The sequence below is a fragment of the Girardinichthys multiradiatus genome, chromosome 1 (assembly GCF_021462225.1).
Source record: "Girardinichthys multiradiatus isolate DD_20200921_A chromosome 1, DD_fGirMul_XY1, whole genome shotgun sequence".
NCBI classification, from domain to species: Eukaryota; Metazoa; Chordata; class Actinopteri; order Cyprinodontiformes; family Goodeidae; genus Girardinichthys; species Girardinichthys multiradiatus.
Window position 1 is genome coordinate 27,898,425 of NC_061794.1, and position 524,801 is coordinate 28,423,225.

The 524,801-nt window shown below is 39.5% G+C and overlaps 7 protein-coding genes and 1 non-coding gene across 11 annotated transcripts; 3 read left to right on the top strand and 5 right to left on the bottom strand.

The window, feature by feature from the left end:
* Positions 1-23,486: 23,486 nt before the first annotated feature.
* On the bottom strand, positions 23,487-38,644 carry wnt5a (wingless-type MMTV integration site family, member 5a). 3 transcript variants are annotated; one of them, XM_047363534.1, is made up of 5 exons: positions 38,506-38,644; positions 35,083-35,231; positions 33,265-33,512; positions 26,797-27,089; positions 23,487-25,332 (listed from the first exon to the last, which is right to left on the bottom strand). In XM_047363534.1, the coding sequence occupies exons 1-5, from the start codon at positions 38,581-38,583 to the stop codon at positions 24,874-24,876; spliced, it is 1,227 nt and encodes a 408-aa protein (XP_047219490.1). In that variant the 5' UTR covers positions 38,584-38,644; the 3' UTR covers positions 23,487-24,873. The 3 variants fall into 3 exon arrangements, with proteins under 3 accessions (XP_047219490.1, XP_047219509.1, XP_047219500.1); XM_047363553.1 differs by lacking the exon at positions 38,506-38,644 and adding an exon at positions 38,104-38,464; XM_047363544.1 differs by lacking the exon at positions 38,506-38,644 and adding an exon at positions 37,560-38,462.
* A 4,120-nt stretch (positions 38,645-42,764) lies between these two features.
* LOC124867204 (ERC protein 2-like) lies at positions 42,765-306,440 on the bottom strand. The gene is made up of 21 exons (XM_047363523.1): positions 306,360-306,440; positions 296,519-297,654; positions 290,637-290,660; positions 288,237-288,974; positions 272,617-272,661; positions 271,242-271,397; positions 269,224-269,316; positions 267,101-267,268; positions 244,490-244,657; positions 227,563-227,700; positions 222,460-222,648; positions 202,971-203,012; positions 201,461-201,654; positions 201,133-201,138; positions 186,029-186,122; positions 175,912-176,058; positions 170,655-170,815; positions 128,729-128,876; positions 120,446-120,607; positions 115,786-115,851; positions 42,765-44,682 (listed from the first exon to the last, which is right to left on the bottom strand). Exons 2-20 carry the CDS (start codon positions 297,452-297,454, stop codon positions 115,825-115,827), a joined length of 3,636 nt encoding a protein of 1,211 aa, XP_047219479.1. The 5' UTR covers positions 297,455-297,654; positions 306,360-306,440; the 3' UTR covers positions 42,765-44,682; positions 115,786-115,824.
* Positions 236,722-236,840, top strand: LOC124877231. Its single transcript, XR_007040472.1, has one exon. It is a non-coding gene; the product is annotated as a 5S ribosomal RNA (ribosomal RNA).
* A 3,372-nt stretch (positions 306,441-309,812) lies between the features above and the next one.
* tlr9 (toll-like receptor 9) lies at positions 309,813-318,439 on the bottom strand. Its single transcript, XM_047360462.1, has 4 exons — positions 318,425-318,439; positions 312,863-314,250; positions 311,293-312,604; positions 309,813-311,209 (listed from the first exon to the last, which is right to left on the bottom strand). The coding sequence occupies exons 1-4, from the start codon at positions 318,437-318,439 to the stop codon at positions 311,003-311,005; spliced, it is 2,922 nt and encodes a 973-aa protein (XP_047216418.1). The 3' UTR covers positions 309,813-311,002.
* Positions 318,440-324,639: 6,200 nt separating this feature from the next.
* On the bottom strand, positions 324,640-336,616 carry apeh (acylaminoacyl-peptide hydrolase). 2 transcript variants are annotated; one of them, XM_047377038.1, is made up of 23 exons: positions 336,464-336,616; positions 335,881-336,010; positions 335,668-335,794; positions 335,488-335,575; positions 334,205-334,280; positions 334,034-334,125; positions 333,449-333,523; positions 333,224-333,361; positions 333,029-333,120; positions 332,879-332,919; positions 331,160-331,281; positions 330,969-331,029; positions 330,774-330,871; positions 330,641-330,692; positions 330,424-330,512; positions 330,100-330,238; positions 329,258-329,341; positions 328,825-328,905; positions 327,305-327,393; positions 325,699-325,889; positions 325,454-325,556; positions 325,261-325,367; positions 324,640-325,178 (listed from the first exon to the last, which is right to left on the bottom strand). In XM_047377038.1, exons 1-23 carry the CDS (start codon positions 336,599-336,601, stop codon positions 325,073-325,075), a joined length of 2,319 nt encoding a protein of 772 aa, XP_047232994.1. In that variant the 5' UTR covers positions 336,602-336,616; the 3' UTR covers positions 324,640-325,072. The 2 variants fall into 2 exon arrangements, with proteins under 2 accessions (XP_047232994.1, XP_047233004.1); XM_047377048.1 differs by having other exon boundaries at positions 335,881-335,942; positions 336,464-336,516.
* A 3,391-nt stretch (positions 336,617-340,007) lies between these two features.
* On the top strand, positions 340,008-348,775 carry capza1b (capping actin protein of muscle Z-line subunit alpha 1b). The gene is made up of 10 exons (XM_047363923.1): positions 340,008-340,206; positions 342,120-342,183; positions 342,606-342,657; positions 342,824-342,887; positions 342,970-343,176; positions 343,244-343,323; positions 343,492-343,570; positions 346,982-347,053; positions 347,164-347,226; positions 347,326-348,775. The coding sequence occupies exons 1-10, from the start codon at positions 340,081-340,083 to the stop codon at positions 347,464-347,466; spliced, it is 948 nt and encodes a 315-aa protein (XP_047219879.1). The 5' UTR covers positions 340,008-340,080; the 3' UTR covers positions 347,467-348,775.
* Positions 348,776-350,483: 1,708 nt separating this feature from the next.
* On the bottom strand, positions 350,484-372,929 carry LOC124867458 (CTTNBP2 N-terminal-like protein). Its single transcript, XM_047363916.1, has 5 exons — positions 372,776-372,929; positions 369,401-369,508; positions 358,127-358,378; positions 357,568-357,675; positions 350,484-354,755 (listed from the first exon to the last, which is right to left on the bottom strand). The coding sequence occupies exons 1-5, from the start codon at positions 372,779-372,781 to the stop codon at positions 353,505-353,507; spliced, it is 1,725 nt and encodes a 574-aa protein (XP_047219872.1). The 5' UTR covers positions 372,782-372,929; the 3' UTR covers positions 350,484-353,504.
* A 103,413-nt stretch (positions 372,930-476,342) lies between these two features.
* Positions 476,343-477,464, top strand: LOC124865417 (extensin-like). The gene is made up of 2 exons (XM_047360475.1): positions 476,343-476,448; positions 476,629-477,464. The coding sequence occupies exons 1-2, from the start codon at positions 476,343-476,345 to the stop codon at positions 477,462-477,464; spliced, it is 942 nt and encodes a 313-aa protein (XP_047216431.1).
* Positions 477,465-524,801: the final 47,337 nt, after the last annotated feature.

Here is a 524,801-nt window from a genome sequence, read left to right on the forward strand (position 1 = left end):
GTATTTCCTACGGGTGTCCTCCAGTGTTGAAATATAAATTATATCCCTGGGTGAATTTGCATTTGAGGGTGAAACCGGGCACAGATTACTTGTTTTGTGGTTTTTCTTTTCAGAGCTATATTTTCTGGTGGATCTGCTGGCCAAAACCCTGACTAACCTTATTAGCAATAATGAAAACAATAGCAGGTGGACCAGATATTTTGATTCTACCAGGTATGTGTGAAGATGTACTTCACTGTGTTTGACCACATTCAGATTTAGACTGGCAGATCTACAACATGGCATGAGTAATCATAATTACAGGGAAGTAGAAACTGGAACCTGCATGCAGGAGAGTCTTTTGTTTTACACAAACCGGACCTATTGTCATGTAATCTATGTTGTATATTATATCTTTAAACAGAAACTTGTGTTGCTTATACATTTATGTTTGTTTCTTTAAGGGTACTTTTGCAATCCTGAGCTTTCAATCTTGCATTTTAAGTTTAGTTTTGTAAGCTTGCATCTAATTTATTGTCCTCAAATTATGATTTTAAAGGCTATTTTCTATTCATGCTCTTGTGCATATGTTCACATAACTTATGAAGGAACAAACCTTAATCAATCTTCAGCAACCAATTCTTCATCTTCGGCGTCTTCCATTTAGCCTGGACTACACTGCAGGGGCAGCAGTCTCAGCAGAAACACTGACACTTCTGTCTCCACAGACACCTCCTCCAGCTTCTCTGGGGGAGGTCCCAGGCCAGCCAAGAGACATAGTCCTTCCAACGTGTCCTGGGCTGTCCCTGGGTCCAGGGGGCAACCGAAGGTTAGGAAAACCAGGTAAGGAGAACCAGGTAAGTTGTCCATGCTCTGTCCTCAGATATCCAAACTCTCTTAGCATGAATAAATGTATAAACCCTGACCAGTAAATCTCAAATTGAGTTGTGATAAAATTGGGTAGAGAAAGTCAAGCTTCCTTATTAGGACACTTTGGGCCTAACCATAGATTTAAAACTTTTTTCTAGTACAATCTTAAGAATTGTGCCTTTCACATTTTGAGTACATTTTCTACAATTCAGGTTATCTGTAAACCTTTGAGCACCTAGTTAGGATATGACACATTTTAGACACAGACTAAGAAAAATTACTCGGTTTAAATGTTTTTCCTGCCAATTGCAACGGTTCTGAACGAAAGTTTAAAGAATGCTCAGATATTTAGCAATTTTCACCAAAGATCATGGTAAATGGTGGAAAGCAAATCTGTAAAGTCTTTGTATCCGACAATGCGGTCAGTGAACGGGAGAGTAAAGGCAAATTTCCTAAAACTCCAAGAGACTGTTGATATGATTTATATTTTCATGAACTACAAAGACACAGGAAGAGGGTAACACTCCTTAAACTTTTGGAACGAAGAAAGCACATCAAACAGATTTTAAAAGCTATGGATTCCCCCAGAGGCCCAGCTAAAGTTCAAAGAGCTTTGCTGTAAATTTTAAGTCAACCAAATTGAAGAACAATCACAGAGTTTAATGTTACACCCATATGTTTCTGCAAATCTCCCCACAATGGTAAAGAACAGCCTCTAACTGTTCCAAGCAACAATCAACAGGCTGTTGCAGGTTTCTCTTCACACAAAACCGTACATCTACCACCCCCTGTAGATACCAATACGTTTTCCAAGACTTTAGGCATTAGAATACATGCAACCAAATGGAAAGTCTTTTTAGCATCCCACCAATGTATCAAATTGCCTAAGCATCAGTTATTGTATCGGTATGCTTCATAACTCTGGTACATAGATAAAAGCAAAAATATTTAAATTATTGTCAAAGTCACCTCTTTCTTTGGAAGGCAATTTCAATTCAGAGATGTAGGTAGATGTTTTTGTAGCAAAGAATTGGTCAAAGGACCAGAGATTTATTTGTTTTTTGTTTTTATTTATTTATTGAACAAAGGTTCCCCATTCGCATCCACAGGAAAAATATTCATGACCGACATTCATTAACCTTAATAGAGATACTGTACATGGATTTATGTTATCCCTGTGTATATATACTATTTGAGGCAATCCAGGTTGAGTTTCATAAACAAAATGTAGGATCATATACTTAATTTTTTATAATTTACTTCTTGACAAACTACCCAACAAAAGCAAATTCAGTTTTGCGTGTTTTAAACAGTTTTTTTTAAATCATGTTTTAGTTTGGTATTAGAAGAGTTACCAAATGCAAATTAAGCCTCCCTACATGACCAGACTTACTGAGTGTATGTATGTGTTGGAGGAGTATGCATGCTTACATCTCCTACAGCCCAAAATGCTCAAGGGGATACTCATAAATTATCACAGAGGGGAAGACATCTAGGTCTACCTCGTGTGTTTCTACTATCCCTCTCTTTCTACTTTTTACATCAATAATGGGAAAACAGTAGACTACGTGAATGAAATAAAAGATGTTATGTTATCTGTGTTTTACATTACAGGATGATAGCATTGTGGAGAAAGTATATGTTTGTGACTGTTTGCTTTGAAAGAAAGTTTGGCAATATAAAACTATGACAGTAAATGAATCCAGTGGGCTAGTGTGTGCAGTATCTGTAGCTAGCACACACTTTCCAGAGCTGCAGTGCAGAGGGACAGGGCTAAAAGGAATGCCAGTCTCTTAAAACCCTTCGGGTGAAGACTTAGGAACCACGGTCTGACTGAAAACACCTGTGCCTTACAGAGGGCAGTGTACAGAGAGCTTCAACATCCTGATCCAATATACACATTGATGAATGTTCGCTTTCACGCAACACGCATGTGCACACACACACACACACACACACACACACACACATAAATAAAAGCCATTTGTGGGCACACACAGTGCTATGTAAAACGGACTGCATATATACCCTGTGTCATCTTTTCCATGGCTGAATAACCCTCCTGCACATAAGTAACATTTTTATCTTTTCCTCCAGCAGGTAAAGTGCAATGAAATACTATACATACATTACAGAAATGGACAGGAACCAAAAATGCTCTACACTCCCAAATAAACGTCCCTTTTGTTCGTTTTCAGACATCCATTTGGAAAAAAAAAAACCTCTTCTGCAGACAGTGAGTTATTTGTACAGGTCTGTGGCATGTCTACAGATTTGTGCTGGGCTGTTGCTGGGATGGCTGACTGGTTTTACTGGTCTACCTCTGTTCACCCAAAGCATAAGCAAGGGAAGTGGGACAAAGTGAATGGAACAGTATGATCATGCTTAGTGAAAACAATTTTCCTGAGCACACCTGAATGAAGTGCCTTGAAGGAAACTTTGTTTTCATTAGGTGTTTCAATTCATTGCAAAGTCTGAGTCTGATCAATACTTGTGTGGTCACTCTATAACACTTTGTGTATTAGTTTTTTAAAACCTAAAATCAAGACTTTAGTCCTTTAGTTATATGTGTTTTAGGTTGTTACCATCAAATGTAGTTTCATGTAGTTGGTGTGAACAGTGGAGTACCTTTTTAATTAAATGTTCTAATTAGCCTGGCCTCAGGGCTGATGGCATGCCAACTTTATAAATCAGGGTAACATGCTGCCTTAGTTAGTGTTGGCCAGTTTTACTTGGCAGAAATCATAGTACTGTGCTCCAGGAGTCATTAGGACACAAAGTCTGAGTGATACTCTGATCTGGAATCAGCACGCTCGTACTGGCACTACACTGTTAATACTATGGCATCATGTTCGTGTGCACATTTTTAACATACTCTTTTACTGGACAAAACAAAAAATGGTGGACAGATTAATGCTCTCAGTTTTGTTTCTGGCTGTTCTCTCCATAAACAAGAAAACCAGATTTCTCGCGTTTGACATCCAAAAGAAAGCTTGAAAAAGCCAAGTAACAAAGAGTGAAAAGTGAGGTTTTCAGTTGTATTTCTAGATTTTCTCCTTTGATGTGAGAAAATCTGATTAGCTTTTTCTTGTATTCCAGAGTTGTCACTATTAATATTTTACAGCAAGAACAAGGGATTATGGCAGCATACTTCTAGGTTTGAAATGCTAAGCCAAATGCAGTGTAGCTTTAAATAGGTCAAAAGTGGAACATTGTTGCTATGCTGTTGTTTTTATCTTGATCATATTGTGAAACTAACCCACATTTTGTCATACCAGATATAGAAAAATATAAAATATAACAATACGGGATGTGCAGTGGCTTACAAGACCTTTCTGCATTCTGTCAGATCAGAGCCCCAAACCTAAGTATTTTATTGGGATTTTACTTTGTCAGCACAGACTATAACATACTTGTGAAGAGGAAAGAAATTAATTCTACAATCTCAATTCAAATGAAGTTGGAATGTTGCATAAAACCTAAAAACAGAGTGCAATGATTTGCAAATCCTGTTCAATGTATATGCAATTGAAAATACTACAAAAACAAGATATTTAATGTTGAAACTGTTGTTTTTTTTTTTTTTTGCAAATATTCAATCATTTTGAATTTGATGCTTGCAACATGTATCAAAAAAGCTAGGACAGGGGCAACAAAAACTGGGAAAGTTGAGGAATGCTCAAAATCCACCATTTCACAGGTAAACAGGTTAATTGGAAACAGGTGAGTGTCCAGATGGGGTATAAAAGGTGCATCCCCAAAAGGCTCAGTTGTTCACAAGCACAGACGTTGTGAAGTTCGCCACTTTGTGAACAACTGCGTTAGCAAACTGTCCAACAGTTAGAGCGTTTCTCAACATAGATTTGCAAAGAATTGAGAGATTCTATCATCTAAAGTCTATAATATCATCGTCAGATAAAGTGAATCCAAAGAAATCACTGCACGTAAGCAGTCAGGCCAAAAACCAACACTGAATGCCTGTGACCTTCGACCCCTCTGGAGGCACTGCATTACTTGCATTGAACTTACTGCATTAACTGGCACATCTGTAAAGGCATCCTTAATGCTGAAAGATACACACAGGTTTTGGAGCAAAATATGCTGCCATTCAAGCAACGTCTTTTTCAGGGATGTCCGTGTTTATTTCAGGAAGACAATGCCAAGCCACATTCTGGATGTGTTACAACAGCGTGGCTTCGTAATAAAAGAGTGCAGGTACTAGACTGGCCGGTCTGCAGTCCAAACCTGTCACTCATTGAAAATGTGTGGCGCATTATAAAGCATTTATAAATGAAGTTTATCAGTTTGAACAATAAATATCTTGTCTTTGTATTGTATTCAATTGCATATATATAGTACAGGATTTGCAAATCATTGTATTGTTTTCATTTAGATTTTACACTACATCCTAACTTCATTGAAAGTGGGGTTGTAGTTATCTTTTTTTTTCACAAATGAAAATCAATTTGCCCCTTACAGATTCCTTATGACTTTTGCTTTTTTGCCACAATGAAATGTTTCTGATCATTACGTTTTGATGTCAGACAAAGTTAACTGAGTAAATATAAAATGCATTTTTTTCAAATGAGGAATTTATTTATTAAGATAAAAAAACAATTATCCAAGCCAACCTGAGCCCAATAACTGGTTGTGCCAAACTTGGCTGCAACAGCCAAGTTTGTCCTGCTGCAAAACCCAAGGTCACTTAAGCATTGTACACAAACTGATGGCCTGACATTCTCCTTGGGATTTTCTGGTAGAGCAGAATTCATAATTCCATCAATTACAGCAAGTCACCTAAGTCCTGAAACAGCAAAACAGCCCCAGACCACTAAACTACCACCACTTTGTTCTCTTTTTGTCAGCAGGGGTTTTTGCCTTGGAAATCTTCCAGTTTTTTCGTATTGAATCATGAACACTGACCTTAATTGAGGAAATTGAGGCCTGCAATGCTTTAGATATTGCTCTGAGTTATTTTGTGACTTCTTTTGTGAATGAGTTATTGATGCACTCTTGAAGTAATTTTGGTAGGCAAGCTACTGCTTGTAAGTTTTATCACTGTTTCAAATTTTCTCCATTTGTGAATGATGGTTCTAATTAGAAATGACCTTGCAACCCTTTCCAGGCTTATAGATGTCAATGATCTGTTCTTGATTTAATCAGATTGGGGTATGTTGCTTTTTAAATCTCTTACACTACTTCATGTTGTCTGATAGATTCTGTTTGGTTGATTTCTTGATTCTATAGTTTAGGGTCTGGCCTGGGTGATTAACCACAGTTAATACATGATTTAGCAAGCAAGGAAATTATATTTAAACATTATATAAATTAAATCGTCATTTGAAAACTGCCTTTTGTATTTTCTCCAGTTATTGTCTCATATTATAATTAATTTGACAATCTGAGCATTTTAAATATGACTAAAAAGAAAACCGTTGGAATGGGGTCAAATACTGTTTTTATGCAAGTATGCATAATATTGCAAGATTTTCAGTGAATGCAACAACTGGTTATAGTTGAAAATCTGAATTCAAGATTAAACTATGTGTAAAAAAAAAAATAAGAGCTCTCAGGGTTCAGAAGCATATTGCTGTTCTCCGTATTCTGAATAATGTTTTCCACCTAGGACAACGGCCCAAGAGAACTTCACCCTCTCAAAATATACAGTACAATGCTGCAAAAAAGGTGTTTGCACTCATGTCTGGATTTGTCTGTAAAACCCAGGAACCACATTTCTGGTTATAAGAACAATTAAAGCTGGACATCTCATTCTGTCTGACAGCACAGCCAATCAAAAACTTTCTCTGTAAGTCTGAATATTCAGTGTGTATGTGAACACAAATTTGCACACATCACCAGCTGAGTGCCAGAATACATTCATCAGGCCTTCATAGCTGGGCCCCGTCAACCTCCAGCCCCAGGCCTGTAGGCCTTAAGCCAGGGGCTTGAGTTCCGGGCTTCTCGCCAGTCTGTCATGGTGCTGGGCCTTGGTCCAGCCTTCCATCAGCTTTGATGTGAGCTGGCTCGCCAAATGGCTGAGGAAGGGTGGCCCCTCGGAACAGGAGTTACACAGCAAGCTGAGCAGGTCAGTCAGCTACCAGATGCAGCCAGAATGTGCTCACACATGAATGCGCCCACCAAAAGTAGATGTATCAAGTTGTTGGATATGTTCTATCATGTACTTTCAAATGCATGTGTTTTTATTAGGTAAATTAAAGCCTAAAATAGTTCTGCGTTCTAATATGATTAAGTGGTTGTAAATGTTTGATTTGGAGGCTTCATTGAACTTAGCCTAATTAGCATGGCAATAAATACCCTTTTTTTTATTGCTCCACATGCTGAGCTATAATTTGTTTGATTTTCATCATGTTGAAGACGGGAATACGGTGTTTTATGGTGCTGGAAGCCCAAAAGATGGATTGCAATGGAGGAAAGATAGCAAAGGCAAATAACTTTTAAATTATGTTATGACTCAAAGAGGTGCTTCTTCAAAGTCAACAAGGTCAAGCCCACTCTCTTTTCACTCTCACTCACATCTAACAATTGCATGTAAGTACAAAATAATACATACAATTTTCAACCTGAATCACAATATCACCAGTGCAAACCTCTGTCAGCTTGTTGTGTATTATCCGTTGTATTCATGCACAACAAACACTTATAGGTGAGCCTGCACTAATTTTCAGTCAGTATGATGTGAAGCACCCCATGGGAAAACATGCAGATCTATTGTGAGTGACAGTTAGGCTGTCATCAGTCCCAAAGGAAGAAGCTGTTATACAAAATGCTGGACAGGATTATCAACTTGTGTTTCTGGACACTAATCTGCTTTTTTATTTTTTTTTTGGTACTTCTTCATTCAACTTCTATAATTTTGCATCAGTAGAACCTTGACTGGGGCCTCGCTATTCTTCTTCAGCAGACTACAGTAACAATGATGAGAAATATGAGCAATGTCTAAGGCCAACAAGGGTTCGCTGGGTCATCCATCACAGTTAATTTCCCAGAAAGTCCATTCCATTTTACAAATTCCCAAAAAAATATCATGGCTCTCCCTTTATGTTGAACTTTTTTGCCTACATGCAAAATGGCATGTGTGTCAGCAAAATAACCCTGGACACATCATTCCCCACCTTGTAACTTGGTAGTGGCAGCATCATGCTGTGAGGGTGCTTTTCTTGAGCAGGACATGGAAGCTGGTCAGAGCTGATGGGGAGTCAAACAGATGACCATCCTGGTAAAAAATCTATAAGTGGCTGCAACAGACTTAAAACTGGGGCAGAATTAACCTTTCAGCATGACTGTGACTTTAAACATTCAGCCAGATCTACAATGGAGTAGTTACAATAACATATCATGCGTTAGAATAGCGTAGTGCTATTCTAACACAGCGCTTTGAGTGTCTCGTTGCTGAAAAGCATTATATAAATAAACTTACCTTACCTTACCTTACCTTAGTGAAAGTCCAGGGCTGTATACACAAAGATTCTCAGAGTCCCCTCAGAGAGCCCTATTTCTTAGCCTGAAAATTCTTGGCAAAGACTCATATCTTAAGAGTGATTCTGTTCTCTGCTGAGAGCGACTCTGAGCGAGGAGATGACAGAGATTCTTGTCTTAGTGAGGAGGTGTGGTTGACCCCATTGTTAGGTGTGACCGTGTTTTCTAAGGGCTGTGATTGGTTGTTAGAAGAAACAACCCCCCAAAACACAAAACAAAACAAATGTGCTCCTGTTAACCAATGGAGAGAAAGTAAACAATGATAGAATTTAGACTAGTTTCAGAAATGTGTAAATCATGATGATAAAACTTAGACAATTTAAATGTCTCACGGCATCAACATGTTTGAAGGTAGTTTATTTACATGCTCGTCATTTTTTTGATTTTCCTATTATTATGTTTACTTGCCATGCTTAATCTATTTCATATTAATTTATTTCATATTAATTTTAAAATTCAGAATTTTACTGTGATCTCCTTCTTGTTTACTGAAATTTAGTTTGGTAAAATGACCAAAACAAAACGGAAGAAAAAAGGTAGCAAAAACCTAACCGAACAGAGCAGCAGAGCCTAAGGAGAGGAGTGTTGAAAGGTAGATTCGGTCCTGGGACCACGGTGCCAACAAGCAGGCATTCCCGAGCAGATCAATGCGCCGTTCCCACTGGTTTCAGCACCAGCCTTGAATGTGAGCAGCGCTGGTACCTGCTGCATTCAGGAGCCAGAAAGGAGATAGCAGCACACCAGAGAACATCTTCACAAATGGGGGAGAGTTGTAGATGACCATTTAGGCCTGTATTATCATGTACAGTACGACAAATACTTATTTATATTTTCCTTCTATGTATATAGTGCTTAGATTATTGTACTGTTGTGTAGAGTTTGTATTTATGTACGTATCTAATTTTTCTAAAAATGTTTTTTGAAAGCATTATGCAGTCTGAATATTCTAATAATTATTTACTATATTGTTTGTAGGTTTGTTCACATTTTTATTCATGGTTATTTCTTAGTGTTTCTATCATTTATTTATCCTTCCTAATATTACCTTACTAGAGGTGCACCTTTAATCTTTCCTGGTGCCAAAACTACTTAATTTCGCCCTACTTATATCTATATTAATAATTGTATATTGTTATAGAAGTTTATGTGCTCATCTACTCGACTATTAAGGGAGTTTTTCCATGTGCGATCGAGCCGGTAGTGTTTTATTAATTCACTGTTATTTACTGAATATCTCTCCTTTCTCTCCATCTTTTCATCATCTTCCCTGCTTAAGACACTCTTAAGCTCACTAAAAGTCTTCCTCACTACTCTTAACATTTCCTCACATTAGGAGCTGTCTTAAGGCCAAAGATGCTTCGTGAATAACTTTTATCTTACCGAGAGAAAATTCTAAGAAACATCTTAGAATTCAAGAAATTCTAAGATTTTTCTTAGAATGACATCACTTGGAGCTACTTTTAGCCTTAGGATCCTTCGTGAATATAGTGGCCCAGATCGAAATCTAGTTGAGAGGTTATACCAACACATGAAATTGCTGTACTTACACTGTCTACATCTAATCAGACTGAACCAATTTTTTTCAGTCTGCAGAACAGAGATACCCCAAATGACTTTTAGACATAATTGCCCATTCCTGGTAGTTTTACCAGCAAGTCTGTTCCTCTTGACGTTATCTGAAAAACAATCACAACTGAAAAAGAAAAAATCCTTCTTCCTTCAATTTGCTATTCTTTTAGTAATAACCTAAAAATAAAAAATGACAACTTTCTAGAAGGGCTTTGGGGCATGCCAAACTGGAGTTGAGCAAACAAAAGGACAAAGGTGACCTTTCCCAGATCCTCTATGAGATGACTACATGCCAGTAGGAAATATAAATGTTCCAAATGGAGAAACTACACCTTACACAAGGATTTTCACCTTTAAAAAGGTGATAGGTTTATTAGATGTAGTGGCATTCTGATTTTCCTTCTGAGCTGCATGGATTCATTAACAACAAAAACATCAGTGTAAAGGTGCTTTTATACATCTCATTTCATTAAGTGCTTTTTAATGAGAGTGCTAACTAGCCTGGGTGTCCATCATGAGGACGAGACAGATGGCCAGAACTGCTGGAAAGTATGTCTGTCTCTGGTCTGTGACATTTTTCCCATGATAGTAAACATAATGAAGAGTGTGTGTGCCAATTCCTGTGCATCCTGGATGAACTTAGTGGGGATGAACAGACAGTCACACAGTGCTCTCAGTTTTATGTCCTTCAACACTTGGTGTAATAATACAGTCTATAAATGTAACAATTTTAAAACACAACAAATTAACACATTTGTAAGACTCACAAATACATTTTTGTTAATCTTGGCCCAATTGTGAATCTTCATGCACTACCTAATTCTAGTCACTTTTTAAACATAACAGTCATGCTGTTATTTATTATTTCAGCAGTTTATATTATTATATTTAACATGGATTCCAAGCCTATAGCAGATGAAAAGATTTATCATTATTATCATTATTTTTCTGGCAGTTATAGTATCACCAGTGAGGGAGGAAGAGATAGGTGTGTGTAAAAAACATTAGCTATCAGCTGTTTTGATTGCCCTTAACCATCATGATTCTTTTTCAGCTTGAATTTCAAACCTATTGCTGATATACTTCAATAATTACATCCAGGCAGCTAACTTCATCACAGACTATTTCCTTTTTTCCAGTTTTCTCTCCTGAAGGTCTTTACTTCAGCAATGTATGACCTGGATATGGCTTATTAGGACCGTGCTGTTATGCTGTTTCAAACTAAAAACAAGCTGTGCCATCAGATTTCCAAGGGTAGGAAATTCAAAGTGAGAGTTTCAGAAATGAACAGTTATATTTAATATTGATAATAACATAATGTAATAATGACTCCTTGAGATACCTTAGAGACTACCAAGAAACACCGGGCTTTGATTGAGGAACTGTTTCATTTAGCTCTGGTAAATCAACAGCAAAGGTTCAAAAAGGTGTTCTAGTTTCAGCTGCCATTTATATTTAACTCATCCATGGAAGAATTTATTTCTGTACCTACAGTACAGAACAAAAGTTTGGACACACCTTCTTATTCAAAGAGTTTTCTTTATTTTCATGACTATGAATATTGTAGCTTCACACTGAAGGCATCAAAACTATTAATTAAGACATGTGGAATTATATACTGAACAAAAAAGTGTGAAACAATTGAAAATATGTCTTATATTCTAGGTTCTTCAAAGTAGCCACCTTTTGCTTTCATTACTGCTCCGCACACTCTTGACATTCTGTTGATGAGCTTCAAGAGGTAGTCACCTGAAATGGTTTTCCGACAGTCTTGAAGGAATTCCCAGAGATGCTAAGCACTTGTTGGCCCTTTTGCCTTCACTCTGCGGTCCAGCTCACCCCAAACCATCTCGATTGGGTTCAGGTCCGGTGACTGTGGAGGCCAGGTCATCTGGCGCAGCACCCCATCACTCTCCTTCTTGGTCAAATAGCCCTTACACAGCCTGGAATTGTGTTTGGGGTCATTGCCCTGTTGAAAAATAAATGATGGTCCAACTAAACGCAAACCGGATGGAATAGCATGCTGCTGCAAGATGCTGTGGTAGCCATGCTGGTTCAGTATGCCTTCAATTTTGAATAAATCCCCAACAGTGTCACCAGCAAAGCACCCCCACACCATCACACCTCCTCCTCCATGCTTCACGGTGGGAACCAGGCATGTAGAGTCCATCCGTTCACCTCTTCTGTGCCGCACAAAGACACGGGGTTAGAACCAAAGATCTCAAACTTGGACTCATCAGACCAAAGCACAGATTTCCACTGGTCTAATGTCCATTCCTTGTGTTCTTTAGCCCAAACAAGTCTCTTCTGCTTGTTGCCTGTCCTCAGCAGTGGTTTCCTAGCAGCTATTTTACCATGAAGGCCTGATTCACACAGTCTCCTCTTAACAGTTGTTCTAGAGATGTGTCTGCTGCTAGAACTCTGTGTGGCATTGACCTGTTCTCTAATCTGAGCTGCTGTTAACCTGCAATTTCGACTCGGATGAACTCATCGTGCGCAGCAGAGGTGACTCTTGGTCTTCCTTTCCTGGGGTGGTCCTCATGTGAGCCAGTTTCTTTGTAGCACTTGATGATTTTTGCGACTGCACTTGGGGACACTTTCAAAGTTTTCGCAATTGTTCGGACTGACTGACCTTCATTTCTTAAAGTAATGATGGCCACTCGTTTGTCTTTACTTAGCTGCTTTTTTCTTGCCATAATACAAATTCTAACAAACTATTCAGTAGGACTATCTGCTGTGTACTGTATCCACCTCCTGCACAACACAATTGATGGTCCCAACTCCATTTATAAGGCTTGCAATCCCACTTATTAAACCTGACAGGGCACACCTGTGAAGTGAAAACCATTTCAGGTGACTACCTCTTGAAGCTCATCAACAGAATGCCAAGAGTGTGCGGAGCAGTAATCAAAGCAAAAGGTGTCCAAACTTTGGTCTGTACTGTATGTGGTGTTCATCAATACTATACAGAGTAACTTATAAGTTAAAGTATTCAAATAACTTAAGACTCAATAGTTCTCTAATATAGTATTACTTTATGAGTTCCATCAGCTATGTCCAAGGTTGTGCCCTGAAGAAGGTACTAAGTTTAAAGAATGGATTTCTCAAAAAACAATTAGTCTGAATTTTGTTTTTAGGGTTTTTACACATGTTTAACCGAGGTTCCTGTGATTATAGCAAGGTGCCAGGTCTTTGTTAATGTTTCATGTATGTTGCCTTTTATGTTCTTTTGGCATTTTGTTTTGTAAAACGTATTTTGTAAAATGTTTCTGAAACATTGAACATGAACATTAATTCAATGAACAATACAAGAGACACTTCAGTTACTGTTGGTTGACCATAACAGGGCGGAGCTGGGCTGATTTCAGAGCAACCTCAGGGGCCCACTTTAGTGTAATTTATGAAGGCTTAGCAGACTGACAGGATCACTCAGCTACTGGTTCTGACCTGGCATTCAGCTCCCTGTGGGGGAGTACTTGGAGACACACACAACATGACCAGAGCTAGAGAAAGACAGGGAAGGCCCAACGGCAAACCATAAACAAGTGTGCCTGTCCTGGGCTTCTTGTAAACATGTCTCATCATGCGATGAATCGCATGTACTTCGAGAGGAAGCTGTAATGCAAGCATGCAGTGACACCAGAACTGTATGCAACCCGCACCAACTCGACTACAAGGGAGCTGTCTGAGAACAGAGCAGCAGCACAAAAGAAACACATTAGTCCATATTTATGAGAACAGCAGATCAAATATCAGAGTGAAATACTGAATAACAAATGTTTACCTTTTTTATGAAATTTTTGTAAAAGAAAACTGCCAAAGAAAAACCCCAAACTGGTCACACTGACAAAAAACCATACTGTATTAGTTAACTGTCAAATGAAGGTGAATATTTCCACATCTGTGAGTGAGAAAACCAAGATGCGCTGAGGTGCATTATGCTGCACACATACGTGAGTAGTTAATCTTGCAGATTTACCTTGTCAATTTAGGTTATTTCTTCAGATGTCTCTTATTATTCTTGTTTGCAACTGTTTTTCAATCTACAAACTTTTACAGTGCTGCCAGTGGGGCATAAGATTAAATCCTAATCAAGTAGCCATGACCACAATTTAAACCAAGACATCCTTAAACTCTAACTAAAATGAGAACGCTTATTTAGGAGTTGCTAATGATTTCCTCACTCAGATCATGTCTCTCTGTATACACACAAACCTCAGTCATGCACATTGAGAAATTTGACCTCTATGTATAACCTTTCTATTTTCAGCAGTTGCTCTGAACCCGTTGTAACAACTTGCGGTGGGTGTGGTTTTTGGGGGTACCCCGAGATAGAACTGACGCTAACAGAAATGGGAACTCTGTGGCCCCAGCTCGTTTCTCTGATCCAGTCCAGACTCTTTGTGATGACACAGAGTGGTGCCCTGCCCTAATTCTCCCTCTACAACGTACAACCACAATCTCAAATAGCCCTAAATGCAGCCCTGTGTACCGCTCGTTTTTTGGCCCACCTATTGTTTTAAAACGAATGCCGGGAAGTGGAAAATGCTCTGCTTTGGCTTAGGGAGGAAAGCTTTGCCAGACAGCTGCTATGACAGCACATTTTGAACGCATTAGGACATTTGAATATGTGCTAGGAAGGCTGTGTAATTTATTTATTTTTTGTTCAAAGTAGCAGTACAGTAGGTGTTTTCTGCATTGACAGTTTTATTGTAGTCATAATATCATGTAGACTGCAGTGGGATAAAATCACTCATATATACATTACCTCAGAATTCATCTGGCCATGATGTGGCATGGTGGAAAAAAGGGGGATAGACAGGAGTTCAAACTGAGGTTTTGTTTTATGGTAGGTAAAGTAGGGTATGAATGTATTACATCAATATGTTCATTCCAGTGCATTGTAGTGTAGAGGTTCAGGATTATCCATTTGAGGTAAAGGTGATGAAAATGGGTTATTCTTGAATTGACAAAGCAGTAGTTTACAGATCTTCAGTTTGTCGTTTGGTAACAAGCTGCTCTGTTTTAGACAAGTTCAACTAATAATTAATTACTCCTGAAGAGACATTGAAGAATTTCAATGCCGCTGGATACCGCTAAACCATTGGATAAACTTAGGAACTTATGTCAAATTTAGGTTTCCTTAAATCTATTCTGCATCAGTAGTTTTAAATAAATGGTTTCATTACTACGGGTCTGTCAGAGATGTCAGTTTGCTGACTTTTCTAACTATTCCATCAAATGCAACAATTTAAACCTCATACTCGTACTCGTCGTCTTCCGCTTATCCGGGACCGGGTCGCGGAGGCAGCAGACTGAGCAGAGACGCCCAGACGTCCCTCTCCCCAGACACCTCCTCCAGCTCCTCCGGGTGGAGCCCAAGGCGTTCCCAGGCCAGCCGAGAGACATAGTCCCACCAGCGTGTCCTGGGCCGTCCCCTGGGCCTCCTCTCGGTGGGACGTGCCTGGAACACCTCCCGAGGAAGGCGTCCAGGAGGCATCCGGTATAGATGCCCGAGCCACCTCAACTGGCTCCTCTCGATGTGGAGGAGCAGCGGCTCTACTCCGAGCCCCACCCGGATGGCCGAGCTCCTCACCCTATCTCTAAGGGAGTGCCCGGCCACCCTACGGAGGAAGCTCATTTCAGCCGCTTGTATCCGGGATCTCGTTCTTTCGGTCATGACCCAAAGTTCATGGCCATAGGTGAGGGTAGGAACGTAGACCGACCGGTAAATTGAGAGCTTTGCTTTTCGGCTCAGCTCTTTCTTCACCACAACGGACCGGCACAATGCCCCCATTACTGCGGCAGCCGCACCGATCCGTCTGTCGATCTCCCGCTCCATTTTTCCCCCCACTCGTGAACAAGACCCCAAGATACTTGAACTCCTCCACTTGAGCCGGGAACTCCCCTCCAACCTGAAGAGGACAAGCCACCCTTTTCCGGTCGAGTACATTGGCCTCAGACTTGGAGGAGCTGATATTCATGCCAGCCGCGTCACACTCGGCTGCGAACCGCCCCAGCGCATGCTGTAGGTCTTGGCTAGAGGGGGCCAGCAGGACCACGTCAACTGCAAAAACAAGAGACAAAATCCACTGGTCCCCAAACCAGACCCCCTCCGGCCCTTGGCTGCGTCTAGAAATCCTGTCCATAAAAGTTATGAACATGACCGGTGACAAAGGGCAGCCCTGCCGGAGTCCAACGTGCACCGGGAACAGGTCCGACTTAGTGCCGGCAATGCGGACCAAACTCCTGCTCTGCTCGTACAGGGACCAGATGGCCCCTAATAAAGGGCCCCCGATTCCATACTCCTGGAGCACCCCCCACAAGGCATCACGAGGGACACAGTCGAATGCCTTCTCCAGGTCCACAAAACACATGTGAACCGGTTGGGCAAACTCCCATGAACCCTCCAGTACCCTGTAGGGGGTATAGAGCGGGTCCAGTGTTCCACGGCCGGGATGAAAACCACACTGCTCCTCCTGAAGCCGAGGTTCGACTATCAGCCAGACTCTCCTCTCCAATACCCTGGCGTAGGCCTTACCAGGGAGGCTGAGGAGTGTGATCCCCCTGTAGTTGAAACACACCCTCCGGTCGGACCACCACCCAGTCTGCCAGTCCAGAGGCACTGTCCCCGTCCGCCACGCAGTGTTGAAGAGGCATGTCAACCATGACAGCCCAACAACATCCACCCCCGAAGCCTTGCCACCGCGGAGCTTTTTAACCACCTCGGTGACTTCAGCCTGGGTGATGAAAGAGTCCAGCCCCGAGTCCCCAGCCTCTGTTTCCACAACGGAATGCGTGATGGCAGGATTGAGGAGATCCTCGAAGTACTCCTTCCACCGCCCGATAACGTCCTTAGTCGAGGTCAGCAGCCTCCCACCCCCACTATAAACAGTGTTGGCGAAGCACTGCTTCCCCCTCCTGAGGCGCCGGATGGTTTGCCAGAATCGCTTCGAGGCCAACCGGTAGTCCTTCTCCATGGCCTCACCGAACTCCTCCCAGGCCCGAGTTTTTGCCTCTGCCACAGCCCGGGCCGCAGCACGCTTGGCCTCACGGTACCCGTCAGCCGCCTCGGGAGTCCCACAAGCCAACCTCAGCCAATAGGACTCCCTTACTGTCGGTGTCCACCACCGGGTTCTGGGATTGCCGCCACGACAAGTACCGCAGACCTTTCGGCCACAGCTACGGGCAGCTGCATCAACAATAGATGCGGAGAACATGGTCCACTCGGACTCTATGTCTCCAACATCCCCTGGGATCTGGTCAAAACTCTCCCGGAGGTGGGAGTTGAATACATCCCTGGACGAGGGCGCCGCCAGGCATTCCCAGCAGACCCTCACTATGCGCTTGGGTCTGCCAAGTCTGTCCGGCTTTCTCCTCCTCCAGCGGATCCAACTCACCACCAGGTGGTGATCAGTGGACAGCTCAGCCCCTCTCTTCACCCGAGTGTCCAAAACATGCGACCGAAGGTCTGATGATACGACAACAAAGTCGATCATCGACCTCCTGCCTAGGGTGTCCTGGTGCCAAGTGCACTGATGGACACCCTTATGTTTGAACATGGTGTTCATTATGGACAATCCGTGACTAGCACAGAAGTCCAATAACAAAACACCACTCGGATTCAGATCGGGGAGGCCACTCCTCCCGATCAAGCCTCTCCAGGTGTCACTGTCATTTCCCATATGGGCGTTGAAGTCCCCCAGCAGAATAATGGAGTCCCCAGGAGGGACACTATCCAGCACCCCCGACAGGGACACCAAGAAGGCCGGGTACTCCGCACTACCGCTCGGCCCATAGGCCAAGACGACAGTCAGAGACCTATCCCCAACCCGAAGGCGCAGGGATACGACCCTCTCATCCACTGGGGTAAACCCCAACACGAGACGGCTGAGCTGGGGGGCAACAAGCAAACCCACACCAGCCCGCCGCCTCTCCCCGTGGGCCACTCCAGAGTAGAAGAGAGTCCAACCCCTCTCAAGGAGATGGGTTCCAGAGCCCACGCTGTGCGTGGAGGCGAGCCCGACTATTTCTAGTCGATATCTCTCGACCTCCCGCACAAGCTCAGGCTCCTTCCCCCCCAGCGAGGTGACATTCCACATCCCTAGAGCCAGCCTAAGCATCCGGGGATCGGGCCGCTGAGGTCTCCACCTTCGTCCGCCACCCAATCCTCTTTGCACCGGTCCCTCACAGTTCCCCCGGGAGATGGTGGGCCCATTGGGGGATGGCCTCGCGTCTCTCCTTCGGGCTTGGCCCGGCCGGGTCCCTCGAGGAGCGACCCCAGGCCTGGCTCCAGGGTGGGACCCCGGCTCCGCCGTACCGGGCGACATCACGTGCCTCGTTATTTTTGTCCTCTTGAGGGATTCTTGAACCGCTCTTTGTCTGACCCATCACCTAGAGCCTGTTTGCCATGGGAGACCCTACCAGGGTCAATTTAAACCTTTAGATTAAAAATAAAGTTCCTTCTTCTGAATGGAAAATTGCCAATATTTTAGTAAAATGAAGTTGAATATTTTGGATTTGTCATTGCAAATCTGGAATTGTGACTTTTATGATACAATAAAACATTTGATTTATCAATTTTGGTAAGTCAAATTATTCTGGCCTAAAGGCAGTGAATGAGACCCAAACCAGAATACCGCCACCACCATGTTCTATGCAGGACAATAAGTTAATTTATTTTGCTTGGTTTCTGTAAATCACTTTTGTCACATTTTTCTTGTATGAAAACAGATATAGAAATATTACTTGATCAATTGACTGATATGTCTTTTAATACTTACTTGTTGGCTTTTAACCTATATGTCTGCATCACACATTACTACGAGACACTGTAATGTTCATAAAATGGCAAACTCCAACTGGATCTTTATGGTTGTCTTCTTTTTGCAGCCCTTCCCTGGTCAGCGATTTTGTGAGGCACTCTTAAGATGGGTGACTCATAAACATTCAAGTCCATCTTCAACCCACCACATGACAGAGTGTCCTTGGACAAGAATCTGAATACCACTTTACCCACCCATCTCCAAATTGGTGTGTGACTGTGGGATTTTGACGTGTATTGTAAAAGCTCTTTGAGATGTCAGTAAGGATCGACTAGCACTATATATATTTGGCCCATTTAGCTGCAGCTAATGGGCCACATTTATAACTGAAAGATGTCAAATTCTATGTCATATTCTACCGTATTGTACAGGTCCTTCTCAAAATATTAGCATATTGTGATAAAGTTAATTATTTTCCATAATGTCATGATGAAAATTTAATATTCATATATTTTAGTTTCATTGCACACTAACTGAAATATTTCAGGTCTTTTATTCTCTTAATACGGATGATTGTGGCATACAGCTCATGAAAACCCAAAATTCCTATCACACAAAATTAGCATATCATTAAAAGGGTCTCTAAACGAGCTATGAACCTAATCATCTGAATCAACGAGCTAACTCTAAACACCTGCAAAAGATTCCTGAGGCCTTTAAAACTCCCAGCCTGGTTCATCACTCAAAATCCAATCATGGGTAAGACTGCCAACCTGACTGCTGTCCAGAAGGCCACTATTGACACCCTCAAGCAAGAGGGTAAGACACAGAAAGAAATTTCTGAACGAATAGGCTGTTCCCAGAGTGCTGTATCAAGGCACCTCAGTGGGAAGTCTGTGGGAAGGAAAAAGTGTGGCAGAAAACGCTGCACAACAAGAAGAGGTTACCGGACCCTGAGGAAGATTGTGGAGAAGGGCCGATTCCAGACCTTGGGGGACCTGCGGAAGCAGTGGACTGAGTCTGGAGTAGAAACTTCCAGAGCCACCGTGCACAGGCGTGTGCAGGAAATGGGCTACAGGTGCCGCATTCCTCAGGTCAAGCCACTTTTGAACCAGAAACAGCGGCAGAAGCGCCTGACCTGGGCTACAGAGGAGCAACAGACTGTTGCTCAGTGGTCCAAAGTACTTTTTTCGGATGAAAGCAAATTCTGCATGTAATTCGGAAATCAAGGTGCTTCTGGAGGAAGACTGGGGAGAAGGAAATGCCAAAATGCCAGAAGTCCAGTGTCAAGTACCCACAGTCAGTGATGGTCTGGGGTGCCGTGTCAGCTGCTGGTGTTGGTCCACTGTGTTTTATCAAGGGCAGGGTCAATGCAGCTAGCTATCAGGAGATTTTGGAGCACTTCATGCTTCCATCTGCTGAAAAGCTTTATGGAGATGAAGATTTCATTTTTCAGCACGACCTGGCACCTGCTCACAGTGCCAAAACCACTGGTAAATGGTTTACTGACCATGGTATCACTGTGCTCAATTGGCCTGCCAACTCTCCTGACCTGAACCCCATAGAGAATCTGTGGGATATTGTGAAGAGAACGTTGAGAGACTCAAGACCCAACACTCTGGATGAGCTAAAGGCCGCTATCGAAGCATACTGGGCCTCCATAAGACCTCAGCAGTGCCACAGGCTGATTGCCTCCATGCCACGCCGCATTGAAGCAGTCATTTCTGCAAAAGGATTCCCGACCAAGTATTGAGTGCATAACTGTACATGATTATTTGAAGGTTGACGTTTTTTGTATTAAAAACACTTTTCTTTTATTAGTCGGATGAAATATGCTAATTTTGTGAGATAGGAATTTTGGGTTTTCATGAGCTGTATGCCAAAATCATCCATATTAAGACAATAAAAAACCTGAAATATTTCAGTTAGTGTGCAATGAATCTAAAATATATGAATGTTAAATTTTCATCATGACATTATGGAAAATAATGAACTTTATCACAATATGCTAATATTTTGAGAAGGACCTGTATTCAAATAAATTTGAAGTATGCCATTACCCTTTTTGTTTTTTTGTTGCTGTTGTTTTAATTACCTTAATTTCTTTATAAATCATGACTGTCTGGTGTTTTTCCTGAGATGAAAATAATAGACATGAAATCAGATTTGTGGCATAATAATCATACAATATAAATTATTTTAAATAGGAAACAAATGTATGAAACATATTCTGCATTAAATTGAATTTTGAAGCCATCATTAGTTGCACATCTGTCAAGTATTAATTGAGTTTATGATTTTTATCATTAATATAAAGAGTACGCAGTTTTCCTTACTAAATAAGAGATAGGCATGTGTGACTTGGATTGTGTTTTAAGTCATTGCTGTGCCAGTACAGAAAACGTACATAATGTGCAATGTATATACAAATGTCTTTTACAAATTTTGAGGACTGTATTTGAGGCTAGAAAGTGGTCTTTATAGAAAAAAACTAAACTGAACCATATCCGATTACTATCTCAACAAAGCCATAAAAAACCCCTGGAAGACAGATGTTTAAATATTTATGCAGTCGCCCACATCACCTATCAAACTAGAAAACGGGGCATGTTGAGAAAGGACTGCCAAGATCAGACATCTAAGCATGTTGTTTGAAAGTATCAGTGCCTCTTCCTCTGAATGTGTCACCCGTCATACCTGTGCAGCTGTGGGTTTCAGGCACCCCCTCTTCTCCTGCTGTATCAACCAGCCATGCACCTGGGTTTCTGTTTATGCTACGGCCAGAGTAGTTGGTTGCTGGTATGAAGTCAGCCAGTCACTCTTAAAGTACCTCATCCAACATGACCCAACATACTTGTAGAAAAGCAATCCAAAAATATGCCATGATTTCATAACTATAACTTAACAGCTGAGAGAAGGTTAAAGTATATCAAACCTCTTTTTGTGCTGGTTCAATGCTTCTTTTTAACCAGTTCATGCCCTTTTAATTGAATTTGTTTTTGGTTTTTAGTCTGTGTGGAGCCAATCAGAAACCCAAGCATTTCACAGTTTTCACAAAATGGTGCAAATACTTTTCTGCAGGAGCACACAGAACAAACTGAAAGGGTCACATACTGGATGTGCTCCTGAAATCTGTATCACTTTACAAGCATAAATATTAGTCAATGTTAGAAGCGTTTACACTGAAATTGTAGTCCATAAGCCCTAATTTTCACTCAAAGCACTCTCTACCTTCAGCTCGCTACCCCCTTCTCTTGCTTGGACCCCAGTCTTCTCTCATGCACTCTGTGTCTCTACATCACCAGCAGCTTATGACAAGGCCCAGTCATCCAGACATCCCAATTTCCCTGTACGGAAAATCCCCCTCTTCTTATTCTCCTGACACAATGTGATTAATCATCCCATTAACCCATCCACTGTCACTTGATCATTGAGGAGCACTTATAAAACAACCCCTACCATCCCTCAGGGAGACATCTAATCTTCAGGCCGTCTTCCAAAAGCTCTGAAGTAAAAATCTTGTCTTTGTGCACTCCACACCTAAAACAACTATTATTCAGGGTGAGCTTTATTGTCTGTCACAAAATCTTACTGTGAGTCAAGAGCCTCTTAATAGTTTCAGATTCAAGAGAAATAAATTTGACTTTTTTATTACCATTGGTCAAGCACGTTTGAGGCAAACCAACTTAAACCAATCAGTTAAACTCAGTTAAAATAACAACACATGCTAGGTAAAGTGAGAAACATCTTGGTGTAACACAATGTTCTACTGGAAACCTCATTTTAATTAGTATTATTTTGACACTTAATACAGAAGTAAACAGTTTTGAAAACTCTTCAAGCCCCCTAAAAGGTTCAAAGACTATTTTACAATTTTATGTTAGGAATTGCCTATCTCCAGTTGTCAGTGAGTCAGAGGCAAGGAACGTCCTGGACAGGTTGCCAGACAACCATATTGCCACATTGAGGAAAATGAAACAAAACCATCCATGCATACGCTCACATTTAAAGTAAATTTATATAAACCAATTAAACCAGAATGCAGATCATTTGGAATGTGGAGAACAAAAAAATACATTTTCAACAGCCTGTACAAATAAAATCTAAAATGTGTGGCGTGCATTTGTATTCAACCCCCTTTACTCTGATATCCATAAACCCAGCCCAGTGCAAAAAACTGCCTTTAGAAGTAACTTAAATAGGAAAGTAAAACATGGTGGTGGTTGCTTCATGCCAGGGAAGCTAGACGGGTAATGGGATGATGGGGGCAGCTAAATAGAAGCTTTACAAATCTTTATAGTGGGGTGGAGGCTGTCTTTCAGCAAACCTAAACTTACCGTTGTGGCCACAACGGAGGGTTAGATCAAATCAAATTCACATTAGAATGACCTAGTCAAAACCCAGATCCAAATCCAATAGATAATCTGTTGCCGTTTAAGAACTCTCTTCAATCTGATTTAGCTTAAACTATTTTGCACAAAAGTCTGTCTCTAGATGTTCAAAGCTGTGATTGTGATTCCCTGAACAACTTACAGCTGTATTTCCAGCAAAAAAGTGGTTCTAAAAAGCATTAAATCAGTAGGGTTGAATACAAATGCATGCCATAATTTTTATTTTTATTTGAAAAACAGGTTTCAACACCATATATGGTTTATCCTTTTACTTGACAAGTATGTGCAAATGTATGTTTGTATATCACAAAATAAATCTCACTATATAAACGCTGCTCAACATTTTTCACAATAGGACGGAAAACTAAAAGGCAGAGACAATTTTAAGAAATAATGGGATTAAAAACATCTCTGCTAGTTTTACATTTCACGTTTATTGAAAGAAAGAAGAGCATTGAGTCAATTTGTAAAACGTAACAAAATAACTATAACACATGAAGATCAACAAATCTCAAATTCATTAGAGAAGCTTATAAATACATATTGTTGAGTAGTTGGAATTATGCCTAATGAGAGTTGTCACAGGGATCATAGCAAGGTGAAAATCAAGGATTAAAATCTGAACATATATGAAAGAATTGGTGTAACAGTAAAGCCAAATGTGGGTGAAAGGTTTCATCTCGAACAATAAGGTGCATTTCCCTTTTACAAAAACAGTGAAGCTTTGTGTGTCAGTGAGAAACAACATTTTGGAAAAGTGACCTTAAAACAGACTAAATTATAAATTTTTTAGAAACAATACTTTTCTTTCTTAAAGCTCAAAGGAAGATGGGGTTAAAAAAAATAAATACAGTTTATTGATTGGTTGGATAGACTATGCTGTAGTATTTACAAAGAGCGTTTAATATTTCACCATTGTTCACCACAACATTGCCCATATATATTTGAACCATGATAAGTACTGTGGAATAATGTTAAATGAATAATCTGAATTAATATGGAAAAAAAGGAGGCTACGATATGAATATATGGATAACAGTTGAAGAGACGCATACAGACAGGTTAAAGTCTGTGCATCAAAGTGCATTATGAACAAAAGGCCTGTTGCAGCACCTGGGGAAGGTTAAGGCTTCTGGGACAGCTTGATAAATGGCCCAGTCCCCCCGCCAAAAAATATATAGCCATTTCACTGTAGTCCTTGTAATGCAAGGATTCACAAAAGAATCAAACATCTCAATTATTCCTGCTCATGTGTTGAGAAGTGACAAATAAGGAGTGCAGTCTAGCTTTGAACTGGCCCTGTGAAGATCCACACATGGTACACATGCTTTCTCCTCTTAATCTGGTCATTCCTGATCAACTCATCGGAACCTCTGAGCCAACTACGAGACAACATCAGACATCACTTTTGATAGAAAATGTAAGGAACAGCTCAACTTCGCAGACAGCATTTATCAGTGTGGGCCACTTGCAAAGAAATTATGTTTTCTAGTAAAAAACAAAAAATGGTAAGAAAAGGTTGACTGCTTTAAGAAACTTGAAGATAAAAGAAACATAGCTGATAAGGACTGGGCCAGAATAAAAACATAGCAATCTGAAAATAAATATTTCACAATACTCTTGGTTTCTAAAAAAAAAAGTTTTTTTGTTTTGTTTTTAAGAGGGTCTTTTTGCAAATGACATAATTGTTTAACTCTATAAATATAATTTATATAGTTTCTTTCTTCAATCCTCTCTCTGTGCTCCACCGCTCATGAATTCACAGATGTACACCCATCATCCACAAGGCAACACATCTCTCCTCATTTGCAGACAAATTGGTCTACAATTTTGGTGCAGCGCTTGCACTTCACGTAGCAGCACCAGTGGAACTTGCAGTTACAGCGCTCCACTATCTGGGCCTTGTACTGGTCATAACCTCGGCCGCAGCACATCAGCTCGCACCCATCCATGCCCTCTGATGTCTTGTTGCAAAGGCGCCCTACTGTGCCCAGGGAGCCAGTGCTTTGGTTCTTTAAGCAGTAGTCTGGACTCTGGTCGATGTGCACCAGATCGTTGCCCGTCGGAGGGTTGAAATTGCTGTGCATCGGCACCAGTTTGCCACGAGAGTTGAGCTTCATGGCTGCGGCACTGTCGTACTTCTCCTTCAGAGCGTCGCCCACCTTACGAAAGTCGGCCAGCTGCAGCCAGCATGTCTTTAGGCTGCAGGAGCCCGACACGCCATGGCACTTGCATGACACATCGGCGAGGTTTGACACAGCCTTAAAGTAAGAGAAAAAGTATGAAGCAATGTAAACAAATAGATAAAAATGTTTTTGAAAAACCCTGCTGCTAACCCTGCTAAAACTTTCACTTGCAAAAATATGCATACCTCTTGAAATTTTTACATTTTGTCTTCTTACAACCACAAGCCTCTGTTTGTGAGTTTTAGGGCTATTGTTAATAAAAGAAAAAACAATTGGCCACGGAGGAGTAAATTTCCGCAAAGAAACGTAAAAAGTTCTAGATGAATTTCACATATTTTCAAGAAAAACAAATTATAAGAAAAGCATTCTCTGATGTTGAAAAGTCGTTAGTTTGCAAGAAAAAAAAAAAGATAATTTTCCATCATGTATTTATAAGATATTCTTTGACAATGTAATATCTCAGAGGTTTCTTATGTAACATTAAAGCACAAAGAGCATAATAAAGACCAAGGATTTTATTTTTAGTTTATTTTTTACTTACAGAGGTAAATCCCATAGAGAGACAAAGTCTCATTTTTAAGAGCAACCTGTTTTAAATAGACATCAGTAGGGTTGGTTATAAAACAATATCCTGAGCTATGAACATCTCAGTCCACTTTATAAAACATAGGTAGGAACTACTACAAACCTATCAAGCCATGGCCATCAATCTAAACTGACATGGCAGACAAGAAGAGCTTTAATCAGAAAATAAACAGAGAGGCACATGGTTACTCATTGAGAACCGCAGCTCAGGTGGGAGTGTGGCAATAAAACCATTATTCAAAAGGAAGCTTTAAGAAGCTGGTTTTGCAGTTTGCCACAAACCAAGTAAGGAACACAATAAACATGTGCTAGAAGTTACTCTGCTCAGAGGAGGGCAAATATGGACATGGAAAAAAAAAAAACATGTTTCCTTTCTATTCTGTTTCTTGTATTTATACCTTTTGATATGGCATTTTCTGTGTTGTTTGCAACATAGATCCTAATATAATACACTGACAATTCAATGTTACATTAAGAGAGAACATTAAACAAGTATGAATACTTTTGCAAGGCACTGTACAAGCACTGCTTGTAACTTTTCTCCAGAAAAAAAAAGAAAGATATTGAATTTGCTCTCATAAGGAATTACTTTACTTTTGTGGGCAGCATTATCCTGACTAAGTCTCCAAAGGTCCACAACATAAAACGTCCACTCATTTGTTCAACTTGAAAGGGAACAGTCTGGCCACAGAGATCTAGCATTATGTTTTTTTCTCACGTTGATTCAAGATGTTTGGAAAGGAAAAACCCCAGAGCTGTCTCCAACAACTCTCTCCCCATACACATCAAAGCTGTGGAGGGAGTGAACAGACAGAGCTGTTAAACAGATGATCATCTAGAATCTGTTTTACGGACCTGGATTGTCTCACTTCTAAAACTGTCTGTTTTTCTCTTTCTGCACCTTTAAACTTGTTTCTTATCAGATGACATAAAAGGTCAGCGTGGATGACTTACCCTCCTTCCTGCCTCATTATTGTGAAGGTTCATCTGCAGCCTTGCACTGTCGTATGAGCCTTTCGGATAGCTCTTCTCCCTCTCGCGGGCATCTACAAATTCCTTGGAAAACCTGTAGCCGTAGTTGAGGTTGTCTCCACAGCCGCCCCACAGCCAGTCTCTCTGTAGATCTTTGGGACGAGCGGCCCGACTGCACCCGCAGCTGTTGAGCTCGCCTTCTCTGCAGGCACGGCTCACTGTGTTCACCACCCCTGCTGCGCTGATGGCATAGGTGAACGCCGTTTCCCGACTGCCTGCAGATACACAAACATGAGCATCATATCAGGTTTGACACACAGACTGAAAGAGAAATTGTTGAATATGAGAAAAGTGATACATTTTTCTCTTTTTTTAACAAATAAGAACCTCAAAACGTTAGTGTGCATTTTTATTCATACCCTTTTTACGCTGATACTAAAAATACTACAGAGCAACCAACTGCCTTCACAAGTTTCCTAATTAATAAAAAGAGTCCACTTGTGTGTACAGTAATTAACAAACTGCATCATGAAGACCAAGGACTGCACCACAAAGGTCAATGATGAAGTTGGAGCAGTTTAAACCACTGGTTTAGCCAAATGCTTGGTAATAAAACGTGATTACAAGCATTGCACATCACATGGAGCCCTGTTTGGTTTATCATCCAAAAACGGAAAGAGTATGGCACAACTGCAAACCTGGCTGGCAACTTTAACCGATTGGCCAGGAAAGGAAAATATTATTCAGAGCAGAAGCAAAGAAGCCCATGGTAACATGGGAGAAACTCGGGTCAGATAATCTAAGAATGTGAAAACTGTTAGGCTTGAACTCTATAAACCTAACCTCCATTGAAAAGTGGCGAGAAGAAAGCAACGTTAAAAGAAGAAGTCATAAGAAGTTCAGTTTGCAATTTGCCTCAAACCATGAAGAGGATACAAAAGGTGCTCCGGTCAGATGAGACCAAAACACAGCTTTTTAATCCGACAAACAAAACACTATGTGTGGCGTAAGAAAGGCCTGAACATCACCCTCACCACCATGAAACCTGGGGACAGGAAGACAGGTCAAAGTTGACGATAAGATGGAGGGAGATAAATAAAAGGACCATCCTGTGAGAAAACCTGCTTGAGGCTCTTGAATATTTACATAGGTTTCACTTTCCAGCAGGGCAATGACCTTAAACATATAGCCAAAGCAACAATAGAATAGTTTTGACCAAAACATAATTTATTATAATGGTCCAAACCTCAATCCAACTGAGAATTTATGGCAAGACTTCAACATTTTTGTTCACAGAAACACTCCCGTCTGACTGAGCTTGAGATATTTTGTGAAGAAGAATAGACAAAAGGTTTAGTCTCTAGATGAGCGAAGCTGGTAGTCATACAAAAGACTTGAAGCTGTATACGTAGTGCAAGCTGGTTCCACATGGTACTGGCTCAAGGGCGCTTAAATAATTTCCCTTCCACTTCACAGCTATGTGCTACTTCGGTTTGGTCTATCACATAAAATCCCAAGAAAATATGTTGAAGTGTGTGGTTGTAATGTGACAAAACAATGAAAGGTTCAAGGGGTATGAATACTTTGCAAGGCATTGTCTCCATTTTTGGATGCCAAGCGTTGATGTTTATTTAATATTAGTCTCAGTGTCATTCTAACTTAAGAGTGTGCTGTGTTATGAGATGTGATGTCACATGACAGCATTCACCATACACTTAAGATTACAGAGAACCTCCGCCAAGTTTAGCAGGCTCGTCATTGACAGCATGTTGAACAGTGTAATCTGGGTTGCCATTATTGGGCTGCAGCCAGAGAGAATACAGCGCCCTCAAGTGACAGAGATCCCTCTTCACAAGCCACTAGCGGTTGAGCAAAATTAAAAGTGACAGCGACTCTTTCAGTTTGTCTGTCATGAGTGAATGATCCTGGAGCCACCGTTCCACGTTTTCTACCATAACATTTCCACTAAAAAGAGACAAGAGATGGAGAGAAAACAAAAAGACACAGAAACGCACATGAGCTGCACATGTTGTCATTCCAACAAGGCCACAGACCAGTTCAGAAAACTGAGATGAGATGATAAGCAACTCGAGAAGACCCAGACAACAAAACTATGAAGCTGCTTGGTAGGATGTGAAGAAGAGGACTACTAGAGAATATAAACTCGTAGTTCATATACTTAGTAGGCCAAATCTATAGGGATTTAGCTATAATGAAATCAACAGATGGGAGGAAAAGAGATTGGTCAAGAAAAAGAAAATAACAGAGCAAGAAACACAAATTCATTTGACAAGTCTCAAAGGTCTTGAGGTAGATAAGATCAGTGAACCTGGGGGATTAATTAGTTGTGAACAACTTTTAATCCAACCTGAGGATATTGGCCTAATAGTGGAACTGTGGACAGACAGACTGATCTTCCAGGTTGCCGCCTCCGTGCTAATGCACTATAACCTTGAACAAGCACAGCCACAAAAGAGGGAATCTGAACACAATCTCACTCTGCTGTCCTGTTTTAAAGCTTTCACACGGACAAATATAAAGTGGAGGACATGTTTATCCATCCCAGATTGGACCAAGACCAGATCAATGCTGGGGAGGGACAAAAAAATGAAAGACCAACAGCATATAAGGTTAATTGAGGACTCACTTGTGGAAAATAGAAGTACTTCACAAATCTGATGCAAATGGTTAAGTGTTAAAAAAAAAAAATCAAAACAGCAGATTAACTGTAAACCCCACATTTAACATAAGAACTAGAAAGGCTAATACAACAGTGGATCAGTTAGCTAAGGTGTTAAGTTACGCTACTGTTCTCAGTGTAAAAAACGTATTTGCTGAAAACATTTGTTCATAAATCATTGTTGCTCGAGTGAAACTGAAGGAAACCGACAACTATATTCGGAAAAAGATTCTCTCAATTTGGAATTTCCTAAAACCTGAAGTGATTCCAATAGCAGATCTCTGCGGGATGAAGGTCAAATTTGAAAGCCAGTGTTTCTACAGTAATGAACTCATTTAAATCTAATGGGGGAAAGAGATGGGGCAGGTAATTGAGCTAACATTTCTGAACAAATGAACAATTTTATGCCAGGATTGCTAGTTTGCTGTATGTTGCAATTTGTGATTATAAGGCATTTTTATGTTACAAGTTCCACATATTATACTGTCATATAAATCTGTCTTTTATTCCAGTTCAAATATTGTACAGTTAAAAAATTTTGTTTTTCACAGTTCCAGTTGTTTTTAACTTGTTAACCATGTCTGTTTTTGTCGATACAGGTAGGTTTAGGTGATAAGCTAATGTTCTGACTTGTGAAAATCAAGACAAAGGAAGTCATAGATTACAGATTAAAAGTTCATAAATAATCTGAACAATACGAATTGTTTCAGCTTTAATTGTAGCATCAGTAATTTTGTAAAACGCATTTTTTAAAAGGGGGACTAGGACCCCTAAAGCTACTCAAATTAAATATAGAATTATTTTGTTTTTTATTTATAGTTTGAGATTATGCTAGTGAAAATAAAGATACATTTTGATCAGAAGACTACCCCATTTTTCTTTGCTAATAAATGAGGAGCATGCTACATCTGCTAAAAACCTCCTCCATCTGATATAGGAAGATATGGCCTCTCTCAATTTATGTGCCGGAGAGCAGAAAATAAAGAAAATATTGACTGTTGTTCACAATGACCACTGATAACCATTCTCGCTTAAGCTCCTTAAAGACCCATGAGAGTAAACTGGGCTGTACACCCCCATTGTAAATTTGGATCTGCAAAAAACAGTGCAGTTACATATTTACTTTTAAAACAGCTATTTCTCAGAATAATAAGTGTGTGATTTAGAGAAACTATTTTTTTAAAGTTTTATTACATTTTTGCGATGGAGTAATTATATATATATATATATATATATATATATATATATATATATATATATTTTTTTTTTTTTTTTAATGCATTGGAATTGAAGTTATTGAGGGTTACTCGAATGCACTTAAATTTCAACATTCCACTTGAACATCCTGGTCTCATAACTAGATGTTCTTAAATGTTCCAAAAAACTAACTCAAAAACAGGGAACAGGGCTGGGTAGTTCTGGGATTTGACACCTTATTGTGCTCCAGTTTTGTTTTGTTTTAAATTGGAATTTGCTTTCACTTTTCCTTCTTTCAGATTGCTTTCTTATCTTTTATGAATTTGATCTGTTTTACTCCTTTTGAGTTAACTTTAGTTTACAGTCCAACTTGCATGATTTTGATTGTGCTTTCAGGATACACCAAATTTTACATTATGGCATGAATTACCATCTTGAAGATGGACAAGAGTATATTTTGTGGTTATGTGGAAAAAAAAACAACCCTTATTTTCCTTTATGTACTTTGTGCAAATCATCTGCTAATGCAGTTGAAAAAGACACACACAAGATAAATTTGTTAAATTCTCACACCACGAGCAATGAGTGTAATCAAAACCAATACCAAATGCAATCCAATTGCTTTTTGTGACTTCAGCAGTCAAGACTGCTGGAACTCTGCAGTAATCACAGCACAAACATATTATGTTAATTATACTTAGAGCATTTATATACTGAAGGGAAACCAAACCAAGTTAACCAAAACAGTTAATCCACAAATGGGTTTTAAGTTGAGCAAAACTTAGCTAGTAAACTCTTAAGTTAGTAAAAATCATTTGAGCCCACGCCGCATAAATCTACAAGCACACACTAACAGACGCTGTAACGTCTGACAAATTGATATATTGGAGCGTAGACTTTCTACTCTCCTATTATGTTTAAATACAGGCAGAAAGCACTCATTCAAACTGTGTGTGTGTGTGTGTGTGTATTAGACCATCTCCGATTAATCAGGGGGAAAGCAGATTCTCTGTCTCCCTCCTGCTCCATGTCAGGGGCTGTATTTGTGGGCCAAAGCCACATGTGATTTATCCAGCAACCTCACCCATCAACTATTCCCTTCACTCAGCTGCTGAGAATCATCAGCTCCATGCATTTCACACACAGACATATATTTTTTAAACAACAAAAAAGGAGGTCAGTTTGTGAATTATATATATAAAACAAATCATAATCTCACACTACTTAACCATGGCTAACACATCCAGAGGCTTGCAAACCTGTTTATGCCCTTTAAATATTTTAACATTGCGTCCTGTTACAACCTCAAACCCAGCAAGATAGACCAACACAACGGAATGCATAATTGTAAAGCGGTTTTCTGTTTTTCCCAATGATGAGACATCATAAAAGTTTGGCCTACATCTGTTTTCTGCCCTTTTTACTCCAATGCTCCTATGTAAAGTCCAATGTAATTAAATACCATGAAAAGTAACCTATGTTGGAAAACATAGTCCACCTGTGTATAATTTAATATCTATATAAATACAGTTGTTCTGCCTTGGCTGTTTGTTAGAAAACATTAATGAACAAACAGTATCCTGAAGACCAAGGAACACACCAGAGAGGTTACGGATAAAGTTATGGAAAGGTTCAGGCTGAGATAGGTTATAAAAATACCCCAAGATTAAAACATGTTTTGGAGCACTGTAACTCTGGAGGAGCTCGAAGACACATTGCGCAGGAATGAGAATCTGTTGACGAGACAAATATTAGTTGTGCACTAGAAAAATCTAAACTTTTTTGAAAAGTGGGAAGAAGAAATGCATTGTTGAAACAAACCCATAAAAATACCAATCTGGCATAAGCTATGTCAGATACACAACAAACGTGTGGATGGAGGTGGTCAGATGATAAAATGTTAACTTTTTTGATTACATGTAAAACATTATGTGTGGTGGAAAACTAACTCTCTGAACATAATCTCCATTGTGGAAGATAGTGGTGGCAGGATCATGCTGTGGGGATACCATTAAAGCCAGAGGTTACCTCTCCATTAAGAGATTAGATCAAAGAATTTTCATGTCTAATAATAGTTTGGTCAAAGAACAGACCTAAATCCAATTGAGACCGTGGAAGAACTTCAAAATTGTTATTCACAGCTCTCAACTCAATCTGCTGAGGTTGAGCTACTTATGTAAGCAATTTGGTAGAGATATGCCCCCAAATATTTACAGCTTCAATTGTAGCTGAAGGTGGTTCTACAACTGTTCAGGTGGGCTGAAAACAAATGCACACTTCAGATTTTTATCTTTAATTTTTTTCTAAGATTCTGTATATTTACCCTTACACTTTATAATTATGCACTATTTCTGTTGGTCTATCACACAAAACCACAAAAATACATTGAAGTTTGTGGATGTAATGTGACAAAAAGCAAAAAAAAAAGTATACAAATGCTTTTGTAAGGCATTGTAAACTATACATATCACTCTGGTGAGTAGGTGCAGCTAGAACTAAATATGTCCCCCTTGGTTTCCTGTATGTGTTGTAGTACTTTCATTTTTGTTTTACATATATGGACAATTTCTTACCTATTTGCATGACACGTCCGAAAACAGAGGAGTTGTCCACAGTGCTGCAGTTCCAGCGCCGGTGCCTGAACTGGTACTGGCATTCCCGAATCCCCATTTTGGCACCTTCACCAATAAACTGCATGTGGTCCTGGTAGAGCTGGCACAGTTTCTTTTGGCCCTGAGATAGGCCCACCAGCTGGCTGCACAGAGGCTGGGCCCCGATGATGTAGGCCTCTGGGATCAGTAAAGGGTTCATGGCCAAAGACCTAGGGGGTTGGGGGGACACACAGTGCAGTGTTTTCACTCATGTGCCACTGAAACAGATGTATGGAGGTTTTACAGGCCAAGGCCATGATGAGCAGTTGATTTCACTTGATTGAGTTTGAGAAAGGTATGTAAATCATTGCAATGAGAGGTATTTAGTCAGTGCCATAAGTAAAACCTCTGCATGTAAGCTTGCCTTGGGTTATACACAGTGTCCCTGAGAGCTGGGGGCAGTTCAAGTGCTATTCTCTGCGTTTAGAGGGTGATGAAAGCAAAAACTATCCAGAATTTTATTGAACACAATGTTGCTAAGAATGCTCTGATCAGGTTTTTCTTGGGCAAAAAAAATTTTCATTTTGCTTTGGATTCTGACCTGCCGATTCAGATTTTGTTTTTTGGCCTACATTCTTTTAATTAAAACATTCACGAGCTCTTTTTGTCCAGTGACCTGTTGATCTGCCTAAAATAATGAGCCTCCAGGTTTGCACAACTTTTATGTGCCAAATATAGAACATCCTGATTGTTTAAGTCAAATGCTGCATTCAGGAAAAAGAAACAAATCATGAATGTACTCAAGAAGATAGCAAGAACCAACATTTATAAAGCAACAGAAAGATGAACACCATAGTGAGCATCTGGTTCCAGGCCACAGGACAATTAGAGCAGCCCATCTCTGAGACCCCAGAGAGACACAATTAGCCCCCAGTGTAACCTGATCGACTGAGGAAACTCACCAGCGAGGGAAGGAATACACCGATACATACACATCAAGACACATTGCAGGGGGAAAAAAAATCATTGCAGTGTCTCAGCACTCAAACACACATGCAGATTGATGCTCTGTCAACATCCACCTTTAAATCATTCACACCTGTGAGTTCTCTCTAAAAGGAAACAGAAAGAAAGACTTTTTTTTTTTTGCCTCCATGTCAACTCTCTAAAGGATCCCTGGTAATGTAGGAGTCTTCAGCAGAGTTTGTAATTGGACTCAGTATTTGAACTTTCATGTAGCTGCTCACTGAGGGAAGTCCATTAGTGTAGATTTTTCTATCCAAATTATTTCCTTAATGGGCTTTCATCTTGCAAAACAGTTGCCTTTATCTGATTAGTATTTAAAAACTGTAAAAATGTCATATTTACATTCCAGATCCAACATTCATAAACTGAAATGCTCATGAAGGTTTTTAGCTGAAAATGTTGATCTTATTAATAAATGTGCCTAATATTTCTGAAATATTCATAATTTGGTTTAGGAATACAAAAAAATTAAGAATCAAAGGTAAATTGTATTGTTGGGAAGCTATGTGCAACAGTCAGCATGTTGTACAGCTAGCTGAAAAAAACGTATGGTATAAAAACACAAAACGTAAACTGTCTCTCAAAGTGTGTAAAGAAAACTTAACATAAAAAAGAAAACTTAACATAAATTACACCCTGTGCATTTTTCCAAGATTTTATACAAGTTTGTGTGAGGCCCCCCCAAAAACCAACATATTAAAAAATACATTGAAAGTACACCGCTAACAAATTCAGACAAGCAAAAATCATGTACAGGCAGAAATGCATACATACCACCATGAGTTGGCCTCCACGACCACCTGCATGAGGAGCGTGAGGAGTGTAAGGGCAAAAACACAGTGCCTGGAGTCTAGCAAGCTGCCAAAGGGCCAACAAATTGACCGCTTTGCACAACCCAGCCCCATGTTCATACTGCCAGAGATCTGCAAGAGAAAAAAAAAATGCATTTTACTCCTGATGCTTCTTTTATTTATTTTGCACTATTCAGTGTAAAAATGTGCATGTTATTTAAAGATTTCAGCTAAATTTACTTGTGTGCAGCAAAAATGTGAGAGTGACGAGAGCCCTGAGGCCATCAGCACTTGGACAACAGAGCCAGAAAAGTCATTTAGTCTATGTGTGAATCACAGAAGACTGACAGACATGCAACCCAAGAAGAAACAATGGTCATGAAACTCCAGACACATTCCTGAGACCAGCCGGGGGAGGCCTAACGTTTGATTTTCTGGAGTTGCATTTTACTGTAAAAATTGTTCAGATAAGACATCTAAAATTAAACAATAAAATGTTTTGGGTTTCGATGTAAGTGGTTATCAAATGTATTACCAATTTAATGATCTTATTGACAGGGTTGTTCTTTGTTGTTTTTATGCTAATATTTTGCTTGTATTTGGGAACTGAAAATAGCATATAATTTTTCTTTTAGCTCTTATAATTTTAATTTCATGTAATTTTACCGGAAAAATTATACAATAAAAAAAAGGCACGTTTAAGAAAAATAATTTATAAAAAAAAAAGATTCTGAGGTGAAGGTGCGTGTAATCTAAAGAATATTCAAGATGTCATTCTTTTAATAGTTTAACTCAATTTCCATTCTCATTAATGGGATTTCAGGTAGACACGAGCCACGTTTTGAGTGCTGTTTTGGCAAGATTACCAAGTTTAAGAAACAAAAACGACAGCTATTGTTCAACAAATGCGAGATATCGGTGCAGCTCGGCGCAGGCGGAAAATAAGTCCAAATAATTGCCCGTTATTTTGCAAACCCAGCCGCCATGCCAGCCTTCCAGCTGGGGTTCTGTGTAAATTTTGGGACTGAGGGAGCTGTGATTTGTCGCGTTCGTTTTATTTTTTAGGGTTGAGTCGGGGAGACACCTAAGTCTACCGAAACTCAAAGAAAAAGCCAAGTTTGTGCAAAATTACGCTTGCACGCACTCACGCACAGAACACGCACGCATGAGCATGTGTTTCGAGTTTGCGTGCAGCCTCGTTGATAATTAGCAAGCTTGTTCTTTCCGCTTTTTTCTACAGAAATAAAAGCAGTAATTAAAAAAAAAAAAAAGCAGGCGGCTTTGTTCAGATTTTAAAGTATTTATGGCGACGGGTTTGAAAAGAAAACAAGCAGCTACCTCTTATAATAATAACCTTTTTTAAATTTGACATTTAAATGCAGAAAACGCAAAATGTATAAAAAGATTGTTTTTCCATTAATACCCAAAAATGTATATTTAAAAATATATATTTAATTCGCTAAATGTATTATTATTATTATTATTATTTATGTTATTTTCATTATCATTATTAATTATTATTATTATGCACCGCCATCATATGTTGTGTAAACCCATGCGCTCAGTGACCCTTGATAACGATTTGACCCGAGAAAGGCGTTCGAAGAACTTTGCCAGATGACTGATGACTGCTCTGCGGATTTTTGTCGGTGGAATCAAACCAAAGAAATTTCCACATGAGAACAATAAGAATACTGTCGTGGAGAAGAATTACCATAAACAGCTGCTCTAAGTGCTAAAACGGGGGAAATGATCAGTGCTTCTAATCTATAGGGCCCATTTTAGAATCTGGAATTCTAGGGAAGAAAATTCTGTCAATATTTTGAACATCTTAGAAAATTCATTTAAACTATTTCTTCCATAAACCAGTCAATTGTAAGTTCTTATAATAAGAACTTACATCTTATGGGATTTTAAGGAGATGCGAATGGTAGCCATGAAGGAAAAGACATATTTAGTGACTACCAAAGTTTCACTAATGCACGAATTTTGTGCGCGCGCACACAAACAAAATTGAATGCGAACATTTCAGCACAAAAAAATTAATGAACTCGTTTCTTCTCCTTGTTATTTCCGAAAAACCAGGAGAGGGAGCCAGGTGCAAGGATTTGATTAGGAAGAACAAAGTGACATCACAGACATAGAAAATTTGGAAACTTCCGAAAATATCACTCACTTAAAGTGATCGCAAATACGTTTTGGGTGAAATCTGCTTAGTTTCGTGTTTTGCACGCCAGTATTTTGAAATGAGTCCCAATCAGCTAGAGTGTGGAAGATTTTGGAAGGGTAGCATGCTGTACACATCACATCTGTCAAGAACTTAAACCCACATCTTCATTCAAGATCAAATATTCCCAAAATTCTTTCCACTTCATCATATAGCGCGATTCTTAAAGATAAACACCGGCTGACGTGAAAATTTAGTCAAGCGGGAGACCCCATTGTACTACATATACTCACCAGGGAGCACAGCACGTTAGAAGTTGTAATCCACTCTCTGCCGACGATATCGATGAAATAATTCCAGGTCGTGCCAGGTGGATTTCAGTTTACTGAAGGCAAACCTCGCCGTTTTATTCGGATCTCTTGGAAAGTGCTTGATGGGGCTAAGAGCTTCTTCGTTTTCGAGTTCTTAGTGTGCAGGATCGCCCCAAAAAGTGAATCTATTAAAAGGGTTCCGTGCGCTTATAGCAGCTTAAATGTCTGGTGAAAATAGTGGAATATACGGGAATAAAACAAATAAAAACAGTGAGAGGAAATTATTTCCTTTCAGTTTTCAGTGCGTAAATGATGCGGCAGCAATTACTAAATAAACGCCAAAGTGCCACTGGTAGGATCGTAGGATGTCGCCCTACTTTGTCGACTTACTTCTGAATTAAAGTGGAGTGGAGAAACTCGCTGATTAAAGCTCAACTACATCAGAGCCAAAAAAAAAAAAAAAAAAAATTCTGTCATGCACATGAGATCCAGCCACTTCAGCCGCTCAAGTCATACCGCCCTTTACCTGCAGAAAGATCCACACGGTGATCCTCGCCACACACGACTTGTCAATTTACCTTCCATTCTGCAATGCTCTGATAATTTCCTCAGCCTGAGTAAAACGCTTTCACACATAAAAAAAGCAAAGTCCGTCGCTGCACAAATTCTTGATGTTTAAAAAAAGGGATTGGATCCAAACTGTAAACTCCAAAGAAAGAAAGATAACTTTCCCCTATCTTCCAAACGGCGCGGCTTGGCGAGCGTGCACGGTGCCAGGAGGACAGAGCGTGTGAACAGCGGCGTCTTTCCTTGGTTCCGATTGCTTTGTGCTCCCACGCTCTATGTGTGCGTCTGACTGCGTTCAAGTACAGAAAACTAACCCTCCCTCTCCTCACATCTCTCCCCCTTTTCCTTGCCTCTCTCTCACCTGCTCCAATTGCCTCCTCTCGAACTTGCACGGATGCGCAGCTCCGCAAAAAACAGAAAGAAATTCTTCAAGGCGCATGCGCTTCAAATTAATACCTCGTTTTCATCCAGCGTCTAACTTTTTAAGAAGCAAGGAATTTCAGCAAAGGTAAAGCGGCACAAGAGGAGGGGAGGAAGAGAGAGAGAGAGAGAGAGAGAGAGAGAGAGAGAGAGAGAAAGAAAGAAACAGAAAGGAGGGCGGAACAGGCTGTAACAAAACAAGCGTCTCTATTACCTAAAATAAACTTATAAAGCACCCGCGGCTATTAGCCCAACCATGCCAGGGCAGAGTCAGAGATTTTCACCGGCTGGAGATCAGGTTACCGCTTCAGCACAATCAAGACAAGCAGGTCCACACCGTGCGTTGCTTATACAAGCCGATCTCATCACCTGAAGGCCTGCGTGCATTACGGTCCTTGCGGTAGGCCTAATTATTATTTTATGGCACTCTATCTGAAAACAGGCTGCAGAAATCTGGCCGCTTCCAGGTCGATATTTTTCAATGAGTCCGACGGCCGAGGAGGAGGGGGCGCAAAGTGGCTAATAGTTTCACACAGGAAGGCTCTGAATCGGCCTGTGCTCAGTGAAGGCACCTCTGATGTATATTCCGCCGAACAGGATTCCGAATGGATAGAGGAAATTAAGATTAAATAATCAGTAAAATAATTAAAATATTGCTAATATTAAGGTGAGGGAGCATAGGCGTCATTATCTGCCTGTTTGCCAGCACTTAATCTTATACATACTGCATTTAAATAAAGAAGAAAATAATTGAAAAGTTTATTTCAGGAAATAATACAAAAAAAAAAACAACTAATTTTTGGCCTTTTTTTAATGACCATGGCTTACTGGTGATGGAAACCGAAAATTCAGAAACTCAGAAAATAAGAATCTTACAGTAGACCATGTACAAATATTAACTGAAAAATGTCAAGGGAGGTGTTAAGGAAGCCCGGGTTGCTTTAACAGTACCCTTCTGCTTGTCTGCAATGCTAGGTCTCTGTCTTTACTTCTTCTTGACAATACTTCATAGATTCTCAATGAGGTTCAGGTGAGGGGACTTGGTGGTGCTGACCTTGGACTTAAAAAAACCCACCTACATCAGGAGATCACACAACTCCCCAAATCAACACTGCCTGTGGAAACTTCATACAGGACGTCAAGTGGATTCTATGCCACTCCACTAGTCCCCCAGACTCTGGGACAATGAATTCCAAATGAAATGCAACATTTACTTTCATTTGAAAAGAGGACTTTGTCTGACTGCCTGTGTGTGGTGGCTCTTGAAGCACTGACTCCAGCCACCGGCCACCCTTTGTAAATCACCCCCATACTCTTGAATTGGCTTTGTTTCAGAAGCTTCTTAAAGCGGAAGTTATGATTGTGTGCCTTTTTCTTCCACACTTTTTCATTCTTCTCAACTTTCTTTTAACATGCTTGTTTATTGCTCTCTGTGAACAGCCAGCTTCCTTAGTATTTATCTTTTGTGGCCCACCTTTCTCGTCAAGGGTGCAAATGCTTGCCTTAGGGACAAGACTCAGGTCAGCAGTCTTTCCCATCATTGTTTAAGCCATAACCTGGCCATGCATTTCTTTATTAAAAATCTTTTTTTTTTTTTGTTTGCACTATGTCATATTCTTATTTTCTTAGAATCTGAAATTTGTTTTTTAATATTTACTATTAAAAAGTTAATTTATAGTTTATCAATGCTCTTTGGATCTCATTTGATAACATAAGGTACTTAACACAACAAAATGATTGGAAGAGGTATTGGTTATTTTACCAGTTTTATTCCATTTACTCATTGTGCTAAAATTACAACACAACATGAGGTCCACAGTCAATACAGCCATCTAGCAGAAACGTTTAGAGCACTCCATTCTTCCTTCTGCTGAAAAGCTTTATGGAGATGCCAATTTTATTTTCCAGCTGGACTTGGCATCACAGTTTTACTGTGCCCTACTGGCCTGACCTGAACAGAGAATCTATGGGGTATTGTCAAGAGGAAGATAAGAGATGCCAGATCCAACAATGGATATGACCTGAAGGCCAATATCAAAGCAATTATACTTCAGCAGAACCACAGGCTGATAACTGCCATGCCACACCACACTGGTACCAGTAATTCATACCAAAGGAGGCCCAACTAAGTACTGAGTGCATAGAAATCAAACTTTTCAGAATCCTCACATTTCATTTTAAAAATATTTGTTTATGTACTATTCAAATTTTCTGAGACACAGAATAATGGGTTTTCATTATTTGTAATCCATAATCGTCAAAATTACAAGAAATAAACGCTTGAAATATTTCACTCTTTGTGTAAAGGATCTATGAAATAGGTTTCAATTTCTAAAATCAGTGACAAAAATGTAACTTTTTCACCATATTCTAATCATTTGTAAAGTACCTGTAGATTTTGAATGCAGTGAAAAATGGAAAGATTCCTAATGTAATATACATCTCAAATGTTTAAACCCTTTTTAAAATTCCAAGACTGAAAAAAATTAACACCATGATAAATCGTTCAAAATTTTATTATGATGTATATTTTGTACAAATCCATAAAAGAACAAACCAGTTTTTTTTGTGGAACAATATAAAAAAGTTAAACAGCTGCGGAAACCTGATTGCATAAATGTGCACGCGATGAAACTTCACACCTTTAAGCACCTGTCAAACCCTTTCCTTTTTTGCCAGGTTTGCTGGCATTTTGAAAAAACATGTATTACATGGGTCTGAATGTGAAATGAAGATGATTTTGTGGAACATTAAGTCCTGTCATGTATTTGGTGTGTTTGATGCACTCCCATTGTTAAACATATGTGTTTAAGGAGAACAATGGAGTGTTTGACAGTGATCTGCTGTGTCATGAGTACTGGGCATGTTATTTTTCTGTGATGTCACTGGTTTATTTATTTTTATATTAAAGTATCAACTGACCATTATGCTCTATGAGTGCCACCAAGTGTTCAGATAATTATTTGCCAAATTAATCAGAAAGCAAGTGATGGCCTACATTTAAATTGGATTTTCAACAATCCCATGACTCTAGGTGAGTCAAACATTTGTCAGTCCAGCCCTATCCAACTTTTTTTTTTAAGGGGCTTCATAAATAAACGGCTAAACCAAAGTGTTGTGGAGTGCTTAATTTTTTCACTGCACTACACAGTAACGCTAAAGCTATCACTAAATGAATCCCTGTTGCAATATTGGAGTCTTAATTACTTTATTTCTGTTGCCGTGCACATGTGCATTACATGACTTATGTGAACTTCAGCGCTCGTGTGGAGACACTTTGACATGTCCAAACAATCTGTGGCGGAGTGGTTTATGTGGTGATCTGACTGAGAATGCTATAGTATTCAATGCGAAAGAAGTAGATTTGCAAGCGTCTGAAAAACCCAGAATTTAATCGAGGTGTGTGAGCTTTTGAGATCCACTTTTTAGATTACTTAAATTATGCCTTAATGATGTATTTCTGTATAGTTATCCAGCTTCTTTAAATGTAGCCTCTTTAAATTGATGCAGAAATGATAACACATTGATTTTGTTTGTACCCAAATGTACAGTTTCTTTGACATTTTATTTATGCTCCATATATATATTGTGCCAAATGTAGAGTTGCATTTCAAATGGTAATGTTAAAAACCTGCCACAATAAGTTTACCCAAAAAGAGAAAGTATCACACTTTGCTTCTGTGCATGACATCATTTTGTCAACTGTGCCAGCTGGAAAAAAAACAGATTTTCCACAAAGGACATAAACATAATTTAATTTGGAACTTACTAAAAGTGCTTACAAACCTCCATGAGTCCACAGGTTTGGTTCTAGCAATGTTACCTTGGTGGATGCTGGGGAGGCTGTGACTGCATCAGAGAAAACTTAAAACATGCTCAGCCACATTTCAGGATCCCCCCTGCCCCTCCTCTCTCTTCCTCCTCCTCTACCACCCTGTCTCACTACGTCCCCTTCCATCCCCCCATGTTGCCTCAGGAAGAAAACTGGGCAACATCTGGCTGAGTTTATGAGTGAGAGGGAGAGAGAATTGGTAGACCATGAAAACTGGGAAGAATTTTTTTTTCAGCTTGTGCAGAAGGCCATTGCTGAAACTGCCATTAGAGGCGGTGATATTTTAATCTTCTGAAAATGCTCAACTATGCAATGAAATTGACCAACAAGGCTTCTGATGTCATTCTGATAAAAACACATGTTGCCACTTAAGTGAAAAGTTTTATTCAAACAACATGAACAAACCGAAAGCTGCCAAACATTGTGGAATGAGCCAAGGGTGAATACTGTTATCCCCAGACTTTCACAGTCACTACAACTCAGTGAGCAGGACCAAACCACACACACACACACACAAACACACACACACACACACACACACACACACACACACACACACACACACACCCCTACATATACATTTTACAGTGACTGTACATATTAAGTAATTTACACACTGTCAAGCTGCTGAGTCACAACAATGCAGCAATTATTGTCACCACAAATCAACATTTAGTACAGTGAAACAATTAATAGTTTTTTTGAAATGCAAGTCACTTCAGTGTTAGATTAATCACAGAGATTCACAAGATTAATAAATAGACAATAAAATACATCACTCTTCAGTATAAGACACACAGCTGATGTAAAAAGAAGAAAAGAATAAGAGTGGCACTCAGATAATTCAGCTGTAGAAAATCAAACGGAGCACAACATTAAACAAAAGGAGAAAAGTAAAAACACTCAATTTTTCTTCACTGTAAACTGATTGAATATAAGCTGAATCTCTTCTTCTTTGCGTGAATATCAAGGTTAAATTTTTAAGTATGTGGATGAAATGTATTATGCAATGCCTTGCAAAATTACTTATATCCTTTGAACATTTTAATATTGCATCATGTTACAAACACACACTTTGGTGTGTTTTCATTGGGATTTTATGTTAAGGACCTACACACATTGGTAAATTTGCTAATATGGTGCCATCTGCTTTAGTCAAATGATACCAAAACTGAAATTTAGCCTACATGCATTGTGCTATGTGTGCCAGAAAAATAACTCTGCATACCATGCTGAACACATATCCTGGATGGTGAATCATTAAGATGGCAGAATTTGAATCAGCATCTAAAACCTGCTGGATACTGACTCTTGAGGACTGATGTTGGACACCCCTCATTTAGATCAAATCATATCCGTGTGTTAGAATGGCCTAGTGAAAGTTCAGGCTTAAATCGAGTTGTTTAACTGTAGCAAGACTTGAAATTCAATGTCACAGATACTCTCCATCCAATCTGACCAACAAAAAACTATTCTATAAAAAAACGAATGGGAGGAAAATAAAGTTTTTAGAGAAATAACCCAAAAGCTGTGCAGCTGCAATTGCAGCAAAAGGTGGTTCTACAAAGTAACTTCAGAAATATGCACTACTTTGTGTTGGTCAATAAAATCCCAATAAAATACACTTAAGTTTTGGTTCTAATGTGACTATAGTGTTAAAAGTACCAAGGGGTTTTGCAAGTACTAAAGATGGTTAAGTAAACTGGACATAATTACAGTCTTGGATAAAAGTTGAATCAGTTGCAGTTCCATCTTATTTATTTATCCTATTGGACTGGGGGAATTCCTTTGGCACGGTACATTGAGAAGGTCTTGGTCGGTGCTGATTTTGAGGTCCATGTTGTCATATTTACAAAGGTCCGATATTTAGCTGTAGAAGTAAACACATTCCTGCCAATGTAAACCTGAACAGGTATGGGTTTGGGGCTTGGTAGTCTGGATCAGCTTCATTTCACTTGCAGTCATCAGCACTGTTGTGTCTCTTTGTTAATGTGAAGTCAGGCCTCTATAGCACCACGGCACTGCAAAACGAATACAGCTTTCATACAGCCCAGGAATTCAAGGCAGGCGCTAGCTTCCCAATAATTATCCACAAGGAGCACGGATCCCCAGCAGGCCACTGCGTTAGTCTGTGAATAGGACTTTTTATCAGTGACATGGATATTCTTTAGCTTTTAAAAGCCAAATCTGATGCACTTTTGTATTTTTATAATGGGGTCTGAAAACAAGGATAGATTCTGTGGTCCTTGGAGCTGAAGCTAATCATTTCTGTGGGTCCAAATGCTGCTGTTGATAGAAACATTGAGAAAAAATTGAATTAGTAAGAGGTGGAATGCAAAATAAATCCTAAAACAAATTAGTTTCATCACAGAGTCACTTTGCTTGGTTTGGATAAACACTTTGGTTAACATCCCAAATATCAAATGCTCATTAATAAAGAGGTAAAAGAAACTATTGGAATGTGTCTTATTCAGACACACAACAGTCAGCAACAAGTCACTTCTTTCCTGAGGGCTGTGAAACAATGATGTACGTCTAGTTCACTGGGGGCGCCTCATTGGCTGAGCAAACATTCCCCAAAATAACTACCAATCACCGAAGATGCTATCATCGGTCACTCACAGTAGATATTGTGAAATAACTAAAGTAAACTTTGTTTGCCAAGAGCCAGAACTATGTACAGATAACACTATAGAACAGGCATAAAGACAGTGAAATTTGTAGAGCAATCTTGCTGACATGTCCATTGTGTAGTTCGTACAAAAAGGACTTTCAAATTATAAGGAATGTCTCTCTCTTCCTGCCTTACTCTGATTGGCTGCTAGGCAAAGAGGGATCATCCATTATATGCAGAGGTAAATAAACAGTTGTAGCAATTAAAGTCCCATCATTTGTTATGCATCGTATAGTGTTCATGTTGAGGGTATGTGCACATATGCAACTCTCCATGCATGTGTGTCTGTGTGAATTTGAGTATGCATAGTGGTGACCATTCTCAGGTTTCGTTGCCATTGACTGCACTTAAATTAATGATTCGGGGGCCCAAGAATCAACAAATGTGACCCCTGGCAGGCCATAATAGAGAGCACAACCTGCCTGTGGATGGGTATGAAGGCCGCTCCTCTTTCTTCTCTGTCAGCACCTCACTACCTCAGCACAACAGATGCATTCACTAGACAAACACACATGTGACGCCTGCACTCAAGTCGTGTATGAGGAAGTGTGTTGCCATGTGGTCATTGGCATGTGTACGCTTAGCATCCTATGAGTGTTTTACATGTCAGCAAGTTGTGACAGAGTGTTAAAATCGTATGAAATTTTGGGTATTCAGAGGTTCGGTGCGACATTTCTGGGCTTGATTATGCGGGCATGGAGAGACATGTGACAAAGCAAAGTATTTTATATCAGTTGGGAAAGCGGAAAGCACAACGTGAAAAATTTTGCCTGCTCAGATGACTGAGAGAGTGCTTAAGGACTTTGTAGTCAAAAGGTCACAATCCACAATTTTCTGCATCATTGGCGGTTAATGGCAGCAGTTAGGAAGGACGATCTGAAGAGCACAATGAGAACATTTTACGGATTTGTTTTTTTTTTTTTAGGTACAAGTGTGAACAATTTAGCTGTATAGAAATATTTCCAGTCACAAGAAAACATGGACCATCAATGAATGTTATAGATAAAATTATTTTACAAAGAAGAACCAAAGTTATTTTAGCAGCAGTAAGCTTTATTGTTGCTTGTCCGTTAGAAATCAAAACTATAAGGTCATGTTATACAGTTTTGACTCAGTGATGTATTTTTACTGGTTTTAATATTGTGAGGAACGTTGCTGATGGAAAACAAGCATGTCAAAACACAATCGTCCCCAACCCACCCCCCACCCCCCAGCTCCAATCCGCCATTCCTCATGTGTAACCCTCGTCTTCCTCCCTCCTCCTCCACTGTCAGCATGCTAGATGGTGGGATCAGACAAGGTGAACACTTTCTCATATTAATAATTGTTGAGCTTGTGTTTTGGGACAAAGAAATTATGAACATTTCTAGAATGTACTCAGCAGGATCTACTGAATATTACTAGTGAAAACCTATATACTACTGCTTGTTCCGTTGCTGATTAAAAGACAGGAAATTGTTCCTTCAAAGTAGTGGCTAGTGCCACATCCAGTTCATAACTGACAGCATAAATTGACCAGTTTAGTTTATCACAAGTGGACAGCCGGGGTAGAGCTAGGTCATAACATTGCTAAAAACATATATTTTGGTAAATGTTGTCATATACTCTATGTTGTATTCAGAACTTAAGTTTCACCACACAATTCATGTTGTTTCTGAGATACAGAATGTGACTCACTGTAAAATGATGGCCTAATGTAACCATTTTGAAATGTATTAATGCTGTTTTCATCAACATTCAGTATTTAACCCTTTTCACAGCAGCTGAACTTTAGTTGCAACCAGAAGCACTTTGTTTCAAGCAGGATTCATTAACACCACCTGCCACCTTTAAACCAACAATAATGTTTAGGAAGTGGGTTGGAAATTGTGTTTATGCTTTTAGTGAGAATTTGCACAGATGTATATAACACACACTGACTTGCTTAAAAAACACAACAGGTGATATGAAACTAAACAGCAGGATGATAAGACGGTGATCTCAAATTATTTCAGCATAAATCCAAATTTTTATTTGTGTCACAATTGTTGATCAATGTTTTTACTATTTTCGTCTTAAATTAGGCTGATCAAAAGTGAAACTACCTGAAGTTTTAAACATGGCACTCACAATACATTGACTGGTTGATGGTGTCCTCCGAATGTCTTGATGTGAGTCATTGCAACCCTTGTCTTCAAGTGCTACTAACAGAAACTGTATGTTAAATTGATCAATGTTGCCTTTGGAGACCACCAATGTGGTCTTTGCTTGAAATTGTGTGTTTTAGTGTTCATTCAACTCCCACACATACAAAAAGAGAAACACACCAAATTCAATTACAAGTACAAAGATTCAGGCCTCTCCTTAGCTCTCTGATACATGGAGAACTCTTAAACAAATTAGTTGAAGGAATGAGAAGGTGAAAAAATTGTGAGTGAGCTATTGTGAAACAAAAGCACAGCCCAAAAAAGTGAGCTGACTTTCTCACTGATCTGTGCAAATATTCAGTACCTTTTGAAAAGACCAGATGACATCAAGGTTAAGAGAGGATGCTCAATTTAAGCTCAGAAAAGGTCAAAAGAAACAGTAAGGACAAAATAATTAGAGCAAAAACAGTTGCACAGTAAGCTACTGTTCTGTTTGTGCATTTTATTTTGATAGGGGACAACTCTGAAATGTGTATGCAGCAACAAATGTAGTGTAAACCAAAAGGTTTGTTGCATTTCAAATCACCGGTCACAATTGTAAGTAAAAATAAATCTGTGCACTTGTGTTTATTTAGAAATTCTGAAAGTCTAACCTGCACATCAAGCTGTCCCAGAAACACAAAATATATTCTCTGCAACAATTACTTCAAGAGCTCATTCCTTCATCCTGCAATTTTTAACTTTTTCTTCTCCTTCTCTCTTTCTTTTCTCCGCCTGACTTTTACAACTTCCTCCTGGTTGAGGCTACAGCCCTAACCCAAACAAAACTCCATTTTTTAGTTATTGGCCCTCATGGCATGTAATGGAGAATCAAGCTAATTATCCCTACAGCTGTTTTCACTTGCTTTTTATGTAAGCAATACCTGGCTGATCCAGAGAGCAACAGTGAGGCCCTTCTTAGCGCTCCAGGCCTCCAGGCCGGCTGGAATTAGAGAGCATAATGCCAGGTCCAAACCCCCCATTCCTTCCCTACCGATACTGCCTTTGTGTACCCCTGAACCCATCTCCCAGCACACAAGCCCACCTAACTCAGCTTGACGCATCCCCCTTCTACCCAACACACACATATATACACTCACCCAGAGCCTCCATGTCCACCCGTAAATCTACCTCTCAAATCCCCCCTTTGAACTTTAACAAAGCTGCTCTTCAACAACTAAAATGGATCTGCACGACAAGTGCGCGCTTTCTTCCACTGATGGCAATTAATGACAGAGGTGAGCAAGGGTGTGGTTTAGGTTAAATGGGAACCATCTCCTTGTTGTATCGGACTTGGACAGAGATGGAGCCAGTGCAAAAAGACAGACAGGCGTAAGAGCAAAGCACAGGGTAAAGAGTGAAAGAAAACAATTCCTCACTGGCTAATTACGTAATTTCCTTCATCTGAATAAACACTTGCTTTGTAAAAGAAAGTGTGAGGAAGCTTCACCAATGCCAACTTTAAGGGGTTTGCTAAGGAGACCTACTAACACCATCCATAATTGCTCTCTCTAGCAATGCCACAAAGGTAGATCTCAGACAAAACATAGTCACCACAGTTTGTAGCTGTTGGGGAGTCATACCCCAAATTATACTTGAATGTTGATCTTTTCTTCTCCAGCAATCATTCAGAAGAGTGAGTCAGAGCAGATAAACAGTGGCTGGTGTATTGTTTCTCTCACAACAGTTCATACCTGACTACAACCAAAAATGTGTTAAGCACAAACACCACTAGGTGGAGTTGACTGTTGTTGGAAAAAAATATATACACTGCTTAACAAAATAAAGGGAACACTTAAACAACACAATATAACTCCAAGTAAATCAAACGTCTGTGAAATCAAACTGTCCACTTAGGAAGCAACACTGATTGACAATCAATTTCACAGCTGTTGTGCAAATGGAATAGACAACAGGGGGAAATCTTTGGCGATTAGCAAGACACACTCAATAAAGGAGTGGTTCTGCAGGTGGGGACCACAGACCTCTTCTCAGTACCTATGCTTTCTGGCTGATGTTTTGGTCACTTTTGAATGTTGCTGGTGCTTTCACACTCGTGGTAGCATGAGACGGACTCTACAACCCACACAAGTGGCTCAGGTAGTGCAGCTGTGGCAAGAAAGTTTGCTGTGACTGTCAGCGTAGTGTCCAGAGCCTGGAGGCGCTACCAGGAGACAGGCCAGTACACCAGGAAACGTGGAGGAGGCCGTAGGAGGGCATCAACCCAGCAGCAGGACCGCTACCTCCGCCTTTGTGCAAGAAGGAACAGGAGGAGCACTGCCAGAACAGAGCCCTGCAAAATGACCTCCAGCAGGACCTCTAGCTACCTCTAGCCAGAGGTAGCCTGACTGCCATTAGGTACCGAGATGAGATCCTCAGACCCATTGTGAGACCATATGCTCGTGCGGTTGGCCCTGGGTTCCTCCTAATGCAGGACAATTCTAGACCTCATCTGGTTGGAGTGTGCCAGCAGTTCCTGCAAGATGAAGACATTGAAGCTATGGACTGGCCCGCCCGTTCCCCAGACCTGAATCCGATTGAGCACATCTGGGACATCATGTCTCGCTACATCCACCAACGTCACGTTGCACCACAGACTGTCCAGGAGTTGGTGGATGCTTTAGTCCAGGTCTGGGAGGAGATCCCTCAGGAGACCATCTGCCGTCTCATCAGGAGCATGCCCAGGCGTTGTAGGGAGGTCATACAGACACGTGGAGGTCACACACAATACTGAGCCTCAGTTTGACTTGTTTTAAGGACATTACATCAAAGTTGATGTAAGTAGTGTGCCTGTAGTGTGTTTTTCCACTTTAATTTTGTGTGTGACTCCAGGCCTCCATTGGTTAATAAATTTGATTTCCATTGATGATTTTTGTGTGATTTTGTTGTCAGCACATTCAACTTTGTACAGAACAAAGTATTCAATGAGAATATTTCATTCATTCAGGTCTAGGATGTGTTATTTGAGTGTTCCCTTTATTTTTTTGAGCTGTGTATTTTTGTATCAATCTTATTAAATTCCAATCGAGAGGCAGAATGCATCTTTTAGTGAGTTAGACAATGTGCATGCTTTACTTATGTTGTTTCTTAGTTTTCATTTGTTTAAACAGTGCTTCATTACCTTCCTGTGCTACTTCAAACTGGCATTGGGTTGGAAATGAAGAAAAGAAACAAAACTCCCTTTTATTTTAGTCTAATAATACTAAAGCTTGTGTTAGGTGGAGGAAATAGCAGAAAAACTCCCTGCTCCATCTTTTCCCTCTGCCTGTTTTCCATTTTTTTGTCCTTAATCCTTTGAGGAATGATGGAGGACTGTGGAATGGTGGTTAGCTCCCTGATTTCACTCAAGGTGTGTCAGAATACAAGTGATACGGGTGGAATATGTTGTACCTGCTGCTAATGTGGATTATGACACACTCAAGCAGCTCTTCCCACACAAACAGCTGAATGGTTGTGCATGTATTCTTGCATGAAAATGAGAAGTTTTATGAATCATAAATTCACAGATATGGAAATGCAAAGGCAATCAATGTACATTTTCAAACTTGAGATGGAGTGGCAAATGAACTGGTTACTGGACTCCATTTTCAGTTTGGTTGGCCCTCACTGTTGACCAGCTGAATAATACGATCACCAATACGAAGCACTACCAGGCCCCACTCGTTACAACACGAGGAACTATGGGAGGAAGACTCAAAATGAGCTATTTTCAGTACAAGATGTTTAAAATAAAGTCAGAGCACACAGATTTGAGAAACTGCTACAAAACATTGAGACGAGTATAGGAAAGTTGGTCGGTTTAATCCTTTTGAGCTTTCAACCTCTGTCTGTCATGGATCATGCTGGATTTGAAAATGTTGGTAGCCTAATTGGAAATATCAGACTAAATGTAAAGACCTACATGATCCAGGAAATACACACACAGAGTGCTGTTTTTGTCATGTTCGCTTTTCTAACCATGCCCACTTGTCAATATAAGATGCTAACACATTTTATAATGGGAACTCCTGAATCATTTAGCCTTTGTTTTAAAAACCGTAATATCCAGTTTTACAGCAATTGCTTTTTCACACACATGGTGTGGTGTCACCACCACCCCTATAATAAGTTGTGGCTGCTAATGAAAGGAAGGCTAGAAAGAAATGATGCTATTATTATATTATTACTACACAAGAGCAATCTGCTGAAACTGGCACTGACAGGTTGAAGCTTTACAAAATCTGGAGATCAGAAATCAGTAATTCAGTAGTTTAAACATAAACACATAAAGGCCCAAAACCCATTTTTTTTGTCATAAAACTACATGCCCCTCTTGCAGGTAGAAAGCTGAGTATTCAATTCAATTCAGTTTTATTTATATAGCGCCAATTCACAACACATGTTGTCTCAAGGCACTTCACAACAGTCAGGTACATACATTCCAATTAATCCTAACAATTGAACAGTGCAGTCGGAGTTAGCTTTTTATTCAAATTGGATAAAAAAAATTTCTATCTAAGGAAACCCAGCAGATTGCATCCAGTCAGTGACTTGCAGCATTCACTCCTCCTGGATGAGCATGTAGAGACAGTGGACAGTCACTGGCGTTGACTTTGCAGCAATCCCTCATACTGAGCATGCATGTAGCGACAGTGGAGAGGAAAAACTCCCTTTTAACAGGAAGAAACCTCCAGCAGAACCAGGCTTAGTGTGAGCGGCCATCTGCCACGACCGACTGGGGGTTTGAGAGAACAGAGCAGAGACACAAAAAGAACACAGAAGCACTGATCCAGAAGTACTTTCTATGGGAAGGAAAAGTAAATGTTAATGTATGTGAAACAACAGATGCTTGGAAATCTCTCATCCTTCAAGATTTTGATCTGTCATACTCAGCTCTCAGAATTTCATCCCTAACTAATCTCACTCCAAGCGTTCCAAGCTTTCATGTAATTTTTTTATAAGAGAGAGAAAGAGAATGTGATTGACAGTTTTGTTTTTTTTCCATAGGAAAATGACCAGAGATCTGATGTGTGCCATCTGATTTCATGTCAATATTTTAAACACAACTTTAGCACTGTTCCTGCTTTTAATAGTGAGTACAGCAAGTTTGTGTTCCATAACAACACCTTGACCTGGAGCCTTAACCTTGACATAGAGCAGTGGCAGCCAATCAGAACCAGGGCCTTACATTAAGAGGCCCAAACACGCCTGCATCTTGAATGCAGTGCAGGCCCAGCCGGACGGGGGAGGAGTAGGGAGTGGGGGGACAAGTGAAACCTGAGCCCACATTAAAGCATCACCATCAGGTAGGAGATCAGGAGAGGCCTCCATGCTCTCAGAGTTTGCGGGGCCTCTGAAGCCCTATCTCACCTCCATCTGGAAAGAGAATCTGAGGGTAGCCTGATGGTTCGATAAAAGACCAATGCCGACTGACACGGTAACAGCCATTTGCCCTCCTTTGCAGGAAAAAAATGGATGCAAGTTGAGTTGTGGCACACTCTTATGTGGGTACTGTTGGGGGGGGAGATACTTTGAGTGTGTGTGTGTGTGTGTGTGTGGGGGGGGGGTTATAGGTGCATGGTGGCATTCAGATTGTTTTGATGGTTTGACCCACTACCTTGAAGCACAGTCACTGCCATTAGGTTTACAGAAACAAATTCAAAATGAAATGCATGTGCTCTGAACAAAAAAAGCAAAAACACAAAAAAACATGGGACTAACAGAGAAAGAAAATGTATTTGAAAATGTGTGTTTTCTACCTTTTTAGTGCTTGCTTTGCATAAAAATTCAACACATCCCACCATGACTGACTTGGTCACTTTTCTTGCATGGAGTTAATTCACCACCCTCCACTTGATGTCTTCTCAAGATGACATCGACTCCACTGACCCATTAGTTTTACTCCTGACCTAACTAGTTTCTTCCTCTCTTTAACTGCCCACAGACTCCCTGTTTCTCCATCTGTTCTTTATTGCCCACTGTTCAGCTCAGTTTCTCTTCTCATTGCCTCTCCATGACACCAAGTAGGATTCAAATCTGGAAAAAAGACATGTAACGAGATTTCTGAAAATTGTTCAAATGAAATTTTAAATATGCATTTGAGCAAATGTATATGTACATGCTTCAAAAAGTAAGGAGTACAATAGAAACTGTTCATTTTTGGTTAGGCTAAGTTTAACATGTATTAGGATTACTTCAAACAATCAAAAGAATGTGTTATTTTACTCTCAGTCTGTGTCTTGCTTATTTTATTAATGTGTGGATCAGATTTGTTGGTGTGTGAAACAGCTGTGCCAAGAAAATTATAATGTCTATTCAGGAGCTCCAGGTATTTCAGGTGAACAAGTTCAGACAGAGTTACACACAGTCAGTTACAGTTTGTTTGGTCATCAAACAGTGGAGGATATGCCTATTCTTGGTGAACATTTAAGCAAGAGCAGCGAAAGTGCTCCGAAGACCTATTGTAATCACATGATTTCTTATTATTCTTTTACCCCTTTAGGTGGCCTTTTGGGGGCCTAAACATATGTGAAAATGCACCAAACATTGCCCGAAATTGTCCCCCAACTAAACTATTCGGATTTAAATGGAATTAAAAAGGGGTGTGGCCAAACGGCCCTACAGTGCCCTCTAAAGGGAGAAAGATCAACTGGTAAGTTATAGCGATTTAATACTTGGTACACAGGTAGATCTCTTCAAGAATCAAGAAAAATAAAGTAGCTTGGAGGAGGATGTCAGCTATTTTGGATCAAAGAGTCATTTTGAGCGATTTTAATGTTGGAGACATGTGGAACTTTAGCAAAGTCCTCCTAGGGATTTTGAGCTATTTGGCTTCAAATTTGGTCAGTTTGCCCTTAAGGCCACAGGGGATTAAAAGTAATCAAAATTGTGTGTTTGTGAGCATGTTTAGGTGGCGTGGCCAGATCTCAAACTTTACCTACTAGCCAAAAAATTCAAACAGCTGCAACTTGCACACAGTAAGGCTGAATGAGACCAAACTTGGTATGATTGATCACCTTTGGATGCCTGATGACCCTTTTTGTTCAAATGCTGACATCATCAAAGTCCCGCCGCCTGAGAACAGGAAGTCACTTTTTTCGCTTGAAAAGGTCCCTCTCTGACCCTCTAGACCAATACACTTCAATTTTTGTCAGAAGACAGATAACAAGTTGGTCTCACTTGGTTTGGAACACAGACACTTTTCACAAGGGTGTGGGTGCAGCAACGCACCATAGGGTGATGTGATGCCGTTGTCTCGTTTACTACATACGTTCTATTTGAGCAAACTCCTCCAACAGCTTTTGACTTACATACTTTATATTGATTCAGTATGGTTTCAAGGCATTGGGGAACAAAAGTTATCAAAAGTTTTTTGTTGCATTACAGCATGTGGGCTTGGCAGTGTGGCAAGTTTGAATATCTTGCCGTTTGCATACGGTTTGCTGTAAATCACACATGCATGATCCCATTTGCTCCAAACTGGGTATGAACCATACATGTCAGTGTACAAACAGCTCAGTATGATTAGGCTTTTGGAGCATCAAAGCAAATAGGGGCATGGCCAAGCCTCAACATCTGAGATCTCCCCATAAAAGACGAAGGTGGCATATTTCGGTGGATTCGAGCAGTAGACTCACCAGTGGCATAGAGGTGGTGATGTGACACTAGCCGGGCTGAGGTATGAGGACGGGATCGCTGCTTGGAGCTTTAATTTATTTTACTCATTTCTTTTTAGTATGAGCGTGCTTGTTTTTTGGTTATTTAATTTTTTCCCATGTTAGACCAAATGTAAATGTTGTGTCAGCAAACAGGAATAAGATGGAGTGAAGAAGTTGTTGAATGGAGTAAGTGCTTTTGTTCAGGCAGAGCTCCACCAAGGCACTTAATGCTGAGTAAGTCCAGTCTCAGGAAGAACCAATCATGTGGTGGCTGTCTGTTTGGTGCTCTTGAGGTCAGTATAGCCCTAGGACATGAGACATATAGGATATACTCTGGGGATAAAGAGGGAGGCTTTCACAATGCCTGGTGGTCCACTAGAAATCTCTACCTCGGTATAACCTCTGAGTCACTTTGAGAGAGCAAAGGGTGAATGAATGTCTAAAAAGGATGCCGGACAGCTACTTTTAAACTTGGTCATTCTTAACATTGCCCCTTTCACAAATAGGCAGTTGAAATTTGTATCTAGTAAATGAACAACATTTGGCTCACAAAATTAAAATAACTTAAAAATATTGGATTTTAATGACTCTGAGGTAAAATTTAAGAGGAACCTTTGTTGGCTTCAAGTTTTTTTTTTTAAATCATTTTTATCATGACATTATTTTGTGTAAAATATTAAATATCTCTCCAAAAAGATGTAAGTAATAAAGATACCTCCTACACCATTTTCTGCTCCTCTCTTTCCTTCTATTATTTCAATGCACACACCACACTTCATGTACGTTGGCATCTTTAACACTATGATCTCAACTCATGGTTTCTTCAGCTTTTCTAAGATAAAGACTTCTAAGTTAATATTTAAGTTTAAGACCTACATGAATTACGAAAAATAATTAATCTGACCAAATAATTAAAATCACATTTGACTTACTCAAAAACTAAGGAGAATAAAACAGAACGTTGTCTGTTTAAGTTGATGATTTTTGACTCTGGCAAGAGACTTCTGTATATCCGTTATTTACATAGGGTTACAGCAAATTATTGAAATCCTTGTTTTCAGCTCAATGCTCTTTAAATATAAGCTTTCCCATGACAATGGAGCTAGTATTGGATAAAATAACAAGAATTTTCAGATTTTTAATTGTGATTATTGTAGAAAAACTAAATTGATGAAAAACTGTAAACGAATGAATGTACAAAATTATGATGAAACTAAATGTAATTTAAGACATTGTTTTAGGGTCTTATACAGAAATAATTTAACTTAAGGCTTTTTAAACAATTGCTGAAACCATTTAAATTAAGACATCTCTCAGGGTGAATGTTTTTCTGACTGGTTACGTAATGCATTAATGCATCACGCTTGGAAATAATTACTTATGAATATAAATACCATATGAGAAGTCCTTTGCACTGCTGTTGCATGCTTTTAAACTGCAATGTTAATAACTTTTATCACTGATATATCCTGGAGCACTTCTTTTTATGCTCCCTCAAGGCGGTTAGAGCTTTTACAAAAACCTCATAAAAATAAGGGGAAATGTAAACTTCTTTGCTGTATAAGTTCCAGTGTAGTAAAACTGTAATTTGCATAACTGATCACATGCAAAAAAAACTTTGTTCATAACTAGCATGAAGGATAACCTCATGGGCAAATTGTAAATAAATACTCAACATTTTTCTATTTTTTGTAATTACCGATTTTGCACACCAACAAAAAATCTAAAATTTCCACAAAATAGCAAAGCATCTGCAAAGGTGGTGTGAACATGACTTTTCCCATCCTTTTGAAAGTAACTGTTTTAATTTCAGCTTCCAGTTAGCTCCCAAACTTTTGAATTGTACTGCTACCTTTTGATGCACAGCATTTGATGACTGCTTAATTAACTAAATTAATTTCATAATACTATGGGAACCCTCATAAGTTAGTTTTAAAAACCTTTTTAGGTCATACTATCTGTTATGTTTATCTGTAACAGATTTTAAATCACAGAGTTCTGCTTTTGGCCATATAAGGTAGGGAACAAATCCTAGAGTTAAAGTTATATTTTAGCACTTTAAACTTTTATCATTTTAAGTCACTACATGCAGTAGTTTCAAGAAGGTCCATGACCCACTCTGTCAGTATCTGCAAAGTCAGACAGAAAGAGTAGTGGTATAAAAAAGTAAGGAGGGGGGGCTAGAAGGTGGTAGTGGCATTACCATTTAAACGTAAAGGAGAGACAGTATTAGAGAAATGGGAAGACACATTTAACGGTGGCACGTCACGGAAAACGGTAAAATATCAATTCTACCACAAGTTAAATTATCAGAGCCACTCCTAATTCCACATAAGTCTCTGAATTATAAAAAAGCCTAAGAAGTGCTGTAAACTTATGAAAAAATTTTTTTAACTCTAACTAAAATCCTCAATTCTCTGTCCAAAGTCATCTTGAACCTTTAATAACCCTTTGGAGTACTCAGCAAAGATATTGAAGGCTTTGCCTGTGAAATCTAAAGGGAGATGCTCAAGATCATAAATAAGCATCATTCAATGTGACAGCTTTGGCTCTGCCTGCGGAGAGAAAGCAAATATTCCTCATTGGTTCTGACAAAACGACTCATAGTCCTGTAATATTTACTGCTCCAAACACCCTTTACACATTAAATAAGTGCTGATGGAGACATCCACACTGACAGTGCAAGGCATGCTTAACATTTACTCTCTAGCTGTGGGATTACAGCATTAGATTATGATGCATGGGCTCAGCGCATACATCTTTGTTATGATACTCAAAAAATGATTGGAGTGGAGCACAGACTGTAATGTATGTAAACTTGTCTTTGCTGTGTTTATTAAAGTTTTTGATGTGGAAATATTGATTGCCTCTGAAGTTAGGGATCTCCTTTCAGTCCTGGCTCCTTTAATGCAGATAACTTAAACAAAAGCATGACATGCTGTTCCAAACATCATATTGATATCCAGAGAAAAAATACTTCACATTAGAAAGGAAATAACAAAAAGAGTGAGAGAGAGATGCTGACAGGTCACACTTGATGACCTGCAGAAAAGTGTGTCAGTGAAGTATGTGCAGACTTCCAGTAACTCATAAAATTTGCTGTATGAAATGTTGCCATGTGTGTGTTTGCACAGGATTTTGTGTGAACTCCATTTCGTCTGGGCGGAGCTGGGAACAGTATCAGCTTTAGGCCTCCCAAGCAAGGTCATGTGCTGATGTTTAGTAGGAGCTTTCTCAGGTCACAGACTTTGACTTTCAACCATCACTCACATTACTCCACATCTTTGAGTGGTTCTGTTTAGCTGGCATACCTGACATCTCTCTTCCACTTTACCATAATAATGGGTGACAGCTGCCTAACTCTGCTTACCAAGTTAAAAGAAATGTTAACCCAAATAGTTTCTGGAGATGTAATTCACATCATAAAGTTGATTTGGTCTCCTATCAAATAATGTAAGGTAACCAGCTTTGGAAAATAATCGTAGCATAGATTTGGAGACCAGGAAACTGAAATTTTAGCAAAGCACACCTAAAAATAACATTTCTGTTAAAGACAAAAAAAGAAAAGTGGCAAACAATAAAATCAACAGTTGCTAGTTTTGGATCAAACTTTGCTTTTCATTATTCTCAGACTCAAACACTTGGGACTAAAAGATACAACGGCTGTAGATGACATTAAAACAGTTGGACATTGAGACCCTTCTGCATTTTTCTAAAATCCACTTTAAAACAGCCCCAGCATGCCCATATTAACAATGAAACTAATTCATTAAATCTAATGCATTAAACCCATGTTTACCTGAAGATATCAGTCCATGAAGACTCAGTATTCAGAATTACACTGTAGTTGGCATGTTCCCATTGTTCTTAGTGTGGAATGTATTTATTGTTTTGCAGACAGCTTGTTTCCAACATAAAGTTATTTTTGTACAATTATAACAATTGAACCTAGCTTGAAATGCTGAGTCTTCACAATATTTAAGGATGAAAGTTTAAATAAACAGCACCCCCTTCCACCACCCCCAACCCCCTATGCTCTTTTTGTTTTATGAGGCAGAGGAATGATTAAACTATAAGCAAACCTTTAAACTGTCTATGCTGGTACCAATTGATTAGAGGGGGAGTTTACATTTTTGAACGAAGGTTACGAATGTAACTACGGTTCAATGAATCCCAGATGACCGTCAGAGGCGGTGCTTCAAGCACTGAATGATCATTCTTGCGCATGCGCAGGTCGAGAAATTAATAACAACATGGTCACATGTGACCTACCGGTGGCTCACGTGAGTCTATATAGTCACATGACACCGGGAGCCCAGTCCCGACAATCTTCTCGCGAGCACGCAGAGACCAAGGGAACGCTCTGGCGGTCATCCGGGATTCATAGAACCGTAGTTACATTTGTAACTTTTGTTCAGTTTCATCCCTACTGACCGCCAGAGGCAGTGCTTCAAGGACTGGATGACGCATACCAACAGGGTCCCGAGGGATCCCACGGAGACCCCAAGGAACACAGCAACACCACTAACCTCAGCGGGACGCAGAAGGCGGGTGCTCCAGTATGCCCTGCAGGGGATGCGGCTTGGCGACGTTCACCCTGTAAAACCTAGCAAAGGTGCTTGGCGCCGTCCAGTAAGCAGCTTCACAAATGGCCTCCAGAGGCACCCCGGTCATGGCAGCCCACGAGGTGGAGAGGCTCCTAGTGGCGTGACATCGCACGCCGCACAGCAGGGGCTGATCTTGCAAGGAGTAAGCCACAGAGATCATCTCCACAAACCAACGTGCCAACCGCTGTCTAGAAAGGGCCTGACCCTTCCAAGAGCCAGCATAACAAATGAAGAGACAGTCCAACGAATGGGTGCCGTGGAGCGACATATGCCTCAAGCGCTCGGACAGGGCAAAGAGGCTCAGAGGGGGCACCAGGATTAAATCGGGAAAGCCAGAGCGGCAGCACACTGCCAGACACTGCAGGCACCTTTGGCACAAAGGAAGCATTAGTCCACAGTGTAACACTGGAGCCATCCGGGTTCCACCGACAACTTGGTACAGACACAGACAGAGCATGCAATTCCCCCACCCGTTTGGCAGAAACTATGGCCAACAGGAAGGCGGTTTTCAGGGAGAGCCACTTGAGGTCCGCCCTCGTAACGGGCTTAAAAAGGGGAGACTGAAGAGCCGCAAGCACTAGCGACAAATCCCACGTAGGGAACACAGGGCGCCAGGGTGGATACAAGCGCCTGGCACCTTCAGGAACAGTGTGACATCCCCGTGCAGGCTGCTCCTCTCCAGGTTCACCCTCAAACCCAGCTGACGTATGTGGGCGAGCACCGTCCGGGTGTCTCAGATCGCCTGATCGTGGGTTGCAGCACAATGAGCCAGTTGTCCAAATAAGGCAAGGATCCGCAGTCCCCGTGCCTGCAGGGGGGAAAGGGCTGCTGCCACACACCAGGTGAACACCCGAGGAGAAAGGGAAAGACCAAAGGGAAGAACCCGGAACTGGAAGTGCCTCCCGTGAAAGGCAAAGAGGAGGAACCGCCAATGATCTGGAGCAATGGAGACATGAAAATAGGCGTCCTTCAGGTCGATAGCCATGAACCAGTCTCTTGGGGGGATCGCCTGTAGGACCTCCTGGGTGGTCAACATATGGAAAGGCAGAACCTTGAGAAAAGTATTCAGACCCTGGAGGTCCAGAATTGGACGAAGACCACCGGTCTTCTGGGGAACCAGAAAATAAACTGAATAAAAACCCCCGGATCCCGCAGGTGGTCCACCGGAACAATTGCACCCTTGGCCAGCAAGGTGCAGATCTCCCGGCCCGGGGCCCAAGCCTTCATCGGGTCGCAGATGACGTCATCTTGGCTCGGCTGGGGATAGGAGGCCGGCGGCGGAACTGAAGACGGTATCCCCGGGACAGAGTGGGCAACACCCACGAGTCCAGGGCGTGAACAGCCCAATAACTGAGCTGGCCAGGGGAGAAAAACCTGACCGCTGGCTCCAGAACATCATCGGCGGGATCCCTGGCCCCAGGAGGGCCTGGGGAAACGCTGACCGGAATGAGCAGACCAAACTGGGTGCAAACCCTGGGCCCCACCATGGTCCCCTTGGGCCCTAGTCGGTCTCGGCCTAGGAGCCGTGCTTGTGGACCCCAAGAAAGGGACAAGAGGGGGGAGCGAGAGTCCCCGGAACGAGTCCCCAGCTGCCCCAGCAGCAACTGACCAGCGGGGGAGGTCTATGGAGACCCGCCTGCTGCTGCCGTGTTCTTGAGGTCTGGGCTGTACGTTCAAAGGCTTCCAGCACTGCGGAACCGAAGAGTTCCCCCGGAACCACAGGGAGAGCCCTCAACATTCTGCAAGGCTCGGTCAGGGGCAATTGTGCCAGCCACACCTGGCGCCGAGCATGGACCAATGTAGAGAGCGTGCGTCCAAGCTCACGCGTCATCAGGGCGAAGGCCTGCAGAGAGGCGTACAACAAGCCCTGAGTTGAGGGAGGCAATGGCAGACTCGACAGGGGGCATGCCGCCCAACCCGAACTTGGGTGCCTCGTGCATGGCAGCCATCTGCTGTTGGGCGGGGAAAGGCCTTTTTTCCGTCCAGCAAGCATGCAGCTCCTGGATGTACTCTGCTGAGGGAGGAACAACAAAGGCTGCCTCGGCATCACGGCGGCTATAGAAGGTGCTAGATGGAGCAGGCTGGGCCAGGGGAATGTCCAGCTGCAAATGGCCCAGAGCCGTTTTAATAGCTGCAGACACCGGTTATCCCGCACCTCCCAGGGAGGCACCGGAGCCCGAACCTGAGGTACGGGAGCCCAATTCCGGAAAGGCCTCTCGAAAGAGGGTGCCTGAGTCTGCAACCGAAATAACATCATCCTCGCAATGCGAGGACCTGCCCTGTTCAGGAGGGGAAGACTCACTGCGGCCACCACCCGCCCAGAGAGACGGAAGGGGGGCCTTCATCTGGGCCAGCTCCGTAGAAAGTTGGTCCACTCTACAGGACAGTCCCGGGGGCCCGCGCCACTGCACCCTGTCCAAGCGGCAACGGATCCTGCTGGACAGAGACCGTCCAGTCAACAGGGTGCTCCACCGAGGACAGCCGGGCCAACCGCACCGCACCGCTCGGGGCAGAACGCTGCAATTAGAGCAGGCATGATCTGAAAGCGCCTCCCTGAGATGGTCAACACCAAGGCAGGGAGGGCACGTCATGACCGTTTTTAATGCTGTTGCACAACTTGCTTCATTCCTGGTAAACTCACAGCAGACTGACAAGTCAGACTGATACAGCTATGTAACATGAACATTATATGGCTATGAAAACAGTGACAAACCTTACCACACAAACATTTGCTAAAACTTGGGATCTGACAAGATGTTGGCCTTCCACCACCCTGAGGATCTTTTTGCTTTTCTATAAGCTCACTGTGCAATAGAGGCGGACAGGCAATCTGTCCTTTCTGGAGAAGTCTACAGCATTTAAGGCTGTCATCCTAGCTAAAGACTTAGATTGAATGCATCTAACAGCAAACAACAGCAGGCCCCTTTAAGACCATGCATTAAAATGTGAGCCTGTCTGTGTGTGTAAGTGAGGGCAAAACTGGAAGCAGAGCGACATGAGTGAGGGTGAGTGAGCGTTATTTCTGCTGCTTGACAGAAGGCCAAGGTTTTAAATAAGACTAGAAAACATAACATATCTACTGCTACCATTTCATGGCATGGTGGTAAGGGTGGTTGGGGTGCCCTTTAAACTCCATCTTTCACCAAAACCTTGGAGAGAAACGTTCTGTCAGCAACTGTTTTCTGTCAGGGTGCGGTTTGTTTCTGACTCCTTCTTCTCTTTCCATATTTCTAAAGTAGGTTATAGTGGAGGTGATGCTTAACACAAATGCTTAAGTGTTGTGAAAAGGTATTATAGTAAGAAATTAAATTTAGCAATTAATCATAGCACAATACTACCATTAATGTGTAAATCAACACAAAGTGTAATATTACATTACACAATATTTAATAATATTAAACCAGTGTTATTCTATCACTCACAGGAACAACTAAATGTTATTTTGAAGAAATAATCATTAAAAAAGTCAATTTCTACTGTAACAAACAGCCTATTTGTTACTTATAAGTAGACACAAGCACCTTCACCTTTTCACGTGAGCACTTTAACTAGCACATTTGAACATATTAGGAAATAATAATTGCACACAATTTATTTTTGAAGTGTTTATTGTTTGTTGTCTTTCCTTTTTCCTGTTTTGGAGCCAGTGGCACTAAGGCCCTTTGATTGAGAGTGGTTAGGCCCTGGAGGAGAAGGGAGACATAAATTAGACTTCAAACACAGTTTGTGCAATATTTCAATTTAGCTTTGTTTGGTGGAGTGATGTTTGGTAGCTTAAAGTGACTGGTGGTTTAGTGTGTTTGTATTTACCTTGTCCTTGTGTCCAGGTCCGTCAGCTAAAAGAGTCCTGCGCAGAACGAGGGCCCTTAAGAGGGTTCTGGGCTGGACCAAGGCAGGGAAATGTATAAGGGAGCCAAGTCTAGTTGTTTATTTGTTTATGGGGTTATTATTTATCTTTGGTGTTGGTTTTAAGGTTTATGTATATAGCCTGGTTTTTTATGTGGTTTATGGTTGTGGTTATAGTTTATGGAGGGTTCTAGTAGTTTTATGTACTTATATTAACATGAACATCCCTGGGAGAGTTTTAGTGGTTTTAGCCAGTTAGTAAAACAGTATTTAAGGCGCCTGTTGCCATCACTTGTTTTGCTGCTCCTGGAGAAGACACTGCCCCTCTACCCTCCATTTGCACTTGCACTTTGGCATGTGCAATATTTTTTTTGTAACTAGAGATTATTACTGGAAATTAAATTAAAAAATCAAGTACTTTTAACATTGTAAATGTTCACGAGAGAAATATTTCCTAGACTGATGAGTAAATTATTACTGGAAATTGTGGACCATGCCACTTCCTGCCTCTGTTTATCTACTTCCACACCTCACTTATTCCACCCGCTGAAGGCCAGCCAACGTTACACTACCTACAATTTTTGCACAGTTCTTGTGTGTTACAACCACAAACTTCAATGTTTTTCATTAGGATTTTATTTGACAAATTAGTGAATGGTAAATGGCCTGCACTTGTATAGCACTTTATTAAGTCCCCAGAGACCTCAAAGTGCGACCTAACCCCTTAAAAATCTAACTTCAGCAACTTTTCTGCATAAACAGACAGTTATAACTATTAACATTACCCACAAATCCTTGAGGCCACGTTGACTCTGACTTTCGTTCAATTTATTCAGACTTTCATTCAATATATTCTAATTTTTATTCAATATATTCATACTATTATTCAATAAATTTAAGGTTAATTCAATATATACAAATTGTATTTTATAGACCATGCACAAAGCTTTGTTTTTTTACTATCTACAGTGACTTTGAAAGTGATATAGAGACTGAATTGGCTGCTCTGTGCACTTCGCTTGGACAGCCAGTGTTGTTATGGTGACTGTGTTATGTTATTTACTAAGTAATCAGATGCTTCATTTCTGAAAAAAGCAACTAGAATTTCTTATCTTTTTTTTTGCCCTTGGTTATTTGAAACTTGAAAAATATGACATTTAAGCATCAATAATTATTACTCTTCTTAACAAGGTTCCTCCCCTATTTCAAAGAAGTCACAGATGGCCAGGTCCTCAAGCAGAACAGGAGATGTTTAGGCCTCTGCGTCTAGACACGTCAATGAATTTTACTATGTTCAAAACAAAATAAGTGACAAACACTAAGTTTATGAAGAAAGAAGGCAATTTTTCATTTACCACACTGAGATATCTTACGAGCTGAATTATCAACAAGTCATATAAAAACATGCTAGCATTAGTTGGCACTTCAACTAATGAGAACATGGTGAGCAAGAGAAAGACTTGAGTTTATTGTTGTATGTCTTAAGTCAGGTGTATCTTTAGAAACTGATAAAGCTATCCATGTTTGACACGACATTATAGTGAACTTGATGCAAATAATCACCAATGTTGCCACATGCTTCCTTATGAGGTAGGATAGCCAGAAAGTTAGTGATTTCACTTTTAAATTGCATATATGTGTCTTGTAAAGCACATTAAAGCAAGGCAAGTTCATTTGTATAACACATTTCAGCAACAAGACAATGCAAAGTGCTTTATTTGGCATCAGAAAAGAAAACACAAAAAAGTACATTGCAGTGGCATGATACAGGAAACTAAAGTTGGACTACAAACTGAAACTAGAAAAATTTGCATTTCCTGCGAAAATGCAGTGTGAATGCTGTAAGCTGAATTTTTTAGCTGAAAGCTGGCAGAAAGAAGCTCAAATTGACTGCAGAAAATCTGCTGAAATCTGATAAATTAGTAGAAATAGCAGAAACAGCAAAGAAAAACTGTCATCTGATCTGTTTGAGCAGGAAGACTATTAGCTATAAAACAGCTTAACAATGTAAAGTTACCTCAAAACTACTTGTTGAAAGAGTTGTTGAAATGGAAGAACTGACAAAAACTTTAAAAAAGCAGGAAAGAGCTGCCATAGATGAGCTGAAAAAGCGGACTGAAGCAAAAATATAGCCTAAGAAGTTGACGTCCGTGCTAAAATACACAAAAAAATTGCAGAAATTTCAGAAAAAAATGAACTAACAACAAATACGCTGAAGAAACACAAAAACAAACAAGAAATTGCCAAAAAAATGCAAAAGTGTTCTTCAGCTAAGAGAGAAGAGAGGAGAAAGAGAAGCTAAAATGATAGCATTAGCATATTGGCTATCACTAGCATGAAGGCTGATATTAATTTAACCCATCTACCATGCAAAAAGCAATATATAAGCTAAAATGAGCTAAAATTCTAATGCTTACTACAGCGTATATTCAAAAGTCTATGAAATTGCCATTTAAAACTATTCACTCTTCAGCATTCACACAATAATAATAGTAAACTAGAACATTTCTGAAGACGGTGCCTGCCTCTTGGCGCATGCTTCTTGGACCAGAGCCAAATGTTGTGGGGCTGAGGTACAGAACCAAAGCAACAGAACGGTGTGCATCATGATTGAGGGTAGAAGGTTAAGATGTCTATCTAGACCTGTTCTTGTTTCACCAGTAATCATGCGTCCTTGCATTGCTTTGGCAGTCGCCAATAAATAAAGAGTCCAGTTTAGAGATGTGTAGTAATAGGTGCCACCAGGTAATGGCATGGGAGTCAAGCCACTCACTGTTCTCCCTTCATTACTGTGGCAGGCCCCTACTAAGGAATGTTGAGACTTTTATTTTGTAAATATCAGTGAGTTTATTTTGATAGGATAAAGTAGATCCATTTCCATCACAGAGTCCCAGCAATAGTGTTAAGACCAATGCTGCAATTATTGCTGTGTGAAATATGAAGGCGTTTATTTTGTAGGATATGTCTAGGTGTTGTTTTGAAAGTCCAGCATGGTTGTCCTTTCAGGTCTGGCGTACTTCCACTAGATATAAAGAACCTGTTTGCTATTCTAAAATCATTGTGTATGCTATTATCAGCTTAAAAAAATCAATACAAACTATGGAAGCTGAGGCTTTTATTTTGAAAGTTTCAGTAAGCCTTATTTCAAAGGACTAGCATAGTCCCATTTCCAACACTGTGTGAACTCCAACAGTAGTGTAATGCCCAGTCCTGCAATGATTTATAGTTTAAAACGTAAAGGCTATTATTTTGTAGAGCATGTTTTGTCTTATTTTGAAAGTCCAGCGTGGTTGTCCTTTCTGGTCTGGGTTAGTTCTGTTAGTTGTTCTAAAATCATTGTCTATGCTATTATCAGCTTAAAAAATCATTAGTAACTATGGAAGGTTGAGGCTTTTATTTTGAAAGTTTCAGTAAGCCTTATTTTAAAGGGCTGATCTGGTCCTATTTCAAACACTGGATGAGCTCCAACATTAGTGTGAAGCCCAGTGCTGCAATTTTCTATAGTTTAAAATGTAAAGGCTTATATTTTGTAGAGCATGTTTTGTCTTTTTTTGAAAATCTAGCAGGTTTGTCCTTTCAAGTCTGGGTTATTTCCATTAGTCATATAGAACCTGCTTGCTTGTCTGAAATCATTGTGTATGCTAGGTCTTATTTTGTAAATCTAATGTGGTTGTCAACTATGACTGACTTATTGTGAGCACTCATGGAAGCTTATGGCCTGATTCATTGTGTGAATGTTTCAGTTAAGACTTTAAATAGAACAATCAGAAGAAACTCTAAACAAATTGAGTTTTAATCTTGACTTCCAAGAACTCAGGGATTTAGCATTTATGCAGTTTTCTGGAGGTTTGTTCCAGATAAGTGGAGTATAAGAACTAAATGCTGTTTCTTCATGCTTGGTTCTGATTCTGGGGATGCAGAGGAGACTTGAACCTGAAGTGGTCTGGAAGGTTGATACAATGACAACAAATCTGTAATGTATTTTCATACCAAGCCATTCAGTGATTTATGAAGGGAAGAATTCGCAAGTCTATTCTCTGAGATACAGGGAACCAGTGTAAGATGATATTTTGTTATAAATTGACACTATATGTACTATATCACTTACTATCACAATACTTATACAATAAACTGAACTAAACTGTATTTTAGTAGCGTTTGTAACCTTAGTAACCCTGTGTCAGACCATACAACAGAAAGTGACAAAATATATGTTCTTGTGACAAAAAAAAAAAAAAATAGATGGAAAAGACTGCAGTATTAGACTGTGAATCTGTATTAACAAATACATAAACTTCAATTACTCAGCTCAGTTTTTGGAGACAAAGAAATGCTGATACGGACTTCTCTAACTGTGGTAAATAGCTATAAAAATATTTTCCAAAGAACAATGGACAGACATTCACAAGTAAATACTGTAGACTTAATAAGCTAAAGATGCAAAGTAAGACACAGAGAGACTTTGACAAAGAGTGATGTTTAAAAAAGAGGTAATAACAGGGGTTAAGGTCTGCTCTTTCATTAAGGAAAACTGGCCGGGGCTACTTCACACCATAGGAATCTCTGGTCGACTGGATCAAAGGCTCTTCCAGAGACAAGGCTTGTATAAAGTGCAAGGAACAGGTGACAGCAGAAAGACGCAGACACTCATACATGTAGACGAAAAGCCACTACAACCAATAACACACTCGTATGTATTCATGTCTGAATGAACACACACTGAGATCAGAACAAAAAGAGTTTTGAGTCCAGATGACACACACACACACACACACACACACAGATCTGGTGTATGTATAACAAAATTCATTGAGACTTTACAAAAATGTCCATATGAACAGACCAGTGATGAGCCTACCACATGTACAGTGGACATCTTGCTATAGGAATTATGTGGGACTCAAATGTCATCTTATGATGGATGGATCTAATATTGAGTACATCGTATCCAGAGGAGGTTAACATAAGGCTATGTCATCACTGGCCCATCTCTATTCATAGCTTCCATCACTGTGCACTCCCTCACACAACTACAGGGAGGAAGGATACACTAACTCCCACAGAGTGGGACACACAGAACAGACGTATGTGCACTTGCTTTTATTTGCAGTGGAATAAAGCAGACAAACACATGCATGCGCAATAACATTTTCACTTCATATTAGCCCTGGGTAGTCTTTAAGGTAGTGATGTTTCCCTCTGAGAAAGTTCTGGTTTTAAAATCAGTCTTTGCAGTTAGCAGTGGACTTTAAACTGCACATATCCACATAATAAAAAATGCTATACAGAAATAAATATCTGCAACACTACTAGTACTGCAGATTGTTCTTATATTTTTAGGTTTTTTTTTAAATTATTTTTGTTTTGGTTTTCTTGCAATGACCTTCTGATGTGTATCCAACATTTCACACTTTTTATCTCCTAATTAGTCCCAACCCAGATCAACCTGCGATGTTGAGTGTTTAACATGGGAAAGTCCCACCTTAAACAGGCCATTATGGCCAATAGCTGTTTGCTGTTTTCATAGAATATGAGAAGATTACGCAGCATATGACTCACCAATTATGCACTTCACTAAAGCATACCTCTGCACCAACAACTCTCTAATGATGATGACTTAAACGTTTTCACCAATAGACCTCTTTCAGCTGGCCAGGGAGTCACATGCAAACATACTCTGCTGGCACGGCTAAATACACACACAGCCACATATGCTGGCTAGAAGGAATTTAATCCTTGTGTTATGTGTACAGAGCATTCAACTACACACACTCACACAGACACATAATATGGGGATCATTTTTGTACCAAAAAATACTGTAGTCAGAAAAATATTTTGTGCTGTCCACCTTGTCATTACAATGAACTTTATTTAAAAAGTTGAAATGAGACGTTTACAGGCATTGTAGAAAAAACGACCTGTGTTTTACAATCGGACTAAACAGTGTGAATTACAAAAAAAATATTTATATATGCCAGAATGATGCTAGAACAAAGAGGTAATTTTTTGTACTTTTGTAAGTCAAAAGTGCACATATATTTCGTTCATATTTGGTTGCGTTGCCGTTGAAATATATGACTATGTGCAAACATTTTGCTTATCCTTCCATTTTGTGCACACGGTTTCAACTCTGCAGATTTTCTTTGGGCCTGATGCCAGAACTTTGTGTAAGCCATTCCAAAGCATCTATTTTGTTGGCCACATAGTAAATAATTTGGCATTGTGCTTTAAGTCACTGTCAATTTAGAAGACCACAGCTTTTACTTTATGTTGCCTCAGTATTCCCACAAGATGTACTTTCCTCATGATGTGATGTGTTTTGTGACATGCACCGAAACCTTGCACAGCAGATCAACCCCACATTATGAAACTGCCAGCCCCAAACTTCACAGTTGTGTTGGTTTTGCTCAGGGGTGCTAACTTCTTCCTTTTTCATCCAAAAGTAAAGTAAGCAATTATGGCTAAACAGATCCATTTTTGGTCCTTTAGACCACAGGACATGTGTCTAAAAATGAGGATGTTGTCTCTGAGTGCATTTGTAAATTGTTGCTTTCGTAGTAATGGCCTCTTGCTCCATGACAACTTTACAGGACTTGTTTTACAGTGGATAATGACACTCTCTCATCAGTTTCAGCTGACATCTTTAGAGTGTCTCTTGCTTTTATTCTGCGCTTCAGTCCTACATTTTGCACCGAAACCTTTTCATGTGTGTGACACAGAAGCCATTTTGATCCTGATCGCTATGTGGCAAAGCATTCCCATGCTGTTACTACTTGTGTATAATTGTTTGAACAGATGAACGTGGCACATTTGAGCATCTGGAAATTATACCCAAGGATGAACCACACTTCTGGACTTCCATACTTCTCTTCCTGATATCCACCTCCTTGAACTGCCACCTTAACGTGGTGGAGGGGTTTGAGTGCTCAAATGATCCTAGGTGATGGGTCAGACAAAGAGTGGTTCAAGAATCCTTCATGAGGACTAAAATATTGAGGTACGTGACGTCGCCCGGTACGGCGGAGTGGGGGTCCCACCCTGGAGCCAGGCCTGGGGTCGGGACTCACCGGAGAGCGCCTGGTGGCCGGGTTGCTCCTCACGGGACCCAGCTGGGCCAAGCCCGAACGAGAGACGCGAGGCCATCCCCCAGTGGGCCCACCACCTGCAGGGGGAACCGTGAGGGACCGGTGCAAAGAGGATTGGGTGGCGGACGAAGGTGGCGGATGAAGGTGGCGGACGAAGGTGGCGGATGAAGGTGGAGACCTCAGCGGCCCAATCCCCGGATGCTTAGGCTGGCTCTAGGGATGTGGAATGTCACCTCGCTGGGGGGGGAAGGAGCCTGAGCTTGTGCGGGAGGTCGAGAGATATCGACTAGAAATAGTGGAGCTCACCTCCATGCACAGCGTGGGCTCTGGAACCCATCTCCTTGAGAGGGGTTGGACTCTCTTCTACTCTAGAGTGGCCCACGGGGAGAGGCGGCGGGCTGGTGTGGGTTTGCTTGTTGCCCCCCAGCTCAGCCGTCTCGTGTTGGGGTTTACCCCAGTAGATGAGAGGGTCGCATCCATGCACCTTCGGGTTGGGGATAGGTCTCTGACTGTCGTCTCGGCGGTCGGGCTGAGCGGTAGTGCGGAGTACCCGGCCTTCTTGGTGTCCCTGTCGGGGGTGCTGGATAGTGCCCCTCCCGGGGACTCCATTATTCTGCTGGTGGACTTCAACGCCCACATGGGAAATGACAGTGACACCTGGAGAGGCGTGATCGGGAGGAATGGCCTCCCCGAATCCTCCTCTGAATCCGAGTGGTGTTTTGTTATTGGACTTCTGTGCTAGTCACGGATTGTCCATAATGAACACCATGTTCAAACACAAGGGTGCATTTGGCACCAGGACAACCTAGACAGGAGGTCAATGACCAAATTTGTTGTCGTATCATCAGACCTTCGGCCGCATGTTTTGGACACTCAGGTGAAGAAAGGGGCTGAGCTGTCCACTGATCACCACCTGGTGGTGAGTTGGATCCGCTGGAGGAGGAGAAAGCCAGACAGACTTGGCAGGCCCAAGCGCATAGTGAGGGTCTGCTGGGAACGCCTGGCGGAGCCCTCGGCCAGGGATGTATTCAACTCCCACCTCCGGGAGAGCTTTGACCAGATCCCAGGGGATGTTGGAGACACAGAAGTCCGAGTGGACCATGTTCTCCGCATCTATTGTCAATGCTGCTGCCCGTAGCTGCGGCCGTAAGGTCTGCGGTGCCTGTCGCGGCGGCAATCCCAGAACCCGATGGTGGACACCGACAGTAAGGGATGCTGTCAAGCTGAAGAAGGAGTCCTATCGGCTGTGGTTGGCTTGTGGGACTCCTGAGGCGGCTGACGGGTACCGTGAGGCCAAGCGTGCTGCGGCCCGGGCTGTGGCAGAGGCAAAAACGCGGGCCTGGGAGGAGTTCAGTGAGGCCATGGAGAAGGACTACCGGTTGGCCTCGAAGCGATTCTGGCAAACCGGCCGGCGCCTCAGGAGGGGGAATCAGTGCTTTGCCAACACTGTTTATAGTGGGGGTGGGAGGCTGCTGACCTCGACTGAGGACATTATCGGGCGGTGGAAGGAGTACTTTGAAGATTTCCTCAATCCTGCCATCACGCATGCCCTGGTGGAAACAGAGGCTGGGGACTCTGGGTTGGACTCCTTCATCACCCAGGTTGAAGTCACAGAGGTGGTTAAAAAGCTCCGCGGTGGCAAGGCTTCGGGGGTGGATGAGATCCGCCCTGAGTACCGCAAATCTCTGGATGTTGTGGGGCTGTCATGGTTGACACGCCTCTTCAACATTGCGTGGCGGTCGGGGACAGTGCCTCTGGACTGGCAGACTGGGGTGGTGGTCCCCCTTCATAAGAAGTGGGATTAGAGGGTGTGTTCCAACTACAGGGGGATCACACTCCTCAGCCTACCTGGTAAGGCCTACGCCAGGGTATTGGAGAGGACAGTGTGGTCGATAGTCGAACCTCGGCTTCAGGATGAGCAGTGTGGTTTTCGTCCCAGCCGTGGAACCCTGGACCAGCTCTATACCCTCTACAGGGTGCTCGAGGGTTCATGGGAGTTTGCCCAACCGGTTCACATGTGTTTTTGGACCTGGAGAAGGCATTCGACTGTGTCCCTCATGATGCCCTGTGGGGGGTGCTCCAGGAGTATGGAATCGGGGGCCCTTTATTAGGGGCCATCTGGTCCCGATACGAGCGGAGCAGAAATTTGGTCCGCATTGCCGGCACTAAGTTGGACCTGTTCCCGGTGCATGTTGGACCCTGGCAGGGATGCCTTTTGTCACTGGTCCTGTTCATAACTTTTATGGACAGGATTTCTAGACGCAGCCAAGGGCCGGAGGGGGTCTGGTTTGGGGACCAGTGGATTTTGTCTCTTCTTGTTGCAGATGACGTGGTCCTGCTGGACCCCTCTAGCCAAAACCTACAGCATGCGCTGTGGCGGTTCGCAGCCGAGTGTGAAGCGGCTGGGATGATGATCAGCACCTCCAAATCAGAGGCCATGGTACTCGACCGGAAAAGGGTGGCTTGTCCTCTTCAGGTTGGAGGGGAGTTCCTGCTTCAAGTGGAGGAGTTTAAGTATCTCAGGGTCTTGTTCATGAGTGAGGGGAGAATGAATCGACAGAGGGATTGGTGCAACTGCCGCAGTAATGGGGGCACTGTGCCGGTCCGTTGTGGTGAAGAGAGAGCTGAGCCGAAAAGCGAAGCTCTTGATTTACCGGTCGGTCTACGTTCCAACCCTCACCGATGGCCATGAACTTTGGGTCATGACCGAAAGTTCGAGATCCCGGATACAAGCGGCTGAAATGAGCTTCCTCCATAGGGTGGCCGGGCACTCCCTTAGAGATAGGGTGAGGAGCTCGGCCATCCAGGAGGGGCTCGGAGTAGACCCGCTGCTCCTTCACATCGAGAGGAGCCAGTTGAGGTGGCTCAGGCATCTATACCGGATGCCTCTTGGACGCCTTCCTCGGGAGGTGTTCCAGGCACGTCCCACCGGGAGGAGGCCCAGGGGACGGCCCAGGACACGCTGGAGGGACTATGTCTCTCAGCTGGCCTGGGATGGCCTTGGGCTCCACACGGAGGAGCTGGAAGAGGTGTCTGGGGAGAGGGACATCTCGGTGTCTCTGCTGAATCTGCTGCCCCTGCGACCCGGTCCCGGATAAGTTGAAGACGACAACTACGAGTACGAGTCTTCCTGATATCTCCGTTGATTTATTTTGATTTTCCTATGATGCCACACAAGGAAGCATCATGTTTATGGTATTAATGTGGACATGCTTTTAAATCTTTCCTATTCACAATTAAATCATTCAGTTGTGGTCTATATAAAGTGGAACTGCAATGCTTTGGTCTGAATTCATGTACCTCCACAGGCCCTTTTTTACCCCAGTTCTGAGGTGCGTCTGAGTGCAGCTTGTTTTGGTGTGGCCTCTTTAAATGCTATTGAGGCACTTCACACCCCGCCCCCTTCCAGGTCAAAGAACGCTCCACTTTGACCCGTTTGGCCATTTTTGTAGTTTGATAACAATCATCTAGCACCACAGAAACAAGAAGAAAATGGCAAAACTGTTTATATAATAATACTATTCAAAACACGAAGTACAGTTATGTCGTCAGCACACAGCGCTAACAGAGGCAGAAGGCACGATGCTACTGATATCAAAACAATGGCCACAATAAATTAATAAATTCATATCTAAAATAATGTTTTTTGTCATTTTAGCAATATTTGCAGCTTATAGCTTTGCAGTGTCTGTCATTGCCATAGACAGGTGGAACTGACCCCTTAATCAGATGAAGTCTTTTAGCAAAACTTTCTAAATCCTGGCGGAGGCACTCGACCTTCAATTGGGGGAAATAGGAATTTTCCTACTTATGTGGGTAGATTTCAATGAAAAATAAAACTTAACCAGGCACTTGAAGAGGTTTTGATGCTGGGGGAACGGTGTAAGATATCACCCCAACACCTGGAGAGACCAAATTCAGCTTTTCTGCAATCCTACAGACTCCAAGTACACAACAAAATAAATAAAGTCTAAAAAGGTGGATTTTGCATGATATGTACCCTTTAAGGTCTTAACATACATTGAGGTGTGCCTTGAATTACCTCAAATGTTGAGATTTAACCTCAACATTTGAGGTTATGTTTTAAAAGCCATGACACCATCATCTGCTTGTTTTTAAAAGGTTTGAAGGCATAGTAATATTGCTGTATGTAAACGTTTGACATTTGACAAGAGAATATATTTTAAAAAAACACTCTAAAAATGTTTCTGGCATTTAAGAAATAAAATCATTCTGGCAATCCAAACAGACCTGAAATAAAAAAGCTTAGTCCTATTTAATGTCAGAAAGTGAAAAAAAAATAAAACGTTGAGTTTTAATACAGTGCCTGTTGACATTTAATTTAAACTGTAAATACATACTTGGTAACCTTTGAGTTTAAGGTTTTAACGGTTGTTAAAATGTTATGAGAAGTTAGTTTTTTATCTACAGTTAATAGCGGTCAACATGCTCTGATTTGGTGGAACAATAAATTAACAACTGTAAGGAATGCTACATATAGGGGACCACAAGAAAAAACTTTACCATGTCTAAAATAGTTCAACGAAATGTCACAACATCTTCAGTGAATGCTATATAGTGGATTTTTACAATAGGTTGATTTTTCATCAGAGCTAATTGAATAGACCAAGGGGGCTTTATTAAACAATATTGGCGTAGATTTCGGCACAGAAAGTATCATATGATGACGGTTAAAGATGATTTATGAGACTGAGTTTATAGCGGCCAATCCCTAACAGCCAACAATTGAGATTTGAGAACTGTGGTGGCAGGAAAAAGTTCTTTGCCTGTTTATTCATAGTGTTGGTGGTCTTGCTCACAAAAATTGCAACATCAGTAAACTTAAATAAGTAATATGTACTTTTATAAGTAATATGTAATTTTACTTTTTAATGTCTGGCAGCTCTTAGTCAAATACATCAAATCAAACTCAAAAGGTACAGAGCCAATACTGTGCAGAACTGATAGACCTAAATGATATCTCACACTTGCTCTCTCAGCACCACTGTAGTAGCACTCTATCATGGCCTGTGTTAACTGCTTGCAACCCAGATCTTCCGGGTCTTACAAGCCATAAATCTTTTTTGATGTCCATTAACCTCAGCATGGAGGGTAGCTGCACAGAGGTTTGCCTTCTTATGTGTAGTTCGGTGGCATGACATCAAAATCGCATGCTGTAGACAACATATTCACTTTAATGCCCACTCATTTCCCTTCATAAAAATGATCAGTTTGATCAAACCCTTTCCTTCTGTACACAGTTATGCACAAGACTTCAACAGACTGTTGAAGCATCCTTGCCATGATTTTGTGGTAGATTATTTCATGTTCTGTGCGAGTGATCTGAAAATGAGTCCTGCGCAATCCAAATTCATACACTAATATTTTAGTACAACATCCATCTCAATTCTGAGTACTGTCACAGCTGTCTAAAATTTCCTTTGTCATAAACTACAAGTTTTGCCTTTTTTCCTTCTATCCTTCTTTTCTTTGTCCTGTCAATGATTGTATGCCATTCTGCTTAAATCTCTCAAAAATGTTAAGGAATTGCAATCATGAAACTTTTTGCAGCCACGGGGTGGAAAAATCAGCGATCAAATATATCACAAAAAGAAAACATCACCTGAAACTTTGCACTTCTGAAAGTAATTTAGCAGTTGTATGAAATAATAATTCTAAAATATGATTTTTTTTTTTGCTGCACCACAAATCCACGCTGACATAAATCTGCACATATGATCTAAGACCTGATGAGTCATTTGAGCATATGATACACTCACGTCCAAACTGATAACTCTACTCAAAAAGTGCATACAGACGACTGTGCATCTATTTCTACTTGTGATGTAATATATACTTCTGTTTTACTCTTTCTTAGTATATTTAAGATTACTTTGCCTTTTAGGGAAGTTTTTCTGCATTTGAACTTCTGCTTATGCCATTGGTTCCTAAAGCGTGGAGTGCGTGAAAACAAGCCTGTCGACGGAGAGGGACAGTTGCGTCTGTTGTCCTGGGCCCAGGGATGGTGAGGGGCCCAGTCCACAATGTGAAAACCAGAGTGGAGTAGACGTGGCTCGCCTTGAAGGGGAAAGACACAGTCATTTAACTGCGTTGTCAACTCTGTTGCCATGGCCCCCAGTCAGACAGCGTGAGACTGCCAACTCCGTTCTCGCAGTGTATCCCCCCATTGGATAACAGTTTAAGGCTGCCTATTCCGTCATTGCCGTGCAGCCCCCAACCTCCCGTATGACACACTGCTGTTCCGGTTCCCAACAAACCTGTCAGCATGCCTGAGGGCAAATAATTATTTTCATAAAACACAGAAGTAACTCATGTTTAGACATCCAACATTGCAATCACTTTACTAATAGTGTTGTGAATAAACTGCGAGCTGAGGAAAAGCACACTAAAAGCAAGCTGGATAAATTCAACAGTGAAATTAACAACTATTGGACTGAACCTTAGGAATTGTCTGAGAAGCTGGATTTCATGGACAATCAAGCAAGGAGAAACAACATCATCGTGGACAGGATACCCAATGAACAGGATGAAAACTCATAGGCATTTCAGGGTAAAATTCGGAATCTCATTAAAGCAAAGTCAGGGCTGGACGACGATGGAATGATTGTGTCGGACAGTACTGGGACCAAGGAAGACTCAGGCAGATCATAATGAGGCTGCAGGGTCTTAAGGACCGACAGTGTATACTGTCATCATCATGCAAGCTGAAAGGATTAGATGTTTTTATCAATGAAGACTTCACGGACGCTATCAGGAAGAGGAGAAAGGGGCTGCTACTACTACAACTAAAGGCAGTGAGAGCGCGAGGTGACATAGCTGTTCTAAGATATGACAAACTGGTCAGACCAAGACCACAGTCTCACCCACTGTACTCACATTTATTTCAAAATGGCATTAGGACAATATTAAATTGACTGTGTGCCTTAGGTTATCGAAAACGTCATGTCAACATCTACAATACCTACCTGGATAGGTACTTACATACCTGGATATAACAGCAAAGTGTTCTCAATAGCACATATTAATGTCTGCAGTCTCTGAAACAAAATTCATGAGTATTGGAAGAAAATTAAGATATTTTCTTGTTCGGTTACATGGATAATAATTGGATGGAAAAAAGATGCAGAATCAGAAAGAAAATAACCACCGTGTGTGCTCTGCTTGTAATTTAACTCAGGTTTTTACAGTCCCCACAGGAGTTAAATAAAATGCTGCTGGTGTCAGAACTGCCACATGAATAGATCATATTTACACTAATGTTCCCAAGTCATGTAATAATATAACTTCTGTTCCTGTTCGATTTAGTGACCAACATCTTGTGGCTGTGAACAGAAAAATTAGGCCTCAGAAAGCAGCGCAGAAGATTATATTTTTATAGAAGGTTATATATTGAGGACTTTCATGAGGAGAAATTGACTGGGCAGATGTTTATGCTGAATCTGACCCAGGGGCTGCTTTAAATGATTTTAATAATATTTTTTGTCATCTTACAGACATGCATGCTCCACTGAAGAAAAGAGATGCTAGACCAAGCCATGTACCCCGGTTGGATAAAGAAATAAGAGTCTTAATGTCAGAGAGGGATGCGGCTGCTATATCAGATTGTCTTGACTTGACTTGACTGGGTTAGATATCACAAGCTACAGAACACCACCTCTAAATTAAACACACATAAAAAGAAACTATATTATCAACAAAAATTCAAAGAGACTGGCAACAATAGCAAAGTAATGTGGAAAACCTTTTAACAGTCTAATGGGGCGTGATAACAAATCCTTACCAACACACATCAAAGCGGATGATGGATTCATCACTAAACGGGACATTGCTAATTATTTTCATTCATTTTATAATGAAAAAATGCAAAAGCTAAATTCTGGAATTACTTGTGGTGATTGCACATCTTTTACATCTCATAAGAAATTAGATCATGGGAGAGAAGTGTTGTACCTTTGATCTAACTACTGTCGACGTGGAAAAAGTGGAGAGTCTTTCTATCAGAAGACATGTCCTCTGGTGTAAACAATATGTATAGTAGACTCCTGAAGTTAGCAGCTAAGTTTGTATAACATCCACTCTGCCATATTTTCCACAGATGTCTATTGTGTGGAGCTTTTACTTCACAGTGAAACGTGTCTAAATAATTCTTATACCAAAGAATAAACACACTTTGTTCAACAGACCTAATAGTAGGCCTATCAGTATATTACCCGTTTTAGGCAAAATGAGGGAAACAATAGTGTGTAAGCAGATGCAAAAGTATTTTGTTGAAAATAGCCTTCTCGCTCTATTTTAACATGCTTATAAACCTAATTATTCCACTGCAGCTCTCATCAACATGATAGACAATTGGTATCAAGAATTGGACCATGGTAAACATAAACCATGATCTTCTTATTGCAAAATTAAAATGTTACTATCGACAAAGTCAACAAGTCTTTTACAACGGCTTCTTGTCTAACAGTTGTGAGATCCACTGTGGTCTGCCTCAGGCCAGCTCGCTTGGCCCTCTCCTTTACTCATTTTAAATTAATGACTTGCTTCATGTATTAAACCAGTCTTCAATGGTTATGTATGCTGGTGACATAACTATGTGAACTATGATTCAAGTGTTAGTAATATATCAGCTGTACTGGAAAACGAGATGGATTCACTTATGAAATTGGTGAATGATAATAATATGGTTCAAGTGGTTAATAAAACTAGATCTATGCTAAATGGAGTTTCAAGCTAAATTCAACATGGAAGACTCACCATCACCTCCAGCTTCGTCTAATAACTCCTCTACGCGGCTCTGCTCCAACAATCAGCGTCAAGTCCGCATTTCTCCCCGGCCAATCATCCTTCAAGGCTCCGCTTTGAAAGATCTTCATCCATGGCAACCTCCATTCTTCAGCTGAATTTTCACCCTCCTCCACCCCTGGGGTCCGAGCGCCAATGAAATAAACATTCACTAATAAACTTTTCTAATTGCATCCCTGTCTTTTCTTTGTGAGTCTTTCCAGGTTGAATTGGAAGTTGTCAGACGATGTTCTTCTTTTGTTACTCCTACAGCAATGAAAGAGGTTGTACGAACTTTGGTCCTGTCTCATTTAAAATACGGCTCAGTTATATGGTCTGCTGTTATCAGATTTATCAAAGCTGCAGGTAGTCCAAAACAAGGCTTTGTGCTCATTATTAAGATGTCCATACTAGTGTTATTGAAATGCACCACACTATATTGGGGCCCCTACTTAAGGTCAAGCTGCAGTATTATTTACTCATTTTTATAAAGAAAGTAATTTTAATAATTTTGTGAAAAGCTTATTTATTCTGATCAGAGACAATCATTTCACCTGATATGCTTGTGAAACTAAATTATTTTTAATTTGTGCTAAAAACTAACTTTTTACACAAATCTGTCATTTACAGATCATCTCAAGAATGGAATAAATTACCTAAATATTATTCAGAAATAAAAAGTATACCTTATTTTAAAAGAGCACTAAAATGTTTTTAACTGAAGTCTATGTATATAATTTGCTATCTATGATGTCTGTCTGACTAATACTGTGTTTATGGTAAGGTCAATATTGTTTTGTATTAAGATTATTGGATTTTATTAACTGGATCCCAGGAAGATTAGTAACCACTCTGGTGGAAACTAAAGGGGATCCTAATAAATAAACAAAACAATCATAAATAAAACCTTCTTTACATTAAGGTTACATCTAATACATCTTTTGGATGTACCTACTCCATCTCCTGAGGACTGAAAAGCATTAAAGAGTATGGGAGTGAAGAAGACTACTAAACACCTACACTTGCTATCTGGACAACTCTGCATTTGTGTTGTCCAGGTAGTACAGAGAACAAAGAAAAAATGATTCCAATGTCTAAATTCAAATATGCTTGTTAGTTAAGATGTTATTTTGATGAATTTCTATTTACAGCTAATACAAACATGGCCTTTAATATGCAAGTATTATATCAGACCAACAAAAAATTAGGGATATATATATATATATATATATATATATATATGAACTTGAACTTTTCAACCTATTGCCACGTTTCAGGCTTCAAACATAAAGATATAAAGTTCTAATTTTTTGTGAAGAATCAACAAGTGGGACACAATCGTGAAGTGGAATGAAATTTATTGGATGTGTCAAACTTTTTTAACAAATAAAAAACTGAAAAGTGGGGCGTGCAATATTATTCGGCCCCCTTGCATTAATACTTTGTAGCTGCAATTACAGCTGCAAGTCGCTTGGGGTATGTCTCTATCAGTTTTGCACATCGAGAGACTGAAATTCTTGCCCATTCTTCCTTGCAAAACAGCTGGAGCTCAGTGAGGTTGGATGGAGAGCGTTCGTGAACAGCAGTCTTCAGCTCTTTCCACATATTCTCGATTGGATTCAGCTCTGGACTTTGACTTGGCCATTCCAACACCTGGATGCGTTTATTTGTGAACCATTCCATTGTAGATTTGGCTTTATATTGTGGATCATTGTCTCGTTGGAAGATAAATCTCCGTCCCAGTCTCAGGTCTCTTGCTGACTCCAACAGGTTTTCTTCCAGAATGGTCCTGTATTTGGCCCCATCCATCTTCCCATCAATTTTGACAATCTTCCCTGTCCCTCCTGACAAAAAGCAGGCCCAAACCATGATGCTGCCACCACCATGTTTGACAGTGGGGATGGTGTGTTCAGGGTGATGAGCTGTGTTGCTTTTATGCCAAACGTATCGTTTTGCATTGTGGCCAAACAGTTCGATTTTGGTTTGACCAGAGCAGCTTCTTCCACATGTTTGGTGTGTCTTCCAGGTGGCTTGTGGCAAACTTTAAACAAGACTTTTTTTATGAATATCTTTGAGAAATGGCTTTCTTCTTGCCACTCTTCCATAAAGGCCAGATTTGTGCAGTGTACGACTGATTGTTGTCCTATGGACAGACTCTGCCACCTCAGCTGTAGATCTCTGCAGTTCATCTAGAGTGATCATGGGCCTCTTGGCTGCATCTCTGATCAGTCTTCTCCTTGTTCGAGATGAAAGTTTAGAGGGACGGCCGGGTCTTGGTAGATTCGCAGTGTTTTGATACTCCTTCCATTTCAATATGATTGCTTACACAGTGCTCCTTGGGATGTTTAAAGCTTGGGAAAACTTTTTGTATCCAAATCCAGCTTTAAACGTCTCCACAACAGTATCTTGGACCTGCCTGGTGTGTTCCTTGGTCTTCATGATGCTCTCTGCGCTTTGAACAGAACCTTGACACTATCACAGAGCAGGTGCATTTATACGGAGACTTGATTACACACAGATGGATTCTATTTATCATCATCAGTCATTTGGGACAACATTGGATCATTCGGAGATCCTAACTGAACTTCTGGAGTGAGTTTGCTGCATTGAAAGTAAACGGGCCGAATAATATTGCACGCCCCACTTTTCAGTTTTTTATTTATTAAAAAAGTTTGACACATCCAATACATTTCATTCCACTTCACGATTGTGTCCAACTTGTTGTTGATTCTTCACAAAAAATTTGAATTTTATATCTTTATGTTTGAAGCCTGAAATGTGGCAAGAGGTTGACCAGTTCAAGGGGGCCGAGTACTTTCGCAAGGCACTGTATACATACACCTAATATATATAGTCTGATTTTCTTTTTACTCAGTCCGCCGAGTTTCCTCTGACATCTTTCTAACATCCTTTCTCCATCCCCCTCTCCACTCAAACTCGTGTCACCTCTGACCCTGGTCCAATTCACTACTGTCATTATGCAATTAACACCAATTAAGTCATTTGGTTGTAAGAATGTGCGTGTACATCTGCATGCATGTATATGCATGGTTGTGTATGTGAATAAGTGTATGTGTGCATGATAGGGCAATTACAGCAGCACAAGGGAGCCTTTTGGAAGCTTAGAGCACTGCAATCAACCAATCAGCCTTCAGATGGCTTTGACATGAAAAGAGAGCATGGCCTCTGCTAACCTTGGGGGTCAACCTCAATTTACTCTATTTACCCACTCAGGAATGACCCTCTGTGTGTGAAGAGGGAATACCAGATAGGGAGGGAGAGAGAATGATGAATAGGTATGGAAATGGCCAAGTGAGTGGGAGTGCAATAGAAAAGGCGAGAATGGAAGGGAGGGAGATGAGAGGGAACTGTTGTGCAGGTGAATTTTTGTGGATAGGAGGGTGGGTGAGGTGTGGGCGAGTGGAGAAGAAGGGATTTTCAGGGTAGAGGCCTTCGGGTTGTGTTTGCAAAGTTAAAAGGCCAGCAGTTGGAGCCCATTTGCTAACAATTTCCCCTTGGAGAGTGGTTCTACACACAGAGACTATACACACATTTTTTTTCAGATCACAGACAAGGAATGACAACTTTAGCCTTGGCTGAAGTGAGATTCTTCATGAAGATAGAACAGTTGTTTTTGCAATAGATACTGTATATCATAAAATAAAAAATTCAACGGCAGCCAATCAAAGACCACAGTGGGGCTCTAGCGAGATTTCACCAAGCATCTGGATCTGTCTGAGTGTGAATATACAGTGCCTGGAAATGAATATTTACATATAATTGTCAATGGTTTCAGGTCAACCATTTTTCATACTGGGGATGTTGTGATCAGGGTGATGTGTGATGTTTGTTTTCTGCCACACAAAACAACATCGTGCTTCTTTGTCAAGCCTGTCAGAATCTCACCTGTATTAATGTCTAAAATAACAAACATCACACTCTTGTTTCTCACACCTACCACTCTACTGTTTAAAAGCCCAGCTGTGAAGTCTACTGCCAAGACTGTGTTGCAGAGCAGTAAGAAGACTACAACAGCAACGGTCAGCCCTTCATCAAGGCAAACAACCTCCTGGCTACAGAACAAGGGATGTCAAAGAACAACAGAAAAAGACAGCGAAACTTAAAGAGAAGAAAAAAGAGAAGTAAACACAGATGCTCAGTATTTACATTGCTCCTGGTCAATGATATCACATATCTGACAAGGGGGACGCAGGTTATTCTATATTCATTGTGTGTATGAGTGTGTGTGTATCAGCGCAGTTCTGCTTCAGGGGTCCTAGATGTGGACTGTAATCAGGACCACATTACTTTGTCACAGGAAGTCCTCCAGCAAAGGACAGGAAGCAGGAACACAAGGACCACATCATTAGTCTCGGCAGTCACAAGCCCCACAGTCAATAGGAGCTGTGGATATAGTGGGAAAAAACAAACTTAGTGGGGCATCCATGATTGTTTATAACAATCATAAGTTAGCATTTGTGTGTATGGTGCTCGCCAGCTGGTATCAATGGCTTTTTTATTTACTGAGTGTAATGAGTCCAGGTTGTGGCTGTTTAGTGGAGGCATAGCAATGTTGGGCTCACTGCAGGAATACCAAGATATAAATGCGCGCACACACACACACACACACACACACACACACACACACACACACACATGCCTGCTCAGATCCGAGGCACTGCAGATAAATGAGAAACAAATGATACCATTGTATGCGGAATGCATTGTGTTTCCTCTAACGGCAGTCAGAATGTAGTTTCAAAATGGTCCGTTATAATATCGGCCATGCATACTCCACCCCACCCCACCCACCACATGCACGCACACATGTATATACTTTCAGAACTCCCCAACCTCTCCCGAACTCCTCTAACAGCCCTCCTAAAACATCCCCACCACCCCCCTCATTCTCTGCTCTGTATCCCATCAGGCCTAAAGAGGCTAATTTTTCTCGATGGCTTACAGGTGGCCAGTGCAAGGTGAACCACATCCCCTCTCACACACAGACACATATGTACAGCATGCAAAATTCATGCCTCCAAACCAAGCCTTTTATAAACTCTTTGCCAAACATCAAAGAGACTAACACACCTTCACACACCTCAAAGGCACCAGACACACAGTTATGCATGTGAGCAAAAACACGTACATGCGCACACACACTTTAAAACACCCAAACTCAAACATATGCTCACTTGTAAAGCATGAAGCATTTCGACAAAGGTCAGTCCTTGATCATCTCGAATTTTTAAACAGAGAAAAATAATTCCTGTCCTTTGATTAAAAATATTCTAGCTGTTAACCTTTATTATCTCATCTGAAAAATAAAAAAATAAAAAAACTCAAAAAAGTTATTACTATCTGTAACTCCTTTTTCATGATGAATGCCTTTGGATTGTCTTCGTTTAGAAGCAGACTGTTACAAATCATTGTAATGTGTGAAACGGGGTTTCTTTCAGCTGTAATCTTAATGTTTTTCAGCTCCCACTATTTGATCATTAGCTGTATAATGTTATTTTTACAACTTAGCACTTGCCACCTTTAATACTTGTGTGCTACATCAGCCAAAGTCAGGAAATAAGAACAAATTAATGTTTTTTCAATGAATGTAAAGCATGTTTAATAGTCACTTGCACAAGATGTGCACTGCCAAATTAGATACGGGTGAGACACTGAGCTTGAAATCTCATTTGTTCTCTGCAGCCAGTAGAACTGCAAATTAGTTTTAGTTGCTGTGCGCGCTGCTGCACGCATAGATTGGATCGCAGCTCTTTGAAGCTATGAGCCTGCCTTCATTAAACACAGTCCTAGCGCCTGGAACAGTGTTCTTGGAATGTGTCAATAGCTTGCACAGACACACGAAAAAAAAAATGTACATGTTGCAGTGCCAGCAAAAATGACATGTTTTCTTTGAACTCTGTGTCATTGTGCAAAATGAAGACGAAAAGATGAAAGCAGATCATCCCTTTTACAGTAAAAAAAGCTTGAAAAGCTTCAAATTCGCACTGTGCCAAAAAGGCTGCTCCTAAGCTAGGAGAGGCTGACGGTGCCAAATGAACCTCTAGAAACCGTAATTATCAGATGCGTTCTGATTGGACGGTGATGATAAGGTCTCACTTGGAAAATTACAGATAAAAAATGAACAAGATCTTCTGACAAATAAGATCGTTTGATGTTTTTGTGGAACATGTGGATTTGAGACAGATCTGTATGTAAAGAAGGGTAAAATTTGTGTAGGTAAATATACAGGTCCTTCTCAAAATATTAGTATATTGTGATAAAGTTCATTATTTTCCATAATGTCATGATGAAAATTTAACATTCATATATTTTAGATTCATTGCACACTAACTGAAATATTTCAGGTCTTTTATTGTCTTAATACGGATGATTTTGGCATACAGCTCATGAAAACCCAAAATTCCTATCTCACAAAATTAGCATATTTCATCCGACCAATAAAAGAAAAGTGTTTTTAATACAAAAAACGTCAACCTTCAAATAATCATGTACGGTTATGCACTCAATACTTGGTCGGGAATCCTTTGGCAGAAATGACTGCTTCAATGCGGCGTGGCATGGAGGCAATCAGCCTGTGGCACTGCTGAGGTCTTATGGAGGCCCAGGATGCTTCGATAGCGGCCTTTAGCTCATCCAGAGTGTTGGGTCTTGAGTCTCTCAACGTTCTCTTCACAATATCCCACAGATTCTCTATGGGGTTCAGGTCAGGAGAGTTGGCAGGCCAATTGAGCACAGTGATACCATGGTCAGTAAACCATTTACCAGTGGTTTTGGCACTGTGAGCAGGTGCCAGGTCGTGCTGAAAAATGAAATCTTCATCTCCATAAAGCTTTTCAGCAGATGGAAGCATGAAGTGCTCCAAAATCTCCTGATAGCTAGCTGCATTGATCCTGCCCTTGATAAAACACAGTGGACCAACACCAGCAGCTGACACGGCACCCCAGACCATCACTGACTGTGGGTACTTGACACTGGACTTCTGGCATTTTGGCATTTCCTTCTCCCCAGTCTTCCTCCAGACTCTGGCACCTTGATTTCCGAATGACATGCAGAATTTGCTTTAATCCGAAAAAAGTACTTTGGACCACTGAGCAACAGTCCAGTGCTGCTTCTCTGTAGCCCAGGTCAGGCGCTTCTGCTGCTGTTTCTGGTTCTAAAGTGGCTTGACCTGGGGAATGCGGCACCTGTAGCCCATTTCCTGCACACGCCTGTGCATGGTGGCTCTGGATGTTTCTACTCCAGACTCAGTCCACTGCTTCCGCAGGTCCCCCAAGGTCTGGAATCGGCCCTTCTCCACAATCTTCCTCAGGGTCCGGTCACCTCTTCTCGTTGTGCAGCGTTTTCTGCCACACTTTTTCCTTCCCACAGACTTCCCACTGAGGTGCCTTGATACAACACTCTGGGAACAGCCTATTCGTTCAGAAATTTCTTTCTGTGTCTTACCCTCTTGCTTGAGGGTGTCAACAGTGGCCTTCTGGACAGCAGTCAAGTCGGCAGTCTTACCCATGATTGGGGTTTTGAGTGATGAACCAGGCTGGGAGTTTTAAAGGCCTCAGGAATCTTTTGCAGGTGTTTAGAGTTAACTCGTTGATTCAGATGATTAGGTTCATAGCTCGTTTAGAGACCCTTTTTATGATATGCTAATTTTGTGAGATAGGAATTTTGGGTTTTCTTGAGCTGTATGCCAAAATCATCCGTAATAAGACAATAAAAGACCTGAAATATTTCAGTTAGTGTGCAATGAATCTAAAATATATGAATGTTAAATTTTCATCATGACATTATGGAAAATAATGAACTTTATCACAATATGCTAATATTTTGAGAAGGACTTGTATTTACCTTCTGTGAGTATATATCTAAAAATAAAAACATTTGTTTCCACATATACAATTATTTTGACTTGAGTCAATCAAATAACTCAATCTTTCCAAACAAGAAGAGACATAGTAACTGTCCCTGTATTCAGTCCTAAATGTCCACCCAACCAGTATAGTGTGCATTTACGCTCAAATCTGAGTATTCCTTTAAACCAGTTAGCTATGAGTTATTAAACTGCAAATATAAAAGGTACGATACTTAAGGCATATCATGAGTATGCCTTAGAAAGATGTGTATAATGTATCAAATTGCAATGTCATGTGCAAGACAAAAATGATAACTGCATGATTAAAGGCATACATTTACAATATTCATACTAAGATTTTTTCTAACATTGCAAAGTCAGAAATTTTACTGAAAAAACTCAGCTATCTTCTGACTTTATAAAGTCATACATTTGCAACAAAAAATGCCAGAAGTTCTCTAAGAATGAAGTGGTAAATTTATGAAATGGGCATCTGGACATTTTCTGAAGTGCCTGAAAAAAAAGATCCGGGCTCTGTAGCAGAACGACATCTCCCAGGTGAAGACTCACCATGAACGCCTCAAACAGAACCTGGAATAGACCCCAGCAGAAGTGAGGAAGAAATACAACACAGCTGAATCTAGTCTACACATTTTAATAGACTACAATTTTAGACTATAAATTCCTGACTTCACAGTAGCTACGTTTACATGCACAAAATTTCACGATCGGATTAAAATGTATTCAGATTAAAAAACAAAAAATAATCGGATTGTACCATTTATATGGACATAAGTAATTGGAATAAAATTCCGATTACTTAATCGGACTAAAAATGTGTTGTGTAAACTTGCTGATCAGAATATTCTGTTAGCATCTAGCCAGAGCGGCTAGCTGCTCAAGGCGGAAATATGTCATGTTTATGCGGGGTGCACATGCACACTCGGGTCAGTTTTCCTAATTGAGAATAACTTGATCGTGTCGACCGTTTAAATGCATGTCGATCGGATTGTCAATCGGCATGAACCACCCCTCTCAATCGGATTACAATTTCATTCCAATCCTGCCGAATCCAATCAGAATATTCTGACTGACATGTTTACATGACACATTTTTAGTCCGATCGGTCATTTATTCCGATTACTTACGTCCGACATGTAAACGTAGCTAACGTCAGAGAATATCCTAGTCTTAATATCATAATTTTATGCCTTTATTCATGGAAAATTCTTTTTTTTTTTCTGCAAATTCAAGACTTTTTGACATCTGAAAAGTTTCTTCTTGTAAATATTTAAAATTAATCTAGAAAACTAGAAAGTCTTTTTTTTGTGTGGAAAATTACATTCTCTAAGGCTACATTACTTTTTTACATTAATCCACAATGGCCCTTATACTCTTTTGTAAAAGTGCATTTGGGGACGTCGAGATGTCAAAATAGAAAAAAAAGTAAAGAAAGTGTGGTTAAATCAACTGATATCATCATAGCAAGATTCAACAATAATATTACAATTGCATGTTGTTCTAATATCATTCAGCCCAAACATAAAGATCTACATATACCTATCCATGTCCTCATATGCATGCTTGCCAACAAGAGCATGCTCGCTTTCACCCTTTTTTTGGCTCAGTTGAACCAGCTTTCCAATCACAGGTTTACACCTTCAGGCTCATAGTGGTGATAATGCACTGGTTGTTGAAGGTCTATTTGGAAGAGAAGTAGAGAACTGAATAAAATGAAACAAAGTTATTTCTCATCAGGATATTGATGTAGTTTTTGTGAACTAGTCTCTTAGAAATTATTTATCCAAATGAAAAAGAAAACTGCAGATCTTCACTACAATGTGATACTTTTAAACAAGGATTACTGCTCTTTTTATTTTTATTTTCCTGCAACTGATGCTCCTCTTTCTTCATTGTGTCTGGTGCCACACTTTACATGGGAGTTTTATTGCTGCTGTTGTCACTCACAGTCAGCACAAGTGCAAAAGTCTGGGTTCGGTCCTAAGTCCTGGAGAACCCTAGTGAGCAGTTACAGAAGATGAAATTAATGGTGCACAGACTTCATGCTGGAACAGATGATGGAGAGGGCTTGTAGGTATCAGCTCACCTCAAAGCATTCAGTTAATGTTATGTTGGCCACACTGACAAAAGTTGAGTAGATTTTGAAGTTCTTTATTTCAAATACCTAATGCAGTGTTGATAACAAAACCATTTGTCTTTTTGTTAAACATTTTTTCAAAATGCACAAAGCCTTTTCAACAACCACACAAATTTAGATTTCTCAGGGGGAATATTTCTACAGCATGACAGTTAAATACCAGATTTACAAACTGTGGAATAATTTGGGAACATTGCAATTACAATTGTTGTGGGAAAATTCGTTACAGCTCTCCGCATGCTCATGGGATCAATTTTGTGTATCTCTCTTGCAAGCATGCTTTTCCACTTACTATTCAGTGCACATGAGCGGTAAAATGCTCCCCTGCAAGGATTTTGTTAAACTTGTAGATGCTATTCACTGTCCTTGCATCACACAAACATTCCTAAATCCTCACATGTGCTACTCTTGAGTCAAATTAATGGCCATTTATACCAACTTCAGGGAAAGCAAAGCAAGAAAGAAGAGTCTGACACCAGATGACAGAGTTCCCAAAGGCAAATTTGGCAGAGCTTCTCTGTTTATACCAACTCGTACACACACACAGATGAGAAAAAGGTAAGAGAGAGGACAAAAAAGAACAGTGAAAGTTGGTTCTCTGTAAAGGTGTGGAGGTGAAAATGGAATTGCTTGCTCTCACACATTCAAACGGGCTTATCCCAACACTTTGATACGCCTCAGTATAATTGCCAGCCTACATTTTTGGCCGAATGTTTTAAGTGCATTCATGTATGTGTCATTGTAAGTGTGCAATGTTGTCTTGTCTGTCAATCTTGGCCATTACACTTAATCTCACAGATGACGCTCTCAATCCTCTCTGTCAACCGGGGTCTTTGCAGTAGCACTCAAGCAAGGATTTTGGTTTAGCACTTGTTCACCCTCCCCAACCCCTCCTCAGAACCCCCACACGTACTGACACACACACATTTACCTGACAGGTAACACCAAAGCAGAGGGAAAGGAGAATAAAGCATTTTTGCTTGGCAGGGAAAGCAAACAAATATCCCACATCTGTATCAGTGTAAGAATTCAAGGAAAAAAAAAAAGGGATGAGAGGGAGCTGAAGCCAGGAAAACAAAACACACCGATGCAGTTTAGAGATAATGAAAATGGAGATAAGAAATACTTCCTGAGTTTGGAAAACCCAGAGCTGTTACAACGTGATGATAGAAAATGACTCCAAGAAGGACTAACATGATCAATAAACAGCTACTCCATTTACATTCACAAGTAAACTTTAGCTATTTATTACCCTGTTACTCTATCGTTTTCTTTTCCCCATTTTCCCATTGTTCTTCCATCAAAAGGGAATCTGAGAAATGTGCGAAAAACATCTTTCACCAGTTGTTAATACAGTTTCTGCTGCACCATGATAAAGACACGGTATGTTGCCCCGTTCTACCAAACCAGCTGAAAAAGGCACGCACATATTTAACAAATGTGGACCTCAAGCATGCAGGAGGAGAAATATTCATTCACTTGCAAATATTTTGTGGCACACAGATTAAGTCGAAAAAACTTTCAAAAACCGTGGCCCACTGTAATTTTAGAACTTTGTTAAATCATCAATGCTTTGACTCTTAGGCCTTTTTCAAAAGCAGTGTTCTTGAGTCAGTGTTTTCTTAGATCAGTGTGAACATATTCAGTCACACAAATGTGATTTAACACATCCAATGTTCCAGCTGCTTCTAACCTAATTCTCAAAATTAAATTGGTCCCAATCATCTCTGACATCAGGGTGTGTTTGGTGGAAGGGCAAGGGAGAGGTAAGGCTTTCTGAGCTGATATAACAACTGACATCACTAATAAAACTTCTGGTCTGTGATCTCAGTGTGTTTGTAGAGTGGACTCAAGAAAAGGCAGCTCCGATCTGGCAACCCTATAGCTGATCTGGCTGTTACTAATCCTTTTTGACCCCTGACAATGAAAGGAAATATGTTCTCACTTGGCAGTAGTAGGCATATGTGGGTTTCTTCCCTTATGTGTTAAAAATCCAATGTCTACTCCATTTGGGCCTTAGTGGTGCAAATGTCAAACCTCTTAAAAAAGTGCACAAACTAGACAAAAAAAACACATCAGAAGCCACCTTGTACAGTGCTTTGCAAAAGTACGTATGCACTCCCATGAACCTGTTAAGGCCTAGGGGGTTTTAGAGCAACGTCCGCCTGAAATTACATATTTTAAATAAATCGAGTATAGCTCCACAGTTATAAGGCCTACATGCAAACTTTTGGTACCTGTGTAAAGGTAAGACAAACAAATATTTTTCCAGTGGAACCACTATTGTAACTGTTACTATGTCTTGATTTATTTGTGATTAAACAAAGAAAAAAATAAACATTTTTGAGTCTCAGGAATTGTCTTTTTATAATGAACATTGCAAAATGATATTGAGATCATTTGGAATTCCTAGGAGAACCCCCAGGTTGCATTCATCCACATTTTCACTATAACTGCAGCAAATTTGGACTGAATAAGTTGAAGCATATATGTTCCACAAAGGCTTTAGAGGGCTATGTGCCACGCGGAAATGGCAGTTAGGCAAAAGGTGCCAAAACTTTCCCGAATGTGTTTTTCACCTCATAAAAAGGAAATAAAGTGAAATCTGATCAAATAAAGTACTGGTTTCCATTGTAGGAGTCCTTCTGTATATGGCATAGCCTTTGGTTATGACATTTACCTTGTGTATTATCAAAATGTACAGTTGCAAACATAACTCGTAGCTGACAGAGTAGCGCACAAGCTAGCAGCCAGCGGACGGTAACCAGCAGACTGTGATTTGCAAGCAATTCACATAACCAGAGAAGGTGCTAGAAAGACAATTTATGCCTCATTAGAAAGGTGAGTGTCTATGGTTTGTTATGATATGAGACATGCGGGGGTGCTGCAAAGAGAAAGGTGCTTTTTGTACTGTTTTATTCACAGAGTCAGCAATGTCTGAGGGACCTTAAAATGTCATTCCTGTGTTTAAGTTGCTGTAAAACTAAAAGGTATTTGTGCAAAACCCATTTGGAGAATTGTTTTGTGAAGATTAAGCCTCGTCTTGCGATATATTTAAGAAAAAATTGGTGGAGTTTTACCTAGTTTTGTAGACTGTCAAAAAGGGCCGTGGCCTAAATTTTCTCATCTCTTAACCACAAACGTCAACATTTTTATGTATTAGGATTTTATGTAGCACACCATCACAAAGTAGTTCCCTAATTTTGAGGTGGAAGGAAAATAATACATGGTTTCAACATTTTTCTACAAATAAAACTCTGAAAAGATCAAGCGTTCAGAAGTCAACTAATTCGTAAATAGAATCCATCACTGTGTGAATAGATAAAGGTGCTTTGTCAGATCAGAGAGAAATTAAACTTTTTGGCCTATATGCAAAATGTTATGTGTGACAGAAAACTAGCTTGACACATCATTGAAAACACCATCAACATTGTGAAACATGGTGGTGGCAGCATTATGCTGTGTGGATGCTATTCCATAGCAGGGACAGAAAAGATGCTCAGAGTTGGTGAGAGATAAACACAGGGCAATTCTAGAAAAAATACTTTGTTAGAGTCCTCCCATTAGAAGACTTGAAGCTGTAATTGAGGTAAAACATGGTTTTGCATGACTCACGGAGTAGTTGATTAATTTATTTTTTCATTTTTATTTGTAACAAAATAAATGATGTATTATTTTCCACTAAACAAAACAATAATTATTTACTTTTGTGTTAATCTATAACATAAAATCCAGATAAAGTGCATTGAAGTTGGTGATTATAATGTGTCAAAAGTGTGATAAAAATCCCTAGGTGTGAATACTTATACAAGACTCTGTAGACTTGTTTTTTTTTTTTTTTTTTTTACTTCAAAGCAGCATGGTTGACTTCTTTAGTAAATATGGAAAATGCTGCAAAACACACAGAGATCAACACAGATGCACACGGGCATCCTGCAACAACATACACACAAACACATGATGTGTTTTCCCAGTTATTACTTAAGCAAACAGGGTAGTCAGAATGGAATGTCTGCTGTGAAACACAACACTTGCAGACACAGAGGCATGCAAGGAGCACACTCCTTTGAAATATATGCACTATACACACATTGTGTGGAAGAAATAACTATGTATATATGTAATTAGAAGGTAAAAAACATTACAAACATATGTTTGTGTGTCATTCACTGGCCCGCACTTCAGGCCATTTGATCTCCCATGCATAAGGTTCTGCTAAGCTGTTGTTTGTAGAGCTGGTAAACACATGTTGCCTTTTTTAAGTAGAGAAACGTTAAAGCTGGACAAGAATGAATACAATGATTTGTGTTATGTGCTTTGTTCAGGCCTTAATATATCTGGTTAAGAAAGATTATTAGCATGGACAATACGAAAGAAAATATTGATTTTTTATCAAACAGTAACTGTTTGAACTTTAATTTCTAAAAGATGTTTTATTCTTTGATACAGCCTCAGAGATATTCTATGGAGTGTACACACATGGTATTTGCTGAGTAGAAACAGCTTCTTTGGTTAAGAAGCTTTAATATGCAGTTTCCAGTGTTACTTTTTGGCGCATGTTAACAAGCAAGTCTTACTAATTATTTCCGAAGGAACCACAATAATAAAAACAAACAAGTGAACTTCTCTTTCTTGTAAAAACATCAACGATTTCATAAAATGACTTCAGTCTGCTCTGATTCACCTGTTGCAGGATATTTGTTCAATAGCTACTCCACACAGCCAAAATTCATGGTGCAAAAAAGGGAGGAGACAAACTGAATGAATATGACAGAGAAAGAGGAGGGGTGAGAAATTTAATTGGGACCCAGAATGGAAGACACATTGCATCCATTCTGGTATGCCATCTTTACGATCTATATGAGAACAAGCCAGTGAAATTGATCTCAGGTGTGGTGGGATGCCAAAAAAGCCCTTATCCCCATTTTGACCTACAGAATTTCACTTAAACAAATTTCACAAATAATTTCATATAAACATTTGAAGGGTTTGATTCAGTAACTTTGTAGTGAAATTTAAGTGAGGCTTTGTTTTTGTGTGTCATAAAGTTTATATTTTCTCAGTTCACAGACCTTCACGTGGAAACAACAGCAAATTACAGGCAGCTCAACTCGTGTCATTCAACCTGTCTGCAGGTGTCGTTCTTGTTGTGTACTATTTTCTCATATAAAAAAAAAAAAAAATTATTTATTAGTATGGTGTAGGGCCTCCTTCACATTGTCCACAGCCCAAGATTTGCACTCCTTGCACCATTGAAACCGACATTTGGCATTGGCATAAGTGACCAAAGGTTTGGCTATAGCAGCCCGGCCGTGTATATTGACCCTGTGGAGCTCCCGACGGACAGTTCTGGTGGAAACAGGAGAGTTGAGGTGCACATTTAATTCTGCCATGATTTGGGCAGCCGTGGTTTTATGTTTTTTGGATACAATCCGGGTTAGCACCCGAACATCCCTTTCAGACAGCTTCCTCTTGCATCCACAGTTATACTTCTTGGTGGTATGCTGACATTACCCTGGATACCGTGGCTCTTGATACATCACAAAGACTTGCTGTTTTGGTCACAGATGCGCCAGCAAGACGTGCACCAACAATTTGTCCTCTTTTGAACTCCGGTATGTCACCCATAATGTTGTGTGCATTTCAATATTTTGAGCAAAACTGTGCTCTTACCCTGCTAATTGAACCTTCACACTCTGCTCTTACTGGTGCAATATGCAATCAATGAAGACTGGCTACCAGGCTGGTCCAATTTAGCCATAAAACCTCCCACACTAAAATGACAGGTGTTTCAGTTTCATTGTCCAACCCCTGTATACACACAAACATCCTGGCTGGGAATTTGATGCCATCCCTGCAGGGCACCACCAGCTAATTAAGGCAAACCACCAAGACTAAGTTAAATTGAGCAGACCTTGAATAAACGATATCTACACACGTTATCAACTAAATACCTACAAAATAAATGTTTCTGCTGTGGTGCAATACTATGTACATAAATCACATAAACTGAAATTATGTTCACAATCCTATGTATAAACCCTTTTAAACTCACTAATATGACAATAAATATGCTTTTCGTTAACCATATTTTAAAATTTACAGCACCTTAAAATCTTTTATTAAGTCAGTTTTGACCCCCTTGGTTCCTCTAAGTGGAATGAACCGGCACGCAGCCTGTTGCATGTCTTTGTACTGCTGTGTCAGGCAATCTGAGAAAAAAAAGGAGGGGGTGAGTCTGTCTTTACCTATCGCTACTGCAGTCTGTGGGAGTTAGTCTGCCCCTGTGTGTATGTATGTATATATATATATATATATATATTTATATATATATATATATATTTGCATATATATATATATGTATATATATATATATATATATATATATATATATATATATATATATATATATATATATATATATATACATATATATATATTTATATATATATATATATATTTATATATATATATATCTTTTGCATATATATATATATATATATAATTTGCATTTAGTATTTTTGAATATGATCCTGCAGCCATGTCTCAGTAAAACACATAATACTGCATGCCCGCTACTCTGGCTGGGTCCTTTGTAGGGCTTGGAATTCAGCCAACTTGTTTCCCAACGATGTCACATTGCCCATCATAATCAACGGAAGAGATGGTTTGAACTTCCTCCGCCCAAGGCGTTCCCAGGCCAGCTGAGAGACATCGTCCCTCCAGCGTGTCCTGGGTCGAGGCCCTGGGGCTCCTGCCAGTGGGACGTGCCTGGAACACCTCCAAAGGAAGGCGTCCAGGAGGCATCCAGTATAGATGCCAGAGCCACCTCAACTGGCTCCTCTCGATGTGGAGGAGCTGTGGCTCTACCCCAAGCCCCTCCCGAATGGCTGAGCTCCTCACCCTATCTCTAAGGGAGTGCCCAGCCACCCACAAAGGAAGCTCATTTCAGCTGCTAGTATCTGGGATCTCGTTCTTTCGGTCATGACCCAAAGTTCATGGTCATTGGTGAGGGTAGGAACGTAGACCGACCGGTCAAGAGCTTCACGTTTCGGCTCAGTTCTTTCTTCACCACATCAGACTGGCACAGCATCCCCATTACTGCGGCAGCTGCACCAATCCCTCTGTCGATTCATTCTCCCCTCACTCATGAACAAGACCCCAAGATACTTGAACTCCTCCACTTGAGCCGGGAACTCCCCTCCAACCTGAAGAGGACGAGCCACCCTTTTCCGGTCGAGAACCATGGCCTCAGACTTGGGTGAGCTAATCTTCATCCCAGCCGCTTCACACTCGGCTGCGAATCACCCCAGTGCATGCTGTAAGTCTTGGCTAGAGGGGGCCAGCAGAATCAAGTCATCTGCAGAAAGAGGAGACGAAATCCATTGGTCCCAAAACCAGACCCCCTCTGGCCCTTGGCTGCATCTAGAAATCCTGTCCATAAAAGTTATGAACAGGACCGGTGACAAAGGGCAGCCCTACTGGAGTCCAACGTGCACCGGAAACAGGTCCAACTTAGTGCCGGCACTGCTGCGTTCTCCTGGATCAACCCCCACAGGGCACCCAGAGCGCCACAGTCAAATGCCTTCTCCAGGTCCACCAAACACATATGGACTGATTGGGCAAACTCCCATGAACCCTCGAGTATTGACTATCAGCTGGACTCTCTTCTGCAATACCCTAGCATTGGCCTTACCAGGGAGGCTGAGGAGTGTGATCCCCTCATAGTTGGAACACACCCTCCGGTCACCCTTCTTATGAAGTGGGGCCACCACCCCGGTCTGCCAGTCCAGAGACACTGTCCCCGACCGCCACGCAATGTTGATGAGGCGTATCAACCATCAATCAGACTTGAGGTACTCAGCGCGGATCTTATACAACCCCGAAGCCCTGGCACCATGGAGCTTTTTAACCACCTCGGTGACTTCCTCCTGGGTGATGAAAGAGTCCAACCCCAAGTCCCCAGCCTCTGCTTCCACCTGGGAATGCGTGACAACAGGATTGAGGAGATCCTCAAAGTACTCCTTCCACCACCCGGTAATGTCCCCAGTCGAGGTCAGCAGCTCCCCGCCCCCACTGTAAACAGTCTTGGCGAAACACTGCTACCTCCTCCTGAGGTGCCAGACGGTTTGCCAGAATCGCTTTGAGGCTAACCGGTACTCCTCCCAGGCCTAAGATTTTACCTCTGCCACAGCCCGGGCTGCGGCACGCTTGGCCTCACGATACCCGTCAGCCGCCTCAGGAGTCCCACAAGCCAACCACAGTTGATAAGACTCCTTCTTCAGCTGAAAGCATCCCTTACTGCCGTTGTCGACCAGCGGGTTTGGGGATTACTATAGCAATAGGCACCACAGAACTTAAGGCCACAGCTAAGGGCAGCAGCATTGACAATGGATGCGGAGAACATGGTCCACTCGGACTCTATATCTCCAACCTCTCCCAGGATCTGGTCAAAGCTCTCCCAGAGAGCTGACCGCTAGAGCTGACCGCATCTGCGCAACAGGATTTAGCACACTTGCACAGCAAATCAAAACAGCTCAGCATAAAACACTTCAATAAGTTTTGCATGCAACAAGTTAATACCTTGGATTAACTACCAACTGGTGATTCTAAATCACCTTAACTATGCCTCATCCTGCCCAGACCTCTAATTGCACCTATGCAATTTAATATAAAAAAAAGAACAAAATTACTTTGGCGTTGATTTCTTCTCTCCACCGGTTTAGGATGGGTCAGGTCTGAAGAAAACCGAGGGGGGATCACGCATCCATGATCAACTCAAAAACAAAAAACAAAAAAGAACAAACTGTAAACTTCTCATCCGTCCAAAATGGGGAAAATATGAAGATCCTTTTAGTCAACTGAATCACAAGGGGTATCCTAGGAAATAAAACCTCAGTGGGTTTTCACCTGTGCCATAATGTCAGCAAGGTCATCGATTGGTATATGAATCTTTTGACCTTCTTCTATCAGACAGATTTCCAGCTTTCAAGCTCTTCCGGGAATGGCCGTGTGGAGTATATGTTTGCCTGTGAGCTTTTTTCTCTCCAGATATCCGCCTCCATTGCATCGTCCCATGAGACACGCTGTAAAATGGCAACGAAAGTTTATTTTCCGCAGGTTTTAAAATCCCGGGTGACGTCAAAGCTGCGACATCTGTTGACCTGCACATGACGAATTGCGCAGCCCAGCCGGTCTATTCCCCCAAAATGGATGACCCCATTTGGAACACACCCCTCAATACAACTCCAGTGTCTGTTTGCATGTCTTCTTTTGTATACACTGACACTGCATTTGGGGCTGGTTGAATGATATGGGTAGCTGGATTAGCACAATTTCTTTCTCATTACCATTGATCAAGGGTTAAAGAGGGATGAGTGGGAGCTGTAGATTTTGCTTTAAGTGAGTAATTAAAATTTCTGAAAAGCAAGCATTGAAAAAGGCTGACATACAGCATTGTTCTGGTGTTCCCTACTTTTTCCATCATCACTATGGCTGAACAAGAAACTGTAATGTTCTTGAATAGAGGTTTTCCTCCATTCATCTACATTGTTGTCAACCATTAACAGAAAAAATGCTCCATGCTATACTATAAATTCCAACATAGTACTGACAAAATGAGCAAAACATAGTATAATGATAAATTTGAGATTTCTGAATGAACAGAAAAGAAAATTATTTAATTTTAACAAGGGAAGTATCTTCATAATGATACAGCTATCTTAACAGGGAGGGAAGTAGATGTCGGGCTAGGTTAAATTTGTTATGTTCTGAAACAACCTGTAATCATTTAATACAGTTCAGTTCAGTTTGAGCGACATTAGTGTTGTCAATATTATGAATCCTCAGTTAACATGGACACATTGACATGTGCCAATAATTGTCCACAGTCCAAAAATATTGCTGGTCAATAAATGAAGAGCACATTTTCACTGGAGGATACAGTCCTGCAATGCATCATTAGTCACAGCTGGGGTCTGTAACTTACATTGTGGCTTGTTTTCAGTCCTAAATACATGAGCAAAATAATCTTATTTGGACTCGAGTCCAATAACATTAGTCTAAGTCCCTATTTACCCGACAATGCTCCATTGAAAATGGGAATTTTTTTTTCATTTCTGTTAACACGTCTACATGACAACAATTAATAGAGACGTCAAAATGGTTTAATTCCCCTGCCCCGCAACTAGTTGGAAGTATGTTCTTAGAAATTCAAGATAAGTGATAAGAAAGATGGTGATAAGAAAGATAAAATGTTTACCATCTACACGACAGCAGAGACAGGGATGTTTTCAAACTGTTACACTCTGGAACCCGTTCTCAAATGGTGCCATTTTCAGAGAAAATGTACACTATTGTGTAAATGGAAAGTAATAACACAACAAAACTTTTCTGTTTTCACCAGAAGACCTTGTCATGTGAACAGGGCCTAAGTCAAGTCTACAGTCTTTGAATAGCATGTCAGGTCCGAATTTTTTGTTTTTGAGACTTTAATGTGAAATTGTGTTTAAGTCTGAAACTTGACTCACAACCAGGAGGTTGACTCCTCCACTAGGTTTGATATCCTTGTTTCAAGTAAGTCAGATGAGTTCAAGGTGAGAAAGAAACACATTAATAGTGAGAGAAAATAGGCTACAAAAGTATCCAATTTCCACACAAAACATGTCTTTTTCCTAAGTGATTGCATCTAAGTCTTACCAAACATATTTTGAGGCACATGACCTGGAAGCTAATTAAAATCTCAGATCAAACATATGCAATAAATATTTCAATAGTTTCTTCTGGCAGCTGATTGAGCAGCTGCACAAAGAATTGTGATTGACATCTCGTGTAAAGACAGCCTGTTTGTGCCTTTGTGTGTTTCCAGTATGTGTCATGAGCGTAAAACAAACATTTGCCTGTCTGGCAGTGAGCAAAAGCAAAGAGCAAATAAAACATCAGTGTGAGCACGTGCAATGCTAGTTGCTGAGCTACTACTCAAACCTCTGCCAATGTCATTTTAAGCCTAACTACATATGCAAAGCATTTTGGTCAACATTGGATGTCTGTTGATTTTCTATGTAAATAGATTGGACTTTCTCTTGACTAGCCATAATTTCTCAATATGTAAATAGCAAGTACCACATATACAGAAAAAAAAAACCAAAAAAAAAAACTGTTGTACGTTGATATACTGAAACACGTATCTTATGATAGTTGTTGAAGATACACCTCAGTGAACCAACCAGATTTTTAATCCTGACACCTAAAATGACGGTGCAGCAACCTGTGACGGTGCAGCAATCTGTGTGTGAGATAAGCATTAGGAAGACCACCCAGTAGTGGAGATAATCCCATGGCTGCAGGGTTGCTAGACTCTGACAGCCTAGTCTAATCTTGGATTCGATATTAGAGTAGAGCAATGGCACCTATTGGTAACTGGTGTTGTTTTATCCAGCAATGCTCCACACTGCTGTTAAGAATTGTTACAAAAGTCTTTTTTGTTCATGTAGCTCTCTTTCGCTCTGTCAGCCAGCTGTTGTAGGCTTCATGAATAACATGGTTCTTGTCAAAGAACTGGTTTGACTTTTACTATGTTTCCATTTATTAATAGAAAGTAACATTCAAATCATGTAGTCATCTTACCTCCAGTCACTGTAGTCAACTGTAGCCTTTTGAAAAGGCTACAGTTGACTAATGAATTTGAATTTGTAGAATGAAACCCTGAGACAGAAAAACTTATTTGTTACACAAATGAATGCAAATAGTAATTGTCCACATTTTTCAAATACATTTAGTGTTTAATATTGTGTTTAGTGTCACATTTAGCACTTCTGCACTGCCATTTTATTGATTTGTTCTAAGATAAGTGAATAAATATATTTTAGGACCACCTTTCATTAAATTTACAGGTGGAAATCTTTTGGGAATGTTTCTATCAACTTTGCAAATCTAAAATGTGAAATTTTGTCCCAAACTAGATAAACTCAACTCAAATGGGTCCTGTCTGTGAGCATCAGTTTTCAAGTCATCCTGAATTGGATTTAGGTAGACTTTGACTAGGCAATTCAATCTGAAAAGACTTACAAAGAGAGGGTTGGCAATTAGAAACGTTTTAATGATGTGAAATTACATTATTATATCTTTGGCGCTCTGACCTGGGAGGAAGACATCAATGCTATGAATGATATGAGCTAAGATTAACATTTGTAAGGCTTAGATTTAGAGATGTCTTCCCCCTGATCCGACACTGGTGGTGGATTGGCGGCCAGGGAGCGAGGAACCCAGAATAGATGTGGAGGAAGATGGTGGAGGTGTGGTGGAGGAGGGATGAGCTCAGCTGACAAGCGAGGAGGAACACAGCCGAAAGTCCTATAAAAACAAGGCGTCGGAAGATGATTGGATGATGAATCAGGCGGACAGGATGCTGATTGGAAGGCCGGAAGACGCACAGGGAAGTCATTGGACGGTGGAGATGGCGAGGGTGAGTCTTTCATTCTGAATTTTCGTTTGAACTCCATTTGTCCCTCATGCATATACTTCACCTGTACTATTCTATTGTAGTTCTGGCTGTATGCTTAAGACAACTTCTTATTGCTTTTTTTCCCAACATGGTTTTCTTTCTGCCACAGCGTAAAAGTTATATTTGGGGTGTGTGCATACCATAGTTGTCCTTTCCACAGACACTTGAAATTGAGCAGTAGATCTTTGCAGCTGCTCCAAAGTTACCATGGAGCTCTTGGTGGCTTCTCTGATTAGCATTCTTCTTACTTGTCCTGCAAGTTTAGGTGGATGTGTTTAGGTGTGTGTTTAGCTTTGTAATTTTGCCTTAGTATTTTTTGATGAAAGATGAAAGATTAAGGTGTTCAAAGTTGAAAATTTGTTTTATAATCTAACTATATATAACTTGGACTTCTTCACAGCTTAATCCCTGACCTTTCGTTTTTTAATGACGCAGTTTGTTCATTGAACTCTGAGGCCTTCAACAAAAAGCTGTATTGACACTGTGATTAAAATACACACATCAATAAGAAAATGACTTCTAAAGGCAACTGGTTGCACTAGACTTTATTTTGGGGTATTATAATATAGTGTGCTGAATACAAATTCATGCCACACGTTTCAACATATTGCAGATAACATATTCCAAATCTTCCAAGGACACTGTGGGCATCCATCTCTGCACTGAGCATTGCCCATTTGGCAGAAACACAGAGCAATGCACTGCTGGTTCTGTTTTAGTCAGTCAAACACATTCACATCAAAAACACCGCCAGAGGCACTCCTGGAGATTTGATGATGAAGCAAGAGAAGAAAAGACAAAAGAAAGCTGGAAAAGCAATGACAGAGAAAGGCTGATTTAAAGCAACATCTCAAAGTGAAAGCCTAATCAGCAAAGGATCCCTATCATGACCAAGCAGAAAGTGATCCAGTAACAATCCTCTAAAGCGCCAACAAATAAAAATGTGCATAAAGCACACACACACACCTATACATGCAAATATATGAAGCGTTAAGGCAAATAAGGAATGTGTAAAGAGTGTGAAGAACTTTTGAATGTGTATGAGTGTACAAAAAACATTTATTGTTTCCTACATATGTGCTGGATGAGGCAGACAAGGTTGCATGTGGTTGCATATATTCCCTTTTGGCAGTGGTGGTGTAAGCTGAGGAGAGTCTTACACAGGCTTTAATCCTGTTCTGAATGTCATCTTACAAGCACGGCTTTTCCACAGGCCCAGATAGGAGAAACCAAGAAGAAAATGAAAAAATTGTATTGTTGTTCCTTTTTTGTCACTTTCCTCTTTTACAGAGTGAAAAAGTGTGAAACAGCCACACATTTAAAGCATCCTGACCCAATGGTTTGATGAATACATAAGTCACTTACAGTTAGATGTGCTGGACAAACTAAGAAACTACACGCTAATCTGCTTGTCTGAGCCGATCTGGTGACAGACAGCATGGCTGCTCTGGCATCCAATTCTAAGGTTTCACTGGAAAACACAACCTGGCTGAAAACTCCCTACTTACCCAAACAAGCCAAGATTAGTTGGACAGAGTTTCACTCAGGCCTTTAGAGGTTATAAATTTTGGGGAGCTTAAAGGAGAATTTTATTTTAAATCTGAGACTCTTTTTACTAGCCATGTCATATGGGTACTCTATAGCACTATAACCAAGACACATTTTCATTTTTTTACCTAATACTATTGTTCAAAACAGAAAATGTCATTGCTTTAAGTGCATAATATCAACAAAAAGTTATTTTCAGGAATCCAAATAAAAAAGTAAAACATAAATTCAATACACACAGAAAAGTGTTTATGCTATTTTTATTTCTAATTTAATCATTATTAATTACAGTTAATGAAAACCCAAAATGCAGTTTCTTAGAAAATTTGAATATTCCATAAAACCAGTAAATAAATTTTAATCATCGGGAATATTGCTGACTAGAAACTTGTCAAACAGACCCTACATAAAGAGTGTTAGCCACAAAATGTCATTGCTAAAGACGCTGGCTGTTTCAAAGTTTGCTGAATGCAAAATCACATAAAGTATTGTAGAAAGATGTGCACAATCAAGAGGCATAACTGCAGATTTAAGAAATTTGTGAAGCAGATCCTATTCAAGAGTTTAAGGTCCAATCATGACACTAGGACTGACTCTGAAGTGAAAGCTTCAAGAGTCATCATATCCAGACTTTTCAGGACATGTGGTATAACTGTCATATTCCTTGTGTTAAGCCACATCGGAACCAGATTCCATGCAGAATAATTTTACCAGAGGAGAAAAAGAAGGCTGGACTGACCTTTTAGATAAAAGTAAAACTTCGCATCTCATTTGGAAATCAAAGTCCCAGAGTCTGAAGCAAGAAATGTACCTCCTTTCACTCCAATTACATATTATCAGGACAAAGAAGAGAGACACCAGACCTGACAATGTACAAAAACATCAAGCTGAAAGCAATTTAGCAGTGCCACAAGCTGATTGCCTCCATGCCACAAGGTATTGACTCAGTAGTTTATACAAAAGGAGCTCGAACTGTATATTGAGTGCATATTCTGTACAGTACGCCAACATTTATGTTTTAAAAAATCTTTTTATATGTAGTACTCAAAACTTTCTGAGAAACTGAATTTTGGGTTTTCATTAGCTATGAGCCTTAATCATAGAAATTACATAATAAAATGCCTGGAATAGATCAATGTGTGCAATGAATCTTATATAAACAATAAGTTTCATTATCGAATTAAATACATAAGATAATTTAACTTTTTTATGCATGTGTTGTTGATTCAGGATACACCTGTGCAGCAAGTTACTGAATTATCAGGATGCTATTCTTTCTGACATACATGTCAACAAATAACATTTTCCTTTTTAAAGCTTCCAAACCACCTTTGAGAGCTTTTTTGGATAGTGTTGCAAATTAACTACAGCCCACTGTAATACAAGCCCTAAAAGGTGGTCAGTTTATTAATGTCAGAGGCAGTCCAAAGGTTACTATGGTAACAAGATGGCACTCGTCTCTGCTGAATCTGCCCTCTGATGTTTTATAGTACGAGGAAACAAATACAATTCATGTAAGGTTTTCTGTTCAGTTCTACAAGGGATTCTGATAGCAGCTCAGGCTTTTCTATAATAGGTAGGGAAAATCATAAGACTCCCTCTGCTATTACCTATTCAAATACATTTGGTGTCATTTCACCACCACAGTGTTTCCTAAGGTGTCAATCTTGATCATAAATGCTTGTTTTACATTAGCTGGTCTAAGAACATGTGTGACAGCGTTTGCAGTGGTGCCCGACTTTAGGTATCAAATGGGCTGTGCGAAATGTGGTAGGGTATAATATATTTCTTTGTGAATGTTCACATAATAAAGCTTCAGTTCTCTAGTCAAAGGAAAACCCCATCACTCCAACATTCCAACCTCATTTTTTTTCTACCTGTGAATATCTACCTCGAACCAGCAGGCACGTCTCGGACTGTCAGCCTAGGGGTGGGTCTGCATGTTAAAAACACAGGTTAGGTAGCAAAAGAGGCCTTAACCGAGCCTTCGGGATGTGTGGTTGTTTTAGTGTACTTTGAAGTGAGTGCTACACAGAAAAAGGGCAAGCAGAGCACAGGAAGTCTGAAGAAAATTACGGCTTTAAAATGAAAAGACGGTGATTCGCTTTTCTCTGTCTCCAAATCCTAATGCCTCACTCTATCAGCGTGGCTTTGTGGAGATTCAGACTTTTCCTTTAGAAGGTAATCCAGTTTGAACAAGGAATCTGACCTCCAGATTGTCCCACTGAGAGTTCCCGAAGAGCAATTATTTTGATCTCCATTTCATACGCAGGCACACACATGCAGAAGTGCATGGAGACACTTAAAGTGCCTCCCCAGGTGCAGGTTTCTCCTGAGGGAAAGGCTTTTGTGTGTTGCCATCCACATAAGCTTAGAAAACACCCTTTTAATCCTGCCAGAATCTATCTATTTCTTTCTCTCTTTCTTGATCTCTCAATTACCCACACACAGAACATTCAGCTACACATCAAGCTGCATGCAGAAAATGTATTGATAAATCTGTTTCCCAATTTGACTTGAGCATTACAACATATCTTGTAGCAATGAGAATTGAAGAAATGATATAGAAAAGTGATGCAACATAAAGCAAAGAAGAAAAGAAAGGACCAGAGAGGGGAAAAATAACGACAGTCTGAGGTGTACTGATTTATGACTGTGGTCTGGCTTACACCGAGAACACCAAGAGGAAAGAGAAGTTTACACACACAGACTGAAATGCACCTGGCATGTTCAGACAGAAAGAAAAAGATGAGACAGTTCAGTAAAAGGATTCCAACTCAAAGACATACCACAACCTTTAGGGTTTTAATAATATTGTAAAACCATATTATACAATAAATTATCATGCCAGTTCAGTCAAGATAAGTCATTTTTATAATAAACAACATGAAGCTGAGACACTAATCTAGGGACCATACTTGATATTACTCTGGTAGATATGCACAAGTGACACAAAATATTCTAAAATGTTCTTACCACCCTGTAAAAAGTACAATACATACATACATTATTTAGCTAATGCATAACTTACAATCTTTTAATGTTCAGAATACTTCAATATTGGATTTACATTTAACAAATTTTGCTGAACCAAAATACATGATCATATCTTTTCTTGATTAGTTAAAAGACTGTTTTGACAGTGATAGTTAATGAAATATAAACCAAATGAACTCATGACTGAGAACCAATAGTTAATCATTCAAAGAGAAGGTTGTTTTGAACGGTTTATAATGTGACTGTGTTTGCTGTATGTATTTTTATTTTGCAGGTCTGAAATCAAATGTATTTTAACTGAAATACATCAATCAGATTTTTTGATTTTTCCATGTAAATAAAAAGTACTAATGGTATCAAATTAATATGTTCATGAGTGGAGCTATCATTTTCTCAAAATGTTAAACCTCTGAAGACTCCTAAGGTATTGTAGTAAACTTAAAAGTTTCATTAGGTATAGAATGGCTATAGAGAGACTTTTAGGAGAAGCACTTGAATTATGCAAAAATTACTAGAGAAAAGGATTTGGCTGTCTTATGTCTGCAGTGATATTTAGTAAATTAGTATATGCATTCGGTGAGGCTTGTAAGATTGTATAATGATTGAATAATATCGAATGATACATTACTCAAAATCCAAGTGACAAAAACAAAACCAAAGTTCTTCAGATCATGACAGACAAAGGTGGTCAACTTGCTCAGCACTGATGAGAAAAACAAATTACCTTGTATCCAAAAACCGCTGATTACAAAAAAGTTGAGGTAAAGTTATAGTTAATTTGTTAACATTAAAATCATAAATAATGAAAAGATTGTTTTTCCACAATCTCACCAGCAGGACACGCACATGTGTTTATCCTAAATTTGTTTAGGTTTTCAGTTGATCACTTTATCAAAAGTCATGCATCAGTTTTTGAATGAAGATAATATTACCTCAATAATTCCTCAGCAACTCACCAGTATGAGAAAAAATGCCCAAATATATATATAAATAAATCTTGGCGCACTTGACATCATAACTGGTGACTCAAGCCACCATCAGCTGTTGTGGGGCAAATTAAATTTTGCTGGTGATTTGATTAAGGGACACTATAATGCAATAATATAAATTATTTGGACACACTTCCAATTTCTACCGATATAATGCATAATTTAGGCAGTGACATTACTATAACGTGGGTGACGGAAGAGGTGGGACAAATACAATATACTGCAAATCTCTCCTGATCCTCCTTTATTTAGGTTGTGTTACTTGGGTCCTCCCACACAGGAATTTGCGGATTCCGTTTGATTAGTTGAGCAGCACGCACATGCAAACTCTCAATGGATGGATAGGCAACTGATGAGCAAGGATTTACTTGCAATCACAGAATCACAAAACCAATAAAGTACAGCTACATTTTTGTATGTTTGCCCAGCTTGTTCTATGTGTGGCCACGATGTCGCGTGTGTAATGAGGGTGTTGTGGGAGGGGAAAATGATGCTTACTCAGACAAAATGCTTTATGTTCCGTGCATGATGTGTTTCACTCTGCTTTCCCTGTCACAACTTCAAGAAAACCGGCAAAAAGAGAAAACACGCATACACTTGCATGCCTCATAAAAGGTGTCAGTTGTACCTTCCCTTTCTCATCATCTTGTCGACTTCTATACCTTTCTGTCTCACAGCGTCTCTGGATCCTGTGTATACAGCATTCTATGATAATAATGACAAACTAACTGTCATTGACCTTGAATACCTGTTAAAAACATTGTGCATGGCTTTTAAAAAGCAATATGTTTTGACCAAATTAATCATGATGCCACTATTTCTAACAGAGGCCATGACTTGGACTAAGCTTCAATATTGGATGTTTTGCAGAGCACCTAATTCCCTACACCAGAGCAAACTTGCCTTTTTGGTTGCCTCTGGTCTCCTCAGCATTTTAACATAGATGATTTACTTTGGCTGTCAATTTATAAAACCGATAAAAGCTTTTGTCAGTATGCACCGAAATAGATCTGACACGTAGTACGCTCTAGGGTCACTACTCAGGTGTTGCGGAGTTAATGACTTTTCTTCACTCATGTTCAACTGGTGGAACAACCTTTGACTTCACGGACTGATGACGCTGACAGCTGGCTGAAGGATGGCCTCGATCAGACGCCTCTTCTGACCTTTAAGTCATGGTTTACTGATTACCAAAGACACATGGCACGGGATGCCTTTACCCAACACCAGACGTACAAACAAAAACGACAAAGGAAGGGCACATATTTTGGGGTTTGGCGAAGCTCCAGCTAGTGGACTACAGCCAGAACAAGTTAAAGTTGATCAAATAATTATGGAATTATATCAAATATTTTTATTTAGAAAACTAACTACCTTTAAAAACTTACATTAAAAAAAATCTTGCCTCCAAACATTATTGTTCCTATTTGGGTTTAGCTGTTACATGTTCAGTTCCTGCCTAAAAGTCTGATGATTAATAGTACTCCTTTAAAGACAAAGATCAAAGGTCTACGTTGTCTTGCATGAAGTCTTCAATGTTTACTAAAGGTAAAATCAACAATTAAAAGTCACTGGCTTAGTTTTAAAGTAGGTAATATTTTTTAAAGCAAATAAAAAAACTTGTTCGGTAAGCTTGCAGTAATTAATGTGTGGTGTAATTGCTGTTTACGACATTCAACCTGGCAGATGAAAAAAAAAAAAGTAGCACTGCAACCTTAGATAACTTTACTTAAAATATTTTACAACCGTACTATTGATTAAGGGGCTGCACGGTGGCGCAGTTGGTAGCACTGTTGCCTTGCAGCAAGAAGGTCCTTGGTTTGATTTCCAATCGGGGGTCTTTCTGCATGGAGTTTGCATGTTCTCCCCATACATGCGTGGGTTCTCACCGGGTACTCCAGCTTCCTCCCACAGTCCAAAGACATGCCTGTTAGGTTAATTGGTCACTCTAAATTGCCCTTAGGTGTATGAATGAGTGTGTGCATGGTTGTTTGTGTGTTGCCCTGCGATGGACTGGCGACCTGTCCAGGGTGTACCCCGCCTCTCGCCCATAGATTGCTGGAGATAGGCACCAGCTCCCCTGCGACCCACTATGGATTAAGCGGTAGAAAATGACTGACTGACTGACTATTGATTAAAACTCAGATGTTGTTACTATTTGAAATTATATTGAAAAAAGGGACAGAGCTTCCAAGCTAATTTCTCTTTATCCGTTTACTGACATTTCACTGAATTATCAATATAATGCACTGAAAAACATTTAGTCAAAAATGTTTTTTTTGACAGGACAGGAGCAAAAGTAGTACTACTAATCAGTTAATATTTGTTTTAAAAAGGCTGAATTCACATTGAAGTCAAGTCAAATACTTAATAATATCACATCACCTGGAACTGATTTTGGTGTGGATTTTATTCTAGTCTAATTCTCATCTTAACTGGTATTAAATCTTACATTAAAATCTAGACTGAAAAAAAAAAAGTCTGTTTAACAGCTGTGCAAAGCCTGATTGTACTGCCACATTATAAGAATCTGACTTTCATTTAAAGGCAGAATTCCTAATAATGTAATTTTATGATGTATCTGTTGGCCAAATACAAACTGTAATCTTTTACAGTTAGATTTGCATTAGGGGTAGGATAAGAATTTGGAAAGTTGGTATTTGGTACGTGAAATTGATTTAAGGCAATGCAATGAAGGGATGGTGTCAGTTAAACTCCTGGAATATTGATCTGCTCAGTTAAGTAGTAGAAAGGGGTTGTTAATCAGTGTCCACTGTGTTGGTGTTAATGAAAATAACAGGTGCACAAAAAGGGGAAACAATGAGACATCCACAAAAAATAGTAATGGTTTTGCAGGTGGAGGCCATAGACATTTTTCCCTCCTCAATTGTTTTGACAGCTTTTCAGTATTTGACCAGGGTCAGTATCATTACTGGTATCATGAGGCAATACCTGGAGCCTACAGAGGTTCCACACAACACTGGAATTGGCAGGTTGAGCACGGGTGCCCTGTTCTTTTCAAAGATGAGAGCAGGTTCACTCTGAACTCATGTGACAAACATGAAAGGGTGTGAAGAAGTTGTAGTGAACGTTATGCTGCCTGCAACATTGTTCAGCATTGGTTTGGTGGTGGGACAGTGTTGGTCTGGGGAGGCATATCTATGGAGGGACACAGACCTATACAGTATAAATGATGGAACCCGACTGCCATTATCCATCGGGATGAAATCCTTAGACCCTCCGATGGTGTAGTGGATCCTGAATTCCTCCTGTTGCATGATAATGCCCGACCTTTACGCATGTCACCAGCATGATTTATTTTTTTTTCAAATTAAGTTGTGTGTTTTTCAGTGATACTCTATTTATTGAGCAGTGTATGACATAGATAGATAGATAGATAGATAGATAGATAGATAGATAGATAGATAGATAGATAGATAGATAGATAGATAGATAGATAGATAGATAGATAGATAGATAGATAGATAGATAGATAGATAGATAGATAGATAGATAGATAGATAGATAGATAGATAGATAGATAGATAGATAGATAGATAGATAGATAGATAGATAGATAGATAGATAGATAGATAGATAGATAGATAGATAGATAGATAGATAGATAGATAGATAGATAGATAGATAGATAGATAGATAGATAGATAGATAGATAGATCTCCATACAGCTTGTCAGCAGAATGAAGCACGACCAGAGTTTTTGAAAAAGAAACTGCTTAGTCAATTGCTTAACCTGGATGGCATTAAACGTGACCAGGACATGTCATTTAAATCCCATATTAAACAGGTTTCTAGGATTTTCTTCTTTCACTCCTGAACATTGCCAAATTTAGAAATATCCTGTCCAGGAGAGATGCAGAAAAACTAGTCCATGCATTTGTTACTTCAAGGCTGGACTATTGTAATTCGTTACTATCAGGATGTCCACAAAATGCAGTAAAAAGCCTTCAGCTGATCCAAAATGCTGCAGCAGGAGTTCTGTTGAAAACTAAAAGGAGAGATCATATTTCTCCTATTTTAGCTTCCCGTCATTGGCTCCCTGTTAAATCCAGAATAGAATTTAAAATTCTCCTCCTCACATATAAAGCCCTTAATGATAAAGCTCCATCATACATCAGAACACAGCAATGACCTTCCGTGACTTACCCTCCTTGTAGAGGGTGTCAATGATTGTCTCTCAGTCAGATTGAGAGAGGCTCAATTAAGAGGCTCAAGAAACCTTTGCTGGTGTTTGGAATTCATTCATCTTCTATACCGCTTATTCCATAGTGGGTCTCGGGGAGCTGGTGCCTATCTCCAGCAGTCTACGGGCGAAGGTACACCCTAGACAGGACACTAATCCATCGCAGGGTAACACAGAGACATACAGGACAAACAACCATGCGCACACTAATTCACACCTAACGGCAACTTAGAGAGAACGCATGCACAGGGAGAACATGGAAACTCCATACAGAAAGAACCCTGGCCGGGAGGGTTTTCATTATCTGTAAGCCATAATCATGAAAAATACAAGAAATAAAGACTTGTAATATTTCATGTATTATTATTATTTTATTCTCTATGTTTAATGAATCTATATCATGAGTTTCACTTTCTAAAATAAGTGACAAAATTATTCACCTTTTTAAATATTCATATTTAGTATTCAAATTTTTTGAGATGTAGATATATGTGTATTCTGGTTGGGTATTTTTGTTTGGTTGTTTTTCTTTTACTCTTTCTTTAACATGTGACTTCTGCATTCTGCATTTTTGTATCTGCTCTTTCTTTTCTATCACCAGCCGGTCACAGCAGATGGCTGCTCATACTCAGTCATGTTCTGCTGGAGATCTCTCCCTTTCCACTGCCGCCACATGCTTACTCTGGAGGAGGGATTGCTGCAAAGTCAGTGACCTAAGCTGGGTTTTGTTAGTTGTACAACGTTTAGTCTAATGGCCTTGTATCAGCCAACCTAATCATGTTCTTTTAGGGGAATTTTTCCTATGGTATTCAGAACATTGTGCTCAGGTCAAGAACTAAATGCCACTCTAAGTATTTTATTCCTTCTGCCATTAGGCTGTTGAAATTTGACAAGGCCTAAATGTTTTTATTATGGTAGTTATATTTTGTTGTATTTGTACTGTGTTTTTGTTTAATTAATTAATGATTTTGGTTAATGGAAGCTTGTTGAGGTGAATGCATGGACTGGTTGGCTACAAATGAACTGGGGCAGATAAAGTCTGACTAAATGGGAGTGAATTGGAAAGTGTGTATAGCCATGTAGTGTTTGTAAATGAGAACTGGTTCTAAAACATCTAAAACATCTTAACTGCTGAAGTAAAAGTAAAATAAAAATAAGTGTGCAATATAATCATAATCTATCTTATTAGACTTATTTGAATATATTTCTGTATATAAAATGGATCTTTCCTTGTAAAGTGCCTTGAGATGACATTTGTTGTGAATTGTTGCTAATAAATAAAATGAATTACAGAATTTACAGCATGGATATTCTTTACCATTCATGTTTTCTGTTTAATTTCTGAAGAGGATCTTAACATCCTGCACTTGTTGACATGTGTCTCCAGTTGGGGTTCCGACGTCAACTTTAGGAGCTACTATTGTCCATTAGTGAAGGAAACAAATCTAAAATGATAAGATATTGAAATTTTGGTGCTGTATATGGTATTTTATAGTGGACTGTTTATTGACAAGAGCAGGTTACTCATTCAAATACAAAGAAAAAACCCTCATTCAGTTTTTTGGCAAACATCGCTTGGCTAAATTAAAACAATTTTTTTTCTTGTTTTAATCTGAGTAAGAACTTACCCTCTCCTGCTTGTACATGCATGTCCACATGTAAACTCTTGTATTCACCAAAATATTGCTGTCCCAGCTTCTTGTGCATAGTACAAATAAATGTATGCTGGAATAAAAGCACAAAGCTTCCACAAATGCTATTCAGACAACTTTACTTTTTTGGTCTCACACCCTCATTACTATTTTCCTCAACCCCCCACTCTTCTACTGTACTGTGTCTCTAAAAGGACATTCTTATTTCTTTAGAGAGGGGGAGGCTAGCAGGTAAACAACACGAGTGTATTAGAACAGGACATAAATAACCAAAATAAGCCAATAAGAGTTACGTATCCAATACAACCAATACAAACTGAAACTTACTCCTTAAAGGTTTATAAGAAAATCACATTACTGCCTTGCAGTGGGACTCATGGTTGTCATTTAGAAACAGAAGTCAAATCTATCAGAGACGTAGATTCTCAGCTATTTGTCTATCTGTGCTGTCATCTCTGTTTGCTCATATTAGGGAGGGCTCACTCAGGGACAGGATATAGGAATTAGGTACGGCCTTATTGCACTGTAGCTACATAATTCTGAATGGCTCCCATCTGTTCTGCCATAAAGGATAGCTCTACACTCTAGCGGCACTCGTGTTGCATGCTGCCAGAATAACAGAATCGGATAGATGAGCAGCACTGATATTGCTAGCCACAATACCGCTCTCTACTAAAAAGCTAATGTGCTGGGCTTATTCTATTAGAAAGGGATAAGAGGTTCTAATATAAACACACATACCCAACTGACTAACTGCATACCCCAAGTTGATATATCTGATAGAAGGTACTGAACTGGTAGGCTAGTTAGAGGTCCAGGCATACCTTAAGGGATATAAGTTAGAGCTAAGAAAGGTGGAAAGAAAAGGAGTGATGGAAAAATGTGAAGAGATGGAAAGTGAGGGAGAGAGGGAGCAGTGTGGTCTGTTTCATTACAGTGAATCTTGACACTGCTGCATTCTCAACACACATGGACTGGATTATATGCAATGTAGCCTGCTCCAACCCAGTATAGCTCACCAACACTTTTTTAAACACAGGCCCACTTACAATGCATGGGCAAACATCACAGCTGACTAGAAAACTGTAATGGAGGAAGATAAACTATTTGCCTGCACACACATTATATAACTCTTAATCCTAAGAGTGAAATTATTGGGAGAAGTGCAACATGCTTCTGATGGTCCACCTGTGGATTACTGGATGAGTATAAAGAGATCAACTGGAAACTATGACCGTACCACACTGCCTGGTTTTCTCTCTGGTTCCCACAAGTGCCCCTTCCCTTTTTGGCCCCTTTCCATCCTGCGTCTCTTGCCCACACATATACATTTATATAGCCATATTTAAATGTCTCCAAGTAGTTTTTTTTATGTCTCATTGACTTAAACATATATACATTAGCTTTAAGGAAACCCTTAGCCCCCAGCACATTTTTTGCATGCCCCCATTTAAAGTCATCCTGAGCCAATAGGGGGCTTCGATATAAAACCCGAAAACCGGAATTATAATTTATGACTCAGCATTCTTCATTTTATGCATTCTTAGCTTGCAGCCTTAAGTAGAAAAAAAATCCTCATAACATTTCTGTGTTGTACCGCAATTAACTACCCCACACACTGGCACACAAAGGGGTGGCGTAGTGCGTTAAAATTTTATTAAGACTGAAAAGGCTAAGTGCAGAAAGACAGACTGGCCCATCTCTGGTTTTTCTCATCGTGTCATTTTTATCACCTATGGGCTTTGGTGTGCTCGCTTTAGGCAGTAGGGGTGTGTATAGGTCTAACCACACAGTTACCTATATGGCCACAGAGTGCATGCACCACATGGCTGTGCAACCAGCATATGAGCACTTCACAAAAAGAACCTATAAACCTCAAAATAAACCAATGCTTTTTAGTCGACTGAAATTCACAAGCAGTGGAAACGGAGTTGGGTTCTGTTACACTTTGCTCTGTCAGGCTCAGGTATACGTCAAATAGGGTGGTTCTATCAGTGTTTCCTGTTAATGGCAACTCAAGCCATTTGGAAAAGGTTGTTGTGCAAACCCCCCTAATGGTTTGCACCATTAGGGGTTAAACTGCCAGGATGAGATGACACACTGTATTACTGAGTTCACAAGAACAAGATGTAATAAAAGTTTAGCATCATCTTAGGGAAAACTAAGATTCCCCATTGCTTTTTTTAGCAATAGAATAACATTTACATAAATTGCACCTTATATAATCTGTAATTACTGTAGAATAATTTCAGTCCAGGTTTGACTAATTCACATGTTGAAGTTTCTATCATACCCAATGTTGCTGGCCAGTCTTACAGCCATTTGTTTGTAGTCCACCCTGCCAATGCAACAGGGCAGCAATTTAAGAACTACTATTTTTACCACTTCAATATAGAATAACATTCTCAAAGATAAGTTACAGGGTCTTAAGCCTAAAACACTCACCTTCATATCCAGGATTCATGATAACAGCTTAAACCTAAGTCGCATGCTGACAGCAACAGGACAGTCAGACTCCTCTTTGACGAGAAATATTATGGCATTTGAATTTCTTGTTACACCCTTATAAAGCTTTGGTGAACTGTCTGGAAATTATATAATGCTCCAGGGCAGTAACAATTAAATCTACAATTAGTAGAAGATGTAAAAACTTACAGCCGCCAAAGAGATGCAGGTTCCCAAGGATAGCCCTCATCAAGCCCATATTCCCTCTTCATCATCCTGTTAGCAAACAGAAAACACAATATTCTATATAGTAGTTATGGCATGTTATTGCTTTATACATACTGTTCATATTTATATTTAATTATCGTATGTTTTCAGTTTAAAATAACAGTTGAACTCTGAGATTAAGCCAATGATCTTTAATTATAAGACTAATGATCGTGCTCTCTTCCCAAGAAGTTTTTATATCACAGAATTATTTCTTTGGAACAATTGTTTAAAACCAATTATACGTAAGAGTTTTTTTTTCCTTTAACTGTCCAGACAAAAGCTCTACAAACAAGAAGGCTAAATCACTTAGACAGTAACTTTATCATGATTAGCATGAACTGGCAGCTCGCCACAATCAAACCCTTACATGCTTAATGCTAAAGTGATTCTAGGCAAAGCAGAGTCTGTGCTAATATGACACCGGAGCAAAAAACAAGCTGGGTCTTGGCTGCAGTTTTTGGTGGCTTTGCTGAACTGAACAGTTCTGACAAGGTTAGTAAACTTAATGAGCTACAATGAAGCAGCTAGGCTACAGATGTAATGGCTTTCCGCTGCAACATGCTAGAAGCTAAATGCCAAAATGAAATGAATGGCTTTGACAAGCCTGGTAAACAGAGCTGAACCCTTAACTACTGATTCTGCAAAGTTATACTCATACAGTATAAGAAAACACACAACGCACAACGAAAGGTCCCAATGCCATCCTACTTTTCTTAAACCTAAAACAGATACAATGCTAAGAGTCAGAAAGAAATGACAGCCCAAAAGAAAAGTTTGTTTAATTCAGTCTCTGACAAACTCTTTATAGCTGTTTTTTATTTTCTTTCTATACTGTTGCCAAGTATCTGGCGGTAGTGTTGGCATGGCTAAATGAGAACAGCATGAGCACAACATGCCCATCAAACTGCACACACCACACTGAGAATCAGACCCAGAACGCATTCCATGAGAGTAAAAAACACTTCCTGTGCCTGTCTCTTCAAATTAGACCACCTGTCCTCTGACTAGGTCCATTACAGATTAGGTAAATAACAGAACAGTTAGAAGATTGGTATATACTCAAAAAAATGTGGCCATGTGCTGTGTGCAACATGTGGTTCAGTTCCTTTAGGTGTTTTAAATGTGCTGGGGTAGTGTCTTTGCTGGCTACCATGCAAATGGAGAAGAAACCAGCTAGTGTGGTTACTGTTATGTTATTCATAGCACTAGCTGCATCCTGGAAATCGATTGTGGTCTGTAGGGTGAGTATAGAGACCATCTTTGTCATTATAATCATTATCATCATCAATCATTCTTCGAGTGATGTTTCTGGACCAGCAAGGCAGTATTACTGGCATGGTCTCAATTGTACACTAGGTTTGAAAGGTGAAAGAAAGATCAAAAGAAGTGTCAACAGGATAAAAATAAGGTGGGTGGGGAAGAATTTATACCATGCACCAGGAAGTTACTATATATATATTTAAAATTACATTTACATGCAGTGTATTAAAAGACACACAATTACTTTTTCTAAGTAACTAACCATAACCATAACTAACCTTAACTAACCATTTTGAAGCCAGTTAGGATTACCAAAATGATGTCTATTTGCTAAATGCCAGAATAATAAGAGCAAGAATTGTTTGGGTCAATTTTTTAATATACTTCCACAAGCCTCTTATGATAGCTAGCTGGGATTTAGGCCCATTTATTCTTACAGAACTGTGGTAACCAATTTAGGTTTGTAGGCCCTCTTGTTTGCCCACACATTTTCAGCTCTGCCTCCATTTTTTTTAGGTTTATGATCCAGGCTCTTTTGTTGCGAGGGCAATCCTGAGTACTATGCTCGTAGTACTTGGTGTAAAGATTTTTCCTTGCTGCTTTCCTGGCCATCCTGTCACAGTACTACTATAATACGATTGTAATAGTGATGTGATGTTCTACACTAGGATGTTTACTTACATTCTTCAAATCTAAAATTTATGTAAATAGACACATAGACACAACTCTATGAGCATCTGCTTGCACTTTTTACCCCTTATCCAACTCCCTCCTCACCTCCAAACACAATGCCAGGACTTCACCATGACAATGTGACAAATATAAATTACATTTAAACTGCAACCTGAAAACCCCTCAAACTTCATTGGTCTCAGCAACCAATCTATTTGCAATCTGGAGATATGCGCACTTCTTTCTAGCTGTAAGGCTTAAGGCTCAGTTATAGTCCTGCTTTGGGGTGTCGTGCAGGACTCCACTAATGGAGCGCGAGCCTGAACAAGCACTGTAGGTGTTTAACGTTGATGAGGACGGTGCTGCAGTATTCTTTGAAAACACGGTGGGCAGTATGCTAGGTAATCAGTGGAAATGCAGTAAAAGAAAGAGGAAGCGCTTCATGAAATGGCTGTGTGCACTATCAAAATAGGCTGTCTTTTGAAAATGGACGTATAAGTACTGACAACATTACTGCATTGCTGATTGGGTGGGGGGTCAGCCTGTCAGGTTCTCAGACCATATGCTGCACACTGCATGTAATTGGTCTGCATGGCTGTTATCCCAGAAGGAAGCCTCTTCTAAAGATAATGCGCAAGGCTAAAGACATGCATTGCTAAAACCCTATCCTGTGGCCTGATGAGACCAAGATAAACTTATTTGGTTCAGATGCAGTCATAGGTGTGTGCTGCAATCCAGGTGAGGAGTACAAAGACAAGTGTGTCGTGCCTACAGTCAAGCATAATGGTGGAGTTTCATAGTTTGAGGCTGCATGAGTGCTGCTGGCTATAGGGAGCTACCTTTCATGGAGGGAACCATGAATGTCGATATGTACTGTGGCATGCTGAAGCAGAGCATGATCCCCTCCCTTTGTAAACTGGGATGCAGCCCAGTATTCCAACATGATATTTACTCCATACACATCTCCAAGTCGACCACCGGCTTTCTTGCTTTGCAGATGCATACAGGTAGGCATGTGGTTGTGTATATGCAAACCTTTTGAAGATCAGGCCCTTAGTGCACAATTTGGAAATTTTTACTTAGGTCTGTACTCACTTTTGTTGCCAGTAGTTTATACATTAATGGTTGTGTGTTGAGTTATTTTGAGTTGACAGAAAAGTTACACTATTTTGCAAGCTGTACACTGACTATGTGACATTGTATCAAAAGTGTCATATCTTTAGTGTTCCTCCATGAAAATACATAATAAAATATTGACATAACTTTAAGGGGTGGACTCACTTTTATGAGATGTGTTAGTTTGTTGAACTTACACTATAAAACATTACATTACAACAGTGCTGGATAATTCCAGGAAAAAAAAAAGAATATATATATATATATATATATATATATATATATAGCAAATGCTGCAGCCTTAGTAAGCATTCTTTAACAACAAGACAAGGGGAAATTTAGATTATAAATCCTTGTAGTTGCAGTAAGGTAGCTTCTTGAAAACAGGTGCTTCACGTAAGCTTTCCCCACTTTGAATCACCTGATGCAGCTGATTCAGAATTAGATGTTGCCTCATTCTGTGAGGGAAAAGAATGCAGATGCTTGCATGCTTTCGTGTGATTGAAAGTTATTAATAAAAAAAGAAAGGTATGAGTGTCAATCAATCACAGACTCCTACATTCTTTAAGGAATTAAAATTTGTTCTTCTAAAGGCATGAAAGGAAGAAATTATTCAAACCAGTTACACTATCCCTCTGTATATTGCTGATATATGTGCATGCATTTTACCACTATTAAGCACAGGGGATCTCCAGTTCATGTTTGACTCTAATTTAGACAGCAGATTCAGGATTATTTATAAAGAGTAGAGACACGCTACATTTCATTTCAAACAGAACAAATGTAGCAATATAAACCCAGGTGGAAATTCCCAACCATCATCTTAAAGCCACACACTCAATAAAACACGTGCACAATTTTATAGTTTGGAATCCCCCCATGCATAACAATAGAGCTGTGATGAGTTTGAATTCAATTCAAATAACAAAAAGGAGCTTTAATGAGTTAATGGGAAGATAGTTAAAGGTTATTTGTGTTTTGTAGAGATTGCTTTCACCCACAGGCAGTTTCACTGGGGTACACAGTACAAACAAACACTCCAGTATGCATCTTCATGTGCATCCACGTTAATGATTGTGTGCACCTTTATGCACACACTACATAGTCACTCTGCTTTAAGACAACAACAGTTTTTTCTCATTTTTCAGCTGTCTTCAGACACATTAAATGTGTCCTTGGGGCAATGTGGGTATTCTACCCAGACAGAGAGGAGGGAGCTTGTATAAAAGTTGGATGATATATAAACTAATCTCACATACAAACCCCATCAATCAAAAACAATCTTCTGGCAGGTTTTTCCTTCTGGCTTCTTATCTGAGTGATATGAATAACGCTAACTTGGCAGGAAGTATTGGCATTTTAGGGTTACAAAAAGAGAAGAAATGTTATGCTGTCAAAGCAGACCACAACTGAGTGGCGGTGGAGTTGATAAATATGAAATCGCATCAACCTTAAAGTCACAAAGATGAAGGCTCAGAACACATCAACTTGGGTAAACAAGCCTTAAGTTCATCTGCCACTTCAGGGTGTCTGGGTGTCATATGTGTTTGACCTGATCCATTGGAGGTCGGTGGTTGGTATGAGGGTCCCCTCTTGGCAGACTTCGGTGGTGTAATTTTGCTGGATGCATGTGGTGCAAATGATGAGGGTGATGCTGGGGGTGGATGTAGTCTTCCTCATAATTGTCTGCTATTAACTTCATTCTGCTCTGAGTCTGCAAAACAGATCATAAAGAAGAAATAAGCAATACAATTGTTTAAAATGCACAACTGTAGCACTCACACACAGGACCATTAATTTCCCTAACACTGCTTATTTGTTCGGTGAAACTTTTCCATGAGTCTTAGAATGATTAGACTGAGAACTTTCTGGATGAGGGAGAAAATATGTCGAAAGCCATCAAAGATGTTAAAAACTGAGCTGCTAACAACATTTGACAGGTCATAAATTGTGCAAGTCGGAACACCTGATGGAACTATCGTAAGCCTGTCATACATATTCTAAATTATGTTTTAAATTGAATAAGATAAATCATGCTTTAGAGGAAAAAGAAAACAGTGTAGTGTGACTAACATTAGCAATCAGCCTCGACTGTTAAGAGAGATACAGAAGAAGAGTAGGTGCAAATATATTCTGCTCAGTTTTATTTATTTGACTTTATATAGTTTCCTTCAGGGCAAACAGGATTGTCGAGCTGGTGGTGGGATTGTGTATGGGATATAGATGACTCCAAGAAAAGACGTGTAATTTCTCTGCCAACATCTTGCGGCTTCCCCAAGTTTAATGAGAGCCAGGCTCAAGGAGGAATAAGCAAATAAATCGGGTCAGCTGTAAAGGCAAGTTTGAGATGGTGTTATAGTAGTTAGCTGGCTAGGGATAAGAGAGCCATGATAAGAGGCTGAAGCCTAATGACTACGGAAACAAGCCAGCCAGGATCACAGGAGAGGATGCGGCTGGTATTAAAGACCTTAGCAGTTAGTTTTAACTCGAGAAGAGCATCTTGGATAAGGTGAGAACACTGTCAAGGCAGTAGGAGGAGAAGAGAAACAAGTTAGGGATGGATAGAGGAGGGGTTCAGACAAACATGAGACCAGTGGTTAGAGCTGTTAAAAATCAGGTTGAGGTGTCCAGGTCATTATGACCTTAGGTACTGCCATTAGCAGGTGTGACTGGGTGAAGTAGGGCTATGTTTACCAGTCCAAGAGCTGTCATCTGTGATTGAGGATACAACAATTACTACCATATGGCACATACAGGTGGTGCTTCCATGTGGAATCTCCTACTTTTAAATCTTTTACGCTTTTAGAGTCTGTTACGAAGAAATCTGGGCTGGGAAATGTTGGCACCATGTCGTATCTCAAAGTTAAGTTAAAGATTTATGTTCTCTAGGGAATAGAAATTGAGACTGTATTTTAAGTAGTAGTACACTGACTTTGCTCATGGTTAATATACGATGGTAAAGACAGTTAAAATGCCAACTCCTTAATGAAATCTTTACATATTGTGATGATGCGTCTGCTCCTTATAATATCTAATGTTAATATCTACTTGCTTACAGCAAGAAGGCTGGAAAAATTATTTTGAACGCTGTTCATTTTAAAGAGAAATATCTGTATTGGCAAGTCAAAGCAGAACAAAAACTGGAAATCAGCAGCAAATTTTCTGATGGGCACATCTCAAAGGCAAACATCACACTACAGGTCTTGATGCTCAATTCCAATTTTTTTGATGAAATCAAATTTTTTTTGCGTGGTTGTTCAAACTACTAATTAAATGCAATCGCTATCAGACTGCACTCTGAACGGTTTATGAAACCAAAGGGATCCGCAAAAGGAAAATGTAGACGTCACAGAGCCGCATCCTGTTTAAGGAAGTAATGGAGTTTAAACAAAAATTCAACATGGAAGACTCACCACCCCCACCACGTCCAATCATTCATCACTGGCTGCTCCAATCAACGGCAGGCCCACACTTCTCCTCGGCCAATCATCTCCCAGGGCATCACTTTCAAAGACCTTCTGCATGGAAGACACCGCTCTTCTGCTGAGGTTCGACCCTTCTCCACCCCTTCTCCACCATAGGCTCCTAACTCCTTCCAAAGGCCTACACCACCACCACGATCAGATCCCGGGGGAGGGAGACATACCTCATCATAATCCTAAGATGTTTATTCAAACCCACTTCAGCCTCAGCGTTTACGTCTTCCTCCGGGGTCCAAGCGCCAAATAAATAATATTTTATTAATAAACTCTCTAACCGTAATCTTGTTGTTTCTCCATTATGTGAGTCTTTCCAGGTTGAAATAATGGATGTCGGTATCTCTGTGTTATTATTATTATGTTGAGCAATGGCAGATGACAATATTATGACCACATCATAACAAGACGAAGAAATGAAAGAAAGAGAAGAGCACAACTAATTACAACGGCTGTTTGCAGGGCAGTGACTGCTACTTCTGCAGAGAAGTCTGTGTGGATGCATAGAGGGAGCCAGGACAATGACGCTAAAGTCAGATTAAATGCAATAGGACCATTCAGACTGCAAATGCTTTGAAAACGATCGGATATGTACATGATTTAGTACCCTATATGAAAGTGGCACAAATGAGATTTTTTGGAGGTAAAAAGATCTGAACTGGGGTGTTCCGCCATGAAAAAGTCAGATACGGGTCGCACATGCAGAAAAAAGTCTGATTTGGGCTGCATTTGCCTGCAGTGTGAAGGTAGCCTAATTTATTCATTTGGAACCATGTTATCTTTGTAGTTCGATATAAAAATATGTGGATTTGAGGGTCCTTTTTATTATTATTAATGAACTGAGAGAAAAACTAATCAATTAGGTGCTGAACTTAGTCTGAAAAATATAAACAGCTCAGATTTGGTCATCCGTTTTATTCACGCACTTGTAGACACAAAGAAAAACACATACATTAACTCCTTTCCTTAGGACATGTTCCCAAACGCTTGTGTAAAAACAAAGGTGTTCACACTAAAAACGCCTGTCAGGTGGAATGTGTGAGTTTTAATTAGTGTTAATTAGTAGTCTTGTAGAGTAAACAGCTTGCCAGTGGCCTCCAGGCCTGCTTGTAGATCACAGACAGAACAGCACACACAGGTGGCACTACTGCATGCAGGGAAGAGAAAAGCAGGATCTTCACTCACATCTTGAAGCAAAACTGGCTGTATAATTTGGGCTTTGTGTGTTTTTTTGTATGTGTATCAATGTGCAGCTGCTGATGTAAACATGGTAGCAATCACTGCTGAGCTCACAGCTGCATTGCAAACCCTAAGACAGGGCCTGTATAAATCACAAGCCTGCTCTGATTAAAGAGTGGTTGTATTAACACATCAGGACACAGGAAGCTGACAAGAAAACCCTTAAACAAAAAAGCAGCTGGGTTGGGGAAATGCTGCACAAGTTTCAAAGCATTTAAGCAAGCTGCTTTAATAAGGTCTTTCCATGTGTGTTCAGTGTTACTCAGCTATCCTAGTATAAAACAGAAAAGAGCTATCAGGCTATAAGAAAGGATGAATGCTCAAGTGTGTCCAAAACAACAGGGCAAAATGAAAGACAAATATCACAGGAAAAAACACACCTCAGAGATTTCCCAATTCATCTTTCGCTCAACTTCAAACCACCACCAATGTGAAATCATCCATTACTTAGATGAACTGCTAAAAGAATTCCCACACTGGGACGCATTCGCTGAAACTCTCTTCTCTACAAGTCTAAACACTGCACTCTACGTGAGTGTGTGTCTATGTTTGTATATGTATGGTTGTCCGCTCAATGGAAGGGTTTCACCTACACTGGAAAGAAAGTGAATGATAGGAAAGTTTGTTTAATACACACATACCCATGCATGCATCCAAAAAAAAAGAGGGATGTGGGGATGTCAGACAGGTCAGGGCTATCTGTAAATTCATCTGCTGTCTCAAGATCAGCTTTCTCCAGAGAGACTTTGAGTTCCATAATTCTTTGGCATTTCCTAGTTAGTTTCCTTCCGCAAAAGATGTTTACGGACCTAAGGAGGGCTTTTATCGTAAAATGTATGTCACTGAGTCAGGGGACAAAGTGCCTGAGTGTACAATGACGAGCAATGTGAATTCAAAAGATTTCAGCGTATACAGGTCCTTCTAAAAAAATTAGCATATTGTGATAAAGTTCATTATTTTCCATAATGTAATGATGAAAATTTAATAATCATATATTTTAGATTCATTGCACACTAACTGAAATATTTCAGGTCTTTTATTGTCTTAATACGGATGATTTTGGCATACAGCTCATGAAAACCCAAAATTCCTATCTCACAAAATTAGCATATTTCATCCGACCAATAAAAGAAAAGTGTTTTTAATACAAAAAACGTCAACCTTCAAATAATCATGTACAGTTATGCACTCAATACTTGGTCGGGAATCCTTTTGCAGAAATGACTGCTTCAATGCGGCGTGGCATGGAGGCAATCAGCCTGTGGCACTGCTGAGGTCTTATGGAGGCCCAGGTTGCTTCAATAGCGGCCTTTAGCTCATCCAGAGTGTTGGGTCTTGAGTCTCTCAACGTTCTCTTCACAATATCCCACAGATTCTCTATGGGGTTCAGGTCAGGAGAGTTGGCAGGCCAATTGAGCACAGTGATACCATGGTCAGTAAACCATTTACCAGTGGTTTTGGCACTGTGAGCAGGTGGCAGGTCGTGCTGAAAAATGAAATCTTCATCTCCATAAAGCTTTTCAGCAGATGGAAGCATGAAGTGCTCCAAAATCTCCTGATAGCTAGCTGCATTGACCCTGCCCTTGATAAAACACAGTGGACCAACACCAGCAGCTGACACGGCACCCCAGACCATCACTGACTGTGGGTACTTGACACTGGACTTCTGGCATTTCCTTCTCCCCAGTCTTCCTCCAGACTCTGGCACCTTGATTTCCGAATGACATGCAGAATTTGCTTTCATCCGAAAAAAGTACTTTGGACCACTGAGCAACAGTCCAGTGCTGCTTCTCTGTAGCCCAGGTCTGGGGAATGCGGCACCTGTAGCCCATTTCCTGCACACGCCTGGGCACGGTGGCTCTGGATGTTTCTACTCCAGACTCAGTCCACTGCTTCCGCAGGTCCCTCAAGGTCTGGAATCGGCCCTTCTCCACAATCTTCCTCAGGGTCCGGTCACCTCTTCTCGTTGTGCAGCGTTTTCTGCCACACTTTTTCCTTCCCACAGACTTCCCACTGAGGTGCCTTGATACAGCACTCTGGGAACAGCCTATTCATTCAGAAATGTCTTTCTGTGTCTGACCCTCTTGCTTGAGGGTGTCAATAGTGGCCTTCTGGACAGCAGTCAGGTCGGCAGTCTTACCCATGATTGGGGTTTTGAGTGATGAACCAGGCTGGGAGTTTTAAAGGCCTCAGGAATCTTTTGCAGGTGTTTAGATTTAACTTGTTGATTCAGATGATTAGGTTCATAGCTCGTTTAGAGACCCTTTTAATGATATGCTAATTTTGTGAGATAGGAATTTTGGGTTTTCATGAGCTGTATGCCAAAATCATCCGTATTAAGACAATAAAAGACCTGAAATATTTCAGTTAGTGTGCAATGAATCTAAAATATATGAATGTTAAATTTTCATCATGACATTATGGAAAATTATGAACTTTATCACAATATGCTAATATTTTGAGAAGGACCTGTAGAACAAGAATAGAGTTCCAATATACAATCAAATTTAATAAATTAAAATAAATGTTCCAATGAGCAGTGTTATCCAGATTAAAAGTACCTTTTGAAAATAACATTTAAGCAGGTAATAAACATACTTTTCATTAAGTCCATATTTATGCATTTGAAATGTTTAATTTATTTGTCTAATGTAAATTCTAATTCTAAATGTCTTGTTTTCATTAGCTGTAAGCACAAAAACATCATAATTAAAAGAAATAAAGGCTTGAAAACATCAGTGTGTGCTTTAATAATCAATATAATGTGTTTCATTTAGTGAATTAAGTTACATAAATGAATAAACTTTTCAATAATAATCCAATTTATTGAATTTGACTGTAGATCCTGGTTATGTGCCAACTGTCAATTGGAAAAACATCTCAGTCCATCAACAATAGTAAAAGGCAAGCGCTCACACAATTAGTCATTTTGCTAGGTGTCTGTTTTACTGCCTGCCCATGGGCTCACTCATCCCACTGAGCCACAGACAAGGTCAGACTGATTTTAGAACAATTCAGTATATCTAGAAAAGTCAATTTAAAGACTGCAAGGCTCAGATCCTGTGGCATCATAAGCCAGTATCATCACACTTCCACAACTATGTTGAGCAGTTTTGTTAAGAGAAAAAGTTTTGTTTTTTTAATTTTTCTTCTTTTCATCCAAGCATTTATTCATAATAGTCTCCTTTGGTACAAACTGCAAAGATGTCCATTTTACATACTAGCTGAAGTGTACATATGAGGATGTGAAAGAAGGCAAGCATTGGTGTTCGCAGCAAGATGCTGCATACCTTCTATAAGTCTGTTGTGGAGAGTGTGATCTCTTCTGCCATCATCTGCAGCATCAAAGCCAGGGACATAAAAAAGCTCAACAAGCTGATAAAGAAGGCTGGCTCTGTTCTGGAGACTCTGGAACCTCTGGAGATCAATGTGCAAAGAAGGCTTTTTCATAAAATGAAGAACATTATGGAGAACCTTGAGCATCCTCTTCATGAGGCTGTTGTACAACAACAGAGTGTCTTCAGTCAGAGGCTTCTACAGATCTGCTGTAAGACCGACCACTACAGGAGATCCTTTCTGCCCACAGCCATCAATATCTACAACATTTAATTTGGCTTTGGATACCCACTCCTACAGACAATGGCAATAAGGAACATTGGCAGTGGTGGACCCCAACGAGTTTGAAATTTGGATCATAAGACCTCTCCGATCGCAAAGCAGGAACTACTGCTTCTGTAAGATCAGCACTTATGTCTCACTTTCTTGGTAATGTGATAACAGGCACATCCAGATTTGTCCAGACCACAAAATGTCAAAACCGCTTTTATTGGGGTAATCACTTCTGGTCATGATTAGTTAAACAAATGCATTCCATTAACAACACCTGGTTACCATTTATCTTCATAATCCCAAACCTAGCATTACACACACTGCTTCTACATTTTGGTTTGTTCATAATTATTAAAACACAATATGTTGTACTCTAGTAACAGTGTTTATCTCATGAGGTGTAAAAAGAAAGCTTTGATACAAGATTAATATGTTCGAGTGCCTCAGGATGTTTTCAGAAATGTGCTTTCCATGCACAAGAAAGAAGCAAATAGAGTTAATGTCTTCTCCCTTTCTTCTTTTGTGCAAGTTTTTGCCTTTTTTCTGCTGTTCAAAACCCAGAAGCCACATCACTGAAATTAGAGCTCTTCATCACATCATCTGGTGGACTGTAACTGGTAGTTACTCAACAGGAAAAAATGACACATCAAATGGTGATTAACAGATAACTGGCCTTCCTTGAAATACCTCGAATGGAATTGCACGCCCAAGGAACTGTTTACTGCTTACAAGAGCCAAACATAGGTTTGAATTTACATGCACATCCAATCACTGCATCTGTTGACTTTTAAATACCCTACTTTTCCCAGAAACCTGCAGTGACTCAGGATAACGTACATGTAGACTCCCTGCTGTTAGCTCATTATCGTTAGCATTTATGTTTGATCAGTCACTGATGCTGTCTGACCAGACCTCAATGATCCACATACCTTCCTCAGCCTGAGGTAATACTGAGAAGCACAGTAGCATTGTAAATAGCTAGGTGTGTGTATGTGCATCTGCATAAGTGTATGCGTATACCCTGATTTATGTCTGTTTGACCAGCAAGCCTCAGACGAAAACAGTTCGGCGGTGACTCAACAATGACACTCGTCTGTGACTAAAGTGTATCCAGTAACTCTGATTGCAACATTGCTGTTTAGAGAATAGGTTCCATCTTGTGATTATGTGCCTGGATATGGATTCCAAGCTCTGGCTTTATTCCTTTGGCACATCATGATTGAATGCACCAGGTGTGGTTTGAGGCGTCTAAGTATATTCCATTAACTACCACAAATTATTAACCTCTATCTGTTCCCAGTTTTAAAGTTCAAAGGTCTTGCCATGGGGCTTCTGTAATGCAAACAATAACCCACCATGTGCAGAATGTTTTAATTTGTAGCTCTGCTTTGATTCTTAAAGCCAAAATTGTCCCTTCATGTACATCTGTATGGAAAGTTAACATTCTGGACCAAGATTAATTCTTTAAAAGGATGGAAGAAAAACTTGATGGCTATGCGTGATTAATGTACCTGTTGTTTGAGCTGGTGCATAAGCCTGTCCTTCTCCCTCTTCAGAGCCATCACCTCCTCTTGGGCTTTCTTGCGTTTGGAGGAAGATAACTCCAAAAGGGCAATGTTAGCATCCTTCTCACTGATGGCTGCCAGCAAAGCCTGCTGTCTGACATGGTGAGAAAAACGCAAGACAGACTGCATTAAAAGTATCAAAATTAAGTCTTGGTTATGAACACAAATGAAACTACAGCCATATTTTCCTATATAGGTAGGTGTAAAAAAAAAAAAACACATACCACAGCTGTAATTTTTTGTGCATATAAAGATGTCAAAGAAGGCAAACTCCCTCATTCTGAAGTTCTTTAAACTTAGACAAAGATTCCACAAAAAAGATACAGACATCTTTGAAGTGGTCTGCTAAGCTGAATTAGTGGTACCACACTGTGACTCACCAGCATGTAATGGTGTAATAGACTCTGTAGACTAAAGATGATGTGACAGCTTTCATCTGTCCTCATTGGTTAAAAAAACATGAGTGTTCAGGGTGATATATAGTGTTCTATAGTGTTTCTGCCACATACAGTTATTTGCCTGTAGATCATAAAGTTCATTTTTGGTGTCATCTGTCCAAAGCATCTTCTCACACATGGTTACTTTGTGCCCTACATGGCTTGTAGCCAACCTTGAATTAGACTTCTATCTTCTTGCTAGTCTTCTATTAAGGTCAGATTTTTTAAGTGCACAGCTAACAAATGCGTTGAAAGTTTCTTCCATCTGAGCTGTGGATCTCCACAGCTCCTCCAGTGTTACCAAGGGCATCTTGGTTGCCTCTCTGTTTCATGCTTTTCTTGCCTGGGCTGTCAGTTTAGGTGTACGGCCAAGCCTTGTTAGATTTACAGTTGTCCTCTATTTTTTCCATTTTTGAATGATGAATTGAACAGTGCTTCATGGCATGTTCGAAGCTTGGGATAATGTTTTATAACCTAATCCTAATTTAACCTTCACCATAACTTTATTCCAGAAATGTTTGTTGTGTGGCTTCACTAATTTTTCTCACCAATCTCTGAGGACAGATGCTATTATTTAGTGCCTATACTGAGATTTTCTTGCACACCTGGGACGTCTGAATGCAATTTGTTGCTCTGATTTTATTTAGGGGTATCAGAGATATGAATTTTAGCATTCAACAAGCTCACTGAAGTGTACTTATCCAGAGCTCCCTGAACTTAGACAGAGATTCCACAGAAAACACAGAGACATCTTTGAAGTGGTCTGCTAAGTGGTGTATTAGCGGTACCTCACTGTGACTCACCGGCATGTAACAGTGTAATAGGCTCTGTAGGCAAAAGAGGATATGACATCTTTAATCTGTCCTCACTGGTTAAAAGAGTGCCTGAGTGCGTGTGTGTCTGTGATTGTAAATCCTGTTCCAGGGGGGAAGCAGTGAGTAACGCTCTACAGGTGTAGATGAAACACACCAACAAGGTTCAATATACACAAACAACCACATGCACAAATATACCACAAGAGGACTGAAGAGCATGTGAAGCAAAGTCTGTGTCTTTAAAGCAGATCTTTGATTACATTCTCTGTTATCAAACAGGATGTTGTATATCCAGTGTTACGACACACACACACACACTGTCTACCTCCTCTTGTAAACATACTTAGGAGCAGAAATATTCTCACAGACAGTCAGCCACACACACCTCTACTTCTTTAATTAGGGAGTGTAAAAATATGAGCAAGAAATATATTGGCCAAGAACTAAAAAGAAGACAGAAAAAAACATTAAGAAGTATCTTTGTGCAACGTTAACTAATTAGGGGTATTTCTTGCCTTTACAGTCTGACTATTCTGTAAACTTCACTGCAATAGCCTCTGAAGGTATTTTTAGTTGGATAAACAAAACAGCTTAACAGCAGACTCTTAAATTGCATTTAACAAGCATTTAACCAGCATAGTAATGTGTGGGTTTCTGTAAGGTAAGTAGTAGAAGAGCGAGTCTGGGCACATTTAAAATACACTTTGGACTCTATTAAAAATTGACTTGCAATGGGGTGTTTTTATTCCATGATTTAAGTCCCTGCAGAAACAACCCACTTGCAAAAATAAACATGCTGAAGTCCGAATAAAGTCATGCTGGCCCAGGAGTCCACATTTTGTGTTTTTAGTACAATTATCTCTACATTGCATCTGGATTCTCCAATTCGAGGCCATTAATAGACCTCTGTGTGTGCTTGCATGTAGAGTGTATATTTGTGAGTGCATGCACGTGGGTTCTGACTTGGACCGGAGCAGTTAATCACATCATTATTCACAAAGTAAGACCAATGTGACCATTTTTGTCTCTCCACACCTCTACTGTTGGTTTTTATTAATGCTAACTCTAAAGGGATCACACATATTGACCTACATTGGATTTGCATTAGATCAAATGCTTCAGACTCCAGGAATATTCTGCTCGGCCTGGCCTTTAATGCTGTAATAATTATTCAGGTTTAAGTAATCCTATCAAGAAATCAGCAGTGAAAATTATTCAACAAATCCAATAACAGAGTAATTCATGCAGAATTATTTTTCATGAACTTTACCAAATAAACTAATGAGAGATCTAATATGCAAATAATTGCAGAAATTCTACTGCCCTGTCTTTAGCTCTTTTAAATAGAATGAAGAGTGGATGCACAGTCATATATGGGCAAGGAATGTGGCAGATGGTGTCATCGCTCATAAACGGGCCAATTTACAACCCTAACGTATTTGCAGGATGGCCATCTTTACACCAGACTGCTGAATCATGTCCAAACCATATCACAGCTTTACCTCTTGTCTCTAAGATTAAGTTCATACAGACCCAGTTTGAGAATTTTGTCTTCAAAGGGTCAACATGGTCCTGTAAATTCATGAAGAGTGGGAGCACGATTCTTGCACTCTAACTTCATCACAAGGCCCCAGTGAGGACTAAAGACAGTGTCTTGATAGACAATCTCATGAAAAAATTTATTACAGTGCAACATCCACTATAATGAAAAGATGCTCATCGATTCTATGAAAATAACAAATTACTCACTTTTAAATACTTATTTTCCCACAAGTGCCTCCACAAATATTAGAACTCCATTTTCTGTGTCTGTTTATTTTAAAAGGTAATCACACCTTTTTCAGTAAATCTAATAAATTACCTCATAAAAGTGATGTGAATTGGAAGGAAAATTATACATAGGTCTCAAAATAATTTCCTAATACAGAACATATACAGTGTGGTTTGAATGTGAATTCATCCTCCTGGAACCCCTGCAGTTTGCCTACAGAGCCAACAGGTCTGTAGATGATGCAGTCAACTTAGCCCTTCACTTCATCCTCCGGCACCTGGACTTCCACAGGAACCTACGCCAGGATCCTGTTTGTGGATTTCAGCTCTGCCTTCAACACCATCGTCCCAGCTCTGCTACAGGAGAAGCTCTCCCAACTGAGTGTGCCCGACTCCACCTGTAGGTGGATCACTGACTTCCTGTCTGACAGGAAGCAGTGCGTGAGGCTGGGGAAGCAGGTCTCTGACTCCATGACCATCAGCACCGGTTCCCCCCAAGGCTGTGTTCTCTCTCCTCTGCTCTTCTCCCTGTACACCAACAGCTGCACCTCCAGTCACCAGTCTGTCAAGCTTCTGAAGTTTGCGGACGACACCACCCTGATCGGACTCATCTCTGATGGTGACGAGTCTGCGTACAGATGGGAGGTGGACCATCTGTTGGACTGGTGCAGCCAGAACAACCTTGAGCTCAACACTCTAAAGACAGAGGAGATGGTTGTGGACGTCAGGCAGAACCCAGCCCCACCTGCCCCCATCACCCTCTGTGACTCCACAATTGACACTGTGGGATCTTTGCGCTTCCTGGGAACCATCATCTCCCAGGATCTCAACTGGGAGCCAAACATCAGCTCCCTCATTAAGAAAGCCCAGCAGAGGATGTTCTTCCTGCGGCAGCTGAAGAAATTCAACCTGCCAAAGACAATGATGGTGCACTTCTACACAGCCATCATTGAGTCCATCCTCACCTCCTCCATCACCATCTGGTACGCCGCTGCTACAGCCAAGGATAAGGGCATGCTGCAGCGTGTCATTTGGTCTGCTGAGAAGGTGATTGGCTGCAGTCTACTGTCGCTCCAGGAACTGTACACCTCCAAGACCCTGAAGTGGGCAGGGAAGATTCTGGTAGATCCCTCCCACCCCGGTCACAGACTGTTTGAGACTCTCCCCTCTGGCAGGAGGCTGCGGTCCATCCGGACCAAAACCTCACGCCACAAGAACAGTTTTTTCCCATCTGCCACCAGCCTGGTTAACAAAGCCCGGAAACCACCCTGACACTCTCCTTTTCCCCCATACCCCCCTTTTCTGCTGACAGGACACCTGTAACCTGCAACTCTATGCGTTACATTAACGCTCAGCTTGGACTCCTGCTTTACTTGCACTGCCATACTTGCACAATGATCACCTGCACTGTTGTTCCGCTCTCGCACCCAATACTGCTCTATATTTACTCTCACTCACTTAAAACTGTGCACATATATTTATATTATATTGTAGATATGTTTATACTGTTTAATTTGTATTGTATTGCACTGACTACGCCAAAACAAATTCCTTGTATGTCCAAAAACGCACTTGGCAATAAAGCTTTTCTGATTCTGATTCTGATAGAACCACCTTTCATTGCAGTTACAGATGCAAATCTTTTGGGGAATGTCTCTAGTAGCTTTGCACATCTAGAGACTGAAATTATTCAGTTTACTGCAAAATAGTTTCAGCTTAGTCAGAATAGAGAGCATCTGTGAGAATCAAATTTCAAGTCTTGCCACACACTTGCAATTAGATTTAGGTCTAGTCTTTGACAGTAACATCTTAACAAACAGATTTGCTTTGATCTAAACCATTTTGATTGTATACTTATTGTTGTTGTCCTGTGAGAAGATGAACCTCCTCCCCAGTCTGAAGTCCTCTGGTACCTCTAACAGGTCTTCTTCCAGGACTGCCATGTGTTTAGCTCTATCTCTCTTCCCTTCAGCTCTGAACAGCTACCTTGTTCCTGCTGTCTACAGCATGATGTGGCCCCCACTATGTTTCACAGTGTGTTTCTTTTATGTATGATGCGTAGTGTTAATTTTCCCCCACACATAGTTTAGGATGTGGGCAAAGAAGTCAGTTTTGATCTAATCTGACTGGAGCACCTTATTCCACATGTTTGGTTTGCTGTGTCCCTACAGTTTGTGGCAAATTCCAATTGAGAGTTCTTATGGCTTTATTTCAGCTTGGATTTTTTCTTGGCGCTCTTCTAAAAAGACAGATTTGTGGAGTGCATGATTAATAGCTGTCGGTTCAACAGATTCTCCCACCTAAGCTGTGGACCTCTGTAACTCCCCCAGATTTTTAAAAGCTTATCTGCTTAATGTTCTTGTTGCCTGGCCTGTTGGGTTAGGTGGAGGGAAAAGTCTTTGTAGGTTGGCAGTCTCTTCCCATATCCAAATGATGGATACAAAATGCTTCATTAGATGTCCAAAATGTTTCTTAACCTTAAACTTTTTACAACTTCATCTCTGAGTTTTCAGGCTTGTTCCCTATTCTAGAGGAACAATTATATTTTATCATTGCAGTTACTCACCAGGATTCTTAAAGTGTGGTATCTCCTCCCAGTTGGCAGCAGGACAAACAGTGAATGCCCCAGATGATTTTTATCACACTGATAGTTCTAGCCTTCCGCTGGAGCCAGTCAGCATATACAGTGTGCAGAGGTGACAGTGTAAACCCTGTGACCCTTTGTGTCATTTTCATTAGCAGGATTAGGTTCCTCCTGTTTTCCTCTGTGAAGCTCCAATACCAAACAGTGCAGCAGTTCCTGAGCAGCAAAGGTGGCAGACTGGCCTTTCTTTTCTGAGCCTTCTCAAGAAGAAGGCTTTGCTGAACTTTCTTCTTTAGGCCTGAGGTGTTCATTGACCATTGCAGACCCTTACTGATGTAAACACCAAGGAACCTAATGGAGTCAACCCTTTTTACCTCCTTTCCTTTGCTAGTCAAGAGACATTTTGTGTTCCTCCTAATCCTTCAAAAGTCTACAAGAACCTCTTTGGTTTTAGTGGTGTCTAAAACCAGGTTAATGTCTGTAAATCATTTGACCTGATGTTAGACCTTCTGCCTATAATAGGACTCATTATTATCTGAGATGAGTCCAACTACGATGATGTCATCTGCAAATTTCATTGGGGTGCTGGAAGAGTGTGGGGGATACAGTCGTGGACGAAGACAGTGAAAAGGGCTGGACACAGCCATGTGGCACGCCTGTATTCATAATTATGGTTGATGATGTCTAGTTTCCCATCCTGACATTTTGTGGTTCAAAGTAGGGATAGGTACCGAATTCGTTACTTTTAGAGGTAGTGACAGAATTCCGTCGGTACTACGGAATACCGATTCACTTAAATTTAGACGGTACCATGTTTCGATATCTAAAGGCATCATTGTGACAGTGAGGGAGTGAAAGAATGGGCGATTTTCAATGCCTGACATGAACATTGAGCATTACACAAGAGTGTAATGATGTCAGTAGCTGCTGCTATAGTCAACAAAGCATGTAAAGCATGTCTGATAAAAAGTGCTCAAAAATATGGCTCCACTTTTCAAAATGCACTGCAGATTGCACTGGCTGCAATATTTGTGATGCGAAATGCAAGGTCAGCAGCGGGAATACTTCTAATCTAAGGAAGCACCTGGTTAAGCACAAGATTTTTCTCAAGACTGAAGAGTACACAATTTTCATAAGCCTCAGATCCAAGTCCTGCATTCGGCTCCGTTAGCTTGCTTGCATCTGTTAGCGACTTGTCTGCAGCCAGCTACACGGGAGAAGAAATGTTTGAAATAACTGAGATGTTACAGTACAATGTTTTTGACATATATTCATTAAAGTTTATATATTGAGAAATAAATATGTTAAATTGAAAAATTTAGCAATTTTATTATTAAAGTAATTAACATTAATTACACAGTTGAAATCTGTTTATTAATTAGGTGACTTCTGAATGCAATTGGTTGAACTTGGTTTTATATAGGAATATAGAAGTGAAAAAGGTTGTGCACAAATGCATTTTCCAAACTTTTGATTGAAAAAATAAATATAACAATATTTTTTTTTCTTTTACTTCATTACAAAGTTCTATTTGGTGTTCGTCCTTCACATTAAACCTCAATTAAATACATGGAAATCTGTCATAGCAACATGTCAAAATGTAAAAAAGTTTAACAGGTATGTAGTGTCTACTAGATGCTTTTTAAAAATAATGTTTCCATCTATGATTTGTATTGAAGTAACAAAAGAACATATGCTTCACCATTGACTGATGCTATGTAAAACACGGTTTCTGTCCAAAAATCTTTGGGTTCTGTGCACATCGCAATGAAATAAACTATTACACTACCATCTCACCTGCACCTCAAAAGATATACGGATAAAATCAACAGAAGATTATTGATCAACGCAGAGACGTTCTGGGTCTGACAGAATGAAATCCCTGAACCAAATTGGCTGTCATGCTTCATTGCGATTTAAATTGTTTCCAGTCTCTGCATTAACACTAAACACAGCAAGGTTGTCTCCCTGTGGGTGCTCGCTGAGTGCTGCTGTGGGGTATTGCTGAGCGATCTCTTCCTAAAACAATAAAAAAGGAGGCATTATTATGATTAGCCCCTAGAAAACCTTGGCTTCCACATCCTCACCAAGTAATTATGTGCTTGGTATTTGTGCCTATGTGTGTGTGTGGATGTGCTGATTAGTATTACAAACAGTCTTTGAACTTGAATCACACTGGTATATTTAATCACGTCTAATTTGTGTCGCCATTTGGCCTTAGATGTAGAACACAGTTGTGGTGTACATTAATCTGACAGGCTGGAATCATCTGCTAGACACACATGAACACACAAAGAAAAATACAGGTCCTGTATCTTCTGGCAGATAATCAGAGGTTGAACTTTCTTTGTCTCACTCTAGAATAACTTTTACTTGGCACGTCTTGCACAAACAAAAGATTATCTTAATTTCCAGTCCAACTGAAAAGGTGACAATGAATTGTATTTTCATGAAAAATCACCTATTAGTTTGTGTATACTCAAACATAGGAAGTCATGAGATATTCCTATAAAAACACAAATAAATTCCGCTTTTAGATCCCCGTTGTCACAGAGCCCCAGCACAAGATAAAGATGTTGGAGTTAACATAATAATCACAACATTCACATAAACAGATGTGCACCTATATAAATCCCACGTGTCATGGCTCAAATGTATTTTTAGTATTGCGAGAGTCCATGGAAAAGCTCTCTATAACTTCACTGGCTAAGCTGACATCCTATTTATAAGGGGGAAATTCTCAGCTCAGCTACAACATGTGATACCAATTGAACCTTCATGGTCCTGGGGACGAATTGAGACATTTAGATCTAAAGAGTTGGGAGATTCATGGCTAAAAGACATGCCCGAGTGATGAGAAGGTTGGGTGCGTGAGAGTGACATAAAAAGAAAAGAAAATATTGAATGGAACAAGTGGACAAAGGGACAAGGCTACTGAGCATGATAGAAGCAAAGACAAATGGTAAAGATATCATTTAGCCAGGGCAGATGTTAATTTAATGTTAAAGATTTGTATCTGACAATGGGTGAAAATTGAGTTAGAGAGCATTCATTTAAATATACCTTTAAATAAAAGGGAAAATCCTATGAAAAATGAATGGTGACAGTGTGTAGATGAAGGTAAGATGATAAAAAAATTTTTAAATGTAAACAGATGGCTTTATCTAAAGAAACAAGAGAGAAAAAACTATGTTTGATGAGGCAGATCTACCTATGCTGCCTGAGAAAGAAAAAAGGGAAGTTGACGGCAGGAGGAAGTAAAGAACACAGCAAAGGTAAAGATTTAAGAGTCCCTGTCTACCCTAAATCAGCTCAGCGCACTCCATGTTGTTATTCCTGGGCGTCACGGTTGAGGGATATGTGTTTATAATTTGTGTTATGACTTACTTGAAATTATGAGTGTGGAGAGTCAGTGGGACAGAACCAGATGCGTCTACTTGATCCCCAAGGGAACCATCAATAATGACTGCCCCTACGTGCAGTGTGTGCATGTGTCGTGCATGCGTATGTGCATGCATATGCAAACGCCTCGGCTTTGGTGTCCTTAAGTCTATGTGAGTTCATTTTGTTGGCAAAAAAACAAGAAGATGCCACTGATGCTGTATCTGTTCCCACAACATCCATTATGAAGTTCTTTACTTTCTGATCTAGCCTTTCCAGCACTCAGCTCTCCAGCTCTGTAGAAGCATTCCTCTGGCATTTTATGGCTGTTCCTTGATTGTAAGTATGTGAAGGTACAGCATGAGTCTGGGGCCCCATATATTGGAGGCCTGTAGTGAGAGCAAGCAGAGGACATGAGAGTGGAGCATGGTTGAGTGACACTATTATTTATGTTCTTGGAACAGATTGTTATTTACAACTAAGGAGGTAGGGAAAATGTCTATTTTCAACATGAAACACATGCTAAGCTTCATCTTGTAAGCTTACTCCAAAGCCAGTTTACAAGGTAAATCTGTATTTTAAATCTAAAGGCCAGTTTAATGTATTTTTAAGATATGAAACAAGTTTATGAATAGTTCATATACTGAACTAGTAACTAACCTGCAGCCATTTGCAGAATCCAACAACTTCCTGTTCTAAGTTTGTATTAGCTAATCTTAACTGAGAAAATAGACCTTATGCAAACCCATCACAACAAAAAGGTATGAGCCAATCTTGTTTGTTCCCATAGAACTTATGTATCACTACACTAATTCTGACTACATGCTACAAGGCCTTTGCTCTGCCTACTGAGAAAAACCCATGACAGCAGATGGTTGTCCTAGAACTCGACCAAACTATGTGTGTTTTCACTTCACTAATAAAATATACAGCCCACTTACTTTGCTCACCCTCACTCCCACCTAGGGCTCTGGCTGGTAGGTTCTGGTGGTTGATGGTAGGCGTCTAATTGGAAAAGTATGTATCAGTTTTACAGCAACAAGAGGGAAAATACGAGGGGACAAAAATCAACAAATCTGCCAAAACTAGCCAAATGTTTAGAGTGGAAGCAGGGACGAGGAGAGATGGCTGACTGCTCCCAGAGATGAGCCAGACCAGACGGCCACCGCTGCATTCCATCCAGGAGGGAGAGATAAACGGGCTCAGCCGTAAGAAAAAGAGTGAGGGGGGCGGGGTGGCTGTGTGTGTGTAAGTGAGTTCAAGTTAAGAAAAACAAGAAAAGTGAATTCTAGCTCAAATTTTAATATTATCTAAGGCAAATAGAGTGTCAATGTTTAAGTTTAAACCAATTTTAAGAGGGTTTAAATTAAATGTTTCACATTTTTTTAAATATTAATGGTGCAACTTTAGATCCATGTCATGCAATTAAACAGGACACCATTTGTTTTTTGAGAATCAGATGACAATATTTTAGCAAATCTTTTAGAAAACGGAGAAATAAAATATATATATTTTTTTGCACAAATCAAATAAACTTTAATCAGTACAAATTAAATCACTCCAAGCTTTACTGATCTATTCTGGTATTTATGTTTGTCTAATAATAAGATAGTTGTAATGCCAAAAACCACTAAAAGTTTCCAAATTTGTGTTTTTAGAAATAGAATAAAGGCTTCTTAAATCTCAAACTATGCTTTAAAGAATCTAAAGGGCTCTGTGGTATAGCAATATAGGTTAAGGACATTAAAAAGCTACAAAACCGATGCTGTACTGTCGCTGTGATGACCAAATTTATTTAGGGAGTCTGCCACACAAACATTTTCAAAGTAGCAGAGGCTCATGACTCCAAGCACCAAAACATATTGAAATACAATAAATTATCACAGTAGGCATGGGCCAGTGTTGGGTGTGTCAGCATTTTTAAAAGTCACGTTTTCAAAACTGTTAAAATTATTCATATATACAAAGTCCTTTTAGTGAAATGACTTCACCATGATGGTTTGACACAAAGAGTGGTTTAGTGAGCCCAAAGCAGGCTTCAACATTTTCCTCTGCTAAGAAATTTGAAAGACAAGTTTTGATTTATGGGAATATTTAGGGGTGCAAAACATGGATAGTCACAGTGTGAAAACTAAAAGATTACTATCCATAACTCAAATTAAGATAAAAGGTTTTTAAAAACTGTTGTTATGCAAGCTATGACTGACATACTTTTCTGTGCAAGAGGTACTTGAAAATATCAACCAAATTTAGAGCAATATCTATTATCTATGTGTCATAATCTAACAACAATAAATGAGAAGTGACACTTCTAAAAACTAGCATTTTGTATTAATTTTGCTGCAGTAGGAATAATGGAATAATTTATTTTCTCTTTTAAACAAGGTTTTCTCTTTTAAGGTTTTGTGTTACAAATACAGAGACACCATAGTGTTCATGTGTATTTCTCATTTTTAATGCAACAGTTAATTTCATGCAGATATTAATTGTACTGATTGTTTGTTTTCACACCTTTATGTTAATCTCAACTCCCTAGTCAATTACCCATGTAGACGTGGGACCAGGTTTGACCATCTTATTTTCAGCATGACAGCTCAGCACTGTATTCTTGAATAAGACATTACAACTTTTTACTCAAGCATGGAATGCTGACAAAGTTGGACAAAACAGCAAGTATTATCCTGTCTTTTTTAGCTTTGTTTATCATATTCTGAAGATCAACTCCAAATTAAAGGGTTTAAAACCGGTGATATTAAATAAAAGGGCCAAGGAGGATGTAAGTGATAACGCCCCAAACATCACTGTGCTTCTGATTGTCTCCATTTCTCATCTGGTTGCAAATGTTTGTGTGTGGGCATTTATTTTCCTGTATTACCTAAGGCTTTAATATCAGTATGAGGCAAATATAATCCATATCAGATTAGTTAAAGCCTCTGCCAATCTCAGGAGCCATCTGGACTCAGGTTCTCTCCACCCAGCTCTGACTAGTAAGGTAAGCTCTGAAGCCAAAGACAGAGCACTCCAACAGCAGAGAAGGCCTGTCCAATCTTTTTACAGGGGAGGTTTGTCTTCTGACTTTATTTCATGCAGCTGACTTGTGGTGTCACCTCGAGGCACAAGAAACAAGACAGAGGGCTGTACTGTACCACACACGTATGGCTCCCCTGCCTCACAGTCATACACAAGTACAAACACAACCAGACACAACAGCTGGCTTTTTTAAAGCTCTCTGTGAGAGGGGTGAGGCTCACGGCAGAAAACACAGCTCCAAACGCTCACACACACACAACTACACTTAACAGGGTACATTGAAAATTCTATTTCAAAAAAGAGCTCAAAGTTCACAGAAAAAACAGAAATGTATGAGCTGAGCATTACTTTATACAAGAAGATAAAACTAATTAATAATGTAGCCTATTTTGTTTGTTAAAGTTCCTGGCCAAATAACTTTTTTGCACTTTTTTGAGTTAGAAACACATATTTAATTTCAGGTTTCTTTTATTGGGACTTCATGTAAAAGACTAACACCATGTAGCACATACCTGCAAAGTGGAATTAATTTTAATCCCTAAATGTTTTACGAAAAAAAAAAATCTGAAAAGCGTGCTTTGCAATTGTAATCAGCCCCCCTTAAGAAAACATCCCCCACAGCATGATAACGTCACAGCCATGTTTCACCAAGACAGTGGTGTGTTCTGGGTGATGCAGGGCCTGTTATTGGCATACGCCACATAGACGATTGCCTAGGGTGCCAGCTGCTGAAGGAGGTGCTGCTGCAACAGCAGACAAACTTAAAACAAATCTGAATAAAAAGAAAGATAGCATCATCTTGCTGATGGACCTCCCACTGCTGTCAATCAAATGTGCTAAAAAGCCAAATTGAGCCTACTTAGTAATGTGTGTCAATCCTCTGATTTAACATAAGTAGGTAAATAAATGTTTAAATTAATTTGTAGAGATTCTAATAGTGACTGCTAACCTTTTTAACATGCTCCTTGAGTTACAGAACTAAATAATGCCATTAGGCAGGTTCTGTTGTTGTCTGCTGAATGGTTGATTGACTTTATTTCCTATGTGAACAGGCCAAGGAGAGGACATACCAAGTCAAAATAAAAATTTACAATGAAAAAGAAAATAAATATCTTTTTACTCCATATCAGACCCATTAATATGTATATTGTTATCCAATCAGCCAAAAGGTTTATTATATTATTAATTCATGTGGACTTGTTATTTTTGAACATAATGCGAGTCTCTGCTTAGTTTTCTTCCTTTATCTGCTCCTTTTACATAAAAATAATTCTGCCAGTGGGAAAAAATTGGAACACTCTTTGCCAAACTCTACATAAAGTGTTTTACCTTTTCCCCCATCTGTTATCCTAATTGACTGTTGACTGTTTGCCAGGTTCTTTGTGTTAAGGTTCTGTTTTGGTCCTACCTGACCAGAGCACCTTTTCCACCTTACTGGTGTGTCACCTAGTGTACATGCTTGTGGCAAACATTATAGCAAACGTCTTAAGGGTTTCTCTCAACAATCTTCCATAAGGGCCAAATTTAGTCAAGTCAACAGATTGCCCAGACTAAGCTGTGGATCACTGCAGCTACTCCAGAGTTATCATTGGTTCTTTGGCTGCTTCTCTGATCATTGCTCGATCTGTCAGCTTAGGTGGATTGCCATGTCTTGGTAGGGTTGCACCTGTGCCATCATCTTTACATTTTCAGATAGAGAGACCAGTGCTCAATGACACGTTCAAATACTGGGAAATTACTTATCTGATGTGTCCCTTAGTCTTCCCAGTACTATTCATTATTGCTCTCTAACAAAACCTCTGAAGCCAGTTGTATTTCTACCAATATCAAATTACACACAGGCTACACACTTTTTTGGTATTTTCTTAACACAGTGGGTTGCACTGGGGTATCAGATTAAAAAGGGCTGAATACATATCCTATTAATGGGTATGGATATCTATGCATGGCACTCCAGATAACATCTGGGGGCAAGTATAATGATTTTGCTACAAAATTATTTATGTGAAATTCTGCTTTTGCCTCATACTATTAGAAAACCTGCTACTAAATATAAAGCTATATCCATATACGTTAAAATACAAGTGAAATTGCAAAATGTGTATCAGCACAATTGACTTTTTTTCTTAATTTTATCTGCATCAAGTTTGACCTCTATCTCAACACAAAATAATATTTTATTTGGATCTTATATAGGAGTACCACATGACAACTGCCAAATAATTATCGTAAATGCAGTACAATCAAAGACGTTTTCTTTTCTTTCCTTTTGTATTCAGGTGAGCTACAGCAAAGCTTTAAATGAACTGCCAGTGTTATAAATTGTAAATACCAAGGTAATTACGTGCTGTGTCATTAACAAAACAGCCTTTATTGTTATAAAAACTCCCTGTCAAACAGTTCATCACAGACTCTTTGAAAGAAAAGCCACAGAAGCTTAATTTTTATCTCTCTACGTCTTCATTTCATCACCATTCTCTCTTTAGGCTACTGCTAATCAAAGACAAGAGAACAATCAGAGCGTGAATAGCATCATCTCCACCTCCCACTTGGACATCTATCATTTCGACATCTCTGTATTTGCCCGATACTCACTCAAAACTGGGGCTAAATATTAAGTTTAAGGAGGTTATGCAAACATGTTGAAACAGCCTTCCTTGGCCTAAGTATTACCCTAAACCCTTCAATTACTAGCCTTTCTTTCCTCTCTCCTCATTCTTCCTGCCCTCCACATGGGTTCACTCTGCTCCCCTTAACTGCAGCCTGGAAATCCAGCACACACAGACGTGGGGCCAAAAGACCTTAAAATATCAGCGGCAGAGACTACAGTGGAGTTGTGTACTACAACATGCATGCACATATGCATGTACACTTACTCCCACACAGAAGCTGTCACCGGAAATACACATGTGTACACAGGGCGATGAAAGACAGGTCGAGAAAACAGTGGTAGGGAGAACCCCGCTGTATTTCCTCTTTGTTCCAAATGCAGGGCCTGGCGGTGGACCACAGCTGAACCACAGTCGACATGCGGTGGAATGGGAGTCCACCACATTCACTTCCCTTAAAGAGCCAATAGACTCAAACACATACTCATACACAGGGATCACAGAATAACACACAAATTTACTAAAACAATCTTATGAATACACATGTTCAGCAGTTTCCTGGATAACAGTGTTATGATGATAGTTCCTTGTTTAAAAAGTGGTTTGAGGTCAAAGGACAGATCTGCATGGGTTGTTTCCTACAATACTTGGACAAAAAATTACACAACCCAGTTAATGTGGTTAGTATAGTGTGTGTAGGATACTACACTAGGTGGAAAACTGACTGTACATGTAAATAAATGTGCCTGTAAAAGCAGCTGTAGGTGTGTACTGCTGTGGCCTGTATCATACTCCCAGAATTATAGCTTTTTTTGGAGTTAGAACTAGTCTATTTCCTGACACTGTGTAGAAGCAACAGAAGGTCACAGCACACTCTTTCAGTCAATCATAGGTTTTCTGGGTTTAGCCTTACCACACAGGTTCCGCTGGATACTACTGTACAGTGCCACATGTCCAATGTATTTCTGGTGAAGAGTTTGATTTTCAAGGAAATTACTATGCCTCCTGTTGTTGTCGCTTTGCCAAGATTGCTTGTCCAACTGGACCAAATAACCCATTACATTCCTATGATAGTGCTAGACAGAAGGGTGTGTACTGTTAATAATGCATACTTTTATTTATATTCAAATAAAAGCTGAACATCCAAGCTCAAACAACAAAATGTTTATCTCAGCAGAGTACAGAGTTGAATGTGAAAACCGCCTTTCTTGTAAACAGAAATCTGAAACAGTCTTTTAACACGATGTACAATGAGCAATTTTTGGTTGACATCCATAGTGTAGCAAGGCTACACATGTTGGTATAAATCTTTTAAAATTCGGGGTAATTTAGTCACTAGGTAATCTTTAGAAGGAAGAGTAACATAAATATTCAGAATTTCCGAGAAAAGCTTAATGTTGGGTTTTTTATTACCTGTAAGCCAGAATCATTACTTAAAATGTGTTCAATAAATCTATTTAATAGACCAGTTTAACTTTTTTAATAGAAAGTTTTTTCATGCTTGTCTTATTTATTAAGACACCTATATAGATTTCAGAAACTGCAAAAAGAGTTGAAACTTAATATTGTTAAAGATAGACTACACTGCCTAAGGTATTGGTCAATCCTCCATATCATTGAATTTAGGTGCTCTGATCACTTCCTAGCCACAGGTATGCAAAAACAATCTTATTAATACACAAGTGGCACCCACTGCATCTCCAACATCCATGTCAGCACCAGCAGCAGTGGCCACATCCTCGTATATGTCTGCCAGAGCTTCCACATTCTCATCTGCCACACCTGCAGCAACAGCATTAGAAGCTCCCACCGTACAGTTTCAATCTCAGTACCGCCATCTTTATCCCTTGTTCCCTCATCAATGACATTGCCATTTGCACCTCTTACAGAAGTGCAGCCCAAAGACATTTTTTTCAAAGACTCACACTGTGCAGCCTTCGCCTTTGCATCATCATCTTCTTCTCCTGCCTCTTCACTCTTCCCCCAGACTCTGGGACCCACAGAAGATGCTTGTAGCTCCTGTTAAGAATTTGTCTGTGTAAATTGGCTCTTGATGAGCTGACTCCAGCCTCAGTCCATTCCTTGAGAAGCTTCTCCAATTTCGTGAATGGATTTTTCTTGAAAATCTTCTCAAGGCTGCGGTATTTCCTCTTGCTGGTGCTCCTTCAGATGGACATCTCTCTAGACACCTCTCAAGCAGTCATCTCCATGATTGTGTGGCCTACTGACCCAGACTGAGACCATTTAGAGACTCAGGAAACCTTTGCAGGTGTTTTTGAGTTAATCAACTGATAAAGGTGTAACACAATGAGTTTCTAATGTTGAACTTTTTCACAATATTCTAATATTTTTAGATGTATCTGTACAAAATAAACATGTTGTAAAAATGTATTTTTAAGGTCTTTCATTGCATATGTAATTGTGTTTTAATTATTGTTTAAGTCTAATTCCTTATTTGGTGCATATTGCTGTCAATGTGACTAACACCAGGTTTAACTGTAGATTAAATAAGAGATTTATTTTTGCTCAGACTCACATTCACAGGCCTGGTGAAAATGAGAAATAAAATACCCAAGAGTTGGTGGAGGAGCATCATTTGTTCTTACTGTGAGAAAAGCTGTTTGCTTTGTTTGAGACACTTAAGAATGCAGCAGCGCTTTAATGAGCTGCATTAAATGTTTGAGTGCAACTAGTGTTTATAGTAAAAAAAAAAAAAACACCTAATGTGGTAAGGATTATGGAAATGTGGTTCAGGATTAAGGAATTGTACTTAAGTAAATGCGTTGCATGTACAAAGCCGCAGGGACGTAGACTGAGCACACACCCAGATAGAAACACATGTGCAAATCATTAGTAATGGTCTGATTCTGACTGAAGTTACTAGTCTTTTTTAATGAAGGATGGTAAATTGTAAGAAAAAGAATAAAAAAGCTGAAAGTGCTCTGTTTTGTGATGAAGCAGCAGGAAACACATGGGTTATTGAAAGTCTGTCCTATACATAATGTCTGACCAGATACAAACTCAGAGAGACATTACAAGCTTTAATGTGCTTTAATAAGATATAGGGGATAGAAATACATTCTTAGTAAGAAAATATGACAGACAGACAAATAAATTTGTCCAAAAAACTCATACATATGTGTAAGGTGAGGGTGTTGATTAGAAGAGCTGCAGCAAGGTCTGGGCATGCATGCTGTATATTTAGACATATCAGTATGGATCATGAGATCAAAGAGGAGCATGATTACTACCTAGCCTTCTGATAAAAAATGGCTCACTATTATTTCCTCGTCTGTACACACACAAATACACGCATTTGAGCACGTTCTCTCACAAATTACACACTTAAATGCACCTACAGTATCCCGGCATTAAAAGATACATAGTGATTTGTACAGTGGACACACAGGTAGATGTACACAGACACACTCTCACACACATATACACTCAGACCGCTCTATAATCCAAGTAATTTGTATGTTGAACTCAGTGTAGACAGATCACGTTGCTGGAACACTATTATGTGATTGAATTGCTTGCTCACCAGTTGGTGTGAATTCCCAACAGAAACATTCCCTTACTTTTAAAGTACAGTTATTATTATCTGTAATAAAGCAAAGAGTACAAACAAAGGCACATCGGACACAATGAAAAGCTTCGCATGAAGGTACTTCTTGCACTGGCAGGATTGTGTGAGAGTCAGTCTATATAGTTGATGGAGGTATGAACATTGAAGCTGCAATTGCAAACACAAGAGCACATAAATGCAGAAGCAATAGGATACAGGAAAAGAAAGTGTTCTGTTGTTACTGTAGCAAACAGAGAACACTTAGGTTCTGCTGGTATTGTTCCAAAAACAATCCCTAAAAGCATAAAGTTATACACTGACTATATTCACACATAAATACAGACCTTGTCATAAGTGTTCAGCTGAGCCTATAACACACCTGTGCAAAAATTCCAGCATGCTTCTCTCTTTTTTTTAATTTTTTAATAAAAGTCCTGTGGTAGTGTGCAGTTACATGCTGCTGACAGACCCGCTGATTTCCAGATAGATAACACACCCATCCAGGCTGGCTCCCTCGGTAGATTACATCACAGTTTTTTTAACAATGGCATCCACTGAGTCCTTTTGCTAGCCACACTTCATGTAGGATGTGCTTGAGTCACTCTATTTCTATTTTTTGCTCTCAAGTGTTCATTTTGTGAAAGCTCAAAGTTGTGATTGCAATTTTTAGTGCAGACGCAAGGTCTGCCTAGGGTACTATATGAGTAATGCTGTTTTCAGGTCTCTGGTACATCATTTGAACAGTATATGCATAAATTAGTAGTGGTGAAGCATATGTGCAATATATATAGGATCTCTAGGTTGTGATGCTTATGCAAAGGCATATTTTCACAAGTCCAAAAAAATCTTTGCAGCGATCATTCCATTTATCCTTCGTTATCAGATTATTATCAGATCAGATCCTTCATCATCAGATCGTAAAGCAGTGTCAGGGAATTATTTACTTAAAAGCAACGTATCTTCAAGCATATATGCAATAATTTGATAGGGCAACAATGCTTTGTAACAATCTGTGGTGATTTGTAGAGGAGGAGTCAAGAACAATCTGATTATATGCATGTCTCAATGCTGTGACCCAGCAACCCATTAACTTTTTTTTAATCATCCCATCAATTGAGTGCTAGATGTAAACCGCATTGTGTTGATGGGCCATTTTCACCAGTCTGTGTATAATATCCAAACATTCTTTTAAGTTGCACACAAGTGGTAATCATCTGTGTGCTGGGTGAGGTAGTACACAATGGAGAGAATTGAAAGTTTACTGTTGTAACATACCTGGCTCTTGATTTTATTGTTAGGCCCACAAATTTACCTCTGGACATTGACATATATGTTAGCACAATTATTGGTAACCCTAAAACCAATTAAATGTACATATAGAGGCCAATTTCTCTTAGCTATTCCTAAAAATGGCAAAGGCAAGAGAAACTTACTGTTTTCACTTTTCAAGTTGGAAAATGGCTGAGTCTTTAAAAAAGAACATCAGAAATAAACTACATTCAAGTTTTTCAAGAGGAATGGAAGAAAAAAGCCTTTTCTGTCTCATCACCAAAAAAGTTAAGATGTGGAGTTTGCAAAACTTTACCAGGTCTTCAAATAAAACGGTGTACTTCAGGTCGAATGGCACCAAGATTAAGCTTTTAGGCAACAAACTCCAGGTCTGTCTGGTGTTTTGCAAAGGATGAATACAGGGGTTGGTCAATGCCAATGCCAAATGTCGGTTTCAATGGTGCAAGGAGTGCAAATCTTGGGGCTGTGGACAATGTGAAACATGTATTGTTCTCTGATGAGTCCACCTTTACTGTTTTCCCCACATCCGGGAGAGTTACGGTGTGGAGAAGCCCCAAAGAAGCGTATCACCCAGACTGTTGCATGCCCAGAGTGAAGCATGGGGGTGGATCAGTGATGGTTTGGGCTGCCATATCATGGCATTCCCTTGGCCCAATACTTGTGCTAGATGGCACTGCCAAGGACTACCGAACCATTCTTGAGGACCATGTGCATCCAATGGTTTAAACATTGTATCCTGAAGGCGGTGCCGTGTATCAGGATAACAATGGCCACTATCCTGCAAGAAGAATGGCTTAAAATCCCTCTGACCACTGTGCAGGACTTGTATATGTCATTCCCAAGACAAATTGGATGCAAAAGGAGGCCCTACACCATACTAATAAATTATTAAGGTCTGTACAAACATGGGCTCTCTCTGGCCCCTGGTGTTTTTTAATCCATGTGCAGATATGTTTAGATGTTTGTGTAAGTGCTTTAAAATTGCTGTGAACTTGCTCTGAGTCTCAGAGTCTGCTTCTCGTTTTAGATACAAGAGAGAAAATGCAAGTATGCTTCTTTTGCTGATTTACTGCAAAGGTAGAATTTTACACATAAAGTTGTTGAAAAGAAGGGAAAAGAGTCAGCCCAAAAAGCCATCAGACCAGGAGAAAAATAGCTCGTTTCACAATCCAGGATTTCATATTTTCAAACAGAGAAAAAAAACTGAAGGCCACCTCAGTGCTAAAAGACATCCAAAATAGATGATGCTGTTCAGACATACTTACAAACATTTTGACATGAAAATCTGTCTGTGTCACAGAGCAGCAACACATAAGGAAGGTGATGATCATGTGAAGAATACAATTTAGTTAGCAAGAAATAAATGTTTATTGTCCTTTTATCTACAGTCATGCATTCAGACGTTCCAGGATCTGTTCAGAAGTTTGAGAAAACACTGGCACAAAGAGTGCTCTCCCTGATGTGTCTTGATAGCTGCATAGTGGCCTGCGTGCAGACTTATCTGCTTGCATTTCTTTGTATATGTGCGTGAATGCTTTTGGTATTTATCCTGTTTGGGTGCTTTCTGTGTCAACGGATCTGTATGCACGCACATGAGTTTATTGTGCACTGGGACCTAAAAGTGACATGTTGGGACAATGAGGTTAGGAAGCAGACAGTGTTAAGTCTGATAAACACATCATGCCAAAAGAATGATCTAAGCAATATGGCACAATTGCTTTATTACTCAGTGTTTGCCCAAGGTGTAGTGTTACTAATATCCTCAGCACTGTAAAGCCCTCTCTGGGTCAATTCTGTGTGGTGTGTGTATGAGAGTGTTTGCTATGGCAGAGGCTCCCCTGTGACTGGTTATATTGGACATGCTCAAACAAAGCCAAACACACAGCAGGAGCCGCAAGCAATTAGCGTTGCCACAGTGCATAACTCCTTTCTGAACACCCCTTTGGTTTCCCCTAAGGGGGTGCTCTCTTTCTCCTCTACCACACATTTAAATCTCCCATAAACCATTAAATATACAGATTCATTCATCTGTCTCAGGAATGTGTGCTAGCATCCTGTGTGGCATCAGTGGCCATAATATTGTTTGTGTGGAGTTTATCCTCAGCATTACAACTTGACCTCTGCAAACAGGATATTACTGACTGGGTCACGTATGTTTTTGAAAGCTAGCAGGCAGTGTTACTGTCTGAATAATTCCACATTAATTTCACAAAAACTGGTGTCCAAACTGGTTGGGCCCTGTTTCTCTTTTTATTCTTTCTTTCACAAAGTGTCCAGTTTCTCTATGGTCTTATTAGAATCCTCGTTAGTGTAATTTTTGTACTCATTTTTCTGAGTTTAAAGGCCATCATATTTTACTCATAACTGTCTTCTATGACAGAGAAAGAGTCCTGAATCATATCCTAAAAACAGAATATGCAATATGATGATGTAGCAATATGATGATCTTGAAATCTCATGTTAATCAGAGAAAGAATACTTGATTTGAGAAAAAAAAAAAAAACTTTAACAGGAATATGTTGAATGAATGCCTGGCTGGTTATTGGCAGCACCGAAAAAAGGCATAGTGAGCACTTCTGCTACAAAATTAATTTACACTGAAAACATGGGTAAAAAAACAGAAGAGCTGGTTTTCACCAACAAAAGCAGTTTTTATTAGAAACACTTATTTCCAAAGAATTATGAAACAATTGAAACCTTAGATTTAAGAGAAGGAAGAACTCAAAACCTGAAGGATTGGCCATGTAGTTTGAGCCACAGCTTCAACAGATTGCTCTAGCAAAGCCGGTAGTCAGACTACTGAGGCAACTGCGGATGTTGTTTGTGAGCATAATGTTTATCAGGTCAGAACATAATTTATTTATTTTTTTTTTACCTGGCTTTTACTTTTAATCTCCCCTGTCAATACAAAACATTTACTGATGTCCACAGGTCACATTATTATATTATGATGTATTATATCACAACTAAATAAACCGATAATTGTTCTCTGCAAACATTCCTTCTGCATGGTTTTAACCAACCATAATTAACTGACTGGCAGAGTTAGTGTGATTGTATATCATTATTTTACCTTCCAATCCCAATGTGTACCATTAGCCTATAGTAACTTCTTAAAGCTAAACAACATGTTGTAGTTGGGAAAAAAACTGTAATTGGACTTTTAGAGTTAGAGTGGCATGACAGACAGTCCCTACAAAAAAACACATTGACAGTTATACTTACTGTAGTGCAGTTTTTACCCTCTAGAGTATTATGTGGAGAAAAAATAGACTTGCACAATCACTGTGCATTTCTTTAATGCAATATACATAATTTCTTGACAGTGGTTGGGAGAAAAAGAAACGCTAACACATCGGAATAACAATGCTGGTTAGAACTAGAGCAAAATTGGCAGAATTAGTCCATCTGACTCCTACTAGAATTTCACTGTTTCAGATTATAGTATTTGTCATAACTGGTCAATCATCAGTTAAGACAGAAACTGTCATAATTACAGGCTGACTATGCTCACCAAAGATGACTTTTTAATCACTTTAAAAACTCTGAAGTTGGAGATTTTGCTATCTTCAATTTTGTGCTGGGTGGCAAGTTCTGCATTTGAAATTACCACTGTGAACTACAAGCTTGGACACAACTAAGGAAGAAAGGTTTTATGACTAGATTTGTCTTTTAAGTTTTTTTATCTTGATTTTTGACCTCTGCACAGTTGATAATTAAGACATTGGCTCACGTCAGAACAAAGCCAGTACAGACCGATGGACATTCAGTTTAAATTAGATTCTATGGAGCCTGAACACAGAGTGAAATCTCACTGCCTGTGGCTTGGACAGTAGACACTGCGAGGATCTGTTTCAAATCAAAGCAAAGAAAAATGGGTAAACTCAATCTGGGTCAACCTCTTTTTCTCTCTGCCCCCCAACCCCTCTGCACCTCTCTCTTTTGTCTTGCTGCCTTTCCCTTGCTGTTTTTGGGTGTCTCTTTGGCCTTTCGTCACTAAACACCTCATAACCGAGACTTCACTTTCTATAAAAACCAAAAATGTAGGAGGACAGGATGGAAAAAAAATGAATGTTGCAAATGTAGGGTGGGTTGGTAAGGTGAACCTATGTATGTTATGTTTGTGCCATTTGTGAGCTTTAAAACAAAGCATTGCAGAATTTCATTTGTTTGTATGTGTTACTAATTTATCAGGCCATTCTTTTAGCGCAGCCCTTGTCCCTAGTTTTGTTTTCACAAGGCGGTTAACTTTACTTTTTACTATCTATCTGGAATGGGTAAAGTGTTTAACACTTGAATTAAGCTGATAAAGCCAAAGATCCAAATCTATGTCAACTATATCAACTGGTGTGTACCTCAATATCTGCCCCATGGTTGTCCAACTTTTGTTTTAGAGTCTCTTTTTGCAAAGACACGTGTTCTTTATGGGCTGGCTAATGGAGCAGAGTTCTTCCTGTTTGTGTTATGTGGTTTACAGTTGTTTGAAGTGTTCAGGAATTCTTCATAGGCCTTTGCAAAGAAGACAATCAACTGTTTCTTAACTTAATAGAAATCTGTGTCCCTGTAAGGCAGGATCTGTGCTTGTGTATGAGTGTGTATATAAGTAACTGAGCCCTTGTTCATGTGTGCACCATTTCCCTAATTCAATCAAGAGTGTAACCCAAGGCCAAACACACACATTTGATTTCACTACATGCTGAAGTCAGAGACCTGTGGCCAGAAGAGATCAGAGACATGTAAGATACGTCAGTGCATGTTATTATAAGAGACCGTTTGTATGCAGTTGTGTGTGTCAGCAGGGGTGGAAACACGAGATATAAAGGAGATTTCACTTTTGTCTTTTTCCTTTTTGATTTTTGATAGAAACTCGATCAAGTGTAACAAATGTATATTTAAGATGCACGCATTTAAACACACCCGTTTAGCTGGTGGCATTAAAATTCTTTGAACGGCTGGTTTTGTTTACCTACAGGCTTAAGGCACAGTAAGCCCATGTCTTAGCTATGCGTGGGATTTATTGTTACATGCCAGAAATGTTGCTCACGTCAGGCTCCTCCAAAATCCTCCCCCCATCTCAATCAGGCATGTGAATGATACAGCAGTTTCTTTGAAAGTCTGATCATGCAGATGTTAAATCTTAACTCTGACATACTTATGATACTGATGCCAAACGTAACAGAGACTCAAATGATGCTAAATAAATAAAATACAAGACTTTACTTCTATGCCTTTTATTTTAACAACCTATGATGCATTGAATTAATGAAACATGGGTGTGACGTTCGATCATTGAACCAGAACTGCATTCTTACATGGAAACAAATTTTATCTGCAAAGGAACTTGGATAAAACATTTAGAAAAATCAACTTTCATGCCAAAAACAGGATAGTGTCACCATCTTAGTTCCTTTATTATTCAAAGACTGGGAAGATGATCTAAAGAAATGGCCTGCGATTATATACAGTAGGTCAGGTCTGTATACCAGCATACTGACCTGCATCCTCAAATCCATTGCTACAGATAAGGAAGCTTTAAACAACCTAAAATGTTCTCAGCAATATCAGTTCTGACATAGTTATAAAGTTGGCTGCATTTTGTTAAAGGAAGTTTGCTGCCATCTCATACACCTAAAAGCAGACACTGAACCCCCACTTGGGTTCTGAATGTATTGTCTGGAGAAGTACAGGCAGCTGGATGCTCCTGTGAATTTAAAGCGATGCAGCTTCAGTAATATTTAGGTAAAAACATAATTTAAATAAATAGTAATATAGTCTTGTCTGTGTTTTCAAGTCAGCTGAGATGTCAAAAAAGTAAAGCAGTACTATCGTATTTGACTATTATGATTGGCAGTTTTCTGTTGTAGGTTAAGAATGAGGTCAAAGCTGCAAGACCAGGATGTCATGTACCGATGAGCAGAAGGATTTGTCCTCTGTGGGCTTTTTTTGATTAAATAAAAGGAACAAACGTACCAGAGGTTTGGTGGTCGCTTCAAATTTAGATTATTACTTTTGTTTTGTCATCTGTTGATATCTGATAAAAACTGAAACACTGATCACAGGAAAAATCCTGTTTCTCTTTGTCTCCATGTTCACACACAGTTATTGAAGCATCAAGTAAAGCTTTGTCCAATTAAAGGTGCGTCCGTGACCAGCACAACAAGTACTGCAAATTTACAGGTTTAGGTCAGTAGTAGAATAGATGCGGCTTTTATTGCAACTCTTCTCCTTCTTTCTTTACTTTTCTTCCTGTCAAGCATCTAACAAATAATGGTCAAGAGCACCACAAAATCAACTAAACTAAAAGTTTTGATTTAAAAGGACGAGATCGGAAATTTAACAAAACCACAAAACCAGTTTCTTTAAAAATACAGCTCACTGCACACAATTACCTACCAAAACAAAACACTTAACTAAAACTTACTCTACCTTGATGGTAATTGGACTGATCACACAGTGAATTAATCATAAAGGAACACTACTAGAAATTTTGTAGATGTCATATTAAGGAATGGTTAGTATTTTGTTTTTTTGATTATGTGTTGAATATGTGTTGCCATCAGTAAGAGTAATCTTAGCTGGGACAATCAGGGAGAACTTCTCACTGCGAATGTCTCCTTACTTTTTTTTCTAGGCTTTTCTTTGTATTTCCTTTTTTCTTGGACACCGACTCTAATATTGTAGACACTAGACAAACGTTTTATTACACAGTTGTTAAAGTTAACAGTTGTTGTGGAAGATGTGAATGGTATATTTTTTACCACAAACAAATAAGACACATAAAGTTTTTGTTTTAATGAAATTTTACATCTTAGTAACAACTTTAACTGCTTTGCTATTTTTTTTTTCTCTTTTGTGGTATCCACATTTTACCTTTGATCTCAGTTTCCCTCTCTCCCCTTCTTAGCTGTCCTACATTCTGGAGACCTACTGGCCTGAAGACGCCAGCCATCTTCTCAATATATCTCCATTTAGCTAAGAACAGGCCCAAGGCAAGGGCGAGAAAATCATCACATAGTTGCTGGCACGATCAACCCATCTTTCATTGTTAATACCTCTTATATCCTTAACAATACTTGCCGTATGCACACGTGTGGGCGTCTTTCTCTTTCACGCACACACAAACAAAAACATAAATCATGCATTCACTTGTTTTCCCTTGCACAAACATTTTTAATGCTCATAAGTAAGAATATGCGAGTATGCTCATCCAAACTTGTTCGGGCTGTTTTCTAGCTCTGCCGAGAAGTACATAATGATAATTACAGTTTGGGTCTACATCCCAAAATTAACCAGATGAGACAAACACACACACAAATTCCCAAAGTGCCAAGGGCTGCTTTGGTGCATGCTGACTGTTGTGCAGTGTTGGAGCAACCCAGTGCTGGGAAATGGCCCGTTCAGCTATTGTTCTCAATTAAAACCTCATGGGGACCATCAGAGTTACACTGAAAGATAGGCTTGGCCAAAAATCTTAGTAAAAAATCTACAAAGACTAAGCACTTATTATAGGTGTTGGATAACATTATGCTAAACTTGCTAGAGAAAGCCAGGTGAGATTGTGTAGAATAAAATGATGCAGTTAAAGAGTCTTTAACCTGATCTCTATCATATGAGAATGAGAGGGTAACAGAGATGCAGATACTGGCAAATAAAGGCAAATACATACTTTTAGCCTGATAAGGACTGGAGAGGAAACAGAGGAGAAGAAAACAGACTCTGGGCTCAGGTGTGTGTGCCAAGCACAGAGGCTTGGAGGTGTTTACAGTGTGTGAATAAATGCCAGTAAGCCCTGCTGAATCACTTGTGTGGGTATACCAGCATTTCATGTGCCTATAATTGGTAAACCATGAAGGCATTTTACTAAGCCACCATTTTAATGGCTGTTTTACACAGCACCTCGAACAACATATTACACACAGCTGCATTTTAAAGGAACCCATCCCATTTTGTGTCTAAAAATCACTCTCTGCGCTTCCTATTTGCATTTTTAATTAACTCCTGATGCTCATGTTCAACACCTATGTATTTGCCCAAACTTAGATTAAGTTTTATTTTCTGACCAAATCTCTAAGCAGTTGTGCCTTAAAAGTTTTACGACTGACAGAAACATTGTTTTTTTCTCAAACTTTACTGGTTCAGGGATGTTAGATATTTTTAACAGATGTTTCTTTGGGCTTGTTACAAATGCTTAATATGTTTCAAACACTTTTATTCAGAAATACTTTAAGTTTGTGCAAAGCTCCAGTAGGTTCTCAATTGAAAATCTTTTGGAGTATAAGAAACATGAGGAGATGGGGAGAACATGCAAACCCCATGCAGAAAGCCCCTTTGTTACTGTCATGTTCTGCCCGTGTTAGGTGTTTTAATTTTTTTATTATCCTGTGTTAGGTTTTGAGTTTGAGTTACTTCTCTGTTTTCTCTGCTCTTCTCTGTTTCCGTTTTTCAGTTGCAATTTATTTTAGTTCATTCATTGTAGTTTACATTCATGATATATTCTTATGCTTAGATGTTTCTGTTACTTCCCTGGACTCTCTGATTATCTCTGTTAATTAGCCACCCTGCTTCTGTTGCTCTGCCTTTTCTCTTTTACCAGCTGCTTTAGATTTCTCCTGGTTAGCTACCTTTGTTGGTCAATTTTCTTCCCTCCCCCCGGAATTTCTACTCTATGGTTTTCATTTCTTCCCACTGGATTGTACTGTTCACTACCTGCTCCATGCCTGTTATGCCCCTTTTCCACTGGCTCAATTTGGCCCGACTCGGCTCCACCCGGCTAGCTTCGCGAGCATTTCCAATTCAGTTTTCAATTCGATTCAGTTTATTTATATAGTGCCAATTCACAACACATGTCTTCTCAAGGGACTTCACAAAAGTCAGGTTCATACATTCCAATTAATCGTAACCATTGAACAGTGCAGTCAGATTCAGTTATTTATTCAAATTTGATAAAAAGTTTTTCTGTCTAAGGAAACCCAGCAGATTGCATCGAGTCAGTGACTTACAGCATTCACCCCTCCTGGATGAGCATGTAGAGACAGTGGAGAGTTCCTGGCATTGACTTTGCAGCAATCCCTCATACTGAGCATGCATGTAGCGACAGTGGAGAGGAAAAACTCCCGTTTAACAGGAAGAAACCTCCATCAGAAACAGGCTCAGTGTGAGCGGCCAACTGCCACGACCGACTGGGGGTTTGAGAGAACAGAGCAGAGACACAAAAAGAATACAGAAGCACTGATCCAGGAGTACTTTCTATGGGAAGGAAAAGTAAATGTTAATGGATGTAGCTCCTTTAGTCATTTCACCTAGAAAGAATGAACAGATAAACTCTGAGCCAGTTTTCAAGGTTAGAGTATGAAAGAGAGCACATATAATTAGTCACAGTAGAAGCTCAGTCAGTAGCCATGTCTAGGAGAGAGAAAGGGTTAAACACTGAAAGACAGGGCCATGCGGGTCATCGGTAGAGGGTGAGCATTAAGTTGTTGCCAGCAGAAGCTTGGACGATGCCCCTCTCCAGAAAGGTGTCACAGGTAGATACAGAGTCAGGCCAGTCGTAGCTTCTAGGAAGAGAAAAGAGGGAGAACATAAAGTTAAAAACTGAAATAACAGCAAATAATGCAGAATTAGAAAGTAGTGTGAGAATGTAGTGAAGAGGGTGAAAGCGGTCATTATGTCCTCCAGCAGCCTAAGCCTATAGCAGTATAACTACGATAACCTAAGCCACTCTATAAACTTTATCAAAAAGGAAAGTTTTAAGCCTAGCCTTAAAAGTAGACAGTTTGTCCATCTAGAGCCCACTGATGGCCATTGTTATACTAAAAACCACAACGATTGGGATACCTCTCTTTGTAAGATTGACCATAACCATTGGAAAAGAGTGGGGTCATACAGGTAGCAGAAATCTCTGTACGTTTTTTTTCTGTTTTCTGATTAAAGAACAGTTTAACTCACCACTTGTTTAGCAAAGTATTTGTTGGTCCTAGAAACACGTTGCTGAACATGACAGTCAGGGTTTCAATCCAGAACCTTCCAGCTGTAAGGCAATACTAACAACTATGTCACTGTGCAAAGAAGTGCAAAGAAGTGCATGTTAAGTTCTATTTTTAGGTTTTCGAACAATGAAAACACGTTCTTGAATGGAAAGCATTATTGAAGGAAAAAGCACATAGATTTTAGTTTAATGACAAAAGAAAAACAACTGTACCAAACAAAACACGAATATTCTGTGTACTATCAGTATTATTGTGTTGGGAAACTTACATGAAGTGATTGTCTGAAAACAGAGAACATTAGCTAAAACTAAGTGTTTTAGTACATCTATTTTAAAACAGTGCTAAACTTAATATAATCTTTGCCCAAGCTTAGGGGCAACTGTGGAGAACATGAAAAGCCTCAGGAGCTACAGGCTGCAGATCCCTGCCTTACTTAAATCCTCCTCAGGGGGAGAGTCCTAGTATTGACTGGACTTTCTTGGGTGCCCTGAATCTTTCTTTATAGCAATTTACCTCTTTTTCTGAAGTGGTTGCTGTTTTGATAAATGTTTGCTTTGCTAATTGGTTATCTTACTAGCAACCATATCCTTGCCTGGGAAACCCTTCGGCTACAACGTGTGATGATAACATTTGCTTTCTTTGAGTATATGACAGTTAACAAAAGAATAATGTTTTAAAGCTCCACTCCCCCTGAGCCATTCAGATATTTTAATGTAATCAGAATGATAGAGGGATATCAGCTACCCTGTTCTTCTTAGCAATTTCCCCTGACAGTTACATAGGGTCATAAAAACTATGCTGCAGGTCTCTTTGTGGCAGAGCTAAAACATACTGCAGATGAGGTTTTAGTTCTATAAACTTTGCAATTAATTGCATTGCATCTGATCACTCGTCATAGCAACCTACACTTAATTGCAGTTGATACTATGAAAACTAGTAAAACATTTCTCTGAGTCTCATCTGGGGCATGACAAAACAATAAAACTCCCCTTCCCTTACTAGCCGTTCTCCTCTTTCCCCTGGTGACCCTGAGGGCAGGACTGCTCTTTAGAAGGCCATCACTAGTTACCTCTGGGTGTCCTGAAATGCCTCTTTATGGCTACACTGCCTACCTAATCAGTTGCTTACTTGTACACAGACAGACATCCCAACTTAGAATGAGGTCATTTTGAGGAAGGCCTGGGGGTGTTAACTTCCCTGAGGCCAATTAGAGTTGTTCTTCTCAAAAGTTTGAAGTATAAATGACCAATTGAGTCTAATGTGGTTTGTGTGTTTATGTGCAAGGACGTGCACGAGTTTTTACGACTGACACTAGTTAGCAAGACTACTGCACCTACTTCCTCAGCACAATTTCCTGTGATAGCAATTATTAGGTATGTGTGATAAATTCCAGGCCTTCTTCCACTTGCCCAGAGATAGAACAACAGAGAAAACACACTAAAAGGGGGCGGGAGTGCATTTAATACCCAGAGGAAGTTAAAGAGGTTGGTGTCAAAGGAGTGATGCGGTAAAAGTCAGAGAAGTCGTTGAAAGAAAAATGTTACCAAAGAGAGAAACATAGCACAAAGTTAAGAGCAGTTTCCACATGCAGCATCTTTCCATTACGTTTTTATGTGGCCTCTCTATCTTTTGTCAGTTGCTGCAATCCTTTTGTTTTTTGTCTGTCACAATCACCCCACTACCACAATGTCACATATGCGTTTAACAAAACACACATGCACACTCACAGAGTGAAGATTTACCAATTTGTTCAGATTCACAACAGACGCATGGATGTTGAATTGCATGTGCATGTGTAAAGCAACTGTGATTAGCTGCAGTTTTTGGATGAAACCTTGATGTACTGGTTTTAAATAGGCGTATGATTAAAATCTGATCTGATATTCAGATGAAAAACAAACGCCACGTTTATGAATGAACTTCTGTTGGGCTCTTGTTCTGCTATTCCTGGTATGGAGCAATGTTTCTCTCTTTTAGATATGCCTGCTACTCTTTGAGAACAGCAATGAATGTGGAAAAATTCTCTGAAGGTTTTTAGTACTTCTGTGAGTTAAATGCAATGCTGTGCACAATTTTATGTGCGATATTCTGATTTCCCACAAGGTCTTCTGTCATTATTTTTGGATACATTTAGTTTGTTTCTTTAGATTGTTTTTTTATGCTTGTCACAGCTAAGCCATTTTAGTATCCTAACTGTAATTATTTTAATAACAAGAGTAGTTGTTTGCATCCTGTGAATGTTATTAAGTTAACATTTTCCTATTTATTAGCAACTATAAGGACCCTTCTTTGAAACTTCCTTTTCTATTCATAACCTAGAAACTACAGTGTTTTGTGAATTTAATTAAAGGTTTGTTGCATGACAGATGATTTTTATGTTGCATTAAAGCTCATTGCTTTGGAATTATACAAGAAGGCTATCTTGTGAAAGGTTTATTTTTTTAAACAAAAGTTATACTCATTCAGTTGAAAATAATTATTCCTTTTGCTCATAGTAACACTAATTGTATCATATAGTAATGTATTGCATTAAATTGGTTTTGTTGGATTAAATTCTTAAATTTAAGTGAAACAAGAGTTTGATAATGAATCAGTGCTTCTTCCTCAAGCCTCTTTAATGTATTGGATCATAGACAATAGTTTGAGATACATATCATATGACCAACAAAGCAGAAATACACAGTTCACTCTGGCTCTGAGGCCCAAACTAACAGAATTGAAAAAAACTACAAATTAAGTCCACATTCCTATACATTTAATTTTAAAAATCTAAAAAACTGTAAATCTAAACAATTCATTAAATAAAACAGCACAACACAAACATTTCAAAATATGAAAACATTTTTGTCTTTCTCTTTTTTTTAAAGATTATTTTAACAAATTGCATTTTTAATTTTGTCTTTTGCCAAAATATATTTTTATTTGTTGAGGAAAACAGTAAATTCAGGCTCATAGGCATGAGCCAGGTTGTGTGCTGTTTAAATAGTGTTTAAGCTATTGAAAACAAAGTGTGAACAGACAGCAACATGTGCCAATGGAACTTACTATATGAGAAGAAGAAGACAAGAATCCAATCAAAATATATAAATTACATGAAAAGGTACTCTATCACTAAAATACTTGATAACTGCAGTCATACTGGTATTGTATCTAACCTATGTAGAAGCCACTCATTACCTAACTTTACAGAACAAGGACGTAGAAGCAGGAATTTCCAACTGATCAAGTTCTCCATTCACAAAAACAAATCTTAAAAGAGGAAGATCAGTGTGGAGCTGGCCTTGGCGCTGACATAATAACATACCTATAGGCCGGACAGCTGACACACACGTCAAAGGTAAACATGTGTGTCATAGGGCAGGGGAGCAGAGACAGACATGATGAATGACCAAAGGTTCCCACGAGGCGACATACACACACAAATCTGCATGAAGAGGGAGGAAGGTGATGTGTGGTCAGCCCCTCCTCATCACAGAAACACAGAGAATCCCATTCACAAGCTGTGGTGTGACCCTCTGTGTTTCATCATTACTTATAAAAGCAATTGCACTGTGGCACCATTACTTGTGCAGCTATGTGAATGCACATAAGTGTCTGGGTGTGTAGGTTTTTTTTAAAGATCATGATGCCAAGGCTGATTTTTTAAAGTATACTCTGCAAAACAAAGTCTTTCTGAACAGCAATGCTTTTCATATGCAAATATGGTTCACTGAGTGTGTACCTAGGTTGTGTGTGTTTGTAAGATCAGAGTGGAGCTGCCAAAAGTGTACCCAATTCACATATCACATGTAATAAAAATCATTTTCCTGTCTGTTTTGATTTCCGACATCCAATATTACCAGGAATGTTAATCAGGTGGCATGTTTTTCAAATAATAAGGAAACAATCTGTGCTCAAGGTGTCTCCCTGAAATCACAGAACTACTCAGCATGTGAAATACATTCATGCTGTTGAATGGCAGTGTGCTTACTCTAGTATTGTGTTACCATCAGAGGATGCCTGAGAGGAAGACATTTAGTGTGATGGTTGGTTGGCATAAACAGCAACAAAGTCTATTGGAATCTTTCCCTTGGCGTTCAAGCCTCTGCCTAGTCTAAACTGGTAGGAGTTAATGAAGGGGGCACAGGGGGCATGCGCGTGTGTGGTCTGTTATGCATTGTATTCTATGTGTATGAAGAGGTTGGGAGCTGGGGGTTTGGGGTCATTGATGATGAGGATTAAAGAACTGTTGAACTGCGAGGGGACAAAGCTTCGTGAGACAGAATAGGCCACAAAGATACCCATGCAAAATGCACACACAACCTCAGTAGAACTCACATATAATCAGTCACGTCTGCAGACATGCACATACTTAAATTATGGCTTTCTGCTTTTAAAAAAAAGGGAGGCATATTCCCCACAGTACAGATCTAGCCCAGGTTAGTGGAGAAAAAGCTAAATAGGAAAGACACGGCACAGAAAGATGGGCAACAAGAGGAATAGAGAGAAATAAATGCTGGAATAAAGTAAGACAAGCACAGAGAAGGGGGTAGCATGAAGGGACTACAAAATGTCAGTAATCAAGTTTAGTTTTTAAAATCTCAGTAATCAAGTGGAAGTTTGATGGGATGCAGTTTTCTCTCCGTCTCTTTTTCTTCCCCGTAATGTGGCATTTGTCTAGAAGGTCAACTGAAGCAAACTGTGTGAGGTATACTCCATGGCGAACCGAGGAGGTTTCTGTATGAGCCTGTGTGTTTTTGTTTTTAATGTGTGTGCATGTGCTTGTAAGCTAGAAGGAGAGGAAAAAAAACTCTTGGCATTTCAACACTGGTAATGAATAAAAGAGACAAGGAGGGAGAAATCATATCCAATATCCTCTCATGGCCTGCTGGGTTTCCTTAGCTCCCAGTGTTTATGTGTGCGAGTGTGTTTGTGTGTGTAAATGTTAGAGTATTGTTATCATTTTCGGATATGGAGCTGAAGGCTTGATGTATAAGGAGCAATGCTGGTCTTTTCTATCACCCCACACCAGATTAAATTTCCACCGTACTGTACAGTGTTCACACACAGACACAGATGGTCTCCTGAGGAGCTACTCATTAAATAATTCTGGGGTCACAGGGTGTAGGTGCGCAATAGAGAAATTATGTGTTTGGACATTTTGAATAGTTTGAATGTTTCCATTCTTTGAGTGGGATAACACGTCATGCCACTACATCACAGACTCTGAAGCTGATCTTTGAGTAGACTTTAAAAGTGTGGGTGAGTATATCTGTTTACATTTTGTGATGGAAATAAAGAAAAGAGCAAAGAAGAAAAAATGTAGCGGCAGCTTTGTGGTGGGCACATAAAAGGAGATAGACAAATGAGAATAAATGGGATAGGGGGAGTGATATATTTTTACTTAGTATAACATGCGGGCATGGTAGAAAATTCTAAACATTTGACACAAGAAAAGTTGTAGAATAGCGCATGGGAGAAAGTAAAAGAATGGAAAAAAGGATGATATAGTGGGGAAAGTAGGGAGGATGGTGATGGAGAGAGTGCTGAATGAAAAATGTGGGGAGAATTGAGTGGAGCTGTCAAGGGTGGGAGGGAACAAAGTATGGTTGACAATAAACGACACAAGAAAAGGTGTTGAGAAGAATGACTGAACACAGCACATCAACAAATACTTACAGTGCAGAAAACCCAGTTAAACCCCCAAATAAGTATTGCCTATTAATAAAACCCTGCCTTGATTTTTATTGTAGAAACCTTTGTAGACCTTGACTAGCTAAAAGCTGAAACTCATGTACAGTTTCCAACCACACATCATTGGCCTAAATGTCATATGATTTCTGTGACTTTTAACAATTTATTTTTACTATTTGTCAGGGTGGACTGATGATAAAACAATTCACATGGAATTGAAATTATATACACAAGCTTAAATTTATGTCTACACCCCCACTAATGTTTAGGTTTTCTCTTAGATAAAGTTGCAGAGAAACCACACACTTTTGTACCCAACAACAAGCTGGTTTAATTCTGGCTGAATATTTGACCATTCCTCTTGACCGAATTGGTAGTAGTAATTGACTTTCTGTGTTCTCTGGCACTGACCTAGATTTAATGTGTCCAACTTTCAGCCCTCTTGCTGTTGATTTGAGGTGAATTTAAGAAATTTTGAAGAAGTCTATTAATTCAATCAACTTCTACCAACTTTCTACCAAATATTGCTGGCAGTGAAACACTCCTAGAGCATGATACAACTACCACAATGCTTGAGAGTTGGTACAAAGTTCTTGGGTTTGAAATTCTCAGCTTGACTCTTCCACCCATATCTCATGTTGTTGTGGAGAAAGGGCTCCATCTTTGGATCAATCATAAAACATTTTTGTTTTATCTTTCGAAAACCTTTGGCTTATTAGCAACTGCATGCTTGAAGATGTACTATAAATTTCATCACACACTTATTTTTAATTTAGTATTTTCTCAGTTGAAACTTACTTCATTGTGGACTGTGACACTGGTGCTCCAGCAAACTTAAATTTATCATAGGCCTGAACGTTGGTTGTTCCAGATATTTTTGAACTTTCCAACTAGATAGAAGATGATCCAAGATGGCGCCGCAGATGGTCGCCTCGGCGTGTTGGTGCGCATTATTTTGTTTTGTTTTTTGCTTTAAAACGGTCTTCTGTGATGGTACCCAGAGCTCTCTCACCAGAGAAGAACTCATGAACATCAGGGCTACTACACCAGAGGAGTTATTTCCCACTTTTCTGCCTACTGCTCTGGAATTTTTGGACATTCTGGTCAAAGGTGCGCTCACCTTTGTTCACGCGGTGAAACGCCGGAAGAGAGGGAAACGGGCTGGGGTGCTGGTACGTCTTCGCCAGCGTGGACTACGAACACCGTTACCTGGAATATTTCTCTCTAACGTGCGCTCACTTCCCAACAAAATTGAGGAACTACAACTGCTGTTGGGGAAAAACAGGGACTTTTATTCATCGGCAGTTTTGTGCTTCATGGAGACGTGGCTGTGTGGACCAATACCGGACTCTGCGCTGCAGCTGGCAGGATTCCAGCTCTACAGAGCGGACAGAGACACGGAACTCTCCGGTAAAGCAGAGGAATCTGTTTTTACCTCAACAGTGGTTGGTGCGACGACGTGACAGTGATTCAGCAGCACTGTTCTCCAGACCTGGAAGCCTTCATCATAAACTGTAAGCCTTTCTATTCCCCCCGTGAGTTCGCTTCGTTCATCCTGGTCGGTGTTTACATCCCGCCGCAAGCTAACGTGCAGGTCGCACAGCGCATGCTCGCCGACCAGATACTGAGTGTGGAGCGGACCAACCCGGACTCCTTAGTAATCGTCGTTGGTGACTTTAACAAAGGTAATCTCACCCACGAACTCCCCAAATATAGACAGTTTATAAAATGTCTGACCAGAGAGGACAACATTCTGGATCACTGTTACACCACCATCAGAGACGCTTATCACGCCGTCCCACGTGCTGCACTGGGCCAATCCGACCACATCATGGTCCACCTGATTCCTGCATACAGGCAGAAACTAAAGCTCTGCAAACCTGTTGTGAGGACGACAAGGAAGTGGAGCAGTGAGGCTGTGGAGAATCTCCAGGCGTGTTTAGGCTGTACAGACTGGGATGTGTTCAGGACTACTACCAACAGTCTGGACGAGTACAAAGAGGCTGTGACTTCCTACATCAGCTTCTGTGAGGACAGCTGTGTACCATCATGCACCAGGGTGAGTTACAACAACGACAAACCCTGGTTCACAGCTAAACTCAGAAGGTTAAGACTGGATAAGGAAGAGGCCTTCTGGAGTGGGGACAAAGACATATACAGAGAGGCAAAGTACAAGTTTGGCAAGGCAGTGAAAGAGGCCAAATGACTGTACTCTGAGAAGCTCCAAAACCAGTTCTCAGCCAACGACTCTGCGTCTGTCTGGAAAGGGCTCAAGCAAATCACCAACTACAACAACTACAACTCCATCAACAACCGACGCCTCGCCAACGACCTGAACGAGTTCTACTGCCGCTTTGAAAGACAAAGGGACAGTCCTGCAACCATCCCCCACGACGCCCCCCAACAGCTGCAGCCACAATCCACCACCCCCACCTCCCCAACCTCAAGAGGGGCCTTGGCACCTCCAACCCCCACCCTGAAGTTCCCCCCCACCAGCCCCCTACCCACGCCGAGGATGGCTCTTTCCATCCAGGAGAGGGACGTCAACAAACTCTTCAGGAGACAGAACCCCCGGAAAGCTGCTGGTCCGGATTCTGTCTCACCAGCCAGCCTGAAGCACTGCGCTGATCAGCTGTCTCCAGTCTTCACAGACATTTTTAACACCTCACTGGAGACATGTCATGTGCCAGCCTGCTTCAAGTCCTCCACCATCGTCCCTGTTCCCAAGAAGCCAAGGACCACAGGGCTTAATTACTTCAGACCCGTCGCCCTGACCTCTGTGGTGATGAAGTCCTTTGAGCGCCTTGTGCTCTCACACCTAAAAGACATCACCGACCCCCTCCTGGACCCCCTGCAGTTTGCCTACAGAGCCAACAGGTCTGTAGACGATGCAGTCAACTTAGCCCTTCACTTCATCCTCCGGCACCTGGACTCCACAGGAACCTACGCCAGGATCCTGTTTGTGGATTTCAGCTCTGCCTTCAACACCATCGTCCCAGCTCTGCTCCAGGAGAAGCTCTCCCAGCTGAGTGTGCCCGACTCCACCTGCAGGTGGATCACTGACTTCCTGTCTGACAGGAAGCAGTGCGTGAGGCTGGGGAAGCACGTCTCTGACTCCCTGACCATCAGCACCGGTTCCCCCCAAGGCTGTGTTCTCTCTCCTCTGCTCTTTTCCCTGTACACCAACAGCTGCACCTCCAGTCACCAGTCTGTCAAGCTTCTGAAGTTTGCGGACGACACCACCCTGATCGGACTCATCTCTGATGGTGACGAGTCCGCGTACAGATGGGAGGTGGACCATCTGTTGGACTGGTGCAGCCAGAACAACCTTGAGCTCAACGCTCTAAAGACAGTGGAGATGGTTGTCGACTTCGGGCAGAACCCAGCCCCACCTGCCCCCATCACCCTCTGTGACTCCACAATTGACACTGTGGAATCTTTCCGCTTCCTGGGAACCATCATCTCCCAGGATCTCAAGTGGGAGCCAAACATCAGCTCCCTCATCAAGAAAGCCCGGCAGAGGATGTTCTTCCTGCGGCAGCTGAAGAAATTCAACCTGCCAAAGACTATGATGGTGCACTTCTACACAGCCATCATTGAGTCCATCCTCACCTCCTCCATCACCATCTGGTACGCCGCTGCTACAGCCAAGGATAAGGGCAGGCTGCAGCGTGTCATTCGGTCTGCTGAGAAGGTGATTGGCTGCAGTCTACTGTCGCTCCAGGAACTGTACACCTCCAGGACCCTGAAGCAGGCAGGGAAGATTCTGGCTGATCCCTCCCACCCCGGTCACAGACTCTTTGAGACTCTCCCCTCTGGCAGGAGGCTGCGGTCCATCCGGACCAAAACCTCACGCCACAAGAACAGTTTTTTCCCATCTGCCACCAGCCTGGTTAACAAAGCCCGGAAACCACCCTGACACTCTCCCTCCCCCCCCCCCCCCCCCTGGCTCTGTCGATTTATGCTTACTGCTGTTTCTGTCTCTTCAAGAATTATCCAGCCACCTTAAATTCTGTTGAAGATTTTTCGTTAATGTTCTTTCTGTTCAAGGTCTTAGTCTTGCAATAAAATGACAGAGTGATCAGGTTTCCCTGGGATAAAAGTACAAAGTGAATAAACATTTTTATTTTTACAGTCCCAATGCTTTCTCAGAGAATGGTATGGTATATTTATTTGCTTTTTAACCTAAAGCTAGAAAAGGCAGCTATTGTGTAGTACAACACTGTGGAATGTATCAAATCCCCACTGCAGAGGCTTTTTTAACATATTAACCAATGCCTAAAAAGGATATATAACAAAAATACTGATAATATTTATGTATATTTCATGAAGAAAAGGTATTTGTTGTTAGAGGCCCTTCATGGAATTCCTGCAGGGCAGTCATTTTTGTAGTTGCAAAGTTAGGCTCAGAGTATGTTCACTAAAAATATCCAAAGAAGTACCAAAGGAAGATTAAGTATTTTAAGTAGTGGAAATGAAATAAGATTTAAACTGTAACCCCAAATTAAGTTATGTCCATTATATACTCATGTAGCCATCTAGTTACAGTATTTTATGGCATAATGAAGCTCAAAGGAGTAGCAACATTATGACTTTAAATCCCCCATGTAGACATTCTGTCTGCAAAGCTCCATCACCATGGTTACTTTGACTAAACAGGCAGAAAGACCAGCTATACTGGTAAGGTCATGTCCTCACTCACAGATCTCTCCAAGGGGCTTTGACACCCCCCCCCCCCCCACACACACACACACACACACTCTTGTTTTGCTATATGTAGTGAGGACCATGTGTTGATTCCCATTGACTTTCATTTATTTTCAGTCATTTTCAACCCTTTCTATGCCCTAACCCTGACACAAACCCTAAACCTGACCATTACCAGTGCATGCCTAACCCTAACCTTAACCTAAAGTCAATTCACACCTTAGTCCTAAACCTAACCGTTAGCAAAATAGGTCGTGAGGACCAGCAAAATGTCCTCACTTTGGTTCAAACGGTCCTCAATTTGATGATGAAATCGGGAACATGTTTCTCACTGTGATGCCAAGACAGGAGCAACCCCCCACACACACACAAACATACACACATACACACATGCGCGTCTTTCCATATTTGCAGGAATGTTGCAGCATTTCTTTTTATGGGACCCAGGCTTTGGGCCCCATAAGGAACAATTGGTCCTCACAATGTATTATATATAGAAAAAATGGGCCTTATACACACACACACACACACACATACACACACACACACATACACATACACAGAGGGCAGAAACAAACAGTATGTGTATACACATTCTTTTAGTGTACTGTGAGATCAAAGCAGTGTAATGGACTTTAAAAGTTCTCTCAGTGTACGCGTGCCAATGTTCTCTTGTGGCTCACATTATAAGCATTTCTCTGAGCACATGACAAGCAGATATGTGGTTCCATAGTCCTTTAGTCAGATAAGTTAAAGCACGTAACACATACCCACTGAAACACACACACTCACACATGGAAATATAAACAACTTCTGCCTCTCACTTCCTGCTAGTGAGACAGATACATAAAATAAAAGTATCTAATACAGTATAACAAGATTTTTCCTGAAGAAAGTCTAAAAATTGTGGTGTATTCCACCCCTTTTACACTGATATCCCTACATAAAATCCACTGCAATAACTGCCTAGCATTCAAAAGTCCTCTAATTACTAAATAGGCCACCTACGTGTAATTTAATTTCAGTATAAATGCAGCTATACTGTGTGTGCCTCAGAGGATTGTTAGAGAACAATTCTCCTTGTACATCATGAACTACACTATACCAAAGAACACAGAGGCCAGGTAAGGCATAATGTTTTGGGGAAGTCTAGAGCTGGGTATTTTATAAATATTATAAATATTACAGAGCACTGTTCAAAGAAAGGGCCTAATTCTGTAGCAGTTCTAGTAACTGTTAATCAGGGGGCTGAATAGGTGTGCATGCCACACATTACAGATCTTTATTTGGAAAACAGATTTTGAAGGAACGTCCACCTTGTACTTCACAATTATGCATTACTATTTGTTGGTGTATCACAAAACATCCATTTAAACATTTTATTTGTGGTTGAAACATAACATTAAAAAGATGAAGGGGTATTGAAACTTTACAATTTATTTTATAGCATATAACTGTACAGGGAAACTGGATGAGCAGTGAGAAATAACTTAGATAATAAGATACTGTCAACTCAGTTTATACTTTAAAATACTTTTTGAAACCTCTGTATGTTCTAATGCCGTTAAACACAGTGGTTCCCAACTCTGGTCCCCCAGGACCAACTGCCCTGCATGTTTGAGATGTTTTTCTGCTTCAACACATCTGATTTAAACTGATGGGTCATTAACGGCCTTCTGTTAAATATGATGACATGCTGAGGAGGAAATTAAATCACTGAACAAGGTATTTTGTAGCAAGAATACATTTAAAAGTGGAAGGACAAAGGGTGTGAAGACTATTCTACAGGGGTCAAGAAAAGTAACTTAACATCAATGACAATGAGTTTTATCTCAGAGCTGATTAGGTAGGCATTTACATTTTTTAATGAAGCAGTCTATTGTGTTGCACAATTCTATTATTTTGAGGAAAAACTGACCTACAGGGTAAAGTAATGTACTTTCAGCTGTTTAGATCTGCAGCTTAAAAGCTAATTCAAATGTCAAAGTGCTATTTTTGAATGTAACATAGTGTGACACTTACTTCATCTCAAGAATCTCCTCCAGCTGTTTGCGTCTCTCTTGCTGCAGTTGATTGAGGTGTCCATCCCGTTCATGTAGGCACTTCTGAGTAGAGGACAGACGTACTTTAGTGGCATCCAGCTCCTGGCGAGTCTTCTCTAAAGCTCCCATCAGCTCCTCCAACTATTTAAAGGGGACAATCGGTTAGATTTATAGGTGTTAGAACTTGCCATAATAACCATCTCGATGTTCTAAAGTGAACCTCTATATATCTATCTATCTATCTATCTATCTATCTATCTATCTATCTATCTATCTATCTATCTATCTATCTATCTATCTATCTATCTATCTATATATATATATATATATATATATATATATATATATATATATATATACATATATATAGATATCTATATATATATAGTCTAAATGAAAGATCTGTTTTGCCCTCTCCCTGCGTGTGGGCTGTGTATGCTAAAGCCTTTGAGTGCTTGAACAGTTTAAGATGACATGAAATGACAGCCTAAACATGAAAATCAATGGGCAGTTGACATCTTGAAGGAGGCAAAATTATTGTGGTTCATAGGTTAGTTGAATGGCATGTTCAATGACCCTTGGGATGGAAAAAGCTTTCCCCTCTACTCTCCTCCCTTTCACCACTTATTTCATCTTCCTCATAAGTGTGGTTTTACTTCAGGGCTACAGAAGATAATGTTCAAGCTCTCAAGTGCATCTCTTTCCTCCGCACACTTAGGCCCTCCAGCTACGTAAGCCTGTGTGTCGAAACTGAGTGCCTGATAGACAGGATGTGACCTCAGGGCATCTTTATCCTAACACAGGAAAGAGTCTAACTGGTCAACAACAAGTACTTTTAATAGAATGCAGTACTAGACAAGATGTGGAGATAAAAATAAAACAATGTCCCATCAGTTTTATTTAATTCTAGTACTTTGAAGATTTATTATATAACAAACTTAAATATAAATTGCTTAACAACTAGGATTAAAGAGAAATGAAGAACAAAGACAGAGGAGAGCATTTGGAGAACCAACTGCAGGGGTCGGACATGAAAAGGCAAGGGGCATCGTTTATGAAGGAGCCAAATTGTTCACACATTTTTAGGACAACCTCTATGTCCTCCAGCTTTCTAGGTGTGTTTCACAGATGTCAGATAATGTGCTTCCTGACTACTCATGAATATTACAAATGGAACTAGATTTAAAAGAAAAGACAGAGAGGGAATACCAAAAATTTGAATCGAAATCGAAAATTTTTAAAACCTTTTTATCTCAGTTACATCTTGTTTTCCTATCTATAGCAATTAACCACAACAATTTATCCACTGTATGATGTACATAGAGGGCAACTGCATTAAATTATAGTGCCCTGCAAAAACATATAAAGACCCCTTGAACTTTTTTACATTTTGTCAAGTTAAAAGCACAATCTTCCATGCAGTTTAGTGGGATTTTAGGTAACAGACAAACTAAAGTGGGACATAATTATAAAGTGGAGGGAAAGTGATAAATGGTTTAATAATTTTCTTAAATTCAAATCTAAAAGGTGTGGCATGCATTTGCATTCAGCCTCCTTTACTTTGATAACCCAAAAATAAAATCCAGTGCATCAAATGTCAAATGTGGCACATGTAATAATAAATAGAGTAAAGCTTAACCCAGTATAAGTACACCTTTGTAGCGCCAACCTGAAGGCAAAAGTCTAAACAGTTTGTGTTCAGGATGTGTGGCGTCAGCAGAGATGTTAGCTGACCATTTTCTGATCCTATACCTATACAAGTCCTGGATGGAGGGAAGGTCTGCCCCAATGATCCTCTCTGCGGACCTAATTGTCCAATGCAATCTGGACCTGTCCTGTTTTGTGGATGAGCCAAACCAAACAATGACTGACGTGCACAAGACAGACTGAATCAAATTCCAGGCCTCAATCAAAACAAATCTATTTTTTCTATCTTGAGAGTCAAGGGTCGTACATCCAACTCCATTTACCTCGCTGACTGCCAGTCCCTCATTACTGCACCACCCGGGGTAGCTGTCATTGCACAATCACATCATTAATAAGGAATACAATGAATTTTAGTGAAATTAGAGACTTAAGCTGCTTAGTGGTGAGCCTGTGTGTGCTAATTTAGCTCAACCTGAAGAAAAGGCTTCCCAACCTATCTAAGGCTGGCTAAGGCTAGCCCACTTTGGTTGATAAGCTGATTGAGAGCTCAAAGGTAGGGACCAAATCCCTCTAGTGCATTCATGCCATGTTCCTGGTTCAAAGGCCTAGTTCAAAAGCCAAAGTGGGAAAGGAACAGAAAATGCAATGGAAAGCAACGCGAACATAATTGCATGAGACAAGTTAAGAAGGCCAATGGGAAAGAACAAGGATGGATGCTGGAGGTGATTTCATGAGAAAGAAAGAAAGCCGAAAGACAGAGTAAGAGACTTAGAGGACAGGGGTGTGAAGAAAAGTGACCCGGGGCATTATCCATGCTACATTTCATCAGGTCGGGCTGACAGAAGGTTTTCAGCTCATTACACATCATGAGACTGATTACTCTGGGACAGAGGGAAGAAGAAAGAAGAAAATCAAACAAAAAGGGAGAGTGTGTGAGAATGTGAGTTTAGTAGGGCACTCCGAAATGGTGCCAGGGTCAGGTGGTCTTTCTGACAGACATTACCCTTTTCTATTCTGTAATTACATACTTCTCTTTTTTTCTGAAACAATAGCAGTTGAGATTATTATCAACACCAGTGAGTGTCAGAGGCTGACCATTTATGGTGAGATGGATGCCTTTTACAACCATAAACTTCATTGTATTTTATTTGTATTTTGTGTGATGAACCAAAATAAACTAGTCCATACTACTTTCCAGTAGAAGGACAATTATACATTATTTGCATTTTATTTTATTTTTTTAACTAACAACGATCTTAAAAGTGTAATGTACATTTGTATTCAACCTCCCTGGGCCAATGCTTTCTGCTGCAACTACAACTGCAACGTTTTGGGGTATGAATTAACAAATTTCACTATCAAAATACCTGAAGCTCAGTCAAATTAGATAATGAGCATCTGTAAATTTAGGTCTGCACATTTACTGAGACATCCTAACACATATATTTGGTTTGATGTAAACTATTCTATTGTAGCTATAAGTGAAATTTGAGTGAAAGACAATAGGGTTATTGTCCTGCTGGAAAGTGAACCTCATGCCAAGCATCATGTCTTTCACAGCCAGAAACTGGTTTTCTTTCAAGATAGCCCTGTTAGTGGCTCCATTCATCTTCCAATCAACTCTGACCTGCTTTAGATTTGCAAAATCTAAAAAAGAATCCTTACAATATGATGCTGGCACAGCCATGTATAATAATGGTAATGGTGTGTTCAGGATGATGTGCAAACGGATTACTGAAGTATGTGTGTTAGCACTAGCACTTTGCATGTTGGTCAGATATTTCAGTAATAGTCCTTTGAGAAAAGCAACTTCTTCTGCATGTCTGCTATGTCCCTGTACATAGCTTGTGCTACAAGAGTTTGTTTTGCTTTCCTTTGACAGTGACTTCATTCTTGCCAAGCATCCAAACAGGCAACATTTGTGGATTGCATAGCTAATTGTTGTCCTGTCAACAGATTCTCCTACATGAGCTTTGGATTTCTACATCTCCTCCAGAGTTACCATGGGCATTTTAGTTGGATGGACATCTAAATGTGTGGTTAGTTTAAATGCTGTGTAATAGTCTTTCCATTTTTGAAAGATGGACTGAACAGTGCTCTGTGAGAAGTTTCAAGGTTGATATATTGAATTTAAACCAAACTCTGTTTTAAACCTTTCCAGAACTTTGTCCCTGGCCTGTCTGATTTGTTTCTTGGTCTTCGTGATACTGTTTGTTCTCTAACATACCTCTGAGGCCTTCACAGAACTGCTGAATTTAAACAAGTGGACTCTATTTACTAATTTGGTAACTTTTGAAGGCAATTGGTCGTACTGGATTTTGCATGACATTCTTTTGATCGATTATGTGTAGTTTTAATTTGATAAAGTGAAAACCTTCAAGGTGTATGAGTAGTTTTGCAAAGCATTGTATACACTGCAGCTAGTGTGACTACATGGTTCCCTTTTTTCTTCATGTGTATGAAAGTTCTACAGTGACTTATAGTATAAAAAGCAAGCTGATTATTGTTTTGGGGTCACTCTGAGTTAATGTGTCACAAGTTATGCTAAGACCGCTCTGATTCTTCTATACATGAGTTAACAAAGGTCAAAGCTGAATCATCTACTTCTTCACATGCAACAAGTCCCTCATAAATAAAACTACTTTTCATTTCTTTCCTACTTCTCCGCAAATCAAAATATTGTTTAATAAACAGTATCAAGGCTGAATGTAAGTTGAGCGTGAAAATACGCACAAGAGGAAAAAATAAGCCACAGTTAACATTGGCTCTGGCTGAATTTTCTAAACTAAGTCTGACCTTTTCTAACTTGGCTCTGCTGTCCATTGGTCCTCTTTTTTCATGTTTCAAGTTCTGGTAGAGAGTGTGCTTAAAGAAATACAGACATATTTCTACCTCATAATGTTAGTTCTAGTCTTAACCACCGTTAGCTCTCATATTACTTGTGGCACTCATAAGTAATGCAAGGTCATTCTCATTCAAATGCACACTCACACGGAGAGGAAACATGCTCCCTTGCCCTGTTTCTTTTTCCCACCGCAGACACACCTACGCTCACACACACACAAAGGTGCACACTTTCATTTTTCTTTCTTTTTTGTGGCCCACATTAAGATGTAGTGCGACTAGTTGACAGTCAGTAAAAACAGAGCGATAGCCAGAAACACAGGGTAAAAAAAAGGCAGACGAGTCTGCAATCGTAAAGTTTACAGGTTTGTTAGAATAATTTTGACTACATACACCAAAGCATGTCAAACATGTGCATACATTTCAAGCAGGCAAATTTAACAGGAAAAGAAGCAGACCGCTTGACTTATTTCCTATTTGCTTTTGAATTTCAACCAAGCGGAAAACAAGGGAAAAGACGCTTATTAAAATAAGTAAATAATTACTAAAGAAATCGGGGGTTAACAACATACAATTTAACACAAGTGGGTTGTGGTTCTCATATTAGACTGCAGATACACATGTAACCGCATGGGGGTGTTGTTCAGTTACTGACATTAACTAAGTGGCTTTTAAAGAATAACTGTATATGAGGCTGTATATGCAGATTTGCAATCCACCAGAAGTGTGTGCTCCATCACATCAACCTGTCTCTGGGCCTGAACACGTGCAGCCTCCTCTTGCGCCCAGAGAGCCTCCCTATGTGCCGAGGTGTTCATCGTGTCTCTCAGAGCCTTTTCCAGCTCCATTATCCGCTCTGCCGTCTCACGCATAGCATCCTGGGAAGTGCAAAGCTTGATGTGGAAGAGGGAGAAGAAGAGTAGATTTCGAAAATAAAGAAGCAAAAGAAAGAGGAGGGATTTTTCTTTGTTTAATTTGCTTAGAATTTTGGTATGAAATTAATATAAGCTTGTTATCGAACAGCATTGGTGATGCATGGATCAATCAGGATCCGAAAGGCAATTGGCTGGTGAAATACTGTAAAAAAATAAAATGTTTTCTCCCTTTTCATTACAGCAAGTCCATAAATGCATTGTTTTTTAGATAAGCAAAAAATAGGTAAGGGTTACACATGAACGCTTTGATACATGCATCCTCTGCCTATCCCGTCATTCTGCTGTGTGTGAATAAGACAATTGGATTTGACTGGCCAGATCTCAAACAAAATCTGAAATTGGTACTTGCCTGTAAAAAACATTATTTTAGTGATGGTGAAAGGCAATTGCAGAAAAGGTGTAATAATTGCTTCATCCACCCTATGCGAAAACATTTCCACCCCATGTAAAGGACAAACAACACAAAAAGGAACAAATATTTCTTCAAGAACAAGAAACTTATAAATCACTGGGACAAAATTTGTAAGTGCTACGACTTTTTCACTTGCTTTCATGAAAGTCATCTCATTTGTGAGTGTGGGTATGCAGAGCGGATTGTGCGCTTCTACTTGCACAGTTTGTGTGTGGCCTTTTTGACACCCACGGTGAGGGCGAGAAAATGATCCTTCTCCACACTGGTTGATGGAACTGTGAAGAAAAACACTGAACAGAAAAAATAAACCACCTGATTTTTTTCCACATTGTTTTTTACATTCTTATTGATTCCAAAAGTGTTGATTCACTTTCATGTTCACACGTTCACACTTTTCTTAGAGTGGCATACAGGCCTTGCAGTTGTGTGGATGAAGAACCCTGAAAGATGTGCAGCGGATTCTGTCCAGGTATTGCTGAGTATTTGGATAGCAACTTAAGTGTCTACAAGTTCTTGGAAACATGCTAAAACAGACATTTATCTAAAAAATGGCTGTTTCATGTTTAGTAAACTGAGGTTGTGCCTCCAAAGACATAAATTGGTAACATCAGCCTATGTATGCAAACGTAATGTATATACTATAATATTTTGGTCCTCATGAGGACGAAAATATTGAGGCACGGGACGTCGCCCGGTACGGCGGAGCCGGGGTCCTACCCTGGAGCCAGGCCTGGGGTCGGGACTCGTCGGAGAGAGACGCGAGGCCATCTCCCAGTGGGCCCACCACCTGCAGGGGGAACCGTGGAACCCATCTCCTTGAGAGGGGTTGGACTCTCTTCTACTCTGGAGTGGCCCACGGGGAGAGGCGGCGGGCTGGTGTGGGTTTGCTTATTGCCCCCCAGCTCTGGTGTTGGGGTTTACCCCAGTGGATGAGAGGGTTGTATCCCTGCGCCTTCGGGTTGGGGAGAGGACTCTGACTATCATTTCAGCCTACGGGCCGAGTGGTAGTGCAGAGTACCCGGCCTTCTTGGCGTCCCTGTCGGGGGTGCTGGATAGTGCCCCTCCCGGGGACTCCATTATTCTGCTGGGGGACTTAAACGCCCACGTGGGGAACAACAGTGACACCTGGAGAGGCGTGATCGGGAGGAATGGCCTCCCCGATCTGAATCCCAGTGGTGTTTTGTTATTGGACTTCTGTGCTACTCACGGATTGTCCATAACAAACACCATGTTCAAACATAAGGGTGTCCATCAGTGCACTTGGCACCAGGACACCCTAGGCAGGAGGTCGATGATCGACTTTGTTGTCGTATCATCAGACCATCGGCCGCATGTTTTGGACACTCGGGTGAAGAGAGGGGCTGAGCTGTCCACTGATCACCACCTGGTGGTGAGTTGGATCCGCTGGAGGAGTAGAAAGCCGGACAGACTTGGCAGGCCCAAGCGCATAGTGAGGGTCTGCTGGGAATGCCTGGCGGAGCCCTCCCCTCGGCCAGGGATGTATTCAACTCCCACCTCCGGGAGAGCTTCGACCAGATCCCGGGGGATGTTGGAGACATAGAGTCCGAGTGGACCATGTTCTCCGCATCTATTGTTGATGCTGCTGCCCGTAGCTGCGGCCGTAAGGTCTGCGGTGCCTGTCGCGGCGGCAATCCCAGAACCCGGTGGTGGACACCAGTAGTAAGGGATGCTGTCAAGCTGAAGAATGAGTCCTATCGGCTGTGGTTGGCTTGTGGGACTCCTGAGGCGGCTGACGGGTACCGTGAGGCCAAGCGTGCTGCGGCCCAGGCGGTGACAGAGGCAAAAACTCGGACCTGGGAGGAGTTCGGTGAGGCCATGGAGAAGGACTACCGGTTGGCCTCGAAGCGATTCTGGCAAACCGTCCGGTGCCTCAGGAGGGGGAAGCAGTGCTTCGCCAACACTGTTTATAGTGGGGGTGGGAGACTGCTGACCTCAACTGAGGACATTATCGGGCGGTGGAAGGAGTACTTTGAAGATTTCCTCAATCCTGCCATCATGCATGCCCTGGTGGAAACACAGGCTGGGGACTCGGGGTTGGACTCTTTCATCACCCAGGCTGAAGTCACCGAGGTGGTTAAAAAGCTCCGCGGTGGCAAGGCTTTGGGGGTGGATGAAATCCGACCTGAGTACCTCAAGTCTCTGGATGTTGTAGGGCTGTCATGGTTGACACGCCTCTTCAACATTGCGTGGCGGTCGGGGACAGTGCCTCTGGACTGGCAGACTGGGGTGGTGGTCCCCCTTCATAAGACGGGATTTCTAGACGCAGCCAAGGGCCCGCGGGGGTCTGGTTTGGGGACCAGTGGATTTCGTCTCTTCTTGTTGCAGATGAAGTTGTCCTGCTGGCCCCCTCTAGCCAAGACCTACACCATGCGCTGTGGCGGTTCGCAGCCGAGTGTGAAGCGGCTGGGATGAAGATCAGCTCCTCCAAGTCCGAGGCCATGGTACTTGACAGGAAAAGGGTGGCTTGTCCTCTTCAGGTTGGAGGGGAGTTCCTGCCTCAAGTGGAGGAGTTTAAGTATCTTGGGGTCTTGTTCACGAGTGAGGGAAGAATGGAGCGGGAGATCGACAGACGGATCGGTGCGGCTGCCACAGTAATGGGGGTGCTGTGCCGGTCCGTTGTGGTGAAGAGAGAGCTGAGCCGAAGAGGGAAGCTCTCGATTTACCAGTCAGTCTACGTTCCTACCATGACTTATGGCCATGAACTTTGGGTCATGACCAAAAGAGCGAGATCCTGGATACAAGCGGATGAAATGAGCTTCCTCTGTTGGGTGGCCGTGCACTCCCTTAGAGATAGGGTGAGGAGCTCGGCCATCCGGGAGGGGCTTGGAGTAGAGCCGCTGCTCCTCCACATCGAGAGGAGCCAGTTGAGGTGGCTCGGGCATCTATACCGAATGCCTCCTGGACGCCTTCCTCGGGAGGTGTTCCAGGCACGTCCCACCGGGAGGAGGCCCAGGGGACGGCCCAGGACACGCTGGAGGGACTATGTCTCTCGGCTGGCCTGGGAATGCCTTGGGCTCCCCCTGGAGGAGCTGGAGGAGGTGTCTGGAGAGAGGGACATCTAGGCGTCTCTGCTGAGTCTGCTGCCCCCACGACCCGGTCCCGGATAAGCGGAAGACGACGAGTACGAGTACAAGTACTATGCGTAGCAGTGCTATGAAAAGACACATATTTGGTGTTGCAGCAAGTAGATTGCTTCTTACAACAGTACCATAAGTCACACACAAGGATTCAATTGTAATGGATTCTCCAGATGTAGAAAGAGTCATGAGATATTGCCAGGAACACACAAGTGGGGTGTGAATGCTTTATCACTTGCCTCAAATACCATACAGACACCATAAAAATACTTTAGATTGGTTTGAAACCTCTTTTAACTGATTAATAAAATCAACACATCCACTGAATAATTAAGGAATGATGAACATATCTTAAAGCTAGTAAAATCACTGTGGCTTGTCTTGTCAGCACTCCACAGCTGGAGGTAAGCAGCAGTAAACCTGCACACACACAGACGCATGTTGTGCATGTCAGCAGCTCAAAACTGTAATTGGTTGTGACAGACAGGCAGTAATTCGATGCACTAGAATCAACAAGTGCCGGTCTGACACCACACAACAGACTGAAGCCTGCACACACTCACGCATACATGACCCACTGAGAAGGGGGCTGCCACGACTGGACCCATCAAGTGAAACCTAACCAGAAAGCTGTGTCTGCATGTGTGTGTACTGGCATGAGTACTGTCCGTGTGTGTCTTTATATGTCAGTGTCCAAGCATACCAACGTGTTTGATGAGAGTTTTGTTGGTTTCAAGAGAATACTGCTTTGAAGATTACAAAAAAGCTGCAAGAACATTTAAAATTATAGTTTGGGTAGAACCAGATATCATCTAATGCTCTGGCGCTTTCTGGTTTAATGGAAAGATTGTAATCACTTTTATAAACTAGTGAAGAGTGAGAAAATGCACATTTCCTGCAGGATTCCTCGCTTCACATTCATTCAAAGTGTGTACAGAATCAATATCCATATGTGCAAGAGCAGATGAATTTAGAAGAAGGAAAATAAAGTCTGAGTAAAAGAAAACCCTAAAAAACATGTGGTGACAATTGTCAGATTTTATTTTGATTATTTACTCCAAGAAACGGACGATCTCTAAACAGATTACCGAGAGATGCTGTTGTCTTATCATAACAGATGAAAGAGAAATAAAAGCCCTGTGCGGATAACTGAAATTAATATTTCCGATGTGTACTTTCTCTGTGTTTGCAAAGTGCAGCATGGGGCACTGGAGACAATGGAGCAAAGAGATGGTATCGGTTCGTCCCACATAAACTGTCCTAGAATGACAGGGAGAGTTTATTTGTGTGTGTTTACCCTTGGAGCGTGCTATGTTCCTGATGGAACGAGAGATAAAGGAAAATAAAAAAGGGTGCATGGTGAAATAGATGGAGGCAGAGGCCATAACACAGCTTCAATGCTGGAGCAAGCACAATATACAGAGTACAGACTGCTTTAAAAGCATCTTTATAGATAGTGGCCTGGAAGATGTTATGTACAGTTATGTACTATTTAGCAATGTTATGTACAGTTTAGCATGCAGTTTCCTGCATGAGCTCCTCCTGCAATGTAGATATTGTTTCCTCTAGACTGTGAAAGAAAATATTCTTAGAGGTTAGCCAGCCCTTGTTATCTTAAATAAATAATTCTTGAGATTCTGGTTCTTTTCCTGGCAGTTTTGAATATACCATGGTTAATCTGTTGCTAAAGAAAACAACTAATTTGACCCGCCTATCTACGGCTAGAGGGAGCTACTCTTTGTCTTGTTCTTAACAAAAATACTATGAAACAGTTGATATCATTGATATATGAATGATGTCAGTGTCTTTAATAGTTGCCTTGTTTTAGACTACTTCATTGTTCAGACACTGCACTACTTAAAGTGACAAACTACTTACTATAAATTAAAGTTCATTTAATCATTCAAGAAGAAGCATCACCTGCGGTATTGTCAATCAGAGCATTGTTATTGCTTTACCAGTCTTTTTAATCTAACATCTTAGTTTTCTGAGCTAAAGCCTGTCAAATAATTTACTGCCACTTTGATTATATAGATCACTTTACTCAAGTATCAGTCAGAGCTGGCTTTTTCATCTATGAGCTGATTATATATGTTGTACTAATGCACAGGACTAAAGGTTATAAAAACATTACCAATGTACCTGTCTACATGAAATGGTTTCCAGCTTAATTTTGCAAGTTCCAAACTCTTGCTTCTCACCATCTAAGGCTTAAGTTCCTTAGATCCAATATACAGTATATCCCAGACCTCTTGCTATTATTTGTGCTTTCCTCACCATTTAGAATAGAGCACTGCTAACAGTTCCCAGATCACAGTTTGTGGCAAACTAATGCCAGCCCTCTAATATTTAGACCCTCCATTTGCAGAACACGCTGCCTATTATACTCAGGCATATTAAATATTCATCTACATTCAAAAATAGCCCTTTTAACTTTCTTTTTTGTGAAATGAATCGCAATGTTTTATGTTAATATTTAATATTTATCTAATGTTTATGTTTGTAGCTAACATCTCACAGATGTCCTTTTTGGAGGGAGGTGGCTTTCTCTTTGCTGTCATTTGCTCAAGTTTCAAGAATGTAATTTTTGTTTAACCGCTGATGTTAAAAATGGCACTGGTCTTAATTTTCCTTAAGTAATACCCAATCCGTCTAAATGTAACTCAGAGTTTCTAAAGTGGGGTGGTTTTTTAACCATTTTAATCTGGATGATTAACGCAAACATTTATTTATAATATCCCTCAAAATCAACTTCAATTTTTGTCATGTGATATCCTGCACACTGTCCTAATAGCTCTGTGGTAGTCTGTGTTGTAGCCTGAAATATGACTATAGGTAAAATCTGATTTAACTGGTGGAAAGCATCTAAGGAACTTTAGCTATATTCCTATTTCATTTGTGAATAAGAGGTTAGTGGGAAAGGGGAGGGTTAAGCAGATTCATTGTGTGATTCTGTGCTCTGATGTATTGGGGTTTCTTGGATTCAGAAACAAAGCCATTCATTAAAGATAAGAGGGAAATAATTAAATGGTCATTTCCTTCTTTAATGAGGATTAAAACAGATAAGGAAGTCTAATCGATCAAATAAACTGTTTCTCTCTCCTTCGGCGGACTGTAATTTAAAAACAGAGTGCCGTTCTTGTCAGGGTGTGACATTTTTGGACTTTGTTTGTGGTTTTGTGTTTTGTTTTGCTAGATGTTCTTGTTTGTGGTTTTGTATTCATGTTTATTGCTTTCTGTTTTCTGACAGTTCTGTTTTCTTTTTGCCTCCCAGTGTGTTCTCCTCTCGCCCTTAGTTCCCTTGGTGTTTCTTTCCTATTTATGTTCATAGAATGGTTTCATTATTATCATCATTATTACAGTCCTCTGGTTCCTTATCTTTGCTCTCATTTTATGTTCATGTTTTGTACTGGTTCCTTTGCACTCCTATTTATTAGTTTCTTTTCTGTTACTCCTCTCATCATTAGTTTTCCTCTTTTAGTTATTAATTACTCAGTTTTAGTCCCCTTTACATTCATTGTCCCTCTTAGCTTTGTTTTCTCTAGTTTATCTTTATTCTCCAGTCCCTCCTTTATAGGTTAGCTATAGTTATTGTTTACTTTTATTCTTGTCCTCATTTCCTCTGCTTCTTTCTCAGTTTGTGCTATCAGTGTTGGTTTAGGTTTGTTTACTTTTGTAGTCAGGGTTTCTTTATGGTTTCTTTTTGCTAAGTCCTTAGATCTTAGGTTGTTGTGTTACCTCCAGTTTCTCAGTTTCCTTTAGTTCATGTTTATTCTTGATTCTATGTTTTATTTTATCTTGGTTTATTGTTTATTTTAGGTCTGCTCACTGTCTTGTCATTTAGTTCTTTTCCTCATGCTTTAGTTTTATTAGGTTCACCTGCTCCCTCTGCCTCCCTGCTTCCTTGTCACACCTGTTCCCTGTTTCTTTGATTACCTGCCCTTTTGTTATCCCTCAGTATATTAGTTGGTTTTGTGTCATTGTATTTGTGTGGTTCCTTCGCTCACACTCACTACCCTCATCCTTGCCATGAGTACCTGCAGTGTTTATGTAAGTTTTTGGATCTTGACTCTGGTTTGTACCTGCAGTGTTTTGTTACGTTTTTGACCTTAGAATAAAGTTGAAGGGTTATTAAGATGCTGCTAACGTGACAATTCTTTGAACATTGGTTTAGATATACTGTATAAAAAGTCATTCAATCTCTCCCTCAATTATGTAAATTATGCTGCAAAACACGTTTTTAGGTTTTCTTTCATACACAAAGAAAAAAATGTTTTTGGTCGGGGACAAAAACTGATAAGTTCCTGCCTCAAAGCAAATAGAAGACAGCAAAAAAATCTCAAACCCTTTGTGGTAATGTGGGATTGCAGAAGTACGACTGGAAATGTCTTGACTATCAGATCTATTTCAACGGAAACTATGAGAATTAAAATTTTCAGTAAGCCATTGTTAAAGCTGAAAAACAAAAGTATTATGTTCCATTCAACTTAAGCATACTCAAAGAAAGAAGAACAAATTATTCTCTAAAGCTTACAGAGAATAATCTGAAAATAAGAAATATCCATTTAGGGGTAGTTTAGTGGAGGAAAATACCTTGTTGATGTCTGAGAAGAAAGGAAAACAATGGATCAAATAACTACTCGTTACAATCAAGATATGCAGAATACCATCTGAATGTACAACATGTCAAAGCAGAAGACTATGCCAAGTTTCACTTCTATCACCTGTAACAGGGAATAGCAGCAATAAGCACAGGCTCACCAAAACTGGAGAATCATAGTTTGGAAAAATTTTTACTTCTCCAATATGTCTAAATTTCAGCTGCAAAGTTTAGATGATAAACTTAGAATTTGGCCAAAACAACTTGAAAGCATGGATCCATTCTGCTTTGTATCAACAGGCAAGGCTGTTGGTGGTGGTATAATGGTTTGGGGAATATTTTATTGACACAATTCGAGCACCTTAGTACCAGTTAAGCACTGATTAAACTCCACAGACTACTTGAGTATTACTGCTGACCATGTCCATCCCTCTATGACCATAGTGTACCCATCTTCTGATGGCCTTTCCAGCAGGATAACACACCATGAGACAAAGCTCAAATCATCTTTTGATGACAGTTACAATGAGTTCAATGCACTCCAATAGCCTCCACAGTCACCAGATCGTAATCCAAAGGAGCTGCTTCAGGATGTGGTGGAACAGTTAATTTGCACCATAGATGTGCAGCTAAAAAACCTGCAGCAACTTTATGATGATATCCTGTCAATATGTGTCAAAACCTCTGAGGAATATTTCAAATATCGTGTTGAATCTATGCCACAAAGGGCAGTTCTAAAGGCAAAGGAGATCCCAGTAATGTACTAGCAAAGTGTAGTTAATAAAGTGACCATTGAGTGAATGTCCCTTTGCTACAATATATCAGAAGAGCAAAAAACACTTCACAAAGTGAATCCCAATCCAACAGCGCTTAAAGACATAGGAGGCTCAGTACAATAACCTTTGATAATTTTCTTCAATAGCAGAAAGACCTGAACTAGAGATTATTAATACATGTGATTTATGGACTTCAGTGTCATCTGGTTTATGTAACAAAGAACTGTTTATGTCATTACACATACCTACAAGAACTGGTACTAAAAATGCAGATTAAAAAATGTCTCTTTTATAATTGTAGTAAATAAAACGAAAAATAACAGACCTGACTACTGCTATTTTTGCTTTTACATAGTAATTTGAGGATGCAGAGCTTTAAAATCATTATCAAATCAAAGAACACAACTAACCAGCACTTCACAAGCTGATTTTCCAATTCCTAAAAGCTTGTCACCAATGAAAAACTCCACCTATGGTGAATTTAATAAACTATTAAATATTTTGCGGACATTTTAGGCTAATACTAGACATATAAACTAGGACAAACAGCCTAAAAACAAAATGGTTTAGTCTTGGTTGTTGTCAGAGCCCAGTTATAAAAAAGAGCTTCCGAAGAGTGGGTGGGTCATAATTGATCAATGACTGGAATCTGAAACCGGATATGCCTTGGATCTACTGGGGCACAGTGGTGGCACAACCCAAGCATGCCTCGAGGAATGAATGCTAAGAGAGTAAAGCGCCTGAGACAGAATTAGATATGCAGCATTTACATCAGAATTGGCAAATCAAGACTATTGACAAACTGTGTGTGTGACTATTACCATCCAAACATTTTGTTGTGTATTTGTTTTGCTAAGGACTGAAACAAGGGGAACATGACTTTTCTGAATGGATGGCTTGGAAAGGGATGAGATGTAGAAAAGAAACAGTTTGTGATTCTAATATAAAGCAGATTGAACTCACTGGTCTGACAATGGATTGAGAATGTTGTCCCGACACCAGAAATGTGGTCATATGCATACATACATAATGGTATTCAAACCTGTGATAAAGAGTGTGGGTGTCCATCTGCAGCCACATCTTTCCTTATCTCACCAGGCGTCATCTGCTTCTGGATACTTGGACACTTGATTTGCCTTCGAGTAGAGAAAATAAACAACAACCAGTGATGAAATGCCGGATAAAGAAATGTAAACAATCAAACAGACACAAACAAACTAGAACCGGTTAAACTTTGGTGATAAATATTATATAATCAAGGAAAACATTTTTTGCATCCTTGAGTTTCTATTGTCCGAGCAAGCAAATTAATTTATTTCAGTGTGCGTTCACAAAGTTTAAGCAAACAAGACATGACCTGTTTAGAAATACTGAAAAAAAAACAAAAAAAACATTAAGCTTATTAAACCAGAATAGTTGGTTATTAAATTGGCAGGATCATTAAGTGATTATCAATATCAATATTCCAGAAAGTTTCTAGAACTGCTGCTGGGTGGTTACCGTAATATTTTCTTCACACTCTTTACATACAGGTCAATTTACGTTCACTCTGATTTATTTATACTGTGGATCTACAGGGGATGGACAATGACACTGAAACACCTGTCATTTTAGTGTGGGAGGTTTCATGGCTAAATTGGACCAGCCTGGTAGCCAGTCTTCATTGATTGCACATTGCACCAGTAAGAGCAGAGGGTGAAGGTTCAATTAGCAGGGTAAGAGCACAGTTTTGCTCAAAATATTGAAATGCACACAACATTATGGGTGACATACCAGAGTTAAAAAGAGGACAAATTGTTGGTGCATGTCTTGCTGGCACATCTGTGACCAAGACAGCAAGTCTTTGTGATGTATCAAGAGCCATGGTATCCAGGGTAATATCAGCATACCACCAAGAAGGACGAACCACATCCAACAGGATTAACTGTGGACGCAAGAGGAAGCTGTCTGAAAGGGATGTTCGGGTACTAACCCAGATTGTATCCAAAAAACATAAAACCATGGCTGCCTAAATCATGGCAGAATTAAATGTGCACCTCAACTCTCCAGTTTCCACCAGAGCTGTCCGTCGGGAGCTCCACAGGGTCAATATACACGGCCGGGCTGCTATAGCCAAACCTTTGGTCACTCATGCCAATGCCAAACGTCAGTTTCAATGGTGCAAGGAGCGCAAATCTTGGGCTGTGGACAATGTGAAACATGTATTGTTCTCTGATGAGTCCACCTTTACTGTTTTCCCCACATCCAGGAGAGTTACGGTGTGGAGAAGCCCCAAAGAAGCGTACCACCCAGACTGTTGCATGCCCAGAGTGAAGCATGGGGGTGGATCAGTGATGGTTTGAGCTGCCATATCATGGCATTCCCTTGGCCCAATACTTGTGCTACATGGGCGCGTCACTGCCAAGGACTACCGAACCATTCTTGAGGACCATGTGCATCCAATGATTCAAACATTGTATCCTGAAGGTGGTGCCGTGTATCAGGATGACAATGCACCAATACACACAGCAACACTGGTGAAAGATTGGTTTGATGAACCTGAAAGTGAAGTTGAACATGTCCTATGGCCTGCACAGTTACCAGATCTAAATATTATTGAGCCACTTTGGGGTGTTTTGGAGGAGCGAGTCAGGAAACATTTTCCTCCACCAGTATCACGTAGTGACCTGGCCACTACCCTGCAAGAAGAATGGCTTAAAATCCTTCTGACCACTGTGCAGGACTTGTATATGTAATTCCCAAGACGAATTGACGCTGCATTGGCCACAAAAGGAGGCCCTACACCATACTAATAAATTATTGTGGTCTAAAACCAGTTGGCCATACTATAGATTATAGAGGAAGAGACTGGTGTCAGGAAGACATCACAATGAACAAAGTTGGGTTGACAGTATGTGTGGCTGGCCTTTTACAGAAACAGCTCAAAATAAAGTATACCCTACTCTATGGGACAGCTGTGTCCAAGAAAAGACATCAAATGGGTTAAGGTGTCAAATTTGTTTGTTTGTACATTTATCTATATACAGTATGTCTGTATAGAAACTGGATCGGTTTGCTTGTAAAGTGCTTTCAGAAAACATTTGCTGTGAATTGCCGCAATATAAATGACCTGAATTGAATTTCTATTAAGGAATATCACAAAATACCTACTTTGAGATTTCTACAGTAAGCCTAACTGCTTTTGAAAGACTGTGTTCTGGAAAAAATAAATGCTAAAACTGTTTACTTAAACTGTATGACTTGGGTCAGACATTTTTCTAGTTTAAAAGGAATTTCTCAATCTTACAGAATTGGTGTACCTGGTGTTATGTCATGTCCCCTAGAAATTTGGAATTTGTTGTTCCTAACCTACTTTTAGCCTTATGCTTAGGGAAATTGCCCATTTGGAAGGGTTTTTTTGCACTCATTCCTCAGCTTACAGGTTGATGTCTTGAGATGCTGTTTCAATATGTCCACACAATGTTATTTCCCCATGATGCCTTCTAGTTTGTGAAGTGCATTAGTCCCTCCTGCAGCACAACATCTGCTCAAAATGAAACTCCCATCTGTGTACTTCACAGGTGGGATGGTTTGAAAGCCTAAGTGTTTTTTCCTCCAAGTGTAACACTGGTCATTATGGCAAAAAACTTTCATTTTACTTTCCTCAGACCACAGAACATGTTTAAACAAATTGGTCTTAGTGGTCTTTCAGCCCATGTTTGTACAGTCCTTGTTTCTTTGAGGAAAATGACACTGTCTTTTAGACCACAATAATTTATTAGTATGGTGTAGGGCCTCCTGGTGGAGGAAAACGTTTCCTGACTCGCTCCTCCAAAACACCCCAAAGTGGCTCAATAATATTTAGATCTGGTGACTGTGCAGGCCATGGGACATGTTCAACTTCACTTTCATGTTCATCAAACCAATCTTTCACCAGTGTTGCTGAGTGTATTTTTGCATTGTCATCCTGATACATGGCACCACCTTCAGGATACAATGTTTGAACCATTGGATGCACATGGTCCTCAAGAATGGTTCGGTAGTCCTTGGCATTGATGCGCCCATCTAGCACAAGTACTGGGCCAAGGGAATGCCATGATATGGCAGCCCAAACCATCACTGATCCACCCCCCTGCTTCACTCTGGACATGCAACAGTCTGGGTGGTACGCTTCTTTGGGGCTTCTCCACACCGTAACTCTCCCGGATGTGGGGAAAACAGTAAAGGTGGACTCAACAGAGAACAATACATGTTTCACATTGTCCACAGCCCACAATTTGCAATCCTTGCACCATTGCAACCGACGTTTGGCATTGGCATGAGTGACCAAAGGTTTGGCTATAGCAGCCCGGCCGTGTATATTGACTCTGTGGAGCTCCCACGGACAGTTCTGGTGGAAACAGGAGACTTGAGGTGCACATTTAATTCTGCCGTGATTTGGGCAGCCATGGTTTTATGTTTTCTGAATACAATCCGGGTTAGCACCCGAACATCCCTTTCAGACAGCTTCCTCTTGCGTCCACAGTTAATCCTGTTGGATGTGGATCGTCCTTCTTGGTGGTATGCTGACATTACCCTGGATACCGTGGCTCTTGATACATCACAAAGACTTGCTGTCTTGGTCACAGATGCGCCAGCAAGACGTGCACCAACAATTTGTCCTCTTTTGAACTCTGGTATGTCACCCATAATGTGTGTATTTCAATATTTTGAGCAAAACTGTGCTCTTACCCTGCTAAACCTTGAACCTTCACCCTCTGCTCTTACTGGTGCAATGTGCAATCAATGAAGACTGGCTACCAGGCTGGTCCAATCAATTTAGCCATGAAACCTCCCACACTAAAATGACAGATGTTTCAGTTTCATTGTCCATCCCCTGTGTGTATGTATATATATATATATATACATACACACAGGGGATGGACATTGCTCCAAAATCTCCTGATAGCTAGCTGCATTGACCCTGCCCTTGATAAAACACAGTGGACCAACACCAGCAGCTGACACGGCACCCCAGACCATCATTGACTGTGGGTACTTGACACTGGACTTCTGGCATTTTAGCATTTCCTTCTCCCCAGTCTTCCTCCAGACTCTGGCACCTTGATTTCCGAATGACATGCAGAATTTGCTTTCATCCGAAAAAAGTACTTTGGACCACTGAGCAACAGTCCAGTGCTGCTTCTCTGTAGCCCAGGTCAGGCGCTTCTGCCGCTGTTTCTGGTTCAATAGTGGCTTGACCTGGGGAATGCGGCACCTGTAGCCCATTTCCTGCACACGCCTGTGCACGGTGGCTCTGGATGTTTCTACTCCAGACTCAGTCCACTGCTTCCGCAGGTCCCCCAAGGTCTGGAATCGGCCCTTCTCCACAATCTTCCTCAGGGTCCGGTCACCTCTTCTCGTTGTGCAGCGTTTTCTGCCACACTTTTTCCTTCCCACAGACTTCCCACTGAGGTGCCTTGATACAGCACTCTGGGAACAGCCTATTCGTTCAGAAATTTCTTTCAGTGTCTTACCCTCTTGCTTGAGGGTGTCAATAGTGGCCTTCTGGACAGCAGTCAGGTCGGCAGTCTTACCCATGATTGGGGTTTTGAGTGACGAACCAGGCTGGGAGTTTTAAAGGCCTCAGGAATCTTTTGCAGGTGTTTAGAGTTAACTTGTTGATTCAGATGATTAGGTTCATAGCTCGTTTAGAGACCCTTTTAATGATATGCTAATTTTGTGAGATAGGAATTTTGGGTTTTCATGAGCTGTATGCCAAAATTATCCGTATTAAGACAATAAAAGACCTGAAATATTTAAGTTAGTGTGCAATGAATCTAAAATATATGAATGTTAAATTTTCATCATGACATTATGGAAAATAATTATCTTTATCACAATATGCTAATATTTTGAGAAGGACCTGTATATTGCCATTAAACCTAACTAGGGATGAAGAAAGTGTGGGAAAAGTAGAAATTTTTAAGATATTATTTCAGCACTAGTGGCTTTTACTTATTTATTTTTTGACAGTAGGCAGACAGGAGAGGGGTAGAGAGAGGGGAAGACATTCGGCAAATGTTGCCGGGTCCGGGACTCGAACCCGGGACAGCCACATTGAGGACTGTAGCCTCTGCATATGGTTGCGCGCTTAATCCCTACACCATCAGCGCCACGCCCAGATAATGTAGGAATTTTTCACCTGAAATGTAGGAAATTGGTACGGTCTTCTATGTAATTTGAAACACAGTGCACCGGAGTGCCCAGTGCTCACAGTACGCCCAACTCTGTGAGAGCCTTTAGAGTCAACAGCATACAGTAAACTATCTAACAGCGCTACCTACTTTGAAATCTGCAATGCGCCAAACGTCTTTACAAACAATACGACAAAAGTTAGCCATTGCTAGCAGCACATTGTTCAAAAACCTGCCAGCCATAATTAGGCCACCTACTCTGTGGAAATTTGACCTTTGCCAACAGGAAAGAAGCTGAGGCAGTGATGCTATTCCAAAGACCACACCCTCTTTTTCTGTCATGCCCCCATTGTTTATACTCTTCCAGATGCATGTTGAGACAGGAAAGGCAATACAGTGAGCAAAAACAAAAAAATAACGACGGGAATAAATGGGCCAGTAAAAATCCGTTAGGGAAAAAGAAATGCAACTGCCATTTTATAGGAAAGAAAATACAATAATGTAAAGAGCAGTGCAAAATAAGTTTTTTAAATAACAACCTCAAGCCTACTTTTCATTAAGCCCATATATCCACATCGAAAATGTTTGTTGTCATTTGTCTGATGTGATAGTCAAATTTGAAACGGGTTTTAATTAGCTGTGGTATAAAATCATCATAATTAAATCTTGAAAAGTCTATAAGTGATTGATCTATATAATGTGTTTTACTTAGTGAAATGAGTAACTAACATTAATGAAATTTTCAATAACCTTAAACATTTTTGAACATCTATATAGCTATATCTATATACAATACAGCGCAAAGGTTTTAGGCAGGAGTGAAAAAATACTGTAAACAAAGAATGCTTTCAGAAATATAAATGATGATTGTTTATTTTTGTCAATTTACAAAATGCTAAGTGAGCAATCCAAAACATACAGCTAAAGTCACTAAGAACTATCTTCAGTGTAAAGAAGAACAAGACTTACTGGAAGTGATGGTATGGCCCCCACAAATCCCTGATTTCAACATCATCGATTGTGTCTGGGATTGCATGAAGAGACCGCGTACATCCACAGAAGATCTGTGGTTAGTTCTCCAAGATGTTTGAAACAACCTATCAGAAGAGTTCCTTCAGCTGTGTGCAAGTGTACCAAGAAGAATTGATGCTGTTTTGAAGGTAAAGGGTGGTCACACCAAATATTGATTGTTATTTCACTGCATTTTGTTGAATGATGAAAATAAATTACTAACACTTCCATTCCTGAAAGCATTCTTTGTTTACAGCAGCTTTTACACCTGCCTAAAACTTTTGCACAGTACTGTTTTACTATGTCTATATAGATATAGATATACATTTATATATACTCGTACTTCTCGTCTTCCGCTTTATCTGGAGCAGACTCAGTTGAGACACCCAGACTTCCCTCTCCCCAGGCACCACCTCCAGTGGGGGGAGCCCAAGGCTTTCCCAGGCCAGCCGAGAGACATAGTCCCTCCAGTGTGTCCTAGGCCGTCCCACTGGGAGGATGCCCTATGGGGAGGCCTGGAACACCTCCCAACGAAGTGTTCAGGAGGCATCCAATATAGATGCCTGAGCCACCTCAACTGGCACCTCTCAATGTGGAGGAGCAGCGGCTCTGCTCCGAACCCCTCTCGGATGGCCGAGCTCCTCACCCTATCTCTAAGAGAGTGCCCGGCTACCCAACAGAGGAAGCTAATTTCATCCGCTTGTATCCAGGATCTCGCTCTTTTGGTCATGACCCAAAGTTCATGGCCATAAGTCATGGTAGGAACGTAGACTGACTGGTAAATCGAGAGCTTCCCTCTTCGGCTAAGCTCTCCCTTCACCACAAGACACCGGCACAGCGTCCCCATTACTGCAGCAGCCGCACCAATCCATCTGTCGAGCTCCCGCTCCATTCTCCCCTCATTCGTGAACAAGACCCCAAGATATTTGAATTCCTCCACTTGAGGCAGGAGGTCCCCTCCAACCTGAAGAGGACAAGCCACCCTCTTCCAGGCGAGAACCACGGCCTCAGACTTGGAGGAGCTGATCTTCCCAGCTGCTTCACACTCAGCTAAGAACTGCCCCAGCGCATGCTGTAGGTCTTGGCTAGAGGGCCGAATTTTTGCCTCTGCCACAGCCCGGGCCCCGCATGCTTGGCTTCACGGTACCCGTCAGACTCTGTCTCCAACCTCCCCCTAAATCTGGTTAAAGCTCCCCCGGAGGTGGGAGTTGAATGCATCCTTCGCCGAGGGCTCCGCCAGACCTTACCAGCAGACTTGGGACTTGGGACTGCCAAAAGTCTGTCCGGCTTATTCCTCTTCCAGCGGATCCAGCTCACCAACAAATGGTTATCAGTGGACAGTTCAACCCCTTTCTTCACCCGAGTGTCCAAAATATGCAGCAAGCTCAGGCTCCTTCCCTTCCAGTGAGGTAACGTTCCACGTCCCTAAAGCCAGCCTAAGCATCTGGAGATCGGGTCGTCAAGGTCTCCACCTTCGTCAACTGCCCGATCCTCTTTGCACCAGTCCCTCATGGTTCCCCCTGCAGGTGGTGGGCCCACTGGGGGATGGCCTCGCATCTTTCATTCAGGCTTGGTCCGGCTAGGTCCCGCGAGGAGCAACCCAGCCACCAGGCACTCTCCAACGAGTCCCGAACCCAGGCATGGCTCCAGGGTGGGACCCCCGTACTGGACGACGTCACATGCCTCCAATTTGTGGTCCTCATGAAGGCGTCTTGAACTGCTTTTTGGACTGTTTGCCATAGGATCATTCAAGCGCTCAAACCCCTCCACCACGTTAAGGTGGCAGTTCTATATATATATATATATATATATATACATATATATATATATATATATATATCAGTAAGCTGACAGTGACAAATTAGTGCTCAAGAGAACTCTCAAGCCCTGTAATTAAGCTGTGACCAAGCAGCTGTTAAAATGCACCACATTATTATTCCACATCCACACTGTGTGTTTGCTCTGGGTAAAAGCTACAAGAAGCCCCCACATGAGGGCAAATATTGCTGTCACAGCACTAGGAATGATGTGAGTGTTTACTGGTGTGTATTCGTCTTCATGACTGATGTTAGTGTGCATTTAGAGTGAAGTATGACAAACAAAACAATATATTAATTTACCACACTCAACTGTGCCACACACACCAGCACCTTCTTAAAACCTTTGAGGGACAATTTGTTGTAAAGAATTACTACATTTATGACATTGTTTAAATCCATCATTAGAAAACCACACATATATTGTACCTGTCCTTTTACTGCCTCTGGTTAGTGTGTTTATTGTAAATAAGAGTTATCTTATTAATAACTGATTTAGATATCCAGAGCTTTTATTGCTTACATTGTGTTTTAAACCAATGCATAAGTAAACACTGTTTAAACTGATAACAACATACACATATAGTCAATTTTCATGTGAACACGTACATATCAAAAGAGAACTGTTTAGATTGATTTAAATCTCTCTGTGTGTTTTTATAAGCTCAGAGGCATGTCCATGAAGAGCAGAGTTTACATCAGGGCATATCAGCTATCACAAACATAAACTCTACTGGCACAGGTGTACAAACTAACGGGCACACTGGTCCCGTTTGATACCTGATATACCCCCATAAAGCTATCAGTAAAACATGAATTTAAGTGTTTTGACCTTGGTGAAGGCAAATGAGGGCACTTAGAATGAAGCCTACTGGTTGGGGAGGGTGAAAGAGGATGAGGGAGGATTCAGACTAGTTTATTACTGAAGGAAGAACATTTTTTAATGTGTCATTGCAAAAAAACAAGGCTTTTACCCCCCTGACCTAAATGTAATAAGCATTATTTATACAATTTCCTTTGCTTTATCCATCTGGAGGATATACTGCATCTGTCCACTTTCCAACATAAGCAGCTTAGCTTAATTTTCTGGCTGACAAAGGAAACCCTTTAAGACAACACCTTAAACACACAGCTTCCTTTTGTGAAATCAAGGAAAATTCTAAAGAAATCAGGTAAGCTATCCGGTCCCCAGAATTCTGGTTATTCCTTGGGTACAATTACCAGAAGCTTGAAGGTGCCTCGTTCACCGTTCATCTGTTTACATGCAAGCAGAAACACCAAGGAAATGTCCAGCCATCATACTGTTCAGGAAGGAGAGATAATGTTTTTTTTTTTTTTTCTAATGCTTTATCAAGGGAAAGAGTTATCCAATCCACCTGTATGTGAAAATACAACTGTTCCTCTTGTTAAATTATTGATTCTTGATGTTTTAACTGTGAAACGGCCATTTAGGCAATCTACTCCAGCCTGAAGACTACAGCTAATTTGTCTTTGGCCAGGAAACAGTGGCATCACTGTTGCTGCTGGAGTTACCAGCAGCAGGAAATTGTGCTCATAATTTAGACTGGGATTATTAGCTAAAGTCTGCCTCAAAGAAGCATGCACTTTTACATACAATTTCCCTTTTATTAAAAGGTTTAAAGGAGGAAGTTTATTTGAAAATATTCCAGTTTATATCTTTCACTATCTTTTTTAATAAAAAAGGAGAGTAAAGTTTTCCAAAAAGTCGAGGGAGTATTTGTGGCTGATATTTTCTTTATGATGCCTACAGAGCTGTGTATTTTACAAGCCTACTACGATTTCATTTTTCCACTACAATACATTAATGGGTGCATGAACAAGAAAATAAGAAAAATTCATTAGGTCTCTTTATGTTGAAATGCAATAAAGTGTAGCATGATGATATAGACTGAGCACATTGCATGCACCCTTTCTGTTGCAGGTGCCACTTGTTTATATTTTGCTCAGAAAAATAAAGGGTAAATCAAGTAAATCAAACTGTCCACTTAGGAAGCAACACTGATTGACAATCAATTTCACATTTCACTGTTGTGCAAATGGAATAGACAACAGGGGGAAATCTTTGGCGATTAGCAAGACACTCAATAAAGGAGTGGTTCTGCAGGTGGGGACCACAGACCACTTCTTAGTACCTATGCTTTCTGGCTGATGTTTTGGTCACTTTTGAATGTTGGTGGTGCTTTCACATTCGTGGTAGCATGAGACGGACTCTACAACCCACACAAGTGGCTCAGGTAGTGCAGCTCATCCAGGATGGCACATCAATGCGAGCTGTGGCAAGAAGGTTTGCTGTGTCTGTCAGCGTAGTGTCCAGAACCTGGAGGCGCTACCAGGAGACAGGCCAGTACACCAGGAGACGTGGAGGAGGCCGTAGGAGGGCAACAACACAGCAACAGGACTGCTACCTTCGCCTTTGTGCAAGGAGGAACAGGAGGAGCACTCATTCAGATCTAGGATGTGTTATTTGAGTGTTCCCTTTATTTTTTTGAGCAGTGTAGTTCTGCAGCAAAGCAGGACATTTACAAATCAATGGTAATGCTAAAATGACTACTTAATCTGCACCAACACCTGCAGTAGAAACACTTTACAAATATTTTCATGAAAAATATTAGAAAAAGAAACTTTAGACGTTATGTGTGTTTTGGAATTCAGTCAAGCATTACTGCATCTGGTGTTTGATTATAATCACAGGAAAGGGGCCAAAGTTGTATTTGTGTGTATGAAAATTGTTGTTTGTCAGAATTTCTAAGCCACCAACTACTAATTTCTTCCTCATGTGGGACCCTGTCTAAATTTCCCCTACAATACATACAACCATTGCCTCACCCCTGGCAGAGTCATGCACACATTTACACTCATATTCCCACAAACACACCTACACACACCTCCTTTTTTCCTGAACCCTCCCTCACATACCAGAATGCTTACCTTGTAGGTTTCTGTGGTAGGGTGAGACTGAAAAGTTGATTTATTTGAAAGCTTAAGCCCCTCAAAGTGGGGGTTTATTTTAATTAAATGTATAGAACTGAAATAGCTTTACATAAAAAACTTTTGAAGAAAAATCCCACAAGTAAAACATATACACCAGAGATCAAAGGAATGATAAATAAATTACAACAAAGCCTTAATATTTACCTTTAAAAAATGAGGTGTTCACATTTCATTTTATGTAACCTATTAACATCCCTTGAGCTACTTTATTGTTTTGTCACATTACAGCCACAAACAAAACTGTGTTGCTGCAGTTACAACTGTAGATCTTTTGGAGTATGTCTCACCTGCTTTCCACCAGCTATATACAGTATATAGGGAGAAACTTCATTCTTCTTTGTTCAAATAGTTCAAACTCAGTCAGATTGGAAGGAGAACATATGTGAACAGCAACATTTACATCTAGCCATATATTCTCAATTATTTGTAGGGCTGGACTTTCTAACACATGGATATGCCTTAATCCAAACTACTTTAGCTGGGACTCTATGCTTAGGGTTGTGAGCCAGCTGGAAGCTGAACCTCTGACCCAGTCTCTAACAGGATTTCTTCCAGGACTGCCTTATATTTAGCTCCATTCAGATGGAACTTCATGATGTTGCCACCAACATGTTACAAGGTGTGTTTAGGGCAGTGTGCAGTATTAGTTTTCAACTAAACATTTTTTTAAGTCAGCTTTTATATTTCAAGACTAAAGTGGGTCATCTGTCCAGGCCACTCTGTATTGAAGGGGGCTGTGTCCCCTCCTTGCTTGTGGCATTCTTATGGCTTTCCTTCAACAATGGTTACTTTCTTGGTACTCTCGTATCTATATGCATACTGAGATTAAACTACACACAGGTAGTCTTTATTTGGCAGTATGTAACCAATGTAACCATTGCCTTCTGCAGGCAATGGTGAAACTGGATTTTATTTTAGATGTATCATGGCAAAGGGGCCTAAATAAGAATGCACACCATACAATCAAATTTCTCTTTGGGAAAAAATATTTGAAAAGCATGTATTCTTTTCGCTTTACTGCACAAGTTTGCACTACATTGTGTTGGTCTATCACATTAATTGGAAGTTTTCAGTTGTAACCTGACAAAACGTGAAAAGTTCAAGGACTATGAATACTTTTGCAAGGCGCTGTTCATCTGAAAACGTAAAAAATTTCAGATGGGTTGATGCAATAATGCCTTTAAAAACCATTGTTTAAGAATAAGTAAAACCTGATATGCTTCAGTTTACTAGAGCTGTGATTAATGGGCCATCTAATATGTCATACTCCAAAATATGGTCATTCTTTTCTAATAACTTAGATTACATATAAATAAAGTGACTTCCATTAACTCACTGATATATGTAAGCTTTGAAACAGCTGAAGAATAGTCTTGGCTTTGTTAGATTTTATTTATTGCAATGACCTGCACGTTACGACCCTTTTTGCCTTTTTTCCAAATGGATGAGAAAGTGTCTTTGTGCTCATCTGTTCTCTTCTCCTTCTATTTAAATGGTGGTTAATAGGTCAGTTGACTTAGATCCAACAAAAACAATATGATTAAAAAGACATTCATCCCTTGCTACATATCGTATGCTCTGACACAGATGTCCATTCAACACACACACACACACACAAACACTCCATCCATGCTGTCACAGAACACATGTGCACAGCTACTCTGCAAATATTTAATATATTTATCTAAACAAAAAAGGAAAAAGCCATACTGCAGCCAAGAGCACTAGTGCCTCTTATTGTAAGTTTGAAAAACAAATTTGAATTTATATGTGGAGCTGTACTGTATGATTATAATGGATCCTCCTTTGATAACCTGTGTCTTTGACCTTTGACCTGTGTGTGCCGAACAGAGGGGAAGGGTTTAGCTGATAGGAGAGCCTAGTTGACACTAATGAGACAGCAGCCCCAAAAGCCGCCCCAAAGATAGATGAGCTGAGGGGAAAAGAAACCCTTCCAACTATCCCAAGGACTCCTGGATGGCTTCACATACAAAGAGAAAAACAATATGTGTGGCTTCCAACAACTGCATGCAAACAAAACCCATGTGTGTGAACGAGGCATAATGAATGCACGCACACGAAAAAACACAGTGGAGGCTCTATGCAGTAGCTGTGCAGGAGCTAATGTAGTCTTATACTATTTGAAGCATATGCTTTTGAACAATGTCCCAGAAAAGGGAGTGTGTAAAACAAGTAATGAATGAGGCAGGAAACCTTGGTGGATCCAGTAAATGCAGCCCATCAAGCCAGACTTCTCACCATTTTTAAATATAGTTACTGAGAGCACACCTAAAGGTAGGGCTAAAAAGCACTAAAAAGAGAGAAGTAACCAACTACAGATATTAAAAGGTTACCTAACAAACGGTAAAGGATACATGTTTTTTTAGGCTTATTTTTACAGATACAGTGTCTTGTCAAAGTATTTATACTGCTTGCAGTTTTTCATTTTTTTCACTTCAAGGTCACAAAGTTGAATGTATTTCATTACAGATTTTATGTCACAGTGCAAGACAAAGTATTGCACAATTGTGCAGTGGAAGGAAAATGATACATGGTTTAAATTTAGTTTTACAAATAAAAATATGTGTGATATGCTCTAGTGTTTAGCCACTTTACACTGATACATATAGATAATTGCCTTTGGAAGTCAGCTAATTAATTAAACAAGTCCAACTGTGTACAATGTAATGTCAGTATGAGTACAGTTGTTTTGTAAAGGCCTAAGAGGTTTGTGACAGAACATTAGTGAACAAAGAGTACTTTTTGCTTTATTGTATATACAAAATGGTATGTGTAGTTGAAGACATTACCTATAAAACACTTTTCCTATGAAACCTGTTGGTGACAGCATCTGTGCTGTGGGTATATGTTACTTCAGTTGGGACAGGGAAGCTGGCCAGAGTTGATGGTAAAATGGATTTAGCTAAATAAAAGGCTATCTTGGAAGAAAACCTGTTAGAGGCTACAAAAAACTTAAAACTGGGGTCAAGGTTCACCTTCCACTAGCACACCTAGTGCCAGAGCAACAATTAAATTACTCAGATAAAGGCATAGTTATGTGTTGGACTGGCCCAGTCAATGTCCAAACTTGGATTTAAATGAAAACATCGGCAAGACTTAAAAATCAATGTTCCTGGAAGCCCTGCACCCAACCTGGCTGTTTTGTAAAGAAGACTGAGTAAACATTTCAGTCTCTAGAGCTGACAAATCTGGCAGAGACATGCTCTAAAAAAACTTTGAGCTGTATTTGCAGCGAAAGGTGGTTCTACAAAATATTGAATCAGGGGGGCTGAATACAAATGCATGCCACAATCTTCAGAATTGTATTTGTAAAAAAAAACACATTTGGTAATCATGCATCCTTGTCCATCACTTCAGTTAAAGTTTGAGCAAATGCGCAATAGTTCAAGGGGTATGAAGATCTTATTAAGTATTCAACCTGTGTTTGTGTATACGCCGCAGGTATTGAATGTGCACACAAAGCACGCACACAGTAGTTTTGCACAGGCACTGAATACCTACTCATTCGGGTAGATATACACACTATGCCAATCCATAAATCAAATGATAATTGAGTAGCACTCCGCCAGTAATAAACAGAACAGTATAAACAGCCAGTGTATGGGTTAGATACACCACCTCCCACAGGCATGCCGCTGGTGAGCTACCGCCTGGTAAACTCAAAGTGCACACACACACACACACACACACACACACACACACACACACACACACCTAGAAACAAATACACACACTGAACGTGTTTACAGAAATGCAACGATGGAAAGAGAAGCTTTTATCGGTTGAATTCACAGAAACTGAGGTAAAAACACAAAAATGTTATGTGATATGAAGAGAAAACACACATGAGAGAAGCCCTGATAGCAGTGAAATGTGAAGAATTTTTGCAAAAGTCAACACAAAGTAAAGTCACATCTCTGCTGTTATAAATCAAAAAACATAAAGGTCCTAATGGTGCTATTGGTGTCACTGGAATGAGGCCTGAGTCAATCGTATGGGACAAAATCTGGGCTTTGTGAGAAACTTACTTTATGAATAAAATCAACAGGCATGAGAGGATTCCAAGAGCACACATGAACATGCAGACTGTATGAAGGTGTGGTTAACAGTCACACTAAGTATCTACTTACCCAGGTCTGCAGATGTATACAGAAACAAAAAATAAGATATGAAATCAATTTATTAAACTTATTAATGTACACAGGTCAAATCATGTATTGCCTTCCAAGGATTACATAAGAGAAGAAGTATGAGTAGGTGGAAGTGGTTTCAAGTGGAAGGAATATACAACCTTAACAGTTTATATCTGATGTAATAGTCCTTTATAAATAGAGCACTTTGTAATGATTTGAGATCTTTTCAAGATCCGGTCTGTAAGAAGAAGACTGCTCTTTGAGGACACCCAGATGGTGCATGTGCTGGGGTAGAGATGAATGCCACTGACTTTTTGACCCTCACCTCTCAAGATCAGTAATTTTCTTCTCCTTGCACGATTTTTCCACTTCAGCATCCTGTAGTGCTCCCTTTAGCCTCTCCACCTCAGCCTCGGACTTTCCAGACTCTTCTCTATACCGGGCCACTTCCTGCTCGAGAAGCCTTAGACGATCTGCGATGTCTGGACAGATTCTGACAGTTTCTTCTGGTTTTTGGGTCTTTAGGTGTGCGCATGTATGCGTGATTGCGGGGTGAATGTTGTGAACAGATAAAAAGACAAAGACATATTGTAAAAAATATTTGGCAAAACACATATTATTATGCTGAAAGTACAGTTCTGGACAAAGGCCCGAGATGTTCCGGTAATGTAGAATATAGATATATATTCTAATGCAGGTAATAATGAATAACTAAATTCCATGTTTACATTTTTATTCACAATAAAATGAAGAGGACAACTGAAAGAAGATATTTCCATTTCATCAGCATTCTTACTGGAAAACTGGAGTTGCAGTTCAAAAGTATTCCCACTCCCTGAACTTTTTCAGATTTTCACACAACAGTCAAAAATGTCCATGTATTTGATTAGAATTGTATGTGTTGGACCAATACAAAGTAGCACATAACTAAGAATTGGAAGGAAATGGTTTGCCATGCATTTATATTTGATGCTGGCTCCATGCTTTGTACAACCACCTGCGCATACAATTTCAGGTGCAAGTCTTTACCTCCTCACAGCATGATATTGCTGCCACCATGCTTTACTGTGAAAATAGTGTGTTAGACGTGATATCCAATATGAATTTTGTACAAAAAATATTTTTTGCCAGAGACGATAAAAAGTAAAATTTTGGTATCATCAGACCAGAGCACCGTCTCACAAATGTTTGCTTTGTACCCCAAATGGCCTGTAGTAAATCTGTTAGTTTAGGTAGATGGCCATGTCCTGTTAGATTTGCCATAGTCTTTCCGTTATCGGATGGCAGATTGAAGAGTACTCTGTGAGACATTTAAAGCTCAGACCTTTGGTTTTGAAACCCAACCCTGCTTTAAGTTGTTATACAACTTTACCCCTGACTTGTCTGCTGTGCTCTCTGATCTGTATGTTCTCTAACAAGCCTCTGAGGCCTTCACAGAACAGCTGTATTTATACTGAAATTAACTTACATACAGGTGGACTGTATTTAACAAATTTTAACATCAGTGTTCGAATTACAAAAATGTTTAGCTGAGGAGCAATTTGTCAATCCAATGGATGGATGGATCGATGGATGGATAGATGGATGGATCTGAAAATAAAGTCTAAAGATACAAGTTCATTAGTCAATTTTCTCTTTCTTTTAATTATCCAGAAAATACTTATTATGCTGGATCATAGTCAAATCAAAGTCCAGACTTATCCAGCCTTTATATGAATACTGTATACTATATTACAATTAGAAATACTATAGGATTGCCCAGTTTAATTATATTTGAGGTGCTGATGTAAGCAGTTGACCCAACACAGACAACAGTCACAACATAAAGAACATACCATAGGGCTGACTGCTGAAAGCCCATCTACTTTGGGTTGAACCTAAAGGTGAACAAATATTTTATATTAAAGTGAAAACCTTTTTTTTACGTTTTGCACAAATAAAACAGAGAACATTTAGTATTGTCAGATGTAGTACTATTATTGCAAAGGCTGTGAGAATGACAAGTCAGGTTTGTCAGAACCCATTGGTACCATCATGTGTGAGCAACCCCTCTAATGCCTTCTTTCTTGTGGTTTCCTTCAATCATTTGCCTCCTCGGGGGAATTTTTTACATAGAGTTGTGAGTTCAGTCATTACCAAATTCCAAAATTACCGACTCCCCATGATGTTTTGATTGTGATTTTACGAGAACACCACACATCACAGAGTTATTATTGATTTTTTTAGTCCCCCCCCCCCCCCTTTTTTTCTGTAATCACACTATATCAGTTCTTCTCTGAGAAAAATATCCCAGAGCTACTTTCGAACCTAGAATTATCCTCCTCTCAACTTCTCCGTTTTCCTTCAAGACTCCTCTCTCTGTCAACTGTGTTTGGGAAGGTTTGTTAACTTGTTGAGACACCCGAGGCCACTAATTTAAACAATATTAAGTTAATGTGCACAAACACTTGTACGCAAAAGTTATGTTTCACTAACTTCAGAGGACATCACATTAATTTGCACTCATTTCCTTAGCTAGCCCTGATAAACATGTAAAAAAAAACTTTTACATATTTGTTTCCATCGTGGTTCACAAATCCAAAAGTATTACTTTTATTATTTTTTTACATTAGCCTTAAATTTCTGAACTACCTTTTAAAAAGTCCTAATCTATTTCCTTTTGCAGCCACAAAATTAAAGCTAGGTGTACACAGTTATATTCTCTCCACACACATGACTATGTTTCCAATAATCATGTGTAAACTGGAGCCTTCATTTAGCAAAAACAAAACATAAACCAAGTGGTAGCTCAGTTCCTGTTGAATAAATTATGCTTAAATTGGCAGAAAACATCTATTACAGCTATGAAATCACGATTCTTACTTTGGACAAAACTATGTGAAGGTGACATGCAACATGTGTTAGAAATAGTGGCAAGCAGCAGCACATCCAATGTGTTAGCATATTACTTCAGCAAAACAGCATTTTCCTAACATGAAGAGATTTGACTAGGAATTGGTTGTCCAACACCATGTATAAAGTCTACATCTGGGTCATTACCATGTAATTTAAGAGTAATGTCATGATTTGTAGCTGTTTGGGTTTTGTTTTGGGTTTTTCCACTGATCATGATTGTTTATGTTTTCCAGGTGGTGCTTCCGTTCATTCCTTTAGGTTTAGTTTCTTACTTGTTCTATTCATGGTGCATTTTACATTCTGTTACATCTGTAATATTTTACTTTGGTTATATTGTTTACTTGCATCTCTGTTCAGCTCATTCATGTTTTAGTTACCAGTCCCTGCCACAGTCAGCCCATAATCAGCTTCATCCAGTCCACCTGCTTCATGCAAATCAGTTTCTTTGTTTTCAACTTTGCCATCCTCTGCTGTTCTGTCTACTCTTTGTGGATACATACTGTTTGTCATGCCAAGCCTGTCCACAACTGTTCTGCCCATGTTTGTGTATGTATCTGCTACCTCCCTACTACTGTGACTTTTTTATTCACTTTTTTCTTTAAAAAGGACATATCATGTATAATCCTTTTTCAGCCTTTAAGTGCATTTTCTTTTGTAGTTGGAACTGAAGTAGGAGTGAATTTAGTCTCTCCAGGTGTTGCAGAGATATCTTTATACTCTGTTTGGGTCATATTTTTCAGTCCGTTCAGTTTTCTCTATCATCTGTTACGTTTTTCCAACTGTTGCATAACAGTATTTGCTGTGGAACAGATAAATACGGTCATGGACCTCCGGCCGATCAATTTCACGTACCCGCCGTATTTATTTCTTGGTGCAATTTTGTAGTCCAAGGTTAAGCAAGCTTAGGCTGAAAGAGGATAAGTTGGGTTCGGTTGTTGGGTGTATTAACCCACACAATTCATTACACCGTCACCCACCCAGCATCAGAACCTCTTTGAAGCGCCTGATTAAATTTTAGTTTTCATTGAAATCTACCCACATCAGTAAGGAAATACCTACTTCCTCACTTCAAGGAAGAGTTCTTCAGCAAACTGGGCCAGTATCAAGAAGGATTTTCTGAAAGACTTCATCTGATTAATGGGTCAGTTCCTTCTGTCTATGGAAACAACGGACACAGCAAAGCGGTAAGCTGCAAATAACGCTAAAATGATGGCAAACTTTATTTTAGACATGAACTTATTGTGTGTTGATATGACGTCCTGGCCATTGTTTTGATAGCAATGTGCCTTTTGCTTATGTCAGCGCTGTGTGCTGCTTTTAGTTCCTTGAGGACATAACCATCCTGCGTCTTTTGAATAGTATTCTTACATAAACAGCTTTGCATTTTTTGTGCAAATTTTGTGTGTTTTCTGTGGCGCTAGATCATTTTCAAACTATAAAAATGGGCGAACCGGTTAAAGTGGAGCGCACCTTGACCTGTAGGGGGCAGGACGTGAAGAGCCTCAACAGCATTTAAAAAGACCGCACCAAAACGAGTTGCTCTCAGACGCACCTAAGAACAGGGGTAAAAAAAATGGCTTGTGGAGCTACAATAAGAAGGAATTCTGACCAAAGAATTGCAGTTCCACTTTATATAGACCACAACTGAATGATTTAAGTGTGAACAGGAAAATTTTAAAAGCATATGTTCTCTTAAAGAATGACTAACATTGGATGGAGTTTCAATTTCTGTTGCATGGTGTTTTCTAGGAGACTGGCCAAATAGGAAAAGCCAAGATACTAACTCTGGTGAACCAAACCAGAATACGGATCTGATTAGTTCACTTGTAAAGTGATTATACAGCAAACTGCTTTTCTTCGAAAAATAACCCATCTTTGAAACAAAAATCACAAACAAAACTTGTATAAGTCTCTCTTATGCAACATGCTATCACCTCAAATTTCAACTCAAATGTCTATCCTTTTAGAATTTCACTTTAATTCAAAAATACTTTATTTATCCCAAAGGAAAATTTTATGTTGTTGTAGCTCATTAACACGTAGCAGTCTGTTTCACAGCAGAGCTGAAGAAGCCTCTGACTGAAGACACTCTTGTTGTACAACAGTCTCACGAAGAGGATGCTCAGGGTTCTCCATAATGCTCTTGAATTATATGAAGAATACTTCTTTGCACAATGATCTCCAGAGTTTTCAGAGGAGTCCCCAGAACTGGGCCACTTTTCTTTATTACCTTGTTGAGCTTTTTTAAATCCCTGGTTCTGATGCTACCCTAGCAGATGATGGTAGAAGAGGTCCCACTCTCAGCAACCGACTTATAGAGGATATGCAGCATTTTGCTGCAAACACCAAAAGACCTAACATTTTGAGAAATGCCACCAAAGTGGGCAGTGCCAAGAGAGGGGTATGGCCAAGTGTGGAGGGGTTAAGCGGCGGTGTGGTCAGAAGAACGAGGCAAATTGGCAGCTTTCATATTGAAACACGAAGAGTGAGCAGAGCAACACTGGTTGTTTTGCCACAGATAGATCTTTTGATTTGGATGATTTTTCACCCCCCTCGTCACAAGAGGTTAAGGGAGGCGTTGTGGATCCTAGCTGGTTTGAGCTTTATCTGAGCCGCTGGCCCAAGGCACTGACTCAGCAATGCCTGAAGCCTGCGTTGCCAAGGCACTGGAGGACAGAATGGGTCCAGTTTCTGAGTAGAAAGTTGATGCTAGCAGCATCAATGCTAACATGTGCTAAAAATAAAAGAAGCAATAAACTTTCAGAAAGTTTACATTTACATGTAGATTTTTATTATCTCAAGTAAAGCATCTGATCGAAGATAAAAAGCATAATGTTCTGTTGTTGGCTGCAAAGACCCACGTGTGTCCATGCACATTCTCCCGCTGTCGTATAACAGAGATTCGTGGCTTCTTTTTATTTTTGAGGGCAATGTCAGTCACATGGCCAAGGACTGTACAAGTTTGCATGGATCACTTCACCACTGACAGCTTTGCGCACTCACATCAGTACACGTCAGGATTTGCAGAAAGACTTAGACTGAAGGAAAATTCAGTCTCTACTGTTGGTGGCAAATCTGCAGATGAAATGTAAGTACTTGTTGTGTCTCAAGGGCAGAACATAGTCACACGAACTGTCCGCGGATGGTTTCATAGTCGAGAGTACCAGTTTCCTATATTTCTGGTGACAAATTCCTACATTTCCCACACTTTCTATCATGGCTTCATTGGATGTGAAGGCAGAACTAATTTGCCATGTAGCTTTGGAAAAACAAAAAAAAAAGAAGGTGGTGTTAAAGGCCATTGACCAGACTAGGGACGAAGAAGAGAAATATACCTCTCAGTGCAAGGCAGAGAGTGGCTGTGTCCGCCTTCAGTCCACGAGGACATCTGCAGAGTCAAGTACGCATGACTATGTTTTGCCCTTAATAAGTTTGGGTTTAATTTTCATGTGTACGAAGTGCTGGGCGCAGCAAGATACAGCTAAGTTTCATAAAAGTGAGCCCTAAAACAGCTCATTCTGAAAAGAGCTAAAAAAGGGGAAACTGAGGAGGTAAAATCTAATTGTATGAGAATGATTTTGTGCAAAAAAATTTAATTAACATATTTTGTATAGCCCATTGACCTATTCCAAAGGTTTGAATTGGAGTATAATATGCCACATTTGAAGACTGTTAGTTCATATTTATTATTATTAAAATAATCAATGTGTTGTACATTTCACTTATCATCTTTAACTATTCCAGGTTATTCCAACTGAACGGTGGCGCAGTGCTACTAGCTGCGCCACCATGCAGCCCGTGTCTTTTTTTGTTAACAAAAAAAAAATACAATTACAATAGTCATTTGCCATGCTTGACTGCATAGTCTGATTATGTGTCTTCTTTTTAATATAAATAAAAAGTAACTGGAAAACGATGAGATAACGAAGACATCTGCAGCTTTCACCTTTCAAACCTCAATTTTTTATAATAATAATCTCTAGGTGGGGAGTTTTAGGCAGATTTTCTCTAACTGTCTCTAAAATGGTAATTTCCTTCTTTGATTTTTTTTTTCTTATTCCAATTAAAAATGCTTGTGTTTAGTTACAGACATTCTTTAGTAAACTCAACAAATACAGCATTTTGGAAAGAAGAAGCGGATGTAGTATAATCAGCAAAGCTCTGAGGTACAGATTAAAAGCACAGTAAACAGGTTGTTTGTATCTATTATAAAAATATCTGCAGGTACTGTGAGTGGACCACAAAGTGTATAAAACCGGAGATGAAATATTTTACTGTATTTTACTGCATATAAATTTAATTTCATTTAATCAAATCAGGCTGTCAAAATAAGGTGAGATCTTTCCATGTAATCCATGCAACATTCATTAACTGCTCACAGTTAAATCCATAAAAATTATAAGAACTATCCTTTTGTGTAATCCATGCAATAATTATTAAAATACACAGTTGAAGCAGTAGAGAGTGAAACAAGCATATTCTCATATTCTAGAATTGAGAGACTGGAGAGGCCTGTGTGTCGTCACATATTAACTGTCTTATCTTTTGCAGAAGTATAACCAAGAAGTGTAACCAAAGGAATAATGTATGATGATTTTCCATTTTCTACAAGTATTAAATGAAACAAGTAATCTTTGATTTTCAAGTTAAAACACATATGATTGAAATATGATTGAGAACTGATAATTATTAAGGTTTGGACATTCTCAATCAGCTACAGGGGTTGGAAAATGAAACTGAAACACCTGGTTTTAGACCACAATAATTTATCAGTATGGTGTAGGACCTCCTTTTGCGGCCAATACAGCGTCAATTCGTCTTGGGAATGACATATACAAGTCCTGCACAGTGGTCAAAGGGATTTAAAGCCATTCTTCTTGCAGGATAGTGGCCAGGTCACTACGTGATACTGGTGGAGGAAAATGTTTCCTGACTCGCTCCTCCAAAACACCCCAAAGTGGCTCAATAATATTTAGATCTGGTGACTGTGCAGGCCATGAGAGATGTTCAACTTCACTTTCATGTTCATCAAACCAATCTTTCACCAGTCTTGTTGTGTGTATTGGTGCATTGTCATCCTGATACACAGCACTGCCTTCAGGATACAATGTTTGAACCATTGGATGCACATGGTCCTCAAGAATGGTTCGGTAGTCCTTGGCAGTGACATGCCCATCTAGCACAAGTATTGGGCCAAGGGAATGCCATGATATGACAGCCCAAACCACCAATGATCCACCCCATGCTTCACTCTGGGCATGCAACAGTCTGGGTGGTACGCTTCTTTGGGGCTTCTCCACACCGTAACTCTCCCGGATGTGGGGAAAACAGTAAAGGTGGACTCATCAGAGAACAATACATGTTTCACATTGTCCACACCCCAAAATATGCGATCCTTGCACCATTGAAACCGACGTTTGGCATTGGCATGAGTGACCAAAGGTTTGGCTATAGCAGCCCGGCCGTGTATTTTGACCCTGTGGAGCTCCCAACGGACAGTTCTGGTGGAAACAGGAGAGTTGAGGTGCGCATTTAATTCTGCCGTGATTTGGGCAGCCGTGGTTTTATGTTTTTTGGATACAATCTGGGTTAGCACCCGAACATCCCTTTCAGACAGCTTCCTCTTGCATTCACAGTTAATCCTGTTGGATGTGGTTCATCCTTCTTGGTGGTATGCTGACATTACCCTGGATACCGTGGCTCTTGATACATCACAAAGACTTGCTGTCTTGGTCACAGATGCGCCAGCAAGACGTGCACCAACAATTTGTCCTCTTTTGAACTCTGGTATGTCACCCATAATGTTGTGTGCATTTCAGTATTTTGAGCAAAACTGTGTTCTTACCCTGCTAATTGAACCTTCACACTCTGCTCTTACTGGTGCAATGGGCAATCAATAAACACTGGCTACCAGGCTGGTCCACTTTAGCCATGAAATCTCCCACACTAAAATGACAGGTGTTTTAGTTTCATTGTCCAACCCCTGTACTGTCATATTTAATCAATATACTTTGACTTTGTCCGCCATGTTGGATTCAGGAAGCGAACAGAACTGAATAGACTTCGAGTTAGAGAGCTGGCATTGAGGTGGAACCACTTACTTCTCCTCATTCCGTTCTAGCCTTAGACGGAAAGAGATTGCAGCAGATAACCCAAGGCACTAAACCTCTAGAACTCTTACTATCAGGTAACCATAGGAAAGAAATATATTTCTTCATGTTTCCAGTTTCTCAGGGTTCCATAGTTCTTGGCTTCCCTTGGTTACAAAAACATAACCCTCATTTAGATTGGAGTGTCGCATTGAGTCCTGGTCCACTAGCTGTCATTCGTCTTGTCTACAGTCAGCTTTCTCTCCGAGTTTTTCAGAGCAGGTTAACAGGGAGGACGAGGTTATAGATTTGTCTCAGGTGCCCACTGAATACCATGACTTAAGAGGAGTCTTTAGTAAGGATAAGGCCCTGTCCTTACCCCCACATAGACCTTATTACTGCGCGATTGATCTTCCCGGTGCCCCCCTGCCTTCTAGCAGGTTGTATAATAACTCATGTCCAGAACAGAAGTCTATGGAGAATTATATTAATGACGCCTTGACTGCAGGTATTATTCGGCCTTTCTCTTTAACTCTTGGGGCAGGATTTTTCTTTGTGGGTAAGAAGGACGGCTCGTTATGTCCATGCATTGACTATAGGGGCTTAAACCAAATCACAGTTAAGAATAAATTCCCACTTCCTCTCATCACCTCTGCATTTGAACCGGTTCATGGTGCCACCATATTTTCCAAATTAGATCTCAGAAATGCCTATCATCTCGTCAGGATCCGCCAGAGGGATGAGTGGAAGACGGCCTTCAAGACACCGCTGGGCCATTTCGAGTACCTGGTCATGCCTTTCGGACTTTGCAACGCACCTGCTGTTTTCCAGGCTCTAGTTAATGACATTCTCAGGGACTTTTTGAACATTTTTGTTTTTGTGTATTTGGATGACATTCTTATTTATTCTAAGGACATTGAGGCACATCGCAGACACGTTTGCCAGGTACTCAAGCGCCTCTTGGAGAACCGCCTGTTTGTGAAAGCCAAAAACTGTGAGTTTCATCAGCCATCCGTTACATTTTTGGGCTACATCCTTGAGGGTGGACAGGTACGTTCTGACCCAGAGAAAATCAAGGCTGTCCTGGAGTGGCCTGTACTGGACTCATGCAAAGCACTACAGCGTTTTCTCTGATTCGCAAATTTCTACAGACGATTCATCAAGGACTACAGTCTTACAGCTGCACCTCTCACTGCATCAGCTTCCTCCAAGGTCTCATTTTCATGGTCGCCTGAAGCTGAATCCGCTTTCCAGGCATTAAAGAAGAAATTCTCTCAAGCCCCCATCTTAATTCACCCTGATTCTTCCAAGTTTATCTTGGAGGTCGATGCTTCAGAAATCATGGTTGGGGCTGTTCTGTCTCAGAACTCTGAGGATGGGAGACTTCATCCTTGTGCTTTTTTCTCCCGCAGGTTAAGCAACACTGAGAGAAAATATGATGTGGGTGACAGAGAATTACTGGCCATAAGACTCGCCCTTGACGAGTGGCATCAATGGCTGGAGGGGGCCGAACATCCCGTTCAAGTTTGGACTGATCATAAAAACTTGGCCTACCTCCAAGCTGCCAAAAGGCTCAATCCACACCAGTCACGGTGGTCTTTATTCTTTTCTCGTTTTAATTTGTGTATTTCTTTCAGACCTGGCCCCAAGAACACTAAGCCTGATTCCCTGTCCAGACAATTTGCCACCAATGATTCGGTGAAAGAACCAGCTCCCATTATGCCGTCCAGTTGGACAGTAGGAGCACTCAGGTGGGAGATTGAAGACATCATTCACAGGGCTCAACAACTGGAGCCTGACCCTGGCACAGGACCACCAAACTGTATTTATGTTCTGTCTCATGTACGCACTAAGCTTATTGTGTGGCAACACACAGCTAAGTTTTCGGCTCATCCTGAGGTGAACAGAAAATAGCATTGGTTCAGAGAAGGTTTTGGTGGCCATCAATACATAAATACGTTAGAGATTTTGTTCAAGCCTGCGCCCCCTATGCCAAACAAATCCAGTAACCAGCCTCCTGCAGGTCTTCTCCAACCACTCAGCATCCCAAATCGACTATGGTCCCATGTAGCTTTGGACTTTGTTACCGGACTGCCTCACTCGTCAGGTATGACTACTGTTCTCATGATCGTTGATCGATTTTCTAAATCATGCCATCTCATTCCCCTCAGAAAACTCCCATCAGCCCTACAAACAGCAAAACTCCTTACTAAGCACGTCTTTCGTCTCAGTGGGATACCTCAAGACATTCTGTCGGACCGAGGTCCACAGTTCATCTCTCAGGTTTGGAAAAGGTTTTGTTTAGCTCTAGGAGCCAAAGTTTCACTGACTTCTGGCTGTCACCCCCAGTCCAACGGTCAAACAGAGAGGTTAAATCAGCAACTAGAATCCACGATACGCTGCCTCACATCCACAAACCCCACAGATTGGTGCTCGTACCTACCTTGGGTCAAGTATGCACTCAACTCACACATCTCTTTAACTACTGGTCACTCACCCTTTGAAGCATCTATTGGTTATCAGCCTCCTCTGTTTTCCGCTGACGAGAAGGATATTACAGTTTCATCAGTCCATCAACATGTCCGCCATTGCAGAACCATCTGGAACTCTACTATTCAGGCCCTTCACCGAACTGCTGACCAGAACAAGCGTTTTGCTGACGAAGAGACGCCGACCTGCACCCGATTATCAGCCCGGACAAAGGGTATGGTTATCGGCACGTGACGTGCCACTCAAGTCCATGTCTCAGAAGCTTTCGCCTCATTTCATCGGACCGTACGAGATTGAGACTGTGATCAGCCCATCTGCGGTTCGCCTTTGCTTACCGGTAAGTCTTCGGATACATCCCACGTTCCATGTGTCACAGATAAAGCCTGTCGTCGATAGTGCTTCTTTAAGTTCCTTCGCAGGCAGAAACCTGAACCTTGTGAACAGTCTTTGTTGTACTTGACTTTGGTTCCAGAAGTTACTGGACGATCAAGATTACCTTTGTTTGGTGGATTTCGTTTCCAAGTACTAAGCTGGCAGCTTCCTGTTATCCTCTGTCTCCTGAACCAAGGCAAAAGCGTACCCTATCGACCCTCCAACGCAAGTACCTTAACACTGAACTTATTCCTGAACTCACCAGAACTCACTCTACAGCTCAAGTAAACCATCTGGATTTTCTCCGCTTCGCACACCTGAATCCCGACTCCCTCTACCCGTGGCGACCTGACTTCCATCACTTAGTAAGCCATTCAACTGTTAAACATAATTACCTTTTGTTAATTCCGCAACATTATAGTTCTTGTTTTCACCAGCTCTCTTCCTCCTCTTTCCATGCAGTTGGCGATTCTACTGTTCACGTTCCAGTATCACCATTTGTAAATAAAACACCTTTCACTGATTCAGTTGTACTTCTGAGTGTTCTTCTGTATGTGAGTCAGATCTTTCTCGAAGAAAATGACAGAAATCATCCTCTTTCTGTTTTTAAACAATTGTGGTGTGATGTGAAAGTATTGCAATCATGGAAAATCTCAGTATCCCACATATTTTGATTTTGAGGGAAAATATAAACATTGTTTAACTTGAAATACAGTATAAACAGATTTTGTTATATTCGATTTATTTTTTTTCTATTTATACACAAATTGCTAATTAAAGTGTCTGAGGTTATGTTGGAGTTTGTTGGATCTCTTGATTTATTCAATAAGGGTCAATTGCATGTACCAGATTTCAGACAGGATGTCAAAGTGTCTCCTCTGTATTTAATCTATTTCTTAACATCCTGTTGATTTTTGACATTGATTAAGCTGAATTAACTTTGCATTTTCACAGCTATCTTCAGAGATTCCCACGGCTGTGTGCAATGTGTGGTATTTATTATGGCTTTAAAGAAGTAATTTAGCAATATCTGACTGTATGTAACCTGTTATTATGGAAGAGATGGCCAACATTTATACTTAGGTGAAGGCTAGATGTTTCTGTCAACTTCAACTGATCAATAAAGTAACAGAGCTTGTCCTAGGCCACTGCACACCAGCAAGATCAAAACACTTGAATAGATCAGTGCAACTACCTGTATATACACACACATAAACAGCTGCTTTTGTGCCGACATGCATGCACAAGCAGAGACAAAAACCTTTGTGCATGCAAACATATAAAAAAATACACAGACATCATCTGCCTTTTGAAGCTCTGCTAGTTTACATAGCAGGTCTGATTGCAGCAGAGCATAAATAATAGTCAAATTATAGCAGAACTTTTGGCAGAGTGTGAATTTGTTCACTAGAGAGTTGCTGAGCGGCAGCCACTTTCATGTGGTGCCTCATCAACATCCAGCAAGGTATCATTTTACAGGAACAAGATGTGTATACCATTTTTATGGGTATAAAAAAGAGAAGAAAAACAGTCTCGTAAATTCTGCCAAGACCAGACTCTGTCCAGGCTTGTAGGCTTAGGAGAAGAAAAAAGATGAGAAAAAAAGTAGCAAGGCCTCTGACATGTCTTTAAAACAGGAAAACAGGGATTTTTATGTCTATAAATCAGTCACACTTAATTCATCCCTTCATTTGAGGAGACAAAGCACTAGCTTTTCTTCTAGGGAACTACCAACAACATTGTGGATGCTCACAGGGAGGGAAGAGGGTGCAATTAGTAATACTGTAGATGTTAGCCATGTAACTACAGGGTGCAAGGCTGTTGGTTTGCAGACCACACAGAATAAAGCATAAAGCAGACATCAACCAGTGCTGCTTACCACACATAAACAGACAGGTCTAAAACTAAAATTTGATTCATCGATATATAATTTGTTTCATCAATGCAAATCAAAAAGGGAATCACCCATATTATTATAAATTCATATCAAACGAAGTGATATATTTCAAGTATTATTTTTTTGGTAATTTTGATGATCATCTTTACAGCTAAAAAAAACATTTGCTTTGTCAGAAATATAGAATATTACCTAAGACCCAAAAAAAAAAATCATAAAAGACATTTTTAGCCTACTGAAAAGTATGTTCATGTGCTGAACAGTATATGTACTCAGTACTTGGTCTGGGCTCTTTTTGTATGAATTAAAGAATCCAGCATGGCATGGAGGGGATCATCATCTTGCTCTAAAGAGGTGCTAAGAATATTGAGGTTTTTTATAGTGACCTTTGGCTTGTATGCATTGCTGGGTTTGGTTTCTTTCATCTTCTTCTTGACAAATGAAAAGCAAGATTTACCTTTATCTGAGAAGAGGACTTCAGACCACTGATCTTCAATTCAGTTATTTTTCTCCTTAGGCCAGGCTCTAACATATCTGATTTGAGAATGGCTTACACAAGGAATAAAACATTTGCATTTTATGTCCTGAATACATCTATGTGTGGTGACTCTTCAAACACTGATTCAGCCACAGTTTACACATTGCGAATATCTCAAATGAGCTTTGTTCTACAGTCCTCTTATGGCTGTGGTTTTTCCTATTTCTTGTGCTCCTTTTTTCTTCCACTCAACTTTCTAGTGTTCCTGGCTGACTGAATACATCAGTCTGAAAACAGCCAGCAGCTTTGGCAAAGATCTTCAGAGGCTTACCTTCCCTGTCAATGACTGCAACATGGACAACTGTAAAGTCAGCAGTCTTCCCAATGAGTTTGTTGGCCATGACATAATATTTCTGCATTAAAATGTATGTTATTGTAGCATGTCAAATCTATATATGAGTGTAATGTCATATTTGAATTACTGGAATGTTGGGACCCACAGCCATGGATTTCAATATTAAACTCCGGTACGGACTTTTCTGGAACTTTCAAAATAAAGTGCATTAACCTTCTTCCGGCACAGCCAGGAAACGGGATAACTGCGGACGTCCTGTGACGCCACTACCCAAATAAAAGCACAGCTGTTGCTACATCCGCCCTCTTCCACACGGCCTTCCAGAGGGACCAGATAGGGGAGAAAAGCACGCTGATGTCTCTTTGCTGGCAAACAGACATAAACTCTTCAACTGGATCCAAGGAAGCCATACGATCATCGATCATATGCAAAGATAAGTACAAATGAAAAACTGTCTGTATATCCAGTATTTTCATTCATGGACGGGGAAATTAAGGTGTAAGATTTGCTCACATTTTCTCTCCGAAGCCTGCCAAAACTGTGTCGCAGAGAAATCCCCAGTAGAGAAGCTGTTTCTACAAGCAGAGTCTGAAGGAGGGACAACGGCCCGCATCCCCAGTAATGAACGGACAGATGTTGACGGACAGAACGAGTCGTCTTTCAAGCAACAGCTCCGGAGGTCAGGTTAGCTGAAAGCTACCCGCTTATTGACTGTGGACGTTTCTTCAAACTTCGCCCCTTGGACAACGTTTCCTCACCACGGTTCATGAGATTAGGTGTTTTGGGCAGAGACAGATTTAGAATGAAATGATCTAAACGTTTTTCATTTTATGAAGTCTTCTTTGTGTTGAACTCAGCTATCTTGGTGCTAGCAGGCTATCTGCAGCACACGTGTTCAGGTTGTGTTCTTTGTGTGTTTTTAAAGTTAGGACAAACTTTACTTGAAGGCTGATTTTAAACAGAAGATTGATCATAAGGTGCCGTCTGCGTTTATGCATTTTAACCCTTTTATTAACGATATTTTAAAGGTATGTGTTGATTCTGGTGCTAAGCTATTAGCTTCTTTTGTTAGCTCAAATGCTAACCGGTAAGAACACGTGCTTGCTACTAAAGAGTATTTAACAGAAAGGTTGTTAGTTTTCAAGCTAGTGAATAATAGTCCCTGAACATCAGTTACTAGATTTGATGACTAAGTAAACACCATTAAGCCCCATTTCTCCAGAAAGATTTGGCTCTTTTCCAAAATACTCCCTTAATAATAGTTCTTTAAATATTATTTCAATAAATAAAGGCAGCTAATTAGACACCTTTGAGAAATGGTCATCCAGAAGGTTGGTTTTATTCAGCAGATCATTATTTAAAACATAATTTTATTCTTTAATTCTGCTTGGTAGTGTAGTTGGATTGTTTTAGCATAGTAAAGAATTTGTTGATTGAAATATGTTTCACTTTGAGTTGACTTATTTTTGTTAATAAATTCTTGTATTTTAAGAAATTGTGTGAATTCATTCCATGTGTGCAGAGTTTATGCCGTTCAATAATGTCAGAGCTCATCTCACACCTTTCTATTTTGTCCTAATACCATCGCCTTACTGGGCTGGTATTCACAGGACAACCCTAAACAGACCAAAATATTATTTGATAAAATATTAAAATATTAATATTAAATATTAAATAATATTCTCAAATTCATAATCACAACATTGGCATCCCTGGATGGGCATTATCATGAACGGCTTGCACTGCACATAAATGCGAAGGAATAAACCACGACTGCACATTATTGATGTACCAAGTGATTAGCTTAAAACCAGCTGTCTCTGGTCACAATAGGACTCAAAACGTCAGAGTTCTAAAATCAGATGTCACTGATTATATTTAAGAGAACATAACTTGTGACACTCCAGGAGTTCACAATTTTAGACTTTCGTCAAAATTGATAACTCCAGTATCTCCGTGCTAGTAACAATCAACTCTGCTACATAGGCAAAATTTTAGATGCTGTGACTCAGTCTGGTTTCTTCTTGGTAAGCAATAACTTGAGACTCGGTTTAACTTCGGTTAACCTCAATGTCCAGACAGTTGCTGCACATCTGTATCCAGAGGCTGTGTTTTGTGTACGACCACAATCTGAAACTGAATTAACTTTTCAGTTAATTTTAGTATCTGACCCAATTTTGATGCATGTATCCATTCAGGAACTTTAGTTTTTTTAATGGTTTGAAAGAACAGGATTTTTGCCAGATTAAATCCCAAATTTAATCTCATCCACCCTGCCTGCGATAAAGGGGGGTGAATCAAAAGTCAAATTGAAATTATTACACTTAGGAGGTGTAGCAATTTTCTTTTTCCTTTGCATTTTAAACAAAATTCCCTTAAACGTTAAGAGTAGTGTCTAATCACTAGTTCCTCCCAAGAAAGGTGAAAAATTAATGCTAAAATCAGAAAATATCCTTAGAGAACCGAGTAGCATTGTAACACTTGGAGCATAGTGTTGTCATAAGTTACAGGTTGAATGATCAACTGGTGCACCCAATTTACAATCAAATGTTTCCAATATATGTATAGTCAGATATACATACATAGCTGGATATACATTTGTTGTTGCTTTTAGCAATTTCTCGTAACTTTGTTGTTGTTTTGTTGTGTCTGCCAGAATAATGGAATCAAACTCCATTATGAATTCAGCAGACGTGGAGATACAGAAAGAGGTGGTTACTGATCTCATCCGTTTGTCCCCAGATGAGCGGGATGCTTTAAATCAGTTTGACCTTGCCACCTGTGATGACAGGATTTAGGAGTTGGTAAACTTCATTAAGTATCCGACTAGAGAGGCTCTGATTTCAGATGTTCTTTGTCAGCTTACCTTGTATCAGCAGAAATCACAACTGGAAGCTAAAAGATATCTTCAGTTACAGACTGACCATCAGATGACTCTTCAAAGAGAGAATGCTGCAAAGCTTGAGCTCTCAAAAGCTGAGGAGAGGATGGAGAAAGCTGAAGAAAAGTTAGTGGACCTGAAGGCAGATGAGCTCAAGAAAGCTTCATCCCAAAAGCAGGAACAGACCCCCACCGTTCAGGTACCGAATTTGCATTTTCACTCACAGCAGCTGCAGCAGCCACAGCAGGGGGCAGACTCAGACAGCAGGCATCCAGCACCTAGGTCAGGGTCTCCCTTTCCTAAATCTAGTCAAAGTGTTCAACTTACTTCCACAGACCTTAACAGAAGTGTTGGAAGTCAGATGGTCTCCACTGGTTTCCTGTCAAATCCCATTGCAGTGAACAACCACCAATATGACCGAGTGCTGGACTCAGCGTGCACAAGTGGTCCAATTCGGTGGGAGGAGCACCCTTCCAGCCTGATCGGTACCCCTCTCCTTTCTGACTCTGTGTTGACCCCTAGGGGCCAGGAGAGACACACATGGCTCTCAGGTGACTCAATCCAACCTGACCCACCACCACTTGCACAAGTCCATTCATTAGAAAGCTCTCATTTAAATCATGAGAAAACTTGTTTCATTCCCCAGAGGTTTTATCAGGATCTTCCACCATTTCATGAACCTAACCAACATGAGTTCTCAGGTGGACGTGGTCCACCTTGGGAGCATGGTGTCCGTTTCAAACAGCTTGAATTTCTCGCTAAGGACATAGACGTTTTTGATCCAGGTAGCCAGGAGTCAAATATTGATGCTTACCTGTTTGAGGTTGAACATTGTCTTCTTAACTTGCGTTTTCCTTCTGATCGTGAGAAGCTGAGGCTTATTTGGAAAAGAACAGCTAAGAGTGTTCATGTGTTCATAAAAACTCTTCCTCCAGAAATTAGTGACAGCTATCCAGCTCTCTGCCAGGCTCTTAGAGAAGAGTACTATGTTAACAGAGATGAAGCTGCTGCCACTATTAATGCTTTGGCAGTTTTGCAAAAACAAGATGAACCTTCCAGAGAATATTTCCACCATTTAAAGACAGCTTATTTTAAGGGATGTTATGCTCCAGGTCTTGAAAAAGACCACACATTTAAGTCTGTGTTTCTTCACAACCTCCACGTTAGCATGCAGTATGAAGTGACCATGCATTGCATAACAGAGAATCTCTCCATGCAGGAGACTCGTAGATATGCTCAGCTTGTATGGGAAACACGTGTCCGTTCAGACAGAGCAGGAAAAGGCAAAGTTAGAGTGTTAAACATTCAAACTGAGAACAGGCCTAAGAAGAAGCGCAAAGTAACTTCCCAAGTGATGCAATAGAACCAGGGGGGTGATAACTGGTGCCAGCCACAACCCAAACCACCAGTTAAAAGACAAACACCTTTTCACTGTGCAACATCGAACTGTAAGGTTGGTGGTAAAGAGTGGAGCCACTCCAAAGATGTCATCACAAAGGAGGAGTTTGAGATGATCTGCAGGTGTGTTATAACTGAGGTAACAGCATTCCTAAAAGAGATGGAAAGCCGTTGCAGTCCAGAATCAACCCTGTAAAATCTATTAAACAAGGTATGAAGATGGTAAATAATTTCCAACACCCTATATTCTGTTTTAATCTTTTTCTTTCTTATGGTTCTGAACTTGAGAAATTATTAAGGTTTTAAAAGCAGTATTATTATGGTGTGAAAATTATTGCATGATTTTTGTTTTGTGTTTTTTTTTTTCTTTAAACATTTTATTAGTGTTAGTCTCTGCCCGAGCCTGCCTCACTCCTGTCCAAACACTAACATCTGAAACAAAATGAACTGTTGAACTCTGCCTTCCTGCCGGACCCCAGTGACTCTATTCACATGGCTGAGGACAGATGTTTAGCCCCAAAGACTGTGGACTTCATCCCATTCTTCGGAACTAAAAGGGGGATGTTGGGACCCACAGCCATGGATTTCAATATTAAACTCCGGTACGGACTTTTCTGGAATTTTCAAAATAAAGTGCATTAACCTTCTTCCGGCACAGCCAGGAAACGGGATAACTGCGGACTTTCTGTGACGCCACTACCCAAATAAAAGCACAGCTGTTGCTACATCCGCCCTCTTCCACACGGCCTTCCAGAGGGACCGGATAGGGGAGAAAAGCGCGCTGAGGTCTCTTTGCTGGCAAACAGACATAAACTTTTCAACTGGATCCAAGGAAGCCATACGATCATCGATCATATGCAAAGATAAGTACGAATGAAATACTGTCTGTATATCCGGTATTTTCATTCATGAACGGGGAAATTAAGGTGTAAGAGTTGCTCACATTTTCTCTCCGAAGCCTGCCAAAACTGTGTCGCAGAGAAATCCCCAGTAGAGAAGCTGTTTCTACAAGCAGAGTCTGAAGGAAGGACAATGGCCCGCATCCCCAGTAATGAACGAGCCGGTTGACGGACAGGATGAGCCGTCTTTCAAGCCACAGCTCCGGAGGTCAGGTTAGCTGAAAGCTACCCGCTTGTTGACTGTGGACGTTTCTTCAAACTTCGCCCCTTGGACAACGTTTCCTCACCACGGTTCATGAGATAAGGTGTTTTGGACAGAGACAGATTTAGAATGAAATGATCTAAACGTTTTTCATTTTATGAAGTCTTCTTTGTGTTGAACTCAGCTATCTTGGTGCTAGCAGGCTATCTGCAGCACACGTATTCAGGTTGTGTTCTTTGTGTGCTTTTAAAGTTAAGACAAACTTTACTTGAAGGGTGATTTTAAACAGAAGATTGATCATAAGGCGCCGTCTGCGTTTATGCATTTTAACCCTTTTATTAACGGTATTTTAAAGGTATGTGTTGATTCTGGTGCTAAGCTATTAGCTTCTTTTGTTAGCTCAAATGCTTACCGGTAAGAACACGAGCTTGCTACTAAAGAGTATTTAACAGAAAGGTTGTTAGTTTTCAAGCTAGTGAATAATAGTCCCTGAACATCAGTTACTAGATTTGATGACTAAGTAAACACCATTAAGCCCCATTTCTCCAGAAAGATTTGGCTCTTTTCCAAAATACTCCCTTAATAATATTTCTTTAAATATTATTTCAATAAATAAAGGCAGCTAATTAGACACCTTTGAGAAATGGTCATCCAGAAGGTTGGTTTTATTCAGCAGATCATTATTTAAAACATTATTTTATTAAAATAATATTTTATCTGAATTGTGAAGGGTTGTCTAAACGCTTGCTGATTATTGCCTAAGTTAGTTCCAAGACTAACTTAACTTCACTTCCAGATTCTTCAAGATAATCCTTGGTTCTCAAACATAAACATTGTATGGTAATGTTGCATCACTCTTTTGGTCATGATTTTCAATCATCTTTTTAATCAACTTGTTTATATTGTACATAGCCCATTAGTCTTCGCTATTCTTTAATTCTGCTTGGTAGTTTAGTTGGATTGTTTTAGCATAGTAAAGAGTTTGTTGATTGAAATATGTTTGACTTTGAGTTGACTTATTTTTGTTAATAAATTCTTGTATTTTAAGAAATTGTGTGAATTCATTCCATATATGTGCAGAGTTTATGCTGTTCAATAATGTCAGAGCTCATCTCACACCTTTCTATTTTGTCCTAATTCCATTGCCTTACTGGGCTGGTATTCACAGGACAACCCTAAACAGACCAAAATATTATTTGATAAAATATTAATATATTAATATTAAATATTAAATAATATTCTCAGATTCATAATCACAACAGGAATAAATGCTGTTTTAAAATAAATTAAATTTGATGCATCTCGATCTTTTTGCTTTCTATGACCACATAGTTTGAAAAAACAGCATTAAAGTCACTCAGCACTGACCTCCCCATCAGGCCTCAGGTTCTGGATTAAGCTGGATTTAGTGACCTGGGTCGTTGGCAATTTTTGGGGTTGCAGAGCAGCCAGTTTGTCCTTCATTTCCTGGTTCTCCTTCCTCATCTGCTCCATCTCTTCAAGCCTCACTCTGTCATCTCGTTCCTTCTGGTCCCGGAGGTTTTCAATCACTCTCTCCTAAGGTAGTAAGAAAAAGTTGTTGTGTGGAAAACTCTTCAAGCCACCATCTGTATCAAAGCATCAATGTAAAGAGAGAACATAGATGCTATTTTCATTCCAGGAATGTGTGAACTATCATCTCACTGATGAGAAACACCAGTAAACCGTACATAGAAGGGCCAAAGACAATCTAATAAATGCCCATCATAAATAATACAACCATAAATAGTAGTAGCCGTATGAGGAGATCAAAGACAGGCAGAAAACGGGGAGAAAAGTGGGAATAGTTTAGAGACACAGAAATATTTATTGTAAAAGCACTGGACAGGGCTGGGGATAACACCAAACAACTTTACACTGTATACTGATGAACAGAGGCTGAATTTTTCTCTGTTCTGTAATCATGATCAACAGTAGAATTGGGAGCAGGTACCTGAGAATGCAAATCAAGAGTGTGTTAAGGTGTATTTGTGTGTATTTATTTGTGGACTGGGGTGATTACTAAGGTGTTCATTTAAGCCCAGATCTTGGATCAGCATATAGGCTAACAATGAGGCACCATTACCTAATTGGCATCTTTGAATCTCTTTATAATCAGACAAACATATTTCCTAACTTAAAACTCCTGGGTGTTTCACCCACATTAATAAATATCTCTGGGATGTTTGGTAAAAGAGTCCAGGGTGTGTTAATAAAACGTGCCCTTAGTGAGGTGCCTTAGTTTGGACCCTATATAAAAACAAAAGAAATAACAAACATAAGATCACAGGCAGACGTGCACAAAACACACACAAACTAAGGAGTAGTGCCAGCTATGAACACAATTCCCGAGCCCGTTAATTAGAACCACAATGCTGTGGCCGGCAATTGGCTCCAAGAGCAGGTTTGTGACAGAGTTTGTGATTAGCAACACACACACTCGCCCTTGTAAACACATTACACACACCCTGAGCTGACCACAAACTCCAGAAAGCTCGCCAATTTTTGTCCTCGTCACAGCTGAATTATGGGTAGGGTGTATCTGAAGTGGTTTCTGGGTAAGCAGATGGGCCGACGCAGAGGAGGGATAAACAGTTTATTGTGCCATTATGCTATTCATTTCAAAGTCCAAAGCAACACAAACAAATTTTAGGTGATAAAAAAAATCTTTGTGCTGTTTTATTTTATCCATTCCAAACAACAAGCTGAGTAACTCTTATCTTTTAATAGACATGTTTCTATTTATAAAGCACAGATTTATTTGATCCAAATAGCATGATTTTATAAAACTCTACATAAAAACAAAATCAACCAGTTATTTACTTACTTAATATACAATTGGATGGAGAGTTTATTATTTTAATTTCACATCCCAGTTAGGCTACTTAAATCTAGCAAAAAGCCACTTAGAACAACACAGACATTATTATTGTATGAACTGTCAAGACAAGGAAAGAAATGAGGGCACATTGAGAAGCAAAGTGCAGTGCTTTGCAAAAGTATTCATTGCACTTGTTAACATTTCAAGTAGAAATATTAACAAGTTTAAGTTAAGCTTTAGTTTTTTTTATTTATTTTGTAACTCTACTGGCCTTAGTTTTGTGTGTAGACTGACAGAAAATGGGGTGGAGAGAGAGAGGCAAAGGTCAACAGGGTTCAACACCTGTGATGGCTGCGCCAAGGATCATAGCTTTCGTACATGGGCACTTTACACCTGCACCATGACTGTGCCACCCTTCAACCACAAAGTTAACCATATTAAAAAGATACATGATTTTCAAAATTTAACAGCAAATTTTTAAGTGTGGACAGCTATTGTATTCAACACATGTGTAAATAGTTTGTAAAATTTCCTGTCCCTTGAACTAAAGCTGCAAATGTTGTGTGTATGTCTTTAAAATCTTTGCACATCTAAAAACCCGTTTTTCTTTACAAAATAGCTAAGGCTCGATCAAACTGAACGGAGATTATCTGTGAACAGCCATTGTCAGATTTTACCACAAATTCTTAATTGGATTTAGATCTGCTGGAAAGTGAGTCTCTGCTCCGGTCTATTGTCTATTGCATTGTGTAACATGTTTTCTTCCAGGATTAGATTGTGTTAAGTTCCTTCCATCTTTTCATTGACTCTTACCAGTGTCTCTGTTTCACCCCAGTAAAGTAACGTATCACCACACCATGCTGCTACCACCACCAGGGGATGGGGTATTCAGAGTGATGTGCAGTGTTAGTTTTCCTTAACATAAAGCATTCTGCATTTAGACAAAAAAATAATTATGGTCTTATCTCACCAACGCACCTGCTTACACATGTTCGCTTTATCCCCTACTTGGTCAGTGAAAAAACAGCAAATAGGTCTTCTTATAGCCTTCCTTAAGCAACATCTTTCTTCTTGCCCTCCTCCATAAAGGCTGGTTCAACAGAGTCCACAAATAACAGTCTTGTTAACAGATTTGTGGATCTGTAGATATCAACAGATTAATTAATGTTACCAGGGGCTTTTTGGTTGCTTCTCAAATTAATGCTTCCTTTGCTTGTGAATTTAGGAGGGCAGCCTTGTCATGGTAGCTTTGCAGTTGTACCCTATTCCTTCTGTATCCAGATGAAGGATTAAACCGCGCTCCTTAAAATGTTAAAAGCTTTCTTGTTTTATTAGTAAACCCCGCTTTACAATGCTTCTTAACAACGTTATCCTTGACTTGTCTAGTGTGTTCCTTAATTTTAATGTTGTGGTTTGTTCACCTATGTCCTCTACCAAAACATCTAAGGCCATCACATAATGAGCTGTATTTAAACTCAGTCTAAATAACAAAAAAGAGACTGTCTGAGTTTGCTAAATAGGTAATGTCTGAATGCAAAAGGTTGCACTGGATTACATATGGCCACATTAGACTAAAAGGGTCAGCATACACTTATATTTTTATTTAGATTTAATTTTTAAAACCGTGTTTCTTTTGTCTTCCACTTTATAGTTACATGCTTTTTTGTGTTGGTCTACCACATAAAGATTTGTGATAAGATGTAGTAAAGGTTGTAGCTGTTAGGATATGTTTTATTCTGTTATGGGAAGCTCTGTTAGAACACGTGGACATTTACTGGTTGGACATTAACATCTGTCTCACTTAGGAGGTCTTCAACAGGACCTCCTGCAAAAAAACATAATCCAGCAACTATCTTTTAGCTTAGAGTACAAATGTGGAAATGGAAACCATTTACAGCCTCAAGTACAAAATCAATCCTTTGTAGATGCTAGTATGAAAAACATGCAACATAGCTAAGAAGGATGGAGTCACTCTGACATCAAGCCAGTCAGATCAAGGCAAAATTTAATTATTTCAAGGCATGGATGTGACATCTGCTAGATCATAGTCTGAACAGAGTAACAACTGAAACTGTAATGGCAATAGCATGCGGTTCGTAGTCATGATTGCAAATTAAAAAATTAATTCATCACGATGTGATGACAAGAAAACAAATATTAATATAGGGGATTATTTGCTTAAGTTGTTTTACAGTGTCTTTTTGCAGGGGAATTGTGTACAATTAATTGGGTTTCATTTGGTAAAAACTGGCTAACGTCTGTTGAGGTAAGGCTTTATGGAGACCAGCTGCTCACCCAAGTTGCCAGCAAACAATTACAGGAATGTTTACAACACCCAACTCCTCTTATTCATCCTTCCATCCATCATGTACTAAAGGTTTGTTTGCTTCACCTTGAATCCTATGGCATCTGTTCAGCACAAATAATTTGAATACAATGTAACCTATTATGCAAACGGACACATGCAACTGTGTGCAACTATTTTTAATTTTGTTCATGTAAGATTGGCTGGCCAGAACAAAGCAATTTGTACAGTAAACCCTGCGATCACAAAATGTAATATATCAACTTTTATGTATTTCTACTTCAACAACAGTGTTGAAGTTTTATTTTTGTTCATAGAATTATTCTTATTGAGTTGTAAATTGAGCCAGGACAAACGTTTGTGTTTTTTACTTGTGGTACGTATTTCTCACATTTCTTCATCTCTTAATCATGTTTATACTAAGAATCAAGCCAAGAACAGGGGGAACTAAGGCCACATTCCATCTCTCTCAAATGTTTAAGAAACTAAAATCAAGTCTCTTGAAATCAAGTCTCTTGACCTTTTGACATGTAAAATATCTGGGAAATAGAATAGAATAAAAAGCAGAAGAACCTTTGTTTCAACTGAGCCAGGAATATTTGGACATGCCAAAAGATTTTTAGAAATGAGTAACTGCAGCTCTCACATGTATGCCACTGCTACAGAATCAATGAAACTGTGATTCAAATATCGTAGTGATGACCTAGTAATAACATCACTTAATCTCCCACTATGCTATGCTGTCTACATTGAAAAAGATTAACTTACATTAACATGACAGATTCCTTAACTGAACGGCTTGACCTACCCTCATAGGCATTTTGTTTATGTGGCTTTCACCCTCAATCCTATATGCAGTACATGTTTTTTTAAGTGAAATTCTGTGAAAATATTGTCAGTAATAATTCCCTTGCCTGTAGTGGAAAGACATCATATTACTGTCAGTTGGTGGAAAAGAGGAAATTCTCACAGTAGTTGAAGGTTTATAGCAAGTCAGAACAGCCATCTCCACAACCCAAATCTAAGCTAATTTTAGCTGTTTTAGCTGAAACTGGAAACGTTAATATCCATAGAATACAATGCTCTTTCATCAGGTATTAAATATTGGTGGAGCCTGTCAACTTCATCAGTCAGTTTGATTGATTGATAGTGAGACTGGAAATGGAAAAAGGAACTGTTATTGATAATAACTTCACAGAACTTCCCTTCAAAAAATTCAAACTATCCCTTTATTAGTCAACTTTCCCAAAAGATAAATGCATCTTATAATACAATGAAAACAACATGCATACAGTATTGCCCTCCATTCATCCTGTTTTTCTTGTACCTTTTCCGATAAAGCCTCTTCCAGTGTGGCCAGAGCTGTGTCTGTGTTGCTGGAGTCGGTTTGAAGGCCCTGAACCCTTTCTCTCAATCCAACCAGCTGTTTGTCCTTATCCTTTAACTGTTCCAGAAGGTTCTCAATCTGGAGATAGAAAAGGACAAAGATAGAGGGACAAAGGAAGAGATATGTTGATAAAGGAATACAAGAAGTAAATGACAGCCATTGAGATTAAATAAATCATAGTGAAGTCTTTTTAAAACATACCCACCTACAAAAACATATGGTACCACAAACAGAATGACAACCATTACAGTGAATAGACGATAACCTCTTGTGATTTTTTCAATTATGGACTGACATCTCAGAAATAAGCTGTAAATGTTTAATCCTCAAAATCTTACCAAAATAAATCCTTCCCAACATCAGACATTCACAGACAACTCAAATGAAAAAGGGCATTGAAACAAATATTTAAATCATAATTAGTAATGTGAATCTAAGCCAGAATTCCCCAGTATTATGTTTGGTATCAGTTTTGTTGGGTTTTAGTTAAAAGTTGAATCTGTCCTGTTCACTTCAAGGACTCTGTCTCTTCATTTCTGTGGCTAACCCCATGTAGCTGAAGCGGTGATGGTGTAATAGCCAGTTGTGCCATTCAACAGCCTTTATCTGATGCACATCTGGTAAACAGAATGCAAACATGCACATGGGCACACACACGGGAGCACACGGAGCGCTCTGAGCTACACCAAACAAAACGCTAACAGATGAGGCCAGGCTAGGAGACAGAGCCATGCAATAAGGCTGCTGAGGTCTACAAATTAGTTTCAAAGGGACAGGACATCTGCTGATAGGTCATGGTGATATGGTGATTTGCTTGTTGCCAATCATTTTTGTCTATGAAGACACATTCCTTTGAATTCTGAATTATCATCTTCATGAAAACAAAAACAAAAAAAAAATGTTAAAAGAGTTGATGGATTTCATGAGATTCACACACCAGCACAAAACTTGTTTTCTCTGTATCCAACTAAGTGGGTTTCATTCAGACACAGTGCCATTAACTCATCACCAAAATTCTCAGATCAGGATTTGTACTAAAAAAAAAAAGCAAATGAACATAAAAAAAATGTATATGATTTAATATTAAACAACTTAAATTGATTCAGGCCATCAAGAGAAGCGAATTTTATTGTAATAGTGAAAAAAATGCCCTAAAGGGAAGATCCATTCCAGTCATGGGTACATAGACAGATAATATCCAAATTTCCACAGCGATTTTGCAAACAAACCAGACCAGAGACTTTGATGTTCTTTGCTCCCTGAAGGATCCAAATTGAGATTTAGAGGAGCCATCTTGATTTTGGCAATCCAGAGAAAGTGGTAGGAGGGGTGAGAAAAAGCAGCCAGCATCCCTTGGCAGATCTTGATATGTTAATGGCAGTCATTAAACAACCAAGCTAAAGGCTCTGGTAGGTTTTTGTGCAACGGATATGGACATAAAAGCCTTTAGGGAATGATGGGAAAGCTTCACACTACCAGAATCCGATAAAATTCCCGGTAATTTGCAATTGCTGGGGGCACTTAAGATGGGACTGTATGGTGGGTGCTGTGAGAAAGAATGAATTTCCTTAGTGATTCTTTCATGTTTTTGTCCTTTTGAAGTAAAGTGGCTGCTCTTCTTACTTTACTGGAATATTCGTGCACCAAATGTAAGCAACCTTCCACTCAACTTCCAGATCAGCAAGCACTGGTCAAGACTTAAAAAATAATTACACTGTAACATGCTGTGCTCCATGTGCATTAAACAAAGGGGAACACTCACGCACCGACACACAAATAATCAAAATGGTTGAAGGTCATACAAACACAGGATACTATTACATCAATGTGGCCTGTCTACTTTGATACTGGATTCAGTCTTGATTTAAAGTCAATCATACAATTAGGCTTTCATCTTGAGATATCCTTTTTGTAGAGCAAATCTGCCCCAGCACATATAAGCAACCACTTTCTCTATATGGTAAGCCAGAAATGCCACGACAGGGCATGTGAAAAAAATAACAAAGGGGAAATTTCAAACAAACAAAATATTTTCTTGTGGCCTCTGGTTGTAGTGGTCCAAAAGTTTGACAAAACATGTTCTTTTACATGTATACAAATGCACTCAAGCACATCCTTTCTCTATCTCCTTGTGGGCACCATCGAAGCCTATTTTAGATCAAATTGAGCATGTTGCCCATGGTCCTTAGATAAATGATTACATTCTTCACCAGCCTTTAGTTTGTTTTGGCCTGGTGAACAAAATAACCCCTCGACAAAACATTTAGCCTTGTCGCTTGGCCTACGGTGAAATTGTGCAGAAAAACATTAAACACGCCTCGAAGCTTATGCCTCTGCATGAAACAAGTCTTGTGAATCACGGATATGGGAAAGAGAGCATGGAATTCTGTTACAATCCAATAAACCTTACATGAGGAAAAAAAAAAACTTTTAGTTGACAGTGCAATAAACAAGGCAGCTTTGTCATTATTTTTTCTTCCTTTTTATCAAAAACAACGATCATTTATTTTATCTTACAATACATGAAGCTTCCTTGGACGGTATTCATGGTTTTTTCCCTTTTTTTCTTTTTTGTGTGTGCATTTAAAGGCGTTTATCACCAAACTATGGTACATGTGTCATCCTACTCTCAAACCAACCCCAACTCCCACTGGAGCAGACCACCTACGATAAGCAGTTTTTAGACCGGGAACTGTGGTGTAGATTGTCTGTCTCATGAATGTGTAACCTCCAGAGGAAACATGACGTGAGTCTCAATCATCCCCACACACAAGCGCACAGCTCCCTAAAGATTCACAGACTCAGTGTTTCTACTCTGATAATCTTACCAAACAGGCTGATAGGACAGAACCAGGTTCTTTTTAAAGTGGGAGTGATACTGTACAGCTGTCTTTAACTGGCCTTGAATTTGCACTTAACATAGACATTATACATGTTAAATACAGCTAAAATGATACATTTCCATAATGCACAGGACTTCACAGAACAGAAGTTGACTGAGTCATTGTTGAAATGCTGTAAGCAGACTTGTAACACAAAGAACAGCTGTCATATTAGCAAGTAATAAGGAACTTCACAATACTGTTTGGATCAATGTGTTGAGATTAGCATTTAAAACTTAGAAATATTGGTATCTAGTGTCACTTTATAGTGTTTTGCCCCTTTGTTGAGTTGGAAAGAAACTGACAAAAGCCTATACATCTGGTCCACTATCAACCGTATCCCCAGCAAGACCCATGTGCTCCTTTTGCATAACCCATTTTTAACAGTCACAGTCTGTTTTGATGTGAGTGGCATATAGATCTGGTTTACAGTTTGTGCACGTCACCCTTCACAATGATGTTCGCAGGAAGGAGCGGTCTATGTCATGTGACCAGCTCGGCCTGCTGCTTTTAGATATCCCCGGAAAGCTCTTTATGTTGGAGAGGGCTGCACAGACTAGCTAAAACATCATTGACGTTTCTCGAAGCAGGAAAACAACAGTTTCTTTAAGTATTGTCCGTACACAATTAACTGAGACCGCACCGAAGTTCACCAAAAGTATTGGGTCAGTATTTACTCACACAAATAAACTTTAATGATGTCCCCTTCTTAGTTGTACCATCTATTGCAACTACATCAGATTAAAATCTTTTTATAAGGGTTTCTACAAAGATTAGGACTGTGTTTATGCAAATACTTGACCATTGTTCTTTCAGATCATTTGTAAAGTCAGGTACTGATGTTAGATGAGATGGATGGGCTTACAGTTTCCATTCTAATTTATTCTAAATGTATTTTAGGTCAGGGATAAGTGCACACCAGTCAGGTTGCTCAAAACCAAACTAGCTATTTTAAGTCCTTGTGGACCTTGCTTTGTGTTCTGGTGTGCAGTTATGTTGTATATAAAGTAGCCCTCTCAAAACTGTTCCCACAGAGGGCAAACAGTGGTTCCAAATTATTCTGTAGCATTACGAGCTCTTTTCCCTGAAACTAAGGGCCTGAGCCCAACTTTGTGAAAGCATGGGTCAGTGATCATCTGTTGACGGAGAGATATGGGAGAGCTCTGATGATTTTGTCTTCTTGCCATCTCATACCTTTGTAGTTCTTGTAGCTTCATACCCAACATTTTCAGTATAAAATGGTTTTGTCTACAGTTGGAGTGGTGTTTTACCCTCCATTTGTATCTACTAGGGGGATAGTCGGCAGCCGATTTGACAACCACCGTAATTTTATTTAGTGAAATTCAAGTCTGCTGTGAGAAAATGTGATTATGACTCCAATATATAGGGAAGTCACTTAGTTATTTTAGTTTTATCTGAGGACATACCCTGTATAAAATCAGAGAATTTAACATGGCAGATGCATAATGTTGGTATACATAATATTCCTCTAATTTTAAAAGATGAAGAAAGTAAAAATGTTGAACTTAAGGTTGTCATCTAAATTAATGTAATGTGTACAACGGGATTTAGGAGTAAATTGGATATAATTAAGATAATTTTATAATATTTATTTTTATATTTCATGAAAATAACCACCTACCATGAAAAATAAAATAAAATATAATGGTTAAATAAATGGATAAGAAAAGGTTTGATTGCTTGTATGAAATGACAAGTAAAAGGGCCAATGTATGGGTATGAATGTTGGTACGAACTGGCAAAGAGCATAATTAACCTGAAGCCGATTTTATATGTTTTTTTCTGTTTTGGCCATTTCCCTATTTTGTGTCAATGAGATCATTTTTGCAATTTCATCTCTAAGTAAAATTGCACAGAGATCCACATTTTTGAAATATCTGAAATGAAGATATTTATTTATGGGCATGTAAGGTTCTCTTTTACATTGCAGGCTAAGTGAAGTAAATGATTAGCGCTTTCTGGTGTAAATAGAACAAATTTCACCATATTTTAAATAATAAAATCTACAAAATATATTTGAAACGTCAACCTGTCCAGGGTGTACTCCACCCATAAACTGCTGGTGATGGGCACCAGCTCCCCCGTGACCCAGTATGGAAGAAGCAGGTATAGAAAATGGATGGATAGACGGATATTTTAAGCGTCCAGAGTGATTTGTTTTTACTAAGAAGCGGTTTTGTAATAAATGGATCGTAGTATTGTCATCATTGTAAAAAAACAGGGAAATTCACTATTCATGTTTCCATTAACATGTTTCATGTTTCAGAAGTTTTAAATAACATCTGAAATAGATGGATATAAATTTAACAGTCGCCACTAAAACATTTAAATGCTTTCTTCAATGGGATTAAAACTCCATTGGGAGCTTTAATTTTACTTTGTGGTCTGCACAAAACTATTATGATTAGCACTAGCTGAGTTTTAATACAGGGTTGGGAGACCAGGCAAAATGTCCACATAATGGTGAATGTCCACACAGTGTTGGTATTCCATCAGGGATTAATCCATACAAGGTTAGATAGACATGTGCACGCACGCACGCAGACACACACAACCAAAACTGTAGGCTCAAAGCAGCCTGTTCCCTGAGCAGAACCACAAACTCATTCGACCTTTCTGTCCGCCATCCAAACGAAAAAGCAGAACTCTGCGGCTGCCAAACGAATCATTTTAGGCAAAACAAAAGTAGACCAGTATGGAGAGTGACCGCTATGAGCATAGAATATTTCATCTTTTTAAATATCTTTTGGACCAATAAAAAGCCCAGACAATAATTGGTCACTGTTGCAGGAAAGCAACTTGCTTGTCAGCACCTTGAAAAACATGTCAGGGACAGCTGCAAAAGCCAAAGATCCTGGTGCTGGCCTTTATGTTAGTGGGCACTTGAATACACAGAGGGACAATAACCACAAACTCAACAATATCCAGTAATACAGCATGTCTTTCCCAGGAGAAATCTAGGTCAAATTCAAACAGTAAAAATTGTTTCAAAGGCCACATATTGGAAATAAAGCTCTACTACTTAAAATACAACATTTATGTATTAAAGTCCAGCATAGAAACCTACACATTGCCTCCATAATTTGTAATCAAAGAGCTTTGATCCATAAAATAGTTAGACATTATTTGGTCCTAAAAAATAGGAAAGAAAATCACTCAGAATGCAAGAAGCTGGGGTTTCAATTCATTCAGTCAGTGTCTTTCAACCAACTTATATCCACCTGAGAAACAAACTTGAACTAAACTGTATCTCTATACTGTGTATGAGGGTGCCTCCATGTGGCTGTTTGCAGCCATTGGCACAATAATTAACTTTATCAATGTCCCATTTAATTTATATTTGATTGTTTTGAATGTATATAGTGATTTATGTTTATGTGAAAGGATATGATTGGTGTTCAGCCATATCAAATAACTACAATTGTATAGCAGGTATATTCTTTCTCTTTAGCTTACAGAACAAGAAGTGTCACAATCCTCAGCATTTACTTGTGTAGGTTTTATATCAACATATACCCTCTCTACACCATAAATCTGACTCAGATCATCAGCTAAACCTGAAAAAACACATTATTGCAAGAATACGGGCAGGAAATAAAAAAGGAAGCACGATGATTTAGTCCTTGTGGTCTCTACAAGCCAGTGAGTTGTCTAAGAAAGTAAAGGGACAAAGTGACCAGCTTTATATAATGAAATTCATGTTTCCCTGTTTTAATGACCTTCCAGCAAGTTTGATTACCGATGAAAAAGCTGCTCAAAGATCTCTTGGCCACTTATTTTGTAAGATCTCATACCTTTATGCTCAAGTGGAGAGATAAAGAGAAGAGCTGATAAAAAATTTATGAAATCTGTATTTTATGCAGCTGACATAATGTCAAAATGAACAAATAACACCTGCAAAGTAGTGAATGAATACGGTTAACTTATTGTTATAACATTTGCTTGAGTCCAGAAAGGCAAATTATTACTTTTTCCAACAGAAAAGTCCATTTGTGAAATTTAAAGGAATTATTTTAAATGAGTCCCACAGCTGCTAAGCTTTTTTCATGTCTTTTTTTGTTCTTCATTGATCCAGCAGTTGTGCTATGCCACAAAATGTAAAGATAGCCCTTGCTCTTTATGAGCACAGATGCTCTCATTTTACATGCAGGCACACAGGCAGATAAAATTGACAAAAGTAGACAGAAGCAAACCTAACACAAAGTTATATATTAATCACTGTAAATGTGCTACTGTTACTGGTAGTGCTGTTATTATTAGCAAAGTGAGACATTTGAATAAAAGTTTCTTGTTCATCACTGACAGTCTTTCCAGAGCAAATACATATCAACATCTGATATACACTTACAAAACATAACTTCCTTTAGAGCAATTTTACTTCACTAAAGTCTTACTGTACACATTTTTTCTTTCTTTCTAAAATCCGACTACATTAATAGAAGACTGTCCCCAGTGACAAAATGGATGATAAACTAGACTTGTGACTTGTCATATTTAGATTAAAACTATGAAAGTCTAAGAACAACCCACATATATATGAAACCTTCATGCTCTGTACCAATACAAACAGGAAAGCATGTTTGCAGTATAATTCTGTAAGTTTATTATAATTTATGGCTTTTCTGAACATACATTGTTGAAAAGCCACATATTTTAATCAGTCTGTGTGATTATTATCGCTAGTGTCAGGCTAGGTTCAGGCAATGGGAGCAGCGCATAGCACTGACACATTTGACAGGTAGACAGCCTCCCCTCTCCCGACACACATTCCTGCCTCCAGAAGACCATTTCAACAGAAACCCTCCACTGCATTCATACATATCAATTGACTATAAATGCACACATGTGCACACATAGGATCAGGGATACATATATCCAGTTTTCACAGTCATTTCACCTGGCAGAGCACAACAAGCAGATTTGGACAAAGAGCTGTTAAAAAAAAAAGACACAATGCACTCGTACAACCTTGGCTGACACGTAAATAAGTGTGTGTCCATGTTCATCTGAGAATTGATCGACGTCCATGCTCTTTAGGCTCAAAACTCTATCTCTGAACCACCCCAGCTGTGGAATGCTGCAATGATTGCTGGGTAATTACAATGGTGCTTTAGTCCTCTCCTTCCAGCACCATTAGCAATAATTCTTTTTTTTTTTTTTCTTTCCTTTGTAGGCAAAGAGAACGATGTCAACAAAGAAACAAATTTTAAAGTGTGGCCACCTGGTGAGGACCACAACAGCTGTTTGTAGCTTCTGACCCAGGTCCAATTTACAGTGATCTGGTCAGACAAGTGTAATAAAGCATTCAGTCATACAGTTTAACTCAGAGTTCAAGAGTCACACTGAAACTCGCTTTCCACAGAGAATATTAGCTTTAAGTGCTTTTCTTAGATCTTTAAGCATAAAATACTACACTGCCAAAAGTTAACAGGCCATCTTGAGTCATGGTGCAATATCATCAGGATTCCCATTAGTTCTCAGTCCTTCATCTTCTGAAAAGTCCCAAAAAGCATTTTGCCTCCTGAGGTGAAATATGCATCGTTTTGATCAGGCCAGAAGACAAATGTGATGGCTAAGGTCTCATATGTGACCCAACATGGGGTTTTGTCTTGATGGATGTGTAGCCTGGCTTCAATCAACCAGCCCTGGGCTCTCACTATTAACCCAAGCTGATTGCTGATAGCAGCAATGAGGGGGAGAGGCTAGAATAGGAGGAGAGAGGGGCCCTCTTGCGGACAGTTTAGCAGAATTTCCCCAGCGTCATTGGCCTTATCTGTGGCCATGTCTCTGCACTGCGATTGGTCAGCAGGTATCCATTAGTACGAAAGGCCCTGGGTTCCTCATCACAGATCTATGAAGACTGAACACCCAAACACCCACCCACCCACATACACACACTAGCACATAAAAACTACAATGGAGAGACATCAAAAATCAATTTTTTTATTGATTTTATTTTTTTTGTCTGAGAAACAGCTGACAGAAAATCTATCCAGAATACCTTTGGGTCACCTGCATGTAAAGATAAAAAAAGATCAATCTTTTTGATGAATCTTTGGCTGTGAGGCGGTGTTTACCTTGGACAACTAAACAGTTCATCACAAGGAAACACAGGGACACACAGGACAAACAACCATGCATGCACACACTCATCCCTAAGTAAAATTTTGAGCGACCAATTCAACTAAAAACAATGGCTTACGGCCATACCACCCTGAACATGCCTGATCTCATCTGATCTTGGAAGCTAAGCAGGGTCGGGCCTGGTTAGTACTCGGATGGGAGACCTCCTGGGAATCCCAGGTGCTGTGAGCTTATAGGGCTGCATGGTGGCACAGTTGGTAGCACTGTTGCCTTGCAGCAAGAAGGTCCTGGGTTCAAATCCCGGCTGGAATCCCTGTGCATGCATGGGTTCTCACACATGCGTGTGTGTGGGTTCCTCCCACAGTCCAAAGACATGCCTGTTAGGTTAATTTGTCACTCTAAATTGCCCTAAGGTGTATGAATGAGTGTGTTTGTGTGTTGCCCTGCAATGGACTGGCAACCTGTCCAGGGTGTACCCTGCCTATTGCCCACAGACTGCTGGAGATAGGCACAAGCTTCCCCATGACCCACTATGGAATAAGCGGTAGAAAATGACTGCCTGACTGATCTATGGCACAGTTCTTGTCTGTTATCATAGCCTTATTGTCTTAAAGAGGATCTTTCAGAAATATATCAGGCTTTCTAAAATAAAATGGAAGGCAAAGTACTTTTAAAACAACGTAAACTAGAAGCTGAAACGGGGGTTTGGAACCTGGGGCTCTGGTGGCATGTGCGGCTAATTAGCCCATTCACGGTGACGCTCTGTAAAATTGACCTAATACAACATGAAAAACAGTAATCGTTATGTTTTTTGTGACAACAGGAAGGGGTTGATTAACTTTTTTCCTCTAGTTTTTAAGTAAAAGAAGAAAAATACAATAACATCTGTGAGTGAAGATGAGCAGCTAAATTATCATTTTAATTTTAACACACCTAACAGCTAAAAACCATATGATGTTTATAGGTTCTCACAACTTTAATGACAGCCTACTACTCTTTAGACTTTTTGTCTACTTTGTTTATCTAACCTCCAAGCATCTAATGTAGTCTCTCCAGAGCTCATCAAGAGCTAAGATTTTCCCACATGCTTGCACCATATTGTGGCAGGAAAAGATACATAAATGCTTCTTCTCCCCAGTCAGTCGTGACAATGGACATTCACACTTAGCTTGGTTCCCCTGGAGCTTTCTTGCTTTTAAAAGTGAGCTTTTTTCTTCCTCCAGTGTCACCACATTCATGCTCAGTATAATGGATTGATGCAAATTTAAAGTCTCAATGCAATTAACTATCCACTGTAGCTACATTCTAGTTCAGGATGAATGCTCTATTAAATGCAAAATACAAAATTCGCTAGGTTTTCTTAGAAAAATGTATTATACAGTTGACATAATAAACTGAACTTGACTGGATTGTTTTATTACTACTACGATTACATTGAACTGTATATAATTGATTTTGAATCTTTCAATATGATTGGTCTAAATCAGCTATATATTTATAAATATTTAAAGTTAATCTGTTTGGTAAAGTGACACAAGACTTGTTGTGAATAGGTGCTATATAAATAAACTGAGCTGGCACTGTGATAATAACACACAAAATGGTTAAAAAAACAAAAATTAACCAAAAGGCCTCAATTTATTTGAAAGATCTAAAACGTGGACTGGTCACAGAAGAAAATGGACAAAAAATGGCATGACCAAAATGACCCTTGGTATGATGAAGGTTACAAACTCCTGACCTAAAACTCTAAGCATAAGCATAAAACCAAGTGTCAGTAATCACACTGCCATTTCAAGAAAGTACTGGTTACAGTGTTTTCACGTCTCACAAGGTCAAATATTCTTATTTTTAAAATGTTACTACAAAGGTGTGCACTCAAAATAATAACACTATGCCATTGCTAGACTAATATTTTTCTTTTGATCCACATGCACTACTATTCCCTATTATCCCTATGCATCACAGTCGATAGTTGCAGTGTTGTTTTGGAGTTATGTATAAATCATGTAAGAAGTACAAGAAACTGGAAACAGAGAGAATAATCGAAGATTGTTTCGGGGAACCAACAGCAAATGTATTCATGGATAATAACAGATTAAACTTATATGCACTGATTTACTAAAACTAGGAAAATAAAAGTTAAATGTGTTTTTAAAAAGTACATCCATGCATATCATGCAAAATCCACTTTTTTGCCTTTAAATAAATCTTGTTGTGTACTTGGAGTCTGTAGGAGTGCAGAAAAGTTCAGCTGTTTGGGTCATATTTTTCAGTCCATTTAAATGTCTCTATCATCTGTTATGGTTTTCCAATTGTTACATCACAGTATTTGCTGCGGAACAGGTAAATGAGATCACGAACTTCTGGCTGATCAATTTCGGGTATCCGCCATATTTATTTCTTATTGTAATTTTGTAGTCCAAGCTTAAGTATGTCTATGCTGAAAGAGGATAAGATCGGGTTCAGTTGTTGGGTGCAATAACCCATACAATTCATTACACTTTTCCCCAGCATCAGAATCTCTTCGAAGGGCCTGGTTAAATTTTTTTTTTTCATGGAAATGTTCCCACATCAGTGGGGAAATTCCTATTTCCCACACTTCAAGGATGAGTGCCTTCAGCATTATATCAAGAAGGATTTGCTGAAAGACTTTATCCAACTTCATCTTCATTGTTCTTTCTGTTTATGGAAACAACAAACACAGCAAAGCAGTAAGCTTCAAATATCGTTAAAATGACAACAAACATTATTTTAGACATGAACTTTTCTTGACAGCCAAAGTTTGATGAAACTAGTCAAGAGCCAGCAAAAACAGCAGGCAATAGTTAGTGCTGAAAGACTCTTGCAGAGGCAGCACCAAAACAGAGGGTGGTTCCCTAAGAGGCTTAGAGGCCAGAGGATACTCACCACACATTATAAATGGGAAAGCCCAGGGTGGACAGGGGTTCCTTCCATATGGACACATAAACACTCAAGCATGCAGCCAAAGCAGACGCAATCAAATCTTTCTGTCTGAGTCTGCTATGGGTGGGAGCATGATAGTGGGGATACTATACTTCCATGAACACAGAAAGCCGTTTTAAAAGCATGAATATGGATTGCGATGACCACAATGTTTGAACATGAATAACACATGTATGCCAAAACCATACCACAGCTGGCTGTGCATGTGTACCTCCCACAACCCTACCCCCGTAGCCAAAGAAAGGGGGAAAAAGAAACGTAAGTAGAAAAAAAAAACAAATAGATGCATCATTATGCATTGGACCTGGTCTCATTGACCAAGGGCTTAAACAGAGCCTTCGCTGTCCTGTGTTGTGATACATAAGACCAGTGTGCTCACAAAATCTTTTCCAGTAATATTAAGGCAATCTCTTTATTGTTTTCACTCATATTGAGCCACTTGCTATTAGGATCAACCTGTGTCTCAAGCTACAGCAATGACATCATGAAATGATGCAATAAACTGTGCCAACTGTCCAAATAACATCTGGAAATAGAAGAAATATTCCTCATATTCTCCTAAGACGAAGCATAGTTAACTAATGAAGGATACTTACAACAGCTTAAACACAGTCTGCAGTGTTACACCGCCCATGCCTGAACAACATTCTGCTTATATCTTTATGTTTATCTGTCTTATCAGCCCAAAAATCTGGATTTGTTTTCTGCAAAGTGTAGTATAGCCAATTTTAATTTCTGTTGTTATAGTTAATCCCATTGTTTACTTATTTATTGTAATCTTGTACGGTTAAGAGTTCTGTTAGATTACTTCCAGTGTTTCTGTGTTCCTGCTCTTCTGTGTCCATTAGCCTCCTTCCTTCAGTTGCTCTGCATTCTCCCTGCCACCAGCGGCTCAACATTTCTTCTGATTATCTCTTCTAGTTCATTGGTTATTTTTCCACTTTTCCAAGTTTTTAAATTCCCTGGTTTTCATTGCTCGCCACTGAATCCTACTGTTTGACTGCCCATTCCGGCCTTTCAGTTTAGTTGTGTTTTGTCCAATTCAGAAATATGTGCTACTTCCCTTTCTAAAAGATTGTGTTGATCTATCACATTAATCCAATAAATTACAGTGAAGCGTATTGTTGTAATGTAACAAAATGTGAAATGTTTGATTAATATGAATATGTGAGACCCTACTCCTGCCCATGGCAAACATAACTCTAGGTGACGGGTCAGACAAAGAGCGGTTCAAGACACCCTCATGAGGACCACACAAACGAGGCACGTGACGTCGCCCGGTACGACGGAGCTGGGGTCCCGACCCAAGGCCTGGCTCCAGGGTGGGACCCCAGCTCCGTAGGAGAGCGCCTGGTGGCTAGGTTGCTCTTCGCGGGACCCGGCCGGGGCAAGCCCAAAGGAGAGATGCGAGGCCATCCACCAGTGGGCCCACCACCTGCAGGGGGAACCATGAGGGACCGGTGCAAAGAGGATTGGGCGGCGAACGAAGGTGGAGACCTCAGCGGCCTAATCCCCGGATGCTTAGACTGGTTCTAGGGACGTGAAATGTCACTTCACTGGGGGGGAGCCTGAGCTTGTGCGGAAGGTCGAGAGATATCGACTAGAAATAGTGGGGCTCACCTCCACACACAGCGTGGGCTCTAGAACCCATCTCCTCGAGAGAGGCTGGACACTTCTACTCTGGAGTGGCCTACGGGGAGAGGCGGTGGGCAGGGGTGAGTTTACGTGTTGCTTGCTGCCATCACGCATTCCCTTGTGGGGACTTGGGGTAAGACTCTTTCATCACTTAGGCTGAAGTCACCGAGGTGGTTAAAAAGCTCCACGGTGGCAGGGCTTCGGGGGTTGGATGAAATGCGCCCTGAGTACCTCAAGTCTCTGGATGTTGTAGGGCTGTCATGGTTGACACGCCTCTTCAACATTGCATGGTGGTCGGGGACAGTGCCTCTGGACTGGCAGACAGGGGTGGTGAGTTCAAGTATCTCAGGGTCTTGTTCGCGAGTGAGGGAAGAATGGCGCGGGAGATCGACAGACGGATCGGTGCGGCTGCCGTAGTAATGGGGGCACTGTGCGGTCCGTCGTGGTGAAGAGAGATCTGAGCCGAAAAGCGAAGCTCTCGATTTACCGGTTGGTCTACGTTCCTACCCTCACCTACTTTGGGTCATGACCGAAAGAATGAGATCCGGATACACCTGCCTGGAACACCTCCCTCGGGAGATGTTCCAGGCACGTCCCACCGGGAGGAGGCCCAGGGGACGGCCCAGGACACGCTGGAGGGACTATGTTTCTCGGCTGGCCTGGGAACACCTTGGGCTCCCCCCGGAGGAGCTGGAGGAGGTGTCTGGGGAGAGGGACATCTGGGCATCTCGGCTGAGTCTGCTGCCCCCGTGACTTGGTCCCGGATAAAGCGGAAGACGACGACAACGAATATGAATACTTTTACAAGGCACCTTATGTGCTAATAACAAAACAAAAAAAAAACTAATGAAGTGGTGCCAAATAACTCAAGACTTTTAATTTGCATGTAAAAATGACAAAAAAATCCCAAAAGTTGGTACAAAACCCCCTGTTGAGATTTATTGTACAATTAAACCTGAGACAAAACAGGTGTCTTTTGTTTTAGACAATTTTGATTTTATTTTAGATTTTTCACTTTCCTGTTTATGTATTGTATTATTTCATTCAAATCTAAACTTGAAAAAGACTATTAGTACTGATTACTCACATTCCTTTTGACTGGGAAAATAACAAAAACACTCTAAACTAACATACATAGACATGTTATGCACTTATAGACCTCTATTATTATATCTAGATGGGTCATTGGATGTGTTTGCATTAAAGACAAAAAGGCATTATCTTAATCTTGAAATCTCTCACCATATCAGAAACAGATATAAGGAATCAGCAGCCCATTGAAATGTGTTGGCTAACTCCAAGCTTGATATATTTTGAGCAGGCTTATTACTAAAGCTTTAGCCTTAATATAGTGTGTCATAAAATCAAAGGATATTTTTACTTAAAAACAGGTATGAGGATATTTTATTAATTTTGCTGTTGTGTATTCTCTGACAGGAATGTTGAGTCATGAAGAAATTTCTGAATTTAAGAACATTTGCCTTTGATTTTTGAAGACATCTTTCACTTTCATCCCACATTTTTCAGTGGGAATACTTTACATATTAAGTTTCCCCTTTAGTTTCTGTATTTCTTTATTCAGTTTATTTTCTTCTTCAGTTGTATCCTTGCATACAGATGTCTGGATATTTTATGTTATGTGAGATTTCATTGCATCTGAATTATAAATACTCGTATTTGTACAACAGAACAGAATCTTTGCAAGTGCAGCATAAACACAGTAATCCCGTCTGACCCAGAAACAGTCCCACATAAACAGATCAAGACTCTTGGCCCTGTGTATGACCTTTGGAGAGCGTTTTCATTTAACTCAGCAAGAGGGAGGGAGGAAGAGGAGCGGAATCTCTAATTTAAGGACATCAGAGGAAACAACAAAGTTAAGAGAAGACCTTTATGTGTGAGTCATTGGTCTATAGAGAAATAGCCAACATGCACACCACAGGTAGCAACAGCCCTGTCTAAATACTCTTATAAAAGTCATTAAGGTCCCAGAGACATGTGGTGCGAATGTGTGTGTGAGCTATTTGGGTGTGTGTGTTTTGCATGTGTGCAATCAAAGTTAGGGGGTCTTGTATGATATCTGAGACCAGCTAAATTATTTTTGCACTTTTTGGTGTAGCATCTACAACATATTCCATGCACCCATGTTAGAGAATCCTGAGATACAGCGAGGACTTCATTGGCTGTACGCAGCGGATCTTTAGGTATAGATTCAGAACGCAACACAAACAATTCCCATCTTTTTATAATGCAAGTAACTGTATAGGAAGTATTATGAGCAAGTGCTTGAGTACAAATTATTTATTATTGATAATAACTGAATTAACTAATTTTGTTTGCTAAAACACATTTATATTATAGGGGATTAACAAGATCAGTCGGCTTCTAAATCTAATTTCTGTCACTGGATTAGCAAATGAACTAACTTTTTTGATAAAACACATTTATGTTATAGGGGATTAACAAGAGTCTAATTTCTATCACTGGATTAGCAAATATACACCTTCAACCAAAAATAATGCATAATTTATTTTCTGTCTTCCAGTGATACAATTATGTCCAATTCACCAGATCTTAAAATAGGGCTTTAAGGCAAAAAAGATAAACACATATGTACACTTTTGCAGTTTTTGTTTCATTATTGTCTTTTTGGTGTTTTTTTGTTTTGTTTTCTTTGCTTTTTAAAATAGACTATTTCTGAAAGTGTGTCTTCTCTATGGTAATAATTTCAAAATAGTTCGTGTTTACTATATTCCATATTTTTTTAAAGGCTACTCTTCAAATTTATTTTTACTGTTTTTTTTTGTCACATTTATTTTGGAATCTTAATGGAAAAAGACAAAACAAAGTCTTTTTTACAGGAAATTGCTAGATGCACCTAAAGGTTCGGGCCTCTTTAGAGGAATGTTTAACTTTGGGATGCGCCAGAGGGTGACAGTATATTCTACATGACTTAACCTTGTAATAAACATAACATATTCTCTTTTTAGAAACAAAATTTAACAGCAAGATACTACTTTCAACTCTGTACATTATAATTTCCCCTTCCTGTCAGCCAAAATTGGATATGTTTACATTTCAAAAACAGAAACAGCAGCACATATGTCACCAATTAAGTGATGAAAAAAGACTCAACTAGCAGTATCTATTTCCATCAACTCTTATGTACCTCAAATAAAAAAAACAAGTCAAGTAAGTGTTGAAAACGTCTAATGCTTAATACAAAATTCATGAGAAAATTAACAATAAATTATGCTAAAATTGGCTGAAATCTTTACCTTCTTCTGTAGGATATTCACTTTTCTCTCCTTGACATCCAGCATGTCCTTCATGTCTCTGATTTCTCCTGTCAGTGTGCTCTTTTCATCACTTAAGTCCTGCAGTTGCTTGGTTTTCTTAGTCAGAATCTGTTCCTTCTCGTCCAGGCGCACTCGCAGAGCGTCAACCTATAATTGATCAGGACAAGAAACAATGAAAATAAAAGAAGAAGAATTCTCATCAGAAAACTGATAGCAAACAGTATGCAAAATGAAAACCATGAAATCAACAACAACAACAAAAAAGAAAAACTTTAGAAAATTGTTTCTGTTTATTTCACAGTGGAGTGGCCAATGCTAGAAGTGACATCTCCCAACACACTTACTTGTTGACATTTGGAAGTTGTAAAAGTTTTAAAGACTTAATGTTCACAATATAAAGCACTGCAGCGTGATGGTGTAAAAAGAGATGTAAAGGAAGGGGGAACTTGGAGATGGTTCTATCAAGTGTTGCGTGATTGTCCCGGTGCTGCCATAGATCACATTGCTCATTTGCTTTACCCTCACACTTTAAAATCCTCTGTATCTGACTGTGTCCAATGAGCTGAGAGATATCTGAGCTTCATCCAGAACTTAGGTTGGGCACTAGTATTCTGCTGCTCCGTCTAAAATGATCCATATGCACATTCACATTTTTAGCTGGCCGTGATGAGCAGAAATTCTGCTCCTTCAACAACTGATTTAAATCCAAGCACTTTTTGTCACTCTGCACACAGTAAGTTCATTTGAACTCAATGTTTGCATGTGTGCTTTAATGTGAATTTAAGAAAGACAGTAAAGGAGAGTTTATTAACAACAACTTTTACAAGAATTGCTTGAAAATATGCAGAAAGAAGGGAATTATCGGCTGGTACACTGGTGCAGTCAGAACTACCTTGAACTCAACCCACTCAAGACTGTAGAAATGGTGGTGGACCTTCGGAGAACACCACCCCCATACACCCCCCTCACCATCCTCAACAACACTGTATTGGCCGTGGACCACTTCAGGTTCTTAGGAACCACCATCTCTGAGGACCTGAGATGGTCTTCACACATAGACACTGTTTGAAAGAAGGCCCAGCAGAGACTGTACTTCCTGAAGCAACTCAAGAAGTTCAACCTTCCACAGGAGCTGCTGGTCATCTTCTACACTGCCATCATTCAATCTGTCCTGTCTTCATCCATCTCAGTGTGGTTTGGCTAATCCACAAAACAGGACAGGTCCAGACTGCAATGAATAATCAGGACTGCAGAGAGAATAATCAGGGCTGACCTTCCCTCCATCCAGGACTTATACAAGTCTAGGGTCAGGAAAAGAGCTGCTAAAATATCTGCAGACCCCACACACCCTGCACATAAACTGTTCAGAGCTTTACCTTCAGGCCGCCGCTACAGAACACTGTTCACTAAAACCAGCCGCCACAGAGACAGTTTCTTCCCCCAGGCTGTTTCTCTGCTAAACATTCAATAGAGTACAAAACAACAGCATACAGATGTTGCAAATGCACCTTTTTATTATATATGTGTATATTGTACATTGTAAATATGTATATTCTGTAATGCAAAAACAAAACCAAAGAGCAAAGTGTACCGGAGTCAAATTCCTTGTTTGTATGTACGAACTTGGCAATAAAGCTGATTCTGAATTAAAGAACAGAGTGTTCCGGCACATCTTTCAAATATTTCACAAGGCACTTTCATAAATGAAGACGACATAAAATCAAGACAGTTTAAACTCAGATGGACTTTTCTGTCTTCACATCATAGCACTTGTGCCTTGCATTCAATGGTGTAGAAATATATGCTGTCTTAGGTAAACTCTTAGCAATTTGCTCACCAGCTAGACCAGGCTCCCAATAATATTTTGATATTAAAACTTTGTAGCAATGTTTATCTGTGTACATAACTCTTTATCTGTGTGCACAGATCTTTATCTGTGCACACAGATGGGACCATGAGATCACTCACTGTACTTACTGAATGCTTGAAGTGGCTCCAACTGTCAGCAGACTGATCTACTTTGTGATTATTTCTGATAATAATTTTTGGAACACTTGAAGACACCCAAAACAGAGAACCTTACCCCTAATTGATCAGGTTATCATTAAAAGTAATAGTGTGTAATAATAGGAAAAAATAAAGCAAGTCAGTGACATCATGGCAGAGGTAATGTGCTTCGTCCTGATGTAGAACACTGTCAATTATCCAGCCTTAATCCGACTAGAAACACTATGGAATATAACATCACATCATATGTGACACACATACTTTATAAACATGAAGGTACTTGACACTCTACAAAAAGTGTTCCATTTTCTCACATTTAAACCTATCTAACATGCTTTTCAGAAATGGTATGACAGCCGCTTAAGATTAATAATGAACTGATCAACAAAAAATGCTCTTATTAGAAAAATGATAAATGGTCTCTTAGTTTGAATTGCTAGGTCAATATTTCAGTACACTGAAAAATAATACAGAGTTTAGTGATAACCTTAATTTAATAGTGAACCTTCCAAAGATATGAAAGGGTTAACATGTTACTAGGGTGACTGTGGTTTATTGGATAGAGTAGTTGTCTTAAAATCTGAAAATGGTTTGGATTGGTTTGTTTCCAGCTTCCTCTTGCCACATGTCGATGTGCCCCTGGGCAAGGCACTAAACCACAAGTTTCCCACCAATCTGCATATCAGTGTGTGAATCTGTGCACGTTTGTGAGTGCTGCTGGGTGAATGTGGTTGTAGTGCAAACTGCTTTGAGATTGGTATGACAAGAAACGTATTGTATAATTTCTGTCCATTTACCAAGTTTGACCCCGAATATTGCTATTAATCTTTTAGCTACCTTGGATAAAAGTAACCTGCTAAATAAATGTAAAATAATGAAAATGTGTCTGTGCTAAATCCTAGAGAAAAGTCAGAGGCCAATTAAGTTGAAAAGAGAAGATTGTACAGCTACGGCCACCTTGCTGTATAAGCTACTGAAATGCAGGAAGCTGTTAGGTTAAACTCGTTCTTTTCTGCAGATACTGTATGTGTATAGCTACATTTTTTAAAACTGAAGTGCACTGTGTTTTCCTGGGTACTGCAGGTACCCCTAATGTCATAGCATTAGAAGCCAGCCAAGAGCTCCAGGTGTAAGATGCTAAAGTATTTATCTCATATTGCTTCGCTGGCAGACAACCAAAGTCTAATACTGAGGATTCCTCTGTTCTCAGCAAATTACATTTGAACACACAGCCATACACACACATTAGGCATATCACTAAGCCTTTGTACTTCCACTATGCTTGTACACATTATAGGGTGTTGATCCTGACGTGGTGCTTGCTGTGCATGCACATGCATGTGTGCGCCCACAATATCTGTGACAGAAAGAAAGGCAGACCTCCTATGCTTCAGCTTCACCTGGCAATAAGCAATGTAGCAAAAATGTAGCAAAGGGGCCTGACAGGAAATCCCTGCTGTCTCACTTGCACCTGCTAAGCTGTGATGGTGTTGCACAGATGTCGTGCTAATACCCTCTTACAGCACTTATAGCTGCCAGAAAGCTTACATGAGAAACAAGGAGAGAAAGTTACATAGGTGATCAGGCACAGATGAACCAATGAAAAGAAAGGGTAAAAGCAGGCAGAGTGAAAAAAGGTGAAAAGAGATTATGGCATTTCTTAACATTTTATCTGGCTTGAGGTTATCAACATCACAGAGATGCCGCTCCCTCACCAACTTAAAGTACTCAATGAGAAGATCTTAAACAGTAAACCCCAACTTTTTTTATCAGATGGCATACAGTGATGTGCAAAATATTTATACCCCTTGAACCTTTTCCACATTTTATTACCTTACAACCACAAATCTTAATGTATTTTATTTTAATTTTATGTAATATGCAAAGTAGTGCATAATTGCATAATCTGCAAATCAGACAAGTGTTGTAAATTTGTATTTAGCCCATATATATCCTTATACCCCTTAATAAATAGACAGAATTCCTGTAAACAGATGTATTCTGTGAAGGCCTCAGTGGTCTGTTAGATAACATCAGTGAACAAACATCATGAAGACCAAGGAAAACAGCAGGTAGGTCCAGGATAAAGTTCTATATCCCCAGTACAATATCCCAGGCTTTTTGCATCTGACTGAGTGCTGTTCAGTCTTTCATACAAAAATGGAAAGAATATAGCACAACTGCAAACCTATCAAAACATGGCCGATCTCCTAAACTGGCAGGCGAGGCAAGAAAGCAATAAGCACAGAAGGAGCCAATATGATAACTCTGGCGAGGCTGCAGATCCACAGCTCATGTGGGTAATTTTGACAACAAAACAGGTGTTGGAATTATGATTATTGATTGATTAATCTTTATCAATAATTATAATTAAAAAACATAATTTGACAAAATTAATTTCTTAACCAAAATCCTCATTTATGAATCGAGACCAGATATGTCTTCTGTTGTTGTAATTGTGGCTCAATGCCTCTGATAATTACAACCGTTATATACTCAGTAATAATTGATAACTATTACCAGAGATGTCACTGTTCAATCGACTGTTTCTGCTGAAACGTGTGGAACTTCAACCTTATCTTGACTGACGAATCACTCTTGCACAAAATAAACACAAAACGCCTTCTGTTTATCTATGTGAATATTTATTATATCACAGCCTGATACAATCCGTTCTTCCGATTTAATAATCTTCACCTACTCAAACATGCAAAGTTCTACACACAAGGGGTAAAATATCTAACTAAACAAAAATAAAGCAAAACAGCAGTTATGGCAAAAATGATAATATGACAAAGGGGTGTGGTTATGAGCGGAGGTTGGGGCACAGCTCCAACTGTAACTCAGTTATACTCAGTCATAAAACCTCCCCCAACTCTGCGAGGTGAGCAGACAAAGGGTTATAAAACTTTTGGCGGCAAGCTAGTAAGCAGTAAGGTTGAAGACAAAGAAAATGGGGAATTTCACCATGAGGTTATTTTAACAGTCCAGTCTCACAGCGCACCTGCGCTTGCTCTCAGGTGTCCAACAACCCCGCAAAGCACACACAAAGCTGGGTAGCGCAGCGGTTTCCAGGCATCCAACACGGCACATCAAAGTTCCAATAAAAAGGTTACATGCACATATCATTCAGAACACATTAGATTAAATAGCAAATCTCATCACACTAAAACCTCCTGTACCCTGCCCAGAGTTTCTAAGAAAGAAACAAAAATAAAGGATGGGTTTTACTTGTCACTGTCTTCCTTCTAAGCGGGGTTGAGAGAGAATGGGGTGGAAGTTGGAAGTTAATGTGCGTCCACGGTTAACTTCAGGAAAAGCGGTCAATCTTCGTCCTCTGGCCTCCTTGGCGAAAGGGAAAATATGATCTGACCATCACAGTCGACTAGGACAAAACAAGGTGGCTCCTTGAAACTCCGTGGTTTTTTAGTTACGTGTTAAACTCACGTCTTCGATCGACAAAGTGAAATTTCTGGCCTTCTTATTCCAGAAACCTCAGTTATGAATTATTCGTCGGCCAACGAGAGAGAATAAATGAAATCCACTCGGGACTCTTCTCCAGGTGATGCTTCAGATGTTGGTAACCATGTCACGGTCTCCAGCTGAAGGCGAGTGTTCAAAATGGGCGCCTTCCTATATAGCGTCCTGTGACGTCAGACTTGGGGCGCCCCGTCATATCAGTCGCAATGTCCGACGGGATCTGTAGGAACGGACTGTCCTGGATACAAAATGGCCAAAAACGCCAGAAGGCCTGGTGGCGTCCAGCAACATGCAAATGGTCCAATATTCAACAAACATGTGGTCCAACACAGGCGTGCACTACAAAAATATGGCATTTGTAGAAGAGTCAATAAGAAGCCATTGTTACAATAAAGCCAGAAAAGCTCAGTTTGCCTCAAGCCATAGAGGACACACACTGTCTCCTTTAAAAAGCAGTTAGAGACATTTTTATACAGACAGGCTTTTAACTAGACTGTGTTTTTTGTGTCCTCTGCCTTTGTGAAGCACTTTGTGATTTTCATGTCAGTGAAGATGCAATAAATATAAATTTTACTTACACAGCAAACATGTCGAAAAACGTTTATACTCAATCACCTTCATGTTTTATCATAGACCATTCAAAGTCTTAAATATGACTGAGAATCTGTGTCAATACCAAAAACATAGGTGTTCCAATCTGACAGAAATCTTTTTATTTTGCAAAGCAGAGTAAGAAAAAAATCTGCATTTAGATATACAAAGCTGGTGAAGACAAACAGTAAACCAAAAGACATAAAGTTGTAACTGTAGCAAAGGAGGTTCTTCAAGGGTCACATTTCTCTAAACATACTTCATAGTTTGGCAAAGAAAGCAAGCCTGCAGCACCAAAGATGTAGGGACTACATTGAGCTTCATGCATACAAAGTAATCTTTTTATTTATTTGTGTATTTGAGTTAAAACACGGGGGAAATAAAGATTATCTTTAGTTCTAAAAGCAACATTTGAGAATGAATTGAAAACAAAAATAAATTAATTAAACACACATCTATTGTTAGCCTATCATCCAAAAAAAAAAATCATACAGAAACATCGGTGCTCCTCACTCAACACCACATCATTTGAAAAATTACCCAAATATGCATTCACGATTCTGTGGTTGATAAGATAATGATTCTTGGCCACATGTGGGCTTTTTTTCACTTGGCACAGACACAAACTATTCTAACACACGCATGCACACATTCTACAATATACTCAGCATACATGTATCTATAATCTGACATGTAACCTGCATGAACACTGATGTATAAGTAGGCTCTAATTCCCTCAGACTTCCTCCTCTCATGCTTACAATGACAGGCAAATGTGGATGTTGGAAACTGGTTAGCAAAGCAAAACAGAGGCTTAAAGGAAACAGCTTCACTGTTTGTCCTCACCTCCCTTTTCCGTGCCTCACATTTCATCATAAAAGTTTTTCTGGCAGGCAAATCTGCAGTGGTATTGGTGTAGGTGCCGGTGTTTGACCGCAGTAAGCAACACAGAGACAATATGAGTATACCACAGTCTAAACGGCAGAACCAGAGAGACCACAGCAATGGCCTTTGGAGTGCACCAAAAGTCCCATAGTAACATTTGTACTCTCACTCACCCACTTTGGAGTACATTGCCATGAAAAGAGTATTTGGCCAATCAAAAAATATTCCTCATAAATCCAAATCTGAGTCTATAAACCGTCATAGAAATGCAATTACTCACCAAAAGCTAAAATCACTTTTATGTTGCTAAACAAAGAAAAAGGTTGAATATCACTTAAAAAAAAGCACTTTAAAATATTGTAAATCCAAAGATGTAGCCAATGTGCAAATCCTGGTCTGCTTGAGCTGCTGTGTGCCTCTGCACAAAGCAGTGCGAGCTATTCACTTTCCTGGCTGTGTGACATCCCTCAGGCCTGTGTAAATACAACTAAGGTCACCCATTAGACATAATTTATTTAAAGTTCTTTGTGGGGAAATTAATCTTCTCAATTTATGGCATAATATTTGCCTAATTCAAGTTTTTCAAAAAAATTATTTAACCAAAGTGTGGTTTGTATCACTGCAAGATGTCTATTATTTAAGACCACCAATGTCCAACTTACCACCTGCATTCAGTCAAATATCTCTCTGGTACAATGTAGGCATCAAAGAGAACCCAGCACGCTCTTACATGGTGAATAAAAAATAGAATAAATGTGGACTGATGGTTTCCAGCAGCTCGTTTTGTTCATGTAAATGTCTGCCTTATTAGAGACTGATGAAAGGTGATTAAAAAACTGATTTATCCAACTTATAGGATACCTATACATACAGCATATGCGCTGTACTGCCTAAAACAGATGGTGTGTAGGCACCTGACTTCAAATACACCTTACATACATGAGAATAAGGGAGGTATTGTCATATAAGCCGTAGTTTTCTAATGTTTCAACAGAAACTTAAAGTAGATGTTGGGAGACACTGTTAAAAGCTGACCGCATGAAGACTAAAGTATTTATTGTTTTCACAGAATAGCTCATACTGGTCTGTTAATTCATGGCTTATAGTGTAACTGTGTTTGTGTGTGTGGTGGGGGAATAATGTCAATGCGTGCCTGAAGCTTCCATACTCGAACAATTACCAAGGTCAAGGCACGTTGAGAGTTTAAATTCTCCAAATAAGCATACAGTAAAATACAAGGCCTTGCTCATTTTTGACAACTATTTTTGTTAAAGATAATTATATGTTAAGTCAAATATAAAGTTTCAGTAGTCAGTATGATGGATTACATTTAATTATTCAGTTGCAATGTCTGCTGTTGCCAGAAGAATATATATAACAGCGAAGATTGTTATCAGAAAATGGTTGATAACAGTCACACAAGCTTATGTGGCCCTTTAGAAAAAATAATTTTTCCTCCTATGTCAAAGTTTAGGTCTGAATCAATAATGGCACTAAGCTTTCTTATGTGCTCTGAGTTTTTTAGCTTCATTAAGTTTATTGATGTGCTGCTCTAACTTCACAGTTTTTGGGGCCAAAACAGTGACTTCTGTTTTTTCTGCATTAAGCTGAAGAAAATGCATATCCATCTGTGGACACACTGATGGTGACTTTAGGGGATGGTGGCCATGCGGTGGCACAGAAATATATATCATCAGTAAAGATTTGGTATTTACACTTGGATTGGGGAAGGATTCCATCACCATTCTTTCAAAGTAAATCTGCCCTATCACAATGAAGTAAACCTGATCCACCATACTGTTCACCTAAACCAGGGGTCTGCCACCTTCACATTTCAAAGAGTCATTTTTGATGTCACTCCAGGTAAAAAAAAACTTGTTTAGAGCTGCAAATGATACATGACCTTTTGAAAAAAGACAACTTAAAATTTCTGATAAATATCTGCTCCAGTAAATTTCCTATATGTTTAAAGAACCACAATTTTATTTCTATTTTTAGATTCTAAAACAAAGAAATCCCTAAAACTCTCGCAAAAAGGGGATGGATACATTTTCTTCTAGGTGATGCTGATGTTTGTAGAAAATGCTGTAACCAAAAAGAACATAGTTTCCAACCTAGTGACAAGAAAACTTTCAGTACTTTTAGTGTCATTTTGTTGTGCAAATTCAATCAATTTATTAATAAAAAAATTTTTAAATCCTAAAACCTGCATTTGTTATTATATCTATATTCGAAAACAGTTTATTCCTTATCATTTTTAGTCAAAGTTATTAAGAGCCCCTGTGGAAGGTTCAAAGAGCCACTTTCAGCCCCAGGGCCACAGGTTTCAGACCCCTGGCCTAATCTGTCATTACAGAACACATGGAAAAAAAAGCATAAATATAGTAAGAAATTTTAAGTACACTTCAGTCTGAGCTAGCTAGTTTATATCCCCATATATAGCCCAAGTTAGTACCACAAAACCCCACCCACTTTTTCAGTCTATCAATCAGTGTCTTATGGATAAAGTAGGAGTTTTTCCAGGCCCTGTGCTGATACTACATTTCCTCACTTTGAACATATACACTGCAGATCACTGAAGGGTTACATCCTTGACTAAATAAACAAGCAAATGGAACAAAAAGTTCTTCCTAATCTCCACCTGACAACCCAGGCAAGTCAACATCAGGTCGAATGTGTGCGGAAATGAGGGCCATTCCCTGTCCTGGGGCTGAGGCTGTGTGTCATTTGAGGGGTGTCTTAAAGTTAGGTTAAGTCAGTCTCAGCTCTGATCAGGAATTGCATAAAGGGACAGATCACCTGAGGAGCCAGCACAGGGTAATAAGCGGATGTGAACTGCCTCACAGCGGGGGCTGCAGGGTGGAGAGAGGGGCATGATCGTCTTGTACACTGCAACATCTGTTGATAAAACGTTAGCAACGCAGCTGTCTGCCCACAAGCTACAAAAAGAAAATGGAAAAACACAGATGTAACCAGAGACAAAAAAGGGAAAAATGACACATAGAGGCAGTTAAAAAGGCCTAGAATGTAATCATTGACTAACAGAAAAGATGAATTATTTCCTCCAAAGTCAGTAATTTGTTGCTGAATAAGATGATGAATAAATGATACTGAAATTCTCAGTTTCACTTTTAATGCCCTCACACTAGCTCTAACTCCACAGCTGCCTCAACCCCTCTAACCATTACAACCCACAAGATGCACATACACAAATGTAAAGGAAGAGATGTTGCTAGTTTATCATCATTAGCAATTTCTTCTTTTTAAATTGTACTTCCAGACTATTTCCAGTGGCAGATGTCAGTAGCTAGATCACGTTTCCAAAGAATCTCCTTCCTTTAAATGAACACTGATCCATCATTCTGGACAATGTGTGTAAGATGAACACAGTCTACAGAAAGGGGGTCGAACTCAGTTTAATTGGTGTTTGAACATCTTACAGCCTAGTTCAACTGGGAATGTCATAAGAACAGATGGAAACACATGTCCACTGGCAAGCTAGCTGTTTTTGACATACATTTACTGGCACCCCTTTTAAAGATGCATAAAAAGCCTAAGAAAAATATATGTCATGACTTTGGCATAATTCAACACAGAAGATTTTAGATTAACAAAAACTTTGATATGATTGATACAATACAATGAAGTTGTTTAATTGTGAGAAACGATAAATATTATAATGGTTTAACTTAATCAGAAAGGTGGATAGCTTTTGTTGATACCTCTGCTGTATATACTTTGTGCAACCTCCTACAACCTCTATTGTGCTTTCTTCTCTTAAGGGATCCCACACGTTTTCTATAGACTTTGGTCTGTGTATTTGGATTATCAGCGAATAAAGTTGATAACACCAACAAAACTTCAACACAATAAAAACAAAACAAATAAGGTCTTGCTGCGTTTTAAAGGCTGACAGGGAAGAAGCCTCTCTAATGTGCAGGGGTAGTTTATTCTACGGTTAGGGAGCAACAACAGAGCAGGCCCTGTACCCTCTGAGCTTCCTCCAAGACCTTGGTACCCACAGAAGCTTCTGTGTGGCCAAACTGAGGAACCAAGAGGTTAAGTAGGGGTTAAGAAGCTCAGAGAGATATAGTTGGGCAAGATTATAAAAACCTTTAAAAACTAAAATAAAAATTTTAAACAAACTCTAAAATACACATTTGGCCATATGTTTTGGATCATCAAACAGTTGAAAGAGCCAGTGATGACTTATTTTCAGTTTTTTGCCAGAGTTCACAAGAGTTTTAATTAGAAAAATAATTCCAAAGGGTTTGTGAAGCTAAGCGCTCTAACAAGGTTTGAAGCTAAGCGCTCTAACAAGGTTTCCAAGACTGTCACAATCCTGAGGTGTTAGATTATGATTCTCATTTGTCTTCGTGTTGTTCAGCATTTTTCTTGTTATGTTGTAAACGGTCTTGCCATATTCTGTTATTTTTGACATTTAGGTTTTACAATATCAATTCATTTTTCTTGTATCCATTATTGTTAGGTGTTTCTCTCTGTTTATTCTTTTGTTTTACCTCCTGATTAACTTTAGTGCTTATGTACATTTTTGTATTATTATTTTGCCAGATTTCTTCCCTGTGTTTCTCTTTGTCTGCTCCTGCTCATTTACTCTTCTCCCTCAGCTCTCTCTCACTTTATTGGTCTTAGCTGTCCCTCAACTCCTGATTGCACTCACCTGTTAAACCATGCCTTCTCTCCACTCTTCCCAGAGTATATAACATGTTTGGTTGTCCTGGAATCTTCTGTTGACTGCTTCATGTCCATTCTCTCTAGTTTGTTTATTTTGTTTTGATTGTTTTTAAATATTATTATTTTTTTTAATGGATCAAGAGTAATTACTTTATTTTAACTTAGACATTACAGTTGTGCAAAACATGTATTAATCTAGGCCAATACATTAACAACTATGATCACATACTTGTTGAACCTCATTCTCTGTACAAACCATTAAATATCTCATCTCCATTATGACCCCGGTAACTCCATTTCATGACTTTTCCACATAGCCTCTGAAGAACATGCAGGGAACTTTATTTTGGACCATACCATGTTTATTCTACACAGCTCAGTGGTGTGCTTTTCACACTAAATTCCAAACCACACCAATCCAAGAACTCATATCATGCTGTTGGGCCTGAGAATGGTGACCATGGTCTGGCAAGTTTGAATGAAACCATGTTAAAACTGGCCCACAACACTTGGGACTCATTAGAAGAGCTCCAGGAATCAGTGTATAACTTATCATTAGTGGTCAGCCGAATCTAAAAAAAGAACAGAAGTTTTCCAGCCTCAATCTACAAGTTAATTTTCATTTTAGAAAGTTCTCACCTATGCCTTAATTGTTGTATATGATTATAATCTTATAAACAGCTGTGGGTTAGGAATGGGGAGAGAAGAACAAATGTGATCGACATTGAGAGAGAACCAGATGGAGGAGACAATCTGGATGAGAGAAGCAAAAACAAATGAGGCAAGGAGAAACAAAGAAAGAGCACACCAGAGACACAATCCACGGTGTACCAGAACCAAGTTGAAACCACATCTTGTCTCTGCCTCACTAGCAATATGAACCATAAATCAGCAAAGAGAACAAGAAGATATAAACAATAATAGACCAGCAGGGACCACAGTACATCATACCACTGCATAATTCACTGACAAAAGCCTAAAAACACCTCGATCTATTAAGCAGCTCAAACATTTCACTTTCACTTCCTCTTGTCACTCTATCCATCTGTGAATTATTCCCTCTTGCACTTTTTTAGTCTCCTCTTGTTTTCACTATTCATCACTGTCACTGTGGTCAATGTTAGCAAGTTATTCGAGTCATTTATACCTTTTCCGAGTAATTACATTTCAACCTCAAAATCAAAACTCAGTAGAGGTCTTCTGGCAGACACACAGGAAATGCTAGCGATGAATGAGAGAACACAAGAAACCCAAATTCACATTGAAAAATTGAGAGGAAATATCAATGTGAGCATTGCAAAACAATATTATAAGTCACACTTTGGCATATATGAAACTGTACCTTTCAAACTTTTAGGCATTAAAAAAGAAAAAAGCTCTACAAGCAGTTATAAGGCAAAGGGTATGAGTCAGAGAGTTTGTTACCCTAAAAAGAAAGGGGATATGTAAATCACCCTGATCACTCCTCACCAGTGCTCAATATTCATTCTGTGATACGCACTAACATATTTAAAGACCAGAGATAAACATTTACACTAACTGAAATCAAGACTCATGAATGTGATGGCGGTGATGACATCATCGCATTCCATTGGTCAGAATGCTAAAGGTTTTTTTGCAAGCTATAAAATTATGGTTTTGACAAGGTTTAATAATAGTATTTGATTAAAAACCTACTATGTTTTATTATTAGTTATAAATAGTATACAAAAAAAAAAGCTTTACTAATCCGACCAAAAGCTGGACAGCTCCATGTTATGCCCCCCTTTCCCTCTGCGGACATAAACTAGTGCTAAAAACGCCTTTAGCTCACCCACACTCATGTCCCAGAAGGAATCATCTCCTAAAACAGCAGGCCTCAGCCACAGTGCAGCCCTGAATGTGGATGAGCATTTCGGCATCCAACAAGCAGAGCAATGTGGTCTGGGTATCTTGGATCTTGCGCTTTGTGTACGTGGTGGGTCCCTCTGCCTCTGTCAACTCGTTCTGGCTCTGGCACCTCCCTCTTCTTTCTTCCTTCCCTACCACTGTCCAAACAGTGCCATCCTTTCCTATCTCCTCCTCTTTCCCATGTGTGCACTCGTCTTGTGATGAAGACGCTGTGAAGCGCAGAATAGATTGGTTTTAGAAGGCTTCTATACCTATCTATAGCCTAACTTTTTGTTTATTTCTTTGTCCATTATCAGTAACTAGAGTTGTAGCTTTTTTCCTGCCAGTGAGCCCTCTTGAGCAGAAAATCTATTTCTAGATTCCATTTGTAGGATGCCAGCGATCTCCTTCTCAGACAGCATTCTAGAGTGACAGTTGCAAGGCAACACTCGCGAGCATACTCAGCCGTGGGACAAAAAAAATCTTTGTAAATAATAAGGCCGTCAAAATAGCGGCTGTGGTAGTTAAAGTTAGAAATACTTAGATCTTTTATTTACTCGTACTCGTACTCGTCGTCTTCCGCTTTATCCGGGACCGGGTCACGGGGGCAGCAGACTCAGCAGAGACGCCCAGACGTCCCTCTCCCCAGACACCTCCTCCAGGTCCTCCGGGGGGAGCCCAAGGCGTTCCCAGGCCAGCCGAGAGACATAGTCCCTCCAACGTGTCCTGGGCCGTCCCCTGGACCTCTTCCCGGTGGGGTGTGCCTGGAACATCTCCCGAGGAAAGCGTCCAGGAGGCATCCGGTATAGATGCCTGGGCCACCTCAACTGGCTCCTCTCGATGTGGAGGAGCAGCAGCTCTACTCCGAGCCCCTCCCAGATGGCCGAGCTCCTCACCCTATCTCTAAGAGAGTGCCCGGCCACCCTACGGAGGAAGCTCATTTCAGCCGCTTGTATTCGGGATCTCGTTCTTTCAGTCATGACCCAAAGTTCATGGACATAGGTGAGGGTAGGAACGTAGACTAAATCGAGAGCTTCGCTTATCGGCTCAGCTCTCTCTTCACCACAACGGACCGGCACAGCACCCCCATTACTGTGGCAGCTGCACCGATCCGCCTGTCGATCTCCCGCTCCATTCTTCCCTCACTCGTGAACAAGACCCCAAGATACTTAAACTCCGCCACTTGAGGCAGGAACTCCCCTCCAACCTGAAGAGGACAAGCCACCCTTTTCCAGTCGAGAACCATGGCCTCGGACTTGGAGGAGCTGATTTTCATCCCTGCCGCTTCACACTCGGCTGCGAACCGCCCCAGTGCGTGCTGTAGGGGGCCAGCAAGACCACGTCATCTACAAAAAGAAGAGACGAAACCCTCTGGTACCCAAACCATACCCCCTCTGGCCCTTGGCTGCGCCTAGAAATCCTGTCCATAAAAGTTATGAACAGGACCGGTGACAAAGGGCAGCCCTGCTGGAGTCCAACATGTACCGGGAACAGGTCCGACTTAGTGCCGGCAATGCGAACCAAACTCCTGCTCCGCTTGTACAGAGACCGGATGGCCCCTAGTAAAGGGCCCCCAATTCCATACTCCTGGAGGACCCCCACAGGGCATCACGAGGGACACAGTCAAATGCTTTCTCCAGGTCCACAAAACACATGTGAACTGGTTGGGCAAACTCCCATGAACCCTCGAGTACCCTGTAGAGGGTATAGAGCTGGTCCAGTGTTCCACGGCCGAGACAAAAACCACACTGCTCCTCCTGAAGCCAGGGTTCGACTAACTCCTCTCCAATACCCTCGCGTAGGCCTTACCAGGGAGGCTGAGGAGTGTGATCCCCCTGTAGTTGGAACACACCCTCCGGTCACCCTTCTTATGTAGGGGGACCACCACCCCAGTCTGCCAATCTAGAGGCACTGTCCCCGTCTGCCATGTAATGTTGAAGAGGCGTGTCAACCATGACGGCCCCACAACATCCAAAGACTTGAGGTACTCAGGGAGGATCTCATCCAACCCCAAAGCCCTGCCACTGCGGAGCTTTTTAACCACCTCGGTGACTTTAGCCTGGGTGATGAAAGAGTCCAACCCCGAGTCCCCAGCCTGTGTTTCCACCGGGGAATGCGTGATGGCAGGATTGAGGAGATCCTCGAAGTACTCCTCCCACCGCCCGATAATCTCTCCAGTCGAGGTCAGCAGCTCCCCACCCCCACTGTAAACAGTGTTGGCGAAGCACTGCTTCCCCCTCCTGAGGCACCGGACAGTTTGCCAGAATTGCTTCGAGGCCAACCGGTAGTCCTTCTCCATGGCCTCACCGAACTCCTCCCAGGTCCGAGTTTTTGCCTCTGCCACCGCACAGGCCGCGGCACGCTTGGCCCCACAGTACCCGTCAGCCGCCTCGGAGTCCCACAAGCCAACCACAGCCGATAGGACTCCTTCTTCAGCTTGATAGCGTCCCTTACTGCCGGTGTCCACCACCGGGTTCGGGGATTGCCACCGCGACAGGCACCGCCGACCTTACGGCCGCAGCTACGGGCGGCTGCATCGACAATAGATGCGGAGAACATGGTCCACTCGGACTCTATGTCTCCAACATCCCTCGCAATCTGGTCAAAGCTCTCCCAGAGGTGAGAGTTGAATACATCCCTGGCCAAGGGGTCCGCCAGACACTCCCAGCAGACCCTCACTATGCACTTGGGCATGCCAAGTCTGTCCGGCTTTCCCCTCCCCCAGCGTATCCAACTCACCACCAGGTGGTGATCAGTGGACAGCTCAGCCCCTCTCTTCACCCGAGTGTCCAAAACATGCGGCCGAAGGTCTGATGATACGACAACAAAGTTGATCATTGACCTCCTGCCTAGGGTGTCCTGGTGCCAAGTGCACTGATGCACACCCTTATGTTTGAACATGGTGCTCATTATGGACAATCCGTGACTAGCACAGAAGTCCAATAACAAAACACCGCTCGGATTCAGATCGGGGAGGCCATTCCTTCCGATCACGCCTCTCCAGGAGTCACTGTCGTTTCCCACCTGGGCGTTGAAGTCCCCCAGCAGAATAATGGAGTCCCCGGGAGGGGCACTATCCAGCACCCTTGACAGGGACGCCAAGAAGGCCGGGTACTCCGCACTACCACTCGGCCCGTAGGCTGAAATGATAGTCAGAGACCTCACCCCAACCTGAAGGCGCAGGGATGCGACCCTCTCATCCACTGGGGTAAACCCCAACACTAGACGGCTGAGCTGGGGGGCGACAAGCAAACCCACCCCAGCCCACCGCCTCTCCCCGTGGGCCACTCCAGAGTAGAAGAGAGTCCAGCCCCTCTCGGGTAGATAGGTTCCAGAGCCCACGCTGTGCGTGGAGGCGAGCCCGACTATTTCTAGTCGATATCTCTCGACCTCCCACACAAGCTCAGGCTCCTTCCCCCCTGCGAGGTGACATTCCACGTCCCTAGAGCCAGCCTAAGCATCCGGGGATCGGGCCGCCGAGGTCTCCACCTTTGTCCGCCGCCCAATCTCTTTGCACCGGTCCCTCACGGTTCCCCCTTCAGGTGGTGGGCCCACTGGGGGATGGTCTCGCATCTCTCATTCGGGCTTGGCCCGGCCGGGTCCCGCGAGGAACAACCCAGCCACCAGGCGCTCTCCGATGAGTCCCGACCCCAGGCCTGGCTCCAGGGTGGGACCCCAGCTCTGCCATACCGGATGACGTCACGTGCCTCGATTTCGTAGTCGTCATGAGGGGTTCTTGAACCGCTCTTTGTCTGACCCGTCACCTAGAGTCTGTTTGCCATGGGAGACCCTACCAGGGGCATTTAAGCCCCAGACAACATAGCCTCTAGGATCATTCGAGCACTCAAACCCCTCCACCACGTTAAGGTGGCGGTTCAGGGGTTCTTTTATTTACTTTGTTATTTTAAAAAAATAGAGACATAGAAATACACAAGACACTGGTTAGAAAAAGTCAGGATGCCAGGAAGATAACAGTTTTAATTAACCAGAGTTATGGCATGTCAAATTTTCAAAACCATCAAATTGACAGGCCTGGGAGTTCTAGTATTATTGAGTTAGTTACAGTATCATCAACTGTGTGTTAATAAAAGTCAACAGACCAGGTTCTGATGGGAAGACTGGCGCACACTAAATCAAAGTGGTATTGTCCAGTGAAAGAAAGTGAACAATGCTGGGGTTTTACAACCTAAGACCACCTTCACACTATTGCATATCTGCCTTTACTTGCTATGCTGTACCAAGATACTGTATGCGGCTTTAAGACAATGTCACAGAATTGCCTTTCTATGCTTCTGATACTATAGCATAGGTAATGTGGTCTCCAGCCAGGCTATTGCTGATTTTCCGTCCATGACAAAACATTTTTGTGAGTCTTCCAACTCAGAGATATATACCAAACATGTGCTCCACTGATACAAAATTTATGAAAGTTATACGTAATAAATTAGAACTGTTTGTTTTATAAAATCCCTTGCGATGACATTTGTTATGAATTGATGCTATAAAATAAATTGACTTTTTGTTGGTGTTCTGTGAATATCATGCAGACATTGTCACCCATAGTGCTGATGGCTGACTTTGTATAAGATACTGTATGTCTTGTCATATGATGGAAGCACCATCTGAAAACAAAAAAGATCTCTCAATGAGAAGAACTTTAAACATGTGCTTTTAGCAAAGGCTCATTTTTTTTCCTTTCTGGGTTATTTATACCCTTAGCTAAGACTCTGATGATGCTTGAGTCAAATTCAAGTCTTGTCGGTGAGTGACCTCTTGCAAAAACATTGGGTTCATAAAATAAACATGAAAATCAAAAATAATGAGTTTTACAAAAGGAATTTATATCATCTGAGATTTTTAAATTTTATATCATTTCTTGCATCAACAAAGGTATTGTAATAACAATAAATTAGCTGCATTTCAAAGAGCAGTGCAGGAAAGATGGAAATAAGTCATAGCTACCTGGGAAATGTTTCAAGGTTAGACAAAATTGTATTAGAATAAATCACATTTTAGAATAATCCCAAATTGTTCCAACAACTAAGATTTCTCTTTCATATTTTTATTGAAAGTTACATCAAAAAGGTCTCATGTAGTCAACTAACTTCAGGTAAATTAAACTTACAATCTTACTCTTTTAGCCAATCTAAATGTGTGATCATATTTAAAACAATCTTTGAGCTGAAAACTGAAACCAGGTCAAACTCTTCTGGCAGTGTAGCTCTAAGCTTTTCTTTTGTTCCCTTGGTTTGTTAAATATGCAGGAAGGTCTATGACAGGTTACCCGATCTGGTAGAGTATCATTACAGCACTGCATTGTCCTGACCAGGGCATGAAAGACACACTCACACATCTTACTGTATTAAAGGGTTAAGTTTCCACAGACTCTGGCAGACCCACAGAGCTCCCACAAAAGTTTACACTCATTATTTTCCACATTTTCCAGTTATCTGAAGACAGGTTCAATCACACCCATTTATAGTCTGTCCTTAACTTTGACAAATAAATACGCTTCCATTTTCTCATTCCTTTGCATACAGTGGCTTCTCTGTTCTGAGCCCATCCATCTCTTAGTCCCTTCCTGATGGGAACTGCTTTTACAGTGTCTCTGATATAAAGCAGTTTGGCTTTAAAACATACCAGACCAATCACTAGTTATCATTGTTAAAGTAAGCTAAATAAACAATGTAAGCTTTTTTATAGAGATGTCTAATGCACTAGTACAATATGTTTGAAAAGGTTTGTCTGAAAGTTGAAGATCCAGTACTACTATGACAGGATGTAAGGACAGGATGAGAAGGGGAGTCCTGTGAGAATGGTGGTTCTCTCCTGCTGAATGACTGACAGGCAGCAGAGGAATGCATTCCAACAACTTGTCCACTACAGCACATTGAGATCTTCAGTCATCCTCCGGTTTGCCCACTTAGCTGAGGAAACCTGAGTAATTCCAAAGTGGAGGGAAAAAATGCCACTTCAATAGCAGGAAAAATTACTCGAGACCGGAGATGAGAGTCGAGTAATCAGACCTGACAACGTATGTTTTTCTGTGTTTATGGGGTTGTGTGTGCACAGCTGTGTGTTTGTGTATTTGTGATCTGGATCTGATTACAGGTTTTCAGAAGTGGCCTATGAGAAGTGAGAAGAAAGGACAAAGAACACAGTAATGCACCTAAAATCTGAAATATTAAAGCTCTTTCTATTTAACATGAAATCTCAGGCCAATAACAAATACATGTGCATATTAAACATTATGTTTGTACATATAGCACATATCCATATTCCAGTTCTTGTTTCATGATAATGATAAATTATCATTGCAAAATCATGATGCTCTAAACTGTTCATACTCAGTAAAATTTGATGTAAAGTATGACAATTTTGTGAATTTGCCTTAAATATTTTGCCTAAAATGTTGCCCCAAAAAAATTGAATCAAAGTAGTACATTTTTCGAATTAGAAAACACACTGCTCAAAAAAATAAAGGGAACACTCAAATAACACATCCTAGATCGTTGAATACTTTGTTCTGTACAAAGTTGAATGTGCTGAGAACAAAATCACACAAAAATCATCAATGGAAATCAAATTTATTAACCAACGGAGGCCTGGATTTGGAGTCACACACAACATTCAGCAAGATGCTGCATATCTTCTATAAGTCTGTTGTGGAGAGTGTGATCTCTTCTGACATCATCTGCTGGGGAAGCAGCATCAGAGCCAGGGACTTAAAAAAGCTCAACAAGCTGATAAAGAAGGCTGGCTCTGTTCTGGGGACTCCTCTGGAACTTCTGGAGATCATTGTGGAAAGACGGAATCTTCATAAAATGAAGAACATTATGGAGAACCCTGAGCATCCTCTTCATGAGACTGTCCTACAACAACAGATTGTCTTCAGTCAGAGGCTTCTTCGGATCTGCTGTAAGACGGAGCGCTACAGGAGATCCTTCCTGCCCACAGCCATCAGCATCTACAACGGCTCTTTGAAGAAACCTTCATAATATGAGCTCCAGCAACATTTAATTTCCCTTTGGGATTAATAATAAAGTATTTTTGAATTGAATTGAATTTTGAACATTAAAGTGGAAAAACACACTACAGGCTGATCCAACATTGATGTAATGTCCTTAAAACAAGTCAAAATTAGGCTCAGTATTGTGTGTGGCCTCCATTTGCCTGTATGACCTCCCTACAACGCCTGGGCATGCTCCTGATGAGATGGCAGATGGTCTCCTGAGGGATCTCCTCCCAGACCTGGACTAAAGCATCAGCCAACTCCTGGACAGTCTGTGGTGAAATGTGACATTGGTGGATGGAGCGAGACAAGATGTCCCAGATGTCCTCAATCAGATTCAGGTCTGGGGAACGGGCGGGCCGGTCCATAGCTTCAATGTCTTCATCTTGCAGGAACTGCTGACACACTCCAGCCACATGAGGTCTATCATTGTCCTGCATTAGGAGGAACCCAGGGCCAACCGCACCAGCATATGGTCTCACAAGGGGTCTGAGGATCTCATCTCGGTACCTAATGGCAGTCAGGCTACCTCTGGCAAGCACATGGAGGGCCTTGTGGCCCTCCAAAGAAATGTCACCCCACACCCTTACTGACCCACTGCCAAACCGGTCATGCTGAAGGATGTTGCAGGCAGCAGATCATTCTCCACGATGTCTCCAGACTCTGTCACGTCTGTCACATATGCTCAGTGTGAACCTGCTTTCATCTGTGAAGAGCACAGGGCGCCAGTGGTGAATTTGCCAATCCTGGTGTTCTCTGGCAAATGCCAAGCGTCCTGCACGGTGTTGGGCTGTGAGCACAACCCCCATTTATGGACGTCAGGCCCTCATACCATCCTCATGGAGTCCGTTTCTAACTGTTTGTGCAGACACATGCACATTTGTGGCCTGCTGGAGGTCATTTTGCAATTAAATGCAATGAAGACACCTCTATGTGAGCCCACCACCTGCAGAGAGGAACTTCAGGAACAAGTCCCATGCGAATTGGGTGGCAGGTGAGGGCGGTGATAATTACTGGCGGTATAATCATAAATGAATAAATGATGTAGGCAAAATAGGGTATATGGGCATAAAGTGAAAAGGGATCATGGTGTCCCTATTTTCAACTCCATTTAAAAACTGAACAGGGACTGGATGCATCTTCATAGTTGACATTTATTTTCATTTCAACACACCTGTTCAGTATTGTGACCACATCCTGAATGGTTGATTGACAAAATCTGTACAGACAAAATTATGAATAAATACTTTCTAAAGCTTTTAATTCTCAGCACAGCAGGTGTCCCCAGAGCTCATTCTGCTATGATGACACAAACATTTTTCTGCAACTGCAGCTCTGCTTTCAGGGCTGGTGAACATGGACACAGAGAAAACCACCCACTGAAAAGGTTTTTTTTTTAAGTATGATGTATTCTGCAAACAGCAAGAGCCAAAATTCTTTGCACATGTATCAACAATTAAGCCTAATTTTGGCTCAAATTGCTTCCTGTAATGATGAGACATAGTTAGTAGGAAACTCTCAACTGCCAAACACTGAGATCTAAAGTATCAGTTCCAAGTCAAGAGAATGACAGAGAAAAAAAATGCTAAATGCTCAAATACACACATACACACCCAACACACATCTTACATGTATGCTAGCCCACCACTCCACACTTAAACCCTTCTTCATACCTAACAGCGGTGATAAAATCATTAAAGCTATAGAGCCTTAGCCTTAACATGTGCAAAAGCTGCCAGCATTCTTCAGTCTGCTGACTGACCCACCCACGTGTACAAGCTTTCCACCCACCTCAATGCCCATAAGAGAAGCATATGAAAGAAAAGCTAGAAAGACCATAAACTGTTCAAATGTGCAGCTTCTTTCTGTCAGATGAAAATAAATTGTTTTCCAATTCTTCTGAAATTTACATCTTAGTAATATGGCATTAAAATGTTTTCTTTATAGAAATGTTTTTATCTTTGTGTGTTACAGGACGCTGGGGTGCCTTTGTGCATAAGCATTTACATACCTGACAGTCTATTTGCATTAGTGAATGTGCACAGTCTAACCTCTGTCTGCAGAGTGTTGGCGCGCTGCTCCTTGGCACTAAGCGACTCTTTTAGTACCTCGATGTGTTGCTTGTAGTCTGAGTTCTGATTGTTCAGTGTTTCTAGTTTGGTTTGCAGGGCCTGCATCTCTGAGTCCTTCCTGTTCAGCTCCTGCTTCAGCTGCTCTATCTGACAATCAGACAAAAACAAATACATTTATTACATCTTTAAAAAATCAATTTTAGTTAAATGATGTGTGAACTGCAAGACATCTTATGTACATTTTTTTCCAGTTTTCTCCCTAGTGTAAAAAAATATATTTCAAATAAAACACACAATATTTTAAGAAACGCAATATGCTTTATCTCTTTTCTTTATTGTTCAAAAAAATAAATAAAACTGAGTAATATAGACCAAATTCGAAGTGATATACAGTACCACCCACACTTATTGTCAACCATGGTAAACAAGTATTGAAAATAAATTAATTGTTAGTTGTATAATCTCAAAGTGAAGATGCTGAAAGTTTAAACCTTCAATTTAAAAATTATTTAATTGGAAAAAACATCCCACATTAAAAAATAATTGTTTGTACAATATTATTGGAATTCCCAAAAATTTCTATAAATGAAGTGTAATTAAAATGGTGTTTTTTTGTTTGTTTTTTATTATTATTTATAGCTAGTCGGAGTTTCAAGACAATTCTGAGTTCTAATCTATGTCTTTCTTTTTTCTAGTATGCTTGACATTACCAATTTCTCTAAGCCATTCTCTAATATGGGAAAGACAAGAGAAAATAGCATTATAAATGTGGATGGTTGTTAATTTTCGTAGGTCATACAACGCAACAAAAACATAGCTACTCACACAAACATGTCCAAATCTACAGTTACAGCCTTTATGAGATTTTAATTTTTTTGACGCACAAGGATGGACAAAGAACCCAAGATTATACCACCACACATTTAGGATGATAGTAATTAAAAATTTCTAAAGCTCACTGTTACAGAACTGTACCAAGGAGTCTATATAAGAACCACCACAAACTTTGGTTAACATCTGAACATGCACAATGGTACTGCAACTCTAAATGGAGCCATTTGCTTTGGCCAAATGAGACTAAAATTGATCTTTTCGGCAACAAACACTCCAGATGGGAGTGGCATAAAACAAAGAATGAATATGTGGAAAAGTACCTCATGAAACGGTTAAGAATGGTGGATGATCTGTGATACTGTGGGCCTGTTTTTCTTCCAAGGATTCTCATAAAACTTCAAAATAAAATTTTGATATTTTTTTGAAAATGTTCTTAGATTGTAAAACAACAATAATTAAATTATTTCAAGTTTCTTTTTACACATTTCTACCAGGGGTGCCACTAAATGTGTGATTACAAATCCAATAAAAATATAAATATTGTTTTTTGTTTTTCCATTTCTAATTTGACAAAAAATATCAAATGATTATGATGTATTTTGGGCCCATTTTATCATTCACTAATTACAATCTAAATATGTAATTTCTAGTCAGACACTTAATTGGAAATGCTGTACACCGCTACATTAAATCACCCAGCACTGTGTTATAAATCCTCACTCCTAGGTCCTAGGTCAATTATGTGGAAATGGTACGCTAAACAGCCGAAAAGCAGAAAATCATCAAGGGAGGCATGCTGATTGTTTTAGAAAAGCCATACAAAAAATCACACAGGAAATCAAATGCACAAGCAGAGGGAGGTTTCTCTGCCAAGTAGACTTATGTACAGAAGACTGGTGCCAAAAATGCACATACTGTGGTTGTTTCAAAAGAGAGATCTCTCAAATTGAGTGAGCAGAGTTCACTACATAAAAAAAGAAACTCTGAACTAGACCATGTGTAAAATCCCATGGTCACAAAATGATCCCCAAGGGCCCATGAAGGTAGAACAGATGCAGAAAAAACTGCAAAATCATGGAAATGTTTGCAAGGTGGAATCAAAACAGGGTCAGAGAGGCAAGAAAGATGTAACATAAGGAGCAAGAAATGAATCAGAAACTGAATGAGCAGTAGACCTAATGTTATACTTAAAACAGCACGCAGATATTTGAAACATTATTAGCCAATGAAAAAAATGAAAAACAGTGGAGAGACTATAAAATGAGTACTTCTTTTTGTTCTGTGATCCAAGGTAGTTGGGTGGGCATGAGGAAGGTGGGAGCTTGTCTGATGGAGGACACATGTGTTGACAATGCCTGCTCCTACAGAAACACAGAGACAAGATGGTTGCAACCACTGAGCTAAAGCTCTAATTGTGTGCACAGACACAGTCTTATTTTGAAAGGGTAAAGCTCTACAAGAATAGCTTAACCTCTTAAAGCACTAATTTACCATACTATGTTACTAAACAGTTTTATAGTGTTTGATCAGATCAAAGTCCAGGTAGGAAACCAGGTAGGAAAGGGATGATGTCCTCTCTGGTTTCTCTAACAACAGTTGCACCTCAGTGGCAGTCACTGCCACAGCTGAAACACCAGGACTTCAAACACTTCAAGGATATAGGATGAATCTGTGCATGGCTGCATGTGTGGCGACTTTCTGAGTCTCTGTGTGACTGTACACAGAAAGATGAGACATGTGAAAGCGAGCCACAGCCATCACTGTGATGCATATCGTGTGTGAAGAGAGAACTCCCTTCGTCTGTTCCTCTCCTGTCGTAAGCTCACATTCATCTGTCAGAGCCCCATTCATAAAAACATCTCCTTTATGATTGCATCTGGAACTTCCCCCGAGGCATTGACAAACGGGCACATACAAAGTGCACCATTAATGAACCCACCAGAAACCTTTCACATGTAGCACGATTCATCGGCCTCACCCATCAAAGTAGAATAAATAGCCATCAGAGCCATATGGACAGAAACTCTGAAACTTGAAACCTAATTCCAAACATGGATTCTGACCATATGTTAAATGCACTGCTTTAATAACATACTTTTGCAGTGTGATTGACTACTGAAAGCATGTTAAACCAGGGGCCACATTTATCCATTTAAACATGTTTCACATGGTGCCTTTTCTGCCACAGGTACCATCACAAACCAGAGAGCTCTGATACTCCCCACAAATTGTCACAATGTTGCAGACATAACAGTCTCCAGCTATGCAAGGCTGGCTCGCAATTTACACAGCCTCATTAAAATTGGAAAGCAACTGATTGGTAAAAAAAGTTTTCCCTCGTCAAATGAGTCTCTATTTTAGCTGCAACATTAAGATAGTAAGGTCAGAATTTGATGTACATAACATACACAACACAACGCATGGATCCATCGAGTCATTATTAGTGGTTTAAAGTGGTGGTGGTATAATGGTAGGGTATATTTTCTTGGAACACTTTGTGCCCTTGGTAATAATTAAGCATTGACTAAATGCTCCGTTGGTACAAATTATTGTTGCTGACCACTGTTTTATGACAGCAGTGTAATGACCTTCTGATAGCTACTTCCAGCAAGAAAAAGCACAATACCCTGAGTAATCTCTTCATGAGACAGTTATAGAACCAATGTCTCATGACCAATACAGAAGATCCTGCGGTCAATTTTAACGTGGAATAACAATGCATTCTGATTCTTTAAACAAACTTGGAGAATATAAGTTACAACATTTAGTTTCCCTTTGGAATTAATAAAGTATATTTGAATTTGATTGAATCACAAAGCTCAAATCATCTCATACTGGACTCTCAATCCTGTGGGATGTGGTAAAACAAAAGAATCACATTATGAATGATGCAACTGCATTAAGCTTGTCAGAATGGACCCAAATATCTATGTAGTACTTCTGACCCCAAATCAAATATATACCACTGAGAAATTTCTGAAGGTAGGTGATTCAGCCGGGTCTACCTAATAAAGTGACCAATGAGTGGGCATTCTCCTTATACATCACAAAACATAATATTTCACAAAATGTTTAATTTCTTCACATTTATTCCTACAAAGAACATGTTTTGTCAATATGTCATATGCGTGGCAAGACAAGAAAAAGCTTGAAAGCAGCTTAAAATAAACATCTAATAGAGATATAGAACATGCTTACAAAGAAGTGCTCATGCACTGGAGATTGAACATGCATCAATCAAATCATGCAGTATGACTGGCTCATGTGGCATGCAAAGAGTTTCTACCTTAGTTTTCATAAATTTAGAGTGGCTCTTGTAGACTTCCACCTGCTTGAGTTCATCCTGTCTGTCATCAGGGTGCAACAGGCCAGTGGTTTTTAGCATCTGGACCTCATCCTCTAAGTCTCTGATGTTTCTCTCCAGGGAAGAGATCTTGGTGTCCTGCACCAGCAAAAGTTTTTTTGGCAAAGAGTCAGAAACTGGTAATCTACTAATACAACAATAGGAATAAAGCTGATACATAAGACTTGATCATAGAACAGCCTAAGGTAAAACTACCCAATATGAGTTACACCTACAACGGTTATACTAAGACAGTAATGGGGATAATAATTTCAAATGGCCCTTGAGAATATAAGACCAGAAAAAAGCCATCATATAGATTTGTTTTGCAAATAGAAATATGATCAAAAAAGTTTATATACAGAAAGCAGAAGGGGTCAGAAGCTTACATAAACTTATCATGAATACAAATGACACAGCAGGTTTACATAAACACATCATGAATGTTGCATAATCAATCCATCCTGTACAAAAAACCAGTTCAAATAAAATCCTTAAAATCCCTAAATTAATATGGCATTCAGTCACAAATATATGTAAACTTCTGATCACAATGGTTCATCTCTGTGTCAGATCTAAATTAAAAAAAGTAAAAACAGGTCAAAGATGAATGAATACATCTGTATGCAGCTTTAAACAAATATTTTTTAATATCCATGATGGAACGGTCTGTCATGGACAGGTCTTGAGGTCATATTGATGCATGGGTTTAGACAAACGTTAAATGCTAAACCTTGAAAAAGAATAGAAACATAATTAAATAACTGGAAGCAGACTTCACAGTGCCATCAGTACAAACCACAGGCATATATGTAGACATTTGACCACTATTACATCCTCTGACATCAGCCCTGCAAAGCACATGTATGTTTCTAAAAGCACACAGGCAGAGCAGGCAGGTACACATCAAGCTGCATATTAAATTACTGAAACAAACATACCAGAGTTTACACTTGGACAGACTTTTTTTTTTGGGAAAGCCAGAAAAACAATGACACACTAGTTATAATTTCTGCATTTTAGGTTATGTTTCTAATTTCCATCGGAGTATAAAAACTAAAGCACAGCAAAGAAAAGCAGCTCATTTCAAAAATTAACATGATGTACAGAAGGACTGCCATAAGTCACAATGTGTATCTTTAAAGTAAGCTGAAGTTTAAGATCCCTACATTACAAAAATTGGTACATGACTTTGCTGCACTTCAACTCAGAAGGAATACGTGTCAGGGAAAGAGGTCAAACGTCATAGAGGAACAAAGTTGTCTTTCAAATTAACTAAAAGATAAACACATGAGCGCTAGTACAGTTAGTACAGTACCTGCCAGATAACATCAGGATCAAAACAGAAAGAAGGATTCGTGTTCTGCAATTACAAAGCAGAAATTTGCACATCTTATAACAAGCAACACAACAAAGACTAAAACAAAAGAAAGGTCAGATATGAACAAAGTTTTAATCAGTAAGCTCTTAAAAATAGGTAAATTTTCAAAGCAACAACACATTTACTAGGACATTCTGCTTTATTTCTGCTCCAAAAGTCTCTTATGTCTTTCTGCCTTTTATTTACAAATAATTTAGTGAAATTTACATTTTCAATTTGCATCTGTGTACAACACAGCCAGGCTCTTAATAGGTGGAAAAGTCACAAAGTATGTGTGGCTTTGAGGTAAGGAATGTTACTTTTGGAACAAGTGTTTTGTTGAATGAACACTAAATATGTGTGCGGGGGATTACTCAAAGACACATGTGGAGTCAACTGCATTTTTCACATCAGTAACGGCTTCAAAGGGCTGAGAGTGAAAGCTTCCGTATGTGACATTTGAAACAAATTGAATAAGTGCTCAACTTGGCATGGGCCAATAATGGACTTTGGGCATGACGGCTACACAGATAGTAAGGCACAGGTTTTCGGCTATTATTCAGTCTGAAGGAGCATCCAACAGAAAAAAATAAACAACTTCACTCACTACCAAATATACAAAATTCAACGCAAGGACCAGGAATTTATTTGAAGATAAAATTACATGAGTAGGAGAACTGGTATTACACTACTACACAGCCGGAAAGTGTAATTTAATCATTGAAAATATTGTCCGCTTGTTGATTTTCTCCGTCCTACCTTCATATCAACGACAGTTTGCAGAGTTCTGGTCTTAGCCGGATCGGCCTGGAGTTGGTTACGCCGATGGAGCTCTGGGGGAGGGACCCGGTAAAAATAAGCCTGGCGGCTCATCATCTTTAGCTTTTTCTAACACACACAGCTTCAGAGGCACTTGCAAAGATACACTGATAAATCTCACTGGCTCCTTCCATTCTGCTCCTCAGGTTGCGTTTTCTTAAAGAATGAATCCATCGCTGTACTTCCATAAAAGGTCAATAAAACATTTCCTATGAGCTTTACTCTGGTTCCTGATGTTGTACTCTCCAAAGGACGATTTTCTTAACCTAAAAGACAGGCTGGAGTATTTTTTCAGCCCTGTTTTTATCCTGTTCTTCTTTTTCTGTTTGCTAGCAGGTAGTAGAAAACATGTTCAGGTTTAGGACAGATGAATCTGCCTCGATCATTCTTTTTGAGGTGAATCTTCGATTTCTTTTCCCACACTTGTTTTCACTGTCTCTCTTGCAGATGTCTCTGGCATGCTGAAGCCTGTGCTAGGCAACACTTTCTGCCAGCACATGCGCTAAGCTTTTTCTATCAATAATTAACAGTAGCTCTGACCTGCAGCGATGCCTACACAAAACCATGAACACATTGAAGCTACAGGCACACACAGAAACACATGTTCTGGCACATGAAAAGTTACTGTGAAAATGCCCCATTACTCCTCTGTTTCATATAGTCTCTAACACAAACTGCCACAGCAATAACCCACAATTCATCTTCACCTTAATGGGAAAATATCATATTTTTGTGAATGCTTTTGTAGAAAGAGTATATGCAAAGTTCTGAAAAGTATGTAAAGTCAAATGTATTCAGGGTTTGAACTGCTGCTTTTCAGACCTGCAATCAACTTTTTTTTGCAGATAAACTGTATAAATTGGGCCTTCAGGGTGCTATCTTTATGTTGAATTTTTCTATCTTGGTACATGTCTTTGTCACATCCCTGCGTTCAGGTATAAAACCATCTAACCCAGACACACGCCCCCGTAACAAGTCAGGGGTTGGAACTGCAAACTTTGATAATAGTGTTTTGTGCTTTATACCTTTGGCCATACGCTTAACTTGAGATATGAATCTACATGTAAATGTAAACATTCTGAAAGTTTATAACTGCTTTGAACGTTAGCCAATGTTAGCCATGATGCTGCTAACATTACTTTACCACTCAGAAACTGGACCCATTCTGCCCTTTACTACCTCGTCGGCACCAGCTTTGGGCATCGCTGATGACATCAGTGCCTTGAACCAGCAGCTCAAACTGATAAGGCTCAGGACCGCTGTGCTCCACAAAGCCTCCCTCAACTTCCAGTGACACGGGGTGAAAAATCCTCCACCTCAAAAGCCCGATCCATGGTGAAATTACCAATGTTCCTCTGCTCACTGTGACCCTTCTGACAACACCCTCATTAACCCCCTCCGCTCATCCTCACACTTGGCCGTGCCCCTCAGTGTCTCTTAGTACTGCCCAGTTTGGTGGCATTTCTCAAAATTTGTCTGAAGACGAGGGGTTTAGTTCGACTTTAAGTTGTCAGGGCGTTTCTAAGCTATCTACTGTAGTATCTAGTCCAGTTCACCTAATAAGAACGGTTTATATGTAATTAAAAGGCCAAGAGTTCAAGGACTGGAACCAAAACATGTACGGCATGTGTAAAAATGACTAATAAATTCAGCACATTATTTGACTGAAAAAGCACAACCAGACGACATAAATATTGTGTTCAAACATACAATAAGAGCAACCAGTTTTGCAGCTGCTGAGATGTAAAAACAGTTGAGGATCCATTCTTGTTGATTATTTCAGACAAATGAGTTATCTCAGAGTATGGCTCCCACAGGCTGGGATTCACATTACTTCACTCAAATTTCTGTAAAAGTTCTAACTTCATAATGACCAAATGTGTATCAATGTGTCACTCTGAGCATGGCTTTGCCACAATTTAGCTTACATATCTGTCATGGCCTGTGAATACTTTTTTTATGTACTTGGAAAATTTGTGTCTCTCAGAGGAGGAAATTAGGTCATGCATGTCTTCTCTGTTCCACATCTGTCAGAACTGAGCATATGGAAGGAATAGGACTGAATATAACTATACAATTAGGTTCTGCAATACTGACCGAAGGACGCTATAAGAAGGTTCAATTCTGGCCTTGAGGCAATGTTGATGTGTATATCAAACACAAACCAGGGCATGCAGAGTTACATTCTCTGGATTTGGGTGACAGATGAAGGGAGTCAAAATCTGTGTAAAAAACAAGATTACAAGAAAATGAAGCATTGTTTTAAATAAATATAAAAAAATTAGAACAATCTAAACACAAAGAGAAACATTAGGAAGAAAACATACCAACCTCATTTCAACATTGAAAAGTATTCTCCTAAAGCCGGAAAAAGTTGTGCAGTCAGAACAATAATAGCAGTTACCTGTCACGCTCTGCAAGTAGGGCAGTGCCCAATAAACACAGTCAAAGAAGAAAAAAAAAAACAGGTCTTTAAAAGCTAAAGATGCACTAATTTTTATGAAAAATAAAAATGTTTTTTTACTCATTCCAAACTCTACATTGTATTTATTCAGTAGCAATAAAGTGATCCTTGTTCACGGATCATTTTATAAAACACATTCATTGACTCGCCCATTGACTGGGCCGGTGCAACACCTTGATTCCTTTTTTTAAGCTATTCTGTTGTAGATCTGCTGCTCTGCTTGGGATCCGTGTCCTATTGTACAATGTAGGTGAATATTTAATTTTTCCCTTTGGGATTAATAAAGTATTTTGATTTGAATTGAACTAAAATGAATAAAAGAAAACCTTACTCTATACGTTACTAAGCAACAAAATATGTCTTTAAAACATAGATTCATTCATCAAATTCCTGAGCTGTTTTATGGGCAGAAACTTGTGCCATCAGTAACAGAATTTGAATTGCTCAGAATGAATCTGTATTAATGTAATTTGAAATTAAATGCATTGTTTTGAAAATTTATTTCATTAAACTGAAACTGAATCTCATGGTTTGAAATTGAATTCATTTGCTTTGTATCTGTGTAAACCTAAAATATCGGTTTGGTTTATCAAGTCATTGTTTAAATGCAATCGTGCTTTAAGTGTTCCAGGTCGGCTCCCGCTATGCTTTCGGCCAGCTTGCCTCGCCAGCTGTCAGCTGACCGCACAGTCGAGTTGCGTTAAACCCTGAGAGAACAGCTGACTTCCGACACAAGGTTTTCAAACTCCCGCTGGGTTTCCCCAATGGGTGAAAGGTAAACACAGATATAATTCAGGCAATCTAACGGTTAATGTTTGGTTAATTTATTATTATTAAGCTTAACAAACAACATGATTTAAACTTTGTTCCTAAAGTTAATACGCTAGTGTTTAAGTTGTTAAAACTTTTACAAATGAATTAAACAAATGCTATTTTTTATTAATGTATTTCACAGTGTTCTATTCCTGTATCTAAAAACACAAAATGATTTTGAACTATTTTTATGAACAAGAATAAAATTAAAAGATAAAAAAAATTACAGTGTAGACAGCAGGATTAACCTTCGGGCTTTATTTGTTCGGCTTCACAGCTTATTGCTTCACGCTGTCACAGTTGTTAGGCGACAGAGGTTACGCTGAGGTAAGGGCAGGGGAAATGCAGACCAGCACACTCTGCTAATCTGGCATGTTAAGCTAATAGGTACACATAGCATAATTGTTCCAGTTAGACTACCATTTGTTGACATGACGATTCTTATAGATGGTCATAAGACTTGGTGATGGACATCCGCCAAGCTCGTGTAAGCTGTACTGCTCCAGCTCAAAATGCCGTACAGGAAGTTTAACCTGATTTGAAACGTAAATCAGTAAATCTGTTTAATTACTGTGGCTTTCCTCAATGACCTGCTTGTGTGAAGCAAAAAACAGAAATTTGAAACTAAAATTGAAGTATAGAGCTGAAAGTTATAGTCAAACTGATTTTTCAATACAACAAAATACATTTTCAAAGCAAATGAATTCAGTTTCAAACCATTAAATTCAGTTGCAGTTCAATGAAATAAATTTTTAAAACAATGCATTTAATTTAAAATTACGCGAATACAGATTCAATCAGAGCAATTCAAATTCCGTTTGTGATGGGGCAAGTTTCTGCCCATACAGTTTGTCAACACAACTGGAAACTTAGAGGCTGTTATGGCCAAACATTCTAGGCGACCAACAGAGTGTGTCATGTTCTCTTTCAACATTCTTTTCAGTATCTCACTATGGGACACGCCTCCAGCGCCTGTCCCCCAGAAACTCTATTACATTACCCAGTCTTGACTGGCAGGCGGAAGTGACGTCCGCTCCCATGGGAGGGACTTCCTTCCAGTATGAAGGCCGACGTCACGTAGTTGATCTTCAGTCTAACACCTCTTCTCGCTCCTAGAAGCACCTCTCAGACGGTCATTACAGTAACTTGAGTTGGCTTAACTGTTCACAGAGCGAGCTAACAACTCGGTCACCGAACGCTTCTCAATAACTGTGCTCGACTGTTCTGAGTCTTTTTCAACGCTGGTCTGTCGCCAAACAGCAGTGCTGCAACTGGTCACCAAATTAGCTGCAATCTCAACGGAGCTTACGAAGTTGTGCAACTTGCACTCGTTCTCACCATGAACAAAGTCAAACCACCATCTAGAACCTGCACATGTGGCAACCTCATAGCTGGGGCATATACCCACTCTGTCTGCGCTTTGTGTCTGGGGCTGCAACATGCCCAGGACGCGTTAGTGTCACCGGCGAGCACTGTGCACGGCTCTCCCTTAAATCTCATCAGCACAGCTCAGCACGGCAAGCTAGCCTGTCGGAGGTTGATCCTGTGATGGGGGTAGCCAATCCCCTGCCACCGGACCTTCCTGGTACTGATGAGAGAGAGCCCACCTTGGCTGGAACCAGTTGGGGTGATCAGCTCAAGGCGCCACTAACTGACCCAGAGGAAGACGAGGCCACACTTCCAGTTTTCAGCACTTTTGCTAATGCCGAGTCCAAATCTGAAGTGGAGTCCATCAGTCTCGGGTCTGACGACAACGAGCTAGACTGTGGGCCTTATGCAATCCCATCGGCTGCAAAGCCCTTGGTGACGGATGACACCAGTTGCAGCGTCTCCCCAAACCCGACTGCAACGGACCTGCACGATGTCTTCTGGGCACTCGAAGCTGGGCCTCGAGTGGCCGGAAACCCTCACCAAAACTACCACATCTAGGTATGAGGGGAAGTGGCTTCCGAGAGCCAAATCTTCCAGCAGACAACTGTTGCCGGTTTTTCCCCGAGTGCCTCGAGGAAGCAACCCGGTCCTGGAGCAATCCTCTCACCGCCAAGAGCCCCGCCCTGGGAGGGTCGCCGCTGGCATGGACGGGCATGGAGGCTGGCGGTTTTTCACATCTGCCTCCCGTAGAACCTCTGCTGGCATCTCACCTGCACCCATCGCAGAAGTCAGCTATGACAGCGGCAGGACCCACCCTTCCCTTCAAAGCTGATTCTTTTCAGTCCGCTCTGAATGAGAAAAGCTACAAGGCAGTGGTTGCATCTGTTAAAGCCCTAAACGCTTCATCTCTTCCCCTCGCTTACCAAGCAGAGTTACAGGAGGAGATGACTGGTACACCGATGGCTAATTTGTGGGACGAGTTGTGCCTGGTGACGAACCTATGCCTGCGTCTCCACAGAAGCGCTGTCCAAACCTCCGGGAGAGCCATGGAACTGATGGTCACTCAAGGGAGAGCAAGTTCGCAGAACCTGTCTAGCCTGTCTCAAAGAGAAAAGAACCAGCTCCTCGACACCCCCGTGGACCCGAAGAGCTTATTTGGCCCCACCGTGGCAGCCATGCAAAAATGCTGTGAGGAAAAAAAGAGGGAAGGTGAAGCACTAAAGCTGTGTATGCCCCGGGAAAGCGGGTTAGTTACCCAACCCTCCCTGAGTTTCAGGGAAACATATACGAGTATCTTGTACTTCCTTTTGGCCTCTCACTGAACCCTCGTGTGTTTGTGAAATGCACCGAGGCAGCCATCGTGCCTCTGAGGGAAAGGGGGATGCGTCTGGCGACGTATATAGAAGATTGGCTGATTGCAGCTCAGTCTCTAGAGGAGCTCATGATGCAAGCCGAGATGTTTACTTCACATCCGACAGCTCTGGGATTCACAATAAACTGGGAAAAGAGCATCTTAACCTCAGTACAAGCAATCAACTTCATTGGTCTGTCCCTGAATTCAGTCGAGTTCAGAGCGCGCCTCTCAGCGGACCGAGTAAAAGCCTTTCAGGCTTGTCTGGCACTCTTTCGCAGAGGCACACAGGTGAAATTCAGGTTATGCCTCAGACTGCTGGGTCTGATGGCGTCTGCGCTGGCAGTCATCACACTCGGCCGTCTACACATGCGCCCATTTCAAAGGTGGGTGGCGTCACTCAGCTTGAGCTCCACACACCATGCTCACCGCAGCGTCCTGGTTTCTCTCATATGTGCACGCGCACAGAGCCCGTGGAAGCACCCCGGTTTTCTCAACACTGGCGTTACCATGGGAACCATCCTGACGAGGAAGGTAATTACCACAGACGCCTCACTGACAGATTGGGGAGCCACTCACGAGGGGATGACGGTAAACGGCAGCTCACGACAGCTCACATAAATTGTCTGGAACTCCTGGCCATGATGCTGGCACTGAGACACTTTCTGCCCTTTATCAAAGGGCACCATGTTTTGGTCAGAATGGACAACACAACAGTGGTTGCTTACATCAACAGACAGGGGGATTTGCGCTCACGTCATTTACACGAGCTGGCATACAGACTGATAATCTGGACCAGCGCACACCTGCTGTCGCTAAGAGCGACTCACATGCTAGGCATAATGAACATAGGCGCGGATCTGCTGTCGAGGGGCAATCCCCGCTACAAAGAGTGGAAACTCCACAGCGAGGTGATGTCTCAGATTTGGAGGAGGTATGGCCGAGCGGAGGTCGACCTCTTTGTATCAGGGGAAAATGCTCAGTGTCCGCAGTTTTTCTCACTGACAGCAACAGTCTCTGCTTGGACTGGATGCTCGAGCGCACAAATGGCCTCCGGTCCTATTGTACGCCTTTCCCCTGCTGGAATTAATCATTCCCACTTTCACCAGGGTGCGAGAGGGAAAACACTCACTCATTCTGATAGCTCCCTGCTGGCCAGGGAAACACTGGTTAGCGGAGATTTTTCAAATGCTACACGGCAAGCCATGGCGGCTTCCCCTCCGCAGAGATCTCCTGACGCATCTGGAGCGCATGGCCCTATGGGTCTGGCCTGTGAGGGGTTAAATCTGGCTGCCAGTGGGCCTCCCCAGAACGTTATTGACACAATTCAAAATGCAAAGGGCGTTTCCACGCGTGGCGTGTACGAGGGTAAATGGCAGGCATTTGTGGGTTGGTGCACAGAACCTATGGTGAGCGTAATGCAAAGTCCTATGTCGGACGTTTTAACTTTTCTGCAGGCACTGTTGGAGAAAGGCTTGGCTTTTTCCACTGTGAAAGTGTACCTGGCTGCTATTTCAGCTTGTCACGTTGGCTTTGGTGACAAAACAGTGGGGCACCACCCCCTGGTGTGTCAATTCATGAAGGGTGCACGACGGCTCCACCCAGTGTCAAGGAGCCTCCCTCCTTCACGGGATTTACCTATGGTACTTGATGCGTTGTCACGTGCACCTTTCAAGCCGTTGCAGCAGGTTGAGCTCAAAGTGCTTTCCTTTAAAATGGCCTTATTGATTGCTCTGGTTTCTGCTAAGCATGTGAGTGACATTCAAGCGCTCTCAGTTAACCCGTCCTGCATGCAGTTTCTGGGTGAGTCAAGGGTTTTACTGAAACCTAATCCTGCCTTTATACCTAAGGTTGCTATGGCTCTGCCATGCCGTGCCCTTGAATTAATGGCTTTCTACCCACCACTATTCTCCTCTCAGGAGCATGAACGACCGCATACGTTCTGCCCAGTACGAGCTCTACAGTTATATGTGGAAAAAACAGCGGATTTTCTCAAATCATAGCAGCTGTTTGTGTCGTGGGCTTCATCACATAAAGGAAAGGCTCTCACAAAGCAACGTCTTCCGCATTGGGTAGTGGGGGCTATTACTATGTCTTATGAGAGCAGAGGCCTTGTACCCCCTGCAGGTCTGCGGGCTCATTCCACTCGTGGTGTGGCCTCATCCTGGGCGTTGTTCCAGGGTATACCTGTGGAGGAAATATGTGAGGCTGCCAGCTGGACGACCCCTCACACCTTCACTAGGTTCTATAAACTAGATTTCACCAGGCCCACACTGGCTCACATGGTTCTGGGTATGGGTTACACATTGCCATGAATGCAGGATGCATCTGTTGGTCTTCGAGTGAGCTTATTTGGCAATACGGGAGCAGAAATATCCCATAGTGAGATACCGAAACAAATGCTGAAAGAGAACTTTAGGTTAAGAATTTAACCACGGTTCTCTGAAACATGAGTGAGGTATCTCACCAGATCACCCACCTTGCAGGGAGCGAGGAAGAAGTGTGCTTACTAGACTGAAGATCACCTACGTGATGTCGGCTTTTACACTAGGAGGAAGTCCCTCCCATGGGAGCGGACGTCACTTCCGCCTGCCAGTCAAGACTGGCGTAATGTAATAGACCTTTTGGGGGACAGGCGCTGGAGGCGTGTCCCATAGTGAGATACCTCATTTATGTTTCAGAGAACCGGGGATAAATCCTTAACCTAAAGTTTTTGGTGTATGAGTTTCAAAAAGGACAGAGGAGTAAAACTGTGAAGGTCTGTGTCTGTTTGTTGGTACTTTACAGTATAGTCCCCTAAAGTTACTTCTGAGAAACTGTATCAGCACGGCTAAAAGTGGCCAATCAATAATGTAGGCTTAAAAAAGTCACAACCAGAACACCCTTCTCATCAATTAACCAAATTAAAACAAAAAGCAGATCTGCATGAAAAGGAAGAAAGAGACAGAACACTAAAAGGCAGACAATCAAATGAAGCAACTGTTGGCATGAGAAAGTGAGCAAGATGAAAAAAAGACCCTGAAAAAGACAGATAAAATAAGGATTTGCTGACATGAACTTCCAGTTTCAACAGGTTAGCACTAAAGTGTTTAAAAAGCTACATTTCTGAAGTTTCATCAATGTTTTTGAAGGAAAGAGCAGATAGAGAGGAGCTGCCAAAACAAGCAGAAGGAGTTCTGAAGCCAGAGGAGACATAAGTGCTTGCTTGCTTCTTTTTAACAGCGGAGCAATATACTCAACCTTCCTGATCCCATACTGAGTGAGATGTCTTCACATGAAATAGGGACCTAAACTCTACTTAGAGCTCCTACAGAACAAATGACAACATATCTATATGTAAGGATATATAAATGCCAAAGCAGAAATATCTCAGTGAGAGTGTATTTATATGCATGTACGCCTTTGGCAGCAGGTCAGAGCTGGGCAGGAGAAAACCAGTGGTGCTGCTGTTATTATTGGGCCTACCGGGACCTGGCAGCTGGGGAGAGTCAATTAGACCCAGATTTATGCTTCTCAGCATGCATATGTGTGTTTGTGTGTCCCATCACACATAACTTTGGTTCACATTGCATGTAATCACCATAGCAGCTAATCTCTAACGGAACACTACCACTTTGTGGCCAGTCTTACTACTACAGGCATTTAAAGTTTACAGCAGACGGCACAGCAAAGAATCACGTAAAAACAAAACAATTCACCAGTTTATGTGGATTCTTCTCAGTTAATGCTGATTAGTCAACTATATTTGATTCAAAGAGTAAAGAGAATAGACTTACAACATGCATTAACGTTAACATTTTGGCAAGGTTAAACAGGAAACACATGTGAGAATATAACACTTCCTACACCATCCTCTGACAGATGTCCATTAGTTATGATGGAGGAGGCTCCACAACCTTAAACAGTGCCATGCTAAAGTGCTCATACCCAGGGAATGTCTTCACATAGACCAACACAAAGTAGTGCATAGCTGTGAAGTGAAAGGAAAACTGCAGGTTCTTTTTTTTCTCAAATAAAAGGATATAAAGTGTGACACGGATCCGTATGCAGCCTTCTTTACTCTGACACCCCTCAAGAAAATCCAGCAAACAATTTTATTTTGAAGTCAGCTACTTAGCTAATTGTGCACCTGTGTGTTATATGGTTTCAGGATGAATGCAGCTGTTCTGTGAATGCATCAGAGGCTTGAATTTTAGTGGAACAATATCATTATAAAGGCTAAAAGAACAGACCAGAAATTTCAGAGATAAAGCAGGGTTAGGTTTTAAAACAATTTTCAAGCTCTGCACATTTCATGGAGCACCGTTTTATCCATCATCCAAAAATTGGGAAACAAATTGCACAGTTGCAAACGTTCCAAGATATGTCTGTTTCCCTAACCTAACAGATGGGGAAAGAGGAGAAATCATTGGAGAAGCACCTGAGAGGCTCATAGTAACTCTGGAGAAGCTGCAGAAATCCAAAGTTCAGATGGGTGAAGCTGTTAATAGGACAACCATTTATTCTGCACTCCAAGACAAATTGTGGAAAGAAAACCACAAGACATTCTATAGGTTTGCCAGAAACAAGCAAGTGGACAAAGGTGCTCTGGTCAGATGGGACGATGAAGTTTTATGCCTCAGTGCAAAACACTAAGGATGGTGAAAATCAGCACGGCACATCACTGAACACACCATCCCCACAGTGAAACATGGTGGTGGAAGCATCATTTCACAGGGATGCTTATCTTCAGCAGGGACAGAGAGGCTGATCAGAGTTGATTAAAAGGTGGATGGAGCAATCTTGGAAGCAGAGGCCATAAAAGAGTGGAGCCTCAACAGGAGCAGGACAACATTGAAAATCCAGCCAGAGCTAAACTGTAATAGTTTAGATCGAAGTGTATTCATGTGTTGGAATGGTCCAGTCAAAGTCCAGACCTAAATCAAATTGGGAATCTGTCAAAACAAATCTCAATAAAGTATGTTGGAAAAAAACGTCAGGTGTGAAAACATTTAAAAGGCAGTTTACATCTACAGACCACATCAACACAGACAGTTGCTTCAAGTGATTTCACATTTGACTATGAAATGTTAGTTCTGAATGCTACAACGAAGAAGAATTAAAAGGCTGTGCATTTTTATATATTCTCTATCTGAAGCACTGCTTCTGTAAAATATTCACCCAGATTTAAGATTGATTATCCTCGTAACAACAAAAAATATTAAGTCATTCTGTCAACAAACTTTCCAGCAAACTGAAAACCGAGGCATTTATTATCCTTGCTCAAACTAAACAAGCATCATCATTTAAAAGTGAGCAACGATTGCAGTAATGAAAAGCAGTTGGGCTGATTTCCGTTGGTGCAAATCAAAAAACTAAGAGAAGTGACCCTCTAACAGAGGCAAATGTTGCACAATACCATCTCTGGCTTGCATTCACCGTGACATGACAAGTGTAACACACAAAGTGAGACAGCCTACCCTGGAATTAGGTGCTCTTATTCTGCTCAGAAACTCTTAAAAAAGACCAAACTGACACATCAACCAAAGAGTTTAAAAGGAATCCAACTGCCAAACCTCTTGGCAGTCTCTCACAGACGTTCTGGGAATCTTTAAAACAAACTTTAGAAAACTATAAAGTCAAAATGTTTTCACTCCTGAATGCTAAAGTTCAAAGTGTCAGATATAGTTTAATTGCACACAGATAAATATATATGTGCTCCAACAGAGACCCTATCACCCCTGTCTTCCAAGAAGGAAACTAAAAAAAAAAAAAAGAAGCTGAAAGAATAACACCCCCTCTTTTCAATCAGGGAGGTCAGAGTATTTTCCCTCATTAATCATACATTAATATTCAGATAAACACAGCCTGTTTTTCTACTTTAGAAAAACAGAACCTTTCTAACATGTGTCTCTCTCCCTCTGACAGACCACTCAGACATGGTTGCCCTCTTTCTTCGTAGCATACATAGCCTATCTTAAGCTGTCAAATGGTTAAAAATAACATGGCTAAAAGAGTGTGTGAACAGGTACTCACTTCTTACGTACAAATCACGATTAAGTCCTGTGCATAACTAACAGACACATACACACACACACACACACACATAATGTCTGCATTAGCATGGCCTGAACCAACCAACCCTTGGTGGCCAAACTCCCGGCATGGGTGGATATCCCATCAGCAATCCTTAGAGGGTGTTGTCTCACGTGAAATGCTAAGCTGAAAGGATCCAGATGTGCACACATGGTTACACACACACACACACACACACACACACATAAATGCACACATGCCTTTATTTTGACTGGACATGGATACTCAGAGAAAGAAAGATGAGAACATTATGACACAAACTGTATCAGAGGCATGGACAAACATGGAATACACACGCTCACACACACAGACAGAGATAGGGAAATTAAAGGCTAAGAAGATTTAGAAGTTAAAAATAGATAAGGCAGGAGTGAGGAGCTACAGAGCAGTTTACTGCGAGCCCTCACTGCAGATGATATAGATACACCTGTGCAGAAACACTCTTCCTGCAACCACGGAAGCTGATAATGCCAGATCAAGAGAAAAAGATTAACATTTGGATATTTTTGATATGCTTCAACATAATCCCAATTTATTTAATAATCATTCTTTTAATTGCACAGCAAGCTCCTCCTCTGGCTGTCCTACAACTGGGAAATGATCAGCAGCTATATATACAACTTGTGCATGCTTGCATGCTCTTGTACGCACACACACACACACACACACACACACACACACACAAGATTGTAAAACTGCATGGCTGACAGCTAGCTTAGAGCTCTTCGTATGTTAATCTAGTTCGTTGATAAGACCTGCTGAGCTGCTTTCAGCTCTAACACCCACACAATACATAGAAAAAGAACAGGAGCCCGCAAAAGCACAAATACTCAAAGCCAAATGTTAATGCTGACAAATAAGTAGAAAAAGCAAATATACAAAATTGTATGTGCATTAACAACAAAAAAGCAAAATGTTACCCATTTTATCAGAAAATCTGTTTCGGGATAAGAAAAGAGAAGATGTTTGGTTGCCAACAGTGCTGTGACAAACAACTTACACCCTTACAAATTTCTTCAGTTGTTGCTTTTTTGTCACATTTACATGTTTCAGACCATCAAAATAAATTTATATCAGGCAAATATACCCTTGGTAAATAGTAAACATGTAAGCAGTTTTTCAGTTATTGAAAGGGAAAAAGGGATCCAAACCAACCTGGCCCTTATGTGAAAAAGAAATCGTCCGGATTGTTAAATCATAGTTTCACTGTGATTAACCAATTTCTTTTTAAAGCTTTGTTCAATTTCTCCAGACAGACCTACTAACTGACAGACCTGTACAATTAAAAAAATTACTTAAATAGAACCTGACTGACAACATAAAGTGACACATCATGGCCTGAGCTAAAGAAATTCACGATCAGATGATAACCAGTCATTGATTTCAATATTTCAGTCTGGAAAGTGTTATAAAGATACTTTAAGCCTTTGAGACTCCAGCCGACCACAGTTAGAGGCATCATCCATAAATGGAGAAAACATAGAGCGATGGCAAACCTTCTCAGGAATGGCTGGCTAAAACAAAAAAAGCTAATCAAGGACCCGTCCAGGTCACAAAAGACACCAGAAAACCATCTAAAGCACTCTAGGCCTGAATTGTCTCAGATAAAGTTGGTGCTTATGATTCAACAATAAGGAGATCAAGCAAAAATTACATCCAGGTTCAATGCAAATAGCACTGTTGGCCAAAAGGAACTGAAAGGCCCATCTCAAATTTGCCAAAAAAAGACTGATGATACCAAGACTTCTTGTAACATATTATGTAGACTGCTAAATTTGGTGAACAAAGGCAACATTAAAAAACAAAAAAGAACAGCATACAGACTGTTAATCATAGTGGTGGTAGTGTGATGTCTGGGGCTGTTTTGTTGCCTCGGGACCTGGATGCCTTGCCATAAATGATACAACCATGAATTCCTCTCTTAAATCTTTAAGAAGAATCACTGAACATCAGTTACCTTAGACTGATGTGCACTTGGGTTATGCAGCAAGACAATGATCCAAAGCAAACCAGTATGTCCACTTCTGAATGGCTACTAGAAAGGAAATTAAGGTTTTGGAGTGGCCTAGTCAAAGTGGAGACTTTAATTGAGATGCTGTGGCTTGATCCTAAATAGAACATCCATGTTCAAAAAGCCTTAAAAGTGGCTGAATTCAAACAACTTTGCAAAGAATAGGCCAAAATTCCTTTAGAGATGTAAAACACTGAGTAAAATGTTCGATGGCAGTTATTGCTGCCATCAATCCCCCTTGAATGAAATTCTAAATTACTAATAATAATTAATAAATCAAAAAATTGCATCTTTCTATAGTGTCAGGTTGGTTTGACTGTTTTTTTCTTTATTTATAGATGAAATCATCATTTGAAAATGTCAATTTTTCTTTCTGCTGCTTATATTTGATAACATTTGTTTGATCTGAAACAAGGAAGTGTGACAACAAAGCAAAAACAGAATAAAGGGGGAAACTCGTATATCACAGCACCGTAATTGTACATTTGGCTTAGAACTATGTTGGGGGGTGTTTCAAAGTTAAACACTCCCAGTTGTCCTAAAAATCCTAATTTACCATCCACTAAGCTGAAACCCTCCAAAGAAATAAAATTTTTATTTAAATAAACAGTCATTCCCTTCTTTGTAAATTCTTTGGAGTTCACATAGAAAAACTATGAAGAAGACTTACACACCTCTCTCAAATGCATGTTCTCCAAGTGGGCATCAGCCTCCTGTGCTGCCATGGTAATAATGCCTGTCCGCTGTCCCCGTCCCCAGTGTCCCTGACCCTGAAGCATCTCCAGGAGCCTCTGAATGCTCTCGTCTCGTGCACCCAGCGTCTGCTTCTGGGAGTCAATTCTCAACTCCATCTCTTCCATGGTCTTCCTCAGCAGGGACAGCTCGTTGGCTTGACGCTCATGTTCTGATTGCAGTCGGAAGAAGTTTTCCTCTGTTGGATCCTGAGGAGGAGGTGACGAAAAGCCGTCACACCCAGGCACCTGACAGGGGCTACAGGGACGACGGGGACTAGAGCTGGGCACTGCACCCGGACCTTGGCTGGGACTGTAGAGGTGCTGGTTTAGGCTGTTCCTCTGCCCAGGCAGAAGAGTGCTAACTGGGCTAAGCGTCTGTGTGGCTGCCAATGTGTTACACCCATAGCCGGGACTGTGAATGATGATGTCAGCTTCTTGTTGCCTTGGATTGTAGGTGTTAGACGGGCTTGCTTTGGGGCTGTTCTTTGGTGCGTGACTGTGCAGGTTTATGGGACTTTGTCTGGGACTGTGCCCAGGGGTGACCCCCCCTCTGAACTCCTGGTCCATTTGGTGTTCTCGGTAGGAGCTACCCTGTGGCCGCTGTTGCCGCAGGCGACTGTTTGTTTCTCTGTGAGCTCTCAGCTCCTCCTGTAGCTCCTGAACTGTCAATGGAAGCTGCTACAAACACAAAGTAGTTATATTCAGTAATACAAATCAAGTACAATGCCAAAACTGAGTACAACACATACAAACATTTATATGCAGTACAGACCAAAAGTTTGGACACACCTTCTCATTCAAAGAGTTTTCTTTATTTTCATGACTATGAATATTGTAGCTTCACACTGAAGGTATCAAAACTATGAATTAACACATGTGGAATTATATACTGAACAAAAATGTGTGAAACAACTGAAAATATGTCTTATATTCTAGGTTCTTCAAAGTAGCCATCTTTTGCTTTGATTACTGCTCCGCACACTCTTGGCATTCTGTTGATGAGCTTCAAGAGGTAGTCACCTGAAATGGTTTACCAACAGTCTTGAAGGAGTTCCCAGAGATGCTTAACACTTGTTGGCGCTTTTGCCTTCACTCTGCGGTCCAGCTCACCCCAAACCATCTGACTGGGTTCAGGTCCGGTGACTGTGGAGGCCAGGTCATCTGGCGCATCACCCCATCACTCTCCTGCTTGGTCAAATAGCCCTTACACAGCCTGGAGGTGTGTTTGGGGTCATTGTCCTGTTGAAAAATAAATGATGGTCCAACTAAATGCAAACCGGATGGAATAGCATGCTGCTGCAAGATGCTGTGGTAGTCATGTTGGTTCAGTATGTCTTCAATTTTGAATAAATCCCCAACAGTGTCACCAGCAAAGCACCCCCAGACCATCACACATCCTCCTCCATGCTTCACAGTGGGAACCAGGTATGTAGAGTCCATCCGTTCAACTCTTCTGCGCCGCACAAAGATACGGTGGTTGGAACCAAAGATCTCAAACTTGGACTCATCAGACCAAAGCACAGATTTCCACTGGTCTAATGTCCATTCCTTGTGTTCTTTAGCCCAAACAAGTCTCTTTTGCTTGTTGCCTGTCCTCAGCAGTGGTTTCCTAGCAGCTATTTTACCATAAAGGCCTGATTCACACAGTCTCCTCTTAACAGTTTTTCTAGAGATGTGTCTGCTGCTAGAACTCTGTGTGGCATTGACCTGTTCTCTAATCTGAGCTGCTGTTAACCTGCGATTTCTGAGGCTGGTGACTCGGATGAACTTATCGTCTGCAGCAGAGGTGACTCTTGGTCTTCCTTTCCCGGGGCGGTCCTCATCTGAGCCAGTTTCTTTGTAGCGCTTGATGGTTTTTGCGACTGCACTCGGGGACACTTTCAAAGTTTTCCCAATTGTTCGGACTGACCGACCTTCATTTCTTAAAGTAATGATGGCCACTCGTTTTTCCACCTCCTGCACAACACAACTGATGGTCCCAACCCCATTTATAAGGCTTGAAATCCCACTTATTAAACCTGACAGGGCACACCTGTGAAGTGAAAACCATTTCAGGTGACTACCTCTTGATGCTCATCAACAGAATGCCAAAAGTGTGTGGAGCAGTAATCAAAGCAAAAGGTGGCTACTTTGAAGAACCTAGAATATAAGACATATTTTCAGTTGTTTCACACTTTTTTGTTCAGTATATAATTCCACAAGTGTTAATTCATAGTTTTGATGCCTTCAGTGTGAAGCTACAATATTCATAGTCATGAAAATAGAGAAAACTCTTTGAATGAGAAATTGTGTCCAAACTTTTGGTCTGTACTGTACAAAAACAATAAACAAAAAACAGACCTTGTTTCTTCTGACATCCCCCAGCTGTAGCAGAATGTGATAAAACAAACACAGATACATAACGTCTCAGTCCTCTGTACTTGTAAGTCTGCTAGGTGGTAGTTAAACAACTACACCACAAGGGGGCGGGATTTATCTTACAAACACAAGCAGAACATGAAAGGTAATGTAGGAGGAAGTAGCATTGGTTTGTTTGTAGCTGAAAAACCATTAAAGGCTGGAAGGGCAACACTAAAATGGAATTAACTCCATGTGAAAACCAGTTTGTTATTTCTGTCACCAAATTTACGGACATAATAAAATCTGTATTATTTAAAAGAAAATGGAGTCCACTCATGAAGGTGCCTTGGGTTAAATATTTAAAAAGTTCTTACTTTATTCTAAATGAATAAAAAACATAATATTGATTGACAATAATATTTTGCTTTTGATACAAAAGCAAAAATATAGTTTAAATGTATATAGCTTATTTCATGTACTGTAAAGGCCTCTAAAGATTACTTTGAATAATGAAAATGTTTCTGTAAGATTATAATAAATCACTGAGAACAACAATAATATATCAAATAGATGTTCATATGATACGTTTAAGTTTTCGATCATTCAGACTGGATGAAAAAGGGACATGTCTGGTTGAACATCTGGTGGCTAGAAACAGAAAATTGAATAATGACAAATTTCTAAATGACATAAAGCGGAGAATGAAAGTTTTATCACTATCCAGTTTCCAGAAACATATCAAAGGTCATCAACACACTCAGGTTTATTGCAGCTGTCGGTAGCAGTTGTGTGTTCTTTGGTTCTCATTTTAGGGGATTTCCGCTCATACTACTACTGCTGCTTTTTTAGAAGAAACAAAAGCAATGCACACAAGACAACAAGTATATATCATTTCTAAAGTTATACCTTTTCATAGGTATAACAGAGCTTTTATACTTTGGGGACGCAATAGACTTGTTCAAGATGCATCTAAAGCATTTACTTATTTTTTTAGAATTGCTGTAAGGTAGCATTGTATCATTATTGATTGCATTTTTATAACTTTTTTATATTTGTGCCATTTGTTGTTTTGTCTTTTTTTTTTTTTTGGGGGGGGGGGGGGGTTTCTGCGAGGAACCTTGTCACTTTTATCTTGAAAGGTACTGTCTAAAAAAATACTTTATAACCTTAATAATTGAAATTTTGTGTGAATGTTTTGTTTTTGCTTTTTCATATTTGGTAACAAAATCTTTAACAATTTAAAACCTGTGAATGTTAAATAATGTTTCCTCAAAGATGGATTAAGGCAATGACAAACTGATTTGTAATTATATTTATTGTTGGAACAACTAAGTATTGACTAAACTTCACAAAACTTAAGTGGTCAATCAGAATATTTACCAGCATTTGGACAGCATCACTGTGTGGCCCATGTTTTAGTCAAACAAAAGCTACTCTGGCTATTGTCACATCAGTTTATATGCTTAAAATGGACTGGTCTTTTGCTCTACACTTTAGACTGCACAACCTCAGGAAAGATATTCGAACAATGACAGTTTGAACTATTTGCCATTTTAGCATGAATTAACTCAATGGCTGCTCAAAATAATAATAATCTAATTATTACTAGAATTGTGACAGCTGAGAAAATTGACTACTGTTAATGTGAATAATGTACCAAAAATCACTAATGGATTTTAATGTGCTGAAAAAAAGTATTAGTCCCCTTACAGATTTATTATTCTTCATTTTTTGCCTCACTCAAATGTTTTAGATCAGCGAACAGATTATTATAACAAAGGAAAACTAATTTAATACAATTTTCAAGTTATCAAAACCAACCTGGTCTTATGTAATAAGAAAAGTAGTTGCCCCCCCTTTTAAAACCATTAATTAAGTGTGAATAACAGCATTTTGGTTTCAATTTCACAAGCCACACCGAGCCCCTAATTAGAATCAAATAAATAATTTAAATAGAACTTGTTTGACAATATGAAGTAGGTTAAAAAAAAATCTCAAAAAGAAAAACATCATGCCTCAGTCTAAACAAATTTAAGAACAGATTAGAAACAATGTCCTAGACACCTGTTTGACTATAAAGCATTACAAAGTCAATTTGTAGGGGATGGGACTTCAGCAAACCATACTTAGAGCCATTACCCACAAATAGAGAAAACATGGAACAGTGGTCAACCTACCCAAATTACTCCAAGATTGCACCAACACCTCTTCCAAGAGAAAGAGACTGGGCACAAATTTCCCCACTGAAGGTCAAAAAAAAAGACTGACTCTGACTTAAATGGGAGAGTCTGAAAATGAAAAATCGCTGCTGAACAAAAAGAAAGGTCTGTCTCACATTTACCAAAAAAAAAAATGTCTTGATGCTCGCCAAGCTTTTTGGCAAAATATTCTGTGAACTGACAACACAAGAGGAAGTTATTCGAAGGTGTGCACACTGTTACATTTCGCATAAAGGTAAATGTGAGAATAACGTCCTCTTCCCAGGTTGTGAATGAGAACTAGTTATCAATCGTCTTACCTGGCTAGAAAAACGTTAAATGAAAATGAAAAGTTTGGATAGCTTTTTTCACTTGATACATGAAATCGTCATCTAAAAAAAAAAGCCATTTTTAATTGCTGCTTTTTGTTTGATGATCTGAAACATTTGGCAAAATTTTCAAAAATGGGAGGAAATCTTTAAGGAACCAAATACTTTTTTACACCAGAGGACATGTCGTAAATGATCAAACACATCTGATATTTACTTTGTAGATCCGCATGACAACAAAACTCTTTTAGGTTAATCAGTAGAACCCAATGCAAAGTGTTTTTTTTCAGTGTCCTCCACACACAATTTTGTATTTTTCAGAGTACAACTTTAATATATTGTCAATAATATTTATTATTTGTGGAAAGCCTTTCATGCCAACATTCAGATTTCTCTGCTCCTGTCCAGAGGTTGGGGAGTGCCAAGGACAGAGTGGAGATGTAGAAGAGCGAAGCGAGGGAGTTTATGGATAATCAATGCAACATCTCGCACTGAATATCAAATTAGAGTGGGAGGACAGTCCTCCTCAAAAAAAACATATCTGAGAATGTAGATACACAAATGCTTATGTGTACAGATATGCATTCACACATAGATAAAAGATAAAATAATGGTGACATTCCTTATGCTAAACCGTAGTTATTTGACTCACCTAAAGATAAAAAGTTCATAAAAGGAGGGGGTGAGAAATGGAGAAGAAAAATGAAAAACAAAAATATCAAGTGAACTGGAGGTAAGCGTGAGGATAAAGGTGACCTTTTCGCTGTTTTTGGAAGTGGAAACACTGATATACAGTGTTGGTTGAGGCCCAGGGAAAGACATGGTTGCTAATGGTAGTCTAATCAATATTGGGAAGAAAACTGTGAACAACTGGCGCTCAACAGCTGTGGGTGGTTGTACATAAAAGACAAACAGTAGCAGAGACAGAAGGCAAGAGGTAGTAAAATATTCTCTAATGAGCACGTGGCTTTTAACAATGCTTCCAATTGCTTTTAAAATTGGTTTTAAGGCATTTAATTGCCTGGAATGACATACATAAATTAATGTAAAGCAAATAACTGTGATTCAGTTGTAAGATAGAACTGACTAAATGACAGCATATAAGGTAGATTTGTCGTAAATGACCTTTTTGGCTCAATCTGTTCGCAAAGTCCGAACAGATTCATCAAATTAAAATGCAGAGGTGGAATAAAGGACAAGTCAACCCACCATATTTCAAAAGAAGAAAAAAACTGTTAATCAGCAATTTTAAATATATTTGAAAGCAATAGGATGCCGCATGCACTGGATTATAACTAATTCTCCTTTCCTTTTCAAAACCTTCAAAATGTATGTGTCATGCATGTGTGCGTACAATCACTCACACCTTATGACCAAATGAAATGAAAAAGTTATAAATACAAATGCAGAGGAGGCTCCTTGGAGAATGCAGACATGTTTTTTTCTTGCATATGTGAAAGCAACAAAAAACTCCTAGCTCAAGATTCTGTGCTTTGTGAAGCCTCAAACAAACAACTTTGTTATGCCAGAATTGTATTAGTGGCTTCTTTGGATTTTCCTGTGGACAAAAAAAAAAAACTCTAGACAAACACAGACAGACAAAGATGTAAAATGTTCAATAAAAAGAGAAACAGAAGGACAACAAGATAAAAAAAAAAAAAAAAAAAAAAAGCAGGGGGAGGATAAACAAAGAAGAGAGACTACACAGGGGCCAAGCAGTGGGTGAGGCAGACAGATGGTTAACACCTCAGAGTGAGTGGGACAGACTCCGGGGGAGAGACTGAACAGGACAGACTGGTCGCTGTTCCTTCAGCAAAAGCTGTGAGCCCTTTGAGAACTCGACAAACACCTCAAGTGGATGCCATTAGAGCAAGTTTCCATGGAAACACATGGAGGCAGGATGACAAACATTGTTACATCTGAACGGCACCAAGCTTTTCAGTGTAACCTTGCAGATGAGAACAAATGGTGTTTTGGCAGAGGTGTGATTTCCAGAGATGAACACCAAACATCTGAATGTGACTAATGAGTGAACTCACAGAAGCAACCATTTCACATTCTGTCATTAGAATCACAGTCTTACATGAATTTCGTTATTGGTTTATGGGACAGACCAACACAAAGAAGTGCATAGTTGTAAAGTGGAAAAAAAATGTAAGATGTTTTTTTTATTTATTGCTTTGAGGTCTATAAAAGCAACATCATGCACTTTATGCTTTATGTTTCATTAATTAAAATAAATACTCTGATCATGGTTAGATGCATATGTTTTGATCTAGTAATGGGGATAATGTTGTAAGTACTTTCTCTACTGTTCGATTCCAGACTACTACATCTTTACAAGAACCTCTACCACCATTTTTATAATGTATACTGTCTTAGATAAAAATGAAAAGAAAACCTTTAACCTTCAACGATAAACCAGAAATCAGTATTTGCTAGGAAAACCATAATCGGTGCATCTCTAGTATTTAGCTTTAGTCTTTTCTGGCCAATTTTAACATCCTTATGTTTTGATCCATTCCCTTCTATTGTATCTCTATCTGCAGGTCAGGGGTTGTTGTCTTGCGGGAACGTGAACACCTGTCCCAGTTTCAAGTCTTTTGCATATTTTAAAACTGCCCTCTATTAAGCTCCATTCAACTTCCCATCATCTCTGATTGTCTTCCCTTTCTCTTTTGATGGAAAGCATCGCCTCATAATTATGCTGCTACCACTATCAACTGTTGGCTGATCAGATCAGAGCAACTTATTCATGTACTTCAGCAAAAGCTTTCTTCCTGCCACTCTTCCATAAAGGTCATAACTTTAAGGTTCACAACAGCTGTCCTGTTGACACATTCTCTGACCTATGTTGTGGATTTATGTAGCTCCTACAGAGTTACCTCTTGGCAAGTTGTCTAATTATTGTCTAATGGTCTCCTTGCCCAGTCTGTCATGTTATGCTGATCCATAATATTTTTGGTTTTGGATGAGACACTGAACAATGCTCTATGACATGTCCAAAGCTTGGAGTATTGTTTTGCAACCTATCCCTGCCGAAAACACTTCTAACAAACCTCTGAGTTGTATGTATAAGGTGACTCGTTAAGGCAAATAGTTGCATTGGACTGTATTAAGTTAACAACATAAAGGAGGGTAAAAATATGTGTACACAACACCTCAGATGTTAATTTGCAAAAGATTTGGAAAACCGCGTCAGATTTATTTTTTTTCCTTCATAATTATGCACTGTTATCTGCTGATCTATGCCATAAAATCCCAATAAAGCACATTGAAGTTTCTGGCTGTAATGTGACAAAATGTGTAAAAGTTCAGGTAGAATACTTTGGCAAAGCACTGTCTGCTTTCTCACCTGTAAATCTTCTTGGTTCACCCTGCATTGCTCCTTTACAGCTGGCATCTTTACTTCATCTTCACGCCTACTGTCCTTGTCTCGCTTTCCATCTCGGCTCCAGAAATTAACACTATTCGTGCCATAGCCTGTCTTTCCATCCCTCCCTCCGTCCAGTTCTCTCCGGAGACTTTGATTCTCCCTCTGCAGATCCCTCAGCTGTGCTTGGAGATCATAGGTGGAAACTTCTCCCTGATCAGCTAAATCCAGTGTCTGCGTGCATCTTCCATACTGCCGTCGCAAACTGGAAGTTCCTGTAGAAAGTACAGTTTGGTCTGCACGACAGTCGGACATGTGATGCATACTGGAGGCTGTGATGTTTGGGGTGCTTCCAATAGCTGTTGTACGGCTCGTGTAAGATGAGCGGTGTGTACTCCGGCCTAATGTCATGGTACCTTTAGGGTACCCACCAGAGGGTTCCAAAGACTCCCGCTCACTGGGATACATGGTTCCAGAAGTGGCATAGGCCGCACTTAAAGACTGGATGTTCTCCATGGACAGGGTTTTACCACCCGGAGCTGTTGCTGAACCACGAGCTGAGCCTTTGTCTGCTGTAGATGCGCTGACTTTGATTCTTGAAACAGGCTTTGAAACTGAACTTTGTGATCCAGCCAATTTAGCTGCTGGTGGAGGTCCACCCCCTGACACAGAGCCAGGCTCGAGTCCTGAGCGAGACCCAGGACCTGAGTTGACAGCCTGTTTGCCTTTTCCCTGTTTTGCAGACCTTGAGAAGCGTGAATGAGATGTGCTGCCATCATTGTGCCCACCACCCTTTGCAGCAGCAGTCAGCTTGCTGTGCGAGGGCTTAGCTCTTATGTTTAAAGGCATAGTTGTATAGCAAAATAACACATCTGGAAGGAAGTTGTTAGAAACGGGAAAACTGGTATATCCATTCATGAAATACGAATGAGCAATGGAAATAACAAAGGGCACTTGTTGGCCACTCTCTTTTCACTTGTCCATATCTGACTGTGTATGGATTGATATCTATTTATTCTTTTTTGAAAAAGAATAGATGAGACTGTTGGCAATGGGGCTCCAAGAGACATAGGTAAGATATCTTGTATTTTCAGGTACACTCCAGGTCAACATGGATTCTAGGCAGCAAAAAATAAGACACATATACAGACAAAAGAAATTCAGTCAAGAAATAAGAAGTTAAAAATGGAGCAAACCAACATAACCATCAACATTAACCATTTTTGTGCTTATGCCAAAACACTTCTTTCAAAAAGTCAAAGATCAAAGTTGTAAATTCTACTTAAAAACTTCATATGATTACTGCAGTATCTGATCATTATTTCACTTTGAACTGCAAAAATTGTAAATGTTAGGAGAACAGAATATCAATCTCTATGCTAATCAAAAGACTATAGATCAGTAGCAGAATACAGAAAACCCTCAACCAGTCTTAAACCCTTGCTCATTACGTCTGAGGCACTATCCCGAAAGCAGTATCGAAGGCGCAACATCCCAAAGCAAAAGCAAACAGGAAGGATGTGGATGGGTTTGACTATTTTAGCACCGCCGACAGCACTGAATGAGATCATTGGGAAGTCTATGGATCTAAATGTCTGCAGAGGTCTGACAAAAAAGACAACATTGTGCAAATTGGTGTGGCCTCATGAGACTGCAAAGAGAATTGAAAGACCACTCTTCATTATCTCCCATCTCTCTGGGCAAATTTCAAATTTACAGTCAGACTTTGTCAGGCTGTAGATATACCTCGTGCTTCAACTAAAAATATGGGACGGAAAATAGGGAACTTAGAATTTAGGCCAAATCTTACTTGGTACATTATGTTAAAGCGTGTCCATGTTAGAAAAAATCCACATACAATCAACAGACTATATAGCTGCATATGTCTGTTTCATATTTAGTGGCGATAAAGAGGTTTGTTGGGTTTGATAGGTGAAAAGCAATAATATATTAACAGCATTTTATAACAAAAAAGGTACCCTTAGATGAATTAAAGAAATCATAACCCAGTCTGTAGGAGGGGCCGACATTAAACACTGAATATAAGTCAGAGGTAAATCTAAATCATAATCCCTCCCGAGGCCGGCTTTATGCGGGGGCAAGAGGGGGCAATGCCCCTTCAAACAAATGCCTGCCCCCCTCAAATCAATTCTCAATCACAAGCCCCTGCCTTTTCTTCTCCCTCCCTGACTCCTCCTCTACTACTTAAGAACAAAATATAGTCACGCGTCCTTGTGTCGCAAAGCTCAATTTTTAGACTGCATACGCGGCCTCAAACAATAAGCTTAACACTGTAGTGCTTCTGACTCGGCGTTTCTTTAAAAAAAGAGGCCAGAGAGGGGGGCATTTCGGCGCCATAACTTCTGAAAAACAGTTGTATTTGCTTTCAATCAGCATCCATGCATGGATGGCTGCATGACGCATTGTTTTGTATTCATAAAATCCACGATTTACAAGCCTTGTCCAGCTGCTGACTGATATTTGTCAGGTTTAACGAAGAGACAAAGAGAGGGAGATATACAAACAGACAAATTAGACCATTTCACTCATTTCACTTAATTATTTTGAAGTTTAAGTCTGAAGGAGAAAAGAAAAAGCATGGCCACAACCATTTTTTTCTAAATGTCTAGTAGCCTAATTAGACGTTCAACAGAAACAAACATACGGTACTTTATAATTACAGCATGCTGGCCAAAACTCTGTTCTGTGTGGATAAAAGTCATTTTTACTAAAGGAACTCTTTTCATGCAAGCATTTCCATTTCAACAGTTGAGGAATCAATTTGCTAGATAAACATTACAGGCTAATATATGTAATATATAATAAGGCTAAATATAATGCTCTATGATATAGAACAGCAAACAAAAAATGATGAATAAATAGAAAAATGTTACTTAGCTGTCTGTTTGATTTCATTAGGATAATAATAGACCTATTGTTAACATTAACTCCCGAAAGTAGGTTTGTGATTTGAAATGAAAGGTGGTTCTTAAGTTATGCAACATGAAAGTGTGGTGAGTTTTATTGATATTGGTTTATTATTTGTGTAATGTTTCAACTCAACTGTCAAAAAGCTGTCAAATAATGTTTACTGTTTTCTGAACTGATTTCATTTTATTTACAAATTTTGCAGCATAATGCCAAGAAAAGCGAGGCTATAAAATCATAAATGTATCCTGTTTTTTTTTTTTTTTCATTTTAATTGTACAAATAAATTTGACAATGGATGCCCTTTTTTGTCTTCAAAAATGTCTTTGCATGTTCTACCCAGCACCAGATCCAATTGGGATGTGGTGCTGATCTGGTTTTAGCTGTCTGGATATCTTTTGCATTTTCCCCCTGCTGTCTCTCATCATCAAGTCAAAGCCTCACTATATAATATACAGGGGTTGGACAATGAAACTGAAACACCCGGTTTTAGACCACAATAATTTATTAGTCTGGTGTAGGGCCTCCTTTTGCGGCCAATACAGCATCAATTCGTCTTGGGAATGACATATACAAGTCCTGCACAGTGGTCAGAGGGATTTTAAGCCATTCTTCTTGCAGGATAGTGGCCAGGTCACTATGTGATCCTGGTGGAGGAAAACGTTTCTTGACTTGCTCCTCCAAAACACCCCAAAGTGGCTCAATAATACTGGTCCTTCTCAAAATATTAGCATATTGTGATAAAGTTCATTATTTTCCATAATGTCATGATGAAAATTTAACATTCATATATTTTAGATTCATTGCACACTAACTGAAATATTTCAGGTCTTTTATTGTCTTAATACAGATGATTTTGGCATACAGCTCATGAAAACCCAAAATTCCTATCTCACAAAATTAGCATATCAATAAAAGGGTCTCTAAATGAGCTATGAACCTAATCATCTGAATCAACGAGTTAACTCTAAACAAGTGCAAAAGGTGAGGCCTTTAAACCTCCCAGCCTGGTTCATCACTCAAAACCCGAATCATGGGTAAGACTGCCGACCTGACTGCTGTCCAGAAGGCCACTATTGACACCCTCAAGCAAGAGGGTAAGACACAGAAAGAAATTTCTGAACGAATAGGCTGTTCCCAGAGTGCTGTATCAAGGCACCTCAGTGGGAAGTCTGTGGGAAGGAAAAAGTGTGGCAGAAAACGCTGCACAACGAGAAGAGGTGACCGGACCCTGAGGAAGATTGTGGAGAAGGGCCGATTCCAGACCTTGGGGGACCTGCGGAAGCAGTGGACTGAGTCTGGAGTAGAAACATCCAGAGCCACCGTGCACAGGCGTGTGCAGGAAATGGGCTACAGGTGCCGCATTCCCAAGGTCAAGCCACTTTTGAAACAGCGGCAGAAGCGCCTGAACTGGGCTACAGAGAAGCAGCACTGGACTGTTGCTCAGTGGTCCAAAGTACTTTTTTCGGATGAAAGCAAATTCTGCATGTCATTCGGAAATCAAGGTTCCAGAGTCTGGAGGAAGACTGGGGAGAAGGAAATGCCAAAATGCCAGAAGTCCAGTGTCAAGTACCCACAGTCAGTGATGGTCTGGGGTGCCGTGTCAGCTGCTGGTGTTGGTCCACTGTGTTTTATCAAGGGCAGGGTCAATGCAGCTAGCTATCAGGAGATTTTGGAGCACTTCATGCTTCCATCTGCTGAAAAGCTTTATGGAGATGAAGATTTCATTTTTCAGCACGACCTGGCACCTGCTCACAGTGCCAAAACCACTGGTAAATGGTTTACTGACCATGGTATCACTGTGCTCAATTGGCCTGCCAACTCTCCTGACCTGAACCCCATAGAGAATCTGTGGGATATTGTGAAGAGAACGTTGAGAGACTCAAGACCAAACACTCTGGATGAGCTAAAGGCCGCTATCGAAGCATCCTGGGCCTCCATAAGACCTCAGCAGTGCCACAGGCTGATTGCCTCCATGCCACGCCGCATTGATGCAGTCATTTCTGCAAAAGGATTCCCGACCAAGTATTGAGTGCATAACTGTACATGATTATTTGAAGGTTGACGTTTTTTGTATTAAAAACACTTTTCTTTTATTGGTCGGATGAAATATGCTAATTTTGTGAGATAGGAATTTTGGGTTTTCATGAGCTGCATGCCACAATCATCCGTATTAAGACAATAAAAGACCTGAAATATTTCAGTTAGTGTGCAATGAATCTAAAATATATGAATGTTAAATTTTCATCATGACATTATGGAAAATAATGAACTTTATCACAATATGCTAATATTTTGAGAAGGACCTGTATTTAGATCTGGTGACTGTGCAGGCCATGGGAGATGTTCAACTTCACTTTCATGTTCATCAAACCAATCTTTCACCAGTCTTGCTGTGTGTATTGGTGCATTGTCATCCTGATACACGGCACCGCCTTCAGAATACAATGTTTGAACCATTGGATGCACATGGTCCTCAAGAATGGTTCAGTAGTCCTTGGCAGTGACGCGCCCATCTAGCACAAGTATTGGGTCAAGGGAATGCCATGATATGGCAGCCCAAACCATCATTGATCCACCCCCATGCTTCACTCTGGGCATGCAACAGTCTGGGTGGTACGCTTCTTTGGGGCTTCTCCACACCGTAACTCTCCCAGATGTGGGGAAAACAGTAAAGGTGGACTCATCAGAGAACAATACATGTTTCACATTGTCCACGGCCCAAGATTTGTGCTCCTTGCACCATTGAAACCGACGTTTGGCATTGGCATGAGTGACCAAAGGTCTGGCTATAGCATCCCGGCCGTGTATATTGACCCTGTGGAGCTCCCGACGGACAGTTCTGGTGGAAACAGGAGAGTTGAGGTGCACATTTAATTCTGCCGTGATTTGGGCAGCCGTGGTTTTATGTTTTTTGGATACAATCCGGGTTAGCACCCGAACATCCCTTTCAGACAGCTTCCTCTTGCGTCCACAGTTAATCCTGTTGGATGTGGTTCGTCCTTCTTGGTGGTATGCTGACATTACCCTGGATACCGTGCCTCTTGATACATCACAAAGACTTGCTGTCTTGGTCACAGATGCGCCAGCAAGATGTGCACCAACAATTTGTCCTCTTTTGAACTCTGGTATGTCACCCATAATGTTGTGTGTATTTCAATATTTTGAGCAAAACTGTGCTCTTACCCTGCTAATTGAACCTTCACACTCTGCTCTTACTGGTGCAATGTGCAATCAATGAAGACTGGCTACCAGGCTGGTCCAATTTAGCCATGAAACCTCCCACACTAAAATGACAGGTGTTTCAGTTTCATTGTCCAACCCCTGTATATATACTGATATATACTGCAACTCTATATATTAGATGAACCCTTTATGGGGTTTTGCAATTCACCAATATAATTTCACAGTGACAGCTGGTTAACCAATGACCATCACTGATTGATGATGTCAAGTTCAACAGATCCTATTTTTCAAAATAAACGAACTATTGATATGAGTAAAAAGACACATTTTGAGATGTGTAGGTTTTTACTTTTCTGCCACACAATGACAACTATTTTGATAGAATTGCCCCATGAATGATTTCTATCAACCCTCCAAATGTTCTGAAAGCAGCCCAAATTTGAACAACCATGCCCGAAGCTACTTTTTTCCAGCCCAACATGTTCAAAAGAAGCCCGACTGGTTGAAAACCAGTGCACTCTTGCAAATTGCACAGGACTGCAAAGTTTACCCCAAATCCATAAAGAAATCACAAATCAACAACAACAATAAACATGCCAGAGTACAATGCCCCCCTTCACATTTCTGACTGCCCCCTCACATATGCATGCATAGAACCGGCTCTGATCCCTCCTCTAATTTAAGAGGATTGGGTGCTGGGAGTCCCTGAACAGGAAGCAACTGAGAGATTGGTTGAGTGTGTCTGTCAATCATAACATAGCTGTCAATCCCTTATCCATTATTGCTTGGGACAAAAAAACCGAATGTCCTGTTCATGCAATGGAACCAACAGCTGGTTAAGACATTTAGGTTGGCCTATAGTAGTACTTCTATTCTAAGTAAAACAATGCAGTAATAAATTCTACACATTATTAAAAAGGGAAGCACATGCATGTTTGCTAGAACTCTTAACGCCGTTTCTATACTATGCGCAGTGAGGTGCATGTGTCATATACAGTTAGTTTATGCGAAGTTTACGCAGCTGTGAAGCTATAAGTAAATTATTATAAACGAGAAAAATACGGACAGAGAAACAGAGCAGTAGTGAAAATGCTCGATTTAAATGCGAGTTAGTCATTAAATCGGTCGACAAGCGCCTGCAGCTTACTTTGGAGTAGACAACCAGCTGTTGCTGCGGAGAAAAAAGTGGAGTCACCACTCTCACTGCAAAAACACAATACGTTCAAAACCATGATAATTTATTAACATTAAAATATTTATTATTTACTTCAAAATAGTTTAAAGCTACGTAGACAGACAACCTACCGAGAAGACCTTGTAAGTGGAGCAGTGACCGTTCCTGTGACCAACCACCCTGGACACAGACGCCCGAATAATTGTACTACGACCACGGCATGAAGGATTAGTTTCTTGCACATATACACGGCCACACGAGTCCGAGCTTGTACCTTACATAAGAAATAATCTCCCACGCAAACTGACCGTACTCAATTTAATTTTTACTCATATATCATATAACGCTCCCACCTTAAAAAAAAGTCCAGGTGTGCACAGGACGCGGAGCTCCATCTTACCGGACAGGCAGCTCTCCATCACCGCACAGTCCCGTCGGCCGCATCCCGTCCGACCTCAGCGCAGCCTCCATGATCTCATCGGCTCAGCTGTGACCTGTCCTACCATCGCGTCCGCGTGGACGCGCTAACCCAGCTGGCGCGTGCGCGAGCGATAGCTGTGCTGGGGCAGCACGAGCGAGCACTGATTGGACGGTTGAATTTTCCACACAGATACGAATGTGAAGGCTAATATTTATAAAAGTACGCATGAATCACCACGTCAGTTTGAGAAATGCCTTTAATTGAAGCAAATCAACAAATCACAGCACCTATTGACAGCGACATTCCAGTCATATACTCTCACACAGAGAAATGTAGTAAATTACAACCTTTTATTTTACTACATTTTTAGTGGGGAAAATCTCATTAGCAAAGTTTTTTTTTAATATAAAATATCTCTGGTGTCACACTTCTTGACACCCCTGTTACACTAAAGTGATTTCTGGTACTTAGATTTGTATATAGATATCTGTTTTATGCAATACATGTAATGTACAGGGGTTGGACAATGAAACTGAAACACCTGGTTTTAGACCACAATAATTTATAAGTATGGTGTAGGGCCTCCTTTTGCGGCCAATACAGTGTCAATTCATCTTGGGAATGACATATACAAGTCCTGCACAGTGGTCAGAAGGATTTTAAGCCATTCTTCTTGCAGGATAGTGGCCAGGTCACTACGTGATACTGGTGGAGGAAAACGTTTCCTGACTCGCTCCTCCAAAACACCCCAAAGTGGCTCAATAATATTTAGATCTGGTGACTGTGCAGGCCATGGGAGATGTTCAACTTCACTTTCATGTTCATCAAACCAATCTTTCACCAGTCTTGCTGTGTGTATTGGTGCATTGTCATCCTGATACACGGCACCGCCTTCAGGATACAATGTTTGAACCATTGGATGCACATGGTCCTCAAGAATGGTTTGGTAGTCCTTAGCAGTGACGCGCCCATCTAGCACAAGTATTGGGTCAAGGGAATGCCATGATATGGCAGCCCAAACCATCACTCATCCACCCCCATGCTTCATTCTGGGCATGCAACAGTCTGGGAGGTACGCTTCTTTGGGGCTTCTCCACATCGTAACTCTCCCGGATGTGGGGAAAACAGTAAAGGTGGACTCATCAGAGAACAATACATGTTTTAAATTGTCCACAGCCCAAGATTTGCGCTCCTTGTACCATTGAAACCGACGTTTGGCATTGGCATGAGTGACCAAAGGTTTGGCTATAGCAGCCCGGCCGTGTATATTGACCCTGTGGAGCTCCTGACGGACAGTTCTGGTGGAAACAAGAGAGTTGAGGTGCACATTTAATTCTGCCGTGATTTGGGCGGCCGTGGTTTTATGTTTTTTGGATACAATCCGGATTAGCACCCGAACATCCCTTTCAGACAGCTTCCTCTTGCGTCCACAGTTAATCCTGTTGGATGTGGTTCGTCCTACTTGGTGGTATGCTGACATTACCCTGGATGCCGTGGCTCTTCATATATCACAAAGACTTGCTGTCTTGGTCACAGATGCGCCAGCAAGACGTGCACCAACAATTTGCAATGTGCAATCAATGAAGACTGGCTACCAGGCTGGTCCAATTTAGCCATGAAACCTCCCACACTAAAATGACAGGTGTTTCAGTTTCATTGTCCAACCCCTGTATACTTTTTATATTATGCAAGAGCTCTTAAGTGTGATAGTTCATGCTTTATTTCTTTTAATTCATTATTTATATTCTCTTGTAACTTTTTCTTGTACCACTTAACTGCAGGTGCAAATAGTTGGAAAACAGCTTTCATCTCATGCAAATACATTTTTGCCCTCAGAGCTTTATGTTTTCTGTACACGTTGCCCAGATAAAATAACCAAACAAAGCTAGAGACACTGTTCATACTTCTACTATTTCTAAAATATTTGTTACGTCCACCAGGCTTGTTTGGTGGGGTAACATTAAAGGAGAACACATAAGGATTTTCTCCCAAAAACACAAGGATTGTTTATTAAAGAAATGACACCTAAAAAGGAATACCTGAAATGAGAATCCAAAATTAAGATTAATCAAAGCCCAGAAATAACCAACAATGACCTAAAACCAAAAACCAACCTTACAACCAAACCAACAGGGGAGAGAGCCTCCTTGTGCTCCACACGTGGCAGCTTTTTAGCAGTAGCAGCAATTAGGCAAACCAGCACCACCTGCAGCAGGAACCATTTCCAAACCCCTGAAAGAAAAAAAATCCAAAGACCTGGGCCGTAACATATTTCACAATGTTGGAGCATATACTGTATAAATGGAGGTATTTTTTGAACATTCCTTATTGCACAGTCTCTGTAGATCATCCACATGCTATCAGTAGAGCCAAATGTGGGCAAGCCAACAGGCAGAAAGAAGGATGAAAGAAAACAAAGTCCTTTATTAATGGAAATGTACTTAACATGCACAGCAGTGGCAATATCCAAATTGGAGGGAACAGAATTAAATCCAGGGAAAGGTTGTACGAGATGAGGCAATAGTAGGAACTACCAAAAAAAACTAAATGACCAGAAGGGATGTATTTACACTTAGGGTAGGTGATTTTTGGTAAAGACAGGTGAAACTGCTTGACAAGAGTGGAAACAGCTAAGACTAGCCTCAGACACTCTTAACAAAACATTTTCTGTATTGTCAGGAACATAGCGATGGCAAAGAACAGAAACTTTCAGGATTGGTAAGAATGAATTATGTTTAAATACCTACAAGGAAAGGGTATAATGAATTTATGCCACTCAGCATAAGATAGAAGAAGAGAAAGACCTCAACTGACTGGGGTAAACTAGCGGAATAAATGGCTGAACAGCACGCAGTGAAAAAAGAAAACTAAAACATCTCCAAACAGAACAGAACCCAACACAATAATGAATCAAAATACCAGCACAAAAGGTGACAATGCAACTCAGAATATAGGAATGACAAGTAAAAGAGCACAGATTACCAAACTAAAATGCAAGCTAAGATCTACAGAGAGAATCAGTAATAAGGACAAAAACTATAAAAGGAATTTAAAACACCAGACGTCAAGCACAGAAGACAAAAGTAAAAAATCTACACAAAATCTTTCTGACTATGAAAGGTTTTCTACAGCAGTTAGGTCTGCAAACACAGATGAACCTGAAAAAAGATTGATTTTGAATCTTGTAAATCACTTTTGTTATGATTTGACCATATATTTTGGATTATTACACTGCAGAAAGACCGAGTTAAGACACTTTATTAGTTTACTTCAATAATCATCCATATTTCTAAAACATCCATCCATTTTCTATACCCACTTCTTCCATACTGGGTCAGCGAGAGGCTGACCATCGCATGGTATTTCTATAAAATTTTTTGGTATTTCAAATAGTTCATGACGCCATACACAAGAAAGAGGCCCACAGTATCACATATGCCCTACAACAGTGGTTCTCAACCCTGCTTCTCTTGGCCCACTGGCCTGGCATGTTTTAGATGTATCCTTTCTCCAGCAAAACTGATTCAAATTATTGCATTACCTCCTCTGTGGTATGCATTCAAATGCTACAGAAGCCATGACAGTGGAACCTGGGAACCAAGGTTGGGAACCTCTACTCTACAATAAGTATTAAACTTACGGCTTTCCTGATTCATTATTTTGTTTCATCCAAGACCCAACTGGCATGACTGTTGCAGAAAAACTCCATCTTAGTTTCATCTAACCAAACGTTTATGGTCACAGGTAGAGTCCCAGTCACACTTAGCAAACACCACACGTTTACACTTTTAATGTGAGGGCAGAAATGGCTTTATCCTGGCATGCTTCCCAGACAACAGCTGGCATATAAATAGTGTCTGAATGGTTGTTATGGAGACTTGGTGACCCCAAGATGTCACTCGTTGCTGCAGGTTTCTAACAGTGAGCTTTAGAGAGGTTTTAACTCCCTTCCGTCTTCCTGATTGTGCATGTCGGTCCGCAGGTTACAGTGGTTCTTAAAGGGTACATTCCTCAGTTAAAATTATGCTTTTTGTTATTTACAAAATGAAACCGTGATAAATCAATCCAAACCTTTTTCCAAAAATATAGAGACATTTAGTCTGTACAATTTAAAAGAAAAAATAAGTAAAACTGGTAAAGGGAATAAAAGTTATTTAAATAACTGCAGTAACCTAGTATGTCTGTACATATGTCTGTTTCAGCATTCAGACATCTTTGATAGGAGTTTATCGGCATCCCACATATTCACTTGGTAATAGTTACCCACTCTACCATGCAAAAGACTAGAGCTACTGCAGCACTTTGATTTATGTCTTGTGTATTCTTCTGATGATTTGAATGTGTGTCTGGACTGACTGTGATGCTGAAATATAAAATCTCTTTTCATCTTAAGCTTTTTAGCACAGCCCTGAAAGTGTTGTGTCAAAACTGCCTGGTATTTGGAAGTCTTAATAATTTCATCCAGAATCCAACAGAAACCTCAGTTCCATCTGAAGAAAAAGAACCCCAGAGCAAGCTGTTGCCACCACCATGTTTCACTGTGGGTGTGGGGTTCTTTGGGTGGGTATGGTATGCAGTATAATTTGGAATCATGGCCTAAATTTTCCTGAATAACATCTTTGTTAACTGAGATTGTTGTAAACCTTTGTAACCTGTCTGAAAATGATCACCTTAACAAAAAGATCCAAATGAGCAAATTGTGAAGAAAATCCCACTACAGCGGACTATTTCAGGTTAATCAGATTATCTCACCTCAATGGCAGGTGTGAGCTCAAGAAGACTGAATAGTGAAACTGAACAAAAAGGAATTTCAACAATGTTTTAGTTTTAGGGTGTGATTATTTATGCAATCAGCAATTAATAACTTTATTTTGTAGATAAAAAGTGATTTTTTTTTAGTGTCATCTTGATTTCAAGCATTAAATTAAAGCTTTTAAATGGTATAACCCAGAACTAAATCTGACCAAAGATCTGTGGGGTCATATGAAGAGGCCTGTGGAACATTTCCTCTCAAGCTGATAGATATGGAGAATGTATGAAAGGCAGAGTAGGCCCGTATTGCTAAGTCAACAGTCAAGACGTATATATATATATATATATAGTCATACTCGGTAAGTTAGAAAATTATTAATTATTTCAGTAACTAAATTCACTAAGTAAAACACATTAAACTATTTACAAACAGACTGATGTTTTAAAGCCTGAATTTCTGTTCTTATTATCTTATAAAAAAATATAAGATATCAGTTGTGATTATTTTTTTTAACCTGGGCAGTGGTTGATCAGGCTGTTATTAACCTCTGTTACAAACATATTTAGACTTTTCGTTTCCTTTCTTACAAAGAGAAGTGAAACTTTTGGGGGGGTGGGGATGTTTTGAAGGTACAAAACATAACTGTACTGTCTTGTAATGATTATGAAATCAAGTAAAACAATGTCAAGTTATTTGTGGTACCATAACTGACTTTTAATTACCTCCACAGCACCCAAAGGTCACTTGTTCTTCAGCAAATGTTCATTAACATTAAATATAACTTCATAAAAAAGAAAACCAGAAACCATAAGAGTTAATTTTTTTGTGAATCAGAATAGCTTTAAACATTTAATCTTACAGGTGAGATACTGACGTGTTACAACAAACAATGCTCAGATCTCTTAAATAAAAATCGAGGCCCAGGATGATAAACTGGTCTATGTCTTTGTGTGGTTTTATCATTCTGTGTTTTACTTCAGCCACGCTATCACACCTGTGATTAGCCTTCCATGACACCTCAAAACTGTTACGTAAAACAATCTGTTTTTCTGTAAAGCTAAAATAAGATACACAGGTAAAACAAACAAAACCATATTAATGAAACTGTCAGTTGTTAAAATGAGGTCAGATGGAAATGTACGAATTCTACACTTTGCCACATTGCTAAATTTTTCCTATGCAAGAACATATCTCAATAACTCCCCTGACTTTGGGAAAAGTATTATGTGGTCTGACCAGATAAAAAAAAAAAAACATTTTGGAAAGTCCATATCCTGGTACATGTGGCATAAAACATTTCAGAAAAAGAATATCCTGTTATCAAACATGTCTAACATGGTAGAGGTGGTGTGATGGTCTAGAGCTGCTTTGCTGTTGCAAGACCTGGAGAATTAATTAATGGAACCATAAATTCTAATCTCTTCTAGTAAAATGCGGAAAGAGAAGGTCTGCCCTTCTGTTTGTAACATTAAACTCAAATGAACTTGGTTTAATTAGAAGAACAAAGATCTTAAGCACACCAGCAGGTCCACCTCTGGATTGCTTATTAAAAAACAAAAAAACAAAAAACTGGCCTACTTAAAGTTTGGACTTAAATCCAATTGACATACTGTGGCATGACCTTAAACAAGGAATTTATTTTTGAAATCCTCAAATGAATTAAATCAATTCTGCAAAGAAGGGTAGGCAAATTTCCCTTCATAAAAATTAAACGAGTCATTGTAAGTTACTGTAAATGTTTGATGGCAGGAGTTGCTGCCAATAGTAGCACAACCAGATTTTAAGTTTAGAGGGCAATTACTTTTTCAAATAGTGCAAGATTGGTCTTGATTATTTTTTTCCTTAATAACTCAAAACAAATTTTATTTTTGTTTTTATCCAGTGTATCTTATTAAAATTTGTTTGATGATCTCAAATATTTATGTATGACTAAAAAGCAAATATTAAAAAAACATGTTACGGAGCAAATACTTTTTCCCCAGGACTATTCCAGTTAACAAACAATTATATAAAACTTTCAGTCATGTTATTGTCATAAAATCGGAGGTTATCTGATGACAATGCCATTCTCATCTGGTTCCAGAAAAGGGGTTGAGCTCTTGGGTTTCTCGGCCAGGACAACACAGACTTCCTGCACAGTCTCTTTCTCAATTGAAGGTACTTCAGTTTCGGAAACATTTCATCCAACAGAACAAGCACAGCTGCATCAACCTTAAATAGAAAGTTTCAGAAATAATTTAGGGTTATGAAAAGATGACGACATCCACACAGCATCAAAAAACTGAAAAAAATACCTTCTCATCAAGAAGCCTCTGCTGAACCATGAAGAAAGCCTGTCGGATCACACCATTGACCATCTCGGTTCCATTTGCACTCCTAGACAGTACAAACACTGTCTTCACACTGCTGTGGACAGCACTGTGTAGATTATCAATACATGAAAGCCCAGGTATCCAGTCCCTCTCTTCCAAGCAGAGAGAAAATCTTCTGTGGCCAGTGGTTTCCAAATTTACAGTCAGCTCATTGTACACCCAGTCCCTCACAGCAGGATTCCTGGTGTCAAACACAACAAAAGCATCATAGTGATGATCTGAATCACTACCAGGCAGCTGAGAGTAGCCTTTAAGTCCTGCCCAGAGCACCTGCAAGCAATACCACACATCCCAGCCATAGAGATGCTTTAGCAGAGGAAGAGCAGTAAATGTCACAGCTAAGAAGGAAGAGATGAGGAAGGCTAAGCTCCCATATATGTCCTGGCAGGAATGTTGGTCTATGGACAGAAGAATCACACCTTGTTGAGACTCTGGGTATTCACAGCGTACTCGGGTTGTCAGATAAGGAATGTTTACTGTAGTAGTCCGCAAGTATACAGCAAACCATGAAGTATTACAGTCACATTTAAATGGGTTCTCGTGCAGGGTGAGTTTCTGAAGGGAACTGCCCTTTTGAAAAGGCGCAGGGAGATGCTGATGGTTCAACTCCTTGATCTGATTGTGACTGAGGTACAGATTCTGCAAAGACTCTGCTTTGTTGAAGAAATTGTCAGGAATTGAGGTAAGATGATTGTGACTCAGGTCCAGAAAAGAAAAATGGGTTCCAAATTTTATTTCTTGCGGAACCAAATTATTCAGGGAGTTGTGGCTCAGGTCCAGGTGACATAAATTGCTCAGAGATGAAATGTTTTGCCAAGGAAAATTCTTCAGAGAATTGCTTCTGATGCAGAGGCTCTGAAGGCTCACTGGGAGGTTAAGCAGCACTTCTGCTTTGACTGACTTCAGGTTATTGCTGGAGATGTCCAAGAATTTCAACTTTGTTAGGTTCTGAAAAAAATGGGTGTATGTGTTGTAGTCACCATTCCACATGATGTCCAGATGATTACCATTGAAGTAGAGATACTGCAAGGATCTGCTGATCAACCTTTGATCTATCCGCATCCCGATGCCATTGTTAGCCAGACTCAGTACTTCCAGGTTAGTCAGATTTTGTAGAAACTCAAAACGATGGCCCATGCCTCTCATCTTGAAGTGAAAGTCATTGTTACTGACATCTAATACTTTCAGTGTGGATTGAAGTTCATTAAAAGCATCTTTGTGATAGAGATCAAGCCTATTGAAGGACATATTAAGAAAGGCTAAATTTTTCATGTTGTTAAACTGCCCACCCTTCAATGTCTGACTCATGTAGTTGTAAGAAAGGTCTAAACAAACTGCATTTTCCATGCCTAAAAATACTTTTTCATTAAGCGATAAGATGTCATTTTGAGAAAGGTCAAACGTTAGCTTACGCCAACAATACTTCTTTTTAAAGTTCAATAGGGATGGAATTTGACACTCATTGCCTTCCATTACTTCTGGCACATTTGACCAGATGTTGCTTCTAGTTGTTGCTTCTCTGTCTGTTATGAAAGGAGTTGCATCTCGGAAAAGACCTGGATACAAATTCTGGTTCTGGCAGCTGCCTATTGCCACAGTTCCAGAGGATACAGAACAGCATGGAAGGAAATTCAGCATGTTTTGGGAGAGGTCTATTGCGGTGAGAGACGGTAGCTGCTTCAGGGTCGTCAAATTGCATGAACTAATAAAGTTCATTCTCAGTTCTAGTTTTTTTAGATTTTTGAGTTGAGACAGAATGTCAAAACCTTCTTTTGAAATTGTATGGAAAAAGTTTCCACTTAGCAAGAGATTTTCCAGACCAGATATGTTGCCAATATATGGAGAGAGATCCAGTTTTCTAAAAGTCTTGAGTGGTTCATAGTTATAGATAAGGCTAATCCAAGTGAGGCCTGTCAGCTCTCCGAAAAAGGTGCCATTTTGTATAGCAAATGCCAGGAGATTGTCAGAAATGTCCAGTCCCTTTAAATTCTTTAATGGTCTAAAAAGGCCATCTGGAAATGTTTTTAGAGAATTCCCCCTTAAGCTCAGAAAAGTGATGGAGCTGTTTTCAGAATACAGTGAGTTTGGATGTAGTTGGAGAGGGCGATTTTGTGGGCAAGGAAAGCAGGGTCTCGCTGCATGGTCACAACGCTGACAATTCCACTCCAAATTCAGATACTCAAGGGCTGTCAGGTTGGCAAATGCTCCTTGTAGGACCTCTGTCATTGCATTCTCCCTTAAATCCAGTGCCTTCAGCGAGGGTGGCAGTTCTTTAGGGACAGCAGTTACATTATCATACCCTAATGTAAGATTTTTGAGTTTAGGTAGCTCTTTAAAAATAGTTGCATTTATGTAAAAAGACTGGTTGCAGGGGTTGGCGTAAAAGCAGTTCTTGGAAAGTAGCAGAATCTCAAGATTTGGAGCATTTAAAGGGGCAAATATATTGAAGATACAATTGTACTGTAAATCAAGAAACAGCAAGTTTTTAGGCAATAAGGGTATAGATGTAAGGCTGTTTCCTGACAGATGCAGAGATGTAAGATTTCTAAGGCACTTGAAGGCATAGGGCTCAATTTCCATTTTGCACCCTTGCTGCTCGGGGGGTCTCAGTTGACCTGGTCGACAATTGCCTATTATTTTTAAAATATTTAGGTTTGGGACACCCGCAAAAGCATGGTTCCTCACTGTCTGTAGCTTAGTGCCGCTCAAATCGATTGACAGCACAGAAGTAGCCTTAATGATTGGGACGTCCTTGATAGGTCTGTCAGAGCAGTCCACTGTGGTGGAATTCACATCAGCGTCACATGGAAAAAAATGGATATTGATTGTGTTTCCGTATATCAGAAGCTGAGTCACAATGAGTAGAACGTTCTCCGGAGCCTGAAAACGTGAACCAAATTTCAATCATCTATGACTATGAAAATAATTTAGGAGCATGCTATTTCATCTAATGACGTTTATCAATTTTATTTCCTTTCTTAAAATTAAACTTTTCTGTGACTTAATGTTTGTCAGTGGTAAACACTATATTTCGAAGAATAGAAAATTAATGTCACTTACCATATCAGATTAAGGACAGATCTTAAATTAACAGCTTGAGAGAAATTTAGCAATCTTTATCCCACTTGAAGAGAACACAGTGTGAGTGGTCCAAACGTGTTCACAGTAAAATGAAACGATGAATGCAGAAGTGAAAGCATTTGGTCAAATATGCAGCAGTCTGATGCAAAACATGTGACATAAAACAGATTAGTGAGGAACATAGATTGCAGATTGAACTCAGGTAATTTAAAATAAAATAAAAAACTTAATTAAACTTTGTTTGATGAAATAACCTTTTAGAATATATGGTAAACATATTTTTTAGATACTTGCTTTGAAGAACTATAGAGGTAATTTTCCAATGCTGACTTTCTCCTGTCTTGACATCTGGGGCAACAACAATAATAAACAATATTTTGGGGGCACCTAGACACCTAAAACCTAAATGGTTATATCTCGTACTATTTTGCTGTTCGTAGATAACCAAATAAATACCTACAGCTGAAGGTACAGTTACATACACTGTAGAGAAGATGCATAACCTCGTTCTCATTGTCTGACATTCAATCAGTCAACATTTTCTGTTTTAAGCTAAAATTGTATTCAGCCTATTTCAAATTTGCATACATTTCCTTATAATATTTGGTAGAATTACCATATGACTTTGGTCTAACATTTGAGTACTCTTGCATGAGCTTCTCTCAATAGTTTGCTAAAATTTTTGCCCATTACTCCTAAACAAACACTTTCCCATCTGCCCACGTTTTGACTGGGACTGAGATCAGGGCTCCGAAACATCAACCTTGTGGTCCTCAATTCACCTTGTAACAAATTTAAGTGGATTCTTGTCCATTTGAAAGAACAATACGTGCCCAGGTTTTACCTACTAATGTCTTGAGATGTTGCTTCAAGACTTTCACATAATGTTCTTTCCTCTCGATGCCTCATCTCTCTCTTGATAGCTAGATATTCCCATGTTTTTTTTTTTACTTTCATTTAACTGTTTGGACGGATGAATGTGGTATCTTCAAGCATCTGGATGTTGTACCCAAGGTTGAACCAGATTTGCTGTCAATAATGGGGGTCAATTATTTTCTTCTTGTAATCTAGCCTGATTTTTTTTGGCTTTTCCACCATTTCACACAAGAAAAAACTATAATTGAAATGGTCACCCACAGGGGTGCCAGCATTTAACTCAAATGCTATGAATTAACCTATCAGAAGCTTACAATGTCACCATATCATCACCAGACCTTCTCCAAATTGTTTTAAAGTTTGTTAACAATGTATGAAAAATTCGATTTGAAGAAAACAACAAAAATTACTCTCTTTATTCTGGTGTTTCGCAAATAAAATTTGTTTTGGTAATCCTAACTGACCTAAAACAGGAAATTGTTTATCTATTTTAATGTCAGACAGTAAGACTAGAAGGTCACGTCTTTTTATGCAGGTATGTAAACCTCTGGTTTCGAATGTACATGAGCACTGCATCTTTGTAGTAGTTCCCCCTAAAAGGTAACATTTTGTCCAGGGTGACATATACTGACACACAAATGTGGTGAAAACAACACCAGACACTATTACAGGTGGGAAAATGTACCACTTCCCTAACTGCTTCTAAAAATTCTTACTCAATCTAAACTTATTGACACGCATTAGTGCAGGAAGTTGGTGGCAGCTAGGCCTTTTGTGGTGGTTCACAGATGTAGCAACTTAACTAGAAACTGTCCAGACTGCCCACACAAACAATGTATTTGTCCATAAAGAGAGATAACACAAATCTGGTTAGCAGAAGAACTTGTATAGATGTGGACAAAGATAAAAGAAAATAACACTACTGCCACTAAGTCTCTACGCCCTGTTTACATACAGTTTATGAGATCAGATTTTTACAGTCAACATGAGCAAAAATAATACATTAATTTAGGGCTTTTAGCAATTTATTCGAAAAGTTATTTTCCAGGTTTGAATGATTAAACAACATACAACAGTAATGATTATTAAAAACTTTAGGGTGGATTTACTCTAATCCATACAGGGTTAGAGTTCTACATACAGGATCAAAAATAGACAATTAAGACCAAAATTATTCATACCCATGGCTGATTTACATTTCTAATTATTTTCATTCAACCACGTCCTAACTCTGGCTGGGCCTATCCAAAACATTAATATTGCTTCCAGTCAGATGAAACCTGCTGATTAGGCAAAATGTTACATTAAATGTTACGTTAAACCTAAAACTGCCAGGGTTACAAATAATTTTGGGCTTATCACTATCTGTATCTTTTAATAAACGGTGCTGAATGTTCATCTTGACTGGCACATTAACTTCTTGTTGATCCTGACGACAGAGTGCAGATGTACATCTCTTTCTGCAGGCATAAAAAGGACTTCTTGATGGCTCTTATTGGATTTACTAATGGTCCGTACCATAGAAAAATCCAAGGAACTTGTTGAAGATTATACCTGAAATTAAACTTGCAGATTTACACATGGCAAAAATCTTTTGGAGACATTTCTAAAATGTAGATTACAAGATCAGCAATTCAAACAACAGTACCAGTTATTTATATTGGTTATAACTTTGCTAATGTCCAGAGGAAGACTCAGACTGTTCCTTTCAGATAATAAATGATGTTCAAGTACAATCAGGATTCACCAGATCTCAAGCCTGCTATTAAATGGAAACTATTAGAACACCAGTGTCATTGTCCTCTGTAATTCAATTCAATTCAATTCAGTTCAATTCAATTTGATTCAATTCAATTCAATTCCATATTATTGAATTTCCTAACTATCGAACAGTGCAGTCAGATTCAGTTATTTATTCAAATTGGTTAAAAAGTTTTTCTATTTAAGGAAACCCAGCAGATTGCATCGAGTCAGAGATTTGTAGCAGTGACTCTTCCTGGATGAGCATGTAGAGACAGTGTGACAGTCACTGGTGTTGACTTTGCAGCAATCCCTCATACTGAGCATGCATGTAGCAACAGCGGAGAGGAAAAACTCCTTTTGAACAGGAAGAAACCTCCAGCAGAACCAGACTCAGTGTGAGCGGCCATCTGCCACGACCGACTGGGGGTTTGAGAGAACAGAGACACAAAAAGAACACAGAAGCACTGATCCAGGACTACTTTCTATAGGAAGGAAAAGTGAAATGTTAATGGATGTAGCTCCTTTAGTGGTTTTATCTAGGAAGAAAAAACAGATAAACTCTGAGCCAGTTTTCAAGTTTAGAGTTTAAGAAAGAGCCCATACAGTTAGTCACAGTAAAAACTCAGTCAGTAGCTTTGTCTAGGAGAAAAATAGGGGTAAACACCGAAAGACAGGGCCAAATGTATCATCGGTAGGTGAGCATTAAGTTGTTGGCAGCAGAAGCTTGGACAATGCCCCCCTCCAAGAAGGTGTCACAGGTAGATACAGAGTTAAGCCAGGTGTAGCTTCTAGGAAGAGAAAAGAGAGAGAACATAAAATTGGAGAGTGGTATGAGAATGTAGCAGAGAGAGTGAAAGTGGTCATTATGTCCTCCAGCAGCCTAAGCCTATATCAGCATAACTAAAGATATAGCTCAGGATAACCTAAGCCACTCTAACTATAAGCTTTATCAAAAAGGAAAGTTTTAAGCCTAGCCTTAAAAGTAGACAGGGTGTCTGCCTCACTGACTAAAGCTGGGAGCTGGTTCCACAGGAGAGGAACCTGATAACTAAAGGATCTGCCTCCCATTCTACTTCCCATTCTATTTATCTTGCTCTCGGTGGAAGACACACACGTTTTCTCTCCCTCCCTCCCTGCTGATCCCTGCTCCTGCATTTTGCCTGTATTTTTCTCAGAGCCTTGCTTTGCATATCCTCCAAACTTGTGAATTATGGATTTGGTCAGCTGGACTCTCAACGTAATTGATAAATCTTTTTTTTTTTCAGAAGCAGTCGAAGATGGTGTACCTGCAGTGCTTTGAGTGTCTCGTTACTGAAAAGCGCTATATAAATAAACTTACCTTACCTTACCGTACCTGACTACGATGCATGTCGCGGACGTAGAAAATATGTACATATTTGGACTTTTGATAACAGGATTTCTGCTCTTTGGAGTTGGTGGTTACTTGGCTTATCGAGTGATTCGCAAAACGTAGGTGGCTGTTTAAAGCGTTTCAAAGCTTCCTGCGATGTTAGATGGAGTCTGTAGAGCGATCAACACTCAAACTGAAATGTTAAGAGAGCAGAATCGCAAGCTGGACACGATTCTTAAACAGAATCGCAGCCTGGCAGCGGTTGAACTCAGAGGTTAAAGGATATGATCTTGGAGAAGTTTTACGCTCCAGCTCTGCGGAAAATACCAGAAATTTGGCTATTTGGATTCACAATTGAGAAACACCAGTAAAACTCTTAAGGTGGTTGGAAATTCACAACTGCCTGAACCACAACATCTATTGTTTTTCTAAAGCTGTCGCCCCAATGTGGCCTTGGCAATTTCTGCTAACTGGCTATCAACAAAATATCTCCTGGATGTTATATAAACCCGACACTCTTCCCCAGCACTCCCCTACCAGCTGTGTGCTGATAGGACTATGCGGCCGATTGATAAAACGTCCACCTCTCTTCTCAAGGACAATGGCGCTTCTATCAGTGTTGACCATCTAATTTTTTCAAACACACTCAGACTTATATAAATTCGCAACCCTCAAGATTTCACCGTACCCTTGCTGAATCTTTACTTATGTATGTTGCTTACCCCTGCTGAGGTTTTTGGTACTATTTCAGACTCTATTCTGCTAAGAATAGAGTCTGAAATATGAATTATTTTCCCTCCTATCTTACTTTACCTAAATGTGTCATTTCATTACTTTTCATAGATTTTCAAATTTCTTAGAAGGATTTCCAGCAAAAGCCAAATATTATTAGTATTTGAAATTTTTATTACAGCTGTTTTTACACCAATGACCAGAGATTTTTAGATTTCTTAGAAGAATTGTATTACAACAATTTCATACCAGTGAAAGCCAAACATTATTAGTATTTAAAAAGTTTGGACCAACCAGCAGGGGCGTTTTTAGGGTCTCAAAACAGCCCAAAACAGCCCAAATCCAAAGTATTTAGATTTCAGTAAGACAAATTATAGGTAATATAAAATTTAAATAATATAGGACATATTGTACAGTTCTCTGTCTCGACTGGTTTTAGACTGAATGTAAATTATTGTGAGTAAAACAAAAAAGGTTTGCAATAATTTTACTTTTTAGTTTTGTTAGAAGCTGAATGAAGGACAAGGAGAAACAGTTTAGTCCTGATGAAAAACCATTTTGCTGAAGCAAATAATGACATTTTGAGGTATTTAGAAAAAAACCTAATCTGAATTTTTGCTGACAAAAGTTTTTCTTAAACTCAGAGATGTTTACTATGGGCCAGATAAATTGCTACATTGTCTTTATTCTTATGTTTCAAAAAAAGAAAGTGGTATAAAGTTGATTTTCCTAAATCTTAGTCAAATGGTAAAATCCTAAAACACATTTATTTTATTATGCCAAGAGCTTTGGATACATTGTTCCTTCTTTTATGAACCTGTTCTCTTTTAGCACCATCTTTTCAGTCCTTCATTCCACTTCTGAAGAAATTTGGCCTGCCAAAAATAATAAAAGAAACATTTTTCAACACAGTCTTTTGTTCTGCACTGAGCATGTGAGACATTAGTGCAGTTCTTACTATTAAACACTTTGAGAGGAAAGGGTGTTAAGTTGTGGAGTTTAAAATATAGCATAGAGCCTCATCCTGGACCTTATCAGTACTAATATTACAGTTATTAATAACTGTGTACATATGGTATGTATGTCTCACCTTCAGTAAAACTGTATCCTTGATTAGTTTAGTTTATATTATATTACATGTGTAATTCAGAAAAATAAAATAGTTAACTAACCAATGGTCCACCTGTAGTAAATTGGTATGATTTATTTCTTAATTATGATTCATCTTTAAACCCAGAGCTGCATGTTTAGAATCAGCACAGAATATATGAAAGAGAAGAGGGAGGCTTACTTTTGTACTTTCTACTATGTCTTTCTGGAACCAGGAGATATTTTCCTGGTTTATTGAGCAACACTTTTTTCTGTCTACATGTAGAACTGGACTATAGGACTGGCTGCAGCAATGAGATGCAATGTGTTCAGCTACGTTAGGATTAAATGCTTTTATTTTCACTGAATTAAAGGACCAGATATTTTCACATTATGATGCAAATCCGGCTAGAAGGAGGTTGCTACTGTTTTCTATCACAGACGGATCATTTAACTTCACCTGAGGCTCAGGTGAAAGTTCGTCATCATGACCCTGAAGATGCTCATTAGAGTGAACCTCCACCTCATGTCTTGCTGGCTGAATCAGTGATTAGCTGTAACTTACAATTAGCCCATTCCAAGTCAGCATTCAGGTTTTACCGCCCAACTTCAGCCCGGGTTATACCGCTCGACGTCCACCTGTGAGCACACGCTTCTAAATTTCTTCTATCAAGATGTCCGGGGCTATTCAGAAAACTTCCGGGGCTTCTGCCTACCAGTGACCCAGCTTCTCTCCTTAGACTTCAGTGAGTGCCCATGACTGTTACTATTTGAATGATGGGACTAAAGCTGCCTCATACTAGCGACCTCAAGGATTATTATTATCATCTTTCTTCTAGCACAGGATAAATTCCTTACCACAAAGGACTTAATTAGCAAATTACCTCTTTTAGAAAGATTGTATTAGAACCAGCTCTTACCAGTAAACCCTCAAAGATTATTAATGTCATTTGATTTGTTTTTCTGTGTTTGATTTTCTGTATCATTGTAATGTCTTTCCTCGTGTACAGCGCTTTGAGTGCCTTGTTACCGAAAAGCGCTATATAAATAAACTTGACTTGACTAGAGACTCTAGGAACCACAAGTAAACCTGCAGTCTGAGAATGAAGTGCTCTGTTAGGAATGTATGGAACAATCAGATCTCTGATGTATGATGGAGCTAGATCATTAAGGGCTTTATATGTGAGGAGGAGAATTTTAAATTCTATTTTGGATTTAACAGGGAGCCAATGAAGGGAAGCTAAAGTAGGGGAAATATGATCTCTCTTTTTAATTTTCATCAGAACTCCTGCTGCAGCATTTTGAATCAGCTGAAGACTTTTAACTGCATTTTGTGGACATCCTGATAGTAAGGAATTACAATAGTCCAGCCTTAAGGTAACAAATGCATGGACTAGTTTTTCAGCGTCACTCCTGGATAGGATATTTCTAATTTTGGCAATGTTCTGGAGGTGAAAGAAGGAAATCCTAGAAACCTGTTTAATATGGGATTTAAATGACATGTCCTGGTCAAAAATATCACCAAGGTTTTTAACTTTATTATCGGAGGTCAATTTAATGCCATCCAGGTTAAGTGATTGACTAAGCAGTTTCTTTTCTAAAGACTCCAGTCCAAAGACGACAACTTCTGTCTTGTCTGAATTTAGAAGCAAAACATTTAAAGTCATCCAAGTTTTTATATCTTCAAGACATGCTTGTAGTCTATCTAACTGGTTGGGCTCATCAGGATTTATGGATAAGTAAAGCTGAGTATCATCAGCGTAACATTGAAAATTTATCCTATGCTGCCTGATAATTTGACCTATTGGAAGCATACAGGGGTTGGACAATGAAACTGAAACACCTGTCATTTTAGTGTGGGAGGTTTCATGGCTAAATTGGACCAGCCTGGTAGCCAGTCTTCATTGATTGCACATTGCACCAGTAAGAGCAGAGTGTGAAGGTTCAATTAGCAGGGTAAGAGCACAGTTTTGCTCAAAATATTGAAATGCACACAACATTATGTTATGGGTAACATACCAGAGTTCAAAAGAGGACAAATTGTTGGTGCACGTCTTGCTGGCGCATCTGTGACCAAAACAGCAAGTCTTTGTGATGTATCAAGAGCCACGGTATCCAGGGTAATGTCAGCATACCACCAAGAAGGCTGAACCACATCCAACAGGATTAACTGTGGACGCAAGAGGAAGATGTCTGAAAGGGATGTTCGGGTGCTAACCCGGATTGTATCCAAAAAACATAAAACCACGGCTGCCCAAATCACGGCAGAATTAAATGTGCACCTCAACTCTCCTGTTTCCACCAGAACTGTCCGTCAGGAGCTCCACAGGGTCAATATACACGGCAGGCTGCTATAGCCAAACCTTTGGTCACTCTTGCCGTTGCCAAACGTCGGTTTCAATGGTGCAAGGAGCGCAAATCTTGGGCTGTGGACAATGTGAAACATGCATTGTTCTCTGATGAGTCCACCTTTACTGTTTTCCCCACATCTGGGAGAGTTACGGTGTGGAGAAGCCCCAAAGAAGCGTACCTCCCAGACTGTTGCATGCCCAGAATGAAGCATGGGGGTGGATGAGTGATGGTTTGGGCTGCCATATCATGGCATTCCCTTGACCCAATACTTGTGCTAGATGGGCGCGTCACTGCTAAGGACTACCAAACCATTCTTGAGGACCATGTGCATCCAATGGTTCAAACATTGTATCCTGAAGGCGGTGCCGTGTATCAGGATGACAATGCACCAATACACACAGCAAGACTGGTGAAAGATTGGTTTGATGAACATGAAAGTGAAGTTGAACATCTCCCATGGCCTGCACAGTCACCAGATCTAAATATTATTGAGCCACTTTGGGGTGTTTTGGAGGAGCGAGTCAGGAAACGTTTTCCTCCACCAGTATCACGTAGTGACCTGGCCACTATCCTGCAAGAAGAATGGCTTAAAATCCCTCTGACCACTGTGCAGGACTTGTATATGTCATTCCCAAGACGAATTGACGCTGTATTGGCCGCAAAAGGAGACCCTACTCCATACTAATTATTGTGGTCTAAAACCAAGTGTTTCAGTTTCATTGTCCAACCCCTGTATATTTAGTGAAGAGAATTGGCCCGAGTACTGAACCCTGTGGTACTCCACAATTAACCCTGTAGTTTGAAGATAATTTATCATTTACATGAACAAACTAGAATCTGTCCGAAAAATACAATTTAAACCAGCCTAGCGCTGTTTCCCTGATCACTACAGCATGTTCCAGCCTTTCTAAGATAATATTGTGATTGACGGTATCAAATGCAGCACTGAGATCTTACGGGACAAGTACAGACACAAGTCCATTATCTGAGGCTGGGAGAATATCATTAGTTACTTTCAACAGAGCCGTTTCAGTGCATTGACTGAACAAATTCACACCTGAAGTTTGCATCTGCTCACATGCACAAGCCAAATGGCTTCTGAATTGCACAAAGTGACTAAGACAATAAACACATAGACAATGATCCTACTTCATCTGAAATCTAGTTAAATAAAAATAGGACATCTTTTGGCATTACAAGACATAGATCACACACACATTATAAAGCTGTTTTTAAATAGATAAAGCAGGTCCACCTTAATGAGCGGCAATGGCATTCTCAAAGACCCGGCCTTAACCCTAATGAATTATTGTGCACTATGTTTGAAAACTGGGTTTGTGCCAGCAAAATAACCAGTTTAAATGAGCTCTGTCAATTCTGTCTGAACTTGCTGAGGGCTACTAAAAGCATGGGATCACGGTGTAACCTCCAATATTTGAGACTGCATATATAATTTTGACTCGGTGTGGGTTAAGAGAAAAACATTGTAGATTTAGTCTCATGCAATAAATTCTAGTGTTTCCAAATTTATTTCAGTGGGTAGTTGAATCATCCCACTCTGCAAAAAGGAACAGTTAAAATAAATAAATAAAAACCTAAAACAAACATGATTATCAGAACTATGATGTGTGAAACCTCTGGCCACAGCTGTATGTGTTAGCAATTTGTGTCATGAACCATTGCTTAAAGAAAATTAGGCAAATCTTTTTTATTGCATTTTATCTTGTGGCAAGCATTAGGCAGACAGAAATGCAGAGTATTCTTAGTTAATGCTGAGGAAGTTGTATAAATCCTGGCTATTAATAGCAACCTGGGTAAAAGTTCTTTAGAAATGTGTGTTTGCATGCAGCAAAAGTCTACAGAATAAGGAAAGACTGCAGAAAACTATAGGCTTACATATAACACTAAGTGTATGTGCACTGGGGAAGAAGTCAATGCCATTTATTGTTTTTAACTCAGAACATTTACATAAACTTATTTGAAGCCTAAAGTCTCACAACACACCTGTACAAACATGCATTTAAAGACTTGTCTCACACGGTAAGCATTTTTTACAACTATTTTATTAAGTTCGCAATATAGCACATTCGAAAGAGTAGATTTAACTCAAAAAATAAAATTATCCAAAGGAATAAAAATCTCTAAAAAAAAAACACTATAATAAAAGAATAGGATTTATAATCAATCACAAAGAAGGTCCAAAGAATGAAAAAGCTCTTGTTGTGTTTTCTGATTTGAATGACAGATAAAAACAAGGTCAGCATCAATCTGTTTCTATTGAATCAAATCTGTTTTTTATTTAAGTGCTGTATTATCGTTTGATTCCATCCACAATAGTAACAATACCCACAGTTAGGGTGTATTCTGGCTGGAGATCAATTATCACTGCTTTGGCTTGAACCATAAAACCGAAAAGTAACCTCACATACACCAAGTAGTGTCCTTCTGCACATTACAGCTACCCTCACTAATTTATCATCACAGACTCAAGTGTTGAATTATCCACAAAGCGATGTTCACGAAACCATCTGATTCAGCGTCCACCTTGGAAAGAGAGTGGTTGTTTCCAGGGTACCACAGCAACCTAAGCAAACATAGGTTGCAGCATTAATGAACAAACAGTAAAACAGAGAAAACAAATAAAAATGATTCTAGCGTCTGCTTACCGAACTGGGATCTGCTTTGCTTTCAGAGCTTTGTAGTATTCAATTCCTTGCTTGTTAGGGACACGCTTGTCATTTTCCCCCAACATAAGAAGCACTGGGGTCCGAACCTTAATGAGATATAAACTCACATTATAACTCACATTATATCACTACAACAGTTAGACGTATGCAGCTCAGATTTATACAGATATACCTGAGGGACGTATTTAATAGGGGACTTGTTTAACATCTGCTCCCAAACAGCAGGATCAGGGAGACAATCGGGACTATAATCATATCCAGCCTCAACGATACACCTGCAAAAATCAAATATTTAATTTATGTCCCAGTAAACCAACTATAAACACTTGTGTTTTGTAATTGTGTGCCTGTAACACTTTCACCACATGAATAATCAAATATGGGCAAGAGTGTGAGGATGTTTACAGTGAGACCTACCAGTCTGGGATATCCGTGCTGCCAATCATGGAGGCAAGATTGGTGACAGGATTGAGAGCCACGCAGGCCTTGTAGAAGCTTGGATACTGGCCAATTAGGTGACAGGCTAGAAACCCCCCATGGGAGCCCCCAGACACTGCCACTCTCTGCATGTCAAACTCTTCACTTTGCAGAACACTTTCAACAGCAAACTGGTGACACAAATGGGAGAATATGTAAAAGACAATTGCCAATCCCACAGAGAGTGAAAGAGGGAGAAGAACACAAAAACATCTAAAAGGAGCACTGTTGCTTTGAGCCATGATTTACACCTAAGGTACCTAAGAGTAATTAGAGTATAAACACAAACTTGATGACGAAGAGAGAAAATCTGATCATCCATCCAAGAAGAGCACACAAACCTGTGTAACTGTAATTGCACATTAAACAAAAGGACCCAGTGTGCTTTGATGTTGATAATATAATTAATAGGAAATAAATGAAAGACGGTGTGTGCTTTAACTTTGTCACAAAACAAAACACATTGCATTAACTGACAGTAACATTGTGTCATTGCAGGGCAATCGGAGCTGGATCAGTTTGATTATGTTTTTGGAATGTTAACATATGTCAGGGGAGGGTTTATACTGTGAAAAATTATTTTGTGTCAGAATTCGTTGACAGACATGTTTGTCTTTTTTATTGTTCATTTTTTTTTTTTGTTAAATTGGCCAATTTCTAGGCTGAAACCTGAGAGTTATGTCAAGCAACAAAGTTAACAAGCTGCCCCGTGTGCGCGCCGATGACACACAGCTCTGCCCTACTGCATAATGGCCTGTAATTCATCATTCTGATTAAAGGTGAAGCAGGACGTAGTCTTTGTCTTACCGAGTCCACCCGGACCACAAACATAAAGCAATTGTTTCTGCATGTGCAATAACGCACTCAGAGGCACCCTGCGCAAATGAACAGAGAGGGGAAATAGTCTCGTCAGGGTTGAGGCTGCGATTACAAACCTGCTGCTGTGAATAACGACGAGAAATGTTAACCGACTGTAACGGTCCAGAAAAGCAGAAGCAAAACTGAACGGAGAGAAAAAAATGAGCAACTGGATCATTCATAATGATGCAGCACAACAACCCCTGCATGTTTCAAGCAACTCAGCAGGAAGGATCAGTGTGTTTTACTGGAATATATGTGACAAAGTAATGTACAGTAATGCGGGTTCAGTATAGAGCATTAATATGAAAGGGTATTTATTTTGAACATAGACAATGGGAAAATGAGATAGCTTGAACTTTATTAAATGGTAAATGGACTGAACTTATATAGCGCTTTTCCAGTCATACAGACCACATTCACCCAATCACACTCACTAACGCTCACACATTCATACACCGATACACAGACCGGTAGGCAACTTGAGGTTAAGTGCCTTGCCCAGGGGCACATTGACATATGGCGAGAGGGAGCTGGAATAGAACCCACAACCTTCTGATTGCAAGACAACTACTCTTCCTACTGAGCCACAGTCGCCTATTAGTAAGCCCGATTATACTTTTTGTTGTAATGAAACTTAAATACATATAAATCCAAACTGCTCAAATAGTGTTGACTGTGTTCTTACCTGAACATCTTTAACATCCTGGGAACCCACGTTGCCCAGTAGTGAGAGGATGCTGTCCTGGCCATACCCAAGAGATCCACGATAGTTTACTACAACAATAAAACGCACATTCACAAGCATTCACACAAGATGGATGTCTAGCTGCATTTCCACACAGATACATGCATGTTGAGTTTCAATGAAGATTTCTTGGAGTGACTTATGCAATATATATATTTAGTGCTTGAGGATTTGGAACAAAGTTACCTGAGAAATAAACTCTTCACTGAACAGTGGGAACGAGGTTTTTATATGCTTATTACTTTAATAGGAAATTTGACTATACCTGCAAGATTTCCGAGTTATAGACTGAATATTGTGGGAAACTAGTTGGACTCTTCACACTCTTTGATTTAGGTTGCCTGCTTGTTAAAACTATTGGAAAACTTGCTTTTTATCAGGTTCCCAACAGCCAGTCTAAGTTTTGTGTTGATTCTCTTTGTGTAGACTGAGGGAGTGCTTTGGGAACTGATGGTTTTGGCTTATTTTTATTGTTTTCAGAAGAGATTGCGAGCCTTCCTGACATGTTTGAGATTTGACCTCTATTTGTTCTTGAGAAGGACAAAAAAGGGATTTAAAAATATTTAACTGGAGGAAACAACTGTGTTAAAAAGCTTTGAGAAAACATTAAACAAAAACACATATATCCTTAGACCAGAAATTAACAATAGAGCAAAAAAAAACAAAAAAAACAACAACTGTAGAACAATTTAGAAATTATCAAATTACTACAAAAGCTATATGGAAAATTGATCTGGATGCATCAAAATACATAAAATTTATTGCTGTGTTTTCCAAAAACAAACAAAACACCTAGATTGACTGCATTATACCTCCAACAAATACCACAGAGATTTTATTGACAATGTGAAACTATTACTGGAAGGCTCTTTTGCAAACAGGTCTTTGGGTTTATGTGCTATAGAATTGCAAATGCTACTTCCACTTCCCAAAAAAACAAACAGCTGTTGACTTAAAATAAGAATATTTCCCATACATGCCATTTACCGTTACCTCCACCAATTCAAACATCAAAAAGCATCCCTTTTTCTGCAAATAACTTATGGGATTTCTTTAAACGGTTATTTACCTTCAGCCTAAAGTTATTGCTCATTTGGAGTAAATTACATAGTCCCTGGTACTGTATGTTGTTCCTAAAGAAGGGATATTAAAATAGATGTTTACAGTGCTGTGGAAAAATCCACAACAGAAAGGTGTTGCCTTCAAAATTCATATGAAAAAGGCTGAAGGCTGCAACTATGATGGAATTGCTGTTCAGCTCTTACCAACTGAACCAGGTTTCCAAATTAAAAAGAAAGAAATGTAGCAAATCTTGACTATTTCAACTTGGATTAAAATACATGTATCAGTTTCAATCAGACGCACTTCAAGGCCTGAGTGCCATGTTTCAAGCATTACATTTTCATACGTTTCAGCAAGTATCAGATGAAGCAGCACTTGACATTTTCAAATGAACTTACCCAGTAATACAGCAAAGCCCATCCTGCAGCGCACAGAGGCAGACAGAATCCATTCGGCTACAATCACAGAGTGCGGACCGCCTGATGAAAGAAACAGGTTTACAGTGAAACGGATCTGGCAGGATCAATTAGAACCCGATGTCCAAAGGAACAGATACACAATTAAAATATTGTAAACATATAATTAGATTAACAGAGCTGTAAGCTCCGTTACAATAACAAGCTTGTTTTTTAGTATAATGACGTAACCTTTAGCCACAAAGTGCACCATTGTCATAGCAACCACTGTCTGCAATGTCAATCTGATCAGTAGAAGCTCTTGACTAAAGAGATCCTAAAAATAAACACAGTAGGGATTAATAGCCTAGGTTTTACTACTTCATAATGTAAGCTCTTTTGGAATATGAGAATATATAGACTCCGAGTTACGAACCATGAGGGAGGACAATCAGAGGTAGCTTCACTCCTTCCTTTACTTCTTTTGGTTTAACCAACACAGCTTCAAAGTCAAGGCCCGCTGTAATACAGTAAATTAAGTTAGCACCACAAACATTATCATTAGTAATAAATAGTACTAGTAGTAATAGTACTTAGAATAGCCTTTTTGGTTTTGGAAATAAGCAGCATTTCATTACATTTGTGGATTAGTTGTCAAACAACGTGCATTAAGTAGGTATGAGTTCTATTTATCCACACCAGAACATTTCAGAACCCAAACTGCCAAATGTCTTGCTTAAAATTTCTGCAACATTTTAGTTAATTGAGCAGACTGATTCAAGACATTAACAGCAAAGAACTAACAATTTGCTTCATTATTGGTGTCTAAATAATACAAGAGCACAAAGTGGTGGTTTTTTAATTAATTTTCAAATTAACCTTGCCAAATTAGACAAAACATATTTTAGAACATTCAAAAGGAGTAACTCATCCTAAAGATTAGCATATTTATACAATCAACATATTTATTTTAATTGTTACTTTCTCCAACATTCAAATGGATACTATTTATACAAGGAAGTCAGATTTTACGGTATTTTATAGTTTTATGGAAAACAGAAAGCTGCAAACTGACCAAAACACTGCCTGATACGTTTTAAAAAAGACAGCTGCCTGTTAATTCCCATAGAGTTTAAAAATTAAACCATTTTTATTAGTCCATGGGTGAAGTTTTATAACATTAATTTCAGTTCACATCACAATAGTAAAACATGCATCTATAAAGTTGAAGTTCTTAAACTACAAATCCAGCATGAATATTTCTAAGAATTATTTTACGGTATTGGCTGTTGTCTTGTTCTGCTGGAGGAGTGAAAGTCCTTATCTGCCAGTCAATGTCTGGTAAAGTCTGAGACTCTTCCAAGGTAATCCAGACCACTTCCTCCTGGGAATCTTTTCCTGGAAGGAAGCCCACCCTCTAAACACAAGAAAGCATGTGGCTATGAGAGAGAAAATCTCCTGCATTACATAAAGTTCATTTAATGGGTATTTGACAACTCCCAATTTATCCAAAAGGACATTAATGTGCATTTAATTTAATCCCAAAGAACAAAAATATATATATATATATATATATTTTACTGGCAAAAACACTGATCCTACCAGAAATGGAGGGCAATTAGGAGAGGAGCAGCTGACCACCATCAGATCTCGCACAATGTTCAGCAGACACCAGTTACCAATTTCAGACTCTACAACCAAACATGGACATAAATAAAACAGCAATGACACTAGTAACAGTGATAAACACGCTGCACTAAATGGGCCAGAAACTCTCAACACTATAAATCAAATCAGCTTAAAAAGCGAAGAGACTGACGTGCAGTTAGAGAGGTGATGCTTCCTGTGCTTGTGTCCACCACCAAGAGGTCCTGAAACACCAAGAGAACAAGAACATCAACTTATTTTTTTAAACAACATTAAAAATGATTACAAATAAAAACTAAATGTACCTTTCGACTGCGCTGAGGGCACGCAACAACAACACGCTGACTGTCAGCTGACCAGCACTGTGGCGACAGCTGGCTGCTGTAGATGCCAGTGAAGCCGTCTGTAAAGTCATACAAAACCAAAGAGATGCATTTTTAATGCATCCTCGCTATACAGAGTGAAACTGTGTTTTCTTGTTACCACAAATAACTCATTACCTTCTCTTGGTCGTCCAATGACATCCACAACCACTGAGGTCTTCTTAGTGTACCAGTCGTACTGAGAAAGAAAAAGAAGAATACGGCAAAGCTCATGAAAACACATTCACCAACTGATAAACATTCCTGAAAAATGGAAAACATTTGCTGTATACGTTTAAAAAAAAAAAAGAAGCTCCATTTTGTCTTACCATACAGAGCTTGCTGCACTGCATGTGCGGCCCATATACAGAACATTCTAGATAGACAATTCGGCACCGATCTGGACTCAGCCTTGGGGAATACACTGCACTGGTGTCTGATGAAAGCTGCTCTGTTGGAGACAATGAATAAACATCATCAACAACTTCAGGCAACCCCGTCAATGCTAAATTGCACTAAGATGACAGAATGTTTTCCATGAGATTGTATTCACAGTGTAAATATTAGCACAGCTGTGTCCATGTGCAGTAGTATATAATACTTGCGATGCACCAATCAGGCTTTTCCTCGCGGGCACAGATTTTCAGTTTTGTTTCAAGGTATGAGCAGTGCTTTGGATTTATTTTTATAAGGTCTACAACATGTGATGCAGGTTTTTTGATACATGTAGTAGTTTAGAATACAACAGAAAGCATCAAAGAATACTGTGTGTCCCGAACCTTGATCTTATTCTTGAGTTATAAAACTCAAAACAAGTGAATCAAAGTACACAATTTTAGCTTGATGCATTTATAGTCTGCAAATGGTGGAATTTCTTAGTTTTTATGCACTTAATGAAATGGGAAAATAAATTCAGATTTTTTTAGTATGTGCCCTGCCGATCACTAATCAGAGCCGAAAAAGAAAAAGAAAAACTGGACGATTCCAATCTCTGGCTGATTGAGTGCATCTCTATAAAAAATTGTGTTGATGTTGATGATTGGGATAACTTATTCTTCATAGAAAAACAGTTAACAAGCCTGAGACAATATTACACGTGTTATAAAATCAGAAGCTTCTAATACATATACATGACTCCTATGAGATACATATGATTAGGGATGCAACGATACGCGCATTCGTAACCAAAATATCCGGTATAGGCCTGACGGTTTGGTACACACATATACCAAACAAATACAGAATTGTTTAATACCTAAACACATGCAAAATGTTTATGTCAGGAACCAAGTGTGGAATGCAACGTTCTGTAGCGCAACTTTGAAAAGACAAACAACAAACAGAGGACTTCCAGTTATCACTAAACTCTGCTATTTGGGTACATTAATGTTTTTCATGCAGCTACAATGAAGAAAGGTGGAATAAAACCAAAACTTTATGTCAGCGTGCGCATTTTTCAACAGCAATATGCTCGCTCTGCAGTTAACCTAATAACACACCTGAAAACCATCAAGCTGAATGTAAACATCACTGGTACTGGAGAGAAAACAGCTGATGTCCAAATCCAGCTGCCTGCAGCCTTCAAGCAGTCCACAATCATGCACAGCTTTTAAGATGCAACAACATACTGGACCTGTTGTGATAAGTCCCTCAGATCACAGAGGACTGCCCAACAGCTGGGCAGTTATGGTGCATTCAAGTACATCTGTACACTTGACTGTCTAAATATCAAAACAGCTCCAAAGTGATCTAAATCTTTTTCTCATTCTCAAATTTCTGCACAGTCTTATAAAAAAAAAAAAGAAAATCAACAAAATTATCAACAAACTTCACTAATTTCAAGTGAATTTATTGTTGTATAATCCATCCATCCATCTTACAAACGAGTTTCAAACACTGAAATTCAGGTGAAAGAGGTGTTACTATAGTCAATGGGAAGTAATAATTTGTGTGAAACAGAAATCAGGAACTGAGGCTTTACAGCTTCATCACACCTTATGCTAACTCTGTTGTATTGATGAGAAATGGTACAAGCAATTCCTGCTTACCACATCTCCCGCCCGTCAAGTCCACATAAAACAAAGACGACCTGAAGGGGAGAACAGAAACATAAACAGCCTGAAACATGAATCTATGAAGGCATTGATTTGAACTGAATTCAATTTGAATTAAACTTTTGTACTTTATTTGATAAGCACCTTCGATTGGGGCAGTGCTTCAGGCCTAGTCTGAAAGGCTCATGCCGCCAGCCTACAAACACCACACCTGTGTCGCCTGGAGCCCAAAATGCCTGGAGAGATGAAAACAGGTCACCAAAATCCAAAGATGTATTACCACATCAGAGGTACACAAACATTAATGCAAAACTGGAATTATTGCAAGGTAGAGCCAACCTGTCCGGGTGAGATGCTGTCAGGCACTCCTTCCAACACAGACACATTGTCACCCTCTATGTCCAAAACACAGAGGACTGGACAGCTTTTGCTGACTAAGGCCTCTCCCCAGTCCTCATAGTAGACAAACTGCTCCCCCTGCAGGATTAAATTGACACATGCGCTATAGTACTGTGAAATGCAATAAGATTAATTCAATTTTAGACTACAGTCCAGTGCAATCACTTTTACTGTGTCTTTTTTCTCCATCCTCATGCTCTCCTCCTCATCTTCATTGGAAGACAAGTCAGGCAACTCTGTCTATAAAGAGAAAATGAGAAATGGAGTAGCAGGTTGTTAGTCGCTCAATCTGAAACATCTCAATCCTATCATGAGCCTCTCATAAAGGACAGAAAACATGCTTCACTGCTCTCTCGGTCACGTTACGATAAATACAATCAAGGAATTTTGGTTTTGAAAAACAATGGAAAATAACTCAGGTTCATTCGCTGTGCAAGTACATAAAGAGTGAACCAGTTTGCCATGTTTTTCTGATTGGGAGATAATGTTGCTCTTCACAACACGAAAGAAGTTCTGACATATTTAATCAGGCAAATGAGCACTCTTCGAGTGTGACTTATTCATTGACTTGTTAAGGACTTTACCTTTCTTTGACATACAATAAAACTCTTACGACAACACTGTTCAATGGATGTTGAACAAGAATGTGGAATAATTCAAGTTTGCAATGTCTAGCACGATGGCAGCTCTTTGTTGTATAAAATTCTGTTTTAATACATCCTAAAAAACAATTGTCTTTCTACAACTAACCTGGAAGAAAGATTTAGCCTCAGGCCTCTTTTTCTCCGCAACATACAAGAGGTGGGTTTCAGAGTGCGACCAAACCAAGCTGCCAAACTGATCTGGGGATGCACAAGAGATTCAGACTGTCAAACAAACAGTGCTGGTAAAATGCTCTTTTGTTTCCTAGAGATGATTTACCATCCTCATAGACTTTGCCATGTTTCTTTAAGGCCGTTAGGTTGATGCTCTTCACCTTGATGTTTTTACTCCAGATCTAAAAAAGGTAACATAGACATTTAATATTGAAAGATATGAAAAACAAAATACATAGAAAAGTGAATACTCCATAAACAAAGACAAAGATAAGTGGTAAACGTTAGAAATAAAAAGGTGAAAGGGAACCAAAACAATAAGGATGATTACTGTAATATGCAACCCAAACCAAACTTTAACCCCAACCCCATCTGATCACATTAGAGGGTGTTTTGTTAGCGCTGTTCACCGCTGTTCCACCCTCAAAACCTTTTGAGGATAGTTCCCCACCTTTGGAGGTGGCTTGAGAAACTTTTATTTGAATTAGTTTAGCAGTTTAAACTCAATCCACTCTGAGACACACTGATGGATCATCCACAGACCAGGCATGACTCCCCTTAAGCAGTAGCCAAAGATACAAACAACACTATTTTCAGCATAGTTAAAATCTGACCCTGCACCTGGGATCAAATAACTAGCATACTGAGGACATATTCCACAGAAGGATTTTTTTATTCTGTTTAATCTCACTGGACATTCTGTTACAACTCTGGATTTTATTAATCTGGGAATTATTGGATGGAGAGTGAGTGAGTGAGCTTTCTCTGTAGTGTCTCTTCATTCTTAGAGTTTATTGTACCTGCTGGGGTAACTGTGCTGTAAAATGTCCCATCCTGTGTCAGACACAAAGCAATTGTGTAACTCGGTGGGTTATATGTTCCCTTACTTTTATGCAGTGCTATGTGTACAATAAAGATGTGCCTAGCAGCTGCCAGTGAGCCGTTATGTTTTTTGCGATGGTACTGTTTTAGTGGGTGAAATCTTTAGTGACTGTGCGCTGATGTTGAGCTTGGTAAATTAAAAAATAATGCGCATATTCTCCTGTACATCGCTGATACTGCATCTTTAAAGCAACATAATTTCACCCATCAAGAGTTTTTGAAGCAAATAACTACACAACTGAATCTGAACTGTGATTTTCTAAATATTAACATATTTCAGATGACTGACGTCTGTGATATTACCAAAACATCAACAGACCTGATGATGTCCTGTTTGTTGCTCAGCTGACAGCTCTTTGTGTGTTGGCATGTAAACTGAGATCCAATCATTCAGGATGGATTTTAATACCATATGTGAATGGTTGCGCTTAGTGAGGACTGCTTTTATCAAAATCACCCCGTATGCATGTTAATACTACATCTGAACAGAACCAGAGAGCCACACACCTCTAGAAACTGCTTTTCCTCTCCTTTGACTGTGCATTCTCTGATAACTGCCTTCATTTCACCAGAGGGAGAGTCCTTACTTAGAACTCTAGTGTAGGAAAGAAATGAAGACGCTTAGCTATCTGGGATTATGACCCAAATTAAATATATTTACTCTGGTTAAAATAGGATTTCACATACTCTCCTTTGATTTCAGTGCAGTTTCCGGAAGCACCAGAGTAGACCACCGACTTGTCATCATGGAATACAATGTATTGTCTGCAAAATTTCACATTGTCATTCCTCTCCAGATCACGCTGGCTCCACTCTGCAGACAAAAGAAATCAGAAATGCTGTGAATAAAATAATCATATAGAAAAGGAACCATTCTGGTGTGACAGACATTAAATGTACCTGTGTATATGTTGCTGTATTTGCCTCCATACTGAGAGGTGATTACGGGTCCCACGTCTGCTCTGCTTAAAGAGGGAAAGAGGCTGAGCTCTCTGTAGAGTTTGGCAATTTGCTCCGGGTTGGTCATCGCCTGACGGCCGAACGAAGAACAACTGCGCCTTAGTGAAACCAAATGTTTGACTGCGAACAATGCCCTATTCATTTCCTAGCTAGGTAGCTAGCCATCCATGAAAGGGTTGGTGAGGTTTAACACCAAAACTAAATGTCAGAGTATACAAGGTATTTGCTCGACGTGTTGCCCCTAACAATAACTGTGCATTAAAGTAAGTAATCGGGAGAGTAGGGACCATTCTAGAGAGATTTACGAGTTTGATCCATACGGCAAGGAACTTCCTGCTGGAACTGGCAGCAAACTACGGAACCTCTATCTGTCCGCTAGCTTGACTTGAAGCAGACAATTTCTGTTAATATTGAAACTTTGACAATATAACTCAGAACACTCAGGTTAAACATATGTAGCATTTGTCATCCCCGTTTTATGAACATTTAGGATCAATGATCGTTTAGGAAGGTTCAATCATACCTGCGTCGCTAAAAACAGTCCACTTGACTCACTCCACAACGAACCTTCTTCTTTTTCTGGTATTATTTTTTGACGCTTGGCAAATAACTTTGAGGTGTGCATTACCGCCACCGACTGGTATGGAGTGTGGTTCTTCATGGTTTTAAATTTATTTATTTACTATTACAACAATCAAATTCTATTTATTAATTTAGCTTTTTTTTTAAATCTAACTATGATTTGAATATGTCTACTACCTAAACTTCTTTCCAATGTATCTATCAAATTAAAATTTTCTTTAATACCCACAAAATTCTCTCCTCAAAATTGTTCTGTCTTGTTCGTATTTCTGACATTTCAATATCACGTTCTATTGTTTCCACCTCTCCACAATAATCACATTTTCCTGTATTATGTCTTTTTTTTTAAAATCTTAAACAATGTAGAATTAAGTCCTGTATGTCCAAATCTTAATCTTGTAATTAATCTTTCCTCTTTTCTGCTCATTCTTCCACTTCTCACTTCTCCTACTATCTTGTTGATTCTATAAAACCATCTTCCTTTCCTTTCTTCATCTCACCTTTTTTGCCATTCTTTCTTGATTTTCTGTTTAATTATATTTCTCACCTCTGACCTACTAATATTTATTTTAAAGCTAATGTTGTTTTGTGTTGCCTTCTTTGCCATCCTGTCCGCCATCCCATTCCCTCCAACTCCTACATGTGCTGGTACCCATAAATATACTAATATTAATCCCATCCTTTGTATTCTAAATAAAGTATGTTTTATTTCCAACAAAATGGCTGGCCTACCTTTTGATTGATTATGTGTTAAACTTAATAATGTTGAACTTGAGTCTGAACAAATTATTGTTTTTAATGGTTTTATATCCTCCACCCACTGCACTGCTAACAAAATTGCTAATAATTCTCCTGAATATACTGATAATCCATTTGTAATTCTTTTTCCTACTTTTATTTTAAATTCTGGTATTATAAATGCTACTCCTATTTTTTCATCTGTTTTTGATGCGTCTGTGTAAATCTGAACATATTAATGGTAATTGTTTATATATTCTTGTATCATACTTGAATCTAAAATACATTTTGGATCCTTTTTCTTTTCCATCAATGCCATATCCACCACTGCCTCTGGCAATAGCCACGGTGGCACTGACAAAGGCAACATTGAACTCATTTCTTTAAGATATATTTGAAACTCTTTTGCTATGTTATTGATAATCCAACCAAAAGTCTTAGTTTGTTTTGTTTTTTTTCTTTTTCCCAGCATGGGATTATTGCTTTGTAAGTTTATCCAGTAATTTATCGCTAACTGTTTCCTTCATAGATCTAATGGCATCTCTCCCATTTCTACCTGGATTGCTGCTATTGGACTGGTTCTGATTGCTCCTGTACACTTTCTTAAAGCTTGATGTTGTATATTGTCTAATTTTATAAGATTTGTGTTTGCTGCTGATCCATAAATTATACTTCCATAATCAATATTTGATCTAATTAATCCCGTATAAATTATTTTTAATGATGTTTGATCTGCTCCCCAATCAATACCAGCCATACATCTCATAATGTTTAATATTTCTTTGCATTTGTCTATGATTTTTTCTATATGTACTTTCCATATAATTTTTTCATCAAACCATATACCTAAAAACATTATACGTTTTACTTGTTCTAAAACTTGATTGTATAATTTTAGTTTTATATTTTCTCTTTTCCTTTTCTCTGTAAACACAATTACTTTTGTTTTTTCCACTGAGAACTTAAATCCCCATTGATTTGCCCATTGTTCTATTCTAATAATCTCATCCTGTATTTTCTTTTCAATAAGTTTGATATTACAACCCGTTTTCCATATAACTCCATCATCTGCAAATAGTGAGCAACCAACTTCTTTACCAATATTTTTAAATACATAATTTATCATTATAAAAAACAATAACGGACTTATAATACTTCCTTGAGGAGTACCATTTTCCATTATATATTTACCTGACAATTCTTGACCAATTCTTACTTGTTTTGTTATATTTGATAAAAAATGTTTAATCCATTTAAACATTTTTCCATTAATACCCATTTTACTTGATTTAATTAATAATCCTTCAACCCACATCATGTCATATGCTTTTTCTATGTCAAAAAATACAGCTACATTCTTCCCTTCCAGTTTTCCTCCTAACTACTCTCTCTTCTTCAGAAGTGTTTTCTTCCAGCTCTCTTTTACTCCTTTGGCTGTCTAACATCTTTCCTTCTTCTGATTTACCTCTTCCCTGTCCTCTCCCTCTACTTACTGCCGTCAATTCATTAAAGTCCATATTGTCCTCCTGTGTGTCCATTCTGAACCATTCACATACCAGTTTATGCCTCTTACCGCCACTTCCAAAAATAAATAATCTCTCAGCATCTATCTCCTCGATACTGTTATCAAAATTCAGTCTATATTCAAGAAAGGTTTTCCAAATCCGTCAAAATTATGACTTGTTTTTTTGCTTCCGCGTCGACAGCGTCCCCCCACAACAAACAGCTCTTCACATAGTAGTAGAATGGTAAACATTAGCTCCTTCGCCATATATATTTTGTTGTTTTTAACACACAGGCCGTGGAAGATTGTTTAGATGTTTTAGGTCAAGCTTTGTGTGATCTTGTGTAATACTGAGGCACAAATTAATTTATATTCAATATATATTTCCAACATATTAACAATTAACTGTGATGAATTAGACACTACTTTGAATTTCCTTAGTCACCCCTTACCTAACAAGTACAGTCAACTCAATCACAATAATAATTTAAAAAAAGATTATTATTTTGTTGCTACTATTCAAATAAAATCCAATTGAATAACAAAATCAATCCACCTCTGCTGTAATTTTGTCTTAGATAACAACAAAACTAAATCCAGTTTATTTATTATAACTAGAAATAATTTAAACGAAGTTGCTTTTGTATATCATCAGAGGTAAGTTAAGTTAGGTTTAAGCAGGTTCAAGCATATTTTAAGCACGTTTTATGTTCATGTCTTAATGATCCCCAATGCTACAATGAAAATGTGCGTTTTTTTTTACTGTACGCAAAAATAATAACAATTGTTAAACTAATGTTAAACTAGAACACTACACACTCTTATTTTATTGGAAAACCCCTTACCAAGCAAACTGTTTTTTTACGGCGAATCTGCCACTCGCAATATGGCGGACGCGCTCACATATAAATTCTACTGCACAATTAAACCAATGCGACGTCTACTATTCTATGTCTATAGCTCTAGCGCAAAGGTAGCAGAAACCGTACCTAAAAAACGTTCAATTATCCTGTTCACCAAAATAATATAGAAATGTAAAATACATATTTATGCTTACATGTTATGATGTTGCATTGTTGCATAAAGATAAATCTACCCTTGCCAGCTAGGAATGCATAATATCTATAAAGGTGGCACATTGGTTTCCTTTTATTTTGTAGATGTTAATGGCCGAACAGGAAAACACAAGAATGTACATAATTGCTCCTGAAGTTGATCTACTTTTCATTTAAAGTTTAAAATGTTGCCCTTCGCCGCTTGTAAAGTTATAGACAAAGTAACGTAAGTACTTGTTTAGGCGAGATTTAAACACAGGAATGCCCTTTTCTGTTTGTGAGTGTCAGCGGCTGCGCTGGATCTGTCCGTCAGCATGGGTAAGTGGGGTCACATTACAGGAAGCCAAGATGGCTGACTTTGAGGAGCCGCTGTCAGATGAAGAGAAGGTTTGAATGCTAATTCTTTGGTTCCTTCTTATTTATCTTGTTTGTATTGGCGAATACGTTTTTAGGTTTATGTGCATGAAATGCAACGAACGGGAAAGATAATGCCAGAGTTCGATTACTTGCGGAAATCGTAAACATATGTTTAAAGCTAGCATTAGCTAACTAGCCCAGGCTAGAGAAGCTTGGCTAGCCGCGGTATCAAATTTTATTGAGGGTGGTTAACCAGCCTGACGCCCTGTTTTTGAAACCTGCCAATACTTTTTATTGAAGTATGTATGTGTACTTCCTCAAACCGCATTGCGGTTTCCAAAATATGTTGCAAAAATTTGCTGTCGGCGGCCAGTTCCCCCTCTTAAAAAATAGAGTCCGCTAACATTAGCAGCTAACGTTACTTTGCTGTAGATCTGTGGGTCAAACAGATTCAGTTGCAGCTCAAATACTTCACTCGGCTTGACCTCAATAGAGGTACCTCCATTATAAGAGGAGCTGCACGGTGGCACTTTACATTAAGTCAGGTACTTGCAAAGTTAATTGAAGATGTAATGTCTGAACTGCCATTCCGCCACATAAGGTACATCGAGATATGACTTCCGAATACTAACAACATGGATTTTAACACAGGAAAGATGCGAGCTACTCGACATTCCTCTGATAACATCAGTCTGTTGACCTTTTGCTGTTAAACATAGGGACAGGTGACTCGTGAAATTCTCCGTAAACACAAGCTGATGTTCCCTTTTCTTCTTTTATCATTTGCTCTAATCCAGAAGCAGAAATTCTGTTATATGCAACTGAATTCCCCTTTAAATCAACTGGCTTAACTCGTTTCTTGTCCCAAAACCTATTGCCCACAGCTATTAATTTCGTGTGTGCTTTGTGTTGTAGATGTTGTATTTTGTCTTTGAATTTTATTTCAAAACCAACATTTGAATCTGAAAGAGCATTAAAAGAACTGCTGAGCCAGACCAAAACCATGTCTGCAGGTTCAAAATGTAGACGGCTGCAGTATTTAAAAAGCAGACGTTTTAGGGTAACTTTAGTCCCTAACTTTATATTTGGCGGTTTGGATAAATGATAGTTAACAGACTTTTATTAGCCCTATTAGTCAGGCAAAAAGTCAAGTTTATTACTGTATATGTTTACTATTAAATTCAGCAACCGATGGTATTCCTTAAAACAAAAATACATTTAGATTGCACTATTTTTTAAATGAAACGTTCTAGTTAAATACTGGAATTAATATATAAATTTGCTCTAACTCAGAATGCCCTCACTTACAAAATAATTAGGTTTTTGGACAATCAATGATCTCCTGGATTTGTTTACTTTATATTCTCAATAAATATTCCTGAAACTACGATAACAAATACGAAACTGTTTATGAGGGATGGGACATTCAATAGCATAATCTCTAATCAACCGATTTGAGCATAAACAGCAGATGTGTTGACAGTAACATACCTGCTGTGGTTCTTCCTTGTGTTCGTTTCAGAAAAAAATATGTAATGTTTTGACTTTATCAAATAAAAAGTTCACAACTGTAACCCAAGTCTGCATTAAATCTGGATAAAACTCAGTCTCAGACCAGATTCAATTTGATTTACAGTTTTTGGTTTTATGACCACTATCGTTTTGTCAGCTATGCCAGCATGGAACTGTTAGTAGTAGTTATGGGCAACCTTGACTGGAAAAAGTTTAATCAGGACAGTACAATAAAAAATCCCAACGATACTCTGTTTGGGCTTTACAAACTGCAGCAGTTTATCATTATTATCCCAGGATAAATGATTTTTAGCAGTTTTTTATTGTATATAATGATAAATGTATGATGTTGCCTATCCCTAGTTTATAGTTACTTATTTTGAAATATAAAATAATTGTATGAATGAGTTGCATTTATTTTATTACTGCAGGTCCGCATAGCAGCCAACTTTGTGACTCATGCTCCACCTGGAGAGTTCAATGAGGTCTTCAATGGTAAGAAGTTGGAATGTCCTGAAGATGTTTTGTTTTCTTACTGGCGATGATCTGACTCAGTTAAAATGGACTCTACCAGTTTTGTGCCTCAAATATGGCAAATTATGCCACACAATGTATTAGAGTCCGATGGTACTCTTGACTCGTCTGTAAAGCTGTATACTGAGGAGATGTTTAAGCATAGACAGCTGCTGTTTGTGGGATGTCTCCCATGGTTGCAGACATTGTGTTCAGTAAACCAATATTGATGTGACCCCCGATCCGTTGATTAAGATCGGATGATTTCTCTTGTTAAAAGCATTTAGAGTAAAATAATGGTTTGATTTGAATGATTTTAGAACTTTGTAATATGTTTTTACGGTACAATCTTTTTAGTTTTTGTCCTCTTTAAAACACTTAATAGTTTATTTTATTCTCTCTAGATGTTCGGCTTCTTCTCAATAATGACAACCTCCTCAGAGAGGGGGCTTCACAGTAAGTATTTTTTGACTTGCAGCAGAAATGGGAATATTCATAATTAAAGATTTTATATTTTAATATACATGTGTTGTTTGTCTTCCAGTCTGTGGCAGACATTTTCTTTATTTATTTTGACATTTTTAATGTCTGCATTGTTCTTGTTCAAACACTATTTTTCCAGGTCTTTTGCCCAGTACAACATGGATCAGTTTACCCCTGCCAAAATTGAAGGATATGAGGAACCTGTAAGTTTTGTTCCTAAATAAAAGTTCAGAATAGTGTTGGAAGAGGAGATTCTTCAGTTTTCTTGTCGATTTATTTTTGTAGGTCCTGATCACAGAGCATGGTGACTTGGGTCAGGGAGGTTTCCTGGACCCCCGTAACCGTTTATCGTTCCGCTTCGATCACTTGAGAAAAGAGGTCAGTGATGTGCATCCCTACGACGGAGAGGGGGCTCTGAGAAGCTGGAGAGATGCCTGCGATACTGCCCTTAGTGCCTACATCAAAGAGCACTACCCTACAGGAGTCTGTACGGTAAGTTCTACTAAAACTGAATGCATATTCAGCATCACTTTTTATTCAAACGGTCTGTATGTTGCAGGTTTATGAGAAAACAGTTGATGGTCAGCAGACAGTTATAGCCTGCATTGAGGGACATCAGTTTCAGCCCAAAAATTTCTGGTACAGTTTTCGTCCTTAAAGGAAATATTTAAAATCTAATCTAAATATTTTAAACTATTTTTAGCATGGTCTTAGAGATTAGAAATTGGAAAATGAAATATTAGGTCTTTTAAACGTCTTTGTGCTGTTGTCTGTAAAGTAATGCTTGTGTTGCTTTCTCCAACAAAGGAATGGTCGCTGCAGGTCTGAGTGGAAGCTCACTCTTGGACAGTCCACTGCTCATGTGGTTGGAGTTTTAAAAATCCAGGTCAGTATGGAAATCTAATTTAAGGACTACATAAATCATTCAAAGTACACTTGGAACATTTTCTTTCCCTTCCATTCAATATTTATTAACATTTACAAAGTAAATTGTTGCAAATGCTTTTATCACTTTATTAGATTCATAGTAACAACTTATTTTAAATAGTGGAGCCACCTCCACTGGTGGCTTAATATCAATGACATCAATGATCATCTACCAGTTTCTGTAATATAAAATAATAATAAGAAGAATCACAAGACCAACAAATCAAATAAACAAAAAATATTTAAGAGAGTTGAAACAAGAATCGTTGGAATAGTTATAAAGTTGTCAAATTAACAGAATTGGGACACCATCTATCAATCTATCAAAGTAGTGACATTAATATAGCTTACGAAACATTTCTGAAAATATTCATGACATTATATGACGAAAATTGTCTGGTAAAGTATGTAACTGAGGGGATTTCCAAACCGCTACAATATATCAGTAATCTGTCATTTTAAACTGGTTTATTTTCTACTAAAACAAAAACAGCCAAAGTGATCCCAATAAACAAAAGTTGAAATAAACATCAATTTCCGAAGTATACCTTCATATCTCTGTTACCACAATTCTCGAAAAAGTTAGACAAACTGTTTAATGGTAGGCTGGAAACATTCTTAGAAATCATAAATTGATTACTGAAAGTCAATAAGGTTTCAGATCAGAACGATCAACAACACTAGCCATATTGGAATAGAAGACATACCTGCTGTTGATAATAAGAACAATTCTGCTGGATTGTTTGTTGATATTAAAGAGCTTTTGTCACAATAAGTCATGATTTTAAAAAGCTGAAACGCTACCAGATCAGGGGGCTTGTGTTTTAGTGGGTTAGATGTAATTTAAGTGGCAGACACCAGTATGTGAAACTGGGAGATGTGAGTTCTCAGTGTTTGGATATTGCTTGTGAGGTTTGTAAGGGTCAGTTTTAGGTAATAAATTCTTTATAATTTATGTAAATGACATATTTATCGATCTGTTATGATCTGTCATTGCATTGAATAAGTTATGAAATCTGCATTTTTGTTGATGGCACTAAAATTTTCTGTCAGAGATTATATTAAATTATCAAAAAAGAGCATTAACAATAATTAACGAGGCTCGGTACCTGGATAATACTAAACCTCTATTTATACAATCAAAATTATTAAACTTATTGACAGTTAAACTACAAACAGCTTTAATAAAGATAATATTCAAAACTTATTAAGAGAAGGGAAGCAGTTTATGAGTTGAGCGGTATACAGGTCCTTCTCAAAATATTAGCATATTGTGATAAAGTTCATTATTTTCCATAATGTCATGATGAAAATTTAACATTCATATATTTTAGATTCATTGCACACTAACTGAAATATTTCAGGTCTTTTATTGTCTTACTACGGATGATTTTGGCATACAGCTCATGAAAACCCAAAATTCCTATCTCACAAAATTAGCATATTTCATCCGACCAATAAAAGAAAAGTGTTTTTAATACAAAAAACGTCAACCTTCAAATAATCATGTACAGTTATGCACTCAATACTTGGTCGGGAATCCTTTTGCAGAAATGACTGCTTCAATGCGGCGTGGCATGGATTCAATCAGCCTGTGGCACTGCTGAGGTCTTATGGAGGCCCAGGATGCTTCGATAGCGGCCTTTAGCTCATCCAGAGTGTTGGGTCTTGAGTCTCTCAACGTTCTCTTCACAATATCCCACAGATTCTCTATGGGGTTCAGGTCAGGAGAGTTGGCAGGCCAATTGAGCACAGTGATACCATGGTCAGTAAACCATTTACCAGTGGTTTTGGCACTGTGAGCAGGTGCCAGGTCATGCTGAAAAATGAAATCTTCATCTCCATAAAGCTTTTCAGCAGATGGAAGCATGAAGTGCTCCAAAATCTCCTGATAGCTAGCTGCATTGACCCTGCCCTTGATAAAACACAGTGGACCAACACCAGCAGCTGACACGGCACCCCAGACCATCACTGACTGTGGGTACTTGACACTGGACTTCTGGTATTTTGGCATTTCCTTCTCCCCAGTCTTCCTCCAGACTCTGGCACCTTGATTTCCGAATGACATGCAGAATTTGCTTTCATCCGAAAAAAGTACTTTGGACCACTGAGCAACAGTCCAGTGCTGCTTCTCTGTAGCCCAGGTCAGGCGCTTCTGCCGCTGTTTCTGGTTCAAAAGTGGCTTGACCTGGGGAATGCGGCACCTGTAGCCCATTTCCTGCACACGCCTGTGCACGGTGGCTCTGGATGTTTCTACTCCAGACTCAGTCCACTGCTTCCGCAGGTCCCCCAAGGTCTGGAATTGGCCCTTCTCCACAATCTTCCTCAGGGTCCGGTCTCCTCTTCTCGTTGTGCAGCGTTTTCTGCCACACTTTTTCCTTCCCACAGACTTCCCACTGAGGTGCCTTGATACAGCACTCTGGGAACAGCCTATTCGTTCAGAAATTTCTTTCTGTGTCTTACCCTCTTGCTTGAGGGTGTCAATAGTGGCCTTCTGGACAGCAGTCAGGTCGGCAGTCTTACCCATGATTGGGGTTTTGAGTGATGAACCAGGCTGGGAGTTTTAAAGGCCTCAGGAATCTTTTGCAGGTGTTTAGAGTTAACTCGTTGATTCAGATGATTAGGTTCATAGCTCGTTTAGAGACCCTTTTAATGATATGCTAATTTTGTGAGATAGGAATTTTGGGTTTTCATGAGCTGTATGCCAAAATCATCTGTATTAAGACAATAAAAGACCTGAAATATTTCAGTTAGTGTGCAATGAATCTAAAATATATGAATGTAAAATTTTCATCATGACATTATGGAAAATAATTAACTTTATCACAATATGCTAATATTTTGAGAAGGACCTGTATGTCAATATCAAACACAGATGATCAGAACAACAAGAAACAGTTTCTGTATTTCTGTGGGTGGGGTAAAGCTGAATGTGGAGCTCAAGCAATGTCGAAACATGGTATAAAACATGAATGTAGACAAATGAAGATTTTAGATTTTGATGGCAGGTTTTTCCTATACTCCTTGAAAAACATGGAAGTGAAGCAATTTAGTGACAGCTTTACACAATTTGTGGTATAGTGCCCATTCCCTTTGACCAGGGGAATATTTTAGTCTCCGGGGTTGTGTCCTGGCAGTATATTTTCACAAGTTGTATAACCAACATTTGTAAAATGCCAGTCATCAGTCATTTTCTGCCGCTTCTTTCATAGTGGGTCACGGGAAAGCTGGAAGCTAGTAAAATGTCTTAAACTTTATTAAAAACTTTGTTGTTTCAAAGATATGAGACGTTTAGCAGAGTTTCATGTACAGTGTAGAATGTTTAAACATCCTAAACACCTGCCTCATACAGTATTTTGTCTTTGTTCAGGTGCATTATTACGAAGATGGGAATGTCCAGCTGGTCAGCCATAAGGAAGTTGAAGACTCAGTACCCATGACTGTAAGTAATAACTCTGTATCACGTCTTTTATAATCTGCAAACGGCTTAACACAATGTATTCAGCTCCAATTTTAGGATACAGTAGGACGATCTTATATTTTATTTTGCAGAATGAAAGCCAAACTGCGAAGGAATTTGTTGACATCATTAAGAATGCGGAAAACGAATACCAGGTATGCATCAAATGTCATTTTTATATAACTGACCCTACATTCTGCGATCATGTATTAAAAAAACATTTTTATTCTGATCCCTTGTCTTATTGCCTTAAGACTGCAATTAATGAAAACTACCAGACCATGTCTGACACGACCTTCAAGGCCCTGCGTCGCCAGCTTCCTGTCACACGCACCAAGATCGACTGGAATAAGATCCTAAGTTACAAAATTGGCAAGGAGATGCAGAATGCCTAGAGGAAAAGGGTCAGGGACTCACCAGGATGATGCACACTCCCATGGGCTCACACCCCGTCTATATATGCGCAGGGACTAACCAAAGCATAACTATATTAATATGGAGGAAGGAAGTAAAATAAAAAATAACTCAATGTTTGCAGACTGTTGGGCACAGATATGTCTGCTGTAAGGAAAGTGTTGGTATTATAAAAATAATGATAATTGTTTTTGCAAAAAGGTGTTATATTTGGATCTGTGTTGGGACAATGTGCAGTGCTGTGCTCAGGGCTGCTTCATTAGAAAAAAAAAACTGTTGTCTCTGTTTAAGGAATCACTGAACTCCATAACTTCAGGTAAATGAAATTCAGATATTTGTCTTAGAGAAACTGATACTGAGCTCCATTCAGAGTTTCTGCTCTCCGCACGCAGCACAAAGCAGCAGATGACATAAATCAAGCACACAGTTTCATATCAGTGTTTGACTTTGGTAGAACATGAGTTTTCCGAGGGTTTCTTTATTTGTCATTGTTTACTTTGCCTGGTTGAACTGAAAATCTGCTTCATTAGTGGAATTGTAATATGGCCAGGAAAGGTAATTGCTGTTAGGTTACAGAAGGTTAGAAGTATTTCTTCTCTGTATTACATAATCCAAATGAACTACATAGCATTTAAATACAGCACAAAACCTGACACAGCCCTGTTGTACAAGTGCTCCGACAGCTATATGTTTGTCTTTCTGGTCTGAGGAAAAGTTCACTTGTTTTCTCAATTGAGCTCCACTTATCTCTCTGTTCATGCAAGTTGTGATGACAGAAATAAGATAAAGCCACCTCTGTTCTGCATCCATTAAACACCATGTTCTCTCTTTTTGGTATCAACTTTGCTGTAAATCTTTTTCCTTTTTTTACAAAGGAAAACATCGTCATATTAACCAAAATTGATTTGCCAAAATCTCTTTCCTATGGTAAAGAACTCCATCTTCCTGCTCATGTGTGTAAAATTTCTATTTTAATATGCTGTCTTTTTGTTTGGAGTCTTAGTACATTGCACTCTTAATTGTCCAACCTGTCTAGAAGTCGATGCCAAGTGGATGCAAAGCAGTCACTATATGGCAAGATAATATACTGTAAATGAAGTGTGACTCCTAGACAACATCATTTTCTGGTCTACATGTCTTACGAGAAGACTGACTCCTGATCAGTTTCTTGTTAGCTATGCTATGTGCTGTGTTCGAACGTCATTATATAATACAACTGTGTGCCGATCAGCTATAAAGTTTAAGAGTGTACTGCCCCATCCTGTTCAAATAAACTGACATACAATCCAATGGTGTATTTTTTTTAGTAAATGTTTACTGACAAAAACACAATTTGGTAATGAAACATTTAACAAATTACAAAGATTTTTAAAAAGCTCATTTAAGAAAATAAACAGTTGATTCTTCTTTGTGTGTAGTCAGCTTGATGGCATCTCAACAGTCATGAGAACTTGTTAAAACTGGTTGACGAGCAACCTGTGACAGATTTAATTGTAGATTCTAAAGAATTTGGGTTAAAAGGGGTTCAACCTTGTATCCTGAGCCAGAGTTTGATTCCAATAACCTCCAAGCTATGACGGATGATATCACAGAGAAACAGAAATAGTGGCAATGTCTTCAGAGCTTGTCAGAACTTTTCCATCTGATTGGTTTTGATGCACATTCGCCACTGGTGAATTGAGATGAAATTCAAAAAGGAAAATTAATAGATGAGCCTAAAACAAAAAGCAGGAAAAAGTTCCATGAGGACCTTTTGACAGTAAGAAACTAGCTGAGGAAGAGAGAAAACATTTAAATAAACTTGAAAGAACTTAGTGAGTAACTCAGTCATCTCTCAGACACACAAATGGACCAACAGCTGCTGAATGAGATGCCACTAGTCAGTTAAAGTTTGAAATTTCTATGATCAGATCAGTTCAGCGTTCTTATGAACTATGGAAAAAAGTATACAATTATAAAATGTTACCTTTACTAAATATTTCCAATGAGCTTTTACTTGGGCTTAAATATAGATTGAAGCTACTCTAAATCAAAAATAATTATTTAAATTCAATCTATTTGGATTTATTTAAGCCACGTCTAATTTGAATTAGAATTTTGATTTGTAATTAAAATGTTACTAAATTTAACATGAAATGTTAAATTTAGTAACATTTTGTGTTCATTTGTATATTATGGTACATGCATTTTATTCTGTTGTGTGAAGTTTACAAACCTAAACTCATCCTCAATAAATTAAGGTATTTGCACACCTGAGGGGTTTAGTCTGCCCTCTTAGTGTTTGTGTAGATGTGAACACATTCTTCTGTGTAAAAATAAAACCAAACCACCCGATAAAGGTGCAAGTTAACAAACTCATCAACTGATTCGGACAAAAGTTAATGAACTATAGGCTATGTGCGAAAATGCCCAAAAAGAGAGACAAAGAGTTGGTCCAGGTTAATGTGTTTTCCAAGTATGGGCAGGACCTGGATAGACAGTTAAATAACCCTTCAAAAATTCACTTTTGATGCTGAAGTCTGGCAAATTCAGTCTGCAGTGGTCATCTTAATGAACTGCTCCCACGTGTTTCATTGTAGCCATTTTCCAATTCAATACAGTATTCTTAGATATAACTGAAATATTTTACTAGTGAATCAAGAGTAACTAAATGAAAAATACAAACAGACACACTCAAAAGACCTCTGATCAGTTGCCAAATACCTTTGTGATGTCACCAGAGGTGTGTGCGCATGGAAGTTTGGCCATTATAAAGTAGATTTTATCTGGATAGCGAATTAAAAAATCTAACAGAAAAACTGTTCATCACATGTTGTTCCATAGGTGAAACACTATCTAAAATTATACTTGACTGATTTAACAGAATGGTCTAGATAGTAGCTTTAACACCTATTTTTCTTTCCTGCGACAGAGACACTGCATGGTGTTCCTATGAAGAGCTCCAAAAATAATGTTGTTTTACTAGTTTTCCAGACCGTAAGAAACATGGATCATCACATGAAGGCATGGACAATTTATTTAAAGCGCTGAACACTGAGGGTGTCAATGATATGAGCATTTTTTTGTGATAAAAAACAAACAGGGCCCCCAGCAGGTTGTACAGGTACAGTTTTATATACATTGGCAAAACTAATGTGATTTAGTTTATTACTGGTCTTAAAATAAAAACATGTTAAGACATAAACTGGTAGACCAATAAAAATAAAATAATCTTATGTGTAGTACTGCTACAAGACACAGTGCTACATAAGATAGACAAACATATGTTTACAATATAAACTGTCACAATAGTGTTTCAATGTGATCATCTAAAATATTTACTGTGAAGCGAAGCAACATCTTTAGTTTGTGAAGAGTAAAATACTTGTGAAGCGGAAGTCTTCACTTTACCAGATCTTTCTTTAACCCTCTCAGTGCACTTTGGGAGTTGGTGAAGTTGTGCCAGAAACATTTGGATCTCTGTAGAGTAAAATTCAACAATCCCTGGACATACAGTGTTAATATAAAAATGTGTTGATGTATAGACACCTAGTGATGCAGTGCAAAATGTGCTCTCCCTTTTAACACACGTCTCAGTGTTTTCATGACAAGTAAAAACAGAAATAACAATACATACATCTGATTTTCATTTGTAGGAAAAAATTGTTGACATATTTACAATAAAAAAATTGTAGTCCATCTCCATAAAAATTGCATAGGGACTCACAAGAAAAGCATTTACAAACATTTTTTTTCTTTGCAAAGTTGTAATAGCTACATGTTTGATATGCTCCATTAGCCATACATTTGAACCATCTTTTTATTTCAGGTTTGCTTCTGAAAAAAACTTTTTTATTTGAACAGGTTTGACAAGTAAATCCTTAAGTAAAACAAACAAAACCCTAGCTCCACTGAATTACAATCCATCTGATTTGTCAAAAATTATGCTTGGTTCATGCTACAACTCATAAATGCTTAAAATTCTGAAATTCAACATTTACAGTAACTTGATGATAGGAACGTTAAAATAAAAAAAAAAAACACAAATCCAAAAAAAGAATTTGTTATATATTTTAAATAAGTTTAGCCAATTGTTTCCCAGGTTGTTCTTTTGAGGTAGGAATGCAACAAACACTGCATCCAGTATAGACCACCTTGAAAATAAAGTCATACTTTGAACTTTTTTTGCTTTCCATATTACAACCACAACCCTTAATGTATTTTATTGAGATTTAATGTGGTTGACCAACACAAAGTAGTGCATTATTGTGAAGTAGAAAAAAAATACACATGGTTCAAAATTGTTTTTACAAAAGCAAATCTAAAAATGTGTGGCTTTAAAATGTATTCACCTCTCTTTAATCTGATATCTCTAAATAAAATCCAGTGTAACCATTTGTCTTCAGAGTCCCCCCTGGCGGTAAATTAGACCCCATCCACACGGAGACAAGCTTTAGATGTATCTGCAAAGGTATTTTGTCCTTTAGGCGTTGTGTCCACATGCATCAGGCGTTTTGGGAGACCAAAACCAATCATTCTTGAAACCTAAAGATGACATATTTAAAAACGGCGGCTCTGTGTTTCCATGTGTACATGCAAAACGCATCTTTTCTGAAACAAAGACGTTGTTACTCCAACCCGCTTGTTGCTGTGTTTATCTTGCATGAGTTTTGTGGGCATGCCGGGTGTTTTTGTCCACTGTTTTTGGTGTGTTTCTGTATCAGTTTCACAGCAGCACCAATGGGCCCGGCATACATACTACAGCGTTTTCAGTGGCGCTGAATGCACTCGTGTGATTACACATTTTTTCTAAATCGTTTTCTACAGCATACTCTTTTTGTCTTCGTGTGAACTAGGCCTTTCAGTAAAAATCCAGCTGTTCTGTAAAGGCCTCAGAGGTTTGTTAAAGAACAGTAGAGAACAAACAGCATCATGAGGACCAAGGAACACAGCAGACAGGTCAGCGATACAGTTGTGGAGAAGTTTAGCACAGGGTTAGGTTATAAAACAACATTCTAGGCTTTTAACGTCTCACTGCTCCATTATTCCTCAAACAAAATTAAAACTGTAAGGGCTTCCACAGAAACTGAAATCAATGGCAGAGGCAGTTCAGACAGCCTTGGTAACCTTGGAGGAACTGCAGAAATCCCTAGCTCAGGTGAGAGGCAAGACAACTATTAGTCGTGCAAATCTGGGCTTTATGGACGAATGGTAAGAAAAAGCAGTTGTTGAAAGGAAACCATGAAATGTCCCGTTTAAAATGTGCCGCAATCCTTACAAAAGACAGGGCAAGCATGATGAGAGTACTCTTTATCACATGAGACCAAAATTGGCCTACATGTAAAATCCTATGAGGGGTGGAAAACTAACACTGCATATCGCCCTAAAAACTCCATCCCCAGCTTAACACATGGAGGTGGCAGCAACATACTGTGGAAATGTTTTCTTTGGCAAGAACAGGGAAGCTGGTAGGATTAATGGGAAGATGGATAGAGTTAAACACATGGCAATCCTAGAACAAAGCCTGTTAGAGGCTGCAAAACACTCTAGACAGGGGGAGAGGATCGATTGAATAGCTTTGAATGGCTACAATTGAATGCTTTAGATCAAAGCTAATTCATAGGTTAGAATGGCCCAGTCAAAATCCAAACCTAAGTCTATTTGAGAATCTGAGGCAGAATGAGCTATTTCAAGGTGATATCTATTCAATCTTCCTGAACTTGGGCTATAAATAGACTTCCAGCTGTAATTGCAGCTAAAGGTGATTCTGAAAACTATTGACTCAGTGGGATTAATACACTATTGCTACTTCATACTAGCCTACCCTACAATACAGCTACAACCTTAAATAAATTGAAGGTTGTAGTTGTAATGAGAGAAAATATGAAAAATGTATAAAGGGTATTAATGCTTTTACAAGGCATTTTAACTTTAAAGTGGCATGAAAGCTAACATTCAGTGTGTTAAAGTTAGTTAACATCAGAAACTGAAGTAGCTGATTTGCTCAACAATTTATTTGTACAATCTGGACATCCTGGCACTAGGATAAGACCATGTCTGATTCCTTGGCTCCCTCTTGTCCACTGCTGCTATCCCCACAGTTCCCCGTCAGTTCTGGGAAAAGACTGGTCCGAGCAGAGTGATTCGGGGAACCTGGAGTTGGACTCATGCCAGGCCTTTTAGGTGGAATTGGAGGATAGGATAGGGGAGAGCGAAAACCTGGAGATAATGGCCCTGAAGAAGGCGACCTCCCCCCTGTAGGAGATGCCGCCAGATTGCGGTAGTCTGTGCCAAATGGAGAGTTGTTAATAGGCGCTGCCTTCACTCCGGCCTGCTGGCTGGTAAAGCGCGACAGCACCTGTGTGACAGTGTTGCGGGCCAGCTGCTTAGCCGTGCTGTGCTCTGTTGGAGGAGGGGTGGAGGAAGTGGTTGGGGAGAGGTCTCTGGGGGAAAGAGGCCCACCGTGCTGCTGCTGATCGAGTTCAGCCTGACTCTGGAACTTGTGCCTTGCAGCCTGAAATCGCTGGTTGACTCCAGCTTGGTAGGACTGAAGGAAGCCTGGGCTGCCCAGACGCTTTACTAGAACCGGAGAGGAAACGGGGGAGGAGGAGAGGGAAGAGGAGGCAGTGCTGGAGGGAGAGTGAGGATGCGGAAAGGGGTGAATAGGGGAATGCAGAAGTGTTCCACCTCCATTATCCACTCCATTTTCTACTCCTTTCACTTCATGTGTTAATGGTTCTGTCTCTTTATGAGACTGAAGGCCATTGACCTTTGGCACTGTACAGGATTTTGGCGTGATCTTTCCATCTGGTTCAGTCTGAACAGAACTGGACACCATTTTGCCCTCTGACTCCTTCACCTCAGTCACAGCCTCTTTTACCTCTGTTTTACTTTCCTGAGGTTCAGCCAACATTTTTCTAAGTTCTTTCACTTGTTTTTCAAGCTCTCTGACCCTTTCTTCCTCTGTCTTTAGTCTGGTTTTCATCTGTTCTTTTTCAGCATCAAACTCAGCTATCTGCTTCTCCGACCTAGCCTCCAGCTGGGCCACCCTGATCTTCTCGTACTCAAGAACTTGCTGGAGCTTCTTGAGGGCGCAGGTCTCTTCTTGCAGCAGTATGTGGAGTTGCGAGACCTTTTGAGCCTCTTCCTGAGCTTGGCTGCTGGCCTTCTGGAGCTCCAGCGTCAGACTGGAGGAGAGCTGCTGCTCTTGGGACAGCGACTGCTTCACCGTGCTCACCACTTGTGCCTGTTCCTTCTCCAACCTTTGCACTGTTGCATGCTCCACCTCCAACTAGAAAAGCGAAACAGAAATTTAAAGGGAAGGAAGGTCTTCCGCCACAAGGAGGCAACACTGTGCCACTTGTTTGGCAACACAAAAGCTTTTCATCTGTTTTTTGATCATACTTTTGCACTAAACCATTTTCAACTCCTTGTTATTTGTATTTGTATATACTGAATGTGCTACATTTCTGTCATCTCATTTAATATTTTCACTGTTTGTCAGTAACCCATGCATTTATGTGACATTTAGACAGCTTTAACACTTATTTGACACTATTAAAACGTTTAATTTACTCTACAAGGCACAGAATCTAAATTGGCACCCACAATGTTTGACATTTCTAGCACAAAATTATTTGAGACCTGTTTCTATCTAAGCTTTCTTGTGCCTCTTTAAATATAACTCTCCTAGACTAACCATACCTGAATCATAAAGAGGCAGGATAAAAAGCTTGAAATGTGTCATCAAAGTTTCCGAAGAGACACAGTAAGGGGTCATTGTTCATGTTTCCCCTTGTAAAAGAATAATCTGCTTGCATGGTATCTTTATGGACAGTCCTGTTCTTATCAGGTCATTGGAAGGTGAATGGACTGGTACCTTTGTTAAGTATTGAAAAGACATACGAAGTGATGAAATACAGCCATGTGTGTAAGGGTTTGAAAGGGAAAAAAAAAACAAAAGGCAGGAGAGCCCGAGGAAGACGCTCAGGGACCTGTGTTACATAAGGCCCCTGTGTAATAATGTGCTCACAGCATGTGTCTGGCAGCTAACCTTGCATTAGACGCGAACATCCATTATCTCCGGTTTCCTGAGGCCATAAAGCCCCACGGCTGCAGGACAACTAAACAATGGCCTCTTCCTCATCTGTTTCCCATGGAACATTTCTGGGCTTGGGCATACGGTAAGAACGCTTCTGTGCGTGTGTAAATTTTATAAAGGCCAAGCCCTCTCCACCCTACTGTGTTTACAGTGGAGCTGCCGCTAATGCTTTACTGCCCAGTTATTTTGTTTTTATTCACAGCGAGAATACTAAAGAAGCACACAGTGCAGACGGCCACATGAGACAGAAACAGAATAATCTTCAGCAGATGTGCTCATCTATAGCGTCTTGCAGAAGTATTCACATCTCTTGAACTTTTTCAGATTTTGTCACATTATGACCACAAAGGTCAAAGTATTATAACTGGGTGTTATGTGCTAGAAGGATAAAGATCAATGGTTTTAAAAAGATTTTACAAGTTAGAATCTGAAATGCAAATAAATGCATTTGTTATCTATGAGGATGTCTTAGGATCACTTTGGAAAAAATCATTTTTTGATGTTTTTTTCTTTTCTGTTACAGAATAAAGTTGAAAACCTAAAAATCAATTAGAAATTTAATTATGAGAATAAAGTTGAAATGGTGAGTAAAATGTTGAAATTCTGTTTTTGATAAACTTAATGTGTTGAGAGTAAAGTGGAAATAATATCTTAAAGAAAATAAGGTAGGAACACTAAAACTGATGTGTTCGGGATAGCCTTAATGCTGAATATGAGTGTGCATCCAGACGTTTTAGATACTAAAGGAAAGAGAATTTATTTCCTAATAAATTATATTCTGTACAAGTACAAAGTTATCAGCTCATTTAAACATCCATAGCTCTTACAGGTATTTGCATCAGTGTCATTTTGTCTTTATTATTAATGTACTTTTTTGTGATGTTAACTTCTCATCATTACTACTTCTCTTGTCATTTAAAAACATTATTCCTCCTCATTTTTTCCTAAAGTGACCCAAATACTTTGTCACGGTTTTTCTTAACCGGGTTTACACTTCTACAGACTGACATTCTTACTCATTCCTGTTTGCAAATGATCTCAACCTCAGTCAGACTGGATGGAGAGCGGCTTTAAACAGCCGTTTTTACGTCTTGGCCAGGTCATTGACTTGACTTTGACTGCGTCATTCTAGCACATTCAAATGCTTTGATCTAAACCTTTTAACCGTAACTCTGGTTTTAATTCAAAAGTCATTGTTGTGGTAGATAAACCACAATCCCAGCCTAATGTCTCTTGCAGCCTTTAACAAGGTTTTCTTACTGGATTGACCTGTGTTTACAGGATTGCCCTGTGTCTAGTTCCATCCATCTATGAATGACTACCCTGTCCCTGCTAAAGAAAACCATCACCACAGCATTATGCTGCCACCAACATCTTTCACAGTGTGAATGGTCATTCAGGGTGATGTACAGTGTTATTTTTCTGCCACAAGACATATGGCATAAATAGGCCAAAAAAATCAAATTTTGGTCCCATCTGAGCAGAATACTTTCCTGATTGTGTTTACACATGGATAATGGGCTAAACAGAGCTATGCGAGATGCTCAAACGTTGTTATATTGTTTCATAACCAACCCTGCTTTTAAACTTCTCCCCTACTTTATCTCTGAATGTTGTGTTCCTGGGTCTTCATGAGGCCTTCACAGAACATTTGTATTTATACTGAGCTTAAATTAGACACTGGTGGATACAAATTACCAGAAAATGTTACTTCTAAAAGAAACTGATTGCGTGTGATTTTGTTTAAGGGTGTTATATTATAGTGAAGGGCCTAATACACAAGAATGCCACACTTTTTAGATTTGAACCATGTATCCTTATTCTTACACTTCACAGTTATGTGCTACTTTGTGTTGCTCTTTCTTTTAAAAAAATTGAAGAATGCATTGTAATTTGTGGTTGTAAAGTGACAAAATGGAAAAATGTTCAAGGAGTTTGAACACTGTTACATGACACTCACAAAGTTACAGTATTCAGCAAGCTTGACATGTCATACACACACCTGTTGGAGCAGCTTATCTCTTTCTGTCTTTAATACGAAGATATAGTCAGCACCCCGAGCAGACTCCTGGGCGTACTGCTCTTTCTTCTGCTCCAGATCAGCGATCATCTGTACAATGACACAGACAAGTGATAACATTAGGCGTAAATATGTAGGCAGGTATCTATATTTAGCCAATAACATGAAGGTGAAGTAATTATCTTAAACATATTTAGAGGTAAGATAAGGGTGCCACGTCCCAGTTGCGAGCAAAAAAAAAAAAAAAAAGAAGCTACATAATGTCTATAGTTCTTAACTAAGTTTGGTCTGTATCATATCCTGTATGAAATTAAATTAGCCAATGTAAAGGTTTATACGACTCATTTACTCCAACAAAGGTCAGCTCTGCTGTGTAAATAAAGACAAAACCTCCCCACAGCCATGAACCTCACTACTAGATATGCACACAACAAATTTAGTGCACAAATGCCGCTTTTATGTGATGTTGGTGGGATTGCACCCTCAAATCACAAACCAAACATGAAGTACTGACTGCATATGGGCATAATTTGCCATTTACCCTCCTGTGTCTGCTCTCAGCAGCAGCCAATTGTCCCATCATCCTGTCCTGCATCCTCTTGCAGTGAGTCATGACCAGTTTCAGCACAGCCAGAGGGTTTGGGCCCACTGCCCGGCCATGCGAATGTGTTTGGGGTTGCCTGAGTGCGTTCTGCCGCTCCGCGACTTCGTTGTCCCGCTGCAGGGCCAGGAATGGATCGCTGAGGTCATACTGCACATAACGATCTTGGACAAACTCATCTCGATGTTGGGCCTGAGGAATGCACACACACATAAATAGAATTAGGTTCTTCTTTTAAGTTTTCTTTGAAGTGTGCTCATTTCCGACTGAGCAAAAACCAGTTTATGTTTACAAGTACTTTCTAGGGCGGAATTTTCTTACCAAGAACACAAAAAAACGCTCATTCCTACTTTTGTGAATTTTGGTTGATGACATCACAAGAGGTACAAGAATTGAGGGGATCAGCTAAGATAAGAAAACACTATAGCAGATATTATAGGACAGATTTTTAATTATCAAGTATTCCAGTTGCATTTGGTACACTTGAAAAGCCATGACCATGTGTCGTATTTTTGCAATTTTCTTTTCAAATCCAGGCTGTGTTCTCACATACAGTATACTTCAAATGTTTTATTACAGTCATACAGAGCACAAGTAAACATCTTTGGATGAATTTTTGTCAAAGCATAGGACCCGTAGAATTGGGATTTATTTATTTACAGGCATACAAGTAACCATAGCATACACACACACTGCAAGGAAACTTATTTGTCCGGTCAAAGGAGTGGGTAGAAGCATAAACCTATCTCTAAGATTGCATTTATTTTCCTTTTGGATTTAGGAAGACACATAATCAGAAAAAAATGTGTGCATGCATGTACAGATATGTGTACGCTGCTATCATCGGGAGAGCAAGCAGATGGTCCTTCCTATCAACCAAACACAAAGAGATGAGGCACTGCTATCCAACCCCCACAAGGGGCAGATGTTAACTTCTCCCTGGAGATGCAGGGGTGAAAGACTGAGTGATAAAATCCATTTCTTACTCACAGACACAAACACTTGCTTCTAACAAGTGGTAAAATTATATCAAACCCAAAATACATTTGTTTAAAGGCGAACACTAAATTATGGTTAACAAAATCTTATAGAAAACCAGACTTTGGTACACATATGTTAAGCAGTTTTGAGTGGAACATGCTGGGGCCTCATTAACCTCCATCCTGGTCACAGTGTCATCAAGGGGTCTCATTAGCTGCACAACAGTTTGTTGGTTTGAGCTCCAGGGCCATACAGGGTCAGCTTTGTGTCTCAGTTATTAAAGCACATGTGGCAGAGTTCATACCATTTGTCATCAGGACACCTATGAATTTCTCTTTAAACAGCTATCAGCAGAATCTCTGGTCCACAAGTTTACATGGGATTACTAAATGTCGCTCTGTTTTTAAGTCATACCTTCTCATTTCTCAGGTTGTCTCTGAAACACACACAGAATCCCTGAGGGCTCAGGGTGAGGATGGTGAATTTAAGGCTTATTTTTAGTTTGAACCAAGATTATGGCTGTTTGCCAAGAAAACGTAACAGAAATTGCTCATTCTCAATTGTTTGTGCCTTGCCTCCAGACCTGATTTAAAGCATAAGAGTGAGCATGAAAACAGATGCTTGTATTATTTCTATTTTTGCACGAACATTTTAATTTGTAAGCCAGCATATTTATGTGTATTTTACTTTACAATAGACCTGCCTAATGAAAAAACTGCATTATGTTAGCAGGCCTTCCACCACAGGTTTTAAATACACCATTAAATACTGCACTCTGAGTGTGTGCAGAGGCCCAGTCCTGGGATCTGGTACTTCATGAGGCTTTTTTTGTCAGGATAGGTTTGATCATAATGACAGGGTATGCTTTCCTTTATGACAGGGCACAACAGGCAAACCCTGTCGGCTGTCAGGCTCTCATCCCTGCCCAACAACTGACGACAAATGCTCCTTATAGCAAGTCGTGGGAAAGAACATATATGTGAATAATTTACAACTGTATTTCGGTATTCTGAATAATGCTGCATTTGAAATTGACGTGCTTTAGCATGTCTTCTGTTGCATTTCTGCAGCAAAAGCTGTGCGGGTAAAAAAAATAAAAACAATTTTCACCTGAAAAACTCTGTTAGTCACCTTTAGCCTCAGGGGATAAACACGCCTCTGTAAGCTGAATACAGCTACAGTTTCCTGTTTCTCCAGTAAGTCTCTGAAATGACTGTCAGACAAAAAACTCAGCATTGAACATAAACTACAGGGGCTGGACAATGAAACTGAAACACCTGGTTTTAGACCACAATAATTTATTAGTATGGTGTAGGGCCTCGTTTTGCCGCCAATACAGCGTGAATTCGTCTTGGGAATGACATATACAAGTCCTGCACAGAGTCAGAGGGATTTTAAGCCATTCTTCTTGCAGGATAGTGGCCAGGTCACTACGTGATACTGGTGGAGGAAAACGTTTCCTGACTCACTCCTCCAAAATACCCCAAAGTGGCTCAATAATATTTAGGTCTGTTGACTGTGCAGGCCATGGGAGATGTTAAACTTCACTTTCATGTTCATCAAGCCAATCTTTCACCAGTCTTGCTGTGTGTATTGGTGCATTGTCATCCTGATACACGGCACCGCCTTCAGGATACAATGTTTGAACCATTGGATGCACATGGTCCTCAAGAATGGTTCGGTAGTCCTTGGCAGTGATTCTTGGCATCTAGCACATCTAGCACAAGTATTGGGCCAAGGGAATGCCATGATATGGCAGCCCAAACCATCACTGATCCACCCCCATGCTTCATTCTGGGCATGCAACAGTCTGGGTGGTATGCTTCTTTGGGGCTTCTCCCGGGTAACTCTCCCGGATGTGGGGAAAACAGTAAAGGTGGACTCATCAGAGAACAATACATGTTTCACATTGTCCACAGCCCAAGATTTGCGCTCCTTGCACCATTGAAACCGACGTTTGGCATTGGCATGAGTGACCAAAAGTTTGGCTATAGCAGCCCGGCCGTGTATATTGACCCTGTGGAGCTCCCGACGGACAGTTCTGGTGGAAACAGGAGAGTTGAGGTGCACATTTAATTCTGCCGTGATTTGGGCAGCCGTGGTTTTATGTTTTTTGGATACAATCTGGGTTAGCACCCGAACATCCCTTTCAGACAGCTTCCTCTTGCGTCCACAGTTAATCCTGTTGGATGTGGTTCGTCCTTCTTGGTGGTATGCTGACATTACACTGGATACCGTGGCTCTTGATACATCACAAAGACTTGCTGTCTTGGTCACAGATGCGCCAGCAAGACGTGCACCAACAATTTGTCTTCTTTTGAACTATGGTATGTCACCCATAATGTTGTGTGCATTTCAATATTTTGAGCAAAACTGTGCTCTTACCCTGCTAATTGAACCTTCACACTCTGCTCTTACTGGTGCAATGTGCAATCAGTGAAGACTGGCTACCAGGCTGGTCCAATTTAGCCATAAAACCTCTCACACTAAAATGACAGGTGTTTCAGTTTCATTGTCCAACCCCTGTACATCCCAGCTGCAAAAGGTCTTTTTGGCTATTCCTCAAAAACAGCTCTCAATTGTATTTAGATCTGAATATTGATTGAGCCACCCTAACACATAAATATGCTTTGGTCTAATCCAGTCTATTTTTAGGTCTGGCTGTATGTGTAGTTAATTTACTGCCGAAAGATGAGCCAGCAAGTCTTTTGCAGCCACTAAAAGTTTATTTTCCCATGATTTTGCTGTATGTAGCTCCAGCTATCTTCACATAAACTTTGAGAGGCTACTCGGCCCCCCAGGCATTATGCTGCCACCACAGTGTTTTGCCCTAGGAATTATTCAAGGTGATGTGCATGGTTTGTTTTTCACCACACAGTGCATTGACGAGCACCTTCTTCCACACATTTGCTCTATCTCCTACATGGCCTGCTTTATCTCAACAATGGCTTTTAATATACAAAAAGGTCTTTACCCCTTTGGCTTTTTAACTATTTTGTTACATTCCAACGTGTAATTTAAATGTTTTTGAAATCTTATTTTATGTGATGGATCGGCAAAAAATTGTCTAAGTTAGTGAAGTTAAATGAGAAAAATATAAATGAAAAAAGAATAATAAAAAAAACAACTGAAAATTGGCATTTGCATATGTATCCGTCCCCTTTGCTATAAAGTCCCTAAAACGTTCTGGTGCAACCAATTGCCTTCAAAAGTTACATAATTTTTGAAATGAAGTCCACCTGTGTGCAATCTAGGTATCTCATAATCTGTCAGTATAAACACACCTTTTCTGAAAGATCCCAGAGGCTGCAACACCATTAAGCAAGAGACATCACACCATTGGCCTTTTTCCATTAGTGCTAACTTTACTTGACTCAGCTTGTGTCGGCTTGGTTCTACACAATGTGGTTCGTTTTTCATTACAATTGAGTACCATCTCAATGTAGGCGGGACTGCCAAAAGCTTTTTTGTAACACACACACAACAAAAGCCATAGTCCGAGCCAGATAAGACTGCAGGCGGCAAAACAAAGCACCCTGGATAAGGAGGAGAGAGAGGAAAGCCATGGAGCGGTATCAAACTGAAGGGTACGATCTAGATGACGTATGAGGGTAAGTTAATGTTACCTAATGCTAGATTGCTTTGGTGGTCATATACACAATAAGCCCAGCATACAACAACTTAATGGTTGAAGATATTAATTATTAGTTATTTGATGTCCTCAGAGTACCATGAGATCCATCATCTTCAGATGTAAATCACATGGTACCACAACAAAACTGCCAAGAGAGGACTGCCCACAGTTCCACAGCAGGATGTTTTTCAGCAGCAGGGACTGGGAAACTGGTCTGAGTCAAGGGAAAGATGGATAGTGCTACATACAGGAATATTCTTGAGCAAAACCTGTGTCAGTCTGCCTGTGATTTGAGACATTTAATTGTTCAAGGGGAAACAATTAAATGTGTTGGAATGTCCAAGTCAAAGTCCAGACCTCAATCCAATTGAGAATCTGTGGTTAGATGTGAAGATCACTGTTTATATGTGAAAACTATCCAACATGAAGGATCTAGAGCAGTTTTGCTTTGAGGAATTGGCAAAAATTGCAGTGGCAAGATGTGTCAAGCTCATGAAGACTTATCCTAAGAGACTTGCAGCTGTAATTGCTGAAGGTGACTCTACTGACTTTAAGGGGGCTGAACAGTCATGCACTCTGAAATGTTCTGTTATTTTGCCCTACTCATTATTTGCTTCACATTAAAAAAATAATACATCTTTAAAGTTGTAGGCATGCTCTGTGAATGAAATATAAATAAGAAGAATAAGGGAAAATCACACTCTAACCCAGCTTGTGTGACAAGTTTATTCCGGGAATTTTATTGTTTAATATATTTTACATGCTTGACAAGATGACATGAATATAATTTTTTAACAAGTTCTGGGAGGAAGAAATACATAATCATCTTCGAAGTTTCAAACAACTTCTTAAATGCTTAGTCTTTTTCACACAACTTCCTATTTGAAGGACAGGTACAAAACATTTTAAAAAGGGCTGGACTATACTAGAAAACATTTGCAGTTTAGATATTAATGATTCCATCCATAATGAATCCATCATCACAATGCCCACATAATTCTCTACACTAGGAATATCCATTTACTAAACGTTCAGCCATGGACAACCTTAAAATCAAATCACAAATATTCCTGTTCCAGTAGTCTGATACTTTTAATATCTTTTAATATTGAATGTGTCAGTGGTTCATCTCATCAATAAACATGAACAGCATACTGCAGAAATTACTTATCCATGCAGGGCTAACAAAATCTCAGGTTACGCAGTAATAATAGTTTTTCTTGCAATAAAAAATCTGCCGTTCAATCATTATAGAACTGGGCGGTTTCCTTAATAGAATCTAGCACATACCATTTGTATTTTACTATTACCACCTCTAAAGCGAAGAGTTAAATTAGTTTTTGAAACTCTTTGAAAATCTGTGCTTGGCTAACAGAAAGGAAACCTAGAGAAAATAAAATATTTTTTAGCTAAAAGTGAGAACAACGTAAATTGCTTCCATTTTTAAATATCCATTAGGCTCAGTCTTAAGCTTAGGATTCCTTTGAGATTGCAAACTAATGACATAAAAACTTGTCTGGGCAAGTGTTCCACCTCCATACAATACTTGGCCTGGGAACAGCATTACTTTCTCTAAATAAAAACTTAATGAGCCGCAGAAAGACATTTCTGAGAGTGTAGGCCTCTGCTTTATGAAGCGTAATTAACAGTGTTTAGGACTCAAACCATATCCCCCGCACCTGCCACCCACACATTAACCACAGATGGCACAAACATCTTAAAGTAATCTTTAACTGCCTCAAAAAGCAGTTTGAGATGAAACACAGAAGCAGTTTGTTGTTGGCCTTTGAACAAACATTGGTTTCAGACGGGTATAACAAATAGTATTGCTGGGTGGAACAAGGAAGTGCTTTGGTTTATCTTCAGAAAGAGTCAAATATTAAACTGTGAGGCAATTCATTCACCTGAGACCTGGGTAAACTTTCATAAGGAATCAGTTTTTATCAATATTCTGTTCGGTGTAAGCAGCAGTGTTAGGAGATATATTTTCTTTATTTTTTAACTTGGTCTACACAAAACAGGTTTTTATAAAAAAGTACAATAAAGAGCTCATATTAAGTATATGTAAGCTTCACAGATTAACTATCACTGTAATCTGAGATGCTTTGGTGCCTCCTAGTCAGGCTGCAAAATATAATATATAAACGATTAAATGTATGCTTTAAAAGGAACCCTTCTTGTGCTTTCTATTCTTTCTTTCTTTATGAATAACATGTCCAAGTTGGGCTTTGCCTCTTGAATAGTTATAGAATACGCACTCTTATCTAAGCAACTCACTCCTGCTAGGCCCTATTGTTTATGGAGTCAGGAAAACATGTGAACCTGGGAAAATAGACAAAACATTTTAGGACTACAGGCTATGTCATCATGTGGAACAACAACAGAAAAGTTCCCTGCTGAGAAGGAAAGCAACAGTTTGACCACACAAAATTTGTTTCTTAACTAAACAAAACAAAGTTAACTCAGCTGTCAAACAGCAATATCAATCAAGTGCACAGGTAAATATCTGAAGGGCAAGTGTGCAGATACAATTCAGGTGGGAAGTTTTAATTTATTTATTTCAACTGCTCTTTTTGTGGTGGACAAATTATACAATATGCGTCTTTAACTACTTTTTTATTGTGAATTTTCTCTAATCCTCATAAGGTCAAAATGTTTCACTCAATTTATGCAGTTTTCTGTATATCTAAGGTAAGACTTTGGGATGGCCATTGCAAAAACTTTAGCCGGCTTTATTCAATGCAAAGCTAACTTTGATCTCTGTTTAGGATCACTGTCCTGGCGAAAGACCCTTTGTGTCTAATTTCAGTTGTCTCTTGGTTCATTTCAAATGCAGTTTTTGTTAGTCCTCCATTTTTATAGTTCCATCCATTTAATCAGTAACATCCATCGATCCATTTTCTATGACTGCTTCTTCTGTACAGGGTCACAGGGGAGCTGGGACGATCTACGGGCGAAAGGCTGGGTACCCCCTGGACAAGTCGCCAGGGCTACACAGACACACACGACAAACAACCATGCACACACTCAATCACACCTGACAGAGACCAATTAACAGTCATGTTTTTGGACTGTGGTAGGAAGCTGGAGTGCCCAGACAGAACCCATGCATGCACGGGGAGAACATGCGATCTCCATGCAGAAAGACCCCCGGCAGGGAGTCAACCCTTCTTCCTGCAAGGCACCAGTGCTACCAAATGCTCCACCTTGCAGCCTAGAAAGATGCCACCACAACCATGCATGACAGCTGGGCACGGTGTTGTTACATTTAAAACTCTCACATTAATTGCTCCAAACATCCTTATAGTGACAGTGTTCAAATAACTCAGTCTTTTTTGTCTGACCCTAAAACCTACATCCTGAAGGCATTTGGCTGTAAGCTTGAGTCAGGCTTGAAGGCTTTTTGTTTGGTCAGCATCCTCTTAGTCCCCACTGATGTTAAAGTCTTTTCATTGTGGACAGACACTGGTTTTCCTATAGTTTCCAGTTTATGGTATGATACTTAAACTATTAGTTCTTGGGTTGTTCCTGAACATCCTAACCAATTTATTTTCATGTGAGGGTGACAGTTTTGGCCAGAAGATGAAACTTGGCCATAAATACATGTTCTAACAGGAAAAAGATCCCAAACATTCATCAAAAGAGTTTTGGACCTCTACTCAATTGAAGAAAATGTGCACTACACTTAAAGGTCAAGTCAATGTGAGAAAAGCATCAAACTGCTGATATGAATAGGGGACAAACATCGAGATGGAATTATGCCAAAAGCTTGTTGATGGCTACGAAAAACCTGAAAATAATGTGGTTTTCTGCAGTTTGCAAAGGGATGTTTGACCAAATAATAGTGGGGGTGCATGTATTTATTTAAGACCGTATGTATAATGTTGACCTTGTATTAATTACAGAAATTCTGCAATACATGTATGCCTGTGTTCCCAGTTCTTGTTGTTTTGTCTTTAAATGTTTATATTACATTTTCATCCACTCGGAAAAAAAAAAAACAGCTCATTTAAAGCCAAAAATTAATTCATATATGCTAGTGATCAGTGCATGCAAACGCCTAACTGTACGATATTAAGCCTTTAACTCATTTCTTCTGAGTAACAAAAACTTTGTCTGCACAGGATTTGAACCGGGATAATAATAGCTCAAGATCTCAACTGATAAGGACAATTGTCAGCTTAAAAGATATGCCACACCTCTTGGAAGGCAGGAACTGTCTGGTGTAAGTTCACAGGAATTTGCCCTCTAGAAAAACTGCTACTCTGTTTCCTTTGCGATCAGAACTGGAAATAGTATAATCAAGAATCTGTAGAGACAAGTCCAAAAAGTGACAAAATCTTAGCTCTCATATGAACACTGATCCAGTTCCCAGTTTCCAAGCATTCTGTGAAGTGAAAGGCTTATATTACGTATATATACGGCATATATAGTTGGAGACAAACATTTGCCTGTAATGTTTGTAGCAAAAGACAGAGCAAAACATTCAAAATATATAAACACCACAGGCACCTAATTGGTGATCAGAGATAGAGTTTTGTTGTGGAGGTATTAGCTTTTCTACTCGCCTTGGAGCTTTCCTCTACACACTAACTGCCACAGCAATGACCAGGGAGCAATTTGCGGCATGGGCCCTCAGCGGGAACAAGGGAAGTGAATGATTTGAGCCTACAACACATTTCATCCTCTGCTCAGTAAATAATCAACAAGGGTTGTGGTTAAATATGAAAAGTCCCCCCAACAATGTAGCTGTATTTGAGTGTGAGGGAAGGAGAAAAACATGAGAAGGCTAAGTGAATGGTTAAGTCAAACACTTCATGCCTCAGATTTCAGTGGGTTTTGTTGGTGTGAATTTCTGTCATTCCCATGAGATGAAACTCTTTCATAATTGTAGCTGCATAGACAAGTTCCAACAGTTAGGCTTTCCTGGCAGACATTTTCACTCTTTTGACTTTAACATTCAAAACCTTAGATAATAAATAAAATATTTAGTGCCTCAGTGGTTTCACTCATGCTCAGGACATCTGCCGTTAGTTGTGAGTGTGAAAAGAGGCAGGCGGCAGTGGAGAAAGCTAATTGGACCAGACACACACATTGACAAGCATTGTTCCTAAGGGAAAACTGCACTCTTTCACTTCAGCATGAGTGAAAGAGCTGCACAGAAGAGAAAGAAGGGTTTAGGAACAACTGGAGAGACAGTCCTTTATCAGCGGATGCCGCAGAGATTGTTGCTGAGTAACGTCCGAGTAATGTGCGCTTTGGTGAGTTAAGCTGTCCAAACTGACAGCATTCACATGCTGCCTGGGTCACAACTACCCACAAAGTAAGAACACCATGCATGTTATTACGTCTTTAGTCACATTCAATGCCTGTGTTAACGCATTCCAAGCTCAGCTGGATACAAACAAAATGGCTATTGCAAGGATTTGAAGTATGGTCTCGAGTCAACATGCAACATGTAGGCATGGACCATCTACCGGTATCAAGGTATATCAAGGTTTTAAAAAGATTTAAAATCACATAAATACACTAGATAAGTGCCAGAGTGACCAGGGTTTTCTCCATTGATTTGGGGCATAGAGTATCATTCCCCCATCTGCTGCTCTCCACTGTCGATCAGCTGGCTGAAAGATGACTAACCTTTTGCCTTGCTTATATAATAGATGAATTCAGTTGTAAGACAGCCATGCTGTGGTAACTAGGGCCTGATATATACCTCGAAGTCCACTCTATTGTCCGCTTGACTGTGGAGCCTGTGTGACAAATATCGATGTTTATACCCACCCACTAGGGTCCACTAGGGGTCTCCACAAATGTCCATGTGTAGCACAGGTTTATGTGACCAAGTTAAGCATGAGTGCTGACACAGTCAATGACACACCCAACACAATGCAGATAAAAAAAAGCAAATGTTAGATGTCAGGCCAAAGAAGAAAAACAACATTGACGTTTCTTTTTTAAGAAATACATTGTGGGGAGATACTGATGGTTTTCCCTCTTTGATTTAATTTATTACTCTCCCACAAATCCCTATTGATATCCTGATGACAATTGCTTTATTCCTTCTTTTTGGTTATTTTCGTCTTAGTAGACAGCGTAAAAACCACTGTATTACAGGCCTCTCTGAGCCTGTAGTAAAACCTGTATATCAAAGCATGATGCGTTGGTTAAACTGAACTAAATATAGTATGAAAACGGGTCCAAAGTGTTTAACTCAGATAATTTGCTAACCGTCTGTTTCATTTTTATAGCATAAAATAGTCCACATCTAAATAGTCCCAAAGACTGGTCTCACCAGTAATAATACTGTTGCTCGGTTGGATTAAAAGGGCTTGCAAGCCAGAATGGCCCCCATTCTATTGTCTTCTTAAGTTCTGTTCCCTCTGGTTCCTGTTTACACATCCCCTCCCAGTTAGCTCACATTCTTCCACGCAGTGTAAAGTGAAACCGTAAGCACCAATTGATGTTTTATTTAAGGGACTACTCAGAAAGCAGCCACATTACAAGCTATTTTATAGCCTTATCTAAGCACATTCAATCCTAAATGTTAAAAAAGTGTGGTGCCATCAACAGAAGAGATGTTGATGTTTCAAACTCACTCTGAGGGTATGTATAACTACATCCTGTGCCTCCAGTTCTCCCTCCAGGATACTGAGGAGAGTCAGCAGCTCTGCTCGGCTTAGAGCCTCCACGTTCATCTTCTCCACCTGAGGGGAGAAAGACAGAGAATGTAAGAAAGAAACAAATATAACATTATTTCAGAAATATCTTTAAAAACAGGCAATCAGGAAAAGTTCTGGGATTTAGAAATGTATTTATGTGAAGCATGGCCCATAGAGTGTTCTACTTGTGTGTTTTGTAGGGAGTGGTACGGAAGTGATTTACAAGACTTGGGGGTCCCATCTGTGGCCTCACAGGGTTGTGCTCAGGGTTATAAACAGGAAGCCATTAGCATATCTGCACATTTAGTTGCAAAGGGACAGGGGACAGTTGTCTGTTTTATTCTGTCTCAAATGTCAACAAAAAACATCTACACTTTAGATCTTAAGGTTAATGTTTCATAGCTTTAAGCGTCCTTCTCTGCTTTTTTGACAGTTTTACATCTAAATCACTGTGCTCTTTATTTGCTTTATCATGTGATTCATCTGTTATGTCCTGTGCGGTCAGACAGACCAGACATGACACACACATCACACATCTGATCTCATCTACACAAACGTAAGCAGTTGTCTAGAAGTTCTTCCTTCCAAAAGAAGGTGATGGAGTCATTGTCCGGTCTACAACTTGGAATGCAGCTGTTCCCCTGAGTGCTAATTATGTTTTTGACAAGGTTTTTGTCAGTTGTGAAGTAGGATAACTGATGCTGGATACCCACCACACACTGTTTTTTAATAAGGCGCTGGGGTGCAAGAAAACAACATTTTCCCAGAAGTTACACTATTTCTAAACAAGAGTGATCCAAAGCGGACCTACTGAACTGAGATCTCCTTGAAAAGATCTGCTATACAGTGCCTTGGAAAATTATTCATATCCCTTGAAGTTTTTCATATTAGAGCTACGTAACTATATGTATTTTCTTGAGATTTTGGACCAACAGAGTTGTGCATTGCTCTAAAGTGGAAGGAAAGGGATTCATGGTTTATACCATTTTCTACAAAGACAAAATCTGCAAATGTTCTCAGCTGTACTTGCCTTGATACTCCTAATTGAAATGCAGTTCAAGCAATTTCTATCAGAATTTACTTAATAGGATCCACATGTGTTACCAATTCTCACTATATATACAGCTGTGAATGCCCTTAGAGGTTGTTAGAGAACATTATTATTATTATAAAACCTCTATTTATACAGGTCTTAACTTTCATTTACAGGAGAGTCCTGTTAGAACATAGACCTGTTAGAATTATAGAACAAACAGCATTATGAAGACCAGAGAACACAGGAGATGGGTCAGGAATAAGGTTGTGGATAAGTTTAAAGCAAAGTTTGGGTGAAAAATAAGATCCCAGGCAAAAACATTGTTCAATCCATCATCTAAAGGTGGGAAGACTGTGGTATAAATAAAACTATTAAGACATGGTCGTCCATCCAAACTGATAGGTTGGGCAAGTGAAGCATTAATGACAGAAGCAGCCAAACGGTAACTCTGGAGGAGCTGTAAAGATCCATAGCTCAGGTGGCAGTATCTGTCAAAAAGAAAACTCTTAGTTCTCCGCTCCAAAAAAACTGGCCTTTAGAAAATAGTGCCAAGAAAGAAAGTAATTGGTTAAAGGCAGCCATGAGAACTCCTTTAAAAGTTTGCTACAAGTCATGTAGGGGACACAGCAAACACGTAGAACAAAGAACTTGGGTCAGACGAGACCAAAATTAACAGAAAACTAACACTGCATATTACTCTGAAAACACCATCCAACATCATAAAAAGGAACTTGAAAAAATTATATTTCTATCAGGGCAAACCTTTTAAAGACATACCCCGAAAGAATAGCAGTTGTAATAGCATGCAGCAAAATGTGGTTCAACAAAGTGTTGTCTCAGAGGGCCTGGATACCAATGCACATCAACTTTTCAGATTTTTATTTACCAAAAATCCATGTATAATTTATTCTTCCACTACAAATTCAATCACATAAATGCCTAATTGATACATTTAAGCTTGTGGCTATACAGTTAAAACAGTCTAAATACTTTTGCAAGGCACTGTAGAGGTTTTTTTTAATATTTTTTCTATCTATTAAAATGGTTGTAAAGCCAACCACCCTTATCCAAATTTTTAAACAAATGTTCCCTCTTCGTCTTACAGTCATGCAGTTTGTGAGTTTACTTTCCCGCAGAAGCATTCTCAAACTCTCCAAAATTCCTCTGCTTTCTGTGGCTCACCGCACATGCATACAACAAAACAAAAGGCTGAGAACTAATTTACCAACTTGTTATGTATCTTGAGGGTGGCCCTCAGTCTTGCCAAATCACATTCTTTTAGGTCAGCGTAAACATTAGTGTGCATTGTAGCTGTGGCTAACTCACTGCAATGATACCCGATATCACAACTTATAAGTCAGCTACCATGGAAAATCATCCCAGCATTCCAGGGATACCCGTGCCATGGGAATAGTCACTCTGAAGTAAATTGCTGAAACTCACTTTGAAGCCCACATGCTTTTAAGTGACAGGTTTGCATATGCAGACGCTGATAGATTACTTAAAAATGCATTAATAATATTGAGGTTCTGCTCAGATGTGGCATTTCATGTTCAGTCCAGATTTACAAATCAGAGAGATGCAAAGCAACTATTTGATTTATTGCATAAATGACAGGGTGGGAAACTGTCACCAGACATTATTTATAGTTTTATATACATGTTTCCGCCGTTTTTCTTTATTTACTTTTTCCAGATGTAAAAATAGATCAGAAAATAAGATCAAGGTCTAGTCATTCTAGAGACAGGTTCCATGCTGATAATGACTCAGTGTGTTTCAATGCAATACACATGATCACTGTGCTCTCTGAGGAGCAGCATTGGATCCACCTGCCGACATGGGCCTTTGTCTGACACATGGCTCTATCATTATTTTGGAAAATAATGCCATTCAGTTCATTTGCAAAGTGACACAGACCTCACAAATGCATCATAATAGCCATCATCCATAGATAGACCGCAGTGAAAATGGCAAAATCAATACTGAATCATTATTGCTCAAGTACTCACCACCATTAGCTAAAACAAAATTTATAGCTCAGTTTATCTAAACATATTTATTATAATTTAATAAATATATAGATCATGTCCTATGACTTAAAAGTTTGCCTAATTTGCGAAGCCACTCGCCGCACAAAAAAAAAATATCAAGAAAGTGGAACCAACATGTTTTTATAGTTTTCCATTTTTGTTTTTTCGCCAATAAGAAAGGTGAAAACAGCAAACAAATTAGAGGCCGTGCGCCATTTTTTCACCGAGCATACCGTGTGAACATACCTTCATGCGCTCTTTTCTGGTCGCATTAATTGTTTCCCAAAACCAGAAACGAGACTCCACAACAGCATGAATCAATGCACTCCACTGTCACAGGCGCTCCTGCTCTCAGGCGAGCAGCGTGAACAACAGACTCTCAATGACGACGCAATGAGCCAATCAATGACGCGTAGTGTGGCAGACCGACCAATAACTGTCGGAGTTGTCGCCAGGGAGGTGGTTCTAAGGGCGTACCCGCATTTGTGGGATAAACCTCTTTGTTTCATCGGGACGTCCAACGTTGGATTACTGGCCATGCAATTGTATGATAATCCTATTATAATTTGCCGTGTTCGAACTAGTTTGGCCTTGTTTGAATGTGTGACTTGTTCTGATGTGTGGTTTTAAATTTGGAAATACAATAGGTTGCGAAAAAAACGTTCGGTTCCCCACAACTTGCAATAAAATCAAATAATAAAAAAAAAAACGATACAAACGAGTCTGCGGATTTTTCTCTTAACCCAACCCATTTATGTGGTTAACATTAAAACAACTGTCCTACCCAGCTCTACTCCTTCCACAACATAGGAAACTCCCAGCTCAGAATGAGTGGAGCGTACCGTTTTTCCACGATGCGTCAACTCCCCTTGACGGCCAAGTAAGAGCATCACAACACAATTTCTCCACTACACAGCGCCACATACCTAGGAGCGTTCAAATTTTTTTGTCCTCCAACATTGGAGTGTATGGGGTTCCATTAGTGGCAAAAATATGTTAATGTGTCTATGTTAGGTGAATATGTGTGCCTATGTAAGGTGTAAATGTAGTGTGTCTATGTCTATGTAAGGTTTTGTTTCTTGTTGTTGAGCTTGTGTTGCAAAGACTCTGAATTTCTTTTTGTAGATCTCAATTTCAGTTTCTTCAATAATTTTTTGGAGGGAAAAAAATTAAATTTTCAGTTGAACAAAAAAAGTTCATTTTGTAACTGTAATAATTCCAAAAGGTTTGTCCCAATTTAGAAGATTAGTAACCTGACATTTTGCTCTTTTTTTTTTTCAATTACACGTTTTAGTAAATAAGCCAGTACTGACTTTCCCTCCCTCTGTTTTTATTTTATCAAGAGCTGAGTAGTTTTTCCACACACAAACATACATGTTTCCAGTTGTATAGAGATGAGGGGATTCATTTGAACTTCACCTTAAGTACATACCTGAAATACACCTTACATACAGGGGTTGGACAATGAAACTGAAACACCTGGTTTTAGACCACAATAATTTATTAGTATGGTGTAGGGCCTCCTTTTGCTGCCAATACAGCATCAATTCATCTTGGGAATGACATATACAAGTCCTGCACAGTGGTCAGAGGGATTTTAAGCCATTCTTCTTGCAGGATAGTGGCCAGGTCACTACGTGATACTGGTGGAAGAAAACGTTTCCTGACTCGCTCCTCCAAAACACCCCAAAGTGGCTCAATAATATTTAGATCTGTTGACTGTGCAGGCCATGGGAGATGTTCAACTTCACTTTCATGTTCATCAAACCAATCTTTCACCAGTCTTGCTGTGTGTATTGATGCATTGTCTTCCTGATACATGGCACTGCCTTCAGGCAAACAATGTTTGAACCATTGGATGCACATGGTCCTCAAGAATGGTTCGGTAGTCCTTGGCAGTAATTCTTGGCATCTAGCACATCTAGCACAAGTATTGGGCCAAGGGAATGCCATGATATGGCAGCCAAACCATCACTGATCCACCTCCATGCTTCACTCTGGGCATGCAACAGTCTGGGTGGTACGCTTCTTTGGGGCTTCTCCACACTGTAACTCTCCCGGATGTGGGGAAAACAGTAAAGGTGGACTCATCAGAGAACAATACATGTTTCACATTGTCCACAGCCCAAGATTTGCGCTCCTTGCACCATTGAAACCGACGTTTGGCATTGGCATGAGTGACCAAAGGTTTGGCTACAGCAGTCCGGAGGTGTATATTGACCCTGTGGAGCTCCCGATGGACAGTTCTGGTGGAAACAGGAGAGTTGAGGTGCACATTTAATTCTGCCGTGATATGCGCTGTGGCTTTATGTTTTTTGGATACAATCCGGGTTAGCACCCAAACATCCCTTTCAGACAGCTTCCTCTTGCATCCACAGTTAATCCTGTTGGATGTGGTTCGTCCTTCTTGGTTGTATGCTGACATTACCCTGGATACCGTGGCTCTTGATACATCACAAAGACTTGCTGTCTTGGTCACAGATGCACCAGCAAGACGTGCACCAACAATTTGTCCTCTTTTGAACTATGGTATGTCACCCATAATGTTGTGTGCATTTCAATATTTTGAGCAAAACTGTGCTCTTACCCTACTAATTGAACCTTTACACTCTGCTCTTACTGGTGCAATGTGCAATGAATGAAGACTGGCTACCAGGCTGGTCCAATTTAGCCATGAAACCTCCCACACTAAAATGACAGGTGTTTCAGTTTCATTGTCCAACCCCTGTATATACCTAACACCAAGGTGTATATGTAAAGTGTAGTTTGTCTTGTAACCGGTGGGTTGCCGGTTCGAGCCCCTGCTATGTCTGTCTCAGTCGTTGTGTCCTTGGGCAAGACACTTCACCCGCCTTGCCTACTGATGGTGGTCAGAGGGCTCAGTGGTGCCTGTGCATAGCAGCCTCACTTCTGTCAGTGTGCCCAAGGCCAGCTGTGGCTACAATGTAGCTTAACTCTGTCAGTGTGTGAATGTGTGGATGAATAGGTGGGTGACTGAATGTAGTGTTAAGTGCTTTGGGGTCTCTGGGGACTAAAGCACTATTCAAGTACAGACCATTTAACATAGACACCTTACATATAAAACTAACATAGGCACACTACATAGAAATAGACACACTACATATATACCTTAAATAGACATGGGCACACTACATATACACCTAACATAGATACATAAACATATTTTTGGCACTAATCGAACCCCACAGTTTTGTGTTTTTTTTTTCACGGAGGTTATAGGCTGTGACATGGTCTACAGTTTTAATTCCACCTGTCACAGAAGCAACAAAGTAACTCTTTCAATGTAAGGGAAGGAGTGTGTTTTGTGTTGGGGATTTTACGGTCAGACATTGAACTGTCTAATGTGTTCACATCTATTTCTTTTATTCTCAAGCTGTCACAGTCCTTTGTAAAGAAAGTACATTGTGTAGTCTGTAACCGTTTTGTAATGGGAACTTGTCCGGTACAAAGGGAACTCCTAAATATAGCCATGACAGTTATTCAGTAGAAGTGTTACAAAAGCTATTTTTCCCTTTATCAAAGTCTGTTAAATAAAAGGCACACCACTGACCTCTAATTAGAGATCGGTGGCATGGTCATACATTAATGTATGACTATGCTTACTACCCAGATTGAAATTAAGTGTAGGCATGTTTATGTATTAGGATTGGTCATAAAGATTAGAGTAATGTTAAGTTTGTATGGATGAGAGCAGTCATCTTTTTGCCAGTGCTGTCACCAACAAGGAGCTAGTTGGAATAATGGCCATTGCAAATTCACAATTGGTGGTTCCCCTTTTTAAATGTCTGTCACTCACTCATGGCTCCGCCCTCAAATATTACCAGGATTATACACAAAAATATTTGGTGTATAGGTACTTAAAAGCTTTAACTTAGTGACTATAAGAAAATGCAAAAATACCAAGACTATTGTTTATGTATTTATTTTATCGACCTAAATTGTAAGTTTGGCCACATTAATATAACAGACCAATACTACTGAAACATGGTTATGATTTTTTATTTTGATGTACCACCTCATGATTATTTATGGGCAAAACCACCTGGAAGTATCCTTAGTATTTGAATGCCAGTGAAGAGAATTTCATGCTCATTATGGCTCAACTTGTTAATCTTTTGGAAAACTAATAGAAGTAAAAAAAAAAAAAAACAACACTGTATTCCTCCTAATAAAATGCTTTTTCTGTTTTCTGTATTCAGAGACATATTTATTCTGGAATCTAAAAAAATTGTCAGTGAAAGGTTACATATATACTACACCAATATTTGTTGAAAAGATGTTTCACTGTTTACATTGCATACAAAATCTCATTCTGGTCTGATCAGTGTGATTTAAGGTCTGTGTAATTTGTAGCATAGTTTTGGGTCCAAACTGGACAAGTCCAGAAATCCAGAAATACTCACCACATGGGTGAACTGGATGCCGATAGCCTTCCAAATTAATATTTTTGATATTTTCAGTCTGTTTAGACTAATGGGGTAACCAAACAATGTGAATCAAATATGTTTCTATCTTTACATTTTCTGAAACAGTTGCTTTGATATATAATAAAAAGCCATCGCCAAAACTGAAAAATGGATTTAAACTAGAAATAAAATATGGAACAATATTTTTACACAGGGTTGGTGTTAATTTAAAACCTAAAAAATCCAACACAATAATTCAAATTTGTAAATTACAAAAAAATATATTTAGCAGTGTTATTAAAAATCAGACAGAACCGGAAGCTTTGCTGGTGACACAGCGAAGGTTGTATAACTTTAAAGGTCCACGCTGTCCAGAAACTCAAGGTGCAATTTGTTACACTTTAGGTGTTTTTTTTTTGACCCAGTTCATTGTTTCATGTTGAACTACAAAATACTGGTGAGCCTAAAAAGGCATTTATATCCTTCCTAAACATAGACTCATTTAGAATGATTGATGGAACTAGCACTCATATTAACACTCCCATTCATTAAGGGATATAAAGTAAACAAATCATAAATAATAAATCAAATAAATAAATCTCTCTTTAAATCTCTAATGCAATTTCCCTGAGCTTTCTCTTAAAGGGTCTCATTAAGATCGCATAAAGTGCCTAACAACATTGTGTATGCCCTACCAAAATGACTAGTAATAAAAAAAGCAGTCATTAAAGATTTACAACCACTTCTAGAGGAGAAGTCTGAGTAATGGAGTTTTCAAACCTTTTTTTGCCAGTCATTTGCGAAATATGGAGAGAGAAAATTGGAAATCCTTCTCTATTCCTCATCTTCTACTGATTTTATCTGACATAAACAGCCTGTTTAGGTCCACATTTTCACCCAAAGTATAATGCTTAAGTCTATTAGAGAAGATAAAACAATTAAAGCTCACATGGTATTTCTTCTAAGTTGTCCCTACAAAGGTTTGCTTTTTATGTCTAATAAAAAAAAAAAGCAATTTAATTATATCAGTTCTTAACAATAGAAGTAGGATTAAAAATGGAAGACCAGCAACATCACATTGCTTGTATTTTGTCTAAATCCCCTGAGGTTTATTAATCACAGTGTTGGGGGAGGATCTTGGGTCGGACCAAAGAGCAGACAAGAGCTCGGTAGCCGCATCATAGTTTATTCCTCAAAGGAAAAACGTAACAAAAACACTGCAGATCTGAATCAGAGTCCAAAATACAAAACTTACAAAACTCTGCAGGTACTAATGGCAAAACGTAGCATAAAATCCAAGCCAAGCATGAACAAAGCATAGTCATGGTAAACGTAGCATAAGATCAAAGCGAAGCATAAACAAAGCATAGACGTGGTAGGGAACGGGGTAGTAATAGAAGGAACCAGCCAGGAACGAAGCACACAGAACAACTAATATACACAGAGCACAGAGAGGGGAACAAAAGGCAGGTAATCAAAGAAACAGGGAACAGGTGGGACAAGGAACAGGTGAAACAAATACAAAGGCCGAGGAAGAGTGAAAGGACTAAACAAACAACAGAAAACACAAACTAAGCAAGAGAATAAATCAGAGGAGGAAATAAAGAACTAGAATTACTATGAACTAAAGTAAACAAAGAAACTAGAGGAGAACATAGAAACAACAACCTAAGAAATAAACAAAGAGCCATAAGGAGAATCTAAATTACAAAATAAACCATCACAAGAACTCACAAAGTCCAATATGTCACTCCATGACACACAGATGTTTATTTTTTGTTGTCTTTCTAATGGCTCTAAATTGTTTTTGAACAATAATATCAAACATGTAAAGCAAATTCATATTTACATTGTGGAAGTTTGATTTATTTGGCCCGTTACTGCTGCTTCCATTACACATCTTCCTAAAGAAGATGTAATCACTTGTCTCTATTGCATGTTTGAATTTGTAAGTATTTCTCACAAAATTCAAGTTATGAAATGAATTAAGTATTTTAATCCTTCCTTTCTTACAGTGATCAATTTGTGACCTGAAGTCATACTACAGATATTACACTAAACATCAGCTCTTGAAATATGTATACTGTATGTATGTGTACTATATATATATATATATGTGTGTGAAACAACTGAAAATATGTCTTATATTCTAGGTTCTTCAAAGTAGCCACCTTTTGCTTTGATTACTGCTCCGCACACTCTTGGCATTCTGTTGATGAGTTTCAAGAGGTAGTCACCTGAAATGGTTTTCACTTCACAGGTGTGCCCTGTCAGGTTTAATAAGTGGGATTTTAAGCCTTATAAATGGGGTTGGGATCATCAGTTGTGTTGTACAGGAGGTGGATACAGTACACAGCTGATAGTCCTACTGAATAGACTGTTAGAATTTGTATTATGGCAAGAAAAAAACAGCTAAGTAAAGAAAAGTGAGTGGCCATCATTACTTTAAGAAATGAAGGTCAGTCAGTCCGAACAATTGGGAAAACTTTGAAAGTGTCCCCAAGTGCAGTCGCAAAAACCATCAAGCGCTACAAAGAAATTGGCTCACATGAGGACCGCCCCAGGAAAGGAAGACCAAGAGTCACCTCTGCTGCAGACGATAAGTTCATCCAAGTCACCAATCTCAGAAATCGCAGGTTAACAGCAGCTCAGATTAGAGAACAGGTCAATGCCACAGAGTTCTAGTAGCAGACACATCTCTAGAACAACTGTTAAGAGGAGTCTGTGTGAATCAGGCCTTCATGGTAAAATAGCTGCTAGGAAACCACTGCTGAGGACAGGCAACAAGCAGAGGTGTGATGGTGTGGGGGTGCTTTGCTGGTGACACTGTTGGGGATTTATTCAAAATTGAAGGCATACTGAACCAGCATGGCTACCACAGCATCTTGCAGCGGCATGCTATTCCATCCGGTTTGCATTTAGTTGGACCATCATTTATTTTTCAACAGGACAATGACCCCAAACACACCTCCAGGCTGTGTAAGGGCTATTTGACCAAGAAGGAGAGTGATGGGGTGCTGCGCCAGATGACCTGGCCTCCACAGTCACCGGACCTGAACCCAATCGAGATGGTTTGGGGTGAGCTGGACCGCAGAGTGAAGGCAAAAGGGTCAACAAGTGCTGAGGATCTCTGGGAACTCCTTCAAGACTGTTGGAAAACCATTTCAGGTGACTACCTCTTGAAGCTCATCAACAGAATGTCAAGAGTGTGCGGAGCAGTAATCAAAGCAAAAGGTGGCTACTTTGAAGAACCTAGAATATAAGACATATTTTCAGTTGTTTCACACTTTTTTGTTCAGTATATAATTCCACATGTGTTAATTCATAGTTTTGATGCCTTCAGTGTGAAGCTACAATATTCATAGTCATTAAAATAAAGAAAACTCTTTGAATGAGAAGGTGTGTCCAAATCTTTGGTCTGTACTGTATATATATTCAATTTCAATTCAATTCAATTCAGTTTTATTTATATAGCGCCAATTCACAACACATTTGTCTCAAGGCACTTCACAACCGTCAGGTACATACATTCAAATTCATCCTAACCATTGAACAGTGCAGTCGGAGTTAGCTTTTTATTCAAATTGGATAAAACGTTTTTCTATCTAAGGAAACCCAGCAGATTGCATCCAGTCAGTGACTTGCAGCATTCCCTCCTCCACTGGTGTTTACTTTGCAGCAATCCCTCATACTAAGCATGCATGTAGCAACAGCGGAGAGGAAAAACTCCCTTTTAACAGGAAGAAACCTCCAGCAGAACCAGGGTCAGTGTGAGCGGCCATCTGCCACGACCGACTGGGGGTTTGAGAGAACAGAGCAGAGACACAAAAAGAATACAGAAGCACTGATCCAGGAGTACTTTCTATGGGAAGGAAAAGTAAATGTTAATGGATGTAGCTCCTTTAGTCGTTTCACCAAGAAAGAAAGAACAGATAAACTCTGAGCCAGTTTTCAAGGTTAGAGTCTGAAAGAGAGCACATAGAGTTTGTTACAGTTAAGCTCAGTCAATCGCCATGTCTAGGAGAGAGAAAGGGTTGAACACTAAAATTCAGGGCTATGTGGATCATCGGTAGAGGGTGAGCATCAAGTTGTTGCCAGCAGAAGCTCGGACAATTCCCCTCTCCAGAAAGGTGTCACAGGTAGACACAGAGCCAGGCCAGGTGTAGCTTCTAGGAAGAGACAAGAGAGAGAACATAAAGTTAAAAGCTGAAATAACAGCAAATAATGCAAAATTGAAGAGTAGTGTGAGAATGTAGCGAAGAGGGTGAAATTGGTCTTTATGTCTTCCAGCAGCCTACGCCTATAGCAGCATAACTACACAGATAGTTTCAGTTCAGATTATTTAGTTAAATGGCGCTTATTTACAACAATGTCGTCTCAAGGAACCCCACAAAGGGTCACACTGATGGTCATTGTTATACTAAAAACCACAAGGATTGGGATACCTCTCTCTGTCAGACTGATTATAACCATTGGAATATATATATATATATATATATATATATACAGTACTGATAAATTGTTTGAGCATAATGCAGTCTTTTATTAATTGCTTTCAAGTCTGGAACATTTTTGCTATCTGCTGCAGAATCAGGTAATTTTGAGCCCTGTCAATGACAAATGATCTTCTAGCAGTTAATGGTGGATAAAATGGCTGGCTAAATATTATTATGAAAAGTTGTTTAGAAATCAAAGGTCCACAAAGGACAAAAAACATACTAGTTATCTGATGTTTAATATTATTATAGTAGTAGTATTATTATAGTAAAAAGAAAATAGCCTTTTACATTTAACATAAAAAATGAAATACTGAAACGAATATGCACCAAACAAAATGCACCAAGGTCAATCCACCTGTGTGTGATATCACCTCAGTATAAATCCAGCTGTTCTGTAAAGGATTTAGAGGTTTGTTAGAGAACATTATTGAATAAACAGCATCACAGAGACCAACAAACATTGGAGTCAGGCCAGAGGTAAAGATGTAAAGATGTTTAAATCAGGTTTAGGTTATAAAACAATATTGTAGGGTTTGAACACCTTATAGAGTACTGTTCAAGTCAACAATTTGGAATCAACTACAAACCATAGATTTGAAAAACACTGTTGTCCAAAAACTGACAGGCATTAGAGAACCAGACACAAGGTTCACTACTACTTTGGAGGAGCTGCAGAGAATATCTACAATAAGGTGGAAGAAGCTGTTGTCAAAACTGAACAGGCTCAGAGTTTATGTGCTTAGCTGCCTTTCTCTCCTAGATAAAGCCACTAAAGGAGCTACCACTGCCTTTAATGTTTTACCTTCTTTCACATAGAAAGTACTCCTGGATCAGTTCTTCTGTGTTCTTTTGTGTGTATACTTTGTCTTCTGTCGTGGCAGATGACAGCTTACACTCAGCCAGGTTCTGCTGAAGGTTTCTTTCTGTTATAGGGGAGTCTTCCTTTCCTCTGTCGCTACATGCATGCCCAAAGAGATATTTGTGTTTCTTACCCTTGAACTATTTCTCCTATTATGACCATGTTTCTCTGGTTCTTATTAGCATAGATGTCGCTAAACAATACAAAGAATCTATTAGATTATTTGACTGGTTGTATTAATTGTTCATAAAAATACATAAATAAATATATACAATAATCAACCAGAAGATGAGACAACCTCACTTGTCACTTGTCATTTGGTGGGAAAAACATGCTTCATTCGGATGTGGGGAGACTGCCTTTGGCTGTTGCTGGGTCAGTTGAGAATAAATGGTTGTTTTCCTCATTTCTTCTCTTGTACTGCTGTGATCCCATGTTGTGAATGTATCAATGTCAACATACTGAATGTGTGCGTCGGCGCCCAGCACTTTGCCAGTGCCTGTCGGTGTGCCTGCAGTGCTACGCAGAGGGACAATAATTTGGTTTCTCCCTGTTTGTTTCAAATCAATTTTGTGAACATGACTTTGAAAGCAGTCGAGAGACACAACGTATTAAAAGAGAGACTTTGAGGGATAGATGATTACAAAGGTTTTACGTAAATTAGGTTAATGTACAAGGCAAAGGCAGATAAAGGCAAAAAAAATCCCACAGCTATAAATCTGACTTTATTTTAAACTGTTTAATAAAATGCAGTCGAATTACACATCACGATGCACTTCGCTTTTGGGTTGACTGATACAATAACAGAGTGTAGTTGCATTAGTTTTGATGCCATTCACAACACATGTTAAATTAAGAAGTATGTGGCAGCAGCTGCGTGGCCTCCGTGTCCTCCAGATGTTGTCTGGGAGAAAGTGATTGACCTGCTAATGAAGTCTGGGATCCTCCTGTCAGCTTTCCTCCTCAGAGACAATCTTTGACATTGAAAGGAACACCTGCCTGTCTAACCACTTGACTGTAAACCTGAAATGTAATGAGATACTCAGCCCTTACACTGAATCACTCATACACTAAAGTACTCTACTATGAATAAAATAAATCAAATTCCTTCTCTTCCCAATCTTACACACACATTTAGAAGTGGAGCTGTAAAGCGAGGCCTAAAAATGAGCTATGACATTGCATTTGTGGTTAAATGGAACCGCAATCGTTTGCCCAGAAACTTGGCAGAGGACCTGGCGAGTGCCACTCTTTATAAGCAGTGAGTGTGTATTCCTGAGCATCTTTCCATCTTTGCATTTGTAAGCAGCATGCTGTGAGTCATTCTGGATATAGTAGCCTCACCATGGCAGCTGGACAGAAGGAAAAGCCATTTAAATTGGAGCACGGGGTGGAGGCAGATGACTGTGAGAGAATGAATTTGAATAAAAGCCACCAATGAGCGATATTTAAGAGCCTGTGTCTTAAAGGGAAAATGTGTGGCTGGGAAATAATTCACAGAGAATAAACAAGTAATAATTTTGATGTTTTCAGTTCATATGAGACAAGGCTGTTGCATACAAGCCAACAGAGGGCAGTATAAGGTAATAAAAGACGGTCAACACTGAACTGAAAGTGGAGAGTGGAAAGTTTATCTACGAATAACCTTGTCCAGGTTTTTTAAAATGTCATATAATACTGTATGTTATTAACATCTCAATACATTTGCACAATGTACAGTATCATCCCTTTTTCGAATGAAAAAATTCATTAGCCATGCACACTCATATGAACATTCTTTTCACTTTATTTGCTCTTTGCCCTGTACCTATCTGTTATGTCTGCAGGTTGCTGCAGCTTTTACCAATTATTTTTAGTCTTCTGTGCATCAGCCTAGATGCATTATCCTAACCAGTGTCTCCCAGGAAAAGCCACACTGAAATGTTGAGTCACTGTGGGAGTCACATGAGGACAGTTAATGGCATTCAGACTGCCTTAGTCCAAAAGGATGTACTGGGACCCTGACCCAGGGGAGCTGAGTAACATTGTGCTGCTGCAAAGTCACTTACCTGCATCATCTGACGGCAGGCCACGGGGACCTTGTGTCTGGTATATTTCCCACACTTGTGTGTTAAAAAAAGACAGAAAACATAAATGGAAAGATGGATGGAATTTACTTTAACAGCAAAAAATTGCAACAGAGTAACAGAAAAAAAATCCTAACGTAGATATTACAATATCTTAAGTTGTTAAAAAAATAATGAGGATGTCATTGAACAGATGAAGAGAATATGGAGATCTGGTTAGATCCACTTACTTGAGCCTGGATGTTCTAAAGGTGTGGGAGTTATAATGACAGACAGCAGCTGACAGAAAGTACCTCCTGTATCGTTCTGTGAGACAACGTGGTTGAATCATCCTGCTGTTGATTTTCCCTCTGGATTTGTCCAGTGTTTCCTGGAGATGATAGGTGTCATTTTCAGTCATTTTGAACAGCTTTGTCAACAGACTGTTCTCAGCCACCTCTTCCAGTCTGGCTAGCATCATGCCAAAAGCTTTCATTATGTGTTTGTTCCTTTTCTTCACATCGTTAGAATTAACGCCTTCTCTCCATCACAACACAGTAAAAAAGTGGGTACATGCTATCAAGGTGCTTGTAGGATGTAGGGATCTCTACATTACACCCACTAATGTGGACTGGACCTGGTGAGGATTTATACCTCCTAAAAGCAATCTCTTATGTCTTTGCTTCATTTAACTAAAGGTGAAATTCCCCACAGTATCTTACAAAAACATCCAGTGACTAGACTACTGTACTGTACTTGTTTCCCCTTTCAATACAGGTGGCGAACTGTACAATTCCTTTGGAGGCACCAACATTGCTCACTAGATGCTCCAAATCACATCTTTGTAGCCTCAAAAACTACACTTCTAGTAGTCCTCAATATAAGCATCCGGTGGGGCTACAGTTTCTGTTTTAGTGGCTTAGGTTAAAATGTATTAAATGCACTCACAAGGTCAAAGAAAACAAAGTTGTGTTAGCCAACACAACACAACCCTACAACAACCAGAGCCCTAAGAAACTCCGGGCAAATCTCAACCACCCCCAGGACCTTACCACCGAGGAGCTTTTTAATCACCTTGGTGACCTCAGCATCAGATTTTGGAGAGCCCGCCCCAAGGTCCCCAGGCTCCGCTTCCTCAGTGGAAGATGTGCCGGTGGGATTAAGGAGGTCTTCGAAGTACTCTGCCCACAGACCCACAACGTCCTGCGTTAAGTTCAACAACAGCACACCCTCCCCCTTGTAAACAGTGTTGGTGGTGTACTCTCGTTCACTGGGGTGAACCCCAACATACAGGCGCTGAGATGGGGGGCAACAAGTATGCCCACCCCAGCTCAGCACCTCTCACCAAGGGCAACTCCAGAGTGTCCAACCCCTCTCAAGGAGACTGGTTCCAGAGCCAGAGCCGTGCGTCGAGGTGAGCCTGACTATTTCTAGCTGGAACAGCTCTACTTTGCACACCAACTCAAGCTCCTTTCCCACCAGAGAGGTGACATTCCACAACCCAAGAGCCAGCTTCTGCAGCTGAGGATCAGACCACCAACCCCTTTGGCCCCTCCCACGGGTGGCGAGTGCCTGGTGAATGGGTGCATGGGTGAAAGCCACGCTACCAGGTGCTCGCCAGCGTTTCCCCACCTCCGGGCCTGGCTCTAGAGTGGTTCCCCAGTGACCCGCGTCTGGGCAATTGAACACTGTTTCCATTTTGGGCAATCGTTATAAGGGATCTGTGATCCTGAAGTATATGAGAACCAAATTCACAATGACCTTTATCACATATAAGTGCAAAAGGATCTATAACTGTTCAATGATGTGGCAACGATGGTGAGGTTTACTGGGCACAAGAATCTAGAAAGATGTTTTCCACGCAAAAATAAAATTCAGAGCCTTTAATGTAGGTTCCTGACTGTGTGTGTTGTTTCCTTGTTTAAAATTTAGGACAAACTACTAGTAATTTTTTAAGACATCAAATAATTTCTTTTTTTGTGATGGTCTGGTAATAATAAGTTGTGGCTGCAACATTAGCTGTAAAAACTGACCCCAAAAAAGTTCCACACAGCACTGATAAACACATGCAGAGCACTGACAGTGATTTAGTGGCTTCTAATCACCCCTAATTGCCTGCTGTTCACTCTGACCCAACAGTGTTTGATTACACACACACTGGTAGACAAACACAAAACAAGCTCCACTCCCTGTCTGGCACTTGGAGAGATCTTCTCTACAATTTTGGGAGGCTATTATGCTAGACAGCTTGAGAGTCTATCACATTGTTCCCTGTCTTACACAAAGAGTAAGAGGAAAGTGCAGAGGATGCAGTGTGGCCCATGAAACCCACAAAGCTCTCTACCGTGAACACCAACCTCTATCACTGCCATCAGAGGCATGTGCAAAACTGCTGAATCCACGATAATCAATTTCTCCACATTCAGTTGTGAATCTAGAAGATGTGCAGAGGGTGCAGAGTAAGCGGACCCAAGATTAGAACCAGACGAGTATTTCAAACAGCTACAGCTTAGGAACCTTTAATCAGAGCTGTGCTCAATTTTGGCCAAAGTTTGGAAGTAACCTATTCAAAGAAATAAATCCAAACATGTACTCAGAGACACCCCTTTTCATAAAACAGCATATAAAGTAGGTATTGGTAATAAATAATATCAGTTTGCAACAATTGTTTATGCCAATACATATTCATATTAATCTATGTCATCGTTATAGTTTTAACCCTGTCCGTGTCCTTATTCTTCAGTATCAACAGTCATTTAAATCTGCTTCATTTTATTAGGTTTTAGTGGTGTGTAGATCAGGTGAAAAAGAAAAACAAGCAAAGAACGTTTAAAGCTAAATTAAATTAAATGTTATTTGGTCATAATTGAATCAGTAAGACTTCTCTTATGAGCCCCTGTGGCACCTCACTGCTCCAGAAATTGCTCTGCAATAAATTATTGTACAACTCTGCATTAACATTAATCATCCTCTCCTCATCTTTAAATTAGACAAACCTTTTTTAGTTTTACTTTGTTCAGTGCAAAACTAAGTAGTTGTGAGCTATATAAAGGAAAAACAGAATACTTTTTTTGTCAAAATACCACCTGAGCCACTCAGGTGTAATCCGAGTACTCAGCTATTCTGAAAACTGTAAAGCAGTTGCAAAATAAATGATCAGGTTCACCATAATCTATCATGTCAGATAATATTGTGGTTACTGACAAACTCCGTATGGTAGATCTTTTTAACCAGCATTTCACTAAGTCTGGACTCTCAGTTATATGTAAGAGTACTGATATTAATGCTTGGTTCAATTATGCATCTTGACTTTATTGATATCCTGCAGGCTGTTAGTAAATGTGCTGTAAATATTATGCAGATGGCACTATTTTGCATGTCTTTAGCCCACCCCCTGAAACAGTTTTTTTTTTAATCTCTTAAACAAAGCTTCTTGGATATTCAAAACGCCATTGCGAATCTGTAGCTATCTTATCTGAAGTCCTATGGTTTAACTATAAAAAAATATGTTAATCTCTCCAGTTTGGATTTTACCTTCATAGATGGATCTATAGATAGCTCATTGCCCTTTCGTCACCACATCACCATGCTGCAATCTAAGGTGAAAGCAAAACTTGGATTTTGTACAGAAACAGCTCTTCTTTTGCATCCTCGGCTGAAAGAGTCATTGTTGAAATGTACATTCTTCCCTTGTTTGATTATAGGGACATAATTTATCACCACAGTTGCAAAGTAAGTCTTCAAAAACTGGATAGAATATATCATTCTGCCATTCGATTTATTGCCAATGTCCCATATAAAACACACCTTCAAGTCATATCTGACAACTGGGGGGCACTTTCAAGGTATTCTTCAATATAAAATCCTAAGTAAACACCCCCACTTATGGTCAAATTCTAGCCTTTTAAAACAATTGATATTAAGGATACGTCATGTGTTGTGAGTTTAAAGGGGACATATCATGCAAAATCCACTTCTTTAACCTCTTAAACAAATGTTTTGTGTATTGGGAGTCTCTGAAAGTCTAGAAAATTTGAATTTAGTCACTCCAGATCCTGTGATGATATATTTAGATTCGTCATATTTGGTCAGTCTGTTCAGATTTTTCCATTTTCTACTACGTATCGTTCTCTATTACATCACAGTATTGTGGAACTGTGAAACTTCTGAAAATGGTCATGGACATCGGGCTTACCAATCCACTATTTTCTTTCTCGCAGTACTCTTGTAGTTCAAGTTGAAGGATGCCGAAGCAGCAAGCGGAAAAAATCTAAATGTTCTGTTATCTGGTGTATTAACCCACACCAGTCATTACACCGTCCCCCAGGATCAGAACCTCTTTGGAGTGCCTGGTTAAATTTCATTTTTCATGGAAATGTGCCGACATCAGTGGGGAAAGTCCTCTTCGATTGCGCGAAGCACTTCAGGCAGGACTGTTTCAGCAACCTCAGCCAGTATGAAGTAGGATTAGCCGAAAGACTCCATCTGTCTGAGGGGTCGGTTCCTTCTGTCTATGGCTGCGACGGACAGAGCAAAGAGGTAAGCTGCAGATAACGATAAAATGACAGCAAGCTTGATTGTTGAGGTGTTGATATAACTTACTGGCTGCTGTTTTGATAGCGCAGCTTTTTGCCTCCTGCTAATGTTATTTCTGCGCGCTCGCTTTTAGTTCCTTAAGGATATCACCTTATTATGTGTTTTGAATAACAATATTAACAGTGTAGTTACTTGGTATGGATGGAAAAGGTGTAAAAAAATACAATAATAACACACCATTGTGATGCACTAATTTGTAGACACAGATCTGCAGGTTCATCATTTTTAATCTTTTCTTGCTCTGGGTCAGACTCTGGCTCGAACATGTAGGGTTGAATGGACAGGTCTTCTGTTGTTGACATCTTTAAATAGATATTAGGTATAAAAAACTTAAGCTCCGCTAGATTATCGTACCTCTACTATCAAACTACAAAAATGGCCGAACGGGGTGGAGTGGAAGGCTCCGCAGCCTGGAGGTGGGCAAGGTGTGAAATGCCTCATTTGCATTTAAAGAGACGGCAGCAAAACGAGACGGTCAAAAAGGAAGCTTAAGAAATTTGTAAAATGAATGCCTGAGGAGCTAAAATAATGACAAATTAAAATCAAAGCATTGCAGTTCCACTTTATCCAGACCACATCTGAATTTGTCTGAATTTCAATAGGAAAAGGAAGGATTTAAAAACATGATATGTCCACTTTAAAGCAGGACCAGAATGCAGACAGGCACAAGGAATCAGCATGATAGGAGGTTTTATGGATTGAAAGGACCTAAACAATAATAATGAAAACAGAAAAGAAGTGATATTAAAAGCCAATAACAACAAAACCCAAATGGAAACCAAAATCCAAAACACCAAAGGGTCAGGAAAAGTTATCAATATTAAATCAGGCCACTGCTCCATTTTGCCTATAGTTCCCACTCTCATCTGACAAATTCAATTTCATTCAGTTCAGTTTTTAGTTCAATTCGATTTATTTATATAGTGCCAATTCATAACATGTCGTCTCAAGGCACTTTACAAAGTCAATTCAATCGATTCATACAGATTTCAAGTCAAGAACATACATTCCAATTGATCCTAATTATCAATCAGTGCAGTCAAATTTAGTTTATTATTTAAACTGGTTAAAGAAATGTTCTATCTAAGGAAACCCAGCACCACAATAAAATATCTTTAAGTTTATAGCAAACATGGCAAACTGTGGAAAAGAACAAGGTTTATAAGTACTTTTACAATCTCCTGTAAACTGAAATTTCTGCATAGCTACACAACCCACTGCAGTACTATCAGGATGCAGTCTGTGTTAAATTGACTGAACAATACAACAACCCTCCATTGTTTTGGACTGAACATTTAGAATAAATTAATAAAATGTCTTTTTTATGGTGTCTCATCCTTAAACCTTCTGTGGGAACCTTTTGGAGGTTCATGTAAAAGTGTTTTCCATCTGCTAGCTGCATCAAGGCACCAGCACCAAAGCCACCTTGCATATGTTTTTATAACACCACCTGCTTTGATTAGGCAGCTATATGTACTGCCCTTGGAGGGATGAAAAGTTTTAATGTCATAACTTCAGTCTTGTGCTTTGAAAAGTTTCTCTGCTGGCATTGATTAAACCTTAAAACTGCTCTCAGTTAATCACTAATCCCTTCATGCTTTAAAATGGCTTAGATGTATCTCTTGCCTCATTTGCTATGCAAGGATCTATGAATATATAAATTGTTCCTGTTCTCCATCTTCGCCTGTGACTCTGTTCAATAACAGTATGGGTACACTGCTCCACACGATGATAAGCTGTAATATTTCAGACGTAAATATTTGAGCCAGAGACTAGTTCTGTGGAAGAAAAGCAGAGCAAATTATACATGAGCACCTGCATGCCGAATGATCAGTTTGGGTAATGGTGATCCCTAAAATGTTACTAATGTAGGCTATACATTTTAACTATGTAGGCTATACATTTTAACTGCAAGGCTGCAGCCTAGTTATAATATCAAAATATTAATAATGCATTGCCAATGTTAGGTAAACATGGTTTCTGATCATTAAGTACTTTTTCACATTTTGTCAGGTTGTAAACACAAACTCTAATTTATTTTATTGGGATTGTATGTGATAGACCAGCACACATTTCTCAAGCTGAAGGAAAAGAATACATGTTTTTAAAATATTTTGCAAATAAAAATGTGGTGTTCATCCCCAAGCTATTTGTAGAACCACTTATTGCTGCAGTTACAGTTGCTTGTCTTTGGGGTGTGTCTCTACCAGATTTGAAACAGATTTTTTTTCCTTTCTTCTTTGCAAAATAAGTTATGTCGGGTCAAATTGAATGGAGACTGTCTGTGAGCACCTAACTTTAAACCATGCCACAGAAAATCAGTTGTCATCAGGTTTGGATATTGACCAGGCCATTAAAACACATGAATATGATTTCATTTCAACCATTTCATTGTAGATCTGGGTGAATCTGTAGGCTCACTGTCCTGTATAAGCAGGGATTATTTTTTTTTCTTCCAAAAAGGCTTACCTTGTCAGCCTGTCATACAAGAGTAAATTACATCCATCGGTGTGTCAGATCAGCTGGACTCCTGCCTTACCATCAGTCCTTCACACAGGTAATGATAGACTCAGACATTCTCATAGAATGGTAAAAACAGTACTTGAAGATTCAGATTGAGCTATAAAAGATGAACAGGTTCATATTGCAGAAGATAATTAGCGACATTTCACAATTAATAATAGGCTTAGATTCATTTTAATTTCAAACAGTTTAAGCATCAGTGGTTTCAACAGCCTAAACCTTTTTTTATTTAAAATGGCTTGTAGGGTTTTATTACTTTCCGCATCATTGTGTGAATGCTGTTAAAGAGATGATTCAGAAACTTTTATGGTTCTATTAGGAGTTAACATCCTACCTGCACCACATAACTTTGTTGTTGTCCTCATTTAGTATAAATCCAGATTAGCTGGCGCAGGACGTGCTCTCCAATTTTATGTTATTTGCTGTTAATTCAGCTTCTAACTTTATATTCTCTCTCTGTTTTTTCTCTTTCCAGAAGCTACATCTAGCCTGGCTCTGCACTGTGACAACTTTCTGGAGGGGGGCATCGGTTGAACTACTGCTGCCAATAACTTAATGTCTCCTTCTACAGATGATACACTTGGCCCTACCTTTCAGTGTTTAACCCTGTCTTTCTCCTACTGGCTGAGCTTCTAGTGTGACTAACTGAATGTGCCCTCTTTCATACTCTAGACTTGAAAACTGGCTCGGACTTTATCTGCATACCTGTCTTTCTCTTCTAGATGAAGCCACTAAAGGTGGTACTACCATTAATGTTTTACTTTTCTTTCCCATAGAAAGTACTCCTGGATCAGTGCTTCTGTGTTCTTTTTGTGTCTCTGCTCTGTTCTCTCAAACCCCCAGTCGGTCATGGCAGATAGCTGCTCACACTGACCCAGGTTCTGCTGGAGGTTTCTTCCTGTTAAAAGGGAGTTTTCCTCTTCACTGTTGCTACATGCATTTTCTGTATGAGGGATTGCTGCAAAGTCAATGCAAGCGACTGTCCACAGACGCTACATGCTCATCCAATGGCAGTGAATCCTACAAGACACTGACTTGATGCAATCTGCTGGCTTTCTCTTTAACCAATTTGAATAAAAAACTAAATTTGACTGCACTGTTTGAAAGTTAGGATCAATAGGAATGTATGTACCTGATTTGATTGAACTGACTTTGTAAAGTGCCTTGAGATGACATGTGTTGAGAATTGGTGCTATATAAATAAAACTGAAACGAATTTAATTAAAGCAAATGTTTATGAACTTTTAACTTTTAAAATGTCATCATGTTTGCATGGGTGGTTGAGTATCCACAGCAACCACCCAGCAGAATATTACAGACTGTTTATACAGGTAATAGTACCCAAATCTCTAAAACATCCAGTATATATATTATGTGTGTAGGTGTGTGTGTCTGTGTAAAGTTATTCACGTTATCCTGTTATACTATTTTCAATAAAATGTTTAGGGATAATCTCAAAGTTCTCTTGTCTTCCAATCAAACAGATTTTGGTTTCTGTAATGACACATTTTAAAAAATACTCCTTGAGAATGACCTAAGTCAGGGGATAAGCGAACGTCGCAAACCTCAATTCAATTTCAATTCAATTCAATTCAGTTTATTTATATAGCGCCAATTTACAACACATGTCGTCTCAAGGCACTTCACAAAAGCCAGGTACATACATTCAAATTAATCCTAACCATTGAACAGTGCAGTCGGAGTTAGCTTTTTATTCAAATTGGATAAAAGGTTTTTCTGTCTAAGGAAACCCAGCAGATTGCATCCAGTCAGTGACTTGCAGCATTCCCTCCTCCCGGATGAGCATGTAGAGACAGTGGATAGTCACTGGCATTGACTTTGCAGCAATCCCTCATACTGAGCCTGCATGTAGTGACAGTGGAGAGGAAAAACTCCCTTTTAACAGGAAGAAACCGCAGTGACCAAAAAATTATTTAAACTCTCAATATGCAAACAAAAAGAGAAAGTCAAATAGCTTTTTCTGCAATTCAATATCTAGTGAGTCCCAAACACTGTATTTTATTTTGTTTTGGTTATATAACTTTTTTTCCTCCATCGCCCTGCCAGAACAAATCCCTCTAGGGGGGGAAATTAAATACGTTTTTAGCTACAGGGATTCTTTAGTGACAGTCCTGCATTGCAGCTGCTGCAGTTTCACAACAGCTTAAAAGAATATATGAGCCAGCAACAACCTTTCCAGCTATTTACTTTATATCATCATAATTTGTGATTCCATTTACCATTTTATATTCTAGATTTTTGCTATGAGGTAAATTCTTGAGTGTAACTTAAATCTACGGTTTTGTGAATTTTGTATTGCGTATTTCATTTCAGATTGATTCAGTTTATTCATATAGTGCCAATTCACAACACATGTCGTCTCAAGGCACTTCACAAAAGTCAGGTACATACATTCCAATTAATCCTAATCATTGAACAGTGCAGTCAGATTCAGTTATTTATTCAAATTGGATAAAACGTTTTTCTATCTAAGGAAACCCAGCAGATTGCATCCAGTCAGTGACTTGCAGCATTCACTCCTCCCAGATGAGCATGTAGAGACAGTGGACAGTCACTGGCGTTGACTTTGCAGCAATCCCTCATACTGAGCATGCATGTAGCGACAGTGGAGAGGAAAAACTCCCTTTTAACAGGAAGAAACCTCCAGCAGAACCAGGCTCAGTGTGAGCGGCCATCTGCCACGACCAACTGGGGGTTTGAGAGAACAGAGCAGAGACACGAAGAGAACAAAGAAGTACTGATCCAGGAGTACTTTCTATGGGAAGGAAAAGTAAATGTTGATGGATGTAGCTCCATTAGTCGTTTCACCTAGAAAGAAAGAACAGATAAACTCTGAGCCAGTTTTCAAGGTTAGAGTCTGAAAGAGAGCACATAGAGTTAGTTACAGTTAAGCTCAGTCAATCGCCATGTCTAGGAGAGAGAAAGGGTTGAACACTGAAAGACAGGGCCATGTGGGTCATCTGTAGAAGGTGAACATTAAGTTGTTGCCAGCAGAAGCTTGGAAGATGCCCCTCTCCAGAAAGGTGTCACAGGTAGACACATAGCCAGGCCTGGTGTAGCTTCTAGGAAGAGAAAAGAGAGAACAAGGTTAAAAGCTGAAATAACAGCAAATAATGCAAAATCGGAGAGTAGTGTGAGAATGTAGCGAAGAGGGTGAAAGTGGTCATTATGTCCTCCAGCAGCCTACGCCTATAGCAGCATAACTACAGAGAAAGTTCAGGATAACCTAAGCCACTCTAACTATATAAGCTTTATCAAAAAGGAAAGTTTTAAGCCTAGTCTTAAAAGTAGACAGTTTGTCCATCTAGAGCCCACTGATGGCCATTGTTATACTAAAAACCACAACGATTGGGGTACCTCTCTCTGTCCGATTGACCATAACCATTGGAAAAGAGAGGGGGTCATACAGGTAGCAGAAATGGAGGGTGTGTTCACTATGTGAACAAAAGCATTTTGGGACATACTGTACATAAGAATCAAACGTTTGTGATAAATGCCCCAATGAAAGTGGCACATTCCAACCTGTAATGCTCATGGATCAGACAGCCTCCCACGATGACCCATAATCCATCGTTATTGTTGCTACAGTAGAGAAACATATGCAGCAGGGGTACATAGAGTGCACATGTAAACTGACAGTTATGTGTGTGCACCACTGTGCTTTTATATTGCCTTGCAAATGTGACATGCAGCTGCAGAACACTGATGCAATCTATGATGTGTGTGTCAGGTAAAAAAAGAAGCACGTTGCTGACTTATTTATATTTTTCCACACTGCTCTGCTGGGTCTTTGAATAGCCCAAGGTATAAGAGATCCTAAGTATAAATAATTTAGGCTTGTAGTGCCTTATGCTTACTCATAATAAGAGAGCAACAACAACAAAAAAAGGGGCTAGTTTGTTCTACAGCAAACATAATCAAGGGATTTAATCCTTGCCTATTAATGATGTGGCAAACAGATGGATAGCAGGATTGGTTATGACTGTGTGCTGGACATAAAACTGAAGCCAGGGATTCCTTGGATTTGCAGAGGAAAATCATGGAAAATGAGAAAAAAACAACCTCAATATACCTTAAGGTAACAGAATTAATCAAAATTCGATACCACCTCTTGCAGCCTGTTACATGGCTCTATATATAGCATTGCTTGTGTTTTTACCTTGTACACTGAGCTGGTGTTGCAAAGGCCTCAGTAAGAACAATATGTTTTGCAAGTCCCAAAAATTGCTCTAAGTAGCAAAATTCAGATACATTCAGATCAGTTGCATGATTGGTCATATCCATGTAGTTGTGATGACAGCTATAGGAGAGAGGACCGATGTCATGAAAGAGAGAAAAGGTTAGAAGGAACACTTTAATATGTTTAGAACTGCAAAGTCATTTTCTGTTATTTTAATTGTCATAATTCCAACACTCCTTTATCTGGACTTGGTACGTGGACTTGGTAAAGAATTCAGTTAGTATATCTTTATTTGTTCTTCATCTTCTTATTAGTTTTTCCATTTTGTTTTCCTAACCTTCTGTTCCAATTAAGATCATACAAGTCACAGTAAAATATAAAAACTTTTAACCATAACAGCAAAAATAGTTTTTTGGATGCAATCTACATCAAATGCACCATTTGCTCATTTAGTGAAATAAATATATGTTTTTTCATGAGAGGGTCTCCAAAAGTCTTCTGTACTACTAGAAAAAAATGCTAGATTTGTTGGTCATGGCTATTTTAAAACGGAGTTGCTAGAGTGGCCTGGATTTCTGCTGATCATACTGACAAAGGTGCCAACATTGCACTGAACTAAAATAATTAGTGTAGTAATTGTTCAGTATTGGAGATACTTGGTTTTGTCTGGACAGGTTAGCTCTTTCTCACATGCTAAGCTAACAAGCTGCAAATATGGAGATATGGGGTTGAGAATATTTTAAATAATTACAATACCCAAGAACACCAATAAAGCAAACAGAACAGATATATGTCGACTGGTGCCATTTCAAACCTGCATTTCACAATAATTGCTGTTATCTCATATGATCCATCCATCCATCCATCCATCCATCCATCCATCTTTATTTAGAGCCCTTTCCATGGAGTCAAATGAAACAAACGTTTTAGAGGGTTAAAGAAGAAACAGACATGCACCACAAACATAAATGCAAATGTATGTAAATAACACAAACAAAATGTTAATTATTAAAAAGTACTGTGCAAAAGTTTTTGGCAGGTGTGAAAAAAATGCTGTAAACAAAGAATGACTCCAGAAATATAAATGATTGTTTATTTTTATCAATTTACAAAATGCTAAATGAGCAAACCCAAACATAAAGCCTAAGTCATTAAGAACAACTCTCTGTAAAGAAGAACAAGAATTACTGGAAGTGATGATATGGCCCCCACAGATCCCTGATCATCAGGTGTGTCTGGTATTACATGAAGAGACAGAAGGATGTGAGAAAGCCTACATCCACAGAAGATCTGTGGTTAGTTCTCCTAGATGTTTGAAACAACCTACCAGTTCCTTCAAAAACTGTGTGCAAGTATACCTACAAGAATTGATGCTGTTTTGAAGTCAAAGGATGAGGACGCCAAATATTAATTTGATTTAGATTTCTCTTTTGTTCATTCACTGCATTTTGTTGATTGATGAAAATAAATAATTAACAATTCCATTTTAGAAAGCTTTCTTTGTTTACAGCATTTTTTCACACCTGCCTAAAACTTTTGCACAGTACTGTATATCATAACAACTGAAATGTATGTAAAATGTAGAATTGAGAAAACACAATGAAGAAAAGAAGACCGACTAATCTCAGCTAAAGAAAAACTTTAAATATCCAAAAATTTAAAAAACTAAAACAGTTGCACAAAACAAATAAAAATGAATAATAAAAATGAATTGCATTTGATTTATAACAATATCTAAAATTATGCTAAAAACACTATACATCAAAAAGATAAATGAGTCGTTAGCTGAGATCTAGTTCAGGCTATTTTACACGTTTTACATTTTACACTCTCCAGAATATATCAAGCACACCCTCATGATTTGGGCGGTTTATTAAAGCTGCAAATTCCCCAACTGCACTCTGCACTGCATGTGCTGCTCCTGCCTTCCTGCCTGCCTTCCTGTTGCTGCTGCTGCCAGCTTCTCCTTGGTTCTCTTCAGCCTCTCTGCCACCCCAACACCTAGGGGTTAGACGTCAGAGACTCTCTCCTCATTCCCTGACATGTGCAAGACATGTTTTGGGGGGGTACAGATGCACTCATTATTCCATGACATGACATGACTTGTGGAGCATGGCCATAGGGTGATGAGATCAGAGCCTAGACACCATTCTCAAGCTTGGATAATAAAGTCTTTAAACATTTACACTGGAGTTATCTGACTGAAGTAATCCTAAAGGCATTAAGATCAAATTAAAAACACTGAAGAACTAAACAAAGATAAACTTACATACAATTTGATTTATTGAACTACATAAAATAAATTACAACACAATACCATGCTTTACTTGTAACTTGTTTAAAAAAACAACTCTCTCAGCTAACGTTTTCAGAAAGCCTGTTCTAAAGCTGAAGGCTTTCTTTTATTTTGAACTTTAAGTAGCAACAAAAGACCATTCTTGGACTGAAACTATTAATCCTGTTATAAACCAATAAAAGCAGCTCATCAGTTCTAAAATCAACAGGTAGTCAAAGCAAAGACTACAATCATGTGACGGGAGCTTGCTTTCTGTTCCTTGTCTGCATTCTTGCAGATGAATTATGTAATTACTGTAGTAGATTTATGCTCTCTGTAGGAGTCCAGAAAGCTAAGGCTTATAGTAATTAATTTGGAATGTTATCAGTGTGTATTAATGTACCTGCATTGGACTGAGAGAGAAACAATAAAACTCTGTTAATGTTCTTTATGTGAATAATGAACTCATTACTTGTGAAATAATTACCTTAAACCTTTTTTGTCAATTTGTTTACTAAACATGTTGCTTTCTTAAACCGATCCTGATCAGCATAATAATAATGATCAGTCATTTAAAATACTTTGACAAGTTATGGTTCATTAACAACTGATTCATATTGGTGCCAAAGTCAGCTCAAAGAACGTACAAAGATCTCAGAAAGCTTTGTAGTAAATGAGTTCTATTTTAACACTATTGCTTTGCATTTTTATCAAAATGGATTCAATTTTTAATGGTGAAGGATATATAACCCCTATACAATATTGAGTCTTCGATTTATTTAGCATTTCGCTCTGCTCTCAAAAATAAGATGTAAAACAAAATTTCCTGTCTTGTCCAGAGTTTCTCTTATCAGTTTTTTAAAACAATGACTGCAGCAACGAATGATAAATCTTCTGGGCACCACATGCCTCTGTAATATGTTGAAACTGGAGAAATATTTTAACAAAAAAAAACATACATGAATACTGTTGTTTAAGCAAGTGAAACAAATATTCCGCTATAGATTAATAAATGTATTTAGGTATAAATTATTGATATACTAAGTTAGATTTTTTTCTATTTAATGGTTTGATATGCTGCAGTTCCAAATCTGAGGCAAAGTCAACATCTTTCCTACCCAGTTTATCATTTTTCTGGCGGTTTTAGGTTTTACATCACATTAGACATTTTACTGCAGAGACACACAGCTTCACAGCTTCCATACCGTGAGAAGATTACTAATTACTCTGCCTCCTGCTTAGCAAACTGCTCTGTTAATTACATAAAAAAGGAGTGTTACACCTGAGTATTTCAGTGTGAGCATTGCAACTTTGCATGAGGCTGGTGGAAGTGTTGCTGAGTTCAGTCTGTGTATACTACAGGCTCTGATCTGTTCATTTCACGTGTCAATAAATAAGATCAAAGGATAACAGTGTCTTCGCTACATAAACATCCAGGACTGTTTATGTGTGACCAGAATGTGTATAAGCCAGAGCTAAGATATACTAAATATATTTAAGTTACACCTTTTTTAATGTAAATGGATGCCCAGATGGGGACATGAAATATTTTAACTCTAATTTGTATTGTATTTTCAGGTTGTTAATTATGCTGCTGGAGGCAAATATTTAAAAGAAAGAGCTCAAAAACAAAAGAATTCCTGTTGTATTAGCAAAAAACATTTATCTTTTAAATCAGCGTTTTACCTTTATCAATATATGATCAAGGGAAAAGGCAAAAACAAAGATAAAATAATACTGCAAAAAATAAAACAGGAATGTCTGTCCATATGTATTTTTAGGTGATGGATATCTGTGCATGTATGGAATAGAAGACATTCTTCACAACAACATCCATCCGCTGCACAGAGGTGTTTCTTCGTACCATTATAAGCAACATGAGAGAAACTAGAAGAGGGAGAGAAAGAGAAAGATAAATTTTAGATATAAGGGTATAGATTGCTGTTCTGCATAACTCTCATCTCTCCATGACCGAATCTATTTCCTCAAAGGAGCCCAGAAAAAGCTTTTAGCGAATGCTCGAAAATGCACAGCACAAAAGATACAGTCACGCTGTGATCGAAGGTCATGCTATAAAGTGTCATGTGGAGAGTTGAGCCTTTGTAAGGTGCTCTCCGCCATAGAGACCTTTCCACCTTACAGCTCTTTTTTTCCTTTTCACCATAGCTCTGTAATTGTGAAGCAGCTATGCAGACAGTTGAACCACAGCCACATAGACTATAAATACCTAGTCTGTGAACTTCCCGTGGTTTTAGGCGGTGAAAAACTACGTTTCAGCATGACATGAAAAATATCTGTCAGTAGGATTTTTATTCCTCTGGTGCTTTGGTCTGAAAGCAGTTTGAAATGTATCTGAAAACATGTGTCAGCAATAATCTTGAAGGCATAGAAATATACCAACATTCAAAGAAATAAAGCTTAAAAAGAGGAGCACAGAAAAAAACAGGTTTTTATTTTGTACTATTATAACATAAATATATTTCAGTTAAAAAGAGAATAACTTGCAAAAAAAAAAGGCTTTATTAGTTTTAGCAAATCACTGTAGTAGTTTAGAAAAACTACAGAGAGACCTGCTGAGGTGACTTAATTGAGGGATAACTATATGTTTCCTGTTTTTATTTTTTATTTTTTCATTTATTGTTTAATTTAATCGTGTTTGCTGTGTAGTTTGAGTTATTATAAAAATTATAAAGCCCTGGGAATATATGTTTCTGTTTCTACAGTACCCATGCTTTGAAATACACTTTGTTGCCTGTATATATAGGGCGGAGGTCAGTAACCATTTCAGTGCAAAGAGCCATGTTTGCCCTCACTTCTGGTAATTATATTCCTCTAGAGCTGTAAAATCCTTTAAAAATGATCAAGCTTAATATATATTACTATATAAGATGTACTTGTTTTATAGTTAAATTAAAAACCCAGAGTTGTATTTCTATTTTGGAGTATTAGAACAATTAAAATGTTACTTTTACAATAAGCAGATCCACAAGATTTCTGCAAAGCAGCTGTCTCAAGCTGTTTAAATGCTGACCCACTGTTAAGACCTTGCTCTTATTACCTGAAACGTAGTTTTTTGTTGTTGTTTTTTTTACTTTGCATTCATGCGTCCTTAAATTCAAAATCTAGGGTAAAGAATGTGGTTTTTCTTGTTTTAGGTTCACTTAAAAATCACAATGAATTGATTTGATTAAAACAAAGACAAAAGCATTGTATTGAATGGAGAACTCCATGTTTATGAAAAAAAAAGAAAAAAAAGTGGTTTGCAGCCTAATGAAAAAAACAATTTAGTAAAAACTGCTGCAAAGTTGCTTTTATTAAAATTGATGTTTAAAAAACTCTGCTAAGGTCTACCAAATATTTTCCAAAAATTATTAAGAGCCACTGTGGAGGGCTGCATTCGGCTCTGGACCCACAGGTTGCAGACCCCTGATATGTCGCAAAATGATCCAAAATATTGGATCTGAGTCTCAATCAATGCATATTTTGCGTTTAAGACTTTTTGGCACAAATGGCCTTATTCACAGTTATGACACAGGAAATTAGTAAAAAGAGACGAGGCGAAGAGATGCAGCAAATGTCCTAAGTTCAGCAATCGAAACCTAGATGGCTGTGCCATGGACTACTAGTCTCTGTACAGGATATTGGGTTCCCACTGGGCTGCTGTGCTACATGCTGCTTCTCTAACAAAGCATTTTGAACTGATCAGTTTTAAAATCATTGACTCAACTCTTGATACCTCTTGCTGACGTACCTTTATGATTTTATGTCTGCTGTACCCAGAGCAAAACTTTAACTTCAGTTTGTACAACCAATTTCAAGAGACAGTACATTATTTTAGAGAACCTAAGAATTTGGATTCTTAGATTGAACACTGGACCAGATTTTAGATGTTTCAGTGTTCCAGATGTTGCATTGATAGGTAACATCTGGAACAAGATTTAGAGGTTTTGTGCTATGCCAGAGTCAGGGGATTCTCAGGGATATAACATAACAGCTTATTGAACATTAAAATCTTTAACAGTGGTGCTCCTATCAAATGAAAAGACAACAAAGCACCGGCAAAATGTTGTATCATGTAGATTCGGAGTCACATAGATCACATATTTTTGTTAACATTGGAAATCTTTTTTTGGACTTTGGCCCAATTTCAAGGTCTCGACAAGTTTTCCAAAAGGAATAGAGACACACATGTCTGGAACTTAAGTACAGACAAACCTCTTACAGAAAAAGAAGAAACTCATGGGAAATCACAGCAGGAGAAAAGAAGAGGTGAAATCATTCAGACTGATTCAAAGGAAAGCAATCAGCCAAGTGTAGACATCTTCACTGATCTGTATTGCACACTGACAGCCTAACAGGGCAATCTCAAGGTCTCATTATGGAAAAGTAGCAGTGCGCCACAGCGGGATGATGAAGACAGATATAGCAGTGCTGCTTTTTCAAATGTTGGTTCAAAAAGGGGTTGGGTATTCTGGTTAAATCCAGAGAAAATTGTTAATTCAAAATTGTTCTGGTGAAATCATAACGATTAAAAGTTTAATTTAGAAAGTGAACCTTCAAATCTTACTGTATGTGATGATTCCTGCAGGTTCACAGTAGGAGGTTTGAACTTTTACAAGAAAAGCATATGTGGAGCAAAAAAGGTGACATTATTCGGTAAGTAATCTTTATTATTCGATATGCAAATCAAAGTATGGTGACAATAAAACCCACCTTCACGATTATTTATTGTAAATGTTTTGTACAAGACTTCAATGAAAGATTAGTATCACCTAAACAACCCATCACCTTTAAAGATCATCTTCACCAGTATGCTGGCAGGTTTGGTTCCCTTCTGTATGACAAAGCTCTGTGATAGTTACATGCTGACAGCAGACATCAACTCAGCAGAGTGCTGGTTTGGTGCACAGCACAGACATCTATGTCGGATTTTCTGCTTATGACTTTTCTGTCCATCAGGGTGAAGCATTGTAGACAATTTAAAAAGATTTATTTAAGTTTGTTCAAGATTTGTTGTCTCTGATCTTGATCATGTTTTCCTTTAAATTGGTCTGCAATTTAAATATTCTTTTTTCATTTAATGATCGTTTAGATTGTTCACATCTTGCTTATTTTTATGTACGCATAGAACTGTGGCAACAAATATGACATGGTTGGTCCAAAGTTAAATAACTAACAGAATATTAGATTAGACTATTTAGATACTGTCCTATTCAATTTTGCACAATCAGTGGCATGTCCTCTGGTCTTTCCAATTTTAAAGAGTGGTTAGGAGAAAGGAGCCTTGTTTGTCATGTCAAATATATATATATATATATATATATATATATATATTTATATCTCCATCTCCCGGGTTTCTAGATTCTCTAATCAAGGTAAATTAGTTATGTTTACTTAAAAAAAAGCTTTATTTGCAAGTTTGTCTTGGAAAAGAGTTGTTGCTATTGAATAAGATGCAGTATTCACTTGCACAATATTTTACAATGAGGGTTACAGATCCCATCAAAGGGATTTTGTCAGAATGGGCTGGTTTTGGGTCAGACCGAAGTGCAGAGCACAGCGAGGGAGTGAGAAGTCTTTTAAAAGTGATAAGCCATAGGTAACTTACAGGACAGACCCTAGGCAGGATCATAGAGACTTACAGGAAAGGTACAGGAAAGCCGTTAAGGTACAGGAAAGTCAGTAGTGTAGATTTCACGAGGAACCAGTGGCAAACAATGAAAATCAGAGAGCTTAAATATTGACGGAAGTGGAGTATGGACCAATGAACCGAGGAGGATAATTAGCAAGAGAATCAGGTGCAACTGGTGGAAGGGAGACTGAGGAATACTGAGAGAGAGTGACTAATTAACACAAATGAACAGGGAGTGCAGGGAGGTGACAGAAAATCATCTGAATGAACTGGAGAAAGTGAACAATAAGACTAACTATAGAACATTACCAAGAGGAACCAGATCTATAAGGAAAATATAAACTAAAATATCTAACTCAGGAATCCCAGGATGTAATCTAAACACAAGAATGAAATCTAATAATTGTGAATGAACTGAAACAAAGTGAAAACATGGCAGTTTAGTGAAGATAAGTAGAACTCAAACTCAAAACCCCAAACACAGGCAGATTATGACAGATTTTAGCTGTTCTCTGAATCATTTGACTAAGTGCAGCATCAAATGGATTAAGCTATTTACGTTGCCTAGTAGATTTACACATATTTAAATCACACATACATAGTGTATATATATATATATATACACTATGTATGTGTGTGCGTGTGTGTATATATTTGGACAGAGAGTGAGACCCATTCAATAAATTAGAATATTATTGACTTATTTTACTCAATGCACTAAGTGAAACACATTATATAGATTAATTTCACACAGAACCAATAAAAACAAATATTTTTAAAAGGTGATTTTAATCAGACAAACAAGCTTAATTGGAATCTATTTTGTAACTTTTTTAATATGACTGTATATAGACAGACGAACGCACGGACAGATAGATGTTGTTTGCAAGAATCTTTGTGAATGTTTCCAGAGGAAAGCAGTAAGGCCGAAAATATCTGAATCTTGTTAGAATATCTTCAACCACAACCTTAAAAATGCTGTTTTTTATGTTCTTGTTTAGGGATTGTTTGCAGTGACATCAGCCTGTGTATTATATGATGACACTGTCAGTAAAACCAGCAATATGTTTCATTTGCTTGTTTATTAACGTGAACTGTCCATATGTTTGTCCATCAGGAAAATGGCAGCTTTGTCATTATTAAATCAGCAACATTATAAGTCAGGTAGTGCAGATAGAATGGCTGTCCTAACATTTAGCTAAAGGTCTTGATGGTGAGTTCAATTGTAGGTTATACTGAATGCATAAATAAAATTATGGTCCGGCATAAGGATTACAATAAAAACCACTGAAGGCCATCCAGAAACTCATTAGACCTTTTGCTGAATACTAGTTTGGTTCCTTTGAAAAAAAGGATAAAGAAATCACAAAACAATATCCAAATTGTTTCCAACCTAATATTTATCAAGGGTTTATCTGTCTTTCAAGAGTTTAAGAAAATAGGTTTGTGGCGTGTCTCAACGTTAACCTTGGAGAAGGAGAAACAAGGAGGAAACCATACTCCTTGAACAACCGTGACCCTTCAGCTTTTAGGATCAGTGTCGCCACAGTAAAACAGGAAATAATACACTGCTGGGTGAGACAAACTGTTCACTTTCAAGGAACCAAGGAGTTCAGGGAGTTTCTTTCCAGGGTGGTTCCTCCCCTCTGTTTCTCTTGACTGCAGGGTTAGCTGTCTTTTCAGCTCCTACAGCATTCCTGTTTGCACAGGTCACTCTGAAAAGACAAGCAGTAGAAGTCTCTTATGACACAAAGCTTTTGGACATCTGAAGTTTCCCCACTTTGGTTTGAGATCAGGTGACACACCTTCATGAAAGTTGTTTAGTGAAGCTGAGCGCAGTGGCATTCTTTTGTATGGAGGATATGGCTCTCAAACCGGAGCCAGGGGGTGCCAGAAGTTAAAAATTTAAAAAGCTACAGAGTTTACATTTTGGATCTAAATCAAAAGGCTCTTACTGCTTACCTTTAAGATTCTGGATACATTTGTGCATCTCGAAAATACTAAATATTTGGAAGCGAACTGGTGAAAAACAGAACACAAACCAAAGTTTAAATCTGAGAGGTTCTGTGCACAATGTAAACATTTCATTGTATCACAAAAAAACCTACCTAGGTCACTGATTCTTTAATTAAAATATCTAACAATATATGTATAGTAAATCATAAAAAAGTATGTCTGTGATTATATACAGGGTATACCCAGCCTCTCGCCCCATTGACATGGCAACCCCACACCAGCTTAGTTTGATGGCAAACTAAGCTGGCATTGTGCAAATCTGTTATATTGTGACATAAAGAAACAGGAGGGGAAATCCACAAAATCAAATGAGGAGTTTCCTGCAGATCTGCAGCTGTGTGGTAGAAATGAACAACCCTTTGAACCACATGGACAGATGGTTGCAAAGCTACATAAAAATGGTAAAGGAGAATAAAAGCTTCCTGTTGCATATAGATTAAAATCTAAACAAGAGAACATGTCCTCTTTCAAGCCCTTTACATAGTTTATCAAAAGAAACCTTAATGTTTGACAGTCTTTTATTTTCAGATGGGCTATTTTCGTGACATTGTGGAGGGATTTGCCACCACAAAGAACCTCAGAAAATACACAGGTTTCACAAATCTGAAAGGTTTTTGTCCATTTGCATATATCCTACACACGTTACCAGTATGAGGCAAAGTTTTATTTATTTATATAGTGAAAGGCACTGTGGGTATTAAAGTTTGAAAAATATCCTTTTAGCGATATTTTAACTGCAGCTCCAACGTAGTGATGCTATGTGATTGCATACAGAACATGAATATAGCAGGAAAGAAAGGATCAAAAAGAAAGAAAGACAGAAAGCTTTTGATGACGCTATACATTTTTTATTTCATCATCATCAAATGTTTTACTCGGTGTGTAAATCCATTTAATGTGTGACTGCTGCACAATGACTTTGAATTGTGGAGCTGTTTCTGTGGCTTCACCATTTCTCAAATATATGATGAACAGTCAGATTTTCAAAGGAAGATATATCTTAATTTTAAGTAAAAACAAACCAGAGCTCATCTGGAGAAGCAGACCTAAACAGATGTTATTTTCCCTTTTTTGAAGGAAATATTCAGCATTTTCTGCTATGCTCGATTTCAGCTGCTCAACCAGGGTTTCCCTTTCTCTCTGCTTTCTTCTTCTGCTTGTTTCCTTTTTAAAATTTTGGTATACATAGGGTGTGTCAGCAGCTTCAACTTGACAGTGCTGTGTATGGGTGGAGTCCTGGAGAGACCTTTTTAGAATGCAGTGGAGTGCAAAGAAAAATTATCCATGCCAAAGTAATTGCCATAGGGATGCTGTAGATTTTGTGCCTAATTTCTCCAAAATCAACTTCTATAGTATATACAGTACACACAAAGATTTATTCATACTAAGACTGCACAACATATTGCAAATGTCAATATCAGCGTGAAATATTAATATTGCAAAGGACTGTTTGGAATGCAATATTTTTTGGCTAAAATATTTCAAGTGTCAGGAATATGCACTTTGCATGCCAATAAGACAGTCAGCCTGTTTGATGGGGACTCACTGTAAAAGATGCTCCCAGCTTACACTGAAAGTAACAGAGAGAATAGTAATTACTGGAATGGTAGATAGGAAACAGAAGAGGAAGGAAAATGTATTTTTATTGGAACTAAGACCATATTTGCAATATTTCAGAAAAAATATCAAAGTTGCACAATTTTCTGATATTCACTGCTCTGTTGAATATTCAGTATTATAAAAATATAAACTCTATCATTGTTGACAACATACTTCTTTAAATTAAAAAAACAGCTTTTCATAACACATTTAGAGATACTGTATGTTTTGATCTACTTTATTAAGTCAGGATGAATCTGCAGCATATAAACTAAAAATAGCATTTTTACTTATTACCACCATGATTTATAGCTCATTCTCTTTGTGAATCACTACAACAGCTACTTGAGCATTCTGAGAAAGTCTTCCTCTCACGTAGAGGTATGAATCATTTTCCCACCCTGATGTGTTTGATGACAACGTAGCTGTTTATAAAAAGGTGTCAGATTTTGAACCAAACTCAAGAGACAGCTGAGGGTTAAAAGAAATCGAGCATGCCACCATTGAAGACAGACTCCTTCTGTCAATCCTGTGAGGGGGATGAATCAAAGGCGCTTCTATATTTAGTTCTGATACAGAATTAGTAGAAGGCAACGGCCTGGTGGTTACTAAGCAACTGGTGCTAGGCAGCCGTGTTAGTAAGCATCAATTGTGCTACGGGGGGGAAGTTGAAGACTGATTGAGGGTGGAGTGTCTTCAAAGCTGGTTGCTTTGAATAATCTATGTTTTTGTAGTTACTTTTCAGGGGAAAAATGGGCAGGCTGAAATTGCATAGTGAGATCCTAATAGCTGTTTTCTTCAAATATCTGATAGGATGTGGCATCTCTGGCTTAAAATAGCTCTTAAACAAAGAAAAGACGATACAAATTCAACCTTTGAACTCACTAAGATTCTCTGTGGTCTTCTGTGGTTGTTATGTGCAGCAATAATGTGTTTATTTTAGAGTAAACCAAAATGGTGGGAAGAAAGCACACTAATCAGTGTAAGTTGTAATATTGATCGATGATAGATTGAATCTGCTCTACTGTTTTGTAGATTAGAGGATCAATTACTCTTGCAACAGAAGAGGGTTGTTTATGATTACTGATATTGATTAGGATGAAGACACATAAAAGGAAATCCTAATTTAAGTGTCTTGTTTATGATAATGCCGTTTAGGCAGTTTAGGCCAGTGCTTCCTAAAGTCATTGTCAGTACCCAATGGAAGAAGTCAAGCTTTGGAGATGACCCCTAGAACTCCATGTAAAAGTACTTGCCAAATGTATATTTCCACTATGTTTGTTATTAGAGATTAAAAAAATGCTCATTTATTCGTGTTTTATAACATGTCCTGGACCAAGGGGCCCTTCTGCTTGGAGTTTGCCGGACCTCTCCATGGATGCAGGTGTGACCTCAGTTACTTTCTCTCAAAGTCCAAAGACATCCTTTTTAGGCTAACTGGTCTCCCATATTTCCCTTCGGTGTGAGTATGTGTGAGTATGTGGCTGTCTTGTGTTGTCTGTTGCCCTGTGATGGAATGGCAACCTGTTAAGACTGGTGCCTGCCACTCACCTACTGGTGTGCAGGGGTGAGAACCACCATTCCACCTCCGCCTCTGAAAGGATTTAGCAGGTTTAGAAAATACATGGAGTTCAGGGACATTTTGTCTATGTTCAATTGTTTAGTTGTAGAAATATTTCACAAATAAGATGTTTTTGTCCGGGTACAGATTCCTGTTATTTATATAGATACTGTAGTTGCCAATAGATCTCCAAACCACTACTTCATTAGAGTTAAGGCAAAATCAGTGCCTAATGAATAGATTTCATTACCATTAGATAGTCTACCTTTGCTTTGTGATTGCTTCTAACTTAACATACACACCGCTGATATTTAGAATACTGAGGTCCCTCCCATCCTTTTCTCTTGACAGTGACCGATATTTTGTCACTACTGGAGTTTCTGCAGAACGCTCTACCGCATGTTAACTAAAAAAAAAAAGGCTGTGGGAGTGTGGCAGATGCAATCACAGAGATTAGTCAGACAACATGTTTTCAAAAGTAGATCTTTTTGGGGGACCCTGATACTGATCATTTAAAAATGTCTTGACCAGGACATTTGGGATTAGATGGAAAGATACGTATTCATTAGCAATATTTGTCTTTTTGGGGTTGAGACTCTCTCCCACTGATATTTTGTGCATCAGAAGAGGGAAATATTTTCTGTTTTCAACATTGAGGATTTTTTTGATAGATGGTAACAGTCTTAGACATTTACAGACAATCCCAGCAAAGACACAAATACACCAAAGAGTATGAAATACTTAAACAAAAATAAGATTTGTTTTTCAACATCTGAGCCAAATTCATGAAAAAAATATTTAAAATAATACAAATAACAAAACACCAACAATGTCTTAGTGTATTTTAAGAAATATTGCTATTTGAGACTGAAAACTGAGAATCAGGTGTTACTGAGATTCATTTTCCCACCCCTGTTTACTTAGACAAACTACATTGTAGTGTTACCTAAGTACTTTTATACTAATAGTTTGCGAGAAAACACTTCTACAAAGCAGCACCTAGATAATAAATGAACATTAGCTTGATGCTACAGTTGTGTACTAACAACTACAACATGAATGAATCCTTTCCATTACCTTTTCAGACACTTTTAGGGATCAAATCTACACAGAGGAGGTCAGCAGTCTATTGGATGCTGTGTGTTTGTTTACTTGGTGAATAGTCACAGGTGTGTATAAGGCTTTAGGTGTCACCTTTAATCAATACAGCTCTTTATTCATCAGTTAGAAGGAGAGAAAGGCAGGAACAAATACAGAAATCATGACTGTGCTTCTGACAAAATGTCTAATACATTGTTTTTAGACAGTAAAGGAACAAAAAAGAAAAAAATGAAAGAGAAATAGGAGGGTTTTGATTTACAGAAGCCATTGACTTAAGGAACCCAGCACACACAATGCGTAAAAGTATAACCATGTACTTTACCCAAGAGTAGTCATTACAGTGACATTAGCCTTTCATCCTGTATGAAATAGGCTATTTCCAGGATGCAGTCTGACACCTACATTGGTGATTTACAAAGTTAAATGTGGCTGTCTCTGAAGAGCAGAGGTCACACAGTGTTATTGTTTGCGTAATCAGAAACAAGTGGCAGTTTATTGTTAAGAGGAGCTACTTTTATAAACCAAGGCAACACACAAGAACAAATGTCCATACCACTGTCTTTGTTGGTGATATTGATTGCCAATTCTTCGGTCAGACTTTTAACCGCTTTGGTCAAAACAAAACATTTTTCTGTCCATCAATTATCCATAACATATGGATTTACTGCCACAAACCTATCTATAGCTATGTTCCAAAGCTTTGAATCTTTGAAGTGGCTCATTACCTTTTATTTCCTCTCCACCACAACAAGGTCACAGTTTGTTATTCTAATGACACAACTTGTCACAAAAATATTTTATTCATGTAATAACTTCCCATACACAGATTACATACTATTTTAGGGTCACAGGTCTGCACTGTGGACAAGCCATCAGTTCATTAAATGTCCAATTAGTGACAACCTTGAATGCACTTTAAATGAACAAATAACCTAACATATTGTATATGAATTATGAGGGGAAAAAACGGTTACCTTAACTACCTTTCACTGTAATTACTGCTGTAATTCTTTTAGACTATGTCTACAAACTTCGCACCTTTGCCCACTCTTCTTTGCAAAACATCTCATTGAATTTTGGTTTGGACATTTACTGGGTGCCAATTAAAGTCTTAAATATGCTTTGATCTGAAAATAATTGATAAAAAGCTTTGACTGTATGGTACGGGTCATTGTCCTGCTACAAAGTCACCCTCTACCCCTACTCTCAAGTCTTGTGCAGCTTATAACAGTTTATCTGCTAGGATTGCAATAAATGTTGCATCATCTATCTTCACATCAAATCTGACCATCTTTCTGTCCCACAGAAAAACTATCAACAGAGCATGATGTTGCCATGACCATGTTTCAGGGTGATGTGCAGTGTTCAGAAATGGTTGTGTAAGGACAACAATTTCTGCTTATTAAAGTGTTTGGATGCAGAACGCTTGACTTTCATAAACATGGTTATAGCTCTGTTGAGCCATCCATTCCCTTAGCTCTCAGCATTCATGATTTTATGGGATTATTTTTAAATAAAATTGATTCTATAAAAAATTATATCATTGGTATACTCCCGAAGATGATTACGTCATCCTCAGCAAGCGAGACAACATTGGAAGTAACTGTAGAACCAGATCTGTGTTTGGACTACTTTGATCCAGTGGAGCTTCCCAAGTTATCAGAAATATTAGCTTCATCTAAACCTTCAACTTGTACATTAGACCCAATCCCAACCAAGTTATTTAAGGAAATATTCCCTTTGACTACCAGCCCCATTTTGGATATGGTTAATCTATCCTTAGTAAATGGATATGAACCACAAGCTTTTAAAGTAGCTGTATTTAAACCTTTACTTAATAAACCTTCGCTTGATAAAGATGATTTAATAAATTACAGACCTATATCCAATCTTCCGTTCTTATCTAAATTTCTTGAGAAAGTAGTTGCTAATCTAATGTGTGAGCATTTACACAGCAATTACCTGTTTGAAGAGTTTCAGTCAGGTTTCAGAGCTCATCAGCACTGAAACAGCTCTGCTGAAAGTCACTAATGATATTCTCCCGGCCTCAGATAATGGACCTGTGTCTGTACTTGACCTGTTAGATCTCAGTGCTGCATTTGATAGTCGATCACAATATTCTCTTAGAAAGGTTGGAACATGCTGTAGGGATCAGGGAAAAAGCACTAGGTTGGTTTAAATCTTATTTCTCCGACAGACTCCAGTTTGTTCATGTAAATGATAAATCATCTTCAAACTCCAGGGTTAATTGTGGAGTACCACAGGGTTCAGTGTTTGGGCCAATTATCTTCACTATATATATGCTTCCAATAGGTAAAATTATCAGGGAGCATAGGATAAATTTTCATAGTTATGCTGATGATACTCAGCTTTACTTATCCGTAAATCCTGATGAGCCCAACCAGTTAGATTACACATGCTACAAGCATGTCTTGAAGACATAAAAACTTGGATGACTTCAAATTTCCTGGTTCTAAATTCAGACAAGACAGAAGTTGTCATCTTTGGACTGGTGTCTTTGAAAAAGAAACTGCTTAGTCAATCTCTTAACCTGGATGGCATTAAATTGAACTCTGGTAACAAAGTAAAAAAAACTGGGTGTTACTTTTGACCAGGACATGTGATTTAAATCCCATATTAAACAGGTTTCTAGGATTTCCTTCTTTCACCTCTGGAACATTGCCAAAATTAGAAATATCCTGTCCAGGAGGGACACTGAAAAACTAGTCCATGCATTTGTTACCTTAAGGCTGGACTATTGTAATTCCGTACTATCAGGATGTCCACAAAATGCAGTTAATAGCCTTCAGCTGATTCAAAATGCTGCAGCAACAGTTCTGATGAAAACTAAAAAGAGAGATCATATTTCTCCTATTTTAGCTTCCCTTCACTGACTCCCTGTTAAATCCAAAATAGAATTTAAAATTCTCCTCCTCACATATAAAGCCCTTAATGATCTAGCTCCATCATACATCAGAGATCTGATTGTTCCATATGTTCCTAACAGAGCACTTCGTTCTCAGACTGCAGGTTTACTGGTGGTTCCTAGAGTCTCTAGAAGTAGAATGGGAAGCAGATCCTTTAGTTATCAGGGTCCTCTCCTGTGGAAACAGCTCCCAGTTTAGTCAGTGAGGCAGACACCCTGTCTACTTTTAAGGCTAGGCTTAAAACTTTATTTTTTGATAAAGCTTATAGTTAAAGTGGTTTAGGTTATCCTGAGCTATCTCTCTAGTTATGCTGCTAAAGGCTTAGGCTGCTGGAGGACATAATGACCACTTTCACTCTGCTATATTCTCATTCTACTCTCCAATTTTGCATTATTTGCTGTTATTTCAGCTTTTAACTTTATGCTCTCTCTCTTTTCTCTTTCTAGAAGTTACAACTGGCCTGACTCTGAATCTACCTGTGACACCTTCTTGGAGGGGGTCATTGTCCAAGCTTCTGCTGCCAACAACTTAATGCTCACCTTTTAACGATGATACACTTGGCCCTGTCTTTCAGTGTTTAACCCTATTTTTCTCCTAGACAAAGCTGCAGACTGAGTTTTTACTGTGACTAACTATATGTGCTCTCTCTCATACTCTAAACTTGAAAACTCGCTCAGAGTTTATCTGTTTTTTTCTTCCTACATGAAACCACTAAAGGAGCTACATCCATTAACATTTACTTTTCCTTCCCATATAAAGTATTTCTGGATCAGTGCTTCTGTGTTCTGCTTCTGTGTTCTTTTTCCTTCTCTGCTCTGTTCTCTCAAACCCCCAGTCAGTCGTGGCAGATGGCCTGGTTCTACTGGAGGTTTCTTCCTGTTCAAAGGGAGTTTTTCTTCTCCACTGTTGCTACATTCATGCTCAGTATGAGGGATTGCTGCAAAGTCAACGCCAGTGACTGTCCACTGTCTCTACATGCTCATCTGGGAGGAGTGACTGCTACAAGTAACTGACTCGAAGCAATCTGGTGGGTTTCCTTAGATAGAAAACCTTTTTAACCAATTTGAATAATTAACTGAATCTGACTGCACTGTTCGATAGCTAGGATTAATTGGAATGTATGTACCTCAATTTAATTGATTTAGCCCATTTTAAAGTTACCTATTTTTCACACAATGCAACAGGAAACAGCACTCTCCAATTATTTTTACCCCTGCCTTCCTCCCTCCCTGTTGGATGGAGTAAGGGGGAGTCAGGTTTAGCCTAAACTGGCTCAGTTATGGTGGAGGTGCAAACACACCCTCCATTTCTGCTACCTGTATGACCGCTTCTCTTTTCCAATTGTTATAATCAGTCTGACAGAGAGAGGTACCCCAAATCCTTGGGGTTTTTAGTATAACAATGGCCACCAGTGGGCTGTAGATGAGCAAACATTATCAGTTTATTACACACAGCCCATTCTAAGATGTCCAAACACTCAATAGTTTATTCCAACCTCTCCAACAACCTCGCACCATTCCAAACCCTTTGTGAAGTGCCTTGAGATGACATGTGTTGTGAATTGGTGCTATGTAAATAAAGCTGAATTGAATTGAATTGAAATTGAATTATTGGCAGGAGAAAACTCCTCACAAGAAAAAAACGTTCAGCAATTTGCTCTACAAAGATAAATAGACTTTACTTTGAATCCCAAATAATTGTTAACATCAATGTGATGCATTTTTATCACATGCAAATGGTGATAATTAATCAGCTTACATCCTTTAGAGGAGCGTTTGATTTATTTCTGCTTGTTTTCATGCATAATGGTGCCACTGTGATTCATAGGGTCAACGTTTGCTGCCAAACTTGATAGAATGCTATCTATCTTTGTTAGAACCATGGGACATCTGTTCATTTTCTTGTTTTTGCATTTTTTGTAGTAAAGGAGCTCCCACCGCACTGAACAAAACAAAATCAACTTACTCAGATTGTAAGCAACACGGTCTTTATGCCATGAATGAAAAAGTCTTAATGTTTAAATCCAAATTTTCAGAATGTGCAGAATTCTTGCATAACAAGAAACTAAACATTGTATTTAAAAGTCACTGTAAATTTTATGCATTTGTGGGGAATGTTGTATTGCTCTTGCATCTTATACTGCTCTATATTTACTCTCACTCACTTAAAACTGTGCACTTATATTTATATTATATTGTAGATATGTTTGTACTGTTTAATTTGTACTGTATTGCACCGACTACGCCAAAACAAATTCCTTGTATGTCCAAAAACGTACTTGGCAATAAAGCTTTTCTGATTCTGATTCTGATTCTGAGATACAGAGATCATTCTAGCTATTTAGTGAATGTCAATTGGCCATTATATCCAGCCTCAGAGGGGGACAGAAGAGAGATGATTGTTGGATTATGCTGCTGTGATTTATCCCTCCCTACACATACATGCACCCTCAACTGAAGATAAGCCGATTTAAAGTGAAACATTTCCTCTATCATCATATATCTTTCTTTTATAACTCTTAAAAAAACTTTAGGATTTGCCCTTTAAATAACCTTAATTCATCATGTCATAGATAGGGCCATCAGTTGGCCTCTACTGCTGTAATCCATCAAATTTGAATTAAAAATAAAATTAAATGAAAAGGGACGCAATGGATTGTTATCTGCGATATATTTAACATAAAATTTAAGGAAAACAGATGATTTATAGCCACATCAGAAATGATCCAGTTTTTGACGACTAATACCTTCATTAATATTCTTTAATGAGTTTTTAGTTTCATGTCAGCAATCATTGTGTCACAGTAGGTGTCACATTTGTCAAAGGTGGATTTCTCATTTTGGAATAAGGCTCTTCTTCTGCCCACATTTAATTATCCTTCACCTTTTTATCAAGCAATGCACTCATGCCCAGATAAAAGCTAAATATTCATGCATGCTGACCGTATAATGAGGCAAAACTTAGTATACAGAATTGCATGACCTTCTCTGCCTCCTCTAAGGTTTGTACTCAGATGTGGCTCATGAAAGTAGAACTGGAGCCAAAACTTTTACCTAAAAGGATTAATGAGTATATTACTCACGTTCATTTTCCTGAAAACAAATATGATCAAAGACCATCTTCAAGAGCTTTTAATAATGATGTAATGTACTGCATTGTCTTAATGACACACTGATTGTGTTCACATCCTTTCTACAAGATTTTGTCTGGACAATAAACCTTTATCAGTTGTCCCTGCCTTCTCATTTAACAACCCTTTTTTGCCTGGGTGGCCTGGTATTTTCCACCTGAAATCAGTCACTATCACAAGAAAAAATAAGTTTACAAAATATCCATGGGAAAAACTAAATCTAAACTTCTTTTACGTTTTTTTTATGCTTGCAAACTAAAGTGGGTCAGACTGAGCCCTGAAACTCCTAGACAGAAAATGAGTCCCACTCCAGTCCTAAGTGTATCCCAGCTGTCACTGGGCAAGAGGTAGAGTAAAAACCATAGACAGCTAGGCAGTTTATTACAGGGTTGGCAAAGAGACACGAGACAAACAGCAATGCACACACACACACGCACACACTTTTATACTCACCAGTTAAACTCAGATGCATGTTTTTTTGGACTGTAAGAAGGACAGGTGATAAAGTACCTCCCAACCCGGGACTGAAACAGGTAACCTTCCTTTCTGTGTTTCTATGTAAGGGGTGATCCAACGATTTTAGGACCAAAGGAATGTGCCCTAAGTTTAGTTTTGGCCTTAAAGAAACCCACTGCAAGAACATAAAAGACAAGCTAAAAAAGAAGGTTAAGATAACTTTTCAAGGGAGTTTACATTTATATCTGTTGGATGGGACAGAACAGCAGCATAAAATTTCAACAGTCATAAAACTTTACCAGTGTATAGCTGAATACCCATTTCTTATTGTGCCTTATGGGATTAAGCTGATATCTGTGGTGCACTTCCCATTATACGAGAATTTCTAGTTTCACATTTAATTCTTATGTGTTGACTTAGACTGTGCTCTGTGATACTGCTTCTTCTTCACACTGCAACATAACCTCTCCTGGACAGCTTACAGTGATGCAACTAGTTGAAACATGTACTTTTATGTTTAAAGAACACCTTTGACAGGTGTTTTTTGTGTGGAGGGCACAGATTTGCTTTGGTCCAGATCCATATCATTTCTGTAATTGTTTTTGACAGTAGATATCACCAGAACAAGTGTCCAGAGTAATTATTTCTGTATGACATCAATAAAGACAGGGGATTCATTTCTAATATATGTTAAAATAAGCAGAAAATAATTATATGACTAAAGAAATGAACAACAAATAAATCCCAACAACATCGTTCAATGCGAAATATTTAGGAAAATGTTTACTTCCCTGCCTCCATCAGGGGATAGTTGTGTTTAGGCTTTGAATAGTTTTTATGGTGATATGTTTTACTTTCAAACTAAAATAAATTCAATAGTTTTTCTTGAACCTTTAGCCTTCATTTCCTTGCAGCCTTGAAACGGATAAAACGACAAAAACATACAAACCTCTTTGCAACATGTCTGATGTATATTTTATAGAAGTTTGGTAATTTCCTTCTCTTTGCTTCATGAACCCTAACTATTTACTTTTAAAGGAAGTGAATTTAAGAAACATACATTAGAAAACATTATAAAATTGACAGTATTAACCCAATGAATCCATACAGTGATATGAAGAGAAGATATAGATAGCTACTACAACAAAATAAAATTTTGCAAAATTTTGCTTAATCTTGGTGAGGTTTACTTATATTGCTTTATGCTTATTCTAAGTATATGTCGCTTTTGGTGCATATATGTTACACCCTAATTAGATGTTAACGAGCAGATGTTGCCTTAATTTTAAAGGCACTAAAATATCATACAAGATGTGCAAATTAAATGGCCCTCAGAGTTTAGGCTCAATTTAAGACTTTGTTTTAGCAATTACATGAACATAAACATTAGATACTGCTATGGTCAAAATAAAGTAGACCCTGTGTCTATTCTTGGATTTTGTGCACACAAGGAATCTGAATTTTGATAGGTTTTCCAACATTTAAAATCTATCCTACAGTGCACAACACACCAAAGATTTCATCATGTCTTTATTTATTAAACATCTTCATTGATTAAACAACAATACTAAAGTCATAATTGCAGCTAGGAAACCTAGAGGTCATCCAGCACCAATGAGATAAAGGTCAATATGGGTGCGGTAATTAAGCTGTTTAACTTCCACTTCTTACAGTTGGTTTTGAATGAATCACTGGTACCCATAGTAGTGTGGAATCTTTAATGGACTAAAATACGTTGGTAATGGCTCATATTGTTGGTATACTGAGCTCAACAATAAGCATGTCCAGCTAGTGTTTCCAACTTGCAACTAGGACACACCCAGTTCAGATATAAAGTAATTCTCAGAGAAAGCACAAAATCTTTTAATTTTTACTGGCAACTTGTCCGGGGTGTACCCCGCCTCTCGCCCAATGACCTCTGGAGGTAGGCATCAACTCCACCACAACCATGGATGGAAAAGTGGGTATAGATAATGGATGGATGGATGGATCTTCCTTTTTTATCTTTGTCTTGGCACAACATAATCAAATCTCCTATGGCAAAGTCTGTTGTTTGTAATAATTGCAAGCTCTTATTTTGGAGGAAGTACAGAACTTGTAAAATGGTAGACAGGATGTGGCTCAGCCACCACAGAGAGACATCCAGAACATAAACTAAAACTGTCATATTCCTTGTGTTAAGCCTTACCTGAGAGTCTCACCCTCTCCAAAGGAGAACATTGATTAGACTGCTGCTCAGGGGCCTAAAGTCCTCTTTCAATTCTTTATTTCGTCTGAAAATCAAGGTCTCAGAGTGTGGAGGAGGAATGAGGAGGCACAGAATTCCAATTGCTTGAGGTTCAGACAGAAGTTTCCACAGTCGCTGATGATTTGGGGAACCATGTCATCTGGTGGTGATGGTCCACCTTGTTTTCTCAAATCCAAAGTTGGCGAGACATCTACCAGGAAACTTTTACATTACTTCATGCTGCCCTCAGCTGACAACCTTTATAGAGATCCTGGGTTTGTCCATAATAGTAGTGTTTGATAGTACTTTGTATCTGCCAGCACTGCAAACATACCTTGCTTAAACCCTAAAGGCAATCTATGAGTTATGGTCAAGAGGAAGATGATGCCGGAACCAATGCTGCAGATAAACTGAAGACTGCAATTAAAGCAATTTGGGCTTCCATTTTAATATCTCCACAAATCCATCATCTCAGTGCAGTAATTCATGCAAATGAGGCCCTGATCAAGTATTGTGTGCTGTAGCACCCATGGAAATAATGTTCAGTAGGCAAACATTTCTCTATTGAAAAAAATGTATTCTAATCTTCTGCAACTATGATTTGGTTTTCAGTGGTAAGCCATAATTATCAAAATTACTAGAAATAAACACTTGAAATGTATCCCGCTGTGTGTCAAGAATCTATATGAGTTTCACTGCCTGACTGATTTAATAAAATACATTTAATTTCCAATGACATTAAAATGTACACACACACCTATACAGGATGACATCACAAGATGTCACTGAATTTATTTTTCACTTGTTGCTTAGTTTGTTATTTTATCTATTTATCTGAATTTCAATGATTTTGTTCATCAACCAGCAGTGTATGTCTTTTAGTGAGAGCCTGCAGGCTGACAGGAAGTGTTAATCTGTTGTCTTACTTAAGTGACAGCTGCACACCTGATCAGATCCTCTCCAATAGTAAACAAGGATTCAGGTGACACCTGTGCCAAGGCAGAGCCTGATAAGCTTTTGGCAGGCCAAGCTGTCAGTAACAAAGCCTCTGGTAGTTTTGAATGTCTGGATCCTTCCCAGTGTCAGCTCTGCTGTAAGGCAATACCTGCTATCATGCAGTAAGGATTGGCTCCTGTTTGGTCATATCGAGTGCCAGTCAGACCATGTTCCTATTCAAGTGAGATACTTTTCCTGTGCAATCTAAAAAAGTCTAGGATAGCTAAGAATTTGACTTGGGTATGTTCCAGGTCCCAATTAGTATGTAGAAAAAATACAGAAAAACATTTGTATTTCTAGATTTTATTCATTGCTTACATCTTTCCTTCGTTGTGTACTTTCTATCTTTTGAGTCAATTGTCTGTTTCTCCCTTCCATCCTTCCATCCTTCCTTCCTTCCTTGGCTGTTTTTATTTTCTTTTTGTGTCCAACCTCTCTTCTATGATTGTGTTCATCTTCCCTTTCGTTTTTCCTTTTTTCATTTCTTACAGCTTTCCTTTCCTTCCCTGTCCTTTCTTCTTTCTTTCTTGTGTTATTTGTTTGATTCCCTCCATAACTTAACTTAAACTTGTTTCCTTCCTCAATTAATTTCTTGTGTCATCTACAATTCTCTTCCTTTGTTTCCTTGTGTCCTTCCTTCCTTTGTATTGTTGTGTTTTTCTCTCCTTATGTGAGTATTTTTCCCACTTTTTACTAATGTCCTTCCTATTGTTCTTACCGTTGTCCTTGCAGTATCTGGTGCAGATATTTCAAGCTTCTACACTATAAAAATAGCTGTTGTGAATTCCTTATGAAATTTAAAAATGAGTCTGAGAACTCTGGAAGTGTTAGTCTTTTTACATGAAAAATACGTAGGAACTCTGTACAAAAAGGTTTTCTTGTCATAGGAAGCAGGGCGTTAAAGGTGGTCTAGTTTAAACACATCACAAAAGAAAGACTTTTTCCAGTTTTATCAGAATCAAGCATAAAGAAATAAAGATGTACTCATTCATTGCAATTTAAACACTAATAAATATGCATAGACACACAGCCATAGTCCAGACATCAAAGCATGTGAAAGGAGGCCCCATTGGCTCTGTGCAGCAACAGGAGACAGGCTGTCAAATAAAACATTTAAAAATCTAGGTTACTGGCACACATGAATATCTTATGCAGCTCTTTTTATGTGGGAAAATGACACAGTGATTTGAAGAGGGGCAGAGATGTTCTACGCCTCTGCATAGCATAACCCCGTTTCTCGCTTCTGTTCCATATTCACAGACAGAGATATCTAATTTATCTCAATTTCTGTGTTACTGCGCTGTTTCCAAACATGAATATACATGTAGCCTTTTGCCCAAAGAACACAGAAGAAGTCCATGGGAGATAGCTGCTCTACATATGCCCTTGTGAAGAAGTAATCCTTGATCTTAATGAAAAAAGAAGATTTAAATAGGAACCACAGTTTCCCTCAATTAGTCATCCAGCCCAGCAAGCAGTTGCTAACAACCCTGAGGGAAGATTTGAAATGGTAATGTTGTTTACCTGGCAATCGATCATGTACGAGTGGAGCCATGGCCAATCATGTAAGGCTCTTCTTACTTCGGAGACTTCCACAGACATCAGTCACTGCTGGGATCTGAACAGTGTGATTCAGGCTATAGCAGAAGATTAAATGGCCAAACAGCCCGTATATTGTTACATTAGGCACAGACTGATCCAACTCATCCAACCAGACATAGCAAAGACGACAAGCACCTTCCAATTTCGAGGTTCAAGCAGAATATTGGGGCCACAAATATGAGGTGAAATGTCTTCCTATGTGAACAGTGGATCAGACTGGTCTATGCCTGAAGTTTAGATTAATCCAAAATCCAATTATAGCATAGATCACATTATGCAGTGTTGAAAACAGAGATAACATATGCTTTAGTGTCTTTCTTTATAATATTTATTTTTTTAAACAGGTATTAAGTGTATATCCACATAACATTTACCCTTCCCGCATATGTTAAAGACATGAAAATGTAACTCTGATTGCCACAAAATAATAAATGGATTACACTGATGTCGTGCACTACACACTTCACCTCTCATTCACTGACATCCACGGTTACACACACTCAGGCATAGCTGAGGACGAAAACAGTGGATTCAGTGTACCACTCATGATAATTCTGATATATGGACAAGAGTAGTCAGCAACTAAACTACCGACTTTGTGATTAATTATGTGGCCCACTCCACCCGCTTAACAATAGTCACAGTGTGGAACAGGTGGATCACTTTAGCTCTCCAGACTCCCACAGGTGATTGGAAATAGATCCATTTATCATGCACTTTGTATGCTGTAGTTTAAGGTGATGGCAACTATCATCCAACCTGCGGAGATTTTTATGAAGCAGAAGAGGGAAATAATTTTCCCAAAGTGCTAATGAGTAACTGATTGGTAGGCTGGAACATTGGCTGGAACATTTCATTGTTAGTTGAATTAGTATTTTTATTTTTTAATCATTTTACGCATATCTAATGCTTGCAATCTTTTTACCTTTGTTATTGAACCTTGGTTCTGTGAAGCACCTTGGTCTACTGTAAATAATTATGTTATACTATGAAGGCAATGTGGGAGGATTATTTCCTTATGGAATTATTTCTTCCAATTACATTAAAAGAAAACGCTGAAAAGCAATAGTGTGACAGGAGTATTGTTGTTAAAGAAAAAAGCCTCTTATCAAAAGAGGTTTGTTTACCGCGGCTTTCACAAAAGATTTCACAACTTGATTAAGGCATCTTTTCTGTCTCTATGTGTTTTGGCAAATGGCTGATGTTGTGAGGGTGGTTGGAGTAAGCTTGTGTCTTTTAGCAAAGCAGTCACAGCTCCACAATAGCTGTCTTGTATAACTGCAACGCCTTGTTGTGGGTTGAGGAAGTGATGATATTTGTGAAACCAGCCACACACAGGATTTAAAAGTGTAAACAAAATATTTTTCACGAGAAGAGTAAAAAGGTGAGATATTTAATTTAAAGTATTTGAAGCATTTATTCGGCCAAGATTGTTACACTGAGTTTATCCACCACAATTTTTTTCTTAAATAGGATGGGTAGACGTCCAACAGATTTTATGTCTATTGCTGACCTTAAATGCTGCACCGTACCTGCTATCATCCCAAACCCTCAGCTTTATTTCTGAAAGCTCACAGCTCTGCAGGTTATCACTGTCCCCACTTTATGAATGGCCAGAGACAGTTCCAGTATAATTTTTTTTTAATGTTTGAGTGATTGTCTTTTCTAATGTGGAATTTAGAAATTCAAACATAATCCATAACTAGTTAACTTTAAGTATTAATTAATGTTCTAAACTCTTGAATGTATGTTGTGTTATTTCTGAGACTGATTAAATGTCTGAAAGCTCAAAGGTGCAATCAACTTCAGCAGGAAGACTTTTTATCCTCAAGTTTTACATTTCTGCTCTCGTTGCGTTGTCACGTAACAAGTCACACAGTGTCCAAAGCCAAAATATGATTGGATGTTCAGCTTGAGATATTGCATCCAACACTCTCTATGACCTTTAGCATTAGGGGTACTCTCATCTGTGGTAGGTGGTGGAATCTGCAGCAATGTGACTCTATCCAATGCTCTGAATATCTTTTGCTGTGGAGAGTGTGTGTTGGTTATAAATTGAAATAATAACCAACAAACACTGTATTGTAAACATTTTTTTGCAACTATAATGCACACATTTATCTTGTGATGATGATAAAATGTGCAACCCTTGTCTGACGTCCATATTGCTAAAATCTCTACATTCTGTGTAAATCTCTTTTTTAAGTATGAGCTGATATTGCTGCACACATGAGGGTGCCTACCCAAACAGAGAAAGACACAGTCACTGATGTTTCAGTGTAAAAAGTACTGAATTCAGATTTGCATGCAGATTTAAGATTTTATGCAAGTTTAATTTTGGAGTTCTATTAATGAGCATATACAAATCCGCATTATTTAAAGAGCTGAATATGACCACTGGGTTGTTAAATACTCAGATCTAGCTCAAAGAGCAGGTGACAAATATTAAAAATATGAGCTAAAGTTGTTCCATATCACAAGCGAGTATGTATTTGTTTACAAAGTAACATTTCTAAGTGTTAACATACTAAGATTTCCTGAACAAATGTATTAATACTTTGTAGGACAATAATGATGACTTTTAACCGGATCTGCCCTACCTTACTATCGGTACATTAGGATGGGGGATGGTGCTATTTGGACTTTTTATGGTTTTGTAAGTCATAATGACTTTGGTTTTGAAGAGTTTGTTTAGTTTCACTTGCATGTAAGGATAAATGCTATTTGTGTTGATTGATGTAGCACTGTACAAACCCCATGAAGCTTAATGCAGCTTTACTGCAGACATTTTCATTGTACACTCTACACCAGCCTTAGATATTATTTCACATTTCGTACAACTCATCAGTACACTCTTCTAATCCACTGAGCAGTTCCTTTGTATTTTGCTCTCTCTTTGCTGTGTTTTAGTGTCTCTGCATGCATCATTGTCAGCCAACATCCCTACTGCCTTCTGATTTATGAATCCTGTCCCACTTTGTCATTACTGTCTACAGAAAGGAGCATTGATGGACCAATATGTCAAGTTTGTCACAGGGAGAATTGCCTTGTGTCCACAAGCATCATGAATATTCTTTTGACATCCTGTGGCCAGTAGCATCTCTGGCTGAGATGATGGTACATTAAGATGTTAGAAGCAGAGGAAGAAATGTTTTATTAGAAAGATGTCTTTGTTTTACTAAGCCTCTCTTGCTTTCCTGATTTATCTTTTAAACCATACAACAATCCCTTGGGTGAGTGCCTGACATCTGTTTGCTGTTCATTCTCATCAAATATAACAAACCTGATGGAATTTTTATGAAAATAATTTCCTATAATTGTTCTTGGTGTTTTAGCGCTTCTTTTTCAAACAACAGAAAACATCCCCTAGCAGCTGCAAATCTAAAGCATCCTCCCCAGAGGGGTACGCATCAGGATATAAGGGCAAGCTAAACTCTAAAAATACAGTGTGCTCCATCACTCTCTGGTGCTTCTTTAATAACATAAACCCAGGGTGTGATACAGTGTAATTATCACAGACCGAGGCTTCAGGGTAGAACTCCAGACTGCGACACAGGAGAGGTCATGTTTAGATATGGATAGCTCACAAATCTATGCGCTGTTCCAGTGAAAGGTTTACATACATTTACCATAGCTATCAATCTCAAAATCATTTGCTAATGATTGAAAAGCACAACATTAAACCTTTTATTTATCTGTTTATTCATACTTGAATGATGATAAAACTACATCAGTGACTTGGATGCACATGTTTCACTTTATGGTTGATTTTTACAAATTAACACATAATCACAACAATACATACAGGCTCAAATACATACATACATCCCATTAATTAATTTGTCTACTTAATTTCACGTGGTTGGTTTGCATGCACAAACTCAGCTATTAGGCTATTAGTCCAGAAATGTTCAACAGGGTTGAGGTCAGGTCTTTGGGAAAGACATTCCAGAACCTTAATATTCCCTGATTTATCCATTCCAAAACCAGTTAAATGTACCTTTGTTATCATTGTACATTTGGAATGACCAGTCGTGTTGTCAAGTTTTAACTGTCCCACATATTCACGAACAACCCATTAACCATCAAAGCTAAAGCCTGCCATTTACTGGTCATTGCTGGACCACCTGTGTCAGTGTCTACAGAAAAGCAAATTTTACATCACTTCAATTTGCAGTTGCCCATGTTGAAAAGCTAAATGCCCTTTGGAGAAATGTTTTAGGGTCAGATGAGAAAAAGAAAAAGTTTGGGCTTCTTGGCCAAAATGACAAGAATAATGTTTGTAGAAGTCAAGGTGAGGCTTTCAAGTGTTCCAAACTGTATACACCAAACACGGATTCTGCGAATATTTTGCGTCATTTGTGTGCTTTTGCACCGCTCCGCTCCTGAACACGCCTCTACATAGGGATAACGTAGGGCTGCTCCTATCGCAGAATCCGCGTTCGGTGTGAACTCACCATTGATGGTGGTAGCATCATGCTTTGTGCCTCATTAATTCCAAGAAGAAGCACTATCAGCACATTCTTTAACTTCACCTAAAATCAACAGTATTGCTGAAGACACCACTGGGTCTTCAGCAGTATAATAAGACCAAACACACAACAAAAGTGATTTTGAAATGTATAAAACAGGCCACTATTAAGCTTCTCAAAATATTGACGTTTTCAAGAGCAGGCTCAAGACCCATCTTATTAGCTGCCTTACCTGAACTGGCGCTTCTGTGCTCAGTCCACACATTTTACATGCACAAGGGCGCAACAAAGCACAGACCTGGAACTGGAAGAAAACTATAATTTAATGCATCTCGTGCCTTTAGATAACTTCATTATTATTTTTTTTAACTTTAACTCAGCTATCCTTCTTGCTGAATACGACTGCATTCTTGTGTGTCCTTTCTAGCAGTTGGGTTATGTGTGCACCTATCCAAACATCGAAGAGGCACAGTCCTGTCTTGTTGTTGCTTCTGGTCTGACTGTGGCTCATTATTTGTAGCATCCATGCAATAGTAGAGTAACAACACTCAAGGACAATTTCTTTCCATGATGCCTGCCAAAAAGGTGTCGGTTTCCTGTAGGTCGAGGCCAGTTCGTATTCACACCAGAAGAAAACTGCACCGGGGTCTGTTTTAAGGCAGACTCCAAAGAGAGCAATTAACTCTGGTTCATTTAAAGCGGACCAAACATGGCAGGTGTGAATATACCCTAAATTACTCAGTAATAAATAATACCGAGGACTATAACATTTGGCCACAACCATTGATTTGTAGCTGCACTACTGGCCTTTATGTTCTCATTTTTGACAGTGAGCTGACATGAAAGGAGTGGAGAGAGGGGCAAGACATGCAGCAAAGGCCGATGAGCCGGGCGTTTTACCCATGTGCCACATCTGCACTGGTAGTGTTCTCAATGAATGGCTGAACTGAAGTCAAGATTAATATTCAGGTCACAGATTACCACTCGTAGCTCTGCAGTGCAGAGAAACAGGTGGAGAAGCAGCAGCTGAGGTGACGTCAGAGTGGGTAAGAGCTTGGTTTTGTGGAAGAGGATGAGTGAAGGCGGAGAATCCCTTTCATGTACCTTTTCGGTCTGCTTACCGAAACACGGTGTCCATCATCCAGCTGTGCCACTATGCTAATCTTTCCTAGCTAGCTTGACACAGTTTTCCATATGAACTCTTGATTGTTCATGCTTCTTAATGCTTTCGGAAAGACGCTTGAAGTTGGTTTGTCCTGACTGTGTCCACGTTAATTCAGGTTCGGCACTTTTAAAAAGAATGCAGGGAAAACAGAAAAGTGTATTGGTTATTCCACAGCCGGCCAGCCAAGACTTTTGCTTGAACCAACTCTTGCAAAAACTCTGGTTGTAGACTTATTATTCTCCTTGGTCTGCTGGTTGATGATAATGGCTTGTCGGGTCCCGGCTCCTTAACCCGGATTTTCTCCTCCACTGTCCTTGCGAACGGGTAGATAAATAAGGATTTCACAGAATTCAATTGAAGCTGCACCTCGCTTGTTAAATTCACCATCATCCTTCTGATTAACAGGCATTTTTTTAAAAACCTGCGAGGGGCGATATTTTCAGTGCCCCGATTCCATGAAATTCTGCGACACTGATTGGCCATATATTTATTCATTTGCCCTGGCTTCTTTACACAATTGGCTATTCGACTGCACCACTGGGGCACTCTGAACAGTGTCCCATGATAGAAACATACAAATGTGTCTGTGGGAATTCACTGGTGAATGAATATCAGTAGGAGGGAAATGTAGTTTATGTATGTTTCATATTACATCGAGACACACTTTAGTAAGTAAAACTGATATATTGTATATATTATATATAAAACATAATTTGTAAAAATATATTTTACATGTCCCCCTTTTTATCAGGGAGGACGGCACCCCACTGAATATAACATTTATCTATTGTCTTATATTACATCTTCTTTGGCGATTTGAAATATTCAAGTGTGACAAAAGGCAAAAACAAGAAATCTCTAGGGGCACAAATCTTTTCTATATTAATTTTAAAACTATTGTTTATTCCTCTGTTTATTATATAGCCTGAGGTTACTTTAAGTTGAGAGCTAAAACCTCACCTGCCCTAGACAACCAAGCTATGCAAGGAAAAGGAGATAACTTTGAGACAGATATATAGTCAAAACTCTGCAGTCATCACAAGGCTTTACATTCACAAGAAATAACAGAAATTACAAAACAACACTGACACACACAACTGTCTGTCATCACTTCAATACACATACATTCAGTGTTTAATGTCATGCTCTCTCACAGTGTGGTGTCGGCTGTCATTCGGAAATAATGTCTGAGATGTTTCCATACTTCTTGCTGTCCACATGCATTCACCACATTGATGCAGATACAATAGCCTAGACAATAGCACCAATGATATCTGCGCTGAGCCCTTATTTAGCCTCTGCCTGCTTCTCAAAGACCTGATAATGTGTAACCCTATGCCCAGACAAACACCACATCCTTGGTTTCATTTTCTTCTGTTTCCAACAACCCAAAGGACCAAATTGCTATTCATCTGCAAGCTTATGGCTGCTTCTTTTTATCAACCAACTGTCATACCACTGGTGGCATGGGAAAGATAGTGTAATTGATCTGTCAAAGCGCTCATGCCAGAGAATTGCATTTGGGAATCAGATCATCCTTCTCAGTTGCTCACGGCACCATGGGTCCTGATCAGGATTCAGGCCAGCTATTATCCGCAAGAGCCGAGATAGAATTGCTCCCAGCATTGTGTTGTGCCCCTGACAGTCGAGGAGTGTGGAGGCGCTGCTTTCCTCATGATCGTCTTTACATGTGCTTGTAGACTGTAAACAGCAGAACAGGAAGAAACTCAATCTGAATGAATTTGTATTTGAATGTATTTTGTTGTTATGGCTGGTGGCCGTATCTGTTTGTTTTGTTTTGTAACCTTCTCAACAGACTGGCCAGCTGGTGTCGCTGCAAAGCTCCGTTTTCTTCATTGCTGTTGGTAGCGCTGTTTCTGTTGGGCTCGGATCTCTCCTTCTCTTCTCCTGCTGGACACTCCCTGGTTACTCTCTTCTTCGCTGGATGCTCTCTTCCTTGTTGTTCCTGTTGGACTCGGATCTTCCTGGGTGCTCTGCACTCCTCCTGCTGGACGTCCCCGGGAGCTCCTGTTGGACTGTTCATTTCCTGTTTCCTCCAATGCACCGCCAATCAACGAAGAGATCACCCTATATGAACTCTCTGCACCTGCCACTAAGGGCGGCTGTGATTTAGACTGAACAGCTAGCCTCGTTTGTTCTGGGTGTCTTGAAACCATTGACTTTGGTTGTTTGCATGCTTGCTTGTTGGTTAGCTTGCTTGATTGTTAGAACCTTTTTCTAACTTGGCTCTAAGGAGTTTGTTGAAAGCTTGTTAAGCTTTTCTTTGAGTTGTTTGTTTATTTTAAATAGGGACTAAAGCTTTTCAGTCCCATTTTTTGTTAAATTTGTTTTAAAAATGAACCAGTGGCAAATTAGCTTCTTGTCCTGACTATTGTCGGGTCTCTTTTTAGTTAAATTAATGGTTGTTGTGTATTTTGTTGTTAATTTGGTATTTTGGATTTTACCTCCTTTTTGATGGTTTGTACTTGTTAAGCACCCTCCTTTTGTTTGTATTTTGTCAAGAAAAAGACAAACCTTAACTGAAAAGCAATAAACTGCTCTTTTCTTTCACAAAACCAATAACATCTGGTTTAAATGTTTACTTCCCCCTACCCCTGGCTGAGTTGGGTTGTAACATTTGAATTTCTGTTTTAGACTCTTTTAGTGTTTTATTTCATTATTCCTTGAATGCAAACGTTTTAACATATAAGAAAAAAAAGTTAAGTGGGCAATAAAACGACAATTTCCTATAATAAATATATAATGTGTACAGAACGTAAATGCACATCACATCAAAACTTCTTTCTCAACTTTTTAGTATTTGCCAGAACCTGATCTGCACAACCTGCACATATCGTTATGTGTATTTTTTCTCCCAGAAGTTGAATATTTATTTTTGTAAAATGCCTTCACATGAGGTTCTCACCAGGTACTCCAGCTTTCTCCAACAGTCCAAAGACATGCCTGTTAGGTTAATTGGTAACTTTAAATTGCCCTTAGGTGTGTGAATGAGTGTGTGCTTGGTTGTTTGTGTGTTGCCTTGCGATGGATTGGCGACCTGTCCAGGGTGTACCCCGCTCATAGACTGCTGGAGATAGGCACCAGCTTCCCTGCGACCCACTATGGAAGAAGCGGTATAGAAACTGACTGTCTGACTGACTTACTGACCTTCACATGAGATTTGTGGTGAAGTGGTGCTGTACAAATGAGCTGATTATTAGATTATGTATTTCTTTTGGCATCTTCAGTTGAGGATAAACTTCATTGTCAGAATGAAAGTCTCTGTAACTGTCTCATTTGGTCGAAAATTGCAGCGTGCGTCAGCATTGTGTTATACGGTCCAAATATAATATCTTGATATATTTGTGCTTTGTCTCAATCTACGACATACATTGGAATATTTAAAATCTGTTTTTATCAGTCATCGGGGGGCAGCACATTAACAGTCATGGGGCGAGAGGTGAGGTACACCCTAGATAGGTTGCCAGTCCATTGTAGGACAACACAGAGACACACAGGACAGACAACAACACACATGCACACACACACGCACACAGACACACACACACACACTCCCACCTAAAGGCAATTTAGAGAGACCAATTAATGTAACATGGTAACATTAATTTGTGGGAGGAAGCACCTGGTCATCTTCTCAGAACCAAAGCATGCAAGCGGAGAACATGTAAACTCCATGAAAAAGATTCCAGGTCAAAATTTTAACCCAGGACCTTCTTGCTACAAGGCAACAGTGCACCACCATCCAGCCCATCCTTCATCAACAAGCAGATAGAATAACACACCCCACAGCTGTGTTCTCATCCATCTGTGGAAATAGGTTTTAAACAATCCAACTCCAAAATAAAACGTCTGCTGCAGTTTGGGTGCTCATTCTGAAAACACTACATTAGCCTGGAAAACCTATATATTCAAAAAACAACCAATAGTCAGTGTTTTGTGAAAAATACAAATCAATGTGATCACATAGAGCATGCATATTTACAAGTGACCTGAGCACAAACGTATTAATTACTAATCAGAGAAAAACAACTAAACAGCATATGAGAAAGTAGACCAAGCCTTTTAAACACACCCTGTATTTTATTTAGATATAGAACTTATTAAAGGCATCAAAGACTACAGTACAATGCAGACACACAATTCTTGAAACAATTAATATTTGAAGCAAAATGGTCCAAGATAAAGCTCCCCATAGCCTAAAAGAAAACAGCACCAAGATCAGACAGAAGTTGTTTTACAAAACCACGAACAAACACACTCTTTGTCAATGGCCTTAATAATAAGAAAGTCCATAATCTGACCCGCTTTTCATTTACTAATTTTTTCAATATAGAACTAAAGACAAACTCAATCACTTGTTTATTAGCTCTGCATATACAGTATGCACTGTACGGTGCCTTGACGTCTCCTTGAGCATGTTGGTCTGAGTCGTGCAGCAGGCTGCAGTCTCTAGCGAGTTTTCAAACTTTTCTTCATCCATTTTATGATTATCAGCCAAACCATTGCTTTCACAAAATCTGAGGAATATTGATAGCATTGACCTGACATCTTTCTCCTCTATGATAATGCTGTTTAAAAAGTTCCTGTTGTTTGACAGTTGTTTTTTCCTTAAGAAATAAGTGCTTTTTCTATTAATGTAACATATCTGACTCCGAAATTCTGTAATTTGTATACTGCTTGTCAATTTATACCATTGCCACAATTGCCCCTTTTCCACCGGCTCGTTTTATCCGGCGCGGCTCTGCACCATTCAGTTTCGCTCTACTCTGAACGGTAACTGTTGTGTTTCCACCGACGCTATGGTGGCTGAAGTGTAGTGCGCTGTGCTGCTATTAACGTTACCCTGTTACATTGTCACATTAAAGTAATCTGCGTGAAATGATAAAAAATAAATAGAAAATAAAAACATAAATAAACTAAATAATAATAATGTTTGTATTAATATATATGCAAGAATGTCTTATGTTTTTTATGTATAAAATTATTACCTAGGATAATTATCTGGACCATAGCCCAGCCAGAACTTATAAAATAAGGTGTAGGGGTTCTGATGTGAGGGGGGTGTGGCAGGAGAAGCAGAGAGGAGAGACCCTGCTGTCTGGATGGTAAAGCTTCAAAGTTTGCCTGAAGAAGTTAAAATTTTAGGCTTTATGAGGAAGTTTTTGTCTTATTAATGGCAACAATGAGGACAAGGACTTAAAAGTGCAATACCGCAAACTTATGACCTTTCAAGTTAGTTTTTGGTTGGATATTGCATATTCGTGCTCAGCAGATTCAACTGGCTCGTCCTCTCATTTGACCCAATGCAGGCAGTCTGATTATGGGGCAGCTGCTCTCTGCATGCTCCCTCCTTCTGCAGACGCTGGTTCGCTTAAGGACCATCAGTAAATGTCCAAACCAAACACATTGTTTCATGGTGGTATTGTTTTGGGTTTTTTGTGGGGAAATGTTTGTGCCTCTGAACAGCTGATTTTATGTGTGATCAGCTGATTTAGGATGTTATTAAATACATTGCTCTGCATGTGTAATTCAGAAAGCTGATATGTCCTTTTCTCTTTTCTGTCAGCCTTCAGACATGATTGATGATCTGTAAATAGTAAAATTACATGAATGACTTACTCCAGCCTCTGTGGTCCTTAATATTATTGTAGTTGCTCTTGAGTTTTATTAACTTTTCTCTGCACTGTCTTATCGAAAACCTTCTCATTTCTTCTCCTCCCATGGCCAATCAGGGAACAGCAGTCTGTTCATGTCACATGTAGTCCCTACTCAGCCCTGGGCGTACCTGCTCAGGAGCAGGGACCAATAAAGTAGGTACCGCTAAGGAAAGGACTGTAATTGAGACGCTCACATAGCGAGCCGAGCGGAGTCGAGTAGGGCCATATTGAGCCAGTGGAAAAGGGCATTAGATACTGCCTCACACCTTAAACAGATTGTGCCCGTGGAGAGAGCGAGTGAGTGATAAGTTCATGACCATTAGCTTTTTTAAGAAAAACTGAGCTCCTACCAAATTGGGTGCAGATAGGTAAACATTGCTGTGAAAAATTATATCAGTATTCGCAATACGTTCATTTTAACATAAGGTAAATGCTGGTAAACTATATGCACTGGTATGGTTCACAGTAAAGTTTGAAGTGGTTGGGATGAGAGTCAGCTCTTCTAATACTGAGGTTATGGTTCTTGAATGGGCCAGGTGAAATGCTCCTTAACTGGAGAAGCTCTAGGATAGTGGTGTCCAATTAAGGAATGACGGTAAGAAAAAGTGGGAGTTGCATCGATGTATTGTATCTAGAAACATGTTCAATATGGGATTCAAATGACATGTCCTGGTCAAAAATAAAACCAAGGCTCTTTATTACCAGAGGCCTTTTCAGTGACATCCAGATTAAGTGATTGACCAGTTAACAAGTTTCTTTGTCAAAGATTCTGGTTCAAAGATAACAGCCTCTGTCTCATCTGAATTTAAAAGCAGAAAATTTAAAGTCATCCAGGCTTTTATGTCTTTAGGACATGCCTGTAGTCTACCTAACAGATTTTATGGATAAATATAGCTGAGTATCATCAGTATAACAGTAGAAATGTATGCCTTGCTGTCTGATAATTTTACCAATTAGAAGCATGTTTATAGTAAAGAGAATTGACCCAAGTACGGAACGCTGTGGTATTCCACAAAAAAAACCTGGAGTGTGACGAAGATTTATTATTTACATGAACAAACTGGAATCTGTCAGACAAATAAGATTTAAACCAGCCTAATGCTGTTCCCTTGATCCCCACGGAATGTTCAAGCATTTCTAAGAGAATATTGTGATTGACTGTCAAATGCAGCACTTCGATCTAACAGGACAAGTACAGACAAAGGTCCATTATGTGAGGCCATACGAATATCAACCCTAGCAAAGCTCTATGTCATGTTCCTACCCTCTCCTGTGGTCATGAGATATGGGTTATGAGCGAAAGAGTAAGATCCAAGGTACAAGGGGCTGAAATGTCTCCCCTATATAGTGGCTAAACTGAACCACTATACAGAGGATGAATGTAAAAGTCTCTTTTGAGCTAAGAGGCTGAACACTGTGTACACAGATAGACAGCAACAACTCTAGAATACAGAAATACCCCAAAGGCTGTTAATTTAGATCTTTAGATGACAATGATGTTTGCTGCAGCTAATTGATTCCTTATCAGGTTTTATCAGAATGTGCCTGCATTTGAACTTCTATTTTATCTCCTCTCATCTCCTCAATTCGATAGCTGGGCTTATCTAGCTCCCTTTGCATTTTAAACTGCTGGTCTGGGATACATGTCCCTAGGCATCACAGTTAATATTCCGTTCATTTTCATGTGGGAATTCACAGTCAAAGGGCCACTCAATCACCCGTTTAGCTTTTGGAACAGATCACTCTTGGCAAATCATGAGAACAAATACAGCATTACAAATTTTCAAAGTTGAGTTGCTGAGAAAAATTGAAAGGAATGGGAATGATAACTGCCATGTTGTTTATACCTTTTTGTCTCCTGAATAGTCTCTCATATTACATGCTATAACATGGTCTTTCATGCTGATGTTTTCCATATATACACATAGAACCAGAATAAACCTGCAGGCATGTTTCAGTCTTCATGACCTCATTTAGCTCATGTAGTGCTTAGGAAAATATGGACCATTCATTGAATATGAAAAATCTCAAGCATTCAGTAGTGCTTTAGTAGTGGCCACAAAAGTGGTTTCAAACTGAGGCTCAGTCATAATATGCCCATTTAGATTCCACTTAGAGTAAATGATGGTAACTGCACTAACAAAACTCTTATGCATGAGTGGTACGGTATAAAACCCAACCATCAGAAAGGAAAGAAAAGTTCAGCTCCAAATTAATATTTTCTTTCCCGATTCAGTTTATTTTTGTATTCTTTTTATTTTTGTGTAGTCTTTGAAGTGTTCATAAGGTGAACTTAATGTTTCTGTCCCTAATTTGTCATGCCGTCATGTGTCTGTGTGTGTGTTTGTGTTTTTGTTTATTTCCTGTTCTGGTTAGTGTTTTCCCTCCGTTTTTCACACCTGTGCTTAGTCTTCCCTGATTGTCTGGTCTCGTCTCTCAATGGTTTCCCCTGTTGTTCTCTTTTGTATATATGCCTTTTTGTGTTCATTGTTCCCGGCTGGATCCTCGTCATAGATGTCCTTGTCTTACCCTCGTCATAGTCTTCGTTCCTGTCTACATCTGGTGGCTCTCGGTTCTGGTCTGGGTTAGTCTTGTAAGTTCCTGGTTTCCCTGCCAGGCTTTGTGAGTAAGGAAATATTAAAATCTGCACTTGCCTTCATTCGTCGTCTCCTGGCATCCTTCTCTGCACTTTGGTCCTGCTACAAACCCAGCTTCATGACATGATTCTCTTATTACATTTTCTTTTTATCCAATTAAATCACAGCCTCTTTCACAGAAGATGTAATGAACATAGAGCATCACTGCCTAAAGCCTAATAGCTGACTGCGGGCTGCACGGTGGTGCAGTTCATAGCACTGTTGCCTTGCAGCAAGATGGTCTTGGGTTCAACTCCTGGCTGGGGGTTGTTCGGCATGGAGTTTGCATGTTCTCCCCATGCATTTGTGGGTATTCCGCCTTACTTCCCACAGTCCAAAAACATGACTGTTAGGTTTTTGGTCTCTCTAAATTGCCCTTAGGTGTGAATGGGTGTGTGCATGGTTGTTTGTCCTTTGTATTGCCCTGCAGAGACTGGCAACCTATCGAGGGTGTCCCCTACCTCTCGCCCCGTAGACTGCTGGAGATAGGCACCAGCTCCCCTGTGACCTTGTGTGGAAGAAAAGGGATGGATGGATTTCTGACTGCATGCCTAATAGTTGCATTAACAAATTTTCCAACTTGAGCTGAGGATCTCTGCAGCTCTGCTAGAGTTACCACTGGCCTTATGGCTGCTGCTCTGATTAACGCTTTCTGTTGTGGACGGCCATGGTAGGTTTGAAGTTCTGCCATACTCTTTCCCTTTTTCAGATGATGGATTGAGCAGGGTTCTGTGAGATGTTCAAAGCTTTGGCTATTGTTTTTAAACCCAACTCTACTTAAAACATCTCAACTTTATTCCTGACCTGTCTGCTTTTTCCCTTAGTTTTTATTATGCTGTATGTTCAGTAATGTTCTCTAACAAACCTCTGAGACCTTGATAGAAAAGCTGTATTTATACTTGGTTTATATTACATACAACTGGGACCTATTAACTATTAAAGTGCAGCCAGCTGTTTGCATTGGATTTTATGAAGTGGGAATCTGTGTAAAGGTGGCTGAATACAAATGACTGTCACACTTTTCGGATTTCTATTTATAAATAAAAGCATGTTTTTTCACTTCTACTGCACGACTTTTGCACTGCCTTTTGTTGTTCTATTAAACATAATTCCAATAAAATACATTGAAGTTTGTAGTTGTGACAAAATGTGAGAAATATATAGCTATTAACAGCTGAGTTACCAGTAACATATTTCAAATCACTGATATTAAAAATGATATTAGAAATATTTTTAAATACAGGACAAGATCAATAAATTCTAACCTTTTGCACATGCCTAAACATGGGTTTATATCTCAATCAAAGGAGAGGGACAACTCCCCTTTTTTTATGAGGGACGCCTCCAGTGCTGAGAAACTGTGGTCAAATGACAATGTACAAAAATGTGATTTTCAGAAGTAAGAGGGTATTTAGAGAAAATGGCTTCCCAAGCGCTAAAGTTGCTTTGATGCTAAATGACAATGAAAAGCACCAGTGAGTAAACTTTCTCAAGATGTCTGATGCCAAGGAAACTGCAGCCTTCATTCAGGGTGATTAAGTGATTTAATATCCAATGTCTGGGCTGCCGCACTCACTGGTGCCAGAAACAATTGCAGTCATTAATAAATGATAAACGCCAGAACAGAAAAGAGGATATTTCACCACCGAGGAGTTTTAATTTCATTGCTGATAGATACAGGATTTTCACTCGAAAATAAGCAGAGGGCTGGCGACTGGAAAACGTATTCATTTGGAACAGCAGTAAGAAGTAGCGAACGCAGCAGTGGCCATGGACTCAGTGTTTGAATATTGATTAGTCTTGGAGTAGGGCGTGGCAAAGCCATTAAGAGCTTTTAAAGCAAACACCTAAAATTTTAAAATGAATCCCTAAATGTACAGGCAGCCAGTACAGGAAGGTCAAAATGAAGTAAATGCGGTCAAACCATTGTGTACCAGTTAAAAATTGGGCAGCAGTATTCTGTACCCTCTGAAGCTGAGAAATACAGGAACCACTGATTCCTTTGTAACACAGTAATCCTGCCAAGAGGTAACAAAGGTGTGGATTACAGTTTGAAAATGCAGCTGAGAAAGATTTTGCTTTACCTTAGCCAGCTGCCTCAAACTGAAAAAAACTGGAAGCAACATCTACACTGGGCATCTCAGTAGAGCTTCCAAAGACCATCACCTCAGTCTTTTTCTCAGTAAACAGTTGAGAGCCAGCAAGGTTTTTATGTCATCCAGACATGAAAATAGAGGGCTCATTTTTTGGGGGGGGGACATTTATCTGGGTATCAATCACATAACAATGAAAGGAGATCCCATATTTTCTAAAAAGAGAGCCAAGAGGGATCAGGTACAGCATGAACAGGAGGGGGCCTAAAACTGAGCCCTGCAGGGCCTGTCAAAATAAGGTGAGATCTTTCCATGTAACCCATGCAACATTTCGTAATGCTCACAGTTAACTCCATAAAAGTTACAATAAATATCCTTATCTGTAATCCATGCAATAATTATGGAAACACACATTTGAAGCAGTGGGGAGTGAAACAAGCATGTTCTCATATTCTGGAGCTGAGAGACTGGAGAGGCCTGTGTGGAGCCACATATTATCTGCCACATGTTATCTGTCTTATCTTTTGCAAAAATATAAACAAGTATATCCAAAAGAAATTATGTATGATGATTTTACATTCTTCCACATGTATTAAATAAAATTAGTAATCTTTGATTAACAAGTTAAAAGATGTATGATTGAAATGTGGTTAAGAACTGAGAATTAGAGGAAAAAACATTAAGGTTTGACATTCTCAATCAGCTATATATGAAAGAAATATAACATTAATAATTTGTAAAGCATGAATAAAAAGATTGAAGTGATGGTTTTGCAACTGTGTTTTAAAGTAAATGCTGAAAGTTGAAGAATGGAATGTGTAATACTGTGTAAAGTTTAAAACTGAGCAGATTAGGGAAAGAACTGTAGGATGACTAGGAGTGACGAGAGCCAGCTGCATGCTGACAGCAAACCTTTTCAAGGCAAACGGGAGGAAGGGAGGATGCGACTACAGACCAGCATGGCTATTATCGGCATCTCCAAGGCTGAGAAACAGAATCAGTAGGTCACAATGACCATGACTAAAGCATTGAGCAATAATCAAGAAGCTGAGCTGAATAGGTTGCGCAATAAACAATGACATCAAGCACCATAAAAGCAATGCTGAAGGAGGGAACGGGGTTGTTTCCTCGCAGAAGACCAGCGATCAAGATCGGATGGAGAAAAGAAGCTTAGATGGAAAAGGAACAGAGACACAGCCCAACTGATTGACTGCATTAAAAAAGAGGATCAACCTATGTGCCCAGAAAGGACTGTGCCTCAAGATTAAGAATCTGATTTAATCTAAAGCCTTTTTATCCAGACAACAGAAGTGAGCTTGATCGGTGAACAGCTGATTGCTCTAAGTTTCAGGCTTCTGGAAGTCCTGAATCAACCTCATTTTTGTCTCCGGGTTTCCTTCAACTCTTCAGCCTCTGGAAACTACTGTCTTCAGAGACAAATAACAACAAAGATCCTGTTTAACCATCAAAGCCTGGAGCATCAGTACCTGCCACTTAAAGGAAGAAAACTGAAGATTAAGTCGTATTCCCTTCAAGAAACCACTTGTTGTTACCAGAAGAAACATCTCCATCAGGTGCATGGATGAGCCTCCATCTTCAAAGCCTCTTCAAACTTACTAGTTTCAGCATCAGGGAAAAACAGGTTGAGTTGATTGATTCATTTCTATTATTGAAATTATTTTATGTTGCCTAATTTAAGCTGTTACCGACCCCTGCAAAAGTGTTACTAATTAAAGAAAGCATATAAAATTCTAGTTAAATTGTGGACATTCAATTATTTGAGTCAACGTATTTTTTGGTTTTTAATTGGTGGTAAAAAGTCTTGTTGCCTGGTTCCAAGATATTTTAGGAGGTTTTTATAGGTTGCATTAGTCAAGTTTGTTAAAACAGCGCCCTTGGGGATCGTGCCGAGCCACTGAGAATAACCTAGCCCATATACCAAGAGCCAGTTGTAAAATTAGGGAATGAGCAGCCGTGAACAAAAGTGACTGTTGAAAGTGTGGATGACTGCGATAGGCTACTCAGTCGTCCAGACCATCAGTTGAAGAAGGGCGAGACTTTTGTATGAAGGCTGTCAGAGGCTAGGCGAGTCATTTACCGACATCAGCTTAAACAGAACTTTCATTAAACCTGCTTAGTAAGACCTTTCAGGTTTGGGGAAGTCCGGACCCGTTGGATGGAGAGCTGGTTTGAGCAATCCCTTTAGACATAGGGAAGTAGGAGGGAGGGGTTAGCTCATCGGACAACGAAAGGCCCCACACAAGAGAGGAGCAGAGGACACATAGTCACCATGACAGACACAGAAAGTACGCTGGGCTAAACAGGTCTAGAGCTGCACCGCTGATGCCCTGCACCAGGACAACACAGTCACCAGAGTCAGTTGAGAAAAATATATTGTCAAAATAGAATCATTTGGAGAACCTGTTGGCTTTAAACAACTAACCACCTTCTGCAGAGACGACAAAGTCTTAGCTTAAAAGCTGTCAAAAATAGCAGAACAGGGCACACAGACTGAGGGGCCAAGAGCTGAAGGTGAGATCTGGGTTCCGATGGAAGAGACTTTCTCAATAAAAAAGTGCAAAGGGTTTTCACATGCATCAGGCAAAGGTTCAACACAGTCTACGTGTGGGGCATGAAGAACAACATTAATAATTTAAGATAAAAACATTAACACAACAATGGATTTTGACCATTTAATATAATCACGTTAGACAGGTGACCTCTTTTGGCGCTCTTTTACAGTGTTCTGGTAATGTAGCCAGCAGTTCTTTGACATTTGAAATGACATCTGTAATTTGTTTTCCATCTGCGATCAGCTCTACGACACTATCTTCTGGTAGCCCAAGTGTCATCATTTAACCAGGTCTCAGACTTGGTTCTAGGTGCCTGATTTTTAATGGACCCACAGAATCCAGAACAGTTTTGCGGGTGGAGTAAAATCATGAGCTGAGATTCTTAGTTTTATTGCACAGTCTCTGGGATGATCTGATAAAAAAAGATAAAAACTGACCAGCAGTGGAAGAGTTAAAAACACCACAGGGCCTAGCTGCAACGCAGAGTTTAGCTTTGGTGCAGGTCAGGTTAATTTCATATAAAACAGGCATATGGTCAGAAAACACAGGATCACTAAACCAGCAGGTAAAAAAAGGTAAACCATAAGATAAAGATACAGTCCCTATTTTTCAAGTGAGTGGAAATATTCATCCTCACCCTGAGACACAATGCTGCACAGTTTTACCCCTATTGGTTGTGGCAGTGTGATGGCTGTGAGCTCAATTCTGCAATTAATGAGTTCATGCAACGCGGCAGCGGCTCTACTGAAGTTCAAATATACCCTGTCAGTGAATAAAGATGAGTGATGGGCCAAAGCTGTACAAAACAACATAGTCATTATCAATAGTGCTTGAAAATCTTATTCATAAAAGCATATATTTATATACCTTTTCACACATGAGTGAATGACTAAATGTTGCTTCTATGGTTCAGTAGAAGGATGGGTAATTACCACGGTCCACGGTCAGATGGAGGAAAACAACAGCAATCATAGTAACAGCTTCAGGGCTGCATAGAGAGGCACGTTTATGAGACTGATAATGAAACATTTGTAGATTGCAATGAAATGGATTCAGTGTTGACACAAAGTTTCTAAACTCTTTCAGGTTATATACTTTTTGTTATGCATCAGAGCCATGGGCGGAAATTCAATTTCAGTGTTTGGGGGGAACAATAAACAGAACATTTTAAGACCAAATGCTGTGAGGAACAGAGCTGAATCGATGGTTGTAATATCATTCATTGTGACTCTGTCCTCAATGCTGTCAACTGAAGTCTCTTTTTTTCCTTCTACCACCTCTTACTGGATCTGAACACTCTGTCACATAATAGATTTAAAATGTTTTCTATACATAGCAATCCCACACATGTTGTTCAGCACAGCAAGAAGCCAACAGTTTTTCATCTTTACTATTCTAAAAGTGAAATGACTCCATATTTTATTTTTAGGAACTACCCAGCTACTCAGCTACCCAGAACTTCTGAGCAAATTAAATCAGCTTCAGTTTTAAGATGCTCGTAATTTTTTTTATATTTTTCAAAATGGAAATGTTGTGAAACCAACCCAAAACCTTTTTCTTTTACTTCAGTTTAACTTAGAGCTTGAAACGCACTTACTGCTTACTTTGTTCGATACATTTGTTAATTGTTTTCAGAATGCTCCAATCATATGGCAGCAATTCAGTGCATTTAGATGTGGTGAAGAGAACTTGGTGAAGTTTAAACCAAGCATCATGGGGCCCATTTAGCCCTTTGGGGACCTTTGTACCAACTGAATTGTCTTTAAACACCATAACCTGAGTGTTGTTGCTGATCATATCCATCCCTTTATGACCACAGTGTACCCATTTTCCGATGGCTATTAGAGCAGGATAATGCACAATGTCACAAAACTCAGTCAGTCAGTCATTTTTTACTGCTTATTCCATAGTGGGTCACGGGGGAGCTGGTGCCAACTCCAGCAGTCTATGGTCGAAAGGCGGGGTACACCCTGGACAGGTCGCTAGTCCGTCGCAGGGCAACACACAAACAACCATGCACACACTCATTCATACACCTAAGGGCAATTTAGAGTTACCAATTAACCTAACAGGCATGTCTTTGGACTGTGGGAGGAAGCCGGAGTACCCGGTGAGAACCCACGCATGCACAGGGAGAACATGCAAACTCTGGAGGAGATCTGCACTGCAAACAGATTCATTTGACAGACTGTGACAGCGGTGTTTCTATACAAAATAACTACCTTTAAAGGCAGATAGGTGAGATCTGCTCTGACATTTCTCGCACAAATCAACCTTCTTTTTCTGAAGAGCTGCTGGTCAGATCCAGAGGGATACTAGTCAGTTCAGGCCATAACACATCTCAGAACAACTCACAAAGTCTCTTGATTAATGAAAACCGTTAGATTTGTGCTCAGTTTCTGTGCTAATTTATTTTTCTCAGTCACATACAATTTATACCACGCACACAAAACAGTGCATGTCTGTTTCAGCTTTTTGGTTTAGTTAAGTTTAATTATATAGTGCCAGTTCACAAAAATGTCATCTCTGGGCATTTTGCAAGAGAAACAGTTTCCATATATATTCAATTAGCTATAATCTGTTTAGTTCTAAATTTGATTCAAATGAGTCTAATCAATATAATACAATCATTATTCAGGTTGAGATTCAGATTAGAGTCCAGATTAATGAAAACTCTATGGCAATCCAGTCAAATTCAGATGTCTATTGGTGAAAAGTGATCTATCTTAGGAAACCCAGGTGATTGCTTTGAATCATTGGCTTTGTAGCAATCTCCAAACCCAGGGATGCATGAGGTTTCTATGGAGAAACCACTCCTTTTAACAGCAAGAAACCTCCAACAGAACCAGGCTCTGTATGGGACGGGATGCATCTGTTGTGACCAGCTACAGGGGTTGGACAATGAAACTGAAACACCTGTCATTTTAGTGTGGGAGGTTTCATGGCTAAATTGGACCAGCCTGGTAGCCAGTCTTCATTGATTACACATTGCACCAGTAAGAGCAGAGTGTGAAGGTTCAATTAGCAGGGTAAGAGCACAGTTTTGCTCAAAACATTGAAATGCACACAACATTATGGGTGACATACCAGAGTTCAAAAGAGGACAAATTGTTGGTGCACGTCTTGCTGGCGCATCTGTGGCCAAGACAGCAAGTCTTTGTGATGCATCAAGAGCCACGGTATCCAGGGTGATGTCAGCATACCACCAAGAAGGACGAACCACATCCAACAGGATTAAATGTGGACGGAAGAGGAAGCTGTCTGAAAGGGATGTTCGGGTGCTAACCCGGATTGTATTCAGATAACAGAAAACCATGGCTGCCCAAGAATTAAATGTGCACCTCAACTCTCCTGTTTCCACCAGAACTGTCTGTCGGGAGCTCCACAGGGTCAATATACACGGCCGGGCTGCTATAGCCAAACCTTTGGTCACACATGCCAATGCCAAACGTCAGTTTCAATGGTGCAAGGAGCGCAAATCTTGGGCTGTGGACAATGTGAAACATGTATTGTTCTCTGATGAGTCCACCTTTACTGTTTTCCCCACATCCAGGAGAGTTACGGTGTGGAGAAGCCCCAAAGAAGCGTACCACCCAGACTGTTGCATGCCCAAAGTGAAGCATGGGGGTGGATCAGTGATGGTTCGGGCAGCCATATCATGGCATTCCCTTGGCCCAATACTTGTGCTAAATGGGCGGGTCACTGCCAACTACCGAACCATTCTTGAGGACCATGTGCATCCAATGGTTCAAACTGTCAGGATCTGGATTTTTGTCTGTTTGGGTGCTGTTACTTTGCTTAGCCCCTAGATGGTGCGGAACCTGGAGGAGAGGCGACTAAATCTTATAGTAATAGTTCAAGACCCTGAGTTATCCTGCTCATCAACCTGTTTGTTTTCACAGTTGGTTTCCCGGTTCCTGTTTCCCTGCCCAAGTCACTTCACTGTAAATAAAACACATTACCGTAAATCTTTGTCTCCTGAGTTGCTTTTCTGCTTGTGGGTCATATCCGTAAGAACCAATATGACAGAACACTCTGGCCAAACAGACCCAGCAGAAGCACTCAGGAGAACTCTGTCTGAACAACACCACCAAATCATAACCCATGACTCTTCACTCCGTTCTCTGTTTGAACAGCAAAAGCAGACCAATCAACAGATTGAACAATTAGCCTCCTTGTTAAAGCACACCCTGAGTAGTTTCTCCTCTCCGGCAGTAGAGGGCGCCTCAGCTCCTTAGGTTTCCCAGCAACTTCCACATTCACGTATCGTCACTTCCCCGAATCCTGAGAAGTTCTCTGGTGAGAGAGAGGATTGTCAGGGTTTTCTTTTGCAATGAACCTTAGTCTTTAATCGTTCCCCACAGTCTTTCCCTCATGATTCTGTAAAGATCTCATTTATTCTTGGCCTACTTTCTGGAAAGGCTTTGAGATGGGCAGAGGCTCGTTTTTCTAACTGTTCTGACTTCGGATGCACTTTTTCTGAGTTTGAGGAGGAATTTCGACAGGCTTTTTCTTGTGAGGAGGATTTAACTGCAAATGCTCGTAGCCTTTGGTCAATTAAACAGAGAGACTGGTCTGTGGCTGAGTTTTCTATTGATTTCTGCATTTTTGTGGTTGCTTCTGAATGGAATGATTGCGCTCTGAGAGCTGCTTTTTTTCAGGCTTTAAATGAATCATTGAAAGATGAGTTAGCGTTAGTCGACGAGCCATCGACATTAAATGGGCTAATCAAGTTAGCCGTCAGACTAGATAACAGAATGAGAGAAAGAAAGAAATCTCGACTTGAGCAAAGAGCAAGTAGGACTCATTTACCTAGTCCCTCAATTGAACTTATTCACCCCATCTCAGCCTCGCAGAATTCTGGAGTTGAACCTATGCAGATTGGGCGTACTCAGCTTTCTAGAGAGGAAAGACTTATACGTCGCAGTTCCAATCAGTGTTTTTACTGCAGCTCTGCTGACCATTTTCTTGCAAGCTGTCCGATTCGTCCTTCGGGACCAAAAGACCAGGTCCGTCAGTAAGTGAGGGGTTTCTGACGGACCGGCCTCTAACCCCCAGACTTAGTTTGCCTGCCACATTAATCTCTTACCGACCTTTTCAGAATCTATCTGCTCTCATTGACTCCAGTAGTGATCAGAATCTCATTGACCAAAGACTTGTTAAAGAAGCAAGGATTGAAACAGAACCACTTCCCATGCCACAGTCTGTCTCATCCTTAGATGGGAAGAGATTACCCCAAATAACTCATAAAACCAAACCAGTGACTTTGATCCTCTCGGGAAATCATAGGGAGGAGATTTCTTTTTTTGTGTTTCCCATAGCTTTAAATTCCATAGTTTTGGGTTACCCTTGGTTAAAGAAACATAATCCTCACATCCACTGGACTGAAAACCGTATTGAGTCTTGGTCCACAAACTGTCTCTCTTCCTGTTTACAGTCAGCAGTATCTTCACTCCATGTTGAGTCAGATCCAGCAGAGCATGAGGAGATTGATATCACAAACGTCCCACCAGAGTATCATGATCTTAGAATAGTTTTGAGTGTGTAGATCGATTTAGAGGCTGGTTGAGCTTTACGGGTATTGAATATAATGTGAATCACCCTCACGCAAAAGGGCCTGCCCTGCAGCTTTTCACTGCTGGTATATTTATAAAACCATTCACACAACACGTCACATCAATATCTCACTTATCACTTGCCAGCAATATAGATTGTTTAAACCAGTTTTTCCTCTGTTAGTGAAGTGGTAGAATAGCAAGTCTCTCAATTCACTGAACACAATGGCCTGATGTAAAGCAGTCCCTGTTAGCAGATCTAGGAGGCCCAAATGTGAATATGTAAACATATCAAAATACACTCACAGGCCACTTTACTATACACATTTTGAGATGATTTCAGCCAGTGATATGGTGCATTTTCCTGCTGAATTTGGCCTTCAGAACATGGGTACACAATGGTCATAAAGGGAAGGATATGGTCAGCAACAATACTCAGGCATGATCTTGGATTAGTTTTCAGCAAATCTAAGGCGCTTTCTTTACCCCCACATAGACCATATGACTGTGCAATAGACTTGCTTCCCGGTGCCCCCCTGCCTTCCAGTAGGCTTTAAAACATCTCAGGACCAGAAAGAAAAGTAATGGAGGACTATATGAATGAGTCCCTGGTCACAGGATTAATTCGCCCTTCTTCATCTCCACTCGGAGCTGGTTTTTTCTTTGTCGGAATGAAAGATGGCTCGCTACGCCCATGTATAGATTATAGAGGGTTAAACCAGATAACCGTAAAGAACAAATATCCCTTACCTCTTTTGACCTCGGCCTTTGAACCTGCTCATGGTTCCACTACCTTTTCCAAGTTAGATCTCCGTAACGCCTACCATCTAGTTAGGATCCGCCAGGGGGATGAGTGGAAGACCGCCTTCAAGACCCCGTTGGGCAATTTTGAGTATCTTGTCATGCCGTTTGGATTAAGCAATGCACCTACAGTTTTCCAGTCCTTCATTAACGATGTACTGAGGGATTTTTTGAATGTTTTTGTATACCTGGATGACATCTTGATCTATTCAAAAGACATTAATGAACATACCCGTCATGTCCGTCTTGTTTTACAAAGACTTTTGGAGAATAGACTGTTTGTGAAGGCCGAAAAATGTGAATTTCATCAAACCTCAGTTACTTTTTTGGGCTACATTCTGGAGGGTGGACAGGTTCATTCGGATCCTGAGAAGGTTAAGGCATGCTGGAGTGGCCTGTTCCTGACTCTCGCAAGCAGTTACAACGGTTTCTGGGATTTGAAAACCTTTACCGACGATTTATAAAGAACTTTAGTTTGATTGCCGCACCACTCAATGCCCTGACTTCTACAAAGATTGTGTTTACCTGGACACCCGAATCAGACAAAGCTTTTCAGACCTTGGAAGAGAGTTTTTCTCAAGCAACCATTTTAGTTCACCCAGATTGTTCCAGACAATTTATTTTAGAGGTAGACGCCTCAGACACGGGTGTCGGAGCCGTATTATCTCAGCAGTCGGATACAGATGGAAAACTCCATCCATGTGCCTTTTTCTCCTGTCGTCTCACTAACCCTGAAATAAATTACGATGTAGGAGACAGGGAACTGCTGGCTATAAAGCTAGCCCTTGAGGAGTGGAGACATTGACTGGAGGGGGCCAAGCATCCCCCATTTTAGTTCGGACCAATCACAAAAACCTGGCCTACTTGCAAACAGAAAAGAGACTGAACCCCCGCCAATCACGATGGTCATTGTTTTTCTCACGTTTTAATCTCTCCATCTCTTACAGACCAGGCTCCAAGAATACTAAGCCGGATGCTCTTTCCAGGCTTCATTCACCAGATTCTACGGAAAAGGAGACCGTACCCATTGTGCCGTCCCATTGGACTTTTGCAGCTCTTGTTTGGGAAATAGAGAACCTTGTAAACAATGCCCTACGAAACGAACCAGATCCTGGTACGGGACCTCCTAATAAGAGGTATGTACCTACCTCTGTTAGGTTCAGGCTCATCCGCTGGTTCCACATCGCCAAGTTCACAGGCAGAACTGTAGCACTCATTTCTAGACGGTTTTGGTGGCCATCTATTCATAAAGATGTTGCTGACTACGTTCAGGCCTGCTCGGTTTGTGCCAGACAAAAATCGGGCAACCGACCTCTCTATGGCCTTCTTCAACCACTCAATTCTCCGAAACGCCCTTGGTCCCACATCGCTCTGGACTTTGTTACAGGTTTACCCATGTCTAAGGGGAATACTGTCATTCTCACTATTGTTGACCGTTTTTCCAAATCATGCCATTTAGTACCATTAAAGAAACTTCCTTCCGCCTTTTGTACAGCCCAGCTATTGATTCAACATGTCTTCCGCCTTCATGGCATACCACAGGACATTGTATCAGACCAGGGTCCTCAGTTTATCTCGCAAGTTTGGAAACAGTTTTGTTCAGCCATTGGAGCCAAGGATTCCCTGACTTCAGGTTACCATCCCCAATCGAATGGACAGACTGAACAAATGAACCAGCAGATGGAGTCCGTTCTTAGATGCATGACCACAACCGAACCTCTAGACTGGTGTATTTTTCTTCCCTGGGTAGAATATGCCATAAACTCACAAATTTCATCTGCAACAGGTCTCTCACCTTTTGAGATTTCCTTGGGCTATCAACCTCCTTTGTTTCCCACTGACAAAAAAGATATAGGTGTAGCATCTGTTCGGCATCATAAACGCCGTTGCAAACGAATCTGGGAGGATGCTACAAGAGCACTTCTCCGTACGGCAGATCAAACCAAGAAATACGCAGACCACAGACGGCGGCCTGCGCCCGCATACCATCCTGGCCGAAAGGTTTGGTGGTCCTCAAGAGACATCCCACTGAAAGCTATGTCAAAGAAACTGTCTCCTCGTTTCATTGGTCCTTACACTATTGACTCTGTCATCAGTCCATCAGCTCTACGTCTTCACCTGCCTTCTAGTTTACGCATTCATCCTGTATTTCATGTTTCTCAGGTTAAACCTTTCATTGCCGGTACTTTGTTTCTTCCCGTCCTTCTACTTCTGCTGGACCGCCAGGGGGCGGTCGTTGAGGGGGGGGGGCAATGTCAGGATCTTTTTGTCTGTTTGGGTGCTGTTACTTTGCTTAGCCCCTAGATGGCGTGGAACCTGGAGGAGAGGCGACAGGTGTTCACCATTTCCTTGATCACCTGCTGAGGAGTATTTAAGGAGGAGGCTGTCAACAACTCGTTGCCAGAGTGTTGTCCAGTAGTGGTACAGCTCAAGCCACATTACCTTGTCTTGTCCTTGCCTGGAAGTTCTAGTAACTTGATCTTGTTACCTTGCAGGAATACCTGAACCAGAACCTGACCTTGCCTTGTGGTGAACACAGCTAGGATTTACCTTTTCCTGTGGAAGAGCCATTCTTCTTCATGAATCAAGAACCGCACCTCTCGGACCTCGCTGGTTGGCAGCCTCCTGGATTCCTCACTCCTCGCCGAGCCTACAAGAACCTCGTCCACCACGCCGACTTCTGTATTCCTGGACCCATTAATCATCCTGGCACACATTACCTTCATCCTAATCAGTCTCACGGGTGAACAACATCTTGGTCTCTCCACATTCCTCCCTCTGGCGGATCACTCCATTAACCAAGTAAGACTAAATCTTATAGTAATAGTTCAAGACCCTGAGTTATCCTGCTCATCAACCTGTTTGTTTTTACAGTTGGTTTCCCGGTTCCTGTTTCCCTGCCCAAGTCACTTCACTGTAAATAAAACACATTACCGTAAATCTTTGTCTCCTGAGTTGCTTTTCTGCATGTGGGTCAGATCCGTAAGAACCAATATGACACAAACATTGTATCCTGAAGGCGTTGCCGTGTATCAGGATGACAATGCACCAATACACACAGCAAGACTGGTGAAAGATTGGTTTGATGAACATGAAAGTGAAGTTGAACATCTCCCATGGCCTGCACAGTCACCAGATCTAAATATTATTGAGCCACTTTGGGGTGTTTTGGAGCAGCAAGTCAGGAAACATTTTCCTCTACCAGTATCACGTAGTGACCTGGCCACTATCCTGCAAGAAGAATGGCTTAAAATCCCTTTGACCACTGTGCAGGACTTGTGTATGTCATTCCCAAGACAAATTGACACTGTATTGGCAGCAAAATTATGCCAATAATATAAATTATTGTGGTCTAAAACCAGGTGTTTCCGTTTCATTGTCCAACCCCTGTAGGTGTTGAGAGGAATGGATGGAGATCCAAAAGAAAAGGCATATTTACACTTCTTTGCACTACTAGAAGAAAAAAAGCCCACTATGGGTCATGTAACCCAGTAGTCTGCTGATGTTTTACCTTTGTTGTGGTTTCAATTCTTCTGCACGGAAATGTAAAAATTTGCATTAACATATCTTAATATTTGATAAAGCTGCTTGATGACCTATGCTCTCATATAGCTGAAAGCAGGTAGCCTAATAAAAAGTACTTTTGTTCTGCACTTCAAGCCTGAAGTTATAAATCAACCACAGGACTGTCATTTGCTTTTATTGACCATTTTTCCTTGATTTCATTAATTTCCAATGAGGCGTTTCTTGCTTTAGAGCCTGCTTCGGGAGCCCTGTGTTGTATTGTTTCCAACGTTTTCATATTCAGACACATGGGTTTCAATGACCATTAGTCATTTTTAAAGCCAGCTGGAGACACACACAGGACTATATTTCCCAAACTACTTGTAGAGCTACATTTGCAACAGATCCATTTTGTTTGTGTCAGATGCTGTATGGCAATTTTGTGTCATTTCCTGAGTGTGTAGATCGATTTAGAGGCTGGTTGAGCTTTACGGGTATTGAATATAATGTGAATCACCCTCACACAAAAGGGCCTGCCTTGCAGCTTTTCACTGCTGGTATATTTATAAAACCATTCACACAACACGTCACATCAATATCTCACTTATCACTTGCCAGCAATATAGATTGTTTAAACCAGTTTTTCCTCTGTTAGTGAAGTGGTAGAATAGCAAGTCTCTCAATTCACTGAACACAATGGTCTGATGTAAAGCAGTCCCTGTTAGCAGATCTAGGAGGCCCAAATGTGAATATGTAAACATATCAAAATACACTCACAGGCCACTTTACTATACACATTTTGAGATGATTTCAGCCAGTGATATGGTGCATTTTCCTGCTGAATTTGGCCTTCAGAACATGGGTACACAATGGTCATAAAGGGAAGGACATGGTCAGCAACAATACTCAGGCAGGCTGTGACATTTAAACAATGTTCATTTGATACTAAGGAGCCCAAAGTGTGCCAAGAATATATCCCCTACACTATTACACTACTATCCTAAGCCAAAACCGTTGATACGTGGCAGCAGGAGCGTAGTTAGACCAGGTCTTCCGGGGCAGAAGCCCCGGGTGTTTTCTAAATAGCCCCGGACTTCTTGATAGAAGAAATTTAGAAGTATTAAAAAGATGCAGCCACAAAATGATATTGAACTTCACATTTGTATTTAAAAACAATCAGATTTTTTCAATTGTGTTCCATATAATCACATCCCGCTCCACCTAACCTGAGTTATAAGGAGAAGACACAAAATACTTATTAGTGCACCGCTAACGCGCAACTACGCGCACACCCAGAGACGGACTCCATTCTGGAGAACTCCAGAACAGCAGTTTACTCCAGGTCGACCTGCCTCCTTCAATACCTGAACAGTTACACTGAGCGCCTCAAACAGGGCTCATTTAAGAGCAACCGCGGAGCCAACCGGAGAGGGGGAGCCTGGTGGGTGTGTGTGTTCAGGAACAGGTGGAAGCAGAGCAGTATAACCCAGGCGAAGATAGCGGTAAAACCTGAATGCTGACTCGGAATGAGATAATTGTAAGTTACAGCTAATCACTGATTCAGCCAGCAAGACATGAGGTGGAGGTTCACTCTAATGAGTATCTTCAGGGTCATGATGACGAACTTTCACCTGAGCCTCAGGTGAAGTTAAATGATGTGGCTGTGATAGAAAACAGTAGCAACCTTCTCTGTGAGCTTCTAGCCAGATATGCATCATAATGTGAAAATATCTGGTCCTTTACTTCAGTCAAAATAAAAGCATTTAATCCTAACGTAGACGTAGTAGAAAGTACAAAAGTAAACCTCCCTGTTCTCTTTCATATATTCTGTGCTGATTCTAAACATGCAGCTCTGGGTTTAAAGATGCAGCATAATTAAGAAATAAATCATACCAATTTACCACAGGTGGACCATTGATTAGTTAACTATTTTATTTTTCTGAATTACACATGTAATATAATATAAACTAAACTGGACCTTATCAGTACTAATATTACAGTTATTAATAACTGTAATATTAGTACTGATAAGGTCCAGGATGAGGCTCTATGCTATATTTTAAACACCACAACTTAACACCCTTTCCTCTCAAAGTGTTTAATAGTAAGAACTGCACTAATGTCTCATATGCTCAGTGGAGAACAAAAGACTGTGTTGAAAAATGTTTCTTTTATTATTTTTGGCCGGCCAAATTTCTTCAGAAGTGGAATGAAGGACTGAAAAGATGGTGCTAAAAGAGAACAGGTTCATAAAAGAAGGAACAATTTTAATAAAATGTTTTGAAAGCTCTTGGCATGATAAAATAAATAAATGTGTTTTAGGATTTTACCATTTGACTAAGATTTAGGAAAATCAACTTTATACCACTTTCCTTTTTTGAAATATAAGAATAAAGACAATGGAGCCTTAGGAGTGGAACACTTTAATGAGAATGTAACGTTTAAAAAGGTAATTTATGTAGATGACAAAAGAAGCACATTTATCTGGCCCATAGTAAACATCTCTGAGTTTAAGAAAAACATTTGTCAGCAAAAAATTCAAATTAAGTTATTTTCTAAATACCTCAAAATGCGTCATTATTTGCTTCAGCAAAATGGGTTTTCATCAGGACTAAACTGTTTCTCCTTGTCCTTCATTCAGCTTCTAACAAAAATAAAAAGTAAAATTATTGCAAAACTTTTTTGTTTGATTCAGAATAATTCACATTCAGTCTAGAACCAGCCGAGACAGAGAACTGGTACAATATGTCCTATATTATTTTTATTTTAAATTACCTATAAATTGTCTTATTGAAATCTAAATATTTTGGATTTGGGCTAAAGCCCCCAATGTTTTGAGACCCTAAAAACGCCCCTGCGTGGCAGAATAGATCCATGCTTTCATGTTGTTTGCTCCAAATTCTGATCCTTCCAGCTGAAAATCTGAAGTGGATAGTGATTTATTTGAGCTGGCAATGCTTTTTCAATCAGTGACATTAACAGACCGTCTGAATTATTGCCTCAGTTTCTTGCTCTTAGTTGATGTGGTTTTCTGTTACCGTAGTCCAAACTGCTTCTAGTTTTAAGATGTTGTTTGTTCAGGCATTTTAATTTCTTTTCAATGTCTTGGATGTAACAAGTATTTATCTGAGCTACTGTGGCCTTTCTTTCATCTAAATCAAGGATCCCAAACTCCGGTTTGTGAACCCTGTTAAATCCATCATCTGAAAAAGAAAAAGAGTATAGCAGAACTTCAAACCTGCTGCCATGGCTGTCCAGTTCAAGTGAACTGGAACTTGATGTGTCCCTAGTCCAACACACCTGAATCGGTTGGCTGAATTAGCTTCTCTTCATGAAGTTCTATCAATTCCTGCTAATCAATAAATTTTTTTATTTGGGTCTGTTGAGGTTGAGATATGTCCAAAAGTGGCACAATCAACCATGTTGCATTCAAAGACACTTACATCCCTTATTTTCCGACTCTGCTGCTCAATTTGAACTTTAGCAAGTCATCTTCATCACATCTACATGCCTAAATGCACTGAATAGCTGTCTTCACGTTTTTGTGAAAAAGTAGTTGAACAGGTGTACCAGTTACTGTGGCTTGTTAGCATATAAAGAAAATGAAATAGCTTTTGGTGCTTATATCAGACCTCCCGCAAAAAGATTTTCTTTAGTAATTTTAAATGAATTTTAATGAACCACAGATTAATGTGTACAACATTTATGTTACAACACTTCACAGCATTCAGGATATTGCACACTTTTTTCCCACTATTTCTGAATCCCTGCAGTTGATGTATTGTCTGGTTGGTATGATGATTCAGGAGAAGTGGGGCCACTCACAGAGCTTGAGTTTGCAGAAAAGGAGTTGTGATGGAAAGAGGGAAAACTGAAACAAAGTGATGGGTCAAGTTTCAGTATTTTCACATTTTATCATCCACAAAGGTGTTTGTGTGCCTTTAAATCAAACATTGTGTCATGGAGTGACATTTTGGACTTGTTGGTTTATTTTGTAATTTTGATTCTCCTTATGGCTCTTTGTTTATTTCTTAGGTTATTGTTTCTATGTTCTCCTCTAGTTTCTCTGTTTACTTTAGTTCATAGTTATTCTAGTTCTTTATTTCCTCCTCTGATTTATTCTCTTGCTTAGTTTGTGTTTTCTGTTTTAGTCCTTTCACCCATCCTCAGCCTTTGTATTTGTTTCACCTGTTCCTTGTCACACCTGTTCCCTGTTTCTTTGATTACCTGCCTTTTGTTCCCCTCTCTGTGCTCTGTGTATATTAGTTGTTCTGTTTGTTTAGTTCCTCGCTGGTTCCTTGTTTCTATGTCGGTGATGTCTATGCTTCGTTTATGCTACGTTTCTATGCTACGTTTCTATGTCTATGCTTTGTTCATGCTTCGTTTATGCTACGCTTTGGATACCTATGCTTCGTTTGGACTATGCTATGCCTTGCTATGAGTACCTGCAGGTTTGCGCAAGTTTTGATCTAGTCCTTGTTTCATCCCTGCAGTGTGTTTTGTTACCTTTTGGACTTTTATGAATAAACAAGGAAGTAACTATGATGCGGCTACCGAGCTCTTGTCTGCGCTTTGGTCCGACCCACAGTCCTTCCCCGACACATTGGTCTTTAACTACAATTGAAACGCTTCTTGAGTCAACAGTTTTGCCATTTCTGTGAACATTCTGAATATTAAAATTAATCAGAATTAAAATAACAAAACTTTATTCATGCCTTTTGGCACAATCCATGAAAACTTTAGATAAAGACTTATTTAGCAAAATGTCTGCAGAACATTTTTTCAGTTTACTGCTTCAGTTACTCTAAATAAAAAAATGTTTTTCCCCCCATGCATTTAATTGCTCCTGCTTCACCGCTCATCATTTCTCCAATCATATTCACTCAGCATTCACTCTAAACATAATATGAATTAAATTACTGTAAGGCTGAATTTAACAGTGTAAAACCAAGTAATAGCATATTTAGAAGAGACACATGGAGTTGATCCAGTAGGGATCATAATTTAATTTCCCTATTGAATAAATCAGTCCTCACATATAGGTTTGATGTTTAACCACGTGGCTGTTAATAATAAAATAATTCCAGTTTCATAAGCAGACTTTGTATGTTTGTAAAGCTTGGAAGGCAAACTGATAAAGGTCTTACTCTGCTTAGCTTTTAATGTTAAGATACTTTAAAATTAAAAACTCAATAAATATTTATTATGTTATTTACCTGTAACACTGGGTTAGAGCTCTATTTTGTAGTCAGTAGTTCTGGAAGTGAATGATTATTTACAATCTATCTTTGGAAAGGGGGATGTCAAGAGAAACAGAGCTAAAGGGTATTGTTTTCTGCAGTTAAAAAGCAAACTACCTTCATTTATTTCTAAATTACACAAAAAACAGGGCATGAATCACACTTGTGTTATGTTTTTGATTTTAAATGACAGTACTACATTATATTGTATTGTCTAAAGAACACATGCAAATGTGGAAGTAAGGTTGGGTTTATTGCTGAATGTCGAAGAACACAGATGTGAAAGGAAATGTGTTCGGTTTTCAAATAAGCGCAGCTGCAGTGTTAACACTGTGCCACAAACAGCCAAGCAGCTTCATTATTTAAAAAAAATGTGGGCTCTCTCTCTGTGTGTTGGCTTTGACCTAACACAATAAACAGGAGAGTATAGAAGGACAATTTAATTGTACCTTTCCTATACCTACACATTGGATAATTGAGGGACAAAATAGTAAAACTGTGCAATAAAAAAGATAAATAATCTTATTTAATTACCTATTAAATAAGATAACTCAACTATTACAGCTATGAAGACATGACTATACATATTAAACTACGATAAGAAGGGAAAATAAACAAATAATTTATGATGGTGTAAATACCATGGCTGAGTTTTAGTTGTTTTTGCATGTACAGCTCACTTCAAGATCTGACTCTTTCAAAAAATGTTTTAGTTTCTTAGTTTTCAACCTGTCATTGGTGGAGTTTTTGTGATGCTTTGGATCATTGTCATGTTGCAGGGTCCATTTTCCTCAAGCACCCACAAATACAATGTAGAATTTGTGGTGGATTCTATAGTGGTGAGCTGACCAGGTCCTGCTGCATTGTCAAATCATGGCACTTCCAAATCATATTTAGTCTGGCCTTCATGCTTTCTTAGAGCACAAAGGTTTCCTCCTTGCAAAATTCCCATGAAGGTTAAACATTTGCAGTCTCTGTCTGATTGTACAGGCAGGCACTTTCATATCAGCAGTTGCAAGAATTTGCTGAAAGGTTCTGTGATTACATTTTAGGGCTTTTTAAAGACTTTTTTTTTTAAATCTAGCATTCTGCTTTCAGGGTGCACCTGCTTGGACAACCAGACCCGGGGGTTGTGGGCATTTGGAATGTCCTACATTTGAACTCGGAAACCTCTTTAAACTTCTTGCAAGGTTCTTCAACTTCATTTGTGAAATTAATTTGCCATTGAACAGAGAAATATAGTGAATATGAGGGTGCCCTTTTTTTTTCCTTATCAGACACATTTTGCAATTTATAAAAATTTACTTTCTTTAATTAAATTTTTTTGTTATATGAGTTGAATTTGTTTGAAAAACACCAATGTCCTTGTTTAGTTGTTGCTTAGAAAATGAAATATAAAGAAATTGTTTAACTACAGTTTTAACTACTAATACTACCACCACTGTGCATTCATAAAATTTACTCCAGCAAACACAATGATCTGCCAAAACATCTTACCACTGACCAATAAAATACTTCTTATGACATTATAAAGAAATATTTCCAATGACATGAACTCAAGTATAAAAAGCAAACACAAACAACCATTGCCATGATCACAATGTTGTTCTGCTGGGGGCATCTGTATCCTGGCAATATGAATGTTACAAGGACATGTGTAACCCACCAAAATATTTTTGAAAACTGCATCCTCATGGCATCAAGATTCCCCCATTAAAGTCTTGGCAGAAATGTAGTGTCTCCTGCCGAATTTGCATGAAAGTCTCAAAGGATACAAGGAGCCTGATTGTTTCCCCTGCTTATAGATTCCCCAGAGGAAGCTGGTAACCCTAACATGCCAGCCTCCTCAGTCCATTTCCAGTAGCATTTGGTATAAAAGTCTTCAAGCAGGCTACAGTTGGAACTGAGTTTCAAAATTAAGTGCATATATTGAGGTTCACCAAGTGGACAGAAAAACGTAATAGCAATTTCACAAATTTGCTTTTGCTAAATGTGGGAGTCCATTCTCAACCTGCTTGCAAAGGGAGACATAACAGCACCAGTAAGCAAACAGCATTTAAAAGCGACATCAAGCATGCCTTTTAGGGAAAATGCATTCATATTTATGTTTACCATTTACATGTTGTGTAAATGAGAGGTAAAGCAAATAGCTTCAGATTTTCTACATTAAGATTGTTTGAAACATGTACTGTGCAGTTTGTAATTTTGATGCAGAAACCTGCTGTGATGCTGGCACACAAAAACATGGCTGAAATGTCATACCAGCTATCACTTTCAGTGAAGTGTGGCTGATATTTTTTGCTGCCATTTTCTCTTAACTATGGCAGGGCAGTTCAAGTTCTTACATATTCGTGTCCTGCATGTTTTAGATGTGTATATGCTTGAAAGTAATTGATTTGAATGAACTGGATCATTTACAATTCAAGGAAACATCTAAAACATCTAAATCATGTAGTACACTGGTCCTTAAGGCACAAAATGGCTCATCTTTGTTATATTTAAAAAATAATTTAAGCTGACAATTCAGTTTGTTTCTATTTTTTTTTAAAACTGTATGATTATAGAATGTTTACAAATATGCTTAACATGTAAAAGTTAATAAACTAAACACAAAATAATTATCTCCGCAAATGATATCTCCCAGTGTGCCTCACAAATGTTGCATCATAAGCGCAGACACACACACTGAGGCTCAGCAGAGATTTGGCCCTGTCGAAGGTGGTGAGGGTGAGAGAATTTTACTTTACATAAAGATTACTTAAAAATTATTTAAAAAGTTGCTTTGTGAATGTGGTGCAGCATTATCAGAGTACGTTGGTAAAAAAAAAAAATAGATCTGCTTTGTGAATCTGCTCCAGACTCCATTATAGTGCCCAGAAGTTACCATTTCCGTGTAAACAGTCATTTCTGCACATCTGCTCAAAACCTTATTCCTTTCTGCTAAGGAATAAGATGGCCTTTCTTCTGTGATTTAGAAACCAATATAACAGTGATGATTTGTGGCCTGATTTAACACAGTTAATCTCTTACTAGTCTTTCCATGTAAAAACTTGCAACTGCAAACATAACCAGTTCAGCTGATGTTTAACAGAGCTCAGGAGGGTTGAATGTACCAAACTGCAGAACCACTTATTAATGTTAACCATTCTAGAATGTAATAACAATGAATCCAGTTCAATGCTGCCCACCATCAGCAAAGCCTTCTCATTGTTTTTCTGCGTTGGATTCCATTCTAAATATGTTTAGCTGAAATCTTAATTTCCAATGTGTGGCAGAGAGCATTTTTACAGTGACTGAGCAGGGTCAAGGTTGAGTGGCTGTAAAAAGAGTAGGGGGTTTATTTGCATATTTATAGATGTCTATGTATCGGATAGGGCAAAGTATGTATAATCACTTTCAAGGCATTAAAAATAATTTTTTGATAATAATTAGTTAAATGCAATGGTTTGTTTTTAGGGCCCTATTCAAATGTCGTTAAAAGAAAGTGTAATTTTACTCAGCACACACATCCAAACACATCTAAGCTGTTGTTAAATCTAAACCACATTTAGTTAATTTGAGAGAATGCCACACTAATGGCACAAAATTATCTTCTTTTCCCAAGCAGAACATTTTGTTATTGTTTAGATAAAAGACTCCTGCTCTCTTTTTATTAATGAAAATTACAGTTTGGATAATCTCTTTATGCAAGTGGAAAGATAAAAACAATGCTGAAATAGATATATCAAGAAAGACATTTGCTGCCTGCTTCATGTAAATATAATACAGTGCATACAAAAAGTATTCAAACCCATTTATCTTGTTGACATTTTGTTTTGATGCAACATTCTTCAGTGCATTTTAATGGGATTTTCTGTCATAGTCCAATGCAAAGTACAACACACCTGTAAAACAGACCTTTTTTTCCCCTTTTCTTTTTATCAAAAATCTGAAAAGTGTGGCATGCATATGTATTCAGTCTCCCTGAATTAATTCTTTGTACAATATTTTCTACAATTACCTTTTACTGTAATTACAGCTGCAATCTTTTGGGATATGTCTCTCCTAGCTTTTGTAAATTTAGAGACTAATATTTTTTATCTCACATTGGATAAAGGTTGTCAGTCAACATCTATTTTTTAGTCTTCCCACAGATTCTCAGTGGGATTTAGGTCTGGACTTTGACTTTACCATCCTAAAATATGAATATCATTTAATTCAAAACATTCCAGTATTGCTCTGCTTGTCTGCTTATTTTTATATACATACTGTAAGGTAAACCTTGCAACAGTTTTAAGTCTTTTGTAGCCTCCAACAGGTCTTTTGCTTTTTTACTTAGGCTCAGCAATTATTCAACTCCAATCAGATTTTCCCTGCTGGAGGAAAGCATCCCTATTGTATGATAATCCCCCTAACTATGTTTCACAGTTGGAGGTGATGTGTTCAGGGTGATATGCAGTGAACACATTTCATCTGTTGCTTTTGTCTTGCCTCTCTTTTTAAAGGCCAGATTTGTGGAGTGTAAGCCCAAAAGCTCCAATGTCAAGACAGTATCTCACATGAACTACGGATACCTGCAGCTCCTCCAGAGCTGCAATGGGCCTGTTGGCTGTCTCTCCTCTTATACTCTGCCAGACTGTCAGTTTAGGTGGATGCCATGTGTTGGACAAACCTCTGATGGCTTCACAGAACAGCTGTGTTTATAATGTGATTAATTTACACATGTTTGGACTCCATTTACTAACTTGAACAGCACTCATAGAGCGCAGACCTCCGCCATAGCAATGGGGTCATTGACGCATATTCGCTTTTTTCTAAACCGATGAGCTATACTCTGGATGACTTGTGGCCACTTTATGTTACCTGCTGACAGGATGACAAACCATGTGGAAATTCCAAGTTGACGCACCATCATCTGGCAAGGATGAATAATCCTTCAAAAAAATCCTGGATCCAGATCAAATAATCTGTTCCTTGTCCTAATATGCACCTTGCCTGAAAGTTTAATTATAATTCGGTAATAACATTTTGAGATATTTTGCCAACATACAGACAGACAAATGATGACAAAAACATAACCTCCTTGGTGTAGGCCATTAGTTAACTTTCGAAGGCAGTTAGTAGCGCTGAATTTTATTTATCACATCAAACATATTCATTCAAAACTTAAAATTCTGAAAACCATGTTTCATTTTATTTCCTCTTCAAAATTATGCTTTGGTTCGTGTTGGTCTTTCTTGTATAACACTAATAAAATACACTAACATTTGTGGCTTTAATGGAAAAAGTATGAAACAATTTGAAGGGGTAGGAATATTTTTACAAGGCACAGTTTTTAAGAAACAAATATCCTCCAAAAGTGCACTTTAAGTTACATAATCGGAAATTGAAATGCTAGTTTGGTTTGGACTCAGACAAGCAGGTTTTGCTCATATCCCTTTATAGAAACATTGTTGAGATAAATTTAATAAGACAACTGACCCAGTAGGCTTTATTTAAAGTGGTTTGAAAAAATATGTACATATATAATATGTAATATAAACTCACTCCTAGACAGCATTGAAAAATGTATCACACAAAATAAACTTGTTCTCCTATTTCTAAATTAGTTTCTGAATCATATTGTGCAGAAAAATCTAAATAGCTAAATTAGAACTATGCACGCTTTCTTTGATTGTCATAATATAAAGTAGATGAATTCACTTCTTTTCACACTCCAGAGTATTTGTTGCTTATCGTTAATAGTAAACACATCATAGTTATCAGAAATGCTCAAGAGCACAACAGCTACTTAGAAGGAAAGGAAAACTAATTATCTGTTGGTTCATTATGATATGTAATGTTTGACAAAACAACTGCACCCTAATTTTCATGGCTAAAGAGCATCTTTGTCATTCATCTACAGTTACACAGAGCCTCTCTGCAGAAGGAATGACATATAATGATGACATCCTTAAACAGCAACATTGATCTTCAGATCGTCTAATAGAGATTCTCAACATTTCGATAACTGTGGCAGAGCTGGTGCATCATTCACATAAAGCGCTGTAACCCTGCCACCCCAGTATTCTCTGTGCCATTTACTCGACCGTCGTGATGTATTTCTGCAGGGAGAGAGTTCCTCTGTGAGCTCAGATTTGAGCTTACATTTCTAACTGCTCTTTTCACTTTAATATTCACCAAACATTTTGAATATACCATGAGACTTGTGCTGTGGCGCGAGTGCTCTAATTGCACAGATATAATGTTTCTCGTAAGATTTATGAGCTATTAATCTGTTCATGCAGAATGATTCATGAGTCTCAGAGTTGGGAGACATATGATTAGAGTTAATCATTTGTCATGGCTGCTGGAGACATAAGGCTTTAAGCTACAGATATTACATCCAAACCACAGAGATCCTGGATCCCAGCAGCAGATTTTTGTTACTACTCCTTAGCACACTAAGTCATGATAAACTGACGTATTCAAATGTGTACGTCATGTGTATGTCACCTGCCCTTTCCTTTTTTATTACATAACGATCTTATAGTTTATATAGCCTTTCTACAAAGTATGCTGATGCTGCAATCCAACTCTGACTCACTGAAGTCTTCACAATAGGAAATGTGTTTAGAGACACAATTTTGAGCTTGATTAAATTATAGAGAATATATAGAGAAATATATGCAAGCTAGCTTAGGCAAGCAAATAAACAAATGTTTTGAAGATCATAGATTCCTTAAACAATCAGCCCAACTGAAGCCACACGATTGAGCAAAACAATATAGATGGCCATTTGAGATCGCAGCACAAACACGGCTTTTGGTTCCAAAGTGCTTGGAACCTTCAACGCTTATATTGCCATTAAAACCCCAGGAGGAAAAAGGTCATATTTATACAGGCTGCATTTGATTCATTTTCAAAATATCTACAAATGATAGGTACAATAACATTTTACATTAATAAAAAAATATTAAACAAAGTAGAAAATAATTTCCTTGTTTAAAACATTTAGAATAAAGTCATTGTAAAACAATCCTGTGCCTAATGCTTTTGTCACACGTCTTTATTGATTTAGCCAAGACCAAAACGAGCAATCAAAACTGTAAAAATTAATGAGTTTGAATTAAACGTTAGGAGACTGGGGAGCATCTTATCCCGAACCAGATCAATAAGTACTGGTGCCCCCCAGGGCTGTGTTCTATCCCCGCTCCTCTTCTCCCTCTATACAAATGACTGCACCTCAGCGGACTCGTCCATGAAACTACTGAAGTTTGCAGACGACACCACTGTCATTGGACTGATCCAGGACGGTGATGACTAAGAAACAGACAGCAGGTGGATCAGCTGATACACTGGTGTAGTCAGAACTACCTTGAACTCAACCCACTCAAGACTGTGGAAATGGTGGTGGACCTTCGGAGAAAACCATCCCCATACACCCCCCTCACCATCCTCAACAACATCGTGTCGGCTATGGACCACTTCAGGTTCTTAGGAACCATCATCTCTGAGGACCTGAGATGGTCTTCACACATAGACACTGTTCGGAAGAAGGCCCAACAGAGACTGTACTTCCTGAGGCAACTCAAGAAGTTCAACCTTCCACAGGAGCTGCTGGTCATCTTCTACACTGCCATCATTCAATCTGTCCTGTCTTCATCCATCTCAGTGTGGTCTGGTTCATCCACAAAACAGGACAGGTCCAGACTGCAACGAATAATCAGGGCTGACCTTCCCTCCATCCAGGACTTATACAGGTCAAGGGTCAGAAAAAGAGCTGCAAAAATCTCTGCAGACCCCACACACCCTGCACATAAACTGTTTAGAGTTTTACCTTCAGGCTGCCGCTACAGAGCACTGTTCACTAAAACCAGCCGCCACAGACACAGTTTCTTCCCCCAGGCTGTTTCTCTGATAAACATTCAATAGAGTACAGAACAACACCATACAGATGTTGCAAATGCACCTTTTTATTTATATATGTGTATATTTGTATATTATATATATGTATATTCTTTAATGCAAATAACAAAAACCAGAGAGCAAAGTGTACCGGAGTCAAATTACTTGTTTGTATGTACGAACTTGGCAATAAAGCTGATTCTGATTCTGGGATAGCAAAACATCAGAAGTCAGAGAAGACTAGCAAGACTGATTTATAATCTGATGTGCAACAGTTACCAGTCATTAGTGTGAGGTGTGTGGAAAATGATTTGTCAAGCAGAAGACAGCAAAAGACCCTGTTTTACCCCAATTAGCTAAAAAACAAAACCTACAGTAGGTTTAGGTTCTTTATCGTTGGACAATAGAATACTATAAAGATGCTAGTTTGTCTTGTAAGTCTCTCCATTAAGATTATAAATGTTAAACTTTGTGAGTATGAGAAGATAAAGAAATAAATTTCTCCTGGTTTAAAAAGCCCTGCGATGGACTGGCAAGCTGTCCAGGGTACCCCTGCCTCTCGTCCGTAGACTGCTGGAGATAGGCACCAGCTCCCCCGCGACCCACTATGGAATAAGTAGAAAATGACTGACTGACTGACATTCATACTATTACTGAGCACCAAATGTTTTGCTGTGGGTGGACTACTTAAGTATTTTGGCTAACCATGTACCTTTCTTTCTGCTCTCGGTGGAGGAGGACACTTTTTCTCTGTCTCCCACCCCCTCCCATATCTGCCCTGCTTCAGCTCTGTGTCTTGTCTTTGGAGCATCTTTTTGCATATCTTCCAAATTCTTAGTTATGGATTTGGTCAGCTGGCCTCTCAATGCAATTGATCAAATTTTCTCGAGGAGAAGACGGGGCGAAGGAGAGCCCAACTTGTCCGGACTGGACGTTTTTCTCTGGATACACGATGGACTCCTGGCAGAAGTGGAGGATTGTGTGTTTGTCGATAATGTCAGTTGAGGATGTGGAAGATGTGTATATAATTGGATGTTTGATATCAGGATTTCTGCTTTTTGGAGTCAGCGGTTACCTGGCATATCGAGAAATTCGGAGAGTGTCAGCAGCTGTTCTGGCCATTGTAAGGCTGCCTGGCATGTGTGATGGGATCTTCAGAGCAATCAACACTCAGACTGAGATGTTACGTGAGCTGAATCGCAGACTGGATGTGATCCTTAGGATCGCAGGCAGGTTGCGGTTCCTGGACTCAGGGGTGAAATGGGATAAATCTTGGAGAAAGTTGTTCGCACGGATCTGGCGAAAGACCAGGAATTTGGCTATTTGGATTCGCCTTTGAGAAGCACCAGCGAGACTCTCAAGGCTGACGGAAAATTAAGAGTCAGCCTAACCCAAATAATTACTGTTTTTCTGAATCTGGCTCCCCTGCACGGCCTTGATGGCTGGCTATCTTCAACTTCTCCTGGAAGTTATGTAAACATGACGCTCTGCTCCCTCTGCACCCTCCCTTCCCTGAGGACATCTGTGGACCTGCTCAGAACTTTGTGGCCGGTTGATGTACATTCCAACGTATCATCAAGAACAATGGCCTCTGTGACAGTGCTTCATGGACTTACTTGCACACACTCACAAGCACACACACACATGCTCAAGATAAACATATGCACTCCCCTCACACCACCTTCACCATTCCCGGCATGATGTTGTTTTGTCAACTGTTGCTTCTTTGTGCTGAGGTTTTTTGCAATCTCAAACTGTATCCTGCTAAAGATAAAGTGTGAAATATGATTTTTTTCCCTCTACTTACCTAATGTGGCCTCTTTTCTCATCTATCAAGGGCAGCGCCTGTGAGTGGGCAGCAAAGCCTCGGTGACCCATCCCCCCTTGTCTTGTGTCATGATGTATGTTTGGATGGGTTGTACTGGAATTCTAATTTCCCCTCGGGGATCAATAAAGTATCTTTGAATTGAATTGAATTGAATTACAAACCAACTTTCCAGCTCATGACTTATAGTTGTTTCTTTAACATGACAAGAAGTAATCTAAATACCACTCATATTCTATTTACTTTATGCACCAGTTATACAATATACATCAAAGTACCACAAAGGAGTCTAAAACACATTCACCATTCTGACAATGACGTAAGACAGCTTTAAAAGAAAATGTGATTCTAAACTCATAAATGCACCAAAAACGAAGAACGAGAAAAATAGCAATTTTATGAAACACTTATTAGACTCAGTAAAGCTCTCTGTGCTCTACCTCTTTTTGTTAATAAAAGAACACAGTACATAATTTCCTATGTGGCAATTTTTATACTCTTGTCTGTCACTGTCCTAACAAAAGATACATAAAAGATTAAAAGCATCTAGAATTAAACCTTGGAAAATGAAAATAAAAAAAATAAGTGAGAGGAACTAAAAATAGATATAATAGCTTTTCACCTCTTAACATCTTCTTGACCTCCTTTGCTTTTTAAAAATGCATGGCTGTACAGGTCCTTCTCAGAAAATTAGCATATTGTGATAAAGTTCATTATTTTCTATAATGTAATGATGAAAATTTAACATTCATATATTTTAGATTCATTGCACACTAACTGAAATATTTCAGGTCTTTTATTGTCTTAATACGGATGATTGTGGCATACAGCTCATGAAAACCCAAAATTTCTATCTCACAAAATTAGCATATTTCATCCGACCAATAAAAGAAAAGTGTTTTTAATACAAAAAACGTCAACCTTCAAATAATCATGTACAGTTATACACTCAATACTTGGTCGGGAATCCTTTTGCAGAAATGACTGCTTCAATGCAGCGTGGCATGGAGGCAATCAACCTGTGGCACTGCTGAGGTCTTATGGAGGCCCAGGATGCTTCGATAGCGGCCTTTAGCTCATCCAGAGTGTTGGGTCTTGAGTCTCTCAACGTTCTCTTCACAATATCCCACAGATTATCTTTGGGGTTCAGGTCAGGAGAGTTGGCAGGCCAATTGAGCACAGTGATACCATGGTCAGTAAACCATTTACCAGTGGTTTTGGCACTGTGAGCAGGTGCCAGGTCGTGCTGAAAAATTAAATCTTCATCTCCATAAAGCTTTTCAGCAGATGGAAGCATGAAGTGCTCCAAAATCTCCTGATAGCTAGCTGCATTGACCCTGCCCTTGATAAAACACAGTGGACCAACACCAGCAGCTGACACGGCACCCCAGACCATCACTGACTGTGGGTACTTGACACTGGACTTCTGGCATTTTGGCATTTCCTTCTCCCCAGTCTTACTCCAGACTCTGGCACGTTGATTTCCGAATGACAAGCAGAATTTGCTTTCATCCGAAAAAGTACTTTGGACCACTGAGCAACAGTCCAGTGCTGCTTCTCTGTAGCCCAGGTCTGGGGAATGCGGCACCTGTAGCCCATTTCCTGCACACGCCTGTGCACGGTGGCTCTGGATGTTTCTACTCCAGACTCAGTCCACTGCTTCCGCAGGTCCCCCAAGGTCTGGAATCGGCCCTTCTCCACAATCTTCCTCAGGGTCCGGTCACCTCTTCTCGTTGTGCAGTGTTTTCTGCCACACTTTTTCCTTCCCACAGACTTCCCACTGAGGTGCCTTGATACAGCACTCTGGGAACAGCCTATTTGTTCAGAAATGTCTTTCTGTGTTTTACCCTCTTGCTTGAGGGTGTCAATAGTGGCCTTCTGGACAGCAGTCAGGTCGGCAGTCTTACCCATGATTGGGGTTTTGAGTGATAAACCAGGCTGGGAGTTTTAAAGGCCTCAGGAATCTTTTGCAGGTGTTTAGAGTTAACTCGTTGATTCAGATGATTAGGTTCATAGCTCGTTTAGAGACCCTTTTAATAATATGCTAATTTTGTGAGATAGGAATTTTGGGTTTTCATGAGCTGTATGCCAAAATCATCTGTATTAAGACAATAAAAGACCTGAAATATTTCAGTTAGTGTGCAATGAATCTAAAATATATGAATGTTAAATTTTCATCATGACATTATGGAAAATAATGAACTTTATCACAATATGCTAATTTTTTGAGAAGGACCTGTATATCAGTGTGACATATTCTCTTTTGCTCCCATTGGACTAGTGCTATGACCTTGCATTCTCATGAGATGGAGCGATTTGTCTGTGGAAAATATGAATATGTTGCTTGAGAAATATTTCTAAAAAGATGGATGATTTTTGGGGGCCTTACACAGAGCATAAAATTCTCCTTATTGTGCTGTTAAATTACAGTTCAGAAGATACACCCCCACCATATACTACATTTTTAAGATTAATGTCTAAGAAAAATATTTCGACCAAGCTATATGTTCTACTGCATTTGGCATGTCCTACTTTTACAGTCTCTTGAAAATGAATTTCACTGACAAAATCTGACATGTTGAAAGTGGCAACTTTTACTCAAGAACACGAATAATTTACAAATAATTTAGGCCCCACATGCCAGGTATTTTATATGTTTTTTGGTTTTCAGTGAAGAAAATAATAGACTTTCAAGATGTATGAAAAATAATAGATGTTTGTTATGCAACAGCAGACACACAACCAACTGCTGAGGAGGCAGCCAACCAACTGAGCTGACTGAGCGGGATTGCACAGCGTAGCGTGTGCTTGTAGGATGGACAGCAGACGCGTAAAAGCGGGTCACTGCCTTAAGCTGACCTGCTTAAAACAACTAAATCACTTATTTTTCCTGGTAATGCTTGTCTCTGGATAGCAGGACAGATTGCATACAGCTGCAAGTACATATGCAACATGTATACATCTATACAGGAGACTGCTGTGTTTTTGACTGTATAGCAGGATCTCTGTGGTGACAGCTAACATCTTTCTATCTAGACTGCAATGCAGTGAATTACTGTAGAAGCAAAACATACACTATATTGCCAAAAGTATTCACTCACCTGTCCAAATAATTCAAATCCGGTGTTCGAATCACTTCCATGGCCACAGGTGTATAAAACTAAGCAACCAGGCAAGCAGATCGTTTCTACAAACATTTGTGAAAGAATGGGTCGCTGCAGGAGCTCAGTGAATTTCAGTGTGGTACTGTGATAGGATGCCACCTGTGCAACAAGTCCAGTTGTGAAATTTCCTTGCTCCTAAATATTCCACCATCAGAGGTATTATAAGAAAGTGGAGGTGATTGTGAATGACAGCAACTCAGCCACAAAGTGGTAGGCCACATAAACTGACAGAGCGAGGGCAGCGGATATGCACATATGCACAGAGGTTGGCGACTCTCTGCAGAGTTAATCACTACAAACCTCCAAACTTCATGTGGCCTTCAGATTAGGTCAAGAACAGTGCATTGAGAGCTGCATAGAATGGGTTTTCGTGGCTGAGCAGCTGCATCCAAGCCAAATATCACCAAGAGCATTGCAAAGCGTCAGATGCAGTTGCATAAAGCACCCTGCCACGGGACTCTAAAGCAGTGGAGGCAGGTTCTCTGGAGTGACAAATCACGCTTCTCTGTCTGGCAATCTGATGGATGAGTCCAGGTTTGGCAGTTGCCAAGAGAATGGTACTTGTCTGACTGTATTGTGCCAAATGTAGAGTTTGGTAAAGGCGAGGACTTGTTGTGGGGTTTCTTTTAGGAGCTGGCGAACAGGTGAATGGATACCTTTGGCAATATAGTGTATATACTGATTCTATAAAATATGTCTGACCCAAAACCTTATGGAAGCAGTGGGGAAAGCCACCATCCATTGACCAGTGCTATAGTTGGCTACTATGAAGACTTAACATTGGCTGGTAGAGAGGTACTGCTAATTGAGGAGTTGCAATATTTTTTTAGACAAGTCTCCCATCTGCTGTTTTTTTCAAATGGTGGCTTACCTACAACTTTTCTTTGACCACAGTCTCTAAACGCAAGCCCTGATCCCTTTGTCATATTATAATGTGTTCACTCAGCTTTTAGTTTTCTTTTTTTTGTCATGAGCTAGCTCAAAGTGACAAGATTTATCCTGAACATTAAATCTAGTATCTGTACTCACTTTTAGGATTGGCCTTTTGACATTTTAAAGTTGTGAAAATTTAAATGACACTCAAAACCTATTCCAAAGGCTGAGCGCTTGTTTGCAAAACTAATTTGTATTAAATACATTGTTGGGTGTTATATTGGAGACATAAATATATCCATAAGCTGAAACAACCAGGCAAAAAAAGTCAGCTTCTATTTTGGTTATGAAATATTACTGAAGGTATGTAAATGTTGACCAGAGGTTGTTAGCCTATGTGTAAATATTGCTCATTTTCCACACAAACATAATACTCTGTCACGGTAAAAGAGATATCTGCTCACTAGTTACTTGCTCTGGTTTGCTAGGCAGATTAACTAGTGATTATTCACAAATCACTGTCTTACCAAACAGTGGAGAAGCAGTAATATGTCACTGAGATTTTTGTGGTTAAACAACCCAGAGGTAATTCTTTGATATCATTAGGTCACAGAACTAATGTTTTCCTCATCATTTATCACATTTTAGCTAAATAATTTAATATGGTCAAATTAGAATGTATGTATTGGCTGTGAATTAAACATGAGCTGTAATTGGAGCAGGAAATGGAGCCTGATTTGCCAAGGTGTGTAGTGACATCCAAATGTAAGACGAAATGACTTGCCAAAGCGTGGTTTGAGAAATAGCTCTAAAAACACATGAAATATGCATGGTCCAAGGGATATTATTAGATCATAGATATTCTGTTCAGTCTACACAAAGGTAACCAGCTATAACCAGCAGAGAACCAGCAGAGTACTAGGGTCAGTGAAGGGTTGCGAGCTGAAAACCTGCAGAATAGACTGGGATTCAAAGGAGTTACAGTCAAAATGCATGCATAGTTTTTAATTCTTAACCTATTGTACGTTCGTTCGATTGATGAGTGACACAAAAATATTTTTATTTTCAAATCTTTTTCAAGAAGTTAAACTCCATTGGAATAAACCTTTTATTTCTGCCTCATGCAGATGTGACTATAAGAGTGACAGAATTGTGATAGTGATGCTGAGCTTCAGACTTCATCATTTATAGCTTTCATACTAACTAATAACTATTGTTTGTCAGTTGCTTGCTGGCTGGGTATGGGGTGACTTGACAAAGGATGTCACCTCCCAGTATTTATGCAAAGGTTGGAGATAGTCTCACTCCTACTAGTTAAACAATGAGAGATGTTGTGCTGCTCTCCAAATTATCTTGTCAGCTGATCGCCCACATGTTTTACAGGGGAGCAGAAAGCAAGACCTGTCGAGAAAAACAATCAGCAGGACACACCTGTTCAACCAGCATTGGCATCTTACAGTCCTGTACTGTATTCAGTTTTATTTAAAATGTATGAATTGATTTGAAGTGAACTAGACATTGACTCAACCTAGCAGCTTCTTTGGTAGTGTGCCACCAGACGATTTTGTTCTAAATTGTTAAGCATTTACAACTGGTAAAAAAAGTACACTGAAATTACCTGAGTTAAATCATTTACTTTCATACATTCCAAAGGAATGGGTAAAATTATGCAGGCAATTTTACTTTAATTTTAAGAAGATATTGTATTTGGCTGCCCATATGAAACTGTTTTTAGCATTTTGAGTTGGAATCCATTAGATTTTTGTTATATACTGAGAAAAATTGCAAGAGCCTCATGTCTCTTACTGAACTTGCCCTTTCATCAGTGCATAATCCCATTTTTTTTCCTTCATGTTGCCATTTCATCCCAACCTGCTTGTGTTTTGTTCCTTTAAATAGTAATTTTGTAACTTAAAGATTGTAAATTGGTATACATCTCTATGTAGCAAGTTTTTTATTTTTTTTTATTTTGTAGATAATTAATACTTTAATTAATGCAAAGATTTCCATTCTGATCTCCGTTTGGGCATTTTCTTACAGCAGACTATGGGGAGACCATATAAATTGCTTTAACTTCTCTCTTGTTGTGTATGAAACCTCCCCAAGGCAGGCATAAGTTAATGCATGGTCAATATGAAACACCCAATGTGACCTTCTTTTTGTGTCCAAAAATGTTGGTTATGTTGGGACCCAGCCATGGAAACAACATTAAAACTCCGGTACATACTTTCTGGAACTTTCTAAATAAATTGCATTTAACTGACTTCCAGCAACTGGGGAAAGGGGGGTAGCAGCAGACTTCCCATGATGCCACTGTCTGAATAAGAGCACCCCCTCTACAACAAGCCAACCTCTTCCTCACCGGTGTTCATCGGGATAGGAGGGGGACAAAGCGCGCTGATGTCTCTTTGCTGGCAAAAAGACATAACTATTCAACTGGATCCAAGAGTGTCATAAGATCACGCGATCATAGGCACCAGTTAAGTACGAGTGAATAACTGTTTGTGTACCCAGTATTCATTCATAAAAAGGGGAAATTATGGTATAAGCATTGCCTGACTTTCTCTCTGAGGCCTGCAGTAGCAAACGTTGTTCCAGAGAAGCCCCTGCAGAGACGCGGTCTCCCAGTCTGGAAGGAAAACAGCAGAGACCGCATCACCGTGGTTACAGTAACGTGCAGTGTGGTTGGCGGACACAACGAGCCGTCTTTCATCCACAGCTACGGAGGTTAGCTGGAAGCTAACAGTTTCTTGACTGTGGACGTTTCTTCAAACTTAATCATCGCTTGGACAACGTTCCTCACCACATTTCATGAGATTAAGTGTTTGGGCAGAGAAATAGAAGGATTTAGATTGAAATGATCTAAACGTTTTTCATTTTATGAAGTTTGGTTTTGTTTGTGTTGAACTCAGCTATCTTGGTGCTAGCAGAATATCTGCAGCACACATGTTCAGTTTTGTGTTCTTTGTTTGTATGTTTTTAAAGTTAAGACAAACTTTACTTGAAGAGTGATTTAAACTGAAGAGAGATCATAACGCGCCGTCCGCGCTTATGCATTTTAACCCTTTTATTAACGTTATTTTAAAGGTGTGTGTTTGATTATGGTGCTAAGCTATTAGCTTCTTTGTTAGTTTTAACTGCTAACAGCTAATGAAACACCACTAAGCCCCATTTCTTCAGAAAGATTTGGCTGTTTTCCAAAATATTCCCTTAATAATATTTCTTTGAATATTATTTCAATAAGTAAAGGCAGCTAATTAGACCCGGTTGAGAATTAGTCATCCAGAAGGTTGTTTTTATTCAGCAGATCATTCTTAAAACATTATTTTATTAAAATAATATTTTACCTGATCTTGCATTGTGAATGGTTGTCTGAAGGTATACCAATTATTGCTTAAGTTAGTTCCAAGACTAACTTAACTTCATTTCCAGATTGTTCAAGATAATCCTTGGTTCTCAAACATAAATATTACATGGTAATGTTGCATCACTCTTTTGGTCATGGTTTTCAATTATCTTTAATCAACTTGTTTATATTGTACATAGCCCATTCGTCTTCGTTATTCTTTAATTCTGCTTGGTAGTTTAGTTGGATTGTTTTAGAATAGTAAAGCATAGAAATATGTTTGACTTTGAGTTGACTTATTTTTGTTAATAAATTCTTGTATTTTAAGAAATTGTGTGAATTCATTCCATGTGTGTGCAGAGTTTATACTGTTCAATAATGTCTGAGCTCGTCTCACACCTTTCTATTTTGTCCTATTGCCATCGCCTTACTGGGCTGGTATTCACAGGACAACCCTTAACAGACCGAAATATTATTTGATAAAATATTAAAATATTAAATAAGATTCTCAGATTCATAATCCCAACAGTTATAAAACCACCAAAACCAATCAGCCAACCCCATACACCCTTCGTCCCAATTACTGAATATTATTATACATAGATTATTCAAAATATCACACAACATATCTCCCGCATGTTACAGTCACACTCTAATTTCGCCTTGACTTAATAGTCAAGGCCCTTCGGGGTGAAGGATGAGACTGAACCATTTGTTCCATGCCTGTGTGTTACAATACCATAACACTGACCATAGCTAAAAAAAAATCAGCCGAACAATTGAGCAGAAAAATGTGTTCTAAACATAGGAAATTATAGTGAATAGTTGTGTTGAAAATAATAGCAGCCAGTTTAAAAATGGGAGTGAAGCTCAAAATCAGAATACGTTTTGTTTCCATGCATTGGGAACACTGCACATTATATACTAACACAAACCATGCAGAAAAATGTATCAATCTCTTAATCACATTACAGAAAATGAAACATGAACATTGGGTTTTTCTACAAAATAACAATGTCTACAGTTTCTTTAGAAACTTGAATATTTACTGTATAAACAGAAAAAAAAATCTTTAGGATTTATCATTCCTGTGTATCACTGAACTAATATTTAGTTGTAGAACCATTGTTTCTGAGAACCGCTTCAGATTGGTGTTGCATGGAGTCAACCAACTGCTGGCATCTGTGACCAGGCATTCAAGTCCAGGATGATTTGACAACAATTCCTAAGTAGTTCGTGGTTTTGCCTCAAAAACAGCATTTTTGATGTCACCCCACACATTTTCAACCAGGGATTGGGCTGGCCACTCCAGAACTATAATTTTGTTGGTCTGGAACCAAGATGCTGCTCGCTAAATGGTGTGTTGAAACACACAATTTCAAGGGCATTTCCTTATTGGCATAAGTCAACATGACTTCTTAAAGTATTTTTATAGACGCAAACTGATCCATAGTAAAATAAACATCCCCATATCATGATGCGTCAACCACCATGCCCAAAAGAACAATCTTGCTTCAAAATGTTTCTCCACATCTCTTTAGTCCAGGTGATAATTTCTTTGGCATCTTCTTCAGCACAAAACAGTGGGACTTTATGGGGGCTTTTTGCTGATAGATAGCCTCAGATTTTCTTTGATCTCCCTGAAGTTGATCATTGGCTGAGTCTTTGCCATTCTCATTATTCTTTGATTCATTCAAATGTAGTCTTTAGTTTTCTTCTACATCTCTCTGGATTTGTTTCCTTTTAAAGCATTTGACATCATTTTAGTTAAACAGCCTATCGTTTTCTGCATTTTTGTCTATGTTATCCTCTTTCCAATTACTGTCTTAATCAAAGTACGCTGTTCTTCTGAAAAAGGCCTGGATCGACCCATTTTAGTCAAGTTTTCAGAGAGAAACGCATATACAACATGTACTGGCGTCATTCTTAAATAAAGACCACCTCATTGATGCCTTTTTCTTCACAGAGTAAATGACAACAGTAACTGAACTCCACACTGCCACTATTTTGAACACTCCTCTCTCAATCAATTATTCAATTGCACAGACTAAGGAGCATGCATATAATGAATGTTGGTTCAAATGGTTTTCCATGACGCTGCTACACCTACTACTAAATTATTTGCCATGTGGTAATATGATTTCAACCAAAATCAGTGATTTATCTGGTCAGTCTAGTTGGACTTCTATCATTTTGAACACAACTGTAAATCAAAATTCAACTCTATGTAATGCAAGAATGCAACATAGACATAAGCATCATTTACAAGTCTGCTGTCAAAAACTCCTGATGGCTGAATGAAAGCAAATTAGTTGAGTCAAACTGAAAAGGTTTTTAATACAATCATGCATTGGCTAATGTGTTTGTTTTGCTATAGAGCATCTAATGCAATTAATTTATTGGTCTGATTATGCAGTTCAGACACAAGCAGCAATTTCAGTCTGAATTATCCATTTACCTCTTCAACTAAACTCCTCCAGCGGTCTTTTTCTAAGACGTTTTTAAGCCAGTTGCTTTTACTATGAGCAACAACAAGCATTGTATCAGTTTACATATTTAAATCTGCAAAAATCACAGCATCGTACTTTGTCTGCAACTGAAGCTCAGGTAGACAGAGAACTTGCCAAATATAGATTTGTTTACCGGCCACTGAGCATATAGATAAGTCAACCATTATCAGAGCTTTCCTTATCCATAAATAGTTATCAGAAAGCTACCCCTCATGTTGTGCATGTCATTAGTTTGCACTGATGCTTGCAGGCATGAATAATGTAAACATTTTCAACCCCACTCTGCCCAGTATATTACTGTCACTGTATATTTAGATATACATTTACAGTCCAAGCATTAACCATCTGTACCACAGTTGCTGAATCTCTGATGTTTCTCACAGATGTGGTAATTTTACATCAGCAGCACACACCAATTATCCAAGGCACTGGTATTGGCCCCATCTTTACAAGGGGAGTAAGCAGATATAGGTTACAGATACCAATGGTTACAAATGAAAAACTGTGCATCTATGAATCCTGAGTATAAGAGGAGGTAGAAGTTTTAAACATGTTAAAGTAGTGTTAGGGTTTGAAAACTTTTGTATTGTTTATCACTCATGTCTGCCCTAAGTGCTGCCCCACACACACACACACACACACCCTGAATGTTTGTTGAACTGTGTGTGAACCAGCATGTATAAATAAAGAGAGAGGGGTGCCAACACTTTGTAGTCTGCACTGCAGAGCTACCCTTGCAAGTAAATCTGACTCTGTATCGTTCTTGCCTCTGAGTTGACTAATTAATACCTGACAAGTAGCATAACTTATTTGGTACCAGATGTCTAAAACATATATCTTTGGGTTGATATTCCTCTTAAAAAAGTTTAAAAATAGTAAAGAATTGTAAATCCCTGTATAAAAAGGTTCTGCTAACACAAACGTTAAAACATTGTAAAAAAAAAAAGATGACAGAACAAAATTTTATGCAAAATAACCACAAGTGAGTGGTCAAAATTTTGCTTTAAGTTACCCCAGACACACCAGATTTTTTATTTGCAAAAAAGATCTACCCATTGGTATGATAACACTCTCTCTCACACACTTCATAGACCTCTTGGATCAGTAAACCAATAATGTTACATTTATGGTCTTGTATTGGAGATGGTTTAAACAAACACATGTCCATCACATTTGCAGCAACTGCACTTTTCAGCATGATGTAATGATATTCATGTGAGTTCAAACTCCAGTCAACAAGCAACTGTTGGCTGTGTTGAGTTAGTGTTGCAGTTAGAAAACAACAATTACAGGAAAGCATGTGTTCTTTCCCTCAGAGCATAGGAAATACATACCTTTGATGTTTTGGTAAGGTATTTGCTTGTTAAGAATATGGTTTTCCAAAAATCTCCATTAAGCTAGCGGGCTTGGAGCCAGCTGCTGCTACCATTAATTTAAACTTACTAGCTGGATCGGGACTAATATAACAATATAAGCATTATGTGTTGCTGTGCATGTATATTTTTTCTAAACAGTGTTTATTTTGTGCCTATCGATTTACTTTTTTGCACACATTTTTTATAAAAGTAAACAAGGCTTTTTCAGTCACTAAAACCCTGCTTATCGGGAGGCTACTATGCATCGGTTACATTTCTAGTAGTGTGGGAAAATTTCAGTTGTTACAGACACAGAGACGGAAATGAAAAGGAAAAAAAGAAGAAGCACGAAAGACAGAAAGGGTGGGCAAAAAGGAATAGGGGAGAGAAGGAGAAGAGAATGGAGGAAAGAAAGAAGGGTGAAGAGAATACAAGATAACACCCTGCTTGCTTCTACAGCTGCAGAAACGTTCATATTAACCACCATGGACCACCCAGCAGACAAGCAAACCCCACCGCAGTGTAAGGCTGAGAAGCACGATGCAACCGCAAAGCCCAGCGACACCCGCCCTGCAGCACCCACACACGAAGGCTAGAGCCGCCATGCACAGGACCACCGCCCCAACATCACAGCATGCCATACAACGGGGGACAGAATGCAGCAATGAGCACCAAAAGCAAAATCTATGCACAAAGCCCACACCATGCAAATACGCCCCCACCAGCCCTCCAGAAACAAAGCCCCCTGTGAAAGTGCCCCTCCATGAGAAGAGGACCCACAGCATCCAGGTCCAAGAACATGCCCAACACCCATACCCCTGCCAGAAGTAGCCCCGCGAGGAAACCCACACAGAAGCCCGAGATCAGTCCATCCCGAGATCAACCCTGGCCAGTCCGCCTGCCCAAACCATGCAGACCCCTCCAACCCCCCTCCCCCAGACAGAACCAGGACCGGCGTCAGGAACCAGAACTTGAACTGGAACCATCCAGGTCCAAACGATGCCCATCCCCACCCAAGGCCAACCACCCACATCCACCCCAGAAGAAAAACTACACCCACCCCAACATTCGAACAACTCCCAGAACACATAAGACATTTGACACCCAGGTTGACTCCACCTCACCCCCTCCCACAGATCCTCCGCCCTGCCAGCAGAGTGCACTCCTTGAAGGAGAGAGCACCTGCAATGAGATGGTACCTACCCGGCAGTTTAGGAGGCCCCTATGGCCACCGATTCACCGAAGGCCCCCGGGCCGGTGCCGGGTGCCAGAACATGCGCCGGCCCAAAAACCCCGGTGACATACCTGCCCACACCCAAGCCCCCCAGGCCCAGCCAGGACCCCAGCCCGGGGGCAACACACACCAGGAACCTAGAGCCCCCAAGCAAATCCCAGACCCGCCCAGGAGCAGCCCGGCCACCAGGCCAGTAACCTATGTCCGCCGGCACAAGCTCCCCAAAAGCATCGCATGCAGCCACCAAAGTCCCACCCCGGTTGGGGCCATAGCCCCCGGCACCAGATCCCCCAGCGGCTCAAGCCCAGGGACACCCCAAATGCCCCAAACCCAGACAACCCCCCCGCATCTGCCACAATGCCCCACAGAATGAAGCCAAAGGATCCCCACCCCCACTAGGTGATAGAGCCGATTAAAGGAGCCCAGAGAGATTGATCTGATGTGGAGGCAGAGGCTGTCTCAAGACTTATATAATCCAACAGAAGGTTTCTGTACCGGTTAATATTAAGAAGGTTTTTACTTTTCCAATTCATGAGGATAGTTTTCTTAGCGATACATAAGGCAGTGAAAACAATGTGAACTGAATTTGTCTCTATGGTGACATCATCTAAGTTGCCAAACAAGCAAACTGACAGGGAAGGTGAAATATTACATCTCAGACACTTTGATAAGTCTTCATATATCAGGCGCCAGAACCTCTGAACCTCTGAACAGGTGTACATAACCATAGTGCGTGGATTTAATTGTCAGGTACATTACCTTTGCAATGTAAGCAAGTATTAGATGGTGCAAAACCCATCCATTGACCTGTATAGTATACTCTATGAAGGATTTTATATTGTATTAATTGTAAACTGGTGTTACTAGTCATTTTAAAAAGTTCTGGACCAAATTGTTTGGTCAAAGTGTAATGAAGAGCTTCATTACGTATGCTGGTACACGTAAAATGCTGTTTTGAATATTGTTGAAAGAACAAATTACAATGTGAAAGAGATTGGAGCATTTTATTCTTAGTTTGGGGGTGTTTTAGCCATCATTTTCTTAGCTGGTACTGATGATGACCTGTCCTGTTAAACAAACCAAACAAATGGATAAAATACCAGTATGGTGACTAATCTTTGACTCCAGTACACTGTGCTCTTTTGTTCTGTTTTTGCATTACAGAATATACAAATTTACAATTTACAATGTACAATATACACATATCTGATAGAAAAGGTGCATTTGCAACATCTGAGTGTGAAGGTTCAATTAGCAGGGTAAGAGCACAGTTTTGCTCAAAATATTGAAATGCACACAACATTATGGGTGACATACCAGAGTTCATAAGAGGACAAATTGTTGGTGCACGTCTTGCTGGCGCATCTGTGACCAAGACAGCAAGTCTTTGTGATGTATCAAGAGCCACGGTATCCAGGGTAATGTCATCATACCACCAAGAAGGACGAACCACATCCAAGAGGTTTAACTGTGGACGCAAGAGGAAGCTGTCTGAAAGGTATGTTTGGGTGCTAACCCGGATTATATCCAAAAAACATAAAGCCACAGCTGCGCATATCACAGCAGAATTAAATGTGCACCTCAACGCTCCTGTTTCCATCAGAACTGTCCCTCGGGAGCTCCACAGGGTCAATATACATGGCCGGACTGCTATAGCCAAACCTTTGGTCACTCATGTCAATGCCAAACGTCGGTTTCAATGGTGCAAAGAGCGCAAATCTTGGGCTGTGGACAAAGTACTCGTACTCGTCGTCTTCCGCTTTATCCGGGACCGGGTCGCAGGGGCAGCAGACTCAGCAGAGACGCCCAGACGTCCCTCTGCCCAGACACCACCTCATAATACAAATGGAGTATACAGATATCGAGCACTTAAATATTGTCATCAAAAATACACAAAAATAGATATTTTGTTTAATGGCAGTGGGCTAAGGACCTGGAAACTTAAAATTGCAGTTTCAACCCTTAAAGTGAGAAAACAAGAAGTATCTCATCTTTTAAGACATAATGCATGCTAAAGTCATTAATAGCATTTTATCCACTGGTTTATTGTATTATGCTGATGATCCTGGTGCACAAAGAACGAGCTAATATTCTTTCTCCTTGTTATTACATTACAGCACCACAGCTCCAAACTACACTGCTGTGCCTTAATGCGGTGTACTGAACTCATAACAATGCGCTGTTTACCTTCTGCGCCAATTCATCACTTGTGCTTAAGCAATATTGCCACTGTTTTGACTGCAGAGGCAGTAGTAGTAGCATGCTTTTCACTTATTGGCACATATTTGTTCATCCTATAGGAAAAAGAAGAAAAAACAAAACCATCACTGATTGATGATCATCCTCTGAATTTAATATTTTTGCATCTATCTCCAGACAACATCAACGTTATGCCACAGCAAAAACACCAGCCATCTGTTCTCCTGTTGCTAAATGGCAGTTAATGAACAGTTGGTAAAGACTAGAATTGGAGCCCATTTATTACCATCGGCCTCTGCAGTGAGCATGTGGAAAGTCAGTGTAACATGTACCTACATCTGATCTCTGTGTAATGGAGTCATAATCCTTCCTGCTCTGCTCATAAATCTCAATCAGGAGATCTGGATAATATTGCCCTTTCTATTTGACACGGTGTGCATTAAGGTGCATGTATTATGCCATTATGAATCATGAAAAGAGGGTTATGCCTGATGAGATGACAGTAAAGAGAACGATTATCATGATTTCAGCACATGCCTAGCAAATGAATCTAACAGTACCATAATCCAGAGGAAGATGACTAGTTATGTAAGAAAAATTGTTTATTGTGCAAAACTCCCAGTCTGCTTCATTTCTGTAATAAAATCAGTTTAAGGCTATATCATACTACCTAGTGTTTTTTTGCTATGTTGTATGCATTTTAAGGGTTTGTTCCTGTAATGATACGCAGCACAAGGGAAGTGATTAAGATGATAGAGTGGCCGTGATTGAATACTTTATTCGTACCAGTTTAGATGTATATATCATCTCTAACTGACACATCTTTGCCACTGCTACAGTAACAAAATTGTACCAATAACTTTCTACAAAAACAATGATTTGTATGTTTTTATTGGTCTGTTCTCTACCATATGGTGCAAACAACCAACCTGCTAACCTAAACTGATGTCTGAGGTTTTACTTATTTTTCATTGAACTTTTCTTTAAACAATTACAGTGAAGAAGTGTAACATACTCACATCCAAAAACAATGGTGACCTCATTATCCAGTTACAAAGGTGGTGTATTTTTTTCTATATAAGTAAATTTTTCTAATTTTTCATTAAAGTTTGCAGTGTTTATGTATGAATGAGTTTTTCCATTGCAAATATCTCTTCCATGATTCACACCCACCGCTCTATGGTCGGTGTGACCACTTTATACCATAGTCTTGTAATGGTTCGGTTATTTGTTGTTAATATCTTAATAAGGTATTAATCTTTTTTTGCATTATGTAGTATGGGAGGTTTACGCAAATAAAGTATTTTACATGTTTTGGGTATCTTATATCAAATTATTTTTCTCAAACTAAGCCATATTTTATCCAAATATGACTTTATTTTTTCACAAGTCCAAAATATGTGTGCATGGTCTACATCCACATGTCCACAGAATCTCCAGCATGGTTGTGTAATGGATGTAACTTCTTTCTGAATCTTGGGATTATGAATAAGCCATATTTTTCCAATTAAATTCTCTCCAGATCCTGGAGCAGGTGTTCTGCACTGCGTTTTATGTATATTTAACCATTAGTCTTCAGTTATTTGTTCCCTTAGTTCATTTGACCATTTTTCTTTCATGTAGAGAGAGGACATGTTTTCCCTGCCATCAGACCTCTGTATAGAGTTTAGATTATTCTGCATTCTTCCTCCCGTAGGCCTTGTGAAATACCTCAATAATTTTACTGTTTATATTTTCTTTTCATATCCGCCATGAAACCTGAGTCGCACACAAACTAACTCAGAGTCTTTGTCTCTTTCTCTAGTTTATTTCTATCAGCAACTGTATTCGATTTTTCGGTTAAGGATGAAATTGTTAAACCCAATCGATTTCATAATTTATCCAATTATCTTTTGTGCTAGTAAGTTCCTTGCTTCTAAATCTTTCTTACCTATTTCTAGACTTATCCGTTTGAAACATGTTCATCATTACACCAGCATATCAGAGGTCTGATTTGTGCTGCATAAAAGTGTTATTTAAGAGCTGGTAGAGCCAGACCTCTTTATCCATTGGGAGCTGCAGAAATTTATATCTAATCCTGGGTTTCTTCCCTCCCCATATGAACCTCAATATCCACTTATCCCATTCTATAAATTGTTGTTGTGGGATTGTCGCTAGCAGCCATTGAAACAGGTACAAGCGTCTAAATATTTATCTGAGATCCAACCCAACACCTGACCATCTCTCCAAGTCTCCAATATGCTGGTTTATTTTTGTGTAGCTTGCATCGTGTTTTTTCTTGTTTCAACATATCATCTGCCATCAGTATTGATTACAGTGAATTATGTCCAGAACAGCAGTTCACAGGGCATAAGCCAGCAATAATTTTGTTGTCAGATGTCACTTCCTAACTACTCTGATAATTAGTAAGTGACTAACTATCAGATGTACTACATACAAAACACTCAATATGACAAAGAGGGGGATATTACAACACCAATTACAGCAGCTCTGTCCTTCACTGTCAGTGGAGAAATGGTCCAACAAATTAATTTCTCAGGCATTAAAATGTTAAATGTGGAAAAAACACTATTTTTCACATTTTCTCAACTAAAAACAGCAGAACAGTATAAATAGATGAACAAATATTTTTAATAAATATATTTAATAAATATGTTTGTAAGGATGATAGGTACCTTGAAATTATGAATATCTATATAATCGTGTAGAGAAGGTTCGCAGTCAGTTAGAATGTTATTTCACTTATTTAGTGTCATGAATCTTATCATGTCTCAAATAAAACACTCTTTGAAGCAGTCTCACTGTCCTGCAGCTGGATAAATCAGCAATGAAAGATGTTTCAGCAATCAAATGGCTGGAGATGGATGGATGGATGGATGGATGGATGGATGGATGGATGGATGGATGGATGGATGGATGGATGGATGGATGGATGGATGAATGGATGGATGGATGGATGGATGGATGGATGGATGGATGAATGGATGGATGGATGGATGGATGGATGGATGGATGGATGGATGGATGGATGGATGGAGGGAGGGAGGGAGAGACGGAAGGACAGATAAGTACTAAAACTCTTTGCACAGATTTGGAAAACAGTACTTTCACAAAGCCTGTACAGAGCCAAACAAACATTGGGCAGCTATTATGTGTCCTTCTGGTTGATACTGGCAGGCTGAAACTTTCATTTGAATGTGTTTATTTAATAAAATAGTTATAGGGCTTTGCAACCAAATATCCAACAGCTTGCACTAAATCCAATTGGGAAAAAATAAAGTGTGTTACAGTTAAAGAAAGAATACAAAACAACAAAAAGTATATCACATTGAGACAAACAGCATAATCCTCATATACTTTGTATATCCTCAGAACGGTGCACAAGGAAATCTGACAAGAATGGATTCTTCATTTCAGCATTTTGTCCTTCAGTTCTAGAGAAATTGATTCTTTAGCAGCTTGTAGGATACCAGTGGGGCCAGCAAGTATGAGCATTCCTTTTATGTGCTTCTCAGGATACAGTCTAGCATCTTGTGGGTCTTTGACACCGTGGGCCTAAAATAAATCTTCCAGTTTAATCACTGTACTTGCCTTTGACAGCAATAATGTCTAAGTTAAAGTTAGGTGACAAAGCTGCCACCTAACTTTGACTGAAATCCCTCTTTCTACTGTTTACTTATGTGTAAAATGTGTGAACAGAAAGATGTGGATAAAAAGTGGAGTAGTGGTATGAGAAAGACATCCAACTTTCAGGTTTATAAAGGGCATACATTAGCAGAGAAATTTCAGAAGAGCAATTTTCTGATCCCTGAACTTCAACTTTAAAATCTTATTCAAGTACCGACTACTGGTTCACAAAAAATAGAAACATTTGAGTGAGACATACCAATCCATACTTTTTAAACTGTTTGGACTAGCACAACAATATCTACTGTAGATGCATACTGAGAGCACCAACAAACTGTAGACAAAATAAAAAACATCCCAAAATAATTTATGATAGAGCTAAATAGCTTGAAAATTGGATCAAGAAATCAAAGAGTTTAATCAGATGATGTCCATGTAAACAGCTTTAATAACTCCTAACAACCTCTTATTGCTATTAGGGAGGCTCTTATTAAATCAGGCAATTACAAAAATCCAATAATCACACAAAGAATTTAGGCAGAAAAGAAACAAAACAAAAGCTAATAGGACATAACTTAAAATGTGATGCATAAGACGCAACACCAAGAGGAATAGCAATCTTGAAAACCTAACCAGGCAGGTCTTTCCTGTCTTGCCACAGTAAGGGAAAACAAGATCCTAAAGGGAGTACCATGACCAAAGACAACTTATTGGTAGTACTACACAAAACGTTCTCAGAGGTTAGTGGGTCCTACTTTCTGGGAACGTTTCCCAGAAAAAAACAAAACTTTTCTAAAACGTCCCCAGGTACTTTTATGGAATTGATTGGATACTGTCAGCAGAAGTGGTGTAGTATAAGGTAACTTATGACAAGGTACATCACACAACATTTACCAATTACTTCCGCAAAGCTTACCATTTACTTTTTTTTTTATTCTCTGTCACCGGGTAAGTTCCAAGATAATTCCAGAAAGCAAATGGTAAGTTTTAGTAAGTCCCTGATAAGGTCTAGAAAAGTTCCAGAGAATTCCAGGAACTTAGAGACTTCATTAGTGTTGCCTTCTTCCTTTCTATGTTTGATTCTTGTTTGTTTTCTGTCTTTTGTTTTGTTACCCTACCTTACTCCGATAGACTCCCGCCTGTCGACTGCTGGAGATAGGCATCAGCTTCCCCGTGACCCACTATGGAAGAAGCAGTAGAAAACGACTGACAGAGCCTACCTTAATTTCTTATTTTCTTATCCTGTCTTTCACATATTGAATATTGAGCATATTATTTTTAACCATTAAGCTAATTTTGAATTTTCCTTACTAAAAACCCTTTCTTCACTCAGGTTTTTGCAGTTTTTGTCAAGAAAAACCAACTCAATATCGATCATCTTCTGTTCTCCTCTCACTTAATTGTCAGTCAACACTGTAACGCAGGCCATCATTCTGAACAGCTGTATACTTTGCCTCCTGATAAGTTAAAAAGTTTCATTGAATTATTCTTCTCCTGACATGCCCTGTAGGCTGAATTGAATTTCATTCTTGTTAGACTTTTATTTGCTCTCTGTGCCTTTCATTGCAGCCCTCACCTTAAAAAAAAATCAAAAATCGTTGGCCACTCTTTAGGTGATATTCCCAGTCTCAGACCTCCTCGCCACAGTCATTTTTTATGGGTCAGTTCTTTTTGCATGGTTGACAGTGTAAGGCCCTCTGAGTGTTGTAAGTGACCTGGGACAGACTGCACTGTGACAGATAAGACTCCCACTTCCCTAATATCCAACCTTAGGCAGCACCAGCTCCGACTGTCCTTAATGGAAAACCTGTGTTTTGTCGGCAAACTGACCCACATTCTCTAAAAGGAGATTGAATGCTTTTCACTACATTTTGAAATCACACCCAGATGACATGGCTTGGAAGTACATTGCCCTTGGGCAATAGTCACAATATGTACTGACTGACTGACTTCTGTTGTTTACATCAAAGTAAAACCTGAAAAAACTAGGTGATAAGTCTATTGGGATGACAGCGGTTTCTCTCTAGCCTCATTACCTACAGTTTAAGGTTGTACTCACACAGGGTATAAATAATGTAGGACTTTCTATAACTCAGGGTCAGTACAAATTTAAGGAGTCTGAAAGGCCTAAAGGCCCTTTAAAACATGAAAAGAAATGTTTCAAATACTGTTTTCTAATTGCTAACCATATATTTACCCAAGTTTCCAAGTTCATTCAAAATGTATGTTTTTATATGTACTTTTTAACATGTCCAAATAAGTCCGTAGCATAAGTTTAACAACTTAGAGATGCCATACAAGTCCTTCTCAAAATATTAGCATATTGTGATAAAGTTCATTATTTTCCATAATGTAATGATGAAAATTTAATATTCATATATTTTAGATTCATTGCACATTAACTGAAATATTTCAGGTCCTTTATTGTCTTAATATGGATGATTTTGGCATACAGCTCATGAAAACCCAAAATTCCTATCTCACAAAATTTGCATATTTCATCCGACCAATAAAAGAAAAGTGTTTTTAATACAAAAAACGTCAACCTTCAAATAATCATGTACAGTTATGCATTCAATACTTGGTCGGGAATCCTTTTGCAGAAATTACTGCTTCAATGCGGCGTGGCATGGAGGCAATCAGCCTGTGGCACTGCTGAGGTCTTATGGAGGCCCAGGATGCTTCAATAGCGGCCTTTAGCTCATCCAGAGTGTTGGGTCTTGAGTCTCTCAACGTTCTCTTCACAATATCCCACAGATTCTCTATGGGGTTCAGGTCAGGAGAGTTGGCAGGCCAACTGAACACAGTGATACCATGGTCAGTAAACCATTTACCAGTGGTTTTGGCACTGTGAGCAGGTGCCAGGTCGTGCTGAAAAATTTAATCTTCATCTCCATAAAGCTTTTCAGCAGATGGAAGCATGAAGTGCTCCAAAATCTCCTGATAGCTAGCTGCATTGACCCTGCCCTTGATAAAACACAGTGGACCAACACCAGCAGCTGACACGGCACCCCATACCATCACTGACTGTGGGTACTTGACACTGGACTTCTGGCATTTTGGCATTTTCTTCTCCCCAGTCTTCCTCCAGACTCTGGCACCTTGATTTCCGAATGACATGCAGAATTTGCTTTCATCCGAAAAAAGTACTTTGGACCACTGAGCAACAGTCCAGTGCTGCTTCTCTGTAGCCCAGGTCTGGGGAATGCGGCACCTGTAGCCCATTTCCTGCAAACGCCTGTGCACGGTGGCTCTGGATGTTTCTACTCCAGACTCAGTCCACTGCTTCCGCAGGTCCCCCAAAGTCTGGAATCGGCCCTTCTCCACAATCTTCCTCAGGGTTCGGTCACCTCTTCTCGTTGTGCAGCGTTTTCTGCCACACTTTTTCCTTCCCACAGACTTCCCACTGAGGTGCCTTGATACAGCCCTCTGGGAACAGCCTATTCGTTCAGAAATTTCTTTCTGTGTCTTACCCTCTTGCTTGAGGGTGTCAATAGTGGCCTTCTGGACAGCAGTCAGGTCGGCAGTCTTACCCATGATTGGGGTTTTGAGTGATGAACCAGGCTGGGAGTTTTAAAGGCCTCAGGAATCTTTTGCAGGTGTTTAGAGTTAACTCGTTGATTCAGATGATTAGGTTCATAGCTCGTTTAGAGACCCTTTTAATGATATGCTAATTTTGTGAGATAGGAATTTTGGGTTTTCATGAGCTGTATGCCAAAATCATCCGTATTAAGACAATAAAAGACCTGAAATATTTCAGTTAGTGTGCAATGAATCTAAAATATATGAATGTTAAATTTTCATCATGACATTATGGAAAATAATGAACTTCATCACAATATGCTAATTTTTTTAGAAGGACCTGTATAGATCAAGTACACCAATGTCATTTTAACGAACCAATAAGAAACCATATTTTATTTCACACTCCATATGGGGGGCATCATAAACCATACATTTATATAGTCCATAGACATGACATGACTTGATGTTTTAGAAAATTTGCTTTTTTTGTGTTTTTAATTTGGATATATCAGTTTTATTTAGTTTGAATATATATTTTTAGACACCCTGACCAACCTGGCAATATAAAACACATCTTAACTGCGGTTTATTTTGTTTCAAGAGTGCCTAAAGCAATGCCCTCAATAAGGTTTTGGTGAGGGGATTTCTAGGAGAAGGCCTCAAAAGAGTTTTCTTTCAAAGCTTCACAGACTGTATGGATGCCCAAGACATTCACATCAGACTTTCAGAAATAATTTTCTGAATGAGCAAGCGAGGCAGACGTTACAACGGTCACAGCCTACATCAGAGGTTATTGCTTAACTGAATCACATAGTTTTAAACCTGCTGAACTCATGCATAGGTTATTGTTAAGTATGATTCGTGTTTATGATTCTCAGCAAATACAGAGGTTCATCAAAGGGAGACACTCTGAATCCCTCTACAACAGCATTTGTCTGACTGAACAAGCATCAAGGGAACTCAGAATGATGAACTTCTGGAAATCTTTTTAAACCACCTTTATGAATACAATAATACGCTCAGTGATAAAGATAAACTTGCGTTACTTTTGGTGTACAACACAGATCCGTGTTTTCCAGCTGAAGGTGGTCAAAGAAATATTTCTGCATCTCCTGATCTAAAAGTCTCAGAGGACCATCAGCACTGCTTTCGGCATTCTCACTTGGGGCGTGCTCATGCTCCCATCAAGAAACTCTGAGGACTATTTTTAGCACTTCCCTTCATGCACCATTTCATCAGTTGTAAGGTTTATGTGTTATTTTTGTATGCAGATGCCTTAGGAAAAAAATGTAGAGTCATAGATATAATCTGGCAATGATTGACTGAAATGGTGTCTTGTAAACTGATTTTTTTTAGATCCTTTAGATAAAGTCTGCTGAATAGGTAAGATCAGTATACCGCATTCAGTTCAGTAATCAAATGCATTTAATCGTTTTGAAGTAACTTAATTTGAACTGTACTCATTTACTTTTTAAACGATCAATTTAGCTGAAATCGGTTGTGAATTGAATTAAGTTACATTTAATTGTTTTCAGTTAAATAAAACAGAAACTGAATCCACTTTGCCCACTCTTTCACAAGATAAAAGAGGGAAATAAATATTATTTCCATGTTTTCATTATCACAAACAATAATGACAACTCAGTGAATCAAACACAATAAGAGTTTGCACAGTACAAGTGTAAATATACTGTTAATTATTGTTGTGTTCATAAACTCATTCAGTCAATGGATTTTAGCTATTTTTTATGTGTGTCTTGGGTTTAGGGGTGGTCCATAGTCTCTAAATATCAATACTGTATTCTCAATTTATATCCCAAATCAATATTCTATGAAAGATATAAGAAAAAAAAAATCTAGGAACAGGGTCTCACATTTTCACACAGGGAGAGATCCTTTAACATCAATGCAGAGCTGGAAACTTTAAGTCTCATGGCAACAAACCATGAAACAAGTACATAATATTTCACCATTAAAACCATCATTAGTGTTAAAGCTAAGCTAAGTGTTAGAGCTGTTTTGCTGTGGCCTGCCACTCTAATTGTCATTTTATCTAAATGAATCTCTTGACAGATTTGGAAATGCCAGTTAATGCCCCAAAATAACTTTAATTAACTTAAGCAAATTATTCAAATGGATAAGGATAATCTATTGGTCACAGGGCAATAGTCTTTAGCTGTGATTCTGATGTTTACTGCATGTGATACAAAATGTGTTTTGGATGGCATTAGGCTGTTAAAACTTGACATTTGAACATTATGCTGTAATTCTTTTGGAGTATTGAATGATTATAAGCAAAGACAACCCACAACATCCTCAATGTATAATTACAGAGCATGATTATAATCTTCTGATTTTTTATGGAAAGATTTAGTGAAGCAGATAAGTGATGGGGCTTAATCCAGTTATATCCAATAAGCTTTCTGAATATCTAATCAAATATGATGTAGAACGATGCTGTGCAAAATAGTTTAGATAGAGTATGAATCGTGCTGTTTCAGCTCATCAGCACCATGGAACATTCTACTGTCTGAATGTCTTACTGTCTGAGAAAAGATCTTTTTGTAGCAGTCATCATTGTAAAATGCTATCATCATTTACTGGATGTCAGTGCAGAGATTGCCACAGGTCATAGCATACTGATTGGCAGAAACATTTATATGATTGTCCACTACTGTGGTACACTGGCTCATATCTTATTTGGCATACTGGGACTACTTTACTATATATATATATATATATATATATATATATATATATATATTTGGGTTTTTTTTGTTTTGTTTTTCAAGTGCCCCCTAAATGGAGCCTTGGGAGAAACCCCACATCTGATTTTTGTTTGCACAGATTTATAATTACCAAGTAACGTACATTAGTCCCAGTCTGCCAAATAAGATATGAGCCAGTTTAGCACAATAGCAGACAATCACACACATTTTTTCTGTATGCTTAAAGCTTTATGTACAGTTTTAAGCAAGCTGTACATTTGTCACAATCAAAAAGCGTGCTTCTTCTCCTCCAGAATGAGTTCAGTGTCACACAAAAGAGATGGGTTACCAAAGGATAATTACGATAAATATCTATCTTGAGCTGAATATTTTTAAAACAATCAGAAAAGTGATGTCATTGAAACCAGACAAGCAGGATGTGACTCCTTCTCATTTTCCCATGTCCTCCACTGACATAGAAACAGGAGAAGCAGTCACATCCTCCAGGACAAAAGGAAACAGGGCAAACTGTGAATAAATGATGTGGGTAAAATTCACCTGGGATTCTAGGTAAGAGAAACCCAGAGAAGCAATTAGCATTTATCCATTTGAATTCTCCAGTCTAACCCAAGTGTCATCTAAGTATAATCCTTGAAATAAAATTGACCTAATTTTAATGGACATGCTGATGGGAAACATGGAACTTTTAAGCCCTTAATCTTTCCTAAATCCCCTCCAGCACAATGGTGTGCCTATATACAGTTCACAGTGCTTTATCTGTTGTAATAAAGCACAAAGCCATGATGTCTTTTATTTAACATGCCTTTGTCTGTGTCTTCCTGAGCCAAGATTAGTTTTTTCGCATCTACACCTTCAGACAAAACTTTGTTGGAGTTTAATTTGTGACCAAGAGCTCTGTTCTAGCAGGTAAACCTTATGTCCAACCAAGCATGTTACTGCTGTCTCTCAGAGAAACAAAGAGAGGCAAAAGTCCAAACAGAGGTAACAGTGTCTACTTTAAACCAGGGGGTGTAGAATGTACTGTCCAGGGAAGCATTTTCTACCTTGCCTTGGTATACGGTGTGGGTCAGTGAAACTGACACCTGTGCATGAGGTCCAGTCAAATAGAAAATGTGTTGTTCTCTTTTACAGTACAGGAAATGCAACAGGCTAGAACTTTCCTACCTTGCATTAATGATAAAACGCTAGAACTCTACTGTGGGACATTGACTCTCTGCTCAAAGAAAAGACAAAGACTGTTCTACTAAAGCACAAAGGACAGTCAATGACTGTATATTGAATAGAATAGATACACACAACGGTAAAAAAAAATCAATAACTAACACATTTAACTATCTACACATCACAGAGCATCAGAGGGTGAGATTTTTACACAAGTCTGAGTTTATTCATTTGAAATCCAGCTCTTTAATTTGTGTTCTAATTGGATTTGCTTGATGGCTAAAATAAGAATCCGTGATCTGGTTCTTTTTGAATGAGCATTCAATTCCAAGCCTCTTGATAAGCTTAAATAGACTTGTCCAAGTGTCTGTAGGTCTTTTTTTACCTTAAAGAGTGAGCAATTATGTAAAATAATCCAGTACATATATCATCCCGAAACATTAAATTTCTTAATTTATAGGTTTCTTGTGTTTATTTAGATGACTGAAGAGGTACATAGAGATTTATTAGTTTTGTAAGTGACGATCACAAACTTCAGTGTGTTTTGTTGGGATTTTATTTAATAGAACAATGCAAAACTGTGAATTGTTGTGAAGTGGAAGGAAAATAACAAATAGTTATAAATAAAATAAATTCCAACCAATTGCATTGCGAAGGTACCTAAGTAGTAAATAGAGCCAACCTGTGTGTAATTTAAACTCATTGCAAATTCAGCTGTTAATGTGAAGATCTAAGAGGTTTGTTAAAGAATATTATTAAACAAATAGTGTCATAAAGAAGGAACACAGTAGACAGGCCAGAGAGATAGTTATGTAGAAGTTTAAAGCAGGGTTTTCTAACAAAATCTTAAGCAATATTCTAAGATTTAAATATTTCACTGTTCAATCCATCTCCTGAAAATGGAAAGAGTTTGCAAGCCAAAAGAGCCATGGTAGCTTGAAAACCTTTTAGAGACTGGGGTAGAGGAATACCTTTCAGCAAGATAATGACCCGAATCATAGTTAGCTGAATAGTTTTATTGTGCTTTCCTTTCAACGTTAATGCATGCACTATTTGGTGTGGGTCTATTACATATAATCCCCAAATATACCTTTAGTATGGACTGCAACCTGAAAAATCTTAAATAATTTGTTCAAGGCACTGCATAACCTTAAATCTGGTTGTGAAAACACCTCCAAGACTGGATTTATGCCAAGTTCTTGTTTATAGTTTAATCTTTAATTCATGTGTACAAGAAAAGACAATGAGAATAAGAGTAATATCTCCTACTTAGGTTTCCAGCAAGAATGTAAATAAGCTATTTTTGTGAACAGAAAATAAATATTTAATTAACAGTTTATGTATTTCCTTTATATAGGACCAATAAAAAATTATGATTGATGAATTTCTAAAGATGATCTGCCCCACTCTTTTCTTTTAATTTTCACCTATTTATTTTATTTACGAAAATCTTTTAACTTAAATGTTGGAAAAAATCCAGGGAGCACAGGCAAATGTAAATGTTTGATATTTTTTTCTTAATAAGTGTTCACTTCAAATACAACAGAAAACTGCCAAGGAACATCAAAGGAGTTTTTGCTCTAGGTCTTGCATATTTGTTTGGTTGCCATTGAGATTGAATATCTAATCAGATCTCCCTGTCCCAGAGGGAATACACACAATGACTTTGCAATTAATTTGATACTTAAAGGCAATGAGCCGAAAACCTAAAACTATATCTATTGCAACAGCTTGGGATGCACACTCATCTTTGCATTTATACATTGACAGTTCTGCAAAGAGTTGATGTTTGAAAGGAAAAAGGCACAGCCAAGGTATACGCCTAGATAAAATATTCATGCGACAGCAGACATGAATAAAATATGGTGGAATGATCCATGGGTCAAGCAGCTGGTAAATGCGGGTCTAGCTGTGTGACTTTAAATGTAAATATTGTTAAAGCAGAGACTTTTTACAGCTTTTTTCCAGCATGACGTAGATATACCTATCCTCTAGCAGGTGGAAGAAACATTATTCTTCAAGAGAAATAAGTTGCACAGTTATTCCCTGAGACTCATTCATTATGCAACCATTGAGCGCTGACTGTAATGATATATAATGTCATATACTGTGTATCCATTATGAAAAACCTAGAACCCTTAAGGAAAAGCAAACAGATAGAATATTCTGAAGATAACAATACAAGTTCATTAAAAGTTTACAAGCCCTTTTTAAATGCATCATATAACTATGTACCATCCTACATTTTTAAATCTGGGTTACAAGGCACAGTTTGGCTTTCATTAGATTAGTTATGTGTTCCCTGGAAGAGAATAATGATAAAAATGCTTGCTTGTTTTAATTTATTTTGAAAGCTAACTGGGACAATAAATAACCACAACAAAAAAGAAGGCATTATTCCTATGGTACTGTTTGTAGACTTTTGCTGGAAATGTTCATCTGCTTGTTTTAGACTCTGGGGTCTGTGTTCAATCTGAGATTGAGTTGAGAAATAATTTGGAATAATTTTAGAAGCTCCATCTGATGAGCTAAAAAAATGTGTGTGTTTTCTAAAAAATTACATGTTTTTATGTTATATTAAATTCTGGGGTCAAAAAGATATTGAAAAGCTTAAAAACATTACCAACCTTGGTGAGTAGAGAGAAGACCCCTAATGATGAAACTAGAGATAGTAAGAGGGGCAGTGTCATAGTTTTTGAATTTGTCAGGAACCAAGAACAGGGACTAGGTTGGGGTACAGCAAAATAATCCAGCAAGGAGTAACTGAGAGCAGGAGTATTACATAATGAGGGGGATTTATTGGTGGAGTATGGAACAATTGAGTCTAAATTACCAAAATAATTAACAACAGTGTGAAGACTATGTAGAACTAAATAAATAAATTACTATCCAACACAGATTAAACAAAAATGGGAAGCACAGCAATAATGAGCATACACTAAGATAATTACGACAACACAACGCCAAGAATGAATACACTTTGGCTTCTGCCTCTTAAACTGAACAGCTGTGGAAATTCTGATTGATATTTTCATCAGCCAAACATACCTTGATCTGCGGTCAGTGGACATCTTCTTCACCAGCCCAGGGCAGTGCAGTGTGGAAAGGTCCTTCAACAAAGCGTTTTTGTAAAGATGTCCACACCTATTTAAACTGGCTGTTGCAACTTTTTTCATTTTATACATTTGTTTTTTTTGCACTTTTTAATTTTACAGAATACATGTCACATCATATGTGGAAAAAGTGTTTAAAATATTCTATTTAAGTCAGATTATTTTAACATTTGAACAGGGGAATCAATTGGATATAAATGACGGCTATAGGCAACCTTTGTCTTCTAGTAAAATATGTTAATTTAATTTTTTTAAATATATTCAAATCAGTTGAGCTTAGTCCAGCATAAGTATTCTAAATATACTGCATAGAAATGTGTGAAAAACTAGTCTATGCATTTGTTACTTCAAGGCTGGATTATTGTAATTCGTTACTATCAGGATGTCCACAAAATGTAGTTAAAAGCCTTCAGCTGATTCAAAATGCTGCAGCAAGAGTTCTGATGAAAATTAAAAAGAGAGATCATATTTCTCCTGTTTTAACTTCCCTTCATTGGCTCCCTGTTAAATTCAGAATAGAATTTAAAATTCTCCTCACATATAAAGTCCTTAATGATTTAGCTCCATCATACATCAGAGATCTGATGGCTCCATATGTTCCTAACAGAGCACTTTGTTCTCAGACTGCAGGTTTACTGGTGGTTCCTAGAGTCTCTAGAAGTAGAATGGGAAGCAGATCCTTTAGTTATCAGGCTCCTCTCCTGTGGAACCAGCTCCCAGTTTTAGTCCGTGAGGCAGACACCATGTCTACTTTTAAGGCTAGGCTTAAAACTTTCCTATTTGATAAAGCTTATAGTTAGAGTGGCTTAGGTTATCCTGAGCTTGGTAGTTATGCTGCTATAGGCTTAGGCTGCTGGAGGACATAATGACCACTTTCACCCTCTTCGCTACATTCTCACAATACTCTCCAATTTTGTATTATTTGCTGTTATTTCAGTTTTTAACTTTATGTTCTCCCTCTTTTCTCTTCCTAGAAGCTACACCTGTCCTGACTCTGTGTCTACCTGTGACACCTTTCTGGAGAGGGGCATCGTCCAACCTTCTGCTGCCAACAACTTAATGCTCACCTTCTACCGATGATACACTTGGCCCTGTCTTTCAGTGTTTAACCCTATTTTTCTCCTAGACAAAGCTGCAGACTGAGCTTTTACTGTAACTAACTCTATGTGCTCTCTTTCAGACTCTAACCTTGAAAACTGGCTCAGAGTTTATCTGTTCTTTCTTTCTAGATGAAACAACTAAAGGAGCTACATCCATTAACATTTACTTTTCCTTCCCATAGAAAGTACTCCTGGATCAGTGCTTCTTTGTTCTCTTTGTGTCTCTGCTCTGTTCTCTCAAACCCCCAGTTGGTCGTGGCGGATGGCCGCACACACTGAGCGTGGTTCTGCTGGAGGTTTCTTCCTGTTAAAAGGGAGTTTTTCCTCTCCACTGTTGCTACATGCATGCTCAGTATGAGGGATTGCTGCAAAGTCAACGCCAGTGACTGTCCACTGTCTCTACATGCTCATCTGGGAGGAGTGAATGCATTGAATGAATTAATCTGAATTGAAATACGCAACACAAAAATTCACAAAATTCACAAAACCGTAGATTTAAGTTACACTCAAGAATTTACCTCATAGCAAAAATCTAGAATATAAAATGGTAAATGGAATCACAAATTATGATGATATAAAGTAAATAGCTGGAAAGGTTGTTGCTGGCTCATATATTCTTTTAAGCTGTTGTGAAACTGCAGCAGCTGCAATGCAGGACTGTCACTAAAGAATCCCTGTAGCTAAAAACTTATTTAATTTCCCCCCCTAGAGGGATTTGTTCTGGCAGGGCGATGGAGGAAAAAAAGTCATATAACCCAAACAAAATAAAATACAGTGTTTGGGACTCACTAGACACTGAATTGCAAAAAAAGCTATTTGACTTTCTCTTTTTGCTTGCATGTTGAGAGTTTAAATAATTTTTTGGTCACTACGAAAAGGTGTAGCCACCTGATCCAGAAAAACACCACTTTGTCTGAGTTCCCAGATATCCTGATTTACAGTTTATCCGAGAGGCTATGATTAACAGCCACAAAACCATGATCTCTTGCAACTTATTGCTGATTTTTCATGAAATTATTCAAATTCTGTGTTTTAAAAAGAATTTGCGGTGCCCCACGTCTTGATACAGGGACTATTCTGTACTCAGGTCAACATATAAACTGTTGGTCAAGCTTAACGAGATTTACCAAAGTCCTTATTCAGTTAATTTGTCTCTCTCTTTGTATTTATATTGCAATTTGACTTCCTAAAAATGTATAACTTTTGTTAACAAGTAAGATGACAACGACAACAAAAATGTCAGAAATAACGTTTGTTTTGTTCATATTTTTCTCTGTCAAGATACCTGCATGATACCTTATCCTCTAATGATGGCCACAAGATTTTCATGACATTATTTAAAAGTATTTAGCTTCCTTATTCATGAACTGTGACAAATGTTCAAAATTCACATGAGAACATGCGCATATGGTTATGTTATACCAATTTTAACATCACTGAAAAGTTCAAGGAAATATTATCAGACAAAAAAATCATTTTTGTAAAATGTAATAAATAAATTCTGGTCAGGAATAAATCAGGGCACCCCACATTTATTCCCACTTAAAATGGTTAAAATTACAAGCAGGAGTCTACTATCACGTGCACCAGATTAGTACATTGATATCCTGGTAATTGGATTATCAGCCAATAGAGATGAAAAACAGCATATTTTCATCATTTTAAAAGCAGACACCTAAATTTACAACCATCATACAGGTCCTTCTCAAAATATCAGCATATTGTGATAAAGTTCATTATTTTCCATAATGTCACGATGAAAATTTAACATTCATATATTTTAGATTCATTGCACACTAACTGAAATATTTCAGGTCTTTTTTTGTCTTAATACGGATGATTTTGGCAAACAGCTCATGAAAACCCAAAATTCCTATCTCACAAAATTTGCATATTTCATCCGACCAATAAAAGAAAAGTGTTTTTAATACAAAAAACGTCAACCTTCAAATAATCATGTACAGTTATGCACTCAATACTTGGTCGGGAATCCTTTTGCAGAAATGACTGCTTCAATGCGGCGTGGCATGGAGGCAATCAGCCTGTGGCACTGCTGAGGTCTTATGGAGGCCCAGGATGCTTCGATAGCGGCCTTTAGCTCATCCAGAGTGTTGGGTCTTGAGTCTCTCAACGTTCTCTTCACAATATCCCACAAATTCTCTATGGGGTTGAGGTCAGGAGAGTTGGCAGGCCAACTGAGCACAGTGATACCATGGTCAGTAAACCATTTACCAGTGGTTTTGGCACTGTGAGCAGGTGCCAGGTCGTGCTGAAAAATGAAATCTTCATCTCCATAAAGCTTTTCAGCAGATGGAAGCATGAAGTGCTCCAAAATCTCCTGATAGCTAGCTGCATTGACCCTGCCCTTGATAAAACACAGTGGACCAACACCAGCAGCTGACATGGCACCCCAGACCATCACTGACTGTGGGTACTTGACACTGGACTTCTGGCATTTTGGCATTTTCTTCTCCCCAGTCTTCCTCCAGACTCTGGCACCTTGATTTCCGAATGACATGCAGAATTTGCTTTCATCCCAAAAAAGTACTTTGGACCACTGAGCAACAGTCCAGTGCTGCTTCTCTGTAGCCCAGGTCAGGCGCTTCTGCCGCTGTTTCTGGTTCAAAAGTGGCTTGACCTGGGGAATGCGGCACCTGTAGCCCATTTCCTGCACACGCCTGTGCACGGTGGCTCTGGATGTTTCTACTCCAGACTCAGTCCACTGCTTCCGCAGGTCCCCCAAGGTCTGGAATCGGCCCTTCTCCACAATCTTCCTCAGGGTCCGGTCACCTCTTCTCGTTGTGCAGCGTTTTCTGCCACACTTTTTCCTTCCCACAGACTTCCCACTGAGGTGCCTTGATACAGCACTCTGGGAACAGCCTATTCGTTCAGAAATTTCTTTCTGTGTCTTACCCTCTTGCCTGAGGGTGTCAATAGTGGCCTTCTGGACAGCAGTCAGGTCGGCAGTCTTACCCATGATTGGGATTTTGAGTGATGAACCAGGCTGGGAGGTTTAAAGGCCTCAAGAATCTTTTGCAGGTGTTTAGAGTTAACTCGTTGATTCAGATGATTAGGTTCATAGCTCGTTTAGAGACCCTTTTAATGATATGCTAATTTTGTGAGATAGGAATTTTGGGTTTTTATGAGCTGTATGCCAAAATCATCTATATTAAGACAATAAAAGACCTGAAATATTTCAGTTAGTGTGCAATGAATCTAAAATATATGAATGTTAAATTTTCATCATGACATTATGGAAAATAATTAACTTTATCACAATATGTTAATATTTTGAGAAGGACCTGTATATTGTGACTCTCATAATGTGCTGGTTTGATAGTGGATCAATGTGCAAAAAAGCCGTGGGAGCCACAAGGTGAGTTGAATGGTCTTTTATTAACAAAAACTTGTGGATTCACAGGTAGAGGCAGGACATGGAACAAAGGCAGGTTTACAGACATGGAGCAATGGAGTAAACAGTTGGATCCAGTGGCAAACAAAGCGAACCAGAGTATAAATACAGAGGCAGGGTGGAGAAATGGGCAATGAACAAGTGGAGCTAATTAGATGAGATGTTGAGCAGCTGGAGGCAGGGAGAACAGGGAGCAACTGAAAGAGGTAGGCTAATTAACACAGATAAGTGAGAACACAGAGAAATCCAGAGAAGTAACATAAATATGAAAACGCAAGAATGAACCAAGTAAACTAACCTAGCATTAATAAACAGACATAACAGCAACTAACACAAACACACAGGGAACTCAAACTCAAACATCTAACACATCATGACAATGACCATAATATGTGCTGTTTCTTCTGCACACCTTCTTTAGAAACAGTTAAAGATTTTTAGTTTAACCACTGAAATTTGTTTGAGCAGAATTACCCTATGCGCACACTGAAAGTCCCTTCTAGGAGTGATTGCTTCAGTTGCCAAATAATCTTCCTAAGAATGATGCTGGAATGCACAGCTGCATTTGCTAGATGTCAGAATAATGACAGATACATATTTTCAAACATTTGCAAAAATAGAAAAAAAAAACACAGTGACAAAGTCAACTATGGCTTTATATCCCTAAATACTCTATATTGCTGAACATATTAGGTCACAATCACTTTTATGGTTGCATGTGTATAACGTTTGGTGTAGAGAAACTTGACTGGCCTGCATGGAGTCCTGACCTCTACCTTCTTGAACACTTTTAGGATGAATCAGAGCAGAGGCTGCATTTCTGGTTTTCTCATCTAACTATGAACACACTCCTAAACCTTGCAAAAGATGTTTACAGAATAGTTAAAGTTGTTATGGTGGGTCCATCAACAAATTGGACCTTATAGATTAAGAACAGGATGTCATCAAATTGTAAAGGTCTAAAGAAAATTTGCAAAGAAATGTTGCAGTAGTGGTTTTGATGAAATGTAAAACTATCTTTCTTTGAATAGACTCCTTAAGTTGTTTATAATATGTTTTTATAGCTGTACTAGTTTGTTCTGAAACATGTATGATAAGAGCCACAAATGAGACATACATCAAAATATTGGCTTTACTATAGGACTCCAGAAGGAAGTACAAAAGTAATACCTCACTGGTGGTTTGCAGAGGGAAATGTAATAAGCTGCTGAAACTAAAAAGAACTTGAAGATAAATTGCTGTGAAGAAAAAAACCTAGTTACGTTTTAACTTTGAAAACAGAGAGTAATTAGAATGATGGGCCTTCAGATTTACTGGTGAGACTGGTGTTAATACAGCCCATGAATAAGGAATTAGGCCCGAATGTCCAGTGGGGATCTGAGCACTACCCCACAGGGCTATGCAGGTTTGAGCTCAAGGAAAGGATGTCTCATTCATCATTAAGTGCAGCTTAAGGTGAATGAAGGCAGAGACACCATAGATGAAGAGAGGTTGAAACTATGCGGGAGAGGGAAGGTGACAGATGAAAGTGAAAATGGAGGAAGATTGCGGAAGAGGTTTTGAAACCAGATCAAACTGAAAGGATGAAAAAATGCAATGAAACTGGTTGGACTCCTAAAAGAAAATCATAAATTAAACTGGGGAAAAACAGATGCGAAGGTAATGGGGTATGAGAGCATATTCAAGGATTTTATGAATACACTATCAAACGGATATATTATATTCTGGACTTGATTAAGTGTTATGCTTGGATTATTACAATAATTTCAAGAACTGTGTAATTCAAAAATTTCATTACTTAGCGAATAGGTCAGTGTTAATAGTAGTGATAGTAACTCTATCTGAGCAGGAGAAGCAGAAAATAAAAAGTACATTTGTAAAAGGAAAAAATGTTAACTGTCTAAGAATTATGATTTATTTATTTATCAAGAATTATAATTTAAAATCATAATTTGAAAAAAATTAATTTCTTAACCAAAAATCTTTATTTACGAATAGACATCAGAGATGTCCTCTGGTATTGTGACTATGGGCTCAAAGCTCTTTAATAATTACAATTAGCTATTCATCATAAATAATTTATAAATTATTAACCAAAACCACAAAATGTCACTGTCTATTCAAACACTTAACCGAAGGTGGGGGAACTTTGACCTTGTTTTGACAGATAAATCACTTTGCAAGAAATAAATACAAACGCTTATCTTGATTATATATATGAAGATTTACTGAAGCCAAATAATTCTGATCCAAAAACCTTCACGTGACTAACAAGCAATATTCTACACAAAGGGGATAAAAATGACTACCTAATAATAATAATAAAATACAAATATATACGCATTTAGTGTCTATGAAGATCAAACTAGCAGTTTTATGGACAAAATGTGCAATTTGGGTTAAATGGAAAGACAAGTCCTCCAGGTGTTCTGATGTCTTGATTGCAGCAATCAGCTGATAAAATGGTGGGGCCACGCCTCTTTTAGCCTCTAGCAGCTGATTGCCCCAAATCTCCAACAAAGAGTCATAAAACTCTGAGGCGGGAACTCAGTGGAAAAACTCCAGCAATAAAACTGGAACAAAAGAATGGTCAGACCACAAGGCCCAGACCACAGTTGCTTTGAATAAGAAACTTTTAAAAGTCCAACTTCTAACTCCTGGCTGATTTGGGCTCAGCCGGACAAAACATGAACACGCACGTTCCAGCAGCGCTTGCGCAGCAAATCAAAACACAGCTCAGCATAAAACACTTCAATCAGTATTGCATGCAACAAGTTAATACCATAGATTAACTACTGGTGATTCTAAAATCACCTCAACTCTGCCTCACCCTGCCCAGACCTCTAAATGCATCTATCCGGTTTAATATAAAAAGAACTAAATTACTTTGACGTAGATTTCTTTTCTTCTCTGGTTGAGGATGGGTAGATTTGAAGAAAAATGGGGCGGGGGGAGATCACGCGTCCGTGATCACCTCAAGGAAAAAACGGTAAACTTAATCCGTCCAGGAGGGGAAAATATGAAGAACCGTTAGTCGACTGAATCAACAAGGAGGAAACCCATCTCCTTTGAAATAAAACCTCTGTGGGTTTTCACCTGCGCCGGGTGTCGGCGTGGCCTTCGATCGGTATATGAATCTTCTGACTTTCTTGTATCAGACAGATTTCCAGCTTTCAAGCTCTTCCGGGAATGGCCTTGTGGAGCAAAGGTTCGCCTGCGAGCTTTTGTCTCTCCAGATATGCACCTCCGTTGCGTCGTCCCGTGAGACACGCGGAAAATGGCAACTAAACTTTATTTCCTGCGGGTTTTACAATCCCGGGTGATGTCAGAGCAGCGATGTCTGTTGAGCTGCGCATGTCAAAATGCGCGACCAAAATGGATGACTCCAACATCTGATTAGACAGACGAGGGGAGTCAGAACACTTCACAAGGTAATTTGTAGGCCTATTGGATGTCGCTATCACATAAAATAGGAACCTATTGGTGTTAATGAAATTCATGATTGAGTTGGTCATGAAACAAGCCACAACATAGAACTTTATAAGCATACTCCCTATTACGAGAAACTGCAGGAAGAAATTGTGTTGGGGTAAAGATCCTTAGAATTACAAAGCTGTCCCCATCCATTGATTACATTTTTAAATATAAACATAAATTTACAATTTAATCTTCCACATTAAATGCTAATTTTGGATTTTAAATGTTCAAAGCCATCTTTTGATTGGTTATGTTTCTAAATAACAAAGATAAACCCAGTCCCACACTTGTAGTGTTATAGAAAACCCTGGTAAAGATCAAGGTTTAAGCAGCAACCAACACCTAGAGAAAGCTGAGCCGAAAAGCAAAGCTCTCAATTTACTGGTCGGTCTACGTTCCTACCCTCACCTATGGCCATGAACTTTGGGTCATGACCGAAAGAACGAGATCACGGATGCAAGCGGCTGAAATGAGCTTCCTCCGTAGGGTGGCCGGGCACTCCTTTAGAGATAGGGTGAGGAGCTCGGCCATCCGGGAGGAGCTCGGAGTAGAGCCGCTGCTCCTCCACATCGAGAGGAGCCAGTTGAGGTGGCTCGGGCATCTATACCGGATGCCTCCTGGACGCCTTCCTCGGGAGGTGTTCCAGGCACGTCCCACCGGGAGGAGGCCCAGGGGACGGCCCAGGACATGCTGGAGGGACTATGTCTCTCGGCTGGCCTGGGAACGCCTTGGGCTCCCCCTGGAGGAGCTGGAGGAGGTGTCTGGAGAGAGGGACGTCTGGGCGTCTCTGCTGAGTCTGCTGCCCCCGCGACCCGGTCCTGGATAAGCGGAAGACGACGAACGAACGAACGAACGAACCAACACCTGCATTTTTTTTAATGTAGAAGAATCACCAGTCCCCTCTAATTAAGGCATGGGCCACCTAAAGCAGTGAAAATTATCAGTAATGGGGAAACAGGCGAGGGAGGAAATAATACATCTATATTGTATGTCATTTTACCCATACTTCTACATTTAGCCCTAAAGCAGACCATACCTTTTATAAACCTGCTGTTCCTTTCACCTCTGACCCCTGTCAATTACACATATGTGTGTGTATAGTATAGTATAGTATAGTATAGTATAGTGTAGTATATAGTATGCACTAGCTTGACAACTTTCAAGCTGTTTCTGTCTGTATTCAGTTTCATTCTTGCATTCTTTCTTTATAATCCTCCCTGTTTAAGTATGTTACTCCAAAAAATCGACAAATGATGACAGCTGTAGTGAAATCTGCTTCAAAGTAAATGGCCCATTCTGCTCACATGGGGCGCCTATCATTGATTTCCATTGAAATATGAATTCAAAGCATACACAGAGTGGGCTTTAAGCTTTGGGAGGAACTAATTAATTCCCTGTTTCCCCAGTGCCATTTTGATGAGTGTCCCAGAATGGAAGGCTGTTTTGGCAGATCGACTTCCATGTTTACCTGCAAAGTCTACTTGTGCCAACAGCAAAGATGCTGGGCAAAATGATTTATACAGCATGTAAATTACAGAATTATGGTTACAGACAGGAGATGGTCATGTATTACAAAAGAGAACGTGCTTGTGCAGGTGTCTAAACATTAGGAGCAAGCATTCATTTTGAACACTGCACTTCAAAAAGGGGCTGCAATCTTTGAGTGTTTGTGTGTGTGTGTGTGTGTGTGTGTGTGTGTGTGTGTGTGTGTGTGTGTGTGTTCCTGTCTTGGCATCAGAGTGAGAACCATTTTCCCGATTTCACCATCAAATTGAGGACCGTTTGTACCAAAGTGAGGACATTTTGCTGGTCCTCACGACCTATTTTGCTAATGGTTAGGTTTAGGACTAAGATGTGAATTGAGTTTAGGTTAAGGTTATGGTTAGGCATGCACTGGTAATGGTTAGGTTTAGGGTTATTGTCAGGGTTAGGGCATAGAAAGGGTTGAAAATGACTGAAAATCAATGGAAGTCAATGGGAGTCAACACATGGTCCTCACTACATATAGCAAAACAAGAGTGTGTGTGTGTGTGTGTGTGTGTGTGTCCCTCTGCAAAGAACACTGATGCATTGTTTCAGCCTTTCCTTTGATGCTGCAGAGAAGACGTTTGTCTAATATCTGGTTAAAGGCAAATTAGCCCAGAACATTTTGACTGAGACATTTGAAGTAAATAGGTTTAGGAAGACTGTATAACGACTGTATAAAGGCCATTTTCCCTACAAAATAACCTAACATGATGTTCTTTCTTTTAGAACAAGAAGAGCATCAGGTGTGTCTTGTAATTACTGTGTGACAGGGAGAAAACACATGAACAAACATATATAGACACATGTAAAAACAGACACACAAGCCTAAATGTGCAAACACGCACGCACAGACACACACACAACCACACACACTTTCTAGCAGGTCAAGACACAGCTGTTTCATGGTCTGTAGCCCATTTCAGTTATCAAAATACATATACCACAAATAGATCACCGTCTGTGTCAGTGATTCGGAGCATGTCTGTGCAAAATCTCTTAATTTTCAGAGGACAAGCGGAGGCACATCACTTTTCAGAGTGGCTGTCGTCACCATCAACAGCTTCCATCCAAATAACTAGTATCCAAAGCTGTCTGAGACATCTTAATCATTGGCATAATGAAAAGAAGATAAGGTTTTGTACATTCCAGCCTCAGTCTGACAGTGGTGATCAATAACTACATATCACACTTTCTTGTTTTGGTTCTGTCTGGCTTGCAGAAACGAAGGTTTTTTAAAGCATCTGATGCACATGGTGTTAGTGGGTTGGCCATCACAAATAAACAGCCTTCACAAAGAAGGCTCTTATCTGACTTTTGAAGAGGCAGAAATGAAACGAAAGGAAATAATGATCAATGTGTTGTTGAATACTACTCAAAAGCTGCCAAAAGAACTATTTTTGTCATTTTAGGCTAACATGCTGGGAGGGTGAGCATGGTAACAATCAATTGGTTGCTTGGAATTCTAATAACATACTTTCATTTATTTTCGACATGGTTCCCATAAATCATTTTGCAGTATTACTATAATTTTTCTAAATAAAAGTTTAGGATTTCAAGTTGAAAGCTTCGTCTCTTGTGTCCCTCAATCATTCAAATAATATGATGATTCAATGTTTTCAACAAACTGCATAAATTCAAGGATCTTTGGTCTCAATGTTTTTGATGTTTGTGTGACTTATGGTAATGAGGCTTTAGAACAGCCTCTTCAGCACACAACTCTCTTCTCTTTCTAGGTTTTGGACTAAAAGTGCATTTTCAGTAGGGAAAGTGTAAATGAGATCACATCTCATTATAAATGGAGTAATCTCCTTTGAATATATTCTTCCTAACCTGGGATTTTCAGTTATCTAATTACAGCGAAGGCAGTACCACCAATTTGAAGCTGTTTTTCAACTCTGATTTACATGTTGCTTTTCCTTTTTGGAACATAAATGCCCCTTTTTAGAGTGTTTTTCTGTAAGTAAAATGTAAGTAACATTAAATCAAAAAAGGGCAAATGTCTTTGAAAATTTACATATTTTAAACCAAAGGCAATAATGGTTCATGCCATAAAAATCTGGAGCTGTAATATTCATTTCACTGTTCAAATACAATGTTAATAGCCTTATATAAAGTTTTCAAATAAGTAATGGATTATAATCAATTATGGAACAGATGTTAGACTAGTCTCCCTTTGAGTCAGAAAAACAAATGAAAGAGCTGAATCTCCATTAAAGTCACAGCTGACTGCTCATATGCAGCTCAATTGAAAAGTCATTATAAATGTATGAAGCAACAGAACCTAACCTGCAGCTCAGAATATTTTTCTTTCATACAGGTCACAGTGTCTTGTCTTCATTGACCAGGTTAAGACTACTTATATCCTTCATAACTTGGTTGTTTTTTATAAACATGTCTGACATCCTGTTACTTTTGCTCAGATCTACATCAATAGACATTTTCAAGCAATGTTCTTCTCAGGGTTGTGCTTGGAGTGAGGCTTGTTTAAGCCCCTAAATAAGAAAAGAAAGATGAATCAAAATTGCTGCACAAATGTTTAAATAAGGTAAAAAGAGCTAAACAATGTTGCAGTGAGTCTGAAGGATGACAAGGAGTAGTAGGAGCAAAATAAGTTTGTGAGGATATAAAGGGTACTCTGAGAGTGTCCATGTCCAACCTAATGAAGCACCCATTTGATGATTTATGGAAGAATCCTCACTAAGTAGAGTCAACTCAAAGCCGTATATATTTTTAAAATATGATTCAGAATATAAATGGAAAATCTGAAGAGCTCCCTCTATGAAAAATGATGTAAAAAAATGCAAAAGATGATTGGAGAAAGATGACAACTAAGATTTCGACCAAAAGAAAGAACTTTATTTAATAGAATTTGTTGTTGTTTTGCTATTGGTCAGAAGTAAATATGTCCTCAACATTTATCTTTGCATTGGTTAGCAATTTTCCATTCCAAGATTGAAACATTCCTTTTACAAACTGCTTTATTTCACTTAATTAAAATAAACCATTTGAGAGCAAGAGGGTTGAGCTCATTCACTTGATGAGCCAGGGGTAGTTTACCTCGTTCTCTTAATTAGACTCCCACAAATCCCTTATGCTCCTGTCGGCAGAGTTCGTCGCAGCCTGGTGTAACTGATAACATGTCAAAATGTGATAAAGTATATTTCCTGCAGGATAAGGGGATTAGGATGCTCTCCACGCACAGATCAGAACATAAGGGATGTTATGTAAGAAGGACGGGAAGTATTTATGTGCTTTAGGAAGGGTATTTCAGAAAAGGAAGAACACATTATATCTTAAGTAATTCAGCATTGACAGGATATTGAACAACTTGTCTCTGATGAAACTGGTAAAGCTCTGCCCTTGACTACAGATAAACATTAACTAATTTATTACTCTGAAGAGATTCACAAGAGATTACTCTTGAGTGAGTCACACACTATCCATAGTAATTTCAGGTTAAAATATCTTCAGTAGGTGGAGCAGTAGATGCTTTTTTTATCTTTATTACATATACAGAGAGGGCAACCATATTGAAAGTAAGTGGCTAACCCTTTGTCGTAGGGTTTGAAGGTCTAAAAATTGAAACAGCCCCCTGCTGAACTATTATTACTTTTGCACTTGAGAGTGCCCTCACCCAATGTCAGTATACACTGACAGACAGAGAGAGGGACACCTTCTCAAAAGGGATTCATAGAAGGAGAAATGTGTGTGCTTGAATCCCATTTTAATTCATGTTCATGCAACCTCACACAGAGTTATATATGTTCACATTAGACGGCAGCCTTATATTGTACACATTTAACAAATGCATATGTTTGACCATTTGGCTCATGTTACTGTCCTTTCAGTGTAAGCCCTGGCTTCTTGTCCATCTCATCCTATACAAGTGACAGTGTAAGGTGCCAAGCCGTTCCCTCTCCACCACCTTAGACAATTACTCTTTCTGCCGCAACAAATAAGAGTCATTATGTATCTTCTGCTACAAAGCAGCAGCCAGCTCTAACTGAGTTACAGCTGATCCTGTCAAAGTCACGTTTTGCACAGCCCAAACTGTTCAGCAGCTACAGCTTCAGTGGATGTAAAACTTATATCCAACATAAATCAGGGAACACTTTTTGTGTGAGCCAGTAGGTGACTCTAACTATTGTTTGTTTGAGATGGTAATTCCAAAAGTATAGATGCAGTATTGTTGATAAATCACTTCTGAATATCTTGTTGTATTCAGTATAGAATAGAATAGAGTAGAATAGAATAGAATAGAGTAGAATAGAATAGAATAGAATAGAATAGAATAGAATAGAATAGAATAGAATAGAATAGAATAGAATAGAATAGAATAGAATATCCTTTTTTGTCCATCAGTGGGGAAATTCAAGTTACAAGGTAACAGCAAGGTAAAAGGCATAGGTTAAAAATTTTAAAAGAAAACTAAAGATTAAGAGACTATATGGTAGGGCAACTTTACATTATAAGAAAACAATGCTTAACAGTTACTAAAAATAGCATACTCAGATTAATAGAAATATGCAAGTGTAGATAATTTCAAAAATATACAAAACATGCATGTATAATTGTGCATTAAAACAATGACTGGTTATTTACAATAAATGAAAAACCCTGTGCAAATAACAGCATGGATGTAAACAACGTATTCAGTATGGGTTTCTTGAAAGCAGTGATGGTTATAAAGTGTTACAGCTGCTCCACCTAAGATGCAGCAGTCTTTCACTGAAGGACTTCTCCACATCTGCAACAGCTTCATGCATGGGATGAGAGACATTGTCCAACAGTGATGTTATTTTAGAGTGCTGTACCCACCTGCACTAGGTTGTAGGGGCTTCCTCAAACAGAGCTGGCCTTCCTGATGAGCCTTTCTTACTGCTTCGTCTCAGCTGCAGATACACTGCTGCTCAAACACACTACGACATAGAAGATAACTGGTCCACCACCAGTCAAAAAAGGTCTTCAGAAGCACCCTTGCAGTCTAACCTGTCAGAGACACAGCCCTGTTTCCTCACATACTGTGGGCAGCCAGTGAGGTAGTCCAGTATTCACTGAGGGAGGTCAAAATGTTAATGATCATTAATTGAGGGAACAGGAAATATCAAACGAATACAGAGCCTTTATTCTCTTTATATAAGCTGTTTAATAAAATGAAAATGTTAAATCCAAAAAATGAATTAACAATAGAAATATTTTTTTTATTAAATAATAAATTAAATACCATCTATGAAATAATGTTGCATTAGTCAGAAGATAAGAGGAATTTGCCTGTAATTTGGCAATGAAAGAAATTAAACAATAATTAGTTTGTAATGCATTTAAAGAATAACATGATGTTAGCAAGAAACAAACGACATGTGTTTACCTTAGCTTCAGATCTTACCAACTGTGAATATAAATAATATGAAATATACAATAAAAGAGAGGCACAGACTGTGAATATTTGTAAAAATAAAAGTAAGCTTATCCTTCCTGTTTTGTTTTAGTATATAAAAAATCTTAGCTGCTAAACACTATCTACAATGCTGCTGAACAATGGATAAAAAAAATCATGTATGTGTTGTTGTCTTGGACTTTATTGCAGAATTTGAGTTTCACCATTCTTTCTTCATTCCCTTTATTGATAAAGACGAGGAGGCACTAACAAACCTGATTAGTGCTGTACAATCTTATTAACCTTCAGTGATTACTTCTCATCTTCAGCCAACATTAAGATGCACTGGAGTCCCAACTACTTAAACAATCATCATTCAAGAAAGTTCCCACACTCTTAACACCAATAAAAAAGGAAGCTGACATCCTTGAAAAGAGATTAGTTTAATTATGCAAAATCTAGCTTCCAGTGTTTTTTATTTGTTGGTGAAGCAAGGTGTCACATACACAGTCAATGACCTGAATCACTCTTTTCAATGTCTTATTTTGATTAATTTCTTCAGTCAAACATCTGCAAAATTATTTGTGTGATAATTAATTATGTAGCTTGATGGATCTTGCATAAGTAGAAGCAAAACTGTACCAAGAAGACTACATCTCATTAATTCCCCTCAAAGCTTTAAGGATACCTCCCAAATACAGGAGCAATTGAAAATGAAGAATAAGGAGGCTAACCCAAATCTATTTTTTGTTTCCCATTAACAACTTTTGCAAGAGAAAAATAAACGTCTTGTGCATGCTTGTCTGTACATGTACATGGTGAGTTTCAGTCATAAAGTGAAATAGCCCAGCCACTATGTTTTGGAAAGACTGTTGACACAGTTAAAGTAAAAAAAAGAAAAAGTGAAAAAGAAATGGACTGTCGCTCATTGGTTCGAACTCCTCTTTTCAAAAGAAAGTAAAGTTAGCACTTTATTTGAAAACCTTCTAGGAAATTCACAAGAGCAAGGGCCCGAGAAGCATTAATCAGAGAACCAGCCAATAGATTCAACAATGGTAAAGCTGATGGGGCTGCAGACATCAACAGCTCAAGTAGGAGAATTCATTAAGGACAACTATTAGTCAGCATCATGCTGTACGGATACTTTACTTCACAAGGGTTAGCACAGCTGGTCAGTGTTGAGGGGAGGGTGAATGTACCAACATAAAGGGCAATACAGGACGGAAACCTGTTAGAGGATGGAAAAATAGGTTGAAACAGGCAGAAGTTTACCTTCCAGCAGGACACCAACCCTAAACATGCAGCTTGAGCTACATTAGAATTATTTTGATTATAACATATTCATGTGTTAGAATGAATCAGTGAAAGTTTGGGGCAAGACTTGACTGATTATCACAGACACTCTACAATCCCCATCCAATGTGGAGAAAAAAAACAAAAAGGCTTATAGCAGTAGTTATAGTGAAAGGTGGTTTGACCAAAAAAAAACCACAACATGCATTTCTACTTTCACTTAACAGCATAAAATTTGTGTTGTTGTGTCACCAAAAACCTCGATTAATACATATGTGGTTGAAATGTCCCAAAATGTTAAAAGGATACTTTTTATAAATGAAAGTACTGTATGATTGGCCCGTTGAGGACCGTTTAAAAATATCTTGTGGGGTGGTTGGTGGATGAGGATACTGCACATGCTAATTGACTCAACAGCGTTGTTACTTCCTCAAAAATATATCCTGGGAGGATTTCTAACTTTGTTAGGAAAGTCAAAACACTCTTAATGAGGCTTGTAGGGAATACAGTATTTTTAAGCAGATTATTTTAAATGATTGTATGATTGTTTGATTGTGACATATGAAATTTTTTTTACTTCATTATAGCTATTTCTTTAAAGTAAAAAAAAAAAAAAATTAACATGACTTGGTTAGAACAAAAAAAATCATGACCAGTGGTAGTTTTTGATATGAACCATATGGGCAATTGCCCAGGGCAGCAGTAGAAAGAGAGAAGACAACAGTGATTAAAAAAATTATCTTGACCTATCTGGCATTGTGGCCTAAACATGCTTTCTGTTGCTTTTACCTCTGTCCCATCAATGACATCATTGAAGAGTTGGTTCCTGTATGTTTTAAGTATGTGGCCCCTGCTTGTTGCTGAGAATAGGGATATGGCCACGTGCTTTGTGTTGAACAACACTGTGTTTTATCCTGCCTCAGAATCTAAGAGAATTTTCAGCATTTTATGTATCTGGGGATCAGCAGAAGGAGTGACTCGCCCTAAGCACCATTAATGCAAGAACCGCCACTGGTCACAACGCATGTTATCCTTTTCCAGCAATATTAATTTATATTTCAGCTTTCTTAAGTGTAAGTAAGAATCTTCATGGTTATCTAAGAATAAGACTTTCTTATTTCTGTGGCACCCGAACATTCATGGAAATAGTTTTGATCCTTACCTGCAGTCATTCTCATAACTATTAAACACCACTCATATTTACAAGGGGAACGATTTTATGAATGCAAACAATGAATTAAAGTACAGACCCTGAACAATCGAAATGGCAGAACTCAAATGTTATTGGTACTTCACAAGTTTGCTGGTTTCTTTTGTATCAAATATATACAGGTCCTTCTCAAAATATTAGCATATTGTGATAAAGTTCATTATTTTCCATAATGTAATGATGAAAATTTAACATTCATATATTTTAGATTCATTGCACACTAACTGAAATATTTCAGGTCTTTTATTGTCTTAATACGGATGATTTTGGCATACAGCTCATGAAAACCCAAAATTCCTATCTCACAAAATTAGCATATCATTAAAAGGGTCTCTAAACGAGCTATGAACCTAATCATCTGAATCAACGAGTTAACTCTAAACACCTGCAAAACATTCCTGAGGCCTTTAAAACTCCCAGCCTGGTTCATCACTCAAAACCCCAATCATGGGTAAGACTGCCGACCTGACTGCTGTCCAGAAGGCCACTATTGACACCCTCAAGCAAGAGGGTAAGACACACAAAGAAATTTCTAAACGAATAGGCTGTTCCCAGAGTGCTGTATCAAGGCACCTCAGTGGGAAGTCTGTGGGAAGGAAAAAGTGTGGCAGAAAACGCTGCACAACGAGAAGAGGTGACCGGACCCTGAGGAAGATTGTGCAGAAGGGCCGATTTCAGACCTTGGGGGACCTGCGGAAGCAGTGGACTGAGTCTGGAGTAGAAACACCCAGAGCCACCGTGCACAGGCGTGTGCAGGAAATGGGCTACAGGTGCCGCATTCCCCAGACCTGGGCTACAGAGAAGCAGCACTAGACTGTTGCTCAGTGGTCCAAAGTACTTTTTTCGGATGAAAGCAAATTCTGCATGTCATTCGGAAATCAAGGTGCCAGAGTCTGGAGGAAGACTGGGGAGAAGGAAATGCCAAAATGCCAGAAGTCCAGTGTCAAGTACCCACAGTCAGTGATGGTCTGGGGTGCCGTGTCAGCTGCTGGTGTTGGTCCACTGTGTTTTATCAAGGGCAGGGTCAATGCAGCTAGCTATCAGGAGGTTTTGGAGCACTTCATGCTTCCATCTGCTGAAAAGCTTTATGGAGATGAAGATTTCATTTTTCAGCACGACCTGGCACCAGCTCACAGTGCCAAAACCACTGGTAAATGGTTTACTGACCATGGTATCACTGTGCTCAATTGGCCTGCCAACTCTCCTGACCTGAACCCCATAGAGAATCTGTGGGATATTGTGAAGAGAACGTTGAGAGACTCAAGACCCAACACTCTGGATGAGCTAAAGGCCGCTATCGAAGCATCCTGGGCCTCCATAAGACCTCAGCAGTGCCACAGGCTGATTGCCTCCATGCCACGCCGCATTGAAGCAGTCATTTCTGCCAAAGGATTCCCGACCAAGTATTGAGTGCATAACTGTACATGATTATTTGAAGGTTGACGTTTTTTGTATTAAAAACACTTTTCTTTTATTGGTCGGATAAAATATGCTAATTTTGTGAGATAGGAATTTTGGGTTTTCATGAGCTGTATGCCACAATCATCCGTATTAAGACAATAAAAGACCTGAAATATTTCAGTTAGTGTGCAATGAATCTAAAATATATGAATGTTAAATTTTCATCATGACATTATGGAAAATAATGAACTTTATCACAATATGCTTATTTTTTGAGAAGGACCTGTACATGTCCTTAAACTTAAATATAAATGTAAAAGCCCTGCTCTAGATTTGTACAGATCTGTTTTAACAATAAAGTCTTTGATGGTGACAGGGAATGATTATTGTCCATCTGCTTAAAAAGGTTGGGTTTTGGCATTCATCGGGAGATAGTAAAGTGCAGCCAGTCATGTGGTCTCATTCCTAGCCTTGTAAAGTAAAAACTACTGTATGGATGTGCCTGTTCGTGTCCTGCACTGAAAGTTACGCTCAGTCTGTGTCTCTCTGGCTTCCTGTTAAACTCTGACTGTGACTGATTAGGGGAAAACTGTGTCTGTTCAATGTACAGCAAAAGCAGTGGGGGCATGAAGTTGGTGCTAAGTGTATATCTCTGCTGGAATGTCAAAAGGGTTTGAAAAGACAGTAATTGCAGTTATTTTTCTTTCCTGTCTTCTATAAAAAGAAAGGATGTCCAATCACCTTATGTTCTGCTGATATGCTTAATTTTGTCATCCTTCTGGACCTGGTTAACTCTCAGTTAAAGTTTATGCTCCTTAATGGGTAATGTAATGTAAAATACAAGGTTTCTTGTTTTAAACATTGTCCAGATTCACACCTAAAGTTGTATGCAGGTAAGTGTACAGTACTGTGAAAAACTATTTGCACCTTAAAAACTGGTGTGCTTTTTTCACACTTAAATGTTTCTGATCATTAAACAAAACTTTGGTATAAGAAAAAGTTAACCAGAGTAAATACAAAAACAGTTTTCAAATGATAATTATTACATTACTCATTTAATTGTTCACTTGTTAATATAATTTCCATGTTTAAACCCCACCTTCCCAGGAGTGGCTGGTCCATCAAAAGAACCCACAACATCTAAAGCACTGCAAGTTTGGCTTGCCTGCTGCTTTGTTGCTTTAGGCATTAAATGATGCAACCATGAATTCTGTAATCCAAACATCCTAAAGGAGAACAACCAGTTATCAATTTTTGAACTGCTACGCTAAAACAGATGGTGTGTGTCTAACTAGCTATTAGCTTCGACAGCTCTGAAAATCAAACTATATTTTCAACATGCTCTTTGTACTACTGATAATAACTTCACCAAACCTCACTTCAAAAAGTCCAAACTAACTCTAACCTCAAGATAGTTTTCTTGCCTGTTATAATAAAGGGTTTGATGATATGAAATATGGAAGTGTGACAAAAGAAGAAAAACATAAGAAATCTCAAAGGAGGCAAATACTTTTTTTCCAGCAATATACTACTCTAAGGCACATGCATTGTGTAGGTGTGTGTTGCAGATATTTTAATGATGATAAGTGTCAATAATATCAACAACCATCTGATGCGCTACCCAGCGGGTTAGGGTGATAGAAGAGAAATTAGTTGCAGAATTTATGATAAGTTTTGGGGCATTACTTGCTGCTTGTCCATCACAAGCTGTTTCAGCAGGCTGCTTGCTCTGTGCAAACTCAGCGTTGGCTCTTATATAAATCACAAATGAGTCAGGTGTATTCTGTCATTTCTGTTGACTCTTATTCACTTTAAACCTCAGCTACTATAACTTGGATTTATTGTACTTAAGAAACAATTCTAAGTTCCTGCAGCTCACATAAAATATACATAATAATATGCTGACTGAGAAACATCTTTTTCTTGCAGGTGTAAGTAAACAAAACTGTGACATTTTAGAGGTTCTGCATGGGTGCAGAATCTGCTGTCTTGATCCCTATGTGTGCTGGAGAGTGGCCAAGAGATCATTTTCAACTTCCCCTGTTGCTGTAATCTGCCTTCCTGAACATTAGACAGAAAAACTGTCAAATCAGGGTTTGGTAAACCAAGAAACTCTATAACAGTCACTGATTTTATCCCCATAGGAATAATTTAGACACCTGATGGGGATTAGGTAAACCATAAAAAGCAATTCTTGAATAATTGATCTCAAGAAGTCAGCAAAAAACACTTATAGAAAATGAGGGAAATACCAAAACAAAACCTTTTATACAAGTCACTATACACGTGAAAGAATATAAAATCATTATGCATCATTTCTTTGGATATACTTGTTTATATTTTTGCAAAAGATAAGACAGATAACATGTGGCAGATAATATGTGGCTCCACATAGGCCTCTCCAGTCTCTCAGCTCCAGAATATGAGAAGATGCTTGTTTTACTCCTCACTGCTTCTACTGTGTGCTTTACTAATTATTGCATGGATTACACATAAGGATATAAGGAAATTTATTGTAACTTTTATGGAGTTAACTGTGAGCGGTTACTAAATGTTGCATGGATTACACGGAAAGATCTCACCTTATTTTGACAAGGTGTATGTCTACTAGGGAAAGTCTGTTTTACAAAAAGCTCTGAATATGTGTGTCTATGTGCGTATGTGGCTGCCGTGACACAGCCAGTCAGGTGTGAGCAGAAATATCAAAGCATCAGCATGAGCAGTGAAGGGAAGGTAAATCAACTGTCACACTTACAACAGCTTGTCAGTATGAAAAGTGAACTCCATAGATCAAAATTATTTACGTTTTAGAATGTTAAGGTGCACATCTCCACAAACTGTATCAGGCTGAAAAAAACATATTGTTTACTCTGATGCTTGCAGTTCAGTCTTTCAACATTTTCTAGAACCTAATTCTGCATTCACATAGGGTAATATTAAAATATGGTCTCACTGGATCAGGTAACCCTCTTATTACATTTTTTTTTTCCATTCAAACAAATTCTAGAATTGCAACGCTCAGGTTGGAGTAGCTCTGTTACTTTTGATTCTGATTTATTATTTTTTGGGAACTCTTCCTCTTGTGGTGGATACAGTTGATTTTGTTTTTTTTTTTTTTTTTTTTGGACAACTGTCTTCTCCGGTGTCAGATGCTGTGCAGCTTGGAGGATTTTTCCTAATACTTTTTATTTTTTGACATTTGTTATGATGCATTGCCATGGCAACGGGGTTGTTTCTTACAACCGGGAGCAGCTGATTAATATCTCAAAAGCTCAAATAATACTTCAACTACAACCTCAAATCCCTGATGAGCTGAAAAGGAGATGCTGTGGATGCAGAGCAGGAGCTAAGAGAAGAGAGTGAAGGAGGAAGTTCAAACCATCTCTTCCGTCGATTATGATGGGCAATGTGAGATCGTTGGGAAACAAGTTGGATGAACTCCAAGCCATACAAAGGACCCAGCTAGAGCACCGGGCATGCAGTATTATGTGTTTTACTGAGACATGGCTGCAGGATCATATCCCCGACTCCAGCGTCTCTCTGCCGGGCTTTTTAACCATACAAGCAGACAGAGATTTAAAGAGGAGTGGCAAATGTAAAGGAAGTGGACTGTCGGTACTTGTGAACAACAGATGGTGTAATCCAGGACATGTAACTGTAAAGTGTCATCTCTGCAGTCCAGATATTGAACTGTTGGCAGTAAGTTTTCGTCCATATTATTTACCCAGAGAGTTCACCAGTATTATTTTGGCAACAGTTTGCGTTCCACCTTCCGCTGTTGCCGACACTGCATGTGTTGCCATCAGCTCAGTTGTTGCTAAGCTACAGACACAAAACCTCGATGCTTTTGTGGCAATTTCTGGTGATTTAACCGTGCTTCACTCTCTGCTACACTTCCAACGTTTCAACGGTTTGTCAGCTGCTCTACCAGAGAAAACAAAACATTGGATTTGTTTTATGCTAATGTCAAGGACTCATACATCTCTACAGCAAGACCTCCTCTAGGCAAATCAGATCACAATCTTGTTTTTCTCTGCTCGAAATATAAGCCCCTTGTTCAGAGGCAACCTGTAATAAAGAGGACTGTGAGAAAATGGTCACAGGAAGCTGAAGAAGCTCTGCAAGGTTGCTTTGAGGCTACAGACTGGGACGCACTGTGCCAGCCACACGGAAAGGACATAAATGCCATGACTGAGTGTGTAACCGACTATATAAACTTCTCTTTGGATAACATCATCCCCACCAGAACCGTGAGATGCTTCCCAAATAACAAACTTTGGATCACCAGTAACCTGAAGGACCTGCTTAACAAGAAAATAGAGCCTTCAGAGAGGGAGACAGAGAATTATTGAGGAGTTTACAGAAGCAACTTAAAGTCAAGATAAGAGACAGCAAGGAGGTGTACAAGAAGAAGCTGGAGAGCAAGCTCCAGCAAAACAATATCAGAGATGTGTGGACAAGGATGAAGAAGATCACGGGCTTCAGGCAAAGGGATGATCAGACCAATGAAGGTCTGGACAGAGACAATGAACTGAACACATTCTTCAATAGGTTCAGTTCAGAAACAAGCTTCGCATCCTCCTTTCCTGCTCACAGCCAAACAGACATCCCACCCTCCTTTGACCCAAAGGACCCACAGCTGTCCAGTAACACCTCAAATGTTTTATCTTCAACCTCAGCCCTAGACCCTTCTGCTTCTACGTGTTTGCCTTCAACCATATCAGAAGATGCTGATGCTTCCTTTGCTTCCCCCTTCCACCTGTGTGTCTCAAGAAGTCAAGTGAAGATGCAACTGGAGAGACTGAATCGGAATAAGGCTGCAGGTCCAGATCATGTCAGCCCTAGAGTCCTGAAGGCCTGTGCAGAGCAGCTCTGTGGGATTCTGCAGCACCTCTTCAACCTTAGCCTGGCCCAGAAGAAGGTTCCGGTGTTGTGGAAGACCTCCTGTCTTGTTCCGGTACCAAAGAAAACTCACCCATCAGTCCTCAATGACTATAGACCTGTTGCCCTGACATCCCACATCATGAAGGTCCTAGAGAGACTCCAGTTGGCCCACCTGATGAAGCAACCAGTAAACCATCAGGACAACCTTCAGTTTGCTTATCGCTGTGGAGTTGGAGTTGAAGATGCCATCATACACCTGCTTCAACAAACCCACTGTCATCTGGACAAAGCCAGCAGTACTGTGAGGATCATGTTATTTGATTTCTCCAGTGCATTTAATACCATCCAACCTGATTTGCTTTGTCAGAATCTCCAGAAGACTCAGGTGGAGGCCTCAACAATCTCCTGGATCAAAGACTACCTGACAAACAGACCACAGTTTGTGAGACTGAAGGGTTATGAGTCTAACCAGGTAGTCAGCAGCACAGGAGCACCACAGGGGACTGTACTCTCACCATTCCTTTTCACTCTGTACACCTCAGACTTCCAGTACAAGACAGACTCTTGTCATCTGCAGAAATACTCTGATGATTCGGCAGTCGTGGGGTGGATCAGAGATGGACAAGAAGCTGAGTACAGGAAGGTGGTGGACCACTTTGTGGCATGGTGTGTAAACAATCATCTCATTTTGAACATGACTAAAACAAAGGAGATGATTGTAGATTTTAAGATAAACAGGCATAAGTCAAAAACTATTTCTATCATGGGAGAAGAAGTGGAGGTGGTGGAGGAGTATAAATACCTCGGTGTTCACCTGGACAACAGACTAGAGTGGAGATGCAACTGTAAAGCCATCTACAAGAAAGGACAGAGCAGACTGTACTTGTTGAGGAAGCCTAGGTCCTTTGGTGTTTGCAGCAAGATGCTGCATATCTTCTATAAGTCTGTTGTGGAGAGTGTGATCTCTTCTGCCATCATCTACTGGGGAAGCAGCATCAGAGCCAGGGACTTAAAAAAGCTCAACAAGCTGACAGAGAAGGCTGGCTCTGTTTTGGGGACTCCCCTAGAACCTCTGGAGATCATTGTGGAAAGACGGATTCTTCATAAAATGAAGAACATTATGGAGAACCCTGAGCATCCTCTTCATGAGACTGTCCTACAACAACAGAGTGTCTTCAATCAGAGGCTTCTTCAGATCTGCTGTAAGACGGAGCGCTACAGGAGATCCTTCCTGCCCACAGCCATCAGCATCTACAACGGCTCTTTGAAAAAACCTTCATAATGAGCTACAACAACATTTAATTTCCCTTTGGGATTAATAAAGTGTTTTTGAAATGAATTGAATTGAATTGAATTTATAAAATGCAGAAAACTGTTTTTTTGCTGTCATACAACGTGATGGTGAAGAGACACTGTATAACACAATGTATAATTTGCATTTACAACTAGGTACTTTTTCTTCTTTTTTATGCAACAAATCACATTTTTCTAAATAAACATTAGCACAAACATTCATTTAATGTGTATACTGGTCTTAATTTAATTTCCCTTTGGGATTAATAAAGTATTTTTGAATTTAATTGAATTGAATTGAATTGAATTAAATGATCAATATTTAGGATTAATTTAAAAAATGTAAAAATTTGATAAAAGGAAAAGCATTAATCTTATCAATTTTTGATGTGGGAAATTCATTACAAACTGCTTTATGAAAATCAAAACACTGCACGGTAGTATTTCAGGATATTTTTAAAACTTTGTTGCTATATTAGAGGTGCTCACCTAACTTATTTTAGGACAAACTTTGAGATCTTTTGGTTGCATCAAAAATAGGAACATTTCTTTAACAAGCTGAAAATTGGTCTGGTCAGATGTTTCCAGCTGTTTCCAGTGTGAAAACCATTTCAAAATAGTTTGAACTTATATCAGTTCTAGACACTTTGAGAGAGAACACTGGGATACTCTTGAAAAAGAGATTTTTAATCCTAATAAATTTATTTCCAGGTTGAATAAGGGTTAAATTAAAATAAAAACCTTAAATTTATTTTTTTCAAAATGGTGTACCACTCACCTTACTTGTCAAACCCTCAAACAGAATTTGGCGTTGAGGATATTTTGTTACTGGCAAAGATGTTCACTTAGTATATTCAGGCCAAATTGTTCTTGATATTTTGCATGCAATGGTTATTGCTAGTGTAATAACAAGATACACCATTAGAACCTGAACGAATATTTTGCAGTGGCAGGGTAGCTCCCAATCAGTAGACATACACTATCTTGACATAATGTTATCTCGGTGCCTTTACACATACTGTATGAACAGGAGTGGCATCCCGATCTTAATCCATATGGTTTTATGATGTCAACATACCCTTTAAAGCTTTATTAGTTTTATCTCTTATGAGAATGTTTTGCTTGAGGTTTAGGAGTGTCTTTATGAAAATGATTTACCCTTCTGGCAGATTCACATTTGTGTACTCAGACTCTGGTTTTGGACAAGAATGCCTGGCTCGCAGTATTTACTCTAATTCATCCAAAACAGGTTCTGTTGTGTTGAGATTAGGACTCTGTGTGGGCCAGTAAAGGTCTCCATATCAAACCTGCTCATCCCTGTCATTATGGACATCGTTATGTGCAGTGGTGCATAGTCATATTGAAATGGTAAAAGACAATCCACAAACTGTTGCCACAAAGTATGTACTTTATGTTATCCTAAAGCAACATTCCTTTTACCGTAACTATGGGGCTGAACCCAAGTCTAGAAAAACAGCCCTGCACTGTACTCCCCTCTGCACTAAGCTTTGCAGTTGACAAAATGCAGTCAGGCAAGCAGTGTTCTCCTGGCAAATGCCAAATGTAGCCCCATCACCTGGATTGCCAGACAGACAAATGTGATTCTTCACTCTAGAGAACATGTCTCCACTGCTTATGAGCCCATTGGCAGCGTACTTTGTACCACTGCATCGGATGCTTTGCAATGCACTGAAATCATCTGCTCAGCTATGAAATTCCATGAAGCTTTCTACATATTGTTCTTGAGCTAATATGAAGGTTATATGATTTTTGGAGGTCTGTTGATGACCCTGGGCACTGTGTGCCTCAGCATCTGCTGATCCCACTTTGTCATTTTGTGTGGCCTACCACTTTATAGCTCTATGGCTAAGTTGCTGTTCCAAATTTCTACCACTGTGTTATAATACTGCTTAATTGTGGAATATTTCACTAATGAACTTACTGCACAAGGTGTGTCCTTGCTCCTGATAACATGAATTAATTTAAAACATCTGTTGCCATGGAAGTGACTGCAACACCTATGTACAATGGTTTGAATGGGTGAGTGAATACATTTGATAATACAGTGTAACTGACCTGCAAATGTCAAGTTTAACAGAGGGAAGGTGATGGCAACAGGATGCAGGTATATAATGTAACATTGTTTTCAAGCATTGCTGACTGCATTAGTCAAATGTAGCATTATCATTGCAAAGCAGATGTGGACCTTGGCTTAGTTTCCGCTGTAAACTTTCAGCTGTGGAAAGGAACAAATAATGGGCCAGTTTTCCATCTACAATAACTTTCCTGTGCATGTGTTGTCTCCATCTTCTGCAGTAGTCATGCAACCTCCCACTCACTCATAGTGTCAGTTTAAAATCACCTCTTAGTCTAACTTACATGTTTTATAAACTCTGAGGGGAAACCCAATTAAAAATAAGCTACATGAAAACTCCATGCAGAACGGCTCCCAAGGTCAGGTTTATACATGAACCCTGCTTGTTGTAAGGTGGCAGCGCTAACAGATGCACCGTAGAAAAGCTGATTAGTTAAACATTTTGTCTTTTAAGACCCTTTTGTCACTAAAGTATTTTCCACCAAGCACACCTGTTTTCTGTAGCTTAAAATGACACAAAGAAGTTGCAATTTTAATGTGAACTTAGAGCTAACAAATAAATACTGAGCGCAATTGACCATGAAATACAGGCCCCCTTGTTATTCAGAGACATTTCAGTTATCGACTCTTTGTTTGCACAGGCCAGTCTCTGTCTTGTGTCCGTGATCTGATGTGTTTTAGGACTGATCATTGTGTGTTTCTGTGTTTTCTTCAACTCCTTTTCTGGTGACATCCAGTTAGAGTTTAAGAAAGGGTCATTTTGACTATTTTCTATTTTTCCAAGAGGCCAGTTTACAGTCGGGGACTAGAACTAGACTGAGTCCAAAGAAAAGAAGAAAAAGCTGCCTCTGAGGATATCTATACAGGACCACAGAAGCATAAATAAGTGTGTCAGAGCCTGTGTATGCAAGGGAATGTGTGTTGTTAAGGGTCTAAGTAACAATGACTTGCAATTTGTCATTTTCAAACAAGGGTCTATAAAACATCACACGGTGACTTTATGGTGGAAAATATAGCTTAGGCAGAATTATTAATTTTTCACATGGACCGCATTTGATTAAGAGTTTTCTGTTACCAAAATTATTTAGCTGGATGTGTTACAGTCTGCATGTGGGCTGTTATACTATTGATATTCTGATAGACTACGTACCAGAGGGATCTGATCCTTGTTGACTCAATTAGGACTGCGTATTGCTTTGCAAAGATCCAATGTAATGTTTGGATGTTGACATTAATATCAACTATATCTGAATATGAGTTAAGGTATATGCATACACATTATTCAACTTCTGTATACAGTGCCCTGCAAATGAATTTATAATCCTCGAATTCAACATTTTCACTTCTGGTCGCATTGCAACGTAAAGTAACTTAAAGTGCCTTGCCCAGGGGCACACCGACATGCTGCAGGAGGACGCTGGAATCAAACTTTCAGATTGCAAGACGACTACTCGTCCCACTGAGCCACAGCCTGCACTTTGAGCATTTCTAAAACATGAATGTGCTTTGATCCAAACCATTCCCTTGTAGCTCTGGTTGCTGTCCTCCTGGAAAGTCAACCTCTACCAGCCTTTTGCAGCAGCCTTTAACTTGTTTGTTTTGAATCCATCGTTTCCCTATACAGGTCCTTCTCAAAATATTAGCATATTGTGATAAAGTTAATTATTTTCCATAATGTAATGATGAAAATTTAACATTCATATATTTTAGATTCATTGCACACTAACTGAAATATTTCAGGTCTTTTATTGTCTTAATACGGATGATTTTGGCATACAGCTCATGAAAACCCAAAATTCCTATCTCACAAAATTAGCATATCATTAAAAGGGTCTCTAAACGAGCTATGAACCTAATCATCTGAATCAACGGGTTAACTCTAAACACCTGCAAAAGATTCCTGAGGCCTTTAAAACTCCCAGCCTGGTTCATCACTCAAAACCCCAATCATGGGTAAGACTGCCGACCTGACTGCTGTCCAGAAGGCCACTATTGACACCCTCACGCAAGAGGGTAAGACACACAAAGAAATTTCTGAACGAATAGGCTGTTCCCAGAGTGCTGTATCAAGGCACCTCAGTGGGAAGTCTGTGGGAAGGAAAAAGTGTGGCAGAAAACGCTGCACAACGAGAAGAGGTGACCGGACCCTGAGGAAGATTGTGGAGAAGGGCCGATTCCAGACCTTGGGGGACCTGCGGAAGCAGTGGACTGAGTCTGGAGTAGAAACATCCAGAGCCACCGTGCACAGGCGTGTGCAGGAAATGGGCTACAGGTGCCGCATTCCCCAGGTCAAGCCACTTTTGAACCAGAAACAGCGGCAGAAGCGCCTGACCTGGGCTACAGAGAAGCAGCACTGGACTGTTGCTCAGTGGTCCAAAGTACTTTTTTCGGATGAAAGCAAATTCTGCATGTCATTCGGAAATCAAGGTGCCAGAGTCTGGAGGAAGACTGGGGAGAAGGAAATGCCAAAATGCCAGAAGTCCAGTGTCAAGTACCCACAGTCAGTGATGGTCTTGGGTGCCGTGTCAGCTGCTGGTGTTGGTCCACTGTGTTTTATCAAGGGCATGGTCAATGCAGCTAGCTATCAGGGGATTTTGGAGCACTTCATGCTTCCATTTGCTGAAAAGCTTTATGGAGATGAAGATTTCATTTTTCAGCACGACCTGGCACCTGCTCACAGTGCCAAAACCACTGGTAAATGGTTTACTGACCATGGTATCACTGTGCTCAATTGGCCTGCCAACTCTCCTGACCTGAACCCCATAGAGAATCTGTGGGATATTGTGAAGAGAACGTTGAGAGACTCAAGACCCAACACTCTGGATGAGCTAAAGGCCGCTATCGAAGCAACCTGGGCCTCCATAAGACCTCAGCAGTGCCACAGGCTGATTGCCTCCATGCCACGCCGCATTGAAGCAGTCATTTCTGCCAAAGGATTCCCGACCAAGTATTGAGTGCATAACTGTACATGATTATTTGAAGGTTGACGTTTTTTGTATTAAAAACACTTTTCTTTTATTGGTCGGATAAAATATGTTAATTTTGTGAGATAGGAATTTGGGGTTTTCATGAGCTGTTTGCCAAAATCATCCCTATTAAGACAATAAAAGACCTGAAATATTTCAGTTAGTGTGCAATGAATCTAAAATATATGAATGTTAAATTTTAATCATGACATTGTGGAAAATAATGAACTTTATCACAATATGCTAATTTTTTGAGAAGGACCTGTATTTGGTTCCATCCATCTTTCCATCAGCTGTGACCAGCTTCAATGCCCCTACAAAAGAACAGCATCCCCATAACATGATGTTATCACCACTAAGCCTAACAGTGGAGATGGTGTGTTCAGGTGATGTGCAATGTTAGTTTTCCACAATACACAGCATTTTTAAATGTAGTCTCATTCACCAAGCACCTTCTCCCATGTTTGTTGAGCCCACATGACTTGTGGCAAACATTGAATGAGATGTCTTTTGGTTTTCCTTCAACAGTTTCTTTCTTTCAGTGGCTTTTGATTAGAAAAGCCACAATGCACAACTAATAGTTGTCCTGATTCTCCTTCCTGAACTGAGATCTACAATTTGTTCAGAGTTACCAGGGGCCTCTTGACTGCTTCTCTGATTATTGCTCTCCTTGTTCAGCCTGTTAATTTAGGTGAATGGCTATATCTTGGTATGTTTGCAGGTGTACCATGGTCTTTCCATTTCTGGATGATGGATTGAACATTGTGAGATGTTCAAAGCGAGGGATTTTGTTTTATAACCGAACCCTGGGGCTCAGGGGAAAGAGCAATCCCAGCTTCCCCTTTTTGCTACATAGCAAGACTGAGGACTGTGCCCCTAGTTTGCTGGTTAGAATAACTGAGCCATAGCAACCTCCATGTGGTTTTACAAAGGTATATTTTCTCACTTTTAACTATTATGTGTCAACATCACACTGAGGATTCCTCTCAAGTATACTGACATGCTCTTTCTTTTGACATTTTAATATTGGAGCTTTGTGATGAAATTTTCCAAAATTGTACTGCACTTCTTATCTATTGACCATGCAACCGGAAAAAATTTTAGTGAGTAAGAGAATTTCATTTGTGAGCTGCATATTGCTATTGTATAGGGTTTTTGTCTTCTATTTGAGTAACACCTGTTTATTGTCTTCAGCAACAAAAATTTTGAGATGAATTGTGGAAATCCAATATTTTACAGATATTACTGTAAAAAAGGCACTTAACAATTTGTCACTGTTTGACATTAAATCAGTGTAAATATTCCCATATTAGGACAGTTA

Excerpts from the sequence above, each read along its gene's own strand:
- apeh (XM_047377038.1), bottom strand. The coding sequence starts at position 336,601 with ATGAAGAACCACACTCCATACCAGTCGGTGGCGGTAATGCACACCTCA. Across the intron at positions 331,282-332,878 it reads CTTGACGGGCGGGAGATGTG|AGCAGCTTTCATCAGACACC; the intron begins GTAAGCAGGAAT and ends TGTCTCCAACAG. Across the intron at positions 325,368-325,453 it reads CTATTAAATACGTCCCTCAG|GTTCGGACCCCAGTGCTTCT; the intron begins GTATATCTGTAT and ends TATCTCATTAAG.
- LOC124867458 (XM_047363916.1), bottom strand. Across the intron at positions 358,379-369,400 it reads TAGTTATACATACCCTCAGA|GCCCAACATCGAGATGAGTT; the intron begins GTGAGTTTGAAA and ends TGCATTCCTCAG. Across the intron at positions 354,756-357,567 it reads GAGATAAGCTGCTCCAACAG|TTGGAGGTGGAGCATGCAAC; the intron begins GTGTGTGTATGA and ends TCGCTTTTCTAG.
- wnt5a (XM_047363534.1), bottom strand. The coding sequence starts at position 38,583 with ATGCGCCTTGAAGAATTTCTTTCTGTTTTTTGCGGAGCTGCGCATCCG. Across the intron at positions 35,232-38,505 it reads AGAGGAGGCAATTGGAGCAG|ATCTCTGGCAGTATGAACAT; the intron begins GTGAGAGAGAGG and ends TTTCTCTTGCAG. Across the intron at positions 33,513-35,082 it reads GTGGAGGCCAACTCATGGTG|GTCTTTGGCCATGAACCCTT; the intron begins GTATGTATGCAT and ends CCAACCCCCTAG.
- LOC124865417 (XM_047360475.1), top strand. The coding sequence starts at position 476,343 with ATGGACCACCCAGCAGACAAGCAAACCCCACCGCAGTGTAAGGCTGAG. Across the intron at positions 476,449-476,628 it reads TGCAGCACCCACACACGAAG|AGGACCCACAGCATCCAGGT; the intron begins GCTAGAGCCGCC and ends CTCCATGAGAAG.
- LOC124867204 (XM_047363523.1), bottom strand. The coding sequence starts at position 297,454 with ATGAATGGATATACCAGTTTTCCCGTTTCTAACAACTTCCTTCCAGAT. Across the intron at positions 272,662-288,236 it reads AGAACATGCATTTGAGAGAG|AACACGAATCCTTCTTTCTG; the intron begins GTGTGTAAGTCT and ends TTGTAATTGCAG. Across the intron at positions 271,398-272,616 it reads ATCCTGATGTTATCTGGCAG|GACACCAAGATCTCTTCCCT; the intron begins GTACTGTACTAA and ends TTGCTGGTGCAG.
- capza1b (XM_047363923.1), top strand. The coding sequence starts at position 340,081 with ATGCCCTTTTCTGTTTGTGAGTGTCAGCGGCTGCGCTGGATCTGTCCG. Across the intron at positions 342,184-342,605 it reads GTTCAATGAGGTCTTCAATG|ATGTTCGGCTTCTTCTCAAT; the intron begins GTAAGAAGTTGG and ends TATTCTCTCTAG. Across the intron at positions 342,888-342,969 it reads TTGAAGGATATGAGGAACCT|GTCCTGATCACAGAGCATGG; the intron begins GTAAGTTTTGTT and ends TTATTTTTGTAG.
- tlr9 (XM_047360462.1), bottom strand. Across the intron at positions 312,605-312,862 it reads ACAACTAGAAGCAACATCTG|GCTTGATCTCTATCACAAAG; the intron begins GTCAAATGTGCC and ends GTCCTTCAATAG. Across the intron at positions 311,210-311,292 it reads AGAGGCTTCTTGATGAGAAG|GTTGATGCAGCTGTGCTTGT; the intron begins GTATTTTTTTCA and ends TTTCTATTTAAG.